At 41.3% G+C, this 576,716-nt stretch overlaps 4 protein-coding genes and 1 long non-coding RNA gene across 22 annotated transcripts; 3 read left to right on the top strand and 2 right to left on the bottom strand.

The window, feature by feature from the left end:
* Positions 1-20,739: 20,739 nt before the first annotated feature.
* Positions 20,740-29,537, bottom strand: CCNA1 (cyclin A1). Of its 5 annotated transcripts, none has more exons than XM_043504411.1 (9): positions 29,445-29,537; positions 28,443-28,619; positions 25,405-25,648; positions 25,076-25,200; positions 24,176-24,399; positions 23,359-23,563; positions 22,374-22,487; positions 21,448-21,581; positions 20,740-21,009 (listed from the first exon to the last, which is right to left on the bottom strand). In XM_043504411.1, the coding sequence occupies exons 2-9, from the start codon at positions 28,593-28,595 to the stop codon at positions 20,958-20,960; spliced, it is 1,251 nt and encodes a 416-aa protein (XP_043360346.1). In that variant the 5' UTR covers positions 28,596-28,619; positions 29,445-29,537; the 3' UTR covers positions 20,740-20,957. The 5 variants fall into 5 exon arrangements, with proteins under 5 accessions (XP_043360346.1, XP_043360345.1, XP_043360344.1 ...); XM_043504410.1 differs by having other exon boundaries at positions 29,398-29,477; XM_043504409.1 differs by having other exon boundaries at positions 29,055-29,474.
* A 77,373-nt stretch (positions 29,538-106,910) lies between these two features.
* On the top strand, positions 106,911-127,208 carry SPART (spartin). Of its 3 annotated transcripts, XM_038398329.2 has the most exons (10): positions 107,012-107,218; positions 109,885-109,999; positions 111,317-112,149; positions 113,257-113,454; positions 119,441-119,570; positions 121,566-121,760; positions 123,131-123,289; positions 123,382-123,472; positions 124,911-124,971; positions 126,770-126,974. In XM_038398329.2, exons 3-9 carry the CDS (start codon positions 111,319-111,321, stop codon positions 124,969-124,971), a joined length of 1,665 nt encoding a protein of 554 aa, XP_038254257.1. In that variant the 5' UTR covers positions 107,012-107,218; positions 109,885-109,999; positions 111,317-111,318; the 3' UTR covers positions 126,770-126,974. The 3 variants fall into 3 exon arrangements, with proteins under 3 accessions (XP_038254246.1, XP_038254257.1, XP_043360341.1); XM_038398318.2 differs by lacking the exon at positions 124,911-124,971 and having other exon boundaries at positions 106,911-107,218; positions 126,770-127,208; XM_043504406.1 differs by lacking the exons at positions 107,012-107,218; positions 124,911-124,971 and adding an exon at positions 108,247-108,349 and having other exon boundaries at positions 126,770-127,208.
* A 6,727-nt stretch (positions 127,209-133,935) lies between these two features.
* On the top strand, positions 133,936-173,713 carry LOC119854301 (coiled-coil domain-containing protein 169-like). Of its 3 annotated transcripts, none has more exons than XM_038398357.2 (8): positions 133,940-134,183; positions 138,552-138,634; positions 141,757-141,867; positions 141,959-141,999; positions 157,576-157,674; positions 157,889-157,942; positions 169,785-169,861; positions 172,966-173,713. In XM_038398357.2, the coding sequence occupies exons 1-8, from the start codon at positions 133,960-133,962 to the stop codon at positions 173,063-173,065; spliced, it is 789 nt and encodes a 262-aa protein (XP_038254285.1). In that variant the 5' UTR covers positions 133,940-133,959; the 3' UTR covers positions 173,066-173,713. The 3 variants fall into 3 exon arrangements, with proteins under 3 accessions (XP_043360343.1, XP_038254285.1, XP_038254276.1); XM_038398348.2 differs by having other exon boundaries at positions 133,943-134,183; positions 172,963-173,713; XM_043504408.1 differs by lacking the exon at positions 141,757-141,867 and having other exon boundaries at positions 133,936-134,183; positions 172,963-173,713.
* Positions 153,997-155,289, bottom strand: LOC122457925. Its single transcript, XR_006277674.1, has 2 exons — positions 155,237-155,289; positions 153,997-154,689 (listed from the first exon to the last, which is right to left on the bottom strand). It is a non-coding gene; the product is annotated as an uncharacterized LOC122457925 (long non-coding RNA).
* Positions 173,714-236,366: 62,653 nt separating the features above from the next.
* On the top strand, positions 236,367-576,105 carry DCLK1 (doublecortin like kinase 1). 10 transcript variants are annotated; one of them, XM_038420294.2, is made up of 18 exons: positions 236,377-236,916; positions 240,911-241,300; positions 252,098-252,444; positions 415,327-415,426; positions 476,341-476,457; positions 498,226-498,320; positions 517,541-517,625; positions 520,370-520,478; positions 524,649-524,706; positions 525,455-525,574; positions 535,339-535,485; positions 541,423-541,556; positions 546,108-546,185; positions 546,909-547,005; positions 549,865-549,945; positions 557,228-557,341; positions 562,448-562,521; positions 571,616-576,105. In XM_038420294.2, exons 2-18 carry the CDS (start codon positions 240,925-240,927, stop codon positions 571,671-571,673), a joined length of 2,190 nt encoding a protein of 729 aa, XP_038276222.1. In that variant the 5' UTR covers positions 236,377-236,916; positions 240,911-240,924; the 3' UTR covers positions 571,674-576,105. The 10 variants fall into 10 exon arrangements, with proteins under 10 accessions (XP_038276248.1, XP_038276255.1, XP_038276222.1 ...); XM_043504404.1 differs by lacking the exon at positions 236,377-236,916 and adding an exon at positions 240,391-240,415; XM_038420284.2 differs by lacking the exon at positions 562,448-562,521 and having other exon boundaries at positions 236,388-236,916.
* Positions 576,106-576,716: the final 611 nt, after the last annotated feature.

Genomic DNA, 576,716 nt, shown 5'->3' with positions numbered 1-576,716 from the left:
GGTGATAGAGGGCATGCAAATCTCTATTTTAGCACCATGCCACAGAACACATCAACAGACAGGGCTACTTTTCTATAGTAATGCAAGTGTTGTGGGAAGCACTGGGGACGCTTTACTAACACCAGTTTGGGCTGGTCCGGGAAGGTGGATGATGCACACATCTTTAAGAACACAGGACTATTCAGAAAGCTCCAAGCAGGGTCTCTTTCCAGACTGGCAGATTACTAACAGGAATGTTGAAATGCCAATTGTGATCCTGGGAGACCCAGCCTAGTCCTTGCTCCCATGGCTCATGAAGCCCTACAACTACAGTCTCAGCAGGTGTAGAATGACAGTTGAATGTGCCTTTGGAGGCTTGCTGGCATTGTCAACTAACGAGCTTGGACCTCAGTGGAAAAAAAAATCCCCAGTAGTTATTCAGGATGACACAAGCAGCTCTAACATCTGTGAAGCAAGGGGGGTAGGGGAAGCAAGGGGGGCAGGGTAGAAGAGGAGCAGCTGGTGGCTGAATTTGAATAGCCAGATACAAGGGCTACTTATAGCCCTTGTATCTGGCTACCAAATTCATAGCTATAAAAAACACATCACAGACCATAAAATCTTGTCTCATCTTTGAAATCTGGTTGTGTGTGCTTTTACTGTACACTATACAGATTTCACAGGGGAGACTAGAGAGTTTATCAAATTGAGGATCCTGACCCAAAAGGGAGTTGCAAGGTTATTTTAGGGGGGGATGGTGATCTTGCCACCCTTACTTCTGAACTTCCTTCAGAGCTGAGTGGCCAGAGAGCAGCGGCGGCTGCTGGACGGGGAGTCAGCTCTGAAGGGAGCGCTGAGACCAGTGGCAGCATAGAAGTAAGGGTGGCAATACCATACCATGCCACGCCATTCTTACTTTTGCGCTGCTGATGGCGTCAGGTCTGCCTTGAGAACTGAGCTCCTGGCCACCCGCAGCCTCTGCTCTCCAGCTGCCCAGCTCTGAAGGCAGTGCCACCACCTGCAGCAGCGCAGAAGTAAGGGGAGCTGCAACCTCCCTACAATAACCTTGCGACTCCCCCTGCCCCCCCAACTTCTTTCTGGGTCAGGACCGCTACACTTACAACACTCTGAAACTTCAGATTTAAATATAAGAAATCATGCAATTTATGATTTTTAAAATCCTATGTCCGTAAAATTGATCAAAATGGACCGTGAATGTAGTAACATTACTTATGCATCTAGCGGTATTGTCTGGGAGTGATGTTATGGGTTCTGTGACAAAATAAAACAGTCCTGCTCAACACCAGCCATAAAGATAAAGATGAATTATGTTCTGCCCCACCCCAAAAAAAGATTTTTATTCTGTAGCATGAACCAGGCAAATAAACATTTCGAGCTTAATAAAAGGGAAAGAACAGTCAGTTCCATTTCATTTACACATACGCCACCTATGTGTCTTTCACAGGCCTGTGAATGTGGAGCTGTGATGGTCTTTAGTGTCCCCCAGCGTGGAGTAGTAGGGGTAGTGCTGTGACCCATGATACCAGGTGGAATGTTGAGGGGCGGTGTAGGGAGGTCCTGACAGTGCATTGCCTACAGAGGTAGGGGAGCATGGGATTCTTGGACATACAGGTCCAGCCAAGTCTGTAGCATCTCGGTTTGCTACCTGAGAAGCCCCATTATATCCCGATGCATCCCCCTCATTTTCTTGTTTGGACTCCTGGGCCTCTCTCTTCTTCACACTTTCTGTAGTGGTCATCCTCCAGACCCTTGTCTTGTTCTCTACACAGCACAGGCTTGCAGCATCTCCTTGAACATGTCTTCTCCTCCTTATTTGGCACAAGAGCTCCCTCAAGGCCACAATGGCAGCAGCTGCAGATACAACTGAGAGCTACCATTGCCAGTGTATTCACGACAGAAATTAAGAAAAATAAAACCAAAAAACAACCCCACACACCACACATACTTAGGAGGCTGAACTCACTCCCCCTTGATCCCCACATTTGCAAGCACTACATTCTCACTTCTCCTCAGGACCGATACAGCACAGCACCAGTCGTGGTGAGTATGGGACGGGGGAGGGGGGGAGCACACTGGGGATAGCTTACAGGCATGGAGTATATTTGCCTAGGGCAATGGAACTGAATACTGGCACTGTTTTCTACAGGCAGTGATTTTACTGCGCTCTCACTCCTGAGGCTAACAGAGGCAGAGAGCACAGCTGCTGCTGGCCTCCTGATGCTGCCCAGGCCCATATGCTGCTGGCCTGCGTGTTGCAGTGGTGCCTGCTGAAGTAACTGCCGAGTCATTTGGGAAAGTGTCCTACTGCAGAGGAAGAAGCAAGGCAGCCTGCCCCAGAAACCTTCAGCAGAGGATTGCAGCATACCTCCATGAAAGTTTTATCGTGATCTCTACAGAGGACTCAGGGGACATCCTGGTGCATATAAACAAACTGCTCTGCGTGTCCCCCATTGCCAAACTCAAGAGGTGAATGAAAAGCAGATAACTTTACCTCTCTTGGTTGTTTCACTACCTCTTCTATAACGGGGGGGGGGGGGGGGGGGGGGGGGGGGGAAGGTAAATCAATAGAGGTGTTCTGCTACTTTGGGGGCTCCATCTCTGCAATGTCAATGCAAACTGCATACTTACCAGAGATTCCTTCCCCTGCATCAGGCTTATGTATGCTCAACTATAGGGACAGGCTGGACTGTGGCAGAGTCAAGAACATGTTCTGGCTTGCTGTGTAGCTGAATCCCCCAGTTGCCTGTCCTCCATACTCCTCCTCCACCACCTTCTTCTCACTGTTCACAGCAGGGACTCTGGTTCCTGAGTATCCACAATGCTCCTGAGGGGTGGAGATCTCTGCTGAGGATGGCATACAGCTCTTGGTAAAAGTGGCAGGCCTACGGCTCCGCACCTTGCCTTTTGGCTGTCACATGGCATTACTGCTGGTCCATCTTGTAGCCCTTCTTCTCCGCACCCCAAGCATTCTGTCCCTGCACAGCCTCTTCTCCCCACAGACCCAGGAGATTTAATATCACCTATGTATTCCAGGCAGGAGTGAGTCTTCATAATGGAGGCAGCATGGTCAGCTGCACACAACAGAATTGCAAGGTATGATCGCTAAGCTTGGCAACCAGAAAAAGGAATTTCAAAAATCCACAGGCTTTAAAGGGAAGGGGCAGCTCCCTGTTCACCTAGCCCCTGGGCAGCAGAGTTCACAACAGTGACCAGAGCAGTCAGTGTGAGGCAGCTCCTGAAGGCCAGTAGCAGTCGATGTAAACGAACACAGTGTCAGGCTGACACAATGTCAGCATAAACTACATCAGCCTTGACTCTATGCCACTCAGGGAGGTGGCCAATGGCAGGTGCTTCAGAGGGAATGAAGAGAACAGGTAATCATCAAGTGATCCATCCCCTGTTGCCCATTCTCAGCTTCTGGCAAACAAAGGCTAGGAACACTTCAGAGCATGGTTTTGCATCCCTGCCCATCCTGGCTAATAACCATTGATGGAGCTATCCTCCATGAACTTATCTAGTTCTTTATTGAACCCTTCAGAACATCTGCTGGCAAAAAGTTCTGGATTGACTATGCACTGTGCGAAGAAATACTTCCTTTTATTTGTTTTAAACCTGCTGCCTATTAATTTCATTTGGTGACCCCTCGTGCTTGTGTTATGAGAAGGAGTAAATAACATTTCCTTATTTACTTTCTCTACAACCATCTTATAGACCTTTATCATATCTCCCCCCCATAGCCTTATGTGCACTGCTGTCCATGTCCCCCCCTCTCACCCATATCTTGTGCCTCCTCACCTGGCCCCACAGGCAGGGCGCTGTGAGGAAGACAGCCTTTCCTCTTCGTGGCTGTCCTTTTGGCCCATGAGCCAGCTTCCCTCTCTTCTGTGACCACTTCAGCCCCTAGTGGGCAAAAGTTGTAATTGCAGTGCCTCCCCAGCAGAATGTATTTTCTGTGGGGAGGGGGAAACCTGCGGGGGGGAGGAGGATATGAATTCTGCACCTGCACAGAATTCCCCCAGGAGTAGATGTTGAAGGCAGTATATTAGTATGCAGACATATGCACCAAGACACAGAAGAATTACTTAGCCCTGGAGTGAAAGGAACAGAGTTCTTGTTAGGACACCACTTGTTTTTCCCCAGCAGTGGATTTCACAGGAACCATATACAGTCCCGAGTAAGTATATTTATACAATTATTTCAAAACAAGACATTTTAAATTACCACCATAATCAATTACTAGCATGACATTTAGTGAATCATTAGGTGTCCAAGAAAATTACAATTCGATTTCACCATGGGGAAATGTTACTAATTGATTCTGACACTGCTCTGAAAGTCCCATGACCTGCCTTGCAATGTTAGTGACTGATATGCCACACCCCAGCTTCCATTAGCAGATCATGTTTTAGTCTAAATAATCTGAAGTCAAATTTCCCTGAACAGGGTTTAGCTGAATTCCAGAAATATATTTTTAATGGAGACAGATTACAAAACAAAGCACACACTCAAGCACAAGGGGGAGGAGCCCAAAGAATTGGTAATCACTAAATGAGTCACATCAAGATTATGCATAGTGTGTAAAATTTGCAAAGGCCCCTATGTGATTTAGGAGCCTACATCCAATTGAAAGGAAAATAAGACTTAGGCACCTAGGTCACAGGCACTTTTGAAAATGTTACCTGGCATGGTAAAGGAGGAGGACTGGATTGGTAAAATGGAGCCTTTCAAATCTGGGTCAGCCTTAGCTCAGATCAGTAATAACTAAAATTTCTTACCCTCTACCAGCTGTTCAGTGTCTTTGTGAAATGAGTTGGTAACTTCAGTTCAGCCTCTAATGTAAAGGAGTCTTATCACCAAACCACCACAGCTAGCACCCTTCTTGGCCACCTGTGACATTACCCAGGGTACAATCTGGACTGGAGAATTGAGGGGACACAGCTATCCATCAATGTGGCATGCCTTTTACACTGCTTTGTTGTGAGAGCAACTATTCCTGATCATGCTCTCACAGCTTCCAGCATGCAAGTTACTCCCAGCTATATTGTATGAGTGCTATGGCCAGCCACTTTTGAATTACACTGCAGAGGAACACCAGCAAATTCCCTGTTCTAGATGGTCATGGCAGCTACAGGAAATGCACACAGTTGCCTGGACACTTCCTGAAATGCCCCTTGGGTTTATATAGGGTGGAAAGCCAAACAGATGCCTTGAGGAGGGACTTTTCATGGTCCGTGTCCACAGCCGGTATTGGGCAATGGAGCACAAGTTGGTTACAGTGCTGCTTGGTGACAGCATTGAGATGCTAGATAGCTGGGAGCTCTGCAGACCCAGGTTTTAGACCCATGGGGCCGTACATAGTCTTTCTCTTGTTTTCAAAAAGATGAACAAGGGTTGTTTAGTTTTATGGAAGGAGTCTTTCCACCAAAACAGTGGATGAAATCCTGGCCCCACAGAAGTCAGTGGGAGTTTTGCCATTAGCTTCAAGGGGGTCAGGGTTCCACTGTGCATGCACACTAGTCTTTCATTTAAAGGCACTCAAAAGTCACAAGCTGCCCACAACACATAAGCTGGTGGTCAGACAGAAATGCAAAATCAAATAAACCCTATAGAATCCTAGAACTCCTCAGCAAAGTCACTTAACATGGGGCTTAGAGGAAAATGGTGGTGGTTACGTAGACTGTTTTAACAAGCTAAATAAATAGTCTTAAAATAGCATACTAAGAACTGAATTTTCCAAACTAATGTCACTGACAAGTCCCATGCCTGAATCACTGCAAAGAAGAAGAGCACATCTCCTCTATTACCTTTCACAAGCTTACAATGGACACTGGCTCGTTGGACCAGGCCAAAAAGAAAACCGAAACAAACCAGGACATTACAGGTCATTTATGAGCCAGGCCTGGATGCTTTCAGCATGCCAAGCAACCAGGAAAGATATGTATTCATATATTGTACTTTAGGCAATTTTTAAGAGACTATTGGCGATTCCATCCTCTTTATAATTGGATGAGCCAACTCCAAATTCCTTTCACATGAACTCCAGTTTTCTTTCTTAGGCAGCTACCAAAAAGCTCTGGATATTAAACTAGGAAATTCCTTTTCTCTCACCAAATTAAAGTCCACTTGGCACTAGCCATTTAAATCCTTTCAAAAAGTCATAAAATAAGCTGCCAAACATACATATATTGAGCTGCTGATAGTTGTCTACAGCCTGCAAAGGTTACTGTGTCACACTTGGGTGCAGTCAATTTCATATAATTAACAATGCTCCATGTTTATTCAAAGTTGTCAATAGCCCACATTGACTGAGGACACAAAAAGGGGACATTTAACAGAGAGCTGTCTCTGCACATAGTAATAGGAGTTACATACACACATTTAGAGAAGAATCTATTTCCATTAGCTAGCAGACCATACAATTCTGGGAAGAGTAGATCAGTTAATGCTGCAGAGCTCTGTCCTCATGCAGAAATAAAGCTGTCAACAGGACATATTTGCACCATTCAACCTGCACAGCTCTCTGTTTTGTAGGGCAATATAAAATTACTCTCCAAAAAGACAAAACACATTACAACTTCATTAATCAGAATTGGTACAGTGAACCTCTTGAGATAAACAAATTTGTTTTTCTCAGCAATAACATGTCAGTGTTGTATAATATTCTGAAAACATTATTATGCAGAAGACTTACTGAATACTAGCTATGCTCCTGAGAACAAACCAGGCACTTGCCCTCTGCAGCTACTGTCCATGGAGTCTTTCAGTTAGCCTATATCAGCAACCAGGGAGTGGGTGGTCAGCACCAGAGTTAGGAACAGGGATCCAAGCCAAGGGGGAGAGCCAGAACCAGGAAAAGAGCAGGACAAAGGAAAGGCAAAGCACATGCAGGAACAATAGCAGGCATTAGTGTTCAATAGCCAGCAATTGGCAGCAGCTGCTGCTGAGCTTAAAAGTTGGTCTGCTAGTTCCCCTCAGCCAATCAGGTGGTTCTGCTGTGGCTCAGCCCTGTTCATTAGTCATCCTGGAGACTGAGCTAACTAGTCCCAGGCTCAGCTGTAGGCCCTCATTCCCAACAGCCTATGTTTTTGCTGCATGGGATAATGTGTTCTCAGGTACCGTCCTAATAAAATATGTTGGTTCAGACATCTGCACATGGTCAAGTGTAGTAAGAAATCTAAAGTCTAAAATCATTTGTTTGTTAAAGCTTTACTCACCTCCTCCTTACTATAAGCTGTGAGGCTGTGTATAAGAAAGATGACCCAATGACCCTTCCCAAATCCCTCTCTCTCACTCTGTGTTTACGGACTGGACCAGACAGCAAACACATTTTTAAAGTAGACATATATCGGACACTGAGCTAAAACAGTTTGAAACAGGAACACACCCCATTCTCATGGAATTTGACCAGGTGTTTTGTTTGTGAGTATTACTCTCTGTGGACACATCTCCTTGCCCTTTCCCTCCCACTGGCAAGAGAGGGATAGCTGTGGAATACCATGCAGGAGACGTCCCTGTTTGTTACATCCCCCTCAATATTCCACAGCTATCCCTCTCTTGTCAGTGGGAGGGAAAGGGCAAGGAGATGTGTCCACAGAGAGTAATACTCACAAACAAAACACCTGGTCAAATTCCATGAGAATGGGGTGTGTTCCTGTTTCAAACTGTTTTAGCTCAGTGTCCGATATATGTCTAAATAAAAATTACTGTTCACTTGTGTCCACACCTTGATTTTTAAAGTAGTCACACACAGAGAATGAAATATAGATTTGGGTGAGTGAGCAACTTGAAATATTCAGCAAAACTCAATTCAAGTTGGAATAGATAAAACGAGGAAGTAGTAAAAAGGAAAAATCACACCAGTAATTGTGGAATAGCACTGTGTAACCACTGTTCAACTGACTGGTTGTCGTGAAACAAGGCTTATCTCTGAAGTGTTCATTAACAGAGGAGCACGCTCAGACTTCAGCGCTATCCTTAACGTTCCATTTCTTTCCCCTCTGAAGGAGCCGACATCTTTCTGGAGACTCTCCTCCCACCCAAAGATTAACTATACCCGTTCCATAGCTCAGCAAAACACAAGAGCCTTTCCCCCCGCCACCCCCGTAATGTAGCAAATTGCTCCTGCATCAAAACAGCTTTATCAAAACATTTTAACTTGCCTATATAATACATTTTTATTAGTGCATTTCACAAGCTGATGATTAGCAGCTTTCATCTTTCTTTCAAGCAAATGCATGAGAAATTTAGAATCAACTACAGAGTACCTGGTTTGCACAGCTATGAAAAGTAACAAAGAAAGTTAAAAATATAGGTAAACTAGTGGAGTAATCTGAAACGTATTAAAATAATATAAAAACCCTGAATAGTTTAATTTACTTAAATTATATGGCCCTGAAGATTTGCCATTTAAAGATTGGGAGATCCCAGAAGATGGCCTAACATTGTGTCTTCACTATCCCAGTTACATTTGGAGAAATCTGCAAGGACAGTATCTTGGCTAAAGTGTATTAACTGTACGTAGCTATCTGGACATTCAAAAATCATCTACTAATAGGATGGCCATTGTGAGTTCTGATCCAGTGTCCCTTTGGGAAGCCCTTGGATAAGTTTCCTTCCAAGCCCAGCACCTACAACAACAGGACTTATCCTGATTGTAGCCTCTAGGCTCTACCAAAATGGAAAGAGATAATAATATAGTTTTTCTATTATTAATTAATTATTATTATAAGGGAATGTGTTGTTTTGTCTACTGATGCAATGGATTTTAAAGAGTCCACATTTTCATTCTTGACTGACTAAACTATATAAAGAACACAATTGATTTCTTGACTGTATGCCTCTTAGGTAAATAAAGCTGACAAAATGTAATCGTGCTTGCTGTTGGTTCATTATTTCCTTGGTGCTTGCTATGAAAATGGAATTTGGGGTTAGTCTTGTTTTGCCACATCAGCATCTTAATCTCATTATCAGTTTTTATTAAGATATACAAGAGAGAGAATCTGTGCTCTGGTTGCTCATTTGTTCTCTCAGGATGTACATTCTTCTGTTGTGTCATCCATTTTGTTAATTGCAGGATACTTTGTATATCTATTTTCTTTCAAGAAAAGAATGTTGGGTCTGATTCACCACTGTCTTACTCCAGTTTCCTCTGCTATCAGGCAGAGTGAGATTTTATTGTAGGTAGTTCATTGATTAGCATTAGGCTGTCAGAAACTGTGTTGGTAATGGTCAGGCCTAGTAATTGGAACCAGAATCAGGAGTCCAGAGCAGGGCTGAAACAAGGCCACAGTGAGAGCTAGGCTGGAGCAGGACTAGGAACAGAGCTGGAGCAAGACGAAGGCTGGAGCAGGCTAAGGCTTATGGAATCTGTTACCACTATCAGGCAAGGGAGATTTCCAAGCCATGAAGTGATATTAGCAGACTGAGTTGCAGTTTCTCCTGTGAGGCTTGTATACCTGCCCTTAGAGCCACCTGACCAGTTCCTGGTTTGTGGATTTGCGGTAGCCTAGCACAGGAATGACTCATCAACACATGGGGTTTAACCAGGCTCTGGTTCTGTGATGACTCATCACCTTACATAGGCATCCGGATGAGCCATGGATGTTCTATATAATACAGCATTGGGCCCTGCATCTGTCTTTCCCATTTCATACTTGCTGTCCATGAAAATAGCTCAAGGAGGTGGAGGAAGGAGAAAGACTCATTTCTTGCCAGAACTTGATAGCTGATTATGGACCTGATTTGCCATGGCATTACTTCCCTATTACACAAGTGTGACCCCATTGATTTCACATGAAACAGAATATTTTTTTTCTTCTTTAGAACTCCAAAACAAAGACCCGAGGACTCCTATTCTTCCCAATGACCAGGGATTCAATGCCATCAGCACCAAAGACAATAAAATGCCCTGGTGATAGGCAGCAGTACAAAACCCCAAGATAAAACAGAGCCATGGATTCTGGCATCTTTGTGGGGACCAAAGAGCTCCAATCTGTCAAGTCCTTTTTTCCCTTTATCTCAAGTCAAACAGAGTGTGGTGCAGAGGAACTGGTTCCATATATGATGTTGACAGAGACTTGGGCAGCTTGGATTCACTGGTCAAAAATAACTTTGAGCCGACAGGTTAAGTGTTGTGTCTCTGTACTAGAGATAGCCACAGGAAAGCAAATGCCTTTTACCCAGACATTTATAACAATTGCAATGGTGTATGTCACAGACATCTTACTGTTACAGGTGTTGTATTTTTCATACTTGGAAGCTTCTCCAGATTGTCTGCCATTAGAAGGCAAGAATAAGGCTCAAACTGCCCATAAAACAAAACGAGAGAGCTTAGAAAGTGAGGGAGGATGGCAGGGCCCTTAAAAAAAAAAAAAAAAAATGATGTTAAATAACTCAGCAATGGGTCAATGGGAGCACTACTACTAGTCAATAAAATATAACAATTCCCACCAACTTTGCCAGATACAAAAGAACGGAGGTTCTGCATCCACTTTGACATGCTGAGAAAGAGTTTGTGAGTGGAGTGTTTCAAACCCATAGATTCAAGAACATACAAGGGTAGATGATGTATATGCCCCTCCCCCAACAGTTTACTCCTTAATAAAAGGTTCCATGGCTCAGGAATACTCATTTATAAATATGACAACAAGAAGGAATATCCACAGACTCGCTAATCAAGCTGTCACATTTTCCTGAAAGGCAGGCAGGTCAGAATACGTCCCTTCAATCATGAATTAGCAGCTCAGCAATCCCAATACACTGCAGCTACTTCTCTAGAATAATTCAATTATATTACCCACTCAAATGCAACTACATAACCCACCCCCTCCAAAGAAACAAAGTTGTGGTTATCAGGACAATCTCTTCCTACAGAGCAAACACTCAAATGTTTCTTTTTAGCACTACTTGTCCATTTTAGAAGAGTCCCAGAGTCACAAAGTTCAAGGCAAGAACAATCACAAAATCATCTAGTCTGACCTCCCTGTTATCACAGGCTACTAACGCTCAGCCCCCCACACATTAACCCGACACCTGGAATTAGATTAAAGTACTGCAACGCACAGGAGACTAAACTACTCTATGCCACAGGCAGAGAGCAGGGATCGAGGGGCTTCCAATTCCTGAGGCCCCTGCAGTAGCAGGGAATTGATTTAGTGAGCTATACCCAGATGATCCCAGCAGATAACTGCAGCCAATATTGCATAGATAGGCCAAAAATCCAACAACCCAAGATCACTGCCAATCTGACCTGGGGGAAAATTCCTTCACAACTCAACATATGATCAGTTACCACGTGAGCAAGAGCCAGCCAGCCAAGCACCTGACAGCAGAATTCTCAGTACCATCTCAGACCACTGGCCCACCCTGTCCAACATCCCATGGCCATGGGCAGCACGTGTAATAGGCATGGGGAGGCTCAGTCTCCCATGGCACTGCCGCGACCACCAGACCCCCAGTTGCAGAATTTTGGGAGGAAGTTTTTGATTTATTATGCACCATGCAGGTTCCAGGGCAGCAGAAGAGGCAGTATGTGCTACCCACTCCTCTGCCACCCTGGAACCTGCATGGGGCATAGCAAAAGCTTCTTCCAGAGAAGAGAGAGACATGCTTTTCTCTGGGTGGCTTGGGGTCTGGGGAGGGGAGGCGTGACACAGCGCAGCTACAGCTGGCCTGGGACTCCGGGCAGGGGAGCTTGGGGCTTCGGCTGGCTGGGGGTTCTTCTAGGCAGGTGTGGGGGGGGAAGGGAGGGGCTCTAGGCTTTGGCCAGCTCAGGATTTCTCCAGCTGAGAGGGGTGGGGGGGTCAGGTATCCTCCAGCCAAGGGGGGTGAGCCGGGACTCCTCCAGGTGGAGGGGGGTGTCTTTGGGCTCTGAATTCCTCTGGCTGAGGGGGTGGGTCCCAGGGCTCCTTCAGGTGCGTGTGTGGGGGTCCCGTAGCTCAGGCTGGCTCAGGGCTCCTCTGGCCAAGGGGGGGGCAGTTGAAGGTGCGGAGCCAGGACTAGCCCATGCCCATGGCCATCTATGATGCTTCAGAGGAAGGAGACCAAACAAAAACCCCCACCTGGATGCATTGTGTGTGTGCGTGGCCAGGGATATAAAGCAAGAATTCTCAAACTTTTTCACAGTGTGGACCACATCTGAGTAGAGAGATGGTCACATGAACCCTTCCCTCTCCATTGGCCAGTCAGTAACAAAGATTCCATACAGAAATATTAAGAAAGAGTAGCCAATACATCTATCAAACAAATCCCCAGAAGGAATTTTACCTCCCATTTATGATATTGACTAAAACTCCAGGTTATACATTTTCAAACATAAAGAGGGCTGATATAATGAGGTATGTGTGCCACTTCTTGAGGGCACATGGTTGTGAGGTACCTCATTACCACCTGCTTTTAGCATGAGGAACTCTCGTCTGTGATTGCCATGGGTCAACTCCTCAACTCCACTGACAACACAAGCAGAGGCACCAACTTCCCGGGGGTGATAAACTCCCACTCTGCCTCAGGCCTTGCCCCCACTCCACCCATTCCCCCAAGCCCCCACCCCTTCCCATTTTGCTCTGCACCTTCCCACCCTGTTCCACACCCTCCCCCTGCCTCTTCCTGCCCCCACTCCTCACCCATCCCCCAGTACCTCCTGCATGCCACTAAACAGCTGATCGTGGCAGGTGGAGCCCACCAGCAGGAGGGCTTGGAAGAGAGGTCGGAGCTGATCTGTGGGGTTGCCAGTGGGTGCTGAGCATCTGCTATTTTTTTTCCATGGGTGCTCCAGCCCCGGAGCACCCATGGATTCAGCGCCTATGAACACAAGTACTTCCCTCTAAGCCTTGCAGGTCCTACTGTCACTCTGCAGGTTAGCAACAAGCACACTCCAAACTCCAAGCCCTCCGACATCACTAGAATCTCCAACCCCTGGTCCACTGGACATTTACAGTATTCACCAATCTGCTGCTTCCAAAGAAGCAGTACACCACAGCTCTACCAGTTCCACTCCCATCACCACTCCACTTAACTCACAACACTTAGATATGTTTATAGTGAAATAAAATTTAACAAAGCAGAGAGATTCAAGTAGTAGCACGTTGAAATATTGGAAACAAAGAGTTACATACAAAATAAAATCATTACATACCTTCTGGAACCTTGACTTAATTAACAAGATACTCTTGTGACTAGCAGAGTAATACTCAACCAAAATCCTTGCACCTCTTTACATCCAGGCTGGCTGTGACCCTTCTTCCATGAGACTCGCATGCTGTCAGTTTGCCTGCTACAGTGTGTCTCTTTGCACTCCAAGGTATATCAAACCAATCCTTTGTCTTTATTCACAAACAGGACACCCACTTTGCTATTTGTTTTTCCTGTAGATTTCCTCTCTCATTTATTTTGCAATCTCTGAATTTGCACCTGGCTCAGTATTCAAATTGTATGCCACATAGTGTACGTCTCTCTACAATAAGTGTCAGTTACTCTCTACCTGAAAGGAACATCTCCAAGGTATGTGACCTCCTGGTGACCTGCCTTAACTCCAAGATCTTCAGAACATAATTTTAGTAGATACACATAACCCCTTAAATATTATCCATACATACTTTTTACAATTATTATGATGACTAGTGGGCTACTGGCTCTCAGTAGAGACCTCAAATGCCACCCATTGGTGAACTATTATGCAACTATCCAACCCAGGGGATCCCTGTAAAACTCTAGGCAGCCCCTGTGCTCTCTGCCAGTTGGCACCAAGGGGTCCCTGGGCCAGAGCATGCCTTTCTGATTTGGATTTTTATCCTTTTGTTTGTGTTTTAAATTGTGTAAGTTGTTTTGGTATCTATGTATATCTGAGAAGTAGGTGTTATTTAAACCAGGCCAGCATATTCCATGTAACAAGATAGGTGCACATTTTCCCTTTCATATACAAAAGGCATGGGACAGCAACAGAACCCAGAAGGTATTTAGGTCTGGGTAAGTTATCACTTGGTTAGTGTATAGCACCCAGTTTTCCTCCAAAAGCATGGCTCAAATTCACTTGTACAAAGTAAATAAGTTCTTTCTTGCTCCAAGTAATACATACCCAATGCAGAGGGTTGAACTGCAACATTCTGGCAGCCACTAGCACCCAGAAGAATCTCCTCTGGGACCACTTCACAGATCAGTTTTCCATATAAACTCATTTAATGTACCTTGTTCAAACTCACTGTTAGCATTTGCACGGCATGACTCCTAACCTTAACTACTTGGGTTTCCCCACCTTCTTTTGGACTGAAAACATATTTATTTTAAAAACCACCAGTTCAGTTGCAATGCTTTGAAGAAACACAAAACTCCGTGCATACTAGCTGCTTGTAAAGGGTGACCTAATTACAGTCTTGTAAGTATCTACACGGTGAATAAATATATAACAGTGGGCTCTTCAGTCTAGCGGAGAAAAGTAATAACATGATCCAATGATTGAAAGTTGAAGCTAGACAAATTCAGACTGGAAATAAGGTACAGATTGTTAACAGTGAGAGTAATTAACCATTGGAACAATTTATCAAGGGTTGTGGTGGATTCCCTATCACTACAATGTTTAAAAATCAAGACTGGATGTTTTTCTAAAAGATATGCTCTAGGAATTATTTTGTCAAAATTAAATGGCCTGGGCTGGACGAGAAATCCATCAAGATGGTGACAATAGTCTCTTCTGATCTTAGAATCGATTCTTCTAAAAAGCTTATTCCACAGAGCTAACATTAAAATAATGATTCACTTTAGACCATTTAGATACACTTGATATGCCAATTACATGAATACAGTATACTGGAAATTGTGTTTCAGATTATTTCAATTAATACTAAATTTTTCCAATATAAAATTACTCTAAGCCTTATTGTCTGAGGCCTAAAACTCCTTTATTTTAACTCCTATAGTAACAAACTATTGCAGTAGTGAAATACACAGTAGTTACAGTTCACTTCACATTTATATTATAAAGCATTGTTTTTCAAGGGCTTAATGCTAGATGATGAAAATTCCTTCTAGGTTGATACTGGACACACAATCTCAGCTTAAAACTCTGTTCTTCTAAATTCTATTCAGCCACTTAAATTGCAGCATGAGAAATTGCCGGAAAAAAAAGAATAGCATGAATATTGAAATAAGGGCATGGGCCCAGATCCTGATAGGTATTTAAGCTCCTAACTTCCTTTGTGCCGGATCTTACTCATGAGTACTCCCAGGGAAATTAATGGTATGATTTTAATCTCAACACCATCGTAAATCAGGAGGAAACTCCACTAAGCCAGTGGGGTTACATTGTGTAAACCGGTGAAAGAGCAGAATCAGGCCTGCTGAGGCTACACCATAAGGGCTGCAGGGCGCTGTTGTCCCCAGGAATTGAAATGGGGGGGGTGGGGGAGGAAGAAGATCAGGGCCGATGAGAGGTGAGATCTTGAGGGTGAAGGTGGGCTGTACGGCACTATAATAAAAACTGAAAAATGTTGTGTGACCATTTTATTAGCTTTTAAAAATCACACAAATTAAAGTTAGCTACTCAAGCCTTCTATGAAGCACTACATCTACATCCTTCTTGGTTTCTTGTTATAATTTTACAAAACTCTGTAGTATCTCTTGCCTAAATAGAAAGTATGATGCTACAGCCATGTTTGTTCGCATGAACTGTGTTGTGTCTCCAGCATTCTTAATAGCCTCATTAACACTCACTAAAGTTGTCCTTGGTCAGTGGAGACTCAGTTCAGAGGTGCTTTCACATGAGTACACCTCCCAGGTGTGGGATGAGAAGGCACCTTGCTCATTCTTCCAGCTGCTCACTGTTCGCTCTGGCCCCTGTTGTTCGTTGTGCCACCGTTCACTCCATCTCTCTGTTGCCAATAGCCCTGTGCTGTCACCTTCTGCTACGACCTCTGCAAGTTGGTCTCTTGAGGTTCCACCAGCTCTCAGTAATTTCAGCTGAGCTCTCACTGTGGGAACCTTGCTGCTAATGCAGACTGGACCATCTCTTCCTCAGAAACACTGTTCCACAGCAGGTCTAAGCACTTAGACCTGATTATCAGTGATGTCAGCTGTAGTGGTCACTTAACACAACAAAAGACTATCTATGGAGCCTAATCAGCTCTGTTTTTAAACAGTGGAGAGGGGCAGATCAAATCATACTTCTGACTCAGGCAGACCATCAAGCAAAACACCTGCCCCCACCCTCTCTCTTGATGCCCTCAATCAGCACAGGCTAAGTACAGTTCTATTGCCCTTTACTCATACAATAAGAACAACATTTCTTTACTCCCTGCATTCAAGTGATTTTTAACCCAACCCCAGCCAAAAATCTATCACTTAGGGAACACAGCTCTATTTGCTGGATACCTAGGTAGATTAGATATGAATGTAAATAGAATCTGGTCCTGAAGCCTTTCCCCGCAGCCCATCACTAGCTGTCAGGGAGAGCTCATTTAGACTTTGCTTAAAAATCATCATATGAAATTATTAGGTTGGCCAACATCACGGAAACAAATGCTCTGACATGGTCATAAAAAACAACAGCTGTATAAGGAAGCTAGTCTTATGTTCATACTTTTCAAATCCATTATACTTTTTCAGATACATGTATGTTATGCTTTTAAAATGTGGATTGATGTTTCAATTCAAATTTCTAAATAATCACTAAATTGGCAACAGTGCATGTAATTAGTTCACAAAACTGGGGGGTGGGGTGTTGGGAAATTTGGGGAGGGTAAACACCCCTATGGAGGTGGGGTATGTGTGTGGAAATCCCCGCTGCAGGGTCAGGCTTATGCTGCTATAATCAAATTATATATATTATACACAAACAAAATAGTTTTAGGCTTTTGGGCACTCATATCTCAAAAATCAGCTTCATTTTGGTGGAATCAGAGGAGACTTATTAGTAATAGTTCAATGATGAGTTGTTTACCCATTTACAGCAAATTAAATTTAGTGACAGTTTGCATGTCAACCACCTAACAGTTCAGATTTTCGATAGTGTGTTGTTACATGAGTCTTCTGACCTGAGTCAGAGTGTCTCCTACAGCATATGCATGTTTTCTATTCAGCCTTTTTCACTACCCTTTCCTCTGCAAGGTTTTCCTGCCAGGCAAGGGCATCAAGCAGGGCTTAGGGTAGAAATAAAACTGGACTTTTCTAGTGCCTTACATCCTAGATATCAAAGTGCTTCACAAATATTTGCACAGAAATCCTTTTATCATTCCTACAAAGTATATAGATTTCCATTTTAAAGAGGAGGCAACTGCAGCAGAAAGGTTATGTAACACGCTCAAAGTGACTGCAAGTCTGGCACAGCCACATATAGAAGACTGCTCCCTTAGCCTGCACTTTTACCACAAAGCCATCCTTTCCTCTCTGAAGAAAGATTATGGAAAGATATGTTCCATATCATGCACTTCCTAGAAGGGGCTTGCTTTGTCAGAGTTGGGGGGGAAAAACTGCAAGAGCCATGTTTTTGCAGTGATGTGGTACAGTAGCTATTTTAACAGCTGCTTTGTATTCTACCAGTGTTAAAATATTTTCCTATTGTACAGTGCATGATATGGACAACAAGTCTGGTTACCACTCAACAGGATTTTCTAAACTTAGCCAAAGCAAGTACCCCTCTCGGATTAATGGCTTCTCAAATTTGTGTTAGAGACAGATTTCTTGAACTCAAATCCTAAAATCTGAGCACAGCCCGATTTTAGTACCTCTGTTCTCCAGGAAGGGCAGAGACCTCTACCTCCTCCTCCCTCCTGAGCAACTCTGTAGCTTGTTAGGAAAAATGGTCCCTAGATTCTTTTCATTCCTTGGGTTGATTGCAGGGTCATCTTATAAATCTTTAGCTACACCACATGCAGAATGTAAGGTGCCTCTCCATACTGATTATGGGGGTCAAACAAGAATACAGCCCTGTAGATGTTAATTATATTTTGAGGGACTCAAGGAACAATCAGTTATAAGCAGCAGCTAGTTTATTCAAAGTATATTAAATTTAAATGAATGAATTTAAAAAGAAAGGGTGTACACTGGAACCAGGGATAAAAAGACAGATCTGTAAGAGGTCCCCAGAAACTGCTAAATAAAGGTGCTCTTAAATAACTGCAAAAAGAAAAGGAGTACTTGTGGCACCTTAGAGACTAACAAATTTTTAAATTTTATAAATTTAAATTTTAAATTTGTTAGTCTAAGGTGCCACAAGTACTCCTTACTCCTTTTCTTTTTGCGAATACAGACTAACACGGCTGCTACTCTGAAACCTTAAATAACTGGAGGTTTTGTCTCTTTCTGCACCTCACTTTAATGTAATGAGTTAAGAAAAAGTCATACCCTCACATTAGACCATTTACTAGATTTAAATAACCCCAAACTGGATTTCATTTTTGCAAGTGCCAGTTTCATTAAGGTAACACCATAGATTTAATTTTTTTTTTTTTTTTTTTTTTTTTTTTTAAAAAAACACACTAGAGCACTTGCTCTAATGGCTCAATAAATTCTACTTTAAGTTTATTCACACTGGGTTGATACAGGGTCTTTTCAGACAACATGCCACTGAAGGCTGAAAACGAGGCCAATATGTTTAGGTCCTGGGAGAGCTGCAGGTCAGCAGGAGGTCTCCTTGTATTGAGTTTTAGTCATCTCAAGAAGGATTAGACAGGATGTTAAGGACAACCTCGAGGTGGTGTTTTAGACACCATTAAGGATAAAAAACACAAGGGATAGAGACAGATGGTAGTAGATAGCGTTGGCTATTCAAATGCACACTACAACTTTTAGTTCTAAAGAAGCAGTTTGCAATGTGCATTGGAAGCAAGGGAAAGTCCCTTGGGGAAGATTTGTGAAATGTCCAGTGGCAAAAAGAGGCAGATAGTTTTAGATACCAAAGCATCTTTTCAGATTAGATGAGGTAGTAGTCCAAGGTCTGGCATGACTGCAATATTTACATACAATCTACTGACCACATTGTGTCTGTTAATGTTAACAGACTGGAAGGACTTTAGGCCAAGGGGGAAGTCAGATTTGTTTCAAGCTTTCTTTGAAAAGCTACAGCTTGGGTAAGGGAAGATCAAGAGGGCTCCTAACCCAATGAGTCTTTTGTGGTGTTATGAACCCTAAGAAGGGGAGTTTAGATTACAAGGGTAAGATGGGAATGTTAGAAATGGGATGAAATCAAGTATGAAAGAATTTAAGAAAGTTTCCCTGAGCCTAGTCTTAAGTGAAGGGGAATCTTGTGTGGCATATTGAGAGATCAGAGTACTAGACTGTGTGCAGTATTTAAAAATCTTACACTGGAATAGAGAGAGCTCCTCTAATTCCTATAGCATAGAAGTACCCAAGGCCTCAGTATCTAATGTCCTCTAACTTCATCCTGGATTCTTCCTGGTTGGTCTTCTGCAAGCTCTACTCTGCTTTCACCATGAATTCTACTTCTTTAAGGTAGAATCTCAGGTCTGCCCCAAATTCATCCTCACTGCTGCTTTAATCTGTTCTCCATTGAAGTCTTATCCTTTAAGGCTGTCCTTGTCTGTTTAAGACCAGGTAAAACAATATCCCTATTGCCCGCCCCTGCAAGCGCTCCATTATAAAAAAAAATTAATCCTGTCATCAGCTACTTTCAGATTCAAATATTTTTCCACAACCTCTCCACTCCTGACTTGTCTCAGTCTAGTCAGACTGGCTGAATTAAACATCTTCACAGCACCTTAAGAGCTTAAAATGATCCAAACCCAAACTCCTCTTTTTGCTCAAGTTCTGTCACTGTTAACAAATCATTCCTGTCATTCAGGCACACAGCTGGGGATGGAGAGGCATCTTTGACTTCCTTTTCATTTCCCTCCTCGCCCCCCAGCAGTGTCCAATCCCTGCTGCAGCTCCCAGTAGAGAGTCAGACTCTTTCTTTCCACACAGCTAGCACTCCTAGCCCTTATCTTGCATTTTGCTGACTGCAGTGTCCACTTGTTTGGCCTCAAACATCTACAGGTCCCCTAACTTTAGGCACATTAAGGGCCCATCACATCACTTCCCCTTCAATTCTCTGCATTGCCTCTCCTCCCCACACCATAGCATCAAATTTCATCTTTGCTTATAAAGCCCCCACAATTCCACCCCTCACTACTGATCTGCTGTACCCTTTCTTTCCTCTGCCAATTAAGCATTCAAGGATTGTTTTCCTCCCCAGTGCATGCCTACACATTCTACATGGGAACACCAACCCTGAACTTATCCCTAGGGCTTTCTCCAATTCCCTTCTGCTGTGATCTCACCTAAAAAAAAAAGGTAGCCAACCACTGATGATTTGATGGTGCAGTACGTGAAAGGAATTACATTCAAGATGATTTGTGCAATAGCTAACTTTCATAGATAGGTGATCTCTGTGTTGCCTTTGCCTTCCTGTCTATTGTTTGAAAAAGGACTCAAATGAGTGATTAATACAATACCTGCCCTGCAGATCTTGTAGTCTATTTATGGTAAGAGTCAATATAGTTTCCCCTTTTGATTCACAACCCATTTTGAGATCTAGATAAGATTTAGAGGTTAAGGCCATAAGGACTATTGTGATCATCTAGTCTGACCTCCTGCTGAGTACAGGCCATAGGACTTCTGAGGTTTCCACCCTAAGATGCTCCAGTTCAAACAGAAATTCACCCAATATTGATTTAAAGAGGTGCCAAAGATAGAGAATCCACTACAAGTCTTAGTAAGTTGAAGCTTGGACAAGTGAAGCTAGAGACACATTCATAAGGCAAGATATTTATTAAAAGTGCTTTTAGTTTACATTAAAACTAGTCTAGTCTAGAGTCCTTGTAAAAAAAATCATATTTAAAAATGTCAGCTAAAATAATAAGCATCATGGTTACTGACACATGACCTGCAGTGCCCTATAAAAATGTAAGACCAACTCTGTTGATCAGGAGGCAAGTGCTTCGATTTTAGTCAGTGTGTTGGTTCACTGGCATTTATTGCAGAGGAAGAACTGCTGGTGTCTCCATAAAGGATACGTGCATGTACCTGCAATAGAAACAGGCAGCTAGTTAGTTGCAAGTTATTTAACTGATATCTTGTTAATAGGAAACTCTACTGAGGTAGAAGAATGATTTGGGTTTCAGCACCTGAGTGCTTCAGCATCATGCAAATCTGAAACAAAGTTATGGCTATGCCTAGATTGTAAGATTGCTCTTACAAGAAGAGCCATTCTTACTTTTAAGATCACCTCAACCTTCAAGATGTTTGTAGTTAGTATAAGCCACTACCTTGTTGTGGGAGCTACTAGATAGGACTACCAATTATGCAGAAACTTTTGATTAAATAGCTTGCACATAGGACCTCCCATAGCATAGCTCCATTGATCAGAACAGCATGATTTGCATCAGTTGGAGATTTGGCCAGTTTTAATCCCTGCTGTTATTTGGAGCCAAACAGAAAGCATTTAGTGTCTTAGGAACTTACTTTGACAGCTTGTACTTCTCTCTAATTGCTTGCTGTGGTCGATGAGAAGCATCAAGGCATGCTTTATGTAGATCACTCAGACAAGGCACTATCTCGCTTAGCGAATATCCAGTGAATGCAGCAAGTGTTTCTGGCTGATCAGTAGAGGAAAAGAATTATGGTACATTATTGCATTTGTTTAGGTATTGCGTCTTCCAGATTTTTGTAGAGGCCTTCTGTCAAGAAGCAACTCACATTTCTGCTGACTACTTAGATGAACAGATGCATCTGTTTTGCTGCTGAAGTTAGATCCCATAGCAGTCGCCATACAGGATCTGAGCCCTCTCAATACCCCAGATGCATCCTACTATCAATGTCCACTTTAGGTCTTTACTACAGCAGAGAAGGCTGACAAGAAGCTCCTTTGGAGGCAGACAGGATACTTGCTGGTGTCTTTCACCAGTTCTGATCAGTTTCCCCTACCATTACCACCAAATGAAATTATTCCTACAGCACAGAGGCAGATACCAGTTAGATTGGTATTGGGTAAAACCATGTGCATTAAGATTCTAATTCCCCCAACACAAACAGTTGCATAGAGGAGAGTCTATCAGTTTTTTTTTAATAGGATGGATCAATACATTGACAAGACGGTTAAGGACTAATCTCATTAGGACTGCATACCATATCAGGTTAGTCTCAGCCAGTGAGCAAAGTAGAGTATTGTTCCTGCCTGTGCAGAAGTTCTAGATGGAAGAGAGGAGCAAATCTTAAACTAGCTAGATATTAACTGTATGCCAGTGGAAAAGACTGTTTAGTTGAACTAGAACCCTCCCAAGAGATCTGCTAGTTCATACCATCTAGAGTGGAGATTCTTTCCACTTAAGTCTGAACCTGTAGATGTAAGAAACCTTGTTCCACAGCACCTCAGAGAATTAAGAGCTTACCCAGAAATGTCTGTTCACAGTGTAATTTGCTAGACAGTAAGCTGCTGCAGCAGTTTGTGAAGGAAGGTACTTCAGAAATGGATCAGCTTCCAGGAGACTCAACTCTGCTACATACTAGGCAAAAGTTTGCAAAAAGTTATTCAAATAGACCTCTGTGTATACAGTGAGATCAATTCAGTGTGCTCCAAACAAGCATTGGTTATCTTTCCAGCACCACGGTTTTGGAGAATAGTGGATTATATACTCTGTTTAGAAAGCTGCTTTCTCTGTTGAGAAAGTTAGGGTGAAATCCTGCCCTTACTGGAGTCAACAGGAGTTCTACAGTAATCTTTAATGGGGTCAGAAGTCACCTTTTAGAGAGATACCAGTTAGCTGAGTGAAGGCTGGGCAGTCTTGTGGTCAAAGAACTGGACTGGGACTCAGGAGGCCTGGGTTTGTTTCCAACTCTATCACGGCTTCTTACACGGCCCCAGGCAAGTTAGGGAGCTGAGGCATGCAAACTATCTGTGACAGTGGGAATAAGACTTGCTTTTTTACCCTTTGTCCTTTACATTGCTAGTGAAAATGTAGGTCCTGTAGTGCTATATTATATTGGTACAGTCAGGGCAGGGCCCTGATCTTTGTTGGGGCCTCTGGACTCTACCACTATACATGTTCTATCAGTACAGACTGACAGCATAAAGCTGTTTTGGAAAGCAAGAAGTGTGATAGATTTTGCTAGTAGGTTTAAATTGAATGTGCTGTGCACCACAAAGTGCACGCCTGGTAACAATCTCCAGTTAGGATACTGGTTTATCAGGGTGTTAGTCATGTTTGACTGACAGGCAGGCACCCTCAGCATGTTCCCTATGATAAGGGTTTTCCAATCAAGAGGATGCTCCTGAGAGTAAACTAAGTTTGAAAGTTCCCACTCTTCCACCCCACACATGTTCCTGGTTTATCAATCACTGCCCTCCCACAGCCCTTAAAGGAGTGCAACACATACCCTTGCAAAGTTCTCTGTCCTGACACAGACTCCATGTCTCTGTAAATACTGAAGGAGAAACTGGTTGATAGTTGGTACTGTCAAGTCAAAAGCCAGTACTTTCAGGAGCAGGTGTTCCATTCTTAATAGCTGTCTCTTTGTGTAAGTATCATCTGTTATATACACAAACTCCTCTACCTCTGGAGGGTAGATCTCTTCATATTTCCTAAAAAGCAGTGCAAAAAGTCCATTAAGTCTATAAGGTTTGAAGTTGCAATCAGAAAGAAAGGCTTGTCAGAGTCATTGCTGGGATGACCATGTGGGTCCACCTTCATCCAACAAGATTCATAGACTTCAGCCCCTACTTAGGCATATCCTGTAACACACATGGTACCTTTTGACAAGCTTAACACATTCAGCTCTTACCTACAAGAGCTTTTTAGATTGTAAGTGACTATACAACAGGGCAGCAGACATTAGACTGCCTCCTTAAGAGTTATATTATGCAGGATGCCATCTTGTACCATTTTTTAAAAAAATTCACATTGACGTTAAGCAGCTTTTAAGAGCCAAAAGTCCCCATAATACAATACGCTCCAGACAAAAGTTTTGGTTTAGTCCATGTTCAAAATCAAATCAGTAAGAGGAGTTTGTGAATTAAGAAGGATAGAATGCAAGTTTGAAGACAAATTCTTACCACAACAAGGTGTGTGTTGTCAGAACCAGCACAACTCTTCAGAATAGATTTTAGTTTCAACTTCTAAATGAGACCAAGAGGTCTTTTCCCACAAGAAGTTTGTCTGTCAAGACTTTAGTAGGCAACATAAAGAACACTTACGCAGCCAGAAGAATTGCTGCTGTTCCCACAAGCTGCAGCTTCCCTCTGAGGACAGACATGCAGGAAAGAAACCTGTCCAGAAAGTTGACAGCTAGGTACAGTGTTTCAGTACGAAGTTTGTATTCTTGCCCAACTTCCACCAGCCAGTCCACCAAGATTGCACGCATCCCTGATGTGATGTCTGGCTGCTTTCGCATGTAACATGGTTTTGGCCTGTATCTTATCTGTTTAGAAAGATTTGAGGTTCAATAATTAGGACATTGTAAGAATAACCACCTTTGCCATATCCATGGTGTAAGCAATTATTTTCATTGATGGTCAATATATTAAGGTCATTACTGATTCCCACCATCAATCAGTGGAGATCTGTACTGAATTCAGCAACAAAAAGTTAATCATGAAGTTTGATAGCTGTAATTGAGGAAGATCTACCACAGTGCAAAAGCTAGTGTATAGTAGAAGCACTACTCTGGTGGGGATTAGGAGCCCCAGGTAACCACCACCTCTTCAGATTGCTACAGCCTTTTTTGCCACATTCTCTTACTCGCAACCTGATAAATAGTTTCTCAAGAGCTGTTGCAAGTCTCTTCACCCCAGCAAAGCTCAGTTACACATTCCATCTGAGAGAGGAGCTAGAGTCTGAAGCCATCCTGCATCTTAGATGATTCTTCTCACTACCTCCTGCTCTGACCTTGGCCATCAACACAAGGAGCTTACGGAGAATGCTTTGTTAAAAAGAGAATGCAGGTAGTAAAAGAGATGCTAAATGACAACCTGAGAATCTGAAAGCTGTGTCATGCAGTAATGTTTTAAGAGTGGCAATCTACATCTAAGACGCAAGAGTTGCCAGTACATGTAGGGTCAAGGAAGTGCCGACATAGGCTTGTGAAAGCCACTCACTTCAGCTTCTCGAAGGTACTGATGAATGTCTTCTGCATAGTCTCCCACATTCATTACATCCACATTGTTATCCACATGAACTTCATGTTGTGACTGGAATGATGTATCCACCAACATAGGAGAACCTGCACAATCAGGATTCTCATTACATAAGGCATCCAACAAGACTTAACTTATCCTGCCAATTTGCTTGCAGTACAAGATTGAATCACATTTATATGAACAAGTAATCTACAGATAATTTAGACAAGTTTACTTTTATTAAAAAAGTAAGCCACTTAATGTATGAGATTAGTGTTACAAGCAAGGTTTTGAGCAGTGACAGTTACCTGTACTCAAATCCAACAGCAGATGAATATTGGGTTTCATTGTGCTAGTATCCACTTCACACAGGCTAGGTTCCACTTCTTCTACCACTGTGCAGCTACATCCGTCTTTCTGCTCTGGTTCATCTACATATATCGCAAACCCTTGCTTGGATGTTACATTGACCATCCAGCTAGGGAATATATTCTTTCCAGAGGGAGGGAAAGCATTTTCAGAGCCAGAGAAGCGTCCGACTATGGTGGTACCCTGAAATAAAGTACAGATTTAACCTGTAGGAAGAGATCTAGGTACAAACAGAAAAAGTGCAATTCATATTTTTAGAGGAAAGCCACACATTTTCCTTAATACTGCAGACTGGAAGCACTTGCATCAATAAACTGAACATTAGTTGAAACAAAGCTTGCCATTACAACTAGCATTTAGGAAATTCGGCTTACTGTTATCTTGCTGTAATGGATATTTGTGCCACATGGAGAATTTAATTGTCTTCCAGTTTAATAAGACAGGATCAGTCTTGAATAATCTTATATTGCAAGTGTCAAACATTTAACTGCAAAATGGCCAGCCTGAGCAATTCTGCTGAAATGCCAACTGTAATTATAAGCTATGAGCTACAGTTCAATTTATTCATGCTGAGAACTACCAACATAAAATGCAGCCCAACACTTGTTACCTTAGCTTGTTGAAGAAAACAAGTGCATTAAGAGTTTAAAATACACAGTCTTTTATAATTTGATATTAAGGTTGTTAAAACGGTTTTTGCATATGCCAAATGTCTCAAGAGATCGTTTTAAGAGTAAAAAGAAAAGGAGTACTTGTGGCACCTTAGAGACCAACACATTTATTTGAGCATAAGCTTTCGTGAGCTTATGCTCAAATAAATGTGTTGGTCTCTAAGGTGCCACAAGTACTCCTTTTCTTTTTGTGGATACAGACTAACACAGCTGCTACTCTGAAACCTGTCATTTTAAGAGTATAGTTTTCAGAAAAAAAAAACTGGGTTTTGTATTGAAAAGCTAATAAAAGCCTTTTATAAGGGTCATATCAATGCCAATAGTCAAGAGCAAGCCTCTAGATGAAAGCTATTAGAAGTTTCTTATAATTCTAGTGAGTATGTCCACGAACTGCACAAGTGGGTCAGAGTTTATCCCAGGTCACAGTGAATGTTTTGAACTGGGCAAGTAGTTTGTCTATTCATCCCATGAACCTGAGGTAAGAGCTTGCAGCCCCCAGTGAGCATACACTGTATTAAGTACATCATAAGCCAGGTCTTTGAGTAATACATTAGGCACCCAGGTTTGAAAAAGCTTTGGCCGAAGTCAGGCTCTGAAATAAAAAGGGGGCCAATTTTCAGAATGTTGAGCAATCACAAACCCTACCATGTCAATAAGAACTGCAGTTGCAGTGACTCAAATAAGAACTTTTCAGAGATGTTGAGCCCTCCAACCCCCATTTGGCTTCAGTGGGATTTGTAGGTATGCCAAACTTCTGTAGCCAGGTTCCTCTATTTTGGAGCCTGACTTTAAACACAAAGATCTCAAGACAGTGATGGGGGGGAGGGGAGAGGTCAGTTTTTATTGCACAATACCAGATGTACTCCAAGGATTACCACCTTTAAATGATAATCTGTTATTACTCTAATCCTACTGGACTGCTTTCCTCTAAAGAGCTTTGCACAGGAGTAGCAGCTACTATACATGCAAGGACCATTCCAGGTTAGGACACAGTAGAGTACTAGAGAGAGTCATGCTAACCAGATTAAAATCTGCATAGTGGCTCTGGCACCTAAATTTATTCTGGAACATGAGGGGAAACTGAGAAAAAAAGGCTATCCCGAAGGTAATTCTTGCTCTCTGTATGAATGTATTGCCACCATATCGACACATTGTAGGAGTCATGTACCGAGCCATGGAACCTTTGAGCAGTAGTTGGCAGTTAAGGGGCATATACATTTCCACTGAGCCCTACATTCCATAGGCCAGGGTTAGAGAGAAGCCACACAACAGTCCCTCTCCCTCCAGAAAACTTACTTAAAGCTGGGCTCCAAGTTAGGGAGAAATGGTCAATAGGGCCCCACTGTAGAATACCAGCTAGCCAGGGCCTCCCCAAAAAGATCTGCTAACTGAACAGGGATTGAAGCACTACCCTTTCAAATCCCATGTGTGCTCTGGATGAAATATAGGGAGAGAAAAGCAAATCATGTGTATTAGCCAAATTCCATATGGCAAATCCAGTACTGCCAGCCCCAAGCATTCAAAAAGAATCATGAAATAGCCTTAAAAGTCAGAGGTAATAAATGCTGGGTTCTTTTTATTTGCATTCTAGTTTGAGCCTTTAAGGTGCACTTGGGCCACATTTTCAAGCTTGTTTCTGCAACTCTGTGGGCTAGAAATTTATCCTTTCTATATTAAAAAAAATGAACTGAGATTCTCAAGTAATCACAGGATTCCAGGAGCTAGGGCTTCAAGGAAGATACTAAAAGCTATGTTATTTACAATAAAATTGCCACAGTTGGTACTGTGTCCCTCCAGTGCAAGCTAAGGGTCAGGTCATTTATCAGGCTTTTGTCACTTTGGGGGGGAAAAAAAATGAAGGAAGTCATGTTAGGTATTTACATACTTAAATATCTCCTGATCAGTCAGACTTTTAGATACCTATTTTGCACACATGTTTTTTAAACTCATGTTTACCAACATTCCCAACAATGCCCTTGACGGTTTACATATCAGTTCACAAAGTTTAAAAAAAGATGTACTAGGTTTAGAGAAACACTCAGGTTAGGTAAGGAGAAAATGGTCATAGTTCCTCCTGGTCTCTGGTTAAGATGCATAGTAAGAAGAAACTCAGTGCTGGAATAACAGGGGCCTTGACAAAATTTGTTTGGAGACAAGAAAAGCTTCCATAGCAACTGCCCATGTTATATCTGACTTAAGTTATGTCATCCACACATGCACAAAAGGCACCCCGGGCGTTTGAAAGACACTTGTCATAAGTGTAATCCCACAATAAGCAATGGGGTTCTCCCCCCCCCCAAAAATACCTGGCCACATGCCCTCAAGCACTGCCCATTCTCAGTCAGCAGCCCAAGCACAGCCCGCTGTGGTGGATTTTGGTTGGAATAAGGCCCAGCTGCAACCCGGCGGATCTCCCAACTTCCAGCTGGGGAGATCCCACTCTTATCGTTGTGATGCATTGTTTCAAGGTCAGCAGCTGACAGCTAAGAGAAGAGAATGGCATGTTAGTCATCCCAGGCACGTTCACCCCCATTTCTCTCTAGAGACAAGAGTCTAGATTCCCCTTCCCACTCCTAGAAGGGGAGCAGATCTCGCCCATGACTGCTTCTTATTCTAAAGGCAGGACGCTGCCTCTAGGTCTCATCATTCACCACTGGAACAATTTACCAAGGGAGATTCTCCATCACTGACGAAGTTTAAATCAAGAGTGGGTGTGTTTTTCTAAAAGATACGCTCTAGGAATTATTTCATGGAAGGTCTCTGGCCTGCATTACCCTGGCCAGAGGGGACGATCACAATGGTCCCTTCTCACCTGAGAATCTGTGACTCATGAGCAGTAGGTCTTTTCACGCTCAGTGTGTGACAGATTGAGCTTCATTAATGCCACCCCGCCCAAAAAAAAAAAAACCCACAACAACCCCAGCTGCCCCGTTGGAGCCACTCCCTACAAGCGCTGCAGCTCCACAGGGAATTTTTTTTTTTGGGGGGGGGGGGGGAAGCAGGGATGCAAGGGAAGAGGCCACTGAAAGTAGGCGCCTACGGTAACCCAGGCCAGAGGGCGCCCTGGGGGGCTCTCGGATGCCCAGGGCGGAGGCTCTCCTTGCTATTGCTTACTGCTAGGGCAGAGCACCCTGAAGCCAGGAGCCCCAGAGCGGGAGGGTCCCCGCCCCGCCAGCAATGCCCGGGCCAAGCGCCCCCTGAGCCCCGCGGACGCTGGAGGCCAGGCGGGACGAGCCCCCCCCTGCGAGGAGCCCAACGCGCACTAGGGCCCCGGAGCCGCCGCCGCCGCCGCTGCCGCCGCCCCTTGCCCGCTAGGCAGCCGCTGGCCAGGGCGCCGAGCCGCACCGCTGCCCCCGGCCCCGCCTATGTAGCCCGCGGCCCGGGGGCGGGGGAGGCGGCGGCGCAGCCCCTCCCCCGCGGGCGCTGATGACTTTCAACCCGCCCGCGGCTGTTGGTGCCGGCCCGTTGGAAGCTGAGACCGGCGGCGGCGGCGGCTCCCCTGGCAACCGCAGCGGCCGTGGCGGGGCCCGGGGGGGATCTCCATGGAGACCCGGCCCGCCGCGGGGGGGGGGGTTGGGCTTCCCCCTCTCCCGGTCCCTGCAAAGGGTGTCCGGGACCCCCACCGAGGGCCGGGTCCGAGCAGGGCGCCCCGGGCTGGCCCTGAAGGCGAGTCACGCGCCCACCGCTGCGTTGCCCCTGCTGGGACTCGCGAGCGGAGCGGAGCGGAGCGGCTCCCCCAGCTACACCCCGCTGGAGCGGTGCGAGCCATTGGGGGATGACACCCCCTTCCCCCCCCCCCCCGAGTTCCTACTAGCGCGTGGAATAGCTGCAGTGACCCCCCACCCCACCCCCCTTCGGCTCCTTTCCATAAACCGCAGCACGCAAGGCCCCACCCTCCTTTGGCCCCAGAGATTACAAGTGCGACTCCTTTTGCACGAGAATTGTAAACAAATCAATGACCGGACCTTCATGCATCCGGGGCATGAGTCCTGCAAGAAAAACCAGAATCCAGGAGATCTGGAAAAAAAAGAAAAGGAGGACTGGTGGCACCATAGAGACTAACATTCCTCTGAGCATAAGCTTTCCTGAGCTACAGCTCACTTCATGGGTTTCAGAGTAGCAGCCGTGTTAGTCTGTATTCGCAAAAAGAAAAGGAGGACTTGTGGCACCTTAGAGACTAACAAATTTATTAGAGCATAAGCTTTCGTGAGCTACAGCTCACTTCATCGGATGCATTTGGTGGAAAAAACAGAGGAGAGATTTATATACACACACACAGAGAACATGAAACAATGGGCTTATCATACACACTGTAAGGAGAGTGATCACTTAAGATAAGCCATCACCAGCAGCAGGGGGGGGAAGGAGGAAAACCTTTCATAGTGACAAGCAGGTAGGCTAATTCCAGCAGTTAACAAGAATATCAGAGGAACAGTGGGGGGTGGGGTGGGGGGAGAAATACCATGGGGAAATAGTTTTACTTTGTGTAATGACTCATCCATTCCCAGTCTCTATTCAAGCCTAAGTTAATTGTATCCATGGAAGGTTTTCCTCCTTTCCCCCCCCTGCTGTGGGTGATGGCTTATCTTAAGTGATCACTCTCCTTACAGTGTGTATGATAAACCCATTGTTTCATGTTCTCTGTGTGTGTGTATATAAATCTCTCCTCTGTTTTTTCCACCAAATGCATCCGATGAAGTGAGCTGTAGCTCACGAAAGCTTATGCTCTAATAAATTTGTTAGTCTCTAAGGTGCCACAAGTACTCCTTTTCTTTTTACTGTAAGGAGAGTGATCACTTAAGATGAGCCATCACCAGCAGCGGGGCGGGGGGGGGAAAGGAGGAAAACCTTTCATGGTGACAAGCAAGGTAGGCTAATTCCAGCAGTTAACAAGAATATCAGAGGAACAGTGGGGGGTGGGGTGGGAGGGAGAAATACCATGGGGAAATAGTTCACTTCATGGGATGCATGCCGTGGAAAATACAGCGGGGAGATTTTATATACCCAGAGAACATGAAACAATGGGTGTTACCATACACACTGTAACGAGTCACAATTCCTCCTTTTCTTTTTGCGGATCCCGACTAACAGGGCTGCTACTTTGAAACAGGTGATCTTTGCAACTGTGGCCCCCAAATCCAAACGATACAATCTGAACCGGAAACAAATGTAAGTTTCTTCTGCATCACTGGTAAAATGTAAAAAGAAAAGGAGTACCGGTGGCACCTTAGAGACTAACAAATTTATTAGAGCATAAGCTTTCGTGAGCTACAGCTCACTTCATCGGATGCATTTGGTGGAAAAAACAGAGGAGAGATTTATATACACACACACAGAGCTACATACCACACAGACTATGCTGACAGCTTGTGCCACACACTCTCAAAGAAACTGCGGAACCACCTGATCAACATCCTCTACAGCAAACAGGGAAAGATTAAGAATGAGCTCCCAAAACTGGATACTCTCATAAAGAACCAACCTTCCACACAAACTTCCTCGTGGCTGGACTTTACAAAAACTAGACAAGCCATTTACAAAACACACTTTGCTTCTCTACAAAAGAAAAAGGACACTAAGCTATCTAAACTACTATATGCCACAAGGGGCCACAACAATGGTTCCCGTAACCCACCCAGCAATATTGTTAATCTATCCAACTATACTCTTAGCCCAGCAGAAGAATCTGTCCTATCTCGGGGCCTCTCCTTTTGCCCCTCCACCCCCACGAACATGATACAGTTCTGTGGTGACCTAGAATCCTATTTTCGACGTCTCAGACTCAAGGAATATTTCCAACACACCTCTGACCAACATATTAACCCACAGAGACCTTCCTGCCAACACTACAAAAAGAAGGATTCTGGGTGGACTCCTCCTGAAGGTCGAAACAGCAGCCTGGATTTCTACATAGACTGCTTCCGCCGACGTGCACGAGCTGAAATTGTGGAAAAGCAGCATCGCTTACCCCATAACCTCAGCCATGCAGAACACAGTGCCATCCACAGCCTCAGAAACAACTCTGACATCATAATCAAAAAGGCTGACAAAGGAGGTGCTGTCGTCATCATGAATAGGTCGGAGTATGAACAAGAGGCTACTAGGCAGCTCTCCAACACCACTTTCTACAAGCCATTACCCTCTGATCCCACTGAGAGTTACCAAAAGAAACTACAGCATGTGCTCAAGAAACTCCCTGAAAAAGCACAAGAACAAATCCGCACAGACACACTCCTGGAGCCCCGACCTGGGGTATTCTATCTGCTACCCAAGATCCATAAACCTGGAAATCCTGGACGCCCCATCATCTCAGGCATTGGCACCCTGACAGCAGGATTGTCTGGCTATGTAGACTCCCTCCTCAGGCCCTTCGTTACCAGCACTCCCAGCTATCTTCGAGACACCACCGATTTCCTGAGGAAACTACAGTCCATTGGTGATCTTCCTAAAAACACCATCCTAGCCACAATGGATGTAGAAGCCCTCTACACCAACATTCCACACAAAGATGGACTACGAGCCGTCAGGAACAGTATCCCCGATACTGTCACGGCTAACCTGGTGGCTGAACTTTGTGACTTTGTCCTGACCCATAACTATTTCACATTTGGTGACAATGTATACCTTCAAATCAGCGGCACTGCGATGGGTACCAGCATGGCCCCACAGTATGCCAACATTTTTATGGCTGACTTAGAACAACGCTTCCTCAGCTCTCGTCCCCTAATGCCCCTACTCTACTTGCGCTACATTGATGACATCTTCATCATCTGGACCCATGGAAAAGAAGCTCTTGAGGAATTCCACCATGATTTCAACAATTTCCATCCCACCATCAACCTCAACCTGGACCAGTCCACACAAGAGATCCACTTCCTGGACACTACGGTGCTCATAAGCGATGGTCACATAAACACCACCCTATATCGGAAACCTACTGACTGCTATTCCTACCTACATGCCTCTAGCTTTCATCCAGATCATACCACTCGATCCATTGTCTACAGCCAAGCTCTACGATACAACCGCATTTGCTCCAACCCCTCAGACAGAGACAAACACCTACAAGATCTCTATCATGCATTCCTACAACTACAGTACCCACCTGCTGAAGTGAAGAAACAGATTGACAGAGCCAGAAGAGTACCCAGAAGTCACCTACTACAGGACAGGCCCAACAAAGAAAACAACAGAACGCCACTAGCCATCACCTTCAGCCCCCAACTAAAACCTCTCCAACGCATCATCAAGGATCTACAACCTATCCTGAAGGACGAGCCATCACTCTCACAGATCTTGGGAGACAGACCAGTCCTTGCTTACAGACAGCCCCCCAATCTGAAGCAAATACTCACCAGCAACCACACACCACACAACAGAACCACTAACCCAGGAACCTATCCTTGCAACAAAGCCCGTTGCCAACTCTGTCCACATATCTATTCAGGGGATACCATCATAGGGCCTAATCACATCAGCTACACTATCAGAGGCTCGTTCACCTGCGCATCTACCAATGTGATATATGCCATCATGTGCCAGCAATGCCCCTCTGCCATGTACATTGGCCAAACTGGACAGTCTCTACGTAAAAGAATGAATGGACATAAATCAGACGTAAAGAATTATAACATTCAAAAACCAGTTGGAGAACACTTCAATCTCTCTGGTCACTCGATCACAGATCTTAGAGTGGCTATACTTCAACAAAAAAGCTTCAAAAACAGACTCCAACGAGAGACTGCTGAATTGGAATTAATTTGCAAACTGGATACAATTAACTTAGGCTTGAATAGAGACTGGGAATGGATGAGTCATTACACAAAGTAAAACTATTTCCCCATGGTATTTCTCCCTCCCACCCCACTCCCCACTGTTCCTCTGATATTCTTGTTAACTGCTGGAATTAGCCTACCTTGCTTGTCACCATGAAAGGTTTTCCTCCTTTCCCCCCCCTGCTGCTGGTGATGGCTTATCTTAAGTGATCACTCTCCTTACAGTGTGTATGATAAACCCATTGTTTCATGTTCTCTGTGTGTGTGTATATAAATCTCTCCTCTGTTTTTTCCACCAAATGCATCCGATGAAGTGAGCTGTAGCTCACGAAAGCTTATGCTCTAATAAATTTGTTAGTCTCTAAGGTGCCACCGGTACTCCTTTTCTTTTTGCGAATACAGACTAACACGGCTGCTACTCTGAAACCTGTGGTAAAATGTAGACCCTGATGCCTATTGAGGGAACAGAACTGGAAAACACATATCTGGTACCTGGATCCTGCTCATTTTTAATCTCAGCTGCCCCTCCCCTGCAAAAATCTAAACAGAATTGTCTAAATAGAAACATGTAGCATCAATAGTGAAATGCAGTATAGTAGGTATCCTCTGTATTGTATATCTGCATAGCCATAAGAACCCAGATCTGAGATCATGCTCTTTTTTCCACCAAATGCATCCGATGAAGTGAGCTGTAGCTCACGAAAGCTTATGCTCTAATAAATTTGTTAGTCTCTAAGGTGCCACGGGTACTCCTTTTCTTTTTGCGAATACAGACTAACACGGCTGCTACTCTGAAACCAGCTCTTTCTAGATGCATCCAAATGACATAGTATAATATTTATGTTTTGCAATGGAACATAACAGAAGTCTAGTATCTGTGTATGACCACATTATATGTGGTTTTAGCTTATCAGTGTTTCGTGGAGATGTGCAAAGGAGTCTTACGGAGTTAAGACACATCTTCCATTAACTTTAAACCATATTGTAAGGTTAGATGTAAATCTAAAAATCCCCCAGATTGCACTGAAAATTCCAATGCATTGGATACAGATTTATCTGATGGAAAAGGATGGCTACACGTCCTGTCTGTCTAGAAGGTAGAACTTTGGGGATATAGGAGAAGAATGGGCTAGACTTTGCTGGATCCAAATCCATAAATGGATATTTCAACTTTTGTGTGCCAGGATGAATCAGAGATCAAATTTCTGTAGTGACCTCACAGCAATTATATGTGGTCTCTATTTCTCCAGTAAAACTAAGTGGTTTGTGCCCTCCACAAAAAATGTTGAATCAAGATATGTGTTTTTGCATTGCTTTTGCCCTGGAATGTGTCAGAGCCAGGATGTTTCAGGTCAAAGAAGAGTAGCAACATATGTTGTCTATTTTGACTGTACAATTTGGGGGTTTGTGGCAGAATTCAGCAGGCTTCAGGTGCTGGATATGTATCTTGGTGGTGCTGTTGAGCAGAGATGAAGCAGAGTCTAGATTTTGCAGTGGAAATGGAGCAGCTGCCCTTTTCTGTTTAGCTGGTAGCATTTTCAAATACACGTTTTTGTGGTGCTGCTGTATCACTTTGTAAAAAGGTCTTGAGTTGAGGATTCACCAGGAGAAGCTACATTTTTCTCTCTATTTTGACAGTAGAATGCGGGGGGGGGGGCGGGCGTTGAGTTTAAAATTTGGCAGGTTCCCTCAGGCTCCAGGTACTAGATATATATTGTTCTAGTGATATTGGGCCAGTATTGATAAGAGTCAGATTTTTATAGTGAAGAAGAAGTTGCTCTACTTATTTTCTATTTAGATTGTACAATTTTAAGTTTGAGACCAAAAATTGCCAAGATACAGCTGGATCCAGGCACTACATAAGCCAGAATGCATCAAACATTTATTTATTTATTTGTTTGTTTTATTTGGGGTGCAATCACAATAGCTACACTTATTCTCTGTTAATGTAATGGAATTCGGATAAGGGCTGAAACTTGGATGGATTTTATAGGCTCCAATTTTTGCATCTGGGTTTTTGGGGCACTCCTGCCCTGGAATGTGTCAAGTTCCTGAATTTTTTAGTGCAGTAGGAGCACCTTGACTTGTTCTCTATGGTGGCATTAGAATTTAGGGGCTTGGGACCAAACTTTGGATGAACCAGCAGGTGCCAGGTGCTACACTTGGATTTTTTGCAATGCTCATGATCCATAATGTGCTAGGGTCTGAATTTTTATTTTGGTGCAATGTTAGCAGCTAGGCTTTTTCTCTATGTTGATGATAGAATTTGAAGGCTTGGGGCCAAAAACTCATAGGATTCAGGTAGATTCAGCTTTTACCTTTAAAAATGAATTTAACATGTAGTGCTCCTGGTTGTCTTGCAAATAGGAAACATGAAGTCAATATTTGATCCATAGACTGTGCGCAGTTATTTTTCCTTTAATCAGTGTGGATCCTTTGAACTCTATGTCCTTTTGAGAGGCTAGGTGGGTACACAGGATGGTATGAGGGAAACATTGTAACAATCAGAGGGAAAGATTAAATACATGTCACTGGTGCTAGAGGAAGAGAATGGAAGAGTTGCAGGTGAGTCCCCTCCTTTTCTTTAATGTGATCTGGAACCCTGAGATAACCAGTTCTATGCTGACTTTCATAGCAGGAGAGATTCCTTCTTCGGAGGCTTCTTTAGATATTTTTAATGTAAATTCTTAATGTCTCTCCTTTGAGAAAAAGCAAACTGAGACCCCAATCCTGTAAAGATTAAGCATGTGCTTAACTTTGCACACTGTGAAGTTCCATTGACTTTAATTGGATGACATACATCTGTAAAGTTAAGCATGTGCTTGAGTCTTTGCAGGTTCTGAGCCCAATGTGTGAACACTGGAGCAGTCATTTTGTTACAAATTTTTGGTGACAGATTTCATTTTTTTAATAAATGTTTTTGAAACAAATGGCAAATTATTGAAAAATTTCAGGCAAATTAGTTTCATTTCAGTGGGGTGGGAGAACACTTTTAATTTTATTTTGCTCCTTTTTTCCAGAGGAAAAAAGTAAGAAGTGAGAGAAAGTGGGGGGGGGGGGTTTCCCCACCAAAATGAGGTTTTTGTTTGTTTTCAAAAAAACTTGACCAAAACTAATATTTTAGTGAATATTTTTGTTTTTCTTGAAAAAGCATTTTCCATTGGAAAAAAAGTGGATAGAAAATTTTCAACCAGCTCTAGTCAACACTTTAACATTATTACAACTCTAAGGTATCAGGATCATTATGAACACTGTTCAGTTTTTAATTATATTTTAAATAGTTGGTACCACTCTCCTGACCTTAAAATATAGTGGTTGATATTTTAAGAATTGATTTTGAAATGAATGGGAGTTGGGTGGCTAAGGGTAAACTGATAAAATTTCAAAAGCACCTAAATGATTTAGGATTCTAAGTCCCATTGACTTTCAGTGACACTTAGGGCAAATCTACACTACTAAATTAAGTCGACCTAAGTCACCTTGACATACAGCCACAGCAGTAATTAAATCACTTTTGCATGTCCACACTATGCTGCTTGTGTCAGCAGTGCAGATTCTCACCAGGAGCATTTGTACTGGTTTAACTGTCAGTGTGGGGCATTGTGGGAGGGCTTCTGAAAGGCAGCAACAGTCAATGTAAGCAATGTATTGTCTAGACTGACACTGCATCAAACTAACCACATTGACCTAAGTGCTACACCACTCGCAGAGGAAGAGTTATTAAGTCGATGTAGTGGGCAATTACATCAGTGGGAGTTGCATTTTAGTGGGCTGCCTCACATTGACCTAACTCTGTAGTATAGACCAGGGCTTATGCTCCTAAATGCCTAAATCATTTTTGAAAATGGGACTTAGGTACCTAAGTAATTTAAGTGCTTTTGAAAATTTTATCCTAAATTCCTTACTTGGCTTTGAACATCTCAACCATTCCCTCTTTCAAAGAAGTTCTGTTTGGAGACCCAGAAGATATTTTTTTATTTTTTGCAATATAAATATTTGAATATGATATTGTGATATATGAAAGCTTACAGAAACACTATTTATGGAAATAGTAACTACTGTTTGAGGAAAATAGCTGTAGATCATAAAAATGATGTTTATTCTGTTCTACCAAAACCTGATTTCTGAACTGCTCAGTCTCCTTAGGATGCCTGTAAACTTTCTAGGAATGTGAGTGTGATACTTATAATTCTAAATCATAATCCCTCTTTCTATGAATATTACATACATATCATTCAGATAGATCGATTAGATAAAGTAAAAACTTCAGTTACTTATAAAGATGTATTTATATTTAGGCATGGCAGAATTTGGGTTTTTTTATAATTTAGATGGATAATATCAATGTTTATTTTAAGCATTTTAAAAAATTTTATCAATGTAAATGTTCACAGTCATGCAAAATTATGAGTTTTAATCTTTTTTCTTCTTTTTACCTATTTAATTTTTCACAGTTGTGAGAAATTATGGGGAGTCAGACAATAATTATTTAATGACAATAAATGTTGAGCTTCAAAAAGTTAAAGGTTTGTAATCATTAAAACAAATTGTCAGCATCCCATGTCAAAATATACAAAGTAAATATCTTAAACTCTAAAAGGTTCTCAAAAAGCATTTTTCTTACTTTCACTGTCTGTAAATTTCAATTATTATCGATTAAAATATTTTTTGTCAATTTGTGTGTGTGCAGTGAAATTGATGTTTACTGACAACTACCAGTCTAATCCTTCCAAGCCTATTTATATTTAGTATATAAACATAAACATAGAATCATAGAACTGGAAGGGACCTCAAGAGGTCATCTAGTCCAGTCCCCTGAACTCAAGGCAAGACTAAGTATTATCAGACCATTCCTAACAGGTGTATGTCCAATCTGCTTTTAAAAATCCCCAATGATGGAGATTTTATAACCTCCCTAGGCAATTTATTCCAGTGCTTAACCACTCTGACAGTTAGGAAGTTTTTCCTAATCTCCAACCTAAACCGCCCTTGCTATAATTTAAGCCCATTGCTTCTTGTCCTATCCTCAGGGGTTAAGAAGAACAATTTTTCTCCCTCCTTGTAACAACCTTTTATGGACTTGAAAACTGTTATGTTTTGTGTCCTCTCTCAGTCTTCTCTTCTCCAGACTAAACAAACCCAGTTTTTTTCAATCTTCCCTCTTAGGTCATGTTTTCTAGGCCTTTAATCATTTTTGTTGCTCTTCTCTGGACCTTCTCCAATTTTTCCACATCTTTCCTGAAATGTGGCGCCCAGAACTGGACACAATATTCCAGCTGAGGCCTAATTAGCATGGAGTAGAGCAGAAGAATTACTTCTCGTGTCTTGCTTACAGTACTCCTGCTAATACACCCCAGGATGATGTTTGCTTTTTTTGCAATAGTGTTACGCTGTTGATTCATAGTTAGCTCGTGATCCATTATGACCCCCAGATCCCTTTCCACAGTTCTCCTTCCTAGGCAGTCATTTCCCATTTTGTATGTGTGCAACTGATTGTTCCTTCCTAAGTGGAGGACTTTGCATTTGTCCTTATTGAATTTCATCCTATTTACATCAGATTATTTCTCCAGTTTGTCCAGATCATTTTGAATTTTAATCCTAACTTCCAAAGCACTTGCAACCCCTCCCAGCTTGGTATCATCCGCAAACTTTATAAATTTACTCTCTATGCCATTAACTAAATCATTGATGAAGATATTGAACAGAACCAGACCCAGAACCAATCCCTGCAGGACCCCACTCATTATGCCCTTCCAGCATGACTATGAACCACTGATAACTACTCTCTGGGAACGATTTTCCAACCAATTACACACCCACCTCATAGTAGCTCTATCTAGGTTGTATTTCCCTAGTTTGTTTATGAGAAGGTCATGCAAGACAGTATTAAAAGACTTATTAAAGTCCAGATATACCACATCTACCACTTCCCCCCATCTACAAGGCTCATCACCCTGTCAAACAAAGCTATCAGGTTGGTTTGACATGATTTGTTCTTGACAAATCCATGCTGACTGTTTTTTATCACCTTATTATCTTCTGGGGGTTTGCAAATTGATTGCTTAATTATTTGCTCCATTATCTTTCTGGGTACAGAAGTTAAGCTGACTGGTCTGTAATTCCCCAGGTTGTCCTTATTTCCCTTTTTATAGATGGGCATTATATTTGCCCTTTTCCATTCTTCTGGAATCTCTCCCATCTTCCGTGACTTTTCAAAGCTAATTGCTAATTGCTCAGATATCTCCTCAGTCAGCTCCTTGCATATTCTAGGATGCATTTCATCAGGCCCTGGTGATTTGAAGACATCTCTTGTTTAAGTAATTTTTGACTTGTTCTTTCTCTATTTTAGACTTTGATCCTACCTCAATTTCACTGGCATTCACTATGTTAGATGTCCAATCGCCACCAACCTTCTTGGTGAAAACCGAAACAAAGAAGTCATTAAGCACCTCTGCCATTTCCACATTTTCTGTTATTGTCTTCCCCCCCGCTCATTGAGTAACTGGCCTACTCTGTCCTTGGTCTTCCTCTTGCTTCTAATGTATCTGTAGAATGTTTTCTTGTTTCCTTTTATGTCCCTACCTAGTTTGATCTCGTTTTGTGCCTTGGCTTTTCTAATTGTGTCCCTACATACTTGTGTTATTTATTTATATTCATCCTTTGTAATTTGACTGCGTTTCCACTTTTTATAGGCTCTTTTTTGAGTTTTAGATCATTGAAGATCTCCTGGTTAAGCCAGGGTGGTCTCTTGTTATACTTCCTATCTTTCCTACACAGTGGGATAGTTTGCTCTTGTGCCCTTAATAATGTCCCTTAATATTAATATCCTTTATATAAAAATATCATTCATATTCATATATATGTACAGAACTGAAAATATATTAATTTCTCAATGAAATTTATTTATATTTTTACATGCAATCAATGTATGGATATAATCTCTAGTCAGATAATATATACATGTAACTGGAACTTATTGCAAATAGCTAGTAATAAGATTATTTGTCCGTCAGTATCCTAAGAATTTTTCAAATGACCCAGTATGGATTTGAATCTGAGGGAAATCAGTGAGCTTTGCCAGTTACTTCATAATTGCAGCAACAGATCAATCAAGCTTTGGACCTTTAATTATTTCCTTTCCGAGCTTCCTTTTGCATGATTGAAAGGAAACTCAAGAATCCCTGTGTGGACTCCTTGGGGCTTCTCTCTGTAATTAGTGCCTTGTGCAATTCTATTGTGATTAGGGACACAGAGCAGCAGTGATGGACTCAGCTAGACTGCTTCCCCAGTGGGCCAGGAAGAGATAGTCATTAAACAGACAGTCAGAAGTAGGCTCTGTTCTTTCATGCATCCTTCTCACCTCCTTAGTTTGTGTGTGTTTTTTGCTGTTTGTTTTTGGTTTTTGTTTTAGCTGCTGCAGTATTTGTTTTGTCTTTTGAATTCTATGGCCCCCCAGTCGCCTCCAACTGAAGTGAGCAGGATTTTTGCCATTCACTTCCATGGGAGTAAAGCGTGACTCCTTTGCTCAGTGAGAACCAGCATGCCTCCTGACCTTTATATAATTAGGCTTAGATAGTGTAGTGAGATCCACATGGACATGACTTCAGGATCAGGTCCATAGAGATTGATCCTGCAAGTGGGCCAGGATTTCATTTTAGAACTTGAGACCTTGAAGTCAATAGCAAAACTCTCACTGACTTCATTGAGGCCAGGATTTCACCTTATGTCTTCACTGGGAGTGGAATGTTTAGTACTAACTATGATTACCTCAGCAGGACTGACTAGGTTTAGCCCTGAGGCCTGATCTACACTATAGGTTAGGTCAGAGGTGGGCAAACTACGGCCTGCAGGCCACATCCGTCCTGCAGGACTGTCCTGCCTGGCCCCTGAGCTCCCGGCCTGGGAGGCTAGTCCTCAGCCCCTCCGTCACTATTCCCCTTCCCCTGCAGCCACGCCGCCATGTGGGCAGCGCTCTGGCCCGCCGCTCCTACCAGGCAGCACAGCTGTGAGCTTCTGCTGGTCTAAGCAGCATGGTAAGGGGGCAGAGGGTCCCAGGGGGCAGTCAGGGAGCAGGGGGCGGTTGGATGGGGCAGAGGTTCTGGGGGGAAGTTAGGGGCGGGGGCTCCCAGGAGAGGGCGCTCAGGGGTTGAGGAGCAGAGGGCAGTTAGATGGGGGTGGAAGTCCCGGGGGAGCCTGTCAGGGGGCGTTGGTGTGGATAAGGGTCAGGGCACTCAGGGGACAGGGAGCAGGGGGGGTTGGATAGGGGATGGAGTTCTGGGGGGTGGTTAGGGGCAGAGGTCCTGGGAGGGGGAGATCAGGGACAAGGATGGGTTGGGGATTCTGAAGGAGAAAGTGGGAGGGGGTGGATGAGGGCAGGGGCCAGGCTGTTTGAGGAGGCACAGCCTTCCCTATCCAGCCCTCCGTACAGTTTTGGAACCTGCGATGTGGCCCTCGGGCCAAAAAGTTTGCCCTCCCCTGGGTTAGGTTGACATAGGCTGCCTTGCATTGACCTAGTGTAAAACCGACAGACCCTGGTCATCAGAGGGTGGGATCGAACCTGGGACCTCTGGAGCTTAGTGCATGAGCCTCTACCACATGAGCTAAAAACTTACTTGCTGTTAGCTAGGGCTGTAGAGCAGACTCATTTTATCTCTCTCGTTAAGTGATCTCAGTGCCACTAAATGGGAGAGAACACTACACCCAGCAGGTGGTGGGTTACACTAGTTGTGGAAGTGTCTTCTCTTAAATTTGGCTCCTGACAATGCAAGTGCATCTCTATGCCAATTGAGTAATTTCACCTCTCCAAGCAGCGTAGAGTCACGGTTGATGTAATTAGGTCAATGCAGTGTCAGTTTAAACACTGTTGCTTACGTTGACTGTTCCTGGCCTTCAGGAGCCATCCCACAATGCCCCACACTGACAGTATAATTGATACAAGCACTCCTGGTGAGGACATGTACCATCAACACAAGGAGCTAACTGGGCATGCAGACGAGCAATTTAATAACTGCAGTAGCTCTAGGCCTATGTACGTTAGGTCAACATAATTTTGTAGTGTAGACATGTAGTGACTACCTTGCCTCTGGGAGCTATGACCAGTGGCACCAGTGACCAAACAGCCTTCTTAAAGCTAAGTATTGTTTATTTAGAGCCAAAGCTTTTCAGAGTAAATAACTCAAAACAATAAACAGTCTATACATGTCTGTCTTCCCTATGGCTTACCATCCCCTGGAATCCTGGGAAGGGCCCAACTGTGTCCCTAGAGTCTATCCCCAACTCTATCCCTAGAGTCTTTTTAACCATTAAGTGTCCCTTTGATTTCTAGGCTGTCTGCATTGGCAAAATAAATAGCTATATAACCTTGGGAAGGAGCCTGGAAGTAGCATCTTCACCCCTATGAGCTGAGTCATTATAATTGCCACCACATGTTTTTTAGGAAGCTGCTTATCTAAATCTATTGTCCTCCCATTTGTTTTTCCAACAGCCCACTATTACTAACCCAATACATTCATACAGGAAAGGCCAATGATCTTGTATAGCTGTATAGGTCACCTACAGTATTCATAAAATTATTACAGATCAGTATTCCTAGGTTATTACATAGCCACTCTATGTCTGCCACAGGATCTTCTGATGTTGGCTTATTGCAGAATGACTCTGGAGGTCCCATTGAATAAGACATTTAATCTTAGATGGCACAAAGCACTGGAAAATGTATGGCAGGTAACAAAGGGTTGTACAGCCCTGGCAAAGGGATGAAGTATTTGATCTAACTCTCTCATCTCAGATATTTGATTTTTGAGGTTGTACAAAACCTCATTGGTTGCCTGAATTGTAGAGAATTTTGTGAGTGAAATTAGTTCACTCAGTTTAGGCATCCACAAGTTTCGTCTGGAGTTCCAGTGTTCTTGTGAACCACAAACTTCAGAATGAAACTGAAAACCAGAAGAAGGAAAATGTGCTGATGGTTAAGGCAGTGGGCCAGGCCTTAGGAGAGGGTGTTCTGGTCCTGCCTCAGCCATAAACTTCGTGTGTGACATTGGGGAAATCACTTAAGCTCTCTGTGGCTCAGCTCCCTGTGTGTTAAAATGAGCATATTAATAGTACCTTCCTCATCCCTTTATCTGTCTTATCTACTTTGATTGTATGCTGTTCAGAGTAGGGACTTTCTTACTACTTTTGTCCAGGACCTAGTGCAATGGAGTCCCATTCTCAGATGGGTCTTCTAGGCACTACCATAATGTAAATAATAATAAAGAAATCTGACTGGGTTTTGTTAGTTTTTAAAACTCACTGAAGTTGCACATCTCCTGGATCACCCTTCCTCCAACAGGCCCCAGCTCTTCCCACACTTAACCTGTAACTATTTTCATAACTAACTATTTTCGTAACTATTTTCATATTTTCACCCTGATTCTCATGGGTGACTTTAATTTTCCTGATATCTGCTGGGAGAGCAATACAGCGGTGCATAGACAATCCAGGAAGTTTTTGGAAAGCGTAGGGGACAATTTCCTGGTGCAAGTGCTAGGGGAGCCAACTAGGGGGAGCGCTTTTCTTGACCTGCTGCTCACAAACCGGGTAGAATTAGTGGGGGAAGCAAAAGTGGATGGGAATCTGGGAGGCAGTGACCATGAGTTGGTTGAGTTCAGGATCCTGACGCAGGGAAGAAAGGTAAGCAGCAGGATACGGACCCTGGACTTCAGGAAAGCAGACTTTGACTCCCTCAGGGAACAGATGGCCAGGATCCCCTGGGGGACTAACATGAAAGGGAAGGGAGTCCAGGAGAGCTGGCTGTATTTCAAGGAATCCCTGTTGAGGTTACAGGGACAAACCATCCCGATGAGTCGAAAGAATAGTAAATATGGCAGGCGACCAGCTTGGCTTAATGGTGAAATCCTAGCGGATCTTAAACATAAAAAAGAAGCTTACAAGAAGTGGAAGCTTGGACATATGACCAGGGAAGAGTATAAAAATATTGCTCGGGCATGTAGGAAAGATATCAGGAGGGCCAAATCGCACCTGGAGCTGCAGCTAGCAAGAGATGTCAAGAGTAACAAGAAGGGTTTCTTCAGGTATGTTGGCAACAAGAAGAAAGCCAAGGAAAGTGTGGGCCCCTTACTGAATGAGGGAGGCAAGCTAGTGACAGAGGATGTGGAAAAAGCTAATGTACTCAATGCTTTTTTTGCCTCTGTTTTCACTAACAAGGTCAGCTCCCAGACTGCTGTGCTGGGCAACACAAAATGAGGAAGAGATGGCCAGCCCTCTGTAGAGATAGAGGTGGTTAGGGACTATTTAGAAAAGCTGGACGTGCACAAGTCCATGGGGCCGGACGAATTGCATCCGAGAGTGCTGAAGGAATTGGCGGCTGTGATTGCAGAGCCCTTAGCCATTATCTTTGAAAACTCGTGGCGAACGGGGGAAGTCCCGGATGACTGGAAAAAGGCTAATGTAGTGCCCATCTTTAAAAAAGGGAAGAAGGAGGATCCTGGGAACTACAGGCCGGTCAGCCTCACCTCAGTCCCTGGAAAAATCATGGAGCAGGTCCTCAAAGAATCAATCCTGAAGCACTTAGAGGAGAGGAAAGTGATCAGGAACAGTCAGCATGGATTCACCAAGGGAAGGTCATGCCTGACTAATCTAATCGCCTTTTATGATGAGATTACTGGTTCTGTGGATGAAGGGAAAGCAGTGGATGTATTGTTTCTTGACTTTAGCAAAGCTTTTGACACGGTCTCCCACAGCATTCTTGTCAGCAAGTTAAGGAAGTATGGGCTGGATGAATGCACTATAAGGTGGGTAGAAAGCTGGCTAGATTGTCGGGCTCAACGGGTAGTGATCAATGGCTCCATGTCTAGTTGGCAGCCGGTGTCAAGTGGAGTGCCCCAGGGGTCGGTCCTGGGGCCCGTTTTGTTCAATATCTTCATAAATGATCTGGAGGATGGTGTGGATTGCACTCTCAGCAAATTTGCGGATGATACTAAACTGGGAGGAGTGGTAGATACGCTGGAGGGGAGGGATAGGATACAGAAGGACCTAGACAAATTGGAGGATTGGGCCAAAAGAAATCTAATGAGGTTCAATAAGGATAAATGCAGGGTCCTGCACTTAGGATGGAAGAACCCAATGCACCGCTACAGACTAGGGACCGAATGGCTCGGCAGCAGTTCTGCGGAAAAGGACCTAGGGGTGACAGTGGACGAGAAGCTGGATATGAGTCAGCAGTGTGCCCTTGTTGCCAAGAAGGCCAATGGCATTTTGGGTTGTATAAGTAGGGGCATAGCGAGCAGATCGAGGGACGTGATCGTTCCCCTCTATTCGACACTGGTGAGGCCTCATCTGGAGTACTGTGTCCAGTTTTGGGCCCCACACTACAGGAAGGATGTGGATAAATTGGAAAGAGTACAACGAAGGGCAACGAAAATGATTAGGGGTCTAGAGCACATGACTTATGAGGAGAGGCTGAGGGAACTGGGATTGTTTAGTCTGGAGAAGAGAAGAATGAGGGGGGATTTGATAGCTGCTTTCAACTACCTGAAAGGGGGTTTCAAAGAGGATGGCTCTAGACTGTTCTCAATGGTAGCAGATGACAGAACGAGGAGTAATGGTCTCAAGTTGCAATGGGGGAGGTTTAGATTGGATATTAGGAAAAACTTTTTCACTAAGAGGGTGGTGAAACACTGGAATGCGTTACCTAGGGAGGTGGTAGAATCTCCTTCCTTAGAGGTTTTTAAGGTCAGGCTTGACAAAGCCCTAGCTGGGATGATTTAACTGGGACTTGGTCCTGCTTTGAGCAGGGGGTTGGACTAGATGACCTTCTGGGGTCCCTTCCAACCCTGATATTCTATGATTCTATGATTCTATGATAAGGGGCACAGTAGTTTGCAACTGTTCCCCCCGCCTGCATCTTTCAGGTAGCTATTGGCTGATTCATCCCACATCTTGAAAGTTGGGTGTGGGAGGAGGAATATAGGCTTTCTCTCTCTCTCCACATCTAATTTTAGATATGTTCTGGGGTATGGACAACCATAAGGAAAACGTGTAACAATGGCAACAGCGGCAGCACTGAGTTGGAAAGACCATTACCCAGTGTTGCTGCAGAAGGGTGCAGGCTACTTGCTCCCAAAACATACTGGCAGATGTGAGGTAGGAGTAGGCCTGCTTTGCTGCTCCCCAAAGACTCAAAAAGGGCCCACACCCTGAAGACTTTGGAAGGAAGAAAGTTTTAAGGGAAGCCTGTTAGAGAATGGAAGTTGTGAGGGGGAAAAAGAGAGTCCAAGGCCAACTCAACTCTTCATAGAGCTTCATGCAAACCTTGAAGAGTTTGTTTCTGGAAGGAAACTAGGCATAATTCATCTGAGTTGAGATACTGTTTTTAAAAGTATCACCTAGTCAGGAGCTTTTATAATTATGCATTTTAAAATCCTATCCTTAATACGTTGTTCATTAATAGTATAAAACATAGATTGTTTATGTTCAAAATGACACAGGAAAATAACTGTTACTGTGACAGACTATTGAAAAGGTGTCTTACTTAATTCTAAAATTATACATTTTTGTATTTCTGAAATGATCTAATTTGATAGCTGACTACTACTAGTCCAGTTCTAGGGCCTGATATAGGAAAGTGCTTAAAGTTTAGCACATGCTTAAACACTCTTCCTCCTAAAGAATGATGATTTCATTAATTGGGACCTTATTTTATAGGGCCTTAATTCATACCATCTGTTACTCAACTGTTTTTGACAGCTGTTGTTAATCTCTACTCAGAGGCTGAGAGCTGAAATCTTTCATGAGGGAATTCATGTTTTAATTTGATAATCTTATGGAAACTGACTCTTGGGCTCTATTTCTCAGGTTACAAGTCACAGACCAGCTTTTCTCTTTGTGAGCAGCATCTTGACATTTCAAAAACATTTACTGATTATTATTATTATCATCATCACCACCACTTGTTTGTTCTAGCCAGAAATTAGCCTGCTGTTGTTAGTAAGTAAACAATGCAGAACATTTTTTATTTTGATTTTTGTGAGAGTGGGATATGTGTAACCATCAATATAAAATTATGAAAAAATTAATAATCTCAGAAGAAAATTCTTGATCATGGTGGTTTTGAAAATAGAATATGTTGATCTGACATCTCTGATGTTTTGTGGGAGAAGAAAATAAAGATTTCTCACAAAGGCCCTGATCCAGGAAATTACTCAAATGTGTGTGAATTTAAGCATGTGAAGAGTCCTACTGAAGTCATGCTAAGAGTTATGCACATACTGATGTGCTTTTGCTAGACTGAGGCAAAAGGATGTTACTAGAGCTAGTCAATGTTTTTTAGCTGAAGGGGGTTTTTTTGGACAAAAAATGGCTTTTTGAACAAAGCAAAATTTTTATAGCAGATTGTGGTTTTGCTTTAAATTTTACATTACATTAAAAAGTACAAAAGAAAACGGAAATCAAAACCCAAAAATATTTTGGGGAAAGATTTTCATTTTCAGATTCAGACTTTGATTTTCAAATATTTTGAGTTTCTGCAAATAAAGTTTTCTACAGAAAACAGTTGTCAAAAATGAAAAATGTTTTGGCTGTCTGCCAGTTCTGATTTTTCATCAAAAACAATAATGTTTCAAAATTTCACAGTAGTTGGTGGGGTTTTTTTGATCCACTCTGCATGCAGAGTTTCTATCACTGTAACCCTGCAGTGGAATTATGTGAGCTTGCACAGAGGACTGTACCTCTTTTATGACATATGGGGGCCTCCTTGCTTCCCTGCAAAAGTGGAGGGTGACACTGGTGGTTGGCCGGAGGAGATGCTGTGGGATCCATGACTATAAATGCAATGGCTCTAGCACCATGTTCACTGAAGTCAATGGAAAGATTCTCACTGGGAGCTGGATCAACCCCTTTTGATTAACTTCAATAGCAATTGGATTAGGTCCCAAAAGCAGAGGGATTATAGTCCATTGCCCACAGAGGAGCTGTACTGCATCATGGCCTTAGGTTGAGTGCATGGATTTGAACCCCTCTAGCCTCCTATGCTTCCCCAGCAGAAAGTGTCAGGTGAAGTCTAAAGTGTCTCATGGCACCCTAGAAATGCAAATTTTAAAAAGAAAAATAATGGAAAATTACAAACATATTGCTGCTTGTAACAATGTTATATGATGTTCCAAGATTATATAACTTGTGGACTGTCGGGTATATTGAAATACTAAATTCAATTAGCCAATCATTTTATTATTTGAATGGCTCCCTAGACCAAATTTCCTGCCTTTTACTTGTATTTACATACTTTAATTGAAAATATTATGCAGTTTCCATTACCTGATTTGGTCCTTCATTATCTGAATAAATCAGATAGCCAAACTTGCTCACTGCCAGTTAGTTAGGATCATCCAATTTGTGCTATTTCAAGTGGTCTGCAATTAACCTGTGTATGAAATTAAATCACGTTGTTGATAAATATTTACTTTAGATATATACCACATGACAATGCTCCTGCAGGTGCACTTACAGGAGAACCTACCACTGATCTAGTCATGCTTAGATATTTTTATTGTGATTCTGAATGCCTTGTTAGTGACAAATGGTATCAATTCCTCTCCACAGCATGTCAAAGAGCTGAGATTAAAACCCCAGGTAATCACAACTGGATCTCACAGGTCACAGTTTATTTGTCTGCATAATCCTTGTTTATTATAACTGATAACGCTAAAAGGTCTTTCATCAACCATGTTTGTTTATGTTCTCTTGATTGATGAAAAACCCATGAATGTTATGACATATGGAGCACCTGTAATTGCAAGTGTATACCTTCCATGAAAATGCAGTGTGTACCTGGAAAGAATTACCCTATGGGTGAAACCACAGGTTTCAGAGTAGCAGCCGTGTTAGTCTGTATTCGCAAAAAGAAAAGGAGTACTTGTGGCACCTTAGAGACTAACAAATTTATTAGAGCATAAGCTTTCGTGAGCTACAGCTCACTTCATCGGATGCATTTGGTGGAAAAAACAGAGGAGAGATTTATATACACACACACACACACACACACACACACACACACACACACACACACACACACACACACACACACACACACACCATGAAACAATGGGTTTATCATACACAATGTAAGCTGTGGGTGATGGCTTATCTTAAGTGATCACTCTCCTTACAGTGTGTATGATAAACCCATTGTTTCATGTTCTCTGTGTGTGTGTATATAAATCTCTCCTCTGTTTTTTCCACCAAATGCATCCGATGAAGTGAGCTGTAGCTCTAATAAATTTGTTAGTCTCTAAGGTGCCACAAGTACTCCTTTCCTATGGGTGAAAGAATTTTTTAAGTATAATAGGAACAAAAGAAATCCAAAGAGTGGTATGGGTTCATTATTAGATATAGTAAAATTATTAGATATAGTAATGATGCAGAAAAGGCAGATGTGTTCAATAAATATTTCAGTTCTGTATTTGCAAAGAAACAGGGTGCTGTATTCATGTCACATGAACATGATGAAGTCCATTAAGGAGGAAGTAAAACAGCATCTACTAGGGGTAAACATATTTTTAAATCAGCAAGTCTGGACAACTTGAATCCAGAAGAGTTGGCTGAGGAGATCTCTGGCTTGCTGGCATTAATTTTTATAAATCTTGGAATACTGGGGAAATTACAGAAAACTGGAGAGCGCTGATTTCATGCCACTATTCAAAAAGAAAAGTAAGATGACCCAGGTAATCATAGGCTGGTTAGGCTGACATCAATCCCAGACAAAACAATAGAAACACTTGTAGAAGACTTAATTAATAAAGAATGAAAGAATATGGATATAACTAATGCCAGTCAACATGATTTTATAGAAAACAGATTTTGTCAAACAAAGCTGATTTCATTTTTTTATGAGATTACAAGCTTGATTGATAAAGGTAACTGCACGGATGGAATGTACTTAAACGATTAGTACTGAACAACATCGTCATAAGAATTTCTCCTCTTTTGAAAGCCATTCCATACCTCTAACCATTTGCAGTGCCTTCCTGTGTGCCTTTTGCAATCTAATATATTTTTTTGAAATGAGGCAACCAGAACTGCACACAATATCGACGGTGAGGGTGTACCATGGATATATATAGTGGCATTATGATATTTTCTGTTTTAGTATTTATTCCTTTCCAAAATGGTTCCTGACATTCTATTAGCTTTTTTTGACTACTGCTGTGCATGGAATGGATGTGTTCAAAGAAATATCCACAATGACTCCAATATCTCTTTCTTGAATGGTAACAACTAATTTAGACCCCATCATTTTGTATATAAAGTTGGGATAATTTTTTCCAATGTGCATTACTTTTCATTTATCACCATTAAATTGCGTCTGCCATTTTGTCACCCAGTCACCCAGTTTTGTGAGATTCCTTTATAGCTCTTCACAGTTGTAACCAGATGCCTGTCTGGAAGCTATGTATTAGTCAAACAAGTTATTGGGCTCAATAGTGGGGTAACTTGTGAAATTTAATGGCTTTAATATGCTGGTGGTCAGACCAGATGATCTCATTGTTCCTTCTGGCCTTAAAATCTTCGAATGTATGAGTTGCTATCTGAGAATTTATGGAGCATTTAATATAAACCTGTCTCACTCAGGATATAGTAGATCTGACAGGCACTCTGACTCCTGAAGCTTCCACCCACTCCTTGATAGTTGCCTACCTTTTTTCTATGTTGTACCATGGTTCCTCAGACATATCTTATGACAACTGCACTCTGCCCTCCCCTTCCAGTGAGTAGAGAAAGCAGGCAGCCTCCTCCAGTATTCTGTACTCCAGGTGCTGCTATTTTTCTACCTTCTTCACTCTCCACTCGCTCTCCCAGAAACCACAAGGGTCTTGTTCTCAGGCACCCAGAAGCAAGAAAAGGTTGTTCCTAAAGCTAGAGACAACACTTCCCTGCTTCTGATAACCCATTAAAAAGAGGTTTCAGAGTAGCAGCCGTGTTAGTCTGTATTCGCAAAAAGAAAAGGAGTACTTGTGGCACCTTAGAGACTAACAAATTTATTAGAGCATAAGCTTTCGTGAGCTACAGCATCCGATGAAGTGAGCTGTAGCTCACGAAAGCTTATGCTCTAATAAATTTGTTAGTCTCTAAGGTGCCACAAGTACTCCTTTTCTTTCCATTAAAAAGAGATACACATATGAGAGAGGAAGGAACTGTCACTACTTCAGAAGAGTCTCCCTTTCTCAAGCAACCCAAGCCTTTTTGTATCCATGTGAACTAGACAGTCATTTCTGTTTGTCTCCAGCTTTCAGGTCAGCATTGTGACCTTTGTAAGATAATCAGAAACAAACAAAAATCCCTCACAAAATTAAAGGTATTAAAGATAATGTTTCAGAACTTGATTTCACTTGTACTTATACTTTCATTTTCATACTTAGCACATGTATATTAAACTTTTTTATTTATTCTTATATTTGCTTATTGCCATGAAAGTGGAGCATGAAGTTTTTCACCTCCAGGTTACTGTCTCAAATCTATCCCCGTCTGTAGCCCACAACAGGTGTCATCAGACTGTTTTAATGGACTTTGTGAAGTTTGTTGGTGGTGGCCTCGGTCCAGTATGTAGTGGTAACTACATCACATTTGGCGGTTTTATTAATCTCCCGGGGAGCTCAAGGAATGACTAGGCACAGGAAACTTATATTTAGGTACAGCATGGACAGTGCAGGACATGCTCCCTACACTGCCCCACCAGTTTGATTCAAACCTGACCAAAAGGCATTAGCTTTAGATTGAGGGCATGGCCCTGAAAGATGCTGAGCACTCTGGCCTCTCAGGCAGCTCTTTGGGACTAGCAGGCACACAGTTATTCAGCTGGTGCTGAAGTTTCCAAAACAGAACAATAATTGACCCAGTTTCCTCTTTTTTCCCCCTTTAAGAATTAGTATCGCTTCAGAAAATGGGGTGGATTTAGTTCCACTGAAAAATGACTCATAGCATTAGTTACAGCCAGGCAGAGCGCCAGCAGACAATGTGCAAGTTCCTCTGCACAGCCTGCCCAATAAACCTACATCTTGATGTGCTACCTCTCTGCTGTTCTAACCCTGGGCCTCTCCTGGGCACAAACTGCCAGTGCAGTATTTTTCTGACTTGATGACAGTCTGTGTAACTAACAGTCTCTGGCACTATATGGAAGAACATATACAAATAAATGTTTTCCTGTATTCACTTAAGGCTCAATCCTGCCTGGTGGTGAGTACTTCTTGTAAAATGCTGACCACTCTCCATAGGTGCTGAATGTCCTCATTGCCCATTGTCTTTGAGAGTTGCAAATGCTCAGCACCTCACAGGAAATGCTTAGCACTTTGCAGAATTGTTTCTTATCGTGTGCATCTGTAAAATGGTGGCATGTTAAGGTGTGTGAAGGGTTAATTGTTGACTAGTTATTTAATTGGCTTTTTCTGGTCTTATTTACATTGGTATTACACCAGTATATTTCCATTGACTTCAATGGATGTTGATTTCAGTTTTACTCGATTTGCACTAATATAAGAGAGAGTGGAATCAGACCCTCTTTTCTTTCCCCCCTTCCCCGCCCCGTGTTGCAATTCATTGAGCAGATTTTAAAATACATAAAACACTCACCGGGCCAAAAAACCCAACCCCAAACAGCTAAAACCTCTCCAATTCAGGATCCCAGAATCTTTATTATAAAAGTAAAGAATGCAGCAATTCAGGTTCAGGCAATTTGCAGGAACTATTAGAAGTTACAGTAGCATCAAATATAATGAAAATGGTACTGTTGCTACTCACAGGACATCTGCAATAAATGTTGATGGAGATGGAGTATTTCATACCTTTTCCCTCACTCAGGTCTTTAATGTTTTTGCTGTTTCTTCCTAAGAATGTTTAGTGAGACCACCAATGGGGTTTCTGGGTGATTCAGTAAACCATCTAATTTGAGAACTGGGTTTAGAATTAGATTTATTTTTAAGATCAATATATATGTAAAACTACTGTACAATAAAGGCAGGGGGATGGATTTGTAAATATTGAGAATGGTATTAAAGAATAGTAACTTGTTCAGGGACATTTAGGGCCCAATACACTTCACACAGAGATGGGTACACAAATAGATTCTGAATCCTTTGAAAAAATCAGGATGAAAGGTTAAAATACAATGGAAATATATTCATCGAATCATAGGATATCAAGGTTGGAAGGGACCTCAAGAGGTCATCTAGTCAAACCCCTGCTCAAAGCAGTATCAATCCCCAATTTTTGCCCCAGATCTCTAAATGACCCCTCAAGGATTGAACTCATAATCCTGGGTTAAGCAGCCCAATGCTCAAACCACTAAGCTATCCCTCCCCCTATTATATTATTATTATAATGTGGCATATTCTGTAATTAACTAGGATTAATAATAATCTGACAGGTATATAGTGACTTGCATCCCATCAAACCTTTGGTTGATCTAGTCCAATAGCCTGGCTCAGGCAATGACCAGTACCATATACCTCAGAAAAAGACAAAACTCCCTACAATGCACATACTGTAGGAACATGAGAACACATACTGTAGGAACATTTACAGTCCATATAGCCCATTGTCTTGTCACTGACGGTGTCCAGTACCATATGCATGTGAGGAAATTTATTCCTTAGCCTAGGCAGTCAGTGGTTAGTTTATGCCCAGAAACATTACAGTTTTATCCTTCTACATTTTTATTTTATCTAATGCAGTTGTGAATATCTTTATTTTCATATGAATCCTACTAAACTCTGAGTCGGTGAGATCTTGGAGCAGTAAGTTCTACTGGTACCTGTGCACTGCATTAAAAAGCAATTCCTTTATCAGTTTTATATGTGTGAGTAAAAACTAAAGCCATTTGTTATGGGCCGGTTCCTGCTACTATTGAATTTAATGGGAGCTTTGCAGTTGACTCCAGTGAGAGTGGAGTCAAACCTTTCATGTGCCTAGCCAGTTTTGCAGACCAAATTCTACACTGCCTCCTTGTAAAGACTTGGGGGCGGGGGCATTATTTATGCAAGAATATGTTCCAGCATATTCTAGTCTCTGTGGATTTTAATATTGCCAGAGATACATAATTTCTCCACTAATGCATGTCTTATTAATGAAGTCAGGTTTCTCATGACAGGTTTAATATTGACTTCTTCTAGGTATTAATTTGTTTGGCCAAGCAAGGATTTTGCATTGTGATAAAAAATGCCAGAGTTGTGCTGGGAATACAGTTAGGGATTTTGTTGTTGTTTATATTACTGCTAGAAAAACAATATGCTCCAGATATGTTTAGGAACAGAGAAAAATCTGACATGAGAAATTGTTCACAAATGTATTACTAAAAAACTGATGATAGAAATGAAGCACTGCCCCAGACACTACTTACCTCTGTCATATATAACAGATCCAGAGGGACGTACTGGCAAAGCTACTAGTTTTCACTCATCTTGGCAGAATGGAGGAGAAGCAGTTCCAGGGACGGGGAGCTCAGTGGCTTCTGACAATATGGGAAATGTAGATCTCGTAATTCACAGTGCAGTTAAAGAAGTGTAAGCAGCTTGTTGTCAAAGGGAAAATGGTAAATACTATAATCGAGAGTTATTTACTCAGTCAATAAAAACAAGTCTAAACAAATGATATAATGGAAGTATGCGCTTGATAAATGTGATCTGAAATAGAAATGACTAAGGACAATGTTTGAGTACTTGTGGCACCTTAGAGACTAACAAATTTATTAGAGCATAAGCTTTCGTGATGCATCCGATGAAGTGAGCTGTAGCTCACGAAAGCTTATGCTCTAATAAATTTGTTAGTCTCTAAGGTGCCACAAGTACTCCTTTTCTTTTTGCGAATACAGACTAACACAGCTGCTACTCTGAAACCTGACAATGTTTGAGGCATTCAAATTGACAGATATTTTGTTTTGCAGTTTCTACTTTAGCTTGATCACAATTCACTATCAGTACCTAGGCACTTGGACTGACAGGCATATTGAACTGCATGTGTCTTGTGCAGTATCTGATGTGATGGGCACTGAACTTCGATCTCTTTGCTGTAAAATAAGAGAAAGATGAAATAGAAGCTTGCTTCCACAAACTATTAAGGGAACTGTTTGCTTCCACAGATCAAAAGGGAATGGACAGCACAAAAGTTTTCTAAGTATTGATTTTAATCAACTTTTCAGTGTACTGGACTTTGAACTGTACTCCTGTATTTTGGATTCTGAAATGAACCTCAGAGGACTTAGGGCCTGATCCAACAATCACAGTAGTCAATGGGAGTTTTTTCCATTAACTTCAAGGAGTTTTGAATCAGGCCCTTATTACTAAACTACTAAACCCTTCTCATATTTACGCAAGTTTCCAGTGAGCCCTAAAGGGAAAGAAGACCAGCTTTGCAAATAATGATCCAAAATTGATTTTGCACACAACTTTTTTTAAAAAACAAAAAGATACTATACATGTCCTGGCTGAAATTTACTGGGATCCAAGAAAATTACCCTGATTTACAACAATCCAGATCACCCTGACTTACATATGTTAAATACCTATGAGTAGTTAATTCTGAATTGTACTTAAAAACACAAATAGACAAGTCACTGGTACTGCAAATTTTGCACAATAGTTGTCTCTTTTTCCTTGCATAAGCAGGATCTGAATGAGCTCTCCCTGACAGTCAGTGATGAGCTGGGGAGGGGAAAAGGCTTCAGGACCAGACTGTATTTACATGAACACACCCACTCTGCCTAGGTATCCAACAAACAGAGCTGTGCTCTCAAAGGGTATGTCTACACTACAAACCTACTGTGCTAGTGGAGGTCCATATTGCACTCCTTGGGTCGGTGGTGCACGTCCTCACCAGAAACACTTCCACTGACCTAAAAGGGGCATTGTGGGGAGCTGAGACTCCAGTCTCTCAGCTCTGCTGGCAGCTCCCTGCCAGGACCATGGCTGCTACACAGGCTGCTGGTGAGCTCCCCCCTGCCTGCAGTCAGCTCCGCCTTCCCTGCTGGGAGCAGGGAAGCCACCTGGGGCTTCTCCTCACCAGGAGCAGAAAGGAAGCTGCCTGGGGCTTCTTTTTTCTGTTCCTCACCATGAGCAGGGAGAAAGCTGCCCAGGGCTTCTCTCCCCCCGCCCCCTCTGTTCCCCACCGGGAGTGGGGAGAAAGCCTCCTAGGACTTCTTGCCCCCCTGTTCCCTTCCTCCACACCAGGGAGGAAGACACCTGGGGCTTCTCGCCCCCCATTTTCCATGGGAAGTGTGGGGAGGAAGCCTCCCGGAGCTTCTTGTCTCCAGGGAGCAGGATCCAAGCCACCTGGCTTCTCACCCAGGGTCCCAGCTAGGAGCAGGGTCCCAAGCCACCTGGGCTTCAGCTCCGAGCTGGGAGAGGGAGAAGCCGCCCAGCTCTGTTGACCTAACCATGTAGTGTAGACCACCTAAAGCAGGGGTGGGCAAACTTTTTGGCCTGAGGGCCACATCAGGGTTCCAAAACCGTATGGAGGGCCAGGTCGGGAAGGTTGGGCCTCCCCAAACAGCCTGGCCCCTGCCCCCATCCTCCCCTCCCACTTCCTGCCCCCTCAGAACCCTAACCCATCCAACCCCCCTGCTTCTTGTCCCCTGACTGCCTCCTCCTGGAACCTCTGCCCCAACCCCCCCCCCCCCAGGGCCCCAACCTCTATCCAACCCACCTCCCGCTCCCTGTCCCCTGATTACCCCAACCCCTATTCACACCCCTCCCTCCTGACAGGCCCCCCGGGACTCCAAATCCTTTCCAACCCCCCTGCTCCCAGCTCCCCTGACTGCCCCCCCAAACCTTTGCTCCTTATCCAACCCCCCCGCTCCTCGCCTCCTTATCATGCCGCTCAGAGCACCAGGACTGGCAGCCGTGCCGTCTGGCTTGAGCCAGCCACGCCGCCATGCCGCCCGGCAGGAGCTCATAGCCCCGTCGCCCAGAGTGCTGGCGGCACGGTGAGGCTGCGGGAGAGGGGGGACAGCAGGGGAGGGGCCAGGGGCTAGCCTCCCTGGCCGGGAGCTCAAGGGCTGGGCAGGATGGTCCCGTGAGCCGGATGTGGCCTGCGGGCTGTAGTTTACCCACCTCAGACCTAAAGTGATCAACTTTGGCTGGTGTTGGGTTACAAATCACTTTAGTATCGAATGCAGGAGTAATGAAATGTGGTTATCCTTATTGTATGAGTAAAGGGAAGCAGAACTGTACTTAGCTTTTCCTGATTGAGGGGGTCACCCTCTACCGAACTGAACTCTCTAAGCAGGGGGCTCAGATGCCAGACCCCTGTGAAGGGCAAGAGGGGGTTGGGACAGACATTTCTGCCCAGCCTGCTTCAGCAAGGAAGTTCCACCACTAAGAACTGACAGTCACTGAGAGCTGGGTGGAACCTCAAGAGACTGACCTGCGGAGGTCAGAGTAGAGCAGCAGGGGGCAGCGGAAGGTGACAGTGTGCATCGGTGACGGGCAGCCGCCGGAATGGAACGAGTGGTTGGCAGGGCAGTCAGCAGAGCGGCCAGCAGGGCAACCAGTGGAGCAGCCGGAGGAGTGGTGAGCGGCTGGCAGAGCAGGCAGCAGGGCAGAACCGCAAGCAGCCGGCTGGGCGGAGCCGCCGACGGAGTGGAGCAGCGAGCGGCCTGTGGGGTGGCCACTCCAGAGCAAGTGCTTGGACAGCAGAGCAAGTAAGGGGCCTTCTTCCTTTCACTCCTCTCCCCCCGCCCCACAGATGAACTTACACAGATGCACCTCTGAACTCTGGGTCTTCACTGACCGAGGACAACCACGGTGAGTGGGGTGTGGTGAGGGAGAAGGGAGGGGCACGTTAAAGGAACTTTTGGTTGTTGGACTCAAGAACCTGAGGCAAAAGACACTGCCCCAAGTACTCTGGGGTGTGTGGTTTGCTCATGGTTTTCTATTTATGAATCCTGCTCGTGGCATTTTCCTAAATTAATGCTGGGTGACTTCCCTCGTTTCATTAAAAGTTTCTTTTCTCCACTCAGACTCTGTGCTTGCGAGAGGCACCCAAGGGTGGTGTGTAATTTTCCCAGGTTCTTGGCCTCAAGCTGGCTCTGTATTGTATTGTTGAAAAGGAACCCCTAGATATGGAACCCAGCCCTGGTTGCCGCTGACTCCACCTGGCATTGAACTTGTAGCATTAGAACACCTAGAAATGCAGCTAATCATAGTCTCGAGGCTGGAATTATTAACATTCTGTGTCAAAACTCATGGTTATGTCTCCTGCATGGGTCAATGATAGGATGGGATTCTAATACAGCTGCCTTACCTACTGCACATTTGAGGAATACTTGACATTTTACACTAACATACTTGAGAGAAAGTGGCTGTGTAAATTCCTAGTGCATATTAATAGTTGTTACTTATAGCAGAGTCAGTACAGGGGCTCTTCTTTATTGGTTTTCAAATGTATGAATTAATTCACTCTTAAAGAGATATTGAGCCTGATCCTGCTAACCCTTATGGACACAGGGTATTCCTTACTTGCATGAATAGGATTTTGATTTCAAGAGACTGCTTATGCAAGTGAGTCGGACTGCTCAGGTGAGTAAGGGTTTCATGACTGAAGCCACATTGTCATGGCTTTAGGCTCCAGAACTGCCCTTCATTGGCATTGGTTTGATCTTCTGCAGGAAGTCCTCTTAATTCAGAGGGCCAAACTTTCAAAAACTTAATTTTTTGCCCACATATTGCAGGCACAAATAACTCAGCACAAAATTGCATTTGTGGTTACTTGCAAAAGATGTTTTCATCTCTTGGACGTCTAAGTACCTGTCTTGAAACAAGAACCAGCTACTTAGTAATTCAAAGCCCCACTACAGCAATGAACTCTGGGTTGGATGCAGAGGCTAACCACACACAACACCTATCCTGAAAGATGCTAAGGGCTTTCTATTCCCATTGACTTTAATAGAAGCCCCGTGGGCCGGATTACCTAACAGGCAGACTAAGCATGTGCTTAGGGCACCAGCAAAGCAGGGGGCACCAAAAAAGAGATTTAAAAAAAAAATTTGATATTTGAAATTTCAAAAAAAGCATCGAAATAGTCATCATGGGAAAAATCAGAACTTTGTTAGACTTCCTTACACTCCACTACACACTCTTCCCCCTTTTTTCTGTTCTCTTATTACTTATCTCCACCTAAACCAGGGGGGCATCCGACTAACATAGATTGAAATAATGCGAGGAAATCAGATCCTGTCATGTATTGCAATAAATTTATGTTTTATTATTGATATATTCTTCTGAGTTATACATACTTGATTCGTTTTTTTCCTTTCTTTTATATATATATATATATATATATATATATATATATATATAAAATAATATAATATAATATATAAAATATAATATATAAAAATAGTGTACGTGTGTAATTTTTATTTTTTTTTAAGTTCAGATAACTGAGATAAGGGGCAGGATGAAACGTAACCAACTGAGTGGAGCACAGAAACAAACTGGCGGAAGAAAAGAAACAAAAAACTAGTGAAATTTTCCAAAATCTTCCAAAGCTGACATTTTTCAAAGCGAATCCATCAGAAGCAACATCTTCTCTCAGTAGCACAGACATCATTCCAAAACCTGTAGGTGTTTCAGAGACTGACCTTTCTTCTATCGGTGAAACAAACCCCATTCCAGAACGTGTGGATGTGTCAGAGACTGTAACTGATCATTGTACTCCTGGTGGTAAAACAGACATTGTTCTAGAAGGTGTGGATGTGTCAGAGACTGAACCTGCTCATGCTGTAAATAATAGGAGAAAATATCCTGGTATGTGGGTTGATTTCAGTACCGATGATGTAGCTTACTAGATAGATCATGGACCAAATGACTGTCAACACCACACTGGGCCATTTGAGAAATCACGTCGGACTTTTACCAATGGCAAACAAACAAGATATTGTCCACGAAAAATATTTTTCGGCATGAAAGTGAATGGTGAGAAATACACTCGAGAATGGCTACTGTATTCACCATCAACAGGGTCTGTGTACTGTTTTGTTTGCAAACTTTTTGCATATAAACCTTCAACATCCCGGTTTGCTGCAGATGGATTTAGTGACTGGTGGAAACTGTTTTAATTGAACAACATGAAAATAGCACTACTCACAGAGATTCATTGTTGACATATTTAAATCGAAGACAGGGCTTTGGATTGACACAAAAATTGGAAGAACAAATTAAAGGGGAGCGTGAATACTGGCAACATGTCTTGCAGCATGTTATAGCTGTTATTCAAACATCAGCTGAACGTGGTCTGCCTTTCCGGGGATCAAATGACACATTTGGATCATTGCAGAATGGAAATTTCTTGGGATTGTTGGAACTTGTGGCTCAGTCTGACCCATTTTTAGCAGGCCATATCTCAAAATATGGGAATGCTGGCAAAGGTAACCCATCATACCTATCCAAGACAATATGTGATGAACTCATTGGTCTAATTAGTGACAAAGTTCTTTCAGCTATTGTGGATGAAATAAGTACTGCTGAGTACTTCAGTTTATCTGTCGACTCTACACCTGATCTTTCACATATTGATCAATTGAGTATTGTACTAAGATATGTGTCTCCCACAGATGGAAAACCAGTTGAACGATTTATAACATTCCTCAATTTGAAAAGCCACACTAGTGAAGAAATGGCAAGTCAAGTACTGCATTATCTGTGCCAAGTTTGCAAAATAGGTTTCTCAAAGTGCAGAGGTCAATCTTATGACAACGCTGCCAACATGTCAGGGTGTTATCAAGGAATGCAAAAGAAGCTTTTAGAACAGAACAAATATGCCATATTCATACCATGTGCTGCACACTCTCTCAATCTTGTTGGCCGCAGTGCTGTTTGTTGTCCAGTGGCAGTAAGTTTTTTTCTCAACAGTCCAGTTACTTTATACATTTTTCTCTGCCTCAACACACCGATGGGCAGTTCTTAAAACATATTTGGGCAATGATTGTGTGTTGAAATCTCTTTCTAGTACTTGCTGGAAGGCACATGCAGTGACAAGTGCAATTCTGGAGTCCTACTCAAAGATTGAGGATGCATTAGAAAGTATAGCTGAAGACCAATCACAAAAGGGAGAAACTATATGAGAGGCGGAAAACTTTGCAAACAAGATGCAAAAACTAGAGTTTGTATTCTTGTTGACCATGTGGAATGAAATTTTACAACACTTTTACCACACAAGTCAAGCTCTCCAAGAAAAAGAATTGGATTTGAAAACATGTGCAGACTTCTGTCAATCATTAGCAGACCACTTACACACATTGAGGAATGATTTTGAAAGATTTGAAGACATATCAAAAGATATCTTGCCTGATACTAACTACAAAGAAGTCCAGTCCCTCAAGCAAACCAGGAAAAAACAAGCAAATGATAGCAGTGCAACAGAAACAGCAGTGAATCCTAGAGACAAATTTCACGTATCTACTTACTACGCTATAATTGATACACTTGAAGCTCATATGAAGAGGAGAGGTGAAGTGTACAAAGAAGTATCAAGTAGATTTTCTTTTCTAAACGATATGGACTTATCTGACGAACAATATTCACAAAGTTCCCAAAAACTAGTTGACTCATACCCTGTTGACTTGAACATGAATCTCTGTAGAGAAGTACAGCAGTTCCACTGTTATATGCGCGCAAAGTTTAATGAAACAGGAAAAATGAAATTCAGTCACATTGATCTTCATGACACAATACTGAAAGATGGAATACAATGGGTATTTCCAAATCTAGAGATGGCACTACGTATTTTTCTAACATTGATGATTACTAACTGCTCCACAGAACACTCTTTTTCTCAGCTGAAAAGAATAAAAAACCCTCAGAGAGCAACAATGTGTCAGGACAGACTTGATTTACTTTCCCTATTGTGTATGGAAGTGGACATGCTTCGTCGAGTCAGCTTCGATGAATTTACCCAGGATTTTGCAATCAGATTTTGCAATCAGAAAAATCTAGAAAGAAGCTATTTTAATTTCAGCATACATGTAAGTTTTGTGTCATTTTGAAAAATAAAATTTTATTTTACAGTATAGTATTGTTTTTATTTTGAATTTCATATGGGGGGCACCATAATCTTTTCAGTGCTTAGGGCCTCTAAAGGTTTTAATCTGGCCCTGGCCATGTGCACATCTGAGGCGTCCATTAAATTTATCTATTGTGCCTGATGAATAGATACTAATTCTCCTCTCATTTACACAAGTTTGGGATCAGTATAACTAATTACACTAGTGTAAGGGAAATCCGACCAAGCAAATCTGACTAATCTAATCCTTTTACCGACAGAGGTATAAAGTAGAAATAATTCTGTCGAAACCAACAGATTTACACTAGTATTAAACCAGTATAGGTAAGAGGAAAGTCAGGCCTATCAGCTCATCTAGCTAGCATATTTTTAGGACACTGTAAAAGGGCAGCAGGATCTATGACCCTACAGAAGGATGCAGGTGTCAGGACCCCGTATTAAATCCAGGCCCACCAGGACCCTAAATGGCATCCCTGACCTATGTGCCACAACAGTGTGCCGAGCCACTGCCCTCGAGCAACAGCCTTAGTGCTAAAACTCTACAGCCCCACAGCAGCCACAAAGCAGGCCTCTGATTGGCCAACACGCACCATTCTCATTGCGTAGCTGGACTATATAAAGACCCCAACAGGAAACAGAAGCTGTCTGGGCAACAAACCATTGCCTGTTGGTTGCTGCGTGACCCTACCTTGCCTACCTATCCTGCCAACCTTTCCCCTTGGACTGGATCTTTTAGCTACTGATCCCCTGAGAGAACTCTGACCTTTGGCCTGGACTGTCTCTAATACCACTTAACCTTCCAGCTATCAGACCACCTTTGCAACACTTGGCCATGGCTCTGAACAATCCCTAGCCCACTTCAGTCACTGGGCATTACATAGGGCTCTTCTGTTGATCCATTCTATTAGCGAGAGATAGAACCATGCCTACAGCTCCTGAGTAAATTCTGCCAACTCATTGTGTCAGTACAGTTTTTTAACTCTCCCAGAATATAAGAAGTGGGCATGACCCGCAGGTCAGAGGGAACCAGGGGCAGGCATGGGGTCTGGTTGAAACCCTAGGAATGGCTAGGCTTCAGAAGAAAGATCAGGCTGAGGTATATGTTCTCTTGTTGTTTGAGCTACCACTAAAGTAAACCCCGGAGAGGAAGTAAATTTCACTTCATACAATGTAGTGCAAACTTTATTAGAAGCAAACTGGAATTGGCTGCTCAAAGCACCCATCAATGTATTGTCTAGGCACCTCCATTATTTCAGAACACAGTAATGTTGTTCTCCCAAAGTATATTGTTCTGTTGAGTGTTGGATGGCACTGTGAAATGTTGCAGATATTGAGTGCCCTTTACGGCAGAGCTCATTAAACTCCTGACTACTGACAAATCTAGTGCTGACAGCCCTCTTTAATTTTATTTGACTGCCCCACTTTATCTTACCAATTTCTGTCTCTGATTTATTGCTAATTGTAAATGACAGCAGAATTGCATTGTGTTAGAGAATCTGGAAAATAAATATGTAGTTTTTTAAAAAGTCCCTTATTTGAGCCATGGGAACATCAGGTACTAGACACTGAAAGTGTTGAAAAGGTGATTAAAGATTAATAAAACTGTCAAGTGAAATAAACTGATCTCTTTACAGAACATTCTGTTTGCCAGCTGCTTGGATGTTAACTGGTAAAAAATTCTCTTGCAACAGTCTGCTTAAAAGTGTGACAGTCTAACATTGTACCTGCCAGTCATAATTTGGTTTTATTTACAGTTACTAACAGAAAGATGATTTAAAAAGACATACAAATTCTGCCACAATAAATGCAGTATAAATTAGAATGGATATGCTGTTATCTATTTTCTAAAAGTTACTCATCTTAGGCATTGGAGCCTGATACTCCCTCACTGTGGTTATACTAATATTAGTGGTAATAATAATCACTGCATTCAATGATAAAGGAACCTCTCTTTTTTTTTTCAGTTGTGTAGTCACTTGCAACTGTCCAAGTTGTAAACTGCTCTCAGTCTGACTGATAGTGCATTCCACCTACTTCATTCATACTTTCCTTGTGTCTAAATGATTAGACATGGTTCATGGCAATGGAGAATCAGGCTTGTATGTCCCAGTGAAAAAATCTGCAAACACTGAAACCACATGAAATTTCTAATCACACTTGGTCCAAGTTTAGCAGAGATGTGTTAGCATTAAACTGTAAAGATTACTATATTAGTGGATTACTCTTTTTTTAACTGAGTTGTTGGACAAAACATCGATGAACACTAACATACTGTAAATTGCATTTTGATCACCATAAATAACACATAATTATCTGCAACTCACAAGTGGCTCATCGGGGTGATTCTGTTTGACGTGTCTTTTTAAGCACCTCCTATCAAGCCCTTGCTATGCTCACTCGGATGGGTTAGCAGAAAAGATAGGTCAAATAGCAAAGAAAGTGATTTTTTTTTAAAAAAGCCCTTGTAAGTTCAAGGGATCCATATTTATCATAGTTATATTATCGTAGTACTTTTTACAATGTTTTATTAGGGTTGCCAATGCAGGGACTTATGGGCATAGAACCAAGATCCAACCAGCTTCTAGAACCAAAGACAATTAAGCCTGAGTTACAAAAGAGAGAGACTCCAGAAAACCAGATGAGAAGAAATAGTATGTCAAACAGTTACCCAAAGTGTAAGTGGAATATAATGTTGGATTCCGAACAGCCTGATTCTCACATACACTAAGGTTCCTTTATGCCACTCTGGCTGCATCAAGAGGCCTTGAAGATGGAAGAAATGCCCCCCCTGAGAATACCCCTATGCAGAGGGCCTCCCCATGTTTTGCAGAGCTGGCAGAAGGCCACTGTGCCAGCCTGTCTCTGACACCCTAATAAAGGGGACAGATGGGGGACATGGCTGAAGCACATTCCCTCACAGCCAGCTATTCTCTGCTTCCCAGGATCCATGGAGCACCATGGCAAGTGGAGTGTAAAGCCATGTCTATATTGGGAAAATGCATCATATTAGAAAACATGCTTTGTGATTTTAATCAATGTTATTCTCATCCTCCCTCCAGCACTTAGCATAGATTCATAGATACTAAGGTCAGAAGGGACCATTATGATCATCTAGTCCGACCTCCTGCACAACGCAGGCCACAGAATCTCACCCACCCACTTCTGCAAAAAATCTCTCACCTATGTCTGAGTTATTGAAGTCCTCAAATCGTGGTTTAAAGACTTCAAGAAGCAGAGAATCCTCCAGCAAGTGACATGTGCCCCATGCTACAGAGGAAGGCGAAAAACCTCCAGGGTCTCTTCCAATCTGCCCTGGAGGAAAATTCCTTCCCGATCCCAAATATGGCAATCAGCTAAACCCTGAGCATATGGGCAAGATTCACTAGCCAGATACTACAGAAAATTCTTTCCTGGGTAACTCAGATCCCACCCCATCTAACATCCCATCACAGGCAATTAAGACTATTTACCATGAATATTTAAAGATCAATTAATTACCAGAATCATGTTATCCCATCATACCATCTCCTCCATAAACTTATCAAGTTTAATCTTAAAGCCAGATAGATCTTTTGCCCCCACTGCTTCCCTTGGAAGGCTATTCCAAAACTTCACTCCTCTGATGGTTAGAAACCTTTGTCTAATTTCAAGTCTAAACTTTCCAATGGCCAGTTTATACCCATTTGTTCTTGTGTCCACATTGGTACTGAGCTTAAATAATTCCTCTCCCTCTCCGGTATTTATCCCTCTGATATTTATAGAGAGCAATCATATCTCCCCTCAACCTTCTTTTAGTTAGGCTAAACAAGCCAAGCTCCTTGAGTCTCCTTTCATAGGACAAGTCTTCCAAGGTCCCAATCCTCACAGTATCCTGTGGATGCTACTGTACTATAAAAAAGGATTCTACCAATAGGTGATCATTAACTTTCCTGAAAAAGTCTGACTGACTTGTACAGAACAACGAGAATATGCAAAATTAAAAAGGTCACATGAATGCCAGCAGGGCTTGCATTTTAGACTTCCCCTTAGCTGATTTGTGCTTGTCATAAGATGTGCAAATTTATACAAAGTTTTAATTAGTGCTGCATAAGAATTGGCAAGCTTTAGGCAAACATCATTTAGGAGCTGAGGCTCCTAAAGATAATGAAACTCACACTTTTTTTCCCTCTCTTCTTCTGGCTTTTCACTTGCACTGTATAATCCCAACACATGTTGTGCTATATTCAGTATTATCTGCAAATGTAAAAATCAGCCCTTCACATCATAACAAGTACCTTAAGGTTAGTTTTCTTTAGGAAAAAAGACTTTTGCTTCTCTGGACATTTGATGATGATTTTGAAAAAGGTGTATTTAAAAGGAACCGAGCCTTCTGTATTAATAATAAGAATTCATTGAATAGGGTGTCTATTCAGTTGAAATTTTAAATTCAAGAAAAAAAAAGCCCAGTTGGGCTATTATGAGCAAAGCCTTCAATAAAAATCTGTTTACTAAATAACACTTTTTATTCTGAGTACTGACGATGCTTATTGTAACGAAGTCAGACCTGACAGTTCTGGAAGGATGTGTTGTCACATAATGTACCTTGTTTTTCTCACTACCTATATCCAAATGATTTAGTCTGTTTATTCTATTACAACACAACGCAACAGTTGACAACAATCTCTTCCTGTTACATTTTCAGACAGAACCTGAAGTGAAGAGGGTTTATAATACTCTAGTGCAGTGCTCCTCAACTGCTGGGTCACAGCCCCCCAGGAAGGTTATGAAATGCAATCAGGAGGGTTGTGACAGATTGAAAATTTTATTATCCAAAACAAAGAACATCTCGCTCCCCCAATCCCGGAATAGCTTTATCCTTCAAGGCCAATTTATCAAAGCTCACCAATAAATTATAAAAAGAAAAGGAGTACTTGTGGCACCTTAGAGACTAACAAATTTATTAGAGCATAAGCTTTCGTGAGCTACAGCTCACTTCATCGGATGCATTTGGTGGAAAAAACAGAGTAGAGATTTATATACACACACACAGAGAACATGAAACAATGGGTTTATCATACACACTGTAAGGAGAGTGATCACTTAAGATAAGCCATCACCAACAGCAGGGGGGGGAAGGAGGAAAACCTTTCATGGTGACAAGCAAGGTAGGCTAATTCCAGCAGTTAACAAGAATATCAGAGGAACAGTGGGGGGTGGGGTGGGAGGGAGAAATACCATGGGGAAATAGTTTTACTTTGTGTAATGACTCATCCATTCCCAGTCTCTATTCAAGCCTAAGTTAATTGTATCCAGTTTGCAAATTAATTCCAATTCAGCAGTCTCTCGTTGGAGTCTGTTTTTGAAGCTTTTTTGTTGAAGTATAGCCACTCTTAGGTCTGTGATCGAGTGACCAGAGAGATTGAAGTGTTCTCCAACTGGTTTTTGAATGTTATAATTCTTGACGTCTGATTTGTGTCCATTCATTCTTTTACGTAGAGACTGTCCAGTTTGGCCAATGTACATGGCAGAGGGGCATTGCTGGCACATGATGGCATATATCACATTGGTAGATGCGCAGGTGAAGGAGCCTCTGATAGTGTGGCTGATGTGATTAGGCCCTATGATGGTATCCCCTGAATAGATATGTGGACAGAGTTGGCAACGGGCTTTGTTGCAAGGATAGGTTCCTGGGTTAGTGGTTCTGTTGTGTGGTGTGTGGTTGCTGGTGAGTATTTGCTTCAGATTGGGGGGCTGTCTGTAAGCAAGGACTGGTCTGTCTCCCAAGATCTGAGAGAGCGATGGCTCGTCCTTCAGGATAGGTTGTAGATCCTTGATGATGCGTTGGAGGGGTTTTAGTTGGGGGCTGAAGGTGATGGCTAGTGGCGTTCTGTTGTTTTCTTTGTTGGGCCTGTCCTGTAGTAGGTGACTTCTGGGTACTCTTCTGGCTCTGTCAATCTGTTTCTTCACTTCAGCAGGTGGGTACTGTAGTTGTAGGAATGCATGATAGAGATCTTGTAGGTGTTTGTCTCTGTCTGAGGGGTTGGAGCAAATGCGGTTATATCGTAGCGCTTGGCTGTAGACAATGGATCGAGTGGTATGATCTGGATGAAAGCTAGAGGCATGTAGGTAGGAATAGCGGTCAGTAGGTTTCCGATATAGGGTGGTGTTTATGTGACCATCGCTTATTAGCACCGTAGTGTCCAGGAAGTGGATCTCTTGTGTGGACTGGTCCAGGCTGAGGTTGATGGTGGGATGGAAATTGTTGAAATCATGGTGGAATTCCTCAAGAGCTTCTTTTCCATGGGTCCAGATGATGAAGATGTCATCAATGTAGCGCAAGTAGAGTAGGGGCATTAGGGAACGAGAGCTGAGGAAGCGTTGTTCTAAGTCAGCCATAAAAATGTTGGCATACTGTGGGGCCACCAGCACTCCCAGCTATCTTCGAGACACCACCGATTTCCTAAGGAAACTACAGTCCATTGGTGATCTTCCTAAAAACACCATCCTAGCCACTATGGATGTAGAAGCCCTCTACACCAATATTCCACACAAAGATGGACTACAAGCCGTCAGGAACAGTATCCCCGATACTGTCACGGCTAACCTGGTGGCAGAACTTTGTGACTTTGTCCTGACCCATAACTATTTCACATTTGGTGACAATGTATACCTTCAAATCAGCGGCACTGCGATGGGTACCCGCATGGCCCCACAGTATGCCAACATTTTTATGGCTGACTTAGAACAACGCTTCCTCAGCTCTCGTTCCCTAATGCCCCTACTCTACTTGCGCTACATTGATGACATCTTCATCATCTGGACCCATGGAAAAGAAGCTCTTGAGGAATTCCACCATGATTTCAACAATTTCCATCCCACCATCAACCTCAGCCTGGACCAGTCCACACAAGAGATCCACTTCCTGGACACTACGGTGCTAATAAGCGATGGTCACATAAACACCACCCTATATCGGAAACCTACTGACCGCTATTCCTACCTACATGCCTCTAGCTTTCATCCAGATCATACCACTCGATCCATTGTCTACAGCCAAGCGCTACGATATAACCGCATTTGCTCCAACCCCTCAGACAGAGACAAACACCTACAAGATCTCTATCATGCATTCCTACAACTACAGTACCCACCTGCTGAAGTGAAGAAACAGATTGACAGAGCCAGAAGAGTACCCAGAAGTCACCTACTACAGGACAGGCCCAACAAAGAAAACAACAGAACGCCACTAGCCATCACCTTCAGCCCCCAACTAAAACCCCTCCAACGCATCATCAAGGATCTACAACCTATCCTGAAGGACGAGCCATCGCTCTCTCAGATCTTGGGAGACAGACCAGTCCTTGCTTACAGACAGCCCCCCAATCTGAAGCAAATACTCACCAGCAACCACACACCACACAACAGAACCACTAACCCAGGAAACTATCCTTGCAACAAAGCCCGTTGCCAACTCTGTCCACATATCTATTCAGGGGATACCATCATAGGGCCTAATCACATCAGCCACACTATCAGAGGCTCCTTCACCTGCGCATCTACCAATGTGATATATGCCATCATGTGCCAGCAATGCCCCTCTGCCATGTACATTGGCCAAACTGGACAGTCTCTACGTAAAAGAATGAATGGACACAAATCAGACGTCAAGAATTATAACATTCAAAAACCAGTTGGAGAACACTTCAATCTCTCTGGTCACTCGATCACAGACCTAAGAGTGGCTATACTTCAACAAAAAAGCTTCAAAAACAGACTCCAACGAGAGACTGCTGAATTGGAATTAATTTGCAAACTGGATACAATTAACTTAGGCTTGAATAGAGACTGGGAATGGATGAGTCATTACACAAAGTAAAACTATTTCCCCATGGTATTTCTCCCTCCCACCCCACCCCCCACTGTTCCTCTGATATTCTTGTTAACTGCTGGAATTAGCCTACCTTGCTTGTCACCATGAAAGGTTTTCCTCCTTCCCCCCCCTGCTGTTGGTGATGGCTTATCTTAAGTGATCACTCTCCTTACAGTGCGTATGATAAACCCATTGTTTCATGTTCTCTGTGTGTGTGTATATAAATCTCTACTCTGTTTTTTCCACCAAATGCATCCGATGAAGTGAGCTGTAGCTCACGAAAGCTTATGCTCTAATAAATTTGTTAGTCTCTAAGGTGCCACAAGTACTCCTTTTCTTTTTGAGAATACAGACTAACATGGCTGCTACTCTGAAACAATAAATTCTATAGGCTTATCATTGTTAAATTTGTTTTACTCTTTTGAAGTAAATATAAAAGGGGTGGGGGTGTCATGAAATGTGTTTTTACTTCATATAAAAGATTGAGAAACAAAGCCAGTTCTAGGGGTGGGTGAGCAGGGCAGGTGCTGAACTACTGTGCTGGTTGGTGTTTTTGATTAGCTGGCCTTTTTGTTTTCTTTAATCTTGGCCACTTGGAGAGGGGTGGGGAGAACTGGCTAGAGCTGCTCTTGTTGAGAAACACTGGTCTAGTGGGTAGGATGTTGAAGTGAGAGAGAGGAGAATGACCCTTTTGTGTGACCTTGGGCAAGTCACTTCATCTCTGTGTGACTTAGTTTCCCCTCCCACCCCTTGTAAAATCTGTAGAGTCAGCGAATGGGGCCCTCATCTCATTTGTGATCCTTAAGGTGCTACTGTAATACTGTTAGTTACTGTTTGTAAGGGTTAAGGCTCACAACCTTTGCAAAACAGATATGGCCAATACAACTAGAGCTAATGGGCCCAATCCTGGAGCCCTTACTCTGATGTGTAATCCAACTGCAGTCTCTGGATTAGGGTTAGGGTTCAGTGACTGCAGTTAGATTACTAACAGTAGTAAGAGCTGCAGAATTAATTTCTTAACACACATTTCATTATCTTACAAGGCCTGCTAGCATTAGGAGTGAATGATCTGTATTTTAATATAATCAGTTTTTACAGCTGCTTAAATGAGAGATATTTTAAAATGTATTGTGTGCCATTAAATGCCCAGTGAAGCACTGCTCATTAATGGATGTCAGAATCAGAAGTTCCAGGCACAGAAACAGTTTCAGGGCCATGAAACCTTCTGGCAGGTAGGGGCTTGTGGACCCATGGCAGGGATAAGGTAGTATGGCCTCCAACAGCCCAGGTGCCCCATAGGGAACTTCTTTAAGTCACAGGGCATCTGCTATAATTCCCAGACCCTTTGTGCCACAGCAGTATGGCTCAATTTATTATTTGAATCCCAGTAGTATCTAGAGTCATGTTCCCATTGTGTCCCTATTCACTCCCATGCTCTCCTCCCTCTATGCAGATGGTACAGTGTAGGAGTCACTGGTGACAATCAGTATTCACTCCTGGAGGAATATTCCAAGCTGTTTGTCAGTGGGTGATCCTCCTCAGCAAGCAGACCTCCTCAGCTTGCATAGTACCCTCTTCCCACACTGGTTGACCACCTTCCCAAAATCCACAGAGCCTAACCCAAAGATCAGCAACCTTTCAGAAGTGGTGTGCCGAGTCTTCATTTATTCACTCTAATTTAAGATTTCGTGTGCCAGTAATATATTTTAATGTTTTTAGAAGGTCTCTTTCTATAACTCCATAATATATAACTAAACTATTGTTGCATATAAAGTAAATAAAGTTTTAAAAATATTTAAGAAACTTCATTTAAAATTAAATTAAAATGCAGAGCCCTCTGGACTGGTGGCCAGGACCTGGGCAGTGTGAGTGCCACTGAAAATCAGCTCGCGTGCCGCCTTCAGCACCCATGCCATAGGTTGCCTCCCACTGGCCTAACCTTTACAGCTTCCCACAGAAAGACTTGTGCTGACTTAAGGGGGCAGTGGCACCTCCCTCTCTGACAGTTTATAGGCCAATGGAACAAGATTTCTGCTCTTTTCAGCCATTCACAACACATGCTGAGCCATGGGATTTAAGTGGTTATGGAAGAGTTGAGTCACAGACGTAAGGAAGAAAAATTAATTAAATTGCTGCTGCGAGAGACCATGAGTATGTTCGAGTAGAAGGCATTTGCTGCTGCTGAATGTCCCAGGGGTGCTACCATACCACCTTTCATACCATCCCCTTCAATGGGATGCTAATGGGTGGTAGCAAGTAAAGTGGCCGGGTCAGTAGCAAAAGGCTTATAGCTTTTTTCTCCTTTGCGATCTTCATTTGGGTATGCAGCAAGCACCTTCTCGAGTGAAGTTGGCCTATATTTATGTTTTTTTAAAATATTTCTGCTCACCTTTAGCACTGAATTTCCGTGCTTTTATCAATGAACCTGACAACTTTACTGTAATGTACACCAGTAATTTTTATATTCAGACTATCTGAAATCCTGATTTGTGTGATTTGGCTGACCTTATTTTGAGAGACCACAACCTCTGTGTAATTACATTAATTAATTACACTAAAGCTACATCGGCACATTTCTTCAGTTAGATAACTAGTGTATTGCATGGCCTCAATTAGCACTTCATTGGCTTTTGAAGCTCTAGCTGCAATCACACTAATTGCTTTGCAAGGGACAAATGTATACATCAACTTGTAGAAACCCATACCTAAAGCAAATAGGCTGTGTCATTCATTTCCACTGGTAACAGCTTCTCTTTTGTGAAAGGTTGTTTACCAGGAGGTTTTTTCTACATGCATTTGTTGACATTTGTTTGTTGAACTATGTAGAGTATTTAGGTGCAGTTATCAGCTGATACTGATCTCAGAAGTGGCAAACAGATGAGTAATCCAAATTGTTTCTTTACTGGCTGCCTCTAGAGTATAAACTATGTTTGTCCACAGCTTTAATTATGAAAAGGTTTTATACTAAATACAGGTTTCAGAGTAGCAGCCGTGTTAGTCTGTATTCGCAAAAAGAAAAGGAGTACTTGTGGCACCTTAGAGACTAACAAATTTATTTGAGCATAAGCTTTCGTGAGCTACAGCTCACTTCATCGGATGCATTTGGTGGAAAAAACAGAGGAGAGATTTATATACACACACACACAGAGAACATGAAACAATGGGTTTATCATACACACTGTAAGGAGAGTGATCACTTAAGATAAGCCATCACCAGCAGCAGGGGGGGGAAAGGAGGAAAACCTTTCATGGTGACAAGCAAGGTAGGCCAATTCCAGCAGTTAACAAGAATATCAGAGGAACAGTGGGGGGTGGGGTGGGAGGGAGAAATACCATGGGGAAATAGTTTTACTTTGTGTAATGACTCATCCATTCCCAGTCTCTATTCAAGCCTAAGTTAATTGTATCCAGTTTGCAAATTAATTCCAATTCAGCAGTCTCTCGTTGGAGTCTGTTTTTGAAGCTTTTTTGTTGAAGTATAGCCACTCTTAGGTCTGTGATCGAGTGACCAGAGAGATTGAAGTGTTCTCCAACTGGTTTTTGAATGTTATAATTCTTGACGTCTGATTTGTGTCCATTCATTCTTTTACGTAGAAACATTGATGACATCTTCATCATCTGGACCCATGGAAAAGAAGCTCTTGAGGAATTCCACCATGATTTCAACAATTTCCATCCCACCATCAACCTCAGCCTGGACCAGTCCACACAAGAGATCCACTTCCTGGACACTACGGTGCTAATAAGCGATGGTCACATAAACACCACCCTGTATCGGAAACCTACTGACCGCTATTCCTACCTACATGCCTCTAGCTTTCATCCAGATCATACCACTCGATCCATTGTCTACAGCCAAGCGCTACGATATAACCGCATTTGCTCCAACCCCTCAGACAGAGACAAACACCTACAAGATCTCTATCATGCATTCCTACAACTACAATACCCACCTGCTGAAGTGAAGAAACAGATTGACAGAGCCAGAAGAGTACCCAGAAGTCACCTACTACAGGACAGGCCCAACAAAGAAAACAACAGAACACCACTAGCCATCACCTTCAGCCCCCAACTAAAACCTCTCCAACGCATCATCAAGGATCTACAACCTATCCTGAAGGACGAGCCATCACTCTCACAGATCTTGGGAGACAGACCAGTCCTTGCTTACAGACAGCCCCCCAATCTGAAGCAAATACTCACCAGCAACCACACACCACACAACAGAACCACTAACCCAGGAACCTATCCTTGCAACAAAGCCCGTTGCCAACTCTGTCCACATATCTATTCAGGGGATACCATCATAGGGCCTAATCACATCAGCCACACTATCAGAGGCTCCTTCACCTGCGCATCTACCAATGTGATATATGCCATCATGTGCCAGCAATGCCCCTCTGCCATGTACATTGGCCAAACTGGACAGTCTCTACGTAAAAGAATGAATGGACACAAATCAGACGTCAAGAATTATAACATTCAAAAACCAGTTGGAGAACACTTCAATCTCTCTGGTCACTCGATCACAGACCTAAGAGTGGCTATACTTCAACAAAAAAGCTTCAAAAACAGACTCCAACGAGAGACTGCTGAATTGGAATTAATTTGCAAACTGGATACAATTAACTTAGGCTTGAATAGAGACTGGGAATGGATGAGTCATTACACAAAGTAAAACTATTTCCCCATGGTATTTCTCCCTCCCACCCCACCCCCCACTGTTCCTCTGATATTCTTGTTAACTGCTGGAATTAGCCTACCTTGCTTGTCACCATGAAAGGTTTTCCTCCCCCCCCCCCCCCCCCCCCCCGCTGCTGGTGATGGCTTATCTTAAGTGATCACTCTCCTTACAGTGTGTATGATAAACCCATTGTTTCATGTTCTCTGTGTGTGTGTATATAAATCTCTCCTCTGTTTTTTCCACCAAATGCATCCGATGAAGTGAGCTGTAGCTCACGAAAGCTTATGCTCTAATAAATTTGTTAGTCTCTAAGGTGCCACAAGTACTCCTACTCTGAAACCTGTAAATCTTGTCAGTAACACTGGACGCTGTCATTTTGAAAGAATTTACTTTGTTAACACTTAAGTGGTTTGTAAAGATGATCTACATAATAAGGTATTATTAACAGCTTTCAGGCTTGGAATTTATCTGAAGGACAAACAAGCTGCCTCAAGGTGACTGCTATGAGATTTAAGATGTAATTGCAATCTACAAGTAAGAGCTTATATCTGCTCAATGAAATGACGACTACTAGGGAAAGATAATGCTGACACATCTAGAAAACTAAAGCAATGGAGTGAGATGATATGATACTGCAATGTGCACTTGGAATTGATACCCTTTCTAAAAGAGCCAAGCTAGGAAAATGAAGATGCAGCCAAACAGGGTTTCAAAATGACCTTCTGTAAGGATAATGTATATAGTACATTAATCTACATAGCACCATTCATTCAGAAGAATCCCAAAGCTCTTTACAAAATGCATAATATACCATATAAAAGCATCACTGAAATGCAGCCACTTCTAGGGTATAAGACACAAATAGTACACAGCAACATTATATGACACCCTATAGGATTAGGCTGTGGAGAATAGCTTATATCCAATTGAAGGTGTAGATAGGATAGATTCTTGGGCCACATGGAAACAGGCTAAAACCATAACACAACAGGGCCTAGCTGGAACAAAGCTATTTGGGGACAAATAGACAGGTAATTTGTTGTACTAAGAACTAGAGGGGGTAGTAAACGTGAGATGTAACATACTATTGTTGTCAGCGATAAAGTGAGACCTACATATTTTAAAAAACAAACTTTTTAAAGTTTAGGATACAAAATAATTGTAAGACCTTCGGAGTTTAGAGAACATTGCCACTTTAAATCTTTGTCAGGACAAGAAGTGCTGTTTTGGGGAGGTGAAAAGAGGGAGAGCAAGAGGGTGTGTGTCAGGAGCTCCAGACAAGAGGGCTGTAGCAAGCAGGCCCTCACATAGCAAAGCAGCCAAGAATCTGTCTGAAGCCTGGGACGGACAGAGCCACGATTGGGGATGCCCCAGGATAGGAACCAAGAGGAGCACTGTGCCAAGGAGGAATCACCGAAGAAGGTCAAACCAGAGCTGGACCCAGTATCACTGCTACCCAGAGCTGTATGGGGCCTGTGAGTACTGAGGCTTGTAACTTTGCTTTGAGAATAAGGAGGGAGGATGTAGCTATCTAAGTGGGGATAATGTTGCTCTATGTGGGTTTTCAGAGAGCAGCAGAAGAGGGCACCAGTGGGGTTTGCTGGGGAAAGTTCACTGGTGCTGAAGATGACCAGGAGTCCCCAGACTCAGCACCGGACTGGAACTTTACCCAGGACTCCTGAACTCTGAGCGTAGATGCATTGCTCAGTGTCTGCCCTTTCAGACTGTGCTACCAGTGGGCCTATGGGGCCTTGTATTGAATGTAACCCTGTTTTACCGCTCCCCCTATCTTTCCCCCTGTTTTTCTCCATTCATCCCTCTGTGAATAAGTATTTCCCTTTCCTATGTTCATTGTACTAGTCCAGTGTGTGTGTGTTCATGCCGGAGGGGGGAGATGGGTGTGTTGGAACAGGTGTGCCTGGGGCAGATGGGATTTTCCCTGATGAATTCCTGAATGCGCCTTATCTTGGCTAGAGCTGCCTGCAGAGCAGACCCCATCTTGACCACAAGGGCACTAAAGTTACATAATATTAAAAATACTATAAATCCATGCAATGTTGTTGCAAAGTAAGTGTTTTCTTTACCCCTATTGGCCAGCAGCTGCAAGATTCTGAAGTGGGTGTTATGTTCCTAGCAGAGTGCATGATGGGGCATTGCAAAAAAATAGGGGAGAGCTGGTGACTTGCTGTTAATCTGGACATAAAAGTAAATTTTCACATGATGTGCTGAATCCTCTTCCTACTAAAGAGCCAGGATATAATCCCCCCACCCCAGTCTTATTGTTATCTGAATCTTTACAGCACTGCAAACTGGAATCCCCTGTTCATAGAACAGACATAAGCACAGGCAGCATCAGTGCAAGCGCCTCTACATGGCCTCATGAGTGTTTCTCAAGGCTAGATCACAGGGACCACTTCAGAGCTAGAGAAGGTCCACCTCCATTCCCATTCAGGCTTTGTGGTCTCCACTGAGACCAACTACACAGGTAAAAGTAAGCTTAAATTGTAATGGTAGTTTTTGTGATGTGACCTCTGCCCAGTAGACACTGCAACTGGAAACTCATTCATCATACTCAGGTCACCAAACAGCCTCTAGATCCTGATCTGGGCAGGACTCAAACCTGGAAGTGAAATCTCTACCCAAATCCTAAACCACCCAGTCACATTCAGCACATAAATTCTCAATCTGTTGAATTCAAAAAAGATATACATTACATTCTCAATCCATCTAGTAGATTTCCATAAGCCCAATGTGCCAACTATCTAGAGAGGAGAGGTTACCAGCACATCACTCTCAAGTGAGACTTTACCACTCACTTTCCTGAAGTGCCCCTTCTCCAAGCAGATTAGCAAATCTCTATGAGTCTTCCAGGATGTTTAATCTTCTCTCTGATCTTCTCAGTATTAGCCTTTCATTAGAGTCTGAGTTGTTCTCTTGTTCCTTGACAGTTTCTGCTTTGTCTGTTGAGGATAAATCAGTCAGTCGGGAAATGCCAGAGTCTACATTAACTGTCAATGTTTCTGGGATTTCTCTTAGATCTCTTCAGTTACACTGAAATAAGTCCCCCTGGTCTGTCTGGATTACATAAGACCTTGGATGCAGCTTTTCTTTAATGGTACCAGTTTAGCCCCAAGTAGTAGAGGTGCAATTCCTCAGGCATGCTCTATCACCTGGATTAAGAGATGGGAGATCACAGGACCTTTTGTCAAAATAATATTTGTGCTTCCACTTCTGATTTTCTTTCATCTTCTGCATGGTTTCATTGTTATGAGATTTCAGTAAGTTATCAGTAACTAGTAAATTAGATCTGATCAGTCTTCCTATTAACAGCTGAGCTGGAGAAAAGCCATTCTCCAGAGGTGTATGTCCATAAACGACTAAAGCTTTATATAAATCTCCTACTTTCAAAATTGTAGTTCATAAGGTTCTTTACTTTCTGTATAGACCTTTCCACAAGTCCATTTGATTGGGGGCAATTTGGATTTAATGTTTAGTGATGAAAATCCCAATCTATTGCAGATTGCCTAAAATCTGCACTAGAAAATTGGAGCCCATTATCACTAAAGACTTCATCTGGAATTCCATGTGTGGAGAAGATTCCCTTCATGCCACCTATCACTGACTTACTATAAGTACTGTGCAAATTTCTGGATATAGAGAATAAATAATCTGTGACTATTAAATAAAATAAATTGTCAGGTAAATAAGTCAGTGTCTGCCTTCTCATAATGTTTCTGTGGAACTGGAAGGGGTCTTAGCGGGTCTGCCTGTTGGCATGGCTTGTATTTCAAGCATGAAAAGCAGTTTCCTACCACATTAATGATGTTGTGATTGATTCGTAGCCAATATAGCACCTCTTGTGATTGTTGTTTGCACTTCTCAGTTCCTAAATGACCCTTTTGAACCTTCTGTAGCATTTCTTTTCAGAGGCTCATTGAAATTACAACTTTACTGCCCTTGAAAATCACCCCATCTATCACTGTAAGTTCATGTCTGCAGTTTCAATAGTTTCTCATACTTGGAAAGCCACTGATTATTTATCATTTCTTAAGGATCACCTATGATTCATCTTTCTCCATTTCCCTTCTTATTTATTGCAGTTTCCTGTTAGCTATGGGAATTGACTATACAATCCTATCTTTATAGGCTTACATCTCTATCTCTAAAGTCTTCTCTGATTTTGTGGTCGGAGTCACTGCTCTGGAAAGTGCATCTGTTGTGAACACAGATTTACAGGGCAAGTAGGTCACAACCAAATCATACTTTCTCATCTTAATCATCTTTGTTTGAATCCTTAATCTACAGTCATTTAATGGTGTAATTACATGGCAACCAACTCTCATCAGCACCCCTTCTGTTTAGGTTTGACTGCTGTCTTTATATAGTCCCAGCACTGGTATCAGGCCATACTCCCAGGGCTTCCTTCCTGAGGGAATGGTTTCACCATCCCTGGGCCCTTCTGGCCCCAGCTGAGCCACTAAGTAGTTCAGATTCCCTTCTGGGGTTTATTACTGTCCAACTGTAGACCTGGGCCCACCCTCTGCTCCGGGTCCCAGCCCAGGGACCTTAAGAATAGCAGCTAAATGCCACCATCTCCTTTAAATGAAATTGCTTTTGGTTCTCTGGGCCATTGCCCCACAGCCCCAGCCTTCACCAAAGTTTCACCCTTACCTCAGGGCTCTTTTATGTTCAGGCCCAGCAGCCAGCTAAGAGCTCTTCCTCACTCCCCTGGTCCCTGCCAGCACTGAGATGTCCATGGCGCTGCAGTTCCCTTTAGCCAGCCAGGCACAGCAACTGCACTCCTCTGGCTCCAGCAAGGAACTATCTCTGTGCTGCACTGCAGCTCCTTTTATACTAGCCTCTAACCTTCTGATTGGCTGGCCTCTTACAGCCTCTCCCTGATTGGCTGCATTCCTGCAGAGTCTTTCTAAGCCTCTTGGAGGACTTAGCTCCACTGCTCCTTTCCTGGGACAGGTGTGACAGGTCTCTGGGCCTAGGCCACCCTGTCACAAATGGTTTGCTAACTAACACTATCAGAGGCTTGTAGTCCATTTCAGCTTCTGCTGTCTGACCATAAATATACTGATTGAATCTGTCACAGGCAAACAATATTCCTAAAAGCTCCTTCTCAATCTCTGTGTATCTGGTTCTGCCTCAGTCAGTGATTTGGATGCATATGACACTGGTTGCCAACAATCATCATGCTTCTGTAAAAATGACTGCACCTAACCCAGAATGTGAAGCATCTGCTGAGATGTTAATAGGCCTTACTGGTGTATAGAATTTTAACACTGTTTTTTGTATCAGTTGTTTTTGCAGTACCCCCTGCTCTGGGTCTTCCCTCCCCTGGGAATCCCTCTATCCCCACCTTGCCTCAGTGACTACTGCCAGTCCTCATCTAGCCCCCTCTCACTGGGGCAAACTGCAGTCCATAATGGCCACTCATCATTGGCAAGGGGGTCAGACCGGCTGCCTCTGCCTCACCCTGGGCTTCCCCTCTGCAGCCCCAGTACCTTCTTAGGTCTTACCCAAGGCCTCAGCTTGGGGAGTTGCCAGGCTGGAGATCCCCAGCTCCTCTGCCCTTCTCCAGCACTGCTCAGTCTCAGGTACCCTTGCTCCTTCAGGCAACTAGGTCGAGAGAGAGAGAGACTTTGACCCAGCTCCATCCTCAGCCCTTTTATCAGGCCCAGCTGTGGCGTGATTGGCAAAGCGGCCACAGCTGCAGCCACACCCAATTAGCCTACCTTTTTCAGGATCAGGGCAACTGCCCTGCTACACACACATCTTGTTGCGGTTGTCTGTCAAACAGAAGACCATGTGAAGGGTACCAAACAGTACCTGTAACAGGGTGGCAAACTCTAGGAACTTGCGTGCCGACCACTGATGGCAGATGTTCAAACTGTGCTTTAAGGGGTAGGGCAATTACTTAGAAGTCATAATGGCCCATGAATCTTGTTCATTCCAGCCAGGATACAAGTGACTGTTGGGAGTTTCCTTAAGGCAGGGGGATCTAGGGACTGAGATAGAGAAGTGGGGCAGTGAAAACTCAGCAGATATGGTTGTATGAGTTACCAATAAAGCCAAACCCAAGGGAGAGGACAAGTATGGGGTATATGCTGTGTTTGTATCCTCTATTTCAGAAATGCAATATGGAGAATTTGTGGTACTGTCAGCGTGTGGAGTTCTCCTGCTGTTCTAAACCATCTGCATTGCAGTGTCAGATATTGGTTAAGTCAGGAGAAATTGTCTAACGAGAAAAGCAAGAGCAGTGTTCCACTCAAGCATTACATTAGGTGTGTCACGTAAGCCTATGAAACATTAAGAAAAACCGTCTCCCCAGCTACTGGGAGCCAAGTAAAGAAACTGTCTTGTTAGATCCTAAATGAATTGAGATGAAGGCTGCAGTCAGCAACTCTGATCTCTCCCCGTTACCATTAATACTAAAATACTGCTGGTTCAATTGTGCTTCATAGGTACAGCTCTGTGCTGAGGTCAGGGCAGAGCTGTACTGCCCCAATGGGAATTCTGGGCGGGATTGAGCCTCAGAGAGTCCCTAGTACACAGGAGAACTTCACTTGCTGAACCTGTCCTGTGTGCTCCTCTTTGCACAAGCTGTCTCCACTACCCAGGGCAGACCGTTGTCCTGCTGCCTACTGGAGGATTAGCAGGGAGCAGTACCCATACTCATGGATCTGCAACTGTGCCTTGCTGCTGTACATGGGTAAAAATGTGAGGAAGTTTCCTTGCATCCTACCTCCCTTTTGTGGTCCCCTCAGCAGTAAGGCACAAACAAGCCTCAAATGTATTATGGCCAAACCCTACAGTCTTTAATCAGGCAAAATAAATGTCATTGTTTTCCAAAAACAAACAGGTGTTTTCCAGGCTTTGTTGTCATTGTTTTCCAAAAATTGAGAGCTGAACATTTTTACTGAAAATGTTGTAGTGATCTTTTTTCAGTTTTCGATTTCCATTTTTTTCCATTTTTTTCATTGGAAAATTAAGACCACAATGAAAAAAACCTTTGAAAATGCTCATTTTGATCAAAAGGCCATTTTTCATCAAAAGAAAAATGTTTCACTGAATAACTCCAACTAGTAAAAAGTGAGGAAACTGAGTGGGAAGGAAGGAGAGTGGGGATAGGAAAAGGTAGGAGGGCTAGAAGCATAGCAAGCAGTGGAAAGAAACTGGGTAGGTGAAAGGTTGCAGTGGTAAAAGTGGCATGAGAGGGGCGGGATGAAGAGGAGCCAACAACAGTGGCAAAACAGCAAAGGAGGAAGACATTCAGAGTCCAACAGGTCTCTGAAAGAAGGGTGCATGTGGACAGAACATGTCTCTCCTGCTTCCTGATATCTTAACAAGGGAGCATTCCCAATGGAAATTCCTGTTTAAATAAACCACAAACACTGTCCTCCCCTTTCCTGCACCTTCTAGTTTGTTCAGGCAAAATTCCACCCCTACTGTTAATAGCTCCCCTCTCTGTTCAGACTGTGTAATTCTCATCCCAGCAGTAAAGAATGACCTCTTGTTTTAGCCATGCATCCAAAGTTTTCATCAGAAGCATTTCAGACAAACTTTCTCATACTGCCCCTGGCAAATGAACTGAAATAAATGCGTGTTCTTCCATCACAAACTGCTGCCTCTGATATCTTGACTACCAGGACTTTGTGTGAAGACAGTATTATTGAATTTTGCACATATAATACAAAGCCAATATCTCTGTAAGCAGGTTTTCTGTGCCGTGCAAAACCGGAGATGCTCCAGGGTACAATAGAAGTGACTTCCATTTTATGACCACTACACCTTGACACAAAATCATTTAAAGCCTCTGCAATAAATGGCTCTGATATTTGGTGCACCAGTGCTTTGGTTGTATAATGGTCAGCTAAGTTCACCTTGTAATTTATAGCATAAAGGTAGCTATTGATTTCTTCACATACAACTTCTTGAGAGTTTGAATTCTTATTTAACTCTGGTCTGGAGAGTGATAAAGTTCCCCTTAGAGATCACTTAAGCTTCTAACAAATGTCCTAGAATGTAGTCTAAAATGAACATTTAATCTTCATCTTTTAAGACTGCTTCAAAGGAAAATGCCCTACTGGAAATTACTTCTTACAGTCACAATATAATGCAATTATATGGACCAATCTGGGCTCTATCTCAAGACCAGAGTTCTGTTCCCAGCTCTGCCAATGAGTCTGTGACCTTTGGCAAGTAACTTATTGTTACACCTGACACCCCAATATTCACCACTGTCATGTAATTAGGATATGTCTTATACAAAGTATGCTTTGTAAGGTGTCGTTCTAAAAGTCTTGATCTGCTAGGCAGTAATATCTTGTTGGATTGTATGTGATATTGTTGTATGTGAAGTTATGAAGTTTCACTATGTATGTGTTGCTGAAACATGTTCTGAGCTTGAAAACTCCCACAAGCAGCCTTTCAGATATGACAGTAAAAGGGCCAAACAATGTTTATGGCTTATTAAGGAAATGCACACAAGCACAAGGATTACCCCAGGAACTGTGTACAATAGAAACCTCTCAGAGATAGCACTACACAATGGGAACTGTTTGACCCAAGTCACAGCAAAAGAGCTTTCAAGCAAGTGGGGAGAAGATATAAAAGGGGGAAAATGACATCCTGGGGGCACCTCACTCTCCCTACAAGAACACACCTGGAAACAAACAAAGACTGAACTGTGGGAAGGGGAAGTGATAGTCCCAGGCTAGAAGCATCTTTAGCCTGTGTATGAAAATCTGGGAAAGCCAAGGCAACTTGTGCCTTAAGAATCTGCCAGACTGTTTATCACTCAGGGTGAGAATTTGTTAATTTATATCCTACCTATCTAGTGTGTTAAGATAAGTTTGCAGTTTTTGTTTATTTACTAAGGTAATCTGCTTTGTTCTGTTTGTTATCCCTTATTATCACTTAAAATTTACTTTTTGTAGTTAAGTTAAACACTTTCTTGTTTATTTCAAAACCCAGCTTGTGAAATTAATATGGGGGGGGGGAGGGACACTGTGCATATCTCTCTTCACATTGAGGAAGAGGGCAAATTTTCATGACCTTGTGCTGTGCAGATCTTTCTACATCACACACTCCTCTTGTATTAAGCCTGAATATCTGGACTATGTGTATGAAGCTAACTTCAACCTTGAATAAGAATTACTTCAGTGAGGCTGCACTGGTGCAAATGAAAGGCAAATTTGTCCCTAGAGCTGCAGTTTTCAAACAAAGGGCATTCCCTCGTAAATGCCAAGACATGCATGCAGGAAAACTGGATTTAATTATACTGTACTGGTTTTTCTCCATATTTTAATATATTCAGGCCACTAGGGGCGGATAAAAACAGTTGTGTCAGAATGTAATAATGAATAAGGCCACAAGAGAACAAAAGATCTGAAGAATTTCTCATAAATATACAACCCTCAGGATTTGAACTTGCTGCTTACATTTTCAATATAATACAGACAGTTTAGCCACTAGGCTAAAGGAGTTTTTCAGCATGAGCTATTGGGCTTTATATGTGTTAAATTAGCTTCAGGAGACTTTCCCTATTAATTCCTGAATGCAATATAAACATATTAAATATTACAACTACAATTAATTTAACAATCTAATATAAGGGCTAGAGTTAAAAAAACCTTCTAGTTCATATGAAGAGCTCTATGCTCACAAAGTAATGCAAATTACTCTTTCCTCCAAGAAGTGAGAAGAAGAAGAAGAAGAATTTTACTATATTTTAGCTATACACTGCTCCAAAAATAGGGCACATGGTTAATTGTATGTAATGTTAAAGTAAATAGGATTATACGTGTAACCCTTCCGCCAGATGGAGCAAGCAGCAACAAGGGCTGGGTTCAGTATCTAGGGGTTCCTTTTCAACAATACAACACAGAACCATCTCGAGTCCCCACCCTGTGACCTGGGACAATTACACACTATCCTTGGGTGCCTCTAAGAGGCAATACTTCCCCTCTCGCAAGCACAGAGTCTGAGTGTAGCAAAAATTTTTAATGAAAGGATGGAAGTAACTCAGCATTAATTTGGGAAAACATCGCAACTAGGGTTCATAAACATAAACCATGAGCAAAAGACCCACCCCCAAGGAAGTTGGGCAGTGTCCTTTTCCCCTCAGGGTCTTAAGTCCAGCAACTGAAAAGTCCATTTAACGTGCCTGTCCCTTCTTTGCACCCCAGTCACAGTTGCTGTCCTTGGCCAGTGCAGCCCCAGAGTTCAGAGGTTTATCTGCAGAGTCCATTTCCCACCGTAGGTGGAAGGGGAGGGAGTAAGGAGGCACCTTACACACTGCACTGCTCGGGCACTCACTTGTCACCCCAATGGCTGATTGCCATGTCTCTGTGGGGCTCTGCTGTGGCCCTCTCCACCAGCCTCCCTGCTGGCCATGCCTTTCCACAAGCCACCGACTCACCAAGATGTCTTCAGGACCCCCCACTTAACAGAGCTCTCAGTGATTTCACAGCTGGTAGTGGGGGAACCTCACTGCTGCTGCACACTGGGCAGTCACTTGCAATAGAGAAACTGTCCCAAAGTAGGCCTAATACTTAGACCTAGGTATCAGTGATTTCAGCTCTGCAGCATGTAACTATACACTTAATTGAGTCTAAATTAGCTCTTTTATACCATGGAGAAAGAAATGGTCAAATGGTGTGTAGGACCCTTAAACAAGGCCCAAACAACTAGGTAGAAGTACCTGTCCCCACCCTTGCTCAACTCATTGGGCTTTGGAACCCATGTCCCCTGCCTAGCGAGTGCTGTTCAGTTGAAGATGAGTCCCTTCATCGGGGTATGCCAGGTACAGTTCTGCTGCCCTTGGTTCACACAATAAGGATAACAACCCTTTATTACTCCTGCCCCATTAACAAGGAGACTGGGGATCCAACACCAGCCAAAAGTGATCACTTGGGCAAGCAATCTCATCATGCTGAGCACCTAAGCAGGGTGGGTGTGTCCATGCAAATGAGATCAGCTCCTGAAGTCCTTTTCCACAGCTTACCACTAGATGTCAGGGGAGACTCATTCAGACTCTGCTTACATCCCCCGCCCAGCCGAGAATTTGTCGTCCTGACAAATCACACTCCATATTGTACCAAATTAATTAGTTCCTCCCAAAGGGCCTCAGGAAACCCACTATGGCTTCCACAAGCCTGCAAACTAAGTGTATTGGTTCTTCACTAGTCACCCCAAGTGCATCATAAATTAACCAGCTTACTGATCTTATAACCCTGTCCCGCCAATTGAGAGTCAAACAACGTACAGGAGGATGTCTCAAAACACCTGCAGGAAGGGGGCAGAAGGAAGAGTAGCTATGATATAAAGGTAAAGCTGATTGGCTGATCACCCACACAGGGAGCAGGCAGCTTGAAAGGTCAACCAATCGGAAAAGGTCAGAGAACTGAATATAAGGAGCCAGCTGGCAATCTAGAAGATTGTGGTAGGAGAAGAGCTGAGAGAAGAAGATCACTGAGAAGCAGCAGCAGCAGTAGACTAGAGAGATCGGAGAAAGAAGGAAAAGATCGGAAATTGGAGAGTGTGAAAGAGTGACGAAGCAGAAAGACCTAAAGATGAGTCAGAGGAATTGAGAAAAGGAGTGTAAGACTGATTTTTTGCTTATTTTAAGAAGACCGCTTGTGTGTATGCCTATCAATAAAGCTGGATGCTCGCTGCTGAGTGAGAACTGCCCCACCCCCACAGCTTGCAGAATGGTAATTGTTAATTGTTTCATGTTTGTTTAATGCTATATTGTAACACTGTTTTATCCATATGCAGCTGGTACTTGTATGCTACATTGTAACACATCTAAGGTTATTGTATGATAGGCCTTATGCATATGTGTAAAAAGTTCAGAATGTACCGATATTGCAATACTGTATTTGTCTTAACAGTCTGTGTAGTCTCTTAAATGCATGATTTTTAAGTAATCCAGTGGTGCCTTATTGACTACCATACATAGTAATTTCTTTTTCTTTTCTTTTTCTGCTTTCTTAGATACATTGTAATCACTTAACTTTCTTTTAATATATAAGATTCTGTTTTTGAAGCATTGCTGCTTGTATGCCTATTCTTGATCGGAAGGCTGTATCCGTGTCCTTTCAAGGGTTAGCAGGACCCTTCCTAGTAAAATCTTGGCAATTCTCTTAGGGAGGGTCACTACCTTTCTCCCCAGTTGGACAGACTAAATTAACAAATCAATTTAGAATTATAGGCAGACCAAAGTGCCTTGGGTCCACAATTTGGGGTAACACTATGTACTGTCTATATTTTCTCTGGTCCCACTTTGGGTTTAATCTTGTAGACTGGCAGATCTCCCAGTTTTTCCACCACCAGGTAAAGTATTGCTTTCCATTTGTCAGCTATCTTGTGTTTGCCAGCAACACCCAAATTTGCCAGCAGAACTCTATCCCCCAGCTGGAGCTTCTGCAATCGCACCCTAGCATCATACTGATGTTTGTTACGATCTGAGTTTTTCCGAGCTGCAGACATAGCTAAGTGAAACATGTCCCATAGCTTTTCTCTTAGTCGGGATACATACTGCTGATGAGTCTCATGACTATCTCCATCCTCTGATATGCCAAAGCACCAGTCTATAGGTAATCTTGGTTCTCGCCCAAACATCAAGAGATATGGGGCGACTCCCATGGCATCATTCTTTGTGGTGTTGTAGGCATGAACCAAAAACGCAACATGCTGGCTCCAGGTTGCCTTTTGCTCTGGCCATAAAGTCCCCAAAATATCTAACAGAGTTCAATTAACACTCTCTGGCTGAGGATCCCCTGAGGGTGATAAGGTGTTGCCCTAGACCTTTTAATTCCTGCTATTCTCAGCACCTCCTTCAGAAGGGGGCTCTCAAAGTCCCACCCCTGGTTGTATCCGAGCTGGGAACCCATACTCTGAAAAATATATCTCCCACAGCACTCGAGTGACAGTGGTGGCCCTCTGGTCATGTGTGGGATATGCCTGCACATACCGTTTAAAATGGTCAATCACTACTAAAATATTCCCAACATTCCTCTTGTCCACTTCTAAAGACAAGAAATCAATATATACCAGCTCCAGAGGTTTGCTGCTGGTGATATTCTTCGGTATGTAGCTCTAGTTGGCAGAGTTTTCTGTTGAACACATCGAGCTCATGTCTCACATTTCCTGAGACCGTATTCTGCCATCTGGGGCCAATAGAGCCTACTATGAATAAGTTCCAGGGTCCTCTCCATTCCTAAATGTCCAAAGTCATCATGCAGGGCCCTCATGGCCAGGGCTCTGTACTCTTTTGGTAGGCACTAGTTGCGTTCGTTGCTTTTGTAAAGGATCAGTGGTAATTCGGTGCAGCACTCCCTGAATCACTTTTAGTTTGTTCCATTCTCTCAATAATAGTTTACTCTCAGGGTTAGGTGGGATAATCGGAGCGGAGTTTCGCTCCTCCCTTTCGGCAAGTAGTATATCACAAATTTCAATATCTTGCAGCTGGGCTTCTTGCCAGTCAGCCGCACTAAGCATGGGCAACGGAGATTGGTCCAGCACAATATAATTCACTGAGGCAGATAACATGCTTTCAGGGAGCAAACCCAGAGCTTCTGCAACACACCCATGAAGACTCTCATGGACCTCTGGCTCTTGACGATGCACACTGCAAATAGCTCTCATTCCATCCATAGGTATCACAGCAACTTCTGATTCCTGCGGACACCCGGACAATGCATCCGCATCTACACTGCTTCTTCCTGATTGGTACTGAATGCTGAACTCATAACTCACCAAGGCAGCCACCCATCTCTGCTCTGCAGCATCCAGTTTAGCACTTGTTAACACAAAAGTCAGTGGATTGTTGTCTGTCCACACTTGAAACTGAGCACCATACAAGTAGTCTTGAAATTTCTCAGTGATGGCCCATTTCAAGGCCAAGAACTCCAGCTTGTGAATGGGGTAGCAAGTTTCAATATCAGACAGCCTGCAGCTGCCAAAGGCTACAGGTTTACAGTTGCCTTCCACTTCCTGGTACAGGACTGCTAAACTAGCATCAATATGCAGGATAAACAGCTTGCTTTGGTCAGCAAAGACTAGGACTGGAGTATGAGTTAGGCAATTAATTGATTTCCCAAAAAGCCCTTTCACATCTCTCATCCCAGCGTGGTCCAAATGTTTCTAAGGGGCCCTTGTGTCTCTGCTCGGGAAGCTTTGGGGACCTCCCCTTATTCTTGGTCTTAGATTTGTTCTTGCTGGACTGGTACTCCCAAGTAAGATCTTTCAGGGATTTTACAATGGTAGCATAGTTCTTTACAAATCTGCAGTAGTAGCCACTAAATTCAAGAAAGGTCTTGAGTTCTCTGTAATTACTTGGACGTGGCCATATAGTAAGGGCATCTGTTTTGGCAGGATCAGTACTCACACCCTCCTGAGACACAATGTGACCCCTGTACTTCACCGAGGTTCTGGAGAACTGGCATTTGTCAATTGAAAGCTTCAATCCATAGGCTTCCAACCGATCTAGAATTTTAAGAAGTCTTTCTTCATGCTCCTCCAAGGTTCTTCCAAACACGATCAGGTCAAATATCCAAATAATATCCAAATAAACTATCCAAATATAATATCCAAATATCCAAATAAACTAACACTTGCAGTAAATTCATGTCTCCCACAACTGTGTCCACAAGATGCTGAAATGTAGCAGGTGCTCCAGAAATCCCTTGGGGCATGTCCTCAAATTGATAAAATCCTAACGGACAGATGAAGGTCATCTTCTCCTTATCTTCTTCTCCCAGTGGGATCTGGTAGTATCCACTTCGAAGATCCAACACAGAGAACCACTGGCTCCTCAGCAAACAGTCCAAGGCATCTAGCTCCTGAGTCATGGTGTATTGATCAACTACAGTGCACCTGTTTAGGGTGGGGTAGTCGATACACATCTGGATTTTCCTGCTCTTCTTATGGACCACCATAATGGGAGAGGCATATGGGCTATGGGACTCTGTAATGATACCATTCACGATCAGCTCTTGAAGCTGATGCTGCATGTCTTCCATCTCAGAGAGAGCAATCTTCCTAGATCTCTCCCTGAAGGGTCGGGAGTCTTGTAGCCGGACGTGGTGTTCCACTCCTTTTGCACATCCCACATCCCACTCATGGAGTAAGAATACCTTGGATCTTTTGCAAAGCTTCTTCCTCAGGCGATCCTTCCACTCCTCAGACACTAGTGAGTCTCCAAACTCAAACTTTGCAGGATCTATTGCCGGAACTTCAGCTTCATACTGGCGTCTGATGATGATTTCAGGCTCAAAGAGGTCTGCTGTCTTCTGCCCTTGTTTCACAACCACATCATGGCTTGTTTCATTAGCAATCAGTATGATCACCTTTTCCTGGGCTTCAGCAGGTAGGGTTATGACTCCACTGGGAACCAGCACTCCTTCAGGGAGCCCTCCCTCAACCGGCTGCTCTACTGTTGTTAATGTTCCTTTACAGGCTTTTAGGCAGGTATTGATGACAATCACCTCCCTTTCCATCATTGCAAGCACCAGGAAGGGGGGCCGTGCCCGCGTACCTCAGTGCTCCCACTGGTGAATTAGACATGACCTTTTTAGTGTCCTCAGTTTTTCTGTAGGCTGCAGCACAATGTGTGTGAATCACCAAGGTGTTCAGATATTGGTCCTCTGCTTGCTGTCTGCAGTAATCCGCGAGTACCTTAAAGAGACTGGAGTTGGTCCCTGTTAGCATGGACGCATCAGAGACTCCTTTAGGGTCAGGGCATATCAAGAAAACTTGCAATAAATATCCTCCGAGCCCTAGGTTCTCCAAAAGGTGAGATCAAGGGCCTCTAGGCAGTCCTTCACAGTAACCCCAGGATTACTGAGCTTCAGGGTATGATTTACATCTAGTGTGGAATCCATGAGACACTCTACTAGACATCTTCTCTTTTCAGCATCAGGTACTGCCCACTCCTGCAGCATTTCAGTGGTGTCCACTTCAGCCAGGGTCCAAACCCTTCTTCCCCAGATATTGGGGTGGGACACCCGAAAATAACCTTAGCTTACGATAGGGGCTTGATTCAGGGTGGGGCTGCACAACCTTTTCTAATGCTTGCCCCAAAGCCTTTGCTCACTCATCAGGTGAGGGAGCAGCCCCCAGGCATGGGGCTCTTGAATCAAAGCCCAACAGACCCAGCATGTCAGCCAAAGTCTTTCCCTCTTTCCCCAAGAAGGCCGACATTTTTCTTTTAAAACTCTACATCAGAGGCAGGAGCTGGTGGGGATTGGCTCCCAGTGGCTATTAGCTTTCACACATCACCTTCCACTGCTATCTCACTTGGAACCTGTAAAAGGTCCACAGCCACTGGCAGCTCACAGTACTGTGATAGCCTCCTCCTCCCTCATGAACATGCGCCCACGCATTTTGCACTTACTCAGGCAATCAGTGGCTTCCCTTAAAATAGATTCTATTGAGCTCTCATCAAATGCCTCTGGTATCCCTATTACCAGAAGACAGTTCCTAGGGTCAATATTCATCCCCTTGCACCAATCCTCTAACATGTGTACAGCCATTATACAAACTATAATTTCCCCCAAAATATAACAAAATGGTTTTCCCAATTTAATGATGTGCTTGTGAGAGGAACTGACTCAGGTATCCTGGACAAGCCCCCCACTTGTAACACTGATAGACCCCGGTCATCAGCGGATGAAATAGAACCTGGGCCCTCTTGAACTTAGTGCATGAGCCTCTACTGTGGGAGCTAAAAGCCAACTGGCTATCAGCACACTCTCTCTCTCTCTCACGCGTCTCAGTGCCACTAGATGAGACAGAACACCACACCAAGTGGTGTGTGGGTTACGTACACACACAAAAAATTAAGCTGCCATATAATTTCAAGCTTTGCAGATCCTTCAGTTACTCAGATATGGTGACTGCAAAGAAGCAGCAGTGACTGGGCATCTCTGAGGAAAGGAAACAGACTTCTGAACACAAGACAGGTTAACCACTGAGTGAGGTAATATCATGGACACTTTGTTGAGGACCAAAGGATTTGTGATCACTGAACACTGCTGCAAGAAAAGTGGCACAGGCCAGTGCAGGTGTTTGGAGAGCCAACCAGGCTGAGGAATATCAGGTTAGGCTACAATCACTCAGACGCTGATCCTGCAGAAGGTTGCACACATACTTAATTTATATACGTGAGTAGTTCCAGTGACTTTAGGCAGTGCATAAGGTTTATGTGTCTGCATGATAATGGCTTACTATTGTTTGATATAATGGTGAGATTAAAAATCAATCTGCCCTAGAGATAATTGTATTTCATAGTGTGTCATTCTGACTATTCAAGGCTGAGCCATTTCTTAAAGCATGTTGGGGATAAATGATGAGACCATGGCTAATACCCAGCTGCATTCTTTACCCAGATTTAATGAACTGCTGACCTTCAGTGTTTTACCTCCAGGAAAACTTCATAGCTTCATTTTCAGGGGCTGATAGCAGCTTTCTTTCATTTATCTGCTACATGGAAAGTCAATCCTGCAAACTAAGAAGCAGAGACATTGGGGAGCTACAGTGAAAAAATAAATTCAAAAAGCCCTCAGCTTATTGGGTAAAGGTAAAACAGGCTACAAGAGGGCGGCTGCTGAGTTAAAATTATTGAACAACAACATAATATTTTTACTAATAAATTCAGGTTTCAAAACTCTGCACTGTGATTTATGAATGGAAGATATCTTGAGGATAATAGAGTGATAAGCCAACATGGATTTGTCAAAACAAATCATGCCAAACCAACCTAATTACTTTCCCTGACAGGGTTATTGGCCTAGGGTATGAGGAAAAGCAGTAGGTGTGATATATCTCGATTTTAGTCAGGCTTTTGACACAGCTCCACTTAACATTTTCACAAACAAATGAGGAAAATATGATCTACGTGAAATTACAACAAGCAGAGTTAGCCCTAGACAAAATGGTGCCCTAGGCGAGGAAAATCTTCAGTTCCCCATTTTGTTAAACTTTTGAATCCCTTATTTTTTATTGCATTTGTAGCCCATTTTATGACTTTGATGCATGATTTGCATGCATTATTTATCCCTGTCATACAAGACTGACTGGAGACGACCCACCCCTTAGATATCTGCAAGGGCATGGCTAACAACATTCTAGGAGTTTTGAGAAAATGTTCTCAAAAAAGTTCTCAGAAAGTCTGGAAGGTTCCATGAGATTCTACAAAGGTCCAGAACATTCTAGGAGGATAGTGAAAAATGAATCTATATATGGAATACTTGAAACATTTTACTTCAAACATTCTATTTTCCCTTTTGTCGCTAACAAAAACAGCACCCCAAGCCCAGTGCCTGCCCCTAAATCTGGCCCTGACAACAAGGTGGAGGCCCAACTGATTTAAAAAGTATACTCAAAGAATAGTTATCAATGGTTCATTATCAGACTGGGAGGACATATCTAGTGAGGTCCTGCAGGAGTCTAATCTGGATCTGGTACTAATCAATATTTTCATGACTTAGATAATGGAGTGGAGAATATGCTTATAAAATATATGGATGACAGGAAACTGGTAGGAGCTGCAAACACTTTGGAGGACAAGATTAGAATTTAAAATTACCCTGATTACTTGGAGAATTGGTCTGAAATCAACACGATGAAATTCAACAAAGGTTGAATTACAAACTACAAATTGCAAACTACAACACTTAGGAAGGAAAAATCAAATACACAAATACAACGTGGGGAATAACTGGCTAGGAGGTAGTACAGCAGAACAAATATCTATAGTAGATTACAAATGTAATGCAACAATGTGATGCAGTTGCAAAAAAGATAATATTCTTCTGTGGGGTATTAACCAGAGTATTGTATATAAAACACAGGAGGTAATTTTTTCTTTTACCCAGAACTGGTGAAGCCTCAGCTGAAGTATTTTGTCTAGTTTTGAGCACCACACTTTAAGAAAAGATGTGGACAAATTGGAGAGTCCAGAGGAGAGCTGCAACAATGATAAAAGGTTTAGAACAGCTGACCTATGAGGAAAGGTTAAAAAACCAGGCATGTTTCGTCTTGAGAAAAGAAGACTGAGGAGGGACCTGATAGTCTTCAGACATGGTGAGGGCTTGTTATAAAGAGTAGGTTGCTCAATTGTTCTGCACATCTACCCAAGGTAGGACAAGGAGCAATGGGCTTAATCTGAAGCAAGGGAGATGTAGGTTAGATATTAGGGAAAACTTTCCAACTATAAGAATAGTTAAATAAATTACCCAGGAGGGTTGTGGAGTCCCTGTTATTGGAGATTTTTAAGAATAGGTTAGATAAACACCTGTCAGGGATGGTCCTGCCTCAGTGCAGGGGGCTGGACTAGACGACTTCTTGAGATCCCTGCCAGCCCTACATTTCTATGGTTCAATGACTTACAGTACAGAACTACTTGTATACATACCTACCTGCTTGCCTGAAGCTAATACAGACTTAATCCTGCTTTCTGCTATGTTGATGCATAAAGTGGAGTGAAGAAAGTGTAGTGTGCAGCACAGAAGTACCCTTGATGCCAGAAGTATGATAGTACCAAAGCCAGTTAATATTCCAGCTCTAATAAGGGTCTAAAGCAGGGGCTGACAGGGAAGGCAATGTGCCTCCCTGAGCTTGGAGCTCCTGATATCTAGTTTGGCCCCCAGGGCAGATTAGATGCCCTGACTTGTGTCACAGCCGCAATGGCCCCTGTGGTTGTTCCAGCAGCTGGAAATAGCCAGGGTGTAGAAAGGCCTTCACTTGCCTCTTCCCTCCCTAGCCCAGCCTGCCCCACAACATGCCCCTGACATGCTTCATACACTGGGCTCCTGTAGGAGTTGACTACACCAACTAGACTAGAGCTGACTACACCAACCTTTTGATTTCAGTGTGGTTTTATGTGGCTTAAGATACTGCAGAATGGCTGAATCTAGTCCTAAGTAGTCTCATTGCTTCCTTGCACTCCCCATTGGTCTGTCTGTATCCATCTGTTGTCTCGTCTTATACTGAAGCAATATACATGACAGAGCCTATTGTCTGCATAGCTCTGCTAGCATAGCTGCCTAGTTTAGACGCTGAGTATGCTAGCAAAAGCTCATCTCCTGCTTAGGCAGATTGAAGTGTGTAGCATCCAGCAATTCTGACTGAGCACTTTTCAAATCTGGCTATATCATTCAGATGTGTAAATAGGAGCCAAGTTCCTCTGAAAATCTGGCCAATTATTCTGGTGTTGCTCAAAAATAATGAGAACACTGCCATCTAGCTATGCAGCAATATTATATCTCCAGTCAAACTCTGCTATGTGCAGAGTTAAGGCCCTGGTTTGGAAAAAATAACTATATAAACTCAAACTATATTTGTTTATTAAAAAAGGGTCAAATACCATATATGGAAGATGATTTTGACAGATGACTAAAAAGGTCAGAACCGTAATGCTAGACCTGGCTAAGCTATTCTTTATGAACAATTTATTCTACAAATTTAGGGCCTTACCCTGCCAAGTTTTATGTTTGTGCCTCCAATTTAAAGGCACTAGTGATGAGTGTAAAGTTACAGGAATGTGTGTTTGCAAGTTGGAGCCATAGCCCTTTCTTCTGTTCAAGATTTGTCCCCAAACTGATTAGTATTTTTGCAAATTTTTGTTTGAAATTGTTTAATAATTTTGCTAATATATTTGCACTGTGGATAGTTCAGAAAGTGACTGCAGTGTAATATTCAATTGATTATTCAATATTTAGAATTCAGTCTTTGAGCTTTTTCACTGGCCACCTAAGTCATGTGGTATTGTGCTGGTTACCTAATTGGATGACCTAACCTTTAAAACTGGATGTCCTCCTCTGCCCAAAACAAAGTTCATCTAGTCACAAAACAAATTTTGTTTCTTAATTAAGTGAATCTCTCCTACAAGCCTGAAAATCTTTTTCTGTGATCATTGCTTCAGAGTTAACAAAAGGTTGATTATATGAACATTCACAAACAACTAATCATGAAGAAAAATGAACAAGCTGATTCAAACCCCAGTTTCTAATTCAACCAACTATTCCTGAATCATCCAGCCAGCTCTGCAGAATACCTTAGTTTCTAGGAAGAGGTATCAATTCAAAAAGAATGGCTCCATGCAAAAAGTCTACTGTAGTCAGGGTTTAATATTTCCTGCAATTCTTGCCACTATAGAAGTAGCTGGGAAATTACTCCATGCTACACAATCAATTCAGAATCAAACACAAAATGGAGCTCAAGAAAGAAAGGAACCTAGATCCTAAGCTATGGCTGAGGAGTGCTCAAGTGTGTGTATGTGTGTGCGCACAAAGGAGGTTTTAATTCTCATCTATCCAGGAGCCAGTCCAGCACTCAAGAGTAAATTACAGTAGTTTGAGGGCAATTTACAATGGAACCGGATCCAAGGAACACAATTCAATATGAACAGAGGCATTGTCATGCTTGCTATAAAAAGTCCCAGCAAATATAAATGTCCCTGCAAACATGTTCATCTCACTGAAGCGTTGAAACAGTTTCGTGCAACTGGTTTTTCTACATTTAAATATGGCTGGGAGGTAGAAGGAAGAATTGTTCTCTTCTACCTTGCTATTTAAAAGCAGGGTTCACTCAACACTTTACAGTCTATGGTGTATTTTTAATTAAGGAACTCGATTATTCTATGTATGGATTCTTTCTTGTTTACCATTTAGCTCAGCCAATGTGACATAATCCTAATTCCACAAGAAAATCCTTGCTCAGAAATGTTTCTTTTTAAATTAGTTTATAAAAGTTTCCCTGTGCTAAGGCTTTATCTGAGTATTGTGGCTCTGTGGGTTAGGACACTGAGCACAGGACAACAAGCAAGAAATCCCGGTATTCTAATCTTGTCTCTATTGATGTCTCACTATGTGGCCTAGGTCAAGTCACTTATCTTCTCTGTCTCAGTTTCACCATGTGTAAAGAGCACATACTCATTTAGGTCAAAGGGTCGCTGTGAGAATTAGTTAATGCTGTACAGCAATTAACCACATTAAATATTCTGTTTAGACTTGGCTTTTGATTCTCAAATCTAATACTAATAAATAGTCACAAGGTAACTTTTCTAAGAAATTGCCATTGAAATGGAATTGAAAGTGTGGTCTGATCAATATAATACTTGGGACTTCCAAAGCAACTTTTTCAGGCTCTCAAAATGCTTTAGAAAAAATAAATCAAGCCTCACAGCATCCCTTTGAGGTTGGTAATTACTGTCGTCTCATTTTACAGATGGGGAAGTAGACACTCACACACTGCTCTGATGGGGATGGTATAAACAGCTATAGAGAGATTCACACACAGAGAAAGACAAAACCTTGCTAAGTGCTTTTGGCTGTTATTATCATGTGGATTGTCCCCTTTTCATCAGTGGTTTTGAACTCTTCCCTCCTCATCAGCTTTGGGGTGGAGACCCCTCCTATTTCTTTACGGGAGGCAGGCATTCCCCCAGAAATCACTCCAACGTACAGCTGGTCAAGAATTTTCCAACAAAACAGTTTTTCATCAAAAAATATTGATTAATCGAAACCAAACTGTTTTGCAGAAACATATTGGTTTCAACAAACTTTCGACAAAACACAGGCAGGGTTTTGTTAGATCCTGCCTGGTTTCCTGCCAGCTCACCTGGCAGGCTGCAGGGAAGTCCAGGTTTCCAGGGTCTGCAGCTCTAGGGCAGCCCCATTGGGTGGACTGTCTCCAAGTCAGGGCCCCAGAGCTCCAAGGCTGTAGAGCCTGGAAGCCCTGACTCTAGCCAGGGCTCAGCTCCCAGATCTGAAGCCGGAAGCCTGGAAACCCTGAGAATGCTGGCTCAATCCAGGGCTTCCAGGCTCCCCTCTGCACAGCGGGCAGCCTGGGAGAACCAGCTCAAGCTGGGACTTCCAGGGCCTAGGCCGTTATCTCCTCTGATTGTTGCCAAGCTGCTTCTGTGCTCCAAGTGTTGGTACTGTGGATCCCCACGTTGGCTAGAGGACTCTGATCCATCCCCAGTCTGGCCCAAAGTGTTGAGCTTGGGTAATCAAAACTGAGTATGTGAGTGGCACTCTGGGGCTCCATCACCTGAACAGCCTTCTCCTTAAAGTCTCTACTCTCAATATGTGGGTATTGGGCCTGAAGGAACTACAATTTCCGAAAACCAAAAGGGCCATAGGCCCCTTTGGGCAATTGCCCAGCCAACTGCTGTTGCAGGCCAGGAGGAAATTCGCCCACCCAGTGTTTGGAGGTCAGTTGGAAGCTGGGGGCAAACTCATTTAGCATGTTGGTGGCTTTTTGAGTCAGAGAATAAAACTCTTTCATCTGTTCATGGGAAGTCCGAGGCCCAACAATTTTCCTCAGATGCTTAAAAATCCTGAAGATGTGTCCTTTTGGTCCCCTGTTCTTTGCAAACAATTCTCATCTCAAACCTGACAAACTCACTACATCAAATACATTGCTTACAGGGTATTTGTCCATAAAGGGTAAGATGTAAAGTCTCTATTGAAAGCTTGAGACTTATTGATATTCCTAATTATGGTGTGATGTGTGCATGGGTAATATTTAAGGAATAATGTTGAAAAACTGTTGAAGTTTATGCCTGTAGTTGGGGCCTGACTTGATATGACAAATTAATACATGGGGGAGGCCTCATTCTTTGTAAGACAGGATTAGGGAGGTAAATGAATCATCAGGCTGAAAACAGGACATCTGTGCTAAATGAGATAAGTAAATAGGTCAGTAGGCTAAAAAGAGAAAATGTCTGAGCCAGCTAAGATAAGAGGGAGAACTCCCAGGGAACTATTGACTACAAACTAGATAACAAGGGACAAAATAAGTTAGAAATATAGAGATGAGATGAAGAAGTCGAAACATGGACAGCATGTGAACAAAGCATGCAGTACAGGGATTGGTTCCTGCTAAGTAACCAAGCCAATCCTAAAATGTATGATACAATGCACAGTGAATGCAATGGGTTGTGTAAATGTATATAAAGAATGTTTCTGTATAACTTTGGAGCTATGACCTACCTGCATCCATCCCCCCTGTATTTGAGTCTGATCAACATAGCACAGCATTGCTGAATGCCAAATAAAGATACCTGAGTGACAAAGTCAGGAATCAAACTCAGCTCTTGGGAAGCTGAGTAGAAAGAGGTCTCAGAGGGAATCCCAACAATGACCATATAGTCTTTAAGGTTAAAAGGAGTCACCAGGGAGCGATACGATTCGGTGACAACCTGTCCATGCAGGAGGGAGCTGCCACCCTCTCTGTTTAGCCAGTGAGATAATGCAAGGCTCAGTTGTCTACCATTGCTCCAACACAGAACAGTCAATGGAAAATCATCAAAGACAAATGCAAAGAATCAAACCACTTGGAGGTAAAAAAAAAGGACCATTACAACAGACAGGGGATGGCCATGTCTATGAATAGAGACAAAAGACTGTTTCAGTATAACACAGAATGGGGAGAGGCATTCTGGATCCAATCACCGAGAATACATCTTGTAAAGCAGGTATTTTTCATGCACAATTGGGGCCTGTTTCCTATGAAGCCAACCAGCTCTGTAATGGACTGAACTTTGGAGGAAAACCTACTTTATTAGATAGGAAAGGTAACTATTGAGAAGTATAGGCTTTAGTCCGCAGTTTATCATTTTGTTTTGTATTGCAACCATTTGTTTCTATCACTCTCTGTTGTTTCTAGTGGAATCTCTATTCTTTCTTAAATAAACCTTCTTTTGTAACATTGTATCACAAGTGCTTTGTGTTATATAGGAGCGGTGGTTTAAGGTAAAACTGCTAAATTGAAGTACACTGTTCCTTTGGGAAGAGGATCTGGGATTTCTGTGATTAGCCACTGTCAGGGGCTGGATATCACAGGGAAGTGCTTCAAAAGGACTCAGGTGCATCTCTTGTTAACCTGCCAGGCAAAGACAGGGCTGGCACAGGCCAGAGGAGAGTGCTTGAGTGGCTGAGAGGCTGGTGGTTTTACGGAGCTAACACCCAGTTACCACAGGCAAGACTCCCCACAAAATAATTCACAGTCCTGGGTACCCCGAAAACTATCACACCTACCCACAGGTAAAGTTTCATCCTAATCTGTGCAGCTAGTGGTTGTCTTATTCTCTGAATAATGAGGGTTTTAGAATACTACTACCCACAAAAAGGGCTTTGCCTCAAACAAAAAACCCTAAACAGAACTCCCAAACTCAGGGCTCCAGTCTGCTTCCTACAAACAATAAGAAAAATAAAAATTCCCTTATTCCCTCTTCATTACACCGCTAAAAACCACCCAACAATGTTCCTATTTAGTTCTTATTTATGATATTTCAGGAGACACTAAGCCTGTCAACACCATTTCTGTAACAGCGTAGCCAGGATGTTGTGAATGTCAGAGTGAGCTTGTGTGCACGCACACACAGTTGAATCAATGTTAGTAAGAGCACTGCTGTTGGCAGAGACAACAGAAACTAATATGCCTAACTCAACTTATCACTAATGCTGAAGCTTTTAAAGTCAGTCATAAACAATAGAAATAAAATAACAATACCTTGTGTCACTGGGACTTTGCATACTGTTCAGTTTTATTTTCTAGTGGCTGACTCATGGGGGCATGAATCAGCTAGAATAAGCCAGAAGACAAAGTGCTGATATTTCATGGTCTCAACAAAGGCAGCTTATGGTGAAATGAAGTCAGCATGCAGACCCACTTCTCCCAACAATTAAGTGAGTGAAATAAGCAGTTTTTAATTATAGCTATTGTGTGAGACACTGCTTTCCAGGGGTCTGACCCTGCACCTTTCTCTCATCTGTGTAGTTCCACTGAAGTTAATAGGACAACATGCATAATTAAGGATTGCTCACATGACTAAGGATTGTATGATTCGCCTCCAAGCATGTAAAGTGTAAAGAACTTTCCCCTGGAAGTTCTCTCTTTTCTGACACATTAGTCTGACACATTGTTAGAACAAAAAGAAATAAACTTCAAAACCTTAGCTTGTTTGTTGCACTTTTCTTCAATCTAATTGCTCCTCAAGTCAGCTCTTCAGATTACTGAAAATATAATTTTTCAGTAGGATCTACTGGTTAATGCAGCAGAAGGGAAATCAAAACTCCTCAGTTCTGTATACTGGCTTGCTGCATCACCTAAAGTAAGTCATTTCATCTCTAGGCCTCTGTGAGTATGTCTACACTGCAATTAGACACCTGCGGCTGGCCTGTGCCAGCTCACTTGGGCTCACGGTGCTCTGGATAAGGGGCTGTTTAATAGACATTCAGGCTTGGGCTTTCAAGTCCCTGCATTAGACTGGGGACTCGCACCTGACTTTCCCACATCCAAGGTAAGCACCTAACCAGTGGACTACTGGGTATTGTAGGGGAAGCACAACCTCCTCAGTTTTGTGAATGGCATCTAAATCCTGTTGTGAATCTAGCCGGAACAATCAAAATATTTCACTTAAAAACGTTACAATGCACCATTTTGATATTCCTGATTTTATTTCTTTATTTACTGAAACATGTCCCCAAGATTTCCAGGAATTCTCAAAATGTTTCAGTTGACCTGAATCTATGTTTTTTGGTGACAAAAAAGTTTCAGATGAAAAACGTTGTCCAGCTCTAGTTCTGGACATTGTTGTTATGGGAGCTCATGACTTCTGTTACATACAACTGAGTTATCGAGTTGAACTTCCAGCCAGTCTAATCTAATTGATCAGCTATATGTGTCTGGTATTTCTAAGGCATCTATCTCTGTGACAGTGAGGCTCCTATAACATACTGAATAGCTCCAATTACTCAGTGCTTAATTTGTGCTACCTCTAGACTTGGCATTCATAGCCCCAGCACCTCTGAGCTGCATCAGCTATGAAAGTAAAAAAAATTGCTTGAGCCCCAGCACCTAATTGCTTAAGCCCCAGCACCTCTTTCATTACAAATTAAGCACTGCAATTACTTTGTCCACACATACAATGTGCCTCTCAATTGTCACTCAATTTTAAACTGGTCCTGTGAAATCTCACTTTCACTGCTCTGAATTATTGACCACAGGAATGTTGAAACTGAGGTGACAGAAAATGGGCCCAATTCCCTCCTACCTTACCTCTTGTGTAATCATTTACACTTGTCCAAAGTGAATGTAAATTCACCTGTCAGGGTTCCCCCCCACACACTCTGAACTCTATGATACAGATGTGGGGACACACATGAAAGACCCCCAAAGCTTATTTCTACCATCTTAGGTTAAAACTTCCCCAAGGCACAAATTCTTTGCCCTTAGATGGTATGCTGCCACCACCAAGTGATTTAACAAAGAATCAGGGAAAGGACCACTTGGAGTTCCTATTCCCCCAAAATATTCCCCCAAGCCCTTATACCCCCTTTCCTAGGGAGGCTTGAGAATAATATCCTAACCAATTGGTTACAAAGTGATCACAGACCCAAACCCCTGGGTTTTAGGACAACAGAGAAATCAGTCAGTTTCTTTAAAAGAAGGATTTTATTTAAAAAAAAAGGTAAAAATCACGTCTGTAAAATCAGGATGGAAAATAACTTTACAGGGTAACAAAAAGATTCAAAAAACACAGCAGAACTTCCTCTAGGCTTAGTTTCAAAGTTACAAAAAAAGAGGAATAAACTTCCCTCCAGCAAAGGAAAAATTCACAAGCAAAACAAAAGATAATCTAACACGCCTTGCCTGGCTTTTACTTTCAATTTTTGTAATATGAGAGACTTTTAGGATAGTTTATAAGAGAAGGAGTTTTCTGACCTGGTGCTTCTCTGCTTCCCAAGAGAACACACACAACAAAGCCTCCCCCCAAGATTTGAAAGCATCTTCTGGTGCCAACCAGATTATTTGAGCTTCTTAGCCCCTTACAGGTAAGGAGGATACCCGTAACCCATCTCAGAAAGCCTGCATTTAACATTCACTTTGCTCACGGATGAATGATTACTCAAAGTGCAAAGCAGTAGAGAATCAGGCCCAAGATGGCTGTAGCCTGACAACCAGCCATATGCAATTCACAACCAGTACACATAGGGAGATTCTAGACAAGGAACAGCCTCTTCTCAGAGGTCAGATAATATATCTTTAAATGCAAGTTGCGGGAGTGCAGTACAATAAAAGAGATGTCCTTTTGGAAGCCAGCTGCCAGTTTCCAAATGTCATGTTCTGTCCAAGTTTCTAAAATGTTTGATAAGTTATCCTTACTTGTAGTCTGAGCCTATCAACGTGGAGCATATAAACTTAAGATGGTTCTTGCATATTTAGCAAACTGCCTCTTCATTCTAAGTTCAACAAGAATAAGGCTGGGAAAAATTGCTAGGCAGATGTTCTTGCAATTTCCTCACTTTGCTTTAGGACAGATCTGTGTTTACTTATTAACTGTAACATGCAAGGCCTAACTACATATACACACTGCTGCATTGGCAGAGTTCTGATGGCTTATGAAACACAGAAGACAGTGAGGGCCATTAACGGACTTACAAACTTCTTAAAGGGTTACTACCCAATTCCTATACGCTAAAGAAGCGGCATGATTAATATGGTGGTGTAAAATTACTTTATGTGGCAGTGTACACTAAAGTCACTTGGAAATCCAGTTTGGGAAACCAAGACATATTTTATTCTATGAATGCCATTTCCGTGAATTTGGACACATTTGAGTCTACAGTTCATTCAGAAAAGTTTAAGTTGGTCTACCAAAAACATAACTAAAAACTCATGAGAGAGTTGGGGGGAAAACAACTTTCTCAATAAAACACAGGAAAAAATGGATTGAAATAATTAAAGTTGAGGATCATGGTAAATTGTGTAACTGGAAGTGATGGTGGTGATGATGATTGATAAAACAGATTACTTTGGGAATGTTTTTACAAGGTGGTGAGCTCCAGGAAAGTGTTGAGGACTCTCAATTAGTTCCTCCATTATCAGCCTTTCTTGGAAACTCTCCACAGGCAGCCTCTCAGCACTGATCAGATACCAAGGAGAAAAGTGGGCCAGTACCTAACCACTTAAACATGACAAGATTTGGCCTATCTTTTCTGCATCCGGCTCAGATTATATATTTATTCTTATCTGCCACTAGATGGCAAACTTTCTACATATTAACTACTCTCTCTTTCTCTCTCACACACACACAAAATATAGGTGGCAAGTGCCACCTCTATTTAAGGCTGCTAATACTTTTTATGATAAGACTGTTTTCAGTTGCTTGTAACTTTGCCAAACTTAAACCATTTGGGATAAACTTTCCTCTACTGGGTGTCCGTCACAGGATTTGTTTTGTTTTTGTTTTTTTAAGTTTCAGCAAAAATGGTTCAGCTGTTTCTGAAAACAAGAATGTGGGAGATTCTGCTTGTTAATATTAAAAATTTTCTACAACCAATTCACCAAGAAACTCTGGTACCTCCAGGCTTTAAAGCAGGTGTTTGACATTCAGTAGAGGAGTCATTGTTATATCAGGAATGTGCTTTCTGTTATTCCCTTGAAAACCCACCCAAATCTGGCTAAGTGTAAATAAGTACAGAGGAGAGGGTGAAAGTGTCCACAAGGGCAGAGGGAGGAGGCCAGTGTCCATGTGTTGGAGAGGCAGTGGAAATGGGGAGATCAGTGCCCGCCCCATAGAGATAGGGGAAGGTGTCAAGGCCCTAGATGTCAGGGGAAAGGGAGGACAAGTCTCCCCTACACTCTGAAATTAGTACAGTGGGGCATTCAGGGAGGATACAGGGCAATGGTTATCAGCGCAAGGGCTAGTGCTGAGAGAGAAGATCAGGAAACAGGGTCTAGGGGAGAAGCAAAAAACAATGATCAGGATCGGCAGGTAACATTGCTGTGCTGAAAGCTGAGGAGCGGCTTGACAGTGCCCATAGGTGCCTCATGAGCATGGAAGGGTGTTGGGGAGAGTGTGGCTCTTCCATCTGCCAGGAAAGAGGAGCACTGAAAACCCCCATTCCTCTGTGTGCATTTTGTGTACGGCTGAGGTAGAATTTTCCCTCCCCAAAAGAGTTGAACACATTTCTAGACAGACTAAAAAAGAATTGAGACATTTTAAAAATATCATGATTTTAAGCCAATCTCATAATTGTTGTGGAGTCTATAGATTAATTTGTGAACTCCCACAATCAGCAATACTTTGTTTATAGTGAAATTGTCCAATGAAAAATATTGACTTCACTTTACAGGGTTTTAGGGTTAGGGTTGATACCTAGCCTGGTATCTCCAAGATTGTCTAATTAGTAACAGCTCCACAAGTGGGATTTGTGAAATGTTCATGAGTCCTGAGATAATTTTGGGGGGCATGGGACACACTGCAAAATATCTTTGTCACAGTCTGGCCCAGTCCTGCTTCCTGGATGGACACTTGTCTGTTGTGACAGGATCCAACTGCTGAATCCCATGTGCTTCTTAGCTCTTAGCTCCCTATGTCTGGATAATGACTGATCACTGTTCCTAGCTCTGGGTCTTTCAAGTGCTCTCATGTGTCTGATGCCTGTAGTCCTGCAACCTAGACCTCAGAACCAGTGCCCCCGCACTTCTGAGCCACCATTTGATTAGACATGTTCATCTGGAGTACACCTGGCTGTGTGAGCTTTGGGCTTCTAGTTTAACCCATTCAGGGACACAGTGGCAGTAAAACAAGGAACCACAGGCTTAGCATAGGAATTTCTTAAATACACACACTTTGCTCTTAAAAACCACTAGAGAGCTACAGATCTTAGGAAAACAACAGACTGCTGAATGCAATTCCTCTCTGTTTTCACTACCTCTGTAAGTCTTCAGTTGGTCCAATTCATGTAGGCCATACAACCCTTCTGGCCTACCCATCCTGCTTCTGGAAATTAAATAGCCTTCCTTGGCATATAAAGCATTTCTATTTAAAAAACAGATTCTGACACCTTTCTTTTCCCTGCACTTGCATCGTGGAATTTCCAAGCTCTAACCTACCCTGAGCTTTTGTGCAGAGAATTGTTCAAAATCAATGGCCCTGATGGTAGAAAACCTATTATCCCCCAGGGGTAGAACCATTCAGTGTTGAAGGCCCTTGACTGGTCTGACACAGCGTCTGACGTAGTCTGTCCACTAGCTATAAAGTTCCTGCTACAGCATGAATGCACAAAGCCACACTAAACATTACATTCAAAATGGAAGTTGAAATACAGCATGGCATTCACAAATCTAACTGGAATTCATAAACTGACAAGAGACAAATTGCAATGGTCGTGCGGATCATTAGATGGTGTACTATCTTTATCTTAAAAAAAGAACAGGAGGACCTGTGGCACCTTAGAGACTAACACATTTATTGGAGCAGAAGCTTTCCTGAGCTACAGCTCACTTCACCGGAGCGAGCTGTGGCTCACTCACGAAAGCTTCTGCTCCAATAAATGTGCTAGTCTCTAAGGTGCCACAGGTCCTCCTGTTCTTTTCCCCCCGCCCTGCGGTTGTGATGCAGTGATGATGTCACAGAGCGGTGCGACGTCGTGCGCCAGACGACAACATGGGCACGCCGCAGCCCGCGCTCGCCTGCCCCACCCCGGCGGCGACCACCCTCGCGACCGCCCGGGCCCGCGCAGCCTCGCTCCGGGCTGGGGGGAGGGGGGCGCAGCGCCTGCAGAGGGCGCGCCCGAAAGCCTCCGCGCGAGGGACGGGAAGCGCTGACAGGCGGTGACGTGTTTCCCAGGGCAGCTGGGGTCGCGGAGGCACTGGCGCAGAGGGAGCAGCTTGCCGGCGGGCGGCTCCAGTCCCGTGAGTGCCGGGGGCGGGCGGGCCTGGGTTCGGCTGGGCCAGGGGCGAGCCCGCCTGCGGGTGGGAGCGGGGTGAAGGGGCTCCCCCCCCCCCGTGTCTGGCTAGGGGGACTCCCTTGTGTTGTGGGGCTGGTGGGGTGTCAGCTCCCCCCCTCACCCCCCCGTGTGGTTCTCTGTCAGCTGTGGGGTCTCATCCCTGGGCAGACCCGGCATTTGTGGGAGGCGGTTTCTAGCCGAGACCCCCGTGGAGCTGGGGGTCGCCCCCCCCCCCCCATTGGTGAGGCTGGAGTTGGAAGCCCCTAGGTGCCCTTGTAGTCACGGGCCAGCTCCCGCCTGCCGGCTTGTCACGCCTCCTGCCAGCCCCCGTCCCCACGGATGAACTTTGGGAGTGGTAGACCCGCCCAGAGACTTGGGGCGGTGGTCGCCCTATTTTATAAACATCAGAACGACAAAGTGGTACCTGAGTCTCCCCGGGGGGGGGGGCGTTCGGTTCACATTTCTGTACCCCATGCCCCCCAAAACAAATCTGCAAGCCGCTTTATTAACTGACGTTGCCAACGTTTTTATTGACTTGAAAGGCAGAACAAAAAGTTAATAAAACCAGACTATATATAAAGACGCCCCGGAGTACAGGAAAATTTTAAAGTAACTTTGAAGTTCTGGTTTCAGAGTAGCAGCCGTGTTAGTCTGTATTTGCAAAAAGAAAAGGAGTACTTGTGGCACCTTAGAGACTAACAAAATCCGATGAAGTGAGCTGTAGCTCACGAAAGCTTATGCTCTAATAAATTTGTTAGTCTCTAAGGTGCCACAAGTCCTCCTTTTCTTTTTTTGAAGTTCTGCAGGTTCTGTTTGTTCACACGGGCTCACTTTTAGCTTTGTCACCCATTCCCAAAAAGTCTGTAAATACAACGGACATGTTTAAAAGTACCTGTATCATTTGGAAATTCTTACCAGCATAAACAGTCGTTTTAGGGAAAACAATCTTGCAGTTTTACGTGCGCAGCACAAGTCTTAAATTCCCCTCCAATACTGATCCCTTGTTTTGGCTTAAGTGACTTTGCCAGACTCTTCTCCTAAGTGTCCCCAGGAGACTGTGATTTCTCTAGACTGCAGAAAGCCAAGCCAAAGCCGGGTACCCAAAAATTAGTGAACACTTCTGAAAACTTGGCTGTATCCGCTACTGCTTTAGTAATAATGGGAATAATAAAATTGATCTACCTCATGTAAGTGTTGGGGGTATATTTGTAGTGGGTTGCATTGAACCATAGAGATGATTAGAAATCTAAGGTCTGTATAAGCTGTGTTTAAATATAGCTCTGAAAAACATCAAACTGACACTGATTGAATAGAATATTTCACTGAAATACAGTACATTAACTAAAATGAGCTATAGCTTCATAGTTTCTCTAGAATGAGAGTGTTTCTCAGAATGGTTTGATTTTGAAAATCACTTTGTTTTGGGTGGCTTTTTTTTGTTTCTGTTTTTTTAATCTGCTTTGCAGTTTGGAGTGGGAATGGTTCATATCTATCTGTCAGACTTGCTACTAATGAAAGAGAGAATATTAATGATGATTGTTCTGTAACTCTTCTTTTTTTTTTTTTCCATGATGACCACCAAATTTGATCCCAATTTTTTATATTGGGCTCATAGTTTACTTTCTAAATAGACAACATGTAGGCAATGGGGGTGTGGGTCCTACTAAAGGCAGTGCAAATGAAGTGAAGTGAGTCATATCATTATTGGTTCTATGGTTTTTAATTTTTTCCCCCCTTTTTAAGGAAATCCCAAATGGACTAGGATTTAAAAGCCTCCTAGAAATAGTACGTTTTGAGGAGGAATTGGGAGGAAAGGGTGGAGCTATGGCCCATTGGGGTCAGGAGAGAATTCCAGATAATGGTACAGCATGGGAAAAGCCTGGAGAAGAGGAGTAGTAGGACACAAAGGGGTGTATTAGTCATCATGTTGCTTGGGTGCAATATATGGGTTGGGAGGGAGGTGGTGTAAATAAATTATTTAGGCATGAGTCAGTTTGTAAACTGTCAGGTGTCAATTATATCAGAAGCCTTAAGGTTGTATTTATAGAATCATAGGAATTACCATACCCATCAATCCAATCCCTGACAGTGTCTAGTATTAGATGCTTCAGAGGAAGCTGAAAGAAATCGTGCAATGGACTGTTAAACTTTAACCTGCCCACAGGAAGAAAATTTTCCTAGTCCATCAGTTAGTGATTGGTTTATACCTTGAAACATGAGGGTTTAAATCCCTTATTAACTATCTGCCTAATGTAATTGCATCTTATGTTCTGTCTAATATAATACTGGATGTTCTCAGTCATAGAATAGGCTAAAACTTTTTTGAAATTTACTAAGCTCTTGGCTTCAAAGGTAACATAAAGAACGACTATATTCGTTAACTACAACTGTATACATTTATTTAAGCAATTATATAGCTTAATTTAGATTCTTATGTCTATATTTTTTTCATTATATTAAGATGGTGCATCTGTTATTGGTTATTTACTAGATAATGAACTTTTTATTCATGATTTGTGTCTAATTGAATTCCATTTTCCATCCAAATTCAGCTGAAGCACAAAAATAGCATTTTGTTGGTTAGGAAAAATCTGGTAACTTCATTTAATCTCTAATTGTTGAAATTTACAGGAGAGGCTACACTCTGAAGAATGCTAGATGACTGATGAATAGTCTGCAAAACTGAAAATAAAAGTAATTAACCCAAAAGTACAACAGAAACTGAAAGACTGTCTTTTGGAAAAAGGTAAAGACCAATTTTTCCTCCATTATAAAGAATGAAAATGAAATAGGTGACTTTTAGTGCCATATTTATAAAGCTTGACCTCAAAAGTTAAATGTTCTTTCCTGATCTGTTCTACTTTAAAAATAGTCTAACTCACTAAACTTTATGAGGAGGGCTCATTAATTCAGCTCATATTTTTTTATGTCTTTAAAGTATTTAATAAAGTAGAGTGAGTGTAGGCCTTCATGTAAGTTGCTGTCAATTCAAATTTAATTTTAAATAAGTTTTTGTCTTATTAAAATAAATTTTTTTAAATAAAAATCCAAATTTTTAATTTAAAAAACTCCTGCTTGTTGCTTCTGTTAAGGCTTTTTAAGACGCCGAAATGTAGTATCTGGAGTCGGTGCTCTCTCCTGGTGCTTAATTTTTAGACAAGTAATAATTGACATAGGCTATTTACAATTGCAGGAACTGAAACCCATCAGAACCCTCCAAATCTTTGAGTTCCCTAGATGACGAGGGTGCGCAGCAGCGTGCAAAGTCCCACATTAACTAACTTAAACTGTTGATTAGTGTAAAAACTGAGGGTCTAGTTATAGTATAAACAAACATTTTAATGTGAAGTACAAAATGAACAAATTGATGTTGTCCAGAATGTTATATGAGAATTGGACACATAAAAACTTCTGTTTAGAAAATAAACCATATTTGTCTGTATGCTAAACCTATCAGCAAGAGAAATTATAGTTTTAGAGAACACATTTTGAACAATAGCTGCAATATATAGTGTTGCATTCTGTTTTGAGTTGCACTTCGTTGTTTTTGTATCTTTCTGCACTTATTAAGAAGTGCTGAGTTGACCTAAATGAAGATAGGGAACCATCCTAATATTTTAGTAATGGAGGGTCTGTGCATATATATCTATTGGAAATACACTTCAGTCATTATACAATATTCTGGAACATAAACCCTTTCAGCAGCTTTTCTCTCTTTAAGAAGTAAACACCTCTGTGGTGTAAGCTCCTCATTTTGGATTAATCAGATCTGATTAATACAGGGTGAGAGTCCTTAATGAGCTGGAATCTTATTTTCTAACCCAAAGGTTAAGCAGAAATGGGTAAAAGAACAGATCAGACTTTGCACCATGCATAGATACTTTGGAGCTAAGATGATTTAGAGTGCTCTTGTAAAATTTATTATACTGGCTTGAACAAAAACAAGTTTCTTCTTATAAGAAGTGTCTCTTAATTGACTGCAAACAGTTCTTACTGCATGCTTATAAGGATCAGGAAGGTATGCCTACACTTAGTCATGCTAACACTATGTTTCAATTTGCAGTAATGGAACAAGAACAGGATCCTGCTATTCTAGAAGATGAAAACATTAAAGCTATTAAAGAAGAATTCAAGAAAGCCTTTATGTTTGTCAATAAAGGCCTGAATACAGATGAATTGGGTCAAAAGGAAGAAGCAAGGAACTACTACAAGCAAGGACTTGACCACTTGCTTAGAGGAGTTAACATTCCATCACAAGGTCCTGAATACACAGGATCCCAGTGGGACTCTGCCAGACAAATGCAGCAAAAGATGCAAGAGACTTTACAAAATGTTAGAACTCGACTGAATATTCTAGAACAAAATACCCTGGCTTTGCAAACTAATGCCACCACAATGAATGTGCCTCTAGAGGTGCCCAAGTTATACCCAGTGATTCCCACTAATGAAAAGCCAGCAAGGCCCCCTGCACCTAATTCTCTGATTCCACCATCTGGGTCTCCTGCAGCAAATGAAAATGTTGCAATGACAAGCAAAGGGCAACTTCCAGCTATGAGTCCTTCATCTCCAAAAGCACTCTCTCTACCACATGAAGCTCCTCCTGTGTATACTCCTCATGCTACTGATGGACACTATAGTGTATCTTATGGTACAGACTCTGGGGAGTTTTCATCAGTTGGCGAAGACTACTACACAAAATGTACTCAGCCGCCTCCCCTTGAAAGTCTAGGAGTAGATGCAGATGAATTGATCCTGATTCTCCAAGGAGTACAGATATTCTTTGTGACTCCTGATGGGCAGGTTAGTGCTCCTTCATATCCTGGATACCTGCGCATTGTGAAGTTCTTGGACACTGATGGTGCAATGGCCCAGAATCGTCCCCCAGCATTTCTTCAGGTAACAGTTGGAGTGTTTAACTTTTAGAATACATTGTGTCTGTTAGCAATTTTTGTATATGTGCTAGAACTTTGTAATCTGAGCCATTTTGGCTCTGGCACTTCTGAGCCAAAACCTGCTTCTCTTGTGTTACTGTGAAAGAACTGTACAGAGAACTACTCCTTCGCTAGCTACATTTATTGTAGGCATAGATGCCACTAAAACATATTGTTGTGTCTGTGAAGAAATAGCTCTTGTATCTGTCTGAGAGTTCCAGAACACCAAATGTTTCAATGGATTGCTTTTTTGGAATGGGTTGGCTTTTAACACTTTCTGATCTTATAGAATTTGTTTTCCCTTTCCTCAGATAAATTTGACCTATTGAATGATCTATTGCCAGTAATTGCATCTGTATATAAAGGGTCAGTTTAAAATGGACTTAAGTATTTAACTTTCTAGCTGAACATGTCAGTATGGTTTATTTGGAGAACCGCTGCACAGTTCTGAATTTGTGGTGTATGTCCAACCTACTTATGTAAACTAGGGATGGAACAGACATTTTAGGTTATCTAGTCCATCTTCTTGCCAGTGCAGCACTGTCCTTGCATACATTTTTAGTACTGTTTTTCCAGCCTGGCTTCCAACTTCAGTCTCTTCTTTTGAGAGAGTGTTTGTTTGGATCTTCTTATCCTTGTCTACAAGGGGGAAGTATTCCCACCATTGGTTCAGCTCCACAAGTGATAGCAGCACTGGAAGCTCTAGACAGCTCATTAGCAGCCTCTTTACACTGTCGTGTAAACCTGCTCTGAGTGGAGCAGAATGGCATAGGGACTGTAAATCCAGCACCTGCTTGGTATTGGGCTCCCTCTACTGCTGAAGCTGGGTTTCCTGTGTCTTAGTAAATGAATTTTATTTGTTCCTTCTTTAACTTTGGTGGCAGTCTATTGAGAATGATGTATCCCAGCAATACACATTTCAGGATCATTTGAGGCTTTTTAAATAAAGCTACGTGGGAACTTTGGCATCTGATGTTAATCTGTACAGATCCTTCAACTGACATTACTTTGGGCTTATTGAAAAAGCATGATACATTAATTTGTATAAATTAAACAATTTGTCACTTTTCAGGTTTGTGACTGGCTATATCCTCTAATGTGCAACCAATCTCCTGTTCTGTGCTGTAATACTGGAGTCTACATGTTCCCTGATTTGATGTCGCAGGTGCCAGGATCCCATGTGGGAGTAGTGCTATCTTCAGAACTCCCAGCAGCTGACAGAGAGCTTTTTGAAGATCTGTTAAAACAGATGTCTAACCTCAGAGTCCAGGTAAATTCTAGGACAAAGGTTTTAAACCAACAGTAAAAGATACAACAAATTTGTAACTGCATAACAGGCATAACTTTGGGGTCTTACCAAGTGATCCAGATCACTCTCTTCTGTAAGCTGGGTAGAGTAATATGCATTTTAATACAGCCAAATACAAAGGTCAGACCTTTAGAAACAACTATTGTAGGCAGTATTTAAGGATGGGGGATTAGATCATGGAAAGTAGTGACTTGAAGGAAAATACTCAACTGAATGTGAATTCCCAAAAAAGGCTAATATGATTCTCCAGGGAAATATTGAGTAGAAGGACGCTATTATCTCTGCGTGCAGCACTGGTGAGATCATTGCTTGACTACTGTGTCCACTTTGGTTTACATTTTTAAAAAAGATATTAAAAACAGTTCAAGTAGAACTTCAAAAATTATTAGAGAGCTGGAAAGCATGCTTAAACAGAGTTTTAAAGAGCTGAATCTACTTAGCTTACTGCAGAAAAGGGTAAGAGGTCATTTGACCATCTATAAGCACCTACACAGGGAAAAGATCTCAGATATTAGAAGACTCTTTAACTTAGCAGTCAAAGGAATAACAAGATCCAGTGGCTGGAAGTTGAAGTTAGAAAAATTTTAATTCAAAATAAGATGAAAATTCTTAACAAGGAGGATAATTAAGCATTGGAACAGCTTCTCAAAGTGGTAAATCCATCATTGCTTAAAGGCTGTAAATCAAGACTGGTTGCTTTTCTAAAAGATATGCTCTTCTTCTTTTACCACCCAAACTCAAGCTCAGTAGTGTTCATGAAAGACCCAGACCTGCAGTGTTTTATGTGCAGGTAGCCCCCTTGGCCAATATAAAATCCTGTTAACCTCAGTGTAGCACTATGTTGGCACAGGATCCTGTATGCAAAGCATTGCAGGATTGAAGCATTACTTAGCAAGGAAAAATAATTTTGTCCAATACAGGAATTACTTGGTGAAATTCTGTGGTCTGTGTTATGCAGGAGTTCAGACTAGCTGTTCATAGTGGTCCTTTAATGGCCTTAAAATTCCATGAATCTATTAATTTGCCCTGATATGATGATGCAGGTGTCAATTCTATTCCCTAATGGGATCTTATCTTCAGAACTCACAGCAGCTGACAGAGAACATTATGAGGATATATTAAAACAGATGTCTGACCTCTGAGTCCAGGTAAATTCTAGGGTAGTGGTTTTAAACCAATGATAAAAGATGCAAATTGTCATTGAGTAACAAGTGTAACTTTGACAGTTTTAAACACTATAAACGGGCTTCTGTGGTAGTGGTGTGCTCTGCCACTAGGGAAATGCAAAGGTGAATTCCTGCTCTTGCCCCTTAATTTAAAAGGGCTTTGAAATGCTGCAGCGCTTACCCCTTGGGGGGGGAGGGGGGGTTCCTTCTAGTTAAGAAAACATCCCAGCCACATTCTGTAGTCAGTCTGCTTGTGATTACATGATAGCACTGAATACCATCTCAACAACATTTGATGGAAGGATGCTGGCAACAATGAGTGGCTGTGGAAGGAGTTTAAAATGGGGGAAATTCCCAAGGTTCTGCTGTGGATTATTACTTGTTTAGTGCTGACAGTGAGTCAGCCTGCATGAATGCAAAGGACTACTGGAGAAGAGGATGAGTGGGGAAATACTTTAGGAATTTGAAAGAAATATGATTTAACTGATTAAAAATATCACAATTAAGGAAGAGGAAATAGAACACATAATTGAGGGAATCTATGTAGAACCCCATTTACGGTAGTTTAATTTTTCTCAAAATGTCAGCCTTCCAACAAGTATTTCTATAAAGGTTCTAATATTGGTAGAACAAGCTGCCAAATGTCGAACTCAAAATGTTATCAAATTGTTTTTTGCTCTGGAAAGTATTCATATTTACTGACTACAATATGCTTAGCATGGTGCAATACTGTAACTCCTCGCTTCACCTTGTCCTGGTTAATGTTTTGTGTTTTTGCTGATCAGTTAGAGAACATTCTCATTTAAAGTTGCACAATGCTCCCTTACAATGCGTTGTTTGGCAGCTGCCTGCTTTGTCCACTGCTTGCAGGAAGAGCAGCTCGTTGGAGCGAGCTGTTGGGGGCTCGGAACCAGGGTGGACCGGCAGCCGCCCAGCAGGCTATCAGCTGCCTGGCAGTTCAGATGTCCCTCCTCCCCCCCCCCCCCCACCACTATGTGCTACTCCTGCCCTCTGCCTCGGAGCTGCTCCTGGGAGCCTCCTGCTTGCTGTGCGGGGGAGGGGGGGAGGATGCTAATGTTCAGGATGTCCCCCTGCCTCCCATCGCCATAGAGCAGGGGAGACATGACAGGGTACAGGATGGAGGGAACTTGCTGGCAGTAGCTGCTGTCTCAACTTGCTGATCTAATTAAAAAGGCAATGTACTTAGAGTGAGATCAGTGTAATTAAAAGGGCAATGCTTGTCTCTCTCACACACTGTGTGTGCGCATGTGCACACGCACGTCTCTCTCTGCCATGCTGTCTACTCCCTCCATTCCTGTTGCCTTGTAGAGTGTGAGGTTACATTTAACAACAATGTGTTAACCCTTGAGGGCTCAGCCAAGTGCTAGTTCATCATTTAGCAGTAAGGCATTTCCTGGGAAATATCCCACCCTCTGACTCCATCACCTCAACCAAGCTTCACAATCATTGCTGTGTACTGTTAAATAAAAATCTTTTTTTTTTCCTGGCAAAAAAAATTTCCCTGGAACCTAATTCCCCCAATTTACACCTTTTCTTATGGGGAAATTAGATTTGCTTAACATTTCGTTTAGTCGCATTTTTCAGGAACATAACTACAACATTAAGTGAGGAGTTACTATACAGAGAAATAGTCAGTCCCTGTTCTGAAGAGCTTGTGATCTAACAATGACATTCAAAACATGGGAGGATGATTTAAAAGGTAAAATGCAACAAAACACTGACTTTTTCATCTTTTTAATTAGAAAGTCACTACTTCTGTGACACAAGTAGTAGGTGTGTAGTAGTTGGCTTGGCAAATTGTGAGAGTATTCTTTCCATAGGGAGCAACATAGAGAAATGCATGGGAAAGGGTTGGGAAAGAGACAAATGGGACATGAAGCCTGGCGTAAATCATGGAACAGAGGACCAAAAGGGAAACACAGCAAGAGACACATCTGAGATGTAGGCAGATTCATGAAGGGATACATCCTCTTGGAATAATATGTACATTTGGATTCAATAATTTAATCTGAATTGCAAATGGTCAGTACAGAATTTATTAGGAAAGTAAAACCTTTTCTCTTCCTCTTCCCTCCCCCCCCCACTTTTTAAAATGCTTCATAAGCTGCTGGTCTTGATTTAATACACAACAATATATAGTGAATACCATATATTTTTAGTATTTGCCAGCAGTATTTTTATCAGTGTCCATGATCAGTAAATCCCATTCCCTGACCTTGTAAAATACTTTCTCCCTTCCTCTTTCTACTAACCAAGTCCCCTAATGTTTGTTGAGAGAGTCCACGTGAGACTATTGTAGTGTTATAATAACATGGAAAAGTTGTATTTCTTGGCTTTCTGTAATGACTGATCATACTTATGAGCTATCACAAAGTTCTAAGTTATTTCTTACATTTAGGAGACACTGCTTTTCAATTTCACAAAAAGAAAAGGAGTACTTGTGGCACCTTTAGAGACTAACAGATTTTTTTGAGCATAAGCTTTCGTGAGCTACAGCTCACTTCATCAGATGAGCTCACGAAAGCTTATGCTCAAATTTGTTAGTCTCTAAGGTGCTACAAGTACTCCTTTTCTTTTTGTGAATACAGACGAACACGGTTGCTACTCTGAAACCTTTCAATTTCAAGAATTCTCAGCAATATGCTGAAATAGGATTTGACTGTGAAGCTTTTTTTTTTTTTTTTGAAGAGCATTTATCTTTAAAGTTCTTCTATGTTGGTAGCCAACTTTTAAGACTATTTTAAAGTGTTTTATCAAATCCAATATAAACGATCACACTGCCTTGTCTAATTTTAGATGTTGATTTCTAGAATCTTTTAAACTTTTAGTGGCATTTATGGGGGGGTAGGAGGGAGAAGCATTACAGAGCCTTGTTTGTTGGCTCCTGAATGCTAACAATTTAGCTAATCTATTTTTTTTTAATACAGTACTGATGAGGACATAATTAGCAACTCTATATAATGTCACGTCTAACAAAATTACATGAGTTTTACTATACGTTGCAAAACAATCTATTTTTGCTTTTATTATGACTCACTTAAGGAGCTTAAAGCCTAGAGAATTAGTCGATGATACAAACCATAAAATAACTTACCTGGGTCCAGCTGTATGTGTAAAGGGTTTTTATCTAACAATGGTATTTTAATTGTGTATATACAAGACAGTGTACCCCAGTGGTGGGCAACCTGTGGCCCACCAATGGTGTATGCACTCAAGAATGTGATCCTATACTGTTATCAAACAATAACTGGTCATTTTCTTGGAGTTGTGACTAATATACTAAAAACACTGACATCAGAATAGTAGAGCAATACTGGAGGTGAATCTCTGCATGCAAATCATACGGATTATGTTGCAGTGTTTATCTTCCGGTAGTATGTTGTATAGTGTATCTGATTGTTGAACAGAAAACTAAGAGAGAGCTCATCTATTTTTTTGGAATTCCTCTCTGTTCACCTTTCTCATACTGTAATAGTCCTGTTCCATTTCCCCATTTGACTTTATTTTCTGAAAGTATTTATTGAAATACACTTCCTCAGATTCTCCTGTCTAGTAGTATTTTGTTTTGTATTTTTGTCCCTTATTTGATATGTGTTCCTAGATGGTAATTATAACCATTCTTTTCCATTGGTCCTAGACAAATCTTTTTTTTTTTTTTCTTTTAGAACTTTAACCAATCCTCTTTTCAGCTATATCAATTACTTTGACCCTCCTGGTATTTAACTTGTACTAGTAGTATTTACTGTTGGAATTTAAGTATTGTTAAAACTCACCTTAATTTTTTCTGCCCTCTTTAGCTAAAGTAAAGTCCATTGTATACTATATATAAAATCATATTAATTGCAACAAAGTTGCTTTATGAAAAACAGTACCCAGTCTGGTATTGCCTCTGAGTGATTGACAAATGTTGCAGCCTAATCCAAAGGCTTTAGAATGTTAGAGATGAAGGCAGGTAAAGCAGCCCCCCTTGGCCTGAAGAGAAGGCAGCATCGTGCACCACTTCATAGTGTTCCTGGCTGTACCAGTCTGTAAAAGCTCCAGCAGCACATGGAGTGAATAAATGTCCTTTTATTTATAAATTTGGGAGGAGACAAAAAAGAGCAAATTCCCAGCAAAGCTGTATTCTGTTGTTGCAGCTGGACTCTCTGGGCAAAATTAGAACAGATGGGGCTTCAGCTCCCATACTGAACAGCAGCAAAGCGTGGTCTTCCCTCTTAAAAAATAAAATGTAAAGATGGACATGCTTGTATTTTTTTTCTTACATTAACCCCTTCCCTCCCCCCCCAAGAGTTCTCAGCTATGTTAATTGACCAAACACTCCTGTTTGTAAGTAAATTTCCACTCTAACTAGACCAAGGAAGTCTACAATTTTTGTTCTAAAATGCTTGTTAGAGAAGTTTCTAAAACAAAATTGCTGTGAAAAAGTCACAATCTCTTGTTTGTGTCATCCATTCTCTGCTAATTTACCTCAGAAACAGGGAACTTAATCCCAGGTTTTTAAAGATATTTAGATGTTGCCCTGCTCAGTGTTGTAATGCCTAAATCTCAAAAGGGCAACAGGATGTAGGAGCCTAAGTCACTTTTGAAAATGAGGCTTTGGCTCCTAACTCCACTCAATGTTATAAAGCCTAAGTGACTAACACCTAAATACCTTGATCTCCACTATGATGGTTAATGGGGACTATCTAAACTCCCTAAATAGGATAACTTGTTAGCTTGCTAAACACTTCATTTTCATGAATGTATATTTCATCACTTAGCCTTTGGAAGCTTCAGGTGATGTGATTAACCTGGCCCAGACTGTATGCATCCAACCAGAGCCTGACGGAGGAGAGAGAAAAAGAGAGTTACCTGAGTGGAGTGAGAAAGTAGCTCATGGAATCTTGTCAGGTACTGCCAGTATCGGGGATTATGTTTAATTGTCCTGCCAGCAGTGATTAAACACTATATTTTGATCTAAAGGCATCATTGCTGATGAACATTTTGGGGGGCTGAGCGTAGGGGGACTAGATCCACAAAGATGACTTTAGGCACCCAGCCACCTAGCTGAATCCATAGCCTTCAGTAAGGCACCCAGATTTCCTGTACAATGCATGGGGAGAGTTAGATGCTTAAAAATGGGATTCACTATAATAGCACAGAGTGGGGGAGCCACCTGAACTAGCCAATAGTAAATATTTAGGAGAGAAGTATGACCTCAGCCAAGCTCACCAAAGGGAGTTAAAAGAAAAGGAGTACTTGTGGCACCTTAGAGATTAACAAATTTATTTGAGCATAAGCTTTCGTGAGCTACAGCTCACTTCAGTGGAAAATATAGTGGGGAGACTTTTATATACACGGAGAACATGAAACAATGGGTGTTACCATACACACTGTAATGAGAGTGATCAGGTAAGGTGAACTATTACCAGCACGAGAGCTGGGGGGAAAAACCTTTTGTAGTGATCAAGGTGGGCCATTTCCAGCAGTGGACAAAAATGTCTGAGGAAGATCGAGGGGGGAGGGGGGAATAAACTGGAGAAATAGTTTTTATTTTGTGTAATGACCCATCCACTCCCAGTCTCTATTCAAGCCTAAGTTAATTGTATCCAGTTTGCAAATTAATTCCAATTCAGCAGTCTCTCATTGGAGTCTGTTTTTGAAGTTTTTTGTTGAAGGATAACCACCCTCAGGTCTGTAATCGAGTGACCAGAGAGATTGAAGTGTTCTCCAACTGGTTTTTGAATGTTCTAATTCTTGACATCTGATTTGTGTCCATTGATTCTTTTATGTAGAGACTGTCCAGTTTGACCAATGTACATGGCAGAGGGGCATTGCTGGCACATATCACATTGGTAGATGTGCAGGTGAATGAGCCTCTGATAGCGTGGCTGATGTGATTAAACCATATGATGGTGTCCCCTGAATAGATATGTGGACAGAGTTGGCAATGGGCTTTGTTGCAAGGATAGGTTCCTGGGTTAGTGGTTCTGTTGTGTGGTGTGACGTCACAAGAATTATAACATTCAAAAACCAGTCGCAGAACACTTCAGTCTCTTTGGTCACTGAAGGTTACAGTCCTAAAAGTGGCAATTCAACAAAAAAAACTTCAAAACAGACTCCAACAAGAGACTGCTGAATTGGAATTTAATTTGCAATGCCCTCAGACTGTCTCTGAGGTGAGATTGGTGGGGAACACCTAATCTGAGATCCCACCATGAGTTAGGCACTTGGTGTCAGGATTTAGACAGTTGTGTGCATACCCACAATCAGCAGAAATGTAGGCACCTAGGACTTTATCAGCAGAAACTTAGATACCTACAGGGTTAGATGGCATCTGAGTAAGGGTTCTGAGAATCGAAATGTTGGACTTAAGTGCCTAAATCCCTTTGTGGATCTAGCCCCGAATGATTCAAGCCACTGAAATTGAACTGTTTTAGTCCTTTATAATTATGTTAGAAAATGGGCATCTGATTATTTTTTCTTTAAAAATAAGCATTCTGTAAGGGTTCTGTACTCCAGATATGAAGTGACAGAAGAATAAATTTGTCTGAGAGACGCTAGCAGGAGGGTTAATGAAGAGATATGGATTGCATTGTATCCAGAATGCTAATGATGCCCAGCTCTCTGTCTATCACACTTGACCCTGCTGGAGCAGAGTTTATATGAAATTGAGGCTTGGATGAGGGTTAGCTAGGTCTGACTGAAATCGGACAAGTTGGAGATAATGTGGTGATTGGGGGAAAACAGAAAGAGTTGTAGAAATTCATTCATATTGGCACCTGACTGAGGAAGTACAGCTGCCATTTGCAATTTAGGTATGTTACCAGGAGGGAGGAGAAAATACTGCCACAAGTCCAGTCTGTAAATACTACACATCATAAGCTAATTATTTTTGTTTTGAAGGAGCATCCTGGTTGAGTTGGGGTTTGGTCAAGGGAGCAGAATATACTGGCAAAGCAATCCACAAAGGAGCTTCCAAATTGCGAGAACACATTCAACCAGAAGAAAAACCTTTGGAAGTCAGTCCAACTGTAGCAAAGGGGCTTCATGTAGCAAAACAAGCTACTGGAGGAGCTGTAAAAGTCAGCCGTTTTTTGGGTAAGATGTTCTGCATCTGAAATCTGAAAAAAGATGTTGCATTGAATGTGCAGACTGCAAACACACCGTTTCTTGGGTTTCTGAAGTTCATTAACTCATCTAGTTACTGGACTGACCTCCTTTATAGATCACGTAGTTATCATTAGTGTGAGATCAGAATTAGCCCCGAAGTATCATACTGTATTTGGCCTTTTAGAGAACAAGGTTCTTTGTTTTTTCCTAAATCCAAAGATCAAGCATATTACTCTGATGTCATGCATTTCTGCAATCTTAATGTTAGATTGGAATCTCCATATTGAATTAAATGGCTAAAACTGACTGTTACCTTTTGGTTCCAAAAGTAGCTGGTTTTATTTGTTAGTGATAGCATTTAAAGGTTCTAGCTGAACTCCTCTTTTCAATCTCTACAAGTATCAAAATACAGAGGTACTGATATAGAGTGGTGTGCGTGTGTGTGGGGGGTGTGGTTTTATTTTTTCTTCCAAACCTCGGGGGCTTAAAATTAGGCTTTGAATTCATACTTGGCCACTGCTATTGAAATGTCTTTGTCTTCAGAGGTGCTGAGCAGCCCCAGTGTCTGACTTCATTCTCTTATTATCTGCGTTATTATGGTAGTGCCTATAGGCCCCAATCACAATTAGGACCCAGTGAGTTGGGTATTACAGAGTCACGTGGAGGAGTTAAAGTAAGAGACAATATGTGCCTTCCTGACCAGCTTGCTTCCATTTATACAAGGCAGAAAAAAGGCAAGGAGGGATTATCCCCAATTTACAGATAGGAGACTGAGTCGCAGAGATTTGCCCCAGACTGAGTTTCTGGACTAGTCCACACTAGAAGCACTCCACTGGCGCAGCTGCACTGTCTGGTGAAGACCGCTCTCTGGCAGCATAACTACTCCACCTCCACAAGGTGATTGCTATGTTGATAGGAGAGCGTCTCCTGCTGACGTAGCACTGTGCACACTGGTGCTAAGATCGGTTAACTTGTGTCACTCAGGAGGAGTGGCTTTTTCACACCCCTGAGCGATGTAAGTTATCAACATAAGTGGTAAGTGTAGACCTGCCCTATGACGGAACTAAAAAATTTAACCTAGATCTTGATTTCAAGTCCAGTGCCTTAACCACAAGATCATCCTTCCTCTTTTAATGGGAGCTGGGGCTGCTAGCATCTCTGAAAATCAGGCCACTTTTATTTAGGTGCCTAAATATGAATTTAGAAGCCTGTCATTCTCATGAATGGAATAAAATTGCAATAACTTTTTAGATTTTTTTAATAGAATTTTTAATTCAGTGAACCAAACATTTTCCCCCCCCCCTCCATTTAACAAGAACTTTCAGACTCAATCTGAATACTTTTTTTCTGTGTGTTAGTTGAAGGGGTGTGTTCAATAGCAAGCAGTATTGGAAAAGAGTTAGCCCCACATGTGAAGAAGCATGGGAGCAAATTGGTTCCTGAGTCGCTTAAGAAAGACAAAGATGGAAAGTCCACTTTTGATGGTGCCATGGTTGTAGCAGCAAGTGGAGTTCAAGGTAAAAAAAAAAAATCTAAATGTTGTAAGCTACATAATTCTTTCACTTTGCAATGCTTTGTCTTAAAATAAACTGTCTGATTATATTTATAGGGTTTTCAACAGTATGGCAAGGTTTGGAAAGTGCAGCAAAATGCATTGCTAATAGTGTTTCAACGGAGACTGTTCACACTGTCCAGCACAAGTAAGTTACATTTTTATCTGCTTGATGACTGGTTTGCCTCCTACTATAAACTAGGATTATGTCTGAACAATGGCCAACATATAGTGCCTGACATGCCATGATCCTGTACCCAAATTTTGAAAAACGCTGCCCTAGTGGATTGATAGATATAGATATAGATAAAAAAAATTTTTTTTTAAGCTCTGTGGTCTAAATTAGTACAACTTTGAGAGATGTAGGTAAAATCCCATTCAGATTTTGATGTGTATATCAACATTGGTGGGGTTTTTTTAAATAAAAAACAAAACCCTGTGTCTAGCTAAAATACTAACTTTTGAATTACTTCTAATTCTAGTTCAGTCTTCGCTGCTTTGGTTTACCAAAGTTTAACAAAAGTTCAGATGAAGATGAGAATCTGGTTTACAAGGAAGGAGTTTCAGCTAGAAGTATGTGCAAAGGACGACAGAAAAGGGGAGTTAAGGAAGGAAACTTAAAACATAGGCCTTAGCAGTACAAATATTGAGCAGAGTGTTTAAAGTTAGGGTGGACATAAATACAGATGTTGCCAGAGACAAGTAAGCAGGGGGGAGGATAGGGGGATTTAGGAGCATGTGGTACTATGGTGATAGGAAGATGGTAGAGATCATCTGAAGAGATGAGAAAATTACAAATGGGGAGATGATTGAAAGGGTGCAGGTGGTGATCTAGAAAACAATACACTAGGCATGATCAGAAATGGGAGGTTCAGTAAAGGCACTTGGGTAACAATGGAGTCAGTGACAGATCTAGCAGCAGCCAGGTAAAAGTGGTACATGTAAATGCAAAAATCAGAGCACAAAGAAGCAGGTGAGTAGACAAACAATATAGAGTAGAGGTCACTGGTGAAAAGTCCAAGTTCTGTGGTGGTGCATTTCAAACTGGAGGCTGTGAATGTACTCCTGGAATGCATTTTGGGGAGACAGCAAGCAGGTTGGTGATGGGCCTTTTATAGGCAGCTACAAGAAATCCATTAAGGCTTATGGTAGGCTGGGCAGAATGCCTGCAGGTGGCATGGAAAGAAAATCCTTAGTCTTTTACCTTAGATACGTTTTTTTTTTTTTAAATGAGCTTTTCTGGACTCCCCACCCTGTAGGATGAAGTAATTTGTTTATAAATATCTGCAAGAGCTTTGGTTGAAATATTAGCAGATATTGCTATTTGCAGATCTACAGATTGGGCATGTCTGAGAAACCTGCTTAAAGATGGGAGTAATCATCAGTCTCATCAGGGCTTTTATTGTGTGTGTTCCATATGTCATTTTTAGAACAGTCTGACTATCAAAACTGCATCACTGTTATCTGGCTGTTTAATGGTACCTTGCTCCTCCTAATGGACTGTCATACTTATTTCTAATAGGAAGTGGCTGGAGGAGCTGTATTTGTACTCTGCTGCCATTTAAAATCATATTTTTTTATTTTAGATATAAAAATAGGAAACATGGAGATCAGCTATCAACAGCCACTAAGAGTGACAAGCAATAAGTAACTAAATTTTGCAGTTAACTAAAACTTACAGTATTTGATAACTGAGGATTGCCCCCCCCATCACTTGCATTTGGCTCTATCCAAACATGATTTAAAATCCTACAAGAGATCTTCTTAAGCTGGTTTTGGTTTAGGTGGCAGAGCTGTGTCTTTTCTATAAGACAACTGTAAAAATCAGCATAATGAACAACATTAAAGGAACACTGTCAGGTTTCCACCAAGCTACAAGTGCTGCGGAACTACTTGCTCTGTTTGGGTGCAAGTGAAGTAAGTGGCCTCTAACTACTAAGGTTCTTATATAGGTGTCCTTCATTATAGTATCTGAGTGCATCTTGACACATTTAAAAACAAAAGCCCTCTCAGTTGAGGCATTGTAAGATTTTGAGCTGGGGTGAAGAATCAGTTTATCAAATCTTGTATATAGGGCTTAAGAAGAAAGCTAAATTGACTCTATACTTTGGCATTGTATGTGCCATAAGCAGTGCAGCTACCTGTTGCAGTGATGTATTTAGTGTATCAAGGGTGGAAATAACTAATCAAACTGGCAAATATTTACTACTCTTTTGCTGTCAACTAATTCTTTGATCTGCAAATTTAGACCATAATCATGATTAAGGCTGCTACTCTATCTATGGAGAATATTAAATAAAAATGAGTTTTCCTCATTTAGTTTCATTACTTGGTTCAGCCCCCTCAGTAGCCAAGGCTGCTCTTCTAGTATGAGATAAGGACCCAGACTTTGGTTCTCAAGATAATTACCTCCACCCTTTTAAAAAAAAAAAAAAATCCTAGAACTTTCAGACACTGGACTACCTAATGCAACAAAAAAAATTATGGCCTTGACTCTGAGCTGGGCCTTGCAGGAGGCTCAGCCCAGATGGTAGAGCAAAGGTTGTTTAGCACTGCTGGGGTTCTGGGATCACCAAGACTATTTCTGGCCTGTTCTTATTTATGCATGGCTACAATGCATCCCAAGGGGTTGTGTGGCAACTTGGAATAGCTGGATTGCTGAGTGCTCTGGCCATTCCCCTGTGCTAGTCCAATATAAGGATGTGTTATGCTGGCCCTATATTGCTGGAGAAATTCCTAAATGGGGAGATCTGGTTGCTTATCTGCCCCCTTACGCTATAGAAGTAGTGTAAGAGGCTGGAACACAGCCCAGGACTGAGACTTTTATATTTGAGTATGTTGGACTAATACCTCCATTTGCCAGAATGTTCTGATACCAGGACACTAGTGACTGAGGCTTCCCAACTAGTAGAACTTCTCTCTCTTCCCATTGTTCTGTCTCCAATTAATCTCATTTCCTTTACTCATACCTGTAGCGGGACAGACAGATTTTTCATCCCCCCAATACCATTTACACCGAACTCCTGGAGGAAAAGAAAAGAGCAGTAGTTGGTATTCTGACACTTGAAAAGAAAGTTATGGAATTAATAAGCCTTGTGACAGATTAGCAGCCATAATATGAATTTTAGAAATTTTTAATTTCAGTGTTTAAATATTTAAACTCAGTCTGATCAAACTTGATCTGGGTTCTTTCATTTTCTTTGTGCTATGCATAAACTCTTGCTTTGGGAGTGAAGATTTCAAGAGGGGTGAATTAGTACAATCCATTATAGCTGTACACTTTCCATAGTAGCTGTACACTTGTGAAGACCCCATACTGAAACAGATTTACATCCAGCTGTGGGGAGCAAGGGTTTGTGCATAAGGAAAATTGAATGTACAGATGACTTCGCTTGTATTAAAATTTAAAATGTATTTTCAAATCTACAAATTAATTTTTTTAAAGGTATGGGGATGATGCAGGCCATGCTACAGACAACGCTATGAATTCTGCAATCAATGTTGGTGTGACAGCATTTAACATTGACAATATTGGTATCAAAGCTATAGTGAAGAAAACTGCAAAAGAGACTGGTTATGCTGTGCTGGATGAATATAAAGTACTAGAAAAGGAGAAAAAGAATGGAAGATAAAACAGTTAATTTCTCAAAGCCTTACAGTATGGATATAATTTACTATTTTAAAGTAATGGGATAATGCTAATCTATAATGTAAGTATTTTTCTAATTGTCTTTACTAAAAACTAATTCTTTACATGAGAACTGAAGGCATAAAACTAGTCATTTTCTCTGAGATGAAAGTATCCTTCATTCAGCATTTCTGCAATCATGTATCAGTCTGATCACTGGAAGGATATGGATTTAAATTACATATAGTACATTCAGGAAAAAAAATCTCCATAATCTAATTCAAAAACTCCATTTTTCAAAATATAAAATTGAACAGTAACATGGATGGAAATATGAATGTCTTTATTTTTGTAACACTGTTCTGTAAAGAAAAAGGGTTGGTACTCTGAATAAAGCTAATAGCGTTTATAGTTTAGTTCCACTTTTAATTATTGTGGTTGAAATGAGTTTACCAAGGCAGAATTGTCTTATCTAATTATAGGCACTAAAATTAGTTTTGGGTTCCAGTCTTTAGTTTCCAAAGACTAGAGAAATTCCTTTAGGACAGCTAACATTTAAATAGCGGCTGAGCTAATGACCAAAGTAATCTTAAAAGAAATGAGAGCTTCTGGTGGTAGCCTCCCTCCTTTAAAGCTAAATACTTTTCAAAACCAATATTTATGCAAACCAAAGACTTAAACCACACTGTTAGGGTGACAAGTACTCTCTGTACAAGAGAACCAACTCAAAAATTAATCAGAATACTTCGGGGGGGGGGGGGGGGGAATCAGTAATTCTATGAAATTGATTTTTTTTTTCTTTTTGGGGGGGAGGAACTAATTCCATGTTAGTTACAAAAAAAATATATTTTTTTTGTAACTATCAGGGTGAGACTCTATCCAGGAAATTTTTCTATAGAAAAGCTTTCACTGACCTTTTACACTGCATGTGTTTCACAATCCATCTACTGTAACTGCAGTGTCTTTAGAAAGATTTGTAACATTGGGTATTACCCTGATTATTCTATTAGAGAGCAGTATTTGAAAGGTTACATTTTTGTTTCTGTCTACTTCAATATCTAGTATTAAATGCCAATGATTATTAAAGTGAGCTTTCAGTCATGGTAAGGGCATGATTTCATGGGCATGAACACAATGAAAAATTCTGAAAATTATCCTAATGAATGTAATATACATGCTGCTTTTTGTAAGTAGTTACTTTTTGCCCAGTTTCTACTCGGACATGAACTGTCCTGATGTTTCTTGTATAAGAGTGTTCTACAACAGCTTTGTGTCGTACACAGGAGTGCAGTACATATGAAAACTCATCATTCTTTGCTACTGACTCAAAAATTCATTACTGGGCTTCACAGCTGCTATACGTTCCAGTCTTGATTGGATCTGTAGTGGAAACAAAATGACATTGATTGCATTTATTCATTGGTCTGAGCCAGTCATACAGTTAAGTCATTTTCTGCAATTAAAGTCTATACTAATGGATTAATAGAAAGTAGTGCATTTGTGTGGCTATTATATGCCTACACCTGGTGATGGTGAGAAGTATGAGGCTAAGAGTAACAATTTGACACATAATTCCTAGAATGTCTTGTGGAATTGAAATGATAAATAAAACTTGACCGATGCGCTTAGCATTATTATGGATGCAGAGCTACTATGTGTATTTTCTGTTGTGTGAGAGAAGTAAAAATCTGGGATTTTTCCGGAAGTGACAGTCCAGATCATAATCTTCACCCAGATCTACACTAGCAACTTTTACTGGTATAGCAATGTCTAGTAGGGTATGGGAGTGTTTTGGCAAAATTTCTATACTGGCAAATACCCTGGTCTAGATGCAGTTGTACAGACGAAAGTGATTTTTGTGGCTAGTTACCTTATACTGGTCCAGTGAACAAAGTGATGCCTCCACTAAAAGGGGTTACTTACCTATATAGCTATATTGATTGATCCTTTCTAGTGGAGACTAGGCCTTAGTCTTGTAACCTGCTTCTGTCTCTACCTACTATTTGCTGCTTCAGGAGCAGGCAAAATATTTATTCAAATTGCCAATCCTGTAATACTCAGAAAGGAGAACAGGATATTCCTTTGAGCTTATGCCATAACCCAAAATGTTCTCAAGCAGTAGTATAAAAACAGCCATACTGCCTCTGACCAATGGTCCATTTAGCCAAGTAATGACCTCTCTTGACAGTAGTCAGTACCACATGCTTCAAAGGAATGAACAGAACAAGGCAATTTCAAGTGATCCATCCCTTTCATCCAGTCACAACTTCTGGTAGTTGGCAGTTTAGGGACACCTGGAACAGGATTGTACCCTAATTTTTAGATTCAATTCTCTGTATAGCTTCATTCATTTTCTTCCCATACCCCAGGTAAGCTGGAAGCATAATTTACAAGTTTTCTCTTTCAGAGCTAGCCTGGTATCTTTACCTTGTATGATTAAGATTCCTATCTTTAATACTAATGGGTACAAGTAGGGTCCTACCACATTCACAGTCCATTTTGGTCAATTTCACAATCAGAGGATTTTAAAACTTGTAAATTTCAATTTCAGATAGTGAAATCTGAAATTTCACAGTATTGTAACCATGGGGGTTCTCAACCCAAAGCAACGGTGCGGGGGGGGCGGGTGCACAGTAATGCCACTCTTCTGTGCTGCTGCCTTCAGCAGCGAGCAGACAGCCAACTCTGAAGACAGCATCATCACCTGCAGCAATGCAGAAGTAAGGATGGCAATGCCATGCCATACTCACTTTTGCTGGCAACAACGCTGCCTTCAGAGCCAGACTCCCAGCCAGCAGCTCTGGAGCTTCCTGCAGCCAGGGGAGGTTCCCAGAGATGTCTGATCCAGCCTCAGGAGTGGCATGGGCAGAGACAGTTCTGTCCCTCCCCAGGACTAGCAACTGGAGCCTGGCACTGGGGAGGTAAAGGGGCCTTGGTCTGGCTGTATGTGGTGGAGGGTGAGCACAGGGCCCTAGGCAGTTGCCCACTTGCTTACCTATAAGGTCAGCCCTGCCTCACACCTCAAAGTGACAACCCCTGCCCATACCAGGCCACCTCGCTTCTGTGCTGCTGCCGCTGCCTTCAAGGCTAGTCTCCCAACCAGCAACTCCCACCCAACTCTGCAATCTGGTCTCCCCTACAATAGCCAGATTTCACAGTCTATGACCCATTTTTCATAGCCATGAATTTGGTAGGGCCCTAGGTATGTTAGAAGATGTAGTCCCTTTCAAAATAATAAAGTACTATATTTAGCTTAGTAGTTCATCATATTGCCATATTTCTCATATTAGCTGGTTTGAGTCTGCCTCTTCCTTTTAGACTGCCGCCCTGTAAGGTCTCTGCTATAGTGAATCCTGACACAATTAATTAGGCCTGAGTCATTACTAGTCATACTTAAACTGATTTTTCTCCAGTGTTCTCTCCAATTTAAAAATCTAGTGTTCAATGAATTCTCAATGCATGATAGCAGGAGCAACTATTTCTAAATGCAGTTACCATACAATTTGCCTAAATTTGTTACTGATTGAGGATTTTAGACAGTTCTGCAATTCATTTGCATCTCAGATCATTCACCGATGAGAATATCAATTATAACTTACTAACACTGTCAAAACCACCTCCTGCCCAGATGTTTTCACCAAATTAACTGATTTTCAATTCCAAGATCCAAGTAACAGTGATTTGGGTACAAGACCAGCTTGTATTCATTGAAAACATTGCTTTTATTTTTCTGTTGTCACTTTTAGAGTGTTAGCTGTTTAGGAGCAGTCTGTGCCACACTGACAGCCCTTCACTTATTACAGGAACTACCACAATACACATAAAAGAGAATCTCGTTCTTGTACAGCATAAGAGGGAATTATGCCTGCAGCCGCTTGGCAAAAAGAACCAAGAGCCAAAGCAAAAATGCTTGTGTGATCTAAAGCCATATCCGATGTTTTTAATTGTGAATCCAGTACAATTTTTAAAAATACTACATAATACATATCAGATTAGACCAGTGGCTGTTAATGTTAGCTGTTTTGGGCTTTTCAGTCCTGATTGGTTTAACGAATTAGAGCTTGTCTACACTTACTAGGGAATCGATGAGGAGCAATCAATACAGCAGCAGTCAATTTAGTGGGTTTAGTGAAAACCCGCTAAATCAACTGCAGACCACTCTCCCATCAACTCCTGTACTCCACTGGATCGAGAAGAGTAAGGGGAGTCGACGGGAGATCATCTCCTGTCGACATCACGTAGTGTGGACCCTGTACTATGTAGATCTAAGTTGCATGAATTTGAGTTACGCTTTTCAAATAACTCAAATTGGGTAGCTTAGATCGACTTTTCTCTTTAGTGTAGACAAGGCCTTAGGGGAAGATCGAGCTAAGTTATGCAACTTCAGCTATGTAAGTCGACTTATTTAGATCTACTCACCATACTATGCTATGTCGACAGGAGATGTTCTCCCATCAACTCCCCTTGCGCTTATCATTCAGGTGGAGTACAGGAGTCAACAGGAGAGTGATCTGCGGTCAATTTAGCGGGTCTTCATTAGACCCGCTAAATCGACTGCCAGTGCATCAATAGTCATTCGTCAATCCCCTGGTAAGTATAGACAAGCCCTCAGACTCTCTAGTGCCACTTTATACAGTGCTGATTATTAATATTGGTATTGCAGTAGTGTCTACTGGCCTCAACTAAGCATCAAGGTCCACTGTGCGAGGCCCTCTCCATGCAACACAGCAACAGTCTCTGTCTGTTCTTTAGGGCAATCTTAAATGTTAATTGTTTCTGTAAGGCTAAATAATTAAACAAAAGGCTAAAAATTTATTACATGTCTACTACAACAGTTCACACATAAAGGTGGTTTAGACAACAGTTAGCTTATCCTACCTGGTCAAAACTCTTGTTTAACTGGGTCAAAGCTATATCATGCTTTTTCATTAGTTGCTGGTATTCTGCCAAGCTGTCTGCTTCCTTTGTGAGTTTCTCTAAACAAAACAAAGTAGGCAAGGCATCAAATATGTGGCCATTAAAGCAATAGCTAAGCAAACACTGTAATAGCTTACATTTATTTGCAAAATAAGTTAGTCAAGTTTTCATACCATAAACAAGTCTGCGGAGTAAAATGCAGTGCTTCATTCTGTTTGGTGCCTTCAAACCTGACCTCACATTGTACTCTTTTAAAATCATCCCATCTCTGTGGCAACAGTACTAAACAGAACAGCTAAGGAGGAATTACTAGAACATATTTGGCTGGCAGCAGAGCTCACCTCCCTTCTATTGCACTCTGCATAGTCCCTAACCCTAACCTCTTCTAGTCTATAACTGTAGGAGAGGAAGGGTCCATTTGTGCCATGGAAAAAGTACTGTCTAACCTGTACCATGACAGGTTAAGCTTCGATGGGAAGTTTAAAATTCCCATATGGTGCAGGATACTTGGTACTGTCGCACTCTGCTGACTCCCACAGAGGCAGGAACTGGTTGCAAAGCTTCTCTCGGCATTTTACTTAAACTGTTGCAGCCCCTTAGTCACATGAATCTATTTGGCTTGAACCAGGAAGTTACCCATGTGGTAGTTGACTCAGGCCTTGGCTACACTTGCAAGTTAGAGTATTAAATCAGCCCCGGGCGCTCTAACTTCTGAGGTGTCCACACTGGCAAGACACGTAGAGTGCCTGGACTCTGCAGCTGGCGTGCTCCTGGTAATCCACCTCCACAAGAAGCATAAAGCTTGCTGTGCCCCAGCTGAAATGCCCGGGTGTCAGTGTGGCTGACGTGTTGCATTACTGCGCTGTGATTGGCCTCGGGAAACATCCCATAATCCCCTGAAGTTAAGTGGCCACTCTTCTCATTGTTTTGAACTTGGCTGCAGGCATGTAGATATCCCCTTTCAAAGCTCCATTTCTGACAGCCAGCATGCTTATCTGCTCCAGGACACAAAGCAAACCATTACTGTGGAATGCTGCTAGGGCAGAGGCAGGCAGGTGGGTGTGTGTGAGAGAGAAAGAGGGAGAGAAGGGCTGGGGTGGGGGCTGATGGGGTTTCCCCCTTCCCTCCCCCGCTGTCCGAACTTACAAGACAGCATATTGACACGCTCTCTGCCCCCCAAAACACAGCCTCTCCCCCTACATACACGACACGTTCCCTGTCACACTCCACACCCCCCATTTAAAAAGCAGGCTGCAGCCACTTGCACACTGGGCTAGCTACAATGCGCTGCTCCTTGCGGCGATGCAAGAGCTGCTCATGTGGCCACGCCCGTGCGCTCACAGCTAACAGTGTGAACACAGGGCAGCGCCTTCTCTGCTGCAGGCTCCGAGGGCTGGTTTAACTCCCGGCCCTCTACATCTGCAAGTGTAGCCAAGCCCTCACTTCAGTCAGCCAATCTGTGCCACTGCTTCGCCCCAGGCCCCTGCCCTGGGCGTCGGGCTGCAGGCGCACCGCCAAACCAACACGGTGCCCGCGTCGCTTAACCCCGCGGGAGGCCGCTCTGACGGGAGCGTGGCCGGGCCCTGGAGCCCTACCCAGCCCCCCGCAGCGCTCCCGGGACGTCCCCTCGGTGAGCGGCCCCGCAGCCGGGGTGCCGGGGCAAGGCGCGGCGGGCCTGGCAGGCCGGGGTGCCGGGGCAAGGCGCGGCGGGCCTGGCAGACCGGGGCGCTGCCCCACGCGCGGGGCTCGCCCGAGGGACCAGAGCAGGCCGCGGCCTCCCGGGAACGACACCGCGACCGGCGGCCGCGCCTCGCCGGGGGCATGAACCTGGCGGGGCGGCGCAGAGCGGCGGCCCCTCCCGTTACCTAGCGCAGCCGCCACGCGCCCGTATGCCGCGTCCGAGGCGGGACCCTGCGGCGCGCGCGCAGCCATGCTCAGCCTCATGCTCATGCGCCCAGCGCGACCCTCACAGAAGGGGCTGAACTGAGTCGCGCGCGCGCGCCTTCCCGCCCGCCGTCAGGTGACCGCGCGCGACTCATGGGACCGGCCCCCTCCTAGAGCGGCGCTGAGGTTGCTGTCACGTGTGCGGGATGGGCCCTTTGGGCTGTGGCTCGCGTGGCTGCTCCCCTTTCTCCTTCCCCCGCCCCTCGATCCTCCCTCCTCTCCAAGGAGATGAGCGCGCGCACGGCCCGGGCCCGGGGCCGGCAGGCAGGGTCTCGAGGCTGCTGCGGGAAGCGATGGCAGAAGGCGGGGAGTCCAGCGCCCGGGGCTCTGAGCAGCTCCGGCTGGAGCTGGGGCAGGAGAGGCAGATGAAGTGAGTTCCCTTCCCAGAGCGGTGCAGGGAAAGGCTCCCTGCTGTCAGGTGCTTATCGCTTTGCCATCCCCTAAGCACTGGGGCTGAACTTCTCCAGGCTGGCGTCGGCCTGGGGCTGAGTTGATTGGGGAAAAGGTCAGCCAAGGAGCTCCAGCTGTTTCAGAGAATGAGGCTAAGGAAATACGTTTTCTCTTGCTGCAGTGTCCTCACAACCTTTTCTTTGAGATGCTCTCGTGCAGTGGTTCCCAAACTGGGGTTCACGAACCCCTGGGGGTTTGCCAGAAAAATTTCACTATTGGTGGCCAGAGGACCCCAGGCATTGGAGGCAGCAGGTAGGACTGGTTGCAGGGCAGAAAGTCTGAGCCCCAGGGAGAGCGGGGCAGGGCAGTTGGGGCTGGCAGCCCGAGCCCTGCCCCCATCAGCGGGGGAGCCAGCCACCTGAACCCTAGCGCTGTGCATGGGGCTAGCAGCCCGCACCCCAGGGAGAGTGGGGCTGGGCAGTTTGGGCTGGCAGGCTGAGCCCTGCCCCCGTCATGGGGGAGCCGGCCGCCCGAATCCCAGTGCTCTGTACAGGGCTGGCAGCCCGAGCCCCGGCGGTCAGCATGACCTGCAGCCCAAGCTCAGTGGAGCTCAGTTGACCGGGGCGGTCAACGGGGTCCAGCAGCCGGAACCTCACGGAGTGCGGAGGAAATTTAAACTTAAATCCCTGGAAATATTCATTTTTAGGAGGGGGTTCACGAGATTTCACAATTTAGTGAAAGGGGTTCGCGGGCTGTTAAAGCTTGGGAGCCACTGCTCTAGCACCTGCCTGCTTTGAAGCAGGAGCTTGACATTTGGCCGGGGTGGCCTTCATACTAGGAATGTGTCTCTTGCCAGCCCCATGAAGTTCACATACATTTGACCAAGTTCCAAGCATTGGAAAAATATGTACATGCTCATAGATTTTAGCAGCTAAATTCCCCAAAGATTCTATCTGTGCTGGGCATGCTCCAGTGTGTGGCTGAACAGGATGTTCCCCACACTTACAGCTCTGGGTTGCTGTAGACTGTGCTGGGTCTAGGTACTTTGGTTGAGAGCCCGGAGCCTTGTTTTGTCTGTGCTCTGAGTGACCTACTGGCTGGGCCCAGGTAGCCTGGAGAAGGAAGCTGCCTAATATGCATGCAGAGAGGACAAGAGCCACAGAGGGTCTGGGGGAAGTAGATGGGACACAGAGCCTGCGGGTAAGAAGCTGGAGACTTTTGTGGTAGAGAGAGTTGAGGTGGAATGAGACCAGAACTGGCTGACCAATGAAACTGGGAGATAGGAAGAGAAGTGTGGGAGGACTTGGGAGTCATTAGGTTGGAAGAGACTAATACTGAATGAGGCTTTAGGAAGCAGACTGGGACGCTCTGGGCAAAGAGTGGGAGGAGTGGAATTGGGAGTAGTGGGCGAGGAGGCTGGGACTGGGATGGGAAGTCTGGAGAGGTGAAACTAAGATTTGCTGGGCAAGGAGACTAAAAGAGGGATGAGCAGTCCGAGGAGAGGAGACTGAATGTCTAGGTGAGGCGAATGGGAGTGGGACAAGAAGCCATTGGAGGGCCTGGGGCAGAAAGGGTGAAGCTTGAGGAAAATTGGCAGATGACTTTGTGCCCACTAGAACACACTCCCCTCCAGAGTCTGGAATGGAATCCCAGATTCCTGAGCCTCACCAGCCTTCTGCTGTCAGCAAATATTACTCCTGGGGGAATTGTGTGCCATTGCACACGTGCAGACTTCTTGCTGAATGCAGAATTATTTTTCGTGCAGAAAATACGTTCTGTGCAAGAAGTGCTGCAGTTCTGCCTCTCACCCACCAGAGGCCACTGTGGCACCAGAACAGCCCGCTGACTGGCACTAACAGCTAGCAGCAGGCTGCTTTCGTCAGAGCTGCCAGCCTGCTGATGGAGCCAGGTTAGGAGGCACAGTGGGACACACAGGGCTGCCGGGTGGGTGGGGGTGTCACAGTTTGGGGCGTGGGCTCAGGAGTTAGTGGTGTGACAGCACTGAGCCAGTGTCTGAATGGGAAGAGAGCTCTGGGTCACATGGGGATGCAAGGGTTAGGGGGACTACAGGGACATATAGGGATGGAGGGGTGCAGGGACACACAGGGTTGGGAGCCGATGTGTCTGATTGAATGGGAGAAGTTAGGGGTCAGTCAGGGTCTGTATGGAGGAAGCTTGCCAACTCCCTATCAATCCCCTCTTCTCCCCCACCAAGAAACTGTTCCATACTTCTCCCACCCACTCCAGCAACTCTCCAGGTTCCAGAGTAGCAGCCGTGTTAGTCTGTATTCGCAAAAAGAAAAGGAGTACTTGTGGCACCTTAGAGACTAACAAATTTATTTGAGCATAAGCTTTTGTGAGCTACAACTCACTTCCTTCACTCTCCCTCAGCTCCTCCATTACCCCTGGCTCCCCAAAGCCTTTGCACTGCTTCTGAGGGATGCGGGAAATACATTTCTGAGTTGTAGTTTAAATGAATTACTCAAAGTTCTATATCAATATGCCTATAAGGAATCCATGTGTCCAAAAAAAAACCAAAACAAAACAAAACCCTGAATCTTTTTATTTGTCTATATTGTTAGACATACTTGCTGAGAATATTTTGAAATAAATTACCAAAATAAATGAGACTGGTATGATCATACTGTGTTATTTTGACAAATAAAATATGCAGAATTTTATCATTTTGCGTGCATAATTTTTAATTTTTTGGCACAGAATTTTATTTTTTTGTGCAGAATTCCCCCCAGAAGTAAAATATCTCTGAAACCCACTGGCTCCTTCTTTTGGGGTAAGAGCAGCAGTTGTCAGATACCCTCTTAATCTTGCTTCTAACCCTGCCCTCTCATGCATTTATCTCAACTCTTTCCATCCTCCTCATCCCTTCTTGCAGTATGTTAACTCTCTGACTTTCTCTCTTCCTGTTGGTGTCTTCCCTTCAAACCAATAACTGTTTTGTTACCCTCCTGACCCTTTGCCCCCCTCCCAAATCTGAAGTTCATGGGGGCAAAGAATGACTGGAGCAAGGAGTAAATTAGGACTTCCCTCCACCCACCCCTTCCCACTGGAGACTTCCAACCTCCTCTTGGACTGGGGGCTTCCTTTGAAACCCCTGGCATTTGCAGGCCCCAGCTTCCCCACAACTGGTGCCTTCCCTGTCTCTTCCCTCACAATTCTTCAGTTTCCCATCCCATGTTTGCCTTCCTGCTTCTCTGAGCATTGATTTGGCTGTTTAGGTGCTGTCATTTTACTGAAAACTGGTGTCGTTTCAGATTTAAATAGCTGAAATAATCAAATTTACTATTTTTAAAATCCCCGTGACTCCAAAATTGACCAAAATGGACTGTGAATTTGGTAGGGCCCTAGTTATATACTATTTCGAACCCTGGGTTTAGCTACTAGTTATTATATACTTTGACAATTAGTTTCTGAATGAAATCTAAGTTATTGTCATAATATGTGGCCAAAAAGTTCTAGGAGAATGATTTAGTCTCTAAGCAGTGAGTTCTGAGTTAAACTAAGATCAAAATTTCCAGTAGCACTTTTCTCAGGTGTACTCTTATGTACCAAGAACTAAGATAATAATTTGTTCATTAGCGTAACACACCATGTCTTGCCAGACAAATATTGATATCTAGAGATAGTATATGTTATCTTCTTATGAAAATGTCTCCAATCACAACATTTCAGAAATGCCTCTATATTTCTTAAGCACTGTAGCAACCCTAGAGAAAAAGTATTGTAATGATGGGACACTGGACAGAATGGGCTGCTGCTCTGAGGTGGTACTGAGAATTCTCTTTGAGATGCGTGGCTAGCGGATCTCGCTTACATGATCAGAGTCGTACTAATCACTATTTTGGGGATCGGGAAGGAATTTCCCCCCAAAGTTAGATTGACAGGGACCTCAGGATTTTTGGTTTGGTTTGGGGGCTTTTGTTTTTCACCTTTTTGTGCAGCGTGAGTCTAGCTCCCTTGCTAGGATCGTCTAGGTGTATATATCTCACCAAATCCTTTCCCTGCCATTGCAGGGGCCTCTGGCATTCGTGCACCTCAGTCCCTGCTGTTCCCTGCCTATGGCACACAGTAGTTTAGTCTTCTGAGGGCTGTAATATTTTAGTCTAATCCAGTTTACTGGACCTACAGGGGCAATTGGGTAGGGTTTAGTAGCCTATGTGCAGGAGGTCAAACTAGATGATCCAGTGGTCCCTTCTGGCCTCAATATCTCCAATGTTCATAATGGAATATAAGCACAAGGACCCCTCATCTGTACATAAAATTCAAGTTAGATTTTGTTGTTTGTAAGAAAATTAATTATATAATCATTTAATTAACTTCTCTATCACAGGGAAATGCTTGAACTCTCAATATTTGAATTGAGAGAAACAATAACAGAACTTGAAAAAAGACTTGGCAGTGTTGAGGATGAAGGTAAGTAGATAATAATTAATCTTGGCAGGATTCGATTTTAATCGAAAACTGTCAGTAAATGTGTGCAGGCAGCAGCACAGACGTAAGGGTGGCAATACCGTGCTATGCAATCCTTACTTCTAGGCTGCTGCTGGCAGTGGCTCTGTCTTCAGAGCTGAGCTCCGGGCCAGCAGCCGCCGCTCTCGAGCTGCCCACCTCTGAAGGCAGCACTGCCACCAGCAGCAGTAGTAGTAGTAGTAGTACCACCGCCGCAACCCCTACAATACAGTCCCCCTACAATAACCTTGTGACACCCCACCCACACAACTCCTTTTGGGGTCAGGACCCCTACAATTACAACACTGACTGGAGTGAGTGATTGGGTCCCTGACAGCACAGCTGTCACTCAGGGCAGTGACACTTGGTCCCTGAACGCTGGGGGGCTGTGGCCCTGCCAGGGCAGAGCAGAGACTCCTGCTAGGACTGCATGGAGGAGGAAGAGGACAAGCTCCCCGCTGCAGGGCTGACTACCATTTTCTGAATATCTCTGCACTCACCAGCTGGGAGTGTAGGGGGTCTCTGCTTTGCTGTGCCAGGACTGCAGCCTTCCCCACGTCTTGTGCCTGCAGGGATCAGGTGGCACTGGTCCAGCAGTTGTGCAGAGAGCTCTCTGCAGCTTCACTGTAATTGGAGTGGGGCTGTGACAGCAGAGGTCTCCCTGCATGGCCATGGTGCCTGTGACACTCTATCCCTGCAGGCACAAGGTGTTGGGGAGACTGTGGCTCTGGTCCAGCAGAGCAGAGACCCCTGGCCAAGACTGCAAGGAGGAGGAAAGGAGACTTTGTCATCTCTGCTGCTGAATGGCTCTGTGTCTGGGCAGGAACCATTCACCCGTGGGTGGCCTTTCTGCAGCCAGGGACTTGTCATCCTCACGACCCTGGCTTGGACTCTCTGCTCTTCCTCTCCAGGACCACAGCCTACTCTGCACCTTTTGCCTGCAGGAATCTAGTGTCACTGGCTATGCAAGGGAGTTATCTGCAGCTCTGCAGTCATGTTCCAACTCGCTTGCTCTCCAGCCCGTAACTGTTTTTACAGTATGTACAGTTATACACTTTAACAATGAGAGTAATTAACCACTGGAACAGTTTACAAAGGGTCATGGTGGATTCACCATCGCAGACAATTTTTAAATCAAGACTAGATTTTTTTCTAAAAGATGTTCTAGGAAATATATTTGGGAAATTCTGTGGCCTGTGCTATACAGGAGGTCAGACTAGATCAGCGTTTTTCAAACTGGGGTCCACGGATCTCTGGGGGTCCCCAAGGGTACTCCAGGGGGTCTGTGGACCCCGCTGATCAACTCCTTCCCTGCCCTCCCTCTATCTCCAGGAGGCTACTGAAGCCAAACTGGGAGATTTTAGGCACTAAAGGTCCAGCGTGGCTAAGGCAGGCTCTCTCCCTTCCCTTGCTCTGCACTGTTCCTGAAAGTAGCTGGCCTGTCCCTGCGGCCCCTGGGTGGGGGGGGGGGGGGGCACGGAATAGTCTCCGTGCGCTGCCCTCACCCCGAATGCCGACTCCGTAGCTCCCATTGGCCAGAAACTGTGGCCAATGGGAGCTATGGGGGCAGTGCCCGGAGACTCCCTGCACCCCCCTTCAAGAGCCGCTGCCAGAGAGATGTGAGAGTTGCTTTTGGGAGCTTCCCGTGGTAAGCGCTACCTGGCTGGAGTCCTCACCCCCTCCTGTGCCCCAACATCCTGCCCCAGCCCAGAACCTGCACCCCTCACCCCCTCCTGCACCCCAACCCCCTGCTTCAGCCTGGTGAAAGCAAGTGAGAGTGGAGGAGGGGGGATGGAGTGAGCGGGGGGAGGGAAAAGGTAGGGAAGGGTGGGGCCTTGCGGGAACGAGTGGATTGGGGGCAGGGTCTGGGGCTGAGTTGGGGGCTTTGGGGATCCCTGAAAAAATTTAAATCAAATGGGGATCCTCGGGTTGCTGAAGTTTGGGAACCTCTGGACTAGATGATCACAATAGTCCCTGTTGGCCTTGGAATCTATGAATCTTGAAGATGTAAAAGAAAGTCATAATAAAGACTACCAAAGTACATTCGCCATGTATTTTGTATTATTTCACATATCAATGAAAAATGTAAAAAAAACATAAGTTTTAGTTACTGGATGAAATCCTGGCCTCACTGGGTATGTCTACACTGCAGTGTAAGACTGCTTGACCCCATACCCTTGTGTCTACACTGCAGTTGTGCTAACAAAGGGCGTAGACCCAAGGTTCCAGGACCCTGCAGGGCAATCAGGTCCAAGCTCAAGTCAAGCTGGGACCCAGGGTCCAAGCCTTATTGCTTTGCAGTGTAGCCAGGTCCGCAGAGTCATCCGGAAGTGTCCCACAATTCCATGGGACAACTTCCTTAGTCCTCTCTATCCCAACAATCTGCAATCTACTCTTTTGAAAACAGAAACACCTCTCCCCCTGGGAAACGGCAGCAGCGCAGGTCAGCCTCAATCCATTCTGTTCTGATTGCCGATCTGCAAACATACTATCAGAAAGCTTCCCCTGAGTTACAATGGAGAGCAAACCGATCAAGCCTTTTGCAAAGTGAGCTGCTTCCTACTAATGTGCAGAGCAGGCAGTAAAGTTTTCCCATAGTGCACCATGTTTCTAGAGCTAGAGTGTGTCTCATTTCAGAGGGCAGGGGGCGAGCTAGGGATTCTGGGATATGGTTACTGTGACTCGGGTCTGCGCGCTGACTGCAGTGTGGATGCCAGAGCCTTACGTTCAAGCACAGGTCATGACATTCTTAATTTAGTGTTAAAATACAATGTAGATGCTCAAGCCCAGGGGGTCCTGAACATGGGTCAGCTGACTCAAGTCCCACTAATTCTGGGTTTACATTGCAGTGTAGATGTACCCACAGAAGTAAATGGCAAAACTCCCATTGACTTCCGGGGAGCAGTATTTCATCTAGTATCTTTTTCAAGTTCCCTTGTTTGTAAATGGACACTTTCTTGGTTACACAGTTGTGGGATGCAAGGCTCCAAAAGGAGGTGGAGTCATTCTGAAAAAGGCAATTTCTAGTTCTAGTGGTATGAATTAAAATTTGGAAATAAATATAGTAACATTGTGTTTCTTTGGAGGTAATGAATGGAAAACCAGGTATGAGACACAAGTAGAACTGAACAGACAACTAGAAAGGCAAACTGGTCTTCTCCAAGAAAAGATGGAACATATTCGTGGAAATCCAACAGGTAGAAGTGGGCATTCATAGATATATTAATATATAATTTTATGAATACTAGAGAAATATATCAAGGTATCACATATTTTGCTTATTTACAGATAGATTGTCTTCTATTCGCTCCTTTGATCAAATGCCTGTGGTGAGTACATTGGCATTTAATTGCATAAGCATCTAACAGTTCATTGTAGCTAGGGAAATTATTAAATAATTTCAGCCATTTGCAGCCCAGAAAATAATCAGTGACCCTATCCAGAAGCCACAACAATCAACCCATGTATTTTGTCATTGTTTCATCTCTGCAATTGTTTATAAACTTGTAAGACATATAGTAAAACAAGTAAATAGGGGATACATAAAACATGAATCCTGGGATATACAATCTTACATATTACAGTGGGAGTTTTTATTTAGTAAAGACCGCATGATTGGGTGCTAAATCATGAGTCATACTGAGGTGGAGTACCTGGACAGTTTCAATTAATAATTTATATAATGTATATTCTCGATGCATTTAGTACTATTTAGTACAGATACATTGTACACAACATATTTATGGGGAAATCCTCATTGTAGAATAAATGTTACATTTGTAAAATACAAAATGGCTTAAGCATTTTCATTTCTTTAACTTCACTTCCTCCAAAGCCATGCAAACTTCACATTCACGCAAAGCCTGAAAAATTGCCCAGGGTGAATGAGGCTGGTTAGGGAATGGCACTCGGGAACCACAGAGACCTTCACCCACAATGTGGGTGCATAAGGGGGCAGAGTGAAAACAAAGTTGAATTCTGGATTTTTCTTTTGTTTTTTTAACCTCTCAAGCTCCAGATACTATTACGTTAAGGCCCTTTAATCCTCCCATTCTGTTGTCTGGCGTGAACAAAGAAATAGAGAATCCATGTAATATAGGCAGAAGTAATATAAGATAGGGCAATGTGAATCTGTGAAATGTTCCTTCCAGCTTGGGAGCTTACGGAAGCCCTCTGATTGAACTCTGAGTGGTTCAGGCTTTCCAGGTTGGGTGGAAGGAGGTTGAGCCAGGAAGTAGCTTATATACAATACAGCTTTCTTCCCAACCCAGTGCATTTCCAAATGGAAGTGCGTGTTTTGGAATTAATACTGCTCCAAACACAATTAAATTCCCTTTATAGCTCTGACCTCCTCAGATGGAGGTTTGGGCACATCTATGATGAAGGAAACCAATAACAGCACAATTTCTAAGTGATCTGTTCTGCCAGAAGGCAGAGGAGGGATCGAGAAAGGAGCGTAGAGGGGCCTAGACTTTTTCACTGGTATCTGGGAAACTTCTGGGTATCTAGGAAACATCCCTGCCCTGTCCATGAGGCCTCCTTCACCCTTATTCCACAGGAACTGCAGGTGTTCAGGCTTGCAGATTTAGCCAAACCTTTTTCTGCTCCTGTGAGTTTCTCTGTGGGGAAAAAGGAAATATTTAGCCCTTTGAGGATTAGAATGAGAAACTGACATTTCTTGGTGGACAGGAGCAGGGAGGTCGGCAGCTAGCCATCACCCTACTTATGTTCAGTGTTTTTAATGTTATTTATTAAAACTTCAAAGTCCCAAACTTGCCATTACGTATGAGAGCCTATGAAGACATCCATATGATGTTTTTTTTAAATGATATGTTCTAGTTCAAACAGAAATTAATTCAAGGAAGTCTTATGGCGTGTGTTATACAAGGTCAGAGTAGATGATCACAGTGGTCTCTTCTGGCCTTGGGAGTTAAATAATGCTTCCAGTAGATACCATATCATTTCTATAGTGTCCCAATATTAGATAATGGATTCCTTTCTGAGGAACATTGTAGAAAGATAAAGTCTATTAGGTCTTGTCATCTTTATGTTATTTTTAAAACACCTTCAGGAGTTTAAGAATTTATGGGATTGAAAGACCGGTAAATCTAAAAAGTTAGGTACTTGTATGAGAATTCTTTTTTGACTAGAGAAGATGGAATGAATACAAACAAATTACCTTTGTTTCATATTATTTTTTATTTATTTGTATGCAGTAGCACTTACGAGCCCCATTGTGCTAGTTCTGTACAAACACAGACCAAGAAGATCCAAAGAGCAAATAATTGTAAGCAAATATTGTGTATATGTTTACCAGACACCCACAACACATTGTCTGGCAAAAGTCTACTTTCTCCACATTCCACTCTTTACTTTTAAAAGCTAAAGGTCTTGTTTTTGAGCACCAAAAGGGTAATGATAAAAATAGGCACTCGGGTACCATGGCAATGAATAAGTTATAAGAATCTAAATAGAATGGAATAGTTTACACCAAGGCAAACTCTTGGATGGTGGATAAGGAAGCACACTGGATTTTCCGTACCCAGAAATTGAAATAATTGCTGTCAAATGTCAATATCATTGATTGTATGGACCTGGAATCTTGCTGAGGAATTTTTCCTTGCTTTGGAAAATGTGTTCATCCATGTTTAAACACACAGGTATTATTTTGATGATATCATTTTGACTTGAAATCCTCTGTTTGTTTGTTCATTTGTTTCCAAAAGTAGTGATGATGTCATCCCCTTCAAACAGCACAATAATATGGAATCAATAATACAAACATTTTCTTCTTTATAAGTGGAAATTAGAAAATCATTTCTGCATGTTGAGGCTAGATATTGAAAAGCTCTGAAATAGGGGCAGCACAAAGAACTTCTACAGTGAAGACTGTTGTTCATAACTTCCTTTGTGCCCCAGTGAATAATACACAAGCTATACTGAAATTCAGAAATAATTATGAAGAAATTGAAATGTAGTCCCTTTGAAACCTAGCCCAACGCGAATTTTACTTCCTCTTGTTAGATAAAAGCAGTTAGCATTTGTTCACTTCTTTTTCGTTACACAATATTATGTGAAATATACATAGGCTGTCTCCTAAATATCATTTCCCATGTTAGAGAAAAATCTTCATCTTTTTTTCCTCTCATTATAGTTACTGCAAGAAAGCTTACCTATACAGAGGCTTTATTATGCAAATAGAGGAAGGCATACTGCAGAATCAGTTCAGAAGAACACACTTCAGATAGCATTGCCTTAGCAACGCTCTAGTTAAGATTAGCTGCAGAACCAGGGTTTCTATTATAAATCACTATATTCAGCGCTGTCCATCATTGTGATTGAGGAAATTCTGAAATTGTTGTTCAGGCATTTGCTTTGCAAAACTGTATTATAGTGAAAACGCTGGATACATACCTTAGCCACACATAGGCCATCCCTGTACCTTACTGGGGTTCTGCAATTGTTATTACATTACTAGCAAAATGTGTGCGATAGAGTCACGTTGGAGAAAAAGCTGAAGACACACACTGGGTATCTGGATCATAAGAAGACGTATGTGAGAATTGTTGTGCAGTGATGTGTTGAAGGCTTCTTTGAGCCTTTGTCTCGGGGACATCAGGACTTTGCCAAGGTGGAGGAAATTTTGACAATTTCCTTAGTGGGTAACCTTTAACTCAACTTCACTGACCTTGTTTGCTTAAGTCTCAAATAGGGCTGTGTGAAAAGTGTGTCTGAGTTTCCTTCTCTTTGCAAACTTCAATACTAGCTTGGAAAAAGGTCTGCATAGGGCCCTGAGATGTCCCTGATACAGTTTAGGAAGGCAGCAAGCTGGTCCCTGGTATCAAAAAGGTTGAGAAATACTGCTCTAGACCTCTTCAACACACCTTATGTGTCCTGGAGACCCGTTGACCTCGCTTCCCCTGCCTCGTTGCCATCCTGGTATAGGATGTTCTTCCTCTGATATCTTTGGTCACAGCAGGTGGTCACTTTCTTTAAGTCTTTATATGGTCTTCAGTGGGGCAGGAAACACCTGCTTTTTCTCAGCAGGGCAATAGGAGCAGAGGAAAATCCTGCTACCAGCCCCCTTTATAGCCATACAGCTGGGGATTATAGGTCTTCTGTTCCCTAGCTTGTGGCTGGTCAGAAACCCTGGTGGTTCCCTAGTACCGCCTATATTGGCTTGGGAAAAAGGGTGCTCCTTGGAACTTGATGTTCATGTAGAACCTGAAACAATCTGTGCCAACCCCTAAGCCAAACAAACCGACCCCAGCAGAGTTCATGCAGCCTGTCATAATCTTCATATTATTTTTTAATATAGCTTTAATGTGAATTATTATATTATCCACAAGGGGGCACTTGGTATTTAAGTATGCATAGCCCTACTGGGTTCAGTTGTACTGAAGTCTTTAGTATTCAATGCACAAAACCTCATGTGTACAGTATATGCAGAAACATGCTTTGCTAAAGAACTTTATTTCATTTTGTCACAGTAATTATTACAGTATGAAATTAGTGACAGTTTATCAATAGAGCTAAATATGGAGTTCAATTTCAGTAACATGAAAGATGCAGCATTACTTTTTGCACTAGGTTTTAGATTTAATTACTTCAGCTGATAGACATACCTCCTGGTGTTGGAAGGAAAAGAGTTTATTTTCCGGGTGAAACTACATGTGATTTCAAATGTCAAGTAGAATAGATTGTAGAGGCTTCATGATTTTCTTCACATGCCAAACAAATGTATTACTTATGTGGCTACCTGATAGAAGAAAATCGAAGAGGATTAGGGCTGGAGTGAATTGCTGCTAGATCATTAGACAGCTCAAGTCAGTCTCTGGTGAAAGTAAGTTTGCTTCGTTGACGATGTCTCTTATTTGTCACCGTGGATATGGAGGAGCGATTGATGGAAATTGTCATCTGCATTCCTAGTGGCAGCAATACACTGAAAAATCCACTATGAAAACGGCTTATGTGGGTGGTTTTAAAATCCAACTGCAATATAAATCTGCATAATTTCATTTGCTGGCAGTTGTTAAGTCAACCGCATACTTTGGAGGGAATAAAAAAAGAAAAAGTGTGGGGATAAATGCAGAAAAGATTAATGGGGGTGGGGGTTCCCTTTACTGCGAAGCTTTGGATATTGGTCACTGCTGGAAATTAGACTTGATGGATCATTGGGCTAATAACATATTTGCTAGTGAAGAATTCAGTTATGTAAAGAAGTCTCTCAAGGTATTTTAAAATTGCAGCATGTCTTTTAGCCCATCAGCTCACTCAGAGTGACTTGACACAGGCAGTTTAATGAAAACTAAGAATCTTAAATCCTTTAGTCATCTGATGTCTCCTTTCCAGGAATACATTGTCCGGCTAGTCAGGGTTTAGCAGAAGAGGCTGTTAAACCTTAACTTACAAGAGTGACAATATTTAATTAAACCAATTTCAGCAATAAAGTTTTCCTGACTTTTTCAGGGTTTAGATCAGAATTTATCCCACCCACTCAATCTTGAGGCTTGGTAGTAGCATATTCTCACAGGTCAGTGCTGGATAAAGGAGGGAAGGAGGGAGATAATGGTCTGGAGGTCACCCTGGTGCACCCCCTGCAGTCAGTGATGACACCACTGCTGAGTCCCTGCCTTGGTTTCCTTTTTTGGGCTATCAATAAGTTCAGTAAGGTCCGCATATAGTGAAGGTTGCCCCTTCAGGAGTCCAGTTTATTTAACCAAAGTCTGAACATAGTATGCAAATTAGCATAAGAATAGCCACACTGGGTTGGACTAATGGTTCATCTAGTCCAGTATCCTACCTTACGACAGTGGCCTATGCCAGATGCTTCAGAGGGAATAAACAGAACAGTGCAATTATCAAGTGATCCATCCCCTGTTGTCCAGTCTCAGTTTCTCTCAGTCAGAGGCTTAGGTACACCTACAGCATGGGATTGCTTATTTTACCATCTTGGCTAATAGCCACTGATGGACCTAACCTCCATGAACTTACCTAATTCTTTTTTTAACCCAATTATAGTTTTGGCCTTCACAGCATCCCTTGGCAGTGAGTTCCACAGGTTGACTGTTCATTGTGTGAAGAAGTACTTCTTTGTTTTGTTTTAAACCTGCTGCCTATTAATTTCATTGGGTGACAGATGTTTCTTGTGTTATGTGAAGGGGTAAATAACACTTCCTTATTCACTTTCGCTACACCATCATGATTGTATAGCTCTCTCTCGTATCCCCCCTTAGTCATGTCTTTTCTAAGATGAACAGTCCCGGTCTTTTTAATCTCTCCTCATATGGAAGCTGTTCTATATCCTTAATCATGGTTTTGCCCTTCTCTGTACCTCTTCCATTTACAATATATCTTTTTATTGAGATGGGGCAACCAGAAATGCACGGAGTATTCAAGATGTGGGCGTACCATGGATTTATATAGTAGCATTATGATATTTTTTGTCTTATTATCTATACTTTTCCTAATGGTTCCTAACATTCTGTTAACTCTTTTGACTGCTGCTGCACATTGAGCAGATGTTTTCAGAGAACTATCCACAATAACACCAAGATCTCTTTCTTGAGTGGTAACAGCTAATTAGACCACATCATTTTGTATGTATAGTTGGGATTATGTTTTCCAATCTGCTGTACTTTGCATTCAGCAATATTGAACTTCATCTGCCATTTTGTCATCCAGTCACCCAGTTTTATGAGATCCCTTTGTAACTCTTCGCAGTCTACTGTAGACTTAACTATCTTGAGTAGTTTTGTATCATCTGAAAATTTTACCATCTCACTATTTATCCCTTTTTCTAGTCATTTCTGAATATGTTGAACAGCCCTGCTCCCAGCAGGGCTGATGATAGACGAAATGGCACCCCAGGTGAGCCGTGTCTTCGGTGCCCGCCCCCCTCCATTTGTTAAACTTTTGAATACCCTTATTTTTATTGCATTTGTAGTCCATGTCACAACTTTGATGCACGATTTGCATGCATGATTTATCCCTGTCATATAAGATGATAAATTTGCACGCTAGGATCTGTAAATCCGTATTTATTCATGCCATATATAAGCAAATAAAAAAATAGTTTCATCTAAGAATATAGAAACTTTAATTTTAAAAATAACTGAAATGTACTAACATCAAAAAATTGAACTGTGCACCAACATTGGGTGGACCAGCATTAAATAGTGTTACAGTAGGTGACAGCCTTAGAATGTCAACCCTAGTCCTTTAGTTCAAAAGATTGTTTTTCTTGCCTTTGCCCTCACGAAATGAAGCACAGCATCAGAGAGATCCAAAGGCTGGCCAATGGCCTTTTCAAGCTATAAAATAGAGTATGGCACTGTTGTAGCCAGCGTTGCAAGATATTTACATGCCAGATGTGCTAAAGATTTATATGTCCCTTCATGCTTCAACTACCATTCCAGGGGACGTGTATCCATGCTGATGACAGATTCTGCTTGATAACAATCCAAACCAGTGCGGATGGACACATGTTCATTTTCATTAGCTGAGTCAGATGCCACCAGCAGATGATTGATTTTCTTTTTTGGTGAATTTCTGCTCTGGAATGTTGCTCTTTTAAGACTTCTGAAAGCATGCTCCACACCTTGTCCCTCTCAGATTTTGGAAGGCACTTCAGATACTTAAACCTTGAGTCAAGTGCTGAAACTATCTTTAGAAATCTCACATTGGTAGGTACCTTCTTCGCGTTTTGTCAAATCTGCAGTGAAAGTGTTTTTAAAATGAACAACATGGACTGGGTCATCATCCAAGATTGCTATAACATGAAATAAATGGTAGAATGTGGGTAAAATAGAGCAGGGCGGGGGACATACAATTCTCCCCCAAGGAATTCAGTCACAAATTTAATTAATACATTATTTTTTTAATGAGCGTCGTCAGCATGTCCTTCATAATGGTGGCCAAAGCATTAAGGGGCATATGAATGTTTAGCATATCTGGCACGTAAATACCTTGCAATACCAGCTACAAAACTGCCATGCAAATGCCTGTTCTCACGTTCTGGTGACATTGTAAATAAGAAGAGGGCAGAATTATCTCCTGTAAATGTAAACAAACTTGTTTGTCTGAGCATTGACTGAACAAGAGGTAGGATTGAGTGGACTTGCAGGCTCTAAAATTTTACATTGTTTTATTATTAATGCAGGGCGGTTTTGTACATAATTCTACATTTGTAAGTTCAACTTTCAAGATAAAGAGATTGCGCTACACTACTTGAATTAGGTGAATTGAAAAATACTATTCTTTTTTTAACTGTGCAAATACTAGTAATCAAAAATAAATATAAAGTGAGCACTGTACACTTTGTATTTTGTGTTGTAATTGAAATCAATATATTCAAAAATGTAGAAAATATCCAAAAATATTTAAATAAATGGTATTCTATTATTGTTTAACAGTGCAATTAATTTTTTACACTTTTTTACGCTTGACAGCCTTACTTAATACTATATAATTTATCAGTTTGTTCCAAAACCTCCTATATTGACGCCTCAATCTGGGACAGTTCCTCAAATTTGTACGTCGGGTGGCTTGTGTGTGGGAATCTCCCTCAGATCCTTGGTAGCGAAGACCAATACAAATAATTAATTTAGCTTCTCTACAATGGCCTTGTCTTCCTTGAGTGCTCTTTTGATTTAGCACCTTGATCATCCAGTGGCCCCACTGATTGTTTGGTAGACTTCCTGCTTGTGCTGTACTTAAATTTTTGCCATTAGTTTGAATCTTTTGCTAGTTGCTCTTCGCATTCTTTTTTGGTCTGCCTAATTATACTTCTACACTTGACAATTTATGCTCTTTTCTATTTTCCTCAGTAGGATTTGACTTCCAGTTTTTAAAGGATGCCTTTTTACTTCTAACCACTTCTTTTATTCTGTTGGTTAGCCATGATGGCATTTTTTTGGTTCTCTTAATATTATTTTTAATCTGGGATTTACATTTAATTTGAACCAGTATTACGGTGTTTTTTAAAGTTTCTATGCAATTTACGGCATTTCACTTTTGGGACTGTTCCTTTTAATTTACATTTAACTAACTTTTTCATTTTCTTTTATTCCCTTATCTGAAGTAAAATACTACTGTGGTGGGCTTCTTTGGTATTTCCCTCCTCCCCCCACAAGGATGTTAAATTTAATTACATTATAGTCACTATTACCAAGCAGTTAATTTATATTCCCCTCTTGGACCAGATCCTGTGTTCCATTTAAGACTATATCAAGAAATGCCTCTCCCCTTATGGGTTCCAGGCCTACCTGCTCCAAGAAGCAGTCATTAATGGTCAACTTAGCCTTCACTCCTGTGTTCTAGCAATCTAATCTTAGTTAGCCCCCCACCAAAGGCCCTCCATTCAGGCTCTTCACCAGTAAGGCCCTCTTAGGTCAGGAATCTCCTCAGGACTCAGCCCTCCAGGCATCACCTGGGTTCTCTCTCTGAACTATCAGCCCCTGCATAGGTCAAACTACTCTAGCTCTTCACTTTGGCCGCTGTCTGGTAAGATCCTTTTGCTGGAATCAAGCCTCTCTATGGCTTTGCTCCTTGGGGATCCTGATTCCTCCAGGAACACCTTTCCTAGTTCTCCTTGTCTGGCGAGTTCTCTAATCAGCTCCCCTAAGGAGTACTCCTGTCCTGGGTTCTAGTAACTGAGTCCTCATAAGCATTTTTTTTAGCCCCCAGGTGCTCCTTACCTAATTAGCTGCCACCCAGGTACTTAGGCAATTAACTATCCACAGGTGGATCTGGGTTATTTTATTCTCCTTAGTGGAGTCTGTCACAGGTAGGCTGCGTTTCTGTCTCCTTCAGAGGGCTAGCTCTCCTGTGAGCTCTTGCTAGTCCTTGTTTTTTGCCGAGACTTCTCTACGCAGCCTGGTCTATGCTGTGTGTCTTTGTTCTTTGAGCTGTTTGCTGTGAGCTTCTTTTGTGCTGTTTCACTTCTTTGTACAGAAAGCTGCTCACATTGCTGTAAGCCTCTTGAGTTACATCTGTTTCAATCCAATGAAGTGGTTTTTTACCCATGAAAGCTTATGCCCAAATAAATCTGTTAGTCTTTAAGGTGCCCCAACCAGAGTCTTTTTGTTTTAGTGGATACAGACTAACATGGCTACCCCCTGATACTTGACATCTGTTTCAATGAGTTTTTATCCCCTCCTTTCTCAGAGAGTTATTTGAAGGTGAACACACCCCTTAGGGGTTTGGCTGGATTCAGCTTGGCTGGATTCTTGCTTTATGCAGCTATACTTGTGACTAGATGCACCAGAGATAAGGTCTCAGTTGCTTCTTCAGTTACTGCTTATGTAGTAGGAGTTGAAGGTGATCTGCCCTAACAGAGTTAGCTCTTAGGATATCTTCAAAGTTTTACTTGTTTAAATTTTATTCAGTCCATTTTCTGAAACATTATTTTATCTCTTCCAGTGTTTGAATATCTAGAGAGGTTTTTCACATCAGTAAACACATGTGTAGTCTATATTGGTTCCCTGCCTCGTTTAATACCTGAAGTATGTGCTCAAGAAGGAAGAGCTCTGCAGCAGAGCTTGCCTCATTCAGTGTTCATTGTGTGCAGGACATAAGTGTTTTGTCTAGCAAATAGTTCCTTATTATGGAAGGAGGATGATCCCGTTGTTAGCTTAGGACTTGGGTTAAAGTCCCTGCTTCTCCACAGGCTCCCTGTGTGACCTTGGGTAAGTCATTTAGCCTCTCTGGTTCATTTCTCCATCTGCAAAATGGGGCTAATACTTCTCTACCTCACAGAAGAATTGTGAAGATAAATACATTAAATATCGTGAGGTGCTCAGATACTACAAGTGATGAGGGCCATATAAATACTTTAGATATATTATAGAAATTTTTTCTAGACTTTTTTTCTGGTAGAAAACATAGGAATTAGGGTACTACTAGAGGTATGAGCTAGAGTTATACTAGGAAACAACCATTTTGGAAAATTATTTTCAGCAAATTACTTTGAGCTGGTGTTGAAAATGATTTAAGACCATGCTGATGAGTCAAATCCCTTCAAAAAGCATGTTACACAAATGCAGAGTGGATCACCCAAAAGTAAGGAAATGCTAAAATTAAATTTGCTTGTGAAACCTTAACTCTGCCTTGTTTACACTCGGGAACTGAACTGTTGCAACTTAACGGTGCAGTACATCAACACTAACCCTTCTGGTTTGGGTGCAGTTCTCCCCTGTACTAGATGCACTGCTGTTTATGAGCTATTCCTCAGGCGCTGAACGTGATGCACAATTTCCCACAAAGTAAGGCATTAGGACTGTCTAAAGGAATTATGGGAGATGGGTCAAATCCTTTAACTCACTATCAACAGCAGTCTGTTTTGGCATCTTGTCCCAAAATAGAGAGTGCACTGGAGGTTCAGAGCATTTTCTATTTGTTCAGAGAGCCAGATTTGTTCTTTAAGAGCTGAAAATGCAGAGCTAGCTTTCTGCAGAAGTTTGAAGGTGGTTAGGGTTCATATTTCAGTAGAGCACCAAGGTCACCAGAGAGTCAGAACAGAATCCGTGAACTTTATTTTGCTGCTCCTGGGGAGATGCTTCAGCAGAATCCACCTCACATGATGGTACCTGACTCTGAGCAGGCCCTGTTTGACAGGGACCTGTACTAAGCTTGAGGGATCGGATTACTGCTGGTGGGGGCTTGGCAGAGGACAGGCTATTTGGTTTCTTTTTTTTTTTTTGTCTGTCACATCAGGGGTTGTGAGGAAGGGTTCTCAGTGTCTATTGAAGTAACTGAGTTGAAGTAAGAGAGGGACTTCTGCCCTCACTTGTGACTGTCAGCCTATTCCTTAATAGCAGTGGCAGTGTTCATGTAGGCCTAGCCCTTGGCCATGCAGAAAAGTACAAATAATACATAGCATAATACATATCTTGTATAGATGGCTCCCCATCTCCCAACGGTCCAGCAAATGCCTCTGATACCTCTTGTGACATATTGGTGCCCTCTCCTTCCTCTTTGGGCTTTAGTGTTGTCAAGGATCATTTCAGTCTCCATAGACACCCAGGAACTAGCATCTGTTCAAACATGTGAAGGTGCAGCTACCAGCCTTGCTTTGATGCACCTTCAAGCCTTTAATTTTCTCTTTGCACTGCTGGGCCAGATACGCATTCACCTGTCAAAAGCAATGGTGTGCTGAATAGTCTGGGTTACCTGGGATTGGATCTAACTATTGTTCAAGATCTGAATGAGTTTCCTGGCATCTACCTTGAGTCAGCTGCTAGCACAACTGTAGGATAGCTTCTGAGAAGAAATTATCCCAGATCCAAAAGCAAACTGAGTACTGGAACACAGTGATCCTGAAGAAGAGTCTGGCTTTAAAAGTGCAGGCTATGGGACTGGAGGTATGTACATGCCATTGTGTTCAGTCAGGGACTTCTAGAAGACTTGATCCCTAGGGTCAAGTGGCCACAGAGTTCAGAAATTTGACCAGAAGAGCCACTAAAAAGTACTCAGTTGTTCTGCTGCTGCTATAGCTGCAACACCAGCACGTCCTGTCGTCACCAGCCCTATAGAATGACCCAGTGCAGGGGCATATGGTGATGCTTGGACTTGCTCAGAACAGTTAAAAAGTAGCATGAACTCCCATCTACTGTTGGGAGGAGTTTTGTGTGGGACACAAAGTGTGTTACAAGTATGTCAGGTGGTTACACTCCCCAAAGTGCTGTCAGGTAGAGATTGCTATTAAAACTTTCTTCCAACCAAAATTCAGTCTCCTAGAGTTGACAGAGTTAAGGCTTTTTCTTTCTTTCCTTCTTTGATTCTGTGGGGACACTGATGTAATAATGAAGTAGAATATGGCACTAGTTGGATTTAGCCAAATTACCTCCTCATTATGTCCTTTTCTTTTTTTCTCCAAATGGGCTGAATGTAAACACTCTGTAAGCTCCTAGATCCTATAATAGGGAGAGGTTTGCAACACAGTTTCAGCTGCAGCTCAGGTGTTTTCACTTCCAGTTTTAATTTAAAAACAATGGCTTTTCATGTCTTCTCCAATGTATCTGTCATAATAGAAAACTAAAGTTAATAGCAGCTCAGCCATGGGTGAATGTAACACGGCACTGACTCACCACTATGGTGCCTGCTGCTGGTAAGTCTGGGAATTAGCTCTTTCCAGTCTCAGAGCACCTCCTGCTGGCCTGTGTCTCCCTACCAATACCTGCTTCTTGGTCTCCATCACTATACTTCAGGCCCCATGTCCCTCCCAGCCCAAGGTGCCCCTTCTCCTGGGTACTGCCCTGCAGCAGTACCCCCACACTCAGGGTTCTCCCCTCCCTGGGGAACCCTAATCCCTTAAACCCACCTCACCTCAGTGACCCACTGCCAGTCTTCATCTAGCCCCTTCCCTCAGGGGCAAACTGCAGTCTGAAGTGGCCACTCATCATCAGCAAGGGGGTTGGACCTGCTGCCTCTTCCTTCCCTGGCTGCTTTCCCATAGCCCTAATATCCCCTCCAGCCCTGAAAGCCAGACCTCTGCCTGGGGGTTTGCCAGGCTGGAGCTTCCCCAGCTCCTCCTGCCCTTCCCCAGCACTGCACTGTCCAAAGTACCCTTTTCTCTTTCAGGCAGCCAGGTCCATCTCTCTCCAAGCTGGAGAATGACTGATTGCCTTCTGCCCCGGCAGCCCTTTTATAGGGCCCAGCCTGGCCCTGATTGGCTCTCCAAGGGCTGGCTTTTAACCCCTTCTAAACTGGAGTGGGGTGACTGCCCTGCTACAGTGAAGCATTCTTGAAAGCCATGGCTCTGCTGTCAATTTCTGTTTTTTTAAATCAGCAGGAGGGGTTATTTCAATGTGGTGGCAGCTTTTAACAGCACTTCACCTTCAGCCAAACCACTATAAATTCTTGACTCTAATGAAAATCATTCACAGGGAAAGCTTAATAGTATCCAGGAACATTTTTGTGGAAAAGAAGGGACACAGCTTTAACAACAATATTACTGTACCCAAAAGAGAGAGTCCTTGTCAATTTAAGCTGTTTGCCTGCTGTGATACCATAACTCAAGGATAGGACAGACCAAATTATGGGGGAATTACTTCCATATGTCGTCTATAACACTGCTTCCTATAGAGACCCCATCCATGGACTCTCTACTGTCTCATACTGGGAGCCAGTTTTCTGGTAGCGGGTCAACCAAACTCCCTTGTAGCTCAGTCTTATGTGAAACTGAGCCATTCTCACATCGATTAGAAGTAGTGGGGCTTTACCTTACAGATGCTACCCCTTTCTATTCCCCCCACTATGTGCACGGCTGAGTATCAGGTAGTCACCAACCCTACTGATCCTCTGAAACCCTCAGAGTTAACTTCTGCAAAGAATGTATGCTATCATAATGGCAGAGAAGATTTGCAGCATATGCTATGCAGCATGAGAAAAATAATTAGTATTATGGTAGTGAGGAGAGGCCCCAACAGAGATTGGGGCCCCACAGACTAGGCCGGAGACAGTCCCTGCCCTGAAGTGCTTACAGATGAAATAGGCCAGAGTGTCAAAGAATGCAAGGAGAAACAGAGGCAACTTGCCCAAGGTCACACAGCAGGTCGGTGGCAGAGCTGGGAATAGGATCCAAGTCTTCTGACTCCTAATCCAGAGCACTGCTCACTAGACCACATAATTGTATCAGAATCACACCAGGCGAATACAGCACAGAGTGAAAAAATAACATGTGAATGCCAGATAATCCAAGTAATTCTCCTCCCTTCCCCCCACAAACTTGATACTAGATACAATTACACAAAAGATACAGGCCTTCCCTATGGTTATCCCTTTAGAGCTAGGTTGTTGTGAGTTATCTCAAATCAGGACATGTAGTTCCCCAAGCAAAGCCAATTGCTGCCTTGGCAAATAGTTTCCAAGTGTAGGTCCAGTTAGGACCTGGAACCTTCAACCCAATGAATTGCAGCCCAGGGACCAGACCTTGGTTGCAGGTAAGGGGCAACTTTGTGTGGCCCCGTGCAGTTGAGCAGAGTTCTCAGGAACTGCTGAGAGTAGCAAAGCCAGAACTAAATGTGTCTCATTTAACGATGGTGAAAGTGATAGCAGCATGATCCATAATGTCTGTCCCTGCGTAAATCAGCAGGAGCCATATAAATAACAAGGGAGTGTTGAGCATAATTAAGGCTAAAATTTTGTCATGGATATTTTTTGTAAAAGTCACGAACAGGTCATGGGCAATAAAGAAAAATTCACAGAAGCCTGTGACCTGTCCCTGACTTTTACTAAATATATCCATGATAAAATGGGAAGGGACTGGACAGCTGCAGGGTGGCTGGGATCTCTGGGTTCCCCACCACCCTTGGGGGCTCAGAGCTCCAGGGTCCCCCTGCCACCAGCAGCAGAGGGGAGCTGCAGGATCCCCCTGCCCCTTCCCCAGCAGCAAGGAGCGCTGTGGGAATCCCTCTGCCACCGCCGCAGTGAGGAGCTGTGGAGGTCTCCCTAGTTCCCATGGTGGCCGGGGACTGCGGGGGTCCCCCTACCCCCCTAGCAGCCAGGGTGCTGCAGGGGTCCCTCTGCCATGGCGGGTGGTGAGGGGCCCTGTGGGTCCCCATGTCCCCCACAGCAGTGGGGAGCTGCGGGGTACCTCCACTTCCCATGGTGGCTGAGAGCTTGGGAGCCTGCTGCCTTAGGCAGCTGGGGTACCTTACAGCACCCTGCCGCTGTGGGATGCAGCAGGACCCTGCAGTTCCCAGCCACCAGGGCTGAAGTCATGGAAGTCTTTGGAAGTCACGGATTCCATGACTTCCGCCACCTCCACGACAAAATCGTAGCTTTAAGCATAATCTCACAGACCTTGAAGATTGTAACTCAGAATCTAGATTGTGATAACAACCTCTATCATTGTTCAGAACAGGAATATTTGTAACCTATTGATTTTATTTATACAACTGCAGGGTTCCTTAAATCAGCTTCTTAAACAACTAGAAGAGGAAAAGAGAAATCTCCAGAACCAACTGAAGGATTATGAGCTTAGACTGGAACAAGAAGCAAAGGTCTGTTACTTCCATATCTGTCTAACCAGCCCTTTTTAGAAGCTGTTATGCTGTCTGAAATGGCTAACGCATTGGTGTAGAGAATGTAATGATTCCATGAAACATAAAATGAAAAAGTCCTGGGGTGGTACGTATGTTTGTTCTTTCCCTTTTGATTAATCATGCCAATTGTTTTGTTTGATTGTAACCATTTACCCATTATTTTAAAATGTAGGCTTACCATAAGGCTAATGATGAACGGCGCATGTACCTAGCAGAGATCTCACAGGTAAGTAACAAAAACTTTGCAACCTAATCATCTTTTTCCTCCCAAGCTGATGCTTGAAGGATCATTACTGTTTAATTCTTTATTTTTCTTTATCTTTTCTCCTTCATACAAATCTGAGTTTTATTCCAGCCAAGGAAAGCCAGGCATAGTTCCCTTCATAGCCAGGCCTCAGTTAGCTGGAGCGATTGCTAGAAAGTGATGGAAGTCTTTTTGTCATCTCTCTCTCTCTCTCTCTCTCTCTCTCTCTCTCTGCCATTGTTTACACTAGACTTCTTGACTTAAAATTTCCCACCCATTATATTGCTGGTGGGAGCACGAAAGTAGACAAGGCATGATGGCTAGTGGAGCTTTAACCATTATACAGTTTAGCCCTCCTCTGAGCAGAATAGGATGGCACAGAGGTTAAAATGCCAGCGGACAGTCTATACCTGCACATCCACTGTTACTATTATGGATAGAATTGAGCTGGTGGCAACAATGGTGGAAAGTCTTAAGAATAGAAGTCCAGTGTACCCATCCTGTTGAAGGGCTGACTACACTGCCCCTATACGGTATATAGTCCCTGCTGGCCCAGTGTAAAGAACTAAGCTCAGGTCTTATATACTCAGATTCTGTATTGTAGTATTCAGAGTAGCAGCCGTGTTAGTCTGTATTCGCAAAAAGAAAAGGAGTACCCGTGGCACCTTAGAGACTAACAAATTTATTAGAGCATAAGCTTTCGTGAGCTACAGCTCACTTCATCGGATGCATTTGGTGGAAAAAACAGAGGAGAGATTTACACACACACACACACACACACACACACACACACACACACACACACACACACACACACACACACACACACACACACACACACACACACACACAGAACATGAAACAATGGGTTTATCATACACACTGGTAAGGAGAGTGATCACTTAAGATAAGCCATCACCAGCAGCAGGGGGGGGAAAAGGAGGAAAACCTTTCATGGTGCCAAGCAAGGTAGGCTAATTCCAGCAGTTAACAAGAATATCAGAAAGAAAAGGAGTACTTGTGGCACCTTAGAGACTAACAAATTTATTAGTGAGCTGTAGCTCACGAAAGCTTATGCTCTAATAAATTTGTTAGTCTCTAAGGTGCCACAAGTACTCCTTTTCTTTTTGCGAATACAGACTAACACGGCTGCTACTCTGAAACCTAAGAATATCAGAGGAACAGTGGGGGGTGGGGTGGGAGGGAGAAATACCATGGGGAAATAGTTTTACTTTGTGTAATGACTCATCCATTCCCAGTCTCTATTCAAGCCTAAGTTAATTGTATCCAGTTTGCAAATTAATTCCAATTCAGCAGTCTCTCGTTGGAGTCTGTTTTTGAAGCTTTTTTGTGGAAGTATAGCCAATCTTAGGTCTGTGATCGAGTGACCAGAGAGATTGAAGTGTTCTCCAACTGGTTTTTGAATGTTATAATTCTTGACGTCTGATTTGTGCCCATTCATTCTTTTACGTAGAGACTGTCCAGTTTGGCCAATGTACATGGCAGAGGGGCATTGCTGGCACATGATGGCATATATCACATTGGTAGATGCGCAGGTGAACGAGCCTCTGATAGTGTGGCTGATGTGATTAGGCCCTATGATGGTATCCCCTGAATAGATATGTGGACAGAGTTGGCAACGGGCTTTGTTGCAAGGATAGGTTCCTGGGTTAGTGGTTCTGTTGTGTGGTGTGTGGTTGCTGGTGAGTATTTGCTTCAGATTGGGGGGCTGTCTGTAAGCAAGGACTGGTCTGTCTCCCAAGATCTGTGAGAGTGATGGCTCGTCCTTCAGGATAGGTTGTAGATCCTTGATGATGCGTTGGAGAGGTTTTAGTTGGGGGCTGAAGGTGATGGCTAGTGGCGTTCTGTTGTTTTCTTTCTTGGGCCTGTCCTGTAGTAGGTGACTTCTGGGTACTCTTCTGGCTCTGTCAATCTGTTTCTGCACTTCAGCAGGTGGGTATTGTAGTTGTAGGAATGCATGATAGAGATCTTGTAGGTGTTTGTCTCTGTCTGAGGGGTTGGAGCAAATGCTGTTATATCGTAGCGCTTGGCTGTAGACAATGGATCGAGTGGTATGATCTGGATGAAAGCTAGAGGCATGTAGGTAGGAATAGCGGTCAGTAGGTTTCCGATATAGGGTGGTGGTTATGTGACCATCGCTTATTAGCACCGTAGTGTCCAGGAAGTGGATCTCTTGTGTGGACTGGTCCAGGCTGAGGTTGATGGTGGGATGGAAATTGTTGAAATCATGGTGGAATTCCTCAAGAGCTTCTTTTCCATGGGTCCAGATGATGAAGATGTCATCAATGTAGCGCAAGTAGAGTAGGGGCATTAGGGGACGAGAGCTGAGGAAGCGTTGTTCTAAGTCAGCCATAAAAATGTTAGCATACTGTGGGGCCATGCAGGTACCCATCGCAGTGCCGCTGATTTGAAGGTATACATTGTCACCAAATGTGAAATAGTTATGGGTCAGGACAAAGTCACAAAGTTCTGCCACCAGGTTAGCCGTGACAGTATCGGGGATACTGTTCCTGACGGCTTGTAGCCCATCTTTGTGTGGAATGTTGGTGTAGAGGGTTTCTACATCCATAGTGGCTAGGATGGTGTTTTTAGGAAGATCACCAATGGACTGTAGTTTCCTCAGGAAGTCAGTGGTGTCTCGAAGATAGCTGGGAGTGCTGGTAACGAAGTGCCTGAGGAGGGAGTCTACATAGCCAGACAATCCTGGCTACATTGATGACATCTTCATCATCTTCATCATCTGGACCCATGGAAAAGAAGCTCTTGAGGAATTCCACCATGATTTCAACAATTTCCATCCCACCATCAACCTCAGCCTGGACCAGTCCACACAAGAGATCCACTTCCTGGACACTACGGTGCTAATAAGCGATGGTCACATAACCACCACCCTATATCGGAAACCTACTGACCGCTATTCCTACCTACATGCCTCTAGCTTTCATCCAGATCATACCACTCGATCCATTGTCTACAGCCAAGCGCTACGATATAACAGCATTTGCTCCAACCCCTCAGACAGAGACAAACACCTACAAGATCTCTATCATGCATTCCTACAACTACAATACCCACCTGCTGAAGTGAAGAAACAGATTGACAGATCCAGAAGAGTACCCAGAAGTCACCTACTACAGGACAGGCCCAAGAAAGAAAACAACAGAACGCCACTAGCCATCACCTTCAGCCCCCAACTAAAACCTCTCCAACGCATCATCAAGGATCTACAACCTATCCTGAAGGACGACCCATCACTCTCACAGATCTTGGGAGACAGACCAGTCCTTGCTTACAGACAGCCCCACAATCTGAAGCAAATACTCACCAGCAACCACACACCACACAACAGAACCACTAACCCAGGAACCTATCCTTGCAACAAAGCCCGTTGCCAACTCTGTCCACATATCTATTCAGGGGATACCATCATAGGGCCTAATCACATCAGCCACACTATCAGAGGCTCGTTCACCTGCGCATCTACCAATGTGATATATGCCATCATGTGCCAGCAATGCCCCTCTGCCATGTACATTGGCCAAACTGGACAGTCTCTACGTAAAAGAATGAATGGGCACAAATCAGACATCAAGAATTATAACATTCAAAAACCAGTTGGAGAACACTTCAATCTCTCTGGTCACTCGATCACAGACCTAAGAGTGGCTATACTTCAACAAAAAAGCTTCAAAAACAGACTCCAACAAGAGACTGCTGAATTGGAATTAATTTGCAAACTAGATACAATTAACTTAGGCTTGAATAGAGACTGGGAATGGATGAGTCATTACACAAAGTGAAAAGGAGTACTTGTGGCACCTTAGAGACTAACAAATTTATTAGAGCATAAGCTTTCGTGAGCTACAGCTCACTTCATCGGATGCATTTGGTGGAAAAAACAGAGGAGAGATTTATATACACACACACAGAGAACATGAAACAATGGGTTTATCATACACACTGTAAGGAGAGTGATCACTTAAGATAAGCCATCACCAACAGCAGGGGGGGGAAAGGAGGAAAACCTTTCATGGTGACAAGCAGGTAGGCTAATTCCAGCAGTTAACAAGAATATCAGAGGAACAGTGGGGGGTGGGGTGGGAGGGAGAAATACCATGGGGAAATAGTTTTACTTTGTGTAATGACTCATCCATTCCCAGTCTCTATTCAAGCCTAAGTTAATTGTATCCAGTTTGCAAATTAATTAACCCTTTCCCCCCCCTGCTGTTGGTGATGGCTTATCTTAAGTGATCACTCTCCTTACAGTGTGTATGATAAACCCATTGTTTCATGTTCTCTGTGTGTGTGTATATAAATCTCTCCTCTGTTTTTTCCACCAAATGCATCCGATGAAGTGAGCTGTAGCTCACGAAAGCTTATGCTCTAATAAATTTGTTAGTCTCTAAGGTGCCACAAGTACTCCTTTTCTTTTTGCGAATACAGACTAACACGGCTGCTACTCTGAAACCTGTCATTACACAAAGTAAAACTATTTCCCCATGGTATTTCTCCCTCCCACCCCACCCCCCACTGTTCCTCTGATATTCTTGACAGGTTTCAGAGTAGCAGCCGTGTTAGTCTGTATTCGCAAAAAGAAAAGGAGTACTTGTGGCACCTTAGAGACTAACAAATTTATTAGAGCATAAGCTTTCCGATGAAGTGAGCTGTAGCTCACGAAAGCTTATGCTCTAATAAATTTGTTAGTCTCTAAGGTGCCACAAGTACTCCTTTTCTTTCTGATATTCTTGTTAACTGCTGGAATTAGCCTACCTTGCTTGGCACCATGAAAGGTTTTCCTCCTTTTCCCCCCCCTGCTGCTGGTGATGGCTTATCTTAAGTGATCACTCTCCTTACAGTGTGTATGATAAACCCATTGTTTCATGTTCTCTGTGTGTGTGTGTGTGTGTGTGTGTGTGTATATAAATCTCTCCTCTGTTTTTTCCACCAAATGCATCCGATGAAGTGAGCTGTAGCTCACGAAAGCTTATGCTCTAATAAATTTGTTAGTCTCTAAGGTGCCACGGGTACTCCTTTTCTTTTTGTATTGTAGTATGTTGTACAGTTCTTAAGATGGTTCTTGGTCTGACTTCAACTTTTTTTTTAAATATAATAATGCATGTTCAGCCAAAGCATTGTTTTGGCTAAATATATGTCATAAGAACGACCATCTTTGGTCAGACCAAAGGTCCATCTAACCCAGTATCCAGCCTTCCAACAGTTGCCAACGCCAGGTGCCCCAGAGGGAATGAACAGAACAGATAATCATCAAGTGATCCATCACCTATCGCCCATTCCCAGCTTCTGGCAAACAGAGGCTAGGGATACAGTCCCGACAAGAGTGACAATGACAAGGTGACAAGGGTCACCATGTATGGTACAAGAGATCACCATTACCAGGCAACCTGTCTTGAGACCACATGAAAGTTTCCCTAAATGTGCTGAGTACAGGTTTTTCCAACCTTTAGTAAAAGACAAGCTCTGCTGAGCCACTCGTTTTTGATAATGTCATATTATCTGGTCATAGTCAACACTATGGGACCACTGTGCATTCTAATTCTGTTTGGAGTATTGGATTGATTTGTCTAGTGTTGACCATGAACACAGCCACCGAACACTTTTGCACACCACGGTCTTTATCTACACTAGGGATCATCTCAGCAGTGCAAAGTCCCAAATGCACAGAGATTGTGACAGCTGGATGTGTTGATCTGTTGATTTATATAAAAGCATATTAGATCACTGTTAAGGTTTTGCATTATTATGCAAGTTTGAAGTTGGAGTACATATTGCTTTTGGGTATCTAATGGAGATGGAAGTAAGAGCCTTATTACTCCTGGAGGTTTTCTGGACGTGCCTGCAGAAAACTCCCTCCCTCCTGCAGAATTCCTGTGCTTCCCTGCAGAAAACAGCAGGGAAGCTGCGCGGAGGGAGGGCGGGCAGGTGGGTATGGGGAAGACCATGGGCACAGGTTTGCGGGGGGGAAGGCAGGATTCGCCTCCCAAATAGAGGCAAGGCATGGGAGCGCACACAGGGTTACATGCCACTTCCCCCCGCCCCATTTCTGCAAGCGCAGAGCTGCCCAGTTGAAGGAGGCTGTATCTCGGCTCCGCTGCCTCTGCAGCTGAACACCTTCTCCTGAGTCCTAGTGCCAGTCGGGCTCCCCTTCTGTGTGCGGGGAGCCTTCCTGTTTTCTGTGCAACAGTGAGTGCCTGTGGTGGGGCTGGGGAAATGAGGGAAGGAGGATGAGGGGGTGGAAGGAAGAGGCAGTGAAGAAGGAAAGGGGTTGAATAGGGCAGAGGTAGGATAATATGGGAGTGAGGGAAGGGAGATGAGGCAATGGGGGAGGGGGATGAGATGGGGAAGAAAAGGTGATGGGGAATCGTGGGAGGAAGCGGGAGCCCAGTATGCAGCTTCCCCTCGACAGCAGCTGGAGTTCCCCTGTTAAGCAGGCCCATTAAACTCCCACCCTGATACCTACACCTGGACATCCCCCTCCCGCCCCGACAAGCCCCCTACACCCAGACTCCCACCCCACTGAGCCCCAACCAGCTGCACCTGGACTCCCACCACATCAAGCCCCACTCTCCCAGCAACCGGAACCCCACACTGAGCCCCCCACACCCAGAACCCCTCAGCAGAGTCCCGTTTCCCCACACCCAGAACCCTCCCTGCTGAGTCCCTGTGCATCCAGATCTCTGACTGAGCGACCCGCACCCAGATTGCTCCACACAGAAACCTCACACTCCACATCTAAATCCCCCCCACAGTAAGCCCTTCCACAGATCCTGCTGGGCTAAGCCTGCCCACTTGCACCCGGTGCAAAGGAGGAGGGCCCCAGGATGTTTCTGAGGCAGGCCCGGCCCTTGCACTGTGTCAGGGTTGGGTACAGCTTCACTGCCGAGTCCCTGTACCAAGGGAGGTGAGGGCTTCAAGGTGATCTCCCACCTCAATGCAGCAAGTGGCCTGTGCTCCACTTTGCCATGCTGGACCCACATTTATTTATTGACAAATAAAATTTGCAGAATTTTTCAGAATTTTAAAATATTGTGCACATAATTTTTATATTTTTGGGTGCAGAATTCCCTCAGGAGTACCTTATGAAGCACTGGAGCGTGTTGTTGATAACATTGTAGACAACAAGAAGGTGGAAAGGAATGCAGGATACTTTCCCTTAACTTCTTATTTCCATACTTGTAAGGTTTGGGTGAATGGGGTATGTCCTGTTACACCCATAAATGTCACCTAAGCAGTTTTTGTTTGATATTATATTTAATCTGATGATTAAAAAATCTTCAGTTTTTGTTTTCTACTGATTTTATGCCTTTGTAGATGTATGCAGTAGTGTAGCTGTGTCAGTCCCAGGATATTAGAGACACAAGGTGGGTGAAGTAATATCTTTTATTGGATCAACTTCTATTGCTGATAAAGATATTACCTCATCCACCTTATCTCTTGGTAGATGTAATAAGTTGTAAAATTTGTCATGGGAAGGTTATGACAGCAAGGTAGCGAAAAGTTGAGACATCTGAGAAGCGATAGAAGATGGTTTGGTGTATTGGCACCTTATGGAGATAGTTGAAGCACTAAACACCAAGGAAAAAGTGAAATACTGCATCTCTTCACCGCTCCCGCATGCCAAGGATGGAGCTGACTTGACATTTTGAGGGGACAGAAAAAGCTTGAACTCCTAAGTCAAGATTTTAAAACCTGGATGTCTAAATTTAGGCTCCTGGAGCCATATTTAAACACCTCAATGAAAATGTCCTGATTCTGATTTTTGGAAGTGCTGAGCACCCAGAAATACAATTAAAGTTAATGGCCACTTTTACTTTGTTGACGAATTATAGATTTAAGAGCTTAACTTTGGGCAACAGGTTTGGCATACTCACCCTAGACCCGACTCAACAACCGTTGATAGAAACCAGTGTTCACGCTATTAGAGCTGGTCAGGAATTTTTCGATTCAATCCTCTTTCAGATGAAAAATGCTGATTCATCAAAATAGAAACTGTTTGCAAAATCAGGTCAGGTTTCACAAATTTCCCAATTCAAACAAAGTAGAGGAAAATATTTCAAAATTGTTGAAATGTTTAGTTTTAATGTTGTTGTATTTTTTTTTAATGAAAAATTCTGATTCTGGTTTGAAATGATTTTTTGTTATTTAATTTAAGTCATTAGACTGAAAAAAGGTTGAAATTGAAACCAAACATTTTGATTGATTTGGGGAGGGGGGAATTGTTTGGTTGGGGTCTTTTTTGGTTTGTGAATATTTTCAAGATTTCTACTCTTCATCTTGATTCAAGATGGGGAATATATTTCAGATTCTTTAAAAATGTTTATAGGACAGGAAAACAGTTTCCTACCCAACTCTACCCATTATCCCTGCTGTAGTATTCACTATTGTGTCCAACATTGATTAGATTACCGTGTTGTTGTAGTTGGTTGTTTCTGCTGAAATGAACAGAGCAAAATAGTGAACAGTATTGACCATAGACTTCAGCATTAACTTCCCTTTGAGTTGAATTGGCCATTTCACACCCTTGAGTTATTGTTGCCATCTGTCTGCAGGCTCAGGATGACAATACAGTTCACATTCCGAAGAGGTTCACAGTAGTAAGGGCTAGGTCCTATTGTTTTTCTAAAATGAAAGATAGATTTTATAGCATAGTTGGATTTATTCTGCCACAAATTATGTTGCTGTGGAATACACAGGAGCCTATAATACAAATTGGAAGTTACCTTGAAAGCTTTACGTTATAACACCTCTTATTCTGAAAGAGATCTTACTTCTTAAATAATATAAAAGTAGTAAGTTAGCATGATACTCCAGAACTCTGTGCAATGAAGTGACTTGCCAGACATTGAATTGCCAGTAGAGCTAACTGGAGTGAAAGGTTGTAATTAGCAATGTTTCCATGTGTTTGCACAGCAGGCAAGTGGTTCACTGTGTGTAGTCATTGCTGCCTTAGGGAATGGAGGAAAATTGCTGAAAACAAATTTGCAGTGTTAGACCAGTAAATGCTGATGCATCTAGGGCTGGAAACATGAAGACACTGTGGGAGGAAGACAGTAGTAAGTTAGGAAATAGTGTTGTTATGCCTGAACATGGCTAATGAGTGTGGATTGTTCTTTTTAGGTTTCAGAGTAGCAGCTGTGAGTAACCAGATGTCCGGATTTTATAGGGACAGTCCCGATTTTTGAGTCTTTTTCTTATATAAGCTCCTGTAACCCCCACCCCGTCCCGATTTTTCACACTTGCTGTCTGGTCACCCTAGTTCTTTTGTACTTAAATCATTTAGGCCACTGTTCAGCAAGGCACTTAAACACATGCCTAACTTTAAGTACATGGTAATTCCATTGCTTCAAGTTAGGCATGTGCTTAAATACTTTGCTGAATCGAGACATTGGAAATAGATTCTGCCACCCGTGCTGTGCTTACTTCTTGAGTAATTCCACTCATGTCAAAATCAGTCATGGGTGGAAAAATCTGGCCCTTTTTTTTCAATTTTATTAAACAACCCACTGTTTTAGAATCTGTTTTATGGATTTGGCAGAGGCTGAGGTGAAGCGGGAATTACCACTCATGGATGACTAAGCAATATTTCCATATGTATTGAGGCAAATGTAGCAGCAGGAGAACCATTGTTTTCTGACTATCTATTCCATAGATATTCTCTCTTAACTATATAGCTATAGATGATTCCATTTTGTTGTTTTTCCTATCATGTTAGCCTTCTCCTGTATGCTTAGTAAATCAAATGCAATAGAACCTTTTTTTCTTAATAGTTATTTAAAATATCAGCATAGTGAATGCTTTTCCTGAGAATTTTTTTATACCTTGTTTTAGATCACCACTGTAGCCTTTAGTGGGAGTGGAGGGGGGGAAGGAAAGGCGGCAGTTCAGAATAATAGTTTCTTTTAAATATCTTTTTCTTGTTACCTTGTGTTTTTTTTTCCAAAGTATATTCATCTTCTAAGTGTGTTTATTTGTGTATGTCCAGTTCCATAAGGTGCTACTCTTTTTTTTTTTTATAAAGTGATACAGTTAAAATAAATGTAAAGGTTTCACAAGATTTAATATTCATCCAAAAGACATTACTTTTCTTTTTTCATTGTAAAAGACTGGTTCCCAGACCACATGCTATGGAACATTGATGGTCAGTGGAACCTTTCCTTGTGGCTTGCAGAATGCAATATTTTGAGAACCAAGCAGTGGGGAAATGGGATAGGTCTTCAAGAGAACCTTTCTCTTAAAGTGGTACAGAGAATTAAAAAAAAAATCAAAAATTATTTCTCATAAGTCAGTGGCTTTAATAGAACTCCCTGGATGCAGACAATTTAACAGTGCTTTCCAGAAATTAAATCCAGGCAGCTCGTACTCTGTCTTTACACGTATATTCTCTGAAAGTGTCTTTGTTTGAATTATAGTAGGCTTTACTAGTACAGTGCTAGTGAGAGTAGTTGCCTAACGCAGAGCATACATGGAAGCACATTAGAAACCAGTGTATTTGTTATAACCAATCACAGATGTGGTTCCTTGGTGTGCTAGGTTTCTTTTCCCTCTCATGAAGAATGCATTTACATACTTTAAAATGTAACATTAAGATTTTAAAAATAATCCAAACCATGTGCTTTGTTTAAATGGCATCAAAGAGATCCATGGCTCCGCGCTTTTAGAAAAAGTCATCTATGGCTCCCTAATGTGGCCAGCTGCCTTGCTTTGCCTTATGCTCCCCTCTATGGGGGCTCTGTGGGTCTGTGAAGTTGGCAGGATTGTGTCAGTTTTCAACAAGCACACTGCAGCCCACCAGCCACAGAAGCACTCAATTACTACAAAGTGATCCTGAATAATTTTAAAAAAAGAAAAGGAGTACTTGTGGCACCTTAGAGACTAACAAATTTATTAGAGCATAAGCTTTCGTGAGCTACAGCTCACTTCATCGGATGCATTTTATGAAGTGAGCTGTAGCTCACGAAAGCTTATGCTCTAATAAATTCGTTAGTCTCTAAGGTGCCACAAGTACTCCTTTTCTTTTTGCGAATACAGACTAACACGGCTGCTACTCTGAAACCTGAATAATTTTACATTCTTTCCCCCTCCATTCTATGGAAATTCCTACAAGAGGATGTTTCTGGGGTGACAGTTGGACATGAGCCTGGAGGAGCCCTGTACAAGGGGGCAAGAGAAATGACAATTTAAGTTCTCCCCAAAATTTTTGCTTTTTATTACCAAAGTTTTATAACTGCTTCTTGGATTTTATATATCACAGTATTGTAGTAATGCTCTCTAGAGGCAGCAGGGAATATGTAAATGCTTCATTCTTCTCACTTAATAATTTCATAATTCCAACAGCACAACAAAATCATCCGATGAAGTGAGCTGTAGCTCACGAAAGCTTATGCTCAAATAAATGTGTTAGTCTCTAAGGTGCCACAAGTACTCCTTTTATTTTAACAAAATCACTAAAGCTGTCATTATTCTACCTTTCCCTTATAGGACAATACATAGGGGGATATTGCTTGCAGATTGAAAATAGGGAATTCCTGTCCTAATTAGTAATAAATGGATTCAAGTAATATATAGTCCCTGATTCAGCGGAGAACTTAAACATGTGATTAGATCTTGTTAATTTCAATGGAACATAACCTTAAGCATGTGCTGTGCTTAAGCATGGGCTTAAATTCTTTGCTGAATCAGGGTCATTGTGCTTGTCTTTTCAAAATCAATGTGAGGAGAATTTTTGCTTTCCTAACATATATATACTTGGATGATAACTTGCTGTATCAAAATTTGACTATTGCAGACATCAGCTACTCTTAAAATTGCTAAGAGGCAGAAAACAGATGCAGTGCAGATCAAGAGGGAAAACCAGATACTGAGGTAAATCTTTCATATTCCCTCCATTTTCTGACTTAATACATTTATCTAAATACTGTCCCTTGACTATCATAGCCCTCTATGCAAGATAAAGATTGTTGCAGATAATCTTACTGACAAAATATTGATGTCCGTATCACACTTAGTACTGATTTTAAATCAGCTTATTACCTAACATAGACTATTACAGAACAATAGTACAGTACTCATACAATGTAAGTGGCTTTTGTGGAACCTCACAGAAGGTTTTGGCGTCCTTCCATATAAACCTCAGTCAAAAATAAGCCTTTTTTCTAAGTCTGCTCTTACATTCTCCAGACTATTAACAGTAATGTAATTAAATGCTCAGCCTGGTTCTTCTCAGTCAATAGAGATTGTATAGCTGTCTAGTAGTGGATGAGAAGGTGAGTAATTTTAGATGACCTCATATTAAGACCAAATTGCTTAATAAATCAAAGCCAGTTTTTAGTTATACAGGTGCAAAAGAGTTTCCCCAAAAATGTTTAAATATGAAGAGCGCCAAGCTGTTTGGGGGAATTTAGAACATAAAAATGTGTGTTTGGGCTGAGCTCTGATAAGCCAAGTTTCAAATTGAAGCTGATTCTTTACTGAAAATGGAAACACTAACAAATCCTTAACTATATCATTGCAATTGAGCCATGATACAAATTGAGAACAGCTGTCCCGTCATTGGATTATAAAAGCTAATTGATATGAAAAATAGTTTTTCCACCTGTTTTCTATTTTAATGTCTCACTCAGGACATGAATAAGATATATTTTGCAATGTTAACTGTATTCACTGATTCCCACTCTTTAGTCTCATGGTGAGAGTTCAGTAGATTACTGTTATTAGAGTAAGGTTTAATGTCTGCTACTAAGGATTCTTAAGATCAGACAAGTATTGTGTGGCTCTTAAATTCTTAATATACAGCCTGTAAGCTGTTTCTGGCTCTGGCTGTGTTTTTATATAGCTCCTGTAAAAGTGGCCAGAGAGGGCAGAGCCAGCATGTTTCTCCCTTACTCCCTATGGAGGGACTAAGGAAGCCAGTAACAGCCAGACATTGAATACCGGCTGAATAGTAGCACTGTTCTGTGGGTTTTAGACCAGTATTTATTTGGGAGTATTATGATAGTTGCTGTCTGTAATTCTTTTTATATTAGACAAAAACTACTTTCCTGTAGTTGTTGTTCTGGAAAGGTATATGTTGCGACAGATTACCACTGTATCACCTCCTCCTTTCAAAGCTGATAGTTTTGTAACCTTAGTCAGCACTTTTCAAATTACTTTACGCACATGATGGGATTTCTTCACCTTTTGCTTGAAAGGAACTGACAGAGGCACTAGGGAGCACCTAGGTTGCACTTCATTGGTTTCTGTGGCCAACTGCTTAGAACTTTGAGCCTGGTGAGTTCCCCACCTCAGTCTCACCTGGCAGTTTATACCAAAGAGTGGTGATATGTCACAGTGTGTATCATCAGGAAGTAGCAAGCACAAATAAGAAACTCCCTCAATGTATGGATAATTTAACAGAGAGTCATTGTCGTTATTCCTCCATAAATACTACTCTGATGACTTTAAAGACTGGGGGCCTGAAACTGTTCTCACTCACAGTGATGCAGATTAGAAGTAATTCCATTTAAATTCCAGAGTAAAACTATGCAATAGACTCAGGCCTTGAGAATAACCTCATAATTTCCTCCAGCAGCTTCTCATCTAATTTCAACTGATATTTCAAAGCTTTGTCTTCACTGGGTTTCAAACCAGATTAATAAACAATATCTAAACTTTGTTTAATCATGGTTGCTGGTACATTTTGGCTGGTTGTAGTGAATAGCCCAAACCATGTTACAATTATGATAAATATTTTGTATTCTGTGAACTAACGCAGTCCGTCTTCACTGGTCATCCAAACTGAATTAGAAGCCAGTTTAAATAGAGGCCTTTACCATGGTTCCTGGGTCAGGTCAGATGGGTCTTTAGACACTTGCCCGACAGTAGAAAAACATGGGAACTGGAAGTGGGGAGAGGAGCAAGAGTGGTCTACTCAGCTCTGAGACAGCTCCTTATTGATTACTGAGTAAGATTCAAGACTTTGGCCCTGATCTTCAAAGCTTTAAATGGAAGCAGGCCCCATATACTGCTCATGATATTTAGAACAATGGAACTTGGCAACCTCAAAAATGAAACTAGTGAGCACTGGTGATGGCGCTTTCTTGGCAGCTTGTGCAGAAACCTGCAACTCATTCCCAGAACATATGAAATGACTGCAACTTTCACCACCGAACAATATGCAGAATATTTCTCCAGTTATCAGTGCACACACTCCTATGTATTGCATAGGTATGCAATTGATATATATTCCCTTCCTCCTTTCACAACTGGGTGAGAGAGAAACTGAAACGTTGTATGTTAGACTATAGAAAATGCTTTGATACTGCAAGGATAAATAGAGAGATACTTAGCTATTTTGCATAATAGTAGAGAAATGCTGCTTACATCCTCCTGAGAATGGTTTTGTGGATTTACTTAGTCACCTTTCTTCCCTTTGAAATTCTGTTCTGTAGTCCCTATAGATTAAACCTTATAGATCCAAAAGTAAATAACTCCCCTAAGCTTTACAAAGTGTTGTTTAGTCCCATGAAGTGAATGTAAACTTGTTAGCCAGCTACCAAAGTTTTATATGTAAGGGCATGGCAGTAAAAGCATGGCTCTCTAGAGGATACTGTCTGCAGAGAGCTCTTACAGGTGCAGACAGTAATTTCCGTGTCTTCATGGGGAGCATATAATTGGTGAAAATGTCTCCCCAGCCTGTTGCCTTCCTGTTTATACAAATGTTTAATATTCTCCATTTTCCTTTTAAATTTAATCATTTAAATAATATAAAGTTATTCAGGAATGATGAGATGAGGATTGGGATTTGTACACAGAATAATTAAATGCTCTGTTAACATCACACCCAGAAAGAAACTGTCTGTTTATTAATTAACCATAATAATCAGTTATTTCAATATAAAAAGCATGCCAATTTCCAGCAGTTCAAGTTTCTGGAGCATCATAGTGTAAGTGACATGTAATGACTAACCTTTCTGACTTTATTTCAGAAGAAGACATAATGTTCCAGAAAATCAAAGGATTCTGGATCCCAAAAAAGGACCAATTAAAAAGACTGCAGGAGTGAAACAACTTCCAAAATTAAAGCACTGACTTAATATTCTTAACAAGACCTTCCAATCACTTTTATTCTTGTTTCTATATATTTAACTAAATGTTTCTGAAGAAAAATGTATGTACCACATTGATTTAGGACACATTCCAATAACAATAACTACTAATGAAGATCTGTGTGCCTCCTGGCAGCTTCAGAGGCTCCCTATTCTGAGGAAAAAGTAGCCCTCTATAATCCTGTGGAATAGCTCATCAAGCAGTTCCCGGGTGCCCTCTTAATGCTAGTGAAGTCTAAGCCTTCCCAGCCTGATTGCCATATGTGAAAACTGAATCAAGGAATCATAGGAATCAAGTTGGGTGACGCAGGGAATCACTTAAATGCCTTATGCTAGGCAGGTTCTTCCCCACTTTGACTCCACAGCCAGTCATTGAAAAAAATTTAAAGTTTCTGGTTTTAGAGCTCTCAACGAGGGAGAAGAAGAGAGGAATGATGTGACCTGAAGAGTAATCCCACTACCTAGACAAGAAGAAAAGAGTAATACCCCATTAGGAATAGCCACACAAGCTACTGGGGAAACTCCCTTGATTACTAGAGGATGGGAAAACAGATGGTTCTTTCTAGGAAGGCAACCACAATTTTCAGGCCAGAGAACTTCCCCAGAATAATTCCGACAGCAAAACATCCAATCTTGATTTAAAAATTGCTGGTGAGGGAGAGCGGCAAAGAGTCCTGTGGCACCTTATAGACTAACAGACATATTGGAGCATAAGCTTTTGTGGGTGAATACCCACTTCATCGGATGCATGCATGGTGAGGGAGAATTCACCATAACCTTGGTAACTTGTTCCAATGGCTAATTACTCTGTGTTAAAATTTTGCCTTATTTTCTGTCTGAGACACTGCCTCCCCATTGGCTTATTGGCTCTCAGCTCACAAACAATCAGGTTCTCGTCAGGTTCCCAGCAGCGGTTCTGGGGACAAGGTACACCTTTGGCATTGGGGAGGCAGAGCTGGATGGCATAAAAGTAGAGTCTCTCCCCTGCTGGCGTGACAGAGAGGCATCTGTGCCAAACTTGACTGATCAGGTGACCTGGCACATGGGGTCGCAAGACCACTCAAATTTGGCATGCCCTGTCCTTTGTCACACCATCAGGGAAGGGGCTCCACTGTTATGCCACCTACCTCTGGTCAAGGGCCAAGCAGAGGGACCTGGGCCCCCCTTTATAGCACCCCTGGTTTCTTAACTCTCAGGTGTCCTTTTTAAAAAAAAAAAAAAAAAGTTCTGCCTGCTAGAGGCCAAGTTTGGAGTCAGTCTCTTCCTCCTATGGCTATGCAGCACAGTTCCTCTACCCTTAGGGCTGTGCAATGTTCCATGAACTCCCTGGCTTTGGCAGGGAAGACAGATCAATTTTAGGCCTGGCCTGTAAAGGGATGGCTTCTGCACAGCCAGTATCCACAGCCTTCAGTAGTTTGCATGGCTTGGAATTCCACTGCTGTTTTCAGCTGGGTAGGGCCCTTACTGTATAAACCAAAGTTTTAATGTGTTTTGCGAATGTCCCCAAACAAATATTGTTACCTAAAGATTCTTCAGAGTGTACCTATTGTGAATGAAGGGTTCTATCTTAAAATCCTGTGTATATTTCTTGTTTGCTGGTGTATATATTTTAGTATATGAAATCTAAACTTACAAACTTATGTTTCCATCTAAGGCCCCGATCCTGCAAAGACTTCCAGTGTACTTCAGTGGGAGTGCTCCCATGTATCATTGCAGATTTGGGGCCTAAGTAGTACCATACTTTTAAATTACTGCTCTGTAAATCACCGCTGAGGGATTATTTGATGTATTTTGAATTGTATCTTCAATCTTAAGCATGCAATTGTTGTTGCAGTTTCTTTGCCAACATATTTCAGTAATTGAACTTTGGCAGGCTTTTTTTTTTTTTTTTTTTTAAACTGCAGAACAGTGAAGAGAATGTTTTGGTATTTAAAAGTCAGCCTTCTAGGTTAGATTTAAAAAGCACTCTTCAGAATAAATCTGATTGATGGACTCTCTTTATTTTAAGAGCTTCTGTAGCTCTTCACAGTGTTCATTAAAGCTTTTTGTCTCTTTAAGAGCAATGCTAATAGCATAGTTTCTTATCACTGTCAGCATTAAAGTGATGCTGCAATTAAACTCATACAGAAAGAACATGTCATTGCTAAAATGCAAGAAAACAAGAACTGTAATGATATAGATCACATTCATTATGAAAACACCATTTCCTCATCTAGATTGAGATTTATAAGATATTTATACTGTTTCTATGATACAGCTGGTATGGTTCTTTAACAAGCAGACTGGTCGGTCTGACCCTTTTAGCCCCCCAAAACAGTTGAAAGCCTAGCACCGATGATTAGGTTAGCATCATTCTGTTCTAGTTTTTCCATATGGAAAGTTTTCAGATTCTGACTGTTCTGGCATTTGTCATTGGAGGGGTGGGGGTAGGGGTGGGGTGGTAACATAATGCTCCCATTAGCATAAAAGGTAAAGAACATCTGCTATAGTGAAGGTGATCCCATTCTTGGATACATTCAGGTGCCACAAGTACTCCTTTTCTTTCAATAGCCAGGCATACTCTTTCATCTGTATCAGGCGGCTGTAAGCATAGTCAATTGTGATCATTTTAATAGACTTTAAGGAACTAGAACGCTGCACACTGATACAGATGGAACAGCTGTTTGACTCATCATTCATAGCACAGATTTTTTTCACATGTACCATGTGACTGGTCTTCACTGAGGACATGCATTTGAAGTTTTAAAGTTCAATCAGTTTAGTTTTCTGCCTGTTCTGATGATGTGGAGGAGTAGCAGAGTAGAACACTGTAAACTAGCCAAGGGAGGCAGAGGCTAAAAACAGAAACAAAATCTAACATTTTAAATCTAACATAGTAGTTTTCAAGTATAAAAGGTTGTTACAAGGAGGAGGGAGAAAAATTGTTCTCCTTAACCTGTGAGGGTAGGACAAGAAGCAATGGGCTTAAATTGCAGCAAGGCCAGTTTAGGTTGGACATTAGGAAAAACTTCCTAACTGTCAGGGTGGTTAAGAACTGGAATAAATTGCCTAGGGAGGTTGTGGAATCTCGGTCATTGGAGATTTTTAAGAGGAAGTTAGACGAACAACTGCCAGTAATGGTCTAGATAATACTGAGTGCAGGGGAAGGGACTAGATGATCTCTTGAGGTCCCTTCCAGTCCAATCAATTCTGTGATTAAGCTGCTTATTTAAGCCTTAAAACATTGGGGTTTTAGCAGGTTCTTTCTTTATCTATAAACTGTGGATTGAGAAATTGATCCATATAAACACACACTTTACTCTCAGCAGAGATGCGTTTTTTTCAGTTTCCATTTCTTCTCCCAGCCCTTTCGGACCTAAGAGCAATGTGAGGGACTAGAAAAGAAAATATTGTTTCTCTGTAAAAAGAGGGTTCCTTTTATTTCTGGCTGCAAGTGTGTTGGGTTTTTTCTTTTTACTTGAATTTAACTCTTGTACTGTTAATTTTTTTAACAGCTTTCCTGTGCTATGGTGTTTTGTTTGTTGGTCAGGTGCGGAGGGGTGTTGTTTTGGGTTTTTTAATTTTCTTGGTTTATTTTGTATGATTTATTCGCATACTGTCCAACTCTTCTGTGTGGCTTTCCTTTCTAATATTTTTCTCTGGATTAAAATGGCTTTACTCACATTTGCATGAACGAATAATATTTGTACTTGTATTGCATCTTTCATATGAGGATTTCAAGGCATTTAAACATTACTTAATTCTTGCAATATACCCCATACTTCTCTATTATCCTCATTTTACAAATGGAAAACTGAAGCAGTGATTCAGGGCCTGTTTACACTAACAATAAAACAAAAGTACAGTCTGGTTTACAATACTGTTGTGCCCTGACCCAATTATGTGGTTCTATTTTGTGGTAGGTAGATTCCATCACTAGAATTTAAGCCTAGAGTTTAGCTAAAGCTTTGGACACCCCAAAGATGCAGATGAGGCCACTGGATTCTGAATCTGATGCTATGATGAGGGAGCGAGTTGAGCTGAGGGTACAGAGGAAGTCAGAATCAGAGTCCAAGGCTTGAACATAGTTAAAGTTTTCTCTGCCCTACACCGTAGAATTGGGTCCCCAAACGTGATTATTCTAATCCACTAACAGAAGGTAACCCAGGTAGTACCAAGCAATTAGATTTCCTGACTCCCTTAGCCCAGTATTATTACACAGAAGTAACTCCAGTGGCTTCAGTGGAATTACTCTGATTAGCACCAGTGAACTGAGCAGTCTCAGTTCCCCAGTCTTCCCCTTTTTAGCTTTAAAAAGCTGTCATTGTCACTTCAGATTCCAGGAGTGGGTAGACAAAGGGGTTTTTTGGTAACACCTACTCCAGGTTTTTAATTTGGGGTTTCTTAAAGCTGCAGCTTTTGGAATCAGAACCATAGTGTTAGAAGATACTGCAAGGGTCATCTAGTCTAACCCTCTGCCAAGATGCAGGATTTGTTGTGCCTAAATGGTCCAGGACAGATGGCTATCCAGCCTCCTTTTGAAAAACTCTAGTGATGGAGATTTCATGACTTTGCTAGGCAGTCTGTTCCATTGTCCTACTGTTCTTACAGTTTGGAAGTTTTTCCTGAGATTTAATCTAAATCTGCTGCAGGTTAAACCTCTTGCCCTGCCCTCTGTGGCAAGAGAGAATGATTTTTCTCCATCTTTCTTATGGCAGCCTTTCAAGTATTGGGACAAAGAGCTGAGGTGAGCCTCCTGCATGGAGCACTAGAGCAGCCTGGAAGCAGGCTTTCCTGCTCTGTCTCACAGTGTGCATCCAGGTAGCAGCTGCTCAAGAAACATGAACACCCCAAGTTATTTCTCCCAGGCCCCTCCACTGGGGCAGCCCTCAGTGTGGGGAAGCCCAGTGAGCCCCATCCTGGCCTCAGTGCAGGAACAGAGTCCCTAAATGCATGGAGCTGGAGCGAGCCCTGACCCACCCTCAGTGTGGGGAGACTTGAGGCGAGTCAGCGAGCCACATCCTGCCCTCAGTGCAGGGACACTGAGTCTCTCAGCACAGGGAGACCCAGCAAGCCCTGCCCTCCGTGATGTATATGGTGCTTGAGAAGATGAGGTCCCCGCATTGAAAAGCTTATGCTTTGTTAGATAGAAACTAATAAGCTTCAGATGGGAGAAAGTGACAGTACAGAAACTGGAAGGCTAAATTGGAACAGTGACAAACGGATTGGAAATCTAAGCAGAAGAAGTAAATTCTAAGCACAGATTAGGTCAACCCGTACAAGATCATCCCTATAGTATATATTTCTAGAGCTGTGTCCAATCTTATTTTGTTTTAAAATGTCGCACGCAATGTGGCATCCTTGGTTATACTGAGGATTAGTTTGGCAGGTTCTTGCAGGAAACTTATCCTTACAACCTAAATGTTTGTGTCTGGTTTGGTGATGGTGGTTTGTTTTTAATTCTACTTCTCCAGTTATGACTCCGATGCATTCCTCTGTATCCTGGTGTTCATAACCTTTCAAATAATTTGATTGGGATCTTGTTTGGAACTTCTAAACCTGTTGCCACACTAACAAAACTGTGTATGTGGGAAGGGTTAGTGTTTTCTGCAATCATCCCTGCCCTTTACAACTGCATTTGGAGATGTGTAAAATGCACCACAGTCCTCTCTGACACTAAATGTCTAACTTCTATGGGATTTGGTGAACCAAAGTCCAAAAATTGCTCTGAAACAGAGGTCATCGGCTGTCACCAATCCTGTCAGATCTGTTCTGATGGATAACGCTGACATAAATAACAACTCACTAAAATGTAGAAGTGATTTACTTTAAGCACTTTAGCACCTGCTGTTACTAATTACAGGATTATCATGCTCCAGATTGTAGCATGGGGAGTACTGTCTACACACTACCTTTCAGTGGTGGGTTCCCTTAGCTATTCTCTCTCCTTTCTGACCTGACAATCCCTTAATTTGTAAGATTTTACTTTTGAGTTGAAGCAACTAACTTTGGATATGAGATAGGAAATGGAATAATTAGTAGAAATGCACAAATTATAGCAATCTACATGTTTAACATCCACATTGACTGCAGATTTAGATTTCAAATAGTTAATGCAATCGATAAAAGCCTTTTTTCAGACACTGATTTATTTTATTATACAGAGTCATAATTAGGATTGTGACGGGTTCCTTCCGGGGTGCCACTTGGAACTGGGGTACCACTGAGCCCTCCTGACCAATCAGCCTGGGCTCCCTTTTCACTGTACTGCTGTGACAAGCTGCCAAGCCCTCTCCAGGCTCTAACCTGCACTTTTGCCAGCACACATACAAGTAGGGACACACCCAATGTGGGTGTGCAGTTAAATGTGGGTGCTGTGACCAGCCCCTGCATGGGAAGGCTCCATCTAGGGAACTTCCCAGCTACTCAGACAAACACCCTCTCTGGAGTGTTATACCATCTTGCGCTGCACAAGGAATTGTACAGTGTAAGCTCATGAAATTCGCCCCCTCCCTCAATGTGGAGAGGAATACACAACCGCTTTCTGCCCCGAGTTATGACTCCCACACACTGATTTTAGACAAAGCAAAAACAAGTTCATAACTACAAAAGATAGATTGTAAGTGATTATAAGCAAACCAATCAAAGTAGATTACCGAGCAAATAAACAAAAATGCAAATTAAGCTTAATATACTAAAGAGATTGGATATGAATAGTGATCTTCACCCTAAGTGATGATACAAGCAGACTGCAGATTCTTAAGGGGCAAGGTGCACTTGTTTACAGCTTAGAATCCCCAGGTGTTCCATTCACAGGCTAAAAATCCCTTTAGCCTGGATCCAGCACTTCCCCCAGTTCAGTCCTTGTTCCTTGGGTATTTCTAGGAGTCTCTTTGGGTGGAGAGTCAGTGAAGAACCTTGATGTCACTCCCCTGCTTACATAGCTTTTGCATATGGTGGGAACCGTCTGTTTCACAGCTTGGTTCCCATGCCAGTCTGTGGAAAAATACTGATATCCGAAGATGGAGTCCAGCACCAGGTGACCTGGTCACATGTCCCTTTAGTGTCACAGCAGCCATTACTCAAGGCTGTTTGTAGCATCCTTAGGAAAGCTCCCCAGGTGGGAGATAAGCTTCTCCCAAGGCCTATTGTTCTCTCTAATGGCTCATTAACTTGAATGGGCACTTCCCAGACAGCCGTCTAGACTGAGAGCCTTTTGCCTAGTGGACGTTGCCCAGGAATAGCTACATGTGAAATAGATACATAGCCAATATTCATAACTTTGGATACAAAAATGATACATGCATACAAATAGGATAATCATATTCAACAAATCATAACCTTTGCAGCGACATCTCACATGACTTATCTTGCATCAAATACATCATAACTGTCAAAATCATATCATAATAATATCACTGTGAAGAATATGGGGTACTGTATAACAAGCATATCCTGAAAAAGTTGTAAAAGAAGGTAGAGATGGAAAAGATGTTATGTCCTTTAGTGCATGGCCTTGCGAATGAAGAATTTTTTCCTGAATTCCATTTCACAATGCTTCAATTGCAAAAATGGGGTTCCTCCACTTCTCTTAGGAGCCTGTTCCACATGTCTTGCTGTAAAATCGGTTTTGGGCTGATAAAGACAATTTTTTTCCCCTAGTTTCATTCCATTACTGCTATACCCCTTTGTGCCCTAATCAGTTTCAATCTCTCCTTAATATTTTACAGTTTTATGGTACTTAAACCATTTTATTTAAATTTTTTTTGCTTCTTATGTTACTTAAAAGTCTGAGCCTTAGGAAGATTTAATGGCATGTCTCTGAGTTTGAGCACTGGCCTTGTGACTCCTCAGTACCTTCTGGCCAAATATGTACAGGAGCCTGTAGCACCTTTTTTTCTTTTCAAGAGCTTTGTGCTTATGCAAGCATCATTTATGATGATGCCCACTGTGTCCTAAGTGCTTATGAGATAGGAAAGAAGGAAAGGCTGCTGCCTCAAAGAGCTTGTTTTGGAATTGTTGCAGAGGAAGGAAATGGAAAGGAAAACCTCCTAAGAAGTAAAAGGACAGAAAGAACCCCAATTTCTTTCCAGCCAAGGTTGTTTGACAAAAAATCCTTCTGTGGAAAGTGGAAACAAAGTTGAAAATAGTTATTGGGTTTTTTTTTTTTTTAAGACTTTGTCCTCATTAAAGCTATAAGTGGTTTACTCCAACCCAATTACAACATGGTCAAAATGTGGCCAGGATTTACCTATGTCCCATCCACTGTAAACTTTTTGATCATGTTATAAAAAAGTCACTCAATTATTCCTGTTCAAACCTATTTAAGATAATGGGTGTGCACATATGTATTTGGGGCAAAATCTGGCCTACAGAATCTTTGTCTTGAAGTTTTGGGGGAAGAGTAATGCATTTTACAGGAACACTGTTATTCATTCTGGAGAAATTGAGACGGATTCCAATAAGTTGTCCTATAGAACAGTATCTGCAAAGGTTTCCTTAGGCAATACATTTTTCAGGACTACTTTAAGTCAAAAACTGTTGGAGGCAAAGAATACATTTTTGCTTTTGACTTGTTTAGGGAGAATCTATTGTGACAGGACCCCCGGGCTACAACCTGGAACTGGGGTACCTCTGTGCCCTCTTAACTCTCCAGCCTGGGCTGTCTCTCACAATGCTTTGCTAGTGACAAGCAGCAAACCCCTCTGGGTGCTGTTATCACTCAGCACAACTGCATGTGAAGTCCCACACCCAGTTAGATTGCATGAATGCTCCCAGAGCTGCTCATGAATCACATGGAGGCACCAGCCAATTCTCCCAAACCCCCAGCCTTGCATCCTGAACTCTACCATCTTGTCCTGGTCAGAAGCCTGACCAGCGTAAGTTTATTACCCAGTCCACTCTTCCCTCAAAGTGGAGAGGAGATACACAAGCCTTTGTAACCTGAGCTGAGATTTCCCAAGCATTTCAACCAAATCGCTCAGTTTTAAGTAAAATATAAACGAGATTTATGAACTCCAGAAAGATTTTCAGTTATTATAAATGGGAGGCACAAAAAGGTCAGAGATAGTTACCAAAGAAAATAAAAGCTAAGTGCACAATCTAAATCTTAAACCTTATTACACTAGACAGTATTTGGATCAAGCAGTTTCTCACCCCACTCTCACCCTATCTGTGTCTGACAAGAAAATCACAGTTTCCATTTGGAGATGTTTGTTGAGTGCCTTTTTGTTTTTATAGCCATGTGACATTGACTGAACTACTGCCCAATCAGCAAAAGGGAAGTTCCATAATCCTCTGCTACCTTGGAGTATTTCAATGATCTATCGACTTTCTTGCTGTCCGAAGCCTTGTAAATGGCGAGCACTATATGAAGTAGAAACAAACCATTATGTTATGGAGGCATAGTGCAGTGACATTAATGGTTTGTTTCTGTTTCATTGTTTTGGTGTTTGGCAATAGAATAATCATGTCCTAATACTTGTATAAAATAGGTTTCCCCTGTTACCTCTTTATGTTAACATTGAAATAGAAAAACATTGAAGGAGAGAGAAAGCATTCAGAATTAAGTGAAATCGAAAGGCCTTTTCACTGAGAAATGTCAAGTATAGAAGAAGGGGCCTGAATAACCTATTAACTATTTGCAATTTGGAGAAAATAACTATTCCAATATGTATGCCTCCATGAATAGTCCTGTTTGCCTTTCTATTTATTATTATGTGTATAGAGAACCGAAAGTGTTGAGAGCACTTTAGGAACATGTAAAGGAAACAAAATATACAAAGTGTTTTGACTGTGTGTGTGTGTGTGTGTGTGTGTGTGTGTCCAGCAGAAAATTCACTTTTTTCCTTTTACATTACAAAATTATGTAAGCTGATCTTAAATAGGGTGATCAGATGTCCAGATTTTGTAGGCACAGTCCCGAAATTCAGGGCTTTTTTCTTATATAGGCACCTATTACCCCCCACGCCATGTCCCGATTTTCACCCTTTCTATCTGGTCACCCTAGTCTTAAATAGACTAGGTCTTTAACTTCTAATGCAAAAAAATATTAAAGAACCTCAGGCTGTCATTTACACAATGGTGATCAATGAAAACATTCTGCACTAGAGTCAATTAGAAAAGCTGGCAACTCTTGAAGGTTTTCATGCAGCAAGACTCAACGTGTACAGAAATAATGCTACTTTTTTCCTAAGTGTGGAGTTGTTTTAATGTAAGCCATTTCTTTTTCTACAGATATTTTTTTTACAGTGCAGTGGTCTGATGCTAAAGCTACTGTAGGTGTATGGTTCTTAATCAGGTGGCAGAAACCCATAAATAGAAAGCACAGAGGTCATCCCTTGAAAGCTGACTGCTTTATTTATTTACTGAACGTAGACTATGAGATCAAAATTAGAGGAAACTTTCCATACAAAAAAATTCATCTTCTCGGGAGTAAAGTCAGAGCTGGTGGCTAAAGGAATATTGGAAATGCAACAGGTATTTGGCACAAAATGATTTCTATATGGGGATTATAAATAAATATTTAAAAAGAAAATACTGGTCGGGTTTTGTTAACTCTTAGAATCTGTGGGAAAGACTTTCTAAATAAATCTTTTGATAGACAGTCTTTTACTGACTATAACTTTTTATTGGTCATGACCATTTCCCTGTTTGGCTTTTTTTTGTTCTGTTTTTCAGGTGAAAATAGCCATCTTATTAGTTGGAGGAGATGCTGCTGTTGAGACTACAGCAGAGATTATAGAAGAATCATTTCTGTTGCCATCATGATTAGCAGTGTTGCCGTTTTCTTGGATGAGTACATGTTCAGTGTGGTCTTTCTAAAGATGAATTATTTACCAACTGCAGAAGAATAGGAAGCAATCAAGGAATTATGATGTGATCGGAATAACAGAGACTTGGTGGGATAACTCACATGACTGGAGTACTGTCATGGATGGATATAAACTGTTCAGGAAAGACAGACAGGGCAGAAAAGGTGGGGGAGTTGTATGTAAGAGAGCAGTATGACTGGTCAGAGCTCTGGTATGAAACTGCAGAAAAACCTGAGAGTCTCTGGATTAAGTTTAGAAGTGTGAGCAACAACGGTAATGTCGTGGTGGGAGTCTAATAACGGAAGTTACTAGATCGCAGGCCCTGGTTCTCATGGGAGACTTCAATCACCCTGATATCTGCTGGGAGAGCAATACAGCGGTGCACAGACAATCCAGGAAGTTTTTGGAAAGTGTAGGAGACAATTTCCTGGTGCAAGTGCTGGAGGAAGCAACTAGGGGCAGAGCTCTTCTTGACCTGCTGCTCACAAACCTGGAAGAATTAGTAGGGGAAGCAAAAGTGGATGGGAACTTGGAAGGAAGTGACCATGAGATGGTCAAGTTAAGGATCCTGACATAAGGAATAAAGGAGAGCAGTAGAATACGGGCCCTGGACTTCAGAAAAGCAGACTTTCACTCCCTCAGGGAACTGATGGGCAGTATCCCCCGGGAGACTAACATGAGGGGGAAAAGAGTCCAGGAGAGCTGGCTGTATTTTAAAGAATCCTTATTGAGGTTACAGGGACAAATCATGCCGATGTGTAGAAAGAACAGTAAATATGGCACGTGACGAGCTTGGCTTAATAGTGAAATCCTTGCTGATCTTAAACACAAAAAAGAAGCTTACAAGAAGTGGAAGATTGGACAAATGACCAGGAAAGAGTATAAAAATATTGCTCAGGCATGCAGGAGTGAAATCAGGAAGGCCAAATCACACTTGGAGTTACAGCTAGCAAGAGATGTTAAGAGTAACAAAAAGGGTTTCTTCAGGTATATTAGCAACAAGAAGAAAGTCAAGGAAAGTGTGGGCCCCTTACTGAATGAGGGAGGCAACCTAGTGACAGAGGATGTGGAAAAAGCTAATGTACTCAATGTTTTTTTTTGCCTCCGTCTTCACGAACAAAGTCAGCTCCCAGACTAATGCACTGGGCAGCACAGCATGGGGAGGAGGTGACCAGCCCTCTGTGGAGAAAGAAGTGGTTTGGGACTATTTAGAAAAGCTGGACGAGCACAAGTTTATGGGGCCGGATGTGCTGCATCCGAGAGTGCAAAAGGAGTTGGCGGATGTGATTGCAGAGCCATTGGCCATTATTTTGAAAACTCATGGTGATCAGGGGAGGTTCTGGATGACTGGAAAAAGGCTAATGTAGTGCCCTTCTTTAAAAAAGGGAAGAAGGAGGATCTGGGGAACTATAGGCCAGTCAGCCTTACCTCAGTCCCTGGAAAAATCATGGAGCAGGTCCTCAAGGAATCAATTCTGAAGCACTTAGAGGAGAGGAAAGTGATCAGGAACAGTCAGCATGGATTCACCAAGGGCAGGTCATGCTTGACTAATCAAATTGCCTTCTGTGATGAGATAACTGGCTCTGTGAATGAGGGGAAAGCGGTGGACATGTTATTCCTTGACTTTAGCAAAGCTTTTGACACTGTCTCCCACAGTATTCTTGCCAGCAAGTTAAAGAAGTATGGGCTGGATGAATGGACTATAAGGTGGCTAGAAAGCTGGCTAGATTGTTGGGCTCAATGGGTAGTGATCAATGGCTCCATGTCTAGTTGCAACCGGTATCAAGTGGAGTGCCCCAGGGGTCTGTCCTGGGGCCGGTTTTGTTCAATATCTTCATAAATGATCTGGAGGATGGTGTGGATTGCACTCTCAGCAAATTTGCGGATGATACTAAACTGGGAGGAGTGGTAGATACGCTGGAGGGGAGGGATAGGATACAGAAGGACCTAGACAAATTGGAAGATTGGGCCAAAAGAAATCTAATGAGGTTCAATAAGGATAAGTGCAGGGTCCTGCACTTAGGATGGAAGAATCCAATGCACCGCTACAGACTAGGGACTGAATGGCTCGGCAGCAGTTCTGCGGAAAAGGACCTAGGGGTGACAGTGGACGAGAAGCTGGATATGAGTCAGCAGTGTGCCCTTGTTGCCAAGAAGGCCAATGGCATTTTGGGATGTATAAGTAGGGGCATAGCGAGCAGATCGAGGGACGTGATTGTTCCCCTCTATTCGACATTGGTGAGGCCTCATCTAGAGTATTGTGTCCAGTTTTGGGCCCCACACTACAAGAAGGATGTGGACAGATTGGAAAGAGTCCAGCGGAGGGCAACAAAAATGATTAGGGGACTAGAACACATGACTTATGAGGAGAGGCTGCGCGAACTGGGATTGTTTAGTCTGCAGAAGAGAAGAATGAGGGGGGATTTGATAGCTGCTTTCAACTACCTGAAAGGGGGTTCCAAAGAGGATGGATCTAGACTGTTCTCAGTGGTAGCAGATGACAGAACAAGGAGTAATGGTCTCAAGTTGCAGTGGGGGAGATTTAGGTTGGATATTAGGAAAAACTTTTTCACTAGGAGGGTGGTGAAGCACTGGAATGCGTTACCTAGGGAGGTGGTGGAATCTCCTTCCTTTTAAAGTTTTTAAGGTCAGGCTTGACAAAGGCCTGGCTGGGATGATTTAATTGGGGATTGGTCCTGCTTTGAGCAGGGGGTTGGACTAGATGACCTCCTGAGGTCCCTTCCAACCCTGATTTTCTATGATTCTATGACTCTAAGCGGTCGGGCTAATTAAGTAAAAACAAAACCCTCTAAAATTTTTGTAACTTTATTCTAAAGGTGTAATAGCTGTAACTAACTAAAGCTTTTATATAGGCTTTTATTTTCTTCTGCCCTTAGTTATTTCGGCTGCTATAGAATTGTACCAACTTTCTTTTGCTTTATCTGCGTGTTGCACTCTGCCTGCACTCTGCTCTAAATTCTTTTGAACAGGGATGTTGGAAAAGCTTTTTTTTAAGTTGTTAGGAAGAGTGATTCAGCTGAAAAATTCTTTCTTTAAAATACCCTCAATTAGTCATATTAAGTCCTTAGATAGCTAAGAAGATTAACTTGAGCTCACCATCCTGTGTGACTGATAGTATTGCATGAGTGTATCCAGCACGTTGTGATGATTACAGCCATGTCTGGTCTGCTGGGATGGGGCAAAAAGTTCCCAATAGAGGAAATGGCCATGATCTACTTCCTTATGAGTTGAGCCACTTTATCAAGTTACTGTTGACACAGCCTGTCCTAATCTACACTGATTGCTGAGTTGGTGTCAGCATTTTGGATCATCCTGTAACTCAGATGTCATAATGATTCAGACGTGGTCATTATTTGTGTGGACAAGGCCTATAGATAGATACTAATGGTCATACTTACTATGTTGATTCTGAATAGATGGTTTTGATGCTAGGACACCGAAATGGGACTTCGGAAGATGAGATTGTCATGATTCAATTTCTCATCTGTCAAACAGGTAAAACACGTCTAAAACATTAAAGAAATGTAATCCTCGCAATGCCCATATGAAGTATGGGTTATGGGCATTCTGAGGATTATATTTTTTTAAATGTTTCAGAGGGTTTGGGTCCTTCACTGATGAGCACTGTAGGTTCTACCTATGAATGAGCCAGTGCCCCAAAAGGGTAGAGCAGACAGGTGGAATGGATGGCAAAAATGGCATGTGCTTGTATTCACTGCATCCCTTCAGATCACATTAATTGAATTAATGAATCATTGGATCAGCAGAAATACAGGAGTTGAATATTAACAATGTTGCTTTAGAGCTAAGTGATTGCAAGCTTTTCAGGACAGAGACCATACATGTCTCCAGGGCCCTATTGCACTGATCTTGACTCGGGCCTCGTGATGCTTTCTAATTGCTAATAATACTTTCAGTTTCATAAAGACAAAAAGTAATGTTGACAGGCTAATTAATGTTGTTCACTCTTCCTGCTTGATACAATGATGTCTTCTCTGGACAACCCTTCTTTTGGGTTAAGTGAACCTAATTATTTGAGACCCCAAGAGCAATGGGGTGGGGAAATTCTCCTTCACTGTATCACCACAAAGCGTCCATTTTCATAAATGGCTTCAACACAGTCACCTTCCAGCTTGGGATTTGGATGAGAAGAGGGAGCCATTCTCACTCCGCTTTTCCTTAGAACCTATTCCATGCCAAGGTCAAAGCAACCCACATATCTCTGGCTATGAAAATAGGAGAAAAACAAAATAAAAAAGGCAGCAAAGAGTCCTGTGGCACCTTATAGACTAACAGACATATTGGAGCATAAGCTTTTGTGGGTAAATACCCACTTCGTAGGATGCATGTAGTGGAAATTTCCAGAGGCAGGTATAAATATACAAGCAAGAATCAGGCTAGAGATAATGAGGTTAGTTCAATCGGGGAGGATGAGGCCCTCTTCTAGCAGTTGAGGTGTGAACACCAAGGGAGAAGAAATTGCTTTTGTAGTTGGCTTGCCGTTCATAGTCTTTGTTTAATCCTGAGCTGATGGTGTCAAATTTGCAAATGAACTGAAGCTCAGCAATTTCTCTTTGAAGTCTGGTCCTGAAGTTTTTTTGCTGCAGGATGGCTACCTTTAAATCTGCTGTTGTGTGTCCAGGGAGGTTGAAGTGTTCTCCTACAGGTTTTTGTATATTGCCATTCCTAATATCTGATTTGTGTCCATTTATCCTAACTAAAAAACATAAAAAAGGCAACGTGTGTCGATGAGGTGTTTCGCACAAAGTTTGCCTCATTAGTACTTGCTCTTTTTGGAGTGTCATAGCTGTCATGGATGAGTAGCTGGATTTAAAATCAACATTATGGGTTGACAAGTTCATGACAAATTCAAGATTTGCTGACCAATGCCTCCTAAGGCATTTAGGTAGAAATATTGCACCAAAAATCTTACAGCAATTTGAAGCAAATTACTGACATTCTAAAACGAGCTTCAAAATATATTGGATTGTGATTGCCATCTAGTCAACTGACTTGTGTGAACAGTTGTAGTTGGGATGGTGGCACTACAGCCTCTTTTAATGGAACTGAAATACTTGTACTATAAATTAAAAACACTTAAACTCCTAATCATTTTGTTTCATTCATTATTTGGCAAAAGAAGCACCAAAGATGAGTTAGAACAGCCTTTGTGGCTCATAGTAAGAAGGGAAACTTTGGTACTTAAAACATTTTTTCACTGCAGTACAATGCAGAAAGTGCCAATTTATACTAAAAAGTGGGATTTAGACTATTAGAGTACCTGTTAGTGGGGCTTGCAGAGCTCAGTTGAAGGCAGATCAGGCATCATGCACTGCCTTTCTCTCAATACACCAGTACATGTTTTTTTAATGTTAGGATCATGAAGCCAACTTGACACCTAAAAGTATAACAAAATTATTCAGAGGAAAAAAATGTTGGTTCCCTGAGGATGTTTACCAAAATGCCTGTCCCTGTTTTTCAATATTTGCAGATTAGACATTGGCAGGGTCACTAGCAGTAATATATTAAAAACAATAAGACCTTAGAATATTCATCCAAATAGAGAGGAATATATTAGTCTCAAGACTATACAGCATACGCCCCCATATATACAATCTGCAGGAACTGTATAGTATTACAAAAATACCCAAAGTATTTTGGCAGATGGAAAACAGATCTTGATACTCATTTTATGATGAGCTTGTCACATGGAAATTCAGTCTAAAAAAAAGTTCTATCTCTAATCAGGAAAAATGAATCTGAGTTTTAAAAAAAATTATTGTACATATTCCAGGATTAAGGCTATAAATTCTACATAGTCCTTTATATTCAAGAATGAAGGGAGAGAAGGTGGTGGTTGGGTCTGAATGTATGGATTCTGGCAAATGGTCCAAGCACTAACAAAATCCATTTACCCTTAGTTCAAATTGCCTGTCTTCCCTCTCTCCCCAGAAATTCTGTATCCACCCCCCAAAATAATCCACTTAATTTAATTTGACCACTAATTTGATGTGAGTGCATTTAGTCATGTTATATAGTAATATCAAAAATCATGCAGCTCCAGGTGTGGAAGGTAAATCATATGAACATATGAAGACTTCCCTCTGGAATCTAGAATATTATGGCAATGGAAAGACTGCATCCATGTTGGAAGAAAATATTATAACTTCTTGAACAAGTGGTCACCATTTCATGAATGATTCAAAAAGATATATTTGAGAATACTAGGCCACAAGCCTTTAGATGTTTAGCTATTGCTAACCTCCAGAGCATACTTTGTATAATGCAGTCACTTTTAGTATACAGGTAAATTGTGTTCATTGACTTTTGTGTAGCAGTTTTTGCTGAGCAATACAATGATTCTGATTCATTTGAGGAAAAAAGATATTTTACATTTGAGCTGTTATTTCTTTTAAACTGTAAGCTGAAAATGGAATTTTTTAAAAAAGTACCCTGCAAAATGTGTCACTTGCTTAGACCTTCTTCTGAAACAAAGCTTGAGTGAATATTTGTAACTCATTGAAATGACACATAGCTGTTCACAATTCTTTACAAAAGTGTGAAGGGTAAAAAAGGTGACATAAATGTTCTTAATCTGTTCTGCAGTATGATCTTTCCATACTATCATTCATCTGGCTAAAAAGCCCATCAGTTTATATGGCAAAATGATAATTGTCATCCTTTTTCAAAACAGAATGTTAAATAGCTAGTTGCATGACATGCACAGATTTTATTAAATTTGATAGAGCTAAAGGCCATCCAATTTCACCTAGTTAGCCCTGCATTGAGCCCAATAATTTGTTTGGCTAAAGCATATCTTATGGAAAGGCATCCAGTCTTGAGATGAAGATTCCAAGAGATTGAGAATCCATCACTTTCTTTGATAGTTTGTTCCTATGGGTAATTGCCTTCTGTGTTAAATGTGTGCCTTATTTGTAATTTAAATTATCAGTATCTGGAAGCTGGTTCTTGTTATGTCTTTCTCCACTAGATTAAACCATTTGAGTACCTGATATTATCTCCCCATGAAAGTACTCAGACACTGTAATCAAGTCACCTCTCCATCTTCTTTTTACTAGCTAAGCTGATCTCAAATCAGTTTTGCAGCTCTCTTTTGCATCCTCTCTAATTTTTAAAATCTGGACACAGTATTCAAATGTCTTTCTCACTAATGCTGTATACTCAGGTAAAATCACCTCCTATTCCTACTCCACAGTTATACATCCCAGGATTGCATTAGCTGTTTTTGCCACAGTATCATATGGCTGAGTTGCTTGTCCACTATGACCACTAAATCCTTTTTAGAGTCACTGCTTTCCAAGATACATCCACCATTGTGCAGGTATAACCTGCATTCCCTGTTGCTAGATGCATAACTTTGTGTTTGACTGTATTTTGTCTTTTAGGAATCACAGACTTGTGCCCAGAGTTGAACAGTTTTAACTTTTAAAAGCTGGCTAAGCCAAATTCAGACACCACAGTGACACCCCAATATTCACCACTGTCATGTAATTATGATATGTTTTGTACAAAGTATGTCTTGTGAGGTGTCCTTCTAAAAGTCTTGATCTGCTAGGCAGTAATATCCCATTGGTTTATATGTGCTATTGTCCTATGTGAAGTTATGAAGTTTGGCTATGTATGTATTACTGAAACAGGTAGTGAAAACATCCACAAGCAGCCTTTCAGGTAGGACAGTAAAAAGGCCAAACAATGTTAATGGTTTATTGAAGAAATGCACACAAGCACAGGGATTACCCAGGAACTGTGTACAGTAGAAACCTCTCAGAGATAGTACTACACAATGGGAACCATTTGACCCAGGTCACAGCAAAAGAGCTTTCCAGCAAGTGGGGAGAAGATATAAAAGAGGAGAAACGACATATTGAGCAGTCCTAACTCTTCCTGCAACAACACAGCTGGAAAGACCTGAGGGGCAAGGACTGAACTGTGCGAAGTGATGGTACGAGGCTAGAAGGATCTTTAGCATGTGTATGAAAACCTGGAAAAGCCAAGGCAATTTGTGCCTTAAGAATCTGCCAGCCTGATTATCACTCAGGGTGAGAATTTGCTAATTTATATCCTACCTATCTGTTGTGTGTTAAGCTCAGTTTGCGGGTTTTGTTTATTTACTAAAGTAATCTGCTTTGTTCTGTTTGCTATCCCTTATAATCACTTAAAATTCATCCTTTATAGTTAATAAACTTGTTTTGTTTTCTAAAACCCAGTTTGTGCAATTCATAACTGCGGGAGGGGGTGTGTGTGCGTGCAAAAAGCTGTGCATATCTCTCTCCAAATTGAGGGAGAGGGCGAATTTCAATTAGCTTATGCTGTGCAGTTCTCTGTGCAGTGCAAGACAATACAATTTTATATCCTCTGGAGTGTAAACCCAAAATTGTATTGTCTTGCACTGCACAGAGAACTGCACAGCATAAGCTAATTGAAATTCGCCCTCTCCCTCAATCTGGAGAGAGATATGCACAGCTTTTTGCACCCCCCCCCGCAGTTATGAATTGCACAAACTGGGTTTTAGAAAACAAAACAAGTTTATTAACTATAAAGGATGAATTTTAAGTGATTATAAGGGATAGCAAACAGAACAAAGCAGATTACTTTAGTAAATAAACAAAACCTGCAAACTGAGCTTAACACACAACAGATAGGTAGGATATAAATTAGCAAATTCTATGCTGGACAATCCCCTAGCTGAGTCCTCCCACAGACAGCTGATTGCAGACTCTGTGTGATTCACAGTTGGACGTAGAAAAAAATCCATGCAAGCATCTAGCTGGAAAGGGGCATGAGAGCCTGTGATAGCAGCACAGAATAAGGGAAAACCAGGCTGGTGGGACAGGCGGGCTCAGTGGTATCCCAGTTCCAAGTGGCACCCTGGTGGAATCTGTCACAGCCACTTGTTTATAATATGCCTTGTGATTGCAAAGTGCCAGGACTTTGAACTTTTGTTTCAGCTGATTATGAGTGAGTTTATTGCCGCACTAGCAGGCTGTGGCCTTAAATTTAATTGCCGGGAAGGCCTCTTCTAATAGCCATAGTCGATGTGCTGGGCGCCTATAGCCAATTGTCAGCTTGGCAGCTTGACAGAGGAAGGAGGTGAACAGAGAGCAGGCAATCAAATTGAGTGAAGCACAAAAAAAACAAACAAACATAAAAGGTAAAAAGTACTTGAACATTGAAACTTAGAGAAAGCAAATAGAAAATGGTGATTATAACTGGTAAGGATATCTTGACATTTTAAATGCTTAATTTGACAACATCCTTTAAAGTAAAATTTACAATTTATGGATTAAAATTTACTTATTCAGGTCCCAATCTTACAAGCTTCTCTGTGTGGGTGCAAGGTTCCACCCACCCACAACAGCTTGCAGAATGAGACCCTTAGCTGGAGATGTGTTTAGCAGACTTTACTGCTATATCTATCAACACCCACACATGCCTTGTATAAACCCTCCCTCCTTTCTTTTTTAAAAACTGTGGCAGTTGGTTGAAGGTGAGAAATAGGTTCTTGTGATGGGGCATACAAACCTCACACTGGGCAACAAGGGATTAAGGAGCTGCTCTGGGCTCAGACAGCCCTGTCCTGCTACACACCTGCAAGAGATGCACAGGCTGGAGAAGGGATGAAAAGGGAGCAGATCAGCTTGCTTAGAGGCAGGCTAGGGAAGAAAAAGGACCTTTACCTTGCAGCTCCTGAAGAAAGGATTGAGGAAAGGCAGGATCACTCCTATGCACAGCTACCTGAAGGTCCCTCCCTGAGGGTTGGGAGGGCCAGCTTCTGATAGACCCTGAGCGGGAGGCATTTCCCACCTCCCACATGCTAACCCAGTTTATTTCCATTGATTCCCTATGTTTGGTTTATGACTACCCCGAGAGGGACAGATTCAGAACTAACCTGGCCAGAGGGCCAAAGGCATAAGAGGAGGCAGCTGCTGTTTCAAGAAGGAAAGAATTACTAGGCCACACCTGGCCACAAAGAGATGCTACACACTGAACTGACCCTCTTTATGCTTTCCTGAACAGACTGTGAACTGTGGACAGTAGAGGGGGGGTAGGAAGTGGTCCAAGGAGGGCAGCCTTAAGGCATTCCTGAGTGTCAGACCCTTTTGTCACCCTCACAGGGCCCTGGGCTGGAGCCCGATGTAGTGGGAGGGCCTGGGCTCCCCTACCAAAACCCCTCCTGCAGGTACAAGCACCTAAGCTCTGACCACTAGACAATGCTCCCCACAAGTGAGGACCATCACAGTTCTCCTAAGTGATTATTATTATTATTTTTGGTGGAAGGCATTAGGAATAATAAATTGTATTCATAAGCTTAGTTGTGCATTGCTAAATGTGACTGGGCTCTCATATACTTGATCTATGCATATATTATTGTGTATGATTAAAGTTCACAGTAGGCCTCAGTCAAGTGGATATTGACATTTAAAGGTCAGGAGTAACAATATTCATGGAGAGAAAATGATCAAAAATAAACTGAAATACATACAAAAATATGAGCTGGGGAAAGAGAAATTAACAGTGTAATATTGCTTCTGTTAACAAGAGCGAGCCATTTTGCTTGCTATGTTGTTTTGAGAGACATTTCTTGTTGTGAACTTTAAATTGTATTTGAAAAATATTTAAAATCTTTTTTTATTTAAATCTCTTGCTGAAAATTGTCTCCAACATTGTCTGTCACAAATGAAGTGGCCAACCTTGTGAATATACTTTGATTTTTTTTTTAAATAAACTCATTGTTAAATTAGTATGTTTTTATGTAATACAATATTCTTCTGTTACAAGCTAGTTTATCACTGACTGATTTTTTTAAAAGGTGATCTGAAAATTTGGGGGAGAGGATGCTAGATGCTTGCATGGTTTTTTTTTTAATTGTTTTGTTGATTATTTCTATAAAGAAGATCTGAAAGGTGGGTTATCTTTTCCCAGAAGGTAAATTTTGCTCTTTTGTCTACCCTTCTTTTTTGTGGAAGACTCATGGACAACTGGAGATCTGGTAACTTTAGAACAATGTAGATATCAAACCAGTGAAACATGATTAAGTTGAAAAGTGACTTTTATTCATTCACTTTAAAAACTTGTTTTCTGTTTGTTTACATTAACACCTCTTTCTCTCAAACACCAGATATACATTTGTGAAAAGTTTATAAACCAAAGGTAGACTTAAAAACCACCACCAACAAAACTTTCAGGCTGTATATACTTTCAGACTGTGTATATACATCATAAAGAAACAGGCAAAATAAACCTATATTATTTCCTTTTGACGGTCATCTTTAACTTGGCCATTTTAATTCTTGATTGTCCAAGTAATTGTTTTTTAGCCTGAAACAAATCTTTTCCAGATTCACCAAAAAGAGAAATATTAACTTGCTGTTTGTTGTTATAATTCTTGAGAATTTTGAAGGTGTGTGCTCCTTTTGTTCACTTACCCACTCAGTGAAAAGTACAAGATCAATATTTAATCAGATGTCTCCTTAGATTGTATTTCAAGACATGGAGCAGATATTATTTTAATTGAACCACTCACAACAGGTAAACTGGATATTGTAGTCAAATGCTGGACATCCTCTTTCTGAGATAGTGGTGAGTAAAAATTCAATTTGTAGCATAACAACAATTTTTAGGTATAGTATCAGCAAGATTTGACACTTCTGTATTGATTATAAAACAAGATGACTATTGATCATCTAGGTAGCTTTGAGATTTCCACTAATTCCTAAGAATCTATGTTTTATTAAGACCTGTTAGAGAAATAACCTTCATTCCAACTTTTTCAGGGACATTGGCAAAAGATTGTTAACCTTTCTGATGGCAGTCTGTGTGTGTGTATGTGTGTGTGTGTGTGTGTGTGAGATATTGCCCTCTGGAAAGGATGAGAGAACTGGTACTGCTATCAGCTCAGTCCCTGATTCTGAACTAAGAACTTCCTGGGCAGATGTGCGATGGGTACCCGCATGGCCCCACAGTATGCCAACATTTTTATGGCTGACTTCAAACAACGCTTCCTCAGCTCTCGTCCCCTAATGCCCCTACTCTACTTGCGCTACATTGATGACATCTTCATCATCTGGACCCACGGAAAAGAAGCCCTTGAGGAATTCCACCATGATTTCAACAATTTCCATCCCACCATCAACTTCAGCCTGGACCAGTCCACACAAGAGGTCCACTTCCTGCACACTACGGTGCTAATAAGTGATGGGCACATAAACACCACTCTATATCGGAATAGACCACTATTCCTACCTACATGCCTCTAGTTTTCATCCAGATCACACCACATGATCCATTGTCTACAGCCAAGCTCTACGATACAACCGCATTTGCTCCAACCCCTCAGACAGAGACAAACACCTACAAGATCTCTATCATGCATTCCTTCAATTACAATACCCACCTGCTGAAGTGAAGAAACAGATTGACAGAGCCAGGAGAGTACCCAGAAGTCACCTACTACAGGACAGGCCCAACAAAGAAAATAACAGAACGCCACTAGCCATCACCTTCAGCCCCCAACTAAAACCTCTCCAACGCATCATCAAGGATCTACAACCTATCCTGAAGGATGACCCATCTCTCTCACAGATCTTCAGAGACAGGCCAGTCCTTGCTTACAGACAGCCCCCCAACCTGAAGCAAATATTCACCAGTAACAACACACCACACAACAGAACCACTAACCCAGGAACCTATCCTTGCAACAAAGCCCGTTGCCAACTGTGTCCACATATCTATTCAGGAGACACCATCCTAGGGCCTAATCACATCAGCCACACTATCAGAGGCTCGTTCACTTGCGCATCTACCAATGTGATATATGCCATCATATGCCAGCAATGTCCCTCTGCCATGTACATTGGTCAAACTGGACAGTCTCTACGTAAAAGAATAAATGGACACAAATCAGATGTCAAGAATTATAACATTCAAAAACCAGTCGGAGAACACTTCAATCTGTGGTCACACGATTACAGACCTGAGAGTGGCTATCCTTCAACAAAAAAACTTCAGAAACAGACTCCAGCGAGAGACTGCTGAATTGGAATTAATTTGCAAACTGGATACAATTAACTTAGGCTTGAATAGAGACTGGGAGTAGATGAGTCATTACATAAAGTAAAACTATTTCCCCATGTTATTTCTCCCCCCACCTCACCCCCACTGTTCCTCAGACGTTCTTGTTAACTGCTGGAAATGGCCCACCTTGATTATCTCCACAAAAGGTTTTCCTCCTTCCCCCCCTCCTTCCTGCTGGTAATAACTCATCTTAAGTGATCACTCTCCTTACAGTGTGTATGATAAAACCCATTCTTTCATGTTCTCTGTGTGTATATATAAATCTCACCACTGAATGCATCCGATGGAGTGAGCTGTAGCTCACGAAAGCTTATGCACAAATAAATTTGTTAGTCTCTAAGGTGCCACAAGTACTCCTTTTCTTTTTTGCGAATACAGACTAACACAGCTGCTACTCTGAAATCTGTGTGAGTGCAGGTGTTCACCTGCATGGGCCTAAATCAGGAGCCTCCTCCTTCAGCTTGTATATTTGACATTTTGTTTTTTAAAATGAAGAGTTACAAGAATGGGATTCTCATCCCAAGTACAAGTATGTTTCGGTTTCTACATGTTGTCTACTACAGCTTGTGGATTCTTCAGACTCTCAATTCCTTCTTGTATCCAAACTTTGGGTAATATATTGGCTTTTTGAACAGTTTTGTGTTAATTTAAATTGAGACTTTTTTTTTTAACCTCCTGTGTCTCTTACATGAATAAAGCAGTTTTGGGAACTTAAACTGCCAGAATCCCCATGCAAATTTTGTTCTATTGTGACCCTTTCCTATCTTTTACATGTTTTCTTTTTCTTCTTTTTTTGCTTTGAGAAAGCCACACAAACAAAAAGGGAAACTGACTTGATTGGCCACACACACAAAGTGCTGTCAGATGCACAAAGTAAGCAAACTAGAAGGGGAAAATAAGTTTATTTCCATCAATCCGTCAATCAATAGTATTCTTTAGATATTCTATTTCTAATAATAATAGACACAAGAAAAAACCTTGAGGGAGAAATGTGATTTTTTTTCACTTTGTTCTTGTGCATGAGAATCAGAAAATGAAATTAATCTGTCTAGTTTCTTTGTCCAAACAAAGTGCAAAACCAACCAGCACAAACAGTGAAAAATAATCTGGACCTTTAAAAAAGTATAATAATTTAACACAGGTAAACCCTCAGTTTTCATCTTTTTTTTTAATATAGTTATCAATTAGCACATACTTTCAGAACTAAGAGAAAATTAGTCTTACAAAAACCATCTTTTAAGTCTTTTTTATGAAGGCAGTAAGGGAGGAATTTATTATGTAGAGACATTGTAATTTAGGCCTTTCTCTCAATGTGATGAGAGTTATTTGGGTAAACAACTCTCTAAAGGACATTAGTCCTCAATAGAAATCAGGACTTTTTTTCATATTTTGAGGAAAAACTATAGTGACTTGACTTTTTCTAAAGATATTGTTTCTGCACAATGCAAATATCCTGTTCACCTGAATAAGCGTAAAGCATGGCACAACTCTGAAAAGTGACTTATTTTAAAGGAAAAGGCAGAGGACTGTATCTAAGTGTTTCAATAACTTCTGTATCATATGCATTCATTTCTCAAATAGAAGCTTTTTATTTCTCCTCCTAATTGCCAGTTTTGCACACTCAGCTTGCTATCAGTCATCTTGCATATTGCCAGTAATAAAGATTCCACAGGCCAAATTTTGTCCTCATTGAGGCTAATGACAACACATTATACAACAGATATAATTGAGTCACATGAAGAAACAGAATACAGCTCTCTTTCTCTTAGCTGTGTTGATTGTTGTCTACAGGACTCATTAGAAAAAAAAAACAGTTTAAAAATCTTTTCTTTTTCTCTTAATGTGAATGGATATAGAATCATAGAATCATAGAATCATAGAATATCAGGGTTGGAAGGGACCCCAGAAGGTCATCTAGTCCAACCCCCTGCTCAAAGCAGGACCAAGTCCCAGTTAAATCATCCTAGTCAGGGCTTTGTCAAGCCTGACCTTAAAAACCTCTAAGGAAGGAGATTCTACCACCTCCCTAGGTAACGCATTCCAGTGTTTCACCACCCTCTTAGTGAAAAAGTTTTTCCTAATATCCAATCTAAACCTCCCCCATTGCAACTTGAGACCATTACTCCTCGTTCTGTCATCTGCTACCATTGAGAACAGTCTAGAGCCATCCTCTTTGAAACCCCCTTTCAGGTAGTTGAAAGCAGCTATCAAATCCCCCCTCATCTTCTCTTCTGCAGACTAAACAATCCCAGCTCCCTCAGCCTCTCCTCGTAAGTCATGTGCTCTAGACCCCTAATCATTTTTGTTGCCCTTCGCTGTACTCTTTCCAATTTATCCACATCCTTCTTGTAGTGTGGGGCCCAAAACTGGACACAGTACTCCAGATGAGGCCTCACCAGTGTCGAATAGAGGGGAACGATCACGTCCCTCGATCTGCTCGCTATGCCCCTACTTATACATCCCAAAATGCCATTGGCCTTCTTGGCAACAAGGGCACACTGCTGACTCATATCCAGCTTCTCGTCCACTGTCACCCCTAGGTCCTTTTCCGCAGAACTGCTGCCGAGCCATTCAGTCCCTAGTCTGTAGCGGTGCATTGGATTCTTCCATCCTAAGTGCAGGACCCTGCACTTATCCTTATTGAACCTCATTAGATTTCTTTTGGCCCAATCTTCCAATTTGTCTAGGTCCTTCTGTATCCTATCCCTCCCCTCCAGCGTATCTACCACTCCTCCCAGTTTAGTATCATCCGCAAATTTGCTGAGAGTGCAATCCACACCATCCTCCAGATCATTTATGAAGATATTGAACAAAACGGGCCCCAGGACAGACCCCTGGGGCACTCCACTTGACACCGGCTGCCAACTAGACATGGAGCCATTGATCACTACCCGTTGAGCCCGACAATCTAGCCAGCTTTCTACCCACCTTATAGTGCATTCATCCAACCCATACTTCCTTAACTTGCTGACAAGAATGCTGTGGGAGACCGTGTCAAAAGCTTTGCTAAAGTCAAGAAACAATACATCCACTGCTTTCCCTTCATCCACAGAACCAGTAATCTCATCATAAAAGGCGATTAGATTAGTCAGGCATGACCTTCCCTTGGTGAATCCATGCTGACTGTTCCTGATCACTTTCCTCTCCTCTAAGTGCTTCAGGATTGATTCTTTGAGGACCTGCTCCATGATTTTTCCAGGGACTGAGGTGAGGCTGACCGGCCTGTAGTTCCCAGGATCCTCCTTCTTCCCTTTTTTAAAGATGGGCACTACATTAGCCTTTTTCCAGTCATCCGGGACTTCCCCCGTTCGCCACGAGTTTTCAAAGATAATGGCCAAGGGCTCTGCAATCACAGCCGCCAATTCCCTCAGCACTCTCGGATGCAATTCGTCCGGCCCGATATGGTTCTGAATAGACAGAGAGCAGGTCATAGTAAGAAGGTGCCAATTTTGCATAGTTACTTCAAATAGAACCATACTTCAATATCTTTAAAACTGTCAATACAAAATTGTGAAAGCAGTTATGATTTCAAAAGGACATGAAATAAATAAATACCTATGAAATGTCTTTTTTTTTTTGTTTTCCTTTCTCTATTCTTCACCTCCACCGCCCCTCTCCCCAAAAGCCCCCAGGACCATGGAGTTAGATTTTCTTGGTGTATATATGCAAGGGGTTTATGTACCATAACTACACCACCCAAAGGTTACCCGTTAAGGAGCAAATGCCTCATGCCTTTATACTACTGGATTTTGAATTCCTTTGCCTGATCTAGATGATTGCATTATCTGTCCTCCTTTATTTATTTTGCTAATTAGGTAAAAAAACCCACTCTTTTTATTCTCATATGTAGAGGAAACTCCCTCAAGTCACTTTCCAAATTTTTTTAATGTTGGTGCTTCCAGAATTCCTTTAATTTTTTTTTATCAGCTTACAACTTTTTCCTTCTTCTGTTTTTCAGATGAGAATGGAAACTTAGGACATTGTAAACTGCCATTGGGGCAGTCTTGTAATTCAAGCATAAAGTATGAGTGCACTGAAAAGATCCGTTGGTTAGTTATTTGTCTTTACTACCGCCCACCCCTGTATTTTAAAATGGAAAGTAAGGCTAAGAGTATAACTGGATAGATTAACAATATTGTTGGGTGAGTTAAGGTACCACTGTTGTGTACAGTCTCTACTTAAAAGAATAAATGGACACAAATCAGACATAAAGAATTGTAACAAAAACAGACTTCAATGAGAAATGGCAGAACTGGAATTAATTTGCAAACTTGACACCATCAAATTAGGCCTGAAAAATGACTGGGAGTGGCTGGGTCACTACAAAAAATAATTTTCCCTCTGTTGATACTCACACCTTGTCAACTGTTGGGAATGGGCCACATCAACCATGGTTGAATTGGCCTCGTTAGCACTAACCCCCCACTCGGTAAGGCAACTCCTATCTTTTCATGTGCTGTGTATTTATACCTGCCTACTGTATTTTCCACTCTATGCATCTGATGAAGTGGGTTATAGCCCACGAAAGCTTATGTCCAAATAAATGTATTAGTCTCTAAGGTGCCACAAGGACTCCTCATGTTTTTGCTGATAGAGACTAACATGGCTACCCCTCTGAAACTTGTATATGTGTACGTGAAAGAATGCAGTTTTTGTGGTAGTTCAACAACAAACTTCTTTTGGCTAGAGTTAGACTCTTGAGGTTTGTGTGTGTGTGTGTGTGTGTGTGTGTGTGTGTGTGTGTGTGTGTGTGTGAGAGAGAGAGAGAGAGACAGATATGAATGTGTAGGAAGAAAGTGAATAAGTACTGTGAAAAACCAGACTCGTCCCTTCCCTCCCAAATGAACAGGTGTGAACTGGAGGTGGTAATCTTACTATTCATATACCTGCCGAGTTTCCCACATATTTATTATTATTAAAACAGGATCTCCATTTTGGGCCTTGATTCATTAAAGCACTTACAGACGTACTTAACTTCTAGCATATTAGTAGGCCCATTGACTTCAATGGAACCTTTGGGAACAAGGTATTGCTGATAGACTCCATGTAACAGTATAAAGATCCTATATAAATTCAATAAAAGAGTGTCTGCAGCACTAAGTGCTATGCCTTCTTAATTTCACAAGGATGCCCCCCTCCCTCCCTTGGTTCCTCAGAAAATGGGTGATTAAGTAGGCAGCCTTCAACCCAGAAAGGAAAAAAAAATACATGAACAGCATTTATGCTTTGCTACTGATATCACAGGACTAGCCATTATAAGTTTCATGTTTTAAATTAATACAAGAAACCAGAAGTTGGTGCAGTATCTTACATTTCTCCAGGGAAGCAGAAATAAGGCCGACAGGATACTCAATTAATTCCTTGTAGCAGACTTAAAACAAATGAGCTCCCTGACTTCCTGTTTCTATCACATTTATTGTTCTGCCTCATTTCTGACTGTTACACACTAGATCATCTGATGCAGTGAAAGCTGCAGGTCAGAGGGGCTTTCCTGTTCTGTGCTTAGAGGTAAATTGCAAAGGAAGACGTTTTTAAGATTTTTTTGGCTTACTTGTTTTTGTTTGTTAAATAAGCGCGTTCTCCCCCACAAGAATACGCTTTTATTTTTCTTTTTAAAAGAAACTCTGAACTGAGTCACCTTATTTTTCCTGGAAGATTTTGGGAGTGGCTGAAAAAGCTAATAGGATTATTAGAGTTAACGTCACGCAGAACAACAACAACTTGAACTACTGAGGCAGAGGAATTTTTAAGTCCGTTTTTAAAACTAGCAAAAAGAAAAGGAGTACTTGTTGCACCTTAGAGACTAACAAATTTATTAGAGCATAAGCTTTCGTGAGCTACAGCTCACTTCATCGGATTTGTTAGTCTCTAAGGTGCCACAATTACTACTTTTCTTTTTGCGAATACAGACTAACACGGCTGCTACTCAAACCTTTTAAAACTAGGTTTTTGTTGTTGTTTTGTTTAACACATGTCACAAGGGTTGTTTCTCTTAACTCTTTGTCACACCTGCAATTAAGGGCTAAGAAAGCTCCCATCTAGAATCCTCCAGCAAAGTCTGGGAAGGCAGGACATTTCTGTGGTTAAAATAAGCAAGAAAAAAATATTTCAGACCACTTTTCTTTTATAAAGAAACTACCCTCTTCTATTTAACTAATATTTCCTTCAAAGGGGAACGTAGAAGCATCAGAGCTGCCATACCAGATCCGTCCAGTGGCCTACTTAGTCCTGTGTCTGATCTCTGACAGCCGTTATTATTGGGTGGTTAGAAGAAAGTTTAAGAACCACTATGGTGAGCACTTATGGAATAACTTGCATGGAAGGGGAAACTTCTTTCTACCTCCAGTAAGAGGTTGGTGCATGTCCTGAAATGTGAGGGTTTATATCCTCTGCAAAAGGGACGCATTTTTAAAAATGTTTACAGTTGTGTAATTCTGGTTGTTCTCCTCATCCACCCAAATGTCCAGTCCTTTAAAAAAAGCTGCTATGGTCTTTGTCCCAACAATATTTATGGCAAGAAGTTTCGCAGGTCAATTGTGTGTTATAGGAAAGTATTTCCATTTATTTATTTTAAATTTACAGTGTCTCAATTTAATTTAATGTCTCCTTCTTTTTGTGTAAGAAGGAGTGAATAGAAACCCTGTTCTGTTTTATGCTCTTTCATGGTGTCTTCAAATACTTTTGTAGCACTGTCATGTAAATCAGCACTCGTATTTGAACTTGGTACCAAAGTTTGGTTTTAAGAGACAGTGTACCTCAAATATCCCCAAATACATAAGCATGTAAGACTCCAGAAAGAGGTGATGAAAAATACTCATATTATGTTAATTGGTCACTTGTAGAAAATAATTGACACTATACAATAGACTAGAGCATTTAAGGTGAAGGATTAAGGATTACAAACTTGTAATTAGTTTAGCCGCTAGTGCTCTTTGCTAAATCTCTAAATACCAATTATACAGGATTATATTTAATCCAGAATATTGGAAGAAATAAATAGTGATCACTCCAGATTTTTAAATCCTTAACTTGTAAAAAAAAAAAAACAAAAAACATAAGAGGACACAAAGCATATTTTAGCATACTTCTTAATTTTAAATGGCATTTAGATTTTGGGCTGAGGTGGCAGTGAGGAAAGCGGGCTAAGACCTATAAAAGTGAAGAGATGTGAGAGCAATATTAGGAGTCCTTATGGACAGCATATACAAAGGGTTTCATTAAAATATATGCTGCTTTTTTTAATCATCTGACAAATGCAATTTTCAAGGATCAATAGGTTTGTTCCTGCATATCTAATTCAGGTAAGTCTGATGACCTGTGTTAGACAGGATGTCAGATGGGATGTTCACAGTGGCTCCCTTCTGGCCTTATCTAAAGGAAAATTTTGTTAATAGATAATTATTCATCTGTTTTATCAAAACATTTCTTAATGCAGAATATACGGTATGATGTCTGGTTTTTACTGAGACTAACATTCTCGTTTGCTAATATAGTTTTGTATTGTTAAAAATACCATTGCACATGAAGTAAAGACCACATACTGTAACTCTGGGAAGAGCAAAAAGACTTCACTCTTTCGTTCTACAGAAGCTGAGAAGGTACTTTTTTAAATGCTGTAACTGTAGCACTGCTTGCTTTCATGGTGAGAATGAGTGCTTTCTAATTATTTTAACTAGAGAATGGATTAAGGATTGCTGTCAACAGCTGCATGCTCTTCTGCCATATATAAAGGGGAGGAAGCATGATGTTGCATTAGTTCTTAAGGCAACAGGTGACTACATGATGTGTATTGAGGATAGGATATTGAGGATGTTACTCTTCCCTGAACTCTTTGATATATGTAATAATGGTGCCTCAAATGCACTTTTTTTGTTAAATGAAGGATTTTCTTAATTGTATTTAGATTGTAAAGATACTTCAGAGCAACAAAGTTTTGTAAGAGACAGCTGATGCCTAGACATCCATCACCACCAAACTATGACCCGGCACCAAGGTATACTTGACTGATGCAGGTTCTTCAGACACTGAATCTCACTCATTTGTCTTCACGTGAGAGCTGCCGTATGCTGTCTATATTTGGCATGTACAAGAAGAGTAGTTACGATCTACTCTAAGAGTGAGATTCTCTTCTTAGAGTGATTTTTCCCAGCTTTATCCTAGCTAAGCATATTGCTCTTCTGAGTGCTGCTTGTTTGACCCAACGTGCAGTTATAAAGGCACCAAGTATATGCAGATACGTAAGATGCTCCTGTTGATAGAGTCCCCTGGCACCACTTTAACTATTCCTGAGGTACTTTTACAATGGAGCCTTGCAGGCAGATTTGATAGCTCCATATTTATGTGTGCACATGTGTTTTAGGAATGAAAACCAGAGTTCTGTTTTCACGAAGAGTAAATGATGGATAACCCTCAGACACATTGGGTCACCCATTGGAATGCAACTCAATGAAACCTGAGAGATTACCATGCAGTAGCCCTTGAGGGACTCCATCACTTGCCAAGGCTGCTTACCAAGCAAACAATGAATTCTTTAGTTTGTCAGACTACATCCAGAAAAGGGAAATAATGAGGAGGAAAGCAAGGAGTAAAAGTCACTGACAATATCCTACTCACCAGTGAAATATGGACCTCGTGGAGTATTGCTATAGTTTGTCAGTTAGATTCTATGTAGATTAATTTTTGTTCTTGCCCGTTTAAGAACCACAAACAACAAAAATGGTGCTCTAAAATTCTGCAAATCTAGGTTGTCAATTGTCTTGAAGTACCTGAAAGCCTCCCTAGAAAGGGTCTGCCTTGCACAGAGTGGATCATGCTAGGCCTTTTCTTTTACAGAGTTTTCGTGATATTTTTCCTTCAGTTTAGTTAGGCCACCACACGCACCTCGGCAAGTATTAAAAATTACTGATAAACCAGTAAAGGTTAAGATGAAAACGTAATATTTATTTGAGGGAGTGCAACCTGGTCTGACCAGGGCACACTCCCCATATCAGGCTTTTGTTTTCATCACTGATGGTTTTTAACATAAGCCAAAACTCTAACCTCTTGATTGTGTGAAAGGTGTCACTTTTCAAAGGGGGCTCTCATTCAAAGTGTGTGACTACAAAGCAATATCCTGTTCCGTAGTTTCTCCTTATGTGTAAGGTATGTTACCTATGTTCCCTTTTTTCATGAGGAAGATAATGCAGTGATTAATACTCCCTCACCTAGGAGAGCAATGGGATCCTGGACCAATAAGTACATGAATATGTTGTCCTCATATCCTGCTGCTGCACGTAACTGTGCTGAAGAGTGGACAGGTAATTGTAAATACTGAATATCCAATTACTGTTCTATAGAATGTGCCTTGCAAAGACCCCAAATCATGTTCAAAATGTTACTCTGTGAATTCCAGTAAAGGTAGTCTTAAAGACTCTTAAAATTTCTTTCCTTGAGTTTGTCCAAGTTGAACAAATCATCCAAACTTCTAGAGAGTTGTAACCGATTAAAATGCTCTCAGAATTGGAGGCAAAACCAATCTATCAGCTATGGACTGATCATAGAATCATAGAATATTAGGGTTGGAAGAGACCTCAGGAGGTCATCTAGTCCAACCTCCTGCTTAAAGCAGGAGCAACACCAAATAAATCATCCCAGCCAGGGTTTTGTCAAACTGGGCCTTAAAAACCTCTAAGGATGGAGATTCCACCACTCCCCTAGGTAAATTATTCCAGTGCTTCACCACCCTCCTAGTGAAATAATGTTTCCTAATATCCAACCTGGACCTCCCCCACTGCAACTTGAGACCATTGCTTCTTGTTTTGTCATCTGCCACCACTGAGAACACTGTAGCTCTATCCTCTTTGGAACCCCCCTTCAGGTAGTTGAAGGCTGCTATCAAATCCCCCCTCACTCTTCTCTTCTGCAGACTAAATAACCCCAGTTCCCTCAGCCTCTCCTTGTAAATCATGTGCTCCATCCACCTAATCATTTTTGTTGCTCTCTGCTGGACTCCTTCCAATTTGTCCACATCTCTTCTGTAGTGGGGGGACCAAAACTGAATGCAGTACTCCAGGTGTGGCCTCACCAGCACTGAATAGAGGAGAATAATCACTTCCCTCGATCTGCTGGCAATGCTCCTACTAATACAGCCCAATATGCCGTTGGCCTTCTTGGCAACAAGGGCACACTTCTGACTCATATCCAGCTTCTCATCCACTGTAATCCCTGGGTCCTTTTCTACAGAACTGCTGCTTAGCCAGTCGGTCCCCAGCCTGTAGCAGTGCATGGGATTCTTCCGTCCTAAGTGCAGGACTCTGCACTTGTCCTTGTTGAACCTCATCAGATTTCTTTTGGCTCAATCCTCCAATTTATCTAGGTCACTCTGGACCCTATCCTTACCCTCCAGTATCCTCTTCTCCCCCCAGCTTAATGTCATCTGCAAACTTGTTGAGGGTGCAATTCATCCCATCATCCAGATCATTAATAAAGATGTTGAACAAAACTGGCTCCAGGACTGACCCTTGGGGCACTCTGCTTGATACCGGCTGCCAAGTAGACATCGAGACATTGATCACTACCCGTTGACCCTGATAATCTAGCCTGCTTTCTATCCATCTTATAGTCCATTCATCCAATCCATACTTCTTTAACTTGCTGACAAAAATACTGCGGGAGGCCGTATCAAAAGCTTTGCTAAATTCAAGATATATCCCATACACCGCTTTCCCCGTATCCACAGAGCTAGTTATCTCATCATAGAAGGCAATCATGTTGGTCAGGAATGACTTGCCCTTGGTGAATCTATGTTGGCTGTTCCTGATCACCTTTCTCTTTTCCAAGTGCTCCAACGTGATCAGTCTTCAAGTGTCTGAATGGTGTGAACGCCACAAAATAGCATATTTTTATAGTAGAGGTTCTCAATCTGAGGTCCCTAGAGCACTTGGTAGTGGTCTGCAGAAAGCTATTCTGTCTCTCATGTTGGTGGTTAGTCTCACCATTCCATTTGCTAACTTACTTTAAGACATCGTAAATATATGTAATATTTTCCTAATATTGCTTTTCTATGTAAGCAGTTGCCATGGATGACACAGGGAAGCTTCTGAATCAAACGGAAGAGGTGGTGGTTCACAAGACAAGATCTGGCCCAAACTACAGAAACCTTTGAGAACACTTGGGAGTTATCACATAGTTTCTGTGTTGTTAAATTTCAGTGAACCTTGTTTATATGTACAGATAATGTATCAGTATTGTAGAAATGCTATATTGACTATTCACAGCCTACTGTAGGGCAAGAGCTTCTTCATCAACACGCTGTTCACACATAAGAATTGGCGAACAAACAATTATTTTTAGCTATGCCTAAATGTCCCTGATAGCATCGCTGGAAAGTTCTTTAGTACTGACCCATCCACAGTAAGACTAGTGTCTGACTGTCTAGGATATTTGATATGCTAATGAGTATTTCAACTGCATAATGTATATAAAAGATACTGACTGTGCCTTTTTTGGGAGGTGTGGAAAGAGAGTTGAGGTTTTTGGGGGGCATGAAGTAAAGAATAGGCTTGAATCTAAAATATCCAAAATGATGGTGGGAGAGGGGGTATAATTCAAATGCATCTTATTTAAGCTTATCTGACCTCTCTGGTTCTGACAACACTGATGGGTTTTTAAAAATAAATTTATTCCTACTGCAGCCCTCAGCTTTAATTCCTCATGTGCTTCTCAGCCCATCAAATTCTGGCCTGAAGTTATCCCTTGTTATGGATCTACTGCAACAACCAACTGGAATGTTTCAGCTCTTTCTCCACCTGCAGTGCCATTGGTATCACGACTTCCTTTCCATTGCTACAACTCTTTTTAGCACAGGCCTGCACAATGTCAGCTTGGTATCCAAGAAATTCTTCAGATTATGCCTTCCAGAAACAATCTAAAACCGTACTTTAATGTTGCGGCTGTCCAGTATATGTCCTATCACTTTTCTTGAACAATACCTGTTAATTACCAATGCTGTAAGTTAATCTACAGGATCAAGAGGACAAATGGATACACAAATTTCTGAGCCACCTAGCATTAAGGCCACGTCCAATGTTATAACATCAGACAATATTACCCACACCTAGGACCCTAGATATCACAAGGTAACTTTAGCTCCTATTGCAGTGCCATAGGTTACTGTGAGTTATCCAAATAGTAGTGTTTAAATAGAGGCAAAAATGAAATAACAAGAGTTGGTTATTTTATTATCAGTTGTATTTGCAGAGCTTGTATTTGCAAACACTTGTATCTATATAGTGGAACCTTAACTTGAGGATTTAATATAGTTTGCAAACAAAATGTTTAAATTGTTTCCCTGGTTTTGCAGTTTTTGGATGTTATCCTACACACAGCTCAACCATTCAATTATCCCAGACTTATTAGTTAAAATTTCTTATACATTTAAATTTTAGTAGATTTAGGCTTGATTCTTAACGCTGGTGTTACATGGTGATTTATGAGTAAACAAAAGGATTCTGTCCCTAATCTGAGGAACATATACTCTAGGCTAAAGCATAGCATAAAAAGATGACAAACCATAGCAGGAAAAGCTAAGGAAGAGGAGCAAGACAATGGGGCCAGATTCTCTGGTGCAGTGAAGCCACTTTGCACTGTACTGCTGATAGATAAAATATCACATCTGTGAATAGGGGATCCTCTGGTGGCACAGAATAAACACAAGCGCTTGTACCACGTCTCTCTTTTCTGTTGGCATAGGAGGAGGATGGGGTATGGGTAGAGAAAAGAGGGTGATGCAAGGATTCCATGTTGATCTTTTGCGGCACTTTTGGCCCCTTCTGACTGTTGCAGGTGGCACAGGCATCAGAGTGCTGTAGTAGGATCAGGGAAGCTCACAGGTGAGCTTTAAGTCACTCTTGCCCCTTTTGGATTTCATATTAATTTGGTGGTTGTGTCTTAAAATGAAAACATGTTTGAAAAAAAAATGTGCAAACCTACATGATGATTTACCAGTGAATGAGCTGGTCCTAATGTTGGGACATTCACAGAAAAATCAATTCTATGAAAGTTAATATCCCACTTAGTTGCAGTTGGATCATCTGTATTAAATGATTGAAACATCTCTCAGGTTACAAAATTTGCAAATTACTGTAAAGACAAAGTTTGGTAATCTATCCATTTTTACCCTTTTGTTTAACCTGGGGGTTGGGGGGGCGGGGAGTGGTGAAGGAGAAAAATGTACCAGCTACCAAATCCATACATTGATACTATTTTTATAGTTACTATTATATATATATTGATGTGAAAAGCAATACTTTTTTTTTTTAAAAAAAGCAGAATCTTGTGCTGTATTCTCACTGCCAACACTTATGCTACATTTTTCAGAGTAGCAGCCGTGTTAGTCTGTATCCGCAGACAGAAAAGGAGGACTTGTGGCACCTTAGAGACTAACAAATTTATTTGAGCATGAGCTGTAGCTCATGAAAGCTTATGCTCAAATAAATTTGTTAGTCTCTAAAGTGCCACAACACCTCCTTTTCTTTTTGCTTATGCTACAGTATTCTACTCTAATGGCCCAAACACTGCAGCTCATCAATAGAGTTTGCTACAGTGGTCGGGTCATAAGTGTGGAACTCTGTAGTTCATCTCTCATAATAAAAGGCTTCCAGGGCTGGTTTTGTTTTTCTGAATGCTTAAAGGAAGTGTGCCAGGATAAAATTAACATTTTAAATAAAGAAGCCTTGCCCTTGTTCCTAACATCAGACTATTAAAATTAAATTTTAAACGGTCACAAACCTGTCCCCATTTATAACTACTTAAGCATTTCACATAGCTTAAACAATTAAACTAGAACAATGTGACTTATCACACTCATCCTGAACTACTACTCATTTTTAAATGTTAAAAAAAAATACTTTTCTGAATCAGAGCCTGAAATTGCTAACGTCCCTTGTGATCCACAAGTGCAGGCCTGAATATGTATATTCTAATAGCAAGCAGCTAAAGATTTCTGGAAACCAGAGTTCCAAGTGTAGAATTAACATAATTTATGTGAATATAAACTTTACAGCTGAAGTGTTATGGTCAATATACAGTGTCTTTGCAAACAATATCTATGATCAGTTTGTCAAATCCTGTTTTAGTTTTCAAAGTATATAAAATTAACATAAAATTAGTTTTAGTTATCTGTAACAATCTTTATACACCTAAATTGCTTGGAAACTCACATTTTCCTATCAGACATTTATAACTGCACTCCACTATATGCAGTGAACACAAACCATTCTATTTTAAAAAGACATTTGTTGCTGTAAACACCAAACAATCATTATGCTGGTGTTTGTCAGCACTTGCAGCACTATTGAAAAGTACCCCTTGTGGTTTATGTACTCACCAGCTTGGTGCTCCGGTGCCAAGATAGGGATATGCGTTCCGTCTATGGCCCCACCACTGTTAGGGAATCCATTGCAGCAAAGCCATCCACTATGACCTGCACATTTCCCAGGGTCACTACCCTTGATATCAGCAGATCTTTGATTGCGTTGGCTACTTGCATCACAGCAGCCCCCACAGTAGATTTGCCCACTCCAAATTGATTCCCAACTGACCAGTAGCTGTCTGGCGTTGCAAGCTTCCACAGGGCTATTGCCACTTGCTTCTCTACTGTGAGGGCTGCTCTCATCTTGGTATTCTTGCGCCTCAGGGCAGGGGAAAGCAAGTCACAAAGTTCCATGAAAGTGCCCTTATGCATGCGAAAGTTTCGCAGCCACTGGGAATTGTCCCAGGCCTGCAACACTATGCGGTCCCACCAGTCTGTGCTTGTTTCCCAAGCCCAGAATCGGCGTTCCACCGCATGAATCTGTCCCAGTAGCACCATGATGCCCACATTGCCAGGAGCCATGCTTTGAGAGAAGTCTGTGTCCATGTCCTCATCACTCTCGTCACCACGCTGACGTCGCCTACTCGCCCGGTTTCGCTTTGCCAGGTTCTGGTGCTGCATATATTGCTGGATAATGAGTGTGGTGTTTAATGTGCTCGTAATTGCCAAAGTGATCTGAGCGGGCTCCATGCTTGTCGTGGTATGGTGTCTGCACAGAAAAAAGGCACGGAACGATTGTCTGCCGTTGCCCTGATGGAGTGAGGGGCAACTGATGACATGGCTTACAGGGTTGGCTTACAGGGAATTAAAATCAACAAAGGGGGTGGCTTTGCGAGAAACTGAATGACCCCCTCAAGGATAGAACTCAAAACCTCAAGGACAGAACTTAAAACTGGGTTTAGCAGTCCATTGATTTCACGGAAGGAGGGAGGAGAAAATGAATACAAAACAAATCTGGTCTATTTCTTGTTTTGATCCACTTCATCTATCTTTATACATCTTGCTAGCAGCAGACTGTGCAGTACGACCGCTAGCCATCGTCATCTCCTGGGTGCTCGGCAGAAGACGGTGCAGTATGAGTACTGGCCATTGTCTTCTGCTGGCTGCAGATTAAAAGACAGTGCACTGCCGGTAGGACTCAATCGCCATGAGACAAAACTTAAAAGGGAAATGACCTGGCTGAGTCACTCCCATGTTTGCCCAGGCGCCCCTGACCTCATCGAGGTTGGTTAAAAGAGCACCCAGGACTACGTCAATGACGGCTACCAGTCAGACTGCACTGTCTGCTGCCAAAAGGCAATAAACTGCTGCTGTGTAGCAATGCAGTACTGCGTCTGCCAGCACCCAAGAGACATACGGTGACGGTTAGCTGAGCAGGCTCCAGGCTTGCCGGGGTATGGCGTCTGCATAGGTAACTCAAGAAAAAAGGTGCACAATGATTGTTTGCCCTTGCTTTCATGGAAGGAGGGAGGGAAGGGGGGGCCTGACGATATGTACCCAGAACCACCCATGACAATGTTTTAGCCCCATCAGGCACTGGGATTTCTACCCAGAATTCAAATGGGCAGCGGGAACTGTGGGATAGCTACCCACAGTTCAATGCTCTGTAAGTCGACGGTTGCCTCGATACTGTGGACAAACTCCGCCGACTACATGCACTTAGAGCATTTGTGGGGGACACACACAATCGACTGTATAAAAACGCTTTCTACAAAACCGACTTCTATAAATTCGACCTAATTTCGTAGTGTAGACATACTCTAAAACACTTGCCAAAAGGATTAAAAGGAGACTTATTTTCACTTTGATATTAGTAAATACTGTGACAAAGTTCCTCCTCTGCACTTACTGGCGGATTTGCTTGCCTCAGAGATTTACGGCAGCCCTCAGTCTGGCCACTTTTGCTTGTGGCTCAAACCTGCCGTTCCCTCAGCTAACCTCATCACTGGCCAGCATGGGGAAAAGGAAGGAGAACAATCCCCACAGTCTCTGGTGGTCCACCTAGTGGGTCGGGGGACAGGCCAGGGACCTTCCCCTCTGGTGGGACCCACAGGTCAGGTCAACTCCTCCTGTATCCAATAGGGAATTGGGGGAATCCACACAGGAAACCCAGGCCTTCCTTCTACTCTGGGTTCCAGCCCAGAGCCCTGTGGATCATAGCTGTCTACAGTGTTTCGTGTAACACCTGTGTGACAGCTACAACTCCCTGGGCTACTTCCCCATGACCTCCTCCCCCCACCTTGTGTATCCTCACCACAGGACCTTCCTCCTGATGCCAGATAGCGTTTGTACTCCTCAGTCCTCCAGCAGCATGTCCTTTCACTCTCAGCTCCTTGCGTGCCCCTCACTAACTGAAGTAAGGTCCTTTTTAAACCAGATGTCCTGATTAGCGTGCCTTAATTGATTCTAGCAGTTTCTTAATTGGCTCCAGGTGTCCTAATTAGGCTGTCTGCCTTAACTGGTTCCAGCAAGTTCCTGATTGTTCTGGAACTGCCCCTGTTACCTTACCCAGGGAAAAGGGACCTGCTTAACCTGGGACTAATATATTTGTGTTCTAATCACTTGGCTTCCAGGTCTGTGGACCCTCCCCTTCCTCCTGCCCACTTCCTGGTCCCAATAGGATCACTCTCCTGTAGCCATCTGGCCCAACCTTGTCACAATACATAGAAAATTCATTGTTTCATCATTCTTTATTTTTATAATTGTTTCTGATGTGTTTATACATTTTTAAAATATTCTCAGATAGGTTATTTGCCTGACTCATTCTGTCAGTGCTTTATTACTATGGTCAATTTAGTACTGAGAGATATGTGTGGGATTGAAATGCATTGAAGGTACCATAGTGTACCAGTCTTACTCAAATTACAAGCCAAATTTAAAATACTTAATTCAGTTAAAAACTTTAATTTTTCTTCTGTACCAGTTAATAAATTTGAAGTTAGACTGTTGAATCTAAATGACTTTTATTGAAGATCTATCTGGACTTTGTTTACAGAGAAATCTGTTTGGTTCACAGAAAAGTTTCACTATTGGAGCTTCATTGTGACTAGAATTGCAGTTAGCACACTGCAATAGTATTGAAATAATTTGGGACTTTGTTTCCATTGAACAATAAATGTGTATCCAGTGTCCTTATTCAGCATGGCCCCATTTCATTAAGGTATGAAAGTGTCTGCCATATGTTCAAGCACATAGGTAGTCCAATAACTTCAGTAAAATCAACCATGTGATTAAAGTAAGGCTTGTGCTTAAGTACCTTGCTGAACTGGGGCCTAAGGGCTTAGATCCAAAGCCCATTGAAGTCAATGGAAAAAACTCCCATTCACTTAAATGGGCTTTAAATCAATCCCCATATGTTGGTTCTATTGTTTGTTTTTTTCCTCTGATTCTTTCTGCAGTAAGTTTTTAAACAAAAATGAAGAATATAGAATGTCTGAATTCCTGTCACGTGTGGTCCCTGGAGAACGCGTAAGTGTGCATTTTGCTAGCTACACCAGGAGATTTTGTTACAAAAGGATTTCTAGCAAAATGAATCAACCTTAAGGAAAGAGGAGAAACAGAAAAAACCCCAAGTCAAATTCTGTTGTTAGCTACACTGGTACAATTGAAAGTAGAGGTTTGGCTCCTGGGGAGAGAGAAAAAAAATCTTGCTAATTAGATTTAATTATGATTAGTCAGTCCTACTACCAGTGATTTTAATTTTCCATATTCTTGTAAGTTCTTGCAGTATAGGAGTGCTTCCTTTCTCTGTTCATTTCCTTCATAACTTTCTAGGTTCTAAACAATTCCCTTTTTTGGGTGGTGATAGGCAATGATGACTACCACAGTGACAACCATCAATGTGGGGTTTTTTTTTGTTTTTTTTTTTAAAGAAACTTAAATTCTAACAGTTCTAATGTAGAGAATCATGTTTTTCCAGTTAGATTCTAATTAAAAGCAAGTAACTTGTTTAAATTAAGCAAGTTAAGAGATTACCAGAACTGGAAAATTTTGCAGATCAACTGCTTGGTGTATGGCGGGTGTCTTTCCTCCCCCCTTCCCCCCCGCGTCCCCCTTGCATTCCCATTAATTGTTAAAGCTTTGTCTGCTGTGACAAAGTTTTGTCCTTGCCTCTGTGGGTCCCGTGTTTCTGGCGGATTTCACTAGCCTCAGAGGCTCACTGTGACCCTCCACGTAACCCTTCTTTCTCTAGAGACAAGGGTCACAGTCTACTGAGCCATTTTCATCATAAGCCAGCGAGGGAGGTGAGAAGTTATCCTTCCTTGCACAGTCTCTGTTGTCTCCCAGTCTCAGTGATTAATCAGAGGGCAAAGGTGGGGGGAGAGCCCGGGCCCACCCTCTACTCCGGGCTCCAGCCCAGGGGCCCTAATAGTATCAGCTATGGTAGCTGACCTTTTAGAAACATGACATGTACAATTCCCTGGGCTACTTCCCCCACAGCAGCCCTCACTTCCTCAAGCTCCACTTAACCCTTACCGCAGGGCCTCCTTCCTTGTGCCTGATATGGTGTGTACTACTCAGCCTCTCCAACCACGCAACTTCTTCCCACAGCTCCTAACATGCACACCCACCTGACTAACTGGGAGGCTTTTACCTAGTTTCAGCCAGCCCCTGATTGGCTTCAGGTGTCCCAATCAACCTAGCCTTCTCCCTGCCTTCTGGAAAGTTCTTAATTGGCCCCAGGTGTCTTAATTGACCTGGAGCAGCTGCCATTTCACTTATCCTGGTACCAGGGATTTGTTTAGCCTGGAACTAATATATCTATATCCCACTACTCTTCCATAGCCATCTGGCCTTGCCCCGTCACACTGCACAAGATGTCTGCCGGCATTTAATATGATTTCTGATTGAGGTACCAATATAACATGCATGATGGGGAATGACATGTTTAACTTGCAAAGTAAGTTGTGATGTGTTTACAAAATGTAAAATCTGTTTTTATTCTCTGTCTTTAAAACATTAGAAAATTCTGAAATGTGAAATCATTAACCAAAATTATTTTCTAGTTAGTAAAGTAGCAAGTCAACAGAAATTCCTGCCATTGTAATGCAAATGATCAAGCAGCAAAGAACTTTCAGTAAAGCTAACAATTGTTGGCTGACAGTGCTGTTTATATAGTTGTTGCTTTATTCAGAGGGAGTTTAGTCTGCCATCACTGAAGCCAGTGGCAAAGCTCTCACTGACGTCAGTGGGAGCTGGCTGAGGCTCTGACTGAACAGCTTCCATAAGGATGGTCTGATAAAGTGTTAACCAATTGTGATGCCTTTGTCAAGACACCCAGAACTGTAAGCTACTGTGTTACCCCCCTGCCTTAGCCAGTGAGCTTTACCGGAGCTTAGACTTAGGGCTTGTCTACACTACCAAGTTTTGTTGACAAAACTTATGTCGACACCCAAAAGTCGACAAAACAAAAATCGCCAAAGGGTGTTCACACTTGCTCCCTGACGCAGATCATGTCCACATTGGGGACACCGTCATCGACAGGGTGAGCAATGCACTGTGGGTATGTATCCCACAGAGCAGTGTTGTGGGAAGGAAGAGCTGACTGCTGCGTACCTTGGGATTCTCTCCAAATTCTCCCACAGCCCCTTCAGCTGCCGAGAGCAGTGTCATGACTAGCGCTGTGAGCTCTCCGTGCTGAGGAAGGGCACAGCCGTCTGTCCTCCTCCCCTTGCAGCCGCAGTCTGCCTGCTGCTGTGTTCCTAGCACAGAGCAGAACAGGAGCGCTCCAGTGATTTGCTCTTTGTATGTTCCCCTTTGTATGTTCCACACAGATACTTCCCAGAGTTTTGAAAGGGGGGGGGCACATGCCTGCAGGGCTGCAGAGATGAAAACACTGAGCAGAGCAATCGGGGCAGGCATTGTGGGATACTGGAGGAAGTTTGTTTACATTTATTGGAGTTAATGCTGCCCGCTTCTTATTTACAATGTCACCTGAAAGTGAGAACAGATATTTGTATGGCACTTTTGTAGCCGGCATTGCAAGGTATTTACTTGCCAGATATGGTAAACATTTGTATGCCTGTTCATGCTTTCGCCACTATTCCAAAGGATATGTTTCCATATTGATGACGCTCGTTAAAAATAATGTGTTAATTAAATTTGTGACTGAAGTCCCTGGGGGAGTATATTACCTGCTCTGTGTTTTACCCGCATTCTGCCATATATTTCAAGTTACAGTAGTCTCGGATGATGACCCAGCATATTGTTTGTTTTAAGAACACTTTCACTGCAGATTTGACAAGATGCAAAGAAGGTACCAATGTGAGATTTCTAAAGATAGCTACAGCACTTGACCCAAGATTTAAGAATCTAAAGCACCTTCCAAAATCTGATCAGGATGGTGTGTAGAGCGTGCTTTCAGAAGTCTTAAAAGAGCAACGCTCCAATGCAGAAACTACAGAACCCGAATCAACAAATAAGAAAATCAACCTTTTGCTGGTGGTATCTGACTCAGATGATGAAAATGAACATATGTTGGTCTGCACTGCTTTGGACTGTTACTGAGGCAGAACCCATCATCAGCATGTCCTCTGGAATGGTGTTTGAAGCATCAAGGGACATATGAATCTTTAGCACATCTGGCATGTAAATATCTTGCGATGCCATCTACAACAGTGCCATGAGAATGCCTATTCTCACTTTCAGATGACATTGTAAACAAGAAGCGGGCAGCATTATCTCTTGCAAATATAAACAAACTTGTTTGCCTGAGCGATTGGCTAAACAAGAAATAGGACTTAGTGGACTTTTAGGCTCTAAAGTATTACATTGTTTTGTTTTTAAATGCAGTTATTTTTTGTACATAATTCTATATTTGTAAGTTCAACCTTCATGATAAAGAGAGTGCACTACAATACTTGTATTAAGTACATTGAAAAATATTATTTTTTATTTTTACGGTGCAAATATTTATAATAAAAATAAATATAAAGTGAGCACTGTACACTTTGTATTCTGCATTGTAACTGAAATCAATATATTTGAAAATGTGGAAAAAAATCCAAAAATATTTATATAAATAGTATTCTATTATTGTTTAACAGCACAATCAATCAAAATTAATTTTTTTAATCATGTGACTAATTTTTTTAATCTCTTGACAGCCCTAAAAAAGACCTCTTTGCCATGCTTGTTGCCATTTCCATCCCTTTAGACTGCCACACAGAGTGACAATCTTGGAATCTTACTATATAGATAACATACTCCGTTATGCTGTAATAACTAGGCACATGCACCAGGTAAGGTTTAGATACCGCTGCACTACTTACTATATAATGAGATAACTCTCAGATTTCAAGTTTCCTTTCTAAAAACTTTCCAGGAATCTGCATTCTTGTGTTCCTCTTCTGTGTTTTAGACAGACAGTTAAGTAATAATTTCTGTGTTTAATATCCTCTACATTTACAGTAGCAATGGGATATTGCTGTCAATGAGGTATTTGGGAGTCCTATGGACACATAACAGCATATTTATTATTCTACCATGTACTAGGGAACTGATACCCATATTATTTACTTCATGTGTTATTTACTACATCATTTTGAAATGTATGTCATCTGTTACTGTCTCAATATCTACTGAATACCCACCTCCTCCAGTGAACACATGTAGAGGTTCCAAGGTCTGTTCTAAAATCTCTCAAATAGTATTCAAACTAGACAACAAGCCTAGCAGAATCACCTTCTCACAGTTCTTGAGTTAACTGCACCTCTTACTCCCTCATGGCCTCTTTGATGGCACCCCACCCAGGTCATAAGCGTTTCACCTTTCTTGAGGCAAAATCATGTGATTCAATTTCTGCAGACCAGGGTAATAGGCTGCAGACCCCTGCAATTCAGTGTAGTGACCCTAGCTGGTCTAACTTCAGTTCAACTCCTGCAGTAATGTTCTCTGAGGGACAATGACAGGGTTATTCAGTGACTAGCCATTTTGCTAAGGCAAAATATTATATATTCAGAACAAATGCATTTCAGAGGAAACATACATTAAAAACAATAAACAGCTTATATGCATCCCTAGCTTACCAGCTGGTCACTCATCTTCCATAGGGAGACACTAGGAGTTCCAAAACATTACAGGGCCTGTCTCTGGTCACAGTCTCAGGCCTGTCAGTCCTTGAATCAAGTTTGAGTGACCCGCTCCCAGGTCAGGGCCATTATTTTACACAGTTTCAAGTCCTTTGTCATCTTAAGTCTTTGAGCCAAGTCAGACCAGTCTGTCTACTGTTTGTCCAGCCATCAAACTTCAAAAGCCTTAGTACCTGCTTTAAATAGTGGAGATTTACATTAATTACTCTCCATTGACTTTAGTTCCTGCTGGAAGGATGTTTTATCCTACTCATTTAGCCTGGAAAACAATCAGTAACAAGCTCATGAAGATATATATAACATTTATAAAGCTGATACAACATTCTCTGAACGTTCTGTGATTCCCTACCGTCACATCTGTCACACACCTCTAATACTACCAGAGAGATCAGCACTGATGCAAGCTTCTGGATGGGCCACCAATCCACCAGACAACAGACGAAACAGAATTTTATCTGTCCTTACACTATTGTCTCACTCACCACTACCCAGAACTAGTGGAGATTTTATTAATTATTGTTACCGATTTGATTTTCCATTAGTTTCTCATCTGCAGGGGGCATAATCATATGAGTAGTGAGGACCTCATAGAAGAAATGGTTGTAGGGGACAACCTTGGTTCAAGTGATCATGAGCTAATTCAGTTCAAACTGAACGGAAGGATAAACAAAAATAAATCTGCGACTAGGGTTTTTGATTTCAAAAGGGCTGACTTTCAAAAATTAAGGAAATTAGTTAGGGAAGTGGATTGGACTGAAGAATTTATGAATCTAAAGGCAGAGGATGCCTGGGATTATTTTAAGTCAAAGCTGCAGAAGCTATCGGAAGCCTGCATCCCAAGAAAGGGGAAAAAATTCATAGACAGGAGTTGTAGACCAAGCTGGATGAGCAAGCATCTCAGAGAGGTGATTAAGAAAAAGCAGAAAGCATACAGGGAGTGGAAGATGGGAGGGATCAGCAAGGAAAGCTACCTTATTGAGGTCAGAACATATAGGGATAAAGTGAGAAAGGCTAAAAGTCGAGTAGAGTTGGACCTTGCAAAGGGAATTAAAACCAATAGTAAAAGGTTCTATAGACATATAAATAAAAAGAAAACAAAGAAAGAAGAAATGGGACCGCTAAACACTGAGGATGGAGTGGAAGTTAAGGATAATCTCGGCATGGCCCAATATCTAAACAAATACTTTGCCTCAGTCTTTAATAAGGCTAATGAGGATCTTAGGGATAATGGTAGCATGACAAATGGGAATGAGGATATGGAGGTAGATACCCATATCTGAGGTAGAAGCGAAATTGGAACAGCTTAATGGGACTAAATCGGGGGGCCCAGATAATCTTTATCCAAGAATATTAAAGGAACTGGCACCCAAAATTGCAAGCCCATTAGCAAGAATTTTTCATGAATCTGTAAACTCAGGGGTTGTACCTTATGACTAGAGAATTGCTAACATAGTTCCTATTTTTAAGAAAGGGAAAAAAAGTGATCCAGGTAACTACAGGCCTGTTAGTTTGACATCTGTAGTATGCAAGGTCTTGGAAAATATTTTGAAAGAGAAAGTAGTTAAGGACATTGAGGTCAATTGTAAATGGGACAAAATACAACATGGTTTTACAAAAGGTAGATCGTGCCAAACCAACCTGATCTCCTTCTTTGAGAAAGTAACAGATTTTTTAGACAAAGGAAACACGGTGGATCTAATTTACCTAGATTTCAGTAAGGCGTTTGATACGGTGCCACATGGGGAATTATGAGTTAAATTGGAAAAGATGGGGATCAATATGAAAATTGAAAGGTGGATAAGGAATTGGTTAAAAGGGAGACTACTGCGGGTCATACTGAAAGGTGAACTGTCAGGCTGGAGGGAGGTTACCAGTGGAGTTCCTCAGAGATCGGTTTTGGGACCAATCTTATTTAATCTTTTTATTTAATCTTATTTTAATCTAATTTAAGTCTTCAGTTGCGTCTGGTAACTATATGCAGAAACACAGGTTTCAGAGTAGCAGCCGTGTTAGTCTGTATTTGCAAAAAGAAAAGGAGTACCGGTGGCACCTTAGAGACTAACAAATTTATTAGAGCATAAGCTTTCGTGAGCTACAGCTCACTTCATCGGATGCATTTGGTGGAAAAAACAGAGGAGAGATTTATACACACACACACAGAGAACATGAAACAATGGGTTTATCATACACACTGTAAGGAGAGTGATCACTTAAGATAAGCCATCACCAGCAGCAGGGGGGGGAAAGGAGGAAAACCTTTCATGGTGACAAGCAAGGTAGGCTAATTCCAGCAGTTAACAAGAATATCAGAGGAACAGTGGGGGGTGGGGTGGGAGGGAGAAATACCATGGGGAAATAGTTTTACTTTGTGTAATGACTCATACATTCCCAATCTCTATTCAAGCCTAAGTTAATTGTATCCAGTTTGCAAATTAATTCCAATTCAGCAGTCTCTCGTTGGAGTCTGTTTTTGAAGCTTTTTTGTTGAAGTATAGCCTTCAAATCAGCGGCACTGTGATGGGTACCCGCATGGCCCCACAGTATGCCAACATTTTTATGGCTGACTTAGAACAACGCTTCCTCAGCTCTCGTCCCCTAATGCCCCTACTCTACTTGCGCTACATTGATGACATCTTCATCATCTGGACCCATGGAAAAGAAGCTCTTGAGGAATTCCACCATGATTTCAACAATTTCCATCCCACCATCAACCTCAGCCTGGACCAGTCCACACAAGAGATCCACTTCCTGGACACTACGGTGCTAATAAGCGATGGTCACATAAACACCACCCTATATCGGAAACCTACTGACCGCTATTCCTACTTACATGCCTCTAGTTTTCATCCAGATCATACCACTCGATCCATTGTCTACAGCCAAGCGCTACGATATAACCGCATTTGCTCCAACCCTTCAGACAGAGACAAACACCTACAAGATCTCTATCATGCATTCCTACAACTACAATACCCACCTGCTGAAGTGAAGAAACAGATTGACAGAGCCAGAAGAGTACCCAGAAGTCACCTACTACAGGACAGGCCCAACAAAGAAAACAACAGAACGCCACTAGCCATCACCTTCAGCCCCCAACTAAAACCTCTCCAACGCATCATCAAGGATCTACAACCTATCCTGAAGGACGAGCCATCACTCTCACAGATCTTGGGAGACAGACCAGTCCTTGCTTACAGACAGCCCCCCATTCTGAAGCAAATACTCACCAGCAACCACACACCACACAACAGAACCACTAACCCAGGAACCTATCCTTGCAACAAAGCCCGTTGCCAACTCTGTCCACATATCTATTCAGGGGATACCATCATAGGGCCTAATCACATCAGCCACACTATCAGAGGCTCGTTCACCTGCGCATCTACCAATGTGATATATGCCATCATGTGCCAGCAATGCCCCTCTGCCATGTACATTGGCCAAACTGGACAGTCTCTACGTAAAAGAATGAATGGACATAAATCAGACGTAAAGAATTATAACATTCAAAAACCAGTTGGAGAACACTTCAATCTCTCTGGTCACTCGATCACAGATCTTAGAGTGGCTATACTTCAACAAAAAAGCTTCAAAAACAGACTCCAACGAGAGACTGCTGAATTGGAATTAATTTGCAAACTGGATACAATTAACTTAGGCTTGAATAGAGACTGGGAATGGATGAGTCATTACACAAAGTAAAACTATTTCCCCATGGTATTTCTCCCTCCCACCCCACCCCCCACTGTTCCTCTGATATTCTTGTTAACTGCTGGAATTAGCCTACCTTGCTTGTCACCATGAAAGGTTTTCCTCCTTTCCCCCCCCTGCTGCTGGTGATGGCTTATCTTAAGTGATCACTCTCCTTACAGTGTGTATGATAAACCCATTGTTTCATGTTCTCTGTGTGTGTGTATATAAATCTCTCCTCTGTTTTTTCCACCAAATGCATCCGATGAAGTGAGCTGTAGCTCACGAAAGCTTATGCTCTAATAAATTTGTTAGTCTCTAAGGTGCCACCGGTACTCCTTTTCTATATGCAGAAAGGAGATACTGCAGAAGTTATGTTTAGTGGAGTCACTAATGATAGGGCCAGACTGCGGCCCATCCTGTGTGCAGGCACAGAGAATAAGGCAACATAAGGCATGCTCATGATTATTACTGTTTCTGGTGGGAGGTGGGGGCAGTGTATGCCACAGAACCACTATATTTCCCCCACAAACACACACACACACAAATGAGTAGGAAGGTGCAGAAGGGTGAGGCCTTGACACCAAACTCCTTCTTCCTCCTTATACATGCCAAGCAGTGTAGCTACACAAGCACATTGGGGTGTGTATACTGCAACAGGTGGAGACCCAGTAAGGTTACTCTTTTGCTGGAGCAGTGGGGACATTGGGAAGGAGATTGTGACATGGCCCCTTACAAAATGTAGATTGTAATGGCACATTCTAGCTCCTGTAAAGGAAATTATCATGTTCAATTTTTTTCATTCTCACAGCCTTCAACCTTTGACTACAGCAAGATTCCCAAACCACCTCTGGCTGACAAAGCCCCTGAAGCTCTATTGGTCACATTTTCAAAATGTGGCCTTTTGGTGCATGCTCAGTTTTTGCCCACTATTACACAAACGATAGACTATACAGGCACAAAACTCATTTGCATGTGCAAACAGATATTTTTAAATGTCTAATTGCAATCACTGGCTTGCACAAATTATCCCTTCTAAAGACTGTGCACACCAAAGACAAATGCAAATGGTACACATGAACAAAAATGGAGACCAACTCAGAGCAGTTTTCAAAATTTTACTGTATATGTCGAAACTATTTTGTCTGTGTCAGCTATATTGGAAATGACTGTGTATATATTACATAATCAAACACACAGTTGATACTTGCTAATAAAAACAGGCCAAATTCAGCCATGGTGTAGCTCCATTAGTTTGTTGAATATGGTCCAATATGTTTTAGTTTGATATATTACATTTACCTTTTTTAAATTAGTCTTTATTTCTATTTTCAAAGATATGATTATCTTCCTAGATTGAAATTTTATACTGAGTAGCCTCAATATGAGTGTTCTCTAGATAAAACTAAGCTTTTATTAAAGAAAATAGCAATGAGAAATTTGAAGTTTTTCTCTTCCACATTTTAATTATTGTGAAATAATGGCTCCTGGCAATTTAAATTACAATTAGCCTCTTATCCAAAAACAATGCTAACTGCTTATGGAACTGAATCTTGAGCCACCTCATTTATTCTGCTGCCTTTTTTGCAAGGTTGGCTTAGTCTGAAATACAAATATGTTGCTGTTGTCAGACTTGATCACAAGGTTGTAGGTTGGAGATTGGATATAATCACACACAACCTAAATCCTTATTACCCTACTTTCATCTTGAACCAGAGCTAGAGTCTTGGATTTAGGATTGCAATAGCTTGACTAACCCCCAAATAAAGGAATCCTTATCACTTTTGGCTGCAGTCTGAGTCTATAATGAAAGGGCAAATCAATTTTTTAAAAGTTATTCAAGCACAGGTTAATTTGCCTAAGAAGTTAATCTACAAAATACACACGTTTCAAACAGTCCACAACTTTGTAATAGTGAAACAGTTTCCAAGATGCTACTTATGGTGTAAATTGTTGTTTTGCTTTAAAAGTGACATATAAATAATGTTTGAAATAGTGCAACTTAATTTTAAACCCTTACTGGAACAAATCAATTAACAATTGTAAGTTCTACCAATGTCTTGTAACTCTCTCCCTCTCCCCCCGCCCCAAGTCATTTGCAGTATCGCTCCATCAGTTCCTTTCTCTACAATGACTCGGACAGAAAATCCCCTTTACAAAACAAATTGGCCTTTTACTGCATGATGATGGCTTGTTCTGCTGCAACGTCCAACTTGAGCATATTAAGAGCTTGCATTGGTTAACAGAGTCTCATTAGCTTTTGTAAATCTGAATTAAATTTGCTTTGCTAGGGCTTGGTTTGCAAATCTTTTTCACAAGTGCCAAATGGTGAGCAATTAGGGCCAACTTGAATAAGAACTCTTGCATAATATAAAGGTAGCAATTCATTTTTGAAAAACTGCTGAGTCTTCTGTCAGAAATTGGAACACATCTTCTGTTCTTTCATTTTTGAACTCCCGTTTAACTCAATTAAAATAATAACAGTGTCCTTCTTTGTGACTTTAACGCTGTCTCCATAAGACTCCTGACTCCTGGGCTTTCTTTCCTTACAGCTATACCTGCCCATGTCTAGTAAGGGGAAGAGAGTGCCCAATTCTGAATTGTTGTACGTAGTACAAAAATATAAGCTGGTGCAAATATGTCTTTGCACAGTGTCATTTGTAGCTTTAGGAAACTAGTCAAATTTTTTGTTTGTTTGTTTTTGTCATATCTATGTCCCTGCATTTCTCTATTCCATGTGTTGTGCATATTAGGCTGAGTTTTCTGTCTCTCTTTAAATAGGGATGCTGACACTTTAAGAATTGTCTGGCAGCTCTCTTTAGGTTCTTGACAGTGTCTCATCCAGATTGTTGGCAGCCACCAAAGCTAGATACGGTAGAGGGAGATGATGTTTCTCCAGTTCCAGATTTTGGACATACAGTGACCTGAGACTCACTATGCAGATTAAGCACTTATAGCTTGAGTTGATGCTTGTTGGAAAGATGTCAGGCCAGTTTCATTTTCAAAACTATGCAGAGTGTTAGATTAATTTCATCCCTCCACCTGTGGTTTGGTTCCTTGCCCAAGTAGATTTCTTTTGCAGTGTTTTGAAGTGCTGATGTTGTCTTTTCCAAGGCAATAACTGACCTCATGGAGCAACATTAACAGATTATGGTTCCCACTATTCACAAGTGATATGAAAAATATTCCCAGAACCTGTGGCTCACCCCAAAAGCCTAGCATGAGGCAGTTATGGAATAAATGAGTGATGTGGCTATTGGGAGAGAAAGAAAGTGGTGGATATTTTTAAGTGTGGAGGAAAAAGCCATAAGATTTGGCTATTGTCTGCCATTGGAGGGGAAAGACAGGGAAGAGTCAGTGATGTAGGGACTAACCAGTATGGAACACAATGGTAAAGACTGGGAGCTTATAGCAATACAAGAGAAAAATGTCAACATTCTCTTGCTAAAAAAACCTCTTTCAATTTAAAATAAAACCTTTTAGTTGGATTCTGCCCCCAGTTACACTTGTGCAGACTTCACTGGAGTTGCACTGGAGTAGTAACAGCAGAATTTGGTCCTTCATTTTTAATAATTCCTCATAGAATAAGCGAGTTGTACATGTAGGGGCAGAATCTGAACTTCAGTCTAACCATTTACAATTCTAACCATGAGAAGAAAAGATGGGGAATGGGATGGGAAAAGCCAGAGGGGAGTGTAATGGGGTGAAAACCCCGCCTTGATACCAAAAGGGTTAAAGGGGCCTGAAAGTGCAAGTAACTTCACTGACTGCACCTTGGAAGGGGTGTGTGTGTGTGTGTGTGTGTGTGTGTGTGTGTGTCAGGTGAAGGGGACGGACCTAAAAGAGATGAGAGAAGACAGAGAGGAGAGAAGCTGCCTCTCTCTGGGAGACAGCCTGAAAGATGCCTGAGAAGTAGGAAGAGGAGAAGAACAGACAGGCTTCTCCAGCGGTGAGCGGGAAGCCTGTCTGAGGATCATCCCTGATGAGCCTGCCTGAGCTTCTGACGAAGGGGAGAAGTGGGAAGCTGACTGAGACTGGCTTAGGCAGGAGGACAGTCTAGAGCAGGAGAGGCACACCTGTGACAAGGTGGCTGCCGGCTGAGCCTAGTGGGAGCTGAAGGTTTGGCTTTGTGTGTGTTCTGTAGCACTTTGGGTAAGACGGACTCAATGATCTTGGAAGAGGCAGGGGTCTGTGAAGTGATCTGACTGGAGGGCAAGGACAGTGCTATGGGTGGAGTAGGACAGTAGATGGAACTGAAGCACAGATGCTGCAATGCTACTAGGGAGTATGTTGTGGGCAGCAACTTTGCTACAGGGAGATTACTTGTAATTCTCTGAAAACAGGAAACCATGCTGTGCTCTTTGGGTAGGTCTACACTTGCATTTCCAGATGTGTTTTTAAAACATGATTGTAAATTCTAGTACAACCAAGACATGAATATTTTTTCCTGGTCAGAAATGTTTGTTTAAACAGGACTAGGAACATGCATTTGTGTCCTGTTTACTTTAAAATGTCAAAATATGTTAGATAATATACATTGATACATTACTAAAACTTAAAGTGCAGATATACTTGGTGATTTGATACCTTACTGTGCAACAGGATAACTTCACAGTAGCTTCTATGGTTTCTTTAAGCTAATTAATGAACAACTTTTTTTTAGTCTACAAACATCATGAACTTGGCTGTAATTGTGCACACTTTCTTTGATACATTTTAAGTGCTATGTTACCTCACAGCAATGCAACCATTTAGGCAGCAAGTTATCAACTTCTTTGAAGATGTTCAGTTTGTGAGGATATATGCACTGTTTCTTTAAAATTGTGGAAGGAAGCCAAGCAGGAGGGGCCTAGGAAATCTTGTAGACAGAATATATGCAGTGTAGCAAAAGAGTGCAGCTTTAAGGATATAATAATTTCCCACATTCTAATATATTTCTTGTTTTGTGTCAAGATAAAGTGACTTTGTGATTCTTTACCAGTGTCATATGACAATTCTAATGGCTATTCTTTCCGGACCATATATGATCCAGCATAATAGTATATTGGATGCTTTGGAAGAAACAGAAAATGCTACTTATTACACAACTACAATGCTTTTTTCTTCCTTGAAGTCTACACCCCTGGACAAGCAGGATCCTGCTCTGCTGTCTGCATCACTAGTTTCGCCTACTGTAATGCACTCTACACTGAGGTTATCTCCTTTCCTCAGTTGGGGTGTCAATAACATTTGGGCCTGTTCTTTCCCCAAACTATTTTATCAGCTTTATCTGAACTGAGCACTTAGTCCTCATATAAGTCCTCATCATGCACAGACATGGGGTTATTTGTTCTATTGCACTAGCCTGATCTGATATGAAGGACATATAGAATTGGGTATCATCAATATACGAAATACACCATGACCCAGGTCTCCTTCCTAACTCTCTGAACAGTGCCATGCACACAGTAGGCTGAATGTACTGAATATTTAAGAATTTTAAATTATTACATTTAATTTTTAAAATTAGGTGATTTTCTCATTTTTACACTTGGTGATGTGATTATAAAACATGCAGGTATTAAATGATGAGCATATATATTCTACAGCATTTTCCTTTGCTGCCCTTAGAGAGAGAGAGAGAGAGAGAGAGAGAGAGAGAGAGAGATGAGGTCCAAGAATGAAACTTGGTTTCTTCACGGAGATACAGAATGCTAATTTTAACAACTCCTGACTGACATTTTATTGAACTTTCAGAGGGTTTATTTCTGCTCGTTTCATTTCTGGAACTATGATCAAATAATAGTATTTGCATCTTAACTGACATGAGGTAAGAATGACATAGTTCCTCAATCAGAGAGACAAGCTGGGTGAGGTATTATCTAGTATTGGACCAACCTCAATGGCTGCTGTCTGTCAGTTTCTGTTTTGTACAAGCTTATATAACCCTCAAATGTAAAATGCAGAACTAGAGACAATGGTTGTAATAGAATGAGGATGTTTGAAATAGCAGAATAAAAACACAAAATGCTATGGTTTTAAAGTGGCGCTGAATAAAGAATTTTTTTTAAAAAAAGATCAGTTATAAAATTGCATATTGTTTTCTATTCCACCAGCAGCAAAGGGAAGACTATTTTATGCAAAACAGGAGAGGGGAACCATGATGACTTAAAGAATGAGGATAGAGAAAAAGAAGTTCAACATATTATGTTAAAGGAACAATTACTGAACCATCAAATTAACACATGGTTTGAATATTGAAAATAAATATTATGTAGGTATGCAAGAAATAATAGTAACTTACATCACATTAAGTTCCTTGCCATCTTAAAATGATGGATGCATATGTTGTCTGCATCATACAGTATTTTTAAAGTGGGCAAAGTTATTATCTCTTATATAATAAGCCATCTGCATGGATATAATTAAACATTAGCTCAGTCGGATCTCTTTTATTAAAGCAGAAAAAATAGCGGATAAGTAGCCTTTGGACTGTTTTTACAGTGAGAGATCCGTGGACTTTAGCATTTATGTGAATAAAAGGCTTTGAATTTGCCACTGCAAGAGACAATATTCTTTTGCATGTGTCATATAAAAGGGAAACTGGGGGAGATGTGCATGTGCTGTGGCCTGCTGCAGGATGGTGCCCCAGGAAGGGACTGCTTTATGATGGTGTATGTACACTACAAGTTTAACTGCCAAGTCAAGCTTGTTTGGCTAATTAGGGACATTTGTGTTCTAATTTCTTTTGTAAAGTGGATGTGGCAGAACGCTTACAGGTCATGCCCTAGTATAACTATTAGGGCTGTCAAACGATTAAAAAAATTAATCGTGATTAATCGTGCGATTAATCATGCTTTTAAACAATCATAGAATACTATTTATTTAAATATTTTGGGATGTTTTCTACATTTTCAAATATATTGATTTCAATTACAACACAGAATACAAAGTGTACACTGCTCACTTTATAGTTATTTTTACTATGAATATTTGCACTTTAAAAAACAAAAGAAATAGTATTTTTCAATTCATCTAATACAAGTACTGTAGTGCAATCTCTTTATCATGAAAGCTGAACTTACAAATTTAGCATTATGTAAAAAAAAAAACACCTGCATTCAAAAATAAAACAGTATAAAACTTCTTCTTGTTCAGACAATCGCTCAGAGAAACAAGTTTGTTTACATTTGCAGAAGATAATTCTGCCGGCTTCTTGTTTACGTCACCTGAAAGTGAGAACAGGTGTTTGCATTACACTATTGTAGCTGGCCTTGCAAAATATTTAAATGCCAGATGTGCTAAAGATTCATATATCCCTTGATGCTTCAACCACCATTCCAGAGGACATGTGTCCATGCTGATGACAGGTTCTGCTCGATAACAATCAAAAGCAGTGTGGACCAACGCAAGTTCATTTTCATCATCTGAGTCAGAAAGTACCAGCAGAAGATTGATTTTTGTGGGTGGGGAATAATTCAGATTCTGTAGTTTCCACATCAGTGCTGCTTTTTTAAGACTTCTGAAAGCATGCTCCATACCTCATCCCTGTCAGATTTTGGAAGGCACTTCACATTCTTAAATCTTGGGTCAAGTGCTGTAGCTATCTTTAGAAATTTCACATTAGTATCTTCTTTGCATTTTGTCAAATTTGCAGTGAAAGCATTCTTAAAATGAACAATATGTGCTGAGTCATCATCCGAGACTGCTATAATATGAAATATAAGGCAGAATGCGGTAAAACAGAGCAGGAGACATACAATTCTCCCGCAAGGCCTTCAGTCACAAATTTAATTAACACATTATTTTTTTAACAAGCGTCATCGGCATGGAAGCATATCCTCTGGAATGGTGGCTGAAGCATGAAGAGGCATATGAATCTTTAGCGCCTCTGGCACATAAATATCTTGCGACGCCAGCTACAAAAGTACCATGCAAACGCCTGTTCTTACTTTCAGGTGACATTGTTGTGACGTTATTGACATAAACTGTGACTGTATAGATCATTGTTGCAACCAAGGTCCTATAGTTGCACCAAGTCTTGTACAAAGGAGGTCAAGTAAGATGTCTATGGAAAGGTTACAATTTGCGAGTTATGATTATGATGTCTTTATCATTTTGTATTTGAAATTATGAATATTGACTATGTCCTTGTATCTCAATGTGTTTGATTCTAAGTAGCATCAGTGAAGCATTTGGTCAGCTTCTTGAGAAAGGACTATTCTGAGTAAGTGCCCAATCAAGAAACACTTAACTGACAATGGACTTTTGGAGACGCCAGTCCACATCTGAGCTTTCTTGGGAACGTTCAAACTAACATGTAAACAATGGTGTCGGCCTGCAAAAAGCTGAATCATTCTTGGATATATGACTTGCCCAGGTGGCTACAAACTCCATCTTGTTGCTGTGATTTTGCACAGAATAACAAAAGGGTTTCCGCCCACAAGAGGGAGAATATAAAAGGCCCTGGAAGCCCCTCCATTTTGTCTTCAGCTGGCTCAAGAGATGGCCTCTCTAACCCAAAGAGAAGCCTGAAAGAAACTGGGACAAAGGCCTGTAACTAAAGGGGTGTGAGTGATTGCTGGACCCAGGTCATAAACCACAATGTTGGTCTGAAAAGGACTGGACCCAGACTAGGAAGGAGTCTAGTCTGTGAAACAAGCTTATTGGGACATCTCTGAGGGCGAGATTTACCTGTATTCAGTTTCCTACTGTATTAGGCTTAGGCTTGCGTATTTTGTTTTATTTTGCTTGGTAACTTACTTTGTTCTGTCTGTTATTACTTGGAACCACTTAAATCCTACTTTTTATATTTAATAAAATAACTTTTTCTTACTAATTAACCCAGGGTAAGTAATTAATACCTGGAGGAGCAAACAGCTGTGCATATCTCTCTATCAGTGTTATAGAGGGCAGACAATTTATCAGTTTACTCTATATAAGCTTTATACAGAGTAAAATGGATTCATTTGGGGTTTAGGCTTCCAGAAGGACTGAATACTGGGTGCTGGGAAAGTCCCTGTTAACTGAGAAGCCCCTGGACTAAGGGAATCTTAGTTTTTGTGAACTGCAGGGGGGTGTGGCCCAACCTCTTGGTCTGTGCTGTAGCCGGCTGGTGTGTCTAGTTCAGCAAGATGGGAGTGGAGGCAAGCCTTCTCTGGCAGGGGGGTTTGTTCTCAGTGATATCCCAGCACATCTAGTGACAGTCTTGAGGGAATTTTTGTGACCAAACCCATCACAATTGTAATTAAGAAGTGGGTAGCATTATCTCGCATAAATGTAAACAAACTTGTTTGTCTTAGTGATTGGCTGAACAAGAAATAGGACTGAATGGACTTGTAGGCTCTAAAGGTTTACATTGTTTCGTTTTTGAATTCAGTTATGTAACAAAAAAAATCCCTACGTATGTTAGATGCACTTTCATGATAAAGATTGCACTACAGTATTTGTATGAGGTGAACTGAAAAAATACTCTCTTTTATTTGTAATAAAAAATATAAAGTGAGCACTGCACACTTTGTATTCTGTTACAATGGAAATCGATATATTTGAAAATGTAGAAAAACATTCAAAATATTTAATAAATTTCAATTGGTATGCTATTAACAGTGCAATTAATCATGCTTAATTTTTTTAATCATGATTAATTTTTTTGAGTTAATCGCGTGAGTTAACTGCAATTAATAAGCCACCCTAATAACTATAGAAAAATGTTAGGAAAATCATGTTTTACTGATTATGACAGATTTTGAGCTGCTCTTTAACAATGTACAGTATTAGTACTGTATGTTTGTTGACCTGGTTATGGGCTGTTGACTGACTATACTGGGGTTAATTCAAGAGACAGCTGTCTGGGAAAACAGGCAGGAAGGAAAAGAATGGTTCAATATAGCCATGTCAGCAAACACTTGAGAGTTGTTATGGGACAATACCAAAACAACTGGCTTGATCTCCAGCTGAGCCTACAGGATTGGACTTGACCAGAAGGGTCAAAGCCTGGGAATGCAGAAGAATCACAGAAGTATAACAGGGCAAAAGGGACTTTCTCTCAAGAGAGTGGCGGAGAGGGTGACCATGTGCCCAGTTTTTGACTGGAAAGTCCGGTCGAAAAGGGCACCTGACAGGGTCCGGTCACATCTACTGCCAGGACACCCAAAGTCCGCTTACTGCAAATGGAGGAGGTTCCAGGTCATCACCCGCTCCAGCCCCTACTCAGTTTGGGCTGCATCCTACCTTCATTGGGCAGCTCCCAGCCCTGCCTCCGCAGGCAAGTCCCTCCTACTGCAAGATAAACAAACTGTTGGTTTAAGAAGGCTGACTGATCACTAGATTTACTACAGGTTTCAGAGTAGCAGCCGTGTTAGTCTGTATTCGCAAAAAGAAAAGGAGTACTTGTGGCACCTTAGAGACTAAAATTTATTTGAGCATAAGCTTTCGTGAGCTACAGCTCACTTCATCGGATGCATTTGGTGGAAAATACAGAGGGGAGATTTATATACACACACAGAGAACATGAAACAATGGGTTTTATCATACACACTGTAAGGACAGTGATCACTTAAGATGAGCCATCACCAGCAGCAGGGGGGAAGGGAGGAAAACCTTTCATGGTGACAAGCAAGGTAGGCTATTTCCAGCAGTTAACAAGAACATCTGAGGAACAGTGGGGGGTGGGGTGGGGTGGGGGGGAGAAATAATATGGGGAAATAGTTGTACTTTGTGTAATGACTCATCCATTCCCAGTTTCTATTCAAGCCTAAGTTAATTGTATCCAGTTTGCAAATTAATTCCAATTCAGCAGTCTCTCCTTGGAGCCTGTTTTTGAAGTATTTTTGTTGAAGACTAGCCACCCTCAGGTCTGTAATCGATTGACCAGAGAGATTGAAGTGTTCGCCAATTGGTTTTTGAATGTTCTAATTCTTGACGTCTGATTTGTGTCCATTTATTCTTTTACGTAGAGACTGTCCAGTTTGACCAATGTACATGGCAGAGGGGCATTGCTGGCACATGATGGCATATATCACATTGGTAGATGCGCAGGTGAACGAGCCTCTGATAGTGTGGCTGATGTGATTAGGTCCTAGGATGGTGTCCCCTGAATAGATATGTGGACAGAGTTGGCAACGGACTTTGTTGCAAGGATAGCTTCCTGGGTTAGTGGTTCTGTTGTGTGGTGTGTGGTTGCTGGTGAGTATTTGCTTCAGATTGGGGGGCTGTCTGTAAGCAAGGACTGGCCTGTCTCCCAAGATCTGTGAGAGTGATGGGTCGTCCTTCAGGACGGGTTGTAGATCCTTGATGATGCGTTGGAGAGGTTTTAGTTGGGGGCTGAAGGTGATGGCTAGTGGCGTTCTGTTATTTTCTTTGTTGAGGCTGTCCTGTAGTAGGTGACTTCTGGGTACTCTTCTGGCTCTGTCAATCTGTTTCTTCACTTCAGCAGGTGGGTATTGTAGTTGTAGGAATGCATGATAGAGATCTTGTAGGTGTTGGAGCAAATGCGGTTATATCGTAGAGCTTGGCTGTAGACAATGGATCATGTGGTATGATCTGGATGAAAGCTAGAGGCATGTAGGTAGGAATAGCGGTCAGTAGGTTTCCAATATAGGGTGGTGTTTATGTGACCATCGCTTATTAGCACCGTAGTGTCCAGGAAGTGGATCTCTTGTGTGGACTGGTCCAGGCTGAGGTTGATGGTGGGATGGAAATTGTTGAAATCATGGTGGAATTCCTCAAGGGCTTCTTTTCCATGGGTCCAGATGATGAAGATGTCATCAATGTAGCGCAAGTAGAGTAGAGGCATTAGGGGACGAGAGCTGAGGAAGCGTAAACAAATCCGCACAGACACAACCCTAGAACCCCGACCTGGGGTATTCTATCTGCTACCCAAGATCCATAAACCTGGAAATCCTGGATGCCCCATCATCTCAGGCATTGGCACCCTGACAGCAGGATTGTCTGGCTGAATTGGAATTAATTTGCAAACTGGATACAATTAACTTAGGCTTGAATAGAGACTGGGAATGGATGAGTCATTACACAAAGTAAAACTATTTCCCCATGTTATTTCTCCCCCCCCCACCCCACCCCCCACTGTTCCTCAGATGTTTTTGTTAAATGCTGGAAATAGCCTACCTTGCTTGTCACCATGAAAGGTTTTCCTCCCTCCCCCCCTGCTGCTGGTGATGGTTCATCTTAAGTGATCACTCTCCTTACAGTGTGTATGATAAAACCCATTGTTTCATGTTCTCTGTGTGTATATATAAATCTCCCCTCTATATTTTCCACCAAATGCATCCGATGAAGTCACGAAAGCTTATGCTCAAATAAATTTGTTAGTCTCTAAGGTGCCACAAGTACTCCTTTTCTTTTTATATTTACTACTCTTCAGACTCCCACAGGGAACAAGGGCGGATGCCCATATTCACCTGGATGTGCTAGGCAAGAATGGCTTATACCCTGGGTACCACAGCACAAGACCCAGTCTCGGTGGAATTTTGCAATTCATCTACGCTGAGGAGAGGGAAAGACATGAGGTCTCTCACCTGACAGGGGTGCACTCAGAGACCAGACAGGGGCAGAGGTGCAGCTAGCCCTGTAACACTGACCACTCTACAAACCAAACACTGTTTTGCAATACAGCCAGTTCCTAACTATGCCAGACACCCCTGCACTGGCCGGGTTAAATATGTAGACTGCGATTTTTCAAAGCTACCCAGGGAATTTGCATGCCCAATTCCCAGTAATTTGAAGGAGATTTGGCTTGGAAATCTCTCACACAGTTTTGAAAATCTCAGCCACAGTGTAGAGGAGCCTTGAGGTAAATAGCCTAGCATGTGTCTTGTGCCGTGCTAATACATAAGGTGGGGTGGGAAAGCGGGAAGGGAACCTTTGCACACGATGCAGGCAATAGAGTAGGATGTTTCCATACTGCACAGACACGCACTAAGAGAGAGCGAGCCAATCGTTAACGGGCCGATCAGCACCGCGCACACCCGAGGCCCGACTGGCTTGAAGGTTGGGTGCACGCTTACCCAACTGGCCTGTATCTTGCCATCAGCAGCCAGTGATGCGCAGCGGATGGCGGGCAGGCATCCTGCTTCAGCTCAGCGCAGTGGCGCATGCCCCGCAGCAGCTGCCCCTCAGCCGGGCCGGGCACTGACAGGGATTTGTGGGGCAGTGGAAACTAACGGGGGCCGGGGCCACTTCACGTTTTGACTGACTGACTGACGGATTTCCTCCCCCCGCCCCGCCCCCGCCCCCGCCCCCCGTTTCGGATGCACACGAGAGGCACTAAGCAAGAGGAGCAGCGCCCCTTTCTCCTCCGCCCCGCCTAGGCAGGAGGACCGGGCGCCAAGGCGGGCAGAGGAGAAGAGCCCGGCGGGGTAGGCGGGGCGTGGAGGTAGCCCGGAGCGGCCGAGCCCATTATTCCCCCCCGGCGCCGCCCTCTGGAGAGAGAGAGCCGGCGAGAGGCTGGCGCGAAGAGCAGCATCCCAGTGAGGGACGGGCTAATGCAAATCGCCGCAATCAGCAGCAGACGGGAGAAGAAAGGCGAAGCAGCTGCCGCCCAGCCTCGCCCGCAGCACCGGCCAGCCGGGGCTCCAGAAGACGCATCACAAAAGGCGTCCAAGCCGCTCCTCGCGGCCCCAGTTGCAATCAAAGCAGGGTGGTGGGGGGGGGGAGGAGAAAGAGGGGGGGGGGACGGTTGAGCTGAGCTCTTTCCGCGGAAACCCAGCACCCCCTTCGCAACCAACCGCCCGCCCGCCCGCCCAACTTAGGTTTGGGGCAGAGGCGCTTCCACTCCGCCCCTCCCCCGAAATAGGTAAGTGTTTTGATCTACCAAGCCAAAGACGATTCCTCTTGCCAGCTCCATTCCGGCGCGTGCTGGGGTGAGCCTCGCCAGGCTTTTCCCGGAACGCTGTAATGGACCTTTCTAGCCGCCCTACTGCGTGTGTGCACCTGCCCCTTTTGTCTGGGTCTCTGATTTTTGGGGTGGCTGAATCTTAGGGTAGCATGGTGGCTAGGCTCTACGTTCCCCCCGCTTTCCCTTGCTGTAGCTGGTGCTGCGTACTTGGCCCCCCCCCTTTTTTTTGTTTTTTTTTTTTTGTTTTTGGGTTGTTTTGTTTTGTTTTGCTGTGTGGTGTGTGGCAGAGGTTGTGAGGAGGATCCTCTCTCTGTTTGAGAGATGGTCTGACATTGGGTGACCGATTCCGCTGTGGAGCAAACCAGCTATATGACGAGCATGCTCTGCTTTTCTCTCTCCCTCCCTTTTTAAGAGGTGACTAAGTATTCACCGACTCTATAGTCTGCTGTTAAATTCCATTTTGGTCATTTATAGTGCACCTTGCTGCTTAGCTCTGGCGATTTTTTTCTCTCTGATTTTGGAGAAGCCAATTACATAATTATACCTGCAGTGTTGGAAAACGTGTGGACCGTTATGGAAAATGTATTTTTTCTCTCTTCCCATGGGGCCAAATCATGCCATCAGTTTTTTAAGCAGAGCTTCCTGTTTAAAAACTGATGGCACAATATGGCTCATGAATAGAGGGTTCAGCTGGCTTAGCTGCATTTCAGACACGTTTTGTGTCACCTCAGAAGAATACATTTTTTTGCAAAAAGAAAAGGAGTACTTGTGGCACCTTAGAGACTAACCAATTTATTAGAGCATAAGCTTTTGTGAGCTAAGTGAGCTGTAGTTCACGAAAGCTTATGCTCTAATAAATTGGTTAGTCTCTAAGGTGCCACAAGTGCTCCTTTTCTTTTTGCGAATACAGACTAACACGGCTGCTACTCTGAAACCTGACATCTTTTTTGAAATCATTATGACCCACATCAGATTGAACTGAGGAAATCATTAGAAAATCCACTCTCTGTTTCAGCCTTTATTCAATAATCTTTATTGTGTCGGTGTGTGTATTTGGGTCTGAGTGTTTTATGTAATCACCCGCTCACAACTACAGTGTGTGTATGTATATGTATATATACACACACAAACACAGACACACAATCTGCCTTTAACACATGCATGTGGTATGAACTGTGGGGCCTGTGCCTTTTTATATAGTAACATCTGATCAAACCAAATAATTGTCTAGAATTTCATTGTCTTAGTCTGGCTATCTGATGTGAACACACTGAAGTGTGAATGGCAGAAGCACATTGTTCTAGGGAGAATCTTATTTCCCTTTTAAAGGGGTTTAATTTGAGGCAAAAATCATTTGTGAAAGTATGGATCATTCCTCATACTATCTACTAAGACCTGAGATTACTAAAAATGAAAATTTTGAGATGCTTCTTTTACATGGAAGGGAGGGGTGTGTGTGTATGTGTATATGTATATGTATTTTTTTTCTTTAATTTGACTTGGTTTGAACAATGAAACCACAGTAGATGTTGAGGGGGTTTTTTGGTTGGTTTTTTGTTCTCCCAACACAAAGACCACACTTTGGAAGTGAAACTGATGAGCTCTTTAAGGGGATGTTTAAATCCCAATAAATGGCTTTTATTGGAATAACAACTTAAAAACCCCCCACACATCAAAACATAATCTTGGGTCTATATTGACCTGATAGTGCCCCTTTAAATAATGTAAACTTTTATCATTCTCAGTATAATGGGGTGACACTGAAGTGCTGGTCCAGAGAGAACGTTGCTGTTCTTTGAACTGAAGTTTTGTCAGGGTGGGGGCAGAGGGACTGGTCTAGAAAGGTTTCAGAGTAGCAGCTGTGTTAGTCTGTATTTGCAAAAAGAAAAGGAGTACTTGTGGCACCTTAGAGACTAACAAATTTATTAGAGCATAAGCTTTCGTGAGCTACAGCTCACTTCATCGGATGCATTTGGTGCCACCAAATGCATCCGATGAAGTGAGCTGTAGCTCACGAAAGCTTATGCTCTAATAAATTTGTTAGTCTCTAAGGTGCCACAAGTACTCCTTTTCTTTTTGGTCTAGAAAGGTGTTTTCCATAGTGTGTGAGGTGGGGAGGAAGGGTGGTTTTTTTTTTTTTTTTTTTTTTTTTTGTAGTATAGCAAATCTTCATATGCAGATGCAAGGCAAAGTATGTAAATATAACCAGGATTCCATGTTTGGATAATAAAATGAGTCCAGCTCTAACCAAATTTGAATTAATAATCTCCACAAGGACCCTGATCTTGCATTGGTTTTGGTACATGTTTAGTTTAAACATATGAATAGTCCTTTGAACTTGGGAGGGACCTACTTGCATGCTTGAGAGTTGGGCACTGGGGCACACTATTCACTTTAACATATACTGGTATAAACAAAATGGTATCGGTCCATATCTGTCATATTGAACTATTTCTCTGTTGTTGATTTGTTTTGTAACTGTCATTTAATGATTAGTGGTAATGAAGCTGGTGCTTTCTATCTTGTTTTTTTTTTCCTTTTTATTGGGAACTGTGACAGAGCACCCTTCTAAATTAGGTCTGTGAATCTGTGCTATAAATAAATGTACAGTGCTTTGCTTTGTGTTCTGCAGACAACTTTTACTACAAGTCTAGGGTGGCTCTTAAAACAAGACTAGTCTATTTGTTTAAAATAACAAACCAAACAAAATGGAAGGATTATTTATATAGAGATGAAAACTGACTCAACAGTTGTAGTAACATATGTTTTTAACAAGATTAGTTCAGGATTTTTGGGTTTTTTTATATAATATATATAAATATACACACCTTGAAGATCTTAGCCATTTTATTTATATGTAAGGGAATGTGTAGCACTCACTTCCCTTTTTCAAGATATGTGCTATATTAAAAAGTTGGAATCATTCAGTTAAGAACCCAGTCATCCTGGAGCCTTATTTGTGGTTGTCTCAGGTGTTTGGCATCAGTTGCTAATTCATTCAGTGTTTCTGAAGTCATCAATCAGTTAGTGATTTATTCCAATTGGCGTTACAGATTTTTCACCAGGAAAAATTATCGGGGATGACAAATTATTAACACTAGGATAAGGATATTTACTGTTTTACTCCTTTCTTTGTATATTCTGTAAGGTAGTTTGCTCAGTGGATGATACTAGTTTCAGGAGTGCCTGCTAACCATGTCTGTTTGTTCTGTGGGAATTGAGTACCTCCACCTGTTCACTGTGTGCTAAAGGTTTGGGAGTGGTGTTAACTCCAGTCAGTCTAGTGTAGAACGTGGGGTGAGGTGAGATGTAATGGCTGTCTGGAGCAAGACTTTTTCATTTATGAAAAAGTCATCACAGTCAGCTCACTTATATTAATAGTCCTAATTTCTGTTGCCAATCTACATGACTGCTTCCCCTGAAATGTTCTTAATTGGTTGTGTCACATTGGCTGGCAGTAAATATAATCTACTAAGTGGCAACTTCTTTGTGGTCAGATTTGGAATGAGCAATGCTGAGAGCATGAGTAGTTTGGTTGTCTCTTTTAATAGGATGGGAAGCTTCACTTGGGTGCAAGACTAGCTAAAACCAGTTGAGCTACTGGGAAGAAGAGCAGCTGAACTTTGTACCATATATTAATGTCACATAGGCATTGTGTGTCTCCTTAGTTTTTGATCAAAGGCTTTTTTTTTGTGTGGTGATGATGGTTTGCTTCTTGGTATAGTATAAAGATAGCAGTTAGGTTACACATTCTACTATTTGGTGAACAAGTTTTTTCCATGTGCTGTATGGTTATGGTTTTAAAAAAAAATGTAGCAGGTTTAATTGATAAACCTTGATCACTCTACAGGAGAGTCTCCTGTAGTGTTTTATCTGTACACTGAATTCTTATGAGTTCTAACTGGAGTTATAAAAATACTTTATCCATTGAATTCTTTCTTTCTCATCCCAGATTTACCATCAAAGATGTCCTTTGGAAGAGACATGGAGCTAGAACACTTCGATGAGCGTGATAAAGCACAGCGATATGGCAGAGGGTCACGGGTAAATGGTCTGCCTAGCCCTACCCACAGTGCCCACTGCAGCTTTTACCGAACCCGCACTCTACAAACCCTCAGTTCTGAGAAAAAAGCCAAGAAAGTTCGCTTCTATCGCAATGGAGACCGGTATTTCAAAGGGATTGTCTATGCCATCTCCCCTGACCGATTTAGATCTTTTGAGGCCCTGTTGGCTGATCTGACCCGAACTCTGTCTGATAACGTGAATCTGCCCCAGGGCGTGAGAACAATCTACACCATTGATGGTGCCAAGAAGATTTCCACCTTGGACCAGCTAGTGGAAGGTGAATATTTAAGAAAGGCAGGGTGTAAAGTTCCTGTCTGTATCACTACTTTACTTTACTAGTGTTATGTTTGCATAATGCATGCCTAATATTTCAAATATGTTGTGAGCTTCTTCATGACAAACTTTCCACAAATATGAGGAGTACATAGCATTGTGGCTCAGATTATCATATAGGGTTTTCTTTTCTTATGGGAGAGAACGTACATCTCAAACATAGCTTGAAAAGCATTACTGTCCAGTTGCACTTAAAGAGGAAGCTATTTGTCTCCTTTCAGGACCATGGGTTCTATAGCTCACAAAAACTTATGCTCTAATAAATTTGTTAGTCTCTAAGGTGCCACAAGTACTCCTTTTCTTTTTGCGAATACAGACTAACACGGCTGCTACTCTGAAATATTCCTTTCTGAAAGTGGTGACCTTTCTCTTTCCCTTTCTCCTCCCTTCATGGTAGCCCTCCTAAATTTCAGAACTCTCTTATTTTGACAGTTTCTAATTGCATGTTAAAACCTTGCAGACGGGTTGTGAAACTAAACTAGATCAAGCCAATGGTACCCTTATTTATCTACTTGTTACAACAACAGATGTCCTCAGTGATACTAAAGGCCAGTACTGATGGGCTTTAAAGAATTTGTATCGCTTCATAGTAAAGACCTCTAGTTGTTCCTCTCTAATAAATATCTTGCCTTATGTGAGTGGAGAGTAACTCCAGTTATTTAACAGAAGTAAAAGTAGACTGTATGATAAAGGCTAATATCACTCTTCAGTCAGGGCCCATTGTCTGAACCATTTTATTTCTCCCTACAATGCAGTGGTGATATCAGACCCATTACCTGTAGAATACACATTGTTCCCTAGTGCTAGGGAGCTCCAAATTCAGAGTAGTGTTCTAAACCAGGGCTCCCTCACCTCGAGTGCAGTACACTGCCTCCAAGATACCTGCTGGCTTGCCTTTGGCTTCTTTCTCCATACAGAGAGAGCAGTTCTTAGAGTAGAATAAAGAAACAGTCTACCTGGCATCTAACTTTCTTCCTAGTCAAGTGGAATGGAGCTCTAGTTGTAGTTCTGGAGTGTACTAGCTTTACAGAGGAAAGGATAAAATGGAATTTAATCCCCAGCCATGAGACCTGCTGTCAGCCCAGCCCGTGGCCTTAACTGTGTGCAAGTATTTTGGCAAAATTTAAAGGTAACTGTGAGTAGAAGGGAAGAAGAGTCCTCCAGATTTTTAAGTACTATTCTACCCTTAAACAAGAATACCTTGAGTAACCCTGCAAATTTGGTCCTGACCTATTAACCCTTACTAATGTGAGTAGTCCCATTGATTTAAGGAGGTATTTATTTGTATTGCTACAATGACTAGAGGCCCCAATGAGGTACTAAGTGCTGTACCCTGCACTTGTGTGGCTTTTTTTTTTTAAACATCCTTGTGACACAGAACTAACCATTTTAGCATATGATGATGACAGGGGAACAGGTGGAGAAAAACTAATATGGGGAGAGAAAGAAGATCCTAATAAACAATGTATTTGGCATAACAAAGCAATCTCAGCACATGCCATACTTAGCTGTTATTAAGGGGTTTTTGAAGGCATCACAGCAGAGAGGCCTTAAGGAAGGGTTTGAAAGAGGACAAAGTGATGAAGGAGGAATTTTTTTACAGAGCTCCTCCCTGCGTAGGAGGCAGAATGAAAGACCGTGTAAAGGTGCTTGAGTGTCAGTGGGACTGCTCTCATAAGTAAAGGATTGCAGGTTCAAGCCCATAACTTTTTGGTTTGTGTTTCAGATTGGACAATAGTAGACCTGTGCAGTATTTATATTAGGCTGGAGGGGGGAGTGTAACTGCCAGGAGGATGATGAAAGAAATAGCCATTGCTATCCATTCCAGGGCCATGCTTTTCTTTCCTTTAAATAAATAATTAATTGAGCTCTTCACCAGGAAGCAAATGTCCCTAATATAAATGGTAACTGTCTGACAGCTAAAAACCTGTGCAAAAGCCAGCTACCAAGGGCAGAGATCATGATGCAGAGGGTATATTAAAATCAAATTACCTTGCAAATATTAACCTGATCAGCTGATGTGCTTATCTATTAATTTATCAGTTATTGCCAACCTATGAAATAATGTATATGTTATTGATTGGTGGGGGTGGGGAGAAGGAAAAAAAAAGAATATTTGGGGTAGGCAAACCAAATGTCTTCTCTTCCTGTGCCTGCCCCTCTACCCAGTGTTGGTGTAATACTCTAATCTAAAGTGTATATTCCTATTTCCCATTTGTAGGACTGAAAGGAGTAAATCTTTGTGCATAATTAAAAATTACGTGCTTACTCCACCCAAAAACAGTTGGTCTGTTCTTGAGATCTGGTGCTGTGTGTACATACTTGTATAAAACTGCAAAATGGAATACTTTGGAGATTTACAAGCCAATCAGAACAATGCAGAGTACAGATTCACCCACTGGCTGTTAATGGAAAGAGGTTTTTTTTTTTTAAATTTTAAACCTCCTTTTTTGTTTTTAAATTTAACAGACTTTGCTAGTTTATAACAGCAATAATTAGCTTGCAGCTTCTGCTTTTTGTTTAAAGAGCTGGAAAATCACTTGGCTTTGCCAGCTCCCCATTTACATTTCTGTTCAGGCTGTTAAAATATCAAGTGTTGCTTTGTGTTTATGATTAGACTAATGCTCTCTCACTATATGTACTAACTTCATGAGATCTTTCTCATTCAGATATCTTCCTTTCTTTTTGATGAGACATTCTAAGGCTATGTCTACACTGCCACTTATGTTGGCAAAACTTGCATCACTCAGGGGTGTGACTATTACACCCCATTGAGCAACATAAATTAAGCTGGAGTAAGTGCTAGTGTGCACAGTACTAGGTTGGTGGGAGCTTCTCCCACTGACTCTAGCTTCTGACACTCGTGAGAGGTGGGTTGGTGGGTTTTTTTTTAATGCTGATGGGAGGGTTCTCACCTCCATAGAGCGTCTTTACCACATGCACTGCAGCAACACAACTACGCCAGTACAGCTGTGCCACTGCTGCACTGTAAATGTAGACATGCCCTTACATGCACGCCCTTTAACTAGTGATGGTTCATTCTGAAATTCAGGGTTCGATCTTTTCTCATTCTTCCCTCTCCACTGAGGAGAATGCTGCATCCTTCCTGTAGGAGTAGGGCGAGGGAGGATTTTGTCTGTTTTCCTAGGATCACTCATGAGAGGTGTTGACAGGCTCTGGGGAGAGACACTTTTGGTGGTAAGGTTGTGGCTATAATGGAGCTGTGTGGGAGGCAGTCCTGAAGGAACAAATAGGATGAAAATTGGCTGCTTTGCATCAGCAGTGTTCTTTGTTGGTATGCAGGAAGCCTAATTCCAGTCTTCTCTCCCTCTCCTCCACCCCCCCCCCCCCCAAAAAAAAAAAAACACTTCAGGAGTCTTAGATGCATCTTCCATTAATTAAAATCTACTGGACTACTTTGAAAAATTCAACTCAGATTTCTTTGGCAAGAAGACCTGTCATATGGAAAATGCATTTGGTTTTGCTAAGGAAAGGTGCACAGATCTTTAATGTCCCCATAATTTGCTACCTTCCCTTCTCCTTTCACTTCAGCCAAATGAAGGACTGTAATGGCTTTCAGATTTACTTTCTGCTGTCAAATCTAATGTTGTAAATAGCTTCTGAACCTTGACTTACTATACATGGATTTGGGTTCCAAAAGATGAAGTCTTTTTCATTCCTCCTGATACAAATGAAATCCATAAACTACATATTGCAAAGACTGCCTGATCATAGAGATGTGGCAAGACTAAGTTATCTATTCCATATGCAACTCTCAGGAATTGGCAAATGATCAATTTATCTTGCTTTTCCATATAAATCCTAGGGATTCATAAGAGTATATTAGTTAAACCCAAGAGAAATGCGGACTAGCAGTTCCTAGCCTTAAGAACTGTTACTGTACATCTTGACTAAGAACAATAATAGATTGGATTAAGCATGAAAACTTTAAAACAGGGGTTATATATTCCTCAACCTTAACTCGTGTGGTAATAGTCCAATTACAAAAAAGAAATAAACCATGAACTCTATGGCCATGATTGTGCTTATTTTATTTGTATTCCCATAGTGCCTACAAGCCCTAGTCATTCACCAGGACCCCATTGTGCTAGGTGCTATACAACACAGAACAAAAAGACAGCCCCTGGCCCAAAGACTTTATAATCTAAGTATAAAACAAGATCCAACAGATGAATGGAGACAAAGGAGTACAAGAAAACAATGAGACAAGTATCAGTTCACAAGTGTCCTAATAGTTGTGAAACTTTTTGGTAGGCCTCACATCAAAGGAGGGTTTGGAAGGAAAGTAATGAGGTAGCTTTGTGCACAGTTCTGGGGAGCTCCCCACAAGCATGGGGAGCAGTGTGGAAGAAAGAAGGAAGGTGCTTGTTTGGTAAGTGGGCAATAGAGGCTGGCATCATGGACTGCTTGGAAGCAGAAGCTCCCACTTCAGTAGAGTGTGAGAGATGAGCTGTGAAGGCCTTGAGAGTGAAGACAAATAGCTTATGTTTGATGAGATAGAGGGGTGACATGGCCAAAGCAACAGGCTAGGAAAGTGATCTTTGCAGTGGCATTCTGAACACCTGTAGATAGTGCTGAGGGCTTTAATGGGACTACACCCATGAGTATAATTAAGCATATGTGTAAATGTTTGTGGAATCAGGGCTTTGAGCATCTGCAACCTTTAATATTTGGTTGTCCTCCTTTCTTTGTAGTCCATGCCACCTAGTGGAGGGCTACCATCATTCCTCCACCCAATTATCCTGAGACTCTATTGCCTTCCCCCCACATGAGGGCTAAGGGGATGACGAAAAGGCAGCTGTCTCCTCCCTGTACCAGACTTTAGGAGATCCAGCCTCATTCTCCATATTTTTAGGAGATGCCTTCCATTAATCTACCTCCAATTCTGTTTTATTCTGGAACCACACCCTTTGTTGATCAATACTTGCATTGGGCATCTGCTGCCAGGAGGCACTAGCAATTTGTTTGGCTGCCACTGCCACCCGTGCCTCAAAATCCCTGCTGGCTTCACATATGGCTAACAGTTCCATCCCTAACAGCAGCTATAATCCTATCCACTCCCCATTCCTCAGATGCTGAACATGCAATTTCATGACTGGCAACCATCAACTTTTCCCACGCACATAACTTAGCCACCAGCTAATTTACCCTCTTCTGGCCTTGTCCAACCACAAGGGCCAGGAAGCTCCCCTGTAAGACCCTCTGCAGTATCTCAGGCTAGGAAAAGGACCAGGCTCTATCTCTAGTCCTTAACTCCACGCAGTTAAAAGCTTGATGAGCAGGATAATGGACACGATAGTCAAAAGAATATTAACGTACTAGAAAAGACAAAAGGGCAACTAAAATGCAACTTTGCTCCTTTTCTTAGAATGTTCACATAAAGAATTAATGCTACCTCCTCCTAGCAGATATTTTGCCTCTTAGTGGCCATCTTTTACAGATCTTTTAAAGAAAACAAGCACCGCATATCATACAAGACCAGTTCTGCACTGGAAAAATTACCTTTGCTGGCAAATGTAAGTGTAGACCAGTCCAATGGGTAACTTTTTCTTCAGGCATAGGCCAGGCTTAAGTTTCTTTCTTTTTAAAGATTGCTGTCTTCTATGGCTTTGAATATTAAGATTTTTATTGTACTTGGAATAGCATAACAGCACATTAGTTTAAATGTTGAGCACTCTCAGAATTTGTAACAAGTGTTAGCTTGTGTAGTATTGAGCCAATAAGTAAATTGTACATAAAATATCACCCACTTTTTTTTTTAACCCATCTAATCCTATCTCTGAGGGAGAGGGATGGAAGTCAGTGTTAATCCTAATGTTATATTTTACCAGTTCCCTATCAAATGTTTCAAGCAGCGGAAAGTCCCCGTTCTTTATTTTAGTGGCTGTTGATACTGTAAAATCTATAGTTGAGGCTTGATCAGTGACAGATGAATGAGCATTTCATGGTGCAATCACTTCCCTTGGGAAGCTGTTCCACAGTCTCTCATACCTTTCCTGTTATTCAGCATGCTTACTCATTACTTTAGTTCTGTCTGTCTTAATTTTGTATCGATGTAGGTTTTACCCTCTTTGTTTTGACACCCTACAAATGCTTGCTGATGGCTACAATTTCCTTCACTGCTCCCTCAGTTGTCATATAGCCAGGGTGTATGATTAGGGCTAGATTGTGTCTTTTTAAGCACAATCCTAAGCAAGTCATAGTACTTCAGCTTTATAACCTCTGGAGTAGCCCCTATGAGACATTGTGCCTCTGAGACATCTCTTGCAAACATTTCCTCTCTGCTTCCCTTTTGTTCTGGGGTCTGGTAGTCATTTGCTGTTGGCCCTTACCAAATTAGAACCACTGTCCCTGTCCCCCATAAAAGGGGAAAGAGTGACTGCAACCTTATGGCTATTAATGGGCGTCCCAGGCACTGCTGCTACCTGGACATGGTGAAGCACCTGAAATTCCAGCACAACTCCCCTGATTGTGATCTTTGACTGACAAAGTCCAAGTTGAAAGATTGGATTGCTTCCAAACACCTCTGTCTCTCCCTTCCTTCTCCAAAGCTCTTCAGTCTTGTTCGGACTGAATCCTTATCCAAGCCCCAACTTAAGGAACTTCCTCTAAGGGACTGAGGCTCTTATTTAAACTATGGGTAAATGTCTACACTTGCCTTGTAGCAATTGTGAGTGAACCTTAACTAAAATAACTCTCTTGTTCTGTGGCTACCAGTATAGAGTAGAAGAGAGATGCTGAATCTCCTGATAGGATCCATAATCCAATCTCTGAGCACTGACAAAATTCCAGCACTCCATGTTAGTCATGGAAAGGCTTTTGTTTCTTTTTATTTACCTTTAATTTACCTTCTAAGGGGGGGAAAAAGATTTTTATAACAGGAAACAAAATTAAGGTGGATACTCTTTGCATTGTGACTGGCTTCTGTTATCACAAAGGCAATTAAGATTGGAGGATTAGTCTTAACTTTGAACTTTCTGACAACTGTCAATTAGGGTCCTGATTCAGGAAAGGTAAACATGTTCTTAAGTGCTTCCATGAATAAGGATGCTTTCCTGAATTGGGGCCTCAGTGTTTAAAAACTCATATATATGCATCACTATAAATCACTAAATCAGGGTGTAGTTTACTTAGGACAGAACAAATACAAAACACTTCTCAAACATTTAATTCAGTACCCTTTGGGAACATATATGTGTGACTCCCATGGTTGCAAACTGACTTCCCTGGAGTTGTTCTATGGTAAATGATATATTTTTACTTTGCTATTGGAAACTTACCCTGTTGCATCACAACTTTAAGACTACTTAAAAATAACATGTATCTAGTCTTCGTCCTCCTCTTTAAAACAAACAAAAAGCCATTAAAATAATGGTCCAGTTTAGGTAGAGCAAGTTGAAATCTAGGTGGTTCCCCTTTAGGAAAAGAGTACCTTAGTAGAAAGATGATATCACTGTTTGGTGCAATGCTGCAGTAAAACTGGTAGCTAAAATTGCTGGGGAAATTCTGGCATACAAGCCAGCAAAATCAGTGACTGCTTTCTCACTCTTGTTTTGTTTTTTGTTTTATAAATAGCTACTAATGCTATAATCGAGAGTCAATACTTGTTTGCAGTATGACATGATCAGTCATCTGGTGCTATTCAGTAGGGACCCAGTTATGCAGCTCATGCAGAGTGGGCTACCCAAAGCTTTTTTGGGGAAAAAGCAGGCTGTAGCAGGGTGGTTACCCACTCCTGCCCCGTGCGGCTTAAAAGCCAGCCCTGGGAGAGAGCCAGGACTGAGGGCAAGAAAAGCTAGGCTTATTGGGAAATGGCTGCAGCTGGGCTGGGCCACGCCCCAATCAGGCTGCAGCTGGGCCTATAAAGGGGCTGCTAGGCTAAAACTTAGCTAGTCTCTCTCTGCATTCAGAGAGGGAAGGGCCTGGCTATAGGGACCTGAGGAAATACATAGATTGGGGCAGGGCTGAGGGGGAAAGGCCAGGGGAGTTCTGGCCTGGAAACCCCCAGGCTGCGAGGCCTAGATTAAGGCCTATTAGGTACTGGAGTTGCAAGGGGGCAGCCCATGGGTAGACAGAGGCAGCAGGTCCAAACCCCCTCGCCTGTGTTGAGTGGCTGATACGCTGCAGTCCGCCCCAGGGAGCGGGGCTAAGCGATGACTGGCAGTAGCTAAGACTGAGGCGAGGTGGGGGTTCCTCAGGAGGGGAGACCCTCAGGGATTGTTGGGGTTTACTGCTAGGGGGCAGTGGGAGGAGGCACTAGGGCCTGTGGTAAGGCGGATTGTCAGAGGGCGCTCCAAGGCTGACGCGCTAATTTCCGAGGACAACCAGCAGGAGGCGCCGCTGGGTGAGTCCGGCTTTATTACAGGGGCAAAATCCAGCATGCTCAGTACATTTAATGGTCTGTGTCTTGGGGTAATAGTAGCTGTAACAATACATAATATATTTAAGTAACCAGCTTGATATTTAGCTGTAAACTAGAATGGAGGTAGCCTGCCCCTTGGAAATATGACAGCATTCTAAAATAGGATTTTTTTTTTCTAGACCCATTCCTCTAATTCAGTGACTGCTCAGTCAGTTGCTGTGTTGCAACAACACTGTCTTAATGTAAACTTGTAACTGTCAGAAAAGCCTGTCAACTATTTTAATAAACCAAAGTAGACACACGCTATTTGCTATTGATTGTGAATACTCAGAAATAAGTGGCTTTGTTAATATAAGAGGGCCTAAAATACCTTGACACCAGTTCCTGTATATTAGAAGTAAATCCAGTCTACACAGTGTATTGACTTATTGCATAAAACATATGTCTGTAAAAACACTCTTTAAGAAATTTTGATTATATTAATAGCTGTACTTTAAAATTCTTGAAATCTATGGATGAGGTGTTTTACACAAAGAGGGAGCACTTATAGTATTTGACCTTCCAACAATGGAACAGTTAGTGCTAAAAATATTGGTCAGGGACACTGATAAAAGAGAATGTGTCTTGTTTGATCACTTTTAGATCATTACTACAGTTAATTGCTAAACCCTTTTGTTCTGAGGCTACCAGCTATGTACGTTTGTATTAAAGGAAGAGCTTAACTCTGTCTCCTATAAAAGTAGCAGAAGTGGGGGGTTTTTGGTCAGTCATTTCTTAACACCTAGGCTTTGCAATGACATTTTAAATGTTCTTGCAAACTTGAATCTACATCATGAATAAAATATGATTAAATGTTTCCCTTCTCCTGCCCTCCTGGCATTTTATGGTTCAATTTAAAGGGACAATCCAGCCGCCTTAAAAGACATTTATTTTGATTACTGTAATCTCCTTCTTGCTGGCCTTTCTGACACACTCTCATTGTATCCACCTTCCTCCATAATGGCCTTTAAAATTATCTTCTTCATTTGTTCTGCTGATGCTGTTGCCGCCTCCTTCTGAGTCCCTTCACTGGCTTCACCTCACTCTCCTCAACAAGTGCTTAACTTTTCATTGTTACCTGTTGGGCAACACACAGATCCATCCTGGCATAGGCCTCAGGTCTTACTGCTTATCTGATCTTACTGTTCCCAGCCTCTCTATTCCTCTACATAAGCTGTGAATTCTCTTGGTTTTACCTCTTGCACTTAGTTCAGTTTCAGCACTGAGGACACTAGCCCATATCCATTCTGGCTCATGCACTGATAGTATTTGTGCTTCAGGGAAAATGTTTAATTATAAACAGAAAATATTGTAATGGTATTTTAATGGAAATGTTTCCATTGAACTTAATCAATTTTTTAACACTGTAGTTAAGCTTTATAACTTTTGGGCCAGAAGAGTTTAACGTTGTGACATCTGTCACTTTTAATTCACTCTTTCCATATTTGTTAAATTAAGGTTTTAACTTTGTTTAAAAAATGAGCCTTTGATTATTCACTATGAAATTAATTTTAAGTTAAAGTGCTGAGTCCCATATGGTCTAGTGGTCAGGATTGCTGGCTGTCACCCAAGCTGCCTGGGTTCATTTCCCAGGGGGGGAATAGAGCTGAGCTTTTATGAGAGGGGAGGGATAGCTCAGTGGTTTGAGCATTGGCCTGCTAAACCCAGGGTTGTGAGCTCAATCCTTGAGGGGGCAATTTAGGGATTTGGGGCAAAAATTGGGGGTTGGCCCTCCTTTGAGCAGGGAATTGGACTACATGACCTCCTGAGATCCCTTCTGACCCTGAGATGCTATGAAACTTATTTAATGGAAAATATCATTATTTCTCAATTATTTTTCCTAGTACTATTGTGTACTTTTACTTCAAAAGTATGTGAGACCTATGTTTTGTGTACAGCACTGTGAGCCTCTGAAAATCCTTTGAATACATGAAATCAGAGGACCACTCTGAAGAATCTATTGGGGGCTGGAGAACTCTGATCATTGCATGTCTATATTAAACAGCAGAAATGGAGTATTCAAAGTATATTTAAAAAACTGTCTGAAGAACTTGCAAATAAGAAAACTGCTGCTTTAATCCAGTGTGTCAATGTAGTTTCTTGGTATAATGCTATGAGTAGGTGGCAAGGTGCATCTTTCCAAGACTATATTATGGTCTGCAGCTTCTTAACAGAGAGGATGAGAGGGGAGAAAAGACATGATTGATACAGGACAGGTCAAAAGTAAGACGTAGTTGTGTAAGACATCTTTTTACATTAGTCTGACTTGCTGGTCTGACACTTCTTTTACTTTTTTTTTTTTTTCTTTTTTCCCTTCAGGGGAAAGCTATGTGTGTGGTTCAATAGAACCTTTCAAAAAACTGGAGTACACTAATAATGTAAACCCAAATTGGTCAGTGAATGTTAAGACAACATCCACTTCCCGTACGGTGCCATCTCTTGCCACTGCCAAAGGAAGTCCTTCAGATGCAAGAGAAAATAAGGATTTCATTAGGCCTAAACTGGTCACCATCATCAGGAGTGGTGTGAAACCACGTAAAGCAGTCCGGATTCTGCTTAATAAGAAGACCGCACATTCATTTGAACAGGTTCTTACTGATATAACTGATGCCATCAAGCTGGATTCGGGAGTGGTTAAACGCCTGTACACACTTGATGGAAAACAGGTAAGAGATTTCATCTTAATAATCTCCAGAAATCCTCTCTCCTCTCCCCCTTTCTCTCTCTTCCCCCCCCCCATCCCCTTCAGAGAGCAGTGAGTCTTGTCATCACTTTTAGTAACTGATATGGTAATTAATTTTGTTGCAATGGGTACTGCATGACTGGTGTTCACTACTGGTCTCCTGAATAAGGTTAGTGTACATTTTTAAGTTAGAGGTTTGGGTATACTGATTAATACAAAAGCATAATTTAATAAAAGATCTTTTCAGGAACAATTTGCCACTTTGCCTCAATGGATGATCTGGTTATTTGTGTGTTTTTGTAGCTCTTAATCTACCACAAATCAAAACAAATTTGCAATGCTGGCTTTGAAAACGTATGTCAGAAAGCCAGAATGAAGGACATGATACTAAGGTATGCTGAACTCATTTCTTTAACCTGTCTTTGTTTGATTCATAATGTTACAGAATTGTTCTTAGTGCCTGCAAATCTAACAACAATGAGGACACATCACATTGTATTGGACAGTAATACATTTGCATATAAAATGTGCCTTTTTTACTTTTGAATCATAATTTCAGTCTAAACTATCCTATTGTAAAGAAGAGGTTACAGGTTCAAAAAAAGGTGGGTGGGAACTTTCTCTCAGACAGAAAGCAATGTGGGGTCTGTTGACCCATGGTCCCCAAACTTGTCAATGAATCTTTTCCAGGTGGTCCAGAGAGCTGCTCCTTCAGCATTCCAAAACCATATATGTTCAAGCAATGTCTTTTCTGCTGAAGGTAGCCCAACCAAAACACTGTTCAAGTTCCAGAGGATTTTTTGACCAAGTAAATATAAATTACCTTTCTCTTCTGTGTAGTGTGCCCTACTGCTTTGTTTTTTTTTTCTTTTGATGTAAATTTAATCTTAAAATATATGGATGATAAAAAAAAAATATTGAAGAGGTAATGAACTCGCAGGAGAACAGAGGCAAACTACAGTATGACCTGAATCAATTAGAGCAACGGTGGCTACAGGTAAACAAGGGGAGATTTGGTATTTTACAAATGTTAACTCTTACCCCAAGGAAATAGCACAGATACAAAATGTGGAGATAAAACATTGCATGTAAAGTCTCTCTCTTGCAATAGTGAGTGTCCAAATATTTTTCACGTAAGCATGCCTATAGCTGACATGATTGTGGGAGAACCGACTGCCCGAGAAGATTTCTGTCTTGAGAAGCTGTCCAGTTCACAATATAAGTAGACGACACTGAGGAACAGCACAACTTCTTTGCCATCTCCCATGTACAGTAGAAATATTTCATGTAGAATGATTAGCATCTTTTTCCCCCCCTTAAGTTGGTAACTCCATGAGACAGTACAGAATGGAAAAACTGGATGTCAGAAGTGAGAAGCTATAAGAGACAGGGTGACTTCAGGGAATGGGAATGGGAAACAATATTTTACCTCAAATAAGGCCCAAGTCCATAGTGACTAAAAGCCATTCCCATCTGCAGGTTAATGTTCAGTAACCTACATGTGACACTTGTGTTGGTGATCGAAGTCCTGTTCCTAGTTGTTAAGGGTGTGCATCTGAAATATCCATCTTGCAACTGATACGCTGGCTGTCTTGGCAGAGAATGCAAAGATGGACTGTGTGTGGCATTCAACCTGCCCTGTGGTCCCTCAGAGTTGAAGCATGGACTTTGTTTTGTGACATGAGGCAGCATGGTCTAAGAATGTCTACTCATAAACTGGTACAGTGGCACAACTGCTGTAGTGCTTCAGTGTAGACACTGTTCTCCCTTCGCTATAGTTAATCCACCTCCCTGAGAAGTGGAAGCTAGATTGATGGATGAATTTATCCACTAACCTCATACTGTTTACACCGGGCATTAGGTTAGCCTAGCTACATTACTCAAGGGTGTGGATTCACTTGCCTAAGCTGAGCAAGAGGTTGGGTGTTAGGAACTCCTGAGCTCTGGCTCTGCCACCAGCTTGGTCAAGGTCCCAAGGCAAGTGTCTTAACCTCTTGATACCTCCTATTATACCTGTTTGTAAAATATTGTACTTGCCCATCTCACTGGGAAGTTGTGAGGGTCAATTAATGTTTGTACAGCACTCTGAACGTTTTATAAAGCACTATGTAAATGCTGAGTTTTGTAGCACATGGAAGAATTCAGACTGCAGGGGTAACAATTTAGTGTGTCTTTTCTTGGTAATAAGTTCACTTAAAGTTTTTCAGCTTATTTTTAAACTTACTTGAAGGAAAGTGCTTTGACCCCTCATATCCACTCTTCTACAGTCTATACCCTTCAGAAACACAAACAACAAACCAAAACCAAACAGACCCCCTGTCAAACTCTTCCCGCTTTGTTTCTTAGAATACTTTGTTCCTTCTTCTCCAATCAAAGGTTTGAAATAGGACTGGCCTAGCTGCCAGACATAAGATGACTTGGATGTTTCTAACTGCAGTGATATCACAGGTTAGCTGGATTTGTTGTCAATTTGTGACATCTGAGATGAGTTCAAATCAATAGTGTTCCTGAGAGATTTCACATCCAGTTCTTAGCCAGTAAACCTTGTGGCTACTGAGCCTCCTTGGGACAGGTGCCCTTACAAACATGCTCTTCTTCTCTATCTGTTATGTTCTGTTGAAGTAGTATAGTCTGCTGCATAACTCTTGTAGTAAGTGGGAGGGAATTATGCCCCACTGTCTGTCTGTAACAGACTGTCTGCAGAGTGGATAAAGCAACTTAGCTAGTAGAAAGGGAAATCAATGATTTTGCACTCAGCAGGAACAACTTGTTGGTCACCTCTGTAAGGGGAAGTTATTGATGGTTTTCCCCATGCCCCCACTTCTCTGCTAGGCAATTGCTGCTCCATTTACTCTGCCAAAATCCTGTTCTCCCATATGGCATTAGGAGCATGATAATGGATTTCTTTATTGCTAAACTCGTGTTGTGAATGATTACTGGGAGGAAATCCATGGTAAATCCAAAATGTTTCCAGTAGTGCATACAGTTGAATACTTCTTTTAGTGGTTCTTGTTGTGGGTAGGGAAGGATCTAGAAAACGCTACACTATCCCTTTACTATGCAGCTAAATCTAACAAATCTGTGATTAGATCTTCCATCACTAATTTAATTTAAAAAACACAGCAAAATCGTAAAGCTCCTTGAGCCAAAAAAAGTAATTTTGTATAAGGATAAGAGAGTAAGGCTCTTTTAGGATTATTCCTCTGAAATTTAGCACCAAAGAAATTTATTTCTGCACACTATTTCCTTGTCTTTTTCAAAAAACCCATCAGATTATGAAAGGAGCACACACAAATTGCCCATCCACAAAGGTCTCTAACAAGAGTCCGACGTACTCTTAGTGTTGGATGCAGGCACTCTTCCCCCTTTCTTAGCGTCACTACAGGTCTGCCACCAGACATGCAAGGAGAATGTACTTTTCTCCACCTTGTTTTGTTCACCCCCAGCTGAATGGCCCCATCTTATTTTAATATATTACAGAATAGTTATTGCCTAAATGTCTCCAGAGATGCAGTATTTAAGTGGTAGCCTTTAACATTTTAGAGATGCTGGATTTTGAGGAGTTTATTCTTGGGTTGAGAAGAGTAGCAAAGCTGGAAGTCTGGAGGCCATTTATGCCGAAGAAACTGGTTTGTATAACTTTTGTAACACGGGGAACTCTCTCTTCCTACATCTGCTTTTCCTTTTCTCCCCTTGGTTTTGAAAACTCTAATTCATTTTCAGTTCTGTTCAGGCCATTCATTGGTCCTTCCTTGCAGCACTCCTTCTCTGGTAGGTATTCCTGTTTACAAAGGTGGAGAAGCTGAGGCACAAAGAAGTGAAGTGACTTGACTTGCCTAAGTGGATTGATGGGAGTGCTGAGATTGGAATGCAAGTATTTCCAGTTATCAGTTCTATTAAGGCATTTACATAGTAATAAGGGTGGTATATCTAGTCTTCATTCACTGAACCAGGTTACTACTTCTGATTTAAATAGTTTGAATAATAGGATGGTGGGAGTTTGATTTCCCCATTTTTCCCAGAAGCTGCTGTATCAAGAAGTATTGGGTAGCTACACAAAGTACAATATAACTGCAATTGTGTAGAAAAGCACCAGGCTAAACTGTGCCAAAACAGCATGACTGATGTGGGTATACTGCACCATTGGTCTGTACTATGGTGCAATCCCCATCAGTTCGGCTATCAATGGTTCTCTGGTGTAAGACACACCCTTAGAATGTCTCACTGAGATTGACCATATTATCACAGTGATGCTGGTTTCTGCCAGGCATGTGAGAATACCACCCCTCTTTCCTGAGTGGAACTGTCTCATCTGATGATGATTGTTGGGCGTTGAGGGTGGGGGAGATTCGTGTTCAAATCCCTAGGTACTTTTGAAAAATCTTCTCTCCCTGCCCCCAAAATTAATCTTTTTAATACTGTTGAAGTTATCCTGTGTAAGTGATCATAAATTTTATTTTGCAGTTGCCAACTACACTGTTATGTGTAAAAATCATTATAATGCGGCTGTTATAAAAATCTAGATCATGAAGACATTCCCTCTTTCATGGTGGTTCATGGCCTACATTTTGTTAGTCTAAAACAAGCATGTAAAACATTAGTCTGTCGAGTACAGTATATTGACTTGAGCAGTGGCTAATACCAGACACTTAATGAAAGAGGGAGGTCCCATAAATGCACCTACCTGTGCAGTGCTTGGCATCCTTTCTTACTTCCTTAGGTGTTCAGCCTACATTCTGAAACAATGTTAAGTACTATCCAAGTTAAAATAATCTCAGAATAATACGTCCACATGTGGACTATACACTGCCTAAAATAAACATTTTCTCATCTTTTGACCCAAGTTTACAGTTCTTTTTAGAAGAATGTGGTCCTTCTTTTACCCATCAGTTTTCATTACCCCTTCATAATTTTTGATACTGCAGTCAAGTGCATCTAACTTTTTCCTTTCCAAGCAAAATAACTCTAGTTTTTCAGTTTATCATAGTATATCAATCCTATTTTTCTCTGTTCATAGTCACTCTCTAGCTTTAAAATAAGGAAAAAATGAATGCAAGTCACAATACATTATCACCAAACAGTTCCATCATTCGAAAACTTGTAACTTGCATGTTATATCTAACTTCACTGTATCTGAGCATCCAATCTGAGGAGGTTAGGTTTTTTTTTAAACTCCTGGTGCTGTGCTTTGAAGAGATTTGTGTTCAATGCCATTGTATCATTGTTCATAGATTCCAAAGCCAGAAGGGACTATTTGTGATCATCTAGTCTGATCTGTGTCACTCAGGGCAGGGAACTTCCCCAAAATAATTTGTAGAGCATATTTTGTAGAAAAAAAAATCCACTTTTGATTTAAAATTTGTCAGGGAAAACATGTTAAACAATAAATTGATTTAAACGCACAATAAGCGTACCAGGAATCACTCATCAATCTCCTAGGGCCCTAGTTAGTAGGGCACAGTTTTTTTTTTCCCAACCCTTCCACAAGGGTGGGAGTTCCTCTTGCACAGAAGGTCCTGTCCAATGGCTGGATCAGAAAGAAGGTCCTGATTCAGTTTACACCCAGCCTTTTTAATATCAAAAGCCTGTTTTGTATGCTGACTTCTGAAAAAACAGTTTGAACTAGTGTATGCAAGCCTTCCCCAGGTGTTCTACCTTCTGGAGGTGTTTTTAACGCAAGTGATTTACTTTAATCACTTCTCTCCCTTCCTCTCCAAACAGAGACACGGTCTCAGTTTTTTGTTCCTGAAGGAATTGATAACTTTCCCTCCTAGATTTGCTTACAGTCCCTGGCCCACAGTAATACATAAACTTAATATAATATTGACCCCAAAGCTATTGTGTGAGTTTGAAATACCTGTCACAACCTTGCCAAACTGTAGCCTGATCTTTCAGAGCAAAGAGGAAAACAAATAAGTAATGGAAATTGTAAATTATGCCACTTAAATGGAAAGCCAATTTAGGTCTCTGAGTTGGTACCACTAGTGAATTCTGGTTGATGTTATAAAATTGCTGGGTCATGAAAGGCCTCTGTGTATCCACCATTGCAGACAAGTCTTTGAGCATGTATGTCTCAGACTAGAGACAATAATGGGTTGTTAAAACTGAATGACAATCTACTCAGGTTGAAGCACTTTGAGATGCTGTGTTTCCTGGGAGACCAGTCTGGGTAAGATGGGGGAAGATGCTTCTGCCTCTTGTCTCAAGGGAGTGGAGGAAATGGAGAAAGTGGAAACTTCCCATGCAGCACATAGATGGAGGTGACTAAGCAGGAGTTTATAAAAGGACTCACCAGGGAAAGACTTGGATAGCCACACAGGAAGTATTTGTGGGGAAGGGGGGATGGACTGGCCGAGATCAGAGGAGGAGAGCTGGGGAAGAAGGGCTCTGTTTCAGAAACCAAGCCATGCACTGAAACAAAAGGACCCTGTATGGCCCCAGACAACCTTGACCCAAGGCTAAAGAATGCTCTGGAGAGATTAGGAAATAGAGGCAGGGAAATGCACGTAGGGTTTATTATTTTTGTGTGTGTTTATTTAGAATCCTGTTCAAAGTCTAGATATGTTAAACATCTTATCACATGTCCCTGAGGGAGTAAAAACTGCAGGGAGGGCGTTTTCAAGCTATAAGGGAAGTTTCAGCACTGGATCCAGGGGCTGGGCAGGGTACCAAATAGTCACGGCTCTCATGAAGGGGTGACAGAAGATCTGCACCTCAATTGAGTGTGTCACAGTGTGAAAGCCGAAGCATGATGAATGAGCTGACTTCCCCTTCTGGCTTCAGAAGGCTGTATTGGTGGTATGTTTATGACATTGACTAACCATTTTAATTGTTAACCAAATAAGGGTGCTGCCTTTAAAGGAGTAGACAGAGACTCATTCCTAATTGAAAACTGTGAGTGTGTGTGTTCATTTGTCTAATTTTGGTTCTTATTAAAGCTGACAATTGTGTTGCCCTGGCTCTTAAAATCTCTCTCAATTCCTCACAATAGGAGTTTCCAGGGCTGCTAATTGTCATCTCTTACAAACTGTAGGCTTATTTTGAAAATTAAGAAGAGAGAATTTCTGTCTTCAGTGACCTATATATTGATTTTCATGCTGTGCAGAAGAGAACCTGTTGTTGTTGTTGTTGTTGTTGTTTGAACCACACTGAGGGTTTGCAGATGAACTTTTATCACTAAATGTGTAAAGGTATATTCTCTTGCAGTGGATGTTACTATACCATAAGGGCATCCAGCTGTTCATCAGGAAGTCTTTATGCAATGTTTCACTTTCTTAAACACAAACCTGAGCCACTGCTAACTCAAAAAGACGATAGTCCCTCATATGCCATAGGTGTGACAGAGGTTCTTCACAGAAACAAGTGGAAACTTTAAGAGTTTTGAGAGGTGTTCAAATAAATGCCTTTTTTCCACGTTAGGACACTTTTTTTTTTTTTTTTTTAAAAGTGAAGACACACAACAAAGGAGATGTGGAGTGTTGTGGAAGACTTTGATTTCTTACGTAGTTGCTTTGCAGACCTCTGGTTAGAAAAAACAATTAACAAGAACAAAAAAAGCAACCACCCAACCCCAAAACCTATGTTCCCCTACAGCCCCAATAATATTGATGACTCTCTGCATGACGTGTGGTTATGCTATTGTGCCAAAAATTGAAACAAACATACTGATCCAACCATTGAAAAATTGGCAAGTATACTGCTGAATGACACATGATTCTAGGAAGCGCAAAGAATGCTTACTTGGATCTTGTTTTTAAAATGGAAGTAATTTTTTCAAGTGTTTGATCCTAAACCCAAAAAAAAAAATCTCACGAGCATAGTGCAGTGAATAATGTAAAGATCAGACGGGTAGCTGTAAAAAAGAAAAGGAGTACTTGTGGCACCTTAGAGACTAACAAATTTATTTGAGCATAAGCTTTCGTGAGTGAGCTGTAGCTCACGAAAGCTTATGCTCAAATAAATTTTAGTCTCTAAGGTGCCACAAGTACTCCTTTTCTTTTTGCGAATACAGACTAACATGGCTGCTATGCTGAAACCTGTCAAGGGTAGCTGTGTTAGTCTGGATCTGTAAAAGCGGCAGAAAGTCCTGTGGCCCCTTATAGGCTAACAGATGGATTAGAGCATAAGCTTTCATGGGTGGATGCATGTAGTGTAAATTTCTAGAGGCAAGTATAAATATGCAAGCAAGAATCAGGCTAGGGATAACAAGGTTGGCTCAATCAGGGTGGATGAGGCCCTCTTCTAGCAGCTGAGGTGTGAACACCAAGGGAGGAGAAACTGCTTTTGTAGTTGGCTAGCCATTCATAGTCTTTGTTTAATCCTGAGCTGATGGTGTCAAATATGCAAATGAACTGAAGCTCAGCAGTTTCTCTTTGAAGTCTGGTCCTGAAGTTTTTTTGCTGCAGGATGGCTACCTTTAAATCTGCTGTTGTATGTCCAGGGAGGTTGAAGTGTTCTCCTACAGGTTTTTGTATATTGCCATTCCTAATATCTGATTTTAAAATATATGCTGTGTTCTTAAAGGCTTCCAGGAGACTTCCTATATAGCTTATTCATTGCAGTTAATTCTTTCTTCCCCCCGCCCCCAAAATGTTTTGAAGTGCTAGTTGCTGGTTAGTAAATCTTTCCATGTCTACAAATAACAAAAGCCCACTTCAGAGAGATGATGTAGAACAAACAATAGGTCTGTCGAAATGGCAGAGGATCTTTAGTTAATTTGTAGTCTTCTCTTCTTGTCTTTTCCCTCCTCCTTTTCTTGGACCTAAAATTAGATTATTAATGGTGACACAAAAAGAACTAACCAGCTCAAAATCTTTATCTGCTTAATCTGCAACTATATTCTTTTTTATTTTGATAACAGCACTTTCCAATGTGAAAAGCCTCTTGGACACTTTGTTATGCATCTTTCGTAAGAGAAAATTAAATTGAATTGCTTTAAATAGGCAAAACTCTTTTAGCTTAGCACTGCATTTACAGTGTAGTTTTAAAGATCAGTTTTAATTTTTTACATGGTAAACACTTAAATTTTGTCTCTTGGACTGATTTTTATGTAAATTGTTTGGTTAGGCTTTGGAAAGTCCTGTCTAAAAATCTGACTGTGTTGAGATATCACATTACTTTTTTTGGTTTGATTTTACTTTAAAAACAACAAAACTAAGCCTGAACTAGTAAGCACTTTGGATTAATACAAGTAGAAACATGTCCTCAGCTGTTCATTACTGTCCCTTGCATTTCTTTAAAAATCACTCTATTAGGCCCTGCTCTTGTATGAAATACTCTCTGCTCTGAATGTAAAAAGAAAAGGAGTACTTGTGGCACCTTAGAGACTAACAAATTTATTTGAGCATAAGCTTTCATGAGCTATAGCTCACTTCATCGGATGCATCGAAGTGAGCTGTAGCTCACGAAAGCTTATGCTCAAATAAATTTGTTAGTTTCTAAGGTGCCACAAGTACTCCTTTTCTTTTTGTGGATACAGACTAACACGGCTGCTACTCTGAAACCTGCTCTGAATGTGTTGGTGAATTTGTTCTATGTTCACAAGTTCATGTTATGATGTCACCAATAGCTGGTAAATAGCTGGGGAAGAAAAAATGGACTTGCCTGGGAGAGCAGTAGCTCAAAACTGTTAGGCTGTATATCATTGGTTAGTCAGTTGGATTATTTTTCAGCACCCTTTGGCCACTGCTGTGGTCCTGCATGCACCTATGCACATGCTTAACTTTATTACTGTCAGTAACCGCATACATTTCTTGACAGTGAAGATAAGTCTTGAAGGCCATTTTGGTGATGCCTCAGAAAATGGAGGGCTTCCTTTTATAACTTCATGATAAAGCTGTTTTCTGGGTTTTTAATAGTCTGATAATTGGTAGCCTTGAGCAACTGTCTGGGATAGTAGACAATGTATTGATGTCTGCATGTGAAATATTTTGGCACTGCACCATCTTATATAAGCTGCTGGAGACTAAAGTAAAATGACTCAAATATGTCAAGGGCAAAGGCATACATTGACTCAATGTATATATGGATTTTTTAAAAAAAATTGTGTGGGGGAAAATTTAGATGTGGGACCAGATTTTCAGAAGAGCTCAGCTCCCAACAGTCTAAGCACTCTTAAAAACAGGGCCTATTGGGTGTATGGAGTTTAAGCACATTGACATTGGCTGGACAACATGGAGAAGCTTGTTCTGTTTTTGCTGTGAATAAACATGAAGGCTGCAGTGCTGACGAACCCATGATATTTCAAATGCACTAAAACGCATTTTGGTCAATACAGTAAAACTTACATTTGATTTAGTTAGCACAACTCTGAACCCTAGAGTTTGGAATTAGATGATGTCACAGATTATGGCCATAGAGGATGTTGTATATCCTGGAATTCCCAACACTGCACTCTGTCTCTGTAGGAGTGATTATTTGTAAATGAAATCTGCCATGCGTGACTGTTTCAGAAGTACAGATCTGTTACCTTACTCTGTGCATCCAATATCCTCACTCTCTCTCTAAGGGCTGGATCCTGCTCTTTGGGACTTCAGTGGGAGCAGGACTGGACCCTAAAGTCAGAGACCATTCTGGTATTATGTAGTCCTTGAATTTTCCCTGTATATCACCAAATCAGTTCATTCAGTGAACTCCTAGACTTATGTCTGCCCTATAATTTTTTTCTTTCCTAAGCTTTAAACTCTTGTATTAAATCCTGTAGCAAGTGTTGCTTGACATAATCACTTTTGACTGTGTTCTGACCCCCTGCTGTTCTCAGTGCCAGTTGACATTTTGCCCCTGTGCAGACCCAATTAGATTTAGTAACTAATTAATACAATTACCTGTAGGCTAAAATGCTCCTATCTTACTGCATGTAGAAAGTAATGCTCTGAAATAGGCTTCAGATTTATTTTTAAACGAATGCATCTTTTTAGTAGTACCTTCCTGGTATAACTGTTAATGGCCGAGGTGCTAGATTTGTCATGCACTTCTCAATAGAAACCATTCCACTCCAATTTTTGCAATTCGTAATTTCTGCTAGTTTTATTGTCCATAAACCCTTTAATGAGGGCCAACACCTCTGCTATAGGAAATGTTCCCTCTGGATGATGATTGACTGCTGAGGAAGTTAATCAAGCTTCCCCAATGGGAGTGAGCTCCTGAAGTTAGATAGGCAGTTCCAAACAGGATGGATCTAGACTGTTCTCAGTGGTAGCAGATGACAGAAAAAGGAATAATGGTCTCAAGTTGCAGTGGAGGAGGTTTAGGTTGGATACTAGGAAAAACTTTCACTAGGAGGGTGGTGAAGTACTGGAATGTGTTACCTAGGGAGGTGGTGTCTCCTTCCTTAAAAGTTTTTAAGGTCAGGCTTGACAAAGGCCTTGCTGGGATGATTTAGTTGGGGATTGATCCTGCTTTGAGCAGGGGGTTGGACTAGATGACCTCCTGAGGTCCCTTCCAACCCTGATATTCTATGATAGGGGAATGAAGAAGTCTTTAAAGACTCTGTCTGCACAACAGACTACAGTACTTCATGAATAGATAAAAATGCAAATGGGATGGGTGTGAAATTGCCAGAGAGAAGTTTAACTTTGGAAAGTGTGAGAGAAGGCCATGTCAGGCTGCTAAAAGAACTGATGAAGGAGGAGAAGACTTTGAACGCAAAGTTGGACTTCATGAAAAGTAAAATTCCTATTTAAATTAAAAAAAACAAACAAAAACAAACCCAAAACGATAGACCCAAAAACCTAAGGCTTGTTGGCTCTTCTGACTTTGTGGTTCTATTATGCAAAACTCCTGAGTCTTTAGAGCTTAAAACTGCATAAGATGTATTTACTCACTAAGTGAAAGGAGAGTCAGATCTCAGTCTGAACTTTTTTTAATTATCTGTTGATTTAATCAATGATTTTTCTTACAGTTGCCAGTCCAGAGAAGAAGATTGGGGGCATCTTATGAAATAGCCTGAATAGCATGTCTTTGATTTAAAGAGTTGAACCACAGTTCAGTTGAACACATCTGGCTGACTTTTCAAATAGAATGTAACCCTCTCAACCTCAAAGTGAGAGGCTTTGTCTGGGCAGCCCAGAAAAAGAGCAGGGCTTCTTTAAGGGTCCCCCCTCCTTTGGGAGTTGGAGGGGAATGGCTGCACCTGTTAGGGTGTCCAGTTTTCTACCAGAACGCCTGGTCAAAAAGGGACACTGTCGGCTCCGGTCAGCACTGCTGACCAGGCCATTAAAAGATGGGTTGGTGTGGGGCTGGCATGCTCCATACCTGGCTTTGCGTGGCTCCCCGGGAAGCGGAGATGTGCCTTGGCTGCATGTGCTGCTCCCACCCTGCCCTGAGAGCCTGCTCAACAGCTCCCCATGGCCAGGAGCTGTGAGCAGTGGGAGCTGCGGGGGCGGTGCCAACATGAGAGCCACCTGGCCGCACCTCCACCTAGGAGCTGAGGTACAGGTTGCAGTTTCCGGGGAGCCGCCCTAAGTGAGCGCCGCCCAGAGCTTGCACCCCAAAACCCATTCAAAACCCCAATCCCTTGCCCCAGCCCTGAGCCTCCTCCCACCGACAAGCTTCCTCCCAGAGCCTGTGCCCCAACTGCACCGGGCCCTGTCCCACACCCAAACTCCCTCCCAGGCATGCCACATCTTCTCCTGCACCCCAATCCCCTGCCCCAGCTCAGTACCCCCTCCCACCCTTGGAACCCCTTAGCCCTAGCCCAGAGCCACCTCTTGCACCCCAAACCACTCATCCCTGGCTTCATCCCAGAGCCCACACCCTGAGCTGATGCACTCACTCCCACCCGCACCCCAACCATCTGTCCCAGCCCAGGCAATGGAAATGAGTGAGTGATGGTGAGGGAGAGCAAGTGACAGAGGAAAGGGGGATGGAGTGAGGGGGCGGAACCTTGGAGAAGGTGCGGGATGAGGCCTCAGGGAAGAGAGTGGGGCAATTGTTTAGTTTTATGCAATTAGAAAGTGGGGAAGGCTAGTGGGGCTGGAGTAAGCTATTAGCCCATGTGCACCTGGGGAAGGGTGTATAAACCTTGCCTCTTCAGCCTGTGCCTAATCTCTCATGCCAGTTTAGCAGCTCCCCCTCTCCCACCCTTGGGATTTGAGTAAAACCAGAGTTTTTGTTTTTTTTTTTTTTTTTGGTTTGCTGTGTGCATTTTGCACTCATCTCTTGAGTCTGGGAAGGAATGTTTTATTCACTGCCAGATTGGCCTAGGTAGGGTGTGTTTTCTTTGCCTTTCCACAGTAGCCCCAGGACCCCCTAGGGAAGATCAGAAGGTAAGGTGCAAGATGTCACAAGTTAGGAGGTGGCAGATGTCCATTATAGGTACTCATTTCATAAGGTGGCTAGTTTTCTGATAAACTGGGAGTGGATTTAGAAGAAGGAATACTCTAAGGAAGCTGGGAAATGGGTCTGGGGCTCAAAATGTCCACTACAGTGGGAAGACCAGCCTCCTTTCCTCAGCCCCATAACCTTCATATGAGGGGAGGGTGGTGATATCCCAGCAACTGGGTGGGGAGCTGACAGCAGCCCTCTGCCATGTGAAAATCATATGGTGCAAGTAATCATTCCTTCCTTAATGAACTATTGCTGGTCAGTTCCCAGATGTGTTAGGTAATAAAGTTGTGGCCTAATTAAACCACCTCCTTTGCATCTCATCTGTCTTTTAGAATGCCCAGGACAATAGTTCTTCCTGAAAATACTTTTAGCTGACTTACATTGTGGCCAGGTCATGTATCATTTTTGAATTCATTTAAATTGAAAACTACAGCAGCTGCTATGCAGCATAGATCAAGGACTGAAAATATATGTTCTATCAATAGTTCCAGGCATTTGTTATAACTCCTGTATATTCTGTTGCCTTTCTTGGTTCCTGGTCGGTCTCCAAATTATTTTAGAAGTCTGATTTAGAAATTCAGAGACAATGGAGTAAATCCCTAGAAAATGTTATAATTGCTTAATCCCCCATAGCTACTTGCTATGCTATCTCATTCATTTCTCTACTGTTTTTTGTTGCAACTCACTTTAGGTAGGTTTTACTTTTTCACAGGTACTGATGCTTTTTATTTGGAGCTCATTGCCTCTTTGTGAGCCTCTCTCCCTCTCCCCCAAAGAAACTTCCCCCCCAAAACTTAAGACCTTACAGCTCCCCTTTAATCTATGATAAACACTAAATCCCCCTTGTAAAAATAAAACTGTAAAACCCCATATTTCTCCTTTCACTCTCCTTGGGTGACAGTTTCCCTTGTGTGTGGTTTAAAAAAAAAAAACAAAAAAACAAAAAACCACCCATACTTAAACCCAGGTTAAAGATTGTGGCATATAAGACATTCTGTGGCCTCTCTGAAAAAGAACAAGTTTAACCTTTTTTGATAGAGAATCCACTTTTTTGTCTCGAGGAAGGAGAAAAATGTTAGCAAGCAGTTAAAAATAAAAATGTAGATGGCTTCGGGGAATGTGACACAAGACTTTTCCTATTTGTACTTTGATTTACTGTGTGACTTTTTTTTTTTCTGCCCCGAAAGTGTCTTCTGTGCTTGCATAATGGGATAAGAGAGTACAATCACTTAAAATTGTGATCATCGCTTTAATTATGTGCACAGAGGAAAGCCGTATTAATTTCTTACTAGAAGGTACAATAATGTCTGCATTTAGGTTAGTCATGTGTAATATAAGTTAAGAACTAAAGCTGAGGAAAGAAAATTAGTTGAAATTTGTCTTACAAGTGATAGAAAAGGCTGCACATTGTGCCCCCCCCTTTTTGAAAAATTGAGTCAAATCTTCACACTTTTTGGAGCCATCTTGAAGCTCTGGTTAAGATGTAAACTTTTCTTTTTCTTCCATAGTTCTTTGGTATACATGGTGTACACTGCAAAAAGAACGAGGAGTACTTGTGGCACCTTAGAGACTAATAAATTTGATAAGTCGGTTTTAGCCCATGAAAGTTTATGCTCAAATAAATTTGTACTCTAAGGTGCCACAAGTATTCCTCGTTCTTTTTGCTGATACAGACAGGTATGGCTACCACTCTGAATGGTGTACACTATATTCTTGAAAAAGAGAGGAAAAAATTGTATTTGGAAAAACAGGGTTAATTTTGGGCATTTCCAGAAGTAGAACATTTCTATTTTATGCTACATTGAGAAGGATTGCAAATATTCTGGAGAGTTGGCCTAGAATACACTATGATCTGGGGACAGAGGCTAAAATCAATATGAAAATCAATAGACAAATATAAAATGGTTAATGTGAGTGGGGGATCAAATGGCCTTTATCAGATGGAGGAATACTAACTAGACAGTTGCACAATAGATGTGGTGTGTGAGGCTTGTTGATTATGATAAATTGAATGAATCCTCTCTGAGGTGGTGCAAAAAAGGCAAATGTATTGGTTTGTACTTATCAGAGCAATGGGTGTAAAATGGACATAATGGCTTTGTGCTGCATGGGATAGGCCTAATTTGGAGTACAACTGGTGTCTGGCACCTCATTTTTTTTAAAAGACATAGACAAATTGGAGTTCAGGAGGTGGCAATACAAACAATAAATAAGTAGGAAAACAAGACCTATCTGGAAAGGCTTTGTGAACAGCAGAACAAGGATTGAGGGAAACATTATAAATAGGGAGGTGGGAGGAGAGCATTTATAATAGAGAATTGTTCTTGTTAGTAAAGATCAGAGCTGGTCAAGAACTGGAAATTCCATTCAGTGAGTTTCTAACACATTAGGAAAAAATCATTTTGAGTTGTAATGAAAAGATTAAATTTCAAAAAAATTTTCAAAATGAAAATTTGGAAAGTTCAATTTTGGGACCATATAAACCATTTACCATCTAAACCATAAACAAGGGCACACTGCTGACTCATATCCAGCTTCTCGTCCACTGTCACCCCTAGGTCCTTTTCCGCAGAACTGCTGCCGAGCCATTCGGTCCCTAGTCTGTAGCGGTGCATTGGATTCTTCCATCCTAAGTGCAGGACCCTGCATTTATCCTTATTGAACCTCATTAGATTTCTTTTGGCCCAATCTTCCAATTTGTCTAGGTCCTTCTGTATCCTATCCCTCCCCTCCAGCGTATCTACCACTCCTCCCAGTTTAGTATCATCCGCAAATTTGCTGAGAGTGCAATCCACACCATCCTCCAGATCATTTATGAAGATATTGAACAAAACGGGCCCCAGGACCGACCCCTGGGGCACTCCACTTGACACCGGCTGCCAACTAGACATGGAGCCATTGATCACTACCCGTTGAGCCCGACAATCTAGCCAGCTTTCTACCCACCCTATAGTGCATTCATCCAGCCCATACTTCCTTAACTTGCTGACAAGAATGCTGTGGGAGACCGTGTCAAAAGCTTTGCTAAAGTCAAGAAACAATACATCCACTGCTTTCCCTTCATCCACAGAACCAGTAATCTCATCATAAAAGGCGATTAGATTAGTCAGGCATGACCTTCCCTTGGTGAATCCATGCTGACTGTTCCTGATCACTTTCCTCTCCTCTAAGTGCTTCAGGATTGATTCTTTGAGGACCTGCTCCATGATTTTTCCAGGGACTGAGGTGAGGCTGACCGGCCTGTAGTTCCCAGGATCCTCCTTCTTCCCTTTTTTAAAGATGGGCACTACATTAGCCTTTTTCCAGTCATCCGGGACTTCCCCCGTTCGCCACGAGATTTCAAAGATAATGGCCAAGGGCTCTGCAATCACAGCCGCCAATTCCTTCAGCACTCTCGGATGCAATTCGTCCGGCCCCATGGACTTGTGCACGTCCAGCTTTTCTAAATAGTCCCTAACCACCTCTATCTCTACAGAGGGCTGGCCATCTCTTCCCCGTTTTGTGTTGCCCAGCACAGCAGTCTGGGAGCTGACCTTGTTAGTGAAAACAGAGGCAAAAAAAGCATTGAGTACATTAGCTTTTTCCACATCCTCTGTCACTAGCTTGCCTCCCTCATTCAGTAAGGGGCCCACACTTTCCTTGGCTTTCTTCTTGTTGCCAACATACCTGAAGAAACCCTTCTTGTTACTCTTGACATCTCTTGCTAGCTGCAGCTCCAGGTGCGATTTGGCCCTCCTGATATCTTTCCTACATGCCCGAGCAATATTTTTATACTCTTCCCTGGTCATATGTCCAACCTTCCACTTCTTGTAAGCTTCTTTTTTATGTTTAAGATCCGCTAGGATTTCACCATTAAGCCAAGCTGGTCGCCTGCCATATTTACTATTCTTTCGACTCATCGGGATGGTTTGTCCCTGTAACCTCAACAGGGATTCCTTGAAATACAGCCAGCTCTCCTGGACTCCCTTCCCTTTCATGTTAGTCCCCCAGGGGATCCTGGCCATCTGTTCCCTGAGGGAGTCAAAGTCTGCTTTCCTGAAGTCCAGGGTCCGTATCCTGCTGCTTACCTTTCTTCCCTGCGTCAGGATCCTGAACTCAACCAACTCATGGTCACTGCCTCCCAGATTCCCATCCACTTTTGCTTCCCCCACTAATTCTACCTGGTTTGTGAGCAGCAGGTCAAGAAAAGCGCTCCCCCTAGTTGGCTCCCCTAGCACTTGCACCAGGAAATTGTCCCCTACGCTTTCCAAAAACTTCCTGGATTGTCTATGCACCGCTGTATTGCTCTCCCAGCAGATATCAGGAAAATTAAAGTCACCCATGAGAATCAGGGCATGCGATCTAGTAGCTTCCGTGAGTTGCCGGAAGAAAGCCTCATCCACCTCATCCCCCTGGTCCGGTGGTCTATAGCAGACTCCCACCATGACATCACTCTTGTTGCACACACTTCTAAACTTAATCCAGAGACACTCAGGTTTTTCCACAGTTTCGTACCGGAGCTCTGAGCAGTCATACTGCTCCCTTACATACAGTGCTACTCCCCCACCTTTTCTGCCCTGCCTGTCCTTCCTGAACAGTTTATAACCATCCATGACTGTACTCCAGTCATGTGAGTTATCCCACCAAGTCTCTGTTATTCCAATCACGTCATAATTCCTTGACATCACCAGGACCTCCAGTTCTCCCTGCTTGTTTCCAAGGCTTTGTGCATTTGTATATAAGCACTTGAGATAACCTGTTGATCGCCCCTCATTCCCAGTATGAGGCAGGAGCCCTCCCCTCACAGACCTTCCTGCCTGTGCTTCCTCCCGGTATCCCGCTTTCCCACTTACCTCAGGGCTTTGGTCTCCTTCCCCCGGTGAACCTAGTTTAAAGCCCTCCTCACTAGGTTAGCCAGCCTGCTGGCAAAGATGTTCTTCCCTCTCTTCGTAAGATGGAGCCCGTCTCTGCCCAGCACTCCTCCTTCATGGAACACCATCCCATGGTCAAAGAATCCAAAGCCTTCTCTCCGACACCACCTGCGTAGCCATTCGTTGACCTCCACGATTCGACGGTCCCTACCCAGGCCTTTTCCTTCCACGGGGAGGATGGACGAGAACACCACTTGCGCCTCCAACTCCTTTATCCTTCTTCCCAGAGCCACGTAGTCCGCAGTGATCCGCTCAAGGTCATTCTTGGCAGTATCATTGGTGCCCACGTGGAGAAGCAGGAAGGGGTAGCGACTCTTTGCACTCTCAGCAAATTTGCGGATGATACTAAACTGGGAGGAGTGGTAGATACGCTGGAGGGGAGGGATAGGATACAGAAGGACCTAGACAAATTGGAAGATTGGGCCAAAAGAAATCTAATGAGGTTCAATAAGGATAAGTGCAGGGTCCTGCACTTAGGATGGAAGAATCCAATGCACCGCTACAGACTAGGGACCGAATGGCTCGGCAGCAGTTCTGCGGAAAAGGACCTAGGGGTGACAGTGGACGAGAAGCTGGATATGAGTCAGCAGTGTGCCCTTGTTGCCAAGAAGGCCAATGGCATTTTGGGATGTATAAGTAGGGGCATAGCGAGCAGATCGAGGGACGTGATCGTTCCCCTCTATTCGACACTGGTGAGGCCTCATCTGGAGTACTGTGTCCAGTTTTGGGCCCCACACTACAGGAAGGATGTGGATAAATTGGAAAGAGTGCAACGAAGGGCAACGAAAATGATTAGGGGTCTAGAGCACATGACTTATGAGGAGAGGCTGAGGGAGCTGGGATTGTTTAGTCTGCAGAAGAGAAGAATGGGGGGGGATTTGATAGCTGCTTTCAACTACCTGAAAGGGGGTTTCAAAGAGGATGGCTCTAGACTGTTCTCAATGGTAGCAGATGACAGAACGAGGAGTAATGGTCTCAAGTTGCAATGGGGGAGGTTTAGATTGGATATTAGGAAAAACTTTTTCACTAAGAGGGTGGTGAAACACTGGAATGCGTTACCTAGGGAGGTGGTAGAATCTCCTTCCTTAGAGGTTTTTAAGGTCAGGCTTGACAAAGCCCTGGCTGGGATGATTTAACTGGGACTTGGTCCTGCTTTGAGCAGGGGGTTGGACTAGATGACCTTCTGGGGTCCCTTCCAACCCTGATATTCTATGATTCTATGATTCTATGATTTAATTTTGATCAATTTTGTTTTTTATATTAATATTTTATAGGGTTGTCAAGTGATTAAAAATCACAATTAATTGCATGATTAAAGAAAATTATAGAATATCCAAAATATTTAAATAAATGGTGTTTTATACATTTTCAAATTGATTTCAATTACAATACAGGATACAAAGTGTACAGTGCTCATTTTATTTTTGATTACAAGTATTTGCTGAAAAAAATAGTATTTTTCGATTCACCTAATACAGAGACATAGTGCAATCTCTTTATCATGTAAGTTGAACTTACAAATGTAGAGTTATGTACAAACAAACTGCATTCAAAAATAAAAAATCTAAAATTTTAGATCCTGCAAGGCCACTCTGTTCTACTTCAGGTTCAGCCAATCGCTTAGACAAACAAGTTTGTCTATGTTTGCAGGAGATAATGTTGTTGGCTTCTTGTTTACAATGTCACCTGAAAGTGAGAACAGGCATTCTCATTGCATTGTTTTAGCTGGCGTTGCAAGATATTTACGTGCCAGATGCGCTAAAGATTCATGTGTCCCTTCATGCTTCAACCACCATTCCAGGGCACAAGTGTCCATGCTGATGATGTGTTCTGCCTTGATAACAATCCAAAGCAGTGCGGATGGACGCACGTTCATTTTCATTATCTGAGTCAGATGCCACCAGCATAAGGTTGATTTTTCTTTTTTTGGTGGTTCGGGTTCTGTAGTTTCTGCATTGGAGTGTTGCTCTTTAAAGACTTCTGAAAGCATGCTCCACACCTCATCCCTCTCAGATTTGGGAAGGCACTTCCGATTCTTAAAACTTGGGTCAACTGTTGTAGCTATCTTCAGAATATTGACACATTGGCACCTTTTTTGCATTTGTCAAATCTGCAGTGAAAGTGTTTTTAAAATGAACGTGTGCTGGGTCATCATCCAAGATGGCTATAACATGAAATATATGGCAGAATGTGGGTAAAACAGAGCAGGGGGACATACAATTCTCTCCCAGGGAGTTCAGCCACAAATTTAATTAACACATTTTTTTAATGAGCGTTGTCAGCATGGAAGTATGTCCTCTGGAATGGAGGCCGAAGCATGAAGGAACATACAAATGTTTAGTATATCTGGAACATAAATACCTTGCAATGCCGGCTACAAAAGTTCCATGCAAATGTCTATTCTCCCTTTCTGGTGACATTGTAAATAAGAAGCAGGCAGCATTATCTCCTGTAAGGGTAAGCAAACTTGTTTGTCTTAACGATTGGCTGAACAAGAAGTAGGACTGAATGGACTTGTAGACTCTGTTTTACATCATTTTCTTTAAGTGCAGTTATGTAACCAAAAAAAAAAAATCTACATTTGTAAATTGCACTTTCATGACGGAGATTGCGCTGCAGTACTTGTATTAGGTGAATTGAAAAATACTATTTCTTTTGTTTATAATTTTTACAGTGCAAATATTTGTAATAAAAGATAATATACACTGATTTCAATTACAACACAAGTAGTAAAACATTCAAAATATTTAATACGCTTCAATTGGTATTCTGTTTAACAGTGCAATTTAAGACTGATTAATTGCATTTAATGTTTTTGTTAATAGTGTGAGTTAACTGATTGACAGTCCTAATATTTTAATACATTATATTATGCTATCCAAATATTAATTTTAATATAAAATTGCACATGAAATTAATTGAAATGCTATTGAAGTATTTTGACACTGTCAAAATGAAACATTTTTGACTTTTTTTTCCCATAGAACATTTTCCTTGAAATTAACAGACCTGTGAACCATTTACATTTTGAAAGAAAACTCGTCTCAATTTTTTCCCCCAAATAGCTCTAGTAAGGACTGGGTTAAGAAGTAATAAACTGGAATGAAGTTTTTCTCCTAAACCTTAAACTGTAAGAGAAATGGCAATGGAAGAAGTTGCTGACGGCACATGAAATCACTATAGGTGAAATGAAATTGTCAAGTTTCACCTCAAACAGAATAACGCATACCTGTCAAACTCAACTTCCAACAAAAATTATCTGATTGATTTTTAATTATTTTTTTAAAGCAGTACCACCTCCTTCTGTATAGAAAGGACCTGGTCTCTGGAGCATTGTAAGCTAGTTGATAGTGTTTTTCTCTGGGGGAAAAAAATATACTTTTTGTTATGAAAAGTATGTAATGTCACTTTGTGGACTGGACTATAAATTGTGCATCAGTGTAAAATGTTTTATTTTCATGAGGAAGTATCTCCGTATGAGAAGATTGGACTCTAGTTCCTCCTTCGTTGGCACATTCTTGGACTCGGTAGCTTATGCTTCACTTGACAGTATCTTTCCACAGTGGTCATCTGCTTCAAGCTTTTGCTGAGGAGGGCAATGCATGTAGTGTTGGTGGATTAGAGTGTGACAGGAGGGTTTGACGACTTCAAGGCTGGTATAAATACATTTTCCATAAGATCACTTTTATTTTGAAAGGCCTCATTTTGATAGTTCTCTAAAATGTGCTACAACTTTTGTCGTTTTAGGTGTGTGTAGGTGCTATTTTTTTCTTTAGTAATCCGCATTCTATGCCTATACAGTCTGCCCAATTAGGAAATAACATGAACACTATGACAAAATGAAGCTTTCAGTGGCATAACTAACTTCACAAAACATATTTCTTCAGGGCACGTCTTCAAATAGAATGATGATGACATGGCAAAGTGGTTATCTTATTCCAGAGTCTGTATTTCTGTAGTGTTCATATTAGTCTCCCCCAAGAATACGTTAACACCTCTTGTTTTGTTTTTTGTTGAGGAGTGAAGTACTCTTTGTTGTCAAAGTACTTGAGTTGATTTCTGTGCCCTTGCTAAAGTATAGGAGAAACTAGAGTAATATTGCTACGAGGTTTTAGTGAGCATTTGTGTATGAAAAATCATATGATGATCATCATGATGATGATTATGATTATCTTGTCCTTTTATGAATTCAAGAATAAATTTTTAGCAACTTTCTCCACCACTGGATCAGTATTCCCTTGAGAAGTTGCGTTCCTAAAGACAGCAGGAGACTATGGGCCAGCTGTGGCTGTTCAGAGCAGTGAGACTTCTTAATTACTAAGAGGGTGAAGTAAATTTAAAAGACTTAAAAGTACTTTGTTGACAACAGCTTGATACTAACTTCTTAGCAATCTGGTTGAAGTTTGAGATTTTTACACTGCATGCATCAGGAATTGCTTGCAGCTTTTTTTGGTAAACAGTGATGCCTTTCCTCTCTGGCTGCCTTGTTGCACACTGTACTGTACCTCTGGAGAAGAGAAGAGGGGAGCTGCACAAATACTTTTTTTCCTGCCAAGCAAATGGAAAGGATTGGTTTCTTATTGGCCCTACATTGTGGACATGCGCCAGTAGCTTAAGTGTTTCTGGAAGAACTGGATAATCAGTGGCTTCCATCTTCCCTGGATTCTCTTATCCACCCTCCGTTCATACAGCATTAGTTGTTTCACTGCACTAAATAGGATGTAGGTGCAGGTCTCAGAAGGGTAGTATGATCTTTGCAATTAACACCACCAACTAGGTAGGCAGTTTCGTGGCTTATCTTCAAAAGGAGCCCTAGGTAGAGAGCATTACAGTAGCATAACCTAGGAGTTCCAAAACTATGGATAACCACATCTGAGAGAGACTGTCCCTAAGTAATTCAGAGTTAAGTCTTCAAGCATTGCTTGCAGGGATCCCCACCCTCCAGAGATCTTCACATTCTGGAGGTGTGAACCTGGAAGTCTATGGGCAGTGTATTGCAGCTGTGAAGGACACTGCTATATTGTCCTGGTGCTCCCAACCATAGGAGTAAGGGGTTGTAATCCTAACTGCCACTTTGGTTCCTTCTGACCACTGATTGTGTTCAGGAACTGGGCCGAGTTTGCTATCCCAATAGTCTCTTCTCAGGAAACTTTAAGTTGTACTAGCAAGGGGAGAAATGTAATTAAACACTTGCTCAACTTTCTTAGGTTTGGTCTTGTTGGACTCCTCCCTCTCTCCTCTTGCTTGTGGCACTGCTGAGTTTCAGCTTCTCTACTCTTAGTCAGATGGATGGTGTAAAGTCCACCATCTTCGTGTCCTGCTGCTCAAACATAATGAACTAGCATGCTTGTGTCCCTAATGGAGTAGCATACTTCATACTCGCTCTGCTTAGGAGAGAGGCATATCCCTGACCGATGCTTGTGTGTTCCCTAGCCATATGTGGAATGGCCTCAAGCTCCATCCTGACACCGTGATTTGATTATGGCTTTGAGATTTTGTTTCTAGTCTTCAAATTCCAGCACCGATATCTGGGGGACTTTGGAACCCACAGAAAGACAATATCATCCCAGAAAGCTAGATTGGCTATTGAGAGTAAATCTAAGACCCCTTTGAGGAGCAGGGTCTCTCACAGACTAGTTTCTGAGATGGGCTCCATTGAAGTTGCTGTGTCCTAGCAACTGTCACCTCTTCCTAGAGTGAGCACAGGCGTTGACTGTTTGGAAGAAAGGGATGTTGATATTTTGAAAGAGGTCGCTTCAGAAAAGCTTCTATCATCCTGTTTTTTCCTCTCCAGATCAATCTGTTGCAGAGCCAATGTTTGTTTGTCAGGAAAATCTTCTTCTAAAATTTGTGTGCTCTCTTAGGGAGAGCCATTCTTCGTGGTTGCTGATACTGAAGACTAGAATTTCCACAAATCTCCCCATCATTGAGGACTCTTTGGAACCAGCAAAGAGCCTTGAAGCCCTTGAGTAGTTGATACAGGCTGGTCGGCTTTGCTTAGCTATTAAGGAAGAGGAGGCAAAATAGTGGGATATCCTGGGCAAGAAGTCAAACATTTGTAGGTAGTTAACAAGCCATGCTGGCCACAGTACATTCCTGACCCTTTCCATGATCATCTACCCGAGATGGCTAGGGTGAGGGTCCAGGTATTCTGACAAAGGTCAGTAGGTCATGATACATGTACACTCTTGACTACTTAAGATGCAGACACATGAGCAAGACCTGTGGGAACAGTTGTGACAATGTGAAGATAATCTTTGCTCAAAGCTTTTGTGAAAGTGCAGAAGCTGGCCGAAGATCTATCCTTTGAGGGCCCAGTCTAGTTCACTGGGAAAATACAGCATTTTTAAAAAAGCTGTAGGGATTTATGGCTTCTCAGGTGTGTTTTTTAACTTGGGCACCTCTACACCTTCAATTAAGAAACTGTCAGGTACCTTCAGACGGCAGAATGTGGGCAACTTCTGACACAGGTCCCTGAAGAAAGCTGCTTCCTGAAGCAGAAAGGCTGGTTCTTTTGTCACTTGTCAGTAATTTGCTTCTGATGCAAAATACCAGGTTTGAAAAGGTGGTCAGGAGCCTCACCCTGATCTTACTTGTGGATTTTACATTTCTTCCTGCCCCTAAAAAAAACAAAAAACAAAAAAACAAAAAAACCCCACTCATTTTCTTTGATGTGTATTAACTGATAGTGCCCTTGTGGGAGAGGAGGACCATTTTGGGAAGTTCATCATTGTTTCTGTGCCCCTCTTTTCCCTCCCCCCACCTCCAGTCCTACAATATCTGGACAAGTAAAACAATCTCCCCCTTCCAACTCATTCTATCAGTCTTCTTAAGAAATCTCTGTGCTTTTGCAGGTTTTGGAGACTTTGACATAAATAGAATTCTTTTGATGGAAAACTTTTGAACGGGCAAAGTCCTTGTCTTTTTCTCTTTATTCAAAAATGAAAGATGCTCTCTTCAATGGAACAGGACAGCACTTGCAACTGCTTAGGTTTCAAAATTATTAAAGACTCTTAATCCAATTGACATTTGTGGTGGTGTTTTTTTTTTAAAAATCTGAGTTTCCAGTTTAAAAGATAAGTAATAAGTTAAAACCATATATAGTCAAGGTTTATGAATCTCATTTATGAGGTCCGTAGAGAGAGAGGAGGTTAAAGTCTGCTAATGGATTAGCCATTAAAGAGTTTACCAGCAGGAAATACTCAGGCATGAGGTGAATCACTTGAAATGATGGAAGTGTTCAGATATCTTATTCTTGTTGGGGTTTTTTGCTTTGATCTGCACTACTGTGATGTATTACAGGTGTCATTTTGTTTCTTGCAAATCATCCTGCACTTAATTCAGCTCAAATACATTAAGTTAAATTAAATTAAATTGAAGGTGGCAGCAAATATTATGCTAATGCTTATTGATTGTTATCAATGAAATGTGACACATTTTAATAATCTGGACTATTTCTAGAGTGTTCTAGAGACACTATGAGAAAGCTAACTCCCCTCTTCCCCCCCCCCCCCCCCCCGAGAGCTCACTTGTTTGCAGACCTCTAGACCAGTGGTTCTCAACCAGAGATACACAGGTCTTCTGAGAGTACATCAACATATCATATAACATATAATATTTGCCTAGTTTTACAACAGGCTACATAAAAAGTACAAGCAAAGTCTGTACAAACTAAAATTTCATACAGACAATGACTTGTTTATATTGCTCTATATACTATACAGTGAAATGTAAGTACAATATTTATATTCCTGTTGACTTATTTTATAATTGTATGGTAAAAATGAGGAAGTAAGCAATATATCAGTAATGGTATGCTGTGACACTTACGTATTTTTGTCTGATTTTTGTACCCAAGTAGTTAAGTGAGGTGAAATTTGGGGTACACAAGACAGACTCTTGAAAGAGGTACAGTAATCTGGAAATGTTGAGAACCACTGTCAGGGTGCTGGAACAATTTGCATAGTGGGAGTGCTGAGAGCCATTGGACCAAACTGTAAACCTGTATATGATGGAAACTACTTCAAGTTCCAGCACCTATGACCACTGCTCTAGGTCTTTTGCATGGCGAACTGTTCCTTGGCTGCAGTCTTCTGTCTAAAGGATAGCTGGCATATATGTTGAGCATTGTCAAGCCAAACTGATTGCTTAAGTCTGCCTTGCACAGTTCTGCTCATCTTAGGGCAATTAGCTCTTTAATGGTGAGTAAAAATATACATGGTTTTATGGTAAGGATGGACAAGTAGATTTTGTGCCTGGGCTGGGCCCTGGGTCTCATCGGAGACGTCATTCACCCTGATATCTGCTGGGAGAGCAATACAGCGGTGCACAGACAATCCAGAAAGTTTTTGAAAAGTGTAGGGGATAATTTCGTGGTGCAAGTGCTGGAAGAAGCAACTAGGGGCAGAGCTCTTCTTGACCTGCTGCTCACAAACCTGGAAGAATTAGTAGGGGAAGCAAAAGTGGATGGAAACCTGGGAGGCAGTGACCATGAGATGGTAGAGTTCAGGATCCTGACACAAGGAATAAAAGAGCAGCAGAATACAGACCCTGGACTTCAGGAAAGCAGACTTTGACTCCCTCAGGGAACTGATGGGCAGGATCCCCTGGGAGAATAACATGAGGGGGAAAGGAGTCCAGGAGAGCTGGCTGTATTTTAAAGAATCCTTATTGAGGTTACAGGGACAAACCATCCCGATGTGTAAAAGAACAGTAAATATGGCAGGTGACCCAGCTTGGCTTAATAGTGAAATCCTTGCTGATCTTAAACACAAAAAAGAATGGACAAATGACCAGGGAAGAGTATAAAAATATAGCTCAGGCATGCAGGAGTGAAATCAGGAAGGCCAATTCATACTTGGAGTTACTCTTAACATCGCTTGCTAGCTGTAACAAGAAGGGTTTCTTCAGGTGTATTAGCAACAAGAAGAAAGTCAAGGAAAGTGTGGGCCCCTTACTGAATGAGGGAGGCAACCTGGTGACAGAGGATGTGGAAAAAGCTAACGTACTCAATGCTTTTTCCCCCTTGTGTCTTCAGAACAAGGTCAGCTCCCAGACTACTGCACTGGGCAGCACAGCATGGGGAGCAGCTGACCAGCCCTCTGTGGAGAAAGAAGTGGTTCGGGACTATTTAGAAAAGCTGGATGAGCACAAGTTTATGGGGCCGGATGCGCTGCATCAGAGTGCAAAAGGAGTTGGCAGATGTGATTGCTGAGCCATTGGCCATTATCTTTGAAAACTCATGGCGATCGGGGGAGGTCCTGGATGACTGGAAAAAAGACTAATGTTGTGCCAATCTTTTTAAAAAGAGAAGGAGGAGGATCCTGGGAACTACAGGCCAGTCAGCCTCACCTCTGTCGATGGAAAACATGGAGCAGGTCCTCAAGGAATCAATTCTGCAGCACTTAGAGGAGAGGAAAGTGATCAGGAACAGTCAGCATGGATTCACCAAGGGCAGGTCATGCTTGACGAATCAAATTGCCTTCTATGATGAGATAACTGGCTCTGTGAATGAGGGGAAAGCGGTGGACATGTTATTCCTTGACTTTAGCAAAGCTTTTGACACTGTCTCCCACAGTATTCTTGCCAGCAGTTAAAGTAGTATGGGCTGGATGAATGCCTAGAAAGCTGACTAGATCGTCAGGCTCAACGGGTAGTGATCAATGGCTTCATGTCTAGTTGGCAACCAGTATCAAGTGGAGTGCCCCAAGGGTCGGTCCTGGGGCCGGTTTTGTTCAGTATCTTCATTAATGATCTGGATGATGGTGTGGATTGCACCCTCAGCAAGTTTGCAGATGACAAACTGGGAGGAGAGGTAGATACGCTGGAGGGTAGGGATAAGATACAGAGGGACTGAGACAAATTAGAGGATTGGGCCAAAAGAAATCTGAGATTCAACAAGGACAAGTGCAGAGTCCTGCACTTAGGACGGAAGAATCCCATGCACCGCTACATACTAGGTAACAAATGGCTAGGCAGCCGTTCTGCAGAAAAGGACCTAGGGGTTACAGTGGGCAAGAAGCTGGATATGAGTCAAGTGTGCCCTTGTTGCCAAGAAGGCCAATGGCATTTTGGGCTGTATAAGTAGGGGCATTGCCAGCAGATCGAGGGACGTGATTGTTCCCCTCTATTCGACATTGGTGAGGCCTCATCTGGGGTACTGGTGTCCAGTTTTGGGCCCCACACTACAAGAAGGATGTGGACAGATTGGAAAGAGTCCAGCGGAGGGCAACAAAAATGATTAGGGGACTAGAACACATGACTTATGAGGAGAGGCTGAGGGAACTGGGATTGTTTAGTCTGCGGAAGAGAAGAATGGGGTTCAACTACCTGAAAGGGGGTACCAAAGAGGATCGATCTAGACTGTTCTCAGTGGTAGCAGATGACAGAAGGAGGAGTAATGGTCTCAAGTTGCAGTGGTGGAGGTTTAGGTTGGATATTAGGAAAAACTTTTTCACTAGGAGGGTGGTGAAGCACTGGAATGCATTACCTAGGGAGGTGGTGGAATCTCCTTCCTTAGAAGTTTTTAAGGTCAGGCTTGACTAAGCCCTGGCTTGAATGAATGATTGATTTTAGTTGGGGATTGGCCCTGCTTTGAGCAGGGGGTTGAACTAGATGACCTTCTGAGGTCCCTTCCAACCCTGATATTCTATAATTCTATGAACATCATAAGGAATTTCTGCAGGGGCTAGTGTGTCTAGTATAAAGGTCCAACAGATGACAGTAGTTGATGATCTACTGAATTCTCAAGGCTTGGAAGTTTGGTGACCTGCTGCTAATTGCTTATTAAAGAATCTGGTGAAAAGAGAAGTTTAACGTGTTAAAATTTGTGGGGACTGGAGGGTGCCAGTTTGGGAATAGGACCTTTATGCCTATTACACTGGAGAAAATATTTTGAATAACACTTTATCCCTCACAATTTGATTCCAGTAATACAGTCAATACCAATAGAACCTGGTGAGCATTGCTTGCATATTAGCCAGGCGTGTAAATTAAAGCTGCAAGATGAATGGTTTAATTTGTACTCCTAACTTCCCCCCGCCCCTAGACTTCACAAAAAAATGTCATTGATGGATATGCAACATGTTTGTCTGAGCTGGTGGTTCTCCTTTTTTCACTCTATTTTTGCAAACCTGGCAAACTTGGTGACACCACCAACTTTTGTGAATGAGAATACCAGTGTTTACACCTCACTGAATATCTCAAAAGGAATAATTGTATGAGTATTTCCCAATTGAGGAGAATAGCTAAATGCAAAAGCAAATCATGAGTTCCTTATGTTTATCCTTCAAAATGTAAGTTGTGTGCTTAATTGGGTGGTTTTGTTTTTGTTTTCTTACTCTGTGGAGTAAACTATTTTCTGAAATAGTTTTGGACATGATACTGAGCGGTGCTGCTTGGTTGACTGGTCAGTTAAACCACAATATTTATATGTGCTTTCTGAGTGCTCAAACATAATAGTGCTCAAAGCTTGTGCTTTGTGAATTTAAAATGTTAATAGAAAATCACTTGCAAAATTCATCCAATTCTACCAATGTTACATAAGTGAAATGAAATCTATGGTATGCAATTCCCCCCCACCATTAAGTAAGAATCTACTACTGTATGCATTGTGTGTGATAGACAGCCAGAGTAGGGCTCTTTGTGGTGGTAATACTTGCGGTAGAAATTGCAAATGTTATGAGTCTGTCTCTCTGAATAAGTAATTCTTTTTTAAAGGAAAGGAATACTCCTGTAGGATGAGGAGATGAAAGCTGCTCTTTATCTTCAGGTGTATTTGGCAGTTTATCACAAAAAGAGGTGGCTATTTGCTTCTGATATGCTGAAATATTTTTCAGTAAACCCAATTTTATCATAGCTTAAATTTGGGAGTATTTTGTCCCTTCTACTGATGGAAATTCAATAGGAAATGATACAGAATAGATTTACCCTCTGTTTAGTGTTGTCTTTACAGTTGCTTTGTTTCATAGGTTTTTTTTATAAATTAGTCTTTCGTGTTTCCGTGGTAACTTGATTGTCTGCATGGGTTGCCAAGGAACAGCTTATGCAGCACAAAGGACAGGGACACTGCTACTGAGTGATTTCATTCTTGGCACTGATAAACCAGTGCAAAGCTTGATATTCTTTAAAGTGAGGCCTTCATATTGATTGTGAGCAAGAACAAAGCTAACTATGGATTTAAGATGTTAGAGTTTCTTCCTGTTACTCATATATTCTGAGTTATATCCAGGCTCAGCAATCTCTATAGAAACAAGGGACAATTTTGTAATATGTATTAGAAAATCTGTCTACAGAAAATTTGTAAAACATTGCAATTTTGGGGTTACAATCAATCATTTGAGTTTGTAAAAACTAATTATAATTTCACATTTTAGCAAACTGAACTAAATTTGAAGCAGGAAAGCACTTAACGTTTGTGTGACTTTATGAAGCAGTCTGTTACTCTTAACATTGCCCTTGTTGTGATATAGGATTATAGGAAAAAACATTAAAACTAATGCTGTCAGATGATTATACTCGGGTCTAGGAATGTGAACTCACATCTGCTCTCCTTTTCAAGCACCACAGATTGATAACTTTTTTAATCCAGTCTCTAAAATAAATCTTGAGAAGACTCTGTGTGTGTGTGTGTGTGTGTGTGTGTGTGTGTGTGTGTGTTAGGTGAGAATGGTGAGATTACTGATCCTAATTTGATCTGGTTTACAATGTTGCCTCCGGGGCTGTGCAGAGCATGACTCTTGTAGCAATCGATCTTAATGTTTTGAATTAGTAAACGTGTGGTCAGTAAATGTTAAAGGAATTCATTTGAGATGCAGTACGCTCTAATGAATTCAGTGTGCATGTCCACATGCAACTGAGAAAGCAAATTAAATTCTCTAGTTTGCAGTACTGTGGTAAAATATTTCTTGTACAAATCTGAATATTTTTTTGTCTGAAAAATAATTTTGGATTTAAGAATATATGGGGTGGGGTGGATGTGTGTGTGAAGAAAATCAGCATTAAAATAGTACACCTTGCATCTATGCTGTATAGGGATAAGAGACATTGATTGTCTTCCTTCTGGACTGGTAGAGACATGAGATCTTTTGATCTGAGTGGGAGGATAGATGCCTTTACTCCATGCCCATTCATTGTCTAAAGTGGCTTTAGTAGTCAGTTCTACAAGCACTGTTCCTCAGAAGTGTTTTATGTAAGCCAACTAACTAACTCTTTCAACAACCATGGTCAGTATAGATACACGGTTTTATCTATCCCTGAAATGCAGATGCTGTTGAATAGTGTTGTGCACTGCTAAAATGTTTTTAAGAAAGGAAGCAAAGGATTGTCATTTTAGGTGGAGGAGAAATGTACTAATTTCTAAGTTGAAATTTAGCCAGAACACCTAGTCTCATGAAAAGTACCAGGATCTCTCTAATGACTAGAATTAGTTAGAATAATTCTGTCTCAGCCAAAAAGCTGCACCATCTAGAGCAGTGGTTCCCAAACTGTGGTTCGTGAACCCCTGGTGGTTCATGAAATGTTATGGTGGTTCTCGGGGCATGGGGGGGAATTACCTAATGGCGGACAGAGCTGTCCATAGGGACCCCCAGCAGCACTTCCAAGAGCTAAGCAGATCAAAGCAAGCATATCTATTACACTGAGGTGATTTAAACTTCAAGACTCCTTGTATGAAATAGAAAGGGAGGTGGATATTTTTTGCTGTTTTTAAAATTAAATAGGCTGCTAGTGTTGTGGGTTTTTTTTAAAATTATGAAGAACAAGTTTAAGCTTTGTTTGCCTGGACTGCTCAAGACCTGAATGCTTGTGTAGGAGGAACTCTTTGGCTTCTTAAATACCTGAGTTGGCCTCATGCTGTTTCACATCTGATACTGTTTGATGAAACATAGGAGCCAGAGGCGCCAGTACAGGAGGGCAACGAGGGTCATGTGCCATCCCCGTGTTGACCATTCTCCGCGGGTCCCTCCCTTTTTTTTTTTTTTTTTCGGAGCCCCTGTGTGCCTCTCCGATGGTGTCCCTGCACATTTTTTTTTTTTTCCCCTACTGGAACCTCTGATAGGAGCCTTGTCTTATAATAGGCTTAATCAAAACTGATACAAATTACAAAAGTGAGATCTTGGAAGAGTGTTGCCGTTTTCATTATGTAATAAAAATACTGTAATGATTAATAATTAATAAATAGTGTGTAATAAGCGTGTCATAAACACATTTTATATTTCCAAGATCACTGCTTTTATAATTTATGCTGAGGTAAGGGAGAAAATCCCTGGAAATACTCATTTTTAGGACGGGTTTCACAAGATTTGACGTTTTAGTGGAAGGGGTTTGTGGGATGTTTTAGTTTTGGGAACCACTGATCTAGAGTGACACTGCACTCACAATGCATCCGATGAAGTGAGCTGTAGCTCACGAAAGCTTATGCTCTAATAAATTTGTTAGTCTCTAAGGTGCCACAAGTACTCCTTTTCTTTTTGCGAATACAGACTAACACAGCTGCTACTCTGAAAACTGCACTCACTGAAATTGATTGGCTCAGTCCTCTCCTGGAGGAAAGCATGACCATGAAACACAGTTACACTGTAGGTGCTGGAACTAGGAATGCTGGGGGTGCTACTGCACCCCCTGGCTTGAAGTAGCTTCCATCATATACATGGTTTATAGTTTTTTAGTTCAATGGCTCTCACACCCCCCACTATAAAAATTGCTCCAGTACCCCTTGTTATCACCACTACACCTTTTCCATTGGGGGGTGGGGTGGGGATAAACATGTTTATCCATGTTCCTCCACTGTTCCTCAGACGTTCTTGTCAACTGCTGGAAATGGCCCACCTTGATTATCACTACAAAAGGTTTCACCCCCCGCTCTGCCCCTGCGCTCTCCTGCTGGTAATTGCTCAACTTAAGTGAGCACTCTGGTTACAGTGTGTATGATAAAAACCCATTGTTTCATGTTCTCTATGTATATAAATCTCCCCACTATATTTTCCACTGAATGCATCCGATGAAGTGAGTTGTAGTTCACAAAAGCTTATGCTCAAATAAATTTGTTAGTCTCTAAGGTGCCACAAGTACTCCTTTTTCTTTTTGCGGATACGGACCAACACGGCTGCTACTCTGAATACTGAGATTTTGTTAATTGGAGCTCAATAAAGTGAGGTACTGGACAGTGGTGGTGGTAATTCTCCTTTTTCGTTACAAATTACGAAGGGGAAAGTACACAAAGGTTCGTTGTGCTATAGTAATGAAATGGAGCAGCAGATTTTATTTGGGAGCTTTTATGTAAGGAAAGCTACAGTGCAGCCAGCCATGATAAACCTATTGGAAATGGTACCGGGGAGAATTAGGATGACTTAAAAGAACTTTGGTGAATTTAGAGCTCTGACTTCAGTGTTGGTTTGATTAAAAAAAAAAAGAAAAAAGGACTGCAATTTAAACTTTTACCATAGGCAGCATTTTGCATGTTAATATTAAAACATTGACAATGGTCTCAATGCTATACAGTGGAAAAAAGGAAACAGTCACTGCCCCCAAAGATCAGAGGCGGGAGTAACCTGGTAACATTCTAACATCTTAAATCCATATTTTTTTTTTAATGAATACCATGCGTAGCATTCTATCCTTTTTTACGTGCTTTCCATTTCAAAGGATACAGGTCCTGTGACATTCTTTAAAAACCATTTGAAGGATCACATTATTATCTGCTTCCTATTTAGTATAGTCATAATATTTTGCAACTGCTCCAACAGCTTTACAATTCATGTTGCTCATGATTCACTTAGAAATTAAATGAATCAATTAAATACAAAAACTTACTTAATGTTAAAATTGTAACAGACTGACAAAATCCAGGAGATGTGATTTAAGGATCTGACCTAAACCTGTCCTGTTCCAGATATATAGTGGCATTTGTAACGTTGCACTATTCTCTAAGAGCACGTGTCTTGATTAAGAACAATTTTGTTTTGCAATTGTTGTTTAAATATTTAATTTGTTTATGATAGTACAATAAGAGATTCCTATCTTGGCTTGAAATGAAAGTGATTATTTTTTTAAAATAGGGATTACTGACATAATGCAAATATGTGTTTAAACAATTTTTCAGACAGCTATTTTGGTACAGTAACTTCTTCTTTGGAGGGTCAATGGCTTGAGATGCATTTAGAAAGTGTGTGTGTGTGTGTGTGTGTGTGTGTGTGTGTGTGTGTGTGTGTGTGTAAATGAGCAGGGGGTTGGACTAGATGACCTTCTGAGGTCCCTTTCAACCCTGATATTCTATGATACAAATATAAAATTACCAACTCCCTAAATATCTGTCTCTACTAATAGAATTCAACAGTCTGCATTTAAAGACTAAGAAATATTCCCACAATCTTACCTTAAAATTTTGTTTAATATCCTAAAAATTGATTGTATTCAAGTTAAGTAGAACTGAAGGAAATTGGCTATTGCGTATAGGGTAATTTTCTGTAGTTTTAAATTACAAAACCATAAATTGCTATACTATAATTGATTAAAATCTATCCCACCAATTAAAGGCCATGAAAACTTAATAGCAGAAATTCCTTTTAATTAAAATATTAGATAGGGGTGTCTGTCTTTCTCCCCTCCCTCCCCCCCCCAAAAAAACCCCACCTACAAAACAAAGCTCTCTAAACAATTAACTTCTGGTCTTTGGCTCTCTGCATAATCTAAAAATGGCCAAAGTGCTGTTCTTTGGATGGATTTTTAAATTTGTTTGAGGGGAGATTTGAAAGCAATTTACCACTTGGTCCTAATACTCATTCTGAACTGAAGCTTTTGTGGTTAGATTTTAATCCATGGGGTGACGGTTTTTACTAATAGAAGTAGACTCAGCCATACCAAATCCATTACTGAATGTCAAGTTTTTGCTTTAGGAGGAGGAGAATTGTTTCCCTTGTTTTTAAGATGAGATGGGAATGTTGACAACAGAGATGCATTTCATTAGAAACCGTATATAATGCTTGACAAGCGAGTGCTCTCTTGATATGCTTGGATGACTTGCCATCCAGGAGCTACTCAATTGCTCCATCGTCCCTTTCTCCAATGTCAAGGTTGGGTAGAGCTGAGGTTATGAGCAGGCTGCATCCGTCTGTTTTGAGACACCACTTTTAGCCTGTTGGAGTTGACTGTATGGTTTTATATACTGTATTATATATACACTGTTTCTCTGGATATTCAGAGTCTTTCTCACCAAACACTTTTCCATAGAGAAAATTTTTAGGTACTTGGTATGAGGTCCTGCTAGTAGCATGGCGAAACCATTGAAATTTGTGCATGTTGGTGGGGTAGACTTACGTTTAAGTCTTCTGTGGATGTCGTGATTTCTTAGTCTATCTAGCCTTGTTGTGCTTAGGATATGGTGCAGGCACCTCATTTCAAATGTTTGCTTTTGCTCAAGACCCTTTTGTCAGTACCCATATTTTGCATCCAGAAAGTAATCTAGGTACAATAAGCATTGTATATAATCTGGTTTTAGCTATCATGGAGACTTTTCTTTTAATTTTAAGATTCCAAATGTTTTTATTCAGTCATGCAATCATTCTGCTGGTAATAACTATCTGCTTCTCAATGTCAGTTTCATAATGATTGTCGTATTATGATGGTACCCAAGTAGCAGAAGTTGTCTACTTGTTCTATGTCTGTATAGTTAATGATGAGGCTAGTCTATTTTTTGTTGATATCATTAGTTTGGTCTCTTGTTAATTCACTTTTAATCCCCATTCTCTGGTGGTTGTGTACTGGTTAGTTGCTGCTTCTTGGTTATATTCCTCTGTAGGCATGCTCTGCAAATTCAAGGTGATTGATAATTTGCCCTGACATCAGTCAGTCTCCATTAATGTTACAAAAGAAGTTGGACAGGCTGATTTCTATAAAAAGTATTGGACTGAGTATGCATTCCTGTTTGACTCCAGTTTTCTCTTGAAACCACTGTCAGCTCACCACAGTCTTGTACTACATGTACTATAGCATGCCCAGCTATGCTATACAGACTCTGCAGTATTTGAATCTGCTTGCTGCTAAAACCGTCCTGTGACGCTGGCAGACCAGGTGCCAGCTCTTCTTTCTTCTTTAGGCATCAGCCAAGCACTGATGAATGCATTGCTGGAAACCTGTGTGTTAGTATGGTTAAGATGGGCATTGAAGTTATAACAAATGTGTTTAGACATTATGAAATGCCTATAAATTGCTGCATCTAGTAATCTCACTTATTACCTTTATTGCATATGATAAAGATATTTATATTTAAATTTTTGCTTTGTAACTGTGTTTAAAAAAAAAAGTTAGCTCTGAAACTGTGAACGCAGTCAGAAGGATCTTCTGCCCATCAAGAAGAAAACTAAATGGGCTGTAGTGGGAGATCACCATACAAGGACTTTGTTAATTGCCCCCTCACATCCATGAAGAGGCTACATGCAAAAGGACTTGTCCCATCAACTTGAATTGCTGTTTGGATTCTCACAGGGCCAGAGCTATGAAACAGAAGCAGAGGGTCAACCTGAGTTAGCCCTAAAAGACATTGAGCTGACAGATTACTGCACTCTGCCACCTTTTGAAACCAGAGACTGTAATTCATTTGTGTATATATGTTTACCTGCTTTAACCTTGCAATAATTCTAATTTTTTTCTTAATTGATAAATATTAGGTAGTTTACTATAAGATTAGCTACAAGCACCGTCTTTGGTGTGAGATCTAAGGTGGTAAGTGACTGGTCTCTTGGGATTGGGAGCAGCCTGAATATTGTTGTGATCTTTGATGTACAGCAACCATGTATCACTAAGTCCAGCTTGCCAGGGTGGAAAGATAGACTGGAATACCCAAGGGGACTGTATGTGACTCCATGGTAAGACTGTTTATAGGAGTTCACACTTGCTTTTGGGTTGGAGAAATCCAATTATAGAACATATCACCAGTTTGGTGATGAAGAGGACAGATTACTGATTCAGAGTGATGTAGATTGCTTGATAAACTGGGCTCAGGAAAACAATGTGTTTTTTTTTTTTTAATATGGCTAAATGTCAATGTATATATCTAGGAATGAAGGATGGTGGACTCTACCCTGGGAAGCAGTGACTCTGAAAAAGATTTGGGGGTTGTGGCGGATAGTCAGCTGAACATGTGCTCCCAGTATGATGCTGTGACCAAAAAAGCTAATGCAATCCTGGAATGCATAAACTGAGTAATCTTGAGTAAGAGTAGAGAAGTTACTTTACCTTTGTATTTGGCACTTGCGTGACCGCTTCTGGAACACTGTGTCCAGGTCTAGTGCAACAATTCAAGAAGAAAGCTAATAAATTGGAGAGGGCTCAGAGAAGAGCTACAAAAATTATTAAGATAGCCTCCAGGAGCTCAATCTATTTAGTTGACAAAGACAAGGTTAAGGGGTGACTTGTTTAGTCTAGTCTACAAGTACCTACTTGGGGGAACAAAGATTTTAATAAAGGGCTCTTCAGTCTAGCGCAGCGGTTCTCAAACTATGGGTTGGGGCCTGTTTTAATGGGGTTGCCAGGCTTGGTGTTAGACTTGCTGGGGTCTGGGGCTGAAGCCAAAGACCCAGTGCCTGGGGCCAAAGACCAAGCCCGAGGGTTTCAGCCCTGGGTGGTGGGGCTCAGGTTACAGGCTCTGTACCTGGGGCTGAAGCCTTCGGCTTTGGCCCCCCTGCCCGGGGCAGCAGAGCTCGGGCTTTGGCCCCCCCACCTAGGGCGGTGGAGCTCAGACAAGTTCAGGCTTCGGTCCCCTCTCTTGGGGTCATGTAGTAATTTTTGTTATTAGAAGGGGGTCGCAGTGCAATGAAGTTGGAACCCCTGATCTATCCAGTAAGGGTATGACACAATTCAGAGGCTGAAGCTAGACAAATTCAGATTGGAAATAAGGCACAAATTTTTAATAGAATAATTAACCATTGGAACAATTTGCCAAGTGTTTTTAATTAGACAATTATTAAATCAACGTTGGATGTTTTGCTAAAATATTCTCTCGGAATTATTTTGGAGAAGTTCTATGGCCTGTGTTCTATAGGAGGTCAGACGAGATGATCATAGGATGGCAAGAGATAAACAAAGAATAACCATATGGTAGGTTTCAGAGTAGTAGCCATGTTAGTCTGTATTCGCAAAAAGAAAAGGAGTACTTGTGGCACCTTAGAGACTAATAAATTTATTTGAGCATAAGCTTTCGTGAACTACAGCTTACTTCATCGAATGCATCCAATGAAGTGATCTATAGCTCACGAAAGCTTATGCTCAAATAAATTTGTTAGTCTCTAAGGTGCCACAAGTACTCCTTTTCTTTTAACCATATGGTAGGTTCTTTAAAACTTGGTTGACCCAGGCAGGCCCACTTGCTTTGGTTGAACGTGATAATTCATAGGAAGTCAGGATGCTAGGTCCCTGAGAGGATTAAGAGTGGGACTGGGGAATGGAGGAGGATGGAGAAATCCGTTTATCTGCCTATTGACCTTGAAAGGGATAAACTGCACAGACTTTTCTCTGCTTGTATTAGGCTTACTAGGTCTCGCAACATAGAAAATAGGCTAAATTCTTCTTTCATCCTGTTGACTTCAGTGAATTGTACCAGGGATGGATTTGGCTCATTGAATTTCTATGTATTGGAGGCTATTGAGTGTTTGGTGGTGACTTGCCTTTCCAGTACACTTGGAACAATGTTTACCATGCTTTCATGAGGTATCGTAGTCAATCTTTCTGACATGTAGTTAAAACACCCCAATCTCTGACACCACAGTTAAAAGAACATGATTAAGGTTGCAAAAATCAAGCGTTCAGTAGCTAGGAATTAAGGGTGCCTGTGTATATAAGCACAAGCTAGCCAGAGTCATAAGACACCCATGCGTCATGTTATATTAATCTCGATAGACTATGTGGATCAAAGGTGTTAACATAACCCAGTCACTGTCCAACATTAAATAGTGTTAAGTAAAATCTGGGGTTTGGTATGCAGAGACCTCTGCCTGCTTCATACCAGGGCAAACACACTAATAAAAGGCTGAAAAAGGAGTTTTAATGAAGATATGGAAAAGAAGGAAAAACAGTTAAAGCATTTTAAATGTGAAGTATTAAGTAAGGCATTCATTTTAACATCTCTTGTAGCTTTTAAGAGCAGAGTTTTGAATGGGAAATCAACCTTGTTTGACAGTCTTAGATTATATCAAAGATGGTGGTAACGATCCTTTTGGGTAAAAGAGAGGAAGTTAGATGAGATGGGCTGGAGCTGTTGCTGTTGCTAAAGTTCAATCCAATTTCATCCCAGGTGGTGATTGTGGTTCAGCTGCAGGCAGTAGAAGTGGTGAGGTTACCTGGGTTTCTTTCTCTGGCCTGTTCTGATCAGGACGTCTCTCAAGATTAAGATGACTAAGGCATAGGGTCCCAGGAGATGGAGAGAGTGGCAACCATGATGAATCTTGCTTAGTCTCCATCTATTCTTCCTCTTGTCCCCCAAAGTCCCTTTCTTTAAGGACCCACTAAGGGAATGGTGGGTGGGGATAGTCCATTTCCCTGTTTTGTCCACCACTTAGGTCTAATATCCAACACACCAATTTTGGTTCATTGGTTCCATGTCTTCTGTTTCTTCCAAGCATGATTTCAACATATTCTGTGCATTATATCAATGTGGTCTTTTTGTTTGAACTAATTTAGTCTGTCTGGTTTTCTAACATTCTTTACCAAAAACAAGGTGAGTCTACTTTTTTATTAACATTTGTTATAGGTTATTGTAATATTTTATGAACTTTCATATGCTTTTTACAATTAGAGTAAATTCGTAGGCTCAGTTATCACAACAGTTATCATCAGGGTTGGGACCTTTAGATTTACCATCCACACCGCTGTGTAAGGTCATGTCATTCCTGTACTAGGCCCTAGTCAATCCACAAGACAGCAAATGATGACTCTCAGGGCAGGTATATAAGCCTTACAGGAAGAACAACAGTCTGACTGCTCAATGGCCTGATATCCATCCAAGCTATATACAAACATACTATTCAATGATGGGGCAAAAAACAAAACCCCCTGCAATGTACAGGACACACAGGTTAAGCTTATGTGAAATTTGGGAATGGAATAGACCAATGTGTCGGAACAATTTAATTTGAGACTGGAAGAGTATTACATTAGTATAACCAAACAAAATTTATTCCTCCCTTCCTCTTCCTCCCCCTACATACTCTGATTAGAAATTTAGCTCTTGATTTGTTTCCACCTCCTCAAGCAGTTAGCCTTGTCCCACAGGGCTCCTTCGCTCCTCTGCTTCTTTTCCCATACAATTATTTTGTTTCATCTTTTTTTCTGAACACTGTTGTCATTAACTCACATTTCCAGGACTACTCCGTGTTTACTCAGCAGCAGGGTAGTTATTAAATATGGCTTATTTCTAATATAACAATCTGTGGACATACAAGAGATCCTTAATGGAACTCTTTTTTGACATTTTTTTTAAAATACGTCAAAGAAAATACATAAGACAGTGCAGCCATTGTAAAGAGATGTGAGGTCAAATTCAGGAGAGAGCAACTTGTGTGGCTGCTGACCCACAAAAGATCAGCAAGTTGCTGTTGGACCTTGATACTATGGCTTGACTCCATGATTCAATGGGTTATGTATTTCTCACCAGTAGCTGCATGTATACTACTGCTAGGCACTCTGGGCCAGACTTTTAAAGGTATTTAGGTGCCTAAAGATGATTGCCTAGTAGTAGTTTTCAAAGCAACCTAACTCCCATTCATTTCAATAGGAGTTAGTCATCGAGATTTTCAAAAATATTGCACTAAATGCCCATCTCTCTCTCTCTCTCTCTCTGCCTAAATACATGTAAAAATCTGATCCTCTGCTCTTCAGCTGAGAACTCTACCTGCAGTGTACTTTCTGCTCTGCCAAGAGATCCAAACAGCATTTCAGTAACTGGACACTCAATTAATTGCTTGTGCTTGCTCTCCATCTCCCCTCCCCCGTCAAACTGGGTTTGAAGGAGTGGTGAGAGGAGAGGGGACCTGCTCCTTGCCTCCACTATGGGGAGAAGGAGAATGCACCTGAAGAGGTGAGACATGCTAGCCTCTCTCTCTAACAGGAAAGAAGAAATCTACTACTAGGCACATTTTACACACCAGAGAGGTGAGAGGCTGAGCAGCCTGCTCTGCTCTCCTCAACTACTGGGCGAGAAGGATCCAATAACAGAAGCCAAAGTAGGCGAATGCCTAATCTATGTGTGCCCAAATGTGGCAAATTCTCAATTTGAATTTTGGGATTCATGCCCATCCCTGCAGGGTTAATGGAACAGCTGAAGACCTTACATTACCACCTCAAATGATGTTTATTGGAATACATGGTCACAGCAGAATGGCAGTTTTAATTTTGCTTCATACTCCAACTGATAAAGCAACTCAAATGGTGTGTTATCTCTAAAAATACTGATAGATCTCTGCTGGGCACTTGCCTTTCATTTTGGGTCTAATGAAAATGTCAGTGCTGTAGTTTTTCAGTCTGTATTTATGGAACTAATGACAAAGGAAGCCAATGTGTGAGCAAAAATGTGGTCAGTGCAGATTAGAGAAATTTGTGATGTGACTTCCGGGGTGAATTCTTGGGCCCATTGAAATCCATGGCAAATCTCCTAATTTCAAGGAGGCCAGGATTTCACCTGTGAGCTCCAAAAATAGTTTGCAAATAGATGTGTGCTTTTTTTTTATTTAGCTCACTGAAACATCAGCACAAACATCTAGGAGGGATAACTTTTTGCTGTTTAAAGAACTAGACTGGGACTTGGGAGATGCAGGTTCAATTCCTGACTCTAGTTCAGATGTCCTGGGAGACTCACTTAATCTTTGCGTCTTAATACCCCATCAATAAAATGGGGATGATGCTACTTTCCTCCCATTTTTTCTGTTTCAATTGGTTGGAGGAACGGTTCCTGCTCTTGCATGTATGTAACATGCCTAGCAGAGTGCCTCCCCCAATCTTGACTGCAGCCTCCAGATGCTACTGTAATAAAAATAAGTAATTCAGTAAGTTTCCTGTATTTTGAGGAGCAGAGAGTATTTATATTTACTACAAAAGGACCCATGCAGACCCTTAATACATCTGGATTCTTATTTCTGTTGGTGAAACTGCATCAACCTTTTAAAAGCAAAGATTAAGAAATTACAAAGCATCTCCTCGTTTAAGACAAAGTAAATTAAGACTCATGACCCATCCCTCACCATGACTGTGTGATGAACCAAAGCAGAATGCAACCAGCTGCTTAAGAGGCTTGCCTGTGTAACTCCTCATGGAATCACTTGGGACTGGTGACTGAAACCACCAGATTGCCGCCTCCTATCAGTTTCTATGTGATATATTAACATTTACTCATGTCTAGATGTCTTCTGTTTCCCAGTCTGTAAACATGTTGTTTTAATATCACCATGTGTTGAAATATGTGAGCGTACTCGCATGTATTTTGAAACTCAAGGCAATAAACAGTTGTTCTTTGAAACTTGAAGCATCCATAGCTTCATATTTGGTTTGCTCCTCTAAATCACCCTCCATTTTCAAGGTTGGTGGTTTCAGTTCTGGATGTAAGAATTCTGAAGCTAAGCAAGATATTAGCTCATTTGCTACCCAGAATACTCTTGAATTGCATAATGTTTTATATTACAATTGAGGTCTGGTTTCTGGGAATTAACTTAAAGGGCTGGGAGTTCTTGAGGATGCACTTTACTGTATGTAGGCTTGGAAGAATTAGGTATTTATTCTTAAATGTGGGTAAACATCAGTTTCACCATACACATGCAAACCACTGAAAAATATTTTTATTGATAGGCAAATAAAATTTCTGCTTGAGAATTTTAGTTTGATTGAAGGATATTTAGTGTTTGTATTTTGACATGTGATGTTGACAATTTGTGGTGGTAATGGTTTTATAAAGCTTTAACTTTTTGATTCTCAATGCCTAATAAATAGTTGTCTGATCTCTCCATAACTTCCCACAACTGTGAACATTTAGAAGGACAAAAATTGGTGAAAAAATGCTTAAAAATATCCATATTATCTTGTTTTTTTAAATAATTTCAAGTCTGCCAAACCTAACTACAGTTTTGTAACTGTGGCAGGGTTTCATTCTGCATTCCATGGGACTGATTCTCTTCTTACTTGAATTGGCTTTGACAGTGTAACTTCATGGACTTTGAGTTACTGTTGATTTACACTGGACTGTGTGAGAGGAGATTCAAGACCCTGTACATACATGAATGTGTTAAAACTTTCATATGGGTCAAGTAAATACATTGGACCATGGTGCTATTGAAACAAGTGATATACAAATTTTGAAAACCCCACTGGCAGAACAGTTTAGTATTTGATGCTGATTTAAGTACCATAGACCGATTTGTGGGGCATTTTGTTGTCAGATACTCAAGTCAAGTTTATGGCTTGCTATGTCTTCTTCTGTGACGGGTACTACAATAAGTAAATACCAAATACCTAACCAATCTCATAAATATTTTCTGCACAGATCACTGAATGTTGTTCTGAAAACTTTGTAAGAGGGCTTGATCATCTGCATCAGTAACTTCCATTTGGCAAATTCTAGGTTTGGAGTTTTCTCATTTTGGTGTGCAAGGAAAAACTTTGTTGTTTTGAATCTGAATCTGTGCGTTTCTAGACAACTCCCATGCCCACTAGCCTGGTAGCAAACATCCAGAGGAGTAAGATGCAAAGGGACCTTTGCTTATGTGTGAGATTCATTCAGGGGGAAACTGGAAAAAGGGGATAAACCCTTTACATAATTCCCCCACTTAAAATAAGATAGTGAAGAAAGAAAAGAACAAGGGGAAGAAAGAGAAAAAGAGAGGAAGAGAGCAAAAGGCTGGGCAATGTGGTGCCATGGAAATGGTGACCCCGCAAAGCAGCTTTTGAATTCTTATACCAGATCCCCAAGCACTTTTTATGTTGCCTGAGATCTTCTCATGTAACCAGGACAGCCAGAAATCCCTTGCCAGCTCCCTACCAGCGGAGAGACCAATGATAACAAAATAAACTCAGCTGCCAAGACTATCCAGCCGAATAGCATTGCTGCTGCTTTCTTGTTCAGCAGCTGGGAGTGTCCTCTTACTCTGGACATTTTGTTTAGTGACCATTTTAACGCCTTTGGAATGCTTAAATAGCGACATCTAGCAACTTTTCAGGGTGTCTCTGGCGACTTCCTGCTATGTGGAGCTGGCAAAGCTGCGGCCCTGTCTGCGGCCCTGTCCCGGCAGGTCCACGAGAGACACTGCAGTCCTGGTTGGTAAGAAGCTGAGACTGGTATCTGCTATGTGGAGTGTGTGCAGGTGTGAGAGGGGGCCCTGCCCTGGAGGGAGATTGGGGCAGTGCCAGGGCCCCCTCTCACACTCTGTTCTGCCCAACTTCCTTATTTCAGCTGTGTGGAGTAGCATGCTGAAGGCAAGAAACTGAGTGGGGGAAATGAAATAAAGGGGCGATAAAATGAAAATACATTTGGGGCAACATTATATAAAGTTTCATTAGTAAAGATGAAAAGTTTGAATTTGATGTATCTCCGGCAGTCAGAGGAGTTTGAGGTGGGGAAGAGGGTGATATGGTTGGAATGAGAGAGAGAGAGAGATGAATTTAGCAGCTGCATCTTGGGTAGACTGGAAGGTAAGAATCTGAGGCCAGAAAGGAAAAAGTTACAGTAATGAAAGTGGAAAAATTATCATAAACTAAGTTTGATTTAAATTGTTTGATTTTTGCTGCTTAAGGGATAAGGACATTGTGATGGGGTGTATTGCCCACACTGGTCCTGAGAGGGTAAATTATGTCAGGCAGACCTAATTAAGCAGCAGTAGGGGAAAGATGTAGGCTACAAGGAGGCCACTAATTAGAAGAAGGCTCTGCTGGGTAGGAACAGAAGGGGCTTGTATAAAGCCCAGGAGCTGAGAGCAGAAGGGGTTTGCAGGAAGGTGGGTTGCAGTTACTCCCTGAGAGGAGGGAGTTGGGAGGTGGGTGAACCCAGAGACGGGATAGCCAGTTATGTAGAAAGAAGCCCACAGAAGCAGCAGCAAGGGCTAAGAGAGTACGGGCTTTGGCTGCGTGTTATAGGGTCCCTGGGATGTGTTATGTGTCACTGATTGATTTTCAGAGGAAAGATTTCCTGATCCAATGCCCCAAGGAATAAATAATGCAGTTTGTTGAAATACTGTAAGCATTTAATAGATTCCCCCCTCCCACCCCCCAAAAAGGGGGGGAAGAGGGGGAGATTGATTTTTGTTGACCTCCAAATAGATAAGACTTTTTTTGTTCTTGTTCCTTTTAAAAAAAAAATAGATTAAACTATGGTGGGTGAGGGAGAATTGTGAAAAATTTCAATCAAGTTTGTCTCTCAGGATTTGAAAAGGAACTATTTTTTGTTTTTATTTGAAAAAATTTTCATGAATATTTTCATTGAACATATTTAATCTTTTTGTGTAGTTGGTTTTCTTCCTTTATTGAGTTTGCCACTGAAAAGTGTGGGGTGGAGAGGATGTTAAATGGCTACATTTTTGTTTTTAATTACAAAAATTGTAAAATTTTTTTTTAATTTTAAAGCTTTTTGACCAAAGTGTGCATTTACTTGATTTTTTTTTTTTACACAGTCTGTAGGTGGGACCAACCTTTCTCAGTGACTCCAGTTATTGATTAGTGATTATTGCATGTAGATAGGTGCTTTTAAATTTATGGCTATTTAAACTATTTAGTCTGTCCTCCTTCTCTTTTCATGCAAGGAATGCATTTAGTATCTTGAAGAAAACTGTCTCCCTGATAATTAGTTTATCCTCCTGAATACAAGTGTTATCTAGTCAAGATAGAAGTGACCTAATACACTACTTTATTTCAGGTTTCAGAGTAGCAGCCGTGTTAGTCTGTATTCGCAAAAAGAAAAGGAGTACTTGTGGCACCTTAGAGACTAACAAATTTATTAGAGCATAAGCTTTCGTGAGCTATAGCTCACTTCATCGGATGCATTTGGTGGAAAAAACAGAGGGGAGATTTATATACACACACAGAGAACATGAAACAATGGGTTTATCATACACACTGTAAGGAGAGTGATCACTTAAGATGAGCCGTCACCAGCAGCATGGGGGGGAAAGGAGGAAAACCTTTCATGGTGACAAGCAAGGTAGGCTAATTCCAGCAGTTAACAAGAATATCAGAGGAACAGTGGGGGGTGGGGTGGGAGGGGAGAAATAACATGGGGAAATAGTTTTACTTTGTGTAATGACTCATCCATTCCCAGTCTCTATTCAAGCCTAAGTTAATTGTATCCAGTTTGCAAATTAATTCCAATTCAGCAGTCTCTCGTTGGAGTCTGTTTTTGAAGCTTTTTTGTTGAAGGATAGCCACTCTTAGGTCTGTAATCAAGTGACCAGAGAGATTGAAGTGTTCTCCAACTGGTTTTTGAATGTGTTAATTCTTGACGTCTGATTTGTGTCCATTCATTCTTTTACATAGAGACTGTCCATTTTGGCCGATGTACATGGCAGAGGGGCATTGCTGGCACATGATGGCATATATCACATTGGTAGATGCGCAGGTGAACGAGCCTCTGATAGTGTGGCTGATGTGATTAGGCCCTATGATGGTATCCCCTGAATAGATATGTGGACAGAGTTGGCAACGGGCTTTGTTGCAAGGATAGTTTCCTGGGTTAGTGGATCTGGTGTGTGGTTGCTGGTGAGTATTTGCTTCAGATTGGGGGGCTGTCTGTAAGCAAGGACTGGCCTGTCTCCCAAGATCTGTGAGAGTGATGGGTCGTCCTTCAGGATAGGTTGTAGATCCTTGATGCATTGGAGAGGTTTTAGTTGGGGGCTGAAAGTGATGGCTAGTGGAGTTCTGTTATTTTCTTTGTTGGGCCTGTCCTGTAGTAGGTACAGTAAAAGCTGTGTTATCTGGCACTTTACAAACCATAAAGCTCTATAAACCAGCATTTCTGATCTTCATTTGACGTCCGGTTTTTAGTCAGGTAGGTGCAGGGCTCTACGTGGCTCCCCAGAAGCTGCGATGTGTCCCTGCTGCTTCTAGGCAGAGGAACGTCCACCATGGGTTTGGAGCATGGGAGGAAGTGCGGGGCGCATCTTCTGGAAGGGAGTCTGGGTGCTGGAGGCGTCTCGGGATAGCGGGAAGAGATGCAGGTGCTGGATCCAGGCAACGCTCATCTTGTCGCTGCTTGCGGGAAGCCACCCATGTCCCTGCTGCTCCAACTTTCACAATAGAGATTGCACTATAGTATTTGTATGAGGTGAATTGAAAAGTATTTATCATTTTTACAGTGCAAATATTTGTAATAACAATATAAAGTGAGCACTGTACTCTTTGTATTGTGTTGTTGTAATTGAAATCAATATACTTGAAAATGCAGAAAAACACCCAAAAATATTGTTTAACAGTGCGATTTTAAAACTGTGAATGATCGCAATTAATTTTGAGTTAAACGCATGAGTTAACTGCGATTAATCGACAGCCCTAACTGGTCATTATTATTTTTATTATTTTAGGTTTAAGAAAAGAGAAATCTGGAGTGGGATAGGTTTGGGGGGATAAACCCTTCTTTCCTCTGGCTTTTGTACTATGAGATCCCTAGATTTCTTGGGATCTTTATTCCTTCTTAATTGGCTTCTCAGTTTCTAGTCTTATTTGTGGTGTTTGTCGTTTATGGCTCCTGAACAACGAAGTACTCCAGACTCTGTCATACCAGTTTTCTTGATGTCCCCTTTGAAATGCTGCACCAGAAAAGTAACTCTTTGCCTGAATGAGTTGGCAATTGGACCAAGAGAACTGGAATTTTTGGGATGCTTCCTGGTGTCATTTACAGGCTGAAGATTTGATACAATATATGTCCAGCTGGGTGCCAGGTTGGGGATTGTGTATGTGTGAGAAACTCCTTGAATGCTACTGTAACCTTGGATATTGTCGGCTGAGGAATGGGAACCAGGGGGATTCGGACAACATGCTGGGTAGCATCTGTCCACATAGTTCCTCTAGGAAACAAGCAGGAAACATCCTTGTACGGAGATGTGTAGAAGGATTCTTTATTTTCCCTTTTGCCTTGCAGATCGTATTATGACATGACGTTTATTTCTGTGGTGGGGACAGCATCAGTGTGTTGGGGGTTGAAAGGAAATGGAATAGTTATCTATCTTTTTTTCATTACATTTTATTTGGTCTTTTTCTGGGGTTTTTCTTGGTTTGTGTTGAATTGAGTAGCTTGTGGGGATGGGCTGGGATGGAACTGGGCTGGAGGTGATGAGTAAATGGTCAGTGATGTGGGCTACGTCTGCATCTTGTTCAAAATCAGACTGTGTATGGTGGTGGTATCTGCCAGTGTTAGATTCCAGCATTTAGTAGACAAAGATGTATGGTATCAAGCAGATACAGATGGGGATCTAGTTAATAGAAGAACAGGTTGGATAAAGGCAGCAGCAATTTATGGCAGAGTTGACAAAAGTCAACTGAATACTTTTGAAACTCTTATTTTGTTGACACTTTGCATTAAAATGTGATGGTGAAAAATGTTCCTACTTCAAGCGAAGGCTCTTGCTGTAAACTGGACAGGAACAGTTGTCATGGAACAATGCAGACAGGAATGGTGGTACTCTCTCTAATATGGACTCCTGTGGGTATCAGCTGCTAGAAGGCTGGTCCATCTGCTCATCCCATTACTTACTATTCTTCTGGGTCAGAAGCTTTTAATGCAGAGCTACATTGACTGCAACCACTGTGTAGAGGTACCTGCACTATCATCATCCAGGGGTATATATTACTCCCTCCTGTTTGAATAGTAATTTATTTTGCTTTGTGCTTTTTATACCATGCACACAAATTAGATCCTATTAAGGTATTTTAAATCCAAAACAAAATCAAACATCAGTATGAGTTTGATTTCCCTCTTTCCCCACATTATTTATATATTTCTGTAATTCTATCATGCTGGACATTGATTTTTATGTACATCATTCAAGAATGTAGAGGCGATGGCAGATGTTGTAAGGCTGTTAAAATACGTATGTTTAATATTGCCAGATCAAATCTGAAACCTCAGCAGTGCTTTAAAGGTCTACAAAATGTAGCTTACTACATTTTGAAGAAAATAAATCCTGTGTATGAAGAGTACAGATCTGTTTGCGTTGTTATAAAAGAGAAACTACTAGTACACGTCCACTTAGAGAATTTTTTCACGTATTCATTGTGCATTGCAGGGGCCAATTTTGATTTTGCTGCTGGTATTCCACAGCAATGTGCTGTAATTGAATTTTTTCATGTTCTGGTATTCAACTGAAGTACCAATGGCAAAGGCAGCAACACTGGGTGTGATTTTTTTTTTTTTTTTTTTTTTCCCAAAGTACCTAGGAGGTGGAGAATCAGTGAGGATCTATTTGTTAAGGTACTTGCATGATATCATAGTATCAGAGCACTTCATAGACACACGTATTTATTTTCATAGCACTACCTGGGAAGTAGGTAAGTATAATCCCCATTTTAGAGATGAGGAAAATTGATTCATAAAGATATTAAGGCTTTAATAATGGAAAAACTTGTGTTCAGGTTTGCTCATGTGTAGTCTAATTAAAGTTGCCCCTTTGCACATAAGGGAGTTGCCCAAGATCGTGCCGCTTTGTGGCTGTGCAGGGGATTGAACGCACATCTTCTGAATCCTAGTCCACTGGCTATTTGAAATAGGGGAAACTTCCTGATCAGCCACATGTCTGGGGATGAGGGGGGTTGGTAGGTGAATTGAATATCTGTTGCTTCACAGTAGGATATGAAACTTCATAAGGAAAGCTGTAATCCAAAATATTACAGGAATTCAGAGCACAGTTTTCAAATTTTTAAAAACTATGGCATACAAATTGTGTGTTTTAAAAAAACAAAAACAAAAAAAACCCCTTGAACTTGAGCTTTGTAGTGTGCCAAGCCTTGGCTACATTCTGGTCAAATGTGCAGCCATTTTTATGAGTGGAATATAGCCAGTGCATCTCTGCTGCTATGCAGTTTAAGGGTAGAGGAGGCAAAGATAGATGTATGCAAGCCCTGTTGCCTTGGTCAATTAGATCTGGAAATTAAAGTGTGATTTATTGTAGGGTTGATAATGCTTGCTTGTCAAGTGTTTCAAGCAACATTAATGAAGAAGCACTCCTAGCTATGGGTGTTTAATATTTGAGGAACTAATACTTGTGCCTAGTAACTCAGGAGTCTTCTGCTGAGCAACCCTGATATGATGGGCTGGAACTCTGATTAGAATATGCAGTGTCATTTTTGCTAATTCAGTCCCGATGAGAACCAACCTAGGAATATAAAATTGTGTAAACCTGAATATGCAGGATAGGATACCCTATTGTACTATGTACTTCACACACATAATGCAGTCCCTGCCTCCAAAAACTTATCCTAAGATTGTAAAACTAAAGACCAATCATGGCTGCAGAAAACAAATGAGGGAACAGGAAATGGACAAACTAACCATGACAACAATCAAGTGTAGTCTTGAGTGGGTCTTGAGAGAAGTAGCTTCTATGCATTGACTGCAGCTCGGATGTAGAGGATGGGGTAACCAAAACTGCCTGTCTTGCCTATTTGTGAGATCCAGACCAGCAGTGGTGGCTGGGACAGGGAAGAAGGGTAACTGAGCCAGAGCCTGACGGACACATCAGGGCAACAAACAGCAAGCCTTGGATAGTTGGCATGTAGCTGGGACCAACCAGGTGTGTGAATGGCCCAGTATTTGTTGGGAAAGAGCTGGCTTCAACTGAGTCTCTCTTTCCAGTGGCAGAAAAATATGCAGCTCCTCAGCAGTTTTCTACAGAAGAGAACTGTAATTTGCCTCTTGTCCAGAGCCATGTAGCCAACCAGAAGCACCCAGCTCCACAGAGAGGATGAAGGGGAATCCCTTAGACTCCCTTGAGAGAGGGAGTCTATCTGCCAGTGTCACCCATTAGACCTCCCTTGTTCAAAAGACAAAGGAAGGCCAGGGATTGAACACCCTGGGAACACGCTCCACCTAGTAAAAGATCTACCTTGCAGTGGAATGCCTTAATAGTTCATACTAGGGATACTTCACCTATGTAATCAGGAACGGTCTCTGGAAAGCCCTAGTCTGTGAGTGCACAGCCAGGTGGAGGCATACTGAGTTAGAGGTTTGCCGGCACCACCATGCTCCAAGTAATTGTCTGGCCAGCTTCTGTGTCATTTCAAGTTTTACCTTCCTTTGCTCATTCCTAAGAGCTCTAATGCACAGGACAGTGTGTATATGCTATCCACCTGAAACTTGTGAGAAGACTCTGGGGTTACACTCTCTATCTGTATATGCTTCGTGAGGTTTTGACTGCATTCAGGTGCTGGAGGGAAGATTATTTGTGTGAGGGTCCAATTATTATTTTTGTTGATTTCAATTCTTCCTTTGAGTCCCCTTCGCTTTCCTTTTACCCCTCTTCTTTTAATTTTAACTCTGTCCTTTACCCTAATAAAGTACTTATTCCTTCTTAATATTGATTGGCCCCTTGATTCCTTTTAATGGTGGTTATCCTGAACATAATTGGGTAAATAAATTTGTAGCCCCTGACACTAGGTCACTAAGAATCTGATTCAGCTCCAATGACCAGTAAGCTAAGGGATCACACCTGCCATAGGCCTAAGTGAGCACAGAGCCTCCAGCCTCATAGATCTTTTGTAGCTCCTCACCTTAGGAGGGAGGAAGAAGTGGACTCTAGCATGCTTGAGGATCTGGGTGCTCCCAGAAGGGAACACATTTTTGGTACATCAACAGAACAGTGGCTAGGCCATTAAGGGGTGTGGGTGGGTGGGTATGTACGCTGTGACAGGAGTAGGCTGGGGATGAAAAAAAAAAAGCTGCCTGGAAATGGAAGTGTTGCAAACTCTATTTTTCTTCTTTGAATAGCGTTTGTATGGATTCTCCACTTCAGGTATGCGTGCGCCTCTAGAGCCCTTGATTGGAGACTTTCTGTTAACAGTGTCTGGTCAGTCCATGCATGCATGCTACACAACCTTGTGTCGAACTCCAACGGTGAATGGGCCTATATGGGCGAACTGTCCTTAGTTCCTTTTCTACCACCTCAGCCTGAGATGGAGCTCTAGCATGCCTGTCTTGTGCATGCCTCGGTGAGTTTTGTAGTTGTTAGTATAGAATTAATTATATAGTTGAGAGGTTTCAGTTTTTCCTCTCTGCTTTTTTTTTCCTCCCCTATTTTTTTTCTGAGGTGCTTTTTTTTTTTTTCCCTGATTGGGCATGCCTGGCTCGTCAGGTTTCAAACGCTGCCTCTCTTTCTTGTTGGGGAGGCTCTCCCAATCAGTGATTGCCATTTTAAGTGTATCTGTTACTTGGGAAAATCCCAGGTCTCCCAAAAGTGTAACTTTTGCCTGACTCTAAACTATAGAGCTAGGAAGAATCAGAAGACCAAACTGAAGCTGTTACTGATGGTGCACTCCTTTGACTCACTTGCGAGTTAGGTCTGGAGACCCCTTCCCCCTTTATCCCCTCACCTGTCTCTGGACAGATCCAGTTCCCCTTCAACTTTGGCTAAGGTCTCCCCGAAGGGGAAGATCTCGGAAGACTCTAGGAAGAAGAGGAGCTCAGTCTGCCACCAAAAGAAGCCAGCTCCCAGGAAGTCCCAATCTCCTGCTAGATCTATGGTGGTGGAGGCCTTGACCTCTCGACTCAGTACCATGGAGGTGAAAGACTTTTTCTATGGTATTACCAGAGCAGGGAGATCTCAGAGCACTCCAGTGGCCAGCACTCTGCCAGCAGGGCCTTAGTACTATCTGCCTCCAGATCAGCACCATCTATGTCAGACTTTTTGTCAGTGCCTTCCCATTCAGCGCCATCAGTGCTGACCAAATCGAAGAACACACCTTCAGGCCTGGCATCTACATGCTCCAAACCAACAGTACTGCCCAAATCATATTAACCCTCTTAGTACCACAGGAATTCCATTACTCCAGGGACTCCGGCTTATCTAACACCTGAGGAGTCTCCACTGCTTATGGATACCAATTGACTCTCAGTACTGAGACCTGGTCTCCAGATTGCAAGTGCTTTCTGATCCTGCAGGATTCACCTTTTTCTCCCCTCCCCGCCCCTCTGCCTCTTCCCCCTTTGAAGGATATTGAGGAGGTTGAAGGAGATATTGTGTCCTTATCAGTGCAGTGTTCCCCTCTGCATCACTACAGGAACCCATACTTTGACAGAAACACTCAGGGATAGTGGTTTCGGTCCTGGGTAACCCCCGCCCCCATATGGGCCTTCCTGATAGCCATATTAGGATCCTTGGGCGGAGTATCGGCAGCAATTTGCCAGGCCTCTGGCTCCACTGCATCAGGAAACTAGGGTCACAGTCTCCTCCACCAAACCCACAACACAAGGAGAACTTTAAGGAATAGGAGATTAGGGCAGACAAAAAGCTACTCCTCAAACCCCTATTTTGTCTTTCTCCGGATGAGGCGAACCCAGGCCACCACTACCATCAATGACCAATGATTTTCGTCAGTTCCAGGATGTTGTGAAGAGGGTGGCTGCCACCCTCCAGATATCTCTTGATGAGGTTAAAGACTCAACATCACAAGCTCCTGGACATTTCGCAATTGACGACAATCTCCAGGTTGCACTACCCATTAATGAAGTGCTCCTGGATCCAATAAAGACCATGTGGCAAACTCCTACCACCATACCACTAACTTGTAAACAGGCAGATAAGAAATGAATACTGCGTCCCTCCCAGGGACTCAGACATTTTGAACCCCCTCTCCCACCTCGTTCCCTAGTGGAAGATGCCATAAATAAGCAGGGTATTGGCATTACTCAAGGTCTATTCCTTACGATCAAGAATAGGAAAGGATAGGCCTTTTTGGACAGAAAGCATACTCATCTGTGACCCTCCAGTTTCAGATATCAAATGGTCAGGCAGTCATGGTTAAGTATGACTCCACAAATCGCTACAAGTTTGCGTCCTTTCATTGAACATCTTCCACATGAGCATGGAGAGTGCTTCCAGACCATCATTAAAGAGTGTCAGTTATTAGCCAGAACTTCTCTTTAAGCATCCTTGGTTGCTGCAGACACAGCCACTAGATCCATCTCTACAGCAATTGTCATGCATAGGTCATCGTGGCTCCAGCTGTCAGGATTCCCAAGAGAGGCTCAGAATATGGTTGAGGACCTCCCTTTTTATGATCAGTTCTTCACGGGAACTATGGACAAGTCCCTGCACATGCTGAAGGACTCTTGGGCAATGTTGAGGTTTCTGGGTCTTTATACCCCTACAAACAAGAGGAAGTTTAGCAGGTCTTGAATTGCCAAAAGATCATGCCTCGCTCTGTTTTTACAGAACCACTGAACCCACTAGTAAAAGACAGAGAGGAAAAGAACTTCCTACCTCCTTCAGCTAGTACCTTATCAAAACAGCAATTTTGATGGGTTGTTCAAGGGCTTAACTCCTCCCTCACATCTAGTTTACAAGCTGCAACCTTTTGCTCACCTCCCCACTTTTGGAGACTGCCTTTCCCATTTCCAAGAGGCCCGATGGCGTATTGCAACAGACAAGTGGGTCATAGAGATTATAACATAATGTTCCACTCTCATTTCTCACCCCCCTTCTGGTCCCTCTTCAGGGACCCCCTCATGAGACTATACTGAGTCAAGAAGTATGCTCCCTCCTTTGTTTAGGAGCAGTAGAACCAGTCCCATCCCTTCACAGGGGGAAAGTGTTTTACTCAAAGTATTTTCTCATGTCAAAGAAGAACAGAGGGTGGCGACCAGTCTTAGATCTAAGACAACTGAACAAATTATGAATAAAGTCTTAGAAGTTCTGGATAGTGACTCTGGTAGTTTGGTTTTTTGTCCTTGAGTTACAGAACACCATTTCTATATAACAATACATCTCACACATCAGAGATACCTGTGCTTTGCCATGAGCCAGGATCATTTTCAATAATGAATTCTTACAATTCATAAGGGAATATTTTGATCTGTTGGCAGCTATGGCCTTCCTTTTCACAAACAGATTCGTGACCTTTTCGAATCTGGTCAGGACAAGTCAGGCAGTCCCTGTACTGCAGTAAGGAACTATGTGCCATTCCTAGGTCATATAGTAGCTTGCACCTTTTGTGACTGAATATGCAAGATTACACCTCTGCTGCTTTCAGGGCTAGTTCAGGAGGACCTATTCCTCAGACAGACAGGTTGGACAAACAGGTTACAATTCTCTTCCAAGAGACTAACTCTGTGGGCTGGTGGGAAAAATCAGCACGTCTGCTCAGGCATTCCTTTAATCTGTGCAGCTCCAACAAGAACTGTGACAACTGACTTATCCATATTAGGTTGGGGAGCACACCTCAGCACATTCACAACTGAGGGAAGATGATCACCTCGGGCAATTGGTCTCCATATCAATTTGTTGGAACTCGGGGCAGTCAAGAGTGCCTGCCTTCAATTCTTACCCCTCATCCATGGCAAATCAATCAGGATCATGACAGATAATGTGGTGTGCATGCTCTGTATCAAACAGGAGCAAGATCTCCCTCCCTATACACCAAAGTTATAAAGTTTTATGGAACCGGTGTATAGCCCATCAGATTCAGATCTCAGCCATTTACTTTCTTGGAGTCCAAAATGTCACAGCAAATATGCTCAGGAGGTGCTTCTCCTAGGACTACAAATAGGAGTTGGATTCTCAAATCCTTCATGCGATATTCCAGAGGTGGGGAATTCCACAGATGAACCTGTTCACCATATCCAGCAACAGGATAATTATTCTTCTGCTCAAGAGGAGGCCTAGGTTGCCTCTCTTAGGAGACACCTTTCTTCTTCCTTGGACAAAGGCCCGTTCGATGCATTCCCTCCAACGCCACTAATTCTAAGAGCTATCAACAAGATCAGGCAGGACAAGCCCAGCCTTGCAGTACCAACCTGGCTGAGGCAAGCTTGATATCTTTACCTTGTTGTGGCCAAACTCAAGCTTCTGACAGTCCATCTCCTCTCACAGTATGCAGGTCATGAGCTTCCCAAACTAGGGATCCTCTGTCTCCAAGCATGGCTTCTAGATAGTTCATGGGATTAGACTCCACCTGCTTGACAGGAGGTTCATGGGATTAGAATCCACCTACCTAACAAGAGTACAAGTAGTATTAGTAAAGAGAAGAAGGGAGTCAACTCAAATTACTTGCCTAGAGGTTCAAGCACTGGAGTCACCATCAGCACCTTATGACTGAATCTTCTGTTTTCAGCCATCTTGGATTATCTGAAGGATTTAAAAAAAATCAGGTTAATCAATTAGCTCTATTAAGATTCTTCTTGCTGCAATATCAGCATTTCACGCCCCACTAAAGGGATTTTCTATTTTTACTCATCCTATGTTCTTGAAATTTATTAGGGGTCTAGGGAATCTTTACCTTCATGTTAAGAATCCTACTCCAATTTGATATCTCAACCTGGTACTCTGCCATATGGGACTTCTGTTTGAACCTATGGTGACCTGCTGCTTGCTTCACTTATCTATGAAGATGGCCTTTCCAATAGCTAGCATGTTAGTCTTCAGGGTTGGAGAAACTGGAGCCTTGATAGCAGACTCCTCATTTATGATGTGTGGTGTTTTGTTTTTTGTTTTTCCCAAGGACAAGGATTCCTTATGATCACACCCAAAGCTCTTACCTAAGTAAGATGCTGTTGGATTTCTATCTGACCCAGTCTATTCATCTATTGGTGTGTTTTCTTAAACTGCACAGATCTCACAGGAGACCTCCCTACATATGTTGAATGTACGACAGGCATGGCCTTTTTATCCGGATAGGACTGAGCAGTTTTGGAAATCACGTAGATTCTGTCTCCATCATAGAAAGATCAAAGGGGTCCACTATCTCTTCAGAGACTGTCAAGATGAATCTCTGGGTGTATTGCTGCTTGCTATGATGCAGCTGGTTCTTTGCCTACCCACTACCAGATCGCAAGCAACTTCCACAGCATTACTTAAAAACATGCCAGTGTCTGAGAGATACAGAGCTGATACCTGGGCTTCAGTATATACCTTTTCTAAACACTATGCCTTGGTCCACATCATCAGTTCTGATGGGGCACTGCATTCTGCTCTACTGCCTTCAGTCTTAGACTTGATTCTGAAGCTCCCTCCTCCCTGTGAGAATGCTGCTCAGGAGTCACTTCAAGTGGAGCACCTACAGGGACAATACTTGAAGGAAAAGTTACCTAGTTCAGTAACTGGCTCTTTGAGATGTGTATCCCCATAGGTGCTCCACTACCCACCCTCCTCCTCCTCTTTGTGCTCTCAGCCAATGGCACAAGGTTACACAGAGTGCATGCACAGGCTGAACAGACACTGCTAATGGACAGTCTCTGATGAGGGTTTGAGAGGCACATGTGCATCTGAAGTGGAGCACCCATAGGGACATGCATCTCGAAGAAATACAGTTACTGCACAAGGTGAGTAATCTTTCTATATCATGAGTATCACAGTATTTGGTGTGTGATGTGTGGTTTTTTTGTTTTTGTTTTTTTTTCTTGAAGGCCCTGCTACAGGAATCTTTTTTAATTACATGTGAGTCTCCGCCTTTCTAAATAAGAAAAGTAGGGTTCTGGATCCCATCGCTGTGGAGAAAAGTTTAAAAATGGGCTCCAATATACTTGAGCTAAAAAAGCCAGAGGCCAAATAAAAAGAACCACAAATTTTATTTTTCTTTACATCTCATGATGTTTTGGTGGCCTGACATGTAACTTTTGAACTCTTGGGATTGGCAATTATTTGCTAATTACTTTGTGATTTGACAACTTCTACTTTTAAATAGTTTAATGTAAAAGCCTAATTTGCATGTCATGTGTAGACTGACCTTTCTGACTCCTTTTTAAAAATGGTCCAACTGAAAACTATTATCAACATACTACAGAACAGAATGATCACTACATTTACGTTTTTTTACTACAAAGAAGCTGAAAAATCTTTTAATGGGAAAAATAATAGCTAGGGGGAGGGATGAAAACTTATTTCACATTTTAAATTCTTTACAATGACTTTGTTCCTCAAATAAAAGATTTATTGAACTGCTAGCAAGAGAATTAAATTTCATTGTAGTTTTTTTCTGTCCTGTGAACATCTAATGATGTTTGTCAACATGCAATAAAAAGTAGTTAGTATACCTTGCATTCTGACAATGTTCTCTTCACTGTGCTCTGTCTACTGAAAGGTAAATGCAAATGGACAGAAAAATCAATATAACAATTCATATTAAATCCTTTCATTCTGTGAACACCAAAGGGGTACAAAGCCAATATAAAATTTTTAAGTGTCTTGCTGATTATTATTATTATTTTATTATTTTGAACAAATGACGGGGAAAACAATTAAATAAGAACTGTGGAATGTTAACCTAAATTTCACTGTGTTTTGTGAGAGAAACATATTATAGGGGAGTTGGTAGTGATCATTCTGTGCTAATGCTTTCTATTATAAAAGATTCTTCAGATCGTTTCTTTGAGAAGCTTAACACCTCCACTGTTTGTAGCAGGCCATTGATATTCCGGAGGGGAATAGGTTGTGGAACTGTAATAATTCCCTTATCGTATGGCATCAGCAGGGAATGCCCTCGTATTACAGAAGTGCCTTTTCTGGACCCAGCAATCTGTCAATCTTGTGGGATAACAGCCTTTTGCTGGTGCCAGTTAATGTACTTAGCCCTGTACCTCATATGGATGCATTGTGGAAGGCTGAGGGTTAAAATTCTTCTGGTGATACATGGGAGATTGTTGCAGTTGCACATAATATACTTTACTTTTTTTTCTTTTTAAAAATACCTGGGAAATTACCTTTTAAAAAAACAGCCCGCCACCAGCTACATTTAAAATAAATTTACCAAGGTTGCAAAATCAAGCATTTCAAAACATGGGAAATGCCAGTTTGATGGCTGATCTTGTATACCTCTTCTGCAGTGAATGAGGCAAGGATCCTGTATTATGTAATTAAAGACTGTGCACAAATAATAGGGCATACACAAAAGGGGCAGAATAAGATTGCAGAAGCATCTGTAAGTGTGGCAACCATATTCTGCCCCTTGTGTGTATACCCTATTATTTGTGCACACTCTATAATTACATGATCATGTACTATATTTTTTCCACAGGGATCCCCTGCCTCATTCGTTGCACAGGATGCATGTCCATTGGGAAGAAATAAGGTTTATGGGCTATCATGCTGTCTGGAGCGGTCCACAACTGAGACTGTCTACCTCAGGGCATACCGTCAAAACCAGGGCAGATACCTCAAACTGTTTCTATGTTCTACCATTAGATTTTACCAAGCCAGTTAATAAATGTGAACTCCTGGATCACTATAGCAGTCCTTTCATGGCATATCACAGTCCCTTTAGACTCTCCAGTCTGTCTTGCCACTCAGGCAAACTAGACTTAGTGATAAATGGTCACTTAACCAAAAATCACGCAATAATCAGGTTGCTTCCCGTCACGTACCCCAGATCAATTGGTACTCTAGATCTTACACCAAAGACAACACCTGTAACCAATCCTGTAATAAACTATTTAAAGGTTTATTAACTAGGAAAGGGTAATAAGAGTTATTTATAGGTTAAAGCAAGAAAACACATACACACGAGTTACCATCTAAATCCTGAGTAACAGAGTTGTAGAGAACTGTCAATTCCAAGTGTCTTTCAGGGCAGACCCAGGAGATAACCCCTGGGGCTCTCTGGGTTCTCTGGCCCTGTGAGAGTTCAAACAGCAGAGAGAGAAAATCTTCATGTTAACTATTTTTATTTCCTTTTTCCAGGATTCAAAGTGATAGAATGAGGCCTTCTACACGTATTTCTCCATGGGTGGATGGGGCAATTGACAAAAGCTTTTGTCTTATCATTACCCACTTAAATTTTGATAGTTCTCCTAGCTGGGCAGGGGCGAATGATACCTGGATCTGGGTTTACAAGTTCAGAGCAAACACTTTCAAAGTTATAAAGCAACACTTACATATTTTTGTATAGCATAGACTATAGACATTACAAGTGAGATTAATGCATGCAGCAACTTACAAGCATTTTATAGAGTCTAAACAATAAACACGTTCTTATAAGATTAATATCTTTGTTGAGCAACACTAATACATAAGTGAATTTGTCTGGTCTCCAGTTAGGAGTTTTAGTCCTTAGCGTATGCCAGCAGCCTTGGCAAGATCTGGCATCTGGCCTGCCAGCATCACGAGGGTAACTTTAAATCAGACATTTCTTAATTTTTGAGTGTTTGCTTGACTTTGCAATCTACAGTTCTTTTAACGTATTTATTATTACACATACACATAAAGAAGATGAAAGATCACTATTACAAACCTAGTACTAAGAGAGCTGTTATCCCAGATGATAGAATGTGTTGGGTAGGTCAGATCTTCAGGGTACGTATTTATTATCTGAAGATTCCTTAAAACCTTTGTAAGCTATTTCTCTGAAAGGAATTTCTTTGAAAAAAGCTTCTGTGTAAGTGTAGTAGGAGATGATATCCTGCAAGGTTGATGATTTCTTGTGTAGCTTGTGTGCACGCTGAATATACATCAATTACACTGTATAGGAGGTTCTATTAAAAACTGGATCCTTAACACTTTTTTGGTAGTTCAGATTTACTTTGGAATCATCTGTTCTTCCTGGTCAAAATATAGACAACATTTTTTTTCAAATGCCTGAGGAGAAAAGATGGGCCTGGAGGCTATCAATTACTTGTACTTTGATATTTGGGTTGTGAAATTTTTTGAATGTAATAGTTCAACAAAAAAAGTTAATGTTTCAAATTAATTTGGTGTAGTCTGACACAGACAAGATGGAAGAATTTTAATAAAATTGGAAATGTGGTGGTTTTCTTATTACACCTCTCTGTTAAAGGATCTGAGCACTTTATAAATTAACTGATATGCAGACTATACCAGCCTCGCGTTTTCATGAAAATTTTGAGTTAGCATGGGCAAAAATAGGCTTGCCTATCATTTTACCATGGTGATTACAATTAAAGTATAAAATATGTTACTTGCCTGGCTAAAAAAACAACCAAAACCCAAATCCCTACTCTCCCTAGATGAATAGGATCTTTGCATGACAGAGAATTATACAAAACAATCCATTTTCCCACCATTGAAATGCAGCCACATGTGGGCTGGAACACGGTAACTGTTCAGTAGCATATAGCATCCCTATACAGCGATTTGACAGAAAGTTTAAAAAAAAAAATCCATTTTAAACTGCTTGGGATGAAAGGGAATTTAGGATAGCAGATTGGAATTATATTTGGGCTTTAAAACATGAAGCACCCATAGCATGATGGATAACTGTAAGATTTGCACTGGTGAAACTGAAATTCCCAGTTTATCAAAAACTTAAGTATGATTGACGTCATTGCCATGTTTTTGTTAGGCAACTGTGTATTTACACTGTGCTGTACAAAAATAGAGAAATGCATTCCTTACCTGAAAGATTACAATCTGATGCACTATTCCTGTTATCAAACTGTTAAATTAACTTTATTATGCGAGAGAATTCCCCTGTACCCTTTTAAAAAAGCCATTAGTAATAGGCATACTTTAAACAAACAAACCAAGCCCCTCACCCCAATTTTTGATCTGTTAAACATAAGCTACAGATGTTCATCTGAAATGTTCTTGTACCTTCCAAAACGAGCATTACAACTATGTAGCTTGTGACAAAATGAACTTTTGCTATTATCCTAAACTGTGATAGTGTCTTCTTTTATGTTTACTTGTAGCAGGACAGTATTTGAATCAATTATGTTGCTTGATTTTGTCAGATGGCATATGGTATTTTCAGTCCTTCAATTGGTTTTAAACATAGATCCCCTGCTGTGCTGCTAGTTAAATCTGATAATTCAATGATCTGGCTTTTGCCGTGAAGTGGCAGAATTAAGTTAGTCAACGTATTTATTATGACATGTATCAACATGGCATCAATGCATTCTTGAATGAGGATTTCGGGGAAATTAGCTCTGCATGATTAGCTTCTGAAAGTAGGGTTTGGCTGTTACTACTAGACATATCTTGAATCTGGCATTTATAAAGTGAAGGACAATTAAAAAGTGACCTGTGTCCTATCCTAAATGTCTGTTCTGAAACCATGAGAAATTGTACAATTTAACTTGAAGCAGTAGCATTTACTGATTGTCTTGTCCTGCAAAAGGATTCTGTTTTATGCCTATAATGCAGGGGTGATCCCTAAAATACCAATCTTGTGCAATACTGTTTGACTTTACAATGGTATTTGAAGGGAAAGTAATGCAAAAAAGTTCACTTCATTCACACTGCCCACAGAAATGTGAATATGGGAAAACACCAAACTCTGTTCTAAGGTAACTCTTGCCTCTGACTTCTCTCTGCCTCTCCCCAGCAAATATTGTCATGTTTTCTGTCTTTTAGCTTGTAAAGTCTTTAGAGAGAATACATTTCATGTTTTTATCCATACAGTTCAGACCATGTGTCACTCAACTAAATTTGCCATTATTATTCTTTATTTCAGGTGGTGAACTTTTTATTTTAATGGAGTCCACCAAATCTTGAATGCAGTGTGCTTAATAAACTTAGTGACTCCATCTACTGTTGAAATGCAGTCACATCTAAGGTGACAGCTGTTTAACAAAACCCAGCAAAACTGTGTAACTGATGAAGAATCCAATTGTGTGAGGTGTAGCACACCCTTAAGTCTAACTGAAGTCAAGGGCTAAACCACAAATGCTTAGAAACAGAAAACAAGGAACTTATTATTTTGTTTACAATAGACTTTCAATATCCTGTGATCCTTCTGTCCTTCTTGTCAGGAACATCAGGAGCTTCTGGTGAAATCACTAGAGCTCTGAACTTTGTGTGTGGAGGGCTTCTCCCACTGAGTATTGGATACGTGGGGGAGGAACACCCTTATGATGCTTCTCATATAAAATGTGTATATGCATACATACACTATGGGCGTCTTCTCATTCTTTCAGTTAATTAATTAGGGTTTGTATCTGACTTGGCCTTGGATGACAACAGCTAACACCGAAGCTTAAAATCAGAGTCAGCTGTTCAATCTGGGGTATTATGGGATTTATTCCATCCAGTGTTCAGGGCTTGTTAAAAAGCTGATCGAGGAATGAAGTGGAAACCATTTTTTGTTGTTGTTGGGTTTAAACAGCATTCACATTAGCTTCTAAGTATAAAAGGAAACTTACTTCTTGCTGTTGCTTGTTGTAACTAGGAGAGGTACTGTTCATCCTGCTTGGTCTGGAATCACACTGTGGAAAGATAAATCCCATTTTATTTCTTTAGCATAAAGATAGTTGCATGCTGATTCTTCCTTGTGTATTTCTTAATTTTTTTCTGCATCTGCTGATCATCTTTCATATGGCTTGTGTAAGTAGCAATGTTTACAAATATCTAGATTGGATAGCCAGCATGTTGCCGCAGCAGTGAGCTGGTGAATGTCCTTCAGGCCCCTGGTGAAAGAACGAAGGGGACACTCAGATTTGATGTGCTCCATCATTTGGGCCTGGTGACCACAGTTGCATACGGGTGTTTGCCTCATTTTTCCATTTAAAGAGGATTTGTCCACATCTCCCATGAGATGTCCTGGTACGTTTCAATCTGCACCAGAGCAGGAAGACAACTTTTCACCTGGTGCTCCTGGTATGTGTTGGTGTTTTTCATGCTTTGTGCAAATTCATTAACATACCAGTGTCATCAACTGGCCACTGGACAGTCGTATTACTGATTTCCCAGTGAAATTAGCAACAATTATATTTCCTCAGACCATCTGCTGATTGTAGCTCTCTCTGTTTTCTGATGCTTTGCAAACTAAATGCCTGAGTGGTATGGAAAGAAGTATTTTCTCTGTTCTAGGGATGGAGAAACAAAGACATTAACTGACTTATCTAAGGCTGTAGTTGGATTCAGTATCAGCTAGGGATTAGAACTGAGGAACTCAAAGTCCAGCTTCCTCTTTTGTACTTGTCATACTAGCTGGGGACCATTCAGTAACCAAATTGCTCAACACATGGAATTGATGATGTGAAAATCATTTCTTGTCAAAATAACTACAAACAAATAGTAAATATTTCATTATTGGATTATTTATTTCACTGATATAGGCCAGTGGCTCTCAACCTTTCCAGACTACCCATTTCAAGAGCCTGATTTGTTTTGTGTACCCCCACGTTTCACCTCACAAACTTACAAAATCAGACACAAAAATACAAGTGTCAGTACACTATTACTGAAAAATTGCTTGCTTTCTCAATTTTACCATGTATAAAATCAATTGGAATATAAATATTGTACTGGTATTTGTGTATTGTATACAGAACAGTATCAATAAATTATTATCTATGAAATTTTAGATTGTACTGATTTCACTAGTATATTTTATGTAGCCTGTTGTAAAACTAGACAAATACCTAGATGAGCTGATGTACCCTTGAAAGACCTCAAAATACCCCCAAGAGAACACGTACCCCTGGTTGAGAACCACTGATGTAAGCAAACCAGTGCACGCTAAGTCTGGGACATGCAATAATAGCTTTTAGAGTGTGCTGCTTTAAGAACATTTTCCTTTGTCCTTTGATTTTATTTTATCAAACTATATTAACTTTAATAGCATTAAATCTAGTTCAATATTTATAAACACCAAAGCTCTGATTCTTAATTGGGATGCACTAGTATGGACCTCTGTAACTGTGCAGGCATCTGTAGTAGATAATTCCAATGTGAGATTGAGGCTTAAATGGGTTTTTCTTTTTATTTCATACAAAAACCCCTAGATCAGTATTCAGTAAACATAGCTAGTAGTGTTTTAAAATCTAGGATGTGGGCTATATGCATCTCGCTAACCCTGGTGGTGTTACAAAGGACAATTGTTTAAAACAAGTTGGGAAGACTAAGCACACACGCTAGAATCCTAGAAATCTAGGCAGGTACATCAAGAGGTAGTCATATAGTCCAGTTCTTGGCACTGAGGCAGGGCTAATATCTAGTCCATCCCTGACAAGTGTTTGGAAGTTTTCAAGAGCAAGTTAGACAACAATGGAAATTCTACAACCTCCATAGGTAATTTGTTTCAATGCTTAACTACCCTGGCAGTTAAGAAGTTTTTCCTAATGTCTAACCTAAATCTCCCTTACTGCACTTTAAGACCAATACTTCTTGTCCTATCCTCAGTGGAGAGGAGAACCATTTATCACTCTCCTCTTTACAGCAATCTTTTGCATTCTTCAAGACTTATGTCTCCCCTCAATCTTTTCTTCTCCAGACTAAACAAACCCTTTTTTTTTTTTTTAAATCTTTCCTTGTAGGTCATGTTTTCTAGATATTTAATCATTTTTGTTGCTCTCATTTGGACTTTCTCCAGTTTGTCCACATCTTTCCTGAAGTGTGCTGGTGGTGCCCAGAATTGGACACAAGGCCTCAACTGGAGTACTATCAATACTGAATAGCGTGGAAGAATTACTACTTGTGCCTTGCTTACAACACTCCTGCTCATACATCCCAGGATGTTTGCTTTTTTTGCAACAGTGTTTATAATTCATTATAATCCTAAAATCCTTTTCTGCAATACCCTCTTCTAGGCAGTCATTTCGCATTTTCTATTTGTGCAATTGATGATTCCTTCCTAAGTGGAAGGTTCTAAAGTTCTTTGCATTTGTCCTTACTGAATTTCACCCTATTTATTTCAGAGCATTTCTCCAGTTTGTCAAGATCATTTTGAATTCTAATTCTGTCCTCCAAAGTGCTTTCAACCCCTCCCAGCTTTGTGTTTGCAAACTTTCTATGCTATTATCCCAAATCATTCATGAAGATAATGAATAGAACAAGAACCAGATCCCTGTGAGACCATACTCAATAAACCCTTCCAACTTGACTGTCAACCATTGACTTGACTGTGAACCATATTCTCTAACTATGGTTTTCCAACCTGTTGTGCACCCAGCTTCTAGTAGGTTCATCTAGGTTTTATTTCCCTAGTCTGCTAAGGAGAGTCATGTGAAATAGTATCAAAAGCCTTATTAAAGTTGAGATATCATATTTACTGCTTCGTCCCATTCACAAGGCCTGTTACCCTGTCAAAGAAGAATATTAGATTGATTTGACATAACTTTTTCTTGACAAATCCATGCTGATTGTAACTTATCACCTTATCAAAAATTGATTTCTTTCATTATTTGCTCCGTTATCTTTCCAGGTATTAAAGTTGAGCAGACTGATCTATAATTCCTAGGGTTGTCTTTATTACTCTTTTTATAGATAGTACAATATTTGCCCTTTCCTAGTGCTCTGGAACCTCTTTCATGCTCCATGATTTCTCAAAGATAATTGCTAATGGCTTAGATCTCTTCAGCCAGTTCCTTAAGTATTGTAAGATGTATTTCACCAAGTTCTTTGTGAAAGGAACTTTTTTTTTTTTTGTGACAGGTTTCAGAGTAGCAGCCGTGTTAGTCTGTATTCGCAAAAAGAAAAGGAGTACTTGTGGCACCTTAGAGACTAACAAATTTATTTATTTAAATGCATCCGCTGAAGTGAGCTGTAGCTCACGAAAGCTTATGCTCAAATAAATTTATTAGTCTCTAAGGTGCCACAAGTACTCCTTTTCTTTTTTTTGTGTTTTTTTTTGTTTTTTGTTCTGGGTGTTTTTTGAAAAAGCTTAAACGCTTGCTGTTACATTTCTTACATAAGTGTCCCTGTTTCTCTGTAATCTTTTTATTGAAAACTTGATATTACAGGAGACTGAAGTATAATCCAATAAATAGGCACTATATTCTCAATCAATATAAAGAAAAGATTTTCCCCCAATCATGAATTTAAAAAAAAAGCCACACTAACAAGGAAAAGGTAATGCTGAGTTTGTATATCACTGCAGTGTATTAAATTAAGAGGAAACTGGCTTTATGTTGCTTGAGGTCAAATTTAACATATCTCTGATAACCACCATATAAACCAAACCTCATATGTTTTCTGAGGGCATATGTCAGATTTAAATTTCATATATCTAATCATTTTTATATAATGATTGTGGAACTAGCAATCAGTACTCAAAAAGTTAGTATTCGTTCCTTGGTAATTACATGAAAGGTATTAGCTACTTCCAGGCTCCTCTTGTCCAAAACCTTATTTAGATCTTTATTACAGGCATAAAGAAAATGAAATAGTGTAGGATTTCCTGTAATTTCTGAACAGAATGTGCGGATTTGAGAACAGAAATTGTTATAGTGCAATGCCAAAAATGGTGAGACAATATTGTTTTCAGATTATAGCATCTGAGGCAATTTTGGGAAGAGATTCATCCATATTTTGTTCATGATAGTTGGGGAATGTTATAAACTGTATGTTATGTAGGTCTGAACCTGGATAAATTTGTTGCATGTTGAGGATTTATGGACACTAACCAGAGCAGCAATCCAATTATCTTAGGGAGTTCCATTCCCAGATCTCTGTTTGACGCTTACGGACAGGCTTGGCATTTGTCATCCAACGATAACTCAAAGAATAGAATAGGGGAATAAATTACAGTAGGATTAGTTGTCAGTGCTAGCTGCTTTTCCATACCTGTAGTTGAAAGGACAAGAGGAAGCTGCATGGTGATGTGCAAATAAAATCACTCACTGAAGGAAATATTTAAAAACTGTTTTTATCCTGGAATTTGTTCAGAGATGTCAATTAAATTTGCTGTAACAATTGTGAGAGGCACTCTGGCTGTCCAAAATGAAATATTCAGGCCAAAGTTCAAAACTTTTAGAAAGCACTCACTTACTTTAGGTGCTTCGGTTTTTGGGTGCCCAACTGGAGACATCTAATGTCGGACTTACCTCCCATCCTCATCTTGAGATAGTGAGCACCCACAAATCCTATGGACTTAAAATGGTAGCTATGAAAAATCAGGCCCTAGTTACCTTGAGTTGGTCACTCAAAAGTTGGAGCACCCAGAATTAGATCTTGCATTAATATAAGAGCTCAGAGTAGCAGCTGTGTTAGTCTGTATCCGCAAAAAGAAAAGTACTTGTGGCACCTTAGAGACTAACAAATTAATTTGAGCATAAGGTTTCGTGAGCTACAGCTCACTTCATTGGGTGCATTCGGTGGAAAATACTGTGGGGAGATTGATATACACAGAGAACATGAAACAATGGGTATTACCATACACACTGTAAAGAGAGAGATCAGGTAAGGTGAGCTATTACAAGCAGAAGAGCGGGGGGGGGGGGGGGGGGAAGAACTTTTGTAGTGATAATCAAGGTGGGCCATTTCCAGCAGTTGACAAGAAGGTCTGAGAAACAGATTTTAGTTGAGGGCTGAAGGTGATGGCTAGTGGAGTTGAGGTTATTTTCTTTGTTGGGCCTGTCCTGTAGTAGGTAACTTCTGGGTACTCTTCTGGCTCTGTCAATCTGTTTCTTCACTTCAGCAGGTGGGTATTGTAATTGAAGGAATACATGATAGAGATCTTGTAGGTATTTCTCTGTCTGAGGGGTTGGAGCAAATGCGGTTGTATCGTACAGCTTGGCTGGAGACAGTGGATTGTGTGGTATGGTCTGGTTGAAAGCTGGAGGCACGTAGGTAGGAATAGCAGTCAGTAGGTTTCCGATATAGGGTGGTGGTTGTGACCATCGCTTATTAGCACGGTAGTGTCCAGGAAGTGGATCTCTTGTGTGGACTGGTCCAGGCTGAGGTTGATGGTGGGATGGAAATTGTTGAAATCATGGTGGAATTCCTCAAGGGCTTCTTTTCCATGGGTCCAGATGATGATGTCATCAATGTAGTGCAAGTAGAGTAGGGGCATTAGGAGATGAGAGCTGAGGAAGCGTTGTTCTAAGTCAGACATAAAAATGTTGGCATACTGTGGGGCTATGCGGGTACCCATAACAGTGCTGCTGATTTGAAGGTATACATTGTCCCCAAATGTGAAATAATTATGGGTGAGGACAAAGTCACAAAGTTCAGCCACCAGGTTTGCTGTGACGTTATCGGGGATACTGTTCCTGATGGCTGGTAGTCCATCTTTGTGTGGAATGTTGGTGTAGAGGGCTTCTACATCCATTGTGGCTAGGATGGTGTTTTCAGGAAGATCACAGATGGATTGTAGCTTCCTCAGGAAGTCAGTGGTGTCTTGAAGATAGCTGGGAGTGCTGGTAGCGTAGGGCGTGAGGAGGGAGTCTACATAGCCAGACAATCCTGCTGTCAGGGTGCCAATACCTGAGATGATGGGGCGTCCAGGATTTCCAGGTTTATGGATCTTGGGTAGCAGATAGAAAACCCCTGGTTGGAGTTCCAGGGGTGTGTCTGTGTGGATTTGTTCTTGTGCTTTTTCAGGGAGTTTCTTGAGCAAATGCTGTAGTTTCTTTTGGTAACCCTCAGTGGGATCAGAGGGTAATGGCTTGTTGAAAGTTGTGTTGGAGAGCTTCCTAGTAGCCTCTTGTTCATATTCCGACCTATTCATGTTGATGACAGCACCACCTTTGTCAGCCTTTTTGATTATGATGTCAGAGTTGTTTCTGAGGATGGCATTGTTCTTCATGTCTGAGGTTCTGGGACACGTGATGCTGCTTTTCCACAATTTCAGCCCGTGCATGTCGGCGGAAGCACTCTATGTAGAAGTCCAGTCTGTTTCGACCTTCAGGAGGAGCCCACGCAGAATCCTTCTTTTTGTAGTCTTGGTAGGAAGGTCTCTGTGGGTTAGCATGTTGTTCAGAGGTGTGTTGGAAATATTCCTCGAGTCGGAGACGTCGAAAATAGGATCTAGGTCACCACAGAACTGTATCCTGTTTGTGGGGGTGGAGGGGCAGAAGGAGAGGCCACGAGATAGGAAAGATTCTTCTGCTGGGCTAAGAGTACAGTTGGATAGATTAACAATATTGCTGGGTGGATTAAGGGAACCACTATTGTGGCCCCTTGTGGCATGTAGTAGTTTAGAGAGTTCTTTTTCTTTTGTAGAGAAGCAAAGTGTGTTGTAAATGGCTTCAGAAAAGTGGGATGTAATGTATAATTCCTAGGAATATCATTACAGGGTCTGAAGTGTTGGTGGTCGTCAGATGAGAGTTGGCCATGGAGGTTAGTTCACTTTCTCTTGCGTGGGAGGGGAAGATGGAGTAACCACCGGTCTCTTGCCTCTCAGAGCCCTGCTGGCTCTGTATGCATGAGGGGGCATGATGGAGGAGTCCTCCTCTGCATCTTTTGCTGGTTCTTTCTATAGTTACTTTACATGCCTTAAAGAATCTAGGATTCAAATTGTTTCATATATTTATATTTCAATGAAATTTACCTCTCCCTTAGAGAAATGTCCTTGCATTATTCCAGGCCAAACTATGTCTGCAGATCTATGATACGAGTCTCTTGTTTGTGTGCTTAAGGAGCTGAAAACAGCCTCTGCATGTAGCTGAATCTCTGCTCTGTTCTGTGCAGTAGGCTAATCAGTACTTCTTTCCCATCTGTGATGGCTGCTGAGTGGCTTACAAACAAGCTAATATCATAGGCTCCTTTCCAGACACCTTGCTATGTCTCTTTGGTGCTTGTCCATATGATGCTGTCTGAAGCTTGCTTTCTTTCTTTTCAAGAAAGTCTTTAGTGTTCTATCTCAATTGCTTATGTCATTAAAAAAATTGTTTACCTGAGTTGCAGTGACAGGTTTCAGAGTAGCAGCCATGTTAGTGTGTATTCGCAAAAAGAAAAGGAGTACTTGTGGCACCTTAGAGACTAACCAATTTATTTGAGCATAAGCTTTCGTGAGCTACAGCTCACTTCATCGGATGCATTTGGTGGAAAAAACAGAGGAGAGATTTATATATATATATATATATATATATATATATACACACACACACACACACACACACACACACACACACACACACACACACACACACACACACACACACACACAGAGAACATGAAACAATGGGTTTATCATACACACTGTAAGGAGAGTGATCACTTAAGATAAGCCATCACCAGCAGCAGGGGGGGGGAAAGGAGGAAAACCTTTCATGGTGACAAGCAAGGTAGGCTAATTCCAGCAGTAACAAGAATATCAGAGGAGCAGTGGGGGGTGGGGTGGGGGGGAGAAATACCATGGGGAAATAGTTTACTTTGTGTAATGACTCATCCATTCCCAGTCTCTCTTCAAGCCTAATTGAATTGTATCCAGTTTGCAAATTAATTCCAATTCAGCAATCTCTCGTTGGAGCCTGTTTTTGAAGTATTTTTGTTGAAGAATAGCCACCCTCAGGTCTGTAATCGAGTGACCAGAGAGATTGAAGTGTTCTCCAACTGGTTTTTGAATGTTATAATTCTTGACGTCTGATTTGTGTCCATTTATTCTTTTACGTAGAGACTGTCCAGTTTGGCCAATGTACATAGATTCATAGATACTAAGGTCAGAAGGGACCATTCTGATCATCTAGTCCGACCTCCTGCACAGCGCAGGCCACAGAATCTCACCCACCCACTCCTATGAAAAACCTCACCCATGTCTGAGCTATTGAAGTCCTTAAATCATGGTTCAAAGACTTCAAGGAGCAGAGAAGCCTCCCTCAAGTCAACCATGCCCCATGCTACAGAGGAAGGCGAAAAACCTCCAGGGCCTCTCCAATCTGCCCTGGAGGAAAATTCCTTCCCGACCCCAAATATGGCAATCAGCCATACATGGCATACATGGCAGAGGGGCATTGCTGGCACATATCACATTGGTAGATGCGCAGGTGAACGAGCCTCTGATAATGTGGCTGATGTGATTAGGCCCTAGGATGGTGTCCCCTGAATAGATATGTGGACAGAGTTGGCAACGGGCTTTGTTGCAAGGATAGTTTCCTGGGTTAGTGGTTGTGTTGTGTGGTGTGTGGTTGCTGGTGAGTATTTGCTTCAGGTTGGGGGGCTGTCTGTAAGCAAGGACTGGCCTGTCTCCCAAGATCTGTGAGAGTGATGGGTCGTCCTTTAGGATAGGTTGTAGATCCTTGATGATGCGTTGGAGAGGTTTTAGTTGGGGGCTGAAGGTGATGGCTAGTGGCGTTCTGTTGTTTTCTTTGTTGGGCCTGTCCTGTAGTAGGTGACTTCTGGGTACTCTTCTGGCTCTGTCAATCTGTTTCTTCACTTCAGCAGGTGGGTATTGTAGTTGTAGGAATGCATGATAGAGATCTTGTAGGTTTTTGACTCTGTCTGAGGGGTTGGAGCAAACGCGGTTATATCGTAGAGCTTGGCTGTAGACAATGGATCGAGTGGTATGATCTGGATGAAAGCTAGAGGCATGTAGGTAGGAATAGCGGTCAGTAGGTTTCCGATATAGGGTGGTGTTTATGTGACCATCGCTTATTAGCACCGTAGTGTCCAGGAAGTGGATCCCTTGTGTGGACTGGTCCAGGCTGAGGTTGATGGTGGGATGGAAATTGTTGAAATCCACATGGCAGAGGGGCATTGCTGGCACATGATGGCCATGCACAGCCTCAGAAACAACTCTAATATCATAATCAAAAAGTCTGACAAAGGAGGTGCTGTCGTCATCATTAATAGGTCGAAGTATGAACAAGAGGCTACTAGGAAGCTCTCCAACACCACTTTCTACAAGCCATTACCCTCTGATCCCACTGAGAGTCACCAAAAGAAACTACAGCATTTGCTCAAGAAACTCCCTGAAAAAGCACAAGAACAAATCGGCACAGACACACCCCTAGAACCCCGACCTCGGGTATTCTATCTGCTACCCAAGATCCATAAACCTGAAAATCCTGGACGCCCCATCATCTCGGGCATTGGCACCCTGACAGCAGGATTGTCTGGCTATGTAGACTCCTTCCTTAAGGCCTACATTACCAGCACTCCCAGCTATCTTCGAGACACCACTGACTTCCTGAGGAAACTACAATCCATCGGTGATCTTCCTAAAAACACCATCCTAGCCACTATGGATGTAGAAGCCCTCTACACCAACATTCCACACAAAGATGGACTACAAGCTGTCACGAACAGTATCTCCGATAATGTTACGGCTACCCTGGTGGCTGAACTTTGTGACTTTGTCCTCACCCATAACTATTTCACATTTGGGGACAATGTATACCTTCAAATCAGCGGCACTGCGATGGGTACCCGCATGGCCCCACAGTATGCCAACATTTTTATGGCTGACTTAGAACAATGCTTCCTCAGCTCTCATCTCCTAATGCCCCTACTCTACTTGCACTACATTGATGACATCTTCATCATCTGGACCCATGGAAAAGAAGCCCTTGAGGAATTCCACCATGATTTCAACAATTTCCATCCCACCATCAACCTCAGCCTGGACCAGTCCACACAAGAGACCCACTTCCTGGACACTACGGTGCTAATAAGCAATGGTCACAAACACCACCCTATATCGGAAACCTACTGACCGCTATTCCTACCTACATGCCTCTAGCTTTCATCCAGATCATACCACATGATCTATTGTCTACAGCCAAGCTCTACGATACAACCGCATTTGCTCCAACCCCTCAGACAGAGACAAACACCTACAAGATCTCTATCATGCATTCCTACAACTACAATACCCACCTGCTGAAGTGAAGAAACAGATTGACAGAGCCAGAAGAGTACCCAGAAGTCACCTATTACAGGACAGGCCCAACAAAGAATAAAAACAGAACGCCATTAGCCATCACCTTCAGCCCCCAATTAAAACCTCTCCAACGCATCATTAAGGATCTACAACCTATCCTGAAGGACGACCCATCACTCTCACAGATCTTGGGAGACAGGCCAGTCCTTGCTTACAGACAGCCCCCCAATCTGAAGCAAATACTCACCAGCAACCACACACCACACAACAGAACCACTAACCCAGGAACCTATCCTTGCCACAAAGCCCGTTGCCAAATCTGTCCACATACTATTCAGGGGACACCATCCTAGGGCCTAATCACATCAGCCACACTATCAGAGGCCTGTTCACCTGCGCATCTACCAATGTGATATATGCCATCATGTGCCAGCAATGCCCCTCTGCCATGTACATTGGTCAAACTGGACTGTCTCTACGTAAAAGAATAAATGGACACAAATCAGACGTCAAGATTTATAACATTCAAAAACCAGTTGGAGAACACTTCAATCTCTCTGGTCACTCGATTACAGACCTGAGGGTGGTTATCCTTCAACAAAAAAACCCTTCAAAAACAGACTCCAATGAGAGACTGCTGAATTGGAATTAATTTGCAAACTGGATACAATTAACTTAGGCTTGAATAGAGACTGGGAATGGATGAGTCATTACACAAAGTAAAACTTTCCCCATGTTATTTCTCCCTCCTCCCATCCCACCGCCCACTGTTCCTCAATTGTTCTTGTTAACTGCTGGAAATAGCCTATCTTGCTTGTCACCATGAAACGTTTTCCTCCTTCCCCCCCCCCCCCCCCCGCTGCTGGTGATGGCTCATCTGAAGTGATCACTCTCCTTACAGTGTGTATAAAACCCATTGTTTCATGTTCTCTGTGTGTGTGTGTGTGTGTGTGTGTGTGTGTGTGTATATCAGTCTCCCCTCTGTATTTTCCCCCAAATGCATCCGATGAAGTGAGCTGTAGCTCACCAAAGCTTATGCTCAAATAAATTTGTTAGTCTCTAAGGTGCCACAAGTACTCCTTTTCTCTTTGAGTTGCAGTGTTAACTGACTTCAATATGTTCTTGGAAACCTTAAATCACTAACGCACCTTCTCAACTTTTTGCCTGGGAATCTAAAAGGCATGTTGGAACTCTCCAGTTTTTTCATATGGAGGTTGTCACACAGTTCTCATTCTATATTAATTGTAGCAATGTTGCTGAATCACCTTCAAGTTGCTTGAATTAACATGATTCTGTTATTTCCTGGGGCATTTAGCTAAAAATTCAACTTTTTCGTTCCCAAATTACAAGTTATTTTTAATATGTTCAGCTCTAATATGAAAAATACGTTCAAAAGCGAAGTAAAATTGCAGAGTTATTACATTATGTGACTAAATGGTAGTCTAGACAATAACTCTGGAGGGAATTGTTTCTTATCTTAAATTAATTACAACCTTGGCTAGAATAGTTTATGATCTCAAGTCTTGTCGGATATGTAGAGTCACTTGAGACCAGACAAATCCTTATTGACTAAACAAACATGTTTTAGTCAAAACTGAGATTCAAATACCAAAACTAGTTCTTAGAACACTGTGTGGATTTCTGGTCTATAAACAATGATTGGTTTTTAAGGCAACATATTTTTAAGAATGGTATTTTCACTTTTAATGGAGAACATTGTGCTGTGTAATACTGTTGTTAAAAGAAAAATATAATGTTTTTTCTTGGGCCTAGTGTTTTGAGACTTGAAAGAAAAGTACCTCTCGTCGTGAATAAGAAATGTATAGATTTGAAAAATTATTTGGCTTCATTTTGAAACTTCAGATCTTCTGGATTAATAAAGTAATTACTACAGTCTTTCCCCCCCTCTTTGTTTTCTAGCATTACATGAGACACAACGTCTCTGAATAGAAATTGGTATTCTTAATTGGGAAATAGGGTTTCAGCATTTCACTCGCGTATCTGCCTTTTGATTCTGGCATATAACTTAGACTAGTCTATGGTATTGGTGAAGTGGGTTCCCATATGACTAACTGCTATGTCTCAATTCTCTCCTCCTTTCAAGTCCTCTCTCAAAGCATGATCCTTCTGTGAATTACAAGTCCCTACATTTTCACTCAGATATCTCCAAACCTGTGTCTCCTATGTTGTCAGCCAGAACACCTGCATATTTTTTATTGTTGCCTTCCTTTTCTTTTTCCCTTCCCCCCACCTGTTTTGTAAACCTCCCTTTTCAAGTTACATTTCAGTGTAGTGGATCAGTCCTGCAAGTGCTGACTCAAGCGAGTAGTCCTATTGGAGTGAGTGAGCATTTGCAGGCCCAAGTCGGTGGATACCCTGGGTAAAATTTTCAGAACTGCCAAAGTCCTACTTTCAAAATTAACTTTGGAGTCAAGTCATTTTTGAAAATCGGCCTTTGGTGGATCTGAAGATTTTACCTGTCATCTTCTATTTATCTTTTAGGTAACATACCCATTTATATCACTGCACAAACAATAAATTAATAAATGTGACATGTCTCCCACTTTGACAAAAATGGCATATAATACTTTAGCTCTTACTGCATAATGTTGAAGTACATAAATGTTTTTGTTGTATAGTATGTAATTTATTCATACTTTTATGTTAATAATAAAAGTTGAAAGGGTAATAGAGATTGCTTAGGGACAAAATCTGTGCAAAATCCCTGAAGGTTAGGTACCTCAATTATTGTCCTTATTTCATATATTTTTGTCTCCTATGTTACATACCATACTGGGTAATTGCTCACTTAATTATATCATCATCATCATCATCATCATCATCATCATCATCAACATTTTGAATTATCTAAATAGAATCTGTTTTTTTCATATCAGCCTAAATCTGCTTCAGATCCTATTTTTAACTAAGGAGAAAAGTTACTTTTCTCCTTAGCAATAAAGTAGTTAGGAATCCCGTTCTGACTTTTGAAACCAGAACATAAGGCTTCCTCTGTATGTGCGACTGGAGGTGGGTGAGAATAATTCAATCTAGATCCTGGCTCAGGACTAGTTCTTAGCTAACCATGTTCAGTTTTTTCCAAAGTGCAAATCTGCAAATCCCACCCACGCCCAGATCTGCAGGCACAGATATGTGAAACTCAAAGGGCATAATCTGGTAGAAATTCTGCTGTCATTGTAGCACACACAGAGTTGATGACACATTTGGCTTAAGAACTGCTTTCTTCAAAAAGGCAGCATCTGGCTCTTAGTATTAAAATTAAATTTGTGAATAAAATTCCCACTCTTCAAAATATGTTAACATTTTGAATATATTTCACAAATGTCTTTCAGGAACTAGCTAGAATGATTCAATGTTAATCATAAACATTGTTTTTTTTCTGATTCAGTTATAAAATTTAAACAATTTATCAGATAAGCTTGCCAAGATCTTTATTTACAATGCACCCTACTCAGGTTAGTCAGTCAAAGCAAAAATATGAAGCACCAAATTCAGTGAAATAATGTATTGTTCTTTAAAAGCAGATAGTACTCCCTATATAGAAGGTTGCTTAGGGTCAGTCAGAAGGTTATTTTCTTAATGTGTCACTTTTTGAATGAAAAAATTTCCAGAATCAGACGTACACTAATTCAGAAATGAGTTGAAGGATTAAACAAATGTGTTGTGGTGGTTTTCTGCTGCATACCTTGCTTTTGTTCCCTAAAAAGTACAAGTGACTACTACTTGTACACATTTGCAATGGGAAGAATCTCCACACTTGAAATGACAGCATACTGCTGTACAACTGTATAAAAGCCAGTCTTTTGTGAGCCTGGGGAAGGGGGAAAAACAGAAAATTGAATCTTCCTTTAATTAAAAGCCTGCTACATATTTTAATCTAAACACCCAAACACAAAGTGCAAGGTTGCTTTAGGAATTGCATTATAGAGGTGCAAGATGTGTAAATATGAAGTCTGGAGACATGGCCTCGCAGATTGTGCACAACGTGCTTAATTAAAAAAAATCTATCCACCCACTCATTTCGTGGCAGTTAGTCTGTAATATCCTCCCAAGTGAGCTCCTGGCATATTGCTAAAATGTAGAGATCACTAAAGTAGAAGTTTTTGACAGTTTTCCTCTCATATTCATCCTATGCCATATACCCTGGTTTATCAGTGTTTTCCAATTTATATACAGGTAAAATATTTTACTATGAGGTGATATCTTTCTAAGAAGTCACCATTCTCAAGTGATTGGAGCAGCTAGCAGCAGCTGACATTTAGGATGCATTCTTTGTGATGAGACATTATAAAAGAAATTGAACAAAGGAAAGCGCAGGCTGAAAATTATGTTGTGAAAGCTAATGTTGACCCACAGGTGGGTTACGGCCCATCAAATTAGCACCCAGGCCTACCCAAAGTTCACCTGCCTACCCCATACTCCCTGCTGCTGCTCTGCTCAACATGTTTGCTGCTAGGCATAGAAAGAGGAGGCATGCGTGTCCCCTCCCCTCCACAGCAAGAGCTCTACAGTCAGGGCTTCCAGCCCATCACAGTGTCAGACTCTCCTCTTGGCAGGTGTGACTGGCCAGACTTGGGGCAGGTTTGGAGGGCAACTGGTGGGGAAGTTGCAGAGCAAGGGCAGGAAGGAGAGTCTATCCAGCTCCAGGGACCTGGTTGGATCCTATGACCAGCTCATGGGTGAGTCTTTCCTAGAGGGAAGAGATGCAGCATCTGCAGAGTGCAGCTCAGCTGGGGGCTTTGATCTCCAATCCCTCCAGCCTTGTGCTGAGAACAGGGCAGGGATTTGCTGTGGGGCAGATGCTTCCAAACATAGCAATGCAGCCCAGGCCTGTTCCCTTCCTCATTTCCTTTCTGTCCCCACTAGCCCCCACCCAGCCTTCCCAGGCCCACCTGTGGCTAGGCCCCTGTGCCCAACATGAGGGACTCTTTCCCCCCCACCCCCCCATGTGGGAGTAGGGAAGTTTGGTCTCCAACCCACTGAACTTGCCACAGGGACAGGTTATTGCCCATCCACCATAAGTTGGGGCCCATTTAATTTTCCACTTCAGGTATGCCATTGGTGTAGACAGTGTCATCGGTCACTGGGGTTCTCTCCGCACCTACAGTGTGGTTAATGAGAACAATTGCTGTTCTTATTTGCAGCTGTTCCCACGATGCAGTAGGTATTTTCCAAAGAGAAAAAAGAGCATGATCTCTGCCCATGGGTGTCTCAGTCTAAAGAAAGGAATAAACTATGTAATAGGGAGGCAGGGTAATAGTGGCTAAAATGCCAGCGGCTGGTCTACACTAAACTTCTGTCTTTGCTGCCCCTCAAAAAAACCCATAAGGGGACAACAAACAAAAAAGTAAAGGAATGGAAAGGGAAAGGAAAGGGAGGAGAAAGGAAAGCACCATCTTGGTTTCCATACACTAGGAATGAATCATATTTTTAAAAAGACCAAATTATTTAAAAATTTGTCTGAGGTTCCTCTTCTCCAAAACACAACCTTCTCTTTAGTTGTCAGGTGAGCTAAGTCGCTGTATGAAGCTTCTATCCTTCTAGGCAGTCTGCTCTTCCATCCAGTCAAGATGAATTGTGTGCCTACAAGTACTGCTCTAGAGAACCAAGAGTTCCATGAGTTTGAGAGTTTCCAAAATGAGGGGATATATCCCAAAACACAATGTGGGGACGTAGTTTTTGAGAAGATAATGCATTATCATATGAATCTGCTTGCCTATTTCTAGCCAAAAGGAATATCCCGGGAGAGTCCCAAAACGTGTGAGCCAATATGGCTCTTGGAGACCCACATCTCCTCCAGCTGCAGCCTCGTTTGGCAAGGCCCAAATGCTGTAACCGATATGGGGACCAGTGTGAATGAAATATATTTTTCTCCTGAATCAGTCTTAATCATAGATCAGTAGTAGAGTTTTAATGTTTTGTAAGGCACTTATCTGTTTCCCTCTTTTTGGTCTTGTTTTGGAAAAATTAACATTACAAGAGGGAAGCTTGGAGGCTTTTTAGGAGATGTGAGGCTGGAAAATGCTCATGGTATAAATGAGACATGATGGGTGAGGGGTAGTATCTTTGATTGGAGCAAATTCTGTTAGCAAGGGAGAAAAGCTTTTGAGCTTAGAGATCTTTAGGTCTGGGACATGTCCTCAGAATGCCACGCTAAATACAAGGCAGAACAGATTGTTTAGCATAAGGAGTTCATACATATTTCAAGGGACCATTCAAGGTGAAGTGTCCAGTTAACACCTCTCTAGTCATGGTGGGGAAAGAAGAAAAATAGTCTGGGGGGATAGTGAGTTATACAGATCATTGTAATAAGACATAAATCCAGGATCACTATTCAGCCCCTGACTTTTAATGTCTAGCAAAGTTATGAATTTAAGCTCCCAGGCTCATATTTTGAAAATGTTCTGCAGGTTTCCTTTGAGGATGAGGGTTGAGAGGTCAGCTACAGAGAGATCGTTCTGTGAAAAGTGTTCACCCGCAGGTGATGTGGTGTTTTTGTCTTTTCCCATTTTTCTGGGTGAGTTCATTCAAGAGTGTAGTGATTGGTTTCACAGACATCGTTGTTGGGGCAGTTAGTGCACTGGATGAGGTACACCATGTTTTGATACGCATGCGTAGGACCTATGGATCTTGAAAGATGTTTTGGGGGAGCATTGACCATTGTAGCAATGGAGATACGGCTGCATGTCTTGCATCTCTTATGGCAGGGTTTGGCACCACTTTGAATTGGTGTTTCCTGGTCTGTGGGGAGCTTGCATTTGATGACAAGCTTGAAGAGGTGGGCTTTTTGTTTTTTGTTTTTTGTTGGTTTTTTGCGGGGGGGGGGGGTGAGGTGGTGGGGGGAGGGGGGTGTTGTTTGAAGGCCAGAAGAGGGGTTAAGGAAAGAATTCCTTTCAGGATATGGTCCCCATAGAGTATGGGTTTTGATTGTTTAATGATGCCCTGTATGGGTTTCAGTGTTGGGTGGTAGGTGACAACTAGGGGTGTGCGGTTAGAGGGAATTTTATTTCTGTATTGAAGCAGGTTCTGTCAGTGTATTTGGATGCCCTGTTCCACGATGCAATCTACTTCTCTGGTGGAATGTCCTTGTTTGGTGAAGGTGGCTTTATGTATGTTAAGGTGTGTATCCCCACTTTCTCGTTGGAGTATATTCTCTGGTATCTGAGTGCCTGGCTATAGATAACAAATTTGTTTGTGTGTCTGGGGTAGTTACTTTATCTGGAAGGTGGGTGTGATGATCTGTGGGGTTCTTGTATACAGTTGTCTGTAGGGTTCCATTGTGGAAGCTGATCATGGAGTTCAGGACGCTGATGCTAGTGTGGGGACTGTTCCAGAGAGAGTTTAATGAATGGATGGTGGTTGTGGTGGACAGCTATAAGGGAGTTTAGGTAGTCTGTCCCGAGTATGAAAATATCATCAATATAAATAACCCAGCAGTCTGAGAGGGGTCAACATTTTGCTGTTCTTTTATTGATCTCTTAAGACGCACATCAAGCAAAGCAGCATTGGACTTCTGTCCAGAGTGAATGTTAAATGATTGCTGTAGAGTGCCCCCCTCCAGGTGGTCCATTAGCTCCCTCTTTCAGTAAGAGGAGAATTCTTAACTAAAAGCTAAATTCTAGGATTTTTTAATAAACTTGTGAGGAAAATATTCAGTTTTCAACTGTGTGGAACAGAGAAGGGTCTTCTGTAAAGCAGTATTTGAAATTAGCTTTTTTTTGTCGCAATGTATCATGACATGAAAAATGGAAGGAAAAAGCAGATGTTTGGATGCATTTTCAAAGCCATTGCAGCTGCTTTGGTGCAGAAAAACAATAGACCCCAACAGGTGAGAGGAGATAGCAGTCGCTTTTTCACTCTTAAAGGCAGATTTCATTTAGTAGCTCTTCAGAAAAGAGGCACTAACTTGTGAATTTCAGGTAGTAAATGAAATATTAATACTGGCAGAGCTCGAAAATCTTCAACACTTACTTGCCTGAGGACTACTAGCCCAGGTGAAAAGTACATGCCCCACCATTCCTGTCAAGGCCATACCCCTCTAAAAGCTTCCTTTCTTTAAGTTTCTTTGCCCAACCATTGTCGCATCAGTAGTGGTCTGGTTTTTCCCTGCTCCCCGTTCTTGTCCCCCAAATCTGTGATTATTAGAGGATGCATGGAAGTTAAACTTAATTGGTTCAGGGACTATGGAAACATCAGTATGGTTCTTGTGAGTACAATACTGGCACCTCATAGAAGTGCCGTGTTTAAAGTGCGCATGTACTGTGCCATGCCACGCGTGCACAGTTCATACCTACTGGTGCAGGACTTGAAAGAAACAATTTTTTTAAAAAGAAACATTTTGATTATTAACAAGCTTGAACACTATGGCCTTTTCCTGTCCAAAGCAAAGTAAGCGATCCTCATGCCATAATAAACCTTAGTTATAACTTTCAAAAAAAATTGACCAATGAAGATCTAGAAATGCAAAAGTTATGGTTGCAATAGCACCATTACTTTGACCACATCTGTGAATATACAATATAATACTTCCTTGTTTGTATCATTCAAAAATTAACATGTTTGAATGCATTGCTCCCCTTGCATGGCTGCACAACAATCTGGTACCTATAGTGCATCCCACATGGCTGGGAATGTAACCAGCAGTCAGGCCTTCTAGCTGCTGGAACCTATGGCAGCTCCTACCTGGCAGGAAGCATTGAGTCAGCAGGGAAGAGGGATGAGAAGCAGGGTGGATGCTGGGGCTCTGGAGGGAGCATGGCCAGCACATGGGTCCTGCTCGGCCTGCCAGCACCCTGCAGCAGCTATCCTCTTTGTGCTGCAGGAAGCCTTGAATCAGCAGACAGGGGCAAAGAGCAAGGGGGGGGGCAGGATAGGAGGGTGCCATTTAGGTAAGGCAGAGGTGGGTTCATGGTCCCATTCTGGGGTGCATAGAGCTGGCTGCAGAGAGGCTGGCAGTAGCATCCAAGGACTGGTCGTGCTGAAATGAGCCCGACTGCCCAGCTCAGCAGGGGAGCTGTGGTGCAGGAGGAGGAGGAGGAGCCTGTACAAGGGTGCCTGGTTTGTGCATTCCCGCCCACTCTGGGCTGTGATGGCATCTCCCTCATGGAGACCCTGAGGTGGGGGAAGAGCAGGGCTGGCTGTGGAGCAGAGAGGGAAGACCCTAAAATCCTTTCTCCAAAGAAGCCTTGAGCTAGTAGGCTGGGGGGAGGCCGGGGCTCCTGAGAGGGGACAGTAATAGGGTTTCTCAAGGGCTGAGGCTCCTGGGGGGGTGGGGTGGGGGGAGGGTAGATGTAGGGGCTTATGGGAGGAAAGGCAATGTCTGATGCTTTCTAACTTTGTGTGGTTTTTAACTCTAAACCTCTTGAAAGTTAAGTACCCAAACTATTCAGCTATATGCCTGTGGGTCCTGGTGTGAAATGTCACTTAAACAATACCTTATGCTCATCAATGCAATAACAGTGTAAGAAGACTTAAGAGTGCAAGTTTGCCTTGGGACAGAAAAGTAGCGCTCAGTTCAGTTTGTACTCAGAACAAAGAATGTGGAGGGAGGAATGTTGGTTGAGCAAATACCATAAAACACACAGGATGTTCAAGTGGCCAGATGATGGTTCCAAGAGCCTTAACGGGTGCATTTCTTTCATAACTGGACAACCTTGCATCATGATCATGTATTTATTTTTGCCAATCCCAAAATTACAAAAATCACAAGATTGGTTCCAAAATCATTAGTGTTTTTCTTTTCTTTTCTTTTTTTTTAAAATTTGTACTGTCCGGCCTACCCCAATGTGAGTGTGGCAGTTATAGTACTGCCAACTCCCCCCAAACAGAGTAGGATGCTTTTAGCCCCTGCTGAAGGAGCTCTTGCTACCCGCATGATGATGTGGAGTTTCAACTTCTCCCCAAACCCCAAAATTTGAATCTGTTAATTCTCTGCCCCACAGATTCCGTGTCCCATCTGGAGTCCCCTCGCCCAGCAATGAATTATGTGCCCCTCCTCTTCCCTCCCCCCTCCCATATACTTTTGCTCTTCCTTTGGCTCCAGGGTCTCTCCTCCCTTCCTTCCAAGGCCTGTGGGGGCAGCTGTAGCAGGATAACTTATTTCCCTTCCCAGGCTTTGTGTTGCAGGAATGGTAGAGGGAACAGACTCGCCCATTTTTCACAAGACAGGGAGGGAAAGAAAGGAAAAGAGCCACTCTGAACTGCTGACCCCTTCTGCTCCCTCTTCCTCCCCCCTCCCCAAAAAAAATCCCTCTCTGCTCCACAGGAAAGATAGGAAGAGCTCTGCCAGCCTCCTGCAGCATTCCTTATTGGCTGCCTTTCCCACTTCCCTGTCTCATGGGAAAGAGTAGCCAATCAGTGAAAGTTTTTTCTCCTGGGCATATCTGAAATTCACGTGAATTCTGGAGCTTCTTGTATCACCAGGAGGTCCAGTAGGGGCCAACACTGCATTACTCCCAAGAGTTGGCAACAGTGTATTAATCAATGTTTATATGAAAGCTGTGAATAGGGCAACTGGAAAAATAGGGATCTTTCATGTCAATATTACTATACTTGTGTTTTAAAAATGCAATACGCTGTAAGAATAAATATTCAAGATCATCTTGCTCAATGTGTAGTTTGAATTTAGTTGGAGCGATGTTCTTGGATGAATGTTTAGCTGGTATCCTGACTTTGTTTTTGTAAGTTGGTCATTAAAGTGGTGGTTTTCCTTGTTTTTAAAATGTCTTTTGAAGGAGTCCAAGAAAATCAAAACTTTACCTCTGGTTGTAGCTAAACACTTCAGCATTGCAGATAGTGACTTCAGCATTCCAAACTCTACATTCCATGAATTTGTAATAATACACTGGCAATTGTTTTGGTGTGGAAATTCCAAGTATGACTGCAAAAAGAAAGAGTACTTGTGGCACCTTAGAGACTAACAAATTTATTTGAGCATAAGCTTTCGTGAGCTACAGCTCACTTCATTGGATGCATTCAGTGGAAAATGCAGTGGGGAGATTTATATACACGGAGAACTACTCTGAAACCTGTCATTAAGTATGACTGCAAAGTACCTAAATATTGTCACTCTTATAGTCATGATCATTGCAAAATTCAGTGAGAAGAGTAATTGGGATTTTTTGCACTCTGTGTGTGAATGAAATTCACATACCCTAACACAGGGCCTTGCTGTGGGACTGTAGCAGTGTTTGCAATCTCAGATGTTCAATAATTGAGTCAGGTTCTGGAAAATCATGAGATTTCAGAAAGTAATATTTTGAGTTCTTTTCATTTACTTTGGGTTTGGTGTGGGTTTTTTTTGAGTCTTTAAGATTCATGCTTTCAAGCTTTTCTCCACATCTGTGAGGACTAGACAATTTTTTTAAAATGAAAGCTGAGATTCTTGCATCATCACATGACTCCTGGAGCTGAGGCTTTAAAAATATACCTAGTAGAGTAAGACTAATGATAAAATCATGAGTTGGCAACACTTTTGCAGCAAGGCACAAATATGCCCTGTCCCCTATAGTTGCTACTCCAGCCGAAGGTCTGTATTAGTGGTTATAGCCTCTGTGCCACTTACATGGGTGTTAAATCTATTAATTCTGTTTTAAACATGGATTGCGTGGCTTATTCTCAAGACCAGACCCGTCACCAGCTCCTGTGCTAACTTGCCTGAGGCTGACATGGAGACCACATTGTGATGACTTTTACTGTGGGGCTGAAATAGTGCAGAAAGCCGGTACAAGCACCACTGTGAATTTCACCCAGTATAGGTATGTTGTTAAAATTCTTCGCCAACTGTCTTTGTCATTGGAAGCATTTTTTTTTTCTGAGTGCCTATCGATCAGTTTGTCTCTCGGGCCATGAAGAGAAATCACTACTTTAAAATTTCATTAGCTTATTGCTCTGAAATCAGATGGCAGTGCTTTTAACAGACGAATGGCAAAAATACAAATTTAGAGTGGCGCTCAGCAAAACAGTTTTAGTGCAAAGGCAAGAAACAGAATCTTAGAGAGATTGTTCAATGACACTATTTTCTCTCAAATTGTAGAGTTTAAGAAATGGTATGAATAGAAAATTAATGTCGGAAAGGAAAAGGCGACCAGTGGAGTGTGACCAGGGTTACAGGGAGCTTTAATCAAACTCCATTAGGTCAGATAAAATAAAATTAACACTTGTAAAAACTTTAATATCTGATAATTGGCTTTGTTTTTTGATTAGGCAAAATTATGTATCGTGTGTGTATATACACATGCATGTGTATAATTACATAAAAATGTACTAATGAATTACTTAATTACAAGGTTTAAATACAAATATTTTTTTATGTACATGTTGTTTGCAAACATTCTATTAAATAAAGTAGTATAGACTGAAGCTCTGCTCTTTCACGAGGACAGATGTACCTGATGTGAGAGTGCTTGTAGTAATGCAGTTTTGTTGATTTGATGGGCTTGGAAAAGGCCCGCTCAGTTGAAGTCTCTCTATGTGTTTATTATGGTTGGAATGAAGGTGGGCTAAAATTACATGGATTTATTTGAAGCTCAGCAGCAATACATATTGCTTCAAGATTGAAGAAAATCGGTGTCAAGCACTTCTGACCTATTGGAGCATTGAAAATGTGTTACCCATCTATGATTCCCCCATTGTTGCGGTATATGAGCAACTCACAATCTTTTACTGTACTCATCCTTCCCACACCCCTGGGTGGTAGGGAAGTGCTGTTAGTCCCAGATGATGCTTTTTTAAATTATTTTTTGACACTGAGGAGACTATAAATGACTTGTTCAAGGTCATGTAGGAAATCAGTGGTGGACCAGGGGATTGAACCCAGGTCTCCCCTAATCACTGGGCCACTCTTTATCTCTGTTTGTAAAGTTTAAAAGGAGCCCATACCACAAGCAAACATAATATCAAACCTTAGTGTCTGGTTATCACTTTTACAATTTCAGTGGGAGACAAATGTAATTATTAAACTTCTGATTCCCATAACTGTAAAGCTTTAGGGAAGATTTTCAAGGCCCAAAAGGCAGTTTTAGCATCTGTAGAGAATGAGGGAGATATTTTGTTTGGATATTTGTGCCTCTCGTCAAGATGGAAGACGTGTTGTGATCGGTGAAGTCTATAGAAGGGCTGAAGGACCGATCGATCAAGGTGATTTGTGCCTCAGTTTACCTGCTTGATATGATTGTCTGTCTGGATAGAATTTAAATCAAGAGGCTGTGATGGAAGGGAGGGTGCAGGGAGAAGCAGGAAACAAAACAATGACAGACTGTATCTCCAGGGAGAAAGCAAGGGTCCCTAAGAGACAGAGCCACTGGGAAATCCCTACCTACCAGTCCCCAGTCAGGGAACAGACATGCGTTTCCCAAGATCAGAGACTAAGATCAAAAGAGCGCAAAGTCACAAAAAACCCCTAGCCTACAGGAAAAGGTATGGGAGCAGGCAACAGCTTCTTGCTGAGGGACCCTGGGAGAGGCAGAGCATGCAGCAGTGCTGTGGAACAAAAGTAGGGGCTCTGCAGGATGTGCTTGAGACAGCTGAGCTTGCCTAACCTTTCAGAGTAGCAGCCGTGTTAGTCTGTATTTGCAAAAAGAAAAGGAGTACTTGTGGCACCTTAGAGACTAACAAATTTATTAGAGCATAAGCTTTCGTGAGCATCCGATGAAGTGAGCTGTAGCTCACGAAAGCTTATGCTCTAATAAATTTGTTAGTCTCTAAGGTGCCACAAGTACTCCTTTTCTTTTTGCCTAACCTTTGAGAGAGATGTAGGCCTTTTGTAGGTTTAACCCTTTCTCCCCATTTGCTGGGTGCTTTTGGGAAAATGGACAATAGATCTTTCTGGAAGGAATTGTTGAGTCATTTTAAACAGCCCCTGGTCACATGCACCCAAAGAGGACAGTTCTGGCAGGGACCAATTGGGCCTGTCATGTTAACACAGTGGAAAACAGCAGGGCTGTCGCTCCAGGTGCCACAGTTGTGGCAGAGATGCAGGATTCCGCCCAGAAAGAGGTGAAGGTAGCAAAATTTGCCATTGGATGGATGCACTTGTGAGGAGCTGCAAGAGGGAATAAGACGCCACTCTCCTGTAACCATGACAGGATGGTGGGAAAGGAGGTGGCTGAGGGAGAGATCACAGGTGCCTGTTATCCCCTGCATTCAACCCCCATTAAAGAACAATGGAGTTGGGTAGATAGCTTCCCTTTGTGTCTTTGAAAATTTCCCCTGATTTTTTTTTGTACAATATCTTTCTCTGTGTTGTAATATTTTGTTCATAAGGTATGAATATTCCAATGTGTGTGTAGAATACTTAGTTTTCTATTTTTTGGGGGTGAGACTTTGAAAGTTGCCATTGAAATCACTCCTGTTAACTTCAATGGGAGTGGAGTTAGGAAAACACTGAGTTCACGTGTAAACTTCTCCTCTTAATATCTTAGAGTGGGGTCCTGCATTGCTTACTTGGACAAATTCATAATGCATGTATTTGGTGTGATATAGGCAATAAGTAAAAATAATTGGCATCTCAAGGATTTTGCCTCACAAGGAGACCAGGATTGGCCTTCATTGTGTTGTTGTATATGTGTACAAGTGCATAAGCACGTGTAACACTGACAGACCCCAGTCGTTGTTGGGCAGGATCAAACCTGGGACCTCTGGTGCTAAATGCATGAGCCTCAAGCCAAATGTCCTATTAGCTAAGGCTGTAGAGCAGACTCATGAATCTCTCTCTGTAAGTGATCTTGGTGCCATTAGATAGGACAGACCACCACACCCACGAGGTGTGTGGGTTACACATGCACATGTCTAAGACTCTGCACATTGAAATACATAACTGTTTGAAACATTTCATATTTACCAGTATTATGTGCTTATTGTGCAGTCTTCCAGAGGTTGTAGATCACTTGCATGTAGTTGATTTTTTTAATAATTCTCTTTCCCCCCCCGCCCACTCCCAAAATGAAAGTTAAATGGAAAATGGAGGGGAGAAAACCATGTAAATAAACAATAATTGATTTTCCCCCCTCCCATACACAAATCAGGAAATAAATGTTTCCTCAGCAACTGTAATTTGTCATTTTAGCACAGACCCATTTTGAGTGACCACATATGGTATGATATATATATGATATGATATATGCTTAGATTAAAGCCAGGCTGTGCAGACGCTCTACATTCCTGATAATGCTATGTGTGAAAATAAATTATATATGCAAAAGGGGGCTTTGTTATGGTGGTTTCTGATGCCTTTCCATAGAAAATCTCAACCAGAATGTTGCATTTGCTAGTGCAAATTATCAGTTTATGAATCTGCTGATGTCCTATTAATCTTGTATATATGGGAAAGGCAATCCATCTTTCATCACTATTTTTTCCCCTCAAATCCTGAAATACTAAAGAATTGAATGGCTGCCTATGACAAGGAATGTGTGTTATCTCTTTTCTGAATCTGTGGAAAAAAGCACAGATGCACCAACATCAGAATCCATCTGTTCAAAGAACCTTCATAATTGATTCTACTTGTATATATGTGGACAGAACATCTAATCGTATAGAATTATTTAGCAGACTTTATAGTAATAATTTAAAGTCTGACACCTGGCATGTTTGTTTAATCATGGGAACACTTGAGAAGCTGTTGACTAAGGCTTCTTCTGTTCTTATTGCATTTTGATCAGTCTAGTTTCCAAGGCAACAGCTTGTGTCAGCACACTGACGTGCTTTAAAGCTGTGTGAAAACATTTGCTGAAAATAATTAAGCCAGTGACAAAATATGTATGGAGGCAAAAACTGGTCTTTTCCAACATCTGTAACTTGTAAGGTTTTTGAGATTCCTTATGGGTCAATTGACATTAGGTCATGTCTACATTACAAAGCTTGGTTGATTCAAATTATGTTGGTGTATAGCTGCCACGGTTAGTATATCGCTTTGTTTGTGTGCATACCTGGCTGCTTGCTTTGGTGCTGTGTGCACTCACCAGGAATGCTTGTGTTGATTCATTTATTTATTTATTTTTTAAAAAAGGGCAGTGCACCAAGGACAGGGATCCCAAGGTGCCACCACACAGCACAGTGCCGTTTGGGTAATCTTCACAGTGTGTTGTGAGGTAGAAATGAGTTGCTCAGGGATGACTGGGAGCAAGGGGTCAAGTTTCCATCATGCAACTTTCCATATCCTATAATATTTGCACTTTATTTCAAATTCCACAAACATGCAGAGCACTTTTCACTGTCCTCAGTCTCTGAAAGAAGCATCGAACCCGCACAGCTCTCCATTGTCATGAATGTTGCAAATACAGGATGAATGATTCTCCAGTATTTGCAGACCTGCAGGAAGATCCACAAAGGGTGGGAGAGACGCAAGTTCTTGGAGGACAGATTGTTGAGGGACACAGTGAAAAACAATTCAAGGTTGTTGGGTGGCATTCATGGAGCAGCTGCAGATGGACGAGCACCGCTTCTGTACCTAAGGAATGAACACTGATTGGTGGGATTACATCATAATGGAGGTTTAGGATGACGAGAAGTGGATGCAGAATTTTTGGATACAAAAGGCCACATTACTGGAGCTGTGTGCAGAGTTCATCCAAGCTTTCCAGACTTGGGACACCGGAATGAGAGCTGCACTGACAGTGGAGAAGCAAGTGGCAATTGCACTCTGGAAGTTTGCGGTGCTGGATTGCTACCAGTCAGTGGGAAATTTGGAATTGGAAAATCCACAGTGGGAGCCATTGTCCATCTCACAAGCATGTAGGTTCACTAATCCTGCTGGGCAGGACTGTTACTGTTTGCAATGTCCAGGACATAGTGGATAGATGGGCAGCAATGGGGTTCCTGAACTGTGGTGGGGCAATAGATAGCACACACATCCCTATTTTGGCACCAGCACACCTTGCCATAGAAAGAACTGCTTTTTATAGTTGTACAACCATTGGTGGATACTCGGGGATGCTTCCCTGGTGTCCGTGTGGGCTAGTCAGGGTGCATGACACTCGCATATTTAAGAACACAGGACTGTTCAGAAAGCTGCAAGCAGGGACATTTTTTCCTGCCTGGTGGATTATCACTGGCAATACTGAAATATTAGTAGTGATCCTGGGGGACCCAGCCTAGTTCTTGCTCCCCTGTCTCATGAAGCCGGCCACCTTGGCATTAGCCCCAAGGAAAGAGTCAACTGTTGTCAGCTCAGCAGGTGCAGAATGATGGCTGAATGTGCCTTGGTAGATTGAAGGAATGCTGGTGGTGATTACTCACAAAATTGGATCTCGGTGGAGTGGCTGTCTGAACAGCCAGACACAAGAGCCATTACAAGGGCTCAGTATGGAGCTACATTATTAAGGGAGACCTTGAAAGCACTTTACTGTGGCTGACCATTAAAGTGCTGTGCTGGACAGTGCTCTGGACCTAACATTTTGGGGGGCTGTCAGGAATTTTATAGTGTTTGTATATTTATAAGTATCAAGTTGTGTGTTTCACTGAACCTATGAGCTCAGTGGTCCTATACAATTATAAATAGTGAATGCTTTGAGTACTGTTATACTCTCTGCAGTATATATTGTGAGCTGATAAAGATGAGTTTATTTTCAAATAAGTTAATTGTTTATAGCAAAAACAGTGCAAAAAACCCTATCCCAAGTGCAAATGAAAGACTATACAATACAGACTTCTAACATAAATTAATGGAATAGAACTTCAAAATTGGAAAGGCAACCAACATTTTTGTGTACTTCAGTGCACAAATGTCATACATTTTGGTGATTGATTCACTAGCAGTGGCTCTCTCAGCTCAGCGTACATGACGCTGTGGTGGTTCTTGCTGTCTCCAGGCATGTAGTGGTAGGGTGTGGTGCATGATGCCACATGGAAAATTCGGGAGTGTAGGGAGCCGCTATGCAGGAGCTCTCCAGTGACTACAAAGAGTGGTGAGTCCATGATTGTTGGACTTGTAGATTAATGAGGGTATGCAGTATTTGGGTTTGCTGCCTGAGAAACCCTGTTATTTCTGAGGCTCTCCATCTCCCTCTTCCTTTCGCCTTATGTCTGCTCTTTCCTTCTCCATGCTTTCTGCCATATTGGCCCATCAGGCCCTTTGTTCACAGTTCAGTGTAGCCCTGGTTTGCAGGAGATTGCTGAACATGGCCTTCCTAGTCCTCTTTTTTTTTTTCCTCTCCTTCTCATGAGGATCAGGTATTCCACAGCAGCAGCTATGGATAAAACACAGATGTATCATTGGATTTATAGCCACAACAGAAAGGGAAAGATAGGTTTCAAAACTCCTTTCCCTTATTCCCATAAACACTTTTAATAAGGCCGGCTATTGACACATCAGGTTTGGAGTGGTTCTGCACTGCACAGCACAGCATCACTGCCTAGTCCCAGTCACAATGAATATGACCCACCAAGGGTGGTGGTGGTGGGGGGTGAGGAATAGGGAATTACAATTTTCAGTTTTATGAAATACAATTTTGGATCCTGTGACAATGGGTACGAGGTGTGGGGCAATTGCACTGAGTGCTGCACTATTTTTAACAGGCAGTGATAATTTTAGTTGATATCTCATTCTCGTGGCTCTTCTCTGAACACACTCTCCAATTTATCGTCATTGTTCTTTAATTGTGGACACCAGAACTTTCATTAGTAATCCAATATCAATTGCCCTACTGCCAAATAGAGGTAAAATAACCTATTTACTCTCATTCGATATTCTCCTGTTTATACATCCAAGAATCATATCAGTTCTCTTGCCTGCAGCATAACACTGGGAAGTCATTCAGCTGATTATCCACTATCCCTCCCAAATCTTTGTCATTGATTCCAATTATAGATTCATAGAAGGCTGTTCCAGAACCTTCACTTCTCTGATGGTTAGAAACCTTCGTCTAATTTCAAGTTTAAACTTCCTGATGGCCAATTTATATCCATTTGTTCTTGTGTCCACATTGGTACTCAGCTTAAATAATTCCTCTCCCTCTGGTATATTATCTCTCTGATACATTTATAGAGAGCAATCCTATCTCCCCTCAGCCTTCTTTTGGTTAGGCTGAACAAACCAAGCTCCTTGAGTCTCCTTTCATAAGACAGGTTTTCCATTACTTGGATCATCCTAGTAGCCCTTCTCTGTACCTGTTCCAATTTGAATTCATCCTTCTTAAACATGGGAGACCAGAACTGCACACAGTATTCCAGATGTGGTCTCACCAGTGCCTTGCATAATGGTACTAACACCTCCTTATCTCTACTGGAAATATCTCGCCTGATGCATCGCAAGACCGCATTAGCTTTGTTCACGGCCATATCACATTGGTGGCTCACAGTCATCCTGTGATGAACCAATACTCCAAGGTCCTTCTCTTCCTCCGTTATTTCTAATTGATGCGTCCCCAGCTTATAACTAAAATTCTTGTTGTTAATCCCTACATGCATGACCATACACTTCTCACCCTGTAAGTATGGCCTATATTCTTGTTCCTAGATGTATTGCTTTATATTTGGGCATGTTGGAACACACACAGTTTGCTTGCACGCAGCTGACTAAGTGATCCAGGTTGCTCTTTATCAGTGAATTGTACTCTTCATTATTTACCATTCCCACAACCTTTGTCATCTGTACGGTTTATTAGTGATTTATTTTTTCTTCCAGATCGTTGAAAAACTGTTAAATAGAATAGGGCCAAGAACTGTTTTCTGTGGGACCCCACTAGAAACACACCTGCTGTGTGGTGGTTCCTCATTTACGATTACACATTGAGCCCAATCAGTTAGCTAGATTTTAATCAAGTTAGTGTGTACCATGTTGATTTTGTATCTTTCTAGTTTCTTCTGAGTGCTTGCTCATGTCGATTCCATTCTAGGTGTGTGCACAGTCAGATTTTTGCCTTAGCAGTATCCATACGGTTGGCTATGCCACCCTCTGAAGTGCCACGCTCATGCATAGGCATATTAGATGCTGCCGCCCCTACACCCTCAGTGCCTTCTTACTGCCCATGATGATTGGTTGGAGCGCCTTCCTCTTGCCTTGCAAATGGATAGCGATTTTTCCTAGTGCCACTCTTCTTCTTTTGTATAAGTTTACAGTAGTTAGTCATTACATGTTAGGTTGAAAGAGTTAGTTAATAAGTTAATCCCCATATAGGCATGCCCCGGTCTCTGTGTTTCAAGCCTTGTTCTTCCTATGCTTGTTAGCGATCCCCAACAGCAGCTGCTTAAAGTGCTTGGGAGAGTCGCATGTAAAAGACAAGTGTCTGATTTGTAAGAACTTTTGACCCAGAACTCAGAAGGAGTGGGACATTTGGTCTCCAGGCGGCTGTGCTTTGCCCAGCGTTGGAGTCTTCCTGCTCCGACTCCATGCCTAGGACCTTGACGTCGGCGAAGAGTGGGCTGGCATTGAGCTCCATCCAACACTGATCCCCTTTGCTGAAGAAACAAAGCTCCCGGCACTGAGCAAGGAAGGTCAGGGGTACTGGGCAAAGGACCCAGTTCGTCTGTCCAGTCTGGAGCCTCATGGGAATGCTTCCCTCCTGGGAACCCCCGGCACCCCAAAGATCCACTTCCAACTCCCATGAGTGATGGGGATCCAGGCACCTGACATTGCTTCTTACGTCTGAGGTGGCTAAGGACCAGAAAGCCCCTCCGGTGCCACGTACGGTGTTGGAAGTGGCAAAAGCTCCCTTCTGTATGGGCATGCCAACACTTGGGGCCACCTCAGAGGGAAGTTGTACGCTGCCGACCAAGGTCCTCAACCCCGCATCCTAGGTCACTAGCACTGCAGTCCCAGTCTCCACCAGCACAGCGCAGGTCCCTTGTGATGAGGCATCGGTCTCCATATGCCTGGGACCAATAATTCTCCCGCCAGCCAACACCATGGTGCACATTTCATTCTCCATTGCTATAGGACCGCTCACCTTGGCGGCACCATATATAACCCTTCCTTATGGGCTGCAGAATTAAGGACAATCGTTTTCTTCTTGTGTCCTTTTGCTTCCCTTATCAATTTTCTACAGTTCCTATCTCTAATTTAGATTTGTTCCCGTCAACTTTTCCTTTTTCCAATTTGTTACATTTTTTTTATTTTTATAGCTGCTGTACTTCCCATATAAGCCAGATGACTTTTTTAATTATTTGTGGCTTATAGGACATCCTATTCTTAAACCACTCAAATATCATTCATAGTTTTCTGTGTAAATTCTTTCCAATTGATTGAATTCATAATTTTCAGCTTTGTGAAACTGGCCCTTTTTAAAGCACTATATTACTTGTTTGGACTTTTATTTTGTTTATACTTACTAAATATAATCTGGTTATGATCATTTATACCTAAGTAACTATTAATTTTTTGTTCTGGGATTAATTACTGTTTATCTGTCAAGATCAGTTCTAATACAGAATTCTCCCATTTTGGATTGAATATTTTGAGTTAGGAAATTCTCATTTATAATTTTTAGAAATTTCAAGGATGTTTTAGTCCTGGTTGCATGAGACCTCCAGCATATGTCATTGAGATTGAAGTCCCCCATGATGATGCAGCTTTCTCCCCCCTCCCCCCACATAATAGATACATGCTTAAGGAGTTGGTTATCTTGTCCTCTAGTATGATTTGGTGGTCTGTAGCAGACATCAACTAGTTCCCCAAATTGTACTTTATCTGGTAGAACACTCATCATCCTCACTTAAGGTTATTTGCTTCCAAGTTGTCAGTGACTCAGAAATGGGTAATGCCCTTTTTGAAAGTGTCACTCCCCCTTCCCATTTTGCCCACTTTATCCTTCCTAAATATTATAACCAGTGATTAACATTTCAACCAAGTGACTCATCCCACCAGGTTTTAGTAATACCAACTAGATTGAATTTATGCTCATAAAGGAGCAATTTCTCTGGTTTATTACGCAGGATCCTAGAATTGGTTTGTAGGCAATTAAATAATTTCTTCTTTTCATGTCTCTTGATGCCTTGATTAATTTTGTTCGTGACATCTTGATAGTTGTGCTAAATGAGCGCTCATGTGTTCCCCTGTTCACCCTCTCCTTTTACTATTTATTTAACATCCTTCTAGCCTATCCCTTAGAAGGCTGTTTCCACTTCTTCTGAGATAGGGCTGTACAGTTTGGATGGCCTCCATCTCCCCATAGAAGATGAACTAATGTTGCACCAACCAAAATCTTACACTACTTACCCAGCAAGCAGTTCACTTCCAGAATCATCATGGGGAGAGGAAGGATCTTGTAACAGACTACTTGGCCATTCCTCTCTTTCAGTAGCCTTCTGAGTTCCCTGAAGTCATCTATAATCTGGGAGGTATCCTGTGAAGCAGTGTTGCTTGTGCTAATATGTACCATTGTCAGGAATTCTTTGCCCACCCGCTTCAGAGGCCTATCCAATCATGCAGTCACCTCTACTATTTTGACTTTTGGAAAGAATGCACACCATCCTTTTGTCCACTTGTCCCTTTCAGAGCATTCTTTCCAATCTGTCTGTCTTGGATGGTTGGGGATCTCTTTGTGGGCACATTAGATTGTCTTGTGGGTTGAGCTGAGCAGCCATCCTTAGATATGTCCTGTATAGCTCTCTATTCCATTCAACCAGCTGTCTCTTCAGAGAGATTCTCTACAACTTCCACACCTGAGAATCTGATAATGACAGGTTAGTTCTAGCTGTGCAATTCCTCCTGGTCCTCTTTCTCCCCCCCCCCCCCTCGGTAGTCATAACTTGCCCGTTCTCGTCTGCCTCCAGCCATGTAGAATGCTTTGTGGTCCTCTTGACTCTGATAGGCTACCAAGCCTACTTTTTTGGCTTCCTCTCTGTCCGATTCCTTGGTGCCTGATTCCTTTCTTTCTTGAATCTGTGGCTCTGATGCTTCCCTATCTGGTAGTTCAACTACTCCTCAACATCTCTGCTTTGTAGTGCCAGTATTTGTCCTTCTAAACAAGAAGCTTTTCTTCCTGAACAGCCCCCAACTTGCACTTCATACAGAGAAAGTCTGTGCTTGTTTCAGGCAGGAAAGAAAACATGTCCTATTACAGACCATCACAGCAATGAGCATAGAATTGTACGTAGAGACCCTTGTATGCTTAATGTCTAAACTCCCTGTTCACTGCACCTTGTTTGCAAGCTCAAGAGTTTTTGCCTGGAAACTGACCTACAACTTGTATAGTAAGTCTCACTGCTGATCTCCACCCCCTTGTTAGCAGCCACTGAAATGCTTCAAACACAGAGGATAACAAGGGTCCCAGACACATGGTACTCACCAGAGAGACAAACATACAGACCAGTTTCACCTGGCCTGTGGAGGGGCCCAAAGCTCAGCCACACAGCCCTTACAGAGAACAAACAATAGATGAAACACACTACTTACCAACCACCTCTACCTCTGTCAAGGTTCCTTCTGAACTCTAAGATCTATAGATTTGGGGACCTGATGAAAGACCCCCTAAGCTTATTCTTACCAGCTTAGGTTAAAAACTTCCCCAAGGTACAAACTTTGCCTTGTCCCTGAACCCTATGCTGCCACCACCAAGCGTTTTAAACAAAGAACAGGGAAAGAGACCACTTGGAGATGTCTTCCCGCAAAATATCCCCGCAAGCCCTACACCCCCTTTCCTGGGAAAGGCTTGATAAGAATCCTCACCAATTTGTACAGGTGAACACAGACCCAAACCCTTGGATCTTCAGAACAACGAAAAAGCAATCAGGTTCTTAAAAGAAGAATTTTAATTAAAGAAAAAGTAAAAGAATCCCCTCTGTAAAATCAGGATGGTAAATACCTTACAGGGTAATCAGATTCAAAACATAGAGAATCCCTCTAAGCAAAACCTTAAGTTACAAAAGACGCAAAAACAGGATTATACATTCCATCCAGCACAGCTTATTTTACCAGCCATTAAACAAAAGGAAATTTAATGTATGTTCTAGCTAGATTACTTACTAACTTAACAGGAGTTGTAAGGCTGCATTCCTGATCTGTTCCTGGCACAAGCATTACAGAGACACAGACCCTTTGTTCCCCCACCTCCAGATTTGAAAGTATTTTGTCCCCTCATTGGTCATTTTGGGTCAGATGCCAGCGAGCTTCTTAGCTTCTTAACCCTTTACAGGTGAAAGGGTTTTGCCTCTGGCCAGGAGGGATTTTATAGCACTGTATGCAGAAAGGTGGTTACCCTTCCCTTTATATTTGACAATCTCCAAGAACCTGATCTGAAAATACTTCCTCCAAGCTCCGTGTTTGCTACTTTTATTTCCCAATACTGGCTATGTATGTTGGGCAACACTTCAGTGAAGGAATAGTTACCCTGAAGTTGTGATGTGCACAATTACACATAGGCAGACATCAGATTTCTTACCATGAAATCAAACTTTAGCTGAGAATTTTCTTGTTATCAAATAACATAAATGTACACCATTTTATACAATTTGCAGTATTTACTAGGAAGATACCTCAAAATTGGCCAAATAACTACAATTTCCAGATTTAAATAGAATTTCGCTAGGACTGCTCTAGAGCGATAACTTTAATGTTTAAGAAACAAACACAAGAATGTACCCAGCTAGTTAGTCTTCCAGTAGCTGTTGTAATTTTAGTCTGTCCTGGAAACTTTACCATTTAAAAGACAGTCTTGATATATGTCCTATACATAAGGTCTACGAGCCCAGGAGGACATGATTTGATCTATGAGGCACATGTACCCCAGCAGTACAAGCTCATTCCACAAAACCATGCACGTATTTAATGAACTGAGGAGTGACCCAGGGAGGATAACGCACCTTCTCATTAAAGTCAGAGTCACCATCTTCCTGGCTATACATTCCATTCTTGTCATGTTCTCTCTGTCTGCACAATTTGACAATGGAGCCATTGAGTAGAAAAAGTAGAAAAAAGTAGACTTCTACAAGAACAATCATATGCATGAGTGGTGGAAAATTTCATTTTCTAATGATTTGTCTCTTTAAGGAGACAGGTTTCCCCATTAATCTAGCAGTTATTCTGAGCTGGCGTAATATGACTGATGTGCTGAATAGCATTTGAATATGTCCAAATGCAAAGTTATGCTTCTAGAAACAAAAAAAGTAGGTCATACTCACAGAATGAGGGTATGTTATTCTGGGAAGCAGTGACGCTGAAAATGACTTGGGAGTCATGGTGAATAGTCAGCTGCACATGTGCTCCAGTGCAACGCTGTGGCCAAAAGGGCGAATACAATCCTTGGATATATAAACAGGAGAATATCAAGTGGGAGTAGAGAGGTTATTTATCACTATATTAGGCACTGGTGCAACTGGAATACCATATCCAGTTCTAGTGTCCATAATACAAGAAAAATGAAGGTGGTTGGGGAACCCTAAGCTGGGGAATCCTGAGCTGGGGAACTCGAACAAGCAGAATCTCTCTCACCCTCTGGAACTGGTGTATCAGTAATCAAATCAACCCATTGGAAGCCAACCTTCTGGGGAAGCAAAATGTGCTTGCAGATTTCCTCTGCAGACATTTCGCAGTAAACCAACAGTGGGAGCTCCATGACTCAGTACTGTGCAATGTTTTCTCTCTGCGAGGAACTCCAACCAGGGATCTGTTCGCTTCTCAAGCAAAGAGGAACTGCACCACATATTGCTCCAGAAGAGCCCTAGGTTGCCACTCTCGGGGTGACACACTGCTTCTTCCTTGATCAGACAAACTCAACTATGCCTTCCTTCCACTACCGCTTCTGCCACGAGTTCTATGTCAAATCCAGGAGAGAGCACAGGTCATCCTGATTGCCGCCCTCTGGCCCAGACAGTTATGATTTCCCAACCTCCTACACGTCATTCTGACCACCAATCATCCTCCCAACATTTCCCAAGCTCCTGATTCAGTGGAACAACAAGATGTGACACCCTGATCCATATCTACTCCTCCTCAGGGCTTGGTGTTTGGATAGGCATCATCCTTAGAACGTTCATACTCCACAGCCATACAAGACATCCTTTATAATAGTAGAAAGGACAGTGCTAGAAAATGTTACCTAGCTAAATGGAAGTGCTTTTCTCTTTTGGGGTTCATCAAAGAAGCATTCTCTCCAAGACTATAGATATTCCTTTCATCTTGGACTATATCCTATCTTTGGATACATTAGGTTTGTCTATCAGTGCCTTGTGAGTTCACTTGGTGGCGATCAGCACATACCATCCACCTTCTCTGCGCTACTCAGTCTTCTTACATCCACTGACCAATAGATGTTGGAAAGGCCTAATAAGAACCTTACCACCTATTCAGAAGTCCACCCCCAGTGGGATCTAAACCTGCTTCTCTCAGTACACATAAAAGCGCTCCTTTGAACATTTAGCTACTTGCGCCAAAGTCACTTTTCTTGTAGCCATCACCTCAGCTAGATGGGTTGGCGAACTTGGAGTAATGATAGCATTTGGAGGATCTGCCATCTTTCATAAGGGTAATGTTTCTTTGTGTCTACACCCCAAATTCACTGCTTAGTAGTTCCAGAATTTCATCTTAACCAATAGATTCACTTACCTGTGTTCTCCCCAAAGCCACACACTTTTATGAAGGAACAAAGACTTCACTCCAATGTTCAACCAGCTTGGCCTTTTATCTGCAGAGGAAAAAAAAATCAATCAGGAAATCCCCGAGACCATTCATCACTGTAACAGAAAGAGTCAGAGGGCATGCCATATCCACCCAGAGAATCTCCAAATAGATCTCAGGCAGCCGATAGAGTGGAATACAATCAAATCTTCCTCCCCACCCCCACCCCTGGGGTAAGAGCTCGTTCCACCAGAGTCCAGGAAAAACTATTGCATCTCTTCAGGAGATACCCCTCCTGGACATCTGTAAAGTGGCCACGTGGGGCTCCAGACACACATTTGAAAGACATTATTTGCTGATGCCTCCTTTGGGACATTAGTACTCCGCTCAGCTCTGCCATCTACCTTGTACCGTATCCTACTTAGGTACTGCTTGTCAGTCACCCACAGTGGAACACAACAGAGACCATCACTCGAAGAAGAAGGGGCAGTTACTTACCTGTAACTAGAGGTTCTTTTGAGATGTGGGGTCCCTATGTACATATTGCACTACCTTCCCTCCATTCCCTCTGCTTTGGATATTGTCTGATTTGCAGCAGAGAAGAAACTGGAGAGAGGTCAGTCTGCTATGCCCTTTATCGCCTCAGATGGAGACGTGAGGTGGACCAACAGCCACTACTTTCAAATTCTCTAGCTCCAGACGCACCGTGCACATGCGTAATCTACAGTGGAATGTAGGGATAGGGACCACTCATCTCAAAGAACATCCAGTTACAGATGAGTAAACTCCCCCTGAAATGAGAGACTCAAGGAGCTCAATCTGTGCATCTTAACAAAGAGAAGGTGAAGGGGTGCCCTTGATCAGTCTCTAAGTACCCACCTGGAGAGCAGAAATTTGATGATAGAGACTTACTTCAATCAAAGTTGACAAAGTTTTATAACAAGATCCAGTCAATGGCTAGAAGATGAAGCATGACAAATTCAGCCTAGAAATAAGTGCACTTTTTTAACAGTGAGGGTGATTAACCTTTGGAACAATTTACTAAGGGTTGTGGTGGATTCTCCATCAATAGCAATTTTTAAATCAAGATTGGATGTTTTTCTAAAAGATCTGCTCTACTTCAAACACAAATTAAATGAGGGAAGTTCTACGGCCTGTGTTATACAGGAGGTCAGACTAAATGATCACAGTATTCCCTTCTGTCTTTGTAATCTATGAAACCATAGCTACTAATCTGCACAGTATTTTCATTTATCTTGCACGTTTTCTGAGTCTGTGTGTCTCCTTCCTATTGTCTGGTAATCACCACATAGACCCTGCATGGCCACCAGCTGAATACTAAGGCCTAAGAGGAGTACAGAAGCAAGTACTTAATAGAAACCTATAATGCCAATAAAGACTATTGCTGGAGGAAAACATTTAAGAGTCACTACAAGTATGCTAAACAAAATAGGACACCTTTCTTCTTATCCAGTAGACAAGTCTGCACAATCTTGTGTCTCACATGAGATCTCCTTTTCTGGAAATTTAATAGGCTTCCTTTTTAGTACCTAGGTAAGGTCTGCAAGCATTCATATACTGGCTAGAATACATCAGTCTTTGCAAGCATAATAAAACTTAAGAAGGAATTTACACAGCAAATAACTAGTTTAAAATGCAGGTGTTTGCTAATGCAAATGAAAGGTATAATTCAGATGTTCAGAGATTGTGCATATATTGTTTAAGTATACGTGCTGCAACCTTTTACCCTGAGAATATCTGATATTTAAACCAGCATACCTTCTCTAGGACAAACTGAGTTGGGGAAAATTGGCTTCAATTACATCTGGACATTTGCTTTCAAGAGGAATAGCTCTAGTTTCTTTTATGTGAAGTTCCTACAATGATGAGTGAAATTTAAATTAAAACAAATGAGGACTTTTAAGAAGAAGAAATGTGCATCATTATGAATAATTCCCCCAAGAAGTCTCAGAATGCTTGCATAATTAAAAAGGCAGTGCTCAGAATGTCAAGAATGAGCAATCAGTACTGCAAGGGGAAGAGAAGACTTAATGTTTTGCCTCTTCCCATATGCTTCTACATTGCAAACTGTGCAAACCAAAATTTTAGAACTTCAAAAGAAAATTAGCAGAGTACTTCATCCATAAAATGCTATCTCCAGTCAACTAAATCCTTCAAAAGAGAAATTCAAGGAACTGAAAACTTTCTATATCTTAGCCTGCTTTGCCTTGGTGTGAGCACGTATGATATATAACATCACCCTGTGTTCCCTCTATGTATCCCACCACTCCCTCAAATGGTCATAGAAACACTAATTCACAGGAATTAGTAGTTTTGCTTAAAATAGTGTGTGTATTCTTTAATATAGTCCAGTTGAAGTGCAGATGCAGTATGAGATAAACATAATAGGTGGGGGTAGGAAAATGTTGAGAAAATATAAAATTTGCATTTAAAAACTTTTTGCAGTGATTTTTGCAGAGACTTTTCCAGTGTATGGAGCTTTTGTGGGGGAAAAAAAACCTCATCTATGCTGGGCATGTGCAAGCACACTTGCAAATTATCACACTAGTCATTCAGCTTCTCAGGCCTCGTTTCCATCACAGGAAAAAAATCCAAGATTTTGAAGTTTGACTTTTTTTTTTTGGTCCCAATTCATAAATAAATCTTTTTTTTTAAATCTTCAAAAAATATTTACCTTTTGATCTCATCATGTTTTTTTATTTTGATAAGGTTGAAATGTTTTGTTTCTATCTTATTGCTTCAACTTTTATATAAAACAGTTGAAACAACGTAAAAATGAAATGTTTCAGCCTTATCAAAATGAAACATTGCAATGATTTTCTATAAATTTTTGACCATCAATATTTTATCACAAAACAGGAGAATGTTCTCTCCATCTTTGGTTGCTTTTGTCATTTATCAAATGACATTTCCTTGCCATTGGTATTCATCATTTCAAGACAGTCAATCAGCATCTGTTGTGAATAATTAATGTTGCATCATTAGTGTCCCACAATAAGTTTTGTAACTCCTTTAATCTTAATTTTGTCCACTCGGCATTAGAACTGTGTACTGTACTCCTCCCTTAATTTCTGCCGTACTTTGTATGACTTTGTGTTCTAAGTGAATAAAACCTTTTTTTTTTTTTTTACTGTTTGCTTTTAATTAAAACATGCATGCAGATTTTTGGAATGATAAATAACCTTCTGGAAAAATACAAAATGGTATTTCTAGGTCAATATTTGAATGAAATCTAAACTGATAAACATCTGTTGACCTAAAAAATTAATTTTCCTTTAGGGACCAGAATTAAGGAAGTGTTGATTTTTATAAAGTCTGGGAATTGCACCATTCATTTTAAAAATGTGGCATCACTTTTTCTGATATACCTGGGACTATCCTTGAAGTCTTTAAACCATGATTTGAGGACTTCAATAGCTCAGATATAGGTGACAGGTTTTTCGCAGGAGTGGGTGGTGAGATTCTGTGGCCTGCGTTGTGCAGGAGGTCAGACTAGATGATCATAATGGTCCCTTCTGACCTTAATATCTGACTCTATGAATTTATTTAGATTTAATGAAATTAAGCATTTTGAAAGCCATCTGCACGTTTTTGACTAGCTCTACTCAAGTTCACGAACCACGCTGTATTTACATTTCTTATAAAGGACCGCTTTCATAATGCATGTGTAACCCACTGATGTTTGTGTGTTCGAGATTCCCCTTTGTGGCAGTCGACAAAGGGATGGGTTCTTATGACCCACCTTCACAGAGGCTTTGTTCTTTAGCTCAAGCTGTAGCAGCTCATGTTTTTAGCTCTGGAGTCTCACCACTTCAATCCCTGGTGTGTCGACCAAGTTGGCTGCTGTCAGACATGCAAGAGACTAGCTGGTTGATTACGGCTACATTCTGGGGTTGGAGAGAACCTATGTATCAGGTGCACAAAATCATTCTGTTTTAGTGGCCATTTTAACATGTTGACCACTAATATTGTTTATACCTTTTCTCCTATCCTTTATCTGTCCGACTTCAGTTTGTAAGATCTTTGGCCCAGGTATTGGGTAGTCTTTTTTGTATTTGGGAAGTCCCTATTACGTTTTGAACACTACTGTGTCTCATGTTTGATCAAATAAAGCCACTTTTTTCTGTATAAAACCAGGTTACATTAAGAGAATAAGTAAATCAGAAAAACAGCTGGAAAGTGGGAATTGTATATTTAGATTTGGAATCTGTATTTCACTCTTCAGTTCCCTACTGCCACTTGGGCATTTAAAAGTGTAGTGCTGTTTTGAAAGGTGGCAGTGGAATGACACTACCTCTCTTAGCTGACCTGCTACAGATGTGTATTGAGTCATTGCTGATTATTTTAATGACTGGAATAATTTTTCTTCCTTTTTACACTTGTTAGCCTTGCAGAACCAATGCAGTTCTGGGAGACAGGACTATTTTGGCTTAAACGTCCTCAGTAGAACCGTTGAAACAAGTTCTAGCTGTAGAATCTCTTTATTGTTAGTGATGCATGAACTAGAAAGCGTCAAGTTTGACTTTCAGATTCCAGGTTGGGTTTACAGAACTACTGAAAAAACTACTGAAAACTACTGAAAAAACATATTTCTACTTAAGAGATTTAATCTGGGAGTCATGAAGAGATGATACAAATGGAAATGAACAATGCTTTTATTACTTCAGTAACTCTCAAAGCAGAATTACACTTGAAGATACAGTGAATGGTGTAGTACTGAAGTTGTGAAGAGTTTATTGCATATTTTAAAATATTTTTGGGGGTAGGGTTGCCAACTTTCTAATAACACAAGACTGAACTCCCCTGCCCCTCCCTCTGCCCCACCCCTTCTCCCAGGCCCCGCTCCCTGCTTGCCCCTTCCCCTCCTTTAGTTGCTCATTCTTCCCCACCCTCATGGGGCTCGGGCAGTGGGTTGGGGTGCAGGAGGAGGTATGGGCTCTGGGCTGGGGGTGCAAGCTTGGGGTGCAGGAAGGGGCTCTGGGCTGGGGTGTGAGGGCTCCACCTGGGGCCAGGCATGAGGGGTTTGGGCACAGAGGAGGCACTGGGCTGGGGCAAGGGGGTGTGTGTGTGTGGGGTGGGGTGGAACCAGTGGGAGCTGTGGAGCTGGCACTCGGAGTGTGGGCAGTGTACAGTCTCCCTCAGTCCTTGTTCGCCCCAGCACCTAGGGGCTGCAGGGACCTGGTGGCTGCTTCTGGGAGCAGTGCAGAGCCAGGGAAGGTAGGGAGCCTGCCCTAGCCCCAGGCCCCCGCTGTGCCACTAGCCAGACTTCAAAGGGGACCCTGGCAGCTCCATTAAACTGGGCATTGTGGTTGAAAACCGGACACCTGGCAACCTTGTGGGGTGAGGGAGTAAGAACAAAACAGAGAATTTGGTCTACAGAATGGACTGATGCCAGGTCAAACCAAAGGGCAGGTTAAGAAAGTTGTCTTGGGAATAAATGTATACCTTCCAATGCCAAAAAGCGACTCACCCTTGGGTGGAGCAAATAGTGTTCCTGTGCTGTCCTTCCTCTGGGTTTTCCATTAAGGGTTGGGTTTGTGGGCGATAGAAGTAGCTTTAACTCCTTCTGAAAATCGCCTTCCAGCTAGCGGTATTTGCTTTTTTGGGCTGTTTTTGTATGTAATACCTCACATTGAAACAAGAGGGATGGAGAGAGATGTGATTGAAGTTGCAGTCCCTTTACACCATCTCTACAGCAGACTTTGCATCACAGGGTTCCAAAGTGGGTTAAACTCTGGTTGAATCTGGTCCTCTTCGTGTATGGGATGCTTTTTTTTTAAGATGCCGTTCTTGAATTACAGAAACCTAGTACATCAAATAGCAATGTTCAGATCTTTAGAGTTTGTACTACTCTACCTGGGAAACAGACCGAGATGGTTGTAGAAAGCTTTCAAAGAGGGAGGCAGCAAGGGAGAGTACGTCCTGGCATTGACCTTGTATGCCAAGTTTCAGCTCTCAGGAATTTTTTTTAAAAAACATGTTGCCCTGATAGTGCAGTAGTAGCTCTGATTCAGCACTCCAATGCTGAAAACAAACCTATGGCTTCAGGCTGCTTCTGAAGGCAGTTTTCTCTAAAAAGAACAAAACCGGCCTACAATTTTCTTTTGCAGTCTGTCCTCCTTGCAAGAGGACTGACCAACTACTAGATTTGGAGGTGAAGAATATAATTAGCTAGCAAGGTGTTGCCTTGACATTTGAAAGGCAATGCATAGTCTCAAGCTGTTAATTCAGAAGTACCTGACGCTGGGGACAGTTGTACTAGTTAATATTCTTATCAGCTACTAGTGAACGTAGCTGCAGATTTACCCTGCCTGTAATTTTCTGCAGTGTCAGCTTCCGCTCTTCAAGCTAGTGTTCAAAATCTTGCCTTGAGAAGCAGTAGTTTTTGCACATGTGGTTCACCTTTTACTCTAGATTGAGGCTTAATTGACAGAGCTCTAAAAAAAAAAATCTTGTTTTGTGTCAAATTATTTGTGTGCTAAAATAACCAGTTTAAAATACATAAACACCAAGAACAGTTAAACAGCAAAAATGAGGGCTTTGGGCCATTAATATTCTCTAACTGCATAGTGGTGTATGGCTGTCATATAATGTAGATGCAAATCAGACCTCATTTGATTTTTGTGTAGGAACGCAAGGAGAAATGAGCTTTGTGGGTTTTTAATAATGTAACATCTGTTTTGTGACTCTGTGAGTTAAGTCATTACTCCCTGCAGTTTTAAATTAATCACTTTCTTAGACTTTTAGGATTATTATGTTTGTGTTTTTAGAGGAACTGATAAGACTGTCCTCTTAGTTACTGAACAGATTACAGTGGCTGATCTTAACTGGCTTTGCTTCAGTCCTGGATCAAAGCAGATTTCTCAGACAGTGCTCATTTTTAGAGATTAAAACTCTCCCATATCAGTTATGGTTGTGATCTGTGTATGCCTACGGTCAACTTGTTCATAGGAACACATTAAACATTTTTAGGGAAAAATATTATTGGACTATGACAGGGAGAGTTGTGGGGCGGGGGTAGCTCTTTTTTTCACATAGTACATTGGGGTACTGGTAATGCACTTTTTTTATTCCTTGGCCCTGTCACTTTACAGACATTGGCTACAGTGAACACTCTTACCATAGCAACATAATCTGAGAGGCTACCAGAAATACCAGCATTTTTAAAAAGAATCCAAAATATTCTTAAGTGATTGTTTTGGGAATTGATATTTCAGTTGACTGATGTACTTTACCCCCTCTTTCTAAGACTACCCACCTAGGAGCCTAATATTTTAAATGCATTTAGAAAGGTGCTATTAGGGAGTAATTACTAGTGGAAGTTGCAAGTAAAATGGTACAAGTTACAACTATTCAAACTTCTTGTAGGAGGTAAAGCTGTGTTTTGCAGAAAGAGGGATGGGAGTACTTGTAATTAGTATTTATTTTTTACAGCTCCCTTTACAGAGAATGAGTGAGAGGAAAAAAATGGCTCATGGAGTTGGGTACAGTGAATTTTGTACAGGTTTGAAAGGTAGAAAAACTATTAGAGTAAAAATAATAAAGCTTAAACTTGAGTACTAAAGATGCATTAATTTTCAGTGAAGGGAGAAGGGAAACATAAATAGGATTTAGAGTATCAAAAGTTAAAGCAAAACCAAGTTTTATGGCAAGACCGGAAGAGGTTGAGATTTGGTTGATCAGTGAAGAGTTTTGGTAGTAAATGCCAAAGGTGGCAGCCATAATGAGGGGAGGAGAAATAAGAGAGAGCCAACTCCATGGAGAGTTTTGACTTGGAATGGAAGTGGAGTGGAAGGCAGAAAGAGGGAAGGGAATCGTGCTTAATATGGATTCTTCTTTCTGAGGTGTGGGAATAGCCTTAATTTAGCTCTCTGATATCAATTAGATGTATATGTGAAGGATTAAGTTTGATATGAGAAGGAATTTGGAGTAGTTGAGATGTAAAGTGATTAAAGAATGAATATGGATACTGAAAAGGCCAGGATAAATTCTGGCAAAATTCCAGAGGTGTATAGGCAAAGTCTACAAATAAGGGAGGTAGTGGATAAAAGGTTACTTTGGGACCAAGTATGATTCCAGGACTTCCAGTGTATACTATTGCTATGTTGGCCATTAGTAAGAAGTTATTTTACCAACAGCTATATTGTGTATCTGAGAAATCATAGATTTTTCTTGATAAATAAAGGAACATTAGCACAGAGATTGACTTGGCTCTCTGCAGGAGTCTTCTCCTTTTTTGTTTTTTAAATTGGCCTTACAGCTCAGATACTACAATGATAGGTGTAGGATCAGGTATAGATCACAAAGCGAGGAACACAGTCTGTAGCACAGACTGCAAGGAAATTCAACCCAATTGTCTTTCTATTGATTACAGGGTTACGTTCGAGTCCTCAGTCCTTATCTTTAGAGCCCATCATGGAATTTACCCAAGTGACCTTTGGGGGGAGGGGCCCATGTAACTGAGACAGTGATACGTATAGTTCATTCATTAGGAGTGATATGTATGTGCATGGGAGTCAGAACTTTCTGAGCTGCTGGCCCCAACTGGAAATCACTGCTGAGAGATCAAATGTCTTGAAATTCCACTGCCTTCAGATTGAATGTAAAGCCTACTCCTTTGATCTACCCTCCCAAATTAAAGCAATTTTAAATGCAACGAGTATAGAAATCACTCCTAAGCAGTGAGGTAGGTGGTGGAGAGAGATGGAGAAATGATCAGATGTTCATAATTAAGGCAGTTGGATGCTACAGTGATGGACATAGTAGAAGAACATGCATGGATGGAAGTCGTGGTTATATTGGAGCTAAACCTCAGGATTAACCTAGGAATCTTATTATAGCTCTTCCCCCTTTGCGTTTTATTAAAAAAATGTTTGTTCATTCTGATAGTAGTGTGAATGGGGATTGTTTGAGCTTCTTCTAAACATGAGGATTGTAATCCTTCTTTTCTTTCAGAACAAAGTGAAAACAATTCAAGCTCTGTGGCCCAGTAACCTAGCTCTACAAAACATTGATTTATATACAGTAGATAATTTTTCCATTGGATGGATTTATTTTGTTTCTTACCTGAGGTACTTGACACCATGCAACTTAATCCTATTTGTGTCTTAAAGCCTTGACCAAGTTGTGTTTTTGTTGCACTATGTACCAGTGGCTCATACCACACTTAGCTGTGCCATGTGCCTGATGCCCAGTATGTATACCCCAAAATAACGTGTGACAAAAGAAATTTTGCCACTATATCTTTCATTACTGAAGTGCTCCTTCCCACAGATGATTAAAACTGCTTTTATTCTGTATTAATCTTCTTTCTTGAAAAAATTGAGAAATGTTTGTTCCTTTTTCATCTTTTCAGTCCTGCACACCCCCATTTTATACCCAGTGAATTGTTACATTGCAGCACCACTCAGTGATATGTTCACCTTTGATGTTTTAGTAATGTGCATGGGTAGAGTATAGTAAGAGTCTGTACTAATTTTAAAATAGAGATCATCTTAAACCAAATCCCTGGATCTAGATACCCCTAATCTTTGTAGGAGTCTGAAATATAAACTTGGATTAGATCCTAATTTTGCAAATGACATTAATTTTACAGTGTGCTGAAACAAAACGAGAGATGCAAATGTAACAGGTGGAAGGCTGTATTTCTATTCAGGCGCTATGATCATTAGTGGGGTTGGAAACCAGGACATGCCCCACATAAAGCACAAGCCTTTCTACCATTTGAGCCATAGAAGAACTCCTGGTAGCTGTAAGATAGTAGAAGACTGTATGTCTTGAGAACCAGCCACTAGTAGGGTCATAATTACACAGAATCTTAGAAATTCAGGGCTGTGAGGGCCCTCAAAAGGTCATTTAGTCCATCTTCCTGAGCCGAGGCAAGATTAAGTATACTTAGATCATCCCTGACAGGTGTTTATCTAATCTGTTCTTAAAAAGCTCCAAGTATGGGGATTCGACAACTTCCCTAAGTAGTCTGTTCCAGTGCTTAGCTAGCCTTATAGTCAAAGTTTTTCCTAATATCCAGCCTAATCTCCCTTGCTGCAGATTAAGTTGATTCTCTTCTTGTGCTACCCTTGGTGGACATGGAGAACAATTGATCACCGTCGTCTTTATAGAGACCTTTTACACATTTGAAAACTTATGTTCCCCCCGTCTCCTTTCTACACTAAACATGCCCAATTCTTTCAACCTTTCCTCATAGCTTGTTTTCTAAACATCTTAATTTTGTTGCTGTCCTTCAGACTCTCTCCAATTAGTACACATCTTGTTTAATGTGCACCCCAAACTGGACACATTACTCCCTCTGAGGCCTCACCAATGCCAAGTAGTTCATCACTGAAGATGATGACAACATTGTCGTAATTTTCATCTATGGCTATGCATATGACTCTGACATCTAAATCCTGAGGGCATGGAAAGTCTGTATCTCTGGTGTTTGACAATGAAGTTCTGTGGTGCCTTTCATGTGCAGCCTGGAGACAATTTCATCAATCCCACTTGAACCTGTTGCATGCTAATCTTGTCAGAGACCACCCGTGAGTCCTGTTCTGAGCTGTTTGCTCAAGTTCTTTGAGATTGACACCAGCTCACTGGGGACTGTTCTTCAAGTTATCTCTGAAGCACTTATATGGATGGCTCTTCTTTCTTTTTCCCTGACTCAGCTACCCAATCAAGATCTGTTTTGTGAGATGGTGATCTTCCATTCTGATATATCCGTCCACCTAAGTTGTGCTGTCAGTAGCATGTCCTCAGTGCTGGTTGTGTTTGCTTTCTCAAGGACCTTAATATCAATCACTCTGTCCTGCCAGCAAATGCTCATTATTGAGCAGAAGGAACACGTGAAATTGCTTGAGCTGTTTAATGTGCTGTTTTTTTAAAGAGTCCATACTTCAGAACATTACAGGAGAGATGTTAGGACTATTGCACTGTAGATCTTTAATTTGGTGGAGAGACAAACTTTATGTTGGTTAAGGGCTTTTTTGTTTTTGTTTTTGGAGTCTGTCAAGGGCCTGGTTAGCTTTACTGATTCTGGAGGCAATTTCCTTATCAAGAGAACAGTCACTAGAGATGGTACTGCCCAAATACTTGCACTGATCCACATTTTTCAGCTTTTGTGCCTCGGATGGAGATGGCTGGCGCTGGAGCATTGGAATGAGGTGCTGGTTGGAACAAGACTTCTGCCTCCCTGAGACTGATGGTAAGTCCAAAGAGCTGGGATGCTTCAGAAAAATTATAAATGATGACCTGAAGGTTGTCATGTCCATGGGCGCAGTCAACTGCAAAAAGTGCTTTGATGAGAAGCCTCTCCTCCATCTTGATCTTTGTGTAAAGTCTTCGAAGATCAAAGAGCCATGGAGTTGGTAGCGAATGTATATCCCCTGGTCTAAGTCTCTTTCAGTATGGCTGAAGACACAAAGAACAAGTTGAATAGCACTGGAGCAAGTACACAGCCTTGCTTTACTTCATTCTAGGTTTCAAATGCATCAGAAGAGTCATCTTTGGAGAGCACTTGCATTGTCACGTAGTCATGGAACAGACGGATGATTTGTATGAACCTTCTTGGGCATCCCAGTTTATGTAGACTAGCCCATAGACCCACTCCATTGACCAGCTTTGGTCAAATAGATGAAATACAGGTCCAAGATGTGCTCTAAACATTTTTCCTGGACCATTATGTCCATAGTACTGTGACCTGGTCTGAAACCATACTGCGCTTCTGCTAGATTCTCGTCAGATACTCACTATGAGTCTGTTCAGTAGAATGTGAGAGAGTATTTTCCCTGTACTACAGAAAAGAGAGATGCTTCTGTAGTTTCCACAGTCAGCTTTGATGTTTGTTTTTGAACAGTGAGACAATGATAGCATCTTTGAATTCTTGTGGCATTTCTTCTTCCTCCCAAATGCTACTCAAGATGTCGTGAAACACCTTGGTAGCCTTTGGGCTGCCTTCTTTTTACAGTTCTGGAAAGGACAAAATTCCAGAAGATACCTTGCCAGAGTTCAGGTTTTTTTAATGGCTTTCATGACCTCTTCACCTGATTTGAGGGAGGTAGAGAGCCTTTTTGGGTTTCTCGGGTAATTGATCAAGGATATGTTAATCAACTGTGGATGGTCTATTGAATAGAGTATTGAAGTGTTCAACCCATCTCTGTACAATTCCTTCCTTGTCTTTGATGAGGGTTGTGCCATCTACTGACTTCAGGGGAGCAGTGCCAGATTTAGATGGTCTATATACTGCTTTGAGAGAGTCAAAGAACATCTTTGCATTGTTTGTATCTGTGTAATGCTGAAACTTCTACCACTTTCCTTGCCCCACACATCCTGCATTCTCCTCAGTTCAGACTGGGCCTTGCTGTGTAGATAATTAAACCTATTTCTCTTTGAGATAGAAGTGAAATTGTTCTGCTATTCAACAAATGCTTTCTGCTTGTTGCTTAGGAGTTTGGAAATGTTCTCCTCAAATCAATCCCGGTGTACTCTTTTCTTTGGTCCCAGCACTGATAGCTGTGCCATCTTTGAGCTGGTTCCATTTTTCTGATGGGTTGCTAGTGGATGGTGAGCATGAATAAAGCTAGTCATAGAGTGACTGCTGAAACTGTAACTGATGATCAATGTGCTTGAGTTTTGCTATGTTGACGGCTGTTCTGTTAAGCTTGGGGCACTTGCATAGTGAGGGAGACTATATGCAGCTTGAGCACTGCTCTTGCCAGTCTGTGGTCTGTCTAGCATTCTGCGCCATGCATGGCTCTGGTAATTCTGATGTCACAGATGTCTCATTGGCAGATAACATACTCAGGTGCCATTGTTTGGTACATGGGTGCATCCATGTTGTTTTATGTTTATCATTTAGCCTAAATATGGTGTCAGTGATGAGCAGACTACGTTCTGCATATTTACCCAAGAGGAGGAGTCCATTGCAGTTCATCTTTCACACTCCATGTCATATGATCACATCTCTCTAGTCATTGCTCTCTACCAACTCTAGTGTTTAAGTCTCCCAGCAGGACGAGCTTGTAATATGCAGGGGTTGATCTGAAGATGGAGTTCAGGTCTGAGTAGAATTGCTCCTTGCTTTCCTCTCTGCTGGTCAGTGTAGGCGTAGCACACAGGCACTGATAATAACATTCCATGAGGGGCCCAGGGGGAACTGAAATTTCATAAGCTGTTCATTCAGGCCAACAGGGAGGTCAGAGAGTTGTTTCAGGAAAGACGTCTTGATTGCAGATCCAACACCACGGATCATGTCGTCTTCTGCTTTTCCTTTCCAGAAGAAAGTGCAGTCGCCTCCTACCTCACTGATGGAGCCTTCTCCAACCAATCTGGTCTCGCTAAATGCTGCAATATCAATACTGTAGTGAGTGAATTCTCTAGAGACAAGAACAGTTATTCTCTCAGGCCTTCATGCATTGACTCCACCTATAAGGCTGCGGACGTTTTATGCTCCTAAAACAAGTCTCTTCTTCCTTGTTGTTTTTAGACTGCAGTAGGATCATCTGCCAGCCGCAGTAGTCTGGCCAGATATTATGCCAAGTAGAGCAGAGCAATTACAACCTGTCTTGTATACGACAGTGCTGTTAATACATCCGGAATTACATTACATGGACTAGGCCAGAGAATTACACAAAAAAAATGAAGTTAGGCATATTTTGAAATCATGATCTAGATTTTATGCCTGGGGATGAGGAGGACGTGTACTATTTCTTTAAATCTTTAGTTTAGAACCTTTCTCAGGCCACTGTCTTAGTTCTACCATTCACTATTTGTATTACTATAGAGCCAAAGTTTATAGCCCTAGCCATGGACCAGAACCCTGTTGTGCTAGGTGCTGTACAAACACAGAATGAAAAGATGGTCCCTGCCCTGAAGAGCTTACAATCTAAGTATAAAAAAAAAGACAACAGATGGATGCATACAGGGGGGAGTATTGTGATAGCCTGTGTTCTTTAGCCCACAGGTGACCTAACTGCTGTTCAGTTTTTTTGTAGGCCTTGTGGAAAAGGAGAGTTTTGAAGGAGGATCGTGAGGTAGCTTTGCAGATGTATGTGGGATGCTCCTCCCTAGCGTGAGGGGCAGCATGGGTAAAGCACAAAGATGCTTGTTTGAAAATTTAACAAGTGGGTGATAAAGGCTGGTATTGTGGAGGTGGGTTTCGACATCCCAATAGTAAATGGAGGAGGATAGGTAGGATGGGAATAGACCATGAATGGACTTGAAAGTAAACAGCTTATATTTGATGTGCTAGAGAAGGGGAGCCTTTTCTTCCATTGGTATGGGCGTAGGATAATTGCTTTTTCCTAATTGAAGCTCTTTGTTCAGTGTTAATTAGAAAACAAAGTTCTGTGATACTTTACCAATGTCACCTGATAGGCCCATGTCCAATTTTGAAATTAGTTTCATACTTCCTGTTACTTTACTAGTTTTTATCTTCAGTAAAAAAAAAAATTAACAATACAAATTATTTTCCTCCATATGTATTATAAACAATGGTGGTAACAAAAAAAAGTAAGGTAATGTAGCTGACAGTATAGATTATGAATTGTGGCAGAAAATGGAACCTTTTCCAAATTTATGGATATACCATTGTGCAGCCCGGTTAAAAATTTGGTCCTGAAGAAAATGATTAAACTAAATGGCTATGCATGGAGAAAATGTGATAGCTCCTCATAACTACCAGTTGTTGGTCAGTCAGATCAGAAAAAAATCACAGGAAATAAACTGTAGATGAAAATATGAGATGATATAAGCAAACAATGAATACCTTGAAAGAACACTTCAAAATTTACCACTACTTATTTTATCCTTCTAAAGAGTTGGCTGATTGTGGCAAAATTATACATTTTCATTGTGATGTTTGTTTAAAATAAACCATTATTCAGGCACATGCCTTCTGTCAGCCATGTTACTTGTAAACAATAAATCTGCTTTCATAGCTTATCTTCAAATAAATTAAATCTGACAGTTGCCCTTTCCTCACTGCCTATCACATGAATATGTCAGACTGTTCAGATCCTTAAACTGATGCTTAAACCAGAATCCAGCCTGGGTTCCACATGAAACAAGATCATGATAGCTTTTAAACATCTATAGCCTCAAGGTAGTTCCTAAATGTCATCTAGAATGCAGGTTCAAATAAATGCCCCTTCACATTGAGACTGAGGGCTTTGGTCCTCAGAAAATCTTGTGGGGCTATCAGAATATTTTTGTGGTGGAAAAAATAAGAAAATACATGGCTTTGGAAAGATATGGCTTTTTTTTCCCTGTTCTGCAGTTCAAGCACTGTGAATGATGCAATAGCAGTAAAACTTGAGAATACATCACAAATGACTATTCTTCAAGCAAACTAATAGTCACGGAACAGAAAACAGTGTGTAGGCGAGCTATTTTTTGTGTGTGTGGGGGGGAAGTGAGACTAATCTACAGTTCCTATTTTCCAGACACAAGGAAAAGTATCAAAATCAGTTTCGTGTGTATGCATAACTTCTCTGAGCATTAAATAGATGTTGAGAGCACAAAGAAGGGAGACTCTAGAGCTCTCTGCTGGCTAATCTGTTAAATATTATTTATATTGTGCTAGTGCCTAGAAAACAGCTAAATTGGAGCCCCATTGTGCTAGTTGTAATACAAACATATAGTAAAGGATTATCTCTGCCTCAAAGAGTTTACAGTCTAAAAGACAAAACAACAGATTGAAGAGGCAAATGTGTGCTGGAATGGGGTGAGAGAGACTGGGTAGGAAAAATAATAGGATGCACATAGTCCTAGCTAGCAAGGAGCAGTAATCAATGCAACGGGAGTACTTTAGTCTATAAAATAATGCCGCCTTTCCTAGTAAATTATTAGTTGGCATAGGTACATGAAATTATATTGTTCAAAAATAGAGATAAACCTAAATTAGAACACTGACTCTGAACCCACTTGAACTTTGGGAAAATTTGGCTCCTGATCCAAAACTTGTGATTTGTGACAAACTAAATAAAATTAATGTTAAACATAAGCCAGGTTCTCATTTGTTTTATTTTCCCAACATGATCAAAGTTCAAGATGTAATTGGAATCTGAAGTGTGGCTATTTTTATGTGGGAAGGACAGAGAAAATGTCTTTTTTTTTTTTTTAAATTATTTAAAATTCATGTTCTTAGGTTGTTTTGCAGGTTTTTTTCCATAGGCCATGTGTATTGCCTTGCTGCTGCTTACCCATGGAATACTATACCTGAATTTATCCCTAAGGCTATTTACCTTCTCCTACTTCACATCTCTTTTCAAAACCCGCACATCTGCTATTAAGTCTGTAGAAATCAGCTGATTAATGATGGTCAGATTGAGGGGCATATGTAGATATTTGGCATTTCTCTCAGAAGTGAGAAAGAGAGATACCAACAAAATGTACAGATGAATATAAAACTTGTATATATTCATATTCCTCTCCCCTACTCTGTCCCTTGTTTTTTATTATTTGCAGGATCAGACCCCTACGTGCAGTAACACAATGCACCTACACAAAGCCCAGTTGCTATAATATACCTCACAGAAATCATGTTGTAACTTGCAGGACTGAGACTTAAAACTGTAAACTGTTCAAAGCAAGACCTATGTTATCTTGTGTGTTTTTATGATGCCTGATGATGATCTGTAATCCTGATTTGGACCTCTAGGTGCTATTATAATATAAATAATAGACAATGTGAAAGCAAAATGACAGTACTGACAAAATGACATTTAGGTTATGAGTCTGTCAGGTCAGGCCTTTGAATTTTTCAAGTCAGATAAGAAATGTTTTTAAAATACAGATTCCCCCCCCCCCAAGTTTATTCAAAATCAAAATATATCTTTGTGCAGGTTTTAACTTTTTTTAAAATTGTTTATTAATCTTAAACCAAGTAAACATAATGAAAACATTCACAAACTCTTGTATTGACAAGAAAAAAATCATTCTGGTCAAATAGCAGTTGGTATTTTAACTGTTTTTTGTAGTTATTTTCATGTTGGAATATGAAAATCTAAAAGCTACATGGGAAACCGATCAGAAGTTACTTAAATACACCCGCTTTGACCAGATATTTATATATTTTAACAAATCAAATGCACATCCCCTCCCCCAGAGTAGTAATGAAAATGTACCTGTCGACTGTAAAGAACGCTGATATGGATTCTCGATAGACTCCTGGGTGTTGGGGGTAGCTCCAGGGAGAGTGTTTTTCTATTGGAAACTGCCAAGCTACCTTTAAATCAGTTTTAAAGTACTGAATAAAGCAATTCTTCTTCTTCGAATCTGTCACCATGGATGCTCCACCATAGTGTGCGCATGGTCTTGTCTGGAGATTTGAATCAGCAGTGTCAGTGGGTCCTCACCTGCGCACTGTACAACCTCATACTCCAGAACAAGGGTAAATAGAGAGGAGCAGAACTGCTGCTACCCCAGTTCCTTCTTATCCGCCTGAAGTTTGAGACAGAGCAACTGTGGTATCTGCCCCTTCATGGGTACTTTTCACCTATTGTTTTATTTACTTAATTCTGTTGCAGTATTTGCCTTTTGTTTTCGTATTTGGTTTTCTTTTAATTTTTCATGTTTGTGCTCAAGGGGTGTTGTTCCCCCATCCCATCCCTGATTCATTGGCCTTACTCAGCAGCTTAACTTCTGAGATATGACAGAAGCCCCAGGATTTATATTCTGCCAGACATGCAATAAATTTTTGTGCCAGAGCAACAGGCATTCTAGTTATCGTGGGTGTCTTGGGTAGACTCTTGTACTGTCCAAGTACAAAGTTTGCATGGAGTTTAAAAAAGGTCTTTCAAAGAAAGAGGTAAGATTGAAGTTCCTCCGCTTGGAGCACCCCTTAAGGCCTATGGGGTCCAAGTTGTGTCCCCTTCCTTCCCCCCCACAATCCCCCTAGCGTACTTCAGTGGTAACAGGCTGCTTGTGAGATGAAATACTGTAAGAAAAGAGCCCCTTTCTCATTAAAGGATCAGGCAGGTCACCTCTTAGAATTTGATCCTGGGGACATCTTGTGTCCTATGTGGGTATTTCCGAAGCTCTAACAGACATTGACACTGAGACGTCAATACAACATAAACAGACATCCAGTCCAGATGAGCCTGCCAGTAAGCAGCACTCCGAGGCTTCTTCTCCAGCACCATTCAGGAATCGAGACTGATCTAAGTCTAGATTCAAGAAAGCCCAGTGCACTGGTACAGACATCCTCTTGGAGCCACATGGAGTCCTTCCAAGCCTCTGCTCGCTTTCTGGTACTGACCTGTCCCCAGTTCCTCTGGCACCTTCTCAGTCCCTGGTACTGACACCAGTACTGATATTTAGAGCCCCACCTTTCAGCTCAGTGGATGACACCTCAAACTCTGAGATTTTGGCATAGGCGCTTCTCTACCTTACCACCCTATGACCCTTTATGTATACCATGAGAAGGACTCACCAAAAGATGCCAAGCTTCTCTGAACATGATTATCTCTGTGAACTCTTCCTCTACCTATTCCCACAGCACGCCTATTGGAATCTCTGGACCTTCTATGGGGAACAATTCTATAGGGCACCTGTCCTGAAGAGGCTGTTTTGGGACTGTTCCAGTGAGTAGTCCAACAACCACTAGTACCGCAGTTGCCAGTACTGCATATCTCCCTGGTGTGGGAGGAAGTTCAGGAGGAGCCACAGTTTCCCCTGGAACAGGAGACCCCTTCATCTCCCATGTCATTGTTCTCCTTTCCTAATGAGGCAGTGATGCCGCCACCATTACCCTTCTATGCAGACTATATTATGACCTTTCCGGACCTAATGAAGTGACTTGCAGAATCTTTTCAAATCTCTACAGAGGAGACACAAGGGTCTCAGCACTCTATTGTGAACATTCTGCACACAATGGGTTTAATTCTGAATCTTTATCAGTAAACCAGATTCTTATTATATAGCTTTTCTTTTTCCCTCTCTGGGGGAAATGGAGTAGTGGAAAAGAATGCACAATAAGTTGTGTGGTCACAGAGAGATCTTCTTTCTTTGAATACTTTGTGCTAGTATCTTCTGAACCTAAAATGAGTAGTGTATATTTTTTTAATATTCCTTTAATTCCTTTAAAACTTGTATGACACTTTTTTTCCCATTGATTTTTAATATAGAAATTAAACAGTTACTAAAAAGCTGGAGAACTGTTTGGTAGTGCTCAGAATTCCATGCCAAATCTGTTTTTGTTGAAAACCATTATTTCAGTCTTCATAGGAATAACTCAAAAAAGTCCACATACCTATTACTTCACTCCAAATTCTATGTATTGTGAACCTACTGAGTTGGTATTCTAAATAACCATCTGTAGGCAGGTGACTTATGCTAAAACAACATATTTTAATGTGTTTCAGTACCCTTGTGTAAATGTGTACATCTAAAACAAAACAGTCTTTAGGATTATCTAGGATCCTAAAACTTGTTATCTAGTCTATGCAATATCAGCTTGTCTGAAGTAAGGCCATACTCTGAAAAGAAGCCATGCACAAACACTGCATAGACTGAAAACAAAATTAGTCTTTCTATTTACAGATTTTTATTTATTTAAGGAAAGTGTTTCTCTTTGAAGTTTGGCACTAGCCCTAGTTTCATCAGTTTCAGTGATTCAGCAAAGTGAGAGAGGCTTATGTTGCTTCTTCAGTGATGATTAAAACCTAGCTGCGATTTTGGCGTCTTAAAGCTTCCAGTGACATTTAAAAAATAAATAATTTTAAACTGGGAGTGGGAGGGTTTGAAGGAGAGGAAGTCTTTCCTGTCCCTTCTACCTCCAAATTTCATTGACACTTTGATGTAAGGGAGAGTGAGGTAGTTACACTATGCAGTTCAGAATGATCCAGGACCGTGCAGTTGTTTCTGCTCTTTCCTTTTTTAAAGAGGAGAAGGAAAGGTTCTAGGGAGGACTTGTAGAGGAAGGAAATGAGCATAGAAATAGGATTTTCTTTTGAAACCTATGCTGGAACTATTCATGATATTTAAGGATATAGCCCTCTTTTTTTAAGGCACAATTAACATCACCCAAAACCTGTTGTTTTAAGTAAACTTTTTTTTTTGCTTTGTACGGTCAGGAAGGATTTTTGTGTTTGGTTGGGTTTTTTTAAGTTCAGAAAGCCCATGTACTACTGAGAAGAACAAGAATGTAAATCCAATTTGATTGTGGCACTACATATTGGGTGTTAAAGACCATTAAGACTGGCTTTGTTGCAGATATTTGTCATAATAGACAGCATGGCCAAAAAACAGATTCTCTGCACATCAAAATCAGGAGTTTCTCCAAGTCTCACTTAAATGATTCAGAGGAGTGACTAAACAAAGTTTTCCAATTAGCTTGGTCTATATGATATGCATAATCAAGAGGTACTTTAATAAGATTCAGACTCCTGGTTGTGAATGTAGAGAAGAAAATTTTGGTTTGAGTCTTCAGGGTGACTTAGTCTTGAATTGTGCAGGATAAGAGTGGTTTTGGTGCCCTTCCAGAAATAAGGAAACTGGTGTTAATGGAATTGTTTTAAGGACATAATAAATATATAATAGACAGTATCCAATGTGTCTTGCAACTTTTATTCCTTCCTGTATGAACTTACAAGGAATCAACAGATTTAGAGCTGTGGAAAAAGGATCAAAACAATTGTTTGTAGGTTTTTTAAATAATCTCTTGATATTTTAACAGGAGCATTTCATACCCTATTAATTATTCATTCATGTAGGCAGACTAAGAATGTCTGACGTCCTACCCATTATGAGGGATATATATAAAAGAAATCAGAGTAATCTAAAAAGGGGTTACTATCATAATATATATGCAAAATATACCTATGAAATCTCTCCATGAACTGTTTCCCTTAATGGATGATTTATTTTATTTTTTATTTATATTTTTAGAGCTGGTGGAAGGTGCTAGATTGTCAGCCAACCTGGCCCGGTTCAGCAGCACTAAATTAACTAAAATTTTGAGGTAGATAAAGCCATTCATAAAGCACTGATGCTATTCTTGTTTAGATAGGGGTTCTTTACATATCCATCCTCTCCTGTGTGCAGTTTCCATTTGTCTTTTGAAGATAATATCTGGTAGATGATTTTAGTATTGCAGGAGTACTAGCTAGCACTGCTATATTTAACATCCTTCACTCCCACTGTAAAACTCCCTAATTATTTTAGAAGTTATAACTCATTCTGACATGAAGACTGACCTACAAGAGCTCAGAGCCTAGAGTATCTTTTTTAAAAAAGCATCCATTTTTGTATCCTCTTAATATAAATGTTGAATGAGTGTCTTATGACCACTTTCACTCTTTTGCATCTTTGTAACTTCGAAAAGAAGTTCAGCCCAAAATTTGGTCTACCTTCAGGTTTTTAAAATAAGGCAGCTAGTAGTGACCTCCTATATTTAGGATGCTTGACACTTTCCGTTGTAAAAGATTGTTTATTTTGAGAAGATGGGGTGGGAAGCTCTAACACCTTCGTTGTTTGCAACAGGCTTTCGAAATTGGGACAAGTGAAATCCTTGGTGGAGGGCAAAATGCCTAGCCCTCTTCCCAAGATATTTTGTTTTGGTTTTACTAAGATCAAACTCTTGTGCTGTTTGTATTCTCTCACTTACATTACTCAAGAAAATTTTGGCAGACTACCAAAATGACTGGACGTGAACATTCTGAGACCAGGCCATGCCACTGCTAAAGCAGCAGATGCTACAGTGGGAACTCCTGGGGACTGTCAGGGTAGCTGTGTTGGGGCTGGCAAGGGGCAGGGATGGAAAGAGGTGAGGAGGTCACCGTGACAACCCTCTGACACAGTATCTGTACCAGCAGCCTATCTTCCTGCCTGGGATAAACGGCCTTCTCCTGCTGCTAGCTTACTACTATGTTCAAGGTTCAGGGTTCAAGATCATAGTGCATGATGGGCACAGGGGTTGTTACAGTTATAATAGTTTGTTTAAATTAATTCAGTCTGTCTCCTCACATCTTTTCTGAAACAATTTTATGTAAGAGGTTGTTGTGACATTGTGAAGCTTTGTTCACTTTCACCAGTGGAGCTTACAAATAGGGCCCAATTATTACAATAGCCCCAGTTGCTCCTAAGGCTGTCAGGTACCTTTCCTCCGAACTAGACTTGATGGCCAGCTGGCTCCCCTGGCTGTCAATTTCCCTCTGGTCAGTTTCACTGAGTGAAATGAATAAATGAATCCACTCATGAGCACTGGTTCCTAGGCAACCATCAGCTTCCAAGTCCAGTGATGAATTCATCTTTGGGAATCATAATGAGATCCATAATAGTTGCCTTGGGTTGGGTGCAATGCCTTTTGTGTTAAAAAATTATCACCTATAATTTTTAGTAACCCTGATTTTCTGCTGACTGCATGAGATCTCCAGCATGTCTCCCAAATTTGAAGAGAGTGAAAGTAAAAACGTAGTCATTGTGAGATAGTGGAAGAGAACATTGTTCAGTCTAGTGGAAGGTAGGAAGACAAAATAGCAATTGAGAGGAGATCTGACTCTAAAATGATATCTGAAGATTCAGTTCTGGGGTGATTGGCAAAGCAGACAGGCAAGGGGGCAAATGTGGGCAATCTATGCTAAAGTGTTCCGTGCACCTCAAAAGTACTTGCATCTAAATTTATTTTTAGGCATTTGCAGTATTCTGAGTGGAAAACGTGAAACCAAAATATAAAAAATGCTCAAATATACATTTGGATAACTGTTCTGTGTTGTTTGGCCATCTTGACAGATGAAAGGAGACACAATAAAGTTGATCTGTCAGTGGTGCTTAGCAATAGTATGGGAAAAGAACCTGAGGCATGAGTGACAAACCTTCCCCTAGTGGCTACAGGTACACTTGCCAGATGGAGATTGAAGCATGCTCTGCTTCCTGGCTTCCCTGCAGTCCTCAGCCTGGGCTCTCTGATGGCTCTCCCTGGTGACTACACCAGTCTTACCCTAGCCTCTTCAAATTGAATGATTGGGAGCAGGATTTTCCCAGATGTCAGTGGGAAAGCTGGATTTCTTGAGGCCTTGCTTGACCTTGTTACTATACCAGAGCTTTGGCGTTCCTCTGCATCACAGGCAGTTCTTAAGTTGGGCTTACAGCAAAGCCTTCAGCAGATGATCTTAAGGCATGCACTCCACCTGTTCCAATGAGTGAAGCCTGCGAGCGTCCAAGATAGTCTGCATAGACTGTTGGCTGGTTCTCCCAAGGATCTAATTATTGATGATCCGTTGTTCCCAAGTAAGTCCAAAGATTTCTTCTAAGACAGCAGAGGTGGAAACTGTTCAATAGCCAATCCTTCTTGGAGTACGTTGTTCAGCTTTCACAACTGTAAAGGAGGACACTAAGGACACAAGCCTGATTAAACGAGACACATTTGAGTTCAGGGTTAGCAACGTGTTGCTCCAAAGACGTGAAGTAAGTTTGCCAAAGGTAACAGAAGCTTTGCTGATTCTAGCATCAAGTTCCCTATCAAGGCTAAGTGAATTGAGTCAAGATAGCAGAAGCGACACACGTTGTCCAGAGATTCATTAATGACAGATTTTAGGTGGAATGTTGGTACCTTACGACATGACAACTCTTTTCTTGATACCAATTACCATGCCAAACTATTCTGTATCTATTGTGAATCAGAGAACTGGAAGGGACCTCAGAGGTCATGTAGTCCAGTCCCCTGCACTCAAGGCAGAACTAAGTATTCTATAGAATATCTCACACTTCTTATTTTTCATCACCCACCTTGTTTATATCTGTGGCAATTAGAGAGAGTTAAGGTTGCCACTAAAATTGTTTGGAAACCAGAGTTAAGGTTGCAACCAGATTCCACAGTGAAGATCTAGCTGCTTCTTCCTCAGACTTATCTGAAAAATTGCTTTGGCCTGAAAATTGCCAGATTGTTTCTGGAAAGCATGAAGAAAACTGACTAAATGTCATTTGAAATGTAAGTCACTTAGGGCTAGATCACAGCCATTCCACCAGCAGGTGCAACAAGGTATGGGAGGCATAAGGCACCACTTGTGCCAGTACACCATGCCACCCCTTCCTGTGCCTAGAGGCAAGCAGGCTCTGCAGAGCTTGTAAATCTTCCTAACCATCCCTCTAGCGCAGATGGGTTGAAGGAATGGGCAGAGCCCATGTAGGAATGTCCGCAAGTACATTGGGAAACATATGCTACTTCACATCATTTAATAAATGCAAGCTTTTAAAAGCTAGGGAATGAGTTGCTAAGGACATCATGAATCTTACAATGTCAGCATAATAAACCATACGTGTTTCCTCATCTGTCAGTCAGGAAAGTGGCAACTAATTTAGAGAGGATTTTTCATTCCTTCTCCCTTCTTCTCCAGCAGTCAAGAAGACTCTGCCCTCAGTTATTCTCATGCCTCTCATTGAGGCAGCTGCATCTGGCATGGTCTCTGAGGTGAAAATTTGTTTTCTAAACCTCTTGGAGCTCTAGGGCCCTATGGAGTAGAAGAAAGGAAGATTCCCTACAAGAAGCTTGGGAGGAACGGCAAAATATACCTCTCCTGCCCTCTACTACCTGTACATCCTCTGCAGTGGAGCCCCAGGCCACCTTATGCTGCAGTGTCACAGCAAGATCAGTTGGGAATGGGATCAGATATGTGCTGACTTGGGAGTTTAGCCTGATTCAGCAGCTCTCTGCCAATACCCAAAATCAAGGCAGAGCAATCCTGGGGGATCAGGGCATCCAGAAAGTGACAGTAAATACATACTGGAAAAGGAAGTCCTAGGAGAGGAGCTTTATGAAACTGGGATGCCCAGTCTTTCTGGCCCCTCTTCCTTTGATTCAGGAAGACGATAACTTTGGTCGGCTGGGTGTTTGTGGTTTCAGGGCACATTTTCTCTGCAGCAGTAACTTGGGTGAGTGGCACCCGGGTTGACCTAGCTCAGGTGTGAGCAGCCATATTACAAAGACTTGTCTACTTTATTGCAACCACACTAGTGTTGCACTTGCTCATGTGAGGCACTAAGACTACTGGGGTCATGTCTCACTGTTCTTAGCACTGAAGTAAGCTGAGCTGTTCTGATACGTTCACACTGAATTGTGGGAGAACATATTTGTCCTTCTGAGCACACAGGAAAGGGGGTGGGAGTTGTGGAAAGACATTGGAGAATTGTCCGCATTCAAGTAGTTTAGCTTGGGCCACGTTGCAAAGTGGGCAGGTTACCAGCCTGAGTGTGAGCAGCAAGTGGACCTTAGCCTAGGATGGACCAGCTAGCTCAGGTGTAAAGCACCCCCACAGTTGGGGGAGGTTTTTGTGAGTGGATGAGAGCCAGATGAGGGGCTCTGAGTTGTCTCTGCAGTGAAGACAAACTGTCAATGATTTCTCTGCTTGGGGAGCCTAAGGTGTAAGAACAGAATGAACATATCCTATTTCGATTTTATGCAGTTGTTACTTGTTCTTACAAAATTCTGTAGTACCACAAATGTACAGGGACTCTTACAAGCGAAGACACTTGTCCTGCCCTGAAGCCCAAGAAAAAAAATTAATGCAAGACACCATTTCAGGGGCTGAAGGATAAGGAGATTATTAATGAAGAGAAAGGAGAAGGAATTGCTCAATGATGTTGTGATGGGTGTGGGCCCTTTGGGGTGTCATGTGTTGTGCTGAGATGCCATTGAGTCAGCCTATTTTGCCAGCCTGGGTCCCCTTTACCTGTCCTTCCTGGGCTAGGCTCACAAGCCTCTTCCAGTCAAGCACACAAGCAGGGCCATACCCAGCTGCACAGAGAGACAGAGATCCTCTTGGGAAAGATTCAACCTTGTAAGGGGCTCCCAGTAAGGGGTACAAACCCAAAGTTTTAATGAAATTTGCCCCCTCCCTCAATGTGGAGGGAGATATGCACGCTTCCCCATTAGATATTACATAAACTGGGTTATATTATAAACAAGAAATAAGTTTATTAACTACAAAGGGTGAATTTTAAGTGAATACAAGAGATAAGACAGAACAAAGCAGATTATGGAGCAAATAAACTGAAGTATGCAAGCTAAGATCAATATACTTTAGAAACAGATTACACAATGTAAATTCTTACCCTGAATGTTGTTTTAGGCAGGTTGCAAAGCTTCTGTGGTTCAGAGTTCCAATTATATATTTTTTTCAGACTGGACCCCTCTGTTCATTCTGGACTCCACCCTGTCTTCTCTTCAGATGGCTTTAGCAGTCTTTCTTCTTGGGCAGACCATGGAAAGGAGTCCTATTCCTCCCCACCCTTAAATAGGATTTACATAAGGCAGGAATCCTTTGTTTCCCAAACTTGACCCCCCTTCCCTTCCAGTGGAAAGTTACAAGAAGTCCCAGGTAATGTTTAGTATGAGACACTACCCCATGTCTTGTGTAGCATGGCAGCTGCGACACAATGCCATCCAAGATTGCCTAGCCAGAACCATTCCGCCACTGTGGAAAAGGTTGCCGTAAACTCTGCCTTCCCTGGAACTGACAGCGAACTGTGACCGTACATAGTCATCACCAACGAGGACCAGAAGAAGATCGTCATGGTTGACGTCACAGTGCCGTTTGAGAACAGGACCCCGGCCTTCCACGATGACAGAGTTCGAAAGGTAGAGAAATATGCCCCTCTGGCCAAAACCTTGAGAGCTAAGGGTTACCAGGTCCAGACACGCGCACTGATTGACATGCATCCAACGAAGTGGGTATTCACCCACAAAAGCTTATGCTCCAATACGTCTGTTAGTCTATAAGGTGCCACAGGACACTCTGCCACTTTTACAGATCCAGACTAACATGGCTACCTCTCTGATACTTGGCACTGATTGTCGGAGCCCTAGGCACATGGAATCCCAGTAACAAGCGAGTACTGAGAGAATGTGGAATCGGTCAACGCTACACTCAGCTGATGTGGCAACTAATGGTGTTGGACGCCATCAGGTGGTCGAGGGACATCCTACATGGAACACATCACTGGACATCGGCAACACCAGGAGGGATGAGCTGGAGTGCCAATGAGAAGCACAGTCAGGAAAGTAACTGAAATATTTTCCTCATGGATTGTATTTTCTAAATGGACAACCTACCTAATTCTCAATTACTGAGGGACAATCTCCACTCTTTGATATATTTTGCTTTCCAAAACCAAATCTCTGTACAACTTTTCATGAGTGATATACCAAAGTATTTGGATTCTAATATCTAAACTGCACCATTAAATCTGTTCATCTAAATTTGGGTTATTGCTGATTTATATACTCTATCATATGACTTTAAAAAAAAAAAAACAAAAAAACCAAAACCCTAACTTTGTATTTGTGGATAATCTAAGCACTATACCCAGATGCACAGACTCTTTTCCCAACCTATGTATTATATAGTTTTTTAAAAACTTTAGCTTTAATAAAATTTTTAAATCAGGTGACAAGACCACCTGATTCTGTAGTATCCATGAGTCAGTGGCAGTATGGAGTGTCTGCAGGAAGGCCAAGCCTTTTCACAGTCCATTGCCCTCACTAATGGGCCATCAGCCCTGTCTGGCTTTTTTGTTGTTGTACCTGAAGTGTTAACAGTGGGCGTCACCTAAAATAGCATAGTTGAAATACAAATACATAATAAATATTCCTAACTTCAGATACAGAAACGGTACATGCATACAAATTGGATAATCACATTCAGTAAATTATAACCTTTCCAATGATATCTTGCATAAAGTACATCTGTTATGTCATAAGCATATAAGCATGTTTTCATAAAGAATATGTAGTGAAACATCACAGAGGTGTCTTAAAGAGGACTGTGGAGAAGAGAATGGTGTTTGGCATATGAAGATAGGAAAATGTTCCAACTGTAAAGGAGTCCACCGAGTCAGTTTTAAAAATGTTAATATACTACTCCTCCCCTTTTTTGTTCCAGATTCTTGCCCCATACTGCTTTCCCTTTCTTACCACCTGAAATCCTGAGTGTTTTTTGTAGCTCTATTAGAACACATAGTATCACAAGGCAAAAAGACCATTAAACACCTCTATCTGTGTCCTAGTCATGCCCCTTCCCATCAGTCAAGTAACCTCCTCACTAATGACGTGGCTGGGAGGAGGGTGGGAAGGTGGACATGATAGATAGGTGCAGACTCCGTGGGTGCTCCGGGGCTGGAGCACCCACAGAAAAATAATAGGGGGTGTTTTGCACCCACCGGTGGCCCAGTGATCAGCTCTTCCCCCACCCTTAGCTCTTAGCACCTCACATGCACCGCGGATCAGCTGTTCAGCGGTGGGCAGTTGGCGTAGGGGGGAGAGGACAGAATGAGGGCGGGGCACGTTCGGGAGAGGAGATGTAATGGGGTGGGAAGAGGTGGGCGGGGGTGGAGACGGGGGGGAAGGGGTGGAGTTGGGGGCAGAGCCCCCCTGGGGAAATGAGAAAGTCGGTGCCTGGGACATGACAGACTACGGTGGACATACATGAGTCACCTTAAGTAGTTACGTGTGAAGAGAAGTTACCAAGCACCACCACTAAGTGAAACTGAGTTGCACATGTGCTACAAGAGAGACTGACCACTTGGGGGCAGGGGAGGAGTGAGTGAAGTGGGTTGTTTAGATATCTCAAAACTTCTGCTTTCCCTTTCAAAGTTATATGATGATTTCTCCTTCCTGTTTGTTTTGAAAGTCATATGGCAAACGTTCGTTTTGGGCACAGAATAGTGGATCAGACATAATTACAGAAAATTACCAGGTACTCCCTGTACCTTCTAGGTGTGAGTCATTGAAAATAGTCAAATCAGCAAGGCTAGGCATTTTATGTTATCAGTGCCTACTTCTATAATTATGTGCAGAAGAGCTCAGCTATGCCTGTCTTCCTGATCCTGGATTAGCAGTAATGAAGTTTGGGTGGGGGAACTTGTTATGATCAGCTAAATCTATCCAAATGCAAAAGAAAAATTAACATGCAGTGTTTACCACAAAATGAAAATTCAACAAGGGCTGTGTTCTACTTTATTCTTCCTTCTGCAAAAGAATATGTATTTACAAAAGTAGTATTTTATTTGATGTATGCTTTTGTGTACAATTTAGAGGATAGCTTGTGTAAAATAGGCAGCCAGCAGTTCACAACTCTTCATCACTGATTCATGGCAGTTACTTTTTAATTCATTGTGGTGGTATCCCTTTTGGCTTGTACAGGAAGGTTATAGTCTAATACTGATGATTTAATGACGCAAAGCCATGGACGTTTAAAAATGAAAACCGTTTCAGTTGGGTTCATAAGTTTACATACAATGCCAAACATTTGAGGCTATACTGAACTGTGCCAAAATAATGGCACATTTATCTATTCTTTGTCAAGAAATAGCTGCTGGAAGCCTTAGTTATTTCATATGGTCACTGATAATGAAGCTGGGAGGAACATGAAATATCCTTTCTCTGGGTATGGATTTGTTCATTTCTAGATTGTCTGACTTATTTTTTAACCTCATTATTATGGAAAAATACTGTACATATCGGCTTATTCTTCAGGAATTTAGGGGCACTGTGAAAAGAATGGTTTCAGAGTAGCAGCCGTGTTAGTCTGTATTCGCAAAAAGAAAACGAGTACTTGTGGCACCCTAGAGACTAACGAATTTATTAGAGCATAAGCTTTCGTGAGCTACAGCTCACTTCATTGAGTGAGCTGTAGCTCATGAAAGCTTATGCTCTAATAAATTTGTTAGTCTCTAAGGTGCCACAAGTACTCCTTTTCTTTTTGTGAAAAGAATGTCAGTGAAATTCCACTCACAATTAGCACTGTGTGGTTTTTTTAGGCCAGGTGAGTACTATTCTTGAAGGGTTTTTCTCGGTATTTATAATATGATTGATAGCGAGTGATGTGGGAAATTTACAGAAAGTTTCTGCTGGCTCTGCTTCTCTTTTCAGGTTTAAAATTTCTTTGAATCTAGATAAAGATGTCATTCAAGTTTATAAGTTAAAATTACAGGTAGTAAGCCGCAAAGTGAGAACAATTACATAACAGATGAAAAATATACAGTCCAAGTTCAACCTGTTGACATGGTTTGCTGATGTGGTGATCTGCCCTATGCAGCATTTAACATGATCTCCTGCCCTGCAAAATACAAATAAAATAAATACAGATTTAAAAATCTGCTCTCATAATATCCTTTTTATCCATGATGTTGTTGCCACTAGCAAGTGTACAATGGGTTTGCCCCCTTATCTGTCAGGCAGAGAGGTTGCAATAAATCTGGAACCAGGATTTTTTGGACCCTATCCTGGTCCTCCAACAGATAAACAGTATTCTCACAGTTGTTCCCCAGGCCTCTCTGGATATGCCAGTCATGGGTGTTTTATTGAAGTGTAGACAATGTCAGCTGATTTGGGCTCATGTAGCTTGGGCTGTAGGGCTACAAAATTGCAGCGTAGGCAATCTGTCTCATACTGGAGCCTTGGCTCTGGGATCGAGTCAGCTGACCCAGGCCAGCTGCTGCTGTTTTATTGCAGTGTATGCATACACTCAGAGCTGTGAAGTACCTATGCAGTATATGAGCTGAAGACCTACTCCTAAGAAGATGGGGAGTAGAACAGAAAATGCCCTTACTGTGTCTCCCCTCCCCTGCCTCCATTGCAGGCCTGTTCAGTATGGACTGGCCTCCAGCAGCAACCTTTCTGCTTTACCTGGTGATATTACAGCCACACTGCGAAGGACATGGATCAAAAGTGGCAGTACACCAGGTGCTTGCTCCATGCTTCAGCAGTTCTATCGGAAATGGAATGGGAGCAGCGCTGGAAGAGCAGGGCATCCTGGAAAACCTTGTGGACCCTGACTTGTGGGAGGTGTCCCAAGACTGGAGCCATATGGAGGTAGATGGCACCTGGCCCTTCAACCTTTTGCAGGGAGACCCTCAATGCAGAGGCTTTGATTAGTTAAGCACTTTTAGCCAGCTTGAATCCACATTAGAGGGGTATCTCTCCCCAAGAACCTCCCAGTGGCTTCCTGCCCATTGTCAGCAGATTTCTAAGCCACCGCCTCTATTGTTTCTAAGGATCTTTTCTCTGACCCCAAAGGCAAAATATCTATGTACTCCACTCCTCTGTAGGAGGGTAAACTGAACCCAGACTTGGATCCAAATCTCTCTTGGTCTCCTCTTCAAAGAATCCCAGTAGACGCTGCAGAGGAATGGCCTTCCTTAGTCTTCCACATCGCTTTGTCAAGAAATAAATCCCTGATACTTTCTGTTATGTTGGGGAAATCATCAGAGAATGAAACCCATATTCTCATTTTTCTTTAGCAGAGGGGCTCATGAAATTGAGTGCTTCATGTGCATTCCTTGATTCTTAGAATCGCTGGGGTATGGCACGAGCCACTGCTTTTCAGACTTCCCTAAGTTGGATTGGGTAGTAGCATTCTATTCCAGTCTACTCTTCCCCAAGCACCTATATTGTAATATAGTGACTTGGTGTAGTGGTTTGTACTTACTATTCTGGGCACCACTCCCTCATCCTGGTGTCTGAGTGTGGTGCTGCCATTGTCTTCAACTCCTGGAACCTCCTGCAGGCTACCAGTCAGCCTGTGTGGCTCAGCCATCCAGCCAGGCACCACAGTCCAAACCCCTTCTGTGGTGCAACAAACTTGCATAGAAAAAAATTTCCTAGCTCTTCAGGATCGATTACAACTAAAATGGTTTCTTACCCATCTGGGCTCGATTCCCTTTCTGCAGCTAACTCAGCAGGGTTCCTCCTACACTCCTGCCTTCAATTGCAGCCAAGAATGGACACTGGTTTTGCCTAAGTGTGACCTAGCAATTCTTCCTCATTCCGCCAGCTCCAGCCAGAAACTGTCCTGCTAGCAGCAGGCAGTTCCTTTTATTTTGGCCTGCTGGGCCTTGATTGGCTGTTGTTGGTCCCCAGCCCTTCTAATTGCTGGAGGACCAGATCTCAGTGGTTCCCAAAATTGTTGTTCCTGGGATGCTTCTGTAGGCAAGCCTGGAGGTCTGACACTCGCTGCTTTCTTTTTCTCAGAGTTATTTCCAGGGGCCAGGGTGTAGTAGAGCAGCGGGGCCTCCAGCAGAGGGCCACAAAGGCTTGGCATACCTCATCACACTGGGTTAGGAAAACTTTTGAGCTAGCAGTCTCTCAATTCATTACTTCCATCTGTTCTTCATGCGCCTCCAGAGCAGCTGTCCAAGATCCAAAGTCAACAAAGCGATAGTGCCCCACAATACTTTCCTTGGTCTACACTCTACAGGAACCTTTCTAGGAGCCTCATCACAGAAAACTGCTTCAATAATATGGTCCAAAGCTCCATCCACCTGGGAACTCACCATGTGCATTGGAGGTACCATATTAACTCCTTGGGTTCCCCTAATTTTGTATTTCTTGACAATCTTATATTTCACCAGAATCCCCAAAGATAACTGTCTGTCCTCCCATGAAATTCTTTACTGCACTACCTTGGTATTGGAATCCCATGTCATCCCTGTGACAATGAGCAAAACCTGGGAGAATAGAGGCAGGAGTACTAAATATAACCGCAGACAAGGCTGAAGTCCTGACTGTGCAAGACAGAGTGCTGCTGTAAGAAAGTGGTCAGCAGGTCTGCCTTTGAACATCTCTTGTGAACTGATTGTGGATGCTGGAAAGAAACTGAGGTGGTGTGGCAGACAAAAAAAATGCTCTCATCGTTTTCTCTTTTTTGATGAAGGAAAACACCGCACAAAGGAAATGAGATCATCCTAGCAGACTGTAGGCTCTGCATGTTGATCCTAAATGTTTAACACTTATCAGGAAACTGCAATCCCAAGATAATAAAATGACTTGAGCAGAATCAGCATCTTTTTCCTTTTGAAGCATGACCATCTTATCCCTTATGTTAAGATGACTTGGCTTTGAATAAGTGTAATTACTAATAATGCTCCTTTTCTTCCCACGGCCTCTATCCTTCCCTTTCTCATTCCCCAGAGCTGCAAAGCATGACCACCCAGCACGATCATACTTGTACCCCTGCACAGTGGCACTTTTCCAGCAGTGCTGGTAATGGTTCTTGTGTATCTCACTCTGCTCCTGCTGGTTATACTAGTGCTATCAGAAGGACAGTTATACAGAAACACAGGTCCGATCATGCTGAGGAGGGTTTGGAGGGGTCCTTTCCATCCCTAATTTAAATCCTAGGTTACCAGTATACACATTTAATATTTGTGTGGGGATAACAAATGGGGGAGGGAGGGGGAAAGAAGGCCATCCACAAGGCAGAAATTGAGGCTAGACAGTGGTAGGAAGAGCTGAACCTCTAAACTGAACCCCTGAACTTTTTGATTAGATGTTTAGCTGAACCCTTTGAAGTGACCTCCATCTCTTGCTCTTGTTCTGTCTCTCATCCAGCTTCCTGTCTTTTGCCCAGCTCACTTTTGAGATCTGTTATCTTGGAGTATAATCAATTCACTTCCATCTTTTCCCTTTCAATACCTTTCTTCTGCTATTGCTGTCATAGGAGGATTGTCAGGTTCTCAGCAGGTATGTAGTCTGTTAAAATGTGGCCAATGTTGGGTTGTCTTTGGGTGTAACAGTATCTATGAATGCATCACGCACTCAGAGAAAACCTGAGCCAGACCATGCAGAAAAGGCAGGGAGCATAAGTCACCTTGGAATAGGAAGATAACCACATCTATCAATCCAGGTTCCTGTGTTGATGTCAACCATAGTGTCTGAGCAGCTTGAGAGGAGTTGGGATATGTGGTGCAGGATGGATGGGGAGCGAGGCATATGAAGGGTTTGTTGCAGTGGAGGAATGACTGAAACTTGTGAATATTCATTTTAAGAGCATTTGTCTAGGTTTTAGTGCTTTCTTGTTTTAACATAACCTTTAATTTTTCTGCCACTTTCTACCTCCTTGTCTCTCTCCTGTAGGACCTGTGACTTCATTTTATTAGTTGCTGAGAACAGTGGTTAGAGTAAATCAAAAGGCTTACCTCTATGCCAGACTGGTTGAGATTAGAACTGAAGTCCCTTTGATATAAATGAGAAGGGGCTACTGTCGGGGCATTCTTTCTGTGAGGACCCTGTGACACTGACATTTGCTACCCACCTTAGTCTGAAATAGCCCACAATCTGATGACTTCAGGGCATGCTGCAAAACTCCACCAATACCTAAGCATTTTAATATTGGAGTGGAGAGTAGCGAGGGTGCTAATTGTCGGAGAGAGAGATTTGAAATTTTAAGTTGTTCTTCTGCACGTAGAGTATTAAATAATGTCAAGGGTGCCTAGAGAATATGAATGGGCATCCTTTTTAACATTTATACAAATCTTAATAAAGAAATAAAATAAAAGCTCACTGAAAGGATAGCTATGAAATATTTGATTTTTATCCTTACCATTCACTGTGTGGCCCCAGGTTTTATTTACTGCTCATCATCCAAACCCTGCACTGAATACGGAATTATTAATTCCTTCAAGGACTTTTTTAAGGTTCTCATCACTATTATTGCTTCACAAACATTGAGTGTATCTTCACAACACCTTTGCAAGGTGAAGGGTGGTATTATCATCATTTTACAAATGGGGAACTAAGGCACAGAGATATTAAAAGTCAAATTCTCTGAAGTGTCCACTGTACTTAGGTGTCCAACTTGACAAGTCTATGGCCTGATTTTTGAGAGTGCATAGCATTTTAATAGCATATTGTATTAAAAAAAAAAGTGGCCTTCAATTACCTTAACCATAAGACCATCCTTTCTTTCCCCACAGTTCCCTTCTCACTAAATACATACCTTCCAACATTTGCAACAAATGAGGCAGGGCTCTTAATACAGGTTCCTTCACTACACACCCTTGTTTCATTCCCCAGCCCAGGTCCAGGGCTCTGAATGAGGCAGAGGCCTGGTGGAAAAAATAGTATGCGATCATGTAATTAAGGCCTGTATATTAACATGTACACACAAGGAGACTGAATAAAAGTTGCCTGGGCAGCCTTAGTTCTGGCATTTTCTAACTTTTGCATGCTAGACTTTTCAACCATTTGGACTTCCAAATCTGCAACACGGACCTTTACCATTTTAGGTGCGTTACTAGCAATGGTGGTCATGATAGTGGTAGTACTAGGCTGTAGTACTTGCCAAGGCTTTAGGCCTCACCTGAGCACTGACCAATTAATTCATTGCTGTAAACCAGTCTGTTTCACTTGTGTGTAAGTAGGGTTAAGGTGGCTATTGAACTTATAATGATGTGTTTAGACTTTATGAAGTGCTTGTAAAGTGCTACGTGCATTAATCTCAGTTATAAAATCTTTATCACATGCTATAAGGTGGTAATTAAGTTTTTGCTTTTTAACTATAAAAATGTTTGCTCTGAAACAGTGAACCCAGTCAGGAGTGATTGTCTCCTGCCCATAAAGAAGGCCTATCAAAACTAAATGGGCCGTTGTGGGACATCATAATACAAAGACTTGGTTAATTTCCCATTCATGTCCATGAAGAGGCTACGAGCAAAAGAGCTCATCCTGTCAGCTTAAATTCTGGAAGAAGAAAATAAAAATAGCTAACAAGGACATTTTTCATCTCCTTTGCTGTTTGGACTCTCACAGGACTGGAGCTATGAATCAGAAGCAGTGATCCCAAGGGTCAACCTGGGTTAGCCCTAAAAGACATTTGGATCTGACAGATTACTGCAACTCTGCCGCCTTTTGGAACCATAGACTGTAATTCACTTGTGTATCTATGCTTGACTGCTTTAACCTTGTAATAGCTTTCTCATTTCTTTCTTAGTTAATACATCCTTACATAATTTACTATAGGATTGGCTTTAACCACCGGATAGATAGGGAAAGGGATCCTGCAGTGCAGTTCTAGAAGTTAGTGGGCTCTTAGCTTGAATTATATTTTTCTTCAATTCTTTCTGTAACCTAAGTATGACTCTTGATCAATAAATGGTTGAGTCTTGCTCCCTTATCCATCAAAGCCCTTTGGTTGTAAAAATCCACAAGATGGACAGTGCTGCAAACCTAGTTCTGCTTTAGACTATGGTAAGAAGACTGTCCAGCTCTCTGCAACATAGTTGATATGTGTTGTCATGTCTGCCTTGCTGAGCCATGTTCCACAGAGACTTGCTGAGTACTGTCAACTACACTTCACTGGTTTAGGAAGAGAAGACTGTTTCTTCCTATGTACTTCTACTGTAGCTGCTGCTTATGTCCCCAAAAAGTCAAGTTTTCCAATTGCTCGAAGTACTGTTTTAATTTCAACCTTTATCTTAGTTTTTTACATCACTAAAATTTAATGATATGTTAAACTTGCCTGTAATTGATCCCTGACAAGAAAAGTTTTGTTATTAACCTAAACATCTTTGCAAGAGCATGCATCATTCCTTTGATACCACATCATTACACACCAGCCAGCTAGTTTATATTGACTTAATATAAATGTTTTATCACAGATCTAAAGAAAGGGGCTCATTACATTTGGGAAAAATTACTCTTCCCTCCCCCACACCCCTCTAAAATCAGTTTAGCACTTCTATAGTAACACCTTTGACCTGACGCTCTCATTGCACTTCGCAAATCTTATTTAAGATTTGTTTGTATTTAATAATAGAATTATTACTATTGAGATTTCACAAATGAGTAAAATGGGACACACAGGTTAGTGACTTTTTTGGGGTCATGCACGAATTTAATTGGTAGAATGAAGACCTGAACCAACATCAGCTCACGCTCCATTTTGTGTGTTAAATATAACTCTCACTAAGGGAGAGAGTGAGCCTTTGTTCCTGTTTAGTTTCTGGAGTTCACTACAGCTGCAAGGAGACTTGGTCCTTCATTTTAAGTGCCAAAGCTGTTGCTCTTAGCACTCTAGTTTCTGGCTTCAAACAGAGTCTTTCCCAAACAGAGTCAGCTAAATAAACACAAGACCATTTGTCCTCCCAAGGAAAATTGAAACGTGCAGATTTTTTAAAGAAGCTATCCTTTTAAAATTCTTCGAAAATTTAGGATCCTGTTCATTAAACAGAGTTTAACAGAGGAGGCTTGTTTCAAAGTGACAGGTACTTTATGTATTAAGATACCTAAATTTGAGAAAACACTTGGAAGAGGATACCAAAAAGCTTCTGATAAAGCAGAAGCGGTTAAAGTCCGCTTTGTTAGTGGATTCAGATTTTCGGTGTCAAATGAAGGAGTTGCTTCTACCCTGCCCAGCTGGAGGTGGTAAAGATTATAGCAGTTAAGATGGTGGCAGGAAATAACAGAGTGGGTGAAACGGGAGAAGGGAAGTTAACCGAAGCTTAAACCAGGTTTGTAGAGGCACTGCACCTCTTGGTCTCTCATATGCCAGGTATGATGCAGAGCCCTCCAGAATGGGTAGCAAAGAACTGATGTTCATGGTAGTCATTTTTTGCCACCTATCCAGCCATTATATCACTGACAATATAAACATTTTATTTTACTTTTCTTCATTTAAATAGTGCAGTACCTACTTTGTAAACATTTTGCTTTATCTTGGGGTTTTTGTTTGTCTTTCATATCAAGAAAGATAATGCAACAATCTTTCACTCCATCAATCATTCATCTAGCTCTGCACTGGAATCATAAATATGCCTCCAACCAAAGGCTTTCACAGTCTTGCCTCCCTGTCTGCTGCCCTGACCCTAGCAATCCTCCCTGCTGCTTTTATATGCTAGGAAAGCTACTACACGCTGCAGTGATTACTATGGGACTATGCCGGGGAGCAAATGAAGATGATGAGCATGGTGGGGAAAGACAATTTTCACATGTCGTGCCAGAAGGGAGAGCTTTAGGTCTGAGAAACTCATCAGTGTTATGACAACTCATGTCTCAAATGCTTTTCTCATAACAGGAGGATCCAAATCTTAACGGCTGCATAGCTGCTACAATTTATGGATTTCCCTGTGATAGATTCCTTTATTTTGAATAGAAATTCTCCCTAACTTAAGTGGTGTATTTGATTTCTAAGTCTTGGGGAGATGCAAAAGTTTGTGTAGCCCCTTTCTAACTGCAGTATCAGAAAAAATGGGTCTCTGGATAGGTCTGAAGATAAGTGTGCATTCTTCTGCAGAAGTACATCACTGACCTAGGGGAAACTGCCCCTGTGTTAGGCAGCCTAAGAATGAAAAATTGAAGAGCTTTGCCTATATTTTTTTTGCATATTTGTTGAAGAGAAGCAAGAGAGCCAGGCTTCAGGTAGCATGTTTCACCATCTTGACACCTCACGTGTGAAGTAGGAAGATATTTTACAGGGAAGGTTCCTGGTGCAGCTGGAGTTTGTAGTCATTTAGGCTGCATGGTGAGGTTAGAAAGGAGGCAAAATGAAATATCTAACAGCAGTGCAATTCTATTGGGGCAAGATAAGTGACCACTGCACTATCGCCTTTTCATGTAACAATAACCTCTGCTCATCTCTTCTCATTACCCAGTAACCCCTTTTCACCCCAGTATTAAACCTGTTACTTGAATGAAATGAGTTTAAGGAAGTAGTCTCAGGTCAGTTCTTAATGGATGGTAATTCAAATGATGAGACACACAATTTGGTATGAATTATTGTAACTGACCGTCTTTACCCTGGAGAGCGTCAAAGCATATCTAGCAGACTGTATCTTTCTGTTTGAGAGAGATTGGATGTTATCAGCCTGTCCAGGTGTGAGGGGCTTCCCGCTGTAATTCCTCCCTTTTTTTTCCTTTCCTTTATTGGTTACTCTATAGCTTTCATGCTAGCCAAAAATATAATTCAATATAAAAGTGTTGGTAGCTTTAAAACTAGTCTTGGACATCGCCTAACAACCTCAATTAAATTGACCTTGTATATGACATGAATAATGCCAGTTCTAATGGGCTTGCCAAGGTACAAATGACCTGACAAAGTGTGTATGCCTGCTGTCATGCAAATATTTGATACAAGACTCCTTTCATCCGATGACTTTAGGGAGGAAACGGACCTTTCTTCAAGATTTAAACTATGGTTTAACTTCTCTTACTAGTGCCCAAGAAAGGGGCATTAGTATACCCCAAGCAAAACCAAAGCCCTATGTTGCATACTGTGCCTGATTCAAAGCTACTTAAAAGCAACCAATGTTGTTATATAGGCTAATGTTCCATTTTCTATTGTGCTAGCTATTGCTTCCCCCCCTTCCCCACCAAAAGTCTGTCTAGATATTTGTAATGTAACCAAATTCCCACTCCATCTTATCTATGCATGCTTTTAGTTGAAGGGATAATTTGTGTAGAGATTTAGAAAATCTTTGGAAAGAGTTGTTTTAACCCCAGTGAGTTTTCTTCATTTTGTGTGCTGGTAAATGGATTGTCTTCTAGATTGCATGCACAGATTTTAATCTGCTGTAATGATCTGGGTTTCAGCCATTTCCTTGCTGCAAATGAATAATGAATGAACTGTGGTTTGAAAGCTAATGGTTCAAGATGAAATCAGAAGCTCATTGCAAGTTGGGTAATATTCATTTGTCATCTCCATGGAAACATCTATTTATCAAGACACTGTAGTTTAAGACTGTAATAAGAAAGTAACCAATTGCTGTGACTTAGTCTTTTGTTATAAAACAGATTTAACAAAGTATAGAACTAAAAAGTGCACCCTTATATTTTTAGTGGGGCAGCTTTTTCCAAAAATGCACAAATGTTAGTGGGATATTGTTTGTGAAACTAAAGAATCCAAAATTGGCAAAGCACAAAAGAAAACATGGTATTCCAATTATAAAATGACTATGCAGTATTCAAAAGAAGCGGTGGCCTAGCATCGTCACTATATTTAATATGCTTAGAGCCATTTAACAATATATTAAATTCTTGCTCAATTTTTCAGTAGCTGAGGGAAATATGTGAGAGAATACTAATTTCCAAGTTCTCTCCAGACTAGTTCCAGACTTCAGTTAGTGGGAAATGAGTGGTGTGCGGCAAAAGGTGCAGTCTTATGACTGGGTTGCTTTATTTTTTCCTATCTGGGGCATTCTGTTCTAATAATTTAAAAAAACACACACAAATAATGAAATCTCATTTAATATGCCAATCCATAGCAAGCTCCATGTTTCACTTGTATGAGTACAGAGCAAAGGCCCCAATCTATTTGTTCCAGGATTCTTAACAGCTTATTAACTACACCCAGGTATGTAGGGCTTGTCTACATTTACTGCACTTGTGAAGACTGCTGTAACACTTAGTGAAGACGCTACCTTGGCATAGGTACTCCATCTCCCCAAGAGGCAGTAGCTGTGTTGAAGGGAGAAGCCCTTCCAACATCATGCTGTCTACACCAGAAGTTAGGTCAGTATAACTCAGGAATGGCACTCAGGAGTGTGGATTTCCCACACTTGCACTCATTCATGAGTGATGAGGAGATTCATGACGTGGTTGTACTGTCATAAGTTTGTAGTGTAGACCAGGACTAAGACTCTAAACTTGGAAGGGGAGAAAAGGGAAAAGTTAAAAGGGTTTGCTTTCCTTAGATATGGTTGATGTGTGTGCCAGCCCGTCGAGTTTTAGGAAGGAGTTAAAGCCATGCAGGCTAAACTTGTCTCTCTCCTCACTACGGAGGAACAAAGCTAGCTCAGGGATTTCTGGGAATTATAGTAATCTAAGGCAGATAAATTTGTAGCCGGGGATCCTGGCAAGGGTTCTGAGATTTATATAAAGAACATACTTTCACAGAACATGGGGAGAAGGGGAAGGAGCTGTGGTGCTGAGGTATGTCTCCTGCAAATTATGGGCAAGAAAATCACTTCATTTTTTTTCCTTTTTTTAAAATTTATATAAACTCACTTTGAGGAGGAGTCCTCTGAGGAGGACCTGAGCCTCTTGCAAATGGACTGAGAAATCAAGCACCTGCCAGGAGATTTTTCTATTTTAAAACAGTACGGTTTGTGGCTATTTGCTTTCTGTTCTCTATTAATATGCATTATGGACTCAGTTCTACAATGTGATGAGCACTTTTGCCCTAATCCCGCAAAGCACTTAAATACATGCTTATATTTTAGCACGTCAGTGGTCCCATTGACTTCCTCAGGGCACCATTTCTTATATTGATTCCAGTGGGACTACTCATTGGCTATATCCAAGATGCATGTTCTTTCATTCACACATTTGTGTCTGGATCAATATCCACAGATCATGATGATGATTGAATTTTGTTGTAGTGCTTCTTGTCTCATGTTACCATAGAGATAGAAGATGCTTCACAAAGACATTGTTCATTCTGGAGGGAAGGGACTGTAATGTTCTCCTTGATTAACTTGAAGAAGAAAATGAATGATGGGAGTTTGAAGAGGTGAAAGCCGGAGGAGAAGCTAAAAATCCTGGGTAACAGGAGAGAATGAAGTGAAGGAAAAAATGTGAATCATGAATCTCCTCTCTCATCATTCATGAATGAGTACAAGTTCCAGAAAAGCGAGTTCAGGGATTTGGAAGTGGTGAGAGTGACAGACTGGCAGAATTTGGGTCCCCTAAAGTCTGTAAACAAGAGATTTCTTATTTTTTTTCTAAAGTCCCTCAAGCTTGGAGTTCTGCAATGCTTGTCTCCTTGCGGGGAGATGTCATTTAAATCATTGAAGGGAAAAAAAATTCTTGATGGGATTTCAAAATGATTTTTCCTAGTCATATCTGGGCGAAAGGGTGCTGATTATGAAATCAGGGCATCTTGGACGGATAGTGTAAAGCAATGACAAATCAGAGGATCCTCAGAATTTGTTGATGGTGTAGATTACTCACATTAGGAGAAGGAAAATAATGAGAGGTTTGTGTCACTTATTTGTCAGTGAATTGCATCTAGATTGTTTCAATTTTTCAAACATTATCTGGAGGAACATTATTCCCTTTCTTCTCTTGCTGTCCTCATTATTTCGCTTAGAGACTTACCCTCTCCAGCAAATTGAATTTTTGCAGTGCTAAAAAGGTCTTTTTAGCTTGTGCATTAAATAATTTACAGCATTTTAGGGATTTAACTTGACTCTTACCATTTTAGTGAGCTGAATAACAAACACATTTGTTAAACCACAGCTCCACCTTGTGTTTAAATAGAAGATTACAACACTGAGTACAGTCTATTTAGGTAGATCACTACATTTCATGTTCATAATAAATTAGAAACCACATGTGACAAGTAAGGATCTCTCGCTTCTACATATTGGGATGTACAGTATGGGTGTATATGCAGGATTACAGCAAGAAAGATGACACTGTGCTAAATATTTGAGTTCTATAAGGCAGAAAATCTGTTCACACTAAACAAGGCAAGTCTTCCATATAATTGATAGTGGGTCAGTTTAAAACAGAGAATTTGAAATCTATATGGGATAATTAAAGGTTTAGTGAAATCCCAGTTGAGCCAGTTTAAAGAGACATGGAACTATTTAAACCCTTCATTTTAAAAAAAAAGCATTTACTTTCCTGAGCACTCATGGTAACACTATCGCTAATTCAACAGTGCTGTGTATAGTTAGAGTGACAATTTTGTCTGTTATTGTTGTGTGAAGTAACATTAAAGATAAGGAGATACGTGATGGTTGTGTTTTGTGTCTATCCGAGCCTCTTAACATTAAAAATAATGCATTCTTTGTCTAGATTTCCCTACATTGAAAAAAGAGTTGATGCCCTATTTTTGGTAATCATTATTTATATTTGTTTGCATCCCTAATAACTACTGATGAGAAAATTCAAAAGATGTGTGGAGGGTCAGTTGAAATGTAAACTTTGGAGCATCTCCTTGTTGCATGAGACTCTCCAAGTCACGCTCCTCAACAAAACAGTGGTTGCCAGTGTTCCTCCCTCACTCTGTTGGCAAACAAGCTTCCAATGAGAGATGCTCTGTCACATGAAGCCTCTGTTACCCCCTCCCCTCCCAGCAATAATTTTAGACTCTTTTTTGGGAGGAGGGAAAGAGACCTACATTCACCTTCTCTAGGTATGACAGATCTGGGAGGGGAAAGCTTAACTAGCTGTCCACCTAGCATCTTCAAGGGAAGACTGATGCCTAAGCTCCTACTCCTCCTGACACGTATTGCCAGTAGAAGGACTCAGCAGCCGATCTTTTCTGCATTGGTTTTGCTCTCCTATAAATGTAGTGCTGATCTGGGCAATTTTCTTTGAGTTTCCACCAAGAGTTTGTTCCATACCAAATTGCTAATCTTGTGAGAAGAGAGGGATTTTTTTACGTTCTCAGGATACTTTTTATTGAAGAGTGGGAAACAGGCAGACTCCTAGTGACTTCTGCGGAGGTAGGAGAGGGTTACATGGAGACCCTGATCTCATTGGAAGGAGGATTAAGGAACCACATCCACAAATGTCATCAGGGAGGCAGATGGGGAATTTTTTGAGTTGAATGGAATTTATCCAATTTAAGGCAAGGGGGGACTTTAGGGATAGGTGAGGTGTTCAGTCTATTTATTTCATGTCCAGATAATTTAATTTATCTTACAAATGGCTACACATTGTCAGTAATTGCAACTACTTAGTAATTAGAGTAAGCAGATCAAAAAGTAATCACCTAATTTACATGAGAAAGTCATGTTGTCACCTTGTAATAGTGTTATTACTCTTCTGCTACACTGTAAATATGGTGTGATTGAACAGTTGGACATTACAATGCTATGTAAACAAAGTGCAGTTAAGATGTTCATATTCTTGATGTTACCCAGTTGAATTGCCATGCCTTCTTTGGAGATTTAGGATGTGGCCTTGAAAATACAGCCATACATAACTCTTCCAGGACAGAAATTGAAAAGTGGCTTCCAAACCCAAGAGGCTTCTGCAGTATGTGGCAAGCAAGCACCTAGATCTTCCACTGAGTCACCATGGACTTGCTGACAATTATTGGTTGTAAGTGGTTGTTCTTACTGTTCTATTACCCCCGGGTGTCAGAGTGCTATGTTGCAGAAGGCTTTGCCTCAAATGCCCTTGGTGGCCACTTCCATGGCCCTATGAGGTCCTGTCTATGTCTGGGTCTTATGTGGCCTGGCCATCTGATCAGGTCACTTAAAATTTCTTCTGGGATAACAAAGGCCAATTATAAATCCAGATAAATATCCAAACTAATAATTCTTCTGCACCTCATGGTCTACTCTAAATTCTTCTGCTTTTGTCCCTACTCCTGAGCCCTGCAGAGTTCTTCCTATGCTGCTGCTTCCCCAGCAGCAGTTCCCCACTGCCTCCCTTCCTCAGGGACTGTGGCAGTTTACCTCAGCGGTCTCCCTGTTTCTTAGGGCCTATCTACATCCCCCCCACTCCCTCACACCTGGATCCTAGCCTGTTCTTTGTGAGTCTCTTCAAGCCTGGCTTCCCTGTGCCTTTCCCAGAGAAGAAACTCCCTTTGCTCCTCTCCTGGATCTCCTTCCCTGGACTGAGTTCACAGCTTACTTCAAGTAGTCCTCTCTCTGATCTCCTGCAGCCAGGGGCCAGTTGTTAGAATTAAGGCATCATCACACTCAGCTGGGGGATAGCTGTCTGGTCACAGGCAAGGCTGAGCCGAGCTTGTTTTAAAGGTCTAGCCAGTCTGTGACAATGATAAAGTAACAAAAGACCTAATTTTCAGTGATTGAAGTCCACAGAAGTTTTGCCATTGACCTCAGTGGGAGCAGAATCTGACACTGGGAGTATATCATTGCTCCTGCTGGCACTCAACAAAGAGTTCAGCTGATATTGTAAAGGGAAAAATCCTCTACAATATCAGTAAAACTGTATCTTTGGCATTTCCAGTTCTAGGTTTGATGGAGTGATTATTACTGGGGCTTTCAAAAACCTGTAGGTTAGGAGAACTTAACATTTTTAGGAGTGGAGCTCTGCTCTGTTCAGGACTTAGGGAAGTCTGGGGAAGGTGCCAGAGTTAGCAGAGCAAGTGGCCTCACCATGCTCTGCTGCCTCCTTCTTGCATATTCCCTCCTATCCCCCATGACTCCATCCCCAGCCCTCTCATCTGAACTTGCTAGTCACCCCCAGAGAACATGGGTAAACTTCCATTGACCTTGAATTTGTTATTCCAGAGTCCTGACCAAATGCCAGAGAACACTGTACTATTGTGGGAAGATCTTTAGTGACTACAAGTGGGATACACCCAGGGTTATTTCTTGTACAAGAATTCCAACATCAGTGTCCACTAACTATTCTGGTTCTGGGTTCTGCCTCTCTGGGGGGAAGTGTGCAACTCTCTCAAAGCAGCACCTTGGAACCCTCATATGCACCACTGTCATATAATTAATACTGTTGTACAAAGTATGCCTTGTGAGGTATCATTTTAAGTCTTGATCTGTTGAACATTAATATCCTGTTGGATTGTATGTGCTATCATTTTATATGACGTTATGAAGTTTTGCTATGTGTGTGTGTTACTGAAATATGCTGTAAGGTTGGGAACACCCACAAGCAGCCTTTCAGGTACAATACTGGAGTAGCCAGACATTGGTTAATGGCTCATCAACACCCATCAAGGAAAGAATCCACTATCTTAGAAACTATACACAATGGAGATTCTCGGAGATAACACATATACAATGGAGACTGATAGACCAATGGGGATTTCCTGATCCCCATGTCACAGCAAAAGATGTTCCCAACAAGCTGGAAGAAACTATAAAAGAAGGAAATTGACACCATCAGTTGGCCTCACTCCCCCCACATTTCAACACCTGGTGACACCTCTGGAGAGCAAAGACACTGAACTGGGGGAGGGTGATCCCAGGCTAGGAAAGAGTCCCAGCCTGTGTATTGAGGATCTGTGATGTGTTTGTGCCATCTGTCAGGCTGAGACACTGTTTGATTCAAATACTGTTTAGTTTGTAGAATTCAGACTGCAAATTTATTTTTATTTCTTAGGTAATCAACTTTGATCTCTGTGCTTTCTACTTATAATTACTTTCTGTAGTTGATTGATCGGTTTTATATTTTACCCCAAACTGTGTTTTGATTGAAGTGCTTGGGAAATCTCAGCTCAGTTTACAAAGGCTAGTGTGTGTCATTTCCACATTGAAAGGGGGGCAGACTGGGTAATGAACTTATACTGGCCAGGCTTCTGCCCAGTGCAAGACGGTAGATTTCTGGGGTACAAGGCTGGGGGAAATTGGCCTCTCTATTGATGGTTAATGAGTGGCTGGGAGATCATTCATGTAACTGAGTTGGGTGTGTCCCTGCCTGTGAATGTCTGTGTAAGTACAGTACCTGACAGAGGGGTGTGGTTTGACCCAGCATAACGGATTGAGAGGGACACCCCAGGTTGGTGGGACAGAAGGCTAAGTGGTCCCACTGTCCAGATTGCACCCTGGGAACCCCATTAAAGGAGAAATGCTACCTATTTGGATCACCTTCACTACTTGCTGTGACGTTTTGTTTTTTCTTTTGATGTCTCTGACTCAGTTACTGACTAGGTGCCACTCTGTTTAGGTTGCGAGTCTTACATGATCTCAGCCCAGTGCAGCATGGTTTATAGGCATTACCTTTTCTGAGATTCAGTTGCATCCTGCAAACCTTTGAAGTTAGGGCCTGAAGCAAGTCACCTTGACTTCAATAGAAGTAGGATTGAGCATGTAGTGCCTGAGACACACTGCTGCTTCCAATATTTACCAGACCAGTAGAAGCATTATTGTGTTAAAAAAACACACTGAAGGGCAATATTAAAGTTGAAATTACTTTTGATACGATTTTTTTCCCAAAATGGTGCCAAGTTTTCCATAATTCCATCTTTATCTCTCTAGTGTACTTGAACATACTGCCTGCATGGATTACAAACGCAACAAATTCTGCTAAACTGTGTAGCCTGACATTTATCATGTTTATCACATCATCCCCCAACCGGTGAGGGATCACACAAGTGAATCACTGTGAATTTAGGTCTGTTAGACTTGTGTTGATTGTAGCTAACAGAATCAGAACATAGACAATATTTATAAACAAAACAATCTGAAGCTGTGCAAGGATGGATAGTGAATTCCATAACTGCTAGGACCTCCAGTTCAACCATTAGTTAGCCAGCTGTTGTACCTTAACACTGCTAGAGTGGTGAGAATCTTGGAGTTTTCTTCAAGCCAGTTATGCTGCGGACTTTTTTTTTTAATCCACATAATTTGCAAATGCTTCTATCTAGTATTTCTGGTACAACTGACATGAATAAGAAATGCTGCTCTGATAGCAGGTGTATGCTTGTGAAAATGTCCATATGTACTGTTACGCCTGAATGAACCATGCTTAAGCCTATGATTCTGGCAGGGAAAGTTTAAGTGAACTTCACAGTTGAAGTGTGAAGTGGGAAAAAAAAGATAAGTAATGGAAGTTGGGGGTTAGGGGAGGAGTTGGAGAACAAGCACACCCCACAGTCATTCTGCAGCAGGCCCCCTCCCTGCTCTGGGCATTGCAACTAGGTTCACTGAGTAATAGTCCAAATCTGAGTGGCACTATCTTCCCCTCTGTAGATGGAGATATAGTGACGGATGCCCTAGGTTGCAATGCCACTTAGTTCGGTGGCTGAATCAAACAGGTTTTTACAACCATTTCCAAGATTTCACTGACTTTATTCAAATTCATGATTTATGTGACCTCAGTGACAAAATCATAGCCTTAACCATGATGCTTCTAAATTCCTTTGACATCACTTCTGTCTCAACATTTTTTCTAAACTATATTACAGCTGCTACTAAAATCATCAAAGTGTGTAGAAGAAGATGAATTTTCTAGTAGTTTAACCTTGCATGCAATGCTGTTCACTTGTAAAATCAATGAACACGTGATTGTCAGCAAAATGATGAATGCAATAGTATTACATACTATCCCAAGTTTTTCTTAGCCAGCATTTAACTGGAATAATATACTTTATACCTTAACAATTTCTGCTTTTAAGAAAGCAGCTATTTTTCTGATGAACTAATTACTACTCAGATATTAAAATCTCTTTTCACTTTGTTTTTTACTTGTTATAGATGAGTTTGTTATACAGGAGTTGATTTTTTGAGTCAAGAGCCAAGCACTTTTTTCTTCTGATTTTATGTGGCAGAGCTCCTCCTGAATCACTTTAGTTCCTGCAACTATATTAACTTTATTCTGTGTTTTGCTGACTGTAATTCCCTTCAAACATAAACAGTATCTATGATTGATTGCCTTCCCCCATGCAATTTCCATGTTCGGGTTTTTTTAAACTCTTGAATCTTTGAGTATTCCCTCCTAAAGCCATACTGCCCATAGGTTTTTGCCTTGCATTTTTTCCCTTTCAGAGGAATTAATCTGTTTTGTCTTGTTTTGATGGTGTCAATTTTGATTTTGTGTGATGTGATCTTGTCACATTCCTGTATTTTTGTGCTTCTTCCCATCTTACTCACTATATTCTTTTTAATTCCTTAGAACTTGCTGCCCTGAGAGTATTGCTGCATTCTGTAAACATACTCTTTAATAAGGTTTTGCATTATATAGCACTTTCAACGTTCAGTGCACCTTAGAAACAAGAATCCTCACAACATTCCTGTGAAGCCCATAAGTACGCTCTCCACTTTACATATGGAGAAACTGAGGGGGGAAGTTGTGACTTGTTGAGGGTAAGAGAGAAAAGCACTGTCAGTTGGAATTAGAATTTAAGATTGTCTAATTGTTATTCCCCTCTGCTCAGAAATGGCCCAACAGAAGAAGGGCTCTATAGTTTTCTTCTTTTTTGATTTTCATTCCCTTTTATCTAATTTCAGGACTGCTTTCTTAATAGTCAAATTGTAGCTCACTAGCATTGTAAATACTTCTGACACACAACAATACTCTTCCTCATCTCCTTTCCTTTTGTCTAACCATCTGATATTGACTATACAGACTTCCCAGTTTGAGAATATCCCATAGATTTCAGCTATGCTCAGTAGCTCATCATCCCCTCATTTAGTAATGCATCTATTGGAAATGCTCTCTTTGAATGGACATGGTTGAATATATAACACTTATCAGTGAGACAATGTCACAGATAACCAAGATAGAACTTTAGTCTACACTGAGTGCTCCCCTCGTGGCTTGATACTCTGGGAAGCCCATCATTGGACTAACAGCCTTTTTACATGGACACTTGAATTTATTTTACACCTTCTCCATCTGTTGTGTTAACGTCTGCAGTAGTAATGGAAACTATTGTCAAATAATCTAAGAAGTGACTTCAAGACATCTAAATGTCTCTTTGGATTGCACTTTAGATTTATTGCCTACAGTCTGCATTTACAAGAAAGAAGAAAAGGAGTACTTGTGGCACCTTAGAGACTAACAAATATATTTGAGCATAAGCTTTCGTGAGCTACAGCTCACTTCATCATTTTTCCACTGAATGCATCCGATGAAGTGAGCTGTAGCTCACGAAAGCTTATGCTCAAATAAATGCGTTAATCTCTAAGGTGCCACAAGTACTCCTTTTCTTTTTGCGAATATAGACTAACACGGCTGCTACTCTGAAGCCTGTCATTTAAAAGAAAAGCTCTCAATTTTCACTTTTCCTGGAGCATAAAAGTCTTAATAATTAGATCATATGATCTGGTTATTGAAAGGATTGTTATTATTCAGTCCCAACTGACCCTCTGGAATTTGAAGAAGGTGCCTTGGGGTTCAGGGTTTTACATTTTCTGCTATTTTATTGCCCTTATTACATGAAATGCTACATTATCACCACACTTGTATTGTTTTTGTAAGGGTTCCAGCTGCAGTATACAATGACTTGTTGAAACCTTGACATCTGTTTTCCTTTTTTCCGCTTTCTATAAGTCAAGCATGTCACCTTTTCCAGTGTTGCATGCTGAGACTTGAATTAGCATGTGCATCTAGCCAAAAGGCATCATGCATCTCAGTTAAGTTTCAGACTGTATATAATTGAGTGATGTTGTATACTCTTTTTATCAATGCTTATGCTTGAAAGAAATGCAGTTTGCAACACTATTGTTAGAGTCCTCTGTTCGTCATTGAGCTAACATGAAAACTGTCACAGATATTAAAATGCTGTTGGCCTGCAGTAGAACATTAATATTTTAGAATTAAAATGTCTTCAAAGGAAGAAAAAGTTAATCTCCCTTTTGAAATGTTTGCATACTTATTGGTCATTACACAATCTTTGTGTCTCTTGAAACCATGTTGAAATATTCTTGCACCACAATTAAAAGGAATGGTAGATTCAACTTTAAGCCTTTACAAAACCCATACTGCCTGACATCATCTTATAGCTCACTGCCTCCACTCAAAAAAGAAGCTTCACTATAAAGCCAAAAAATCCTCAATCAAGACTAAGGTGCATAGAGAGAGCGAGAGAGTGGCATTGCATCACATCACATCACATTGTCCCTGAATCAAGAGAGCACTAAGCCTTGTGTAAGAATCTTTTTTTAAACTGGCTTTCAGGGGACAGTCTCCTCCATTTGCAGGAGATGGACTTGGTGACATGGTGGTTCATCTCTAATTTTTATACTCCTATATAACTGCATAAATTATGATTTTGACCTTTAATACCTTGGTGAATAGCGCATACAGCTGCATTCTGATTTTAGAAGGATTTGGTAACATCTGGAGATTAGAACCTAAATCAGGAGGCCTAAATTTTATTCCAGACCACACTGATTCATCATATGCCTTGGATATTTCTTTTATTCTCTTTCCCCATGTAAAATGGGAATAATAATATATACTTTACGTAAAATTTAAGATTTTTCTGATTAAAAGCTGTTCTAACAATGTAAAGCATAATTACTGATGTGGGAGATCCACTGCCTTATGGGCCATTGAAAAAGTAGATTTTGGTAAAGATTTGGTTGTACGCACTATAGACGGGTGCTGTCCCAGAATACCCCCCATCCTGAACTGGGGTGGCCCTGCAGGCACCTGGCCTCAGATTTCCAAGAATAATCTACTTACACACACAGTCTTCAAGAACAATATTCCCTTACTTCTGGGAATAATTCCTTCAGATTAACCAGTTATCCACCAAAAAGCTTCCATTTTTAGATTCAGAGTTTCGAAAGCCTCCTTCTTGGGCCTTTGTGTTTCTTTGCCTGGCCTCCTTAATCTGTAAACTCGCTCCCTGAAGTTCAGAGTCTTCACAGCCCTCCTTCTTGGGGCTTGTGTGTTTCCAGTCCTGCATCTCTGTGGCCTGTAGACTTTCCTCAGGTTCAGGGTTTTCACAGCTTTGCTGTGACTGTCCCCTGATTTTTTTTTTTTTCCCCTCTGTCTCAGCAGCTCCTTTCTTGACTGAGCTTGGAGATTCCTTTTGAGTCACTTGCCCAGTCAAATAATCACTCATTTGAGCCTCCCCATTTGGGTCTAATAACCCACCCACTCTACAAAACTTCTGGCCCCAGGCTCTTAAAAGGAGAAATAGTCTGGGAGGGCCTTCTACCTTCTCTCTCACAGATACTCTCTGCTCCTCAAGACTATCTTCCTTTCTCCCAATGATAGTTTATTTTTCTGGCCTTCATCCACTTTCCCTGAACACATGGAATGAGGTAACTGGCCTCCCAAACTACAGGTACATCCTCTGACCTGAGAGGCCTGTATCTCTTACATGCACCTTAATTCTAAGTTTTTATAAACAAAACCCAAGCCTACAAATTTTTGGAAAAATTATATTAAAACTACTTCAGAAGTAAAAGAAAAGCTTAGTGATGCATGATATAGCACAGTTTATATTGCTATAAAAAAGCCAATTTTATGTGTTCACTTAATACATTTAAGTATGACAGGCTACAATACCTAGGTTCTTCTAATATGACTAAAGTTTACCCTGCAAAATGTTTTCTAAGGTAGTACTTAGTCTTCAATTTAAAAAAGGCATTCCATTCTCTTCTAAAAACTTCTTATAAATTCTCAGAAATTTGGTACTTGATTCCATTTTTCTTTTAAACTAACTCAGTTCTCTAATTCTTCTCCACCCTCCTCTTAATGCACTGAAGAAGTTTCAGATTATATCTGCTGAAGTTTCCAGTGAAAAATGAACAATGATAATCCTGGATTGTTCCTTCTTGCTTGCTTTAATGAAATTCAATACATGTTCAGCAGTGTGATGTGCAAACTGAACTAAGCTATTGGTTTTCATGCCTAGATACACCTGGCATGCTAATATGAGGAATATTAGATCCAAAATGCTGAAAAATAGCAGTTTCATTTGTAAACCCACTTAAATTACAAACTAAATATCACTCTGCTGTTCAAAAAAGGAGCCAAAAAATTGTCTAGGCTCTTCTCCCCCCTCCCCCTTTTCTTTTAAGACAGATTTTTTTTTTCTCGCACACAGGCACTCTTGACCCACTTTTGCTGCTACCAGTGTTTACTTTTAAAAGATATATTGACAGCTGCAAGGATAGTTAATCAGATTACTCTGAGGCAGGTACCTATGTACTCGAGCCCTGCAGCAGGGGTAGGATGGTTTAAGTATATAAATACATAAAAATAAGCCTATAAAAATAAGCGTTACACTGGCCGAGAGAGCACTGATATGAGTGCCTGAACCAGATGTTTGAGGTTTTGTTACTATTGTGTTTTGTTATGAAGAACCTATATTAAATATAGAGTACTTTGCTATGTTTGAAATTCTTTTTCTTTTGTCTCAAGCTATAGAATTCCAGAACAAAATGGAAACCCCCCAACCCCTTGTCTTCCCCCTCACCCAGTGAAAGGATAGTATTGCACTTACTTCTAGTAGGAAAATTAGCCTTTTGTAAAGGTGTACATCTATATCAAGCTACCATGTCCTGAAACCCATACATCTTTACAGGTTTCAGAGTAGCAGCCGTGTTAGTCTGTATTCGCAAAAAGAAAAGGAGTACTTGTGGCACCTTAGAGACTAACAAATTTATTAGAGCATATGAAGTGAGCTGTAGCTCACGAAAGCTTATGCTCTAATAAATTTGTTAGTCTCTAAGGTGCCACAAGTACTCCTATACATCTTTACGTGTTTTCTTTAATCTTCTGGTAAAATAAAACAACAAAAATTCATGGAGCTGTGCAATATACAGTAGTGCTCCTGGAACTGGTTTGAAAACTATTCCTATCTTCATCTTTTAAATTATTTAAGTGCCATCTGTGAGCCTTAACCCACAGTAATAAAAAACCTCCTTTTTAAAATAACCACATATGAGTGTAATTAAACTTCCTTGTAATTAGTGTGTGTCCTGTTGATTGTTAAAATTGTCTTGATTGGAAAAGCAGTAAGAGAACCAGTAAGTTCCATAGGCATTGGTCTTCAGCAGTTTGTGTCTCTGGCCACCAAATGGCAGTACTGCACTGTACTTGAAACAGAAGAAATGTGTGAATCTGGCAAAGGAAAATTAATCTGCATGTAGCTGAATACCAGACACTCAGATACATTTATCTGGGCCTATTTATAATCCCTTTTGCTGTTAGAATTGCTATACCTTAAAACCTGATTGTACTGAAATACCATCCTCATAACTATAATAACTTATGTCAGGTCCAAGTGGTAGTTTCTCCTACCTCTTCATCCCATTGCAACATTTGTTCTTGTATGTGAAATTTCATTCACAACCACATGCTGATTAATTGTCATGGGATTAAATGATCCTACTTTATGGCATTTAGCCTGGCTTTAGTTTCCTCCAGTGTAGAGGAAACCCATGACTGACATGGCCAAATGGTTCATTATCAAGGGGAAATGTTTAGTGGTCCATTTGTAAGACTTTTATGAACAGGATTGTTTGTGGGTTTTTTTACTGTGAATTTGTTTTTGCTTTAATGCCAGTGTAAAAGCATGTACTGCATATTTGAAGTAAAAAGAGAATGCCTGATGATTAGTGATGAGAGAGAATCCGACATTTTTATCAGGCTAGATTCCTAGACACTGAAGATTCTATCTTCTTATTCCTAGACCAAAACAGTTTTTAGAAATTGTGGCAGTCCTGAACTTGGCCCATAAGCATGTGTTCATGAGGAAGTTGTGTTGGTTGCTCAGTTTTATAAACCTGGTTAACAAAACAGATCTGACTTGTAGTGGTGTTGCTATTGTAGGTCTGATACAAAATCTATTAAAGTAAATACATTTTTTCTGCTGACTTCAGTAGGTTTGTATCTGGCCATATTTGTAAATAGAGCTACAGGTATGTATGGCTCTTTGCACAAGGTTTATTATTTATTTGTTACTGTCAGTTTGTTCCACATGATGCTTTCCAGCTGTTCAAGAAGGGATAGTCCAAGTCACAAGAAGTTCACAATCAAAGGGTAGATAGACAGACAAGCTAGAGCTGGCTGAAAAGTGGAATTCTGAAACTTCAAAGCAAGTGTTCTGAAACTGAATGAAAAATGGAAATTTCCCATTGAATGGGAAGTCTAAAATTTTGTTTGAAAAAGGAAAAACAAACATTTAGTACAAAATGCTGTAGGCTGCCTGTAGCCCTAGCAGCACATCAGGTGGGAAGCTGGTCAGCTTGGGGAGCCTAGATGCTTGGGAGCTAGGGCTTCTGGCCAGCCTGGGAGTCCTAGCTCTGCCATAGTCCATTTGCATGCATTGCCCTGGAGCTGTAAAGCCTGGAAACCTGGGCTGCTGAGGAGTTGGGGACCCATTAAGCTGGAAATGATTGTCTGACAGAAAATAAAAATTTCCAGCAAAACTGAAATGTTTCAATGGCAGAAAGTTGAAAGGAAAAGATGGGTGCCTGAGGCCTTCTCAAGAGGAAGAAGTGACAAGACATAGCAACAACATAATGAGGACTGAAAGAAGGAGGAAAGGACTGAGACTATGGGCTTTGGAAACAGTGAGGTTGGTGGAGTATCTACCTTGATGGAGAAGGTATAATGTGGTGGAAGGAGGGAAGACTAAGAGTTCTGGTTTTGCCACTGTGAAATTTTTCATCGGCAGTAGTACATCAAAGAAGAGAGACTGTTGCAGATGTGAGTATGAATGAAGAAGCCTATATTTGATATAGGGATGATAGTTGAAGCAATTAAAATGAATGAGCTCACCATGGAAGGAGATGAAGGGGCCAAGGACAAAACCCTGTGAAACTGCCAGAATGGGGTAGGTGAAACTGGAAATGCCAAATGGTGCACTGAAGGAGCAGTGTGAGCTGGTGAGAGAACCATTAAAACTAGAGAGAACAGAGTTTCAAGGAGGAGCTATGATCAACTGTGTCAAACTGGGATACGCTATTTGAGGATGGAGTAGAGGAGTGCTAGGAAGAGATTACATTTGCCTTTTGTGAGTTCTGTGAGTGGAGTGAATGAGTTGGAAGGTAGACTCCAGAGAGCCAAGAAGAGTTCTTGTATTTGGTGATCTCTAGTAGACACTCTGATACTATAGGGATAAAAAACTTTCTAAGAATATAAGAGGAGATAGTTGTGGTGAGGATGTAGAGACATCCTGTAATGTTGGTGCAGCTGTTGAAGTAAACTAACCTCTCTTTGGGAGAGCTTTTGGGTGTGAATAGATTCCATTTGTTCCTTGCTGCTTACCATGACTCAGTAGTGATTTCTGATTTTAAAAAAAAAGTTTGAACTGGCTGTTAATGAGAAAGGCCTTTCACAAGACAGCCCTAATAACAGATTTAAAACTCCAATGTTCACAGAGAACTCCACATGATGACAACTTGCGGGAGGAGGGGACACAGGAGGAGGGGTACTATATTTGTCAAAAACCCTTCTTTCCTCTCCATCCCCTCCCCCCCCCCCCCAAAAAAAAACCCTCTTCATCCAGGTCCTGCTTCATGTAGCAGGCTCAGGGATGGTATCTACAGTATCTTGTAGTGCCAACCTTTCTGATAGCTTCTCCCCTACCTTTGATTTTAAAGGTGTAAACTTTAGATGGCTGATGTGAAACTTTTAAAGCATGATTCATCATAAATCAAACTTTTCTCAGAAAACGATAGTGACATTTACAGAAAGTATGGTCTCATCTGAAGTTCCCTCTTTTTTTAAAAAATATGGCAATGTTCTATAATGCAATAACTCAAAGACCAAGTATGGGATTATAGCCTGGCACGAGGTATAGACTGGAGAAAAATTCCTCTCCTCAGGAAGGACTCTTCCTCACTGAACAAAACAAAATAACGTGAGTTATCAGCAACACAAAATGGAGGTTGAGGGACATGTCCATTATTGAAGTAAACAGCTATTAAAATTAATAATTGCATGAATGAGCTCTCAGTTTTCCTGCTTCAGGGCACAAACAGTTCAACAGTGGGATCAGAAAGAAATTTACTCCTCTGGTACAGCAGTGCACAATTAAATGAACGATTGAGTGGGTGGAGGCTTGATTACATCTGATTGGCAGCAGGATACCAGGGCATTTTGGCTGTTCAATATGGAAATTCACAGGTCTGTGACTCTTGATTATAATGATGGTGACTTATGCTGATATAATAATGTGAGATTGTTTACTTGTTTCTGAGGCATTAGGCTAATATTTGACACCACAAGCATCTGGTAAAGACACAATGGCTATGTAGCTTTGGCCGTTTTTGAACCAAACGGTGCCAACAGTAACATCTTCTGTTCATTTACAGAGGGCACTCTTGTAAAGAGAATCTCCATACAAATGCTGCTTTGCTGAAAGGCTTTCACAGCTTGATAATGCAATTGTCACCATGGAGATTTCATTCCAACAGAAAAGAATGAATTCTATGCGGTTCTGCTTTTGAAATGTGTAAACAGCAGATACCTTCTAATGCCTTTTGTCTAAATCTTCACCTTGTAAGGTAACTTGGACCAGAACAAAGGAAAGGAAGTCTATATATGTTAATGACAAATTTTATTTTTCATAAACAGCCTAATCTCCAGGGATGAGATGTACATAATGGCAGATTAATGAAATGGGCATGAATAATAGACTTTGAGCCAAAGACAATAGGGAGGGAAGTATACTTCCCTCAGATCTGAGAGAATTATTCAAACACACTGCTCTGTGAATTTCAGTTCAAGTCTGATTCTCTTTCTTTAAAGAGGAGCTGCCTTTCTGTATTCTCCTTTGGTCCATGTTGAAGGCAGCAGGCAGAGACTGCTTTAAAATTTGCATTTTAGTGTTTGATGTAATACTTTTCCGAAGCATTGTCAGTTTGCCTGGGCATCTTGTTTCACAGTAATGACCTGTAAAAGGAGCCAGGTGCAAGCTGATTACTCTGTGATTCAAACAAAGCCAAGAAACCACTCTGGATGTGTAACAGCTGATCACTTTGTTTATCTTTCTCTGGCATAGTCTCTCAAGGGAAGTCCTATCTCTTGACTCATTTATAACTAAACTACTGAAAAATATACTTTAGGGAGCAATCTTGCACTGACTGGGGGGATGATCAAGATGACACAAGAGGTCTCTTCTATCTCTGAATGTGTTATGATTATTCAAGAGCAGACAATGGGTATCAGTAACAATTTTACCATCCTAATGCTTTACATGATGCTGGCAATCATTCAGCGAAGTGAATGTCACCAGATTTCTTAGGGTTTGTCTACAGAATTTTGGAGCAAGCTTTCCATTTTGGGTGGATGGTCTTGGCTTAGGGAAGCTCATGCTAGTGCTCGAAAAACTGTATAGACAGCACTTTAAAGCTGTAATTTGGGCTGGATATTTGGCTATGAAGCCTAGCCAATGCATTACTTAAGTTGACTGGGTTATTTTGTGTTTAGCTTAATTCTGCTCCTAATAGACATCAGTTAAATCAATTTTAAACCATGTTTAAATATTTTTTTAGAATTTCCATTTAGCCTTATGCACTAACTGTGATTTTTAAATCATACCTGTAGTAAAAGCAGTGCAGCTTTGTGGAAACGCCAAGTGAACAGCTTTCTGATTACTATTACTTATTTGCTAAAGTCTGCTACTGTGCTTAGGGCTGTACAAAACACACAAGTGTGACAGATTTATGTTTCCAATCTGCCTGGAGCATCAGATGATCAGGCTGAGGCCACAGGATCTTTAGGGAGGTGATGATGCCGTACGCCACCTAACTGAGTTTTAAAGCTTTATTGATTAAAATAATAACAGCAGAGAGCACTGGAGGGTGAGGGGGTTCCCCACGTCACTCAGAGGAAGGAAGAAAGCATTAGTGCCCCAAGCCCTAACCCACTTTTGTACTCACACTGGCCAGGCATGGGTGTAATGTAAGAAGGAGGGGGGAGAGGTGGATGGGAGTTCTTGTCCTGTGCACAGGTTGTCCAGGGTCCGCTGCCAATGTCCGAATTGCTCCAGCTCTCAGGAGGGTTTTAAGTCCTGTGCTCCTTTGGGAGTGTTCCATTCCGCGACCTCTGTTCCTGGTACTCTTTGTGCTAGTCCAAACTGGATTTCTATGGTCTTCTCTGCTTTCCCAAAACACAAGGGCTCCAGGGATGTGCAGCTCTGCTCCCCCCTTCGTCTCACCTGTGTTTTCCATTTCTGCAGCCCTGGTTCAGTGTACTTTTTCTTCTTTCATGGCTGGCTGGGGCTGGGTGAGATGAACGCAGCTTCAGACTTTTCCGCTAGTGCTGTGACTTTGGACTGGGGCCAGCGTCTTATCGTCGGACTGAGCTTGCTAACTGCAGTGTTGAATTAACCCGTTCTCTTTCTCCTTCCTGCTTTGGCCTCTCACAGCCTGCAAAAGAATCTTCCATTCCCCACTCACATCTTTGACCCTTCCCAAATTGCCCTGCGATGGCTGCAACAACATTAGCAATATACAGTGTTGATCTGCCTCCCACAGGGGACCGCCTGAGTGGGGCAGGTGGGAGTGTGACACAAGTAGTCTGCCATTCCCCCACAAAATGTAAAACCTAGAAGATACACACTCAGGAAACAAGGTGGAAGTAGACTACTGGTACTTCTTAAATGAAGTTCTAAAACTCAGTACGCTTGTGAATATTGCGGCAAGGATGGGTGCTTTAAAAGGAACTTGACTGAAGAGAGGGTTGAGGTTTGCAAATTTTTTAGGAAGGGTGTGCCATGAGTGGGGGCAGTGTGAAGAAAAATCAGAGTTGGGAAGTAGGAAGAAATGACAAAAGAGGTGTATTTGAGACTTGCATCATTGGTGGAGTATATGTTGAGGGGGGGAACACAGTAAGAGATTAGGTGGTACATGTAGGCTAGTGCTCCAGTGACAAGGTGATGGATGTGGTGTGAAAACTTAGATAGAAATGCAGTTTAAGGACTTGAAGGTAAGGATGAAAAATGTGAACTCTATACGCTGCTTAAGTGGCAAGTCAGTGGAGAGATACAAACTACTGCATCTCAGTTAATCCTTTTTTGTCAGCTTCTGATCTAGCCTGAAGCATTCTATGTCACAAATCTGGCTTTTCAAGCCATGGTGAAAAGGTGTATAGCTATCCATCTGTTTGTAAGGTTCTCCATGTAAATACTGTTACCTTTCAAAAATCCTCAAGCCTTTTGAACTTCCCCATGAAGTGTGGTACCATGGTTCTGCATGAGAGATGTATAACCATTGGATTTCCAGTCATTAATGTTCCTCTGCTAAAAAACAAGAACAATCATCCCTTCAGAAACCTACCCACCCTCAGCAGTTAATTTGGTCACATAGGGATCTTTTAATGAAGTAGACACTGAAGGCAGGGGTTTCCTGCTTTGCATGGTAGGGGGATGTGGTTCAGTGGGGCAGCTCTCTTCTCTTGATAACAATTACAGCTCCTATTTCTGCCATTGGTCCTCTTCCCATCTTGTCATTCTGAATTCACCTGCTCTCCCGTATTATTGTGGAACTCGTAAAAAGTAAGTCTGCTCCCTTTGCTGGCGGTGCAGCACGACTGGATAAATGAACACTTTTCATAGAACTCTTCTGTCCAGATGTTGGTACAAAAAATGTAGTTTTAAGGTGTTATATAAAGAAATTTTTTTTAAATGTGGTCCCACGTTCTTTGCCAGATGTGGGGCAGCCAGAAAGAATATTGTTTACCACATCAAAAAAAAAATTAAATCACCAGGGGGTAATGATGTTGAAATTCCTAAAAGGATATTAAAGTAATATAACTTTTTAAAAGCTCTTCTCTAATCTAATCTATATAATTCACACTTTTCAGAGTAGCAGCCGTGTTAGTCTGTATTCGCAAAAAGAAAAGGAGTACCCGTGGCACCTTAGAGACTAACAAATTTATTAGAGCATAAGCTTTCGTGAGCTACAGCTCACTTCATCGGATGCATTTGGTGGAAAAAACAGAGGAGAGATTTATATACACACACACAGAGAACATGAAACAATGGGTTTATCATACACACTGTAAGGAGAGTGATCACTTAAAATAAGCCATCACCAACAGCGGGGGGGGAAAGGAGGAAAACCTTCCATGGTGACAAGCAGGTAGGCTAATTCCAGCAGTTAACAAGAATATCAGAGGAACAGTGGGGGGTGGGGTGGGGGGGAGAAATACCATGGGGAAATAGTTTTACTTTGTGTAATGACTCATCCATTCCCAGTCTCTATTCAAGCCTAAGTTAATAGTATCCAGTTTGCAAATTAATTCCAATTCAGCAGTCTCTCGTTTGGAGTCTGTTTTTGAAGCTTTTTTGTTGAAGGATAGCCACTCTTAGGTCTGTGATCGAGTGACCAGAGAGATTGAAGTGTTCTCCAACTGGTTTTTGAATGTTCTAATTCTTGACGTCTGATTTGTGTCCATTCATTCTTTTACGTAGAGACTGTCCAGTTTGGCCAATGTACATGGCAGAGGGGCATTGCTGGCACATGATGGCATATATCACATTGGTAGATGCGCAGGTGAAGGAGCCTCTGATAGTGTGGCTGATGTGATTAGGCCCTATGATGGTATCCCCTGAATAGATATGTGGACAGAGTTGGCAACGGGCTTTGTTGCAAGGATAGGTTCCTGGGTTAGTGGTTCTGTTGTGTGGTGTGTGGTTGCTGGTGAGTATTTGCTTCAGATTGGGGGGCTGTCTGTAAGCAAGGACTGGTCTATCTCCCAAGATCTGAGAGAGCGATGGCTCGTCCTTCAGGATAGGTTGTAGATCCTTGATGATGCGTTGGAGAGGTTTTAGTTGGGGGCTGAAGGTGATGGCTAGTGGCGTTCTGTTGTTTTCTTTGTTGGGCCTGTCCTGTAATAGGTGACTTCTGGGTACTCTTCTGGCTCTGTCAATCTGTTTCTTCACTTCAGCAGGTGGGTATTGTAGTTGTAGGAATGCATGATAGAGATCTTGTAGGTGTTTGTCTCTGTCTGAGGGGTTGGAGCAAATGCGGTTATATCGTAGCGCTTGGCTGTAGACAATGGATCGAGTGGTATGATCTGGATGAAAGCTAGAGGCATGTAGGTAGGAATAGCGGTCAGTAGGTTTCCGATATAGGGTGGTGTTTATGTGACCATCGCTTATTAGCACCGTAGTGTCCAGGAAGTGGATCTCTTGTGTGGACTGGTCCAGGCTGAGGTTGATGGTGGGATGGAAATTGTTGAAATCATGGTGGAATTCCTCAAGAGCTTCTTTTCCATGGGTCCAGATGATGAAGATGTCATCAATGTAGCGCAAGTAGAGTAGGGGCATTAGGGGACGAGAGCTGAGGAAGCGTTGTTCTAAGTCAGCCATAAAAATGTTGGCATACTGTGGGGCCATGCGGGTACCCATCGCAGTGCCGCTGATTTGAAGGTATACATTGTCACCAAATGTGAAATAGTTATGGGTCAGGACAAAGTCACAAAGTTCAGCCACCAGGTTAGCCGTGACAGTATCGGGGATACCTCTCCTGACGGCTTGTAGTCCATCTTTGTGTGGAATGTTGGTGTAGAGGGCTTCTACACCCATAGTGGCTAGGATGGTGCCCTTTGTTTTTTAAAAGGTAGTTAGATTTCTAATTTGTTTTTAGAAGTTGTGAAAACAGGATCAAAATAGCGAAAAGACAGAATTTGGGAACATTGCCAATCTTTTGCTGGATGGCTAGTGAAATAATTGTAGAGAATGGAAAAATTAAACCTTTTATTTAAAGTGAAGTTAAGAGTGAATATAATGAAATACGGCTTTGGGTAAGGACATCTCAGCTATGAACACTAATCTACCCTACCCCGTTTCTAACTTTCTATATCAGCTCTTTTTTTAATCTTTTGCTCAACATGAAGTCAAATTCCTGTCTGGTACTGACCTCGGAGGTATGCCTGCTAGAAGGTGGTTCACATTTCTATGGGTTGCTGTTTGGAGGAGATGAAGGGGATAGTGGCAGAGAATATGTAACTGCTTAAAATGGGGTTTTCCCCCTTTTCAGTTAGCCTGGGGAAAATGACAAGGCATATCTTCTTTGTCACACAGCTTTTGTTGAAATAGCCACAGTAAATTTGGCCTGAAAAACTATTAGCTGATATACCCGCCGTCAAAGAATATAAATGTGAACTGTAAAAGCAAATTAATTATGTGGTAGCTACTGAATGCAACCTCGTATGGAAACAAAAGGCTCTAACCTCATACCATAGTGATGCATCTTGTAGTAAATGTGACATTTAGATCATGCTATCTTTTTTAGATCTCTCTTCCAGCAGTGTCCATAAAAATGTTTTACTCATAACAGATGGTCAAAGCACTACTTTGAAATTTCTCTGGAGAAGAATCTTGGTTGATTTCATTAGACTTGAAGAGTGTTCATGCAGCTATAGACTTGGAGGAATTTATTGTTATAATTATTATTATGAAAGATCCCATGTTGAATGTATTCCTTTCCTTTTCCTTTGCAGGTGATCTGCCTTCAGGATTTCTTTGGTGATGACGACATTTTTATTGCATGTGGACCAGAAAAGTTCCGTTACCAGGATGATTTCTTGCTAGATGAAAGTGGTAAGAAAATAGCACATTTTAAAAAAGATACAATATTAAAGTGTGGGGTAGCTTTCCAGATCTTATTTATCCTGTAAAATAAGGCCAAAATGGTGTCAGCTCAGACACAAAATCAGGATGTCTGTTCTTTAATTTTGATTTCTAATACAGAAAACAAAAATAACTGAAAGCTTACAATGGGGTTAATAAGGGCCAATTATCAGCTAACTCAGAACAAATCCCTATCAAAAACAAGTTCATAGTAATTTTTATAGGAAATGGGGTTGGTGTGAATGGTTAAACTCCTATTTTATATGGTCCTTTATTTTAAATCAAATTTGAATGGTCATAGATCTTCTACTTATCCTTCTTGGCTTATCTCCCATGTATATTTATTCTAGTTTGACATCACAGAATTGCTTAAAATTGTCTCTTCCTCCCAACCCCAGTAAGTGCTTTCCTCCCAACCACTCCCATCTTAAATTTTTGGAATCTGGATTTTGGTAACACCCCAGGATTAGCATGAAAAAGGAAGCTATGTTGTATATGGAATCCAGTTAATAATGATAAATTAAGACAAACTCCCCATAGAAAACTAATTGAAATCTGTGTTTATGTAAAGTCTCTTGGAATATGATTGTGCAACTTCACTAGAGCAAATAGAAATGGAGGAAAACATGTTTCTGGTCTGAACTTGCCTACCCTTTATTAAAGGATGTTTCTAAGTGCTGGACCATGAGTAGCAGCCAAGGAACCGTTATTTCTTGCGCATAAGGAGAACGAACATGCGCGCGCACGCACGCACACACACACACACACACACAGTTGCTAATTATCTCATTCATTTGTGATGTAGTTCAGGAACCGGTGAAAGGGCTTGTTTTCCCCCTCTTGTCCAGATTTTTTCCTCAGCAGCTGGATGAATGTATCTTCAGCACCTTTTTTTCCTCTTTAAATAATTTATTACATAATATCTGAGTCTAACAGGGGAGTCCTTTACTTAGAATAAGGAGAAATGCACAGATATTCATTGTAGATATGTTTAAGAATTACTACTTTCTGATCTTTGTGTTCAACATATAATAGAAAATGCAATTGTATTTGTCTGACTAACTGAATTGGAAGATTTGGAGGTTTTTTTGGTTGTTTTTGTTGCTTATCTGGATCCAGACTTTTGAGCTTTTGGAGTGTGGGGAAAATCCTTTATCTGTACCTATATTATAAGCTGGGAGATGTGTGTGGAAAAAATAGTTAATACATACTGGTAAGCAAGGAAAGTTAACATTCTGAACAACATGCATGCACTCACATGTACATGCCTTACATCTGTATAGAACCTTTCATTATAGAGTTAATGTGAACACTTTACACAAGGATTGGTCTGTCCTACATTGACATGTACTGTAGCCTCCTCTGAGGTGCAGTATGGTAACTGTTGAACAGCAACAGACAAATTTAGGACAGGAGTTGAAGATGCAAGGGCTATTTAGTAGGCAGCAATACAGTTGCCCAAGCTGGAATGTAGCCGGGACAGTAGTGCTAAATTGCCCTTACTCATGTGAAGAGAGCCAAGTGATCTTTAATGACCAGGACCGCCATTTTGTCTTATCTACAGCTGCACAGTGTCTTTTAGCACCACTCTGTGACCTTTGTACAGTGCTAACTTGGAGGGAAAAGGGGCAGCTACATTCCCAAACTCCTTCATGTAGATGTTTTGTGGAGGTCTCCTATCAAAGTGTCGACTTGGCCTGACTCTCTCTCATTCAGTTTGGCTGACATAATAGCATCCTGTCTGCAAGGATGTAGTGTGTGTTTTTGGAACGTTTACACTTAAACCTTTATTGTCTAGGGACAAAATAAAAATAAGCTGCAAATCCTCACGTGCTTGTGGGGCACTGTGTTTGCTTGTCCAATATAGAGAGCTTCAATGAACAGTCACAGTTTTTGTGTTAGGAATTAGTAAACATAATAAAATCTGACCCCAAAATTTTTGTTTCATTGCAGGGTGTGAAGTTTTGCAGCCACTTAATTAGTTCAGCATTTTTCTTAGGTTTTTACAATGCTGAATTTGCCCAAGTAGCCTACAGTTGATGGCTGACACACCCACCCACACTTTCCAGAGATTAATCTCCCTAGGGCTCTCAAGCTGTTACAGATTAAATAAGTAAGCTTTCCAAGAAGTTCGTTTTGAAACAGTGCAAAAATTATTTATCAAAAGTCTGAGTTGCATTAAGATTATTAGCAATGATTGAGTTTCGCTCCAAATGGGTGAGAATTGGCAGGTCTGCCTCAGCTTCTCTGGAATGCTGCTGGAAATATCACTCCAGTAAGTTTTTTCACTACATTTCTGGTACTTCCTGATTACAGCCAGATCATAAGAACTATACTTGTTAGTCTGGCCTAAAAAAAGGAAGTGAAGAGGAACGTGACTTGAAGAAACTGAAGGTGGAGGGTGGGAAATTAATAGTCAAAGCTTTTTTGAACTTTAATGTTCTCCTTACTTTTATTCCTATTTTATCAGGAAAAAATGCCCATCCTTAGCTCAGTGTTTCCCTTACTTGATTTAATCTCATATAAAAAGGCATTGCATACCCATTAGTGATCAACTGGGGGAGCGCCTTTAGTTATTCATTCCTCTTAGAGGGAAATATATAGTCTATATTGCATGGTAAGTGCTTTGATTCTCTATTCCTTGACATTAACTTCTAGGTATGGTACTCGGATTTCATCCTGTTAAAATACACAGTAAATAAAGACCCCGCCACCAGACTTCCTGGCAACCATGTCATATTTGATCTAAATGGTAGCTCACCCTTCCATGAATAAGAGTATAGTTGAGCCAAAGACTATGGGTGGGTTCATCTTAACATTGAGGAGTAGATATTCATGGTTTTCCAAACTTCAGTGAATAAATGGTATTTCTGTTCATTATTTGATTTTATTTAAAAATTTAGCAGAACATTCTGATCTACCTACTTTCTGTATTTAAAGAAAACTGGCACTTCGTAAATACTGATTTGTGCTATATTACCTCTGTGATATATAGCCACATATGCAGCTGTAATAGCTGCTATGTGGAAGGCCCAGGTACTTCAGTCAAGGAGCTATATTGACCTTGTTTCTGAAGTTGTTTGCTGGCAATAGGATTATATAACAACTGGCAAAAAGGTCAAATACCTTTTACGCATTGTCTTGGCTTTCCCAAGGACCTTTACACACAGGGTGTCGTCTTGTGATGCCAAAACATTAACATCGAATATATTCAGTAAAATCTCCTAGATCAGGACTCTTTTTGTGTGGCAAATGATCAAACAAAGAAAAAAAGGACTATCAATGAAGTACATTCAACTTCAGTCAGATTATCAAGCAAATATGAAATTTCCTCAGTTCTCCAACCCTCATTAGCCTTTCCAATTTCAAGTGTATCTGATACCTTAGAATATAGCCATAGTCATCTTTGTGGAAGGAGCATGAATAGTTCACTAGTTTAGGTACTCTTCCTTCGAGCCCAAAATTGCCAGGATTGCTGATGAAAATTGCCTGATGAACATGGGGTTCTTAAACAATAATATAAATAAAAAGAATAGAGTAATGGCCAGAGGACAGCTTGTTATAATACCACTTTATGTTGACAGAGAACCTATGGTGCTAGATCTAGAGTCTACCTGAGTTTGTACAAACTCCCAATGCCAGGTCGTCTGTCTTAGTACTGTAAAACATCAGTAAAAAGTTGTGGTTTGGTGATGTAATATGTTTAATTTTCATCTGTTGCTAACGTTGGTTCAGTGCTTTGAAGCTATAAGCATCACACAGTATAAGTGCAAAAGTCTTGTTCATCTCCTATTGAGACACCTCCTATAAAGAGGCTACTGCAAAAAGGTCCAAATTAATATCTGCTACCAAGCAGAGTTCAACAAATATAGAATGGCTGGATGCAAAAACAAATTCAGATCACTTGACAAGATATTAATGTTAATGGAAACAGTGATGAAAATGATACTCTTCTAGGGAAGAAATAAGACTGGACTTTTTGATACCTATTTCACCTTGCTGGCCAATGTTACTCTTTAGCCTAAGTTCTTTGTGCCAGTAGCTTTATTGCATCCTCTTGCCAGGAGAAAACATTGTGCCAGGAAAATCTGATTACCATTTCACAAAGGGAAAAAAAAAAGTTAGAAGTATCATGTTTATACCTGGTAAGTTCCTGTAACCTTGATTATGCCCTGCCTGTGAAAGGGAGAAAGGGAAAAATCAATCACATCCCCATCTGGTCTGATTTATAGAACACAGGCTGATGTGTTGAGCAGCTTTTTGGCTGGATGCAGGAGCAGGGAGCCTGCTGGCTGACTCACTCTGCCCCCATCAGAAACTGACACTTTGGCAATGGGAAAATTACCGCGAGTTCTCGAGACTCAGAGATATAACTGTACTTTCAACAGAGGCATACATATACAGTTTTCCAGTTCAATGTGATGTTTTAATATGTTGTCAACTGCCAGGCTTGACCGAGAGAGATTCTGTATATGAGGCAGAAACAAACTAGGGCGTGATGAGCTAGACTTTTACTGTATATAGGGAACTTTTATTTTAAGAAAATGACCAGCTCTCCTCAGTACACTTTCCTACCTGATGCAAGACTGGCCCACTCAGAGTTTTGTGGCAGTATATGATGAGTACTACAGCTCATTATTGACTTGCTCTGGTCCTTGTGGTATTGAAAAATATCTTGGATTGTAGTTAATTCTTTAAAAAAGAGGTTATGTTTCTCTTGAGCTCTCTAAGTTAAAATGTTAGGAACAGACTGTTAGCTATATAAAATCACAGTTGATATAATATTGAATAATAATCTATTAAATAAAGCCTTTTTTCCTCTTCAGGAATTATCCACTAGCATTTTGATTATTTTTTAAATATGTTCATTATTTGAATGTTTGAATGCTTTATGCAATCATACATATTTCATAATCCTACACTATATTTGCAAGCTATTTGCTTTGATTGTGCCTTTGACTATTCAGTATTATGTCTCTGTATTGTATGCGTCATAATTATTTCTGTAATGCACTTCACCTTTTTATCTAACACACTTTCATAGAAATATGGGTTTAGAAGGGACCTCAAGAAAACATATAATCCATCCCTCTGTGCTGAGGCAGGACCAAGTATACCTAGACCATCCCTGACAGGTGTTTAACCTGTAATGAATTACCTCGAGTGATGAGGATTCCACAACCTCCCTAGCTATCTGTGCAGTGTAGGTGAGTGTGGTCACTAAGTTATAAGGCACTGGTTCTGCTTCCTGAGTTGATGTTTAAACATTTTATAAACAGGAGGAAGGACATCAGAGAGTCAAGAGCCACATGGACACCTAACAGCCTACACCTTCACTCAGACTATTTGCATGCATATTTACATAGCTGACACTTCCTATGAATGTTTCTGTGAACAAAAGGTTACCTCTGTCTAGTCACAGAAAATGATTGCTTAGCATTTATATTACTGTAGCCTGTCATCGAAGCCAATCAAACAGGATAGTTAAGTTGAAGCTAATTCACTTTGTAGGTTGAAGCAAACATTCTTTAATTGTTTTACAGTATTTTTAAAAAATAGTTGGACTAAAACATTAATCAATAAAGGAAACTTGATTTTTGAACTGCTCATTTCCATTACATATTTTGAATGAAATTATTTTTGGAACTTTTTTTCACAGACAATTTTGATTTTTTTTAATGAAAATTTTGTCAATTCTTTTGGTCAAAAGATCAAAACTTCACTGAAATCAAACTATTTTCACAAAACCTTTCAATTTTGATGAAACTGCATTTTTTCAAACTGGAAAAAAATTAGTGTCAATTTCAACCAGCTCTAAATAAAAGGAAACAAATGTGAAGGTGTCTTTAGCATGAGATCAGCCATTATAGTGAAGACCTTACAGCTATTGCAAAAGTGATCAGTTAATGCCGAAATGCAGGCAGAATGTATTTGCTTTTATATTTTTCATTTTTTAACTGTAACAGTATTTTATTCTTTTTTGTATCATCATCTCTTAGACTTAATTTAGACACTGGGATATTAGAATTCATCATCGCAGGGAAAGTGGTGTCACTGAATGAGTAGCTCTTTTCCCCAACATTAAGTATCTGTTATATTTTTCAAATGCAAAAAGATTATGGTCCTGCTTCTAACTGCCAGTTCCATGCACAAATTAATGTATATGACTATGATAAAGCAAGTAAAATTGGTATGCAGATCTTCATACGTGTTTTGTGAGCACTTGAACCCCTAACTTGCTCATGTGATACCTTTTGCACATATGACTTCTTGTTTTGCAGCCTAGGAGCATCATCTGAGGCTTATGCGGTGCCCCATTCAAGCGCACAGAACAAGACTCTTCTTTTTGCTTTCTCAAGGCAATGACTCCTAACTGTGTTAAGCTGCTTTGAGTGGGCTTGGAGGGACTTTCATCCATCCTTTCATTTCAGATTGATAAGATTGCAAAATAAAAGGAAAAAATACCCTACAAAGTAGTTGTGTCCTGTGAATTAGCTGTGACTCAGTCTCCTCCTGAGGCCCTTTAAGCTGTTCAGTGGCTAGATGATATCATTGTACTTTGAGGAAATAGAACAAACTTCTTCAAGTGATGGTCCTACATGTGCGCCATGTGCTGGAGCTGGAAGATTTTAGTAGCAGTGTCCACTGACCCACATGTGCATCTCGTATCCTCTCAGCTGAGGATATAATAGGCTGTGCGGGTCGACGCCTATCCAGTTCTCTTTTACTGCCTTATGGCCTGAGTCAGAACCCCTGTTCCTTTGTGCTCTTAGCTTAACTAAGAGAGTGACCTTCCGTCTGTTTTTTTTTTGTTTTTTTTTCTTGTACGTAGATGTAGATATCTGTTTTACTGTGTTTGGTATGTGTTTGTTGTTATAGTTAAGTTAGCATAGCTCTTCCCCATGCCCCCCATTTGGGGCAGTCGTCGTCCCCCCCCCCCCACACACACACATACACACTCTTGGGGACTATGCCATGGCTTCCAGGCTTTAAAAACTGTGCCTCTTGCCTGTGATCATTTTCTATGAGCAATGAGCACCAGCATTGTCTGTACTGCCTCGGCAAGGCCCACATTGTGGCCCATTGTACTGTCTGGAAGTCATTCCTGCCCCATATGCGGGAAACTAGAGAACTTCACTTTTGGACGTTCTTAATGGTGCATTGGGATACGGGACCGGTGGAACTGGCAGTGCAGTGTCCATCACCAGTGGCGAGAGCCCTTCCAACCACCTCCACAGCACTGGATCCGGCGGTACCAAGGAAGCTGGGCAAGACCCACCATGAGACCAAGAAACATGGGCATAAGAGCAGATCCCCTTTCAGGACTGCTCAGAAATGCAGCATGACCTCCCTGAGCCGTGCCAGGTCAGGAGAGAAGTCATGTGTCAATCCTGCTGGACCAGCTCCCAAACTCCCCTGCACAGAGGATAAGGAGAAGTGCAGGAAGGATCTGCTGATACAGGCATGATTCTTGCCCATACCACCACCACCTGGACCTTCGGGGATGTCCGATGTGACTCCTCATACTCTGTCGCCTAGAACTGCTGCTGTGAATAGGGGAACAGCTCTGATTTCCTTCCATGCCCTCACTCCCCCTTACTCTCTGGACCACTTCCTACCTCCATCCTGCTTTTTCCAGGGGATTAACACCTACTGCTGCTGCCAAGTGGCAGTCCCTCTGCCGCGTTGCAGCCCTCCAGTACTGATGGAACTCCCATTAACGGAATCGGTTCTCAGAGCCAGAACCCTCGTTTTTGCCCGCTTCCCACCAGAGTCCAGACTCGCAACGCTGGCCACCTCAGTCCCCAGTTTGATTGTGCTGTGGAACCATAGGACTGCTACCTGTGAGGATCACCTATGCCAAGAGACCCTTACAAAGTACTCCACTGAGGAAAGAAAAATCAGTTGCATACATACAAAATGGGAAATGACTGCCTAGGAAGGAGTACTGCAAAAAAGGAATCTGGGGAGGTCATAGTGGATCACAAGCTAAATGAGTCTACAGTGTAGCACTGGTGCAAAAAACAAACATCATTCTGGATGTATTAGCAGGAGTGTTTGTAAGCAAGATACAAAAAGTAATTATTTTGCTCTACTGCATGCTCATTAGGCCTCAACTGAAGTATTGTCCAATTCTGGGCAGCACATTTCAGGAAAGAGAGAGAGAAATTAGAGTCCAGAGAAGAGCAACAAAAATGATTAAAAAGCCTAGAAAACACAGGGAAGATTGAAAAAATTGGGTTTGTTTAGTCTGGAGAAGAGAAAACTGAGAGGGGACATGTAACAGTTTTCAAGTACATAAAAGGTTGCTTCAAGGGGAAGGGAGAAAAATTATTCTCCGTAATCTCTGAGGATAGGACAAGAAGCAATGGGCCTTAAATTGCAGCAAGGGCAGTTTAGGTTGGACATTAGGAAACTTCCTACCTGTCAGGGTAATTAAGCACTGGAATAAATTGTGTAGGGAGGTTGTGGAATCTCCGTTATTGGAGATATTTAAGAGCAGGTTAGACAAACACCTATCAGGGATGGTCTATATAATACTTAGTCCTGCCATGAGTTCAGGGGGCTGGACTAGATTACCTCTTGAGGTCCCTTTCAGTCCTACGAGACTCTGATTCTACCAGCACCATCGGTAGCCTGGTACCAGCCATCCCCTTTGCACCCTCCAGCACCATCTGCCTATGAGGAAGAGGAGGGAGGGGTGGAACCGGTGACACCAGTTCCCATGGTGGCCTCTTCATCCCAGACAAGGCACTTCTTCCTGTCCCTAGTGGACGTCCACCACCAATATCAAGAACTGCCCTGGCGGGTGACAGAGGATTTGGGATTCCCATTGGAGGAGGTCCAGGAACTGCAGCATCAGGTCCTGGACATTCTCCAGCCCCAGGGGCCTTCTCGAGCAGCTCTCCCCATGAACAAGACCATCCTACAATTCTCCTAAACATGTGGTACATCCCTGTCTTTTGTGTCCCCAGTCCTAAGAGGGCAGAGAGGAGATACTTTGTCCTGACCAAGGGAAAGGTGTTTCTTTTTACCCATCCTCCCCCCAACTCCCGGATGATCCAGACAGTGGTGGAGTGAGCCCACCAACGCCCTCAAAAATCCACCTTCCTGGACAGAGCAGCAAAAAAGATGGACCTTCTAGGCCGGAAAGTCTATTCTTCCGTGGGGCTCCAGTTCAGGATTGCCAACTATCAAGCCCTCTTAGCTTAATATGACTTTAATAATTACTTGAACGTAGCAGATTTCAAGGATAGCAACCGCCAGAGCACCAACAGCAGTTCCATGCACTTTTGGATGAGGGTCGGTTGGTGGCCAAGGTGGGCTTCCAAGTTGCCATTGATGCAGCCGATGCTGCTTCCTGCTCGCTCGCAACCAGAGTAGTGCTCTGTAGAGACTCGTAGCTACAGTCCTCCAGATTCCCCATGGAAGCTCAAACCACCATAGAGGACCTCCTTTTCGATGCCCAAAAATTTTCAATGACAAGACTAATGCATCCCTTCATTCCCTTAAGGACTTTCGTGCCAAACTTTCATCTCTGGCATGTCCCAGCACCAGGCAGCAAAAGCAACCATGCCATCCCAAACCACAGGCCCCCTATCTGTCATACTAACAAAGTCCGCAGGAGGTGCCATGTTCACGGCAGTGATCCTAGAGACCACGCTACCCCACCTCCACCATGACCACCCCATTCACTCTCTCCCCCCAACGTTCCAAACAACACAAAAATGTCAAGAACCACAACCCAACTACCATCCCCTCCTCTGGCACCCCATATAATCTTTGGGGGCTGTCTTGCCCTATTCACCCACAATTGGGGCAAATCCCCAAGGACAGTTGGGTACTAGAGATCATCCACCATGTTACTATATAGAATTCCTGTCGCTTCCACATCATCAGCCCCACAGCTGTCCCCTGGGGGGACTCCTCCCATCAAGACCTCCTCCAACAAGAAGCTGATGCTCTTCTCCTCAAAGGCAGCATAGAGCCGGTCCTACCTCGCTACAGGGGAAGGGGTTCTAGTTCCTGTACTTCCTTATCCCAAGAAGGGCGGTGGGCCTTAAAGTACTCAATACCTTTATCCAGAAATCCAAATTCCATATGATAACTTTCACATCGATTACAGTAGAACCTCAGAGTTGTGAACACCTTGGGAATGGAGGTTGTTCGGAACTCTGAACAAAACATTTTAGTTGTTCTTTCAAAAGTTTACTACTGAACATTGACTTAATACAGCTTTTAACTGTATTAACAGCTTTTTAACACTGCTTTTAACCATCTTAATTTAAACAGGCTCAGAAACAGCTTCTTTACCTTATTCAATCTTTTTTAAACTCTCCCTTTATTTTTTTAGTAGTTTACATTTATATGTACTGTACTGTATTTTCTCCCCCAGGCCACCCCCCTCCGCTACTGCCTGATAGCATACTTCTGGTTCCAAATGAGGTGTGTGGTTGACCGGTCGATTCATAACTCTGGTGTCCGTAACTCTGAGGTTCTACTGTATCCCTTCCTTCTCCTCAGGAGCCTGGTTTGTGGCTCTCAACATGAAAGGTGCCTAACTTCCACATCACGACTGCCTGGACAGCAAAGTCCTGATCCCCTGGCAAGTACTGATGTCCTTCATGGGTAGTGAACTTGACCCTTTCCAGGTCCTCCTTGTTACTTCTTTCAAACCTCCTACACCATAAGCCATGCTCTCAACAGACGCCTTCCTCATGGCTTGAAGAGCTGACCTCGACTGCCATACTGCACAGTGTGTCTGGATGCCTTGGGAAGCCAGGATGCATATAAACGTCCTAGAGCAGTGGGCGGTCCACCTCACCTGCCAAGCATTTCTTCCCCTCATACAGGCCAAGCACATCCAATTACTCTCCTACAACTTTGCAGCAGTAATTTACATCAACAAACACCGTGGCACCAAGTCTCCCTAACTCTTCAGAATCCATCCACCTTTGGACTGGAGCATCAAATATCAAGTCAACTCCAGGCCACATACCTCCCAGGCACCCAAAATGGCCTGGCAGATGTGCTTAGCTGGACACACTGAACCACGAGTGGGAGCTGAAGGATGCCACACTCCGGTGCCTCTTCTGCCAGTGAGGCACCCCACACTGGGACCTCTTTGCCACCTGAGAAAACCGCAAACTGTGGGGGAGTACTCACAGGGTGACCCGCTTTTCTTTCTGTGGACAGACTCCCTCCACTATGACTTTCCTCCCTTTCCATTCTTCCACAAGTCCTGCACAAGGTCCGCCAGGATCAAGCGACTGTGGCCAAAATGGGGCTATGAGGATCACATCAGTTTGGTTCAGACCTCCTAAACCTCTCCACCCACACACTACTGCACCTCCGCATGCTAACAGATCTCCTCAAGCAAGACCAGGGCCAACTCCGTCATCTTAATTCTGGCCCTCTTCGCCTCACAGCTTGGTTTTTGGATGAGCTCGGGAATAGACAGAGCGTGCTCCACCACAGTGTGATGTCTCCTTACCTAGAGCAGGAGGGCATCCACCAGGGCCTGCTACTAGACAAAATGGAAGCGCTTCATCTCCTGGGCTCACCATCACCAATGCCCACTGCGTATGATATCCATACATATTGTCCTTGACTATTTTCTCAAACTCAGTCAGGCCTAGCGCTCAGCTCCATATGGGTCCACCTAGCAACCCTCAGTGCCTTTCTCCCCCTGATACACAGTGCTTTTGTGTTCACACCCTAACACCATGCACTTCCTAAAAGGTCTGCTGAACACCTTCCTGCCCATACTCAAACACACACTCTCATGGGACTTTAATCTCATTCTCTTCACTCTCATGAAACCACCCTTTGAGCCTTTGGCAACGTCCTCCCTTTCCCATCTTTCCATGAAACTAACCTTCTTACCATGGCTAGATGGGTCAGTGATGGCTGACCTGCCCTTACATCATCATCCACAAAGATAGTTTCCTTACCTCTCCACCCTTAATTCCTTCCTAAAGTACGGTCGAAGTTCCACCTAAATCAGTGTATCCACCTCCCGGGATTCTGCTCCAAACCCTGCACCTCCCACAAGGACAGGCCTCCACTCCCTTAGCATCTGACGTGCATTGACATTATAACTTCACCAAACCCATGCCTTCAGCCCATCACCACGACTCGTTGTAGTGATTGCTGACCATTTTAATGGCCAAGCCCCTCTCCTCACAGTGCATTTCGAAATGGATGTCCAGGTGCATTTGTGAATGCTACACACTCAACTATGTAATGCCCCCGATGTCGTCATGGCGCACTCTACACTAGCACAAGTAGCCACGTTGACTCATCTCACCAACATCTCCTGAGAAGACATTTGTCGTGCAGCGATATAGAGTTCCGTACACACTTTCGTGTCTCATTACGCTATCACCCAAGCGGCAGTTACAGATGCAGCTGTGGGCCGCGCTATACTACAGACCACACTCCTGAGAACATCCTTGTACCCATCTCCACGCTGCTCACTACTCACCCACATTTGGAATCCATACAGAGACTCATTCAAAGAAGAAGAGGAAGAGGTTCCTTTCCTGTAACTGGAGGTTCTTTGAGATGGTCCCTATTCGGATTCCAATATCCACCTTCCATCCCCTCTGCTGTGGACTTGACTGCTCAGTGGTAAGAATGGTCCTGGAGAGACGTCAAACCACAAGGCCTATTATACCCTCGGCTGAGAGCATGAAGGGATGCATTACACCCATGTGGGACAATGGAGACTGCTACAAAAACCTTCCAGCTCTGGCGCATGGATGGCGCGCATGCACACCCACATGTTTGAAATCCAAATAGGAACCATGAACCTGGAACAAGCTCCGGTTACAGGTAAGTAACCTCCTCTTTTGATTTCAGAGTACTTCTGAGATTGGCCTTCCTTTTCTAGTTTTTGGGGTTTTTTGTCCATCTTGTTATAATTCATTTCTTCTCTGTTAATGGACTCAGTTAGGAAATTTTAGTGTAAAATAAAATACTTGTAGTCTTGGCCAAGTCCATTCTTCTTTATATTTATTATATTCCATGGATCATTTCTACTCTAGGGACAACTGGAATCTGAACTATTTGCAAACAGAAATACTTTGACCCTTTGCGAGGTAATTCTTTGACCTATGTGACAGGGTTAGGCCAGATGGCTACAGGAGAGTATAGAAGGCAGATATATTAGCCCCAGGTTAAGTAGGTCCCTTTTCCCTGGTAAGGTAACAGGGAAGGTTCCAGAACAATCAGGAACTTTCTGGAAACAATTAAGGCAGACAGGCTGATTAGAACACTTGCAGCCAATCAAGAAGCTGCCAGAATCAGTTAAGGCAGGCAGGCCAATCGGGGCACCTGGGTTTAAAAAGGAGCTCACTTCAGTTTGTGGTGTGCATATGAAGAGCTGGGAGCAAGAGGTGCAAGAAGCTGAGAGTGAGAAGGCGTACTACTGGAAGACTGAGAAGTACAAGCATTATCAGACATCAGACTTTATTCTGTGGTGAGAATAAAGAAGGAATTGGGAAGAGGCCATGGGGAAGTAGCCCAGGCAGTTATAGCTGACACGCAGCTTTTACAGGAGCCCCTGTAGACAGCGGCAATCCACAGGGCCCTGGGCTGGAACCCGGAGTAGAGGGCAGGCCCGGGTTCCCCCGATCACTCCATTTCCTCAACTCTCTACTTGATACCGGAGGAGTTGACCTGGACTGTGGGTTCCACCAGAGGGGAAGGTCTCTGGCCTATTCCCTGATCTACTAGGTGGATCAGCAGAGACTGCAGGGATTGTTCTTCTTCCTTTCCCCCATACTGGCCAGTGATGAGGCTAACTGAGTGAACGGCAGATTTGAGCCACGAAAGTGGTCAAACTGAGGGCTGCTGTGAACCTCTATGGTGAGCAAATCTGCCAATGAGCACAGGACTTGCCAAGGCAGAGGAGGAACTTTATCACAGCATGTAGTACAGAGAAGTTTCAATTTTCTCTAGTCATCATGAGTTTGTATGATGTACCTTCAAGATAAATGGACCTTTCAGAGTTCTCTGCTTCATCATTTAGTTTGAAAACCTGAATGTACCATGCCATCTATTAGAATGTGCCCCAAAGACCTGACTCTTCATCAGTTGTTGCTGGTTGGTTCAGAGGTTCCTGCATTGGGACAAATGTATTTAGTGTAATATCACATTAGAACACCCTGACTCCCCACTTCTCATACTTGGATATTTTGAGGTCCTAGAGGGGGAGAGATACCAAAAGACTTTGAATAAGCACACATTTTTTTCTAACTAGAAATGTCCACAGATTGTTATACTGTCAGGATCCTTTGAAAAAAGCATAATTATTCAAAATTCATAATTCATTAGCTTTTAGAAAGTAGCAAACTTTCTAAAGGCATACGAGGATAATATATTCATCCTTACTATTCATAAAGCTTTTTTTCCTTAATCTTATCAAACACAAACTCCCATACACCAGCTTAGTGTCAAAAACAACCTGGAAAATATTTCAAAGTGCTGAAATCAGAAGCACAGTACATCAGTGGTAGGTGTGCATGCCATACATATTTATATACTTCGTTTACAAGCACAGGTATAGTAAATATAAAAAATACACAGTAACCTTACTGCAAAGATGTCAGTACAAAACCACTGTATACTGGCTCCAGTGAAGTCCACTGTAACCACCCTCATTATGACATATTCTGGAATACTGGTACAATGGCATATGTCTCTAAAAAACAAACCTATGGAAACAGTGGATTCTCCTTTCCTCCTCCCTTCCCCTTACAAATTCAGTGCGATGCATGTCAATTCAGTGCAAAGGAACTCTTCACATAGCATAGCCCATTGCAGGACTGTATGCTAATGTTCTGTGTGGAATATTCTAAGGATGACTGTGAATTAAGAAAGTTTCCTGTTGCCATGGCATTGAACACAGGTAGGGGTGGGTCATGCAGCTGTGATTTGAATTCAGCAGTTCTTCAGTTGGAGCTTTATCTTTTTAATTTTGTTTGGGAGAAATAACACTTGTTTTATGGAAGGAAAATCCTGTAGAGTCTTGAAATGGATTGAAGCAAGATGGGGAAAGAACCTGTGACTGCCTCTTTTTTTGCTGATATGAGGAAGGTGCAAGGTTGCTACTCATTACCAAGGGGAGGGCAATTAGAAAATAAAAATTTAAATCTCTTGTGTATCTTGTTCTGGCACTCTTCTAATCATTTAGGACTGTGACTCATTGATTATCAGCAGAAAAACAAGGCAAGGGAGTTTCTAATGAAGACACATGGTCTGGGAAGAGGAATTGTCCTGGACACTTGTAAAGAAAGACAAGATTCAAGGGAGGTGGTTTAATTAGGCTGTAACTTTATTATGTAACTTTTCTGGGAACTATCTCGCAATAACTCATTCAGTGCAGCTCATGATTCCTTCCTTAATCATTTCCACCTAGTGGGGCGTTGCTGTCAGCCACCCAGCTTTCCACACCTGATCCCAGCCTCACCTCTGGGACCCCTTGTATAAGGATTAGGGTACTGGCTTTGCTGTACCAGACATTTGGAGCCCCAATCAGAATCCCAATCCTCACCTTATTTAGACTTCTCCTAAATCTACTTCCAATTCCAGATCCCCCTGTGGAACAAATGTCTGCCCTAGACACCTGTTACAGGGAGGTGCCAGCAAGTACCTTGGCTACTAATCTGGGCATGAGGGGGCTCAGGCTGGAGGAGCAAGGTTTATATATCCTGTCCTTGTTGTGCAAGGGGAAATAGCTTAACTGAGCTCCATTGGTCCACCCACTCTTGCAGGTAATGTCTTCTCTTTCTTTTCTTGGCCGTCCTAGTCTCCTGACCCCTGAGGGAGTGTGAGTACCCTTAAAGAAGTCATTACTCTTTTTTCCCCATTAGTCCAGACAAAGACCCCCCACTTTGGAGGTTTTGGGGTTGCACTCTTACTAAAGAACAGATTCAGTGAAGCAAGGTGCATGTGGGGTAGTTTCCTTCTGTCACTGACCTTGCATGGTGTCGTGCGCTCGCTCTCACTTGCACTTAATATACATTAAATAGATGAGAGGTGAGGAAATGGGCTATCACAATCCACGATGGGATCAGCTGATATATACGTACCGGTTACTATACTGGAGGACTGGAACTCAGTAAATATCATACTGTTGCCCCTTTTTGACCTGAGCAGATAATCAAAGTTGGGTGTTCCAGTTGGGAGTAGAAATTGGTGATACTCAGCTATTTCTTAGCAGTTTTCATAGAATCCTAGGACTGGAAGGGACCTCAGGAGGTCATATAGTCCAGTCCCCTGAACTCATGGAAGGACGAAGTGTTATTTAGACCATTTGTGACAGATGTTTGTCTAACCTGCTCTTAAAAATCTCAAATGATGGAGATTCCACAACCTTCCTAGGCAATTTATTCCAGTGCTTAATTACCGACTGTTAAGAAGTTTTTCCTAATGTCCAACCTAACCTCCCTTGCTGAAATTTAAGACCATTGCTTCTTGTCCTATCCTCGGAGGTTAAAAAGAACAATTCTTCTCCCTCCTCCTTGTGACAACCTTTTATGTACTTGAAAACAGTTATGTTCTATCTCAGTCTGCTTTTTCACACTAAACAAACCAAATTTTTTCAATCTTCCCTCAAGATATACCCCTATCTACAAGGCTTGTTTCCCTGTCAAAGAAAGATATCAGGTTGGTTTGACATGATTTGTTCTTGACAAATCCACGCTGTTACTTATCACCTTATTATTTTCCAGATGTTTGCAAATGCATTGCTTAATTATCTGCTCCATTATCTTTCCGGGTACATAAATTAAGCTGACTAGTCTATAATTCTTTGGGTTGTCCTTATTTCCCTTTTTATAGACTGGTATTATATTTTCCCTTTTCCAGTCTTCTAGAATCTCTCCTGTCTTCCATGACTTTTCAAAGATAATCACTAATGTCTCAGATATCTCCTCAGTCAGCTCCTTGAGTATTCTAGGATGGATTTCATCAGGCCCTAGTGACTTGAAGACATCTACTTTGTCTATGTAATTTTTAACTTGTTTTCCTATTTTAGCCTCTGATCCTACCTCATTTTCACTGGCATTCACTATGTTAGATGTCTAATCACCACCAACCTTCTTGGTGAAAACGGAAACGAAGAAGTCATTAAGTACTTCCGCCATTTCCACATTTTCTGTTATTTCCCCCCCTTCATTGAGTAAAGATCTTACCCTGTCCTTGGTCTTCCTCTTGCTTCTAATGTATTTGTAGAATGTTTTCTTGTTACCCGTTGTCTCTAGCTAGTTAGATTTCGTTTTCTGCCTTGCCCTTTCTAATTTTGTCCCTACATACTTGTGTTGTTTGTTTATATTCATCCTTTGTACAAAGTGTGTACAAAGTCCTGTGTGTCTGGATGCAGAGGGAATCAAATAGCAGGAAACAGTTACTTTTGCTCACACCATCAAGAGAGCTTTTTCAAACTGCATGCCATCCCAAAAAACCTCTCCCCAGTTTTCTTTCAAGGTCAGTCACACACTTTCAGCTACTCCTCTCTCTCTCTCTCTCTCTCTCTCTCTCTCTCTCTCTCTCTCTCTCTGATCCCAGGCACAATATGCAGTTGAACCTTTCTTCCATGTGGTGCTAGTGTCGGGGCATACTCTGTTAGGCCTTGTTTTAACTCTCTCTTACAACTGACTTTAAATGGAGAACTCATTCACACATCAGTTTCAAGAGGTTTTAACTCAACCATAAAGTTCTACCCAGCTCATAACAGTACCGATCTTTTAAAAATGATACTGGGGTGATCATGTGTAAGCCTATGATTTTGTTGTGGAGGTCACTGAATGTGACTTCCAGAGACCTCTGTGACTTCACCACCATGGGTGGTGTCGGGACTCTGTCGCTCCCCATTTTGTCACAGATATTTTTAGTAAAAGGCAGACAGGGAAATGGATGTCCATGAATTTTTCTTTACTGGTGACCTGTCTATGACTTTTACAAAAAAAAAATATCTGTGCCAAAATCTTAGCCTTAATCATGTGGTATATAGACCAAGTAGCCTTACTTCAGGACCAGTAAACTGATGGAAATAATAATTAAAAATAGAATTATAAAACATCTAAATGAACATAGTATGCTGATTTGTTCCTATCACAGTATCTATGAAGTAAAATTTTGCATCACTAAGCTACTAGAGTTCTTTGAGCTTGTCAACAAAACAGTTGATAAAGCAGAAACCAGCTGATATAACTTGCAGGAGTTTCAAAAAGCCTTAGAATGTATTTTGACTGGCTTTAGCCTCAAAGGAAGCTATTTAAAGAAACCAAGTACCCAAGAGGTAAAACATTGTTGTAGATTAGAAATTGGGTAAGTAGAAAACAGTGTTGAGAAAATTAGGTCAATTTTCATTTTGGAACAAATAGAGCATCCTCCCTACCCCCTTTAAGATGCCACGTTAGGACTGGTGGTGCCTAATAGACACCAATGATCTGGAAAACGGGGGTGAATAGTAAAGCTAGTCAGGATTTTTTCAACTGATTTTTTTTTAAATAAAAAAAGAGCAATTTGTCAAAATCAAAACTGTTTGGAAAACAGGGTCAAGCTTGACAAATTTCCCAGCTTGAAGAAATGTTGGAGGAAAAATGTTTTCAAAATGTTGAATCAGAATATTTCAACTTTTTTCAAAATGAAAAATTGCAGTTTTCCAGTTTGAAATGACTTTTTCTTGTTTCAAAATTCAAGCTAGACTGAAAAAAGGTTTAAAAAAAGAAAAAAGGTCAAAATAGAAATGAAACATTTCAAAATCATCAGAACAAAATATTTTGATTTACCCAAAGTGGAAAGAAGAAATGGTTTTTCGGATCACAACTATTTTTGAGATGTGGACTTTGTCCCAATTTAAGATGGGAAAAAAATTTCAAACTCTGAGGTATCTGTGGGATGGGAATACTCGTTCTTACCCAGCTTTAGTGAACAGCACAGTGGCAGCATTTGCCAACAGCAAGTTTGTGTTAACAAATGCAATATAAAGCACATTGGATGGAATTATTTCAACTATTTGCACATATTTCTGTAACCACTGAGGGGAAAATCCCAGACAGCCATTCTGGACAGCCCTTTGCTCTGGCAGGGGTCTGCAACCTATGGCACTCAAGCTGACTTTTAATGGCATGCTGCTGCTTGCCGGCCCCGCTCAGCCCGCTGCCAAACCCAGGCCAGCAGCGGGCTGAGCGGGGCTGCCGGACAGGACCCCGGCAGGCAGCAGCATGCCATTAAAAATTCTGCCCGCCCCTCGGGGGCAGGGTGAAGAAGCTTGGTCCTGCCAGCTGCCGCTGCAGGGCAGGCAAGCTCCCCCCTCCCCTGCCTCTTCACCCAGCGTGCTGGGGTCCTGCCCCTCCTCCTCCTCCCTCCCTGCCACCGATCAGCTGATGGCCCTTGCGAGGAGGGGGAGAAGCAGAGCTGCAGTGCGCTCACTGCTCTGGGGAGGAAGCGGAGAAGAGGTGGGGACGGGGCCTTGAGGAAGGGGGGTGGACTCAGGGCATATCCCCTCCAGCCCTCTGCCATGAGCCGCTCTGGGAAGGGGGCTGGGAGCACCCCCACAACCCCAACCCTCTGCCCTGACCCCTGCACCCCCCTCTCACACACCCAGCCCTCTGGTCTGACCCCTGCACCCTGCCACAACCCCAGCCCTGAGTCCAGCACCCCCACAAATACCCAGCCCCCCTACCCCCATGCCCTGACTCTTGCACCCCCCCCATTTCCACCCCAACCCTGAGCACCAAACGGGAGCTCCTGTACCCCCCGCATTGCCACCTGCTCCCCCACACCAAATGGGAGTTGTCTAGGTAAGCATTCCACACCCAAACCTCCTGCCCCAACCCTGATCCCCCTCCCTCATTCTAGCTCCTGGCCAGACCCTTCACCCCAACCCCCAGCTCCTTCACTCCCACCCTCAGCTCAGTGCAGAGAGAGAGAGAGAGAGAGAGAGAGAGAGGAAGAGAATGGGCTAGAACCAGGGAGAAGGTAGGTACCCAGTCTCAGGGGTGGCAGGTTTGTAGAAATTTTGGTGGTGCCCAGAACCTGCCCTCCCCACAAACTCCGCCCCCACCTGCCTAAGGCTCTGGGAGGGAGTTTGGGTGGGGGGAGGTGGTCTGGGGTGCAGGCCTTGGGCTGGGGATTAGGGTGCAGGCTCTGGGAGGGAGTTTGGGTGGGGGTGGGGGGTCTGGGGTGCAGGCTCTGGGATGGAGTTTGGGTGCTGGGTGCAGGCTCTGGGCTGGGGCAGGGGTGCAGGAGGGGGTATGGGGTGCAGGCTCTGGGATGGAGTTTGGTTACAGGCTCTGGGCTGGGGCAACGGGTGGGGGTGCAGGCTCTGGGATGGAGTTTGGGGTTAGGAGGGGGTGCAGGGCTGAGGATGAGGGTTTGGGGGATGAGGGCTTTGTCTGGGGCTGGAGATGAGGGATTTGGGGCATTGGAGAGGCTCAGGGCTAGGGCGGAAGGGCAGCCTGCCCTGGCCCCTTTGAAAACGGGCACTAGGACCCTGTGGCAGCAGTTGACGCTGGAAGCCGGCAGAGCAAAGTCAGCATGAGCTGCAGGCTCCAGGGCGGGGGAGGCGCATGGGGGCAGCAGGCGGGGCCGGGGGTGGGACCTGGCCCCTAACATTGGTGGAGCCTGGCCCACGGGCCCTGAATATTGGTGGAGCCCGGGCACCAGGAGCCCATATAACTCGCCACCCCTGCCCACTTTATATGGGCAGGGCCGGGACCCCCAGACCAGCAGCCAGGACCCCCTCAGACCACTGACAGTCTGGGGTTCTGGCTGCTGGCCACTTGTTGGCCAGGGTCCTGGTCATGAGCCCCGCTCAGCCTGCTGCCGGCCTAGGTGAACGGAACCCCAGACCAGCAGCGGGCTGAGGGGGTGGTGGCATACAATCAACATTTTAATTTAATTTTAAATGAAGCTTCTTAAACATTTTGAAAACCTTTATTTTACATATGGCAATAGTTAGTTATATAATATATAGACTTAGAGAGAGAGAGAGACCTTCTTAGAAACATTAAAATGCATTACTGGCACTCGAAACCTTAAATTAGAGTGAATAAATGAAGACTCTGCACACCACTTCTGAAAGGTTGCCCGCCCCTGCTCTATGTGTAGTTGAGATGTTTTAACAAACAAGGAAACAAAACCAAATAACTTTAAGGTGGATCATAAGTGAAATAGAATAAAAATATTGAAATATTATTTCATTATATAAACATTTATGTCACACACTCTTAGAATACTACATTTAGTTCTAGTCATCTTATCTCAGAGATCTAACAGAAATAGAAGGGGTTCAGGTACAGATGATGAAAATGGTTAGAGAACTAGAGTAGAAGTGAAAAGAGATTGAAAAGACTGGGTCTTTTTAGCTTACAGTGGAGGCAAATGAGAGGTCAGAATGGAAGAACAAAGTTAGTTGTAAAAAGAAAAGGAGTACTTGTGGCACCTTAGAGACTAACAAATTTATTTGAGCATAAGCTTTTGTGAGCTACAGCTCACTTCATCGGATGCATTTGGTGGAAAATACAGAGCAGAGATTTATATACACACACAGAGAACATGAAACAATGGGTTTTATCATACACACTGTAAGGACAGTGATCACTTCAGATGAGCCATCACCAGCAGCAGGTGGGGGAGGGAGGAAAACCTTTCATGGTGACAAGCAAGGTAGGCTATTTCCAGCAGTTAGCAAGAACATCTGAGGAACAGTGGGATGGGGGGGAGAAATAACATGGGGAAATAGTTTTACTTTGTGTAATGACTCTCCATTCCCAGTCTCTATTCAAGCCTAAGTTAATAGTATCCAGTTTGCAAATTAATTCCAATTCAGCAGTCTCTCGTTGGAGTCTGTTTTTGAAGTATTTTTGTTGAAGGATAGCCACCCTCAGGTCTGTAATCGAGTGACCAGAGAGATTGAAGTGTTCTCCAATTGGTTTTTGAATGTTATAATTCTTGACGTCTGATTTGTGTCCATTTATTCTTTTACGTAGAGACTGTCCAGTTTGACCAATGTACAGACAGAGGGGCATTGCTGGCACATGTCATGTCACATTGGTAGACATGCAGGAGAATGAGCCTCTGATAGTGTGGCTGATGTGATTAGGCCCTATGATGGTGTCCCCTGAATAGATATGTGGACAGAGTTGGCAACGGGCTTTGTTGCAAGGATAGGTTCCTGGTTGGTGGTTCTGTTGTGTGGTGTGTGTGGTTGCTGGTGAGTATTTGCTTCAGATTGGGGGGCTGTCTGTAAGCAAGGACTGGCCTGTCTCCCAAGATCTATGAGAGTGATGGCTCGTCCTTCAGGATAGGTTGTAGATCCTTGATGATGCGTTGGAGAGGTTTTAGTTGTGGGCTGAAGGTGATGGGTAGTGGCCTTCTGTTATTTTCTTTGTTGGGCCTGTCCTGTAGTAGGTGACTTCTGGGTACTCTTCTGGCTCGGTCAATCTGATTGATGACATTGATGACATCTTCATCGTCTGGACCCATGGAAAAGAAGCCCTTGAGGAATTCTACCATGATTTCAACAATTTCCATCCCACCACCAACCTCAGTTTGGACCAGTCCACACAAGAGATCCCCTTCCTGGACACTATGGTGCTAATAAGCGATGGTCACATAAACACCACCCTATATCGGAAACCTACTGACTGCTATTCCTACCTACATGCCTCTAGCTTTCATCCAGATCATACCACACGATCCATTGTCTACAGCCAAGCTCTACGATATAACCGCATTTGCTCCAACCCCTCAGACAGAGACAAACACCTACAAGATCTCTATCATGCATTCCTACAACTACAATACCCACCTGCTGAAGTGAAGAAACCGATTGACAGAGCCAGAAGAGTACCCAGAAGTCACCTACTACAGGATAGGCCCAACAAAGAAAATAACAGAACGCCACTAGCCATCACCTTAAGCCCCCAACTAAAACCTCTCCAATGCATCATCAAGGATCTATAACCCATCCTGAAGGACGACCCATCACTCTCACAGATCTTGGGAGACAGGCCAGTCCTTGCTTACAGACAGCCCCCCAATCTGAAGCAAATACTCACCAGCAACCACACACCACACAACACAACCACCGACCCAGGAACCTATTCTTGCAACAAAGCCCGTTGCCAACTCTGTCCACATATCTATTCAGGGGATACCATCATAGAGCCTAATCACATCAGCCACGCTATCAGAGGCTCGTTCACCAGCGCGTCTACCAATGTGATATATGCCATCATGTGCCAGCAATGCCCCTCTGCCATGTACATTGGTCAAGGTGGACAGTCTCTACGTAAAAGAATAAATGGACACAAATCAGACGTCAAGAATTATAACATTCAAAAACCAATTGGAGAACACTTCAATCTCTCCGGTCACTCGATTACAGACCTGAGGGTGGCTATCCTTCAACAAAAAAGCTTCAAAAACAGACTCCAACGAGAGACTGCTGAATTGGAATTAATTTGCAAGCTGGATACAATTAACTTAGGCTTGAATAGAGACTGGGAATGGATGAGTCATTACACAAAGTGAAACTATTTCCCCATGTTATTTCTCCCTCCCACCCCACCCCCCACTGTTCCTCAGATGTTCTTGTTAACTGCTGGAAATAGCCTACCTTGCTTGTCACCATGAAAGGTTTTCCTCCCTCCCTCCCGCTGCTGGTGATGGCTCATCTGAAGTGATCACTGTCCTTACAGTGTGTATGATAAAACCCATTGTTTCATGTTCTCTGTGTGTGTATATAAATCTCCGCTCTGTATTTTCCACCAAATGCATTCGATGAAACGAGCTGTAGTTCACGAAAGCTTATGCTCAAATAAATTTTAGTCTCTAAGGTACCACAAGTACTCCTTTTCTTTTTGCGAATACAGACTAACATGGCTGCTACTCTGAAACCTATCAAAGTTAGTTGTGTGGAGAAGATAAATCCTGCATTCCTATGTACACTTTCCCACAATACAAGAACAAGGGGCCTTCAATGAAGATGAAGGGTACACATTTTATAATGGACCTTATTGCCACAAAATACCAGTGAGGCCAAGAGCTTAAAAGGATGTTCAGAAAAGGGCTAAGCATTTGTGTTCTGTTAAGGATCTTAGAGTGCTTTCATCACTATAATCCAGGGACATCTGCCTACGAATATTGGCCTAATTCTCTTCTTGCATTTGTTTTATTTATGCAGATGGAAGCCAATAGAATTACCACAGTGTTCCACAGGTGTGAGGGAGAAATCAGGCCTATTTTTCTCAATGGAGAAGGGATGTTAGAGATCAGCATAAAACACAGAAAGTTAAGGGTTTTCTCTTTAACCCTAAGGACAAGCCTAGTCATCCTTGCTTCTAGTTGAGGGATGGACAGCAAGTTAATTCAGCTTCTGTCTCACTCCTCTTCTTCCTTCATCTTTTTTCCCAGTTTCACCAGCCTTCTTTATTTTTCTTTCCTTCCCAGCTGATGAATGGGATCATTCCTGACCCCTTTTCACTTCATAGCTCCCTAAAGTCCCCAAGCAACTGAAACAGGGCACCTTTACAGAGATAGATGCTGCACTTCTGCCAGCTCTCTTCCATCAGTTGGCTTCTTCGATGTGGAGACCTTCTTGTCAGTGTTCCTTATGTCTTGTCCCTGGTCATGGAGATGAGGCAAAGATGTGGCTGACAGTCCAGGGTAGGTACCTGGACCTGCCTCAAAGGAGGCAGGTGCGGTCAGGATGTGCTGTGCCTAGAAGAGTAAACAGACACTTTCCTTCATCTGACAACAGATCCTCCCTCCTCCCCAGCCCAGAGCACAGCCCTACTCAGGCTCCTTAGGCACTGGTCAGTCCAGAAGACTTAATATCTGTCTGTATCCTAAAGGTTAAGTTGATCTGTAAAATGTCTCTTGCTGTGTGGGAAAGATTATATAGGAGACCTGTGAAGAAGAAGAACATATTTCCATACATTATAAAGACATTTGGTAAGAGTTAGAATCCCTGACACTGTACATCCTCCTTTAGAGCAAAGGCAGTTAGTATTGGCACTAAATGTCTTTCATTCCTCCTCCTAATCTGGTTGCTCATACTGTAGGAAAATGAATATTTCCTTTGCATTTTTAAATGGTTTTGTCAGTCTCACAGATGATCTCGCCCTTAAACCTGAAAGTAATCCCTCTGTCACATGTCTGCTTAAGTGAAGGATGTAGCTCTTATAGATACATTATGAGAAATAGTTTAGGCTTTTTGGAGTGTCTGTATCTTGGGGTTTGCCCAGCTTAGCAAGTATTTTCCAACTTGTAGTACTTTAAAATTTCTTTTTATTTAAATGTAGGACTGAATGCTACCCAATAAATGTTTAGGGTGTTAGCAAATATTCTTTATAAAGTTTTAAATTCTTTTTTTATTTTGGTTTTAATCTTTGAAAAGCTACATTTATGCCAATATCCCACTTCTGAACCATTGCTAGGCTAACTCATGTCTGTTTAGCTAAACTAATTACGGTAACAATTAATTTCCTGAACCAGATAATATTTAGGAAAACGCATCATATTGGATTTAAAAGCAACCTTGGGATGCTCACTCCTTAGCTTCATGAGGATCCTGTAGGCTTTGGTATTTTGAGCAACTTTAGGCAGCTGTTTACAATATACTGATTAGACACTTTTTATCCTGTAATAATAATTATAATATTGGGATATGAGGTTATTTTTTGTAATACATTTCTAACATAAAAACCCCATAAGGTAACTCCTTCATATAGATCTTTCAGCATGTCTTCCTTTCCTGTATCCATCTTCTAGATTCATTAGGCCAGAGATAGTCTTCAGTATTTGTCTTGCTACACTACTTAGCATATTCTGGGTGCTTAACAAATAATACTATATATTGAAGAATTGTCAATATTTAAAATCCCTAATATTTAAAAAGAAAACAAGAACTGCACATAGCTGTCATCCTTTCTGTTCTTTTCAGATCAAGGTGAGCAGGATTCCTATCCCAGTGGTTATTGGATTGACAGGTGGTTTTATTTTTTTTAGACAGCTTAGTTTTATGTCTGTCTTCCTCAAATACAACTGCCTGGCACTGACTTTCATTAGCCATATTATAGGCAGATCTGAGGCAGTAAATGGAAAGTTTCACTTTTCAATCTTCTGAATCCCTGGATGTATATTTCATAATCTTATTTGGATTTCCTGGGAATGAGCTACCATGTGTGCTTAACTCCTTTAGTGCCAACTAGCAGGCAACAGCCACATACACGAGTGGTTTCTTAAGGTGAAATTTTTTTTCATCATTTATGTACTTCCTTCATTTCTTAATATTTTGAGTATTTCACAACCCTTACCAACAACCATGTTACACACACATGCACACCTAATTAATTGTTTCTTGAAACTATAAGCCAAAAATAAAATCCATATCAGTCATACAGGTGCATCTTTGCATGAACACCTTGTGTGGGTGACACAGACCAGAACTGTAGTGGCAGCAAGGTCTCTAATTTCATGGATGAATCATTAGGCCAGAATAAAATGACCCTGTGGAAAAGATCTGCAAGAATGTGGTCCCTAATGTACTTTATTTTAAATTAATGGCCTAGCTTCAGTAAGGGACCATGTGAGGGAAGAGGGAAAATAAAGGTGTCAAGGTTCTTTCCCCACTCTGAACTCTAGGGTACAGATGTGGGGACCTGCATGAAAGACCCCCTAAGCTTATTCTTACCAGCTTAGGTTAAAAGTTCCCCAAGGCACAAATTTCTTCCTTGCCTTGGGAACCAACTTAGGTTAAAAACCTCGTACACTGCCACCACTGAGCGATTTAAACAAAAAACAGGGAAAGAGCCCACTTGGAGACGTCTTCCACCAAAATATCCCCCCAAGCCCTACAACCTCTTTTCTGGGGAAGGCTTGATGATAATACCCTCACCAATTGGTACAGGTGAACACAGACCCAAACTCTTGGATCTTAAGAACAAGGAAAAATCAATCAGGTTCTTGAAAGAAGAATTTTATTTAAAGAAAAGGTAAAAGAATCACCTCTGTAAAATCAAGATGGTAAATACTTTACAGGGTAATCTGATTCCAAACATAGAGAATCCCTCTAGGCAAAACCTTAAGTTACAAAAAGACGAAACAAACAGGAATCCACATTCCCTCCAGCACAGCGAATTTAACAAGCCAAAAAACCCGAAGAAAGAAAATCTAACGCATTTTCTTGCTAGATTACTTACTTACTTTACAGGAGTTGGAAGGCTTGCATCCTTGATCTGTTCCCGGCAAAGGTATCACACACAGCCAAAAACCCTTTGTCCCCCCTCCAGATTTAAAAGTATCTTGTCCCCTCATTGGTCATTTTGAGTCAGGTGCCAGCGGGGTTACCTTAGCTTCTTGACCCTTTACAAATGAAAGTGTTTTGCCTCTGGCCAGGAGGAATTTTATAGCGCTGTGTACAGAAAGGTGGTTACCCTTCTCTTTATTTTTATGACAAAAGGTCTAACCGCCAACTCGGCTCATATTAGGTGTAATTAAAGAAGAATTAGAGAGATTATCTAAATGCCCATGACTGTTACCAGTATTCCAAGACATCTGATTTTCATGCCATAGACAAATCTGAAGTTAGTTTAAAATCTTACTTTGACAAAAGTCTACAAAGCTATGAGTGAACATCTTCCTTTTAAAAAAAAATACACAGTAGGTGGACCATGAACAACTGTGACTTATTTTTTCAGAGCTGCTAAAAGTCAATAGGAACTACAGGTACTCGGCACCTTTGTAAGTCTGACTGCTGCTAGCTTAACTTGAGTGTCTTTTACTATCTGCGAAATGGAATCTGGTTCCAAAAAGACCCCCACTTTCGTGCAACTTATGCCATATACTATTGGTACGTACTTAAACAAACAGCTTTTAAAATTACCTCTTTTAAATTTGATACAACATATGTCTGCTATTTAAAAAAACGTATAGGAGGATAGAGTATAGAGAGAGACGATAAGGTAACATTTTTAAAAAATATCATGCGACATAGAAGCTTAAGTCTCGTTGCAAGTCAGCAGGGTTAAGACTCTTAGGGCTTAGACTCTTAAGTCATGTCAGTGCTTTAAATTCTAGAGTAATAAACAACTCAAGAATTTGAGGATCCCCTGAAATGTTACTTACGTAGATCCTGTCGAACAATACCATAACAGCAGTCATTTCAGTTTCTATAACTGGCTAGTGCATTATGATTTTAAAACCCCTCATAAAACCAGTTGTAACCAAAACATAACCTTGGGTCATGTCCTTGCTATCTTCAGTTTTCTCATCTTACTGTCTTCAACTGACCTCAAACCTTTTTCACAGTAGCAACCTCAATTTTCCATACTCTTCTATGCTTACGCCAACTTAAACCAAAGTCTAATTTCTACTTAATGTATTTTATAGGCTGCTCCCAGCATATTGCCACATTTGGTTTTGACCTGTGGAACTTGCTAAAAGAGAAGGATAGTAGTCTCAGAGATTGGTAAACAGGTATTAGTTGATCAAGGTCCATATGCCACTTTTACATGATGCTATACCAGACTAAAGTAGCTATTGTGACAAAGTTCTGTCCTTGCCTTCGTGGGTACCGCGTTTCCTGGTGGATTTCGCTAGCCTCAGAGGCTCACCATGACCCTGCACGTAACCCTTCTCTCTCTAGAGATAAGGGTCGCAGTCTACGGAACCATTTTCATCATAAGCCAGCAAGGAAGGTGAGGAAGTTATCCTTCCTTGCACAGTCTCTGCTATCTCCCAGTCTCAGTGATTAATCAGGGGGCAAAGGTGGCGGGGCGGGGGGAGCCCGGGCCCATCCTCTACTCCAGGCTCCAGCCCAAGGACCCTAATAGTATCAGCTATGGTAGCTGACCTTTTAGAAACATAACATGTACAATTCCCTGGGTTACTACCCCCATAGCAGCCCTTACTTCCTCAAGCTCCACTTCACCCTTACGTCAGGGCCTCCTTCGTTGTGCCTGATATGGTGTGCACTACTCAGCCTCTCCAACAGCACAACTTCCTCCCACAGCTCCTGACATGCACACCCACCTGACTAACTGGGAGGCTTTTAACTAGTTTCAGCCAGCCCCTGATTGGCTTCAGGTGTCCCAGTCAACCTAGCCTTCTCCCTGGCTTCTGGAAAGTTCTTAATTGGCCCCAGGTGTCTTAATTGACCTGGAGCAGCTGCCATTTCACTTATCCTGGTACCAGGGATTTGTTTAGCCTGGAGCTAATATATCTATCTCCCACTACTTTTCTATAGCCATCTGGCCTTGCCCCGTCACATTATATACTTATGAGTAAATGGATGACATCTCATCACTAGCATTTCTGCCTTTTCACGAGTCCAGGTTCCCTGAAACACAAGTTCTCTTCTCTAATGACAAGCATGGAAATGAGTGTATCTTTGGACACAGTTTCTGCTACAGAATGCCCTTTATTGATGAGATACCCTGCCTTAGCATGTTAGCTGTGTCATGGCCCTCTTGAGAGAGAATATTTCTCTTTGCCAGATCAAAAGGGAAACTTATGGACATTCTCAGCTGATCACCATAGGATATACACTATCCTAAGCCATATTATAATAGATATTCTATTTTAAAAGTCCTATAAGATGCTCTACAACTGTGCGCCTTCCTACTTACTATCTCTTATAGTTCCCCCTGTACTACCACAAGAAGTGCTAGCCTTGACTCCCTATTTGCCCATTTTTTCCATGACCACCTAAGTGATCCACTCTGTATGAAATTCCCCACTTGAACTGATCCATTGTCTTGTTTCAAATCCCTGTTCAAGACTCTTCTTTCTCACTCTCTAGTTCTGTGGCCACTACACATCTCTGTTTCTCCTTCACCAGGGTCCCTTCAAGAACTCATGATATTTCAAGTTGCCTTCTCAGCCCAAAATCTTTTAATTCAGTCTTCATCAAGTTGGCAATAGCTTGTCTAAAACAGAACTCAGTCTCAAAACAAACACAAAACCTTTCTTTAGGTTCAGCTCCACCCAGTCTCCTGTTCTGGGCTTCCCTAGCTTGCTACCTGGCCTCCTGCGTCTGTCAGTTTCAGCTATGCTCCCTTCCAGCTGCCTTTTATATAGATATTTTTGATTCCCCTCAGGTAAGGTTCATCTTGTAATCAGGGTTGGCTTAGCCCCCGGCTCTCCAGTCTAGGAGCAAGCCACTCTGTTACACTCTCCCAAAGACCAAGAAATTGGCAGTCAGGTGTAGGTGTTATGTATCTGTTTATTAAAAAAATACACAGCTAATGCCAGTGTTTCTCATACTTTTGAAAGATGATTCCCCTTCAGAAAAAGGAAACCAATTACATTCTCCTTTCATTCCGTTCATTTGTGCTGTTTAACAATGTAGATATTTTAAAATATCATTGACATCTGAGTTAACATATTTTTTAAACAAATGAAGCAGTTCACACCTCAGAGCTTTCTGCAAATGCAGGAAGACTGTGTCGGTTACACTGACATCATATTTTCAAGGTTTTACTCAGAACTGCAACAGCTAAAGAATGACTTTTTTTTTTAAATGAAAGTGGAAACTCTGGAGAACATTCAAAAGGCCTCTCACCACCTCCCCTCTCCTTCCAGCTAGTTCTTCACATGGCCCAAATTTTGAGAGACACTGATCTATGTAATATGTATGAAAACTCTGTATTTTTGCATCCCTCTCTCCACCATCATATATTGCTTGTCTTCTTAGATCACAGGAACTTTAGGGCAGGGACTGAGGATATGAATAGCACCATGCATATTTTGGGTGCAACTAGAATACAGATCCTTTAAAAGATTACATGCACACATGAATTTAACAATCCTTAGGTCTAGCTGCAAAAACGTCCTTCATGCAGTGAGAAGTGTAAGTAAGCTTGGAGGGAGAGAGCACCTCACTTTCTTTTCCTTCACCACCACTAGCACCTTTTTGTTTTCATCGGCATATTATTTCCAGTTCTGAACTCTTCTGATAGAAAACTCAGAGTAGAGTGCCTAAATAAATACATGGGGGAAGATCCTCTGCTGGTGTCATTTTTCATAGTTCCATCAATGGAGCTATGACAATTGACTCAACTTGAGGATCTGCCCCCATGTTCAATCTTTGCTGCTGCTGTTGCTGATCCCTTTTCCTAGTGCTATGCTGGGCTTGGATTACTGGACACTGCTTACTGGAAGTTATGGACAATACAGAATAATCAGTTCAGCACAGTGTGACAAAGGAAGTAGATCTTTCAAATACAAGAAAATTCTTTCAAAAAATACATCTACCCACTTAGTAAGGACAGCCTCCAGCCAAGTACGTACTAGAGAGCAAAGGTTTTTATCCTTAATCCCAAAATTCCATTTTAAAATGTTTGAACAGTTTCCTCAGACACTGGAAGTTCATTTATCATTACAAGTAGAATTGCTGTCAGACCTTGTACTAAGATGGTGCTCAGATATTACAATGCTGCATTAGAAATGCCTAGCAAGACAGAATAAACATTTATAGTTCTTTCACAGTTGCTACCTTTTCCCCATTTATTGTCACTGTTTGCATACAGTCATCTTGATGCAGATGGTGGCTCACCTGTGCTCTTTTCCATTTCTTAAAGGTGCTTTTTGGAAGTGAATTAATTGATACTGGCCTACTTTTCTTTAAGTTGCATGTGATGCGTAGACCCCATAATGAAGAGAAAAAAGAAACAAAAATATACAAGTCCTAAAGGAAAAAGTTAACCACTGGCTATTTCAAAGTCACCACAATTCTAATTAAAGTCTTAGTCTTAACTAATTTTGGGGGGTTGAATCTGTGTATAGATTAGCTGGAAGCCAAAACTGGGCAAATACATTGGCAAAAGTGTAAAATAAAATGAGCTTATTCATAGCGCTTAACTTGACACTAAGTTAGTTAAGTAGAATTTAGGGTATGTGTTTGAAAACCCAGTAGATTTTTCCTCTGGATGTTGCTTGTATTTGATCACTAAGATTTCATCAAATACTTTAGTTGTAAGATAACCAGCGCTTATTGATTCCAGTGGGATAAATACTGGTACATTTTATACCCTATCATGTAATAACTTCATAATGTTTATTTTGAAATAGTCCTGTATGCCCCCCACATGGAGAGATGAGAATGAACAGGCCTAGCATGAAGTTGCAATAGAGAATGGCTCACGCTGCCTAGAGATCCTGGGGAGAAGCCATGACCCCCAACAAATCCCATGCTGGTTCCTTTTGACTCTCAACACTTGGCATTGTTGAGGGCATCTCCAAATTAACTAGTTAATATATTTGCTTTTACAACCCGTTGCTGTAACCTGTTCAGCCAGTTTATGGTCTGTTACGGGGAAAGGAACAAGTAGAAATGAAGTGTGGAAATAGGCGGGTGAAGGAGGATCATATGGCAATATGGAACAGGTGGAACAGGGGAAGGATTTAAAAATAGCTAGTAGAGGAGCAGTTGGGGACAGGGTATTGTGGGTGGGTGCATGCGTGCGTACAAAACACTAGCAAAGTTAGTACAAACTAAAATTTCATACAGACTATGACTTGTTTATACTGCTCTATACGATGCACTGAAATGTAAGTACAATACTGATTTATTCTATATATGATAAAACTGAAAAAGTAAGCAATTCTTTTCAGTAGTAATATGGCTATGACACTTTTGTATTTTTATTTCTGATTTTATAAGCAGGTCACTTTTAAGAAAGGTGAAACTTGGGGGTACGCATGACAAATTGGATTCCTGAAAGGGGTACAGTAGCCTGGAAGGTTGATCACCACAGTTTTAAAGTATCAGGCAACCCTAACTATAGACAGCAGTACTAGCTCCTCCTTTAATAATCCCAATAATGTGTTTTGCAGTTGTAAGGGGATACTGCACTATCACAGTGAATGGTGCTTTACTGACAAAAAGTTCTGACACCAAAAAGCTTTCAGTTTAAATGTGATGATGTAAACTTGAGTCACAGAACTGAATTATTTATTATTTCTTAGGACATGACTGATCATGAAATGTTTCCGTATTTTGTGGATGTGAAATGCTTTTCCAAAAGTCTTCTGTAACAGCAGTTGAATATGATTCTGTATGTAGTCATGAGACGTACACACAGCTCCTCTGAATGTATTCTGTGTGTTTAACACTTCAGTGTATATATACATGCCAATAGAAGTAAAGGGGGGGCCACATTTGCTTCCTGCAGGGCATAGGGGAGACACTGAGGTACTGCTTGCTGAATCAAGGCTTCAAAATGTCTAGGACCAGGAAATGTAGAGGGAAGCAGAAGAGGAGCCCATTCTCTTCATAAGTACCTTACTTTGAGGCATTACACCTTTTAGTGCCAAAATTACATACAGGGCCGGCCCCCAACATTTTGGCACCTGAGTCAGGGAGCTCAAATGATGCCCCCTTGCTTGGGCCAAAACTTTGAAAGGTCTCAATTCTGCCGTCTTCCTGTTCTTCTCCTCTCATGGTACTGCTCTGCTACCTACCCCAGTAAAGGAGAACTAACAACTTAAAATTCCTTGTTCAAAATTTTTAAGTAACACTTAACTTTCAAACGCCTGAGCAGCAAATGTAACTTCTCTTGTCGGCATAGTAAACACTGGCATTTTTATCTGTTTGAATAATCAAAGTGGTGCTTTCCATGCCTTCTTGGTTGCAAAGATCTGAACTGCTTCCTGAAGATCCACAGTCTGGGGCAGCCGATGCCCTATTGAGATGGTTGCAAGGCTGAACGGCCTCTCCTGTGTCATTGTGTTTTTATTAACTTCAGCTTGGAGAAGCTGCGTTCTCCACTGGCAACTGTTCCAGAAAGTGTTAAAGTATGTGCAGAGCAGCAAAAGCATTTGGAAAGAGGATGGTCATCTTATTTGTGCACATATATTCCAGAAGAGCCTTTGGAGTTGATCCTGCTGAAATGTATCTTGAAAGGGCTTTCAGTTCATCACCTAAATCACTCGCATCAATATCGCGCATGTCATCATGTGTCAACACAGTCTCTAGTGCCCTGCATTGCTGGTGTAGGTCTTCTTCAGGTATAGTGAGGAGTTTTGGAATATCATACAACATCCCAAATATACTGCTGTGTTCCTTGAGCTGCATGAAATGTTCTTCAACTGACTGTATTGCACAATCTAGACCTGGTTAAAGAATTCAACTTTGAATTGTTGTTTGGGGTCTCTTATGGGATTACGTGCCTCGTAATCAAAATGTTGTCTTCTTCGGTGACTCTTGTATTCTTGAATGGGTGGGAAAATAGCTTCAGTGTGAAGTTCCTCTGCCAACTTCTGTGCACTCTTCAGAAATTTTTGAAATCCCTCATCTGACCAGTAAGACTGTAGGTATGACTTTGCTTTGTCCAGTTGTTCTATTGCTCCAAATATATCAAGGTCAACACCTTGGCGTCTCTTGCTTACAACATTTATTTCAAACAGTATGCCATGCTACAACACTAAGCCACACAGAAATTTGAAGTTGTGTGTTTCTGGTGAATCCATTTCCCTCTGCCACTGTTCTCCCATGAACAGTTCCTCTCATAGCATTATCCTCCATAATGGCAACTATGGCATCATCTGTCTTCCCAATTTGGTGTTTGATAGGCTTTATCGCCTCCACTTGACTTTCCCATCATGTGACACTCAGTGATTTCAGTGTCAGAGAGAATGTTCCCAGATGTTGCTTCAAAATTTGCCATTGATGAGTTGATGCAGAGAAAAATACATAGATGCTTTAAATGACATTAAAAAATACAGCAGCCTCTCTAGAAGCTGATGCTGCATCCTGCATCACGGACCACCATGTTCAATGAATGAGAACTGCATGGGGCAAAAAAAGCTTGAGGGTTTAACTCTCGGATCCGTGTCTGCACTCCTCTGTTCTTTTTCCTCTCATGTTGGCACCATTATCGTAGCCCTGATCTCTCATGTCAGCTATCACAATTCCTGTATCTTCCAGCTTTTTAAGAAGCACATTCATCATACCAGCTCCTGTAGTATCATCCATGTCAATAAATTCTAGAAAATGTCCCTGCAATGGTGACTGTCAGAAAGCATTTTCACTAAGTTCTGTTGTTGTTACAAAATGCACCATTAAAGTCATTTGTTCCGTATGGCTGATGTCAGGTGTGCAGTCCAAAATAATAGAGTAATATCTTGCTGACTTTAGATATGCCACAATCTTCTGTTTGACTTTTGTTGCCAGTAACAGTATGATCTCATTTTGAATTGTTTTTCCAAGGTAGTGATGTGTGTACCTTTCTTGGGTGGTGAATCTTAGATGCTCCTAGAGTTCAGCATCAAACTCGGCCATCGACGCCGCAATTTTAAGGAAGTTTCCATTGTTTGGCACATACAGCTGATCTGACGTGCCACTCAGTGCTAGGTTTTGGGTAGCAAGCATTCCCACAATGGCAATGAGCCTTTTCAGAACTTTTGCCAGAAAAGAGACTCTGATGCAATCTTCTCTTGATGACGATCATCTATGGTAGCCTTTAACCTTAGAGAGCCTCAAGCTCTTTCCACCTATGGAATGCTCTCTGGTTATTTGCTGCCTTCTCATGGCGTACCAGATTTCTCCAGTCCTTTTGATCCTGTAGAACCCAGTGTGGTTAGAAAATTAGACTGGAAGAGTTTGCAATAAAAAAAATAGTATGCAGCATTCTGGGGTTTTGAGTACATGAGCCATGGCCTCTCCGCTTTGTCACCGTTAGGGATTTCACACCAGTAATGTGTTGAATGGAAACTTCTATTTTCATTCTTTTGGGGAACATGAAGTTTTTCACTTGCTGTGGTCCATGCAGTACAAGGAAGTCTCTCAGGCTACTGCTCAAGTGGGTCCACAGTCCTGGATCATCTAGACTTAAGGAACTAAACTCAGCAGCAGCTATTTCTTGCACAATCAACACTTTTCTCTTCAAGAATGTACATGGTTACATCCATTTGAGATGGAAATATGGATGCTGCAGTAGCTGCCAGGTCACCTGCACTCTGATTAACTGGAAGATCAAGCATCTCCTCACCACTCACATCCTCACTGGGGCTGGAAGGCTCATGTTGAATATTTGTGTCTGTATCTCAGGAGAGCTCCTTCCTACTTAGATAGAAAAGCTTCCTTTGCTTGCTTTCTTTTTCTGAATGCTGCCCCAGAGGAGCGTTTTCTTCTTTCACTCATGACTGCTGTTCTGTGCCAGCTATAGTTGCTCTCAACACTCAGTTGACGGGGACAAATAAGCAGGTTGGTAGCAGGGCCTGAGTGAGGGAAGATATCAGCATCTTAAGGGCCTAACTGGCTCCTACTACTTCAGTTGACTGCCTGTTCTCCTCAAATGGGTTAAGAGAAGCAGCAGGAAACAGGAAGCTCCCTGAGAAGCTGGTGTTAATCAGTCCAGGCTCCTGGGAGTGCTAGAGAGGTACATAAGAGGCTCCTCCTCCTCTCTCTTCCTGCAGCTCCTGCTGCTTTCTGTTGTTCCCTCTCACCTTTTCTCCTGCCTGCCTGTTATGTCTGTTGTGCCCTTCTTTCTCCAGCACAGCACTCCACCATCTCTGTGCATGTGGAGCAGAGAGAATCCATATGCACCAGCAGCAGACACAATTTTCTACACTCTGGGTCCTAGAGGCGTGCACCCCCGCCCCCCAGTCTGGCACCTGAGGCAGCCGCGTCAGTTCGCCTCATGGTAAGGCCAGCCCTGGTGCCAAACAATGGAAACTTCCTTAAAATTGTGGATTTGATGGCCGAGTTTGATGCTTTTCTCCAGCAGCATCTAAGAAGAGTCACCACCCTATTCCATACAAATGTGGTATCCCTTCACTCTTACTGCTGAAAATTTATATCAGGGGTAGCCCCCATTTTCCTCCCTGGGTAATTCGGGAGCAGGCAACACTCGTGTGTGTGCCTGGGTGCCTGATGTTGTTGTCACAAAAGAGATCCTGAGTATCCCAGTGGTGATGATGGGTAGGTGGGAATCTTCTATCCACCCCTCTGCTGCAGTCCCTTTACTCCTAAAGGACATTAAAATTGGTGGTGCCTCCACCTGACTGGCCCCTGTGCACATTCAATGGCGTGCCTTGGGAACCTCCAGGAATAAACCTCTTCTTCTGATAATAATTAATTTAATTAATTAATTAATTTGTGGCATAGGCCTAACTCGAAAATGCCAATTATTAATTATATACATCCAATATACTTAAATTAGAGTTAACACACCTTTACTTAACTTAAAGAAACCGGGTATAACAGACTAATATTAAATGTCACTACTAATTTAAATTCATAGGGGCAGTTGAATAAAATCAATTAACAAATATAGTATACAGTGCTAAATGAAACTTATCAAACTGGCATTTACACTGCCACCATTTACCCCATACCGGAGTGTACACTCCTCTGGATATCAGAGTCCTAGATGCTTGCATGGGCATGCTTGAAGGTCTGAAGCTGGAGACAGCAGTCTGTTGGTTCTGTGTATCAGTCCAGCCAAGGTAACAAGTTGCACAACCCTCTGACGATTGGAGGTGGCCCCACCAAATGTCAGCAGCTCTGGGTCCTGGTTTGATGTGATGATCACTCTGCCTCTCCTCAGACTCACTTTCTGCTGTGCCCTTTCCCTTGCAAGTACTTTCCCAAACAAGAGTTGGGATTATTCATAGTTCCTTCATTGCAGGCCCACCTCAGTCAGCTCTAGGCACAGCAATAGTCTCTCCCCTGGCTCCAGTGAAGCCACCAACCACCTCTGAAGTTCCCTGCTCAATCAAAGCCCCAGCAGGCTCTCAGCAGCAGCTCCTGGTTTCCTAGCAGCAGCTCCTGCTATGGACAGAGCTCCACACCAACATTCTCACTCCTCTTCCAAAATGGTGCCCACCGCCTGCACTCCCTGGAAGAAGTGTCTTACTCTTTCCCCAAGGCATCGTAGGAGTTGTAATCTCTAAGGCTAGATTGCAGCACACAGAATCTTCCCAGCTGGAACACTCCCAATAAAGTTCAGAGGCCCCTCTAGTAAAGGGGTCCTACACAGGTATAAAGAATCATGAAACTGAGAACATAAAAATATGTATTTGCAGTAAAGGAAAGAATCCCACAGCACTTTATTTTCCTATGATTTTTTTTCTTTTTGTCCCTCAGTTTCAATTTGGTTTTTGTCACCCATCTTCTACATATGGAATGGTGCAGGCTACGTGTTATGGAGTGACCCCGTGACCTGTCTGCTTGCGGTGATGGTGGTGAAACCGCTATCAATTTTTAAAAAAAAATAGAATAAAATATTTGAAATATTTGGAGAAGATGGATGTCTGGAGACTCCTAGCCATTAAATGGGAACTATCCCTTTCATTCCCAAGCCTTAAGTTTCCTATTAAGTACCCAAAGAAAAGAAATAATTGAAACAAAGTGTTTTAGGAAAAACAGCTGAAAATGTTTGTTCTGGAATAATACAATTGTCTGTCTAAGGAAATGTGGTCAAAATAGGAAGTATAATTCTTATTGGAACCTTTGTAGAGCCCTAAAGAAACACAAAGCAGCAGATCATCAGCTGGTGTACATTGTTATAGCTTCATTGACTTTAGTTCCATATAAAAGTGGAAAAGCTCTTAGTTAATTATGACATTCACAGAATCAACAATCATGAAAATATTTAGGAACTTTGTTAATGAAACTAAATTAACCACACCACAAATTGATTTAGCCAGTTTCTTTCAATCACTCAAATTACCTAAGTTAAAAAGTTACAGAAATTCTAATAAACATGAAAACAGGGAAAGCTGGTTTTAAAAATGAAGGGAGGGAAAGACTGGATAGCCTGCCTGTGAAGTTTTACAGGATGCTACAAGAATAAAATCCACATATAAAAATGTAAAAATCTTTTGATTGCCACAGCCTCCCTGTATTTTTCTAATGAGACTAGAATTGTACAGAACCATGATGAGATCCTCTCCTACAGACCAATTTCTTTAACATAGAAGCAAAATACTAAGAAGTTGGCCTGCAGGCTTGGAGGATTATTACCTACCTTAATCAATGTGAAGCTGGTCTTGCGGCTGGAATTTATGGCTTCTTGTTGTTTGAAAAAATGTGGGTAGTGTGGCTTTTCTTGTTGCAGGTAACATAGTAATTACATTTTGGGACAAGCTTCATATGAAGGATCGGGCTCCTCTACAAGATGTACTTATACAAATCAATTAGTATCCTCTACATTTAAGGTATGAAAAGCTGAACTCAACAAGAATGCCCCTTGTCTCTTTTGCTGTTTGATGTAGTTGTAGAAATGTTGCCAATATTAATAAGACAAGAGAAAGACATATGAAGGTTAACAGAACACAATATAAGGTTTGATTTTCTCAAAGGGCTTGTCTACATGGAGAGGTACGCTATGTCTACTCTGCAATTAAATGCCCACGGGAAGCCTGTGTCAGCTGACTCAGACTCGCAGGCTTGGGATAAGGGACTATTTAATTGTGGCGTAGACGTTCGGGCTTGGGCTTGAGCCTGGGCCCTGGGATCCTGCAATGGTGGAGGATCCCAGAGCTCGGGTTCCAGCCTGAGCTCAAACATCTACGCTGCAGCTAAACAGCCCCTTAACCTGAGCCCCATGAGCCTAAGCCAACTGATATGGGCCGCCAACGGGTGTTTAATTGCAGTGTACACATACCCTTAGTGCACAGCAAGCCAGGGTATAAATCTACAGCGCACCAGCTTGCCCTGCACTAACTGGCTGGGTGGACCCTGCTACCAGGCACTAAAAGTTCCATAGTGTTCTCTGACATATCACGCACTAAATCCCTGTGTAGATAAGCCCCTATGTATCCTCCTAGTCTATGCTGACAATCCAGTCAAATCAATACCTTGTCAACCTCAATATACAGGGGGAAAATAGCTTATATTTGGCATATAAAATTAATCCTTCAAAATCAGCAGCTCACTCTTAAGGTGGAATTCCAGTGCTTTCACAGGGATTTATTTTCTATTTCAAATTGCTAGGGCACCATAAAATAATTAGGTACCGACCTACTTAGAAATATTTTATTGACTGTAATAGTTCAAGATATAGAAAAATGAAAGAATCCCCAATTAACTTTATGGGGAAGATGTGTGGTGATTTTAAAAATGAACATTTTACTACATCTAATGTAATGCAGATGTTTCCATATGATTTACAGACTAAATTTCATACAAAATGAAATACATTTATTTCGAATAAGAAAAAGTGGATGATTGCATTAAACAAATGTCCACTTAACTCAAGGGGACATTTAATATATATTAACATATAATTTTACTATCCTATTAAGATTCTTCACTGGGTCCCGTTGGAAAAGGAATGTATAGCTCTTGTATATTTAAGCATGCTTTACTACTCTCTCCTTCCCTCTCCTTGCCCCTGCCCCTCAACTGAGATTGAAGGAAAATTAAACATATGCCCTCTTAAAGGAGGTACATTAAAATATGGAAAGTTATCCAGAAATATAGTGAAATAACAGAGAGGACAAAATTCTTTGACAGCCACGGAAGTATTATAAAAGGGCCATAATCCAGTAACAAAAATCTTGCAGAGAATTCATTGTTGAATGGGAACTCTCTCAGTTGGCTCTGTGGTTCTGCCCTCTACCTCCAGCATCATGAGCACGGTGGGGGCATAGTGGAGCTGACAAGGATTAGGCTGCTGTTGTCCTGAGACCACTGCCTATCATGCTGACCAATATTGTCTCATTCATTCATTGTATTCCCCTGTCCGGGTTCTGTCTGTTTTCTCTTGTCTCATACTTAAATTTACATAAGCTCTTTGTGGCAGGAACTGCCTTTTTATTATGTGTTTGTAGTGTCTAGCACAATGGGGTCCTGGTTCATGACTGGTTTCAGAGTAGCAGCCTCACGAAAGCTTATGCTCAAATAAATTTGTTAGTCTCTAAGGTGCCACAAGTACTCCTTTGCTTTTTGGTTCATGACTGGGGCTCTTAGATGCTACTGTAATACAAATAATAATTCTGACATGGCAGTCCTCCACTCATGTACAGTCCATTGAAGGCCCTAAATCAGTGGCAGAACTTAAAGCTGCCAAACATCAGAAATTGCATTGCGACAGGGCTGCCCTCAAGAATCATGGAGCTGGATTTGGTTCCCTTTCTCCTGCATTAAGTGAAGTTTAATGTTTTTGGTGATTTTTCCCTTTAGCAAGGGTCCATTATTAAATCCCACATACCTGGATGCTTTATTTGAGATATGAGGGGGAAAAGCAGGAATCAGAAATTGTAAGACTTTATTAGGCTCTTATTCTATCTTTTGAAAGTATAATATGTATTTTCCCTATTCCATGAACACATGCATTACAAGCCAAGCATTTTCATTCAAACCCGTCTAGATCACAAATAAAAACCATTTGAAGAATTATATGTAAAACCCTGTCCAGTTCAATGAATACTAACTTGATTAGTAGATATTTATAGGGTAATACAGAAAGGGCAGCCAAATTTCACCCATCTAATTAAGGAAAAATGGGGCTGAAAAAAGATTCAAAAATACTACCTGTAAAACAATAGTTTCCTGCTATGGAGAATGTCCTTGGAAAAACTGTCTTTTGTAATAAACTGAGGCAAACACAATTTTTCATTTAGCACAAGATTTATTTCTCTAAAATTACATGGTATAATAAACAAAACCTTTGTAAAAAGGGAATTGGGTGAGTGTGCCATACATTCTGGACATATTCCATAATACAAAAGTATTGAACAAATCTGTGTAATATTTTGTCTTTAGTATCATAACCATAAACCTCATTTAAAATGTGTTTTAAGTATCTTAACTAAGCATTAATTTAAGTAAAATGAATAAAATAGCATATATGTTTATACTACCATATTAATAGTGAAAATGGCTGTATTTAAATAATGGCAATAAAGACTGCTTCTACTATTTAGCCTGGTACAGGAAGGCAAATGGGATTGTAAATTATGGAACACATTATCCTTTATCTTAAAAAGGGAATGGAAACTCTTGAAGAAAACTGTTCATCTTATATTTATGTGGGTAGAAATATAGTCTACCCAAAGTAACTGTTCTAAAATATAATATTGAAGGAACATGTTTCTTATGCACCAATTTGTATTGATGGAATAATATATTTGTCATAACATTCCTTCTGTCCTGACCTTATCTTGTAACCACGCTGGTCTCTGAATCCTTGGTGGGCTAGAGAAGTGTTTAACAGCATTCTTACAACCAAATGGTCACTCCAAGATGAAGTTTTTTATCCAATATGCTACAAGTTTTTTTGGGGGGTAGAGTAGACTTTTTTTAAAGCTAAAGGTTTCAAAGTAGGCCTAATGAAATGTTTTTCTTACTTTTCTTTGCAAGTATGCCTTTTGATTTTTTTTAAATCTTTACTTCTAATGTGCCCATACTGCAGTGATTGGATTAAGGCAGGTTATGTATCCTGATTTTGGGCCATGGAGTGTTGGGATCCAAGGACCTGCCATCCTCAGCAGCAACTCACACCATGTCTGCCTTACTCTGATAAGCAAACTGCTTGATTTGGAGTCACTGTGCTTTGAGATCCACTGAAGAAAAGTGCTATATAAGAACTAAGTTCAATTTGAGGTTGGGATGGCCATGTTGCTTATGAGTGAATTATAGACATAATTCCAATGAGCGATGGTGAAATCTTAATAACACACTATCATGTGTGCTGTATATACCACAGAAAAGTCCACAAAATATGTTAAAATATTTATTTTAGAGCTTTTAACACTTATTAGAACTATTTTTCCATGTCTCCATATGTAAAGCCAGATGTCTTAAGACTTTTAGTTACACTGAATCACTGCTCTACAGGGAGCCATAAAAGAAAACAAAAACAAAAAACCTCCAACTTTCTAGACTGATTTAAAGTAGTTTTTATACCTAAAAATATCACATTTTAAAGTCCTTAATCTCAGGGTCTTCCAGGGCTTGAAGTGAGTGTTGGATCCCATTTAGAAATTTGAAATCTTCCCATTTCAAGGATATAAAGCTCCTTAGTCTAGTCCTGTAGGGCCATAGGATATCTAATGTTACAGGTACAGAAAAGCTGTCACTGGGCCTCAGGCAGGCATAAACTTTAAGGAAGAAGTTCATTTGGGGTAAGAAGACAATCTTTTTGTGTCAGGTTGATTATATCAGGAAATGATGGCGGTTTGAAGCTGCTCGGGGGTTGGAATGTTAGTCCAGAAGGAGGTGGCTCGAGAGCAGATGAGGCAATGAAGTGCATGACTCAGCAGTTTATCACATGGCTATTCCCCTCACACACATGCAAGGTGGGTGTAAAATATTTGGGCATTTTATAATGTGTCCAAGAGTGGAAAAGTCGCTTATCATGTAAGCAGTCATGGATAAGTAACCAGAAAAGGAGTACTTGTGGCACCTTAGAGACTAAGGTGCCACAAGTACTCCTTTTCTTTTTGTGAATACAGACTAACATGGCTGCTACTCTGAAACCTGGGATAAGTAATCGTATACCTTATGCAAAGACGGTACTGTAACTGTATAGGAAGTGGCAGGACTCTGAGTACACAATGATCAGATCCGTTGAGTAAGAAACTTCCATTTTTTGCATACTCTTTTCAGAGTAGGATCACACTCTGGTGAGATACTGTTTTGTGTTGTGCTGCATCATTCCTTGTCATTTTAGATTGTAAAATCCTCAGACCATCATCTTGATGGGATAGTCATCTCCTGGGTAACTTCAGGGAGGGCATTCTATTCAGAGAAGGTGATATGGGAGAAAATGCAAAGACATTGGTGGGAGGAGCAAACATCTGAGCACTGTACTCTGCATTTGCTTTGCTTTAGGAATAAAGGGAAAGATACGCTAAAGGTCTAGAGTTGTTTCTTCACCTAGCGTTGCCTCAAACTGCAAAAATAAAAAAAAAACAGCAATATTTAATTCACAAATAGAGACATCTAGGGAAATAATTTTGTGAACCACTTTGCCAGGCATAACATGCTTTGTTGATTATAGTAATGGCTCATTCTCTTTTCATGGAAAGAGTCCAACTCCAATGGAACATTGTTTAATATCAACTAGCTCCATGCAACTTTGCTGTAATATCACCTTACAAAGAAGAAACTCTTTACATTAAGACAACACTTCCTCCCCAGATTACATAACCTAGTCAATAGAATCACAAATAACACCTGTAATAATAAAAAGGTACTGCATTTGTAACGCCAACAGACCCTGGTCGTCGTTGGGCGGGATCAAACCTGGGGCCTCTGAAGCTTAGCGCATGGGTCTCTACCACATGAGCTAAAAGCCAGAGGGCTGTTAGCTAGGACTGTAGAGCAGTCTCATTTTATCTCTCTAAGTGGTCTCAGTGCCACTAGATGGGATAGAATACCACACCCAGGAGGTGTGTAGGTTACACATACAGCAACATATCCTGAAAGTGAATGCACTGAATATTTAAATCCCCAGTGGTGGTGTTTAAGCATTGGCTGCATATTCAGTGATATGTACAAGACGGACATGATTCCTGCCTTAAGAAGTTTACAGTCAAAATAGACAATACACTGGGAGACCTAGAAGATGATGCTGGTGACTGTTTTAGATTTTGTTTAATGAGGTGGTGACAGCTTTCATTGATATGCATTTGAGAGTCTCAGTATTTTTCATTTAACAATATTCTATAAATGGATTAGAGGGAAAAGAACTCTACTTTAGAAATGTATACGTGGGAGAACAGAATCAACCAGTGAGGATGCAGATAGACCAGTTCCTGCTGTAGCGATTGCACAACTCACCAAAACATCATGAAATAAACTTTTAGCTCCAAACAGTCTTAAAAAAACCAAAACCCTTCATCTATTAAGACTGTAAGATATTGCTTTCTCGGAGTTAAGCATTATCATCTAGTTATGTTGGAAAGTATTAGTACCTCTTAAACTGACCCACAAAGATTTATGAATATAACCAAGCTATAGTATTGCCAACAAGATTTCAAACTATCTGTGGAGAAACAGTCTATATCTTCTGGGACATTAACTCTGCTAATGTCCTGCTGAAAAAGATTTTTAAAGCTAGTCAATCTAGCTCCCGTGAGCTGTCTGACAAAGAGGGCTTAGAAATTTATATCTCAATAGTCACCCCACTCAAGAAATATTCCTGATTTTAATTTGCCCATTAACCAGGCACTTTATCTCCACTGAACTGTGGGCAGACTTACAGCCGATCTGTGTCTCTTCTTTTTTTTGGTTGTCTATTGTTGAATCTAGATAGACGTATGGGAGTGAAAAACATTTCAAGAATTTATATGGGCCATAGTGAGAAGACTTAATGATTAGTTACTTATCTTTTTGTTCTGGGAGAGAATCTTTGTTAATCTAACCAATTAGCTGTGCAAGTGCCAACAGGAATTTGATTTGTATTTATCTTCATTCCAGTATGGTATGTTTTTTTCTTTGCATAAAATAAATTAACCTCCCCCCAAGCCTCTTTATACTAAACATGAAATTTGTCACACTGATAAGCACGTTCTAAATATGCGGATTGATAGATAAAATGCATCAAAAAGCAAGGGTAAATAGGACATTTCAGCTTAAGTTTAACTTTTTCCTTTCACCTCAAACACGGTTGAAGCTAGAAATCTCTAACTTCAATGGACCTGGCAAAAGTATGTTTTAAAGTAAACTGTGCTGAATGGACATTGCCCTATTAACTTCTCTATATGATTTCTGTGTGGTACTTCTAAAGTTGAGTTTTTCTATAAACGAGTGGCTTTCAAACTAATGTTCTGCAGATAAAGGTTTCCCCTCTTTACTGACTGTATAAGGGCTGAAGTTCATAAGCTTACAATGCAGGAGCAAGAGATGGAAGACTGTTCAGAATGCCTGTCAGAGGGCATATGCAAGAGATGTGCCAAGAAAATCAATGCTCAATGGATTGCAACTTTCTAATCTGTGGTATGTGGGGAGCCAAAAGAATATAGGGAATGCCTGGTATTTTGGTCATCTAGGAAGGTGTCAAAATTAATGTTCAAAACTGAGATAAGAATATGGAATGGGACACCTGGCTGGCTGTTTCCAAGAAAAGGAACAGGGTGACTTTGCAGCCTCAGGTAAGATGACCAAATTCCATTCCTACTAACTGGCCACATGGGAAAGAAAGTCATTGACTTTGTTGAACTGAAAATGAAGAGTTTTGAATTGATAGCATCCTATAATTTCCCTTCCATTCACTTCCTTTATATTTTCTTATATTACATGTAATATTAATTTCTCTATTATTTAATATATATTTGACTAACACAATTCATTACATGCTCTCTAACAACTGAGGAGTTTAAAAAAAAAAGTGCTTTCTCTGCCATCAGCGCAGGCAGGCCGCAGCAGATTCACATGGTATTAATGGAGCCATCTTCCATCTTGAATAATCCCTTGCAAATCTTCTTCCTTTGACAAGAGCAGGGGTACTGGAACTATTTTTATAGTGAGGGTGCTGAGAGTCATTGAACCAAACTGTAGATCCTGTATATAATGGAAACCACATCATGCCAAGGGGTGCTGCTACACCCCTAGTTCCAGCACGTATGGACAAGAGTCAGTATGGGAGGATTTAGGTTTCTTAAATCTCTTTAAAATAGCATCTTCCATCGCATTCATGTTGGGCCTCATACTCTTCTTTCTTTGACTTCAGCTCTAAATCTTCTGTAAAAGCAACACATCGGACATGACCCCACCATTACAGTCATCTTGTTCTCAATTGGTGCAAGATTGCAACTTGTTGGGATCATCTAAGTATCTCCTCATTTGTGGCAAAATTAAAGCTGCAGATGTTAAGAATAGGCTGTATCTTATGACACCGAAAACTGTTTAGTTCTTCTTTGAGTAGTATCCCTACCAGTGCTCCACTATAGGTGTATCCACACTCCTATGCCTCAGATAGGAGATTTTAGGTATCTGTGTCTGTTTGACCCACACATGCGCTTTCCCTGTCTCATGCCTTGCCTTGAGGCTGTCTAGGGTTGTGCAGGTGAACTGGCTTCAGTTCCTTCTCAACCACCCTTAGCCTGAGATGGAGCATTAGCAGAGTCTGAGAGACCATTCATTTTAAACTTTATTTTAGTTTATAGTGTAGCTAGTAGAGTTTGCATTATCTAGATCTGTTTCCACTTCTGTAGCCTTCATCAAAAATGTTCCCATCACAGAAATATGCAGAGCAGCAACTTGGCCATGTGCTCATACTTTTGAGAAACAATATGCAGTCACGTGTGGTTCAGTATCAGATGCTATGTTTGGATCCACGGTATTATCATCAGTACTAGACTTGACTCCGAAGCCGCACCCCTCCATTAGGGTACTGCTGTAGAGTCACCTATAAAACTATAGGTCTTTTTGTCCCGAGCATGCATCAGTGTGTTCATTTGAGTCAGGAAGGGGTGGAATGGTGGATGCTAAGTAAGGACTAAAAGGGAACTGTGGAACCATAGCAATTGCTTATCAGAAAGCGTTTTAAAGAAGCTGAAATATCTCTAATATTCCCCATTTATCCTATTTATTTCTGGTGATTAGGGATAACTGCCCCTTTGAAAATCCGTCATTTCAAGCAAGAGCTGCCACTGGTTCACCACTGCAATCTGCAGCATTACCTCCTAGAGAAGATGATGCCATCTACATTCTACTGCAGTTCAGTACAACTTCAGTTCTGGAAAGAGAAGATTACAGAGCAGTGATGTTTAACTGACATAACAAAATCTTATTAGCTGCATTAGGAATTAGTAACATGGAACAAATTATTTCTAGTCTTTAAAGCTAAAATTGTACTCCATTGGGGTAATCTATCGATTTGCCCTGCAGGCATTGCTAGTGTGGCTAAGGTATTTTGCAATAGTAATAGGTACCAGTCTAAGGCTTACGATAAAGTGGCTTACCAACAACCATAGATATCCTTGATCCTTCTCGTTGCTTATCTATATTATACTGCTGTTGCTGAAAACAAATAACATGTCTTTAATTACTACATGCTAATTTTTTGTGAGCTTTGGCAACAGGAAAAAAGCCTAGGGACCAATGTAAACATTTCTGGTTTCCTGTTTGTGTGATTATGAAGTCACTGACACTATACTGTAATCTTAGGAACTCTGCATCTCTCATCTTGTTTGTAAATACAGAGTAACACACATTGGAAAACATAATCTCAACTATACACATAAAATGATGGGGTCTAAATTAGCTGTTACCATTCAAGAAAGAGATCTTGGAGTCATTTGGGATAGTTCTCTGCAAACATCCACTCAATGTGTAGCTGCAGTCAAAAAAGCGAACAGAATGTTGGGAATCGTTAAGAAAGGGATAGATAATAAGACAGAAAATATCATATTGTCTCTATATAAATCCATGGTATGCGCACATCTTGAATACTGCGTGCAAATGTGGTCGCCCAATCTCAAAAAAAATATATATCTTGGAATTGGGAAAGGTTCAGAAAAGGGCAAAAAAAAAAGATGATTAGGGGTATGGAACAGTTGCCATATGAGGATAGATTAATAAAACTGGGACTTTTCAGCTTGGAAAAGAGACTACTACAGGGGGATATGATAGAGGTCTATAAAATCATGACTGGTGTGGAGAAAATAAATAAGCGTTGTTTACTCCTTTTCATAACACAAGAACTAGGGGTCACCAAATGAAATTAATAAGCATCAGGTTTAAAACAAACAAAAGGAAGTATTTTTTCACACAACACACAGTCAACCTGTGGAATTCCTTGCCAGAGGATGGTGTGAAGGCCCAGACTATAACAGGGTTCAAAAAAGAACTAGATAAGTTCATGGAGGATAGGTCCATCAATGGCTATTAGCCAGCTTGGGTGAGGATGGTGTCCTTAGCCTCTTTTTGCCAGAAGCTGGTAATGGGTGACAGGGAATGGATCACTTGATGATTACCTGTTCTGTTCATTCCCTCTGGGGCACCTGGCATTGGCCACTGTCGGAAGACAGGATACTGGGATAGGTGGAACTTTGGTCTGTCCAGTATGGCCATTCTTATGTTCTTAAACATATCTCAGTGGAGTAGATTCCTATCATTTGGATCTCTTCTCTTTCTTTCAATGTGATAATTGGTAATATTGTTCAGATGTCTTGAACCTCCTAGGCTAATGCTCCTTGCTACAATTGAACTCAAAGAACCACAGTCAGTATGTACACTGCTCATATTTTGTGATTGTCTGTTCTAGTCATCATTTTGCAGTTTCTTGGTGGTATAATATATAATATTTTTATTGCTAGATATTCTTGCTGAAATCTATTATCTGTCATTCTGCATCCTGGAACTGAGTTTTGCAGTAAAACATGAGTGTTGACTCCCTTTTTCTTTGTATTATTGTGCATATAATCAGCATTTACACCCAAACTGTCTTGAGCCTTCATCAGTCTATATCAGACAGTGGTGAGTGGATATAATAGAGCTTTGCCAAACATTCTGAGTCCCATCTGAACATACTCTGAAAACACCTCTTTCTTGTTCTCTGTTCTCTTTTGGCTGAGCCTGCCCCTGTGAGCAAGAGAGTCAAGAGGCCTCTGTTTCTCTGGGTGGATGGAGCTCTGTTTCTGTAGTACACTCTGATTTGGTTGAGGGGGACAAAAAGAAAATGAAGAAAAATTCTTGCTGTTGTAATTTATAACTTACGAAGCCTATATGAATCACTGTGCAGTTAGGAAAAGGTGATGCTGTATACAGAAGGGGGCAGGGGGTTGCTTGTTTGTTTTTGTCCTTCTGTAGCTGAAATTACATTAACATCTCAATCTAAGTGGAAAATATTTTTTTTCTGATCATTTTTGAATGTTGTTTTTACCTAGCCCTATATATATACCCTCCCCAATACTGCTGCAGCTGGCTTAGTCCTTATGTATGGCAGTGGCCAGTCTGGGGTGATTAATTCCATTATTTAGTGGAAACTGTTAGTTTACATTAGAGCTTAGTTTTCCAAGTTGGGAAGGGGCAGCAGAATCACGTAGATAAACTTTGCAACAAAGTCAAGACCTATTAGTCTCAGTGTCTGTCTGAGCAGAGGTGTAGTAGTACAATAGTGTTAAATTCTTCAGTGGAAACTTAGGGAAGATCTACGCTGCCCATTAATGACAGGTTTCAGAGTAGCAGCCCTATTAGTCTGTATCTGCAAAAAGAAAAGGAGGACTTGTGGCACCGTAGAGACTAACAAATTTATTTGAGCATAAGCTTTCGTGAGCTACAGCTCACTTCATCGGATGCATGCAGTGGAAAATACAGTAGGGGGATTTTATATACATAGAGAACATGAAACAATGGGTGTTACCATACACACTGTAATGAGAGTGATCAGGTAAGGTGAGCTATTACCAGCAGGAGAGGGAAAAAAAAAACCCAAAAACCTTTTTGTAGTGATCAAGGTGGCCCATTTCCAGCAGTTGACAAGAACGTGTGAGGAACAGTAGGGGGGAAAAATAAACATGGGGAAATAGTTTTACTTTGTGTAATGACACGTCTATTCCCAGTCTTTATTCAAGCCTAATTTAATGGTGTCTAGTTTGCAAATTAATTCCAATTCAGCAGTCTCTAGTTGGAGTCTGTTTTTGAAGTTTTTTTGTTGTAATATTGCCACTTTTATTTTCCCATTAAGTTGATCTAACTTACTCCGCTTGGGCGTGTGGAACCCCCCACTTCCCACCGAGTGATGCAAGTTTTGCATTGTGTACACCAGTGCTATGTCAGCAGGAACTTACACTTCTCACTGAGATGGAGTAATTATACCAACAGGGGAGCACTCTCCCTTTCATATAGCATGTCTTCACCAGACGCGCCACATTTGCGCAGGTGCACTGATGTAGTTCTGCAGTGTAGGCATGCCCTTACTCTTTTTTTATCTAGCACTATTACAATATTCAAAGACAAAAGTTGCCAGACACTAGTGTGTGCAGCAGAGGCACCTATCCTCCATGCTTGCCTTTCCAGGCCACAGTCTAGCATATAAAAATTTCTGTATGTACTCATATAAACCCATAGGCAATGTGAAACTTGACAAACCTTGCTTGTAAGTTCACAATGATATTTGAACATAGGGAAAATATGGTCATTTGAAGAAACTTCAGGGCCTGGGAATGAAAAATTTCTGAGAGGGGGAAAAAGTTATACCAAAGCAGTTTTGAACTGAACTTGGAATGGTTTGCACAGCAAAAGGAAAGAGGAGGAGGAGGAGGATTTCAATGGTCTAGGCCAAGGGGAAGAGAGAAGAAGCTTTGTGAAGGTGATGTGCTCAGTCTCCAGTTGATCATGTGTAAGTCTGTCTCGCGGAGATGTAAGCAATTTGTTTGACCTTCCTGGCCTTATTCAGGCTAGATGTGATGGCATCTCCATAGGGTAATATTCTCTGGGAGTGAGTAGAACATTCAGCCATATGACTGCTGGCAGGGGGAATTAACCTTTCTAATTTTCTACTATTCCTTGACTATCCAGATACCTAAGTTATGAGCACTTCACTGTGCTTCTTCCTATACCAAGCCTTAGATATTTCTCCACCCTTTTATTCTCGTCCCACATGTTTCTTCATACACTATTATATTGTTTGTCATATTTATGTATGATTTTTCTTGACATTTTTATACTTCCCCAGGACTGCAGTTGAAGGATTAGCATGGACATTTCCTACACCCAACCCAAATATCTGTTCAATAGGAAGAAATAACACTGATATGATAAAGGTCTATAAAATCATGACTGGTTTGGAGAAAGTAAGTAGGAAACATAACACAAGAACTAAGGGGTTATCAAATGAAATTAATAGGCAGCAGGTTTAAAGCAAACAAAAGGAAGATAGGTTTCAGAGTAGCAGCCGTGTTAGTCTGTATTCGCAAAAAGAAAAGGAGTACTTGTGGCACCTTAGAGACTAACAAATTTATTAGAGCATAAGCTGTCATGAGCTACAGCTCACTTCATCGGATGCATTTGGTTGAAAAAACAGAGGAGAGATTTATATACACACACAGAGAACATGAAACAATGGGCTTATCATACACACTGTAAGGAGAGTGATCACTTAAGATAAGCCATCACCAGCAGCAGGGGGGGGGGGAAAGGAGGAAAACCTTTCATGGTGACAAGCAAGATAGGCTAATTCCAGCAGTTAACAAGAATATCAGAGGAACAGGAACCTATCCTTGCAACAAAGCCCGTTGCCAACTCTGTCCACATATCTATTCAGGGGATACCATCATAGGGCCTAATCACATCAGCCACACAATCAGAGGCTCGTTCACCTGCGCATCTACCAATGTGATATATGCCATCATGTGCCAGCAATGCCCCTCTGCCATGTACATTGGCCAAACCGGACAGTCTCTACGCAAAAGAATGAATGGACACAAATCAGACGTCAAGAATTAGAACATTCAAAAACCAGTTGGAGAACACTTCAATCTCTCTGGTCACTCGATCACAGACCTAAGAGTGGCTATACTTCAACAAAAAAGCTTCAAAAACAGACTCCAACGAGAGACTGCTGAATTGGAATTAATTTGCAAACTGGATACAATTAACTTAGGCTTGAATAGAGACTGGGAATGGATGAGTCATTACACAAAGTAAAACTATTTCCCCATGGTATTTCTCCCTCCCACCCCACCCCCCACTGTTCCTCTGATATTCTTGTTAACTGCTGGAATTAGCCTACCTTGCTTGTTACCATGAAAGGTTTTCCTCCTTCCCCCCCCCCCCCCCCCCCCCCGCTGCTGGTGATGGCTTATCTTAAGTGATCACTCTCCTTACAGTATGTATGATAAACCCATTGTTTCATGTTCTCTGTGTGTGTGTATATAAATCTCTCCTCTGTTTTTTCCACCAAATGCATCCGATGAAGTGAGCTGTAGCTCACGAAAGCTTATGCTCTAATAAATTTGTTAGTCTCTAAGGTGCCACAAATACTCCTTTTCTAAAAGGAAGATAAGGTCAGGAGGACAGTATGTAACTTGTTTTTATCAGGGTATAAAGATGTATCTCAGAGGGAGTATCTTTGGACAGTCTAGGGGGCAGTGGAAAGTCCCGCCATTGACTGAGCTGCATCCATTGTCACGGGCATACATGTTTTAGTATCCCAGTAGAGTCTGCCAGCTGCTAATACTGTGTTTTGTCAACAATAAACCTGGCTGGGTGCCTTCATACCTTAACAGATCTTGTGGTCATTGGGTGGTTCGCTTGAGGTCTGCCATGCCAGCAGTCTGCACAGAGCTAGGACAGCATACAGGGAGTACACACACACACAAAAAAAAATCTAACCACAATATATAGGAAGGAAAGTTCCCTTAACTAGATATTTCCTTGCTTTTAAGGGACTGTAAGTGCGGGATTTGCACTTGTCAGGCAAACTAGTCTGCATTCTAACAGTTTTGGGTGATGAGATCTGTCTGTATTAGTGGTTTGCATATCAACTATTAACAGAGCCATTCCTTGGGTATGGAGAATTGGGGTGACTGCTGTGGGCCCCATGCTTTGGAGGGCCCCACTCTGATAAAATCAAGAGGAGGCGGTGGGGAGATGAGGCAGATGGGCGAGTAGGGTGATGAGGCGAACGGGGAAGTGAGTGGTAGGTCGGGGGGGGCAAGGAAGAGTTCCCCCTACCAGAACCTCCCCCTTCCCCCGGTGCCTCCTGACCACAGCTGGGCCCCACCAATCAGTGCCTCCCCCTCCTTCTCAGCATCTGCCATGGATCAGATGTTTTGCTGCATCAGGACGCGCTGAGGGTGAGGGGAGATGAACGAGGATGCAGCGTGCTTGGGGAAGGTGGAGGACTTGGCTGGGGGAGAGGCGGCGTGGGGGTGGGGCAGGGTAGGGGTGGGGTCTTGGGGAAGTGGTAGAGTGGGGGTGGGGCCTAGTCAGTCAGGGGGACCACCCCCTGTCAGATTAGAAACTCTGCGCTTATGTCCCAGGCCCCGCACCCCTCTTGGGACTATTAACCTAGGCACCCTGCCTATTAACGTAGTATCTAAACACATTTCCTTCCTCGCTGATCAGCTGGTGTGGATGTGTATTCAAAGTATATACTATACACTTAGATTTTTTTTTTTCAGTATGCATCATTAGTGGCGTTAATTCCATAAAAAACAAAGAATTTGACACATTATATTACCTTATGTTTTAAACCTTGACCTAAAGAACTTCCTGTGTTTGACATGCGAAGAAGGTTTTTGGACCTGCTTTCGATGTAAATATATTAGTGTGAAGTTTCTCTCATAGTTTCCTAGTGGAAATAAAATTGAAAAATTTACTCTGGTGTATTACTGGTTTCAGCTAGCAATTACCTTTTTAGAACAGAGCAAATGCATTCTGCATTTCTGCTCATCACCAGTACAAAGTCTTCTCAAGGCTCTCCCAGACACTTCCCTAGTAACTCATCAGTTCCTCCTCCTACCCACTCCAATAGCTTGAGGGCCTGAAAATTGTTAGGATAGCCACTAAAAATATACTTGATTACATCCCTTGTTGATATGGTACAGTTGATTATTTGTGCTCGATTCTCCTTCTTTCTGGTCTAAACTACATCACAGATGCCATTGATTGACTACAAAGATAAATGATACACATATATGCAGTGTGTTTTGGCCAGTGACCCCAAAAAGCTGGTTTACTTGTGGCACCTTAGAGACTAACAAATTTATTTGAGCATAAGCTTTCATGGACTACAGCCCACTTCATTGGCTGCATAGAATGGAACATATAGTAAGAAGATATGTATATACATACAGAGAACATGAAAAGCTACTTCTAACTTTTCATGTTCTCTGTATGTATAAGTCAAGGTTCCTTCCCCACTCCGAACTCTAGGGTACAGATGTGGGGACCTGCATGAAAGATTACTAAGATTACTTTTACCAGCTTAGGTTAAAAACTTCCTCAAGGTACAAACTTTGCCTTGTCCTCGAACCCTATGCTGCCACCACCAAGCGTGTTAAACAAAGAACAGGGAAAGAGCCCACTTGGAGACGTCTTCCCCCCCAAATATCCCCCCAAGCCCTACACCCCCTTTCCTGGGGAAGGTTTGGTAAAAGTCCTCACCAATTTGTACAGGTGAACACAGACCCAAACCTTTGGATCTTCAGAACAAGGAAAAAGTAATCAGGTTCTTAAAAGAAGAATTTTAATTAAAGAAAAAGTAAAAGAATCCCCTCTGTAAAATCAGGATGGTAAATACCTTACACGGTAATCAGATTCAAAACATAGAGAATCCCTCTAAGCAAAACCTTAAGTTACAAAAAGACACAAAAACAGGAATATACATTCCATTCAGCACAGCCTATTTTACCAGCCATTAAAGAAATGGAAATCTAACGCGTTTCTAGCTCGATTACTTATTAACTTTTTACAGGAGTTCTGAGCTGCATTCCTGATCTGCTCCAGGCAAAAGCATCAGACAGACAGACCCTTTGTTCCTCCCCCCCGCACCTCCTCCAGCTTTGAAAGTATCTTGTCTCATCATTGGTCATTTTGGTCAGGTGCCAGCGATGTTATCTTAGCTTCTTAACCCTTTACAGGTGAAAGGGTTTTGCCTCTGACCAGGAGGGATTTAAAGGTGGTTACCCTTCCCTTTATATTTATGATCCGCCCTCCGAAATCACAGATATGGTGAAACACTGGCTGTGATTTCTTCCTGGAGCTCTAGGAGAAAAGAGAGTTAATAAGACACATGCACCTCTAAATATACTATCAAGTGTATAAACACTAACAATATTTTCCACATCTCAAGGATGATTTTAATCAGTTGATTCTGGGAAACTTTCACGGGAGAGTGCATCAGCCACTTTGTTAGAAGCTCCTGAGATGTGTTCGATGTCGAAATCAAAATCTTGGAGAGAGAAACTACACCGAACAAGTTTTTTGTTATTTCCTGTGGCGGTATGAAGCCACTGTAGAGCAGCATGGTCAGTTCGCAGGTGGAAACGCCATCCCCAAATGTATGGGCGTAGCTTTTCCAGAGCATAGACAATGGCATAACATTCCTTTTCACTGATTGACCAGTGGCTTTCCCTCTCGGACAGCTTCTTACGGAGAAACACGACAGGATGGAACTCTTGATTCGGTCCTTCCTGCATTCAGACTGCTCCCACACCACGCTTGGACGCATCTGTGGTTACTAGGAATGGTTTGTCAAATTCTGGGGCCCTTAGCACAGGGTCAGGCATGAGTGTTACTTTAAGCTGGTTAAAGGCCTTCTGACACTCTTCGGTCCACTGAATGGCATTTGGCTGTTTCTTTTTGATTAGGTCTGTCAGTGGGGCAGCAATTTGGCTGTATTGCATACAAATCGCCTGTAATATCCGGCCAAACCTTAGAAGGATTGGACCTGTTTCTTTGACTTTGGGACAGGCCACTTTTGGATAGCATCCATTTTGGCTTGTAGGGGGTTGATAGTTCCTTGACCCACCTGGTATCCAAGCTGAGTCAATCTGTTTAGGCCTATTTGACACTTCTTAGCCTTAACAGTTAGTCCTGCCTCCCTTATGCGCTCAAAGACTGTTTGTAGATGATCCAGGTGTTCTGCCCAGGAATCCGAAAATATGGCCACATCGTCAAGGTAGGCAACTGCATATTCTCCTAATCCTGCTAGGAGACCATCTACAAGTCTTTGGAAGGTGGCAAGTGCATTCCGCAGCCCAAAATGGAGCACATTAAATTCATACAGCTCGACGTGTGGTGAAGGCTGACCTTTCCTTGGCAGATTCATCTAGCGGTACCTGCCAGTACCCCTCGGTTAAATCCAAGGTAGAGATGAACTAGGCCCGTCCCAGTTTCTCCAATGGTTCATCTGTTCGTGGCATTGGATAGTTGTCTGGGTGAGTTGCAGCATTTAGCTTACAGTAGTCCACGCAAAAATGTATCTTCCCCATCTGGTTTGGGAACTAGAACCACGGAAATGCCCATGCACTGCCAGAGGGGTGGATCACACCCATCTGTAGCATACCCTGGATTTCCTGTTCTATAGCAGTTTTAGCTTGAGGAGACAACCGGAAAGGTTGGGCTTTAATTGGCTGAGCATTACTTGTGTCAATGGAACGGTATGCCCGTTCAGTCAGTCCTGGGGTGGCTGAGAACATTGGCGCATAGCTAGTGCACAGCTCCTTGATCTGCTGTCACTGTATACACCCAAGGGTCATGGAGAGTTTCACCACTTCCACGCCACCAGCACTTTTCCCTTCATAGTAGACACCTTCAGGCCACTCAACGTCCTCTCTTCCCTGGGCTGTAAACTGACAAACCTTTAATTCTCTGGAATAAAAGGGCTTTAGAGAATTAATATGGTACACCTTAGGCTTTTGGTTGGAGGTGGGGAATGCTATGAGATAATTAACAGCTCCCAGGTGCTCTTGAACTGTGAATGGCCCTTCCCACGACGCTTCCATTTTATGGCCTGGAGTGCCTTTAAGACCATGACCTGGTCCCCTACTTTGAAGGAACGCTGTCTGGCATGTTTATTATACCAGGCTTTTTGCTCTTTTTGAGCATCCTGTAGGTTTTCTTTAGCAAGGGCTAAAGAGGTTCGGAGGGTGTTTTGTAGGTTGGTTACAGAATGTTAGTTCCTGGAGAAGGTGTAAACCCCTCCCATTACTGCTTCACCAACTGTAATGGTCCTTTAACCTCGCGGCCATATACAAGTTCCAATGGTGAAAACCATAAACTGGGATGTGGTATAGCTCTGTAGGTAAAGAGCAACTGCTGCAATAGGTCCCAATCATTGGAGTGCTCATTTACAAATTTTCGTATCATAGCCCCCAAAGTTCCATTAAATTTCTCCACCAGGCCATTTGTTTGATGATGGTAAGGGGTGGCAACCAAGTGATTCACCCCATGAGCTTCCCAAAGGCTTTCCATAGTTCCTGCCAGGAAATTAGTTCCTGCATCTGTGAGGATGTCGGAGGGCCAACCTACCCTGGCAAAAATGTCCATTAGTGCCTGACACATACTTTTAGCCCTAGTGTTGCTTAGAGCTACTGTTTCTGGCCATCGGGCAGCAAAATCTATGAAAGTCAGTATGTACTGCTTTCCTTTGGTTGTCTTTTTCAGAAACAGACCCACAATATCCACAGCTACTCACTGAAATGGAACTTCAATGATGGGAAGTGGCTGTAGAGGGGCTTTGACCTGGTCTTGGGGTTTTCCCACTCTTTAGCGCACCTCACAAGACCGGACATAGGTAGAAACATCCTTGCCCATTCCCTCCCAGTGGAATGACCTCCCCAAACGGTCTTTGGTCCTGTTCACCCCAGCATGGCCGCTAGGATGATCATGGGCTAAGCTTAATAGCTTTACCCGTTACTTAGTTGGAACTACCAACTGTCTGAGGATGCCAGTCTTCCTGGTGTCCACCAGAAAGAGTTTCCTTGTATAAAAGTCTTCTTTCTACAACAAACCTGGATCGATTAGAAGAGCTGAGAGGTGGTGGGTTGCTCCGTGCCGCCGTCTGAGCTCTCTGGAGGCTTTCATCTGCTTCCTGTTTGGTCTGGAACTGTTCCCTTGATTCTGGAGACATCAGTTCCTCATTGGATTGTGGACCTAGGCTTGGTCCCTCTGGAAGCAATGCAGGTGATGGGGCTGTTTCCATTGACTGTGAACCGCTCTCCGCTGGTGCACTATGTTGGGGTTCAGGCTCCGGCTGAGCCTCTTGGGTAGGGTTATCTGTTGCTGCTGGTGTAGGTTTGGTGGGGCCCTCTGGTGTTGGGGTTGCAAGTACTGGATTCAGTGCTGGCAATGGTTCTGGTGCTGGTGGTTCTGCTGGTTCTGGTTCTGAGACTGGCTCTGTCTGGATCTCTGTGACTGGATCCACTACTGCTGTTGCAGATGTTGGCATGGGGTCTGGTTCCATCACCTCTGACCAGGTCCTGGTAGAAGTTTACGGAATAGAGCTAGGTGTGACAGCTTGCTTAGCCTGGCTGCGGGTGACTATTCCCACCCTCTTGGCTAGCTTTTCATGATTGGCCAAGTCTTCCCCCAACAGCATGGGGATGAGATAATCCTCATAGACTGCAGAAGTCCACATTCCTGACTAGCCCTTATACTGGACCGGCAACTTGGCTGTAGGCAAGTCAAAAGAGTTTGACTTGAAGAGTTGAATAGTCACTTGGATCTCTGGGTCAATTAAATTGGGGTCCACTAAGGAAGCATGGATAGCTGACACTTGTGCTCCCGTGTCCCTTCACGCGGTGACCTTCCCGCCCACATTCATAGTTTCCCTCTGCTCTGAGGGTATCTGGGAGGTATCTGGGCCTGAGGACCTATGGGGTGATTCCAGTGCAATGAACTGTAATCTGTTGGGGTTCTTGGGGCAGCTGCCCTTTACATGCCCCGGCTCGTTACATTTAAAACATCGTCCAGCTGACGGGTCACTGGGGCGAGGTGGGTTGCTGGAGAACGGTGTGGCAGGACGATAAGGTGTCTGGAGTGTTCCTTGGTGTGTGTTTTTCATTGTTCTTAAGATCCCAAGGTTTGGGTCTGAGGTGTAGGGCTTGGGGGATATTTTGGGGGGAAGACGTCTCCAAGTGGGCTCTTTCCCTGTTCTTTGTTTAACACGTTTGGTGGTGGCAGCATAGGGTTCAAGGACAAGGCAAAGTTTGTACCTTGAGGAAGTTTTTAACCTAAGCTGGTAAGAATAATCTTGGGGGGTCTTTCATGTAGGTCTCCACATCTGTACCCTAGAGTTCAGAGTGGGGAAGGAACCTTGACAGTATCTACCTACCTACCTATCTATCTGTTCCATTCTATGCATCCGATGAAGTGGGCTGTAGCCCATGAAACGTTATGCTTAAATAAATGTGTTAGTCTCTAAGGTGCCACAAGTACTCATGTTCTTTTTGCGGATACAGACTAACATGGCTGCTACTCTGAAACATGTCAAAAAGCTTGTTTGTTTCTCTCAAAGAATTTGGAAGGAACCTGTGAGGAGGAAGACGGGCAGAGAGTCCTGGTGCACAAATAAATTAGTGGATCAGTTTCTCTTAAATTAAGAAAGTGTAGTAACATTGTCATGTGAACTCAGTACACACATTACTGCAGACTCTTCTAATCCGATGTTGGCTAAAAAGCCTAAATCTTTTTTTTCTTTTTTTAACTCTGTGATGTGTCTGGTGATTAAATTTGTTGCCATTATGACTGTAATCCCTCCGCTTTCATGCACATATATTGTATCCATCCTCAGGCCAAGAACCATTTTGCAGGCATAAATGCAAGAGCTGTGTGGGTGTATATAAACTCTAACCTGATGTTGTGTCCTCAAGTGGGAGGGTAATTTTGCCCCTTCATTGATTTTACTGATGTCTCTTATGAGCAAATAGTGCCATTTCCCTCAACCTCTGATGAATTGCATGTGCTACATGGTGGGTGGTTGTTCACCAGACAATTAAGCAGGAGCAACAACCTTGCTTCACTTTCCTCAAACCTTTCATGAGTGACAGACACCTGCATCATATCATATATACTCTTACCATTTTGAGATATAAAAACAGTCTTCTGGTATGTTCTCCCAGAAAACACAGCTTAGACTGATAGAAAAACACTCACAATGCAGAGGGATCATTTGCAGAAAAACAATGGCTTATAATGTGCTAAAATCTTCAAAAGTAAACTGTAAATGTTACATGGTCTCTGTGCCAGGAGATCTTTCTGTTCCATGTACCTGCAGTTAATATAATATTTATGAGGCAGGGTTACTGCAGTATTGTATTCACTGTAGAGTGGCAAAAGCATGGATTTTAATGGGGCCCTCTGTACAGATTCAATAAATTCTTCCCTCTCCCATAAAGCTTCTTAAGGGGAATAAATATAAGGATGGGTTAAATGCTTGTGCTTTCTGTGCTGTTTTTGTTCCATTTCTTTGCTGGTTTCCTTAACTGCTAACTTGTACAGTTTCTTTGTCTTTTAGAATGTCGGGTAGTGAAATCTACTTCCTATACCAAAATAGCTTCAACATCTCGTAGGAGCACCACCAAGAGCCCAGGTCCTTCTAGACGCAGCAAGTCTCCTGCATCTACCAGCTCAGGTAAAGCAAGGAAGAAATGTTTCCTTCTAGCGAAAACAAATGCTTTCAAATACAATTGGTAAAGTGTTAAAATCTCTGTGGTGTTTTTTTTTGTTTTTTGGGGTTTTTTTTGGTTTTGTTGTTGTTGTTGTTGTTGTTTGGGTTTTTTTTGGTTTTTTTGCAAGATACTGTACATATACAATACTTTATACTAAAATGTCATCAGACAGTTACCTCGGTATCTGAGATGTGTTTATTTCCCAATCTAAATTGTAGAAAAATACCTGTATTGCAAAATCTTAAATACCACAACATCGTAACTACTGTTATAGTTAGTCATGTTTATTATAGTAGTGCTTGACAAACCAAGAATGGCTAGGCACCATAAAAACATGGAGTAGTAGACAGAAGAGTTCACAGTAAATAGACAAGAGAGACATGGGATGGGGAAAGGGGTAGAACACACAAGCAGAGAGAACAATGTGATGGCAGCAAAGAGCATGTTAGTTCCGTGATTTTTTGGGGGGCAGGGGTCGGTTTATCTAGGAGGAGGCAGTTAAAAGGCAAGAAAAGACAGCTTAGACTGATAGAAAAATACTCACAATGCAGAGGGATCATTTTCAGAAAAACAATGAATTATATTGTGCTAAAATCTTCAAAAGTAAACTGTAAATTTTACACGGTCTCTGTGCCATGAGATCTTATTGTTCCAGGTACCTGCAAATAATCATAATTTCTCTGAGTCAGGGTTATTTCAGTAATGCACTGAATGTACGGTGGCAAAAACTTGGATCTTAATGGAGCACTCTGTACAGACTCAATAGATTCTTCCCCCTCTCATGAATGGGAGAGGGGGAAATGGCAACATAGAAGAAGGTAAATGAAGCAGCTGTGAAGTGAAACTGAGGTAAAAAGACTGAGGAGGGTTGGAGCAAACAGCCAATCAGCCCAGGGCAGACACAGTCCAGTAAAAACTATAAAAATTTCTCTAAATGTCTGAAGGTACCTGAGTTGGCTGCTTTTATAGCTGCTCCTATCAGCTGGAGTCTCTAGCTGTTTCTTTTCCAAGGCCATGTGGTGGGAGGCCGGGCACTCCTATATCCCAGTGCCCCCGGAATGGGGGAGGTCTCTTTTGTACAAGTCTAGAGGTAGTTGGGGGAGAGGTGGCCTTGCTGGGCCCCATTTTATTCCCTCCCCGCAATGCAGCAGTCCCTGGTTTGTGCTGTTTTGCAGCTATACTACTGGCCGGAGTATCCAGCTGGTGTTCCTCTCCGCAGTTTTTCCCCAAGAGAAAAGTAAGCAATTGGTTACCTTTCAATGGTGACCACTGAATATGCAATCAACAGTTCTTAATAGTGAACATGCACTATTATGACAGGTTTCAGAGTAGCAGCCGTGTTATTCTGTATTCGCAAAAAGAAAAGGAGTACTTGTGGCACCTTAGAGACTAACAAATAGTCTCTAAGGTGCCACAAGTACACATAATAGTGCATAAAGAAAAGGAGTACAACTCTGACTGAAGCTATTCTGGGAGATTTTTTTTCCCCCTACATGATGTAATGTCATTTTTTTAAAACATCCTATTAAAATCTCCTGGATTGCTTTGTCATCACTGGGAGAGGATTGCCAATTCCGGGAGACTCCAGGCCAATCCTGGAGGGTTGGCAAACCTATCTGAAGAGGACTCATTAGATTGCAACCTGCAAATAAAGCCATGCCTTATTATACCTTAAAACCTTTTGAAAATTAAAGTGATGAGCATTTCTTGCCATGTGTATAGTGTGAAAAATATATATTAGTATATAGTGTATTTTATCTCAGAGTCCCAGATTGCTTAAACAAACTATATATAGGGATTAGTTTATTCACTGATGAACCTGTTTAACTGTTTTACCTGCCAGATAGCCTAGTTTGGCTGGGAGAGTCTGAGGGTTTAAACACCTTTGCCAGTGAACTATGTGGTCAGCTTAGGCCAAGGAATATGATACCATAACAGCAGCAGAAGTAGAGGAACCCTGCAAAGAGGTAATGAGGAGAAGCATTGATGCAGGGGGTAGAATTAAATAATTTTTATAGGAGACAATTATTTATTCAGACAGTGTAAGGAACAGTTTTTAAAAGCCTAGGCATGCAAAACCCAACAGGATGGATTTGTTCTTTGATCCTGAAGAGAAATTGAGTACCATGCAGTTTATAGGTGGGGAAAAGAGTTAAATCAGACTTTAAAAAGTGAGGGCCTGTTAGCTGTTGTATTGGCTCTTCATTGACATTAAGGCTACGCTCATGGATGGAATTAGCTTAATGTGTACTGCATTTAGGTGTTCAACAACATTTCTGTGCAAAGTCACCATTCTTCTGTGCACAAATTAGATATCTAGAGATCACTCTGGCAGACCCCAAATCTGTGGTTTATTTGGAAAAAATATTCTGGCAACATTTCTGACATGTTGGCAAATATGTTAACACAGTATGGTTTTGGACATGAAGTTAATAGCAGGGTTGGCTAGAAAACAAGAATTCTGTTTTGTGAAATAATTTAAACTTTTGCAATTTATTTTTGTTCCTATGCAGGAAAAAAATGAGCCTTGTGTTGTTTTGAGAGACAGACGATCCTACTCCAAAATAGCCAATAGCCCAGTGGTTATGGCAGGGGTTCTCAAACTGGAGGTTGGGATCCCTCAGGGAGTCGCAAGGTTATTACATGAGGGGTTGTGAGCTGTCAGCCTCCACCCCAAACCGCGCTTTGCCTCCAGCATTTATAATGGTGTTTAAATATATATAAAGTGTCTTTAATTTATAAGGGGGCGTCACACTCAGAGGCTTGCTATGTGAAAGGGGTCATGAGTACAAAAGTTTGAGAACTACTGGGTTAGGTCACTTATCTGAGATGTGGGAGACAGAAGTTCAAGTCTCTGTTCTGCCTAATTTGGTATCTGGGTCTTCCACATACTAGGTGTCCTCCCCAACCAATGGGATGGAGTGTCCTGCTATCTTTTCTGTTGCAACTGTTCCACTTTGTATAAATTAAATATTCATTAAGATAGAGAGTGAGACTCTGACTATTTAAATTACATACAGAAAAGAATGTTAAGGTTGCAAAGTCAAGCACTCAAAAATTAGGAAATGCCAAAATTTGCCCATGCAATCTTAATTTGGCCTGCTTGTGCATATAACAGTCTTTAATCACATGATCACATTCTACTTTTTCCTGCCTCATTCAGTATACATGATGTTCAGGAAGCGAATCAAGGCTTTATAATAAATTCAGTGGCAAAAAAGTAGGTTAAAGCAAGATTGTTTAGTGATACGTCATCCCCTTGCAGAACATTGAGTTGAGCATAACTTAAACTTCTGAAAACCGAGAAATGCAGCATTAAGGCGGCCCATGTAATCTTAACTGTACCCTATTTCAGCAATGTTCCAGGACGCGATTAACATACACATCTTTTGTCTGCCGAGCTCAGCTGCTGACATGTACAACCTCCTTTTATAACCCATTCACTTTTACCCACATGATTTCATCTAACATTATTAAAGGACAAACAGGGAAAAATTGCCTCCCATTTCCCTATTGATGTTCTTCCACACTTAGTAATTCCTTTCATATTGTCTTTGTAGCAATAATTCAGACACTCAGCCAAATCAGAAAAAAACTATCACACCTTCTGGACACAAATTCATGAAGGATAGGTCTATGAATGGCTATTAGCCAGAATGGACAAGGATGGTGTCCCTAGCTTTTTTTGCCAGATGCTGGGAATGGGTGGCGGGGGATGGATCACTTGATGATTACCTGTTCTGTTCATTTCCTCTGGGGCACCTGGCATTGGTCACTGTCAGAAGACAGGATACTAAGCTAGATGGACCTTTGGTCTCGCCCAGTATTGCTGTTCTTATGTTCTAAATCTCTGATGTGATGCAAATCTGCTCTCTTACATTGTATGAGCTGTACACCAGAATAAGGGCCAGATCATTTCTGCCTGAGTGAATTGCTACAATGTCCAGTAGATCAGAACCTCTTAAGTCACCATTTGGGTGCTACAGAATGTAAAACACAATGTTAACACAGACCACCTCTCTCCACCCAAATCAGCAATCCCCATGTCATGGTGTACTCCTTGCTCCTCCAAACTTCTGTATTCTTTTTCAAGTAGATGCAGCCGTGTATCCTACTTATGTGTATATCTGTCCTGCACATCAGAGCAGAGAACTTTACCTAGGAATACCCGGTGGGGTAGTACTCACACCCTGCAGCTCTGGCTCCTCCCCTGGCTATATAAGGGCAGCACTATCCCAACCTCCTCAGTTCCTTCTTACTGCCCATGGCTAGAGTCGGAGCTCTGTGGTGTTCTTCACCTTGCGCTTTGTCTCAGTTTCTGAGAAAAATTTCTTGTATATAGTAGTAGTACCTTCAATAAAGTTTAGTATTAATTAGAATAGTTGGCTGTCCTGCACGATGCCCTCACCAGGGTTTGAGCCTTGTCTGTTGTGTGTGGGCGATTCCCAACAATGATCCCCATATGAGGTGCTTGTTGTGTCTTAGTGAAGGACACATTCAAGAGTGGTGCTCCATTTGCAAGTCATTCACAAGGAGGCCTCAGGTGGTGAGAGATTTGTGGCTGAAGCAGCACCTGCTGGAGCAGGCCATGAGGCTGGCTTAGGGAGCGAGGCCCTTGTCTGTTTAGTGGTCGTCTTCACATTCAGCCAGTAATGCTGCTCTGCGCTTGGGCTCTGCCATCTTCCCCAAGAGAAAGAAAGATCATTGCAGGGCTCAGGGTGACTCCTCATTGACTTCAAAAAGGAGTGCTGGACAGCACCATACTCCCTCTGGCACACAGGATACAGGTCCATCTAACTGCTCCCTGATATTGCACTGAAGGCTCCAAGAGCCTGTATTGTCAACTCTGGTTCCAGCTATGTTGTTTGGTACCAGTGATGTCAGCATCAGCACCGACGGTGGCATAAGACCTGCTTTACTTCTCAGTCTCACTCTCTACGGGTTCAAAAGTTCGCTGGTGTCATGGCTTCTACGGCCTCATCATCCATTGTGCCACTAGCACCTTCTGGTCATGTCGAAGAGCTACCAGGCTCATCGGCACCACAGCTTATGCTGCCTGGGCCTCAGGTTTTGGAATTGGGGCCAATACTGGGCCCAGCACAGAAGAATCCTTCAACATTGGGACATTCTTCAGCATCATCGTCTTGGCGGCACATCCCTTTATCAAGCTCGGTACCTCCCTTAGCCTCAGTACTGGCACCTCTCCTGGTACTGGATGGGAGTGTGTCTCATTCAGTATCACCAGTGCCAATCCACCATTCCTCTTTGGCATCAATGATGCTCCTGTATTGGGCTTCAGATCTATCTGATTGTTTGTTTTCCCTGTTGGGATCGACTCCCCCGTTGTCGTCAGAGAACCTCCAGGACTCCTAAAGATGTAGGTCAGGATTGTCTGTCCCTCATTGTTGGATAGGTGTCAGAGAGAGCCTTCAGATCACCATTGGTACCAAGATTGGCATCTGTCCCATAATCGGGACAGGGTCTTTTGGCCTGGTGTCTACTGGCCACTAATGCTTTATCCATAAGCCCAGTGGCCTCTTTGGAATCCTTAGGACACTCCTCAGTCCCTGAGGTCCGACTTGACCTGCTTCAGAGCAAGATCACTGATCCCGGTGGTGGCTCCTCCTCTCAGACCACCTCAGCTGCAAGCAGCTGTTGAGCTCATTTGTTCTGGCCCTCCAGGGTTATTCTGAACAGATCCTGTGGTGCAAGAACAGGACCCATTGTCGGCACAGCAAACCACTTCCGTGTCCTCCATGGATGACTCTACTGTGCTGGAATCCTCCTTTCCCTTGGTATCTGAGGACTTTAAGGCATATCAGGACCTCCTGAAGCATGTGGCTTCTACCTTGGTTATCAGGGTGGAATTCCTGCAGGAGAATATGCATAAGCTGCTAGATATTCACCAGTCATCAGCTTCAGAGAGAGAAGTCCTCCCAATAAATGAGGCTCTCTTGGAACCAACAAATGCCCTCTGGAAATACTCCAGCTTCATTGTCTCCCACAGCGAAGCATTCGGAGAAGTGGTACTTCATCCCTACGCAGGGTTTTGAGTGCTTCTACTTCCACCCCACCCCAACTCACTGGTGGTAACTTCAGCAAATGATAGCATACATGAGAAGATGTATAAGTCCTCCCCAGGAATAAATATTCTAAGAGGATGCACTTAATGGGAAGGAAGATTTATACCTCCTCTTCTTTGGAAATGTGCATACTAGCACGAACCAGCAGGCTTTGCTCTCTAAATACAACTTTTTTCAATTGGACAGCCATGTCTACGCTCATGGACAAGTTGCCCGAACTCTCCAAGGAAGAGTTTATGGCCTTCATTGCAGAAGGGTGTATGGTGGCTCAGATCTTGTTGCAGTCAGCTCTGGATATGGCAGATGCCGTGGCCAGAATTATTATGGTGGCTGTGACCATGAGTAGCACCTCATGGCTGCAGAATTTGGGCATTGCACCCAATATGCAAAAAACTATTGAGGACTTGATGGCTGGGTTTCGTTTTTAGAAAAACCAATGAAACCCCGCATTTTTTAAAGGACTCCTGAACTACTTTGCACGCATTGGAAGTGTACACTCTAGTCATGAAAGGATGTCACTATAGTGGTCAGAAGCAACAGCAGCAATACTGCTTGCAGCATTTTTTTAAGTCACTCTTCCCTTCCCAAAGGAGTAGTCCCGCAGCCTTACAGGATCTGTGGCTCTTTCTGGAGGTCCTATAGCTCTGGGTTTAACCAGCTGGCTGATCTTCACCACTCCCCTGGCATCCATCAAGTTCGAATGGGGGTGGTGAATGAGACCGGGGACTGTCAGGAACGAAAGAATGGTCTCTTTAGGCAATTGAATGCCATCCCGGATAACTGGTTTCTATTTTTGCCTCTACCACAGAGTTCCCATGTGATGCTGGGCAATTCGCTTAAGCAAAACATTTCACAGATGACCACTAATTATGGGTTCCTCATTATTTGGGGGCCCAACATAAAATCTGGAGTCTGATTTGCAGAAGGACTGAGCTCTCCCATCTTCAACGAAATCAGTGAGAGCTATGTTCTGAACACAAATAGTACCTTAAAAAGGTAAGTTCTCGTAAAAAATCCAGTCCTTGGCATCTCAAATCAGGCACCCAAATTAGTGGAGACTTTTGACCTTAATCTCTGTGTGCCTCAGTTACCATCTGTGTAAAATTGGAGTAATACCACCTAACCTCAAGGGGTCTTGTGAAGATAAATCCATTAATGTTTGTGAAGCACTCAGATGCTACAGTACCGAGTGCCACAGAATAGCCCATAAGAAAATTAATACTTTATTAAGAGCATAGTTTGACTGGTGTGCAATAAGTAAGGCACAAAGCTATGCACTGAACAAAAGGATAAAATGAAATATAGGATAGCTGCTCATTCAGTGAGCACTACCCATCCTGTGTACTGAATGAGGCAGGGGTCCGGTGCGGGGGAAAAAACTGTAGGATCATCTAACTAAAGACGGTATCATAATGCATATACACAAAGGGGCTGAAATAGGATTTCACAGGCAACCTTAAATCTGGCATTTCCTAACTTTGCAAACTTAACGTTCTTTTAATGCAGTGGGTTTGTATGTCATTTCCCAGATTTTCAAAAAAGCAAACAGAAAAAACCTGACATTTCTTCATGTGGAACCATTTTGACTCGCATGTATTTTAACAGCAGGGTTGGAATCTTTAGGATCCACAGCACAGACCTCTGCCACTTCAGCTAACAGAGTAACTGAAAGAGATTTGACAACCCACTATGCTCTGTGAGCTGGCTGCCAGCAGGAGAGGAGGCAGACTTTTAGCCATCAGATTTCACGGCAGTGGAATGTAGAGACTCAAGAACCCTGGGTTTTATTCTAGGTTCAGAGGGAAGTGTACCATAGTGATTACAGACCGTTCTGCTCCATTTCCTACAAGCCCTTCCCCTCTGTGGCCCCATTCTGATACGAGGTCAGGGGGGAAAACTTTTTGACTCGAGGGCCACATCTGGGTATGGAAATTGTATGGCAGGCCATGAATGCTCACGAAATTGGGGGTTGGGGTGCAGGAGGGGTCAGACCTCCGGCTGGGGGTGCGGATTCTGGGGTAGGGCTGGGGATGAGGGTTGAAGGTGCAGGAGGGTGCTCTGGGCTGGGACTGAGGGGTTAAGAGGGCGCAAGCGGGATCAGGGCTGGGGCAGGGAGTTGGGGCATGGGAGGGGGTCAGGCATGCAGGCTTTGGGGGATGCTTACCTCAAGAAGCTCCTAGAAGCAGCATCATGCTCCAGCTTCTACATGGAGGCGCAGCCAGGGAGCTCTTTGCGCTGTCCTGTCTGCAGGCGCAACCCCTGCAGCTCCCATTGGCTGTAGTTCCCTGCCAATGGGAGCTGCAGGAGTGGTGCTTGGGGCGGGGGCAGAGTGCGGAGCCCCCTGGCTGCCCCTATGAGTAGGAGCTGGAGAGAGGACATGCTGCTGTTTGTGGGAGCCACACAGAGCGGGGCTAGAGGGCCAGATTAAAACCTCTGGAGGGCCGGATGTGGGCCCCGGGCCATAGTTTGCCCACCCCTGTACTAGATAGATATCTTGCCAATTTTCACATCCCTGTCCTAAAGCATGGAGATAGAGCTTCTCAGTGAAACATTTATAAGAATATTAATGTGGGAAAATGTCATTTCCCCCTAACTCATTTTGATAAATGGCTGCATCGTTTTCACGGAAATTTTCCAAAACAATTCAGCCCCAGTCAGACAGTTGGCATGGAAAATTTCAGTCTAAACCATTAAAGTTATAAAGCAAATAAAAAGAGGATCTTATGATGGAAAGTTTTAAGCAATGCTATTTGCACCACCTATAATTAGGAAGTGATTTCCATAGGAGCAGTCAGATTGCAGTACTGAGCAAAATGGGTAAAGTTTTCTTTATTGTTTTAATGGGAAAGAGTTATGTTTTCAATAGGTTGTCCTGACAGAGCCATGTTTTGTTATTTGCTGTTCTTTATTTTTTTTAAAGTAGCTTCTAAATTGTAATGCCTTGCATTTGATCTTTAGCAGAATTAATTGCCTGTCTGTTTTACCTCTGCCCCTATTGTATCCGTAAATAGGATACAATAAGAAATACCAAAGACTAAAATTTGAGGACATTATTTAAAAAACAAAGCCCATCAAAGTACAATAATTATTTGCAACTACCTTATACAAAATCTCAGACAATAAAAATATGCTGGTTTTTGTTTGTTTGTTTTACAAATGTTTCAATTAGTACAGCAAATAGCAATTCTTGGAAACATATGCATGAAATATTGTAAAAAATAAATTTCAATCTTACGGTCTTCCTTGGTCACTAGACTTGTATGTACATTCATTTTGGAGAAAAAAATCATCACAAAAACAGGAGCGCACACTTTCTTTTTCAGCTGTAAGTTTGGAGAAATAAATTTTGCAGGGGTTTAGAAGAGACAGGTCACCCATAAAGTAATAAAAATGCACCATAAACCTCCTGCCTCATTGCCACCATCTTCTGTCAGAGACAAAGAACATTTTACAACTGCTTAAGACATGATTAAAAAGTCTGCTCATGGTATGTGGGTATGCTTTTAATGGAAATGGAAGCAAGTGCTCCTTCAGCTTCATGATGAGTCACATAAATTAAAACAACCAAAAATTGCACTTTGATTTTCACAGGATTAATGGAAAGTTTTCTAAGTACAAACTTCTGTATTTTTTTCTTTCAATTTTTCAGTAGCAAGTGGTGTAATAAAAATCCAGTGCAACTTCAATGGTACCTATATCCTCTGTGAAGAAGACAAGATTCATAAAGAATTTATAGAGCGTATTATATTATCTAATGGTGTGTGTTTAAAAAAAACGTTTCAGCAAAGGAATCACATACCAAGTTTTAAACCAGTGCCAGTTTAAAATTGTATACATCTGTTAACAAAATAGGGCTTACACAGATTGGATCTTAATGAGAGTTGCTGTAGAGTGAATGCTTCTGCTGTCCTGTACTGTATCAGAGGAGAGGTGGCTATGTTCTATTGCAAAAAGGTACATTTTCATTTGCTTTGAGCTTTCATTCTTAGCCATCCCACAGACCACTCTTCTTCAACCAACTTGGCCTTTTAGGTCCCCAAGGCAGGGACTTGACAAATCAGATTGTCTTTAGTGGGGTAACATATTCATATCCACATTATTATTATGTTTAGCTAACATTTTTTTTCATAAATGTGCTGAAGCACAACTCTCCCTGCAACCAGGGGTAGAAGCCTATAGAAGTAGTGAAATAATCCTGCAGTCTTAGGGATATCAAGATCAGTTTTTGTTTTGATCCTGGGTTCTTCTAATTTCTTACTTATACTGATGGTATTCAGCATTTATCCTGAAGAAACTGAAGATTATCATTTATATAATATCTATCTAATAATAAAATCAAGGCTTAAAATGGGGAAATAGAGACATTTAGACTGGGATTTTCAAAAGAGCCTAAAAAGAGGATTTTCGAAAATCCTAACCATAACCAGTTAACCAGACTGATTTTTCAAATTTCTAATGAGGCAAAACACCTGAAAAACTATTGTTCTTACTTTCTCAATTGCTGGTCACCCGTTTTAGCTAATTTTTACTTGACACACTACATGCAATTGACAGTCAAATTCATAGATACCTGATGAACTCTGGTAAAAAGGAGAGAGGAAACAAAGGCCATTCATCATTTATAGCAAAATATCAATTCAGAAAAATATCACTTTTTGACTCCACCCTGTAAGTATAGTGTACTGCGCACATCCTTATGCTTTGGGACTGACAGTGATCCATTTCTGGGATTTGTGGATTTAAAAATCCCCATGGACACTCAGGAGGCTGGAATTATATTCCCTGAAGAGGGATCCTTTTGCTGGGCTGAGACTGATCATTACCATGGACATTCCTAGTCTATTGACAAAAATACTGCAATAATAGTCTGTCTTCATTGCTCCCCACTCTGAAAAAAGTGATTTTATATTGTGATAACTGACTTGATGAAAAATCCTAGTAGAGACAAGAGACAGGTAGTTTTTACCTCTGTAACTAGTAAAATAAATAAATAAATAAACCTGATACTGATCCCTGGGGGTTGGCCTTGACTGGTTACTTTAAAATGATATAATCTCTGAGAGAGAAAGTATTTGTGAGGAAGGAGAGCAACAAATTGCAGGCGTTAGCAGAACGATGGGTTAATGGCTATGCTACATGAACTATACATGTTGTTGAGACGATTGTAAAAAAAATTTTAAACTTAGACTGGTATATATATTTAAGATGTGAATGTGTAATCTATTCTGTTCTGGAAAAAGTCTCACATAGCACCCTTCTCTTTCTCTTTCTTTTTGGCAAACCTGATCCATGAGACACAATAATCAGTCAAACAAACATGTTTTACAGTGTACAAGATGTTCAGACCACAATAGGCAAGCTTTATAAATAGAGTATGATTTTTGGTACAGTATGCTGTTAATGCGAGGTTCTCAAGAGGGCAATTAGCAACTTTAAGTCTTATTCATTGCCCTTTTTTAATTAAAAAGGTACCATTCATATCATTAGATGGTATCAGTTGTTCTCAATGGTTATATTTTTGTTTATATCTATAGCACCATAAGTGTACCATGTCTTTTTATTTAGTCTTTAGAGCATGAGTCCTTGCCCTGAAGACCTTACAGGGTTAATCAGGCATACAGGGCCGGCTCCAGGCACCAGCTTTCCAAGCAGGTGCTTGGGATGGCATTCAGAATGGGGTGGCAGTCTGTGTCCCGCGGCGGCTTTTGGGCGGCAGCTCCGCCGCTCTTCCGGGTACGGCGGCAATTCGGCAGCAGCTCCGCCACTGTTGCGGTGGCGGCAATTCAGCGCCAACAGCTTGTGGCGGCAAAATTGGTAGAGCCACCCCTGCAGGCATAACACAGTGAGAGCTGACAATAAGCAAAGGGTTTCATATCTACACATGTGCATACACAGCCAAAATAATTTAATAGTTGATTACAGTTTATTTAGCTATTGATATGTATTTCAGCATGTTAAATTTTAAACAAATAAACCTTGATTCTTCTTCAAAGAGTGTCCCCATGGGTGCTCCACTATAGGTATTTGTGTGCTCTTGCGCTTGTAATCAGACATTTGTGAGATCAGTTCCTGGTTCGATTGTATATGCGCAGTCACCATCTTGTGCTGCCTCAGGCGGTTATCTGGCACCGTGTGTCCAAACCCCGCTCAATTCCTTCTCTACTGCCTTTGGCTTGAGTCAGAGCATTTAGCTGCACCTCTGTGCCTAGTCTTATTAGCATAGTTTTCACTGGTTAGACTTAACAGAAACTAAATGTAATTAGTTCTTTTCTCCCTGTTTAATTTCTTTTCCCTTTTTTCCCCATTGGACTAGAATAGGTTTCTGTTAACCAGTAGAGTCTTGGGTTTCCCCTTATGCGGGGAGAAACACTCCTCTGAGGGGAAAGCCTGATTCCCCGTGTTTTAAACGCTGCCTCACCTGCAGACTTTCAATACCTGTGTCAGACTATCACTCGCAGTGTGTTTGCTGCCTCACCGAGAGACACAGACCTCAAAAGTGCTCACTCTGCCACAATATAAAAGCCTGAGAGACTTGCAACTTAAACTCCTCCTGATGGAGAAGTCTCTGGCCGGCATCTGAGCCCGAAGCATGGATTCCCCCCTGCATGGACCAACTGCAGCCTCTGGCAGCAGCCCTTCCTCCATGGCTCAGACTAAAGACCACTGTGGCAAAAAAGCAGGCTACAACTTCCACAGCTTGGGAATCTGCCAAGAAACCGCATTCTCCAAGCTGGCAAACCCCATCAGTACAGACCTCACAAGCCTTCTCCACAGCTGAAGTAGTGGCACCCTCTGGTGCAATGAAAGAAAAAGACCCCAAGCAGGCTACCTCTGACATGGACAGTAAGGGGAAACCGAAACCCCATGCCTCAACAACAGTGGAGCTGACTAGACACTTGGCACAGAACGGCCCGCAGCACTGCAAATCACAGCACCACCTTTTGCCGGCTTAACACAATTGGTGTGCGTAATGACACCGACAACCACGCCGCAACCGTCAGTACCAACCTCTACACCTTCAACTGCACCAATGTTATCAGCACTGCAGCAATTCCTGCATCAGAATGACCTAACAGTCACCAACACCAGAATCTCCTATTCTCACCACTGATGTCACTTGGGCACGGTCAGTACCAAGCCACCTCAATCTGCTCCCCCATTCTCAAGTGACGAGGAGGATGAGCATGAAGGGGAAATATATTCTTCATGCCATTCTTCCCCCATCCACCGCCGACCAGACCTGATCTACCACCGCACAGGGGCTATTATACTGGGCCCTAAGATTGACAGTGGTACAGGAACCCGTGCATGCCAACAATGTCTCTTCCACTACAGTGGTCTTATTGGAGCCCTTGGGCAGCATGCCCCCCCACAACATCACAAACCTCCTAGCCCCCCCCCACCAGATGAGTGCAGATCATTCAGCCTGACCTTCGGTACCAAGACCATGTGAGCCTCCAGAAGAGGTGGTCAGAGAGGAGGAGGAGACCTCTGATGAGGAGATGGCCCTCCCAATATGGGGGACTATTTCAAATGATTTCCAGACCTCTATAAGAGAGTTGTGAGCTTTTTGGACATCTCACTGTAAGAAGTCCAGGAGGCTCAACACAAACTCCTAGACATCTTAGACATTGACCTCTTCCAAACTCACTCTACCCGTGAATTATGCGATTATGGTACCAGTTAAGTCAATTTGGCAGACCCCAGCAACAACAATCCCACCCACGTGTAAGAGGTCTGACAAAAATACTATGTGCTGTCGATGGGAACAGAGTTTCTCATCTCGCACCCCGCACCGAATTCCTTGGTGATGGATGCAGTTAATGAACAGGGAAGACAACACCGCCCCCAAAACATGCCATATGACGGAGACTAGAAGAGGCTTGACCTCTTCAGCCGTAAGGCCTACGCCTTGGTGACTCTGTAACTTAGGATTGCCAATTATGAGGCATTACTTGCCAAATATGACCACATGAATTACTCAAAGCTATCAGACTTTATTGAATTTGTTCCTGAGGAGAAAAGAGAGCAGTTCAGGTCAATCATCTCTGAAAGACCGCTTATAGCCAGAACAATAATGCAGGCTGCCCTAGACTCTGCAGACACAGCAGCAAGGTCTGCAAACACCATGCTAGTAATAAGAAGAGCATCTTGGTTACATGTCTCTGGGTTCCCCACAGAGGTGCAATCGATAGTTTAAGATCTTCCATTTGAAGGGCCTAACCTCTGCAGCCAAAACAGACTTGTGCCTCCACACACTCAAGGGCGGCGTAAAAGTCCCTGAGCATTTATACACCTAGGACCAAGAAAAGACAGGGAAAATAATTATACTTCACAGAGATTCTTGTCCATGCAATACACACAACTGCACAGACAATATGAACAACAAGGGCGGAAACAGAGATCCACGAAGAGACAACAGTCTCACCTCAGCCTACTACGTCTCAACAACCACCCTCAAGGCAGCAATTTTGAGACTTCGGTTGAGGGCCTGAGACCCCCACGTCTTTCAGCACTGGAACCACCTACCATCTCTCAGCCGTTTGGAGGTCGCCTGACTCCCTTTTACCCAGTCTGGCATCCATCACAACAGACAGATGAGTACTAGAGATCATCAAGACTGGATAATCCATCCCATTTATCTCCATCTCCCCTACAACCGTCCCTCTTCAGGGACCCCTCTTGTGAAGATCTACTGTGACAAGAAGTAACCCATCTCATACACCTTGGGGCAGTAGAACTGGTACCAACAAAACACAGAGGGAAGGGCTTCTGTTCATGTTATTTCCCCACACAGGAAAAAATGAGGGTGGAGATCCGTTCTTGATTTACTGTGATTCAATAAGTTTGTGAAGACTCAACACTTCAATATGGTCACATTGATTGATTGCCATAAGTCCAGCACTAGAAAGGGGGGAACAGGTTCTCAGCCCTCGACCTCCAGGACACGTATTTTCATATAACAATACATCCATCACATTGGAGGTTCCTCAGATTTGCTCTAGGAGCGGATCACTTTCAATACAAAGTTCTACCTTTTGGCCTCTCTATTGCCCCTCAAATATTCTTGAAGGTCCTCACGGTTGTAGCAGCCTATCTCTGCAGAAAGGGAATCATGATATTCCTATATTTGGACGACCACTTATTGAAAGCAGCAACACGACAAGTAGAGCTAGAAGCCACCAAAAGGACAATAGCTGTCTTTACACGCTTAGGCCTACAAATAAATGCACAAAAAGCAATACTAACACCAGTGCAAAACCTAGAATTTATCTGTGCCTGCCTCAATTCTCCCGAGGCTATAGCCTCTCTACCATGACAATGGTTTGACGCTAACCAATCTCATCTCCACAACGCTGAACAGTTCTCAGACAACTTCGAGGACTTGCCTGCAGTTGGGCCACATGGCTGCAACGATGTTCATCATCAAACATGCGAGGCTACATGTGTGGTGTCTACAAGCATGGCTCTGGACAACCTACGCCCCATGCAAGCACAGTGTAAACAAATGATTCACAATGCTAAACAAAATAAAAGAATCACTACACTGATGGATATGACTAGACACTGTCTGTGTTGGGGTCCCTTTTGAACAAAATTCCCCAGTGGTGACCATCACAACAGACATGTCACTACTAGGTTGAGGAGCACATCTGAACAGTCATTCTCTCCAGGGCCCTTGGTCCCCGTCAGAATCCCTCCTACACATAAATCTACTAGAACTACTCGCCATTCACAATGTGTGTTCCCATTTCTTATCTATGGTCAAGAATAAGACCATACAAGTCCTCACAGATATTGTTGCACGCATGTTCTATATAAATAGTTGTGTGTGTTGGAGGGGGCATGCTCACACTCCCTGTGCACAGAAGCCATGCGGCTCTGGAACTGGTGCATCAGTCACAACATCGACATCACAGCATCGTACCTCCTGGGATCCCAAGACACCACAGCAGATGCACTAAGCAGGAACTTTTCTCAGGACCACAAGTGGAAATTAGACACGCGAATGCTATACAACATATTCAAGCACCAAGGGTTCCCAACTGTAGACCTCTTTGCAATGGCACACAATGCTAAATGCCCACAATTTTGCTTCAGAGCAGGGCTGGGTCCCTGGGCAACATCTTTCTTCTCAAATGGGACATGACACTCCTCTCCTATACGCCTTCCCTCTCACCCCTGTCCTGGTACAGGTGATTCACAAGGTCAGATTGGATAAGTCCAAAGTCATCCTGATAGCCCCCATGTGGTCTCGACAAACGTGGTTTACTTACCTTCTCAGAATGGCAGTGTGCCGGCCACATACACTTCCTCCTCTTCCTCATCTCCCCTCTCAGAACATAGGCCAAATTCTTCACCCAGACTTAGAAAGACTCTATCTCAAGGTGTGGTTACTCCATGGCTCTGAGGACCTGAAATGACCTGCTCAGAGGAAGTACAGAATATTTTATTAAATAGCTGCAGAACAGTCACCCATCACACATATCTACACAAATGGAGACAATTTGATAACTGGTGCCAAAGAAACAGTGATCTCTTCCTCCTTACCTCTGATACTTGAATACATGCTGGGGCTTAAGAAATCTGGCCTCTTCATGAGCTCAATCTCGTGCACCTCTGAGCTGTCACAGCATTCCAACACAAGGTGGAAGACTTATCCATTTTCAGGTACCCAATCACCAGTGCTTTCTCAAAGGTCTCACCAACATTTACCCTGAAGTACGAACCCCTACTCCATCATGAGATCTTAACTTAGTCCTCAGAGGTATCACCAGACCTCCATTTGAACCATTAACAACATGCTCCCTCCTCCACCTTTCAATGAAGGTGGGATTTCTCATCGCCATCACATCTGCCAGATAGGTGGGAGAACAAGGGGCCCTCATGACACACCCACTATACACAATATTCTTCAAAGATAAAGTTACCCTAAGACCACATCCTAAATTCTTACGTAAGGTTACCTCCTCATTCCATCTCATCCAACCCATTCACCTCCCAACATTGTACTCTAATCCATGGGAATAGACGGGAGTCAACACTCCACATGCTGGACACCCACATAGCCTTTTACATAGACAGAACAAAGACATTCCTCAAGTCTCCAAAATTAGGGATGCCAATCACTGAATGATCGAATGGAAACGCCATATCCAACCAGACACTGTCCAGATGGATTTCTGAATGTATCATATTGTGCTACCTCCACTATGATTTTCAACCCCCAACAGGGATTCACACCAATTCCACCAGAGTTTTATTGGCTTTGCTAGCATTTCTTAACAATGTCCCAATTACAGACATCTGTAAAGCAGCAACTTGGGCCTCAGCCCATACATTTACACAACCCTATGCGTTAGAACTTCATGCAACATTATTTGATGTAATAATCAGAGCTACTGTATTTATCATCTTCCACAACCTCAACTCCAAAACCCTTTCCTTCTGCTGAAGGGCATGGATCGGAAGTCACCTAAAGTGGAGCATCCACAGGGACACTCCTCGAAGAAGAAAAGGTTACTTACCCTATGCAGTAACTGAGATGTTTCAAGATGATTGTCCTTCTGGGTGCTCCACTACCCACCCTCATCCCTCTACTTCAGAGTTTCACTCTGAATGCTCTGCAGTAGAGAAGGAACTGAGAGGAGGTTGGTAGCACAGTGTTAGATAACTGCCTAAGGCGGCGTGAGACAGGAATTGCACACGTGCAATCCAACCAGGCACTGCTATCACAAATCTTTGAATACAAGCACAAGGTCACATGAACACCTAAAGTGGAGCACCCACAGGGACAACCATCAACCATCTCAAAGAATCTCATTACTGCACAGAGTGAGTAACCTTCCCTTCATGATAAGACAAAAGGGCATTTTGCACTAACTTGAGAATTCTGACTGCTGCCATTTTTGGATCAAAAAGTGATGAGAGATGTTTTGCCCCGCTAAATATAATTATTATTCACAGCATTGATTTACCAGTCTGGTATGTTCTTATCTGCATTGGTCTGGACTATAAGGTGGATAGAAAGCTGGCTAGATCATCGGGCTCAACAGGTAGTGATCAATGACTCAATGTCTAGTTGGCAGCCGGTATCAAGTGGAGTGCCCCAGGGGTTGGTCCTGGGGCCAGTTTTGTTCAACATCTTCATTAATGATCCGGATGATAGGATGGATTGCACCCTCAGCAAGTTCATGGATGACACTGGAGGGAGGGATAGAGTTCAGAGTGACCTAGATAAATTAGAGGATTGGGCCAAAAGAAATCTGATGAGGTTCAACAAGGACAAGTGCAGAGTCCTGTACTTAGGATGGAAGAATCCCATGCACTGCTACAGGCTGGGGACTGACTGGCTAAGCGGCAGTTCTGCAGAAAAGGACCTGGGGATTGCACTGGATGAGAAGTTGGATATGAGTCAACAGTGTGCCCTTGTTGCCAAGAAGGCTAATGGCGTATTGGGCTTCATTAGTAGGAGTATTGCCAGCAGATCGAGGGAAGTGATTATTCCCCTCTATTTGGCACTGGTGAGGCCACATCTGGAGTATTGCGTCTAGTTTTGGGCCCCTACTACAGAAAGGATGTGGACAAATTGGAGAGTCTAGGGGAGGGCAACGAAAATGATTAGGGGGCTGGGGCACATGACTTATGAGGAGAGGCTGGCTGAGGGAACTGGGCTTATTCAGTCTGCAGAAGAGAAGAGTGAGGGTGGATTTGATAGCAGCCTTCATCTACTTGAAGGGGGGTTCCAAAGAGGATGGAGCTTGGCTGTTCTCAGTTGTGGCAGATGACTGAACAAGGAACAGTGGTCTAAAGTTTCAGTGGGGGAGGTCTAGGCTGGATATTAGGAAACACTATTTCACTAGGAGGGTGGTGAAGCACTGGAATGGGTTACCTAGGGAGGTGGTGGAATCTCCTTCCTTGGAGGTTTTTAAGGCCCGGCTTGACAAAGCCCTGGCTGGGATGATTTAGTTGAGGTTGGTCCTGCTTTGAGCAGGGGTTGACTAGATAACCTCCTGAGGTCTCTCCCAAACCTAGTCTTTTATGATTCTCTGATTCTAATCTTTGAGACAGATTAGCTGAATTGTTCCTTCTAAGCACAAAGTGTATTGCAAGTCACAGGGACAGTAGTGGTCTCTGAGGTACCTGGCATCTAAATCATTTAGGGTTTCTTAGGCCACGTCTACACTACCCACCGGATCGGCGGGTAGTGATCAATCTATCGGGGATCGATGTATCGCTTCTAGTGCAGACACGATAAATTGATCCCTGATTGCTCTGCTGTCGACTCCAGAACTCCACCAGGGCAAGAGGCGGAAGCGGAGTCGACGGGGGAGCATCGGCCGTCGATCCCGCACTGTGAGGACGTGAAGTAAGTGATTCTAATTCGATCTAAGATACGTCAACTTCAGCTACGCTATTCTCGTAGCTGAAGTTGGGTATCTTAGATCGATCCCCACCCCACAATGTAGACCAGCCCTTAAATAGTAGCCAGCACCTTGAATTTCACCCTGACAACAACCAGGTGTAAGTCGATCTGATCAGTTTAAAAGGCTTTTTGCACTATTATAGCTAATGCTTCTAAATGGCCTTCAAGTTTATACCCTCAGAGACAAAATTGCAGTAGTTTAGCATTGATTAAAAAAAACATATTTGAAGATTAGACTCGAGCAGCTTATTTTTAATCTCTCTATCCCTTTTCTCTCCCTGCCCAAACAAAGTATCTTCATGCAGCTCCTACATATTAATTGAACTAGTTTTTGATGCAGAAATCATGTTATTGGTCACACCCACATTGTTTGTTCCTCAAGATACTGTATGAACTTCCCTAAATATGTGCATGTGCCACAAGCTCCCCCAACACTGTGTTGATACGTACAAGCCATTACCCTTGCTATGAACCTTAAGGCTAGCTGAGTGAAATGTGTGTCCTTAAAGGCAGCCTATTTGCATGCAAATTAACTTTCTTGTCATTCCTGTGGATACCACAAAGCTATTGTACACTTTTCTCTTAACAAATGCATTGCAAAATGCAGGTATTGAGATGTGTAATATGCAGCACTATGGTGATCTTTAGTTACTATGCTGTATAACATGTTTTACAATGCTCTTTAGAGCAGCGTCAGAAGATAAATGTATGTGGGCCTACTATTTACCACTGAGATATTTTCTACATTAAGAAAAATCTATTAAAATACTGACTGTGTTCTCTGAAGGATTTAGCAGTTGCTAGACTGCCAGTCAGCCAAGGGTATACAGGAGTTGTTATCATTTTGATTTTCAGATGAGTCATTTGGTATATTGCCCCCAAAGGCTCTTCATTATGTTTCAATGCACAGCATATAAAATTGCTTAGGCTTTCTGGGCTTCATGGAATCAGAGTGGGGGTTGCAGTTGCTCAGCATTCTGGAGCAGTGGCTTTATGTTTAATTGACACCTTTGATGTAGCCCTAAGACAGCACCTGCACCTCCCACTGCTGCTCTGAAGACGTCAGCCTTACGCAGAAAAGGCTTCTGCTTATGAGTCCTGAATCTCATTCAGCTCACTCTGTGAGCAGCCCTAGCTATCCTTAACTAATCCCACCACTTCCCATTTTTGCTCCAGCTTGATTTAGTACAGGAAAAGAATTGTTGTGCTTGCTATCATCAGGTTAAACACTAAGACTGTGTCCATGTTAGAACTCATAGAAGGTAAGTTAAATGCCTTATTGATACCTTGTATGTAAATATTCATATAAGACTGAGAATTCAGGTGTCTAGTTGCTTATTTGTCTGAAACTGACAAATATGGATTGTTAATATGGCAGTTGTTTATTTAAAGGGTGTGTGTGTGTGTGTGTGTATATGTACATATAAAGCATTTCTTTCTATGCTTTATAAAGTTTTTAAGAACATTATTGGCATCCTCTGTGTGATTACTTTGTAGTACAATATGATACTCTTCAGGTATTCGGTATTTGTTAATTTTACAGAGCATATCATATAAGGCTGAAAATGCTTCTAAAATTAAATACATTGAAATATTTTGAAGGAACTTAACTATTTAAGAAAGTGATGGTTTGGTATAATGGATACCTGAGATTTTATGGCCAGTTCCTTTTTTATGTCTGAAGTCCATCCGAGTTAGTTCTGGGGTGATGTTTGGGTCAGATAATGCAAAGTTATGCAAAAATGTCTTCAAACAAGTGAGGGATTAACAGCAAGCTACAGTGATTTGTTCTTGTAAGCAGTGCTGCTTTTTATTCCTAGTTCATAGAAAAGAGAGGCATAATTAAATGGCATGAAAGGGATTAAATATAGGTAATATTTGTTAAGGCAACAAAGCATCATGGCTTTCCATGATATGCATGCATAGGCACTATACAGTTTAAGAAAATTGAATGAAGTTCATCACCACTGACTTAAACAATCATTTTAGATTGGCTGCTTTTTTGTTTAAGCATAAATTGGCAGTGTGAGAATCAGTGCTACATAAGCAGTTCATTTCTGCACTACCTTATTTAACATTTACAAATCTGAAAAGGGTGAATGGGTACCTTAAGGAAAAGTAGAATAGAATTAAGACATGCTTATTAATTATTTCCTCTGACTTTACTCTGTAGGTACCATGAGCCAAACATTTATTTCTGTATTTATTTATTGTCCTTCTAGTTAATGGAACTCCTGGTAGCCAGCTTTCTACTCCCCGGTCTGGGAAGTCTCCAAGCCCATCTCCTACCAGCCCAGGAAGCCTGCGAAAACAGAGGGTAAGGAAACAAGGATCTGAATTTGGAGACTGGCTGAGCAAGGATCTGGCATGGGTGCCACCAAAATTGCCTTCCCCAAATGTGTTCATTACACCTAGCCAGAGGTATGGGGTGGAAGAGCTTGGCTACAATTGCTGTTGTGCCTGTGCAACACTCTTAAACAACGGGAATGCAGCTGCTCTCCATCTTTCAAAATATTAAGTGTGCTGGGTAGTGGCTTATCTTTAAGAAGAAAAAAAGAGGTCTTTGCTCTTGCTTTCAGAACACTTTTATGTCTTTGTTTTTTGTCGAGCATTTCACAACTGGAGGAAAAGTTAGATCTCCTAAAAAGTTCCATGTTTATTTATTGGCACCCCAGTGTCAATACCTTTAATTCTAAGGTAAAGTGAAGGAGTGCTCTGTGGAATTTAGCTATATTGTCATGACAATATACAATAAATTTTTGTTCAACCAGCCAAAGTTGCTCAACATCAAGGCAACAGCGGGATGTATTAGTGCTCTGGAGGCCCAGGATCATCAATAGATTTTCAATTCCTTTACCAAAAAACTAGGGTGACTACTGTACATAGTGTACCTAACCATCATCATATTCCTTCTAGTCTGATGGTGGTAGCTGTGTAATTGCTGTAGTAATCCCTGTGTAACAAAACATTTTTGGTTCAACATTGAATTCTCTTGTATGGGAGTGGGCCAAAGGCAGGTCAGTGCTGTGCACACTGATTTAATTAATTGCATTAGTCCAAAGAGAATGAAACAGATATCTATTGATATTCTCTTCTGACATTTTCTCAACTGTTGTCTGTGGGCCTCAGAGAAATCATCTTTGAGTCACTGGATCATGTCTCGGATTGTCTTGCAAATACAGTTGGACTCGGGCTTTTTCAGCCTCCTCCAATTTTAAAGAAACTATGAGTTAGCTTCCTGTCTCCTTGAAGTAGGGAGCTGTAAGCAAACCTGACAGTGTGTGACTTTAAGCCTAATTTTAGTCAGGTTTTGGATTATTTGGAACACAGGTAGGTAAGAATGTGAGTTACATTTGGTGCGAGTTGTTCCTGAAGCCCTCTCCTTGGCAGCAGTGTCATCTTGGCCCTTTTGATCTGGCTCCCAAAGTTTATTGGATTAATCATTAGTAAGTCTCTGGGGGTGGGGGAAATGTCATCCGAATTCGCTGGATTTCACAGTGATGATATGGGTCTCCATCGAGGTGGATGGCATCAGAAGCAGAAAGGATTCTCTCATTGGCTCTGAGGCCACCTATTTTCCCTGGTACATCTCAGTCTTCTCCCTCTCCATCACTCATGCTATTTTTGCATCACGAAGGGCAGAAGACATTTTCTCCTATTAATGACGTTCATTGGGGGAGGGTTGAAAGGAAGCTATGTAGTCAGCACCTTTCCATGCCAAGTGCATCACCTCTACCTGTTTTTGATTTCCAAATGTGGAGCGTAAGGGACATGGATTCTTCCTATCCAGTACCTCTTCTTGGGAAGGAGATGTTGCAATTACACAGGGTTTTAAACATTGCGTGGTGATGGTGCTATGATCAAAATATTCAGCAAATTGGAAATTTTCTTTTGAAATTCAAGATAAACTAAAGGAGCAATAACTCTTCTGTAAAAGGGTCAGGTTCTGCCCTCAATAATTACAAGCAGTCCCACTAATTTCAGTGGGAGATGCATGCATTCCTATGGCCAAGAAAGAGAAAAGGGTATGTGAGCGTGGGGTATACACATGTGTATGCTATGTAAAGATTGCAAAACCCTGTATTATGTGCTTTTATAAAGAGACAAAATGCGTGTATACACGTAGAAACATATATTACATTACATGCAAAAAACTACATTGCAATGTTGTTTAGATTGCAAAGTGAAACATTTTAAAGTTAGGAAATGCAAGAATTACAGTGGCCTGTGCATCTCACTCAGCTCTGTTGTGTGTCCAAACTCTGCATTTAACAAGTCCTGTGGCAAAAATACTATGTGATCACGTAATTAAAGATCATAATGCACAGGCACAAGGGGCAAATTATGGATCCAAAGGCAACCATAAACTGGCATTTTATAACTTTGAGTGCTGGACTTTACATCCTAAATAATCTTTTAATGTAGTTTTTTAATGCAATTGCCTGGGATTGCTTTTTTAAAGAAAAGTATATGAACAAGTTATTTTATATCTGACTGTAACAAACTCCCCTTCATGCATCAATAGGGTTTAACCCATGAGCCTTCAGCACTGCAGCACAAACTGCAGCCATTTGAGCTTCAGGTCTAAGTACATTAGCCAGCAGCAGGAAAAGGTTGTTATCCCAGAGTGAGGAGATGGCTTCTAGTATTATGTGCTGGGATCACAAGGTAGTTGAGGGGAGCCTGGTCTGACACACACACACACACACACACACACACTCCCCCACTCCCACCCCCAACGATGCTGGAAGGTGGGGGACTCCTGCCCCATGTGGTGCACTTGTGGGGTGGACATGAACTGCTTGGACCATGTCCTGGATCTAGGTGGTTTATGGGTGGATCCCAGCTAGGTCCTCTCTTCTGCTTGGGAGATGGGAGAATTCCTGCCCCAGGTGGTGTCCCCAGAGGGCAGATAAGACACTTACACTATGTGTTCCATCCCCATCAGCAGGAGTTAGGGGCGTGCCTGACCTATGTCTTGTTGCCAGGGGGATGCTGAGCTGATGTGATGGGTCTGGGAAGGGAGAGGGGTTGTCAAAGAAATGCCAGCCCGGCTCTCTACCCAAACCTCCTTCCAGATATATATGCTCTGGTTGCTCTTTCATGTTGCTAGTACAGTGTCTGCTGCTATGGCAGTAGTCTGGGCGAGGCTATTTAGAATGTTCAGTGATTTAGGCAGGCTGCTAGAATTGTCCTGCTGAAAGGAAATGGTGATTTAACACTTTGGAATTTAATGGTACAAAGAAAAGTCACCTGTAGCTTGAAGAGTTTCTCCCTGTTGAATATCAAAGGCCTGATGCAAACTATAGGGGTATTCATGCTTCTCAAAGAAAAGATCCTAAGAATCTTTTATAATTGAAAGTGTTGGGCAACCTAAGTATAGGGATCGCTACCATCATCCCCTATTATATTTGTGCACATACTTTTAAAAGATGAAATCTTGGCCCTGTTAAAGTCAATGAAAGTTTTGCCATTTACTTTAGTAGGGCCAGTGTAAACTACACGCCTCCTGGGTGTGGTGTCCTATCCCATCTAGTGACACCAAGACCACTTAGAGAGAGAAAATGATTTTGCTGTGCAGCTTTAGTTAAGAGCCAGTTGGCTTTTAGTTCATGCAGTAGAGGCTCATGCACTAAGCTCCAGAAGTCCCAAGTTGAATCCCGCCTGCTGACAACTGGGGTCTGTCAGTGTTACACCAGGATTTCACATTATTCATGAAAACCAACACTAGCAAAGCCATTGGGGATATAGTTTTAAACACTCAGAAGTCAGGAAATGGAAAAGCAAGTTTCACCCTTACCTATCATACATTTGGCTTGATCCTGTCTTTCTGTAGCTATGCAACAGCCATTGAAATTAGTGAGAGTTGTGCATTAATATCTCAGGGTAAGATTGGGCCTACTTCATAGGGAAGTGACATTGAACAGTATAGCTAGCAGTCCAGAACAATTCTATAGGTGGGACATAGACAATTTAATATTAATAAGAGATCATTAATTTTGCATTTCCTGACTGTCTCAAATTGAAATCTTAATGTTACAGCAATGTAATTTTTATAATTAAATTTCACCAATTTTGAAAATAGAAAAAGAGATTAGTATTTTAATATTTCTATTGTGTACTTCCACAGCTGCCAAGTTGAAAATCTGTGCAATTTAGGAATGCCACAATGGGGGCAAGGACTGTCTGTGTTCTGTGTTTGTACATCACCTAGCATAATGGGGTCCTTGTCCAGGACTAGGATTCCTAGGTGCTACAGTAATACAAATAAATAAATAATAGCAGAAAAATCGTATCATCTTTAACTACTTTTGATATTATTTACGTTTGTTGTTCCGTAGTGTTGTAATAATACTATTACTTTAAACTTAGCAGAAGTTTTGTACCATGCATTTACCAACCTAATTTTTCAGTTCCATAAATTATTTTAATTATAGTTTTGCTGAGAGTGGTTCCCAGTGAGATTAATCAAGCTGAAAAGTTTAAAAATATAAAGTTCAGGAATTTTTTGTGGTGTTGTGCGAAGAGGTCTTTATCTTTATACAGCAGAAATGTGGGATTTTTTTTGATCTAACATAACAAAAATTGGTGGATAAATTTTCTAGAAAATTTTACTTCAATGCTAGCGAGCAAATAACAAATGTTTGTGCGTCAGCAAATACACTGGGATTTCCAAAATTTCAAAAGTTGGATTTAGGTGTGCCTTCCACGTGAGTTGTGAATGAATTAAAATGCATGGAACAAAACAAACTTTATTTTTTGTGGCTATTCCTTACGTTCAAGGAGTCCAGGTGAACATGACCCTAAAAATCTGTTTGATTAGAAAGTTTGATTAGCTTTCCTGTCATAGGGTTCACTCACCACTAGGTTTGCCTAGTCCTGGCAGCTCGGGGGACCCTCTCTTTCCAGGTCCAACACCCCCTTCTGCTGCTCACAGCGTGCACCTCTGTACAACTCTCTGCAACTCAGGGTGCTCTGACTTCTTGGCTTCTCTCTCTCCTAGGTCACTATACTCCTCACTTTCCAGGGTATCAAAGTATTTCCTAACAAATGGTTTCAGGCAGTCTTCTCATTCACTGCCCCGATGGTGCCTCTTCCCCAGTGACTGGTAGGGGAACCCGGGCTCGCCCTCTATTCCAGGTTCCAGGTCAGGGATCCTCTAATCAACAGCACTGGTCTGCCCTATCCTAAACCTTGGTGCCATTTCCCTAAGCCTGTCCTACACCTACTATCTCCCACTTTCTCTGAGTTTGCCAGCCCAAACTCTCCCCTCCCAGGGAGTAAATGCAGACTAGATTCCATAGCCTCACCCACACCTCCCTTCCCCCAGGGAGTGACTGCAGATTTCTTCCCTCAGCTATCAGCTCTCCTGGCTTTATAGAAGTCCCTTCTGTTCCTACACAGGTGATCTTCCCCTATTTAGGGCTTTCCTCTCAGCTTAACTATCTGCCAGCTTGCAACCTAATAAGTTAATTGATCCCCCTGGCCTACATTAACCCTTTCAGAGAGAGGAACATGACATCTCCTGACAAATGAGTGCATTTCTGTGCATTATGCGTCAGAAATACCAAAACATAACGATATGTACATATAGGAGAAGTTTTAATAATAAGCTAAATAATTACATTAAAAATTAGAAAGAACTGTTTACAGTTATGCCTCAGCCTAGATTGGTTACCAAAAGACCGGGACACATTTAAAGCATGATTTTCAGAATCTGGGGCCTGTTTTACATGCTGTATGTATGCATGAAAATTGGTGATTTATAAGCACACTAGGCTGTTATGGATACATGTATGTATAATTCTTGACTTGCATGCAACGAAAACATGTTCATGGGTTATGATATTTTCTTTTTTAAAACAAAACAAAAAAACAAAAGAAACCCATACATCTTAAATATTCCTTTTTTTTAAGTCAAGATTTTTAGGATTTTTTAAAAAAATAATACTCTCCTGAGGAAGAAAATGTGAATAATTTTACTGCTGAGTCCATCAGTCTCCTTCACCATTTTCATGTGAGGTGATAGTGGTGTTTTTGTACGATTGCAGGTTTCAGCAATGTCTGTCTTGTATTTGTTTTAATATTTGTAAACCCATGACATGTTTAAAAGAATCCTAGCTTGAGACTCAAGTTATCCACGCTGTTTTAATGAGTTGTGTTGTATGGGGGGATGGTAAACCACTGGGGAACACAGAATTTATTTCCTCCCTCTCTGAACCAACACTTCTACTTATTTCACCTTGAAATGATGCTGCTCTACCATGCACCTTTCTGCTTGGTGAACATTTTCTTGTGTTGCATATCTTTGAGAAACATGTTGTCTTTTGTAGGTTGGATGAGGTTATCCATTATACTCCCACACCTCTGGCATTTGAGGATTATCTGATTAGTCAGAGGATGCTTAGAGTGGGTGTTGAAAAACAGAAGTTGCGCCTCTCTCTCCCTCTCCCTGCTGACATGAGCTTGTTGCTTGGCTACCATCAGAAAGAGCCAGTGACTAGGGATTTTACATGCTGTCTTTTTACTAAATAAAAAAATTGTGGAAAAAGGAGCACCTCTGTTAGATAGTACTATATATGCAACCACAGTATTGAGGGTTAACTGCCCTAGGATCAAATATTTCTGGACCCATGCTACATAGGTCCAGTGGCCTTTAGGTCCTGATGACCTTATAATACCAGGTAAGCATTTACTTTTCTGCTACTGTCTGAGAAAGAAACAAAAGGAAAATATTACTTGAATTCTATGTTGCCAAGTCCCAAAGCTGTTATGAGATTCTGCAAAGCAGTCAGATATTGTTTTATTATAGGGCCTTTATTAGTTAAGGTTAAAAAATGCTATTTTCTATTGACAAAATCTAGATTTACTTGTGCTTCTGGGGCTCTGATGATTGAAGACAGGTTACTTTAAATTAAACCAACAATTCTGGTCCACAACAGCAAAGAGATTATAGGACAGTTGCAGTGTAACAAATTGAACACAATAAACAAATCTATACTGCCCTTCATCTTACAGGACCTGTATCGCCCACTCTCTTCGGATGATTTGGATTCAGTAGGAGACTCAGTGTAAAAGAGAAAATGGAACAGTGTTTATGGTTTGTGATTTGGTGAAGGTTTAACATTTCTTACAAGATTAGCTGCTAATTTACAGTAACAATGAATTGCACAAAAGGGTTTTGCATGTTTAATATTAGTCATCAAGTCAAATATATACACATTTATGGGGGCATTTGTGGTTTTACCACTTCTTTTGATGCAAGCTGTAGGGTAAGGCATTGAGTGCTTGACTCAGAAATGAAAACTAAGCATTTGTGCACACATTATGGGATAATGTTTGGGTTAGGTGAATATAATGAAGAAATCAATTATGGGCAGAGAAGAGCACTCCTATTATCTTCTGAAACAGTGATCATATATTCACAGTTTTTAATATAGTCCTCTTTATTTGCTATGGTATGGACATGAACATTTTTTGCTCTGTTAATAAATAGCTCAACTTATATGACAGAACACAATTGTGACATCATTCTCCACCACTTTGCCCCTTCATAATATGAGCATTCACACTTGTTAAAATGATTTCCAGTGAGTTTTTAATCTAAAGAAAGAAAATTGAGAAACCATATATGGTTGCTAACTAAAAAGAAATGCTTTCAAAGAACTGTTAAAAGTATTTTCACTGTACTAGAATTTGATAACTGTAAGAAAAATGACATTTCACAGGAAGCATGAATATGACACAGTACCATGTCAGAGCTGTTATATTAATCACTCTTGTATTGCATAGGAAAGTTAATATTAATAAGAAAAAAATCTATTTAGTTGGAAAATACATAGACCTGCTGGCAAACAGCATACTGTACACACAATGACACCTTTTTTGCAAACACATATTTTGCTTACAAAGTGAGTATTTTTCACTGGTGTTAGAGTCTGAGAAAGATTTTCCTATCTTTGACATGAAGTATGTTTTGTACCTTTTCCAAACAGACCATTTGAAAAGTGAAAACCTTTAAAAATGATGGTATTATGAATCAACCTCTTAAGGTCTAAATTTTTCTGAGTTCCTTTATTTTCTATATACTGGACATTTTGTACAACATTAATATGCAAAACTCCTTTAGTGTTAAAGTAGATCTTGCATTGTAACCGCTTAACACACACCTACTAATTTTGTTTGTTTTCTGCTGCTTTATTGTGAGAATATGAGCTAACTAATATAATTTACATAGTTATGGTCTTTCCAGTTATATGTTAAATCATAATTTAATATTTATTCTTTATATTTAAGGCATAGTGTAGTGGTCATATATTTTTAGTAGTTCATTTACTTCTAGTATATCAAATACTTATGCTTTAAGTCTTAGTGTCACAACCATGCCAGATTCCTCTTTTTAAACAAAAAATCTACACAGGTGGTATTTTTGAGGTAATTGGTAACATCCCAATACAGCATCTTAAAAAAAAAAAAAATCAGGAACATTTCTTTAAATACCCAGAGGGTTGTTAGCTACTATATAGCAACTTTTAAATGTAATATTTTACGTTTATGCTAAGCTGTCCTTAAAAAAATCATGCAACTAGAAAATGTTGACATGTGGTACTATAGCTTGCAGTCTAGTACATTACCATTTTGTTTACAGAGTATATTGAAAACAAAAAATTGAAAGGGCAGCAGAACACAACACTTATCCTTCTATATATTCACTATTTGGTTGTAGTATCAATTTGAGAGAAAGATACTGATCTGGCAGGCTTGTGAAGCAATTGGATTAATCCATTTTGAACACATGATTCACCATACCTGCTTCAGAGTTCAGGTTTAAAATGATTTCCCACAGAAGTTGAGAGGCCTCTGCTGAGATCAAAAGGTCACCTGTTTTACCTAAAAGACTCATCAACTGTGCTTGTGCCTGTTGTTGATATTTCTTTGTAAAAGGTATTACTTAGTTCAGTAGAGTCCATAATAGGTGGCAGTGGGTTGGCATCAGTTGCCAAAAATGCAAAGAAAGTGATGGAAGAGAAACAAAATAGCTACTGCTTCTAAGGGATTGGTTTTGTCTGCAAAGAAAATAAATTCCCAGAATTTTAACTTGCCTACCCTCTGTCTTATGGACTACTATTCAGAGCAGTCCACTGAGCATTATTCATTCTGCACAAACAGTAGATATTGCCCGTGAATCTAAATTCCATGGCTTTGGTAGCTATGCAGGGAACTTTGGGACTAACAGTTGACTGATATCATTGCCAGTTTTCCTTAGGCTGTTTCAAAGGATATGCTAGTCCCTAACATTTAATCATTTAAACATGCTATTCTTTTTAAAGGGTTATTCAAGGGGTAGTGTACATCATTTACTTTAGGAATGGAAGTCCCTTAAAGTTTGAAAAAGCATGTTGTTTATAAATGTTAAGATTCCCTTTTATGTGGAGTGTAATTCCATTATACATGAGCAGAAATTAAATGTTTCTTTGGACCAAGACCATAAGGTTCCAGTTTACTGGTGAACTGAAAATGTGTTAACTTGCTATTGTAGCTTTGCTTGCAAATAGTACAACTTTTATTTTGTCATCTGGCTTTGTCACTGTTATTAAATAGCAGAATAGTTTAAGCATCTTTGTATTATTTGAACTTCGTATAGTTCCTCATCTTATATTGCATGACCTGTTCCTACCATAAGGAGTTTACCATGTGGTTGAAAGTTGTGTATAGATTGTGAGTGCTTTGCTTCCCCTTGAGCCTCATGGTTAGTCATGAATGTTTTCCTAATGATTTCTGCAACTTTTTTTTTTAAAGCAACAAATAGTTCAAATGTGAAGCACAGTATGTAAAAGGGCTAACTGATTTTGAACCCATGGACAATTACATCTTGTTTGTGGCTTCTTTAAATGAATATATGAAAAAATGTATTGGTCTTTTTGATATATGAAGGGCAGATGTTCACCTGGTGCAAATTTTCATTGCTCCATTAAAGTCAATGGATCTACGACAACTTACATTAGCTGAACATCTCCCCTGAGGAACTGTATACACTTTGAAAAGGTCTCATGTCCACCTAATTTTGTGTCTGGTTCAGCTCTTTTTTAAATTAGTGGCAAAAACGTCATTGACTTCAGTGGATGCAGAATTGGGTCCTTATACACAGCTATGTATACGTATGCAGGCTGATCAATAATGGTAATGTTATGAATGGTAATATTTTGACCTATTTGGCCTTTTGCGCCATCATGAAGCATGCTGTCCTGCATTGTAATTAAATCATATTGTGTTGTAATATTGTTTAAAATTAAATCAGGAAGCTGTAGTTAACTAACAGCACCATAGTGTGGAAAATTGCTTTATAAAACCATAAAACAATTCAGGAAGAGTACAATTTATTTGTTTGTTTTTAGCCCTTTGCACCTTTTTTGTTATGGTATATGTGGCTATAAAAATTTATACAGGTGTATGTGGGTATTTATATAAATATGCATATGTCATTGTGTATACATGTATGCATATATATGATAAGAAAGGATCCGTAATGTTCTAGAGCCTTAGAGTGTATGGCTTGAGATTATTGGCGTGCTTAAAAAATTGGAATAAATAAAACTGCTTGTTTTTACAACTTTATAATTTACAGTATAATCTGAACTTTATACAGCAAAGTATGTTGTTACAGAAGATGTCGTTCAACTCTAAATGTTAAAATTGACAGTTCCAAAACAAACAAAAAAAATGCTTTAAAGGGTACCCAAATTTACTATTTCATCCAAAAAAAAAATGAAGATTAAAAACACAGAAAAACACGGAGGCTAAATTTACCTCTTCATTTGTTGAAAACAAATATTAATGTTTACTGCACTTTTTGTTAGCATCCAATTATTATGCAAGCAAATACATTGATTGTAAATAATCTAACGTTGGGTTTTTTTGCTTGTCAATGGCAAGAAGAGAGATTCTCACCAGAATGTTAAATAAAAATAGAACCTTATGTCACACAATTAGAAATAGCTTTACATGTAGATACAGATATACAAATGGTTGTTTAAGACCATTCAGAATGTATTTGATGCCTCACAATAATAACAGCAGATCCCTGCGCTCTGAACAGGGGATATTCATAACTGTACTTTTTTAGTAATACTTGTTGAATGCCCTGCTCTGCCTATTTACCCTCTGGATATGATTTGTTAGAGTTGCTGAGTGACCATAGCTCCCATTTTAAATCATTGTGTGTGGTGGGTGGGGAGGGTGTGAGTGTGGGTGTGTGTGTGTGTATACACACTTCTATATAAAAGCTATATATATACACACAGTGTGCACATACGTATTTGTATGCATTTTAATGTCTGTATTTGTGCATCTTGATTATATTCACATTTCAATCACCTTCAGCAGTAAAGTATGAAAAAAGTACTGTATTCATATGCATATCCATTGTCTGATGTGTTGAAATGTAGAGGTAATTAGTTGTGGTTTTCCCTGAATGCACTGTATTGAGTTTAAACACTCTAGTGAAAGATGAACTAAAACCATTTCTGCTAAGGGCTCTTTTTGTTAGTTGCTCCGTAATATTGTAAATACGGACACATTAATCACAAAACAAGTTAAAGGTTTTTACAAAGACCTCCATATGGCCTTTTTTCCAAGAAAAGTGCTTGGATATTTTCTTCTCAAATATTCCATTTTTTGTATTAATGTGCTTCAGGAAACCAAAAAAACCCTGTTGATTTATTAGCAAAACTTGTGAAACCTACACAATAAATGCTGATTATTTGAAATAAAACCATCAGCTAAAGAAAATCACTTCTATTTTCTGCCATTGTTATATCATACTGTGTTGTACTTGTGTTTCATATTTGGTCATGTCATACCGGTTGCAGTTTGTTGTATTGCTAGACTTACAATATTTTTGGATAATGTTAAGTCATGTAATAAATAAATGGAAAAAACCCCATACATGATGTTCAGTGTGTTTATTTTGAAAATGTGAAAAGCAGGCTTCAAAATAATTCTAATGGTTATTATAGTATATACATATTGGATGACATTGTTCATCTAATAGTTCAATTAATATAAGAGTGTAGGATTCATGGATCCTAATAGGTTGCTTTAACTAGTGGATACATTTCAGTAGCTTTTAAAATTTAAATTCTGGGCTCTAGTGTATAGAGGTAAAGAGTCCTCTAAGGAAGAATTTTGTTTCTAATAGGTCCTTTGGAGACAGTAAATTTACCTGCCTAGAATTGCTTATGGGTGAATTTGTGAGTGTGTGATGGTATAGATTTGAAGTATGAAGTGAGAAATTAGTGTGCTGTACCGTAAGCAGTGTACCGGGTTTTGCTGTCAAGTGAGCTTTAGCAGCACTCTTCCTAAGTCACCTAATTATTAGAAAAATGTGTCTGCAAAGAATGTTGAACTGTACTTGCTGTATTTTAAAATAAATACCTTGTTTCCCCAGCACACCTTTGCCTCTTTCATTTGTATTTCCCTAGTTTATTTCTGGGGAAAAACTTAGCAACAGATGACATTCCATCTCCTGCTGGTTACTGTTGCTTCAGCTCATTTTCAAGAGCTCTTACTCTATAGGACTGTGAGGCTGATACAAATTCCAGCTCAGTCCATGTCCTGATCATTGGGAAATTGGTCTGCCAGGTTCAAAACCATTTTTCCCTTAAAAATGTTTGTGTTTTGCATTTTTTGTCAGTAATAAGGAGATGGCTACCAGCAGTAGCCTAATGAAGACGAAAATGAAGCTGTTGTATATCAATAATTTAAGAGGGCACAAAATAACATAGAGTTAGAATTCCTTTCCTAAAATGCTGAGGGGTATTGAGAGAGTTTTAAAATTTAGCCTGGACAAATAGATGAGATTAAAAATAAAAAATTGACCACAGTGCAATATTTCTAATTTAATGGAAGAAATAGGAAACAGAAATCTGTGACTTCCTTAGAATTTTTTTCTTCTGTTTCATTAAAGATATTACAATGTGTATGTAACTTCAAAAAAAACCCCACCTTTCACTATACTACTGCATAAGTAACTTTTACATTAAATGCAATCTGGATATAGTAAAGTTATGTGGGCCAACTTCCTAAAAGCATGAATCTGATATATATTTTAAAAAACATCAATCTTTCCTCAGGAGATGCCAGAGAATGAGTGAGGGTAGAGACTAAATTACAACTGATTCTTCAAAGCAGTGGTTCATCCAGCTCAGGTTTAAGATTATTACTTGAACACTAAATAGAAAACTGTTTTAGCCTTCCAGTATTGCACTTGCCCTCTAGGCAAACAGAATACTTAGGCACTCCAATTCTATGGTGATGAGTGCAATACAAGAACCTATATAGAAAAGAATACTTTATTTTGTCATTTTTAGTTCTTTTCACCAGCATAATATTCCTGCAAACTTTCCCATCTCACTTTCACTCGCTTAAGACCTCAAGAAAAGAACAAAACAGTTTCCTAAATGAAACGTATAGATTATTGCTTGTGTTTGAACTGATCTCTTTGTACATCTTGAAATACATATATGAAATATGTGTAGCTCTTCAAGTTTCAGAGTAGCAGCCATGTTAGTCTGTATTCGCAAAAAGAAAAAGAGTACTTGTGGCACCTTAGAGACGAACACATTTATTTGAGCATAAGCTTTTGTGAGCTACGTCTCTGATGAAGTGAGCTGTAGCTCACGAAAGCTTATGCTCAAATAAATGTGTTAGTCTCTAAGGTGCCACAAGTACTCTTTTTCTTTTAGCTCTTCAAGCAGGATCTTGTTTAAATCATGTGCCTCAAGACACTATGCAGAATGTAGGACTATGGACAAGACTTACGCTTGCACGCACTTCTTCTTCCTCCCTTCTTTCCAGATGAAGGCAGCTTATTAATATATGTAGATCTCATGTGTCAGTTTAGTGGTATATCCCAACTTGAAAAGAAAACAATTGCATCGTTTCTCTTTCTGCACATTGAAGTCCATTGACTTCTACTCTTTCAGCACAAAGATTGTGGATTTGATGTTTCTCCATTAAGTAATTTTTACTAATCCTGTACTGTTTACTTGAGATTTTTTTTTCTTCTAATCTGTATGTGCCAAAAAAATGTAACTGATTAAACAAAGGAAAATAAAGAACATTTTTCACTGGATAGAGAGAGGGCAATAGGACTTTGTCTAATCCTTGGCTCTGTCTAGGCTGTAATAAATAAAACTGAGTTTCTTCTTAAAAAATGGTATCAAAAAGTAGTATTAATTTTACTTTTTGTTGGTGAATATTTTACCCTCTGCATAGCCTTTTAAAAACATTTCCTGCTCTTGAAATATTCCCAGTGTACGTTATTCTCCGTTCTTATTGGTTTTATGACAGTGTAACTTCAGTGGAATTAGGTGAGCTGAATCAGGCTCGTAATCTCATTTCTACACTGTTCTGTTGCCTTTATTTTGTCACTAAACATGATGACCATTAGACTAGGGAATGGCCTTTCAAGGGAGATGGTGGAGGATTAAGATAATTTAATAACCTGAATAATTTATAACTAACCAAACACACATGGCTCACAATATTGCATAGGCAAGGAGATTGGCACGTTTGCCTAACTGGCCTCTTTAATTTCTAGGAATCTCTGTTGATATATTTCCTGGTGTATTCAAACACAGGCTACTGAAATGTTTAGCCTTTCCCCTTACCATGTTTGTAAAATCCTGGGTAATTCTTGGATATGCTATAATAATTTAAAGCGTTCCCTTAGGATGTACCTCATCACTATGCCTGACCTACACTTTGTGTACTCATTTTATTCTGTTTCAGTAACACCCTTTTAAAAGAACACAACTCCGCATGTGTTCCAAACTCAGCTTTACATCTGTGTGGATTTCTGTTACTGACATTTCATCCACATGCTTCCTTCACATTAGCAAAATACAAAAGAATCTATTGTCTAAAGACTTTGTAGACTTCATATGCGCTAATTAAGATTCCGATAAATTAGAAAACGTAATGCAATGTTCTGTTTTCAAGATTTGGGAATCTGATATGCATTAACCTGCTTCCTAAACATATTTGTTATGAAAAAGAAAAGGAGTACTTGTGGCACCTTAGAGACTAACAAATTTATTAGAGCATAAGCTTTCGTGAGCTACAGCTCACTTCATCGGATGCATTTGGTGGAAAAAACAGAGGAGAGATTTATACACACACACACACACACACACACACACACACACACAACATGAAACAATGGGTTTATCATACACAATGTAAGGAGAGTGATCACTTAAGATAAGCCATCACCAGCAGCGGGGGGGGGGGGAAAGGAAAACCTTTCATGGTGACAAGCAAGGTAGGCTAATTCCAGCAGTTAACAAGAATATCAGAGGAACAGTGGGGGGGGTGGGTGGGAGGGAGAAATACCATGGGGAAATAGTTTTACTTTGTGTAATGACTCATCCATTCCCAGTCTCTATTCAAGCCTAAGTTAATTGTATCCAGTTTGCAAATTAATTCCAATTCAGCAGTCTCTCGTTGGAGTCTGTTTTTGAAGCTTTTTTGTTGAAGTATAGCCACTCTTAGGTCTGTGATCGAGTGACCAGAGAGATTGAAGTGTTCTCCAACTGGTTTTTGAATGTTATAATTCTTGACGTTTGATTTGTGTCCATTCATTCTTTTACGTAGAGACTGTCCAGTTTGGCCAATGTACATGGCAGAGGGGCATTGCTGGCACATGATGGCATATATCACATTGGTAGATGCGCAGGTGAACGAGCCTCTGATAGTGTGGCTGATGTGATTAGGCCCTATGATGGTAACCCCTGAATAGATATGTGGACAGAGTTGGCAACGGGCTTTGTTGCAAGGATAGGTTCCTGGGTTAGTGGTTCTGTTGTGTGGTGTGTGGTTGCTGGTGAGTATTTGCTTCAGATTGGGGGGCTGTCTGTAAGCAAGGACTGGTCTGTCTCCCAAGATCTGTGAGAGTGATGGCTCGTCCTTCAGGATAGGTTGTAGATCCTTGATGATGCGTTGGAGAGGTTTTAGTTGGGGGCTGAAGGTGATGGCTAGTGGCGTTCTGTTGTTTTCTTTGTTGGGCCTGTCCTGTAGTAGGTGACTTCTGGGTACTCTTCTGGCTCTGTCAATCTGTTTCTTCACTTCAGCAGGTGGGTATTGTAGTTGTAGGAATGCACGATAGAGATCTTGTAGGTGTTTGTCTCTGTCTGAGGGGTTGGAGCAAATGCGGTTGTATCGTAGCGCTTGGCTGTAGACAATGGATCGAGTGGTATGATCTGGATGAAAGCTAGAGGCATGTAGGTAGGAATAGCGATCAGTAGGTTTCCGATATAGGGTGGTGTTTATGTGACCATCGCTTATTAGGACCGTAGTGTCCAGGAAGTGGATCTCTTGTGTGGACTGGTCCAGGCTGAGGTTGATGGTGGGATGGAAATTGTTGAAATCATGGTGGAATTCCTCAAGAGCTTCTTTTCCATGGGTCCAGATGATGAAGATGTCATCAATGTAGCGCAAGTAGAGTAGGGGCATTGGGGGACGAGAGCTGAACACCATGAAAGGTTTTCCTCCTCCCCTCCCCCCCCCCCGCTGCTGGTGATGGCTTATCTTAAGTGATCACTCTCCTTACAGTGTGTATGATAAACCCATTGTTTCATGTTCTCTGTGTGTGTGTATATAAATCTCTCTTCTGTTTTTTTCCACCAAATGCATCCGATGAAGTGAGCTGTAGCTCACGAAAGCTTATGCTCTAATAAATTTGTTAGTCTCTAAAGTGCCACAAGTACTCCTTTTCTTTTTGCGAATACAGACTAACACGGCTGCTACTCTGAAACCTGTCAAAATAATTCATTAACACTCCCTTCATTTTACACTCTAGTCCATACCCACTTTTTTTATGTGCACAACTCTCACTGCTGTCAGTGGGTGCTTTGTGTGCAGACCTATGGTAGAGTATATAGCTGTAATGCATCATTTTGGTGCCCAGGTTTTATTTATTTGTGTATAATACTGAGTCTTCCTGCTCTCATGTGTTGATCTAAATATAATGTCTATAAGAGAGATGAAGGCTTTAAAAATAGTCTCATATTAAAGCTGTTTTCTGCTAAAATTTACAGAAACCAACATTCTCATCTCTGATTGACTAGAGTTAGGTTCCTAAATCTATATTTAGGCACCCAAAGATGACCCTTATTTAGCTAAGCGGCTAAGTATATGCTTAGCCTCACAGATGTCAATTGGGACTATTTGTGTTTAAAGTTAAAGCATATGTTTAAGTGATTTTGTCTCATTTTCAGAACTGAGCACCTACAAATCCCAGTGGGACCTCAGAAGCTCTGAAAAATCAGGTGCCCTTGTATGCATGAGTCTAAATTTACACATACAGGTGGAGAAAATTTGTCCACAAAGTAATGTCTCAACTTTAATCTTTCTCCCTTTTTTCCTCGAGGAGTAAGAGCAGTAGGTCAGCAGTCTGAAGAGATAATCAAAATGTTAAAGAAGATGCTGTGGTGTATAATCAGTAGTGTTAGAGGTACCATCTGCTGTAAAGATTCATCTCACCATTTAACATGCAAAAACTGTATGCAGTAACCATTTGGTAATTTGTCAAAATACTAATTCTTTCAGCAATCCTGAGCTATAACACTTCAGGGTTTTTAAAGATCGTTTCATGACTGCATATACATCATCTACTGAACATATTTAAATGATAGTCCCCTTAAGAAAATAGAGTGGAAAGGCAGAAGCAATCATAATTTGGATGTGCTGTCATAGGAAAGTTAAGAGAAGCATCAGAAAAAATAGTGAAAGCTATTCACTATATGTTCTTCCCAGTAGAAGTATAAAACAAAATTTTTACTTTTTATCATCATTCTGTGCTTTTCACCTGGAATATCTTTTCCTGCCTTGAGAATTCATGGAGTTATGCTGTATGCTTATTACTTGTTATCCCTCTACACTGTCATTTGCAAATATTTGTGAGGTAAATTTTTTCACTGTAATATTTAGCAGAGTTTAAATATATAGGTAGTTAACACTTGTCCTATGCCTGCAGCAAGGGCAGTAATGCCTCAGTGAACAGTATAAAGCTACTCAGTGCACACTTCTGTCACTAAGAGGCAGAAAATGTGTCCAAAAGCTGATGAGTGAAGTTTTAATCCTGGTCAAAGCTCAAAGAAAGTGGTCAGAAAAGTGAAAAGAATGAGTTTGTGATGATTAAAAGAAAAGACATAGAAGTTCTTAGGCATGGGATGTGTAAATGATGAGGTTTATTTAAAGAAAAAATAGGCCAAAATGAGTGGCTAAATCCACTGATCTCTATTTAGTGTGGGAGAAATTAAAATTTAGCCTGCAAATACAAATAAACTCCAGCATTCTAACTCTGGTAATTACATCCAGTCTAGCTCAGTACTGCACTGAAGTTTCAACCGGATATAGCATTGTTCTTCATATCCTGCCCCAAACAGTTGCTCTGTTCTACCCTAAAATAACTTTTATTTCTTTGGTGTATGAAATGATTCCTCTAAATAGTTTGTTTTTCCATTTAACTTTGTAGCATTTATTCATTGACTGCTAACACTTTCACATTTCCAGACCTCCCAAGCCTGTTTTCAGTATCTTCCAATATAGTGAAAGATATGATCCAGTCCCTGCCCCTCAGAGATTACAATGTAAATTACAAACAGTATAGTCTCACTCTACATATATGTAACTTGGAGGCAAACTATAAACAGAACAGCACTTTGGAATCTTTCTGCATGAAAAGTGCTTTATAAACACAAGATAGTATTATCACATGATTTTCATAATTAAATAAAGACCTCTTTCTAACTCAATTTACCCCATGAAAATATAAAGTAATGCACATTTGTGGCTTTAAGTTTAAAGTTCTGCAGTTACATTTGTAGATTTTTTTTCAGTTTGCAGATCGTGTTTTTCTGGCTGGGACATTTATTAAATCATTAGTAAGAGAGATGCAGCACAGAATAAGAGGTCTCTGGAAAATAAGTATATATGTGGTAATGTTGTTTTATTTTCTCCCTATATGACAAAAATATGCTTGCTTGTTCAGGACCTTTCTGGGGAGGCTTTCGCCAAATGGGTACTTGCAGGAAAGAGTGAACCTGGTTCTAGCAAAATAGGTATCAGTCATAATTGGCATTTTGGTGTTGGTATTAGCTGGGTTAAAATGTCAAGACAACTAACTACTGGAAACTTCCCACCAACAGAGAGTACCCCAATTTAGTGACTTCTCACATTTCAGCCACAAAAATATGTATTCGATGTAGAACCTTTCTACACTTGTTTTTCAGTGGAAGGTGCATAGAAGCTGAACTGCACAAAATGAAGTAGGGAAATCTCCAGTAACAAGGGGGAATAAAAAGAATTAGATGAGCAGAAACATCTAACTTTTGATAAACATCCTGTAGGTGAATGGATGTTTTCCATGGGAAATACTAAACTCCCTTTTGGGACTTCTGTCCAGTAATGACGTGTGGAGATGCAAGTGCACTTTAACAATCATTTCTGTCTTCATTTGTCTTTCTCCATTTCCAGAGCTCCCAACACAGTGGCTCCTCTACCTCATTAGCATCCACCAAAGTTTGCAGCTCAATGGATGAAAATGATGGACCTGGAGAAGGTAAAAGAGACTGTTTTGATGCTAGAAGGTTGTTGACATTTCAAAACAGTGATAGCTATGCGGGAAACGAATTGCTATTCATGCTGAAGAGAGTGAAGAGTTGTAGGGATGACTGATTCTACCTTTAGAGGGTTACCAGGTTTACTGAACTGGTTGAATCATGGATTCTATGCTAGCATGATGTTTGCCCTTCATCCAGAATAGCATTATTCAAGCATTTCAGTTCCATTGTCTTCTCTAGTACTGATCCCACAGATTCCCAGAAGCAGTGGATTCTGGAAGGTTTTGAAAGGCCACCAGTACAATATGAGACAATAATAGCAGAACTAGTTGAACAGTTTCCTCATTGGTGCTAAATGGGTTCAAACACAAATAGTTTAGACCAACCCAGTTCTGAAATGTGAAAGCTTTGTCAACCCCACCCACATTTTAGAATGCTTGTGAATTATTTGCAGCGCTTTTGTGTGTGGACACAAAGTGTGAAGAAAGTCAAAGTGGATAATCACGGTGGTCCCTTCTGGGCCTAAAATCTATGAAATGCTGGCCCTTTTGAAGTCAGTAAGAGTTTTGCCATTGACTTCAGTAGGATCAGGATTTCACCCAAAGTGTTACAGAAGCACTGGGGATTAAACTGGTTGTATTGTAGAGAAGGCCCAACTGCCACTTTAATGGCCCCTCTCTTTAAAAAAAAAAAAAAAATCTGATTTTATAAAATGTTTAGATCGTGGGATGAGGATGAGGGTGGTTTATTATTACTGATTGTTGTCTGACATACTCATTTTATTTACAAGCACTCCCACTTGAGTACTTTGCAGGCTGTGTGTTTTATTGTGATGTATATCTTTTAAAAAAAAAAATGACGAGCACCCTCTAAAAGCTGAAAAATAAAAGGAACCCAGGGTGATAAAATGGTGAAAAGTTAGAAGGAAAGGTAATAAATGCAGGGGTAACTAAAATAGAGTAACTTCTAGAATAATTCTTATATTAAGGTTTTTTAAAAGGAGGAGGTGATGGAATGAGAGGGATGTAATTTTGACCAAAGTTCCAAACTCTTGGAAGTAGCACAGCAAAGGTCTAGTAACCTACCCATTTAAGAGGAGATGGTTGGAACCTTTAATCTGCAGTTGTCCATATGAAACTGAACTCCCCTGATGCATGAAAATTCTGCAAGGTCATCATTCCTGCTGGGGATGTCACATATTTCCTTCCTTTCGTTTCATATATAAGGGCAATATGCTTAACATTTCATGCCTATAAAGAGACCTGTTCCTTGTTTCAAGGAGTTTAAAATCCAGCATAGACAAAACAGTTCAGACATACATTGGTATGTTGTATGCTGACATGAGTTCAAGGTGGCATAGGATGAGGTTTTTGATATGATGTAAATTGATTTGACATTTAATTAGAAAATAAAAGCAACAATTAGAGGACAGTTGTATGTAAAATAATAACTCCATGTTTGATATCCCTTCAATCGATAAAATTACTTTGGACAGACAGTATCTCAAATATCCTGTCCCAGCTTTTCTGTGATAAAAAGCGTAGAGTATGACCAGGATCTTTACCAAAACAAACATAGTATGCCTGAAATAAATTAATCTGAATAGCACCGTACACTGGAGTGTTCCATGCATATGTAACTACTTTTTTAGGAAGCATGAATAATCACATTGGGCTTTAGTAGAAAAATGACAGCTCCAGCGAGATGAATATCCTTGCAGCATGCCAATGATTAAAGATAATGGCAACTCAGGGTAGCCTATACCCTGATGGTTATCGTTCCAACAGACGCACACACGTATCCCTGTACCATTTGTAATTTAAGGTGAAAAACACAAGTCACAGCATTTCAATCTTAACACCACATTGGAAAACGTGGGTTTTTTGGTCAAATAGTCTCTCTCACTGTGTATTCTGTTGTGTGAAATCTAATTAATATTTACTGCCTTAAAGAGTGTAAATTTAAGAGTCATTGTTTTAAAAGGCTTTTTAGATATTAGTATATACCTGGTATATTTATATGGTCCAAAGGTGGTTGGTTTAGATTAAAGTCCGTAGTCCCCGCTTTTGGAAGCATTAGTAGACATTGGTAAACTGCTATTTCAAATGTATTTCAAGAATAAAGGTGCATTAATAGGCATTAAAGTAACAGGAACTACAAACCTTTTCTGTGTGTAGACACTGTGTGTAACACAATTTTATCTAAACATCTGGTGCCCAGGTTGCATGTGAAGGTGATATAATTGAGAACATTTGTTTAAAAACTAAATATTTAATATTGAGGGGAAAATAGCACTTCACACATGAGGAATTTTATGGATGTCTCATTTTACAGGATGTAATAAAATAAGTGCTTGAGTGTTAGACTTTTGGTACGTATATTTAATCATACTATGTCAAGCAGCTCTAACCCTTATCAAAGGGCTCAACTACACTTGTGGAGACCACAAAGGCCCTTTCATATTTAAAAAATACAATTTCAGTTTTACAGTATGAATATGTTGCAATAGGGACTGTAAGTTGTGTAAACCTTAAATGTCTGAGTCTAGAGCCCATAGGTTTTATTTTTCATCATTTGATCTGTGTGAAACCTATTGAGTATATTCAATGTCATCAGCATGGTTTTGCTATACACTAAATGAGATATTGATTCTGAATGGTTTCCATTGGACCTAAAGTGCATGTTATGTGCAACATCTGCATTTCCTTCTCTACCAATAAAAATGCACTAATGATTTTTTCAGAAGTGTTGGAGGAAGGCTTCCAGGTTCCAGCATCAATAGCAGAAAGATATAAAGTTGGAAGGACTATAGGAGATGGAAATTTTGCTATTGTAAAGGAGTGTATAGAAAGGTGAGAAGGATTATTTGCTTATTACTGTAAAAGCAATCATTAATATAGTGCTTTTCCTAGATCATATCTTTATTTGCAGACTGTGGGACCTGTGGAATAAGGTAATATCTCAGTACCAGATGTAAAATATGGAAAAACTAGTCTAATAACCTGTGCTGTGAAAAAAGTAGCAGTTCCAAGGGACAAACTATAACTTTCATGCTTTGGGGTTTTTTATATACCTTCCCCGCCCCCCCAACCCCATGCTCAGCACAATTCTACCAGGGTTCGCAGGGTTCTAAAATATGATATTTGAAACTATTTTCTTGCAGTTTACTCTTTCAGCTTTCCTTTTTGACTGGTTAGAACAGACCTGAGAAGGATTCAGAGCTCTTGCATATGTGTTTATCATCTTTTTTCTGGATAGCATTCTGTGCAAATACAGGAAAAATTAGAATGTAAAATTTGTGTGGAGGGCTCTGTAAGGCACTGAAAACTAACTTTAGATCTCAGTATGCCATGAAGTCATGCTGACTGTCAGCATCATTTCCAGGTTATTTTTAATAAAACATGTGCCTCTGTGCTCTTCCTGCTTGTTTTGTACTACAATGTGGGGTCAGGGGTGGCTGGACCCAACTCCGAAGGACAAAGGGAAAGGAATAAAGGATGAGAGACTAACTGAAACTCATGTGCAACACGAGGGGTGGGTTTGAGTTCCTCACCCCTAAACCCTGAAGTAGGCTGTGCTGCCACAGCCCCACTAAGAGGTGAGAGAGGAGAGAGAGAGGCATTGCTGAGAACCAAGAGAGTGCGGTGTAAAAGAAACACAGGAAGGAGGAGATGTCCACAACAGAAATTATTATGAAGCATCTGATTTCTGATGATGGCAGTGCAAAGAATGGCAAAAAAAGAGCCAGAGAAAGAGATGTCCACAATAAACAACAGAGCTGCTAATATCTGATCATGGGTGTTCTGGGAATGAGGTTCCACATCCACTGCCACTACATATTAATGAAGAGCAGTTTATGGAAGACTCCACAGTAGTTTCGGAAGCAAATTTAACATTTCGGCAAGTACAAACTTCGAAGCAAGCCACAAAAACTAGATCAAGAATAGGCTGAATGCAAACTAGAGTCTCCCTGGAAAGAAATTTGTCCCAGTCTTGGATTCAGATTGAATTGTCTCCATATACCAAACTAACAGCTATTGTGGAAGTCTGGAACCTTTCTCTCTACAGACTCAGCGTTCACATGGTATGTGGCCAAGATTATTTTGACACCTTTAGAGCTGTGTTTGAGAGAGGTTATGATGATTGATGCAAAAGATCTTTCAGATCAAACTCCAGAGTTGAAAGTGGCCTCTCATAGGAACCCTGAGCTAGAAAATTTAGAAACCCAAGAAAAAGGAGAAAAGCAAAATTAAAGAGAGCACATATAAAGCCATATAGAAGAAAACAGGATAAGGTGAAAGAAAAGGGGAAGGGAAAAAAGGCTCAGTTTAGAGAGCAAAAAAAGTAAAGGGCAAGTCTAAAATGAAAGAAATAGTAGATTAAAAAAGCTAGTGGATTATGCAGCAGAATAATACTGGGAGAATCCGAGAGTCTTCCCTGCCCGCAGTTAAAAATGTATACTCGCGCAATTTGGGGCTTTTCAGGTGTTCTGAAGTTGAGAGGAAATGTGTTACAAGGAAATGATAGAACTAACTGTTGGTCTCACTATACACACAAATAGTGCTACCACTTCCCAGTTATCTTTAGTAATATGTTGCACTGTCTGTATGGAATACCCTATAAGTGACTAGGGAATACGTGATTTTGTGGTCTAGTTAGATCATCCCAAAAAAGTGCACACCTTCCTGCAGATGTTGTTTGTGTTAAAGAGAAACTATTTGAGGAATGTTTTTGAGAGTCAAACCACAAATGTATTAGAACTGTTCCTCCACCTGTAAAGCTGGCTTGGTTACCATGAGTGTGAGTTCAGAGAAACAGAAACATTAAACTAATAAATGTAAAACACCTCCATAAAAACCTAAAATAGCATTTCTCGGCATAAAAAAGCATAACTTTAAAGTTATCTCAGGCCCTGTAGGACCAGGAGTGAATGCCGGGCAATATTAGGGAGCTGAGGAAATTTCCTCTTCCCGTTGGCATAAAATTCCTGTGTCTAGAACAACCTTGGACCTCAGTTATGACTCTTTGATCTTTAAAAAAAACCTGTCACTGTACTAAGACTCAATCTTACCCTTCCTGGGCCTTGAGTAAGATTTTACATGCAGTATTTATTACGTCTCTAATTTATCACATGCATATCTCCCCCACATACATAGTGTGGGTGCAAAGGTGGGGAAGGGGGTGTAGCCATAAAGAATCATGACCATGATCCTGCATTCCTTGCACACCCAAATGCCCACTGGATTTTGTGAAAGCTTAGTGTGTGGAAGGACTGCAGCCCCTTATTTGGTTTAGGGAAATTTAATTAACAGGTCTAACAATATAGTCTGTGACTAGTACACAGTTGTAAACTTTTATACTGCAGTAATATGAATTTTCTGCTTTGCACTGTACCTCTTTATTGTTCATTATAAGTGGTAGGTATATCATCGCTTGCCTATCTGATTGTCTCTTTCTAGTCTGTTCTGAATGTTTTCTTAATAGGTCTGTAAGTCATGGAGCAAATCGATGTTGCCAACAGTCTGTGGTTACTCATCTTTTTAGAAGAAAGAATAAAAAGGATATTAATTTACATGATCCTAGCTTTTATTTTCTTTTTAAAAATATATGATCCCCCAAATCAAAAAGTAGCCAGAGTTGTCATCTGCTTGTTACATATTTGCTGTATCATATATGCAATTTGTCCAGCAGTATGTTTTCAGACAAACTCATTTCTTATATATCAGATTTTAGAAATATCTTAATTTCCATGCTAGTTAATATTTCCAGTGTTTTGGAGCACATATAGTCTTGCACAGAAAACCAAATCCATTAATATCCTTTTTTGTGACAGAAAGGAAGCTTTCCTGGGAAAACTAAAGCGTCTGGTTCACTAGCTTTCAAGAAGAACATATTTTGCCGAGTTTTGGCCCCTTGCACCTGAGTTTCTGATGCTGTCACTCCCACTTAAAAGATCGACATTGACATTGTAACTATCTGTCCCTTCTCAGGTTTGGGTGTGTCTACTCAGAATAAATGCATCCACATGAAGGCTATCTCAGGGTGAAGAATGGTCAGAGCTGTAGTTTTAAGTCCTCTAGTGGGGAAATCATAGATGTCAGGGTGCTTTATTGTTATTTTAAACTAAGGCTTCATGTACATTGGCCAAACTGGACAGTCTCTACGTAAAAGAATGAATGGACACAAATCAGACGTCAAGAATTATAACATTCAAAAACCAGTTGGAGAACACTTCAATCTCTCTGATCACTCGATCACAGACCTAAGAGTGGCTATCCTTCAACAAAAAAAGCTTCAAAAACAGACTCCAACGAGAGACTGCTGAATTGGAATTAATTTGCAAACTGGATACAATTAACTTAGGCTTGAATAGAGACTGGGAATGGATGAGTCATTACACAAAGTAAAACTATTTCCCCATGGTATTTCTCCCTCCCACCCCACCCCCCACCGTTCCTCTGATATTCTTGTTAACTGCTGGAATTAGCCTACCTTGCTTGTCACCATGAAAGGTTTTCCTCCTTTCCCCCCCCTGCTGCTGGTGATGGCTTATCTTAAGTGATCACTCTCCTTACAGTTTTCAGAGTAGCAGCCCTGTTAGTCTGTATTCGCAAAAAGAAAAGAAGTACTTGTGGCACCTTAGAGACTAACAAATTTATTAGAGCATAAGCTTTTTTTCCACCAAATGCATCCGATGAAGTGAGCTGTAGCTCACGAAAGCTTATACTCTCCTTACAGTGTGTATGATAAGCCCATTGTTTCATGTTCTCTGTGTGTGTATATAAATCTCTCCTCTGTTTTTTCAACCAAATACATCCGATGAAGTGAGCTGTAGCTCACGAAAGCTTATGCTCTAATAAATTTGTTCGTCTCTAAGGTGCCACAAGTACTCCTTTTCTTTTTGCGAATACAGACTAACATGGCTGCTACTCTGAAACAACAATGCTGTAGTTTTGAAGAGATGATCATTCAGAATAGCTTCTTTGGAAACTCTTAATTTGTTTTTTTTCATCTTTTCTCAGGTCAACTGGTAGAGAATATGCTCTGAAAATCATAAAGAAAAGTAAATGTAGAGGAAAAGTAAGTATGAGAGCTCAAATAAGGACTATAAATGTTTCCAACAAAACATTTTTCTGTGAGATTGACATCCTGTTTTGACAGCTAAGATCAGTTTGGGAAGTTGTTGGTGTTCGAATTCTTCCTGGCCAATGGCAGAATTTTCACAGTTGAGGGCATTTGCCTTTGGAATGTTCTGCTCTTGGCAGGCCATCAGAGCACAAGTCTAGCAGCCTGCAGAATACAATGCAAAATGCATTTACTTGGTTCAGCATTTGGCTGTGTGTATATTTGCTTTAACTACTGTCATTAAAGCATGTAGCTGCCAGAGTGCTAAATGCTATAAAAAACAGTAAAATAGAAGTAATCATATATAGTAAATATTACACTGACTGAAATGCTGCTGGTTTTTATAATTCTTTACCTAATGCTTTCTGGGAATATAGAACCACATAATATAAATTATATAATATTTATAACTGCTCAAAAATATGTTTTGTATTAGAAAATTTTCTAAGAAGTTTCAGTGACTTTTCGTTTTCCACATTTCATTTTCTGTGGTCTCGTCTCTGACCTTGACTCAATCACCACAATGATGCTGTTGCCAGACATTTTCTACATTGCCTAAAAAACGTTTGTAACTTTCATGGGTTCTTTGGAAGATTTGAAAGTGCTAAGAGCCTCTGAACTCTCCCTCATGCATTTGGGGGGTAGAGAGGGTAGGGTTTTTTCACCAATATGTATTCATTTTAGGCTTTTTGTTCTGTGGCAGGAGCACATGATTCAGAATGAGGTATCTATTTTAAGAAGGGTCAAACATCCCAATATTGTTCTTCTGATTGAGGAGATGGACATGCCAACTGAGTTGTACCTTGTCATGGAGCTTGTAAAGGTGCGTATTTTGGAGGAGCTCACCCACATACCTGAACCCAATTCAAGATTTTATCAGCATCTTCAGACATTTTGCTTAAGCAGCTGTAACCATAGTACATGATAAAACTCACTAAAATGCCCGTTGCTTTTATCCGAAAGACTTACAATAACATATGACAAGAGATGTGTGTTCTATACTCCTGCTGTTTGGGGACTCTCAAGCATGTTCATATTGTGGACCACATCCTAATAGTGTGTATTTTGTGGACACCTCACCTTCCATTTGTGATCACCTGGACCACTTCTCCTCACATATGGCATCACACAACATTCCTGTGGTAACTGCAGCACTGCCTTACATGACAAACGGATATAAGAAAACAATTAATTTTTAGCTCGTTTTAACACAATTTAGCAGCTAGCTCTGCTCATTTTCAGCTCTATGTGACCTGATAGTTTTTTGTAGAGCATGCCAGCAAGTGCTCAGTGGACAGTATTTTGGGGGCCCATGATCCTGTTCATATGTTTCAAAAAGAATTTGGCCCCAGATTACACCAAGAGGCAAAACAAAAGCACCCAATTAGAGCATTTGTATAAACATCATTATATTTTGATGAAACAAAGTAATATGGCCTCACATTTAAAATACATTACCTGTGTCATCTGTATCCATTGAGTTTAGTGTCCCTTCATTAAGTCTTCTCTTTTAGTGTAATTGAAATTGAGATTGAAAAAACTCATTATTGTTTAAAGTGTGGTTCTATCCCGAAAAAATAACTTTGTAAAAACAGCATTGTATAGTTGGTTCTGAATTTATTGCCTTGTAGTGACTTCCAAATTGAATGTGTTCACTTTACGAGAGCAGATTTTCTTCCCCTAATTGCCAGAACTGCAAACTCAGCATGGAATATGCAAGTCAAGCCAGGTTTTTTCTGGCCCATGTATCATTGGCAATAAGGGGTCTGCAATCAGAATTTAGCTAGCGGTTCTGTTAATAGAACAGGAGTACTTGTGGCACCTTAGAGACCAACAAATTTATTTGAGCATAAGCTTTCGTGGGCTACAGCCCACTTCATCGGATGCATGCAGTCTGATGAAGTGAGCAGTAGCCCAGGAAAGCTTATGCTCAAATAAATTGGTTAGTCTCTAAGGTGCCACAAGTACTCCTGTTTTTTTTGCGGATACAGACTAACACGGCTGCTACTCTGAGTTCTGTTAATGATACACATGTCAGAATACAACCCAGATCACTGCAAGTAAAAGTAATCAAAATGTATTTGTCAGTAAAATCAGAGAATTCTGAAGAAACGCAGGGCACAGAGGTCTTGAGTAAGAAAATGCTATTTTCCACAGTGGTTTTACAGAATAGACCTGCACTTCAAGTTCACTTATAAAAGCAATGGTTATTTAATAATCCACTTATTTAATTCTGCAGAATACTTTGTAAGAGAGACCAACTCTCTCATTAACCACTTCCATTCTCAATATCCCATTCCTGCCATCACTCCAGCAACACTCTCTTTTCTTTGGTGGCCTTGCATACCATGGTTTGAAGTCCACTGATTTAAATGGTTAAGACTCAATTTTCAAACAGAGATACTTAATTTGTGCCAGTAGTACTTGTGTATACACCTGTTGAATGTAAAAACTTCACCCTGGTGTGCAAAACTGGCCTTTAAGCTCTTAAAAGTTCTACCCTATGGAAAGACCCCTCATCTCCATGCATTTAGTAAGGCCCTGCATCTCCGGCTTGGAAGGACTGGCCTGTCCATTATACCACAAACATGTAATAGATGAGAAGTTGAATTGCCGCTCAATGATTCATCCACAAACGGAAACAAGATCCCTTCAACCATGGCCCAAGTTGTGCCCATCTCCTCACCTAATCTTTGGAGGCATAGTAAACCCTGCCACCTCTTAGTTCCCCTCATCTGCCATCTTTTTGGTTTTATAGCCATTCTTTGGTCCCCCATCAGGTGACTGGGCTTCTGGAGTCCAATGAGAGAGACCTAGGCAGCCATATAGTAAAACAATCAGAGAGGTACTGTTTGAGGTCTGCTCAAGTTCCAAACTCTGGGTCATTTTAGGTCTAAGTGACTACCCACCTCCACTCAGTTTCCTATGACAGATCCTCCATCTCTCTCCTCCCCCGAGAAGGAGGAGTGAGTTGTGTGGGTTGTGCCCTGACTGTAGTGGCCCGGACCTTAGGGGTGAGCAATCACTTAAAACACAGGCAAGTTTTGCAGGAGCAACTTACTTAGACACCCATGTTCGAAAATTTGACATGCAATTGCGTTTTTTTGTTTGGGTTTAAGTTATTATCCAGTTTTCACTCGGCTAAACAAGAGATGAGGACACTGCAAGTACTCACAAAAGGTTATAAAGAGAAAAGCTATTCTTAATGATTTCATGGGAAAATCGGTCTTCTACTACTTCTCCTTCTCTCTTCCTCCTCAACATACCCACACACCTTTGCATGCTCTTCTCTCTTTTTTTTACTTAACAATTTCTGCAGATACCATGAAGTTTAATCTGATGGTTTGCTTTTTCTTAGTTATGATAATATTCATGCTTAGGAGATTTTTCATAGACGTAAATTAATCTGAATTTCTATGAGCACATGGATTAAATGGGTTCTTTACCTTTATATGGGGAGGGGGAATAAGGGGAGAATGGTCCTAATCAGATGTTAATATTGTTTCTCTGAATATCTATTCTATTTGTTAATATTTAATTGAAAAATCCTTGTTATACCGTGCTCTGCAGGCACCAAGGAAAGTATTTCTGGAAAGATATTAATTGTTAATTCAACAATTGCTGACTGTTTCCCTTGCACAGCACATGCTGTTGGAATTGATTAACCATCTGTTATTGACTGACTTTTGAAGACCTGAGTTTAAATCAAATTCACACACAGGAAAGAAATTCAAGAAGAAAAGGCTTGTTGTAGAACACAGTTGCAGTTAATTTCACCCTGCATTAATTGACAGTAACATGTTTGACAAAAGTGGCTGCTGCAAATACTGCCTTCATTTCATGGTAGGCATATCATTCCCTGCTTTTTTTTTTTTTTAAAGTGCTCTAAGTGTAAGAAAAAGCACTTCATAAATACAAATATAAACATATTGCAAGCAGTGCTTGTAAAACAACTGCAGGACCTGGTGTCTCGCACTTTGCCTTTCTGCACAACAAAACAAAATTATTATTCAAACTGAACAGGGTTTTAGTCAACTTAACAAGCAAGATTTACTATTGAGTTTCCTTTACTGCTCAGGGATATGATGTCACTTTCACAGCAGAAAAGAGATTATGTCATTTACATAACAAGGTAATAAATAATTGGTTACTGTACTTTACAAACTTACTGCCTTATGTGCAGATGATAAAAACTACATTCTGATGTCTGACTTAATTCCAGAAAAATCGGAGAATCAAGAGATAAGGGTTGAAATTGCATCCTTACGTGCCCCTGTTTCAGCCCCCGACCCCACCCCCATGTGCCCAGTATGCCTACGTAATGGATGGTTGGCCTGGTGTATGAATAAGCTAGGCAGAGCTTGGCAAGTTATAAAACACTAGTGCTTCAGAGATAACTTAGAAAAAATATTTGTCAACCATCTTAACACTTTAAGTGCCGTCCAGCACCTCTCTCTCCTCTTTTTTAACTTCAGAAACATTTATCAATATAATAAAACTCAGTGTAGTCTAATTATACCCCTTTTTTTTAACTGAGGACAAGGTAGACTGCCTGACTGCCAACAAAATGATTCTGCTTTATATTAGTTGTGTCTCTGTTAATGTACTGTGTGTGCTTCCTTTTTCTTTTCTTTTTCTTTTCCTTTCTTGAGTTTAGGCTTCCCTCTTTTCTTCTTTTCCTTTTCCTTTTCCTTTTCCTTTTTCCCTTTAGACTCATCTTTCTTTTACTTCCCTTACATCTGAGGCTTGACCTTTTTCCCCCCCTCTTTGGGCCAGATGCTTGACTGATGTAATTGATGTTACAGCTGAGATTTAGGAACATAGGAATATAAAAACATAAGGATTGCCATGCTGAGGTTCATCAGAGGTTCATCTCGTCCAGTATTCTGTGTCTGACCATTGCTAGCTCCACATGCTTCACAGAAAGGTATAAGAATCCCATAATAGGTAGATGTTAGATAATTTGCCCTCTACATTAGGTCTCATCCTGATCTCTAATAGTTAGAGATTTGCTTAAAACTTGACACTTGCTGTTTAATATCTCTTCTAAAATTTTGAAGAAACCAGACCTTTCCCTTAATCTTCTCTTTTGAGCTTAATCTTGGCCTCTTTCTCCTCCATCTTCTACTTTATTCTGTTTGAATTTTTTCCTCTGGTTTTCCAAGTTTTCTAACTCTCAATTCCTCTGAGTGGTTGATTCAAAGAGTCTTGATCAGTGTAATCAGATAGTACAGAGGAAGGTCTGTATGGTCCAGATGACTGTCTTCAAACACTCTAGTGAGCTGGACTTTTAAAACCCAAAGTGGGAATAAATCTGTGCTGGACAACTGTAATTTGCATTCTGGAATGAGCTAATTTTGCTTTTCATTTACCACAAGTCCTCTTATCTTTGCAGCTTGCAGATTTCTCAATTGTGCTGCTGAATCCTCTGCTGAGCTCTTATAATTTTCAGCAAGATGCTTTTTACTGGACTGGTGGCAAAGATGCTGAAACTTTGTCTTCATCTTGCCCACAATCAGACACTAGCTGTATAACCATGTTCATTGTCAATCTCGTCTCTTTCTCTTGTTCTTTTCTTTTCTTTTGTGCAACAGCTACCCCTACTTTGGAGGTCTTCACAGTGCTGGACAGTGTACCCTTCTCAGATTTTTATGGCCTTCAGCTTCTTATGTGAGGTTCATTTTCAAGAAATGAGGGGGCATCTTATACCCACCTGTCTCCCAGTTCTTTTTTTCAGAATTGCTCAAGTTTTCTGCTTTTGTTTCTGTGTGAGTTTTTTATTGAACCTCATTTTATTACAGGTTTCAGAGTAGCAGCCGTGTTAGTCTGTATTCGCAAAAAGAAAAGGAGTACTTGTGGCACCTTAGAGACTAACAAATTTATTAGAGCATAAGCTTTCGTGAGCTACAGCTCACTTCATTGGATGCATTTGGTGGAAAAAACAGAGGAGAGATTTATGAACACACACACAGAGAACATGAAACAATGGGTTTATCATACACACTGTAAGGACAGTGATCACTTAAGATAAGCCATCACCAGCAGCAGGGGGGGGGGGAAAGGAGGAAAACCTTTCATGGTGACAAGCAAGGTAGGCTAATTCCAGCAGTTAACAAGAATATCAGAGGAACAGTGGGGGGTGGGGTGGGAGGGAGAAATACCATGGGGAAATAGTTTTACTTTGTGTAATGACTCATCCATTCCCAGTCTCTATTCAAGCCTAAGTTAATTGTATCCAGTTTGCAAATTAATTCCAATTCAGCAGTCTCTCGTTGGAGTCTGTTTTTGAAGCTTTTTTGTTGAAGGATAGCCACTCTTAGGTCTGTGATCGAGTGACCAGAGAGATTGAAGTGTTCTCCAACTGGTTTTTGAATGTTATAATTCTTGACGTCTGATTTGTGTCCATTCATTCTTTTGCGTAGAGACTGTCCAGTTTGGCCAATGTACATGGCAGAGGGGCATTGCTGGCACATGATGGCATATATCACATTGGTAGATGCGCAGGTGAACGAGCCTCTGATTGTGTGGCTGATGTGATTAGGCCCTATGCTGGTATCCCCTGAATAGATATGTGGACAGAGTTGGCAACGGGCTTTGTTGCAAGGATAGGTTCCTGGGTTAGTGGTTCTGTTGTGTGGTGTGTGGTTGCTGGTGAGTATTTGCTTCAGATTGGGGGGCTGTCTGTAAGCAAGGACTGGTCTGTCTCCCAAGATCTGTGAGAGTGATGGCTCGTCCTTCAGGATAAGTTGTAGATCCTTGATGACGCGTTGGAGAGGTTTTAGTTGGGGGCTGAAGGTGATGGCTAGTGGCGTTCTGTTGTTTTCTTTGTTGGACCTGTCCTGTAGTAGGTGACTTCTGGGTACTCTTCTGGCTCTGTCAATCTGTTTCTTCATTTCAGCAGGTGGGTATTGTAGTTGTAGGAATGCATGATAGAGATCTTGTAGGTGTTTGTCTCTGTCTGAGGGGTTGGAGCAAATGCGGTTATATCGTAGCGCTTGGCTGTAGACAATGGATCGAGTGGTATGATCTGGATGAAAGCTAGAGGCATGTAGGTAGGAATAGCGGTCAGTAGGTTTCCGATATAGGGTGGTGTTTATGTGACCATCGCTTATTAGCACCGTAGTGTCCAGGAAGTGGATCTCTTGTGTGGACTGGTCCAGGCTGAGGTTGATGGTGGTAATACTGTCACGGCTAACCTGGTGGCTGAACTTTGTGACTTTGTCCTCACCCATAACTATTTCACATTTGGTGACAATGTATACCTTCTAATCAGCGGCACTGCGATGGGTACCTGCATGGCCCCACAGTATGCCAACATTTTTATGGCTGACTTAGAACAACGCTTCCTCAGCTCTCGTCCCCTAATGCCCCTACTCTACTTGCGCTACATTAATGACATCTTCATCATCTGGACCCATGGAAAAGAAGCTCTTGAGGAATTCCACCATGATTTCAACAATTTCCATCCCACCATTCCATAAATTGGAATTAATTTGCAAACTGGATACAATTAACTTAGGCTTGAATAGAGACTGGGAATGGATGAGTCATTACACAAAGTAAAACTATTTCCCCAGGGTATTTCTCCCTCCCACCCCACCCCCCACTGTTCCTCTGATATTCTTGTTAACTGCTGGAATTAGCCTACCTTGCTTGTCACCATGAAAGGTTTTCCTCCTTTCACCCCCCTGCTGCTGGTGATGGCTTATCTTAAGTGATCACTCTCCTTACAGTGTGTATGATAAACCCATTGTTTCATGTTCTCTGTGTGTATATAAATCTCTCCTCTGTTTTTTCCACCAAATGCATCCGATGAAGTGAGCTGTAGCTCACGAAAGCTTATGCTCTAATAAATTTGTTAGTCTCTAAGGTGCCACAAGTACTCCTTTTCATTTTATTACAGTTTGCATCCTTCTGTTTCCCTGTCATGCTCTGTGGTAGTTACTCAGATTTCCTAATATAATATGTGTCACATAAACTTTTCAGTGTTTCATAAACCGTTCTTTTTATCTTGACCTAGGTCCAATATGTCCTATGCCTCTTCCCCCATATTGTATATAAAAGAGATGTACTTAGTATTTATTGGTGTAATTGACAAGTCCTGATGCAACATGAAACTACTCAACACAGTTTATGCATTTTGGCTACGCTGATTATAATCAGTGAAATTAATGCTTTCTATAGGAATTATACTAGTGTCAAACACAACTGTACAAGACTGTTGAGTTGGATGCCAATGACCATCAGATTGGCTAAACAATCATGAGGGGTTTTATTTTATTTTTTTCAAATATTTTGGGTCTTTATTTTTCTTCTACTTTTTGAGCCTCTAGCAGCCACGTTTTCTAGCTTTGCTCTGTAACCACAAAGGCCAGAAACTGACTTTTTTATTTTTTATTTTCCCCAAAGAAAACTGAGATTTGGCATGATTCAGGCCCTGGGACTTAAGGAAAAATACCTAATAGAGTGAAACATAGGATAAAATCATGAGAGTTGACAACGCTTGGAGTATGGGAAATGTTTTCTCCATTGCCCTAGGAAAATAACTTCTGTTTCTTTAAGAACACTCTGCTTTTACTTACTTTTTCTCCTTTCTGTTGCTGCTGTACCTGCTAGGCAGCTTGATTTTTTCACTGTTTTTGCAGACTTGGTCCTCTCTTTTTCTGTTTCTGTGGGATCTAGGCTTCTTTGATAGACCTGTTCTGCTTTTGGCCTATGGGCCAATTCTTCTGCAAAGTAACCTTTTATTTTTCTCACCCTGCCTGCTTTTTCCTTACACTCTTTATTGAACTGGGGTTTCTCCTGCCCTCTTGGCCATTCTCAATCACTTTAATATTTTTTCTCTCTTATAGCTCACTGCTGGTAATACAGTCTGATATAGTGGCTGCCTGAGAGTTTGAGAATGGAGAAAATAAACACTCTCCTCTCTTCAGAGGAATTTCACTTACTTTCTTTTCCTTCATTCCTTTCCTTTTGTTTTCCCCTCCCTGGAGGTGGCATCAAGCCAGCTCTGGCACCATGTCATGTTATGGTGTAGGAAGGAACACAGAGAGAGGCATGGGTGATTGCAACAGAGTTAAATACTTCTAGTGATAACTAGGAAGTGACATAGATTGTCTCCAGTGCAGTAAGACTACAATGTTAACTCATCAGATGCCTTCCAGCATAATAGTGTATCATATTTTCTACTGGAGGACCCCAGTATTAACATCAGGAAGTAGAAAACCTAGAATACTTGACACATTCTATAAGGGAGAGAGGTCTCTGAAGTTAATGTTTTCAAAGATTTCTGAGAGGTGGAAACAGATCCCTTTAATGCACTGGTATATATGCTGGGTAGATAGATACATTATGGGAAATAATTTTATATTTAATTCTAAATATCCATATCATTTTGGATTGAACTGAGATTGTGGATATGGTTTTGAATGTAGGTTATTTGTAATTATAATAAATGGCAGAAAGGATTGGTACCCAGCACAATGATATGCAGCAGGTTTGCAACGTAGGTGCTAAGGAAAGAGGTTGGCAGTGCTGGAAATGTTGCAGAACCAGCATGTTTGGCTACAGGAGAAGAATGGGTTGCTTCGCTTCATATTTTCCTCAGTCTGCATCTTTCAGCTCCGTTAGCTGACACACTGAGCAGTAAGAAAAGGAGTACTTGTGGCACCTTAGAGACTAACAAATTTATTTGAGCATATGCTTTCGTGAGCTACAGCTCACTTCATCGGATGCATTCAGTGGAAAATACAGTGGGGAGATTTATATACATAGAGAACATGTAACATGGAACAATGGGTGTTACCATACACACTGTAACCAGAGTGATCACTTAAGGTGAGCTATTACCAGCAGGAGAGCGGGGGGAGGAAGGGGGGGGTGATGACCTTTTGTAGTGATAATCAAGGTGGGGCATTTCCAGCAGTTGACAAGAACATCTGAGGAACGGTGGGGGTGGGGATAAACATGGGGAAATAGTTTTACTTTGTGTAATGACCTGTACACTCCCAGTCTCTATTCAAGCCTAAGTTAATTCATCCTCCCCCCCACACCCCACTGTTCCGCAGACATTCTTGTCAGCTGCTGAAAATGGCCCACCTTGATTATCACTACAAAAGGTTCCCCCCCCCCACTCTCCTCCTGGTAATAGCTCACCTTAAGTGATCACTCTGGTTACAGTGTATATGGTAACACCCATTGTTTCATGTTCTCTATGTATATAAATCTCCCCGCTGTATTTTCCACTGAATGCATCCGATGAAGTGAGCTGTAGCTCATGAAAGCTTATGCTCAAATAAATTGGTTAGTCTCTAAGGTGCCACAAGTACTCCTTTTCTTTTTGCGAATACAGACTAACATGGCTGCTACTCTGAAACACTGAGGAGTGTTGACCAGCTCTGAATGGGAGGTATGGCCAGCTTTCTATACCAGGGAGGAATGACACCACAACACAATGCCTTTGTCGGTAGGAAGGACCTCTGTGGGGCACTCGCACAGTGCTGCTATTCACTTTCTAAGAATATTATTAAGCGGTGCTGTCTGTGTACAACAGGAAGTTGTTAATGTGCCACGGTTGTTCTGTTCCAGGGAGGAGACCTTTTTGATGCCATTACCTCCACTAACAAATACACAGAGCGGGATGCCAGTGGGATGCTGTACAATCTGGCCAGTGCCATCAAATACCTCCATAGCTTGAACATTGTTCACAGGGATATCAAACCCGAGAATCTACTGGTAAGTGAAAGCTCTACTTACTGTATTATTACTGCTAACTTGGGAGGGAATGAAAGTGTACCTCTGCTCTCAGTGAAATAGTCTATGCCGTTAGCCTTTTAACTTAGTTTCTCTCACATATTAATCTTTTCATCATCAAAAGGTCTTTAAAACTAAACAGCAATCACAAAAAATATAGACTTATAGGCTCCTAGAAGTTAAACCGTCTGTGTCTTTAACTAGTCTTTTTCCTAGGACACTAGTGCAGGATTAGTCCATACAGTAAATTTTTAAGTGTGTTTTCAGTCCAGCTACAAATATTTCATGCAATAGGACTTTAGGCACTTCCCTTGAAATAAATACTTTGCACCTTTACATAGTACCAAGCTACCCAGCCCCCCACACAGGGATATTAGTAGCAGTATTTCAATTTACAGACGTACAAACTGAGATTACATGATCTGCCCAAAAACATGTAGTGTGTCAGTGGCAGATCCAGGAATAGCACCCTGAAGTCCATCTCTGACAGCTCTAACCATGAAACAGTCTAATAGATCTTTTGTTTAGAACGCTTTCCTTGTTAGACAGTCTAAACCTTCCTTTTTCTAATCTAATGTAATTGATTTTCTTCTGAGGGCCCAGTCCAACTCCCATTGAAGTCACTGAAAAAAACACCCTAAACAAATCCTCTCTCTCCTTGGCGTCTACATATTTCTTGACAGTTATTGTGTCCACTGTCATCTTTAGTTCAGTCTTTGCCAGCAAATTAATGTCTCCAGTCCCTTAATCATTTTTGTGTTCGTCTCTGAATTTATTCTAACTTGCTGAGAATTTTCAGTATCAAGGCGCCCATAACTCTGTGTTTTAAAGCAATAATATAATTTAGATTGTAAAGTACATAAGTTCTCAGCTGTGCACTATCTGCCATCATCTTCTGTGTTTAATATTGTTTGGCAATGGAAAGTTGTTACGGGAAAGTTGGTTCAAGTAAATCTTAACACACTTGGAGAGAATTGGGTTTGTATAATTCAGAACTCCACAGTGACAGCTGTCTGTATAGTTCTAGCCATTCTTGGCCTAGTTTTTCAGAAAATGCTAAAACCATGTAGGCCAGGGCTCTCATTAGACATGAACATGTACACCCCTATAGCAGTCTTAATGCTAGTGATCATAGATGGCTGCATGCATAAGTTATAGCAATCAAATGTCAGGATTCATTCATACCGTGACTTGGAATGTGCAGGAGGATTTCATGGAAAAAGACTTACCATGCTTTTGTATTCAAACTTCTTAAATTTCTAAAGTTTGACAGCAGTAGCCTGAAGCATTTTTAATTTCTTTCTGCCTCCATACTCATTATTCCCTTGTTGGTAATACCCATATCGTGAGTAATCATGTTGTTGTTCACTTTATTCAAATTGTTCCAGAACAAATTGTGTTCCAGTCCAGAGAACACAAAGGTCATATGCTGCTGTTGATACTAAACAATGGCTAGAAGGCATTAAACTTTCCACAAAGACCATAACTTTCAAAACAAGCACTTGCATATTAAAACTACTTCAGCTCCACTGATTTAAAAGAAAAGAACTATAAAAGGCTATGTGGGCACTTCCATAGAATTTATCAGGTATATGGTGGAGCACAGGAAGCTCGGTACTTTGTATGATAAATTAGGCAGCACTCATCTGATAAATATAAAGGATCTGATTCTCATTTACACTAAAGCCCCTTTACTCTGCTCTGGCTGTGTAACGGGGTATTAGTGTACATGGAAGTCAGGTCTCTAGGTTGTTGGTACATATTGACATCAAATGTGTTGTCTCAGCACTTAACTCCACATATATCACAAAACATAGAATTGTAGGGATGGAATGGACCTTGAGAGGTCATCTAGTCCAGCCCCCTGTACTGAGGCATTACCAAGTGTATCTAGACCATCCCTGTCTGATGTTTGTCCAACCTGTTCTTAAAATCCTCCAATGGTGAGGATTCCACAACTGCCCTTGGAAGCCTATTCCAAAACTTAATTATCCTTATAGTTAGAAAGTTTTTCCTAATATCAAACCTAAATCTCCCTTGCTGTAGATTAAGCCCATTACTTCTTGTCTACTTTCAGTCAACATGGAGAACAAATGATCATCATCCTGTTTAAAACAGTCCTTAACATATTTTAAAACTGTCAGGTGCCCCCTCAGCCTTCTTTTCTCAAGATTAATTATTTTAATCTTTCCTCATAGGTCTGGTTTTCTAAACCTTTTATCATTTTTTTTCTTTTGCTCCCTTCTGAACTCTCTCCAATTTCTTTCTATCTTTCTGAAAGTATGGTACCTAAAACTGAACACACATCAGCTCAGGCCTCACCAGTGCCCAGTACAGCAGAATAATTGCATGTTTTATATATGACACTCCTGTTAATGCACCCAGAATGGTATTTTTCTTTTTCACAATGGTATCAAATGATTTTCTCATATTCAATTTGTGATCCACTATAACCCTGACATCCTTTTCAGCGGTACTACCAACTCGCCAGTTATTCCCCATTTTGTAGTGGTGCATATAATATTTCCTTCCTAAGTGAAATACTTTGCACTTGGCTTTATTGAATTTCATCCTGTTAATTTCAGACCAATTCTTCAATTTGTCAAGGTCACTTTGAATCCCAATGCTGTCCTCCAAAGAGTTTCCAACCCCTCTCGTTTTGGTGTCATCCATAAATTTTATAAACATATTCTCCACTCTATTATCCAAATCACAGGGAAAATGTTGCCTAATATCAGACCGAGGACTGACTCCTGCAGGACCCCATAAATATGCCCTCCCTGTTTGACTGCAGACCATTGATAACTACTCTGAATAGGGGTTTTCAAACCAGTTGTGCACCCATCTTATAGTAATTTCATTTAGACCACATTTCCATAGTTTGCTTATGAGAATGTCATGTGGGACTGTGTCAAAAGCCTGACTAAACATGTTGTGACACAATAGATTGCCATGAAATCAAGTGATCTCGCACTGTAAGAAAGTCAGCATTTGATCCATTGACTACATTACTGCTCTAAAGTTCATCTAGAGTTTGATAGAGAGGGAGAATGTGGTCTTTAGCACAGTTTCTGAGAACTAAGAGTTTCTGAATTCTAATCCTGTCTGACAATGACTCTCTGTGGCCTTAGAAATGTCTTAACCTTTCTGCCTCAATTGCCTGATCTGTAAAATGGGATGATATTTATTTATGTCACAGATGTAAGATGAAGATTAGTTTCTTAACATTTTAAAAACACTTTGAAGTTGGTAATTTCTATACAAATGGCAAGTATTGTTATGATTATTGTCCATTTTAGCAGAAAACTCTCCATGAGCTTTCAGTGTGCTTAAAGTCTGTAATGCTGTACCTATACAGCCACTTGCTCTGTTTTCTGGAGGTCATGCCTTCCATGTTTTAATTGGAACATTTTTCATAATTGCTGCTATTTAACACATTTATTTTGTGAAATCATGGGATGTCTTTATAGCCATATAATAAACCCTAGAGAACAACTTCTCTGACTGTTGCCATCTGCAGTGATCACAAGAGCAGCTTAGAAAATACTGACAGTCTTTGTAGTAATAGGATACATATGGTGGCACACAATTATGTGTTTCTGCATTCAATTAGTGTTGTACAATTACCCAGTTTTATTGCTTAGTTAAAACAGTGAAAGCACTACATAGTGGTAATTGCACGATCCCCATCTCTCTAATTGCCCTTCAGTTTAAATTCAGTAAAACATGTATAGTGTTGTTCTGAATGAGATGAACATTAAATTATCAGTCACATTCCTTGCTCCTTGAGTGGCATTAACATACCACTGCTTCACATTAGGACACTTTTATAGAGAGCGCTAAATAAGTTATAACAGGGTAGGGAAAAACTGTTCTGTTTTAGTGTTACTAAAAAATCAAGTGAAATAGTCTCTCAAGGAAGTAGTAGAAGCCTCATCCCTGGAAACGGACTGGACAAAACCTTAGCAAATATACCATACTGCACAATTCCGCATTGGAAGAGGAATGGATTCAATGATTTAAGAGGCCTTTTCTGTAATTAATTGCTCTGATTATATCATTCATTCACATCACCAGTGAAATTAATCTGTAAACATGGACTAAATTAACCAAACTTGGTGAAGGCATTTACCACAATAAACGGCAATTGCATTAAGGAAGAATACTAGTTACAGTGGCTTCAGCCACAGATATCTAAACCACTTCTTTACATTTTCAACCAAGTGTCTATTTAAAGTTTCTCATTGCTAGCCTTTAATTAAAATTGTGGTTGAAATTAGATTTATTGCTTCCATTTCAGCAAACACTTCATTTGAGGAACCAGATGTATTTAACAATCTGTGTTTTTAATAAAGCTGAAATTACATTTTTAATGGCCTTTATGCCCATCTTTTGCTGACTTAATAACAGAAGTGTGAATCCATTTCAGATTGTTGATCCTCTCACATAACAAGATCCAGTTTCATGGATTTATTAAAAACAATGAGAGGAACAGAGGATTTCTGTGAATGCTGAATCTCCCTTCATAACATAGAAGATGTGATACAATATGTTGCATAGTCCTACAATACGGAAGAGTGGCGAGGAGATTTCTTAATCTTTCTATACAAATCAGTTGTACAGCAAATAAGGAAAAAAATACCTTCATAGGATGGCTAATTACGGTTGTTTCTGGTGGATCCCTGGCACACTGTTTCAGTTGACGAGGAAGAGATCTTCTAGGAAAAACTTTTTCACGAAGTGAGCAGATAAAGAGTCCCTGTTAAGTTTACTGCCCATTTCTTAATGAAAATCGCAGAAGTTTCTTTTGCAAGTATTTGTAATTCAGTGAGACTTTTGTTGTGGCAGTGGCTGTTCAAGATGGTGGTGTACATGAGATTACTCTTGTAGACTGAACACATTTTTTAAAATGTCATTAGATTAAACTGCACTAAATTTCACCGTAAATCAACATAAAAATTGGGAGAGAGAGCCCCAACTTAAGGGGTGATTTGCTGGCTAACATTTTATTTTGATAAATTTAATTATTTTATTTTGAATATTTGTCAGTGTTTAAGTATTGGGGAAGCAATGGAAATTTGTATTTTCATATTGTGGCTGCTATCTTTCTGTACTGACTGCTTCTAGAATATAAAGTCTCCTTTTGCACTGATTAAAACAAAAAAAATTACAAGTAGCATTTCCCTGCTGAAGAGATGATAATTTAGGGAAGGATTTTCAAGAGCACTCAATACTGGCCTAACTCTGCTTCCATTGAAGTCAGTGAGAGTTATACCATTGACTTCAATGAACAAAGAGTTATGCTAACACCGTGCACTTTTGAAAATTCAACCTTTAGTGTTTTGCAAGCTCTCAAAAGTGAGCATAAGTGCTTAGTGACGTAACATGATAGCTGAGTGCGTTGTGACCTCTTTAATGGCTTGTCCATTTGGAGAATAAAAGCCTACTACTGCTGTCAACTAATGGAGTTACTCTTTTAGCTCAGAAGTTCAAATCCCTGTACAAGCCTCTCTTTTGTATATTAATTTTAATAAGCTACCATGGTTGTCAGACTCAGTAGGGATTTAACCCATGAACTTCAACATCAAAAGCACAGGCCTCTACTATGCTACTATACTTTAGCTTTTAACAAGAAAAGATTTTGTGCTCTTTGATGATCAGCCACTAAAAGGGGATCCAGCATACTTATCCAGTTACACTGGGTATTTTTTTCTCTTATAAGAGAGACAATATATGAATCAAATGCTCCTAATCACTGTGGTTTTTTTTTAAATGTGCACTTATCTATATTTTGGGAAGTGAAGGGGAGAATCTGAAAGCATACTCAACTGAAGGGAGTCTTTCAGGAAGTTAGCAAATTATTCGTGAGTCCATTTACATAGAACCTTGCTGATCCTGTGGATTTTATTTCTGGCTTAGGTTTATGAACACCAAGATGGAAGCAAGTCTCTGAAGCTGGGAGACTTTGGGCTGGCAACAATAGTGGATGGACCTCTTTATACAGTCTGTGGGACCCCTACATATGTAGCTCCAGAAATCATTGCAGAAGCTGGGTAAACTATTTGCAGTAAAGGTTCATTTAAGTGTTCAAGGTGGAATATGTTCTCATCAATATATCAGTTACAACTCTTTTAATTTAGGCCTTTTTCCACCTTTTGTTAGGAGTTAACATGACAGTTTTTAACTTCAAAGTAGAAAGTCCTCAAATTAGCACTGAGGCAGTAACTAACCATTTATTTTACCCCTGGAGTAAAGGTAACAAAAAATTGCCCTCAGTGACTACTAACTGTTGTTTTCTGTGCTCTTCCTTTGTCCTGTATTGTCCTTTTCCTTAGGGTCTATTGTGTAGAGCAAACATCCCCTGGGGTGAGTGACCCATGGCACCTGGGCAGACTTCCTGTCAGGAGAGGTCAAAAGAGCCCTACTCTCATCCAAGATACCAGTACACTTTATCATCTGTCTTCGGACATTCTAATCCAATGTAGTTTTTAATTGTAAACTTCTGCCTTGGATCTGAATTATCTGAATATGTACTAAGGGAGACTATGCTAGGCTGGGGAAGACGCTTAAGGAAATTGAGGCTCAGGTGATCTTTTGTGGGATCCTGCCTGTTCCTAGAGAAGGGCAACAAAGATGTGACAAGATTGACTGTCAACAGATGGCTTAGGCAGTGGTGCTATAAGGAGGGCTTTGGGATGTATGGCCACTGGGAGGCATTCATGGACAGAGGACAGTTCTCTCGGGATGGACTTCATCTGAGTAGGGAAGGAAATAGACTTCTAGGATCAAGGCTGGCACAACTGATTGAGAGCTTTAAACTAGGAATTTGGGGGAGACGGTTGGGAGATGTCCAGGTAATCTCCACACCAGATTTTAGCATTGAGAGAGAAGAAGACGAAGTAAGAAAGGATACAGCCGTGGGTAGGAGAATGTATATAAGGAGCGAGGGCAGTGTGGATACTAGTCTAATAGGTTATACTGGCTGTAGAATGACTGTGCCTAATAGAGTACAAAATGTGAGCGAGGCCAAACAGCAAAAATTAAGATGTTTGTACACCAATGCGAGGAGCCTAGGTAACAAAATGGAGGAACTAGAGCTACGGGTGCAGGAAGTGAAACCAGATATTATCGGGATAACAGAAACATGGTGGAATAGTAGTCATGACTGGACTACAGGTATTGAAGGGTATGTGCTGTTTATGAAAGACAGAAATAAAGGTAAAGGTGGTGGAGTAGCACTGTATATCAATGATGAGGTAGAATGTAAAGAAATAAGAAGCGATGCAATGGATAAGACAGAGTCCGTCTGGGCAAAAATTACATTGGGGAAGATAACTAGTAGAGCCTCTCCTACGATAGTGCTTGGGGTGTGCTATAGACCGCCGGGATCTAATTTGGATATGGATAGAGCCCCTCTTAATTTTTTAATAAAGTAAATACTAATGGAAACTGTGTGATCATGGGGGACTTTAACTTCCCAGATATAGACTGGAGGACCAGTGCTAGTAATAATAATAGGGCTCAGATTTTCCTAGATGCGATAGCTGATGGATTCCTTCATCCAGTAGTCGCTGAACCGACTAGAGGGGATGCCATTTTAGATTTAATTTTGGTGAGTAGTGAGGACCTCATAGAAGAAATGGTTGTAGGGGATAATCTTGGCTCAAGTGATCATGAGCTAATTCAGTTCAAACTGAACGGAAGGATTAACAAAAATAAATCTGCAACTAGACTTTTTGATTTCAAAAGGGCTGACTTTCAAAAATTAAGGAAATTAGTTAGGGAAGTGGATTGGACTGAAGAATTTATGGATCTAAAGGTAGAGGAGGCCTGGGATTACTTTAAATCAAAGCTGCAGAAGCTATCGGAAGCCTGTATCCCAAGAAAGGGGAAAAAATTCATAGGAAGGAATTGTAGACCAAACTGAATGAGCAAGCATCTTAGAGAGGTGATTAAGAAGAAGCAGAAAGCATACAGGGAGTGGAAGATGGGAGGGATCAGAAGGAAAGCTACCTTATTGAGGTCAGAACATGTAGGGATAAAGTGAGACAGGCTAAAAGTCAAGTAGAGATGGACCTTGCAAAGGGAATTAAAACCAATAGTAAAAGGTTCTATAGCCATATAAATAAGAAAACTAAGAAAGAAGAAGTGGGGCCGCTAAACACTGAGGATGGAGTGGAGGTTAAAGATAATCTAGGCATGGCCCAATATCTAAACAAATACTTTGCCTCAGTCTTTAATAAGGCTAAAGAGGATCTTAGGGATAATGGTAGCATGACAAATGGGAATGAGGATATGGAGGTAGATATTACCATATCTGAGGTAGAAGCGAAACTGAAACAGCTTAATGGGACTAAATCGGAGCGCCCAGATAATCTTCATCCAAGAATATTAAAGGAATTGGCACCTGAAATTGCAAGCCCATTACAAGAATTTTTAATGAATCTGTAAACTCAGGAGTAGTACCGAATGATTGGAGAATTGCTAATATAGTTCCTATTTTTAAGAAAGGAAAAAAAGTGATCCGGGTAACTACAGGCCAGTTAGTTTGACATCTGTAGTATGCAAGGTCCTGGAAAAAAATTTGAAGGAGAAATTAGTTAAGGACATTGAAGTCAATGGTAAATGGGACAAAATACAACATGGTTTTACAAAAGGTAGATCGTGCCAAACCAACCTAATCTCTTTTTTGAAAAAGTAACAGATTTTTTAGATAAAGGAAATGTAGTGGATCTAATTTACCTAGATTTCAGTAAGGCGTTTGATACCGTGCCACATGGGGAATTATTAGTTAAATTGGAGAAGATGGGGATCAATATGAACATCTAAAGGTGGATAAGGAATTGATTAAAGGGGAGACTGCAACGGGTCCTACTGAAAGGCGAACTGTCAGGTTGGAGGGACGTTACCAGTGGAGTTCCTCAGGATTGGTTTTGGGACCAATCTTATTTAATCTTTTTATTACTGACCTTGGCACAAAAAGTGGGAATGTGCTAATAAAGTTTGCAGATGATACAAAGCTGGGAGGTATTGCCAATTCAGAGAAGGATCGGGATTTTATACAGGAGGATCTGGATGACCTTGTAAACTGGAGTAATAGTAATAGGATGAAATTTAATAGTGAGAAGTGTAAGGTTATGCATTTAGGGATTAATAACAAGAATTTTAATTATAAGTTGGGGACGCATCAATTAGAAGTAACGGAAGAGGAGAAGGACCTTGGTGTATTGGTTGATCATAGGATGACTATGAGCTGCCAATGTGATATGGCTGTGAAAAAAGCTAATGCGGTTTTGGGATGCATCAGGAGAGGCATTTCCTGTAGGGATAAGGAGGTTTTAGTACCATTATACAAGGCACTGGTGAGACTTCACCTAGAATACTGTGTGTGTAGTTCTGGTATCCCATGTTTAAAAAGGATGAATTCAAACTGGAGCTGGTACAGAGAAGGGCTACTAGGATGATCCGAGTAATGGAAAACTTGTCTTATGAAAGGAAACTTAAGGAGCTTGGCTTGTTTAGCCTGACTAAAAGAAGGTTGAGGGGAGATATGATTGCTCTCTATAAATATATCAGAGGGTTAAATACAGGAGAGGGAGAGGAATTATTTAAGCTCAGCACCAACGTGGACACAAGAACAAATGGGTATAAACTGGCCACCAGGAAGTTTAGACTTGAAATTAGACGAAGGTTTCTAACCATCAGAGGAGTGAAGTTTTGGAATAGCCTTCCAAGGGAAGCAGTGGGGGCAAAAGATCTATCTGGTTTTAAGATTCTACTCGATAAGTTTATGGAGGAGATGGTATGATGGGATAATGGGATTTTGGTAAGTAATTTATCTTTAAATATTCAGGGTAAATAGGACTAATCCCCTGAGATGGGATATTAGATAGATGGGATCTGAGTTACCCAGGAAAGAATTTTCTGTAGTATCTGGCTGGTGAATCTTATTGGTGAAATAGTTTATTCTTTGAAAAATGCAGTGTCAGGGTTCACCATAACTATCTGTGAATTCAGATTGAATTTGGCAAATAGATTCGCCTCCCCCCCTTAAAAGGGATACGTTTTGAACAAGATTTTAAATGTTTCGTTTCAACATAGGTGAGGTGGGATCTGAGTTACAACAGAAAATTATTTCCTGGGTATCTGACTGTGAATCTTGCCCATATGCTCAGGGTTTAGCTGATCGCCATATTTGGAGTCAGGAAGGAATTTTCCTCCAGGGCAGATTGGAGAGGCCCTGGAGGTTTTTCGCCTTCCTCTGTAACATGGGGCACGGGTCACTTGAGGGAGGCTTCTCTGCTCCTTTAACTCTTTAAACCACGATTTGAGGACTTCAATAGCTCAGACATAGGTGAGGTTTTTCGTAGGAGTGGGTGGGTGAGATTCTGTTGCCTGCCTTGTGCAGGAGGTCGGACTAGATGATCAGAATGGTCCCTTCTGACCTTAGTATCTATGAAAACAGAAATTGGTGTACAGTATAGAAAAAATTCAGCTCAGACCATTTAATAAGAATTTGTGCACTGACAGTTTTTTCTTTCAGTTGTGTACTGTAGTTCATACAGGCTTGGTATCTCTAATCATAATACCTTTAACACTTTTAGATATGGCCTGAAGGTGGACATCTGGGCAGCTGGTGTGATTACTTATATCCTGCTATGTGGGTTTCCTCCATTCCGTGGGTATGGGCTATTATCTTTTATCCAAATCTTAACAATGTACCTCTATGCTACGAATGGTCCATGTTCGTGTCCTACACCAAGAGGTCTTCTGGGGGGGAAAAAAATCTTTGCTTGCAGTGCACTGGGTTATTTTTTTCCATGCTCTGCCTGTCAATTTATACAAACTTCATAAATCTCCATTGTGTTACTGTAAAAACTCCAGTCTCTTCTCATTTTATTTATTTCAATGTAATCTACCTTGCAAAACTAATGCACCCATTCCAGACTCTGGATGCCCTTGGCAACCAATTAAAATATATGATGAAATCAGCAGATTCCCGCAGTTACTCACCAACACAGTAAGCGGGAAGCAGTAAAATGTAAGCCTTCCAACAGAGATTTACACCTGTAAGCAAATTCAAAGCCTCCCCTCACAAATCTCCCCTCTCCATTAAAGCAAAGAAGGAGGGCTGCGCCTTGCCTTAAAGATAGGCAAGCTTAGGAACAAAGAGGGAAGGTGGAGGGAGCTAACAGAGGTTACCCTACAAATTGACTTTTTTTCCACCCTTCTCATTTGTGCTCCATCTCTAGTGCCCCTGCAGTTCACAATGGTGGCTGTGTGGCATGGGGAGAGGAACTGGTTCTTAGTGAACTACAGTTAAAAGCATTTTACTTGCTTTTTAAAAGTTTATGAAAACTACCTCAGGAAATAAATCTTTTGTTTTGTGTTTATTTGCTTTACAGATGTGGAGATGATCAGGAAGTGCTTTTTGATCAGATTTTGATGGGCCAGGTGGATTTCCCATCTCCATACTGGGATAATGTTTCTGATTCTGCAAAGGTAGATTTACAAAGTTGGTTATCTTCTGTTTTATCCAAGGTGTCCTGTATATACGTTGTGTGTGCAAAGAGACTGTAAAACTACTGTTCTTTTGTGCCCCTATATTTGAGAAGCTTTAGGTCTAGACTCGCCTGAAGTACATATGTGTCATCTACTACATTATTATTGGATTATTGTCTGTGTCTTAGACTGTAAGCTGCTCTGGGCAGCATTTTGATAGTATTTGTGTCTTATACAGTGTTAAGTGAAGCTGAATGAATAAATGATTTTTCAGTTGGGTGGCAAAATCAGAAAAAAATCTTTTTGTTTCGGGTCGACCCAAAATGTAAATGTTTTTGGGGGTCAAATGAAACATTTCATTTTGTTATCAGGTGTTTTTTACTCTTTTTAATAATTAAATCTAGCTATTTTTTTAAATGAAATGTCATTTTGAAACAATATAGGTTCATAGATACTAAGATCAGAAGGGACCATTATGATCATCTAGTCTGACCTCCTACACAACACAGGCCACAGAATCTCACCCACCCAGTCCTGCGATAAACCTCTTACCTATGTCTGAGCTACTGAAGTCCTCAAATTGTGGTTTAAAGACTTCAAGGAGCAGAGAATCCTCCAGCAAGTGACCTGTGCCCCATGCTACAGAGGAAGGCGTAAAACCTCCAGGGCCTCTTCCAATCTGCCCTGGAGGAAAATTCCTTCCCGACCCCAAATATGGCGATCAGCTAAACCCTGAGCATATGGGCAAGATTCACAGTCAGATACCCAGGAAATAATTTTCTGTTGTAACTCAGATCCCACCTCACCTATGTTGAAACGAAACATTTAAAATCTTGTTCAAAACGTATCCCTTTTAAGGGGGGGAGGCGAATCTATTTGCCAAATTCAATCTGAATTCACAGATAGTTATGGTGAACCCTGACACTGCATTTTTCAAAGAATAAACTATTTGTCTGAAAGTTTTTGCCCAGCTCTAGTTTTAAGCATCCTGTCAACACCTATTGAACAATTAAAACTTCCAGTAACTTGGATCATAAATATGCATGTCTTAGATTGAAAACTCCTTGGGGGCAGTAACTCTGCTTTCTATGGGTTTGTACAGCGACAAGCACAATGGCAGCTGGATTCCAATTAGTACCTTCAGGTCTAATTGCATTATAAATACTGAATAATAATAATCTGAGGAAAACATGTCTCATGATTAATGACATGAAAGGATTGTCCTGATATCTCTTTCTGTCAAAGAACCAGGCTCAACATTGCCTGTAACTCCTGAATGTTGCCGGTGTAAGAGACTGACTTGTTCTATCAATCCATTACAAGCAGTTCATTTTTTTTAGTCCTCTATTTTAAAACCAACTTCCAAGTACAGTAAAAGCTGTTTTATCCAGCACTTCACCAACCGGAAAGCTCTATAAGCCGGCATTTCTGATCTTCATTGAAAGTCTGGTTTATAGTTCAGTTGGCGCAGGGCTGGCAGGAGGTTGGGGTGCACAGGCTCTGGGAGGGAATTTGGGTGTGGGAGGCAGCTCGAGGCAGCAGGTTGGGGTGCAGGAGGTGGGGCAGGGTGCTGGATCCGTGGTGCACTCACCTTGGGCAGCTCCCGCAAGTGATGACCTGTCCTGGCTGCTCCTAGGTGGAGGCACGGCTCTGCACGCTGCCTCCACCCGCATGCGCTGCCCCCGCAGCTTCCATGGGCCATGGTTCCCGGCCAATGGGAGCTGCACAGCCAGTGCTCAGGGTGGGGTGGAGGCAGTGCTCAGAACTGCCTACCTTGCCTCCACCTACAAGCAGCCAAGACAGGTCGCTGCTTGCAGGAAGTCGCCTAAGGTGAGTCCCTCTTCTCTCTCCCACCCCCCATCTGGCACCCCAAGGCCCATCCTGTGCCCAAACCCCCTGCCCTGAGCCCCCTCCCACACCCAAACTCCCTCCCAGAGCCTAGTAAAATTAACAAACAGGATACAGTACTTGGAGCTGAAAGAAAACATTAAGTGTTAGTAGGAGTCTTCTAATCCCTCCCTTTGTATTGTGGCAAGCTTGATTTCATCATACATAAGACATCATTCATCTGTTAAGAATCAGCTCTAGTCTTCAATATGTCTAATGACAATTCCACAGCTCCTTTGGCAAGCTTGTTCCATTACCGAACTACTCTAGTTAGTTAGTTTGTTGTAATATTTTCCTTTTTGATGCATAAACTCATTAGTTTCTATTCCCTCCCATTTATTATTGAAAATAATTGATGTCTATCATTTCTGATTTCCCTTTATATTAGCATCCCATTACTGTTATCTTTTCTATATATTGATGGTACTCACTGATGGGAGAAGAAATGCATTAAATGCTAATAGGAAACTGAGGGTAAAATAGTAAAGAAGAATTTGAAACATTAAAATAAAGGTTTTAAGAGTTAGAAATATTTTTTTTGAAAATATCCACTTTGCTATTGATATTGGGACTTGGAGAAAGCCAAATTCTAGATTAGTCTGCATCATCTTTAGAGAAAATTGGCTATTTTCTAAATGGGCAACTAACCTGATTTTATGCTCCCATCTGTTTTGTACCTTATGTGAGAAGTTCTTTCCTCTGCAACCCGCTGACTACAAAAGTAACTCAGCACTATGATCTTCTACGTTTTCAGTGTATTATTTAGCTATTGATTTATAAGTTCAGCTTACAGTTCAGCAGTTGATAGGTTTTTTTAAAATAACCCTAGTATATTTCCACCCTGTATAATTCTCTCACTCATTGAACACTGTACTTTACTGCAGTCAATTGAAGATCACTTTACTGAATTAAATCTTTTGTTTTTCTTCAGAAAAATGTGCTCTAAACTGGATCTTATCTTCCATTTCACAGGAACTTATCACCATGATGCTTCAGGTAGATGTAGATCAGAGATTCTCAGCCTTGCAAGTTCTCGAACATCCATGGGTTAATGTAAGTAATTTCAGGACTGCAAATTCTTGTTTTAGTCTTGTAATCTTTTAACAGTTTGCCATCAAATACTTTAAATGCCTCTTTGAAGCCAACATTTTCTAAAAGAGACACAAGTAATGACCAACTTACTGTGTGGTTTCACTGGAAGTGAAAGTGCTTTGTTAGTACACAATTAAATATTTTTGTGCACAATGCTCTACGCTCTCTTCCCCCAATATCTTGGGCCACATTTGCAACACACCTCCTTAACTGCACCTGCAAACTTTGTCAATTTCCCAAAGGTCAATTTGCAGGTGCGGTGACACATTTTGTGCATGTAAATCAGATTGGCTCACAAGTCTTGCAATCGCAACTAAGGGGTCTTGAAATATAGTTCATGTTTTAAAGCTGGATGATTCAGCATTAAGTACAAAATCTTTACAGTCAAATATTAACTTCCAAATTTGAACTATAAACATGTTTATGTGCAGTCATATCAATTTAATCTAGATTAGTGTGACATTTTCATCTTTAGATCAATGCTCATTTGTTCTGAACATGTCATAACATTGATTAACAAAGAGGTGGCATATGGATAAATCTGATATAGATTAAGAAGGCCTGGGCCTGTCTATGCTTTAATGTTGGGACAGAGACACTGTTTAATATTAATTATTTAAGACTATTTAATATGTTTCAAAATATTTGGATAAAAATGTAAAAAAAGGGGGGAGCAGAATCCAGATTCCAGTTTAAAAATAAAGATACAGAAAAGCAAAATGAGTACAAGAAAAAATATCTGAATTTGCATATTGCAAGTTCCAGTGTGGAATTCCTCCCTAGCACATTTGTGTGATTAAATACTTCCCCTAGTATCCAAAAAGAAATCTGACACTTAAAGGGAGTGTAGTTCCAAAAAGGAATATTTGTAATTCAAATATACAGACTAATTAAATAACAACATAAAAAAGTGTCCAAATAGTTTACTATATTCCTTAATTGAAAATGGTGTGTAAAGTACCTACAAAGTACATGCTCAAGTAGTTAGTCTCCATTCTGTTGTTCAGATAGAAGCAGTTTTTAACTGTAAATACTTCCAAACTGCACAGCCCCTTTGTCATGTAAAGCTTATAGACATCCAGTGCCATATATAATGAGACAATTTAGCATTTTTGTGGTCACTTTAAGGCAGAAGATTTTTGTGGTGGTGGTGGGGGGGGGGGAAAGGAGCATGGCGGGCCTGAGCCAGCCCTCACATGGGGTAGGAAGGGAGCACCATCCAGCCCCACTCCAGTTCCAGCTCTGCCCTGGCCCCAACTTCTGGCTTCCATCCATAGCCCAGCCACAGCTCTGCACCCAGCCCTGGTTCTGGCTCCGCCTCCAGCTTTGGCCCATGGCCACAGCCCCACTCCCAGCCCCAGCCCTGCCCCCAGTCTTGTCCCTCTTACCTCTGTGTCCCCCCAACCCTTCAGGACCCTGAAAAGTTTGGGGACCACTGCTTTAGTTTTGCAAGTCATGCTATTGTTCATAATCTGCAAGCATATCACAGTGAAAACGTATAGCAATCCTGTTTGTACTACAGGAAGTATTCTGTCCTAGTTCTATGGGGATTTTTGTCTCCCTAATCATTCCTTTATAGCATTCCACATTCAGAGTCAGTAAATCATCTTCAGCTATATACTAGTCACCATTCAGAGCTAATCAGGCTAGAAATACTTTTTTCTTGGGCTAATGTAAATATTTGCTAGATAAGTTTTCCGGAGGTCAGCACATGCCTAAGTCCACCTCTAGTTTGGCTATCACATAAGTATGTGCTGAATTTGAGGCACCATTTTAAGGTCCATTGAACTAAATGAGACTTATACTCAGTGAAATACATGGTTAGGTGCTGTCCTGAATGGGGATGCTTTCCTGAACTGGGGCCTAAGTATGTGTGTAAGAGAGAGAATTCAGAAGGGAAAACTTGTTTTTATACAGAGGCAGTATGAACCAAGAGAGAGAATATTGGACTGGGAGTCAGGGGACACATTTTCCATTCCTAGCTCTGTCATCATCTTGAACCAGTCACTTTCTCTCTACCCCAGTTTCTTCATCTTTAAAATTGGGATAATAATGCTTACTCATATTTATAACAGCACTGGAGATCTACAAGTGAAAAATTTTTATTTTAGCTGATCTTCATAAAATATTCTGCTTCTTTCTAGAAGGAAAGTAAATACAAACCCTAGTATAATATGTGGAATAACACTTCACTTCTAATAAATCTGTTCAAATACCTCTCCTTAGTACCAAATGCTATATAATATTTTGGACTTATTTATAATTTTGAGACTAGTGAAATAGCACTAAAATTGTGGGTAGTGCTGGCTGGAAAATAGAAATAATTTTTCATGATGATTTTCATGATATATTTTTTTCTCTTTGAAATTTCATTTTGGCATTCTGCCTAGTTGTTCTATGTAAAAAAGTATTTGTCGGCTGTAAATTACTGTTGCACTTGCAAGTGCACCTTTTTATGACTGTTTATTAAATGATTACTTTGTAAATTAATGACATTGCTGGAGTTTAGTATGATCGTTTCAATAGGAGACAACCTTCATTTCAGTTTAAATTTTAACAATAAAAATAGCTGGACTCTCTTAGAAACAACAAAACTTGTAATGGTCAGAATCAGACCAGTAAAACAGCTCCTATGTCAATAATATCCCAGCTGTTTTCAATTTAATAAACAAAACCTGAAAAGACTTTGGCTAGTTGCCTTTGAGACAGATGGAGATCCTGGATTCTGAATGCAATTCAACAGCAGTTCTCTGCCCCCTCAATTCAGTTTATTTGGATTTGTGTCTCATATACAGAACTCTTAGAGCTAGAAACAAATCCACTGTTTTATACTTCCCCTACTGGGACTCTTACTGTTTCCTTTGCCTGCTCATATTCATTGCAAAAGTAAGGAATTATAAAAGAGGCTGGAGGCTTGGGAGTAGCATTTTAAACACTGGAAATATTATATAATCCAAAGTGCACCAATGGCAAGTTATGGTACAAATATACCCTGTTCTTGACTTCTGAGTAATAAAAATGTTTAACTTACTGTAATTCAATAAGTTATAATGGTGAAAGGGATGGATTACATTTTGTAAACCCTTCCCCTGTTATAATGATAACCCAAAAGTGGATTATTTTTTGTACACACCAGCCTAAAAAGGATTAAGAAACCTGTAGCTTTAAAACATTTCCCTAGATACACTGACCCTGGCTGCCTGTATGTGAAATAAATAAGTAACCATCAGTAAATAATAATAATAAACTGAGCATTCATAAGGAGGTTAATTTAAAAAGACATTTCTTATTTGGCAGCTGCAATATTTTTTTGTCACGCCATAGGGCACTGCCCAAATCTCACTGGAAACCTCAAAGGAAACAGAGTCAACAGGCTTTTCCAGGGCTTTTATTTGGTCTAATTTTCTTCTGTTATTTATATAATGACCTCTTCCTATGGCACAATTAGCACTGGATAGGAAACCTCTTGTGATCATCTTGTGAAATGGATCTGAGTGCTTCAGGGCAGTAGGAGTCTGGCAGTCCTGAGCTTTGCTTAAGATTTTTAGTGCAATTTCTTTTTCTTTGGATCTTTACATGTCCTGTTGTGTAGGACAATGCAAATAGCAAGCAATCTTCATGATGATTATTATATACAGGAATGACACCAGCAGCCTCTGTTTGGCTCTTTTTTCTTATTTTAAAACAAAACAAAGCAGGTACTCTGTTGAGCAGCAACTATCAGTGGGGTTTGCTGGAAAATCCAAATTAGACAGGGAGGACAGTAAACAATTGCACATTGAAGTAATACGTTGTAAATCCTAAATCAAGGTCTTCAAGAATGACAAGTGATTTTAGGTGCTTCAGTTTCTGGGTGTCCAATTTCTGAGACGCTACAAAGGGGCCTATTTTTGAGAGAACAGGTGCTCAGTGTTTTATGAAACTCAGGCCCCTTTAAGGTGTTTCGAGATGAATATCCAAAATCACCAGTCACTCTTGACTGTTTTGTCCCTAGTACTATATATTAGATGCAGTACCAAGGTCCAGACCACTTGTGAGAAGAAGTGTGTATATCTAATGGTTAATGCATAGACTGGAACACTCATTAGTGAAGACTGACTTTGGGAGGTTAACATTTACAGTGTCTTGACCAAATTCCTATTTAGAGCATTTAGCCTACGTCCAGTTCCTCCTGCAGTTTCTTGTGGGTATGATATTCTTCTTCACTTCCTGCCATAAACTGTGGTGTAGCATTGCTGTTTGATATTAAACAGCTGCCATGTTTCACCCTAGATGTGTGTCTATTTTCTAATGTTGGATGACATGATTCCAGTTGGATCCTGAATACCAGTATATTTGTAAATTAAACATCAGATAGAAGCAATAGTAGTTAGAAAGTGTTGCAGTGACAGATTAATTAATATTTTATAATTTTGCCACAGCTTGAGCACATTGTGGCTCAAAAAATGTATCCTGTGTTATGTGGATCTGGAATATTATCTCTGGAGCTAAGGCTGCAAGTTTCCCTGATAGAAAGTATTACACTAGTCATCAGGCCTTGGTGATTCTTGTGTCTCAGACCTTTGAAAAATGAGAAGTAAATTTTGGGGATTTTTTCCAATGAAGAAGAGGAAAGAGTTAGTTTTATAGACTGGTTTTCTTCTGGAAAAGGTCAGGTCAGAGGAATATAGGTTATTTTAGGGGTCATATACAACTGAGCCTCCCTTCTACTAGACAATAATCAACTCTATATTTTTTAAAGCTCTGCATTTGACCATATTCTGCCAGCTAGTGCATTTTGTTAAGAGGTGAGTGAGGAATTTTTGAAAACCAGTGCCACAGTCTACAAACTCAAACTAACCTTCTTCCCATATGCTCACAAAGCCCATGATTTACTGCAGCAACTGCGTAACATACTAAGTGCTCTCAGAATTGTTACAAAAACAGAAAAATGAATGTTAACACTCATTTTATGTTCTGATCTTGATCTGTTACTTCCATGTGTTGTACTTTTGGTGCTAAAATGCTTAGTTTAAGTCTCTGATTCCATTGTTGATAGCTAGAGATGCAAAGCAGAGCTCTCAATGGGATTAGTGTAGAGCCCTGCAGCGAGACAGGGATCCCGCAGGTCCTGCAGGACCCGCTGCCATAATAGCGGGAGTGGAATTAAAATATAGTCCTGTGCAAAGCAGTAGTTCTGCCAGCCAGTCATTTTATATGACCCAAGGTTACTGTTCTCTGCTACACTGCATAATCTGATGGTGGGCAGGCTTTGCCAAGGTAGTTGTTCTTGGCATTGCTCTTAAAGTGGTCTATCTGGCCCCCCCCCTTTGGGTCAGTTACAAAGGCCTTGTCTTCACTACCTTAAAAAAGGTGTGTTCTTAATTCGGTCTTTAACTTGAACGGCTAACTTGTGTGAAAACAAACTTCCTTGTCTTCACTGGGATTTTAACTCAAGTTAAGACCATGCTTTTAGTGAAGACAAGGCCACAACTGACTCAAACATTATCTGTTTTTCCTGGCTGGAGCCCATGTTTTTTTACCCCCACCGCATAGGAAGATATTGTGTAGTGCATGGGAAGAACTGTAGGCCCCCATTGAGGTCTTGACCTCCCTGAGGAAAGGCTGGAGCTCCCTATGGGTTGTGGCTTCATTTAGCCATTGGCTAAATGTGATAATATCACAATCATTGATTGTAACAGCAGCCATCAATCAGGCATCTATCCATTATCCCATAGCTGGGTCAGGAGTCATTGAAATTGGCCAGGGGAATCTCCTTCTAGACTTTATAAGGAGTCTCCTCCCAGGTTAGTATTTAGTGAATACCACTGGTCGTGCTTGGATCAAGCCCTGTGAACTTTATAAATGCATCCCCTGCTTTGGAGTGGAAAGTTTCTGGAATATTTTTATCAATCCTATGTATGCCTCGGTTTCCCTCTCTAATTTGCATTGTAAAAAAAAAAAAAGTTTGATACCTGCTAAAAGAGTGCAGGAGCCAGGAGGTATGGTTGTCACCTGGCTGCCTGGGGGCTGGCTCATTAAAGAGCTGTCTCAAACGTAATCCAAATCAACATAGCATCCAGCAAGAGATGCCTCTGAAACATCAACACCTGACAGCAGCACACCCCAGCAGGCAAGACTTGTGAACTGAGCTGGAGAACCAGGTGTCAGGTGACCGGAAGGAGGGCATCTCTTTTTGGCAGGACTCAGGAGCCCGGACCTGGAGAGACAAAAGAGGGATGGGGGGGTGGGAGCCAGAGGTGGAGTCCATTACAGCTTGGCTGGCTCATTGTGGTACTGTCTTGGCATGTACTGTAGTGTAATTTCTGCCTCTCTGTGCTAACCTAAGCACTGTAAGATTCTGTGTGCCAGGTGACTAATAAAATGTTACCTTGCTTTGAAAAGGCTGCCTGAGTCGCTGTAAGTACTCCCTGAGAGCATTGCGCCCCGAGGGGTACAGTACCAGCCTCCCGCAGGACTCTGGCTTGGCTGGATTCACTTCAGAGAGGCATGGAGACAGACGGGGATTGTTGGTGCCGAAGGCCCAGTCTTGGAGGCCACAGGCCTGCCCCTGTTGGAACTGTGTGCGTCCTTGGGGCCTGGCCCACTAAGGGGTCACTCCAGAGAAACTGATTGCAGGCTGGGGTATAGACTAGACTCTGTGACAGCCTGCATGTATTTTGAGCACTTTTTCCCCTTGGTTAAATGTTAAGCATAACATTTTATTCAGCCAAATCTCACCTCTCTGAAAATAGAACTCCATAAGGCTTTTGGGAGGACCTTGGAGCACACTTCTTCTCTCACAAAAACACTTTCCTTGCTGCATATTGGAGAAACTGGGCTTATCTTTTTACACTAATGACCTTTTAACTAGTATTGTTGTCTTCACTTTTAATTGATTATAATGTATTAACAGAACAAAGGATCAATCTGAGATTCATTTATTGTGACATTTTATGGACCTAACAAATTATCATAAGCTGGCAGTTAATAAATGCAAACCTTTATAAAAGTTTGAAAGAGAGCTATTAGCTAAAGCTGAGAAGAGAAATGGGGCTGTTCCATTATAACAAGTTTCCTTACAAATACCTTAGATAGATTCCTGGAAAAGCTGACATTGAATTAAATGAATCTCATGAAAATCTTTTTTTTATTTAACTTTTTACATCTGCAGGATCCTCCAGGATCACCTCACAATCCTGCAAAAAGAGCATTCTCCCTTATTTTGCATTTTCTCTATAAACTTTTGTTTCTTTCTTTGCAGGATGATGGCCTTCCAGAGAATGAGCATCAGCTTTCAGTAGCTGGGAAGATAAAGAAGCATTTCAACACAGGGCCTAAACCCAACAGCACAGCAGCAGGAGTTTCTGTCATAACAGTAAGCATCTGAAATACACAGCTATAACATTTTAAAAAGTGTCCACAAGACAGTCTATATTCAGAAGATATCACCAAAAGACAGCAAGGGCTCTCCACTTACTGTGAAGTGTTGCCCATGTCGTTGAAATTAATGTAACCATTTCAGATGCAGTTATGCATTAGGATTTCTTACCACACTACACACAATTTGCTAGCTGCATCCCTCCAAGCAGCGATTAAAGCGGGTAGAGATTTAGTTGTGCTGCATGCTATAGTTACAATCTAGATATTGTCTGAAAGTAATGGAGCTTGTGAGACCGCCTCAACCAAGTCCAGCTAAATTTTATAGGCACATGCAGTACAGTATACAAATTTGTATTTTTCCTCCAAGATTAACGTGTGTATGTATCTGACAGGCGGGCGCGCGCGCGCACACACACAGAAGATATTCAGAATTTTATTAGATTATTTATGCGAGTACCATTAAACAGTAACTATCTGTTTTATCCACATTCACATCCTTTACTTATTTTTAATACATCTGCCTGTGTTTTAAAGCTTTTTTTTTTTTTTATTACTCATGGTAATGTTAATTCTCCAGATAAAGTCACCAAACAGTCAGTGACACATTGAACATAACCATTCCCATATCAGATTACTCTGTGTTTGTTCCCAGCTTCCATAAATTGCAGATGGTGTGACTGCACATGTACACTGTCTCATACTGTTTCCACTTTCATGTTCCTCAGCTCAGCCCCTCCAATGGTGAGTTAAATCAGCATGAAATAAACTCAGCTCAACAGGCACAATCTGGCTCGCAGGTGTGAACTGTTTGTGCAGCAAAATGGATACTTTCTCAGAAGTTACTAAGTATTTAACATTTCAAGCTGTGCCTCTCACTTAGTTTTTATTTAAAAAAAAATATCTCAACATGGAAACAAATTTCCCTCATGCTTTTCTTAGATTTTCAATCATCAGCTAACATACAGTCAGCATTTTTTATTTTCATTTTCAAGCAATAATACCACAGTAACTCCCATAAGTAAAACATCACATACCTGCATTTCATATGAGCAATGGGTACAGAGTATGTTCTGAACAGCCTAGTTCAAACTGTGTTCTTTTTCAAATGGACTGCCAGCACGCTTGTCCATAAGAAGTACTGCTCAGGTCCTCTTTTCAAGGCTTTCAAAGCTTAAAAGATAGAAACGATGCTTCCCCTAGCCCCTTCCATCGCTTGCCTCTTTTAATTTTTAAAATATTTTTATTTGTCCCAGTTGGTCTGGAAATGGATTGTTTACAGCAATTTGACATTTTAGTAATGAAAAAGGCATTGGTGAAGTGAATCTTTCCATTGACAAACATTATAGAAATAAATAAAACAAAGCAAAAAAACTCACTGAATTTGGTAATGTGTTAGAATTTAAATAAGTACATTTAAGAGAGCATCCTTCTGAGTGGATACCACACCTTGGTGTGGTTAATTCTGGAGTTCTGCCTCTAAACTAGCAGTATTTTAAAAATATTGTTATAAAATCCAGAAAGTGGCTTAATTAACTAAGTTCTTTCAGTAACTTTCCTAAAATTGGGGGAGTACAAACATCTGTAGTGAATGTGTAAATTTTAAGGCAGACTGGCAAGTGCTGATTTAAATATCAAAAAACTTTTATATACTATGCATAACACACATCTTAATAAACAGAATAAATAAAACCAAAAGCAAAACCTTTAACCATTGTGCCTGCATTTAAAAACTAATGTAATACAAGTTTGGCATGGGATTGTCATTAACATTTTACTTTCAGGAAACTCCTTTTTTACTTCTACAATGCCAGATAATATTGACATAAAGCTTATTAACTAAAGCTGTTCCAAATTTATAATTTACAAAGCATATGTTCCCCAAATGCTGGAACATATTGTTCAGCACTAAAAATGTACAAAAAGTATATCTTAGCCCTTTTAAAAAAATCTGTTTATGGTGCCGATATATGTGTATACTGTAAATTATGTAAAGGGATAGCAAAAATACTGAATTTAGTTCTCAATTCAACTTCATAGTGATATTCTTTATTATAATATGCCCTTAAGGTAAAATTCACCACTGTATGGGGGTCCAACAGGGGCTCTATGTATCAAACCTTTAATGTTGGGCTTAAATTAATAAGGATTTGTGCAGGTCAGCTGGGCTGAGGAGAATTGCACCCCTAGTTTGTTTGTTATTAGGTCAGAGTCATCTGGAAGTGTATTTTATTTATTTATATAAAACACTTTTAGTAAGCTGTTGATTTCTTCAGTAATATCCAAATATATTGTACTGACCCCTTTTGCTGAGGCATACATTTGCTTTGGTTATAATCCCCAGTAAAAGTAGTATCTGTTCATCCAGGTTTCAATCCTACAAACACTCATGCATATTCTTAAACTTTACTACTGTCATAAAGTTAATCATGTGCATAAGTATTTGCAAGGTTAGAGCCCTAAAGCAGATATGACCAAAATATTTAATTTTGAAGTTCCATGACTGCATTTTTCTTGTATATAAATCTAACATTTCACTAAAAAATGTAAAATGCATGTTTAATAGCAAGCATTTATTAAATAATCTGTTTAAAGTTTAGCACTAGAATTTTTTTGAATTCTCCAAGGATGTCGTCACACTCTTTCCTTTGAATATTTTAAATTAATGACTTGACTGCTCAGTTATAACGTCTCCAGCCACTAAAGAAGAGGGCTGGTAATTATTTCTCAAATAAAAACAGATGTTTTGAAAGAGTTTTAAAAAAAATACTATATGTCAGTACCCTATGGGATTAATTAGACTCTTTCTGTCTGAAATAATCAAGAGGAAATAAAAATCAATTTTAAAAAATGCTTTAATATTCAGAGATGTATTGCAATACATTCTATTAACTGAGCATAGTTCAATTTGTGTTCATGTCTGGAATGTTAAAGCTTTGCTTGTATGTTGTCACTTTTGTGCTTGTTTTTTTGGCATTATTAAGACAGAAAAAATGACTAATGATAACATTATGTTAAGGTTGTGTGAGGTCCCTGACTTGGCTACGGGAGTAAATCCCAGCTTGAGGCTCACGGGAACCATGTAGCATAAAGAAAGAAAAAAGCTGTTCTGACAGCTGATGGTCTGCCAATGTGTCCAGAGATGGTAACCAATTCCTCTGTCTGCAGCATTCTGCCTGTCCAGACAGCCTCTGTCATTTGTGGAAACCAAATTGGTGCTGCTTTATCATGGGGTGGGGGAAGGACGGAGTGAGGTATTTAAAATACATTCTAGTGATTTATAAAATAAAATTAAAAGTGACATTTTAACAGTGGACTTTTCTTAAAATGTGGAGAAGAGAAAAAGCTTTAGTCTATTAGTTTTGCTCAGTTTGAGGAAGAACCAATGACTTAAATGTCTATCTGTTGTTGTTCTATAATTATTTATAACCTGTTTTTCTTAGCCTGTAGTCTCCATGGTAACTAAAATATTGTTTGACTTCTGCTTAGATAGATGTAACATTTTAAAATTCAAAGACTAAATCCCCTCCTAAAACAATTGTAACAGCATTCTGTTAGTTATAATATTTTAGTGCAATACTTTTAATTTCAATTTGTAAACACCTTGTTTTTTGTATGACAGGTTTCAGAGTAGCAGCCGTGTTTAATGCATCCGATGAAGTGAGCTGTAGCTCACGAAAGCTTATGCTCAATAAATTTGTAGTCTCTAAGGTGCCACAAGTACTCCTTTTCTTCTTGTCTTTTGTGTACTTGAGATGCAGTATAATAAACTGCCAGCAGATGGCAATAGTAGATCAATCTACTGAAACTCAATGAAAAATGAAGTATAGGTGCAAGGTCCTCATCTTTTGAACAGGAAGTGGCCTTTAAATAATTCTAAATAAGATGAAATGTGCATTGATTTAAGAAAAGAGAATGAATTATTAAATATTTCTCTTTGTCTGTATTGAAAGTGTAAGTAAAATTTAAAGTTAGATGTTAATTACAGTTTAAATAACTGGAACCTAGAGACATGTTAACCGGCCTTTCTCAATCTAGAATTAGTAACTATCATGAGCATTGCACCAATTTGCCACGGTCTTAATGAAACACACAATGGCCTTTCCTTTTGTAGAGCAAAATGTGAAAGTTATCAAATTATTCAGATTAAACTGGGCAGAGTCTCTCTCTTTCCAGTTTGACCCCCTAAAATTGTATCTTATCCTCTGTTAAAGGCTATCCCAAGTACATGTTAGTGCAGTGTAAAAGGGTTAGAGAAAATAACTCTTTTTTTTTTCTATGCACATTCCACTACTAATGATAACCTCAATTTAGAACAATATGTACAATTTAAAGTTAAATTTTTAAGCACACACTTTACCTGTTTTTTTTACACAATACTAAGTTAATTTTCCATTTTGACTTTAATAGCTGCAATTTAGTGAATATTTTACATCACAGCTTTCTACCATTATCTTTTTAAGCCTGAGATGTAAGGAGAACTGACAAACAGTGCAATGTTGTTCATGAACCTGAGAAGTCCTGCTCTCCAAGGCTAACATTTAAAAAAAACAAACAAAAACCAAACCAGAATTACCATAATTGATGGGGTATCAAAACCGGATTCTTTTAATCTTTACACATGCCATGATTATGAAGTAGTCTAATTTAAGTCTGATGTAATCTGTGTAGCCTGCTTGTTGTGATGGCTAACACTGTGTTTTTAAAAAAATATTAAACCTCTGTTTAATTGCAAAAGATTTTTTTTCATTACCATTATGTGCAACTTAAAGGGGCACTTCTATATTTTGAGATACCAGGATATTTGTTAGACTTTTAAATGAATGCATAATGCATTAAGTTACTTATTTCACAAACTCCATTTCAGTTTAAATAAAATGGCTTCTAATATAACAAGATAGAAGCTAGGGATATTTCTTTTTCTTTCTTTCTTTTTTTCTTTTTCTTACTTTTTGTCTCCAGTGCATAGATTCAGGATGTTAGATAAGTGCCTTGTGAAACTGAAAACAGTCAATATGCACTAAATAAGGAACAGCTTGGTCTGGAGTCTTAATTCTTTAGCATAATATCGATCCACTGAGTTGCCCCATTTCTCTCTGCTCAGCTGGACCACGGGTTTACCATCAAGAGATCAGGGTCTTTGGACTACTACCAACAACCAGGAATGTATTGGATAAGGTATGAGATGGTGCAGCTCCAACAGTCAGTGTTTCCATGGCAACGTGCTGGCAGTCTCCATTAACCAGTTCCTTCAGTGGATAAACATGCTTTTTGATTTGTTATCCAGTCCATATGCTGCTTTATCAGTTTCATTTTAATCTTGATTGAGATGCCACACCCCATCATTCCCTTTTTTTCACCCATTATTCACACTGACATTGCCAGCTTTTTCTTCATCGCACATGCTCAGTATCAATTTTCCTTATAGTTAAAAGGACAGTGTATATAGAAAATCTACCGGATATGCTGCAGCAATTGCCTCCCCCCGGCCCCATATTGCTGGTTAAGGCATCTGCTGCCTGTGCACTTCTGTTTTTAAACACCTGGAACAGCAACAAGCTCTCAGCATATTTTTTTCTCTTCTGTATGAGATGTGGAACTATATACTGTCATTTTTAACCCATCAAAAACAATCCTTACCTTAGAATAAACAATGCATTTACCTAACATAGTATTTAGAAGCTTTCCCAAGCTAATTGAAATATAATGCATTGTATGTACTGGTAAGCTTGTATTTTCTAATTATGTACATTTATGTCTGTTCTCTTTTTATTTTTAAAACCCCTTGTAGATTTTAAAATTTGTTAACAATATTGCATGAATCCATTTTTAATATTTTCCTACATTGCATAACTGTGTCAGGGTTGTTAGTTGACTTGACCTGTGTGATCAAATGGGATTTTGACTGGGATGGCTGTTTTTGAGTGGGTGAAAAGAGGGATTCTGCTGATTGCTAATGTCAGGCCCATACCTCCTCAATCAGTCAGGTGATTGTTTATTTGCTGACTCTTGTCCCCTTATTGCTCACAGGGTTTGATTTGTGATATCTGGAAAGATAAAATGAGTCCCAACTGAATATTTTTGCTAACACTGTGGTTATTCAAGCCTAGAGAAATTCTTTTCATTGTGGGGGGGCAGGGGAAGGCCTGTTCTGTGTATGGAACAATTCTACAAATTAACTTCATTAGCAAAATGGTAATGTTTACAGTAATGTAGAAATCTGTCCCTCATATCATTTCACTGATTGCATGGATCAGACTACAGCACAGTTTCCACAAAAGTTAGCAGTCTTACGAATACACCAAAAATATGCCTATGAAAATTCAGTAGATTTTTAAATGGACATGAAGGAGAAAAATAGCTCTTCCTCCTTGATGTACCCTTCAGATGAGAAGCAAAAAGTTAGTCCAGGTACACCACGTAGATGCTGGTTATGATGACTAACTGAGAAATAGTTTCCATACAAGTGCTCAAATTTGTACTGGTTTGTGTAGTAGCACCTTACTAATTCATATTTTCTGATTGGGAGACTTATTGAAATTTCCATAAATCACACAGTGTACTTTATTCATCTATTTTCTCAATTGACATAATGCTTCAGAATATCCTAGTAAATAAAATGTTGTGTATTTTGTAAAGATAATATCCTAGTGAGACCTCACTTTGGCATCTGCACTTTTTCTTTATTGAGAAATGGAGGGAATCACGGATATGTTCTGTGGATTGTAAGTGGGAGATTTAGCAAAGTTTAAGCTAGAGAAGTCTTATCATAACTTTTTCATCTTGCTCATTGAGGAAAGTTTATATTTTGAATCAAATAGAACTTTGTCAAAGAGCTAAAATGTTTCGTTCTGAATAGCACCACTATCTTTGATGTGCCTGCACAGCTCTTTTACTTGTGCTGTTTTTTTCTTTTATACAAAGACAGAATCATTATGTTTCTATTTGTCATGTAGGTCTCTATTTAAATAAAAAAAAAAAGTCTCCAGCATCAGAGAGCACAAACCTCTAGAGAGAGAAATTTGTGAGAAAATAGTGGAATGTTTCTAATCTGAATGGCCTTGACTCAGTTTAACTATGTAGCCCAGGTTTTAAAACAAACTGTACATCTGGGGGCTTGGGGAAAATTCCAATCCAGCAAATAGGTAAATAAATAAACAATATAAAAAGGCCATTTGACTAAAATGCTAGTAATGGCTTCCATCAGCATACAAAATGACATATCCTTGAATAATGGGCTGGAGCAGACGGGTGATAATCTCTCTTATTCATACATAAACTGCTGTTTTCCAGCTGGGGGCAGTAACAATGTTTATAATTAGTGCTGTTCTAAACAGTGCAGCCAGTGTGTAAAACCAAATTGGGAAAGTGCTAAAAACTCGTAGACTTATATGCTTAATTAGGAAATGTTATAATACCTGAGAGTCCCAGAATCAACACTATTACAACATACACATTATCTGCACTGATTACAAATGCTTCGTCTTTCATCTCCATAGAAACGGGAGCATTCAAATAACCACTGTAGTGACCAACATTTTAAGACATTTTAAGAAAGTAGTAAAACTATTTTCACTTAGTAATTGTTATGCTATTCATAGAACTTTGCAAATTCTCAACGGTAATACATACAGGGTTCATCCCTTCACTCTTATACTACAGTTCTTTTGCCACAGGCCTTGAAAACTCGTCTGTGATCACAAATATGGCCAATATATAAAGAAGAATCCAAAGAGAGATTTAACGCTCACGCGTTCTTTCATAATTGAGCTCTTGATTTCTTCACTTAACCACTGCTCGTTTTCTTATTTGATCCTCTAATTTCTCGCATTCTTCTCCAAAAATGACAATGTTTCCGCTTTCAGTGAACCAGAAAACCATTTCCTTACTGTAGTCTAAATGAGTCTCTCCCTAATGTGCTCAAGATTCCTAATTCTGCTTTTGAACGCTAACTTTGCCCCCTCAGAGCGTGCTTTTTTTCCTCTGTTGCCACAAAGAGCACCTGCAGTATTTTAAATGTAGTGACTTTGTTTCTTGAAAATATTTCCACATTGAGATGTAGTACACTTAAAAATCTTTTCCTGAAGTAACAATTGCAGCATATTGTGCATAATGACTGGAAAAAGTATTACACAATGTTTTGTGTACACAAATAACAGAAAAAAATTCGATAAACTAGTTCAGTAAAAGAAGCCTAAATAAAAATGTTAGATCATGTAAATTGTTTAAGCCCCAAATGTGATACAAGTTTTAAAAGCTGCATATATTATTGTAGGATATGTACTCCCAATGACACTCTCTTTTCTCTGCAATTATAGATGAGCACTCTGGCAGAGGAGATCTGTGAACACCTACAGTGCTCTGTATGCAGAGATGATGTTTTATAGGAGCACTCTGTGCTCTTCAATGAGCTTCTTTTTTAAAAAGTCAAAAATGAAATGTGCATTTATTGCAAGTTCTCAACTATTGGATATTCATTGACAAAAACAAACCTGGCAAGTTTCTTGCCCTCCTATAAGAATCTCTATTTAGGGTTTATTTAATTGAGGATCTTAACAACCCGAGAGTGTTTGGTGAGTTTGCTGATCTTCAAGGATTTAAGTCAGAATATTAAGAGGGAATGGGTCTAAGTGTTGCAATGTGCGGTGTATAGGTATGTAAGATGACCTATATTACTTGAACTCCTTGACAGAAGCCCATTTTGACTTCAGTACTTTGCATAATTTAGCAAGAGAAGGTCAGTTGAATTTCCTTACTCTTGCAGCTTTGTCTGAATCTATACATTTTTTAACCTATTGTTGATGGTGTTTGAATCTTGTGGCTTTTGAGAGTTGAAATCAGAATATTAAGAATACCCTAAAACAAGTGTACCTAGAGTAACTTCGTTTTTAATGGTAGTATATCTTCTTTGTGATATGTCCACTGACGTTCTATAAACTCCAGTGGAGCTAATATGATATCAAGAAAATGTGTTGGAAGGTCATTAAAATATTAATCATGTAATGACAGAGGCAACTGCATTGGGCTTATCCATTGATTTATAATGAAATTGTAGCATCCTAACAACACTGAATTCATGTAATCATTGACTTTTAAAAATATGATGCTCACAATAACTGCATTTTTTTCAAGCTGAATAACTCATTTCAAATTCCAAAATCCCACTCTGTTCATAGTGTAGCAATTCCTCATTGCATCTAGTACAGTCATCTACACCTGTCCAAACTGCTACAGAGTCAAAATACTGTATTTATATGTTATATACCCTTTGTACAGATGTAAGTGACTGCACAAGGACAAGCTGGTGGGCAATCACACATTATCTGTAAAATTTACTTTTTTCAAAGAATGAAGCCCTTCTGTAAATTTGACCCTGGTGAAAACAGACAAACATCTCAAGTCATTTAAAATCTCTCTGCCGCTCTGTGACTAAGAAAACCACAACTGATTTACAAATTATAAATAAAATTGCACCCATGCAAACAGCTTTGAACTAAGGTTCAGACACATGTAATTTAAACCAGCTGAGAAGTCATATCACTAAGAACAGGGATGTTAAATAATAAACATAAACTGAAATAAAGTATTGTGAATCCAGTGGTCGTACATGTACTATACTTGTCTTTTTTTTATGTACCAGTATAGTATGAAGCATAAATGAAACTGTTTTTTTGGGGTGAGAAGGTATGGGAGAGGTCGTGTATATACCTGAGAAGCCTATGAAGAAACATATGCAAGACCTCTTGTCCTAACACTGTAGAGCTGCTACTATTGCTGCATTAGTGGCCATTTTTACCATTAATAAAATCTACTGTAACACATCACAACATATTGAGGTCACCAACCTGAACCTTATACAAATAGAATAAATTACCCAGCTGGAAACATCTAAATATATCTTTTAAAAATCATAAAACGGGAGGAAAATGTCAATATTTCAATAGTTATGTCAATTTAATTCCATGTGCTAACAAAGGATCTCCAAAATAGCAAGCAAATTGCAAATATTTCCCTGAAGATGAACAGTGAGAGAAGGAAAGGGTTTCTTAGACTAACGCGTGAACAGCTGCATCTCCAAGCTAGTATGAATAATGGATGGACTAAGAAGCAAAATGCACAATAATGTTCTTTTATTAATGAAATGAATTATTTTTTTGGTGGCTAACAATAAATTAAGAGAAGAGAAAAGAAAAACAGTCACTGTTCACATTCATAAAATACAGTTACTTAAATCCAGTAATTACTGACTGACAGAAAATATGACCTAACAACTAAATGGATTCTTCCCATTGCAAATCCAGCACATATTTCAAAGCAGTTGTATTAGTGAGCACCTATCCAGATGCACCGCGTTCAATATTTGCCATGGAGAAAAACCTGTGAGAGATTCGGGAGTGCTGCAACATTACCAGTTAGAAATCAGGAAAAAGATATCACATATGATAAAATCTTGGAGAAATGGTAAATGCCCCACATTAGTATGACAGGAACAATGACTATAAAATGTCTCTGTTGCTTCCAAATGCATAATTTTTATTCACAAAAATAGCTTGTTGACCATATGGTACTGGGTATCAGGTGTACTAAATGTTGATACAAAATACTTTAGTGCTTAGTAAAGGATGCTTCAGACCCATCGGCACCAAACTATTGAAGGCAATCCACTTACCTGCTATTGGATAAGTAGCTTCACATTTCCTCAGATGGATAGTAAGAGGACAGCTACATATCTTATGTAAATAAGCTATATTTAATTTGGTTGCCACCAATATAGTCTGGTCCTCCAAGTTCTCACCCTCTCACCTCAAGCTGAGAAAAAATGCTAAAATATGGTAATGAAAATCTGGGATTTGCAGCCCTGTGAGGCATAAGTGTACTTCAGATCCTCTTATTATTTATTGAAAGAATAGTTTAAAGTAGAAATGCCCTGAAAATCCATAATGGACCAGTTCATGCACCAGTGAACCTTCCAGCTGAATAGCAGATGAAATAATAAATCTATTAAAGCAATACTATATTTGCTAAGCATCCAGGCAATGTATTTAAGAGGTCTTCGCTACAAACCAGGTTGCGGATTTTTGTCACAAATTAACCATTTTTTAGAATATGCCCCTAGGTGAGACAAGGTACAGTAAGTAAACCATGCATTCTTTTATTTCTACAGTGTACACAACCATTTCCCCACATTCCACAGAATTATCTGTTGCATGCTGAACTTCTTCAGAGGAGAGAGATAATTGTGGCTTCATAAATAAAACATATTTTTTAACAGAGTAATTAAACATTAGAAAAAACTTACCAAGGTTTATAGTGGATTCTCCATTACTGACCATTTTTAAATGAAGATTGGATGTTTTTCTAAGAGATATGCTCTAGGAATTATTTGTGGGGAGTTCTATGGCTTGTGTTGTCAGGTCAGAGTAGATGATCACAGTGGCCCTTTCTGGGCTTGGAATCTATGAATATGAATCTATACATTGAATGAAAATTAAAATATGCTCAGAATGCATTTTAATGAGATTTGTGCAGTTATAGAAACCATAAGTTCGACGTATGTGATCCACACGCAGGGCAGCATTGGCCCAGTCCTATGACTTCAGTCGGAGTTGGGAATGCTCAGTACCTCTCAAGATTGAACCTATTGAGAGAAGCAGAGACAGTCCATGCTATAATTACAACATGTGAAAGGCTGGAAAATGAAACATATTATGTTGTATTGTCTCATCAACTGTATATTGATAAGGTTCCTCCTACTTGTCTCTTTCTCACCTTATACATTTCTCTAATGAGTCTTCTGGGTGGGTAAAAAGATCCTTGGTATCTCTCCAGCAGGGAATGAAAATACATAATGCCACAAAGCTACAGACAAGCCCTGATAGATTAGAAGCAATGAGATGAAATTCAAGGGTGAATTTGGACTGAATATCAGAAAAAACTTTCCAACAGTGAAATGTTATACTAGACACAAATGCTAAAAATGTGTTTTAGGGAATAATTCTACATTAGCAGGGGGTTGGACTATGTGACATAATAGCTTTTTTACACCTCTAAATGTTTTATCCTATGAAACTAAAAGCAACAGTTAAGGTATTTGTGTATTTTAAATAAAATGGCCCCCAAAGGTCCTTTAACAATGACAGCAGAGTAGGCTGTTGGATTATACACCAAGATGACTTTAAATGCAATAAATGTCATGATGCTTAGTTATCTGACGGGCAGAACATTTTAGGTGGTTTATAATTTGGTCCTTTTTTAAAAAGACAATAACATTGGATTAGACTTCAAAATAAACTAGTGTGGTTTTTATTCAAGAGTATCTATTACTTCAGAATTAACTGCAGGGTGATATGTTGTGATATGACCTTTAAATAAACTCCTATATCCCAAAAGCACAAAAATGTCTTGTAAATGGAAATCTGTATGTCATAGAATGATAATATATGCCATTCTTTTCAATTTTCATGCAGAATTATATACTGTATGCAGTATATTCACTGTGTGTAAATGATCTAGATATTCATCTATTCATGAAAACATAATCATAAATCCAGTTGGTTTAAGGCAAAGAAATGTCCAAGATACTGAAAAATACTAATTAAATTTCATAAACAAAAGATTAATAGTAAACAAATAAATCTTCAGAAGACAATAAGTGTTGTATTTTGTAACATTTATTAGTTAAAGTTAAGGATGAACTTGTCAAAGTTAATTATTTTTACCTCTTTGTAATAGTGCTATATAGGTTCTTGATATTAAAAATAATAGTTCAGCAATTCAGCCTAACTAAATCCATTTGCTATAGTAGCTCTGTACTCTGTTCCATCTTTCTGTCTTTATTACATCATTTTTGAACTTTGATTGCATTATTTGAGCATTGATTGCTATAATGCTATCCTGCACCACTGTGATGGATTTAGTTTTCATTTTGTTCTCAAAAATAGCCTAGCTATAAATGTATCTCTGTTCTCTGATCAGGCTCACAGTATAACTGGTAAATTTTCAAGAGGAAAAACGGTCATGTATCTCCCAAGAGAAAACAATAAACCCTTTGAAGCAGAATAACCTCTTGGCCGCATTCATTTAAAGGGTGACACATATGCTAGGGAAAAACTTTCTAATATGTCAGACTTAAAATTTAAATCCATTCTGTTTCTACGTATATTCCATAGTTATCTTTGCCTCTCCTCTAGAGATCAGATATTTATGTACATTTTAAGGGCTTTCTCATTAACAGTCCTTCTTTTCCATTTTGCCCTTGCAGTGGAGTCATGGACCCTGATTTAAGAAAGCAGTTCAGTGTGTGTTGAAGTGCTTTCCTGAATCAAAACCATAATGTTGAATTTGTAACATCACAGTAATTTCAGTGGCTACAGAAATATCCTATATTAAAGATTATGGGTGAAATCCTGTCTCCATTGGAGTCAGTGGCAAAACTTCCATTGACTTCAATGCAAAACCAAGCCAAATGAGAAACTTGTCTGTGAGTGACATCAGTCTCATTACAGCAGAAATCTCGACCAGTAGCAGGAAATATGTTGAGGGAGGGAGGATTTGGCCAAGTAAATTCAGACACCTTTAGAAAAAATAGTCATTTTGTATAAAATTAGTGTGGACTTCACTTAGTTTGGGTTTAGTTGATACTACTTTTTAGGCAAGGTGATCAGATTGAATGCAGTCTTCAAAAAGAGCTCACCAGTGTTCTTCCCAACAGCAGAGCCTCAAATGGTTTAGCATGAGAAGGTTTTAAAGAGCTGAGTTAGCTTCTTTGTTACCTTTCTTTCTTAGCTGACAACTTCATCACAATCCATCCGTGTTAGACAATCTCACAGATTTGAACATGAGTGAATGTGTATCAACCTTCATTAGGTCAAATCGAACAGACAATCCTATATCTATACCTTGCCTGTAGGAAAAGATTTATACTTTGAGAAGGAAGAGGGAAGGTCAGCTGGTATTTGGCTTGAAATCTGAATTTATTACTCTATGAAATTAATAGCATCCAGAAGTTGAACATATGGCATCCATATATATGGTACTATATATGCTTGATGTCATGTTACTGCTTAAGTTTTGGGAAATGCACTTTTTAAAAAGTTTAGCTATGTTGTGGGCTAAACCTTTCAAAACTGACTGAAACAGAACAGGTTTAATTTGGCCTGAACATTTATTATCCCTGGTATTTGCAGGCCCACATACAAATGCATGTTTTTCATTAGCTTTGCATTTCACACACAGCCTAATTTCATTTATTCTCATTTTATGCCCCTGCCAGACCACCGCTCTTGATAAGGAGAGGCAGGTTTTCCGACGAAGACGCAACCAGGATGTGAGGGGACGATATAAGGCTCAGCAAGCTCCACTTGAACTCAACTCTGAATCGGAAGACTATTCACCAAGTTCATCTGAGACTGTTCGCTCACCTAACTCACCCTTTTAATAAAACACTTTTGCTCAAAGTCTTGGCTTAACCCTTTGAGATTCTGAAAATCCTCCAAACCTGTGTGAAACAGTTACATCTGATCTGTCTAGCACTAATGCTCGAATGATGGAACAGAAAAGGGTGTTTACAGTATCTTTGTTATAATAATTTCCTAACTGACTGGAATGATACTTGTGCTCTGTCTAGATTGTGACTTGCTGCTAATATGATCCTCAAAGGGTTAAGACTATTTTGCATTTTTTTTAAGATAAGAGCAATGAATGTTTTCATCAGTCATGCTAGGACCTGCAGTTTGTAATTTTAGCACATGTTAACCCTCTGAGTGCATAATAATCTTTAGCCTTGATGGCCCACACTAGGGCTTTATTGACTTATATGCACATATCTTTTCCCCCCATCTCCTTAGTTCTTTCCCAAGTGTTCTGGCCAAAATAATATCCAAATGCTACTCTATTTGAGTGATTGCAAATTGGGGGGTTTTAAAAACCTTGTTTTAGAACAGCGTGTTCTAAGCTTCTATGATATTCTACCACAGATGGCTGACCATTACTGGTAGGTACCATACAGGATAAATGGAAAATCGGTGGTAGTACTGCCTCATAACTATCTACCTAAGGTGATACCATAAAAAATTGTTGCTTCCATATTATTGGCTACTAGTGGCTGTCATGTAGTAGTGGCAGAGTCATGAGAAGTGGGTGAATGGCACATTCTATCATGCTTTGGTATGTAAAGATCTAATTCCAAAACTTTTCTCTGCCACACACACACGGATGTACAGATAGGGGAGAGCTATTAGTTTCTCTATAGCTTTGGGATTTTGAAGAGGGAATACTCCTCTCAATACGATCATGTTTTTTTATAGATACACTGTGATTACTACCAGGAGAGAGTCTTTTAAGGGGGAGAGATGAAAAATCCAACATTAAAGGAAAGAGAATTACTCTTACAATAGCGACATTATTTATAAATTGGGGAAAATACCTGGCATGTTAACACTTAAAAAAAGCCTTTGGGTGAAATTCTGCTGGCCTCATTGACATCAATGAGAATTTTGTCTTAGAGCGGAAAATCTAAAAACTATTCATCTAGCAGATCTGTGCTATTATATACGGGGGAGGGGTGTGTGTGAAAAAAACATGTACAGGGTGTTAAACCTCAAGTCAGTGTGTTAGCATTTAATTTCATCCATGTATAAAGAAAAGCCAATTTCACAGCAAAGTTATACTTCACAAACTTTTGCTTCAAATAGGATCATTTGCATGAAAACGGTCCCATATTCACACAAACATGGCACTAGTTGAGTGAAAAATGACACATTTCCAAAATTTGATTTTCCAAATTATAAATAAATATAAGACCTGAGCAGAAAATATTAACTTTGATGTTTCACGTGTTGGTTTTACATTTTGGGGCTGTGCTAATAGAACTCCCAATGAAAACCATGGGAATTCTGAAGATGAGGGTCTTGTAGGATCCATCCTACTATTGATTTGCATTCCTAAAGTACCAATCACTGGAGCCAGGTGCCATCTTTTTCTGAAATCTCAAAAGACTCACTGAAGGGCATGTGTGTAAACAGTTTAGGTCAATTCCTTGCTCTTCTCCATTCTCTTTAGAATGTGCCCATCTCTTGTTGTGTCCAGTGTAAGTTTTATATCAAACATTTAACACATTTTGAACCAAGGGAACCTCATTTCATGAGTTTTCATTCAAGTGATGGAAAACATTGATTACTGTTCTTTGGTTTCAGTCTATCCATCTGATTGTGGGGGAGGGTTCCCGATGTCTCTACATAGCCCCATTGACTTTAGTGGGATGCTGCGTACAAGTGTAAGGGTCTCAATCAGATTACAGGAGTGAGGCCTTTATTGGCAACAGAAGCATAAATAATAGAGGAACACTGGTTAAAGTACAAAATTAATTGTGCCCCAAGGAGAGAAACTCAGTAGTTTTCTGGGGAACTCCATAGGGGTAATGGGATAAGTAGCTACAACACAACTAAACTTCAGAGTTTGGAGTGTGCTTCCTAGCTATGTGCCTCCCTTGTCAAGATTGGGGGGGAGGGCAGAAGAGCTATATAGTGGCAGATCATCTGACCCTGCACAATTACCCCTAAAGAGACTGTACAAAGAGACTTCGTGGTAGGTATGGAATCATCTTGGTGTCACCCCATTGGGCAGCAGTACCGGAGCAATTGCATTACATGAGTGTCCTCTGCTCTGGTGGAAGAGTGGGTAGGATTTGGGCCACAGTGAATCAATATTCAGGGTGTACTTTTACACAGAGCTAGGCCTGTAGCTGGTGTAACTCAGTGTAGCTCCATTGAAGTCAATGCCATTTACAGCAACTAATATAATCCCTCACCTTACAATACAGCCTTCTCTTTAGAACAGATGCAACTCGATGCAAATATAAAGTTATTTACATGGCAATCAAAAGTGTCCATTAATAACACATGCTTTTTGACTATCGGCAAAACATTGGCAGTTTCAAAGGAACAAGGACAATGTTCATTCTTCTTAATTAAATAGAGTAGGAGAAAAAACAGATATAAAGCAAATGCTTTGTCTCATGAATGTGTAGTGTCATTTGAAATCCATTTGAGATCTTTCTCTCACCTTTGCTTTTGTTTTAGACTCCAGGGCTATCATTAAAATAAGATGTTTGGCTCCATCGTACACCATATTGTACCACTTAAAACCTGTATAAAAATAACCCAAGCCCCTGAAATTTCCACTCATCCCTTGCAAATTTCTGATCTTTGGCTCATGTTTTACTGACATAGTTCCTATAACATTTTACAGTTACATTCTTTAGGCTCCTTAGAGAATGTGCACCAAATTGTTGAATGGGGCCTTTTCATGGTTTCAAGAAAAACTATTGGAATAGTTTAACAGTTTTAAAAGAGAGGGTATCCGAATTATAAAATTAAGGTTTCAAATAGTTAATGGTTGATGCTTGTTTGCCAAAGAATTACAAGGCCAAATTTGGCCTCTATTTATACCTTTGTAACCCCACTAAGTTCCTGGGTGTAACTGAGACCAGAAGGTGTGACCCTTAGAATGTCTAAACTTTCGTCAAGGAAGCTGAACAGATTATGGCTAATGGACAGCTTCTAATATGAATACACTTAAAAATCTAGTAAGAGAGCATATAGCATAGCAGGTTTCAGAGTAGCAGTCGTTAGTCTGTATCCGCACAAAGAAAATAAAAATAAAAATAAATTTGTTAGTCTCTAAGGTGCCACTAGTACTCCTTTTCTTATAGCATAGCAGTCATTTTACTGTAAACCATCCAGTATCTTCACTTTACACATTATATTGGTGCTAAATATTAAAATACAACAAAAAAGAAAATATGCATTGTATTTACAGACTGTAAATGCACCACTTCATTATTTTTTATGCATGTTGCTAACTGACTTTGTCTTCTGGTTTACCTGCAGTAAATTAACTTCATGGTAAATGCAATACTCATATGTGATGGTGCCCTTCAAATCTTTGTGCACTTCGAGTATTGTGCTGAATAAATTTAGAATGTGTTTATCATGTGAAAATGGAAATCAGCAACCCCATTAGATATAATCTTATTAGCATTTATCTACAAAAAGATCTAGGATATTATAGTTGTACTCAGAGGGTTAACAGAAAAGCACAAGGCATGCTGATTACATTGGTGTATCCAAACTGCTTTGCTTTTTTAGCCAGTGTTTGCTAATTTTTCAGAAAGTTCTTGGAAAATTTAAAGTTTAAAATAATTTAAGTGGTGTTGTTCAAGGAATTTCTATAACCAAATTAATCTTATTTTTAGTTTAACTTATCACAGAAATAATATGTATCATTAATGCAGTGTAAGTCTGTAGTTATAAATTTTATTAATTCCACAAGTGATTCCAGAATTTCTTTTAAAGTACTTAATATAGAGCTTACAATGGTGGCATAGGTGACTGAGACTGTCTTTCTTTTTGGTAAATAAACAATATTGTAATTTCAAGGAAGTTCTAAGAACCAGCTTTTCAGTTTGGTAGTGTACTAGTTAGGGAAAAGTGATCTCATTACATGCATTGTGTAAATCTTTGTAGATGAGAACTGTTCATATGAATGAACACACTTTTTTTTTCTTGACATTGTAGCAGAAACTATTTACTTGTTGATAATCAACCAATACATTAATTTGCTTCAGACTGTTAAAGGGAAAAGTGAGACTCCAGTCATTGAAAATGTTATTGCTTTACAGTAGACCTCATCTAATTTAAATGTGGTGCATACTACAATAAGCAAAGCCAAACCTGTGAATAAACTACTCAAAAAGCTTGGTGATTCTGTATAAAGTGGAGTGCTTACATATAATAGTGTGTAGCACAGAGAAGGCTTGTCAGGTACCGTTGAAATTGATAGATATATATGAGCTAAATTGCAATCCTTTACCCTCTGAGGCATATTTCATTTATTTATTTATTTTTAAAGAAAAATTGGTTCAGGGGGTTGCAATGCCACAGGTCAAGTACATTAAATCACTGTTATTTGCTGCCCCATGGTACACATTAGCAAATGGCATCCCCTGTATTTAGTTTAGATTATGGGCAGGGAGAGGTTTCCTAATGTTATTGCAGTGCCCTCTAGCACTGTCATGGATAAGGCTGTGTTAGTATTTCCATTCTAAACTCCTAATCTCAAAGGTTTTTAGTTTGATCGTAAAAATATGCTTCAAGCGGATATGTGGCACATGATTCCTCATCCCAGAGTGATTCTCCTCCTAAAATATGAGGGAAATCATCTTGGCCCTTTTGACATTTATGTCCTAGAAGTATGTACAATAAAAGGGGAGCTTGCTTCAGGCCATTTTTGTGTGGGTAATTCAAAAATGGCTTGGTTTTCACACAAGTTTTACAGGTTTGGACTATAACGTTGATAGTTCAAAACTTTTGGGT

The sequence above is a fragment of the Dermochelys coriacea genome, chromosome 1, assembly GCF_009764565.3.
Source record: "Dermochelys coriacea isolate rDerCor1 chromosome 1, rDerCor1.pri.v4, whole genome shotgun sequence".
NCBI classification, from domain to species: Eukaryota; Metazoa; Chordata; order Testudines; family Dermochelyidae; genus Dermochelys; species Dermochelys coriacea.
Note: the sequence above shows the minus strand (reverse complement) of the source record. Positions and strands in the feature narration are given on the sequence as shown.

What these genes read in the sequence shown, in the direction of transcription:
- SPART (XM_038398318.2), top strand. Translation starts at nt 111,319, where the DNA reads ATGGAACAAGAACAGGATCCTGCTATTCTAGAAGATGAAAACATTAAA. An exon ending in AGCAGCAAGTGGAGTTCAAG is followed by an intron (nt 123,290 to 123,381) that starts GTAAAAAAAAAA and finishes TTATATTTATAG; the next exon opens with GGTTTTCAACAGTATGGCAA. An exon ending in GTTCACACTGTCCAGCACAA is followed by an intron (nt 123,473 to 126,769) that starts GTAAGTTACATT and finishes ATTTTTTTAAAG; the next exon opens with GTATGGGGATGATGCAGGCC.
- DCLK1 (XM_043504403.1), top strand. An exon ending in TTGTCATGGAGCTTGTAAAG is followed by an intron (nt 525,575 to 535,338) that starts GTGCGTATTTTG and finishes GTTCTGTTCCAG; the next exon opens with GGAGGAGACCTTTTTGATGC. An exon ending in GAAATCATTGCAGAAGCTGG is followed by an intron (nt 541,557 to 546,107) that starts GTAAACTATTTG and finishes TAACACTTTTAG; the next exon opens with ATATGGCCTGAAGGTGGACA.
- LOC119854301 (XM_038398348.2), top strand. Translation starts at nt 133,960, where the DNA reads ATGGGCCCTTTGGGCTGTGGCTCGCGTGGCTGCTCCCCTTTCTCCTTC. An exon ending in GACTGGAACAAGAAGCAAAG is followed by an intron (nt 157,675 to 157,888) that starts GTCTGTTACTTC and finishes TTTAAAATGTAG; the next exon opens with GCTTACCATAAGGCTAATGA. An exon ending in AGGGAAAACCAGATACTGAG is followed by an intron (nt 169,862 to 172,962) that starts GTAAATCTTTCA and finishes ACTTTATTTCAG; the next exon opens with AAGAAGACATAATGTTCCAG.
- CCNA1 (XM_043504411.1), bottom strand. Translation starts at nt 28,595, where the DNA reads ATGCATCACAACGATAAGAGTGGGATCTCCCCAGCTGGAAGTTGGGAG. An exon ending in AGTACCTTCGAGAAGCTGAA is followed by an intron (nt 24,400 to 25,075) that starts GTGAGTGGCTTT and finishes CTTTCTAAACAG; the next exon opens with ATAAGATACAGGCCAAAACC. An exon ending in CTGTGAACAGACATTTCTGG is followed by an intron (nt 21,582 to 22,373) that starts GTAAGCTCTTAA and finishes TCTACTGATCAG; the next exon opens with CCAGAAACACTTGCTGCATT.